At 40.6% G+C, this 576716-nt stretch overlaps 7 protein-coding genes, 2 long non-coding RNA genes and 2 other non-coding genes across 21 annotated transcripts; 4 read left to right on the top strand and 7 right to left on the bottom strand.

The window, feature by feature from the left end:
* Positions 1-246: 246 nt before the first annotated feature.
* MRPL50 (mitochondrial ribosomal protein L50) lies at positions 247-7991 on the bottom strand. The gene is made up of 2 exons (XM_004471288.4): positions 7864-7991; positions 247-1191 (listed from the first exon to the last, which is right to left on the bottom strand). The coding sequence occupies exons 1-2, from the start codon at positions 7965-7967 to the stop codon at positions 807-809; spliced, it is 489 nt and encodes a 162-aa protein (XP_004471345.1). The 5' UTR covers positions 7968-7991; the 3' UTR covers positions 247-806.
* A 170-nt stretch (positions 7992-8161) lies between these two features.
* ZNF189 (zinc finger protein 189) lies at positions 8162-19506 on the top strand. Of its 2 annotated transcripts, none has more exons than XM_004471287.4 (3): positions 8162-8562; positions 9286-9370; positions 16799-19506. In XM_004471287.4, exons 1-3 carry the CDS (start codon positions 8530-8532, stop codon positions 18517-18519), a joined length of 1839 nt encoding a protein of 612 aa, XP_004471344.1. In that variant the 5' UTR covers positions 8162-8529; the 3' UTR covers positions 18520-19506. The 2 variants fall into 2 exon arrangements, with proteins under 2 accessions (XP_004471344.1, XP_004471343.1); XM_004471286.5 differs by having other exon boundaries at positions 8181-8562; positions 9244-9370.
* An 8981-nt stretch (positions 19507-28487) lies between these two features.
* Positions 28488-43004, bottom strand: ALDOB (aldolase, fructose-bisphosphate B). Its single transcript, XM_004471285.5, has 9 exons — positions 42871-43004; positions 38191-38312; positions 37348-37559; positions 35772-35826; positions 34736-34896; positions 33308-33391; positions 32287-32461; positions 31665-31864; positions 28488-29495 (listed from the first exon to the last, which is right to left on the bottom strand). Exons 2-9 carry the CDS (start codon positions 38300-38302, stop codon positions 29400-29402), a joined length of 1095 nt encoding a protein of 364 aa, XP_004471342.1. The 5' UTR covers positions 38303-38312; positions 42871-43004; the 3' UTR covers positions 28488-29399.
* A 64173-nt stretch (positions 43005-107177) lies between these two features.
* Positions 107178-145881, bottom strand: PGAP4 (post-GPI attachment to proteins GalNAc transferase 4). Of its 8 annotated transcripts, XM_004471281.5 has the most exons (4): positions 145797-145869; positions 145325-145658; positions 143918-144073; positions 107178-111100 (listed from the first exon to the last, which is right to left on the bottom strand). In XM_004471281.5, exon 4 carries the CDS (start codon positions 111022-111024, stop codon positions 109813-109815), a length of 1212 nt encoding a protein of 403 aa, XP_004471338.1. In that variant the 5' UTR covers positions 111025-111100; positions 143918-144073; positions 145325-145658; positions 145797-145869; the 3' UTR covers positions 107178-109812. The 8 variants fall into 8 exon arrangements, 7 of the variants coding, with proteins under 7 accessions (XP_004471338.1, XP_004471336.1, XP_023448291.1 ...); XM_004471279.5 differs by having other exon boundaries at positions 145325-145881; XM_023592523.3 differs by lacking the exon at positions 145325-145658 and having other exon boundaries at positions 145797-145860.
* Positions 118081-118183, top strand: LOC111767306 (U6 spliceosomal RNA). The gene has a single exon (XR_002799158.1). It is a non-coding gene; the product is annotated as a U6 spliceosomal RNA (small nuclear RNA).
* LOC131279527 (uncharacterized) lies at positions 121505-123246 on the top strand. The gene is made up of 2 exons (XR_009186949.1): positions 121505-121925; positions 123093-123246. It is a non-coding gene; the product is annotated as an uncharacterized lncRNA (long non-coding RNA).
* Positions 130043-130149, bottom strand: LOC111767304 (U6 spliceosomal RNA). Its single transcript, XR_002799156.1, has one exon. It is a non-coding gene; the product is annotated as a U6 spliceosomal RNA (small nuclear RNA).
* Positions 145882-145935: 54 nt separating the features above from the next.
* Positions 145936-188366, top strand: RNF20 (ring finger protein 20). Of its 3 annotated transcripts, none has more exons than XM_071217089.1 (21): positions 145964-146081; positions 147154-147308; positions 149975-150130; positions 153198-153365; positions 153926-154073; positions 154226-154408; positions 158043-158161; positions 161429-161575; positions 161704-161781; positions 161947-162066; positions 167294-167473; positions 168401-168536; positions 168853-168974; positions 169094-169470; positions 170514-170631; positions 171228-171377; positions 184659-184871; positions 185760-185885; positions 186065-186205; positions 186937-187038; positions 187300-188366. In XM_071217089.1, exons 4-21 carry the CDS (start codon positions 153249-153251, stop codon positions 187474-187476), a joined length of 2754 nt encoding a protein of 917 aa, XP_071073190.1. In that variant the 5' UTR covers positions 145964-146081; positions 147154-147308; positions 149975-150130; positions 153198-153248; the 3' UTR covers positions 187477-188366. The 3 variants fall into 3 exon arrangements, with proteins under 3 accessions (XP_004471334.1, XP_071073190.1, XP_071073191.1); XM_071217090.1 differs by having other exon boundaries at positions 145978-146081; positions 149975-152716; XM_004471277.5 differs by lacking the exon at positions 149975-150130 and having other exon boundaries at positions 145936-146081.
* A 5219-nt stretch (positions 188367-193585) lies between these two features.
* GRIN3A (glutamate ionotropic receptor NMDA type subunit 3A) lies at positions 193586-380762 on the bottom strand. The gene is made up of 9 exons (XM_004471276.4): positions 380064-380762; positions 327990-328594; positions 307622-308669; positions 261093-261238; positions 256345-256460; positions 248127-248278; positions 209278-209442; positions 207669-207745; positions 193586-197642 (listed from the first exon to the last, which is right to left on the bottom strand). The coding sequence occupies exons 1-9, from the start codon at positions 380760-380762 to the stop codon at positions 197303-197305; spliced, it is 3348 nt and encodes a 1115-aa protein (XP_004471333.1). The 3' UTR covers positions 193586-197302.
* Positions 222106-223066, bottom strand: PPP3R2 (protein phosphatase 3 regulatory subunit B, beta). Its single transcript, XM_004471275.3, has one exon. It carries the CDS (start codon positions 223032-223034, stop codon positions 222522-222524), a length of 513 nt encoding a protein of 170 aa, XP_004471332.1. The 5' UTR covers positions 223035-223066; the 3' UTR covers positions 222106-222521.
* Positions 380763-471221: 90459 nt separating the features above from the next.
* LOC131279636 (uncharacterized) lies at positions 471222-487140 on the bottom strand. Its single transcript, XR_009187033.1, has 2 exons — positions 487064-487140; positions 471222-471500 (listed from the first exon to the last, which is right to left on the bottom strand). It is a non-coding gene; the product is annotated as an uncharacterized lncRNA (long non-coding RNA).
* Between the last annotated feature and the right edge of the window lie 89576 nt (positions 487141-576716).

The following is a 576716-nucleotide window of genomic DNA, read 5'->3' as shown; positions in this document are numbered from 1 at the left end:
GTATAAATTAACATAAAAATGACAGAAAAGATAAAGGGTTTGAAATAGGCATCATCTCCTTTGAAGGGAGGACTATACATTTAGTTATAGAATCTGGTTTATCTATTAAAAAGAAGTATGTCACATCACTTAATAAATGGCATATATTCTATTTTGAAAAACTCTAATACTTATTTTAAGGAAATGGTAAAAGCAGAAAATAAAAGCAAAGTTCACCTGTAAAAAAATTTAAGACACACAACACACTTCAAGAAATCTACTTTAATTCCACGAGTTTAATCCAGAATGCACAGTATCTCTTTCTACAATTTCTGCTTATGCACTGAAATTGAAAGAAACAACTTCCTTTAATATACAACATAGCCTTTTGTTTCTTTTATAGAGATCTAATCTAATGCAAGTTTCCTTATTTGTATATTTGCTATATATACCATCTTAGATTTGAAGAGTCCAAACAATCCTAAAACATTTTCTTACAACTATCTTATGCCTATGAAGGGTAAAGGCTACACCTGAAATTATAATGGTTTCCTGTCTTGAATACAAATTATTTAGTGTCCTCCAGAGATGAAAATTTCACAAATTATTAATGAACTAATTAATTCTCTTTCAGCAAATATGAAAAAAAAAGTATTTTTTTTTTTTTTTGGTCAATTCATGAAAAGAAAACGATGTATTCTTCCACAGACTGTGAGTTAAGAGAACAGTTCTGGTAGCATTTCGCACAATAAAGTACCAAAGTCCTGATAAGCAGCCCCCTTGCTCAGTGGGGGAAAAGATTTCAACATGCTCCTCCTCTGAAATGTTCAATAATCCCAAGTGATTTTCAAATTGGGAGGCAAATTACTGGCAACGAGCTCATCAAATTTAGATCTATCCTGAACAGGGACACCGTAGAATTCAAGGACATCTCTGACCTTGCACAGCTTTTGAAGTTTGGAGTTAGGCACAGCATGACCCAAGTCATCAGCTAAATGTGCCAAGAGACTAAACTTCCGATGACCATCTTCCAGCGAGATTTCCTGCCAATTGCTAGGAGCAGACGGACCAAAAACTTCTTTGACCCGAGCTTCCAGGCGACTCTGGAGATCTTCAGGTGGTATGTATGTTCGGCTTCGTAAGGGCGGACAAACCAGGACAGGTTCTTTCTTCACCTCCATTACCTCAGCCACCACAGGCTCATTCTCTTTTCTGTTAAGATAAAAAAAAAATCTGTGAGTCCTACCCTGTTCAAAATGGCAAGAGCAAAATGCTTCAAGGCTACAAACTGCACAGAAGCGCTGAATTATCAGCAAGAACTTGTGGAAACATCTTTCTCAAAGCTCTAGACAAGTTAAAGGACTGCAGCAATAGGCTTCTTAAAAGCCAGAGGATCTCATGAGCCACCCTGGTGCCGAAGGATTACTACCATAAACAGCTGGTGATGCAACTATAAAAAGACCTTGAATAAAAGGGGATAATGGTAAAGACAAATGAGTTTATATGGCTAAGGGACTTCAAAATGAGTCGGGAGGTCGTCAGATGGGTCGCGCTTAACGCACATCTCAACAGGATCCCAGAGACAGCCAGGTCCTATAGTTACAACAGATGGCTCTGGAGTTCAGTGCTTTGCCAGTGGGCCCTACTTTGGAATTTGTGCTCCTGATTGTGATAAGAGTTGGATGCAGATGTGACCTCTCTACACATGGCTCTTCTGTCTCTTTTACTGAGCCTGTGAATGGCGCTAAGGTTTGTGTATGCTCAGGAGACTTGAATCTCTAGACTGTACATGTGCCAGCAAGGCCCTAAGCCTCAGCAGAGTTGCAACACTTATTCTCCGGTTCGTTGGACATACCCAGGTCAGCTGACAGGGAGGTGAGAATGGTGAATGACTACACCAGGGAATCGAAAGTGTCTATAACTGCAAGTAGGAGAATCACATCCATCAGCCATGTGGGTCCTAAGCCCCCTCTCAATTTAGAGGTGAAGTGGACATCGCCATCCCAGGGTCCACAGGATAGAGGAATATAAATGGATTGGAGTGGACTTGTTGGTATTCTACTATAGAATTGGTGTGACTCTAGCAATGGAAGAAATTATATCATTGATACTGCAATGGTGGCCATGGGAGTTGCTGAGGGTAGGGAGAGGGAGGAAGAGGTTGGATATGGGGCATTTTTGGGAATTGTTGCTGTCCTGAATGATATTGCAGGGACAGATGCAGGACACTGTTTATCCTGCCATAACCCACTGGATGGACTGGGGGAAAGTGTGAACTACAAAGTAAACTATGGTCCATGCGGCGTGGCAGTGCTCCAGGGTGTATTCACCAAATGCAATGAATGTGCCTCACTGATGAAATGGGATGTTGATGTGGGAGGAGTGGGGGGGGGAGTGGGGTATATGGGAACCTCTTATGTTTTTTAATGTAACATTTTGTGTGGTGTGTTTATCTTTTTAAAAAAAGAATAAAAAAAAAAAGGAAATTTAACATTGAAAAAAAAAAGCCATAGGATCTTGTGGTGCCCTGGCTGGCCCCTATCCCTACCCTCACCAGCTTAGCCAAAACTGGCAGACACTTCCAGTGTGGAACCCTGGTTCCAGTTCTGCAGGGAGCAGAGTAACCCTCATACACATACTGGGAGCATGAATGTCTGACCCAATCTGTTTCATGGTGGTCTGAACTGCCATCCCAGAACTTACCCCGTGAGTAGAAGGTAGTTGACAGAACGCTCCTATAGAAAGCTGTGGAAAAGTAATCGAGTTGTGCTACTTGGGGCAAGGAACTGCTAGCTGTAGAACATAAAGTGCAGTGCTTGGGACTGTAAGCAAAGTGCTTCCTAGGAAAGTGAACATTTGGAACTGTGTAAATGGTGGAATTCCTAGGGCCATGGCTGCATGCCCAGGGCAAGGTGCATACACAGAAAGGATCAAGGAGGCCCTACACTCTGGACTGGAGCTATTCTCCAAACTCATTATATATGGATAAGCCCTAAGGAGAGCACTTGCTTGGGTCAAGCTACAAAGTCTGGGAAAAATGTTTTCTTTTTCTGTTTTTTTTTTTTAATCAATTTAATTGATACATATTAATAAATTATACAATACATCCAAAGCACCTGGCAATCAAGGAAATCTTTGTCATAATACTAGCTGGATCTGGATATCAGCTTAAGGAATAGATGTCCCAGAGTCTAAATTCCAGTAATAACACAGGAAAATATCAAAACGACCAGGTTTCAACAAAAGGTTACAAAACATACCAAAAAAGAAGAAAAGATGGTCCAGGCAGAGGAGAAGAATAAAGCATTAGAAACCATCAATGAGGAGGACCAGACCTGGGAAATTCCAGCCACAGACTTCTTTTTTTTCTATATAGTAAATAAACTATATCTTTTCTTCCAAGATGACAATGCTAACCATCACAGGAATGCATACAATATGGTTCTGTATTGACTATTTATAATTTACAGTAGTAATTTTTCTCTGAAAAATGTAAGTACATAAGCTAAGTAAACTATGCAGACAAAGACTTGTGAAAAATGGCCCCAAATATGCTCAAAGAGCTAAAAGAAAACACAAAAAACTAAAGGAAATCAGGAAAATGACAATGTGAACACAAAGAATCAATAAAGAGATGGAAATTATGAAAAGGAAAAAACAAAGTTGAAGACTACCGTAACAAATTAAAAATTCCTTACAGGACATAAATATGTAAGCAACAAACATAAAACTCCTAGAAGAAAATGTTGGAAAACATCTTCAAGGTCTTGCAGTAGGTAGTTTCTTAAACCTTACATCCAAAGCATGAGCAACAAAAGGAAAAAATAGATAACTGGGACCTCCTCAAAATTAAACACTTTTGCACTTCAAAGGACTCTGTCAAAGGGTGAAAAGGCAGCTGACTCAATGGGAGAAAATATCAAGCAATCACATACCCAATAAGGGTGCAATATCCATGATACACAAAAAGATCATACAATTCAACAATTAAGACAGACTAACCAATCAAAAAATGGGCAAAAGACTTGAAAAGAAAATCATCTAAAAAAGAAATAAAACTGGCAAAGAAACACATTTAAAAAATGTTCATCACTAGGAATTGGGGAGATGCATATCAAAACTACAATGAGATATCATTTCATACCTACTAGACTGGCTACTATTAAAAAGTTGGAAAACTGTAAATGTTGGAGAGGATGTGGAGAGACAAGAACACTTATTCACTGTTGGTGGGAATGTAGAATGGTATTGCCACTACGGAGGACTGTTTGGCAGTTCCTAAGGAAGTTGAATATAGACTTGCCATGTGACCAGTCAATACTATTACTAGGTAAGTACCCAGAAGAACTGAGAGCAGAGACATGAACAGACATCTGCACACCGAGGCTCATAGTATTATTCACAATTGCCAAAAGTTGGAAACAACCCAGGTGTCCATCAACATCAACTGATGAATGGATAAACAAATTGTGGTGTAGACACACAGTGGAATATTATGCAGTGATAAGAAATGACATCATGAAGCATATGACAACATGGATGAACCTGGAGGACAATATGTTGAATGAAACAATCCAGACACAAAAGGACAAATACCGTATACTTGCACTATTATGAACTATAATGTATAAACTCATGGAGTTAATAATTAGAATATTGATCACCAGGAAACAGAAGGAGGGTAGAGAATGGAAAGCTGAGATTTAATCTTTGCAAAATTGCTAAAATGGCTGTTTGCAAATCTTTGGAAATGAACAGAAAGGGTAAAAGTATAACATGGTATCTGTAACTAGCAGTGCTACTGTATGGCCATGACAGTGGTTAAAAGGGAAAGTCTAAAGTCATGTATATTACTAGAAGGAAAGTAAAAAACTGTGACTTGATACTGTACATAATAGTAAAACCCTGTGTAAAACACAAATAAGGGCAATATTACATATATGAGACTTTTTACAAAATATAAATACAAATATACTAGAGAAAAGGAAAAAGAATAGCAGCTATGTATAGTAGGGGGAGCACAGAGATTGAGAGATGATACGTTTTGTTTGTTTATTATTATTGGAATAATGAAAGTACTCTAAGAATGACTCAAGTGATGAATGCACAAATATGTGATTATACTGAATACCACTGATTGTACACTTTAGATGGATTTATGCCTTATTAATATGTATTGATGAAATCGATTCATTAAAGAAAACAATAACCAATGTACAAAACAATTTGAGTCAACAACAAAAAATTCTTTAGAGGGGTTCAACAGCACATAGGGATGGCAGAAGAAAGAATCAGAGAACTTGAGGACAAGACAAATGATATCGTTAAGTATGAAAAGCAGAAAGAATGAAGAAAAGTGAACCAAGCTTTAAGAATCTCTGGGACACCATCAAGTATACCAATACATGCACTGTGGGAGTCCCAGAAGATAAGAGAAAGCAGCAGAGAGAATATTCAAAAAAATAATGGTTGAAAACTTAGCAAACTTAATGAGAGATATGAACATACACATCCAAGATGCTCAAAGAACTCCAAACAGGATAAGCTCTAATAGATTCACATTGCAACACATTATAATCAAACTGGCAGATGCCAAAAATAAAGAATTCTGAAAGCTACAAGGGAGAAGTGACATATAAGGGAGCCTTGATAATATTAAAAGCTGGTTTCTCATTTTAAACCATAAAGGCAAGAAGGTAGTGGGATGATATATTTGAAGTGCTGAAAGCAAAAAAACCCCAACCTAACAACTAAGAATTCATATCCAGCAAAGCATTCTTTCAAAAATGAGGGAGAAATTAAGATATGCCCAGATAAACAAAAGCTGCGGGACTTCATCACTAGACCTGCCCTTCGAGAGATGCTAAAGAGTGTTCTGTAAGTTGAAAGGAAAGGACAACAGCCAATAGATCAAAGCCACATGAAAAAATAAAGACTGCCAGTGAGGGTGATGATGGGTAAATATAAATGCCAGTACTACTGTATTTTTGGTTTATAACTTCACTTTTTATTTCCTATACCAGATTATAAGTTTCTGAATGCTGAGACCTGGTATAGTTTGGGGGTCCACTGGAAATAGATTAAATAATTCCTTGAGTAAATATTATTGAGGATATAGGCCAATAAAAGGGGATGTGCCTGGCACATTTTAAGTGCTCAATAAAAGGTCTATTCACAAGCCACATAGGGATTCATGTCTCCCATGGAACTGGCATCTGAGTGAGTTTAGCAATCCCTTTAGGAATTAGAAGTACTAGAAATGAAATAGTCCCTTACCAAAAACATAGCTTTAATGTTATTTTTCCTTGACTACTCAGGACTTTCTTCCAGCAATTAATCCCTCTTTTTACATCAATTCTTTATATTTCTCCCTATCTAATCTCCCATCTTCAAAGAAAAATCTTCTCCCTTGACTCCATTTTCCCCTTCTTTACAACAAAGCTTCTCAAGAGTTGTATATGCTTATGGTCTCTACTCCCTCACCTCCCATTTTCTCCTTAAAGCACTTGTCACATCTCATTCTCCTCAGAATACAATGTAATTCATTCCTTTCATTTTAGGAATCTGTTCTACTGCTCTATTTTTCAATCTACCACATCCTGAAATTATAATCTATATTTATTTATTTGTTCATTTTTGCCTCCACTAGAAATATGCTCTATGGAGAGACTTTGGATTTTGTCTTATTCACTGTTGTACTCCTAACACCTAAAATATAACATGGCATAGAGTAGACGCCATACAAATATTTGCTGAATTAAGTTGAATGAAACAAACCTGAAGGATATCTGAGAGATAACCACAAATACTAACTGGAGAAGAAGGGAAGCTAACACATGAACTGATGAAAAGAGTCCAAGGGGGAAAAAATCATTCTGGACTGAAGGAATTTTTGTTTAAAACCTAATGATATACACTGTTCTTTAAGGTTCCTGACGTGTTTATTTTGTTTGTTTGTTTTTTAAGGTACCAGGGCCAGGATTGAACGTGGGGCCTTGTATGAGAGAAGCCAGGCTCAACCACTGAGCCACATCAGCTCCCCTGAGTTGGTTTTTTCCTTTGTTTGCTTGTTGTTTGTTTTTAGGAGTCATGGGAACCAAACCCAGGAACTCCCATGTGGGAAGCAGGAGCCCAACCCCTTGAGCCACATCCACTCTCGCCAACATGATTTGATGCTCTAAACATGTGCACGATGCTATTTGTTGCAGTGGGCAAAACAGTTGATGAGCCATTAGAAAACCCGGGTCCCTAGACCCAACTCTGTCACTAACTTGCTTCGTGATTTTGAGCAAAACGCTTCCATTCTAAAGATCTCAGTTTCCTCATGTCAGAATACTTAAGCTTGGAGAAGGTACATTTTTCTGCTGCTGTACCCTCCGCACATAGTGAAATGCTGGCCCATAGAAGGCACTTAATATTTTTGCGTGAACAAATGAACAACATGAGAACACTACGCTTCATTTCTGAATCTTGCCTGTGAAAAAGCACACCCTGCAAGTGAGTTTAGTTTACTAAGAATTTCCACGTTCTTGATCGTTTCAACCGAGTCGTTTATTTTCTGACACCTCACTCGGTGTCCGGTGTCAGTAGTTTCCTTACTAAATTAGAGAAGCTGAAGGGAAAGGCGGAGGTATTTCCCGTACAAAATGGGAAATTTGAGCCCGAGGGGAAAAAGACTGGGCCCCACTGCTAGAGAAGGGCCGTGCTTAATAAGCTTCTGGACTCAGGACCCTAGTAAGTATTCTCGCCCTTCCCCTGGTCCAATGCAGGGCCAGAGTCCCGTCTTAACTGCATGACGCGGCCTCTTGAACTTCTCCCTGCATGCTTCTCCTTTCTCTCCTTACTTCCCCCTAATGTCACCCATCACCTAACCTTGAGCTTTACCTGATTCGAGACCAAAATTCACGGCATGGAGCACCCGAGACTACCCACGTGAAGCCTTTTCCGGTAACGCCGCGGGTAATGCAGGACATAGGACGCGCCGCCATTTTTGAGAACGCCTACAGCCCCGCGCCCCGCCCCTGTCGGGAGGGACGTGTCAGGACCAGCCAGTCGGGTGTAAGCTTATTGGCACGTGCCCTGTCTATCCTGTTAGACGCACTGTCTCCCTTTGCACGTCGGGAAATGTAGTCCGGTAACTATTGCCAGCTGAGGCTGGATGGCGTCAGCTCGCTCGTAGCATGACGGGAGTTGTAGTTGGCAGGCGGGTGGCGTCCCGGGAAGGTTCGGGGTGACGCCTTCTGGTCCGGGGGCGGGAGGCCCGAGAGCTCCTTGGTTGAAAGGAGGAGGGACTGGTTGTGGGGAGAAGGCTTTGGCGAGGCCTGAAAGGCTGCGCTACCAGGCTGAGGAAGGGGTTCGGGGTTGGTGGGCGGTGAGGGAGCGCGACTTACATGCTGCTAGGGTCGTGACCGTCCGGTACCGAGGCAGACCTGGCCGGACCCAGCAAGAAGGCCTGCTCTTCGTCGGGCTTAATCTCCAGCGGCCAGGTAGGCCTCACTAGAGGCCACTTACCGCGCAGCCTCGCGGGTTCCTGGCACGTTTCTCTGGGAGATGGCCACTCCCAGCCCCCCGCCCGAGCCAAAGGTAAGTCGCCCCTCCGGGTATCCCCGTTCTCTCGCCGTTACCCGAGTTAGGCCGCGCAAGCGGGCCGCCCCCTCCGCTGTCTTTAGGGCCAGCGCTGTGCCAGTATTCCGGGATGCGGTTCGCGAGCAAACTGCCTCCTGGCTTTTTTCAAGAGCGACATGATAAATGGGCTGGAGAGAATTAGTACTGCTCCAAACTGGCCCTCTCCTGTGCGAGTTGCTCTGTGTGAGGCACCATTTCTGACCCTCACGTGTGTCTTCTGCACCTGGCACGATGCCTGGACCTAAGATAGACACTTGGAAAACCTCGTAGAATTGAACTGACCAGGGTACCAAGCCAGGGCAAGTAGAGAATTGGAATGGGGCAATACGGTGAAGGAAACTGGGAGAGGCCTTGGGGCAGCATACTAAAATTAAAATATTAGGACATAATTATTAAACCAGAAAAGCCTGCTCTTTAGGCCTGTCACTGCCGAGGATTGGGATCCAGCCCAGTTGCCCTCGGGTGTGAGATGCCTGTATGTCACAGTCGGTTCTCTGAATGGGGCCCCACTTGGAACTCATAGTTACCATGTTTCTCCTGGCCTACCTGGCCGTGATAAGAGATTGCTTCTGCTACTTACAGTGGTAGAATTGTCCTTGAGACAGCAGGAACTGACGACAGAAATCATACCTATTTCAGGGGTTGCTGACATTTGAGGATGTGGCTGTGTTTTTTACCCAGGAGGAGTGGGGTTATCTGGACCCAGCTCAGAGAAGCCTGTATAAAGATGTCATGATGGAGAATTATGGAAACCTGGTCTCATTGGGTAAGAATCTATTATTTGTCTGATTAAAATATCTAAGAGGCTATTAGAAATCAGAGCCTGAGAACACTTGGACCAAGATCAAAATTGATTTATTTCAAAGTTCTGATCCTAACCTCACAGCCAGTAATTGTTTCCATGACTCTCATCCATGTTGTCCTTGCAGTGACCAAATTCAAGCCTTTCTGGCTTCCTATCTTCATAATCTCATTCCCATGTTGCTCTGTACTTTCCCTCCCACTGCTTTCCTCCCACCCCTTTTTACTGTGCCTTCTGGAGTCCCTGTTCCTCTTCACATAATGTTCCTTACCCCTTCTGGCCTTAAGTGAAACCTGGCACTTTCCCAAGGACATCTCTTTTCTGGCAATCCTTCAAGTGGGTCTGCTTATTCTCCCACATCCCTCCTCCTTCCCTGCCTTTTATCTCAAGGCTGGAGGGGAAAGTTGTTCTCCCAGCTTTTAAGCTGTTCCCAAAGCATTTGTTTTGCACCTTCAAACAAAATATTTTCTCCTTTGCAGTCTCAGGAATCTTGCTCTACCCACTCAATTCCTTTTCACTATTATCTATTTCCACTTGGTCCCTCACACATAGACTTTGTCACATATTTCAGTCTTCTTTTCTGTGCTAACCCATGCCCTCAGTGTTGATTTCAATACATAGAAGACTCAGTCAGTGCTTGGACCTCTATATCTTGACCATATTGACTCTAGGGACCCTGCTTTCCATTTCTATTCAGACACATCCTTTATTAACTTCTCAATTTTGTCATTATAGATTAATCTTAAACCCCAGTATCCTATACTTTGATTAGTTATTCAGGCAGCAGATGTTTATTTGACTAACTAAATAAGGGTGACCAAAACAGACATATATATATATTTTTAACTTAAAACAGTTTTCCTTGGTTCCATCACTCCATAATGGACCTTACCTTTCATTTCACAGAAAATGAACTCAGTGTCCCTGCCCCCCATCTTCATACTTAAAGCTGCTCCACTTCTCCAGAAGTCACCTTGTTTTTTTCTTATAGCTTGTCTCTCTTCTCCCCTAGTACCTTTGTTCTGATGATAGGTGTGTTCATTGCTCTTCCAATTGAGAAAAAGGGGAAGGCAGAGACCCTCCCTTGAACCACTGTCTCCTTCTTGCTACTCTTCATAACTTGTTACTCATTCTTTTCCTAGCCAGGTTTTTGTAATAGTTCATGTGTGTTCATTCTGTACTTCTTTACCTCTCATTATTTCTAAGCTCCTTTGCCTTGCCTCTGCCCTCTCCTTAAATTATTGTCACATTGATATATAGTACCTAATTGTCAAATGCAATAGACTCCCTTAAAGGACCTTATTTTATTCCACCTCTCAATGGATATTTAGAACTTTTTATTAAGCAATAATAAATTAAACCTCCATTCATTGGCTTGCATTCTCATACTTCCTCTCAGTCTATTCACTTTCCTTTGGGGACCTTATCTACACTGAGATCATCAGCTACCATTATGTGATGATATCTCCCAAATCTTTATCTCTGAGAAAGGCAACTGTGATGGAGCCTAACTGCTTAGGTTCAATCCTCGTTAAACCACTTACTAGCCTTGTGACCAGGGTGAATTATATAACCTCCCTGCACCTTAGTTCCTTTCTTTTAGAACTGAGATACTAATAATAGCACCTGCTTTTTATAGGGTCATTGTGAGCATTAACTGAGTTAATATCAATTCTAAGTACTTAGAAAAATGAGCACAGTGTAGGAAGTATAAGTGCTGACTGCTGTTACCATTGTTATCTTCTCTGTTGAGCTCCAAATTCCTTGTTACCTGCTTTTGAAGACCATATAAGTGACTTAGCAAGTCTCAATCCATTAGGATCTTAAGGGCTTCCTCTTCAAAGCACTCCCTTCTCTGTAGTACCTTGTATCCTCTTCTATTCTTGAATTTATCATACTGAACTATAATCATTGTTTTAGAGATTGAACACAGGACCTCATACTTGGGAAGCAGGCTCTCAACCACTGAGCTACATCTGCTCCCAGTGAGAGTTGTTTTTTTCGTTTATTTGTTTTAGGAGGTACCAGGGATCAAACCCAGAACCTCGCACATGGGAAGCAGGTGCTCAGCCACTTGAGCTACATCTGCTCCTATAATCATTCTTTATGTTATTTCTCTAACCAGACTGATCTCCATGAGGACACTTTATCTTTTTCATTTGATATCTCCAGCACTTAGCACAGAGCCAGGCATAGACTTTAGACTTCTTAAATATGTGTGTGACTGAATGAGCCTACTTAATTGAAGACTCAATACCTCTTATTATTGCAAATAATAATGCAAAAGGATTATTGCATTACCTCCTAAACCAGCTCCTTTCCACCATTTTCTCTTTCTTTTAAAATCTTCTGTTTACTGCCACAAAAGTGATTTTGGGTTAGCTAACTGCTTAAAATTTTTGATAGTTCCTGATAGCTTACAGTGTAGAAATCTTAATTTCTTATCCTTCCATGTCAGGACCTCCCAAATACAGACCTCACCTAGCCTTCTACCCTCATCTATTCTTTCTTATATATGACTTCAGTTTCCAGCCTTATCAGCTGCTGGTTTTTTAAAAAATATATGATGTTTCTAAGTCAATGCCAGCTTTATCCATACATATGGTATCTGGTTGATATACTAAGGTGAGTGTCCAGCCCTACCGGCTGGCTAGAGCTACAACTTCCGAATAGTATATGGACAAAGGCGTAGCAGTGAACCCATCCTTAATCTTACACTTTCATGCTCTTGTTTATTTTAACTGAGGTATTGCTTTCCATCATTTATTTTTTTCTCCCCCCACAATCCTTTTGTCCTCTTCCGTAGACCCGATCTCTATCCCTTTGATGAGAGATTGCCATTATTCTCCTGTTCCAATGTAGTAGTCTCTTCCATTTCATCTTATTCCTTTTCCTAACACATCTTTTTTCTAGCTTTAAAATTTGGGTCGTCTGTCACACTTTTCTATTCCATGCTGTTTTTCCTTTAATAACATTAATAGCTACATTGATGTTATAGCTGGTAGCTCCGCCTCTTGGTTCTTTGACATCTTCAGTTTCAGTGACTTCTCTCAGTCTATTTGAGTCACTTTGGACCTTGAAAGCACTGAGAATTGCTATACTTCTAAGATCTGGAACTTGTTATTTCTCTTCCTTGATTATAGCCTCTTTTCATTCCATTCCATTATTTATTCATTCAATACATAGTTATCAAACACTGTGCTAGGCCTTAGAAATACCATTTCTTTTCCATTCTCCCATTCTTTTCCCAAGAAAACTAAGTTTTATACTCTGTCAGATAGTGGGGTTGGAAACTATGGCCCCCAGATCAAATCCAGGTCCCCACCTTTGTTTGTAAATAAAGTTTTATTTGATCATGGCCGTGGCCATTCCTTTATGTATTATCTGTGATTACTTTCACACTACAGTGGCAGGGTTAGATAAATATTAAATAGATGGATAGCGACCATATATGGCTCACAACCCAAAAAATATTTACTAGCTGGCCCTTTATAGAAAGTTTGCCAACATCTGCTCTATCCTACAGTTTACTCACTTTCCCTTATCATTTTCTTGTCTTCTCTCTCTCCCCTTTGCTACCATATTATTAAATCTCTTTGGTTAAATATTATAAGAATCAGCTTAACCTAATTTAATCAAAAGGGACTTTATTTTAGGGACATAGGAGTATTTTATGGAATATATGAGTATAATTGCAACTGGATATCAAGAAAGAACATCAGAAACTGACTTACAGGAAATTACTGTCTTTGTGCTCTGTTTCTTTTTCCTTGGCAGAACAGTCCTTCCTCATATCCATGTGCCTCTGTCCCTTTAGCTTTTGAGTTGGTAGATTACAATACTAGCTACATTTAGACTAAATAGATATTTCAGTTTCAATTCCTGGGGAGAACCACTTTGAGTCAACTCTCTATTGCAGACAAATTAGCTATGACCATGGTGGCAGGAGGAGGGACAGCATGCATATTATAGACGCAAGGCAGATAGCCCAGAGGGTGATTATAGCTGCCAAGCCTAGCTCTCATGCATAGTCATTTCAGTGGTGGTATGTTCAGAAGGCTAGTCTTAATGTTTTCTTTACTTGCCTATCCCCTATTTATTTTTATGGCAATGCCATTCTGTTTTATGTAGCAGTATATTGCATTTTTTTCCTCTCTTTTTTTAAATGTTACATTCAAAAAATATGAGGTCCTCATGTACCCCTCACCCCCCTCACCCCACTCCTCCCACATCAACAACCTCTTTCATCATCATGGGACAATCATTTTATTTGTGAATACATTTTGGAGCACTGCTGCACCACATGGATAAAAAATTACATTTTTATGTTTGGTAGGCTAAGTTCTTTTATATTCTTTTTCATGATATACTTAATTAGTTTACTACATTTTTCCAGTTGAAATTTAGATTCATGGGTGGGGGGATTGGTTCATAGGATTTTGGTTTTTTTTAACTTTTTTTTTTTCTCTTCCCTTTCCCCCCTCCCTGTTGGCTGCTCTCTGTGTCCATTCGCTGTGTTCTCTTCTGTGTCTGCTTGCATTCTTGTTCGTGGCACTGGGAATCTGTGTCTCTTTTTTTTATTGTTGCGTCATCTTGCTGTGTCAGCTCTCAGTGTGTGCGGCACTATTCCTAGGCAGGTTGTGCTTTTTTCACACAGGGCGGCTCTCCTTACGGGGTATACTCCTTGTGTGTGGGGTTACCCTACCTGGGGGACACCCCTGTGTGGCACAGCACTCCTCACGCACATCAGCACTGTGCGTGGGCCAGCTCACCACACAGGTCAGGAGGCCCTGGGTTTGAACCCTGGACCTTCCATGTGGTAGGTGGACACACTATCAGTTGAGCCAAGTCTGCATCCCAATAGGATTTTGATTGGAATGCAGTTAGGGTCATAAATTAGTTTGGGAAGATTTGAGATCCTTATAATAGTGAATCTCCTTAGCCATGTGGTTAAAACTCTGTTTAATACCCTTTCATATTTTTTGGATTATTTTTATATATCTTCTACATTTCTTGTTTGGTTTATTCCTAGGTTTTATGTTTTCTGTTGCCATTATGAAAAGCATGTTTTATTTTTATAAAATATGTAACTGTTTATTCTTGATAGTAAGACTCAGTTATTTTATATATTAATCTTGTTTTTAATCACCTTATTGTACTGTCTTTTCATTTATCATATTTTCCTTTGGTGCTTTTAGGATTCTTAGGTAGACAATCTTATCATCTGCAAATAACGGTAATTTTGTCTTATTTCTGTACGTGAAATTATTCTCCCAGTATGCACTGGGAGAACTTCAGAAAGAGATTTTCCTTTCTCGCAAGGAATTTTTACAGTCCAGTGGAAGAGACAAACACATAAAAATAAACAGTTAAAAGTACAGTGTAATAATAGTTACAATGGAGTTATGGACAAGGGCCAATGGAAAAAATAGAACACTGCTAAGTGGAGTTAGAGAAGGCTTCGTAAAGGAACTGTTGCTTTGAACTGAATCTTGGGAGCCTAGAGTTTGCCAGATGGATAATACTGGAGGGCATTTAGTAAGCAGGATATGCAAAAAATAGCATGAAAAACTGTAACACAAGCAGTTTAGCAATTTAAAGTATAATGGGGCAGGATGGTGCGTTGAGGCTTAGAGACTGTCATGAAGAGCTTTACTTATAATAAAGTATTAAGTAGACACAGTTTATAGTAGCTGCTTAGGAGAATAAGTGAAAATTTTCTGGAATAAAATAACTTAATGACTAATTTGAAATAAATGAAAAGAAAATTTAAAGACACTTCACAGCTATAAAGGCTAGAAATTTGAGAGAAAAGAGGACATCTGCAAAAGGAACTTGTTTAGGGACAAATATAAATTTGGTAGTGATTGAATCCTCTGCTGGAGTTTACCCAGAAGACAATAAGAATGAAAAAGCAGGAAAGAAGTCAGGGCCTAAGTGTCTGTTAGGCCTTCTGTTATGTCATAGAGCATGATGTTATCTTTCCTTCAGTACACGCAGGGTCCTTATTTCTCAGATACCATGACGGTTCTCAGTTGTAGCAGGGTGGTGAACCTTGGGTCTTATGTGTTTAGAAGGGTGAGACTCAGTTACACTTGGAAGAAAAAGCTGTAATTCATGGTAGATTAAGTCATAAGCTACTACAGACTTCTCTTTTTCTTTAATTCTTCCTAAACTCTGACCATGTTTCTTTGTACTTATTCTGTCTTTCTTTTATAGACTTCCTGTCAGTTCAACTCTTTATTATCAAAATAGCATTTTGTTTCATTACATAGGGGATACTTTTTCCTAATATTTTGTCATTTTCTTTATTTGTGCTCATCATCCATTCTGTTTGATAGAGAGCTTCATCTCTGAATCCTGGCTCATTACACAATGTCTCAGGTGCTTTTGTGGCATGTTAAATAAATTACTGATTAAGAATGCATTGTTGGGAAGCAGACTTGGCCCAGTGCTTGGGGCGTCCGTCTACCACATGGGAGGTCCACAGTTCAAACCCAGGCCTCGTTGACCCATGTGCAGCTGGCCCATGTGCAGTGCTGATGCGTGCAAGGAGTGCCCTGCCACGCAGGGGTGTCCCTGTGTAGGGGAGCCCCATGCGCAAGGAGTGCGCCCCGTAAGGAGAGCTGCCCAGCATGAAGAAAATTCAGCTTGCCCAGGAATGGCGCCACACACATGGAGAGCTGACACAACAAGATGACGCAACAAAAAGAAACACAGATTCCCGTGCCGCTGACAACAACAGAAGCAGACAAAGAACACGCAGCAAATGGACACAGAGAACAGACAACTGGAGCAGGGGGGAGAAGGGGAGAGAAATAAATAAATCTTTAAAAAAAAAAAAAAAGAATGCATTGTTGCTTTCTCTAGGTCTTTATCTTTCTCAGCCTCCTTTTTATGTCTTCCTTTTTGTTATTTGACCTATTTACACTCCAGGAATGCTTTCTCATCCTAAATTTTCCTGAGCCTACTGTTTCTTCCCAGGGTATCCTTTCTTCCATGATAGACTGATTTACCCCACCACTGCTTGCTTTATTCTTTTGTCTGCCCATGTTACCTTGCAAAATTCACTTGGTATGCAAGCCCTTCCCACTGCTTGTTCCTACAATCTCAGTATTTGCCTCCTAAACTCTCTTTTTATGCTCAGTCTTCAAGGACACCATTTCATTGCCTCTCATAGCTAATAATAATGATACAGCTTGTATTCTTTACCAAGTACTATTCTAAATGCTTTTTGTATTTGAACTAAATGAATCTTCACAACAATATTGTGAGGTAGTAAATTACATTTTATAGATCTAGTAGATTAATTTATCTTGATTACCTTATTTTTCCAACAGTTTCTGCTAGCTAGTAAAGAGTTTGGCTGATGTGTGTGTTTTCTATTTACAGATGTTTTAAACAGAGATAAAGATGAGGAACCAATTGTGAAACAGGAAATTGAGGAAATTGAGGAAGAAGTGGAACCACAGGGTGTAATAGTTACAAGAATCAAAAGTGAAATTGACCAGGACCCCATGGGTCGGGAAACTTTTGAACTTGTTGGTAGGTTAGATAAACAGAGAGGCATCTTCTTATGGGAAATACCAAGGGAATCTCTGACACAGGAACAAAGAATGTTCAGAGAAAACACGAACATTATCCGTAAGAGAACAAACTCAGAAGAGAAATGCCATAAATGTGAAGAGTGTGGAAAGGGTTTTGTCCGCAAAGCCCATTTCATTCAGCATCAAAGAGTCCATACTGGTGAGAAACCTTTCCAGTGCAACGAATGTGGGAAAAGTTTTAGTCGCAGCTCGTTTGTTATTGAACATCAAAGAATTCACACGGGGGAAAGGCCTTATGAGTGTAACTACTGTGGAAAAACATTTAGTGTGAGTTCAACCCTTATTAGACATCAGAGAATCCACACTGGAGAGAGACCTTATCAGTGTAATCAATGTAAACAGAGTTTCAGCCAGAGGAGGAGCCTTGTTAAACATCAACGGATACACACGGGTGAGAAGCCCCATAAATGTAGTGACTGTGGGAAAGCCTTCAGTTGGAAGTCACACCTTATTGAACATCAGAGAACTCACACTGGTGAAAAACCCTATCACTGTACCAAATGTAAGAAAAGCTTTAGTCGAAATTCATTGCTTGTTGAACATCAGAGAATTCACACTGGTGAAAGACCTCATAAATGTGGTGAATGTGGGAAAGCCTTTAGATTAAGTACATACCTTATACAACACCAAAAAATCCACACTGGTGAGAAGCCTTTTCTTTGTATTGAATGTGGAAAAAGCTTTAGTCGAAGCTCATTCCTTATTGAACATCAGAGGATCCATACAGGTGAAAGACCTTATCAGTGCAAAGAGTGCGGGAAAAGCTTCAGCCAACTTTGCAACCTTACCCGTCATCAGAGAATTCACACAGGAGACAAACCCCATAAATGTGAAGAGTGTGGGAAAGCCTTTAGTAGAAGCTCAGGCCTTATTCAGCACCAGAGAATCCACACCAGAGAGAAAATCTTTCCATATAATGAAGCTAAGGAAAGTTTTGATCCAAATTGCAGCCTTGTTATACAACAGGAGGTGTACCCTAAGGAGAAATCTTACAAATGTGAGGAATGTGGTAAAACTTTTAGTGTTAGTGCTCATCTTGTGCAACATCAAAGAATCCATACCGGTGAAAAGCCCTACCTGTGTACTGTGTGTGGGAAAAGCTTCAGTCGGAGCTCTTTTCTCATTGAACATCAGAGAATCCACACTGGTGAGAGACCCTATCTGTGCAGACAGTGTGGCAAAAGCTTCAGTCAACTTTGTAATCTCATTCGACATCAGGGTGTACACACAGGGAATAAACCCCATAAATGTGATGAATGTGGGAAGGCCTTCAGCCGGAACTCAGGCCTCATTCAGCATCAGAGAATACACACAGGAGAGAAACCTTATAAGTGTGAGAAGTGTGACAAAAGTTTCAGTCAACAGCGCAGCCTTGTCAACCATCAAAAGATCCATGCAGAGGTGAAAACCCAAGAAGCCCATGAATGTGATGCTTGTGGTGAAGCCTTCAATTGCCACATTTCTCTCATTCAGCATCAAAAATTACACACTGCATGGATGCAGTAAGTGTGAAGAACTACTAAAGCTCAATTTGAGACTAGCTACCCAAGTGCAGTTTCGGTATGGCTCAACATGAGACAGATTTAGTGATAAATAAAAAAAGCAAATTCTCTTTCACCTCAGGCATCAGTTTCTGAAAATTCTGTGAATGGTGAATAACTGCCTGCAGGCAGTTGCAGACTTCTATTACTCTTTGTTTTGAATATCATAGAGAAAGATTCAGTAATTAACCTAAGAATCTCTTTTAATGCATCTTGGAGCAGAGAGGTTAAACCCAGGTCCAAAGCACTCAGAATTAAAAGGAAAGGAACAAAGTCACATTGGTAAAAGATTGCTGGAAGCTGAGAATAATGATTTCAAAGAGTCCTCTGCCACCACCTTAAGTGATGGTTATTTCAGTTCCATGATGTGTTTGGCTGTGCATGCCAAAGACCAGTGATTAAGCATATGATTATGTTTTCAAGGAAACAGCTTAGGTGTTTTGTTTGAAACTGGTATCTAAACTTTTTGTCATTTAAGAAAGCCATGTAAGTTATTGAAGGCAATTCTGATGCCTTATGGTTCTCAAATCTATGAAATGAGTGGACCATTAACTTTATGTGTAAAATTATGTAACAGATCTAGCCAAGTGTTACCAAGTAACCTTTGGGAGTGCCTTTTTTTCCCCCAAGATAGGCCTGAAAAGGTGGAGGAAGACACTGTGTTCTTTTGTGCCCTCCCATATGTGACAGATATTTGTAGTCCTATACAAATAATCTTACTCCTCCACTACCAAGAACATGTGAAAGTGTACATATTTTGGTTACCAAGGATTTGAAAGAAAAAGGCCTGGAGTCTGCTAGGAAATATTTGTTTTTGGTTGTTACGGTAACTAGATTTTGCATGCAATTTTGAAATCCTTATTTCTGGTTCTAGGGCTTCCCTTAGTTAATGGTTATTGTAAATTGACCAATTCATCTCTGTTTTAATCATTAAAACCTGTTTTGTTTTTTTGCTTTGTGTAAGAGTCTTTGTTGCTATAGTATAAAATCTTTCCTACTGTCAAATATATTGCTGTTTTAAAAACAGATTCAAGAATTTAAAAGAAATTGCCCTCACTTGTTCTATCTGTGGCTGATTAGAATTCTGGAGTAGTCAATTGCTGTTAAGTCCATGTTTTTTAGTTTCTGAGTATAGAATTCTAAATTTTCAAGATTTGTAATTTTAACTTCTAATAGTTTTAGCAAATGATCTCCCCTTCTCCTGTAGGCCCACATATTCTATAAATCGCCTCCAGATTTTTATCTTCCCATCCGAACCTATATCAGTGTGTATGTGCATATATAAAATAACAGTGGATTTCATGGTACATGTGTAGAAATATACCTGTATTTGTATGCCTCCTTATATTCAAATTATGGTAGTCATAGTTACTATACAGAACATTTTATAATAGAATGTGAAGCTCAATGAAAAGTAAAAAAAAAAAAAAAAAAACATTTACACCTGATTCCTCAATAAAATGATCCTTCTGCCCTGAATCTCCCCACTTTTACTTAATGTTCCACACCAGTCTTTCCCAGGCCAGAGTCTCAACTAATAATGAGGTTCTTAGACCAGCTTTCAATATTTTGGAAAACCTAGTGCAAAATATGTGTTTTCACTGCATGCACACTAAAACACCCATTTCTTTGCTTTTGGCTGGAATTTTACTAGATTCACGTTAGGGTTATCTTTCTTAGTGGAAGCCCTGCCTATTGTGGATCCCATTGTAGGTTGGGGCCATGGTTTATACAATACACCCCTCTTGGAACTACATAATTTTTAACATCCATGTATGTGAATCCAGAGTAGCAATTCACATCTCCAATAGTAGTGACTAGTTCTTAATATGTACACTTCATTGCTAATAAAAAGCATAGCCAGAAAAGGATTTATATTACGTTTTTAACACATGTTCACTTCTGTCTCCCAAGAAAATGACAGAAGTATGCAGAAGGCTTTAGAAAGGGAAATCATGCATAGGAGAGAGCAGGGACGGGAAAGAAAGAAAGCAAGAGGAAGTGATGCTTAAGATGAGACTAAAAGGTGAGTACCAGAGAGTTGGAAAGACTCAGTGGCTACAGGGTGAACCGGTTGCTTGGTGACTCAAGGGGATGTGGCAGGAGGTAAGGTTGCCCTTCAGAGCAGATCAAGAGAGCTGTCATGCTAAGGAGATAGGACTTTATTCTTCTGCCTATAATTGTGTTAACATTTTCCTATGTGTGTGAATAAAAGGGGTGCGCATTTTAAGTACACCTCAATGAATTTTCTCAACTATACATCTATGTTAACCAACACCCAAGTTAATGATACTGGTTCCTCAGATACTCCCCTTATGCTCCCTCCCAGACATTATACACACAATATACATCCCACAGAGGCAATATGGAGAGGGATGGAAAAGATAAAATTGGGAACCATAGTTCATGAACTTTAGATCCAGGGATCTTACCAGAAAAGTGCACATAAAAATTCCGTTTCCATGGTTTGAGGTTTCCAATCAAGAGGTTCTTAAGAGTAGTATGGCTGAAAGATTATGGTGCTTTCAATTAAAGCAGTGCAAAGAAATGGGGATGGATTTGAGAAATAACCAGTAAGATTTGTTTGCTAATTGGATGAGAAACAGTAAAGATTCAAGATGGGTTTCAGTGATTGGTGCTTTTAGTCACTGAGAAAAATACAGTGCATCCAGAGTGGAATGCAGGGATTACTGAGTTGTTTTCAACATATGAGATAGTAAAGTAGAGAAGTAGAGATGTCCAGAGGCAATTGGAGTTATGGGTATGGTGGTCAGGAGAGAGAACTGGGCTAGAAATTGATATAGTAATTCATCAGCATTTAGACATGGAAATGGATTAAAATACTGAAAGAATAAGATGATAAATCCAGAAATGGAATCCTGGGGACCACTATTATTTAATGGGTCGGCAAGATGAAAAGGAGACCACAAAGAAGACTGAGGGAGGAAAAGCCAGAAGTATGGAGAACCCTGGTATACAGCAGGAACTGCTGTAGGAAAGTAACCTGGAAGAGGGCAGCAGAAAGATCAAGAAATGTCAAAGAGCATCCTTTGGACTTGATAACTAGTTGTTAATGAGTTCTGCTTCTATAGTTGGGAAGAGCCAAATTTCAGGGGCTTAAGTAGTGCCTGGAGACTAGATCAGTGGTTCCCAAATACTGCCAATTCATGATAAATTTTATTCTATATTCAAATGGTAAAAATAAGGACAATATACTGGTTTTATAAAACCAGAGGTAAAGTGATTAAAGACCTTACTTTGTTCTGAAGTGTGGCCCTACCCTTTTTTTAGATAATAAAAAAGTCCTTTTGTGAAATAATAGTAATTTTAGTGGATGGTCTATTAAATGTTTTTACTTAGTTTAAAAAAAAAAGTTGCAATCTTGTATCAGTCATTCTTTTTCCCCATTTAATTTTCCTAGTCTGCATAACCCAAAAGTCATGGGATAAAAGTAGATTACTTAAAAAAATAATAAAAAAAAATAAAAAATAAAAAAAAATAAAAAAAGTAGATTACTTGTCTGTGAAGTTAAAAGAGGACTGTAGCTAGAAATTAAAGGAAAAAAAAATGAGTATTTTTCTGTTTTAAGAAGGTAGTCACTTGAGGGGGAGGTGGAAAATTGAATAAGTTATTGGGGAAGATAAAATGAATCCTAGCACTAATGGAAGGATTTTTCTTTAAAGCTCCCTTACTCCTATTTGGGAGTAAAGGAAAGAGCTTTAGGGGCTGGTGGGAGAAGGAGAAGAGAGAATTCACTTGCTTTAACCCATTTTCAAGAATAGGCAAATTCATTTGGTAGTCAGGGAAGGAAGAGATGTGGAAAGGTTAGTGGTAGAGTGTGGGGCCTTTGCAATAATAAAGTTTTGGAGGAACGATTGTGGAGAATGCAAGAAGTGACCAAACAGAAACAAGGGAAGACTTCTGGGGTCTTGTTTAGGGCCTACCTGCAGTGAGAGGCTATGAATTTGTAATGGAAAATTCCTGGTGGGAATTAACATTTGAGGCAACTTTGAAAGGAAATTAGCATGAAAGTAGATTAAGCAAATCATTAATCAGCAGGTAACTTTTTTTATTTTAGGACATACCAGGGATAGAACCCTGCATGGGAAGTAGGCACTCAACCACTTGAGCTACATCTGCTCCCAGTAGTTCGAGTTCTTAACAACAGGTCTGTGAGCTTGAATTTAAATTTAAAAAAAAACATTATTCTTGTGGGGATGTGTTGGTGTGGGTGTGATCTATTTATTAAATAATATACAGTATAGTGTGGACTTAATAGGGGTCTGTGGTTTTCACCTGACTGGCAAAGGGGTCTGTGGGAAAAAAAAGGTTTAGAACCCCTGCAGTAGATAACAGTTTCAAACAAGCAAGTCAAAAGATTTTTTGATGGCAAAAAAAGATTGGAATCACTACAATACTGCATTTCTCTGTTGTTAGTGAGGCATTTTGCTTTTGTCTGTCTTCCTAAAGGAGAATGCCATCATTTAATCTGATGAGTTATGAACATACACATCATATCCAGTTGAACAAGGTATTTGCTTGCAGAATATATTTTAACTTTTTAAAAAAATCTAGTCCAGTTGTTCCAGTCTCTCTTTTCATAAGTTACTATTCCTCATCAGTATTTGATATCTTTGACATTCCTTCTCCACCTCCTTCAAAAGGGTTTTGTGGTCTTGGGTGGGTGGTGGGGGTGGGCTGATTGGTTTCTTTTTAAGTAAGGCCATCTCTATAACCACGATGCCTGGACAAACAGAAGAAAGGTTTATTTGCTTTATTGCCCAAGTGGCACAAGTTCAATTAACATGCATTTTTAAGATACCTATCGGGTGCTATGTTCATTCTATAGGGATTAGTTGCATCAAGCAGACTTTTATCTTCAAGGAAACTTTGGGGAGTGAATAGTATCCATGACATAGAGTAAAGACTGGGGGAGAAACCACCTAACTTTCCCAAACACAATTTCACCTGAATATGCATTTTACACAAATAAAATTTGGTGTGCACTTCTGCCTGTGCTGTTTCTGTACAGGAACCATGTACTCAAGAACAGGTTACTTGGGATGGGTGTAGCTCAGTAGTTGGGCACCTGCTTCACAAGTATAATGTCCTGGGTTCAATCCCTGGTACCACCTTAAAAAAAAAAAAAACACACAAAAAAACAACCACCCAGATGTCTCATGTCAATCCAATGGCTAAGGTAAACCTCCACCTCATCACATGACAGTCACTGCATCCTTGGAACCAACACAGGCAATCTGACTTCCTAGGACTGTAAATTCCCTCAGGGTAAAACCAGGACAGGGTAAGGAAAAGTTGGAAGTGGCTACAGACAGATGCCTTGACCTTGGATTTCTTCAGAGAGTAAAGTTGATTTCTTTGACACTTGAGAACCTCAGGCTACAGCCTAGCCCTGTGGGTTCTGAACTGCCAGAATAATTAGTGCTGGGGTTAGGAGATGCCTTCTTTTTCACTGTGCCACAGTAGTCCAAGGGCTGTGTCTGTGCATTTATGTCAGCCTCTTTCTGAGAACTAGACATAGAAGAACTCTGAAATTTCATTTGTCCCTTTACTTGCCTCTTGGGTTGCAAGGAAACAGAGAAAGACTTTATTTGCATGGCAAATGGCTATGCTACATGAGGAGAGTTTGTTGTTCACTACCCACCCCCACAACAAAAAGCCAGGCTGTATGCTGGATTGCTACTACAGATGCTTAGCTGGCTCTCCATTTCCTCCTTACTTTCTACATTCCATAAAGTAATTTTCAACCACTCTTTTATCATGCCATTCCCTGCTCAAAAATTATCCACAGTTCCCTATTTGTCATCATTTCAAGGCAAGATTTTCCATTATATCCCTTCCACCACCACCCCTTCACCACCACATGCCATTCTACCTTGCCTCACCATTCTAGTCTAACTTCCCACAAATCCCTCAACACACGCAATCTATACTCTAACCAGGCCACAGGTAATTCATGTTTATTCCCATTCCTGTGCCTTCACCATTCTTCTAGAGCCAGCTGGCAGGGAAAAAATATAATTAATGTGACTTATTCATGACATATATGTGGTATTGCACATAAAATATTGCTAACCCTCACAGCTATCCTGTGTCACAATGAGGTAACTGAGGCTCAAAGAGACTTATGTATCTTTCCCAAGATCATGTAACTAGTAATAAACTGCCTGCAGCTCATCCCACTTCTTCTGTAAAGCCTTCCTTTCCTTTGATCTCAGCACACAGTCTATGCCACTGTAATTTAGCACATTTTTTGCATGCCATTTTGTTTTCCAATTGTGTCCTTGTCACCCTCATCTCAATGGTAAGCATACAAGGATCAGGTGGTAGCTTTACAGTACTGAGCACACAGTAAGTGCTGAAGGAATACTCACTGACTGAATTTTATATATGTTCATGTGTACTAGTGCACGGTCCTGAGTGTTAGATTACTCCCAGGGTAGACTGTTGCTGCTGGAAAACCATGTTTATTTGAGTGATGGAGAAAGAGCTGTGCTTGGCTGTCTTGAGCGCTGCATGATTACTGTCGCTTAAGTCCTCCTCTCTAGAAAATGGGCTTAGGGAGATGTATTCACTCATTTATCTCGCAATTATTTGTAATACTATAATTTTCCTTGCTTTGGAGATGAAGAAACTGAACCAAAGAAAGGACACATGACTAGTAAGTGGCAGAGCTGACTCCAGCACCAATGCTTTCAACCACCATGAAGACTCCTCCAAGGAGGGCTTGGGAAGTGTGACTTCCCTAAGTCTCACCTGCTGGTTGTGTGGCCCTGGACAACTTAATTAGCATGCTAAACCTCAGTTTCCTCATCTGTTGCTGTGAGTAGTAGTATCTGAATTTGAAGTCCTATTCTCATTTTGCCTAAAGCTCACTCCAATTGCTGCAAGTTTCTAGAGGCCTATACAGTTAAATTACACTACGAATTGTTATGCATTGTCTCAGCTTTTAGAGTGTGCTTTTTTTTTTTTGGTAAAGCATATTGTAGACTTGTGAAATTAGCTCTTCCTTGCAAGAAGACAAATATCTTTAGAGAGCTTGATATTTCTCCTCCTTCTTAAAAGTCCTTTAGCTGCCTCCCCACAAATCTATATTGCCCTGGCTTCTCCCTGGCTCCTCTCATTTTGTTTTGTTTTTTGGCGGCTCAAGCAAATAACATGAAATGGGTAAGAGTAAACAATGAAATTTATTTGCTTACAGTTTGAGGCTGGGAAAAAGTTGAAATCAAGGCTTCATCAAGGTAATGCTTTCTTCTGAAGACTATGGTGTTCTGGGGCTGGCTGCTGGCAATCCCTGCTCCTTAGCTCCTCTGTCACAGGGCAATGCATCTGGTGGCCTCTTGACCTCTCAGTTCTCTTCTGGGTTCTGTTGAATTTCAGCTTCTGGCTGCTATCTGTGGCTTCCTCTCACTGTCTGAATTTCATTCTCCTTAAAAAGGACTTCAATAATAGGATTAAGACCCATCCTGATCAGGCTGGGCCACAGCTTAACTGAATTAATATTAATAGGTACTGGCATACATACAGTTTCAAACCACCTCTCCTTTCTCTTTTCTTCCTCTCCTCCCTCATTGTCTGCCCCTTCCTGCCCTTCTCTCCTCCTCTCTTCAGAGCAAAATAAAATTTCTCTTTTTATTCCTCTCAGTGTTTAGTAGTTTTGTATGTGTGCGTGAGCTTGGTGCTTTTTTAAAAAATTGAAATATAAATTAACCAACTTAGTATAGACTAGAGATGTTTCCAAATGTAAGCTTCTAATGATCTTAGTTTCTAATGGCTCAGCTCAATTCTTTCAGCCTCCTGACAGCAGACTTACTGTGACTGCTAGGTGGTGGTATAGCTCCAGGCTCCACCAGCTACTGTCTCCACGCAGGAACCACAGTGCCAGATCCTCAGAGCTTGTCTCTTCAGTTTGGTTTTGCCACAGAAGTAGCAAGTGTGGCATTCTGGCTGGTTTCAATTTTCTTCACCGTTTACCAACAGGCCCAACCTTCTTGGTGTATGCTTAGCTATGTTGCCTGCAAATTAGCCTGGCCTTGGCTCTTGGTGCTTATGCCCTTAAGTTGACTTATGAAAGTATTTTCTCACACAAAGGCAGTTCCCTTCCCTATGATGTCCAACCCAAATGCCATCTCCTCCCTTTCTGGACCCTGCCATAATAATTAGACTTTCCTCCCTACCTCTCAACCCCCAACCAATGGCATTTGCATTTCTTATTTTGCCACTTAAATTTAATGTTTAGTATTCTGCTAAAGCTGAAACTTCTTTTAATTACTTTCAGTGCCCAGTAACAGGTTTAATTTTTAGTGGATGTTCAATAACTACCAGAATAAATCTGACAAAGTAATTAAAACCAAGAAGCCACTAATATATTCACTCAGAAATCATGATGTTAATAGAACCTGAAAGCTAGCCTCACAGCTCATATTACCCTGAGTGGAGGAAATTGTGGGAGTTAAGATCTCAAAGGCAACTGTTGTCCTGTAGTCGAAAAAATGCCATCAGATGATAGCCAGGGAAAATGCATTATATAAATCCTCACCCCCACTGAAATGTAATATGGCCTTGACTAAAAGCTATAAATAACTCGTCCATGATTATAAACTCTGCTCAGCCAACAAATGGGGAGCTAAGAGCTTTCTTTAGAGCATAAGTTCAGTGATTCTGAGTAAGGTGTCAGGAAACATTTTCCCGCAAAAAAGCTATGTTGCACAAAGTGTTAGCAGGGATTCAAGTACTTGCTATTGAATGAGTGAATGCAATAATATAGAAGGCCTACAATACTGGTGGCAGAAATATTGAAACTGCCAGGAACCCTGCCCTTCCCTCCCCATCCTCCCCAACTATATGTCCATTACATGAGAGAGAGATCTGGATTCAAATCTCTTGGCTCTACCATAAAGATGTAACCCTTAGCAAGTATTTTAAGAAATTTAGGCTTGGTTTTATTTTCTGTAATATGAAAGCCCTGGGCTAAGTGGTCTCTAAAATAGGTTTAAATTGCTTCTAAGAATATAGTTCTTAGACAAGTAGCAGAGGTACATGGAAATAAACATTCAAATGTTGTAGAAGGCACATAAGAAGGAAATACCTCTTTCCCTGCATCCTATGTCCAGGCCTTTCTCAAAAGAAGCACATTTAGACTAATTCTTTCTTTAAATGATATGCTTATTCCTGTTTCTTAATTTATCTTTAAGCTTGTCATTTATCTCTGAACTACTCATGGTAAGATATTTTGTTTACTATCTTCTTGTACATTTTAATTATAGATATGCATATTTTAATAATTTATATTCATTTCCTTTATGGCTTTAAGTCTTAAAGCACAATTTTTTTAGATTTATTTATCTCCCCCCCAACCTCATTGTTTGCCCTTGCTGTCTTCTCTCTATATCCATTCACTGTGTGCTCTTGTCTTCCCTTTACAAGGAACTGGGAACCAAACCTGGGGCCTCCTATGTGAGAGAGAGGTACTCAATCGCTTGAGACACCTCCACTCCCTGTTTTGTTGTATCTTTCATAGTGTTTCCTCTTTATGTCTCCTGGTTGCATCATCTTATTGCGTCAGCTCGCTGAGCCAGCCCATCATGCCAGTTCACTGTCTTGCTCATTTTCTCCCAGAGGTACCGAAACCTCCCATGTGGTAGGCAGGTACTCAGTCGCTTGAGCCACATCCATTTCCCTGCACTATTTCTTAATTCATCAATTTTTAGTATTCCCACTTCCCCACTAAGTGATTTACTGCTCCCCTTTTCTTTCCTCCACTTCTCCTTTCCCTTGTTATTTTCCTAGCTTCTGTCAGTTAAACCATGCCTTTTATAATGTCCAATGGTTTTAACATTTAGATTCTCTTGTAACTATTGTCTTCAATGCTTTTTCTATAAGTTGATTCTGAAAACTTGAAAGTCAATAAAGTAGGATTATGCGAATATTATTTATTGCAAAATTAAATTACATGATGTAGAGGAAGATGTAGTCAAGTCCTATGTCACCAAGCCAGGACCACTCAAAAGGGAATATGCCAAGCATCAAAGCCAGATTCTCTTTTCTTACACTCCAGATGTTGCTCGAAATCATGCTGCATTTTAGTTTGCTTCATAGTATGAATGGCTTTGATTTTTAAATATCCTCAAGCTCAGAACCTAGACTGGCAGATTTCAAACTTGGTTGTACATTGGAATGACCTAGGGGTGATCCTGATACTTACAGGATCTCTCACCTGGAGTTTCTGATTTAACTGGGCTGGGCTGTGGTCTGGACTTTTAAAAGTTTGCCAGGTAATTCCAATGAGTAGCAAGCATTGCGGACCCTGCCCACCAATGCCAGCTAAGTCCAGTGGAGTCAAAAGTAATGACATATACAGAGCCCTTTGAAAATATAAGCAGAAAACTAGAAGTCAGATACCAACTGCAGGTTTACAGAATACTTTATTTTCCAGTAGCAGCTGTCTCCTTCATAACCTACTGCTGCTAAGACTGTTTAATAAGATGCACTTCTCTATACTTTGCTTTCAAAGTGTTTCGTTCAGTGGTTGTGATTAGATTTTGTTTTAAAATCTATTCTTTTCCTCAGGTGACTGACTACTCGGGAGTGGAGAGTTGAAAGTATTGCTAGAAAACCATTTTGTGGAAATGTCAAATCTTTGATATTTATATGTGTATATTGATTTATTTTTTTCCCTTGTGGCTAAGAATTTAACAGATAATGTGTGTCCAGTTGTTCCCATCTAATTTTGTCTAATTTCCAGGGTTGGTCAAAAGGTCGCTCCTTTTCAGCTCCTGCTAAGATACCCAGAAGAGCTAGAGCAAGGCTAGCTGGCGTGAGGTTCTAGTAGGTATAGCTGGCAGTGAAGAGCGACTGGGTGGAGGCTGCACCAGAAGAGCCCGTGTGAACATACTGCCCTTCAGCTGCCTGGTGGTTAGCCTACAAAACAAGGGGGAGGAGTTAGAGTAAACGCAAGCCCCATGTCTGACTCTCCCTGCATCTCTCATCTGTAGCCAGCTTTCAAAAAAATTTTTTTTCCTTACAATCATTTTTGCCGAATATTGCTGCTGCTACCATCCCCTTCCTTCTAAAACATGTCTTTTATTATCTGAAGACTTCTTTGGCAAAGTCTGTGTCAGTTACTGGGAGTGTTTCTTTTTAGTATCAATATGACAACAGTACTAGAAATTAATGTTGAGAAACTTCTCACTAGCATTAGCACCCTACAGCCAAAAAATAAGTATTATTTTAAAATTTCCATCTTCTACCTCTATTTGACCACAAGAACATGTAATCTTTATATAATTGTGATGATAATATCATTTGATTCCCTGCGTAAATTCCAATCAGAGGTATGTTCAGATTATGAAACTCGTGATAATAATGAACATTGCTCAATAGCACCACTCTTTCCGATCACTGGTGCCATTGTCTGCTGTCTCCAAGACCTATTTCTCCATCTTAGATCAGAGGGTACCAAAGTGTGTTTCATGGACCATATGCATCACTTGGAAAATCCAAACTTGGAATCCTTTGGCCTCAACACAGACCTACTGAAACAGAAATTTGGGGGGTAGGGTCCAGCAATCTGTGTTTTAACAAGCCTTCTAGGTGCTTCTGCTGTGTGCTTAAGCTTGAGAAGCAAGGTCCAAGAGGATAAACCCAGCTTCCCTGTTCTGTGGATGAAGGCCCCTCCATCATCTTAACTCTATTTCCCCACCTCATCAGCCCTATGCCAGCACATCCCTACTCTGGGCTCAACCATACTCATACTCTCTCACAGGAGAAAGAACCATCTCTAAAATCTCATACCTCTCTTGGGCCCCAGATTGATTTTTGAGGTTCTGAGGGGCCTTCCTTTTCTTAATGGCTCTTTGTGGGGCCTTCCTTAATGCCCCAAGCTTCTGGCTACACTTGATTCCCTGCCCATACTCCCAGGTGGTCAGCAAGAAAAAAGGAACTATCACTAAACTTAAGCAGCCTTCCATCTCCTATTAAATTTTTATTTTTTTACCCTGCTATTTCTGAATCTACCTACATGCTTACGAGAGCTGTTAGGGAAATTTAGGAATGAAGCTAATGCTCCACAAACTCACTTTCTCTTGTGCTTGGCCTTAATGTCTGGTCAATCTCTGAGCAGACTCCTGCAGCAGCTATTCTAACCTTCCCCACGGTTGGGACTGGCATCTCCATTCTCTGATCACTCGCCACAGATGTTTCTCACCTTCAGTCAACTGCTGCATTTCTTCACCTCTCCAGAACTGATTTCAAACTCATTCTCTTCCTTCTTTTCTGCCTCTTTTCTTAAGACCAGCTCTGCCACCTATGTCTAATATTTAATCTCATGCAATCCGGTTTCCTAGTCCTTGTTCCCTCAATTATTCCCACTCTCCCAATCTTTAATCTCTCTTCTGCTTCCTTCTGCTTTACATTTAAACATTCCCAGTCTCTCCTATTTGGAAAGACTCTAAGGTCCCTAAGGGCTTTGTCTGATTTGGTCACTCCCATGCTTGGCTCATAGCAGGCACTCAAAAAGTAATGGTTTTCTAATTGAATAAAACCTCCTTTGCCTCATTTTTTTCTGGTGACCTTTATGGGTCTTTCCCTGACAAACTTCTTAAAGGTGCACCTTTCCTCTTGTCTCTCTATTGAAAATGTTTTGCTGAGGCCACTGATAGGCTCCCAAATCCCAATCTTGGTGCCTTTATGCAGCCTTGGTTTTGAATCTCTCTGGAGCATGTCACTGACTCTTTGAAACTTTCTATTTCTTCCCAGAATCTTTGGTTTTGCCTATCCATATTATTTATTGCTGCTTTTCTTGATGGCTTCATTTCTTCCTCTTCCCAAAATGAAAGGGGTCCCAGGTACAATGGATATTTCCTCTGACGTGTCTCAGTTGGGATCTGCCTTCCATCCTCATCAACTATACCCCCAATGTGGATAATTCAATACTCTCCCTAGCCCTAACCTTCCAATTGAACAATAATGCTACATCTTCAAATACCTAGTAGACCCTATCTGAAGATACCTTTGTAGCGTGAAGAAAACAATGCACCTCTCTTTGGGAGAGTCAAAGGCCCCAAGTATTAACTGGATCAAGCATCTTACCACAGCCCGCTTCATAAAAGCCTCCTGGGTTGCCTTCTTGTTTGCAGCCTTGCCATTCCAGGCGGCAAGTGCGCTGGCCTGCAGGGCGCGTCCATAAGAGAAACTTAGTTTCCAGGGTCTTGGTAGAGGGCAAAGGTTGATAGCATTGAGGTTGAGAGTGGCATCCTCTTCACTCATGCCACCAGACAAAAAGCAGATGCCTGGAAGCAGAGAAGCCAATATACTCTTTTAGACCCATCTTATGGACCCTGCTTGAGAAAGCAAGCAATGAACCTAAAAGAAATGTCATATTTCAACCTTTTCACTGCTTGGTATGTATGGGATTCTGACTCAGAGAACTCAGTTTGCCTTTGCTGGGGCGAGTTGAGATAAGGAGAGGAGGACTTTCCTAAGTAAAAGAGGCAGTGAAAATTCTGAGGAAATAAATGGATTGTCCAGGGGCACTTGGACAGGCCTAAGATAGTTGGTATCATGGAGTGCGAGGGGAAGTGCTGGCTGCCTGGGAGATAGCAGAAGTTCTCTATTTCATGGATAGAAGCAGAATCTTGGACAAACACAAAAGCCTGCGGCATTCCTTTAAAGGCTGAGGGCTCAGACCTTGAGTCAGAGAAGACGACCTTACCAGGAACAGCAGCAGGGACAGTACGATGGAGAGCTGTGACGGTGGCCATAGCCACTTGCTCTGGAGTATACTTCTTGGTGCAGGCATGTCCAGCAGTCACCATGTTGGGCTTTAGCAGGGTGCCCTCCAGGTAAACATGATGGTCATTCAGGGCCTTGTACATAGCAGCCAGGACCTGTGGAACAAGAGGTCCAAACAGGTGGAACCCAGAGTCAGCCAGAGTCACTTGTCCAGTACAGGGATGCAGGATAAAGTGATTCCCATACTGCTCCCCACAAGATACCCAGCCAAGCCTCACAATGGCATTGCAAATCATAGCCACTGAGAACAGCCAAGCTGGCCTTTCCCACCACCCCTCCTCAAGCTGCTGTACTACAGAGACTGCTGACAGGGCCCTGCTTCCTAGAGGCCCTTCACTCCTTCCTTCCTTCTTACTGTCTTTAGTCATTGTCACCCCATTTTGAGATTGCCTCGGTTGAGTTATTTGGGGTATATCTAAACTGGCCTCCATGGCCCATCCCCTGAGAAGCTGAGTGGGCATAAAAGAGCATACATTTTAGAGACAGAAGTGCTTTCAGTGGGCTACTTTCAGCCCATCTATATTTTGCAAGTGGGAAAATGGAGGTCAAGCCACATGATAACTCTCCTACTCTCTCACAGCATATGAGAACCACCCTCTTTCAGGTATACTGTGGCAAACTTAGAAAATCAAAGGTGAACAAAGTACTTTCTAATGACATTTTCTTTTGCGAGACCAGAAAGGTACTATGACTTGCCCAAGGTCCTGCAAGAGGAAAAATGGAGTCTTAAACCCGAGTCTTGGCAATGTAAATCCTGTGCTTTTTCCATAAGGAGCATACCACTTGACAAAAGTGGAAGGATTGATAAGTACCCCCTTAGCTTCTCAGTGTTACAGAATGACACTAACCTGGAGAAGCTTTCAAATATAAAAGAGTCATAACAGCTGGTACTTCAAAACAAGACTTTCAAATGGAATTGGGGCCTTAACTTCAAAACTTACCTTCTCAGTAACATATTGGCAGTGTTCCATGTCATGGTCTCCATCGGGAATGACTTCTGGTTCAACAATGGGTACCAATCCATTCTAAGGAAAAAGGGGAGAAAAAAGTGAAGCTGTGCTTACTGTGATCCTTTCCTTAGGAGGAGATTCTAAAGTTGAAACTTAGAAAACATGAAGTCCTCATGGAGAAATACTCTACAGGTGACTTAAAGGCAGTCTAGGTGTCTAGGGAGCATTTGTGGCTTAGCCAGAAAGAAAAAACCAGTGAGGTAAAAATATTATTCTCTGAAAGGGAATGGGGTAAAAAAATTAAATATAAACACCCAATTTCTATCTCATTCTAGAGACTATTCCAGCTACCCCAGGATCTAGCTCTATCCTTTGTGGCAGTCAAGTTTTAATCCTAAAGAAAAACGCCTCTTGTGTGGGTCAATTAAGGATTTCAAGCAGTGCTCACAGTTCTAACTGGGAATTTCCAGGTGCCCACAGCTGTAGTAACCCCCACATAGTACTCACAGAAGCAAATCAGACCAAACGTATGTTATGGATTAAATCATGTTCCTCCCTAAACGCATGCCATGTTCAAGCCCTAACCTCCGGTCCTATGGATGTGAACCCATTTGTAAAGAGGATCTTCGAAGATGTTATTCATTAAGGTGAGGACAAACAGAATAAGGGCTGACCTTAATCCATTAAGACTGGAGTCCTTATAAATAGAGTAAGTTTGAACACAGGAGTAATAGGAGACAGAAGAGAGATGACCATGTGATGCAGGCAGAGAGATTGAGTTATGAAGTATTGGCAAGCCACCACCAGAACACTACAGACTTCAACAAAAGCATGGCCCCTCTAACCTTGATTTTGGACTTCTGACCTGCAAAACTATGAGACAACAAATTCCTGCTTTTAAGTGTGTAGTATGTGTTACAGCAGCCGTGGAAAACTAAGACAACTTGTATTCCAGAGATTCTTCCACACATGTGGGAAGCCTTTGGTATCAAGTCACCATCCTCCCAGAAACTGGACTGGGAATAGGTCAAAGCTGTTACATACACACACACACACATACACACACAGAGCTAAGAGGTAAGAAGATCATCAGTGGTCTTGGCCTTCATGAAGCACAGAGAAGCAAATGTCTGGTGTCAAGAGCCCAATCCCTGTTAAGACTCAGCTTATCGCTCTTTGGCAATGGGCAGCAAATGAGGGCATTAGCTTTTTGAGCTCATAGCTAAGTGAGACTCCTGCTGGCTTGTAGGACCAACTCTTTCCCTAACACACTTGGCTATACCAAAAACCGGGAGCAATTCCACCAGGGTATAGTGGCAGGGGATGAGGAGGGCCGATGTATGGTTAAATAAAATTGGGAAGACTGGACCTAGAGGAAATTCTAGCTTCATATTTTAGTGCAAGGAGAAGGCAAAGCACCTGCTGGCAGATACTGGCATAGCGGGCCAGGGTGTAGGCATTCTCCTGGATAGCAAGGTTGGATGGACACTGGTCGGCAATCCTCAGCACAGCACGCCACTTCCCAAAGTCAGCACCATCCTTCTTGTACTGAGCACAGCGTTCGGACAGGCCGTCAAGCCCTGCAAGTCACAAAAGAGAGAGGAAGGCTTCTGTGGGCCTGTTCCTGTCCCTGGTCATGGGGCCTCTGATAAAGTGAAGGAGCTCTCTCTTGCTTTAGCCTTCTGTCAGTGGAGTTTCAGGAATGAAAAAGCCCAAGTAAATGTGCATTCATCCCAATCATGGGTCAGGAGACCCGAGTGTCATGATGACAGTTCTCATGTACATAGTGGATACTCAGGGAGTGGAATGGATGGACCTAATATTTGTTTAGTACTTACTATGTCCCTGGCATATTTCTAGGCATTTTATATACCTAATCTCTTTTAATTATCATAACAACCATAATAAGTAATATTATACCCACCTTATAGATGTAGAAACTGAGGTCATACAGCTAAAAAATGACAGAACTGGGATTTGGATTCTGCTTAGCTAACCCAAAGATGGGGTTAGATTTGTCTACAGGGAAAGTAAAGTATCTTGCAAAATTATCTAAGTACTAAGTGATGGAGCCAGGATTGATACCCAGATGTGTCTGAGCCCTAAGCCTGGAACTGTTTCCTCTCTACTGCTGCTGGATTGTTCTCTAAAGAGAATAGCTCCACAAACAGAGTATACTAATTAGACCCTAAATTAGGTGTACATTATCTAATTTAATCCCCACAACTATTCCAAAAGTAGATTTTGTTATCTTGTTTTGGGAGAACAGAACTGACATTCAGAGCATTATCCAAAGTCACAGAGTTATTAAATGGAGGGACTGAGCTTCCCAACTAAGTGTATGTGGCTGTAAAACCAGTGAAGTTCACACTGTGTTTTCCCTTGCTCACTTCTTTGCTTGCCTTCATTTCTAGCTTGTGTTGGTATGACTCGGATCTGTGGCCAATAGTCTTACCTTGAATGGTGGTTTCTTTGTTTGTGCCTGCAAGAGGAGCAGCTCCTTGGTCTAACTGTGAACACAAAAAATTAACAAGTAATTAATAGGTGCCTGATGTCACAGTAAAACATAGAGCCCCTGAGGCTACTAGTTCTCATCTTTCACAAACCAAGGAGTTGAATTAGGAAGGGAAGTCACCTGGAAGGAATAATGTGAGGGTGTGAATCCTCAGGGATTCCATGGAATACAAGGAAAGTACAGGCTAGAGCTAAGAAGTGAGAAGTAATCCTATAGTGTCTGGGATGCAGAGGTGCAATATAAGGGCAGCTTCCTTCACATCATTTATTCATTGATTCATTGATTCAAGAGACCATTATTACTATATAACACAGGGAAGCCAGTGGTAGAAGATGGACTGTGGTTAACAGAATATGAGAATGTTCTCTCATGAATGATAACAAATATATAATAATACTAATACAGGGTGTTAACAATTAGGTGAGTTGCAAGAAAAATACACCAAATGTAAGATAACGGCTATCATTAGTAGAAATTTTTTGTTTGTTTGGAAAACTAAATAAAATACATGCTTTATTCAGTGCTATGTACTTATACTGACTTACCATCAGTGTTAAAACACAGGACTCACTTGGTGAATTGTGAGAACACTGTCTTGATTAATTTTTTTTAACGAATCAATTTTATGAATAGATATTAATAAACATACAATTCATCCAAAGTGTACAATCAATGGTATTAGTAGCAATATTTTGATGATGCTCTTTCACAACAATGCAAGGTTTTGGTGGTGGGGTGCTGTATGGGAGGCCTGTATGATGATAATGCATGTTTGCTTTGTAAACTCACAACTTTTACTATACACTTATTATGTATGTTCATATATGAATGATATACGTCAGTAAAATTTTATTAAAAAAATATACACATACAACATGAAGAAAAGAGAGACAATGATTGAGTACCAGGCACTGTGTTAGTTCAGGAGGCAGAGAGAATAAGGAAGAGCCTCTACCTCAGGTCAGCAGAGGCTAAGATCCTACCTTCTACTGCTAGCCCGAGTTTGGTTCGACCCTTCACTGCCTGTGGGCAACTTGTATTATACCTTATAGTTTAGTTTTCTCATCTCTTCGTGTCCAAAGGATTAAGAGTGCTTGCCATTGGCAACACTCAACAAATACAAGTTTTCACCTTTGAGATACCTGGGCGGTACTAGAAGAGCTGATTACACGACAGAACAGGTAGTGCTTTAATAATAACAGCTAACATTAATTGAACTATTCTAATGTTCAATTGAAAACTCGATTAATCTTAACAAGAATCACATGAGGTAGGTACTATTATTTCCATTTAAAAATGGAGGGATTGAGACGCTGAGAGACTAAATACCATGTGGAAACCTGGTTGAAAGAGAGCAGTGGAAGAAGAGTCTAGAAGAGGATGTGGTTCTCTGTGGGAAGACCACCAGGAAAAGGCGCGAGGACAGGACTCGGGAGGAGAACGCTGCGAGGGTCGACACCGCCCCGCCCGCCTGCGGGGGCCCCCACAGCGGGCAGCCGCGCGCGCAAGTCCTCACCTTGATTCCCACCACGATGCCCTTCTCCTTGAGGATGTTTCTGAACAGCTTTCCCTGGCTGTCCTTCTGGTAGAGGGTCTCGTGGAAAAGGATCACGCCGCCGATGCTGCGGTTGACGGAGTCGTCGGTGGTGAAGAGAAGCTCCCGGAACTGCCGGCGGTTCTCCTCGGTGTTCTCCACCCGGATGCGCTGCAGGCGGTTTCCCATGGTGCCTAGGGAGCGCCGTGGGCGCCATTGGGCGTCGTCAGCCCCGCCCGCCGCGGGGCTCCGTCCTTCTCAACCACAGCTTCTAAACTCCTGCCCTGGGTTGTTCCCCAGAGGACGGACCTTGGTTTCTGCCAGGGCTCTGGTGGGGAAGTGTCCCCTGGGGGGCCTGGGCATGTTGGGGTCAGGAAACTACCCCTGGGTCCAGCGAGGTTCTAACGCCCTCAGGCCGCTCCAGTGCCCCCCCCCCCTCCCGTCCATCCTCCACCGTGGCGGGTGTCAGTGCGGTGGGGGGAGTAAGGGGGCACTCGTGACCGCTCTGGCTGTTTGCCTTTACCTGGAGGGTGACACCAGCCCTCCACACTGCCCCTCGGGCCGACCTGGGGTTCTCCCAGCCACCGGCCCTGCCCTGTTCCGGATACAGCGACTCCCCGCCCTTCCCGATGACCATGGGGTTCAGGAATCTGCTTGCTGACACTGCAGGACTCAAATGTCCTTGCGTCCTGAGTCTCCTGGTGCCACCATCCTGTACATGGAGTTTACTTCCTCTGAGAGGAAGGGGAATGTAATTATCAGTTGCTTTTGCTGAGCGTGGAAACACGAGGGTGCTTGTGTGAGGACACTGCCTCTTGCACTCACCTACAGACTCATCTGCAGCCAGGATCCCCTTCCCATTTGCAACAATGCGCTGGGCGATTTCGGAGAGCTCCTTCTTCTGTTCTGGGGTGAGGGCTGAAAATCGGTGGGCCATGGTGGCAGGTCTGAAAATGAGGGCAGAAGGGTCACGAGGAGAGCTATGGGCAGCCCACAGAATCCCACACTCAGGTGGATCCACTGCGGTGACAAGCAGGGTAAACTGACAACGATCCTCCGATACTTAAGGCCCGTTTCCACAGCTGGGCACATAAATGAGACCCGTTTTGGTTCGTTTTAGTTCACCCTAGACTAACCATAATGGATGAAGGTGGAATGCCAAATGTTTGTGATCATCGTAAACAGAATGCTTTCCAAGAGACCTTTAGGATCATTGACCAGAAGATCCAACCAGCTGAGAGGCCCAATGGAATCAAACAGAGCAAGCTTCAGTAAGCATCTATGTCTCAATTCTTTGGATTCCTGGTGCCATCTGGTGCCCTGGTGCCATCTGGTGCCCTGGCAGGCCAGGGAGGCTGTTGCGTCTGTGGTTATCCAGCCCGTTTGCTCTTTTAGGCTGTAGTCCCACCATATCGCTTTCCAGGCACCAAGCTTGAGAGGAGAAACCCATGCTCAGCCTGGAAGCCCCTGCCCTTCAATTTTGGGACAGAGAGGGTGGGGAGCCAGGCTCGTCTTTCCTATGTCAACCAGCTATGAGACCACTTGGAGTATACCAGGGAGTTTTCCTCACTGCCTCTGGGCTGGGGCTTCCCATGGCCCTGGAGATGCTGAAGTCAAATGGCGATCCCTGCCCCAGTAACTCTGAGCTTTGCAGCTTCAGCAAGGACGGACTCTGACTCAAAGACCCTCTGGCCAAGCAGCTTCCTCAGCAGCGGGTCCACTGAATGGGATTATGCCCCTGTTCATCTGTCACTCTAGCTTCCTCTTAAAAATGCAGGCTTCCAGAGCTTTCATCTTGGGTGTTGTAAAGAGAGGGTTTTGCATAGGTTGGGCTCTCAAAAATTTGTTAGTGAAGATCATCTTGAGTGGCCTTCTGTCACCACAGGCCTCTCCCCCTATACTTTCAAAGAATGGATGCCCCATGCCAACATATTATTTTCTGTAAGCCTAGGAAGGCCTCAGTTCTCACTTGATCCACTTGGCAACAGGGTAACCAGGACAGATATTATCTTCATCAATGAGCAAGCTCAGGCTTAGTGAAATTAACCAGTTTGCCCAAGTACCCTCCCCGTGCCTCCCCTCGTGGCAAGTCCAACTTTTCACATTTTCTGCATCCCTTTAAGACAGGCTCTCAGAACCCTGCCTCTTGAGGTTGGAGTTGACAGCTACTGAACTAATTCACAAGAAGGCAGAGTGACTTAATTGTTGCCATCCTCTAATCCCAGTTCTGTCTTAACCCAAAAGAATGGGACCAAAATGATGTCACTGGGGCACTTAGTTGGGGGGAAGGCAGCAATTTCTAGAGAAGATATTTCAAGGTTTCTTCATAGCCCAGCTACCTGCAACGGTATTTCCCCTGCTTTAAGTATTAGTCCATAAAAAAAAAAAAAGTAAATTAATAATAATAATAGTATTAGTCCCTAAAACTGTAATCAGGAAGTTTTACTGTTGGACCTGGCCTCTAGAGCTTCAGGCCAACGTGGGGATGGTGACCTTCAGGCCAAGTGCAAATTTCGCCCCCCCCCCCCTTTAGGTATTTTCACAAGAGTCGATGATTAAAGAAGTTTCCTTAAGGCAACAAAAGGTAAAAAGAGTTTAGTAATAATAACATTACCATTTATTGCCAAGCACTTTGCTAATTGCTGTACATGCACTGTATAAATTGTTCCTTCACAATAATCCTACAAGGTTGCTGGCCTTTTTGTCCTCTTCTCCAATTTAGAAGATCATTATGAGAGTTTCAATTATTAGTCCAAAAATATAGATAATAAGGTTCAAGGTCAGGGTAAGGGACATTACTACTCTCTATGCAAGGACAGAGTGAGCTTGGTGAGAGGACTAGGTCTTTGAATGACACCTAATGTCCTTGGTGATATCCTTGGTGGGTCACTGCCTCCACACCACTGGCATTTCTACTTCATGCACATTGTATACATAGAAGGCTGCTTCTAGATCAGACTGACCTGGTGTCAGGCACCAGCGCTGTCCCCACCCTCGCTGGGACCTTGACCAAGACAGGTAACTTCTCTGAGTCTTAGTTCACTATGAACTGATTGGTGACATTATCTGCTGTGGTTGTCTCATTACCAAGTGGATCGAATGAGAAGGTCAAGGACATGCCTTATAGTTGCTCAAAATACATTTGTCGAGGGAAGCGGATGTGGTCAAGCAACTCAGCTCCTGCCTACCACATGGGAGGTCTCTGCTTTGGTTTCCAATGCCTCCTAAAGAAGACAGCAAGCTGGTGTGATGGGCAGGCACAACAAACTGACACAACAAGATGATGCAACAAAAGACACAAGAAGAAAAAACGTAATGAGAGACACAAAAAAGCAGGGAGCAGAGGTTCCCAGTGCCCCCTAAAGAAGACAGTGAGCTGACGCAACGGGCAGGTGTGATGAGCTGATGCAACAAGAAACACAGGGAGGAAAGCATAATAAAGACTCAACAAAGCAGGGAGTGGAGGTACTCAAGCATTTAGGCGCCTCCCTCCCACACCATAGGTTCTGGGTTTGGCTCCTGGTGTCTCCTAAAGAAACAAGGAAGACAAACACAGCAAGTGTAAAACATTGAGTGGGGTGGGGAGAAATAAAATAAATCTTAAAAAAAGAAAAAAATATTTGCCAAGCTGCTTGACAGACACACAGATGTTTCTATAACATTATGAAAATGTCAGGTGTCACATTTCTCTCTTTTTCCGTTTTTGTCTTTTGGGTTTTTTTTAAAGAAATAATTACCCAAGGGATCTCCATGTTTTTAATTACTATCAAGCTATTTCCTTCAGGCTAGTCATGCTGTCTCAAGCAGAATAACAGAGCAAAGATCAAGTTGATTAATACTATTTACAGGAAGTTAAACTTCTACAGAGGGAGTAAAGGTCTGTACCACATCAGCACAAATATTGCCCTCCATTAATCATAAAACAGGGCCACAGGCCAGTGTACCCCATTGGGAACAGGAGGCCAGCCAGGAGTGGGTAAAGATAGAGAACCATTTCTGTATCCCCATAGCCTCTGCTCCCTGAGGGCTCAGGCCATGTTGTTAAGTGTGGTGCAAAGTCGTTCCCATTATATTATTAAGTGAAAAAAGCAAGTTTCAGAAATGTACAATGTCATCCTATATTTTAAATTAAAGAAAGGTCTATACACATTTTGTTGGTGTGTCTATATAAGAAGAGGAAAAAGATCTTGGGGTTACCTCTGGGGAATGGGAGATGAAATAAAGTGACTCTTACATTTCCATATATGCTTTTTAAAAAAATGTTTGACTCATGTACACACACATACACACACTCTACATGTAACAGGTAACATATATGCAAACCCAGGGGAAAGTTTGAGTTTGAATGCATATGAATAGAAGGTAACCACAGCAAAACAGAACTCAAAAATATCCATACTAATCCTCCCACTTTAGAGCTGAGGAAACTGAGGCCCAGGGAGATAGATATCTGATGTCCCTTGCAAATTGTGATGTTCTAGGATTCTAAGTCATGTCCTACTGGCTTATGACTTGGAATCCTTATTCAACAAAAGTGGCAGATGGAGGTTCTGCAAAAAGATATTAGTGAAATATAGATATTTAATTCCTGGAGAAATGTAAAGCAGCAGAGTTCATTTGCTTCTCACATTCAAGGCAGATGGATTTCAAGCAGAGACATGCAGGGTTTCGTTCATGGAAAGCCTACCTTGCCAGGCATTGCTTGCAATGCTTTCCTAGGTGGATGCAGGAAGGTACCCACAGCTTCAGTGCCCGCCCCACCATGCTGGTGACAAGTGCGGTCACGTGTTCTAGGGCATACTTAGGGCAACCCGATACTTTAGACACACAAGGAGCAGCCAGAAAGAGGCCCAAGTGTTGCTCTTCTCACTGAACAGGCACTTAAACCAAAGGAACTCCTGGGCTTCTGGCAACTGCCCCTCATTCCCTGCCCCAGCTCCTCTGTCTCTAGCCTGGGCCTAGGTGTTCCCCAGATATGTTTTGGCTGAAGTGATGAATACCAGGATGATAGAGCACAAGCTTCTCCTGCATCCAAATGGGCCAGTGGAGTCCTAGTAATTATGGAGAGAGAAATTTATTAAAAAGGCAACAGATCCCCACAATATGCCAATTTTTCAGATAGCAGAGCAGATGTACCAAAATAAACCAGCACCTTTCGATTCCTACTGTCTTAATCTGTAGGGACTTTTGGTGCCAGCAGAAACTTTAGAGAGCATCTTGAACAAGCGGAGGGTTTGGAAATTCATGTTCAAACGATGATTTTGCTCTGTGAAGCTGCAAGCCTGTTTTATTTTCTTGTTTGAGCAGTGGGACAAAACCCACCAAGACTTCATTTCTGTGACAAGGAGACTAGCATGTGCCCTTAGTGAGGAAAGCAACCATTTCAGCAGATCTGAACCGCTCAACCAGTTTTTCCTGAACTCAAAGACAAACACACCTTCCCCTGCCTGTACGGTTTCTCGCTCTTTTTAACTCCTTACTCATTGGTACAGTTCTTTTACTTACAGTTTGGGAGAGGAGACTCCTCTTAGATCTCAGAAGCTGTGGGTGAGGCAGCAGCTGCCAAATAGGACGCCTCTTTGTGAATGCACCGCTTTTATTTTGACTTAAACATTTGCCCAACCCTTCCCACTTCGGCCTGGTAAGAATGTATTTCTTTCAATACCTCTGATTGGCTCAAAAACAGCCAATCCTTTTAATCATGCTGGAACACTCCTTAGACTCACTGAAGGCAAAAGCTGCAAGAAGGGTCTGGAAAACCTGTTGTTGCTGATCCAGCCCCTTAAATTTACAGGTGAGAAAAACACGGGAGTCATCAAAGTCAGGTAGCTGGTGAACAGCTCAGCTCTGGGGTCCAAAGGGGATCCTGGGAGGAACATTAGCTTAGCTCTAGCACTTACTAACCTTGACCTAGACATTTTTCCTTCCCCGAACTTTAATTTCCTCCTCTGTGAAGTGGGATCTTAACTTTGCAGAAACAATAAATGAGTTTGTAAAATGCCTGCATACAGTAGACCTTCAAGAAAGGTTGGTTCCCCCAGCTTTCCCAGTCTCCAAAAGCCAACCCGAGCGCCCTGATAATTTTCAAGCCAGATCACAGTCTTTTATTCTCTTTCCCCCTCAACCTTTACACAATTTGTCTTCAAAGTTGGTAAAAATTAGAAAAAAAGCTCAGAGTTACTGATCTAAGCTAACCTCCCTCCATATGGCATTGTGTGGGTGTGGGCTCATTCTCCAGGTTTTCTTTATTCCTGAGAGAAAGTACATAAAAATACTGCATACTTCCTGAAGCAAATAATGAAACTTATGGCAAAATCTTAAAAAATGGAATAACCATGAGTACAGGATAGTAGAAATTCTCAGGAACATTTTCCTTTGGAATAACTCACAAAATGAAAAACTAAACTGTACGGTGGTGCATAGTGTCACTTTTGATTCTAATGGTGATGAAATGAAGGAAAAAGAAGCAGAAAACGAGGGTGTCTAGATGGCATTTAGGGTCAGACATTTTCTGGAAGGGAGAGGGTATTGGGCAAGAAACATGATTATTGAAGGTAAGTGGATTGCTTAAAACCCTAAATTGAGGCTCGTTCAGCTAGAGGAGTTCAGGCCAAGGCCAGGCCTGAGGACAGCAGAGGGCCAGGCCAGGTGGTGGTCCCCCAGCTCCCCAGGCCACGGGATAGCCCCCATCTCCACCTGGTGCTCACCCAAGCACCTGGTCCTCGATTCACCAGATTAATCCGGGGACGTAGGAGGTTTCGTCAGATTTGATTCCGAGGAAAATGGAGGAAGAGGTGGACGGTACTGAAAGAACGGAGAGTGGGGGTAGCGACAGTGGTTGGGGATCAGGGCTGGGGTGGTCCGAATGGTGGCTAACATGCTGCACCTGATGGAGAGATGCGTGGCAGAAGTACTCATGCTGCTAGGACTCATTACTCTTCTTATAACAAGGACAACATAACAATAGCCACAGTGATCATGTTTTTAGAGCCGATAATATACCTGGTTCTGTTCAAACAGGATCTCCAGTCCCAGCACCTCCCAGGGGAAAGAGTTATTAGCCCCATTTTCTGCATAAGGAAACTCTGGTTCAGCGAGGACAAGTAACTTGCCCAGGGTCACAGGACAGGTACACGTGGAGTGCTCCATGTCAGTGCTCTAAAGCGGAGTGCGTATATCTTGGCAACCATGACTTGCACAGATTAGCCCTTCCCCTCTCCTGCTCCCAGCTAGAACCTTGGACGGTAAACATGCATTTCTCACAGGAGAATGGTTTGTTTTGGCAGACTCAGGAGTGCTGGTCTTACCAGGCATTGCTTCACGTGAACAGAAGCTGGCGGGGCACGTCAGAGGAGCATGCCTACAGCCACTCCCTCCCGGCAAGGCCCCCTGCTGCTGCTTCTGTGGCACCCACATTTGCCCACTTCCCACCTTTCCTGAACCCAAAGTTCAGAAAGCAAGGCCAAGACTTACTGGGCCTTAAAGAAACAGCAACTCTGACCAACATAGGGTGCTTGTACGTTTTTGGTTTTGTTTTTTAATCTCCTAGCTTGGTAAAATGTTCAAAATGGAGATATCATGATATTGTGGGAAGATTGTGGGACTTGGAAACTGCAAAACATTGGAGAATTCCCCAAAAATCTTTGGACCTCAGCTTCATCATCTGTAAAATGGACTAGTAATACCTCCGTCAAAAGTCGATTGTGAAGAGTGAATGACATAACCTACGACAGGGCCTAGAGTGTGAAGGTTTCATTAAATAATCGGGTCCGAATATATAATTCTGATGTAGCAAACTCCAAAAGCAGACTTTTTTTCAAATAGGTAATGTGATGACATCATTCATGATCATTACTGTAAAAGCCTCCACTGCCTCGCTCACTCTCCACCCTGCCTACATTCTTCTGTGTGAATATAGAATACGATAAGTTCACCCATAGGCCGTGGAGTTATTTATACTCATGGAGAGGGCCAGGTCTGAATTCACAAATGAACTTGTACATGAATGTAAATCTCACGTATCATAGCGTTCCGCTTCCCATAGGATTAGTGGCATCTTAGAGAAAGAACTTTCATAGAAGGGGCCCACATCCAAATGATGCAATTGGAAGAACCATACTTGGGTGCTATGGCATTGAACCAATCTTTTCCAATCTCTTGTAGAGATATTGCCTTACTATATATTGCAACCTGCTTTGGTGGTTAAGATGTTTCAGGACCCTGAAATCAGCAGTCACTGCTTGGGTCACAGAGCTAGAGCTAGTGCTGTCTCAGGACAGTTCACAACATACTTATCGAGCTTCAATGCACGAAGCATTTTGTTAGCTGTGGAGACAACAGTCTTGCAAAGAATACAAAATAAATGAGACTGGCTTGTTCTTGAGAAATTTACTGTCTCTGAGGTGGGAAGAGAGTTGAGGTCAGGACCAAATCAAATAAGAGAGTGTATGTAAACATATCAAAAGTTTATTGTGTGTTTTTTGTAGTGTTTATGGATGATTCTATGAAGTAACATGAAAGAAAGGCACTTAGAGAAGTTGAAAGCTTCTGGACTTTCACATGGCCAAATCATGCTCCATTCCAATCGATTTAGTCCATTAGGTTGTAAGACCCCGAAGGCAGGGACAGGGCAGCATCCTCACTGATCCCCAACATCTCCCCAGCACCCACCACCGTGCCTAAAACATAGTAAGCAACCAATCAATTTTTGTGAAATAAATGAATCAATAAATATGTGAATTCATTGGAATTCTCAAAAAAGTCTGGAGTAATTATTGTATCATTCTTTTTTCTTACTGCTTTTTTACAAGACTAGTCATTTTTTAAAAACTTTTATTTTGAAATCATTTCAAACTGACAGGACAGTTGCAAAAAATAAAAAACTCCATACAGAAAAGACCAATACCCCCAACTCCACCCCCAAATACCCAGATTCATCGATTTTAACATTTTGCCACCTTTGTCATATCTATCATCTCCTGTCTAGCAATCCAGCTAGCTAGCTGCCATATTCTGAACCCTGGAGAACAAGTTGTACACACCATAGCCTTGAACACATAATACTTCCATATACATTTCCTCCAAACAAGGATATTCATTTACGTAATCACCTTAAATGCAGTTATCAAGTTCAAGAAATTTAACATTGGTATAAAGATTACAGTCTATATTCCAATTTTTTCTTATGTCCCAACATGTCTTTTTGAACCTTTTCCCCTCCATTCTGAGGCAGGTGAGTATAGTGAAAGAGGGAAGGTGGCTGGGAGCAGGCCGAGGACATGGCTGCGAGACCCTGCCCACATGGCCAAGGAACTCCGCCGAGAAAGACCCTCACCAGAAGGCTAGAAGGACCCCACAAGAATCTCCCATCTGGAATGAGATTTAGTCTGGGATCAAGGAAAAGCCCTGGATATTCTCAAGGGGATTTATCACACCCCACCCCCAGAACTGACAGGTAGGGTGATCAATCAAAACAGCAAACAGCTGGGACCCTCCATCGACATTTGCAAGAGGAGGAAAAATTAATGGTTTAAAAAGCACCTGCTTTCTTTTCTCTCTCTCTGCCTGGACCAGACTACAAGTATACCTGGGGACCCTGTTATTTTTTTTCCATTTCAATTCTCTTCTCTCATTTCCTTAATAAACTACTGGCCTGACTGAACTGGCAAGTTCTTAAATTCTTTTATGTAACATAGCCAAGAACCTAGTTACACATACGTTATAGTCCAAAACCATTGTTTTATCATTACGTTTTATGCATTTGCCTTTTAGACCCTGTAGGAAGTAAAAAGTGGAGTTACAAATAAAAAAATACAATCGTTAACAGCATTTATATTTATCCATGTCATTATCTTTGCTGGACATCTTTATTTCTTCATGTGGCTTCAGTCAATTCTCCAGTGGCCTTTCCGTTCTACCTGTAGAACTCCCTCTAGCAGCTTTTCTTGTAGGCCCCGTCTAGTGGGACAAAGTCCCTTAACTTTTGTTTATCTGGGAAATTCTGAGGGAAACCCCACAGGGGTCCCTCTGGATTTTGGTCTGGAGCAGATGAATTGGAGTCCACACCCAGGTGGTCATGAAAGAAAGTGACTTTATTAACGCCTCATGCAGGGGAGGGTAGAATGGTTACCATCATAATGGTGAGTAAACACAAGGGAACACCTAGTTTTGAAACAACCATAAACAAAGGGTAAGGTCAGTCTAGAAGTAGCATCACAGTAGTAAATATTCACAAGTGTTATAGGAGTCAGTGGCCAGGTTGGCTTCCTCACTAGAAAGAAGTGAAGGATGAGCCACAAATTAATTAAGCAAGTAGAGAATTTATTGGGGAGTAAAGCAAGAGAACAGAAGGACACCCCATCAGACATGGGGGCAGACATTCTCAAGGGAGAGAAATGTGAAGTTCTGTCCTGGGGTCCATTGTTTTATTGGGGTACAAGACTCTAGGGTCTGTGCTGGTTGGCATATTTGAGACTAAGCAGGAAAATCTGTTGGATGGTTTGATCTGCTTAGGGGTATGGGTGTTGCTATCTGGGGGTGATTGGCATACGGTTGCTGTCCACGAGCTCTGCGGGGCACATTGGCCAGCAGTGATTGGCCTCTGGTCACTGCCCATGAAGCAGTGAGGTAACCTGGAAGTGGGTGGGGGGTGGTGTCCTCCTGCCCCTTGCCCCTTCCCTGCCATGTAATGATGTTGCTGGCTGCCTTCTGATAATGCAGCCCTTGGGTGTGTGTGCTGTGAGCTGCCCCTTCCTCACTTGCCTGTGTGAGTCAGCAGGCTGATGGAAGTTAGCAGGCCATTGCCTCAGTTTCTGTTTGTGTTGCTTGTTAGGTTTTCTATCCCCTTCCTCCTTAGGTCCCTATTCTATTCTGCCTCACAGGGTGAGCCTAGTTTTAAAAATAACCATAAACCAGTGTAAGGTCAGTCTAGCCGATTTCAGTAATTTCAGGTATTAATTTTGGACATTCTTAATATACCTGAAAAGTAAGAAAAATCATCAAGTTGGTTTTTCAGTAACCATAATCACTTGCTAATTCTTTTCTCTTAGTTGTAGTTTCAGGCTTCATTTTTACTTCAAAACTAACTGGGTGCTTTTGTTTATTGACTATGCAAATAAAACTGTTTTAATGTTAGGTTACGGAGGACAGGCCTGACCCAACCAGGACCCTCATGCTCCCAGAAGCCAAGCTGGGCTGGATTTAAATTGCTGTGGTTCACATCTTAACCACGCCCTTATTTTGAAAGACAGTTTTGCTGGATATGGGATTCTTGGTGGGCATTTTTTTTTTCTTTTACACTTAAATATGGGCTTCCCACTTCTTTCTTGCCTCCATGATTTAATGAGAAATTGGTACTTAATCTTATTGAGGATCCCTTGTATGTGACACATTGCTTCTCTCTTAAAGCTTTCAGAACTCATTCTTCATCTGTGCCATTCCACATTTGATTAGCACATGGTGTGGTGTGGGTCTAATTGGTTTTATCCTATTTAGAGTGAGTTGAGCATCTTGGATATGTGTATTTGTGTCTTTCGTCAAATTTGGGGCATTTTTAGCCATTATTTCTTTGAATATTCTCTCTGCCCCTTTCTTTCTTTTTTCTCTTACTGGGATTGCCACAATGTGGATAGTGGTATACTACATGGTGTCCCACAGGTTCCTCAAGTTCCATTCACTTTTCTTCACTCTTTCTTCCCTCTGCCATACCTAGTAATTTTTTGTTGCACAGTTACCTTGCTGTGTGTTGTATATTTTTGTATTTCTATAAATATTCTTTTTTTTTAAGGTACTAGGGGGCAGGGATTGAACTTGGGACCTCGTATGTGGGAAGCTGGTGCTCAACCACTGAGCCACATCAGCTTCCCTGAATTAGTTTTATTGTTTTGCTTGTTGTTTCTGTTTCTTCAGGAGGCACTGGGAACCAAACCTGTGACCTCCCATGTGGGAGGCAGGCACCCAACTCCTTGAGCCACCTCCACTCTCCCTGCAAATATTCTTGAGCTTTGTTTTAGGATGTAAGTTACTCAGAAATATTTTGATCTTTTTGGGTGTTCTTTTCAAACTTTGTTAGGTAGAACTAGAGGAGCTTTTATTGTAGGACAATTTTGCCTGCAACTGAGGTAAAACCCTTATTTGTTCTCTACCTACTATTCCACAAATTTTGCACTCAGGATGGTGGGAACAGGCAGTATTCTCCACCCTATCTGAATTCTAGGCATTGCTTCCTTTTTTCTTGATAGGTGGTCCCTTCCCCAAGCTTGGATAGTTTCTTCCCAAGCTTGTGTAGATCAGTACTTAGGTGCAGAGGACAGGAAGGGCTTCTAAAGATTTCTGGAATCCTCTCTGTGCAGCCCTCTCCTCTCCAGTACTACATCTGTGTACTCTAGCCAGTTTGGTCCCCCTGGACTCTCAGCTCCATCTTCTTAACCCAGGGTGACCATCAGGCTCCTTTTCCTCACACTATGGGCTGGTCTAGGTAGTAAACGGGAGAAATCAGAAGGCTCATCTTGTTAGCTTTTTGTCTCTAAAGAATCTCTGTCTGTTACCTGATGTCCAATGTCTTGCCTTGTTTCTTATGTTTTGTCCAATTTTAAAAATTGTTTTCAATGATCCAGAAGCAGAAGTTAATCATAGTTATTTTAAGTTCCTTGTCTGATAGTTTCAACATCGGTGTCACATCTGAATCTGGTTCTGTTGATGGATTTGTCATTTGATGATGGGTTGCTTTTTCTTATGCTTCATAATTTTTTGTTGAAAGCTGGACACTTCTGTAGGATAGTAGAAATCTTTATTATATAATTTCTTCTGCAAGATCTTTGGTACAGGGATTAGAGACTATCTAGTTAGGAGTTGAGCTGTTTTGGAAGTTTTATTGTTGCTATGGTTACTCTAAGTACATCATCTACTTCAAATTCCTCAAGTGTTACCATGTTTTTAGAATATGGACTTGCTTGTTAAAAGTTTTCCTGAGTATCGATTCCACCTCCCTCTTTAAGTCTTTCGTTTGTGCCATTCCTCAAAGTCTCTCCATACCCTTCTAAGTCTCCCAGAGGTATTTCATTGTTATCTGTTGAGCAATGCTTGTTAAGTGGAAGCTGAGGGGGTGGGATGTTCTCTATTGTTCTCAACTATTGTATAGTTCTTATCCCTGAGGTCTTTGAGATAATCCTTAGGTAGAATGTGACCATTATGTTCTTTCAAAAACATTTGGTTTCTCCTCTATCATTGTTCCTTCAGAATTTCACAGAGATATACACTGCAGCTACCCTGAAATGGTGCAAGGGAACCATGGCCCTTTTCCCTTAATAATGTCTTTATTGAGACATAATTCATACACTGTACAACCCATCTATTCAAACTGTGCAAGTCAATGCTTTTTGGTATATTCATAGAATTAGAGTATGAAATGCCAGTTTGAATGACTATGCTTGTGAGCTGATAAACCCAAAATAATAACAAGGCCTAGAGCAACTTTGTGCCTGGGAATTTCCTTCTGTCAGCCTTCATGTTACTCAAATGTGGCCAGTCTCGAAGCCAAACTCAGCATGTAAATGCAATGCCTTCCCCCCAGCGTGGGACATGACACCCGGGGATGAGCCTCCCTGGCAACGAGGGACCACTATCAACTACCAACTGATGATGCAACTGGAAAATGACCTTATACGGAAGGTTCAATGCGGATCAGCAGAATATCCATGTCTACATAAAATACCATGACTTTAAAATGCTGTTTGACCTAAAGTAAGGGGGAAATGGAAAGGAGAAATGAGTTTATATGGCTACGAGTTTCTAAAAAAGAGTCTGGAGGCTGGCAGAAGGTTTGCCCTCATGCACAACTGAGCAGAGTCAGAGAGACAGATAAAGCAGATACAACCCCCAGATATTGGTTCCTTTGAGGGCTAAAGAGACCCATGGGAGTTATGGTCATGGCCGATGGGGTTAACTACCAGGGCAGATGGCCCCTCTTTGGAAATGGTGTTTATGTGTGATGAATCTGGACTCAGATGGGATCTCCCTTCATAAGACTTTCATGCTAATGTGCTGGAGGTGCAGTTAATGTTGGGGTTTAAGATATATTTAGGGGATTTGAATCTCTGGACTGACAATGTGATAGCCAGATCCTGAGCCTCAACAGACTCCAGCACCTACAATCTGATTTATTGGACTTACCACACTCAGCTAAGATGGAGGTGAAGAAAGACAACCACCACACCATGGAGCCTAGAGTGATTACAATTGAAAATGGGAGGATTGCATCCAGCATCCAGGTGGAATCCGAGCCTCCTCTTGACATAAAGGTGCAATGGACACAACCAATCCAGTGTCCACATAGAAGAGGTGGCATTGGATTGGGAAAAGTGGACATAATGGACAAAGGGTATGGGGAAAGGCAGGAAGAGATGAGAGGTGGAGGCGTCTTCGGGACATGGAGCTGCCCTGGAAGGTGCTTCAGAGGTAAACACCGGACATTGTAAATCCTCACAGGGCCTACATGATGGAATAGAGGAGAGTATGGGCCATGATGTGAACCAATGTATATGAGGTGCAGAGGTGCCCAAAGATGTACTTACCAAATCCAATGGATGTGTCATGATGATGGGAACGAGTGTTGTTGGGGGGGGGGAGAGGGGGGGTGGGGGGGTGGGGTTGAATGGGACCTCACATATATATTTTTAATGTAATATTATTACAAAGTCAATAAAAAATAAAAAAATTAAAAAAAAAAAAAAGGGTTATGTCAAACACAAGAATATGTCCTAAAATCAAAAAAAAAAAAAAAAAAAAAAAGAAATGCCAGTTTGTGAGAGAGACACAGTTGGTTTTTAAAAGCCCATACGCTGAGGCTGTAAATTGTCCTAAAATACCGGAATGAAGTCCAGGGACAACAGTCATTTGGGAGCAACAGATGTCAGAATGGAAGTGTCAGGATTTACCTATCAGCTCATCGTGATTTTTAAACACTTGCCATTGCTAATAAAGCTGAACTCATGTGTATTCTAGGAAAACTAGAATGCCTATATATATTCAAGGAAATTTATAAGTATCTAAATTCTAGGGCTTAGAAATAGCAGCACCCCTTTGAGCTTAGAGGGCAAACCTGAAGCTTGAAATGACGAGGGTGAGTTTTCCCCGTCTGAGAAATGTATGTGTGCAGTATGGCAGGGGGTGGGGGTGGAATGCGAATAATTGAGAAGAGTGGGCTGCAGAATTGCAGAATTTCTAAGTGTCTAGAATGCATTGGACAAGAAAGAGTTCCATCGGTTACGTCGTGGTCTGCAGTGGACACCAACCCCCTTTTCCCCAGAATCCCTTACACAGGGCTATTCACTGCCTTCTCAGTGTTTTCTCTCTTTGCCTTTTGCACAACCATCTCAAAGTCCAGTTCTCCCCTCACTATCTAATCAAGGCTGTCATTTACTTACGTCATTTGGGCACCCACCATGATATTTCTTTCAGTACTTCTCCTCTCATTGGTGAAAATGTTTGGCTTTTGGATGGAAAGGCATTGTGTGCTAGTGGAAAGAGCCCTAGATAAGGAGATGGGAGGTCTGGGTGGACCTGCCTTTGAGACCTAGGTGACTTAGGACAAGGGAGGGCACTACCAATTGCTGAGCACCTGCATATTACCTTGGACTCTTCTGGGCATTTAATCCCTACTATCTCAGGATAAGCATTGTTTCGGAGAGAAGAGCGATCAGGCGTATTGCCCAAGGTAATGCCATTAGTAAGAAGGGAGCAGGGATGAAACACAGATCTGTGACTCTAGATGCCCCGAGGACCTTGAACTCCTCATCTATACAGTGAAGGAGAGGTTCTCCTTCACGGATATTCTATGATCCTGTGATATTCTTTGTTCTTTCCCCCCCAGATTGCATGTTTTTGACATACATCACTGTCCTCGAACAAAGGAAATGGTTTTAAACAATAACATAAGAACCTTAGACCACAATATCTCCTTTTAGGGAAGTCTGGTGGAAGGGGTTATCCATGGGCTCTTACCTAGACATCTTCACAATGCTAGCATGATGCTATCAAAGATAACTGTGGGGAAGCGGACTTGGCCCAGTAGTTAGGGCGTCCGCCTACCACATGGGAGGTCCACGGTTCAAACCCCGGGCCTCCTTGACCCGTGTAGAGCTGGCCCACGCGCAGTGCTGATGCGCGCAAGGAGTGCCCTGCCACGCAGGGGTGTCCCCACGTAGGGGAGCCCCATGCGCAAGAAGTGTACCCCGAAAGGAGAGCTGCCCAGCGTGAAAGAAAGTGCAGCCTGTCCAAGAATGGTGCCGCCCACACGGAGAGCTGACACAACAAGATGATGCAACAAAAAGAAACACAGATTCCCGGGGCCGCCGATAAGGATAGAAGCAGTCACAGAACACACGAGCAAATGGACACAGAGAGCAGACAACTGCAGGGGAGGGGTGGAGAAATAAATAAATAAATCTTAAAAAAAAATAAAAAAGATAATTATGCCAGATTATGATAATCAGACAAGGATGACTTCATTCAAGGCCATTTCAATTGAGGAGAGAGACCAGAGCTAAGTCTGAAATCAACTCTACTAAAGCGAAGGGCAGCAGGGCTTTTAAGGGCTGGGTGTGAGGCAGGTTAGTAGAGGGAAAAGGGAAGTCACAGCTGGGACCCAGCACACCACAGGGTCATGAGACCCTGCCAAGAAACCCTCCTCTACTAAGAACAAAGCTGGAAAGCCCCCGCCTAGACCCTGGACACAGGTCTCATTTGGAACTCTTTCCGGGGTCAAGGGAAAGCCCCGGATACCTCACCATAATAGTCTTTCCCATTGGCTCCTGAGAGCTAACAGGTGGGGCAACCAATCAGAACAGCAAACAGCTGCCACCCCCCTCCCAACATTAGGAAAGGGGAGGAGGGTAGGTTTTAAAAGGCCTAACCCCGGGCCCCACACGTGCGTCTCACACCGGTAGCACAGCCCGCAATCCATATTTCGGATTGTGTACTTATCTCTTTTCTTGTTTCTTACTAAACTCTTTACTCCCTTTGCCTGCCCTAGGGCATGCCCTTAAATTCTTTTACATGACACAGCCAAGAACCTAGAAGCCCAGAACCCAGAGCAGTCCACAAACAGGTGGGCTAGTGGAAAAGTACTGGAGGATGTCAGGGGGTTGGTCAATGGGATGGGGGAGTGATTGAGCTTGCAGTTTATGGACCTTCGGCTGGGGAAGCTTTCCTTTGCTGTGATTTGGCTGCGTGGACCCTGTAAGGCCAAGGGAGAGGGAAAGAGAGACGAGGCGCTCTATGGTTAGATGTCGGATAACGTAAGGGCCAAAAGGGAGGGGAAGGCCAGAGAGCAGGAAGGAAGAGGCCTGTCTAAAGTTCGGTCAAGAACTGAACTTGGCCGGTATAGAAGAAATTGGGTGGTTCTAACTCCCCACCTCTTATTTCCCTACTCTTTGGGTTAACTTCATCTTACCTCAGCGCTCTGTAGAATTCAAGGAAGCCAAGCTAATGAGATCCAGGCTTAAACGCTGCTGTAAGTCTGCCCAGAGGGCGCAGGCTGGGTCCCAGGGTCCCAGGGACCCAACCTGGGTCCCAGGGCCGCCTACCATCCAACACACCGAGGAGTGAGGTCACTCAGCCTCCAGGGTCATGAACCCAGCCACCTACATTCTCAGCATTCTGTGCTTCTGCAAATCAGGCCACACATTTTCTTGGCATCGATATACTTTAGTCATTAAGAATTTAGGTGCTGAAATCAGACCGGATCTGTTTCAACTCCTTGCTCAATTGTTTCCTCGGCAGCAAAAGGATAATCACAAAACATCTCGGCATGTGGGTGGAGGATAAGCATAAGGAGGTTAAGTAAAAGGCCTGGGGGAAAAAAAAAGTCCTGTATAAATCATTATTCCTTTCTCCTCTCCACATTCTCCCAACTCCCTTTCCCCTGTCTGTCACCAAAGGGAAGTTTTCCTTTCAAAGACCCCCACACCCCGACCTCAACTGCAACACAACTTCATCCAGAATCTTCCCATCCCATCCGGCCCTCACCCACAAATGTTTTTCTCTCTCTCTGTATATATATATGCAAAAGAAATTAAGCTCAATCCCTGAGCCCATCTCAAAAGTTGCATACTCACACCCAAGAAGTGGCACCCCTCCCCTTTAGAAGGGAACGGGGAGGTCTAAATAGGGACAGACTTTTTTAAAAAAAGCTATTGTCATATTAACTGAAGAAGAGTACGACTTATCCACAGAAAGAGACGGAGAGATGCAGAAATGGGTTTGATGGGAATGAAACCAACGGTGGTATTATGGGGGTGGGAAGTGTCAGAGGGGAGGAAGGATGGGAGGAATAAAGAGAGGAGGCCAGGCGCCTCCACCCTCTCTTCTTCTGGCGTCTGAGCAGACTGAGTGGCAGGCAGGACCAGCCCGCCCCCCACCGCACCCTGACCCCCCAGGCAGCAGACACGCTGGCTCCATGATACCAGCTGGCCAGAGGCTTGCTAGGGTCCCCGCTGGGCTGCCAGATGGAGGTGTAAAGAAGACGCTGGAACAAGTTCTCCCCGTGGCAGGGAGCCAGGGGAGTTCCATCCCATCATTGGCATCCCCGCAGATGGCTGCAGGCAGAATGGTCATGACCAGGAGGCAGATGACCTGGCTCCCCTGGAGGGAGGGGTTAGAGGGGGGGAGTCTTTTAATCTGCTTCCAGCCTCAGTCCTGGGGGGCAGGCCTGCCCTCTTCTGCTGCTCCTTTCAGTGGCTTTTCTTTGGCCCATTGCCAAGACAGAACGGAGTCCATCTGATCCCAGGGAGGAATGAAAAACCTGTCATTTGAAAAAGTGGGAAGAGTGAAAAGGCAATCACATATCAAAAGAAATAATCGTCTTCTGGAATGTGAGGACCAGCGAAAACCAACAGCTCTCCCTGCTGGAGCTCACGCTGCATGATGGGGAAGTGGCTGGCCTCCCAGAGTCCTCTCCCTGCCCTCCATGCCCAGAGGGGCGGTCTCTGGGATCTTCTCCCTGTTGCCTGAGGAAAATCCATCCCAGACTGAGGTGGGAAACCACCCCACGGTGGTTCTGCAGAAGCAAAGGTCCCTTTCCACTTGAGCGAGTAAGGAGGAGAAAGCAAGGTTACAAACAGGGCCAAGGAGCAGCTCTCACCTCCACTTGAAGATTTGATAAAATTGGCTCCATCCTCCATCCCATAACCTGCTGCAAGTCTGATTTCTTCCACCAACTTGGCAGAAATTCCCGGGGCGGGGGTATGCTATTCAGGTCACCCTAGCTCAGAGCTTCCCATTTCCCTGCATCATTTCAGTCAAGGACATGGATGTCACCCTGCCACCTGGTCATGTGGTCACCTAGGTGAAAAACTTGACCCTTATGTTTGATTTCCACGAAAAAGCAGAAACAAGCAAAAAATGTCACTCGTGCAAAGCCTTTCTATAGACATAGCTAAAGGTTTGCAGAGAGAACGGGGAATGACATGGGAGCAGGAGAGCAATTTAAAATTGAGCATTAGTCAGTAATATTCCTAAAAGAACTTCGGAATATCCCACTGGACGGGGTGTCCCGGGCGTGACTGCAGGCCCCCGTCCCTCCCTCGCCCTCAGAGTGTCCTTAGAGGTTGCAATTGTTTGTACTCTCCTAGGCAGCACTCCCCCCCACCTCTCAGCCTTTGAATTTGGGACAGGTCACCAGGCGGGGCTATCCCAGGGCCATCTGCTCTGCTGGTAAGGAGACGCCTTAGGCTCCTGGGGCTGCCGTAGCAGAGCGCCTACGAGCCAGGTGGCTTGAACACCAGAACTGGATCGGCCGGCAGCTTGGAGGGCGGCAAGTCTGAGCTCGAGGTGTCGGCGGGGCCGCGCTCCCCCTGGAAAGCTGCAGGGGGCGCTCCCCCGTGGCCGCCTCCAGCTCCTGGGGTTCGCTGGCCAGCCTCGGCGCTCCTCGGCCAGCAGCAGCATCTCTGCCTTCGTCGTCACGCTCCGTCTTCTCCCCGTGCTTCCCTCTGTGTCCAGATTTCCCCTTCTTGGAAAGAAGTCAATGGGATCAGGGCCCACCCTAATCCGGTGTGGCCTCGTCTCAACTAATCCCATCTTCAAAGACCCTGTTTCTAAATAAGCTCACCGTTAGGGGACCAGGGGTGGGAGGTGACCACATCTTTTGGGGAAACGCCATTCAGTTCATCGCACCAGCCCCTCGCAGACCGCCCGAGCCTTCCTCTAACATGTTCCACCCTCTGAAAAGCCCTTTTAGTATGGCATCCCAAGTTTTGTTTCTTTTCAAGTGTATGACCTGGTTGGGTGGTGAGAGCCACAAGAGAGGCAAGGAGGGGGCACTGCAAGCGAGTTCAGAGGAAAGGCGTCTCCTCCTTGGGAGAATCAAGAAGTGGGGAAGGTGCAAGCAGAGATGAGCGTGAACCAGCGTGTCCTGCTCTGAGATGGAGCAGCCGGCGTGTGCGAGGACGGAGGGTGGCGGTGGAGGCGGCGCTGCCCGAGGAGCTGTCACTTCCGGAGTCTGCTTTCTCTCTGGCCCTTGGCTCCCTAAGAGTGAGGGTGGAACAGGACCAGGAAACATCAGAGAGGAATTCACAAAGACAAGCATTCCTTTTATCCAGATGATGTGACTTTATCTGCTGGAGCTGGATGTGAGCAGAGCACCCGCTGACCCTATTGAGCTAAGCATTGCCAGAAAGAGAGGAGAGAGTCCATATGGACAGTTCTGAACCTTGAGTTCTTTTTATTTTTAGGCATTCACCTCCTTTAAATTGGGTTTTATGTCAAGCCCACCCAAGAGGTGACTTCGGTTAGTTACTGAATTATACACTTGCTTGGTAAAAGCAGGAACAACATTGCTTTCTCTTAGGCATGTATCAAGGAGACTTCAACTTGGAATTTAAGAGACTGAAGCAGGGAATCTACTTTCCAAGGCTAGACCTAGTTGGCTCTGTGATAGAGATGACAGGTTTTCAGTGTTTCCAGTCCCCTCTGCCCGTGTGCTAAAGGGAAGTAAATCCATTTTTGAAATAGAGTAAAACCATTTTAGTGTTGGCTCCTACCTGCACCCCTCCTCTGAGTAAGACTGAGTGGTCTTCTATTCAGGCCAATCCCAGGAAATTCCTTAACTTCCACCAGGACCAACCCCACAGGGCCAGGAGGGTCTGAGCCTCACACTCAAGGTGGGCCTCAAGTTCCATCTGGATGTTATCGCCCAATGAGGTATACATACGGTCGTTGCTGCATGAGTGTATTCAGCACATGGATTAGCTGGTGATGCACATTCAAAATCTACCAACAATGTTGGTAACTCAGGTTTTGTCATATCCTCATTTTCAATATACTTCCTAGGAGCCTAAGAGGATGGAAGCAGCCTGGGTCTTTCCTGACTTTGAGAGGTCCTGGCCCATCCCAATTATGATGGTTTGTTTATACACAGAGAATTTATTCTGCCACCAAGGAGGATAAACTTGGACTTGTATTAAAATACCACCTGTAAGAACGATTGTGAGGGGTGGAAAGCTTGAAGAACAATGCGGTCGCTGTAGCTTGGATGTAGTCAGAGGGTGAGAGGGGCCACATTATGTGCCCATGCTGACACCTTTTCTGCTGGAATCATTCTGGGGGAAGAGAGCTCAGGTGCTTTGGGTGTGATACATCTGGCTTGGTGGGGGGCCGACATCAGAATTAGTTCTATGCACCTCCCTCCTGGCCATTGCCCAGCTCATCCCATCACACACTGTGCTCAGTACCAGGTGTTTGGGACGACCTTTCTGATCTGAGACCTAAGAAGAGTTGCATTTCTTCTAAGTAAGGTTGTGAAATTGTTTAACAGGCCAGGCTTTCCATTTCTTGTTGCCTGCTAGTTCCTTCAGAGACCTGTTTTTTATCTACCCATACTAAATAGTGGGATATGGTGATTGGTTAGTTAGCTGTAATTAGTTTGGCTAGTTCTTTTTTTTTTTTTAAGATTTATTTATTTATTTAATCCCCCCCCCCTCCCCGGGTTGTCTGTTCTCTGTGTCTATTTGCTGCGTCTTGTTTCTTTGTCCGCTTCCGTTGTCGTCAGCAGCACCGGAAGTGTGGGCGGCACCATTCCTGGGTAGGCTGCACTTTCATTCGAGCTGGGCGCTCTCCTTTCGGGTGCACTCCTCGCGGGTGGGGCTCCCCCAAGCGGGAGACACCCCTGCACTCCTTGCGCGCATCAGCACTGAGCATGAGCCAGCTCCACACGGGTCATGGAGGCCCGGGGTTTGAACCGTGGACCTCCCATGTGGTAGACGGACGCCCTAACCACTGGGCCAAGTCCGTTTTCCCTTGGCTAGTTCTTTTAAGGGTTTGCTAGCTAAGGTTTATCTTTGGGTGTTTGTCTGTTTCTTTTTTTTTTCCTTTTTCTTTGATCCTTAACATTTTACTCAAAATCTGAATGCATTTTATTTTTGTGCGTGGTTTGAGGTAGGAATTTAGATGTTGAGGTCCCCCCTCCAATAGTAAATTGCCTGAGTTAGGGTTCTTAATTGCAAACAACAGCTTCTACGCCAGCTAGCTTAAGAAGAAAGGGAGTTATTAAAGGATATTCAGAAACTCACAGACTCTCTGGGAGGATCAGAGAACGAGGTACATAAGTTACACAGCCAGGAGCAAGGCAGGTGTGCTCAACGTATTCAGAAGTAAAAGTGGACCACACCACAGGCTGATTCTAGAAAAAAAGATTAAATTAAAAAAATGGCCTCAGTGTAACACCACAACTCTGATCTGGCTGCTCCAAAAGAACAAAGGCTTTTGGAACCACCCATGCCAGAAGATCATCTCCCTGAATTGCCTCCCATGTGGCTCTTTTCCACAGCACATGTGACAGAGAGAGAGGGCAGAGAGTCTCAGTCATATGTCCGTGTAGCTGTTTGGCATTATTTATGAATTTGGTACAGAGAGTAGGGTCGTGCTTTTGGAATTACCAAAATGCTGGATTGGTTTTATAAATGGGTAAGGGATATTTTTTTGGAGGAATTGTGAGATGCTCGGTAGGAAAGACCTACAGTGTTTTGAAGAGACTGTTGATAGTAATATGGACTCTAAAGAGACATTTTATGAGGTCTTAGAAGTAAATGATGAAACTACTATACTATTGGAAACTGGAGGAATGGTGATCCATATTTTAAAGTTGCAGAGAACTTAACAAGATTAACTCCTGATGTTTTATGGAAGGCAGTATTTGAAAATGGCAAACCTGGACATTTAGCTGAAGAACTTTCCAAAGTAAACTTGAAGAATGCTGCTTGGCTTCTCCTTGAAGCTTATAGCAAAGTGCTAGATGAGCGAGATAAGCTGAGGACTGAATTGTTGGGCATAAAGAAACCAGAAACTGATTCCAGAAATTCTAAGCCTCTGGAAATAAAGTCCCCAGATGATAGTGTCCCATTTGAGGACTTAACTAAACTTGGAACTTGTAAATCAGGTTTGAAGATGCAGTTATCTTGGAAAGACTTGTGGAGAGTCTTGCTGTCTGATGGCTTAGACCCCTGCTTCTTGCATGCTAAACCAAGCTTTTTGAGAGAGCTACATGAACAAAACCACTGTCAGCTTGGATTAAAAGGGACATGGAAGGGAGAAATTGAAGCAGAAACAGCTTTAAGAGGAAAACTATGGAAGCTGAGATCTGGAATTAAGACATAACCTTGGGCCAAGAGAGGAACCCCACCCATGTGAACACAGAGGGTGAGTTTGCCCCAGCAATTGAAGAGGGTGGATGTTCCCACCCAATGTTCAGGGAGACTATTGCCACCCCAGGGTACAGAGAAGGTAGAGCACATTCCCCAGGAATTAGGGAGGTTGCAGTCAGCACCCCATAGGTCTGAGAGGGGCAGTTATGTCCCCCATGGACTAGGGAAGGCCAGGTTACCAATCATTGCTCTGAGAGCGTTGGACTTGTATGCCAAAAGTTAGGATTTTGTCTTCACTTCACTGTACTAGGGTGGTTAAGACTCTAACCCAAAGATCGGGTAATGTGTGGCAATCAACCCAATGCACTTGGAGAGAAAGATCTGGAGCTTGGTCTCCACCCAGATGCTTGATAAGGGTGGAACCAAGAAAATGGCTGTTGGGCAAGCCTATGGAAAGAGTGAATCTCCACGAGGCCCCATGGAGAATAAAACATCATCTTAAGAATGACTCTCAGACTTTGACATCTAATGAAGTATGACCTGCAGGTTAACTGAACTGTAGGGGCCCCATGACTCATGTTTCCCTCCCAATTTCCCCTTATGGTGATGGAAATGTTTATCCTTTGTCCATCTGTTTATTGGAAGAAGATAAATGGTTTTGCAAGTTTTTAGAGTTACAGCCAGATGGGACTTTGCCCCAAGACAAACTGTATTCCTTTAAATTGATTGTGATATGATTTTGTACTTGCACTGTTACTGATTATGGGTTTTTTGAATATTGTAATGTCTTTTGGAATTGAGGGTGGAGTGTGGCAGTTTGGCATTATTTATGAATTCCAAAAATAGATATTGGATTATGTTTGTAAACTGGTTTGTTCCTCTGGGCATGGTAGATTGTACTGGAATCAAAGGTTTCACTTTTACTTGATTAAATTATGATTAAGACTTTGATTCGGCCACATCAGAGAGAAAACCACATGGCAGGGCAGACAGTGGAGTTTTTGATGCTGGAGTTTTGATCCTGGAGCCCAGGAAGTAAATACCCAGAGAAGCAGATACATGAGGAAAGAGAGAAGGCTCCATTAGACATAGCAGAGGCCCTGGGAAGAGAGATGAGCTATTTGCCTGAGAGTTTACAGCTGACCTTGTAGAGAGACCAGAGCAGCTGATCCTGGAAAGAAACAAGCCCCAGGAGAGAGACAAGACTTATCCCAGCCCACAGCTGATTGGAAGAAGCTGGGACCATGCAGCCTGAAGAGGAAGAGAAAGGCTGAATGTCAGCAGCCATCTTGCTCCAACATGTGGCAACAGACTTTGGTGAGGGAAGTAACTTTCACTTTATGGCCTGGTAACTGTAAACTTCTATCCAAAATAAATACCCTTTGTAAAATCCAACAAATTTCTAGTACTTTGCATCAGCACCCCTTTGGCAGACTAATACAGCCTATTTTATGGATTCTCTTGGAAAGGCAGGACTTACAATGTGGGAAACTACCAAAATGTCAAGAGGATTTTCAAAAGATGTTGACAGAGTTCTGCTACATTAGTTGATTATTTCAGTACTGTTTTTAATATGTCAGCATTCTTTTGCAATTCCATCTATCATATACTCCATTAATATATAATCATCATTCATAATACATATATGCATAACATATACATTTGCGTATGTCTATGAATACTTAATACATGACTATAATTCATATATACATATCACATAAGCACATGTGTTACATAATTCATATATAAATAATCACAATTCATAGTGCATGCACCACACACATACAAATGTATTGTTTTCTATTTTTCCATAAATGCATGTTTTATTTTTCTTATACAACCCTCAAATTGTTTTAATTATTGTATCTTTATGATATATTATACATTTGAAGGACTGTATTACCCCCAGCCTTTCTCAAACATTTCTTGGATCTTCTTGCCTTTTAATTTTCCAAATGACCTTCAGAATGGTTTCATTCATTTCCCAATTTGGCATTTTGATTGGAATTATACTAACTTTTAAACTAATTAGGAGATCATTGATATCTTGGTGTTATTGAAATTTACCAAGAAAAAATTACATGCCACTCTATTCTTTCTCTGTGTCTCTCTCTAAACTTGTAATTTGGGAAGTTTTATTTATTTAAAAGACGGTTCTCCTTTCAAAGGAACTTTTCTACATGACAAACAAATTATGTACTTCTCTTTTGTGAATTACAGTTCATATTGGCACAATAAACATATGGTACCTAACCTACTCTGTTCTAGGGCAATTACAGACAATGAATTTTATTCTCACAAATCCAGTTGAGGCTTCATTTTATTTCTAAACACTTAAGGTCTAGACTATCAGTTATAAAAATGAAAACCAGTTAGGATTCTAAATATAAACAGATTATTTACATTAGTTTATAAAAATAGATATCAGCTTAGGGAAAGTTAACAGCGTTTAAACAACTAGTAAGTTTCACTTCAGTTCATTAGGCATAATGAATTCCTTGATTTTCAAGGCTGACTCTGTTTTGGTTAGCAATATCAATTTAGGCCTTTATAGGAAAAAAATTTTTAAGGAGTCAATTAATTGATGTTTCCAACTAGGTAACTTATTAACTAAAAGAAATTGATATTTATATACATAACTGATAGCTATTAAAAATATTGTTCTTAACCTTCCAAATTATACTACTATAATAATATAAGTATAAATTTTCTTTCTTTCCAACAAAATTTCTTTGAAAACTTTTATATTGAAGCTAATTGGTCAGGAAAAACCAATTTGGAGTTGTATCAGGACATTACTTGACTAGCAGATAATGTCACATGATCTAATACATCTGTAGTTCATTGATAAATGAAAAACTTCGAAATCTGAAACAAAGGAACTAAATGAAATTTATTAGTAAAATAACTGAACACCTTTTTTTTTTTTTTTTTTCAAATAAGAGGGCTATTTTGTTCTTTTCATATTTGGGCAAAACAACTTTGTAGAGCAGTGTTTCCTTAAGTGAATCCCATAAGACAATGGTTCCCAAATACACTGGGGTGAAATGAGAAAAAAAGGACAATGTAATGTGTGTTTTTGTTTTGTATTGTTTTATTCTCTTCTTAATTTTTGTAATTCCCTAAATATTTGTTGTTCTTTGGATAATAGGCCTTACGAGTTTCTTGTTAAATTTATTCTAGGAGCTTTGACATTTTTGTTGCTATGGTAAGTGGGGCTTTTTTTGCCATTATATTTTCAACTAAATGCTATGAGGACAGCTATTTATTATAGAAAAGCTATTTCTTTAGTACTTCGCCTCCATTTTGAAATCTATAATAGTTCTATTTTCAGTTGATTTTCTTCCATTTTAAAATTTTTAACCTTAGAAAAATATCTTTTACAAATAATGAAAAAATGTTTTCCCTTTCCAACCTTGTGCATTTCATTTGCACGTACAGAAAAGAGACTAAAATGTTATGTTGATAGGGCGTCCTAGCTTGTTTCTAATGTTCATGGTAACGTTGCTGGTGTTTTTTTACTAAGGATGATGTTGGGTTTTTGTTTGGAATATCCGCTCATTTTAGAAAAGTGTTCTTCTATCTCAACTCACAATTTTAAAAATCAAGAACAGACACTGAGGTATATGCTTTGGCAGCTAAGATGCAGCGCTGGGGGTGCAGGTCCAGGGAAGGAAGGTGGCCCTGCCCCACCCCTTGTGAGGGGAGGGGCATCCACTGAGCGAAGGAGGAGCCAAACGACCCTTAGGGAGCGCGCTGGTCCTCTGCGCGTTTGGCTGTCCAGGCCATGCGCCTGTCCACCACCAGGCGGCGTACGGGCTGCGGAACGCGCTGAGCTGGATTCCGGAGACAGCCAGTGCGGTCACTTGCAGCAGCAACTGGGGGCCTAGAAATCAAAACCACGTGACCTTTTAAGGGCAAGCATTTCCTTTCCTGAGCAAATCTCACACAGATGTGCAAGAAAAGAGGAAGCGCAACCATCCGAATAAGCTGTGTGTTTCCAGGCAGCTTACTGTACTGAACAGTACAGATCATGCATAACAGTAATTCTAGATGAGAGCGCAGTCAGATGACCTTAGAAGCACAGTAAATTGTGTGACGGGACCAATATGTTATCAGGTAAAAAAAAAACAAAAAAACAATAGATTCCTGGATATTTTAAAGTAGAATTTACATCCACCCACACTTCTAAAACAAAGATATGCAAGCACTTTGCAGTAATAGGAGAAGAATGAGGGGGCGTGGATGCAATCAAGTATTTAATAAGACAGTATTAAAGAAAATGGAAACGCTGTTTGTGCTAGTAATTTATGGCTTTAAAGTGTCCCTCAGGAATCTCGTAGAAGCAAAGTAAAAATCCTTTCCAGGACAACAGAACATTATTCTAGGCCCCAAAGGATTTCTACAAATAAATTTCCAAATACAGTGTATAGCACATCTTAAAGATAAGCAGACAAGTGAGGAAACAAGAGAATACAGGAGCCTACCACCAGAAATAGATTTGCAAAGATTCTAGATATTGAAATGATCAGACCAAGACCGTGAAACTATTATGCTTTCAATATTCAAGGGGAAAAAGCTAAGCTTGAAATCTTTGCTGGTTTACTAGAACTATGAACTTGGCAGAGCAGATCTCGAAAAGAACCAGAAAGAAATGATACAATTGGAATTAAGGACTTGGATGGTTTTAATAGAATATTAGGCACAACGGCAGAGAGAATGAATGAGCTGATAGATCAGTAGGAAATATCTAGCCCAGAGTATGTAAAAGAGAGGATTGCAAAGACAGAGGGGAACCAGGGAGAAGTTTTAACCTACATATAATCAGTCTACCAGAAAGAGAAGAGAGAAAATGAAGCAGAAGAAATATTTGAAAAGAGGATAGCCAAAAATTTCCTACATTAATGAAGCATTGATTCACAGATTAAAAGAACTCAGCTAATCCAGGCAGGATATATAAAAAGAAACCTACATTTCAACACTCCACAGTGAAACTGTAGAACACTAACAAAGAGGAAAAAAATTACAAAGCAACCCGAGGGTCTCTGGAGAAGCTGCAGTCAGGTCTGGTGGTGGCAATAGGCGAAAGCGTCTTGGCAGAGGGGGCGCCAAACACCGCCGCCAGCAGTGGCGCCGCATCCAGCGCACCCCCCAGCCCGCCGACCCACGTCCGGCCCACGTGGCGTGAAGCACCTCTTGGGTCTCATCTATGGGGGGGGGGGGGGGGGTGCGCAGGGCGCTGAAGATGATCTGTGCCGCTGCAGTCACCTGCACCGAGCAGGCGCAAGGCCTGATTGCGCTCTCTTGTCTTTGTTCCTGCCCTCTGCATCCGGGTCTCGCTGTTTTTCCTCTACCATGTAGCCATGCCAGGAAAACCTGGGCATTTATTACCTATAATGGGGAATTGTAGCCTGTAAATCAGCCCTCTTTATCACTTTTCAGCCCCTTCCTCTCTACCTGGGACCCATGTTCTGTTATTTTCTCCCCTTTCTCTTCCCACCCTACCTGAATAAATTACTGGCCTAACTCACCCAACCTGCTCTTGAAATTCATTTCTGCAGCAGAGTTAAGAACCTAGACAAAATCTGGTAACACAGAATCTGAACCCCGACCTCCCATGTGAGAAGCAGGCGCTCAACTGCCTGAGTCACATAAGCTCCCCTGCATGCATTTTTTAAAAATTATTCTTTTTTTATTGTTTTTTTTTTGGGGGGGGAGGGTTATTTGCTGTATGCACTTTTAAAGCTGTAATTTCTGGGTGTACATACACCATGTGTCCGTTTACTGTCGCTCTTTTGGATGTGGAATGTCCAGTTTTCCCAGCCCCATCTGTTGAAGAACTGTTCTGGCCCAGCTGGTTGAGCTTGGCAGCCTTGAAAAAAAATCAGTTGACCATAAAATTTGTGAGGGTCTTACTTCTGAGCTCTCAGTTTGATACCTTTGTGCTGGTATTATGCCGGTTTTGGCACAGGAGGTAATAATGCTTTCAAGTCAGGAAGTGAGAGTCCTCCAACTTCGTTAGAAATTTTTGCCTCCATAAAGCGTTGAACTGCCTTTTTTCTGTTATTTTAATAAGATTTTGAAATAAAGTTATTCTAGGGGAAAAAAAGCAAACAGAGAAAACAGATAAACTTCAGAAAAGTCGATCAGAAGGAGAGCTGACATCTCAACAGCAACAGAAGCAAGGAAAAAAAGTAGGCTGGTATCACTAACGTGCTAAAAGAAAAGAACTGCCAACAGAGAATTCTATACCCAATGAAAATATACTTCAAGAATGAGGAGAAAATGGAATGAGGAAGAAATAGTCTATCCAAAAGCAGTAAGAAAGGAGACAGATATACAAAAGCCAAAACAGATAAGCACAAAATAAGGCGGTAGAATTAAAAACATGAATCGTAATTGTGGTGAATGTACTTGAATAGGGTATCCAATTAATACATCCTCAGGCGGGATTTTTAAAAAATCTAGTATATGCTGATTATAAGAGACACAGCTAAAATGTGAGGAGTCACAAACATTCCAAGTAAAAGGTGGAAAAAGCTGCCCTGCATCCTTTCTGCCATGACCTCTTCTTTGCTCCTTGTTAGAAACCAACTTCATTGTTTTTTCCGGTTTTTCCTTCTTGTGTCTCTAAGATAAGCAGCTACGGGTATGTTTTCTTCTTTCTCGATCTTTTTTACACAGAAGGTAGCATACTACCTGGAGACTGCTTTTTTATTACTGTGCTGTAGAGATGCTCTTAGGAAATGACCAGGCTAAGCACTTTACAAACACAATCTTTTGTAATACCTTCAACGTCCGATGTATTCTTTTTTTTTAAGATTTATTTATTTATTTCTCTCCTTCCCATCCCCCCACCTCTCCCCCCACCCCAGTTGTCTGTTCTTTGTGTCTATTTGCTGCATCTTCTTCTTTGTCCGTTTCTGTTGTTATCAGCGGCATGGGAATCTGTGTTTCTTGTTGTTGTGTCATCTTGTTGCATCAGCTCTCCGTGTGTGCAGCACCATTCCTGGGCAGGCTGTGCTTTCTTTCGCGCTGGGCAGCTCTCCTTACGAGGTGCACTCCTTGCGCGTGGGGCTCCCCTACACAGGGACACCCCTGCATGGCACGGCACTCCTTGCACGCATCAGCACTGCATGTGGGCCAGCTCCACACGGGTCAAGGAGGCCCGGGGTTTGAACCGCGGACCTCCCATGCGGTAGACGGATGCCCTATCCACTGGGCCAAGTCTGCTTCCCCTCTTCCACATTTTCACTGGCTGGAAGATGGCAAAAGCTGAAGCAGCCGTACCAACCCCACCACTGGAAACCACATGAAGATAGGATCAGCTACAAAACGTGTGCAGAAAAAGTGCCACTAAATGTAGTAAAATATAAAGTTTTGCCTTTCTCCCACGGTCTCTCTTTCATTTTGACATGGCATTTTTCATTTGCTATTTCATGTTGTTCTAAGTAAAGAAAAATTTAAATTTAGATCATAAGCATGAATTTGCCATTCATCTTTATATTGTGAAATGACAGTTTTAAATGCAAACATAAGAACATTTCACTTGTGTGTGGAATCACCAAATAAATTCAATTTTCATTTTTTACCTCATATATGTATACTTTTTCCTTCTCTCTGGAAGAGTAGAAATGCTGCTCAAAGCTAACTCAGCTGTTTTTATTTCAGTTGATATGGGCACATTCTCTTAACACTCTCTATTTTCAGCTTACTAATGAGTAGGGGAAGGCTGAAAGAAAAAGGAACTTCAGGTTGCCCTATCTCTCCTTTATGTCATCATTTTCAGTGTAAGTGGTTGGCTGAAAGAGAAGTAGCACAAGTAAGAAAGGAAGTGGGACTTCACCTGGTCTCACTTGCACTGACACACTTGGAAGTCGGCATAGAAAGGGCATCATTCCAATACTTGGCATCTGTAAAGGCAAGGAACTATGTATGAGAACCGGGTTTTATGTTTCTGAGATTTACCCTTCCTTCCGCTTTCCCTCCCTCTTTCCCTCCCTCTTTTCCTCCCTCCATCCCTTCCTTGATTTCTTTCTCTTTTAATTTAAATGAGGAGAGCATACTGTAATGAGGCACAAATAAGACTACAGAAATAAAATAGTGGTGATATAATAAGGCTGGTGGTATAGAAGTTTGTACTAGGGTGTTTACTCCAGGGCTGATTTTAACAGAAAACAAATGTTTCGATTGAAAACATCAATTGGAAGGGGATTTTTGTAAGTGATTTTGTCATGTTCATACAATGGAGTACTATACAGGTGCAGGGACATGAAATGTCCACTTCCCCCTCCCACTAGTTATTTGTACAGATTGCTGGAAAGGGTGGGGTGGAACTGGCCAGCGATTCTCCCTGGAAGGCTCTGCTACAGCGCACACAGGACCCTAGGTGTAGCAGTTGTTAACCTGCGTCTGTGCTGCCCCTCGCTGTTCTGGGGACCCACACAATTCCCCCATATGAACGCTCACTGTTAGTCATTTACTAGCTACGTGCTCCCTCAAGCTGTGCTATGCATTAGCTAGACCCCTTCTTTGTGCTGTCTAGCTCTATGTAATCTTTGTTTCCCCACCATATGGGTGCAGTCTCTGCCTGACAGCCGTCATCAGGATATATGAGTAGATAAATGGCTTGGAAGCTGCTGGCCGTCCATGTGGTTTCTTTGGAATATCAAAGGTATTTGGTCGGCCTTCTTGAGCTTGACCTTCCTGCGTTACAATTGGCATAGTCGGCAGGATGTCCCAGAGAATCCCTTCAGGCTAAGGCGGCTGAAAGCAAGTCAGCCATTCTGGATAGTGTAGGGGGACCCTACAGTGCATGGGGGAGTCTACAGGAAAATCCCGGGGTGGCTGTGCACATTTGTGCGGTACGAGCTTGCCCAACTGAGAGACAAGTGGGGATCTGTGAGGGAGTTGGGGCACGCCCCATACACGCACACTGGATTAGTGCAGTCAGAGAAGAGAATAGAGGGAACTTTTATTCAGAAGAAAGGGCACATGCAGGGGTTGTAGCCATTGATGGCCCTTCCCCCTTGCCTTGTTAGAGTACTAACAAGCAGTTAGCAGCCAAAGCACGGGCAAGGCGACTGGAGGAGGAGTTAAAAGTTGGAACGGGATCTCTGTCTAGTATAAGTAGATCAGAAGGAGAATTTAACTAAGAAATTGAAGCAAGCACAAGAACAGGTGCAGACAGTGGCCTGTCGATATGTTAGGTTTAAAGGAAAGAGAAATAACAACTAGAAAGGAATTTGCAGTCTTCCACCTCTCCCTTTGTGACAGGTCTCTCTGAGCAACTAGATAAGAAGGAAATAGTGATTTAGATGTAAAAACTATAGAAGAATCTTTAAATTAAGCTAAATTGCTTATGCAAAGGAAGGCTAAATCACAGATACAACATCTCACCCAAGCGGAAGTGCAAAATTAGGCACTTGTCAGTGAAACCATGCTTGTAAGAAGACATTCTCTAAAGAGTTAACTAAGACCAGGAAAACATTCTGGCAGCAACTCTACTAACCCGCTGGTACCTGAGTGGTGTGGCTGTGGGTTAGTGGGGGCTGATCGAACTAAACTGCTGGAAGAGTAGAAAACTTAGCAACATTAATGTTCTCTGTTTTGTTTCCATGTTCATTCTAATTAGGCCTGAATAGCCACATTGATAAAATTAGTGCTGTTAAGGTTTAGTAATTTTTGAACTGGACAACCCTAAAAGAAGGGAAGAAAAGAAGGAAGAAAGGAAGAAAGGAAATGAAGAAAGAAGAAAGGAAGGAAGGAGCGAGCAGCTTTTGTAAGTCTTTGATTAAAGATATAGCACAAAACTGAAAGCCTATAATACTTGTGTAAACTGTGCAAAAGTTTAAATGGGATGTTACTTTGACAGTGTTTTAAATTTTAGTCACATTTTATTTTGATCAGAATTTTTATCAAGGTATTAAAAGGAAGTTTCAGTTTCAGAGCAATAGCTTACTCCTGAACTTCAAGCCTAAGTGTACTCCTTAAGAGTAGTAATCTAAAATATATGTGTTCAATGTCTGTTTGTCTAAACTGCTAAATTAGTGCTTAGCTACAGTTATATTGCAGTTGCTGATTACTAATAAAAATGTTTCCAAGAACAAGCTTGCACATTATAGGCAACATGGACTCCAGAAGAGATCCTAAAAGCAGCAAAATCAGAGAAGTGAAATGATGGAGACCTTGGAAACAGCCATACCAAAGAAGTAAGAATTATGAGTCAAATTAGTGAGATTTATGTGTCTGTTGGTGTGTCTTAAATCTTTTGTGTTTATCTGTTTGTTCAGTGTATATTTTGATACCTCCGGATGGTAATATTAAATTGACAAGTGAAAATTCTTAAAAGAGCTCTATTCAAATGGCCAAAAAATTAAATAAGCATTTACATTGATCAATTAGTATGGATACTAATAAGATAAGTTAGCATTGTGTGTGTTAAATATTTAAAATGATGAAAATTATGTTTTGACTAATGAAATTACCACAAACCTCTTTTTTTTAAAAAAAATGTTGTTTTGCCTAAATTGAAATGAATAGTTTTTTTTTCCTTCACAGAACTGAATGAGGGATATGAGACTTAAATGAATATAGAAAGAAGTTAAAGTTTTATGGAAGTGCTAACTAAAATTTGGTAAGTTTGTTTAAAGGAGTATGTTTTGTCCTAAGATAAGATGGCTGGCTTTCATAAAATCAGAATGGAAGATGTAGGCTAACACTTGAATGCATATGGCAAGTTGTAGAAAGTATTGTAGAAGGTAGCATTAAGTAATGGAATCTGTTCTGTGAAGGTGAAATTTGTCTTCAGGTGAAAGAACTGTATATAGTTATGGATAGTTATAAGAAGTTTGTAATAGCATTGTTTAAACTGAAATATTTAAATGGCGAATTCCAGGAAACTGGTATTAAATAGAAACTGAATTGATGTTGTTAATAAAATATAACTTTGTAACAGGAAAGCCTATCAGAGGCCACTTCAATCTATATATTAAAGTGATGGTAGGTAGAAGATAATCTTGATCCCATTGGGAATCTTAGGTTTTCATAAAATAACGGAGAAACTACTTTTTCCTATACTGCTAAAATAAAATCCCTGTTAATTAATGTAATCATGGTAAAGGTGTAAAAGTGGAAAGTAAAATAATTAGATGGTTGAGTTCATTTAACATGTTAGAAGTTGAATAAAAAATGTTTAGAAATTGTTATAAAATTAAAAGGGATTCTTTAGCCCTCTGTTAATCAAAATTATTTGAGTAAAATGCTCATATTAATACTTAAAGAGTATAAAATTCCTGGAAATTTAACAATATTTTGGCATAATATTAGATAAAAATATAAGTTGTTAATCATGGTTTTAATTATTTAAAAAAATGGTATATGTCACAGAAACAACCTCTTCACCTGGAAATCAAGAGGTGGTTGCTTTGGCTCATATTCATCTGATTTGCCCCACCTCCATTAAAGAAGCAGCTCTATGGCTGCAGAAAGAGAGTGGCCATGGGGTCTGCCAGGAGTGGCAGATAATGGTAAATTATGGTAAATTAACACCACTGCTGGATGCAGCAGTCCCAAATATTGCTAGCTTGTTGCAAGAAATTAGTACCCAGCTATGTCACTATCACTTTGCTTTAGATCTTGCTAAGGCTTTCTTTAGTTTGTCCTTAGGCAGGTCGAGCCAGGCTGCATTCACCTTGATGTAAAGAGGCCAACAGTGGATCTTGCTGTGCTTCCCCAAGGCCAAGTGCAGAGCCCAACCTTCTGTCCTGGCCTGGTGACAAAGGATCTGGGTGCATGGAAGAAACCTGTAGCTGTAATCTTATTTGTTATGCTGATATTATGCTAACCAGTAATTCTTTTTTCAGAATCAAAAGAAGCAACACTGTCAATGGCATCTTATCTTAAGAGCCTGGGATGGGCAAACCATCATGACAAGGTGCAAGGTCCCTCCTGCTCTGTCAAACTCTTAAGTGTTGTTAAAGTAAAATGTTTTACCACACAACAAACCCAAAACAATTAATGGCCTTTTGGGGCTATTGAAGACCCTTCATTCCTAATTTAGCTCAGATATTAAAACCATTGTATGTGTTAATCGGGAAAGGTTGTGCATAGAAATGAGAAGATCCCACCCCACCCCACCAGCTGCTCTTAAAAAAGTAAAGAGGGCAACACAGGCTCAAGCAATAAGGGAGGAGAACCCTAAGTTACCTGTGAATTGGATGTGACCTGCACCAACATTGGCTTTAGGTGGGGTTTGTGGCAGAGTCAACATTCTAAACAAATACCTCTTGGGTTTTAGTCACAGTTGTGGGAAGGGGCCAGAGTATGACATAGCCCCTCAGAAAATCAACTCTGTGCAGCATACCATGCCCTGTTGCAAGTAAAGGGCTTAACCCAAGAATGTCTGGTCAATCTGAAAAGTGCCATCCCTATCCAGGAGTGGATTGCAGATACTAGAAACAAAACAGGAAAAATGGACTGTCATGGGCTGCCCTCTGTGAAGGAGAGATCTGTAGAAGGATATCTGGGACACCTGTCAGCAATGACAGGTAACTGTCTATCATGTCCCTGCCCACTCCTCTGACACCTCTCTCAGGAATGGCGAGGCAGATGCCCTCGGGAAGATCCAGAGCCTTACCATTGAGACCCGAGAAGCAAAAGAGTGGCTCCACAGGAAAAGTGGACATTGTGGCCCTTCCAGCTGCCTGTTACTTGCCAACAGCTTGTGAACATCACCCACAAGCTTCCATCATGCTCAATCAGATGGCTGCAACAATTACCTCACCAGATGGGACGTATTTTGGCTGAGCACAGACAGATTGTATCAGTCCCCTCCCACTCTCGGAAGGGGCAAGGTATGCTTTCACTGACACAGACTATGCCACAGGACTCTTGTAACCAGCCAGCTACTATATGCAGCCTAGGAAATGTAAGTGCCCTATATGGGATGTCAGCCCAAATTGACAGTAACCAAAACCTCCATTTACCAGTCACCTCATGCAGTCTTAGACTATGGACCAGGATATTGTTTGGACTTTTTTTTAAAACTTTTTTTTATTGAAGTATATCATTCATACATGAACATGCATAAACAGTAAGTGTATAGTAAAGACTGTGGATTTACAAAATAGACATATATAACATCACACAGGGGTCTCATACATCACCCCTCCACCAACACTTTGCATTGTTATGAAACATTTGTTATAACTATGCAAGAGCATCATCAAAATATTACTACCAACTATAGTCCTTATATTATGTCTCATGTATTTCTCCCCCAACCCACCCTATTTTTAAAATATATATATTTTTGTTACAGATGTTGTGAACCTAAAAAACAATCATACAGATGTGTAGATTTCCCATACAACATCACTCCATGGTGGGACATTTGTTACAGATTATGAGGTAATATCATCAGACATTATCACCAATCATGGTCCATAGCATACATTTGGCAAACTTTTTCCATACATCTCCATTATCAACACAGTACAGCTTTGGTATTGATGCAAGAATATTATAGTATTGCTGTTAACCACAGTCTACAGGTCACACAAATTGTAGTTTTCCCATGCTTCTCCATATTCCCATCTTTCTGCAATAGTGATGTACATCTGTTCTAGCTCACAGAAGTGTTCTCTTGCATTTTTACCCTTATCCACTTTCCTCATCCACCTCTGGGTTCACTGTGTTATTCAGTCCCTAGATTATCTTTAGCTTTCTTTCTATTGATATTTACTTCCCTAGACTACTGTTTTCAGCCACAATCCCATTTATAAACCAGTTGCTACTAACTATAATGTGCTACCATCAACTCTACCCATTTCCACATCTTTACAGTCAAGTTAATAAAAACTTCCACATACATTAAGCATCAGTAGTTCCTCTCAACCCTCCTCCTACCTCCTAATAACCTATACTCTAGGTTTTAATTCCATGTGTTTATTATTCATATTTACTGCATATTAATGAGACCATGCAATATTTGTCCTTTTCTGTCTGGCTTACTTCACTTAGTATAATGTCTTCAAGACTCATACATATGTCCCAATTTCATTTCTTCTTACTGCAACATAGTATTCCATCGTATGTATATACCACATTTTGTTTATCTGTTCACTGGTGGATGAACACTTTGACTGTTTCCATCTTTTGGCAATTGTGAATAACGCTGTTATGAACATCGGTGTGCAGATGTCTGTTCGTGTCATAGGTTTTAGTTCTTCTGCATATATTCCTAGTAGAGGAATTGCTTGATCATATGGCAGTTCTATATTTAGCTTTCTGAGGCACCGCCGCCAAACTGCCTTCCACAGAGTCTGCACCATTTTACACTCCCACCAATAATGAAGGAGAGTTCCTATTTCTCCACATCCTCTCCAGCACTTGCTGCCTGTTCTTTTAAATAATGGCCATTCTATGTGGAGTTAGATGATATTTCATTGTTGTTTTAATTTGCATTTCCCTAATAGCTAGTAATATGGAACATTTTTTCATGTGCTTTTTGGCCATTTCTATTTCCTCTTTGGAGAAATATCTATTTAAAACTTTGCCCATTTTTTAATTGGATTGCTTGCTCTTTTATTGTTGAGCTGTATGATCTCTTTATATAGAATGGAAATCAAACCCTTATCGGATAAGTGGTTTCCAAGTATTTTCTCCCATTGAGTGGGCTGCCTTTTCACAGAAGTGTTTAAGTTTGAGGGGGTCCCATTTATCCAGGTTTTCTTTGTTGCTCATGCTTTTGGTGTATTGTTTAAGAATCCACCAACCACCACCAGGTCTTGAAGATGTTTCCCTATGTTTCCTTCTAGGAACTTTATTGTACTAGTTTTTATATTTAGGTCTTTGATCCATTTTGAGTTAATTTTTGTATAAAGTGTGAGATAGGGGTCTTCTCTCTTTCTTTTGGCTATGGATAACCAGTTCTCCCAGCACCATTTGTTGAATAAACTGTTCTGTCCCAGCTGGGTGGGTTTGACAGGTTTGTCAAAAATCACTTGGCCATAGACATGAGGGTCTGTTTTTGAACCATCAGTTCAGTTCCATTGGTCTATGTGTCTATCTTTATGCCAGTACGATGCTGTTTTTACCACTGTAGCTAGGTAATATGATTTAAAGTCTGGAATTGAGAGTGCTCCAACTTCACTTTTCCTTTTTAAGATGTTTCTGGCTATTCGGGGCCTTTTACCCTTCCAGATAAATTTGGTTATTATGTTTTCCATTTGTTTAAAACATGCTGGTGGAATTTTTTATTGAAATTGCATTGAATCTGTATATCAATTTGGGTAGACTTGACATCTTAATGATATTTAGTCTTCTAATCCGTAAGCATGGAATGTTCTTCATTATTATTTAGGTCTTTTTCAAAAATTTCTTTTAGCAATGCATTTTAGTTTTCTGAGTACAAGTGCTTTACATCCTTGGTTAAGTTTACTCCTAAATATTTTATTCTTTTAAGTGCTATTGTAAATGGAATTTTTTTCCTAACTTCCTTCTCAGATTGCTCATTACTAGTGTATAGAAACACCACTGGCTTTTGCATATTGATCTTGTATCCTGACACTCTACTGAAATCATTTATTAACTCTACTAGCTTTGTTATAGATTTTTTGGGACTTTCTAGATATACAATCATGTCATCTGCGAATAGTGAAAGTTTTAATTCTTTCTGATTTGGATGCCTTTTATTTATTTTTCTTGCTTGATTGCTCTACCTAGAACCTCTAGCACTATACTGAACAACAATGGTAACAGTGAGCATCCTTGTCTTGTTCTGATCTCAACAGGAAAGCTTTCAGTCTTTCACCATTGAGTACAATGTTAGCTGTGGTTTTCATATATGGCCTTTATCATGTTGAGAAAGTTTTCTTTAATTTCTATTTTTTTGTAGCATTTTTATCAAGAAAGGATGCTGTATTTTGTCAAATGCCTTTTATGCATCAATTAATAAGATCGTTTTATTTTTCTTCTTTGATTTATTAATATGGTGTATTATGCTGATTCACTTTCTTGTGTTGAACCAGCCTTGCATGCCTGGTATAAAATGCACTTGATTATGATGGACAATTCTTTTAATGTGTTGTTGTATTTGATTAGCAAGTATTTTATTGAGGATTTTGCATCCGTATTCATTAGAGAAATGTGTCTGTAATTATCTTTTTATGTAATATCTTTATCTGGCTTTGGTATTAGGGTGATATTGGCTTCATAAAATGAGTTTGGTAGCATTCCTTCTTGTTCAAGTTTTTGGAAGAGCTTGAGTAAGACTGATATTAAATTTTCTTTGAATGCTTGGTAGAACTCACCTGTGTAACCATGTGTTCCTGGGGTTTTCATTTTGGGGAGCTGTTTGATGACTGTTTCAATCTCTTTATTTGTGATTGGTTTGTTGAGGTCTTCTATTTCTTCTAGCATCAGTGTAGGTTGTTTGTACATTCCTAGGAATTTATCAATTTCAACTACATTGTTCAGTTTTTTGGCATAAAGTTGTTCATAGTATCTTCTTATAAACTTTCTTATTTCTGTGGGGTCAGTAGTAATGTTCCCCTCTTCATTTTTTACTTCATTCATTGGCATCTTCTCTTTTTTTTTCTTATTCAGTCTAGCTAAGTGTTGTCAATTTTGTTAATCTTCTTGAAGAACCAACTTTTGGTTTTGTTGTGTTAATTCTATTTTTTTCTCTCAATTTCATTTATTTCTTATCTGGCCTTTATTATTTTCATTCCTTCTATTTGCTTTGGGATTAGTTTGCTGTTCTTTTCCTAGTTCCTCCAGCTGTATAGTTATGTCATTGATTTTAGCTTTTTCTTCTTTTTTAATGTAAGCATTGAGGGCTATAAATTTTCCTCTCAACATTGCCTTTGCGGTATCCCATAAGTTCTGATATGTTGCATTCTCATTATCATTTGTCTCAAGATATTTATTGATTTCTCTTGAAATTTTTTTTTGACTCACTGATTTAATATTTGAGAGTGTTATTTAATCTCCATATATATGGGAATTTTCCCTTTTTTTGCTGTTTTTGATTTCCAACTTTATTCCATTATGATCAGAGAAAATGCTTTGTATAATTTCGATTTTGTTGAATTTATTGAGGTCTGCTTTGTGACCCAACATCTGGTCTATCCTGAGAAAGATCCATGAGCACTTGAAAGAATGTATATCTTGCTATTTTGGGGTGCAATGTTCTGTATATGTCTATTAGGTTTCATGCATTTATCATATTATTCAAGCTCTTTGTTTCTTTATTGATCTTCTGCCCAGATGTTCTGTTTAATGCTGAGAGTGGTATATTGAAGTCTCCAACTGTTATTGTAGAGATGTCTGTTTCTCCCTTCAGTTTTGCCAGTGTTTGCCTCATGTATCTCGGGGCATCCTGATTAGGTGCATATATATTTATGATTGTTATTTCTTGCTGGGGAATCATTCCTTTTATTAATATGTAATGTCCTTCCTTGTCTCAAATAACAGTTCTGCTTTTAAAGTCTATGTCATTTGATATAAGTATAGCTACCCCAGCTTTTTTATTTTTTTGGTTACTGCATGCGTGGAATATTTTTTTCCAACCTTTCACTTCCAATTTATTGGTATCCTTGGGTCTAAGGTGAGTCTCTTGCAGACAACATATAGCTGGCTTATATTTTATTACCCATTCTGCCAGTCTGTGTCTTTTGATTGCTGAGTTTGATCCATTAATGTTCAATATGATCCCTGTAAAAGCAGTTCTTATTTCATCCATTTTGATCTTTGTGTTTTATCTGTCATTTTATTTTTGACACTTTTAGTTACTGTTACTGATTCAGTTGTCATTTCTAGCCTCTTCCAGGCCTCTCTCCTGTCTTTTCTTTTCAGGCTGTAATACTCCCTTTAGTATTTCCTGCAAAGATGGTCTTTTTGTTATAAACTCTCTTGGTTTCTGTTGATCTGTGAATATTTTAATCTCACCCTCATTTTTAAAAGATAATCTTGTTGGGTTTAAAATTCTTGGCTGGCAGTTTTTCTCTTGCAGTATTTAAAATATATCATACCACTGCCTTCTTGCCTCCATGTTTTCTGATGAGAAATCGGCACTTAATCTTATTGGATATCCCTTATATTTTATGCATTGCTTTTCTCTTGCTGCTCTCAGAATTATCTCTTGGGAAGTGGTTGTGGCTCAACTGATAGAGCATCCACTTACCATATGGAGGGTCCAGGGTTCGATATCCAGGGCTTCCTGACCCATGTGGTGAGCTGGCCCACACATAGTGCTTCTGTGTGCAAGGAGTGATATGCCATGCAGAGGTGTCCCCCCCATAAGCGGGTCCCCTGTGTAGGGGGGTCCCCTGCATAGGGGTGCCCCACATACAAGACTGTGCCCCACAAGGAGAGCCACCCCATGCGAAGTGCAGCCCACCTAGGAGTGGTGCTGCACACATGGAGAGCTGATGCAACAAGATGATGCAACAAAAAAAAGTGACACAGTTTCCCAGTGCCACATGAAAAGAATGCAAGCAGACACAGAAGAACACAAGTGAATGTACACAGAGAGCAGACAACGGGAGGCGGGGGGGGGGCGGGCGGTAGAGGAGAGAAATAAATCTTAAAAAAAAAAGAATTCTCTCTTTGTCTTTGACATTTGACATTCTGATTACTATGCATCTTGGAGTTGGTCTATTTGGGATTTATTCGGACAGGAGTACTTGTGCTTCTAAGACATGGCTATCTATGTCCTTCATTAGGGCTGGGAAATTTTCCACCATTATTTCTTCAAATATTCCTTCTGCCCCTTTTCCATTCTCTTCTCCTTCTGGGATACCAATGACACATATGTTTGCATGTCTCTTGTTGTCATTTAGTTCCCTGAGACACTGTTCCATTTTTTCCATTCTTTTCTTCATCTGTTCTTTTGTATGTACACTTTCAGAGGCCATGATTGTTTGGACTTTTTATTTTAAAACATGAATCGGGGCAGCAGACTTGGCCCAGTGGTTAGGGCATCCGTCTACCACATGGGAGGTCTGCAGTTCAAACCCTGGGCCTCCTTGACCCGTGTGGAGCTGGCCCATGTACAGTGCTGATGTGTGCAAGGAGTGCTGTGCCATGCAGGGGTGTCCCCTGCGTAGGGGAGCCCTACGTGCAAGGAGTGCGCCCCATAAGGAGAGCCGCCCAGCGCGAAAGAAAGTGCTGCCTGCCCAAGAATGGTGCCGCCCACACGGAGAGCTGACACAACAAGATGATGCAACAAAAAGAAACAAAGATTCCTGTGCCGCTGACAACAACAGAAGCGGACAAAGAAGACACAGCAAATAGACACAGAGAACAGACAACAAGGGTGGGGGGGGGAGGGAGAGAAATAAATAAATAAATCTTTAAAAAAAAACAAACATGAATGGCCTTATAAAGAAACAGATAAAAGGCAATAAGTGTATATTTTTTTAATGTAACATTTAAAAAAAAATAAAGAGAGGGGGAGAAAAGGCAATAAGGGATCCTTACAACAATGGACTAAGTTTAAATTCAGCACTGTGAGCTGTGGCCCCCAGTCTAATTAGGATGCTATCAGCTGGACCAATGCAGGCATTGAGCTTAAGAATTAATGTGCTCTCCTACAGCCCAAAGGGGAAGTAATAATTTGTTGTTGCCTATGTCTCAAACTATACAAACTGGGAAAAATGTGGCCATTTGGCCATGGTACTGGCCTATGCAGCTTTGCTGGTTGGCAATCTCAAGCCCATGGGAAATAAGAGTCACCCAAAACTTTGTTATGAAACCACAGTTAATAATCCGAGGTTTCCTATTCCCACTGAAACTCTATGCGTGTCTGTGTGAACTCTTCTTAGGCTTAAACTGGTTTTTAATGTTATTAAAAGAAACTCAAGGGAAACGGACTTGGCCCAGTGGATAGGGCGTCCATCTACCACATGGGAGGTTCGCGGTTCAAACCCCGGGCCTCCTTAACCCGTGTGGAGCTGGCCCATGTGCGGTGCTGATGCGCGCAAGGGGTGTCATGCCACGCAGGGGTGTCCCCCACGTAGGGGAGCCCCACGCGCAAGGAGTGCACCCATAAGGAGAGCCGCCCAGCGCGAAAGAAAGTGCAGCCTGCTCAGGAATGGCGACACCCACACTTCCCATGCCACTGACAACAACAGAAGCGGACAAAGAAACAAGACGCAGCAAATAGACACAGAGAACAGACAACCGGGGGAGGGGAGGGAATTAAATAAATAAAAATAAATCTTAAAAAAAAAAAAAAAAGAAACTCAAAACGTTTGGAAAGAGAAAATTGTATTTTATTATAAACCTCTTCATAAAGCCCTCCTACCTAGTACTTTGTTGTCTTCTAATCAAAGTGTTGCTTGTATACTGTTAAGCCAGCATAATCTGCCCATCTGTACAAAACAACAAAAGAAAATCTGTAATATGGAATGTTTACCTCCTGAATTGTGTAATTTCACTGTCAAGCATTAATGTTCAATGTTGTCTATATGTTACCTCTATTATTCTGTTGGCTTTTACATTGTTATTGTAAGATCTGGATGCAATGTTCCAATGACCTAACTGTTCATGTGGTATCTCGGAAGATTTACCCGTAGCCTGGAAGGTGGAGTGTAGGGACATGAAAGGCCTGCTTCCCCTTCTCACTAGGTATTTGGGTACATTGCTGGAAAGGGTGGGTGGAATTGTTCAGCAATCCATCCTTGAAGGTTCCGCCACAGCGCACACAGGACCCTAGGTGTAGCAATCATTAACCTGCATATGTGCTGCCCCTTGCTGTTCTGGGAACCCACACGATTCCCCCCCATGCACTTATTCACTGTTAATCATTTACTAGCTACATGCACCCTCAGGCTGCGCTATGCATTAGCTAGACCCCGTCTTTGTGCTGTCTAGCCCTATGTAATCTTTGTTTCCCCACTGTATGAGTGCGGTAGCTGCCCGATGGCCGTCACCAGGACATGGGAGTAAATAAATGGCATGGCAGCTGCTGGCCTTCCGTGTGGTTTCTTTGGAATATCAAAAGTATTTGGCCGGCCTTCCTGGGCTTGACCTTACTCCGTTACAACAGGCACGTGTGTGTACACACACACATATATACATTGATAAAGCAACAGGAGGGTGGCAGTGGGTATCATACAAGCTGACAGAGAAAGTCTTGAGCTCCCTCTTTTGTAACATTGAGCATGTGAAAGACCATCCAAAGAGGAAAAATTCACCAGAATATATACAGTCGTGGTTATCTCTGAAAGGTTGTATTACAGTTTTTGCATGTTTCTGAATTGCAGGGTTCTCAGCCTAAGCATGGCATGCTCACGGTTTTGGTTTCCCTCTACAGATGCTCTCATTCCTACACCAAACCGTAGAATACCAGGCAACACTGAAACTGATGGGAGGGAGAGAAATAACACAACATGATAAGTGCTACAAGAATGGTGTGCCCAAGGCAATGAGGGAGTTTCCATTCCCTCCTCTTGAGAAGAGTAACGAGACTCTAAGCTTATGGCAGGTTAACAAGAAAGGTGGAGCACAGAGCAAGGAAGAGCTTGCTGCATGCTCTGCTTCTAGAGGGAGCTCTCCAGAGGGAGGGGTGAAGATGCCACCAGTAGAACTGGGTTTGTGTAAATGCTCCCTTTTGGTCTTGTGAATCGCTCTCTTAGATGTTTCCTTTCATAGAAACATCCCCAAGCAGCTGGTACTGTATGATAGCTCTGGGTCTCCCTCCACTCAAAAAAGTTGTCTCCTCCACTTAGAAGACTAAGCAAGAACAAGAGTGAAGCCCAGTGGGTAGAAAGAGACCTAAACTAGGCACAGCTCACAAGGACAGATTACACCAGGATTTGGGGTGTTTTGTCATAACTTGTTCTCTGTGCCTACTCCTAGGGGTGGCTTTGCCAAGGTATTGAAAGGAGGTAGCAGAACAGGACTCGGAAATTTGGGACCTTGAACACACTGATCAAACTCACCACAAACAAGAGATTTGTCTAGGTCTTTTTAATTCATGACTTCATCCCCTAGATTTCTAGGTCCAAGGTCTTCTTGAGACTTGCAAAAACCTGAGTTAGAAATTTTCTAAAATTTTCTCTTGTTTCTTGAAGCAACCATATTTTCTGAAAGATATTTCTGATTTCTTAGATTGATTCCTTTCTTTTCATCATATATATAGACATACACATATAATTTTTAAAAGGAGGAATGGGGATTGAATCTCATACATGGGAAGCAGTTGCTCAACCACTTTAGCTACACCCACTCCGCTCACCTCATGTGTTTTCATAGTCAGGGAATGTTTCCATTTGCACAGACTTACAAAGGTAGGTTAAAGATATTCTCTGTAGTCTCTCATGGAAAATTGTGACAAAGCCCTTTAGGGTTTGTGTGAGGGCCACAGGAAGGGACAGAAGGACAATTTTGATTGTAATGGAGTTTCCTTGGCCAGGGCAGGCAGCCAACTGTCTGGTGATAGTTTGGAAGAAGCCAGGACCAGAAGTAATTGTAGCTAGAAGGTTCAACTCTAAATCAAAGAGCTGGAATTTCTTGTAATTAGGGAGTAGCTGGGCCTAGGCCCTTAATCTTGGGTGGCATGGTTAACCGTGTAAGAAGCCAGTAAAGGCTCTTCGCCAAACATATTTCATCTAAATTAAAGGTATGCTGACAGTAAGTGACACTGGAGGACCCCGGCTTGCTATGACCTTGGAAAAGTGTCTCAGAGTGGGGGGATCCACATATACCCCAGACCATCTCTTGCTCTACCCTCACCCCCAGCCCTAGTCTCTGTAAAAAGGGGTAGCTTCTGTTGGCATCCAGGTCATTCTACTTCTTGGCTTAGTTATTGCTTCTTGTGGCTGAGTTTCTGGTCTTTTTTTTTCCCCCGATGTAGTCCCATCTACATTGTATTTTGTTTGAAAATTCTCTCAACTCTGTAGCATGTGCCTGGCTCCTTTCCTTGATTTTAGCATAAATACAGTTCTGTGGTCCTGGGAATCTGGAGGTTTGCAGTAGAGGAGATTAGATAAGGATGTTGATGTCAACTCTGCACCTAGAAGATAATGTACTGGAGGGCTCAGACTTTCCAATAACTTCCCACCACATACATATATTTTAAACTGCCAGCTCCCTATCTGACCTAAAAGAGCCTCCTTCTCCCACTGGGATTGAACCTGGGATTGTACATGGGAAGCAGGCACTCAACCATGGAGCTACATATGCTCCCTGGTCTCCTCCTTTCTTATACTTCAGTCCACTGGCCTTTGGGCTGTCCCTGGAACAGGCCAAGCTTATTCCCACCCCACAGTCATATGTCACTTACTATTCCTGAGATCCCATACTCCAGTATTTCACATAGCTTGTTTGTGTCTTGCACCTCTTCAGAGAAGCCTTCATAAGACCTTATCCGAAACAGCCCACACCCCATCTACATCCACAGCCAGCTTTACTTTTCCTTACAGCACTTATCACCACAAGAAACCATGCTGTTACTTTTATTTGTATACTCTTTTATTGGCTTTCCCTTGCTAGAATGTAAGCTCTTCGAGGGCAGAGACTCTCATTTATTGTGTTCCTAGCGGTATCTCCAGAGCCTAGAAATCGAGTGATCGATAAGATTTTTTTGTTTAATGAATAAAAATCAATTTAAGTTTTTTAAAGCTGAAATGGATTCTGATTATAGTTCTAGTACGGGGGCTTCAGAGGGGAGGAGAGTTCATTTCAACAAATTTTCACTGAGTTTCAGCAAACAAAGACAAATTCTATCCTTGCTCTGAGCCTACAATCTGAAAAGCAGGTAAGAAATTTTATAGTCACCTCAGAGCCTAAGACATGTACCCTTTAATACTCAACTCGGAACCTCCTAGGTTTTCCATCTTTCTTCTTTTTCATTTTGTCAGTTTCTCTTCTCCTGTGCTTGCCTTTCTATCTAATACCCACTGCTCTGCCATCCTTCTCCATCCTTATATCTAGTTTCCCATCCCTCTTTGCTTAACTGGTCACAGCATATCGTTTTAGTATTCACAGTTTTCATTGGATGAAGATATGTTTCCTGTAATATAATTTTTTAATATATGGGAAGCAGGTACTTAACCACTTGAGCTACATCCACTCCCCAGTGAGAGTCATTTTTTTGTTTGTTTTGTTTTTAGGAGGTACCAGGGATCAAACCCAGGACTTCACATGGGAAACAAGCTCTCAGCCACTTGAGCTACATCTGTTTCCACGCTGTATATAATTTTGTGTAGGTTATATAATTATCATACAGCTGTGTACCTTGGGCCTAGCTAACTTGAATGGCTCAATTTTCTTCAGTCAGCTTTCTTTTCATCAGTCAGTGACTAATAACCTTGTAATAAATTGCACCAAGCCGGTTTCTACCACTTTGACAACTCCTGGCATGCCCAGACGTCCCTGTTACTGAGGAGAAGATTATTGCATAGTAGTTTGGATGCAGCATGTCATGATTTCTATGGTAGATTATGAAAAGTGGAGCGCTCTGTCCTCTCTGTCTGATGAATCTCCTCAGGTTTACTCCCCCTCCTTGAAAGGGCAGAGGGCCCAGCAGGAAACTCCTGAAGCCACCTCCATGACCACTGTGCAGCAGCGGCCTGGCCAGCTGTCCTTAGAGCCAGCTGGCCACTTTGGCCAATGCAGTGTTTTGCTGTGGTTGGTTAAAAAATTACAATAAAAATAATTTTTAAAAGTGAGGAATGGCAAAAGAATTGAAAGCAGGGATTCAAATAGGTATGTGCACACCAGTGTTTATAGTGGTATTATTCACAGTTGCCAAAAGATGGAAGCAACCCAAATGTCCATCAGTGACAGAAGAATGGATAAACAAAATGTGATATATATGTAGGATGGAATTTCATTCATCTGTAAAAAGGAACCAAATTCTGATACATGTGACAACATGGATGAAGCTTGAAGACATCATGGTGAATGTCATTCATGTCAACATGAATGCCTTTTGAAACCAAAACCAGTTACAAAGGGACAAATATTATATAATCTCCCTTATATAAAATAATTAAAATATGAAAATTCCTAGTCAGAAATTAGAATACAGATTACCGGGGGCCAGAGAGAGGTGAAGAGTGGGAAGTCAAAGCTGAATTGGTACAGAGGTCCTGTTTGGGGTGATGGAAAAGTTTTGGTAATGGATCATGGTGATGGTAGCAGAACACCGTGAATGTAATTAAGAACAATGAATTGTTCACTTGAGAGTAATTAAAATGGGAAAACTTGGTAGCTTATATGTCACCAGAATAAAACCTAAAAAAACAACAACAAGAGAAGTGGACTTGCCCAGTGGATAGGGCGTCTACCACATGAGAGGTCCACGGTTCAAACCCCAGGCCTCCTTGACCCGTGTGGAGCTGGCCCACGTGCAGTGCTGATGCATGCAAGGACTGCCATGCCATGCAGGGGTGCCCCCTGCGTAGGGGAGCCCCACATGCAAGGAGTGCACCCTAAAAGGAGAGCCGCCCAGCACGAAACAAAGTGCAGCCTGCCCAGGAATGGCACCACACACACAGAGAGTTGACGCAGCAAGATGATGCAACAAAAAGAGATACAGATTCCCGTGCCACTGACAACAACAGAAGCAGACAAAGAAGAACATGCAGCAAATGGACACAGACAACTGGGATGGGGCAGGGAAAGGGGAGAAAAATTAAAAATAAATAAATAAAAGCTGTTTAAGATAAAAAACAAAAACAAAAACAACAGCAAGCAAACCAGAGAACTGTTAAAAAAATAACCAAAGACAAAAGAAAAGGAACTGGTCATTTCTAGCCAGGGGACCCAACTGGAAATATCAGTGGGAACAGGTAGCAGAAATATGAGGCCTTGAGTTAAACACTTTTCTCTCACACCCTATAGTCATCCTGTGAGAAGGTCGGATGGCTCCCAGAGACTGGAGCCACAGATGCTGCTCGCTGGCAGTCAGCCGTGGAGAATGGGAAGGACAAACTCTACACATGAGTCAGAATCCCAGAGGCCACAAGACTTGGGAGGGGCAGTGAAGCAGTAGAAAAGCTTTAGGGAGTAATTCTCACCTCGAAGGACCAGGGCGAGTTGTGGGCCTCACGGCCCTACCTCCATTTTAAGGCTCAGGAAGCTTCTGTCAGCAGGATGGGCTAAATGATAAAGCAGTTTGGGTGTAGTTTTCTGTGTTTGTTTTTGAGAAAGGTGTGGCAAGCTGCTGCCACAAGGCAAAGCATCCTTGGACTAGTACAGTCCTTTGAGGATCAGGTGTTTTCTGGAAATTTGATTGTGCCAAACATTTCCTTTGTAAGTAGCAGACATCGTAGGTGGACCAGGGACCGTGTTGTCCTCAGCAAAAAAGAGGTTGCAGAGGAGCTGAGGAAGTTGAGACAGTAGAGTCCCAGGCTCCGGAGGCATTTACAGATGGCAAGTTCCTGATTCTGCCATCCAAGTACTTACCCCCCTGCTCTGACTCCTCCACTGGACACAAAGATTCTGAAAGGCACTCACTTTGTGTCCCCAGCATTATATACCTGTCTATTACCCCACACTCATCACCTGATAGGCAGGCACTCAAGAAATGTAAACTGATATGTGGGACGTGATGCCTGGTGCCTTTTTTTAGGATGAAAAATTAATTTGTCCGAAAGGGCTACTGAGATGCAATTTTGAATTTTTTTGTGTCTACCTTAATATAAGGATTAGTGTGTAAGTGTGACAAAAAGAGGTTAACTTGGTTTATCCATGGTTTGTTTCTTTTTCCCTTCCTCAAGAAATGGGAAAGGACAGATAATGGGAAAAGGAAAGATGATGTGATTCTAATCTATTCAATGCCTTTCCTTTTTCAAATATGAGACGTGTTTCTGCACGACTGTGGCATTTTAACTAACAGTTCAGCTAGATTTAAAACCAAAACAAAATACTGAGTCATCTGCTTGCATATTGCTAATATGATTTAGGCATGCATTATAATAGGGATGAACTGCTCTATTTCTTTTTTTTTAAGATTTTATTTATTTCTCTCCCCTTCCCCGCCCCCCCCAGTTGTCTGTTCTCTGTGTCTATTTGCTGTGTGTTCATCTTTGTCCGCTTCTGTCGTCAGTGGCACGGGAATCTGTGTTTCTTTTTGTTGCATCATCTTCCTGCGTCAGCTCTCCGTGTGTGCGGTGCCATTCCTGGGCAGGCTGCACTTTCTTTCGCGCTGGGCGGCTCTCCTTATGGGGCGCAATCCTTGCACGTAGGGCTCCCCTCCGCGGGGGACACCCCAGCGTGGCATGGCACTCCTTGCACGCATCAGCACTGCACGTGGGCCAGCTCCACATGGGTCAAGGAGGCCCAGGGTTTGAACCGCGGACCTCCCATGTGGTAGACGGATGCCCTATACATTGGTCTAAGTCTGCTTCCCTGTATTTTCTTATGATTAATTTGTTTGCTGTATTTCCTTCCAGAATAATACATGAACCATGATTTTGAATATGACACATACATGTGCTACTGCTTTTTAATAATTTTAAATATACATATGCTTTTTCCTTTTCTTAGAGACAAAGCTAGGGCAAGTACCCAATGTGTACCTTCCAAGAAGGCAGACCCCCTTTTCCTTTATCATAAACCTCAGAGGAGTTTGGTCTAGATGGAGGCTATGATTTTGCTGAAGCCCAGCTGGCTGTGGATTTTGGATGTGTTGGGAACTAGAGAGGGGTATGGTTGAGAAGGATAAGAGAAATCACCCAAAAATGTTGACAGAAAGAAATTACACAGACTTGATGACTTGAAAGCTGGCCATCTCAATATGTCCCCATGCTTGGGTAAAACAGAAAAAGGGAATCCCATCTATGGGGAGAATCCCAAATAGGGAAGCTTTAACAACTCTCTTTCTGTGTATTCCTTCTCCAGAGGAATGAATATAGCTGCTGAAGTTAGCAAAGAAAAAACAGTGAGGAAGAGTATTCCCGTTAAATGAACACTTCAATTAAATACAGCTGTTTGCTTAAAAATGGAGACCGGACCCTGATCAAAATAGCAGTGAAGGGCTTTCAGGCTCCATTCCCCCACAGAAGCTTTTAACAACCAGCAAGAACTGACAGAAACAGCTTTCTCAAAGCTTCAGAAAACACTTAAAGGACTGCAGAAACAGGGTGGGCACCAAGTGGGGAAAAAAAAGGCAACTTGAAAGTCGTAAAACAGGGAAGCGGACTTGGTCCAGTGGATAGGGCGTCTGTCTACCACATGGGAGGTCCGCGGTTCAAACCCCAGACCTCCTTGACCCGTGTGGAGCTGGCCCATGCGCAGTGCTGATGCGCACAAGGAGTGCCCTGCCACACAGGGGTGTCCCCCGCGTAGGGGAGCCCCACGCGCAAGGAGTGCACCCTGTAAGGAGAGCCGCCCAGCGCGAAAGAAAGTGCAGCCTGCCCAGGAATGGCGCCGCACACACGGAGAGCTGACACAACAAGATGACGCAACACAAAGAAACACAGATTTCCTGGTGCCGCTGATAAGGAGAGGAGTGGTCACAGAAGAACACGCAGCAAATGGACACAGAGAGCAGACAACTGGGGGGAGGAGATAAAAAAAAAGGTCGTAAGACACCTGGGCTCCATGGTTAGCCCCTCCCCTACCCCTCAGCAGCTCAGCATGGAGTCAGCCCATGTTCCCAGAATGGAGTTGGTTCAGTTCCAGAGAGAGAGCAGGGTAACCCTTGTACACGATGGGGACATAGACTTCTGGCCCAATCTGTCTGGTGGTGCACCCCAGAACCTGCCTGGCATGTAGGAGGTGGCTCACCAAACTCTCCTATAGAATGTGGTAGAATGGCAATCAAATGGATGCCTGTTACAAGTGATGTGTAGGACAAACAGTGCAGTGCCCAGGGAAAAAGGGACATTTGGACCAGGTAAATGGGGGAATTCCTAGGGCCACTCTTGTGTGCCCAAGTCAAGACACATGCACAGAAAGGACAAGTGAGGTCCAGGCCTATCCTTTGGCCTGGAACTAGTCTCTAAATTCATTGTATGGATAAGCTCTGATGGAAAGCACTTGCACAGGTGGATCTGCAAAGACTTGGAAAGGTTTTATTTTACCTCATTCATCTTATCTTATTCCTGGAATTCAAGGAAAGCTCTGTCATAAACCAGCTGGGTTCAAGCTTAATGGACAGAGGACTCAAGCTAAATTTGAGACAACACATTAAAATATCAAAATGTCCATGTTTCAGCAAAAGATTACAAAACATACAAAGAAACAGGAAGTGACAGGCTAGGCACATGAGGAGATTAAGCGTTAGAAACCATCCATTGATGAGGAGGATCAGGTTTGGGATATTCCAGACAAAGACTTTAAAAATGGCTCTAGATATGCTCAAAACTCTAAAGGAAAATATGGACAAAGAACTAAGTGAAATTAGGAAAATGATGGATGAATTACAAAGAGAAATATGAAAAGGAACCAAATATAGCTGAATGCCATAGTAACAGAAATTAAAAATATCCTAGAAGGGAGGAAGCCAAGATGGCGGCAGAGTAAGGCACTCCTGGAGTCAGCTTGTAATACAGGGCAGTTGACGGTCACTCAGAGCTATGCAAAGCACCTGTTTGGGGGCCCCAGGAGACCGGAGGAGTATCCTGCACCATCCTTGAGAGTGTGGACGAAGGAGACTGTCCATCTGCAGAGAGAATTTGTGAGTAGAGCCCCTCCATGCCGCAGAGTTTGGTGCATGTGTTGCAAGCCACCTCAGGAGCTATTCCATGGCTGGAGTTGGAAGCTCCATTTCCCAAAAATCAGGGGAGGAAGACATGGTGAGGTACAGACTTCAGATACTGATTAGTGGATTTGGTGAGCTGAGGTATAATACTAGGAACAACTAAACTTTGAGCCTGTCCAGGTCAGAGGGAGGTTGGTGGCCGCCATTTTGACTCCACCCCTGGCATGAGGGGAAGTGGGGCTGACTGAAAATCACAGAGCTTGTTGGGACCAGCTTCTTCCCACCCAAGTCAGATTGCAGGTCTATCCTAAACCCCAGCCTCACCTCCAGCAGGAAGGAATGTGTGGGGCCTGTACCACCTCTCTGGGAAGCTGCAAGCCACACCACAGAGGTCAGTGCCCATCCTAATCTAGCAGCACAAGCCACCTCAGGAGCTATTCTATGGCTGGAGTTAGAAGCTCCATTTCTCATAAACGGTGGAGGAAGAGACAGTTGTCCACCAACATCAGTTATTGATTAGTAGACTCGACTGGCTAAAGTATAATCCTAGAAGCAGCTAGGGTCATCGGCTGGCTAAAGTATAATCCTAGAAACAGGTAGGGTCAGAGCCTGTCCAAGTGGGAAAGATGACTTTTTGACTCCTCCCACAGCATAAGAGAAAGCCAGGCTGACTGAAAATCCAGTGAAGTTAGGGATGGGTTTCTTTCCAAGATCTCACTGCAGCCCTAGCTTAGGCACCAGCCCTACCTCCAGCAGAAAGGAAGCTGGTGGGACCTGCACCACATTCTCCAGGCAATTGCAAGTGCTCTTGGTTGGCACAGATTGAATAGTCAGTCACCTGGGGCTGCATGCCTGCACTGCAATAGGAAGAGATGCTGGGTATCCTTGGTTTATCTGGACAGTGGCAGGGGTTTCAGCCCACATGAACTGGTTTGTTGAGTACTCTTAAGCCCATCTCCACCTCTGTCCCCATAGGATAGGAGGGGACTGGTGTTCCCTCAGCCTCTCAGGGTAACTTCCGGCACTTTTGGCCAGCCCAAGCCCAACTGTTGGGCACCTGTGGCTCCACCCCCATCCCCAATAGGAAAAGAGAAGGATTGTGTTTGTCCAGCCTCTCTGGGTAACTGCAGATGCTTTTGGCCCACACAGCCTGGACTGGTGGGTACTTGAGGACCCATATTCACCCCCCAATAGGAAAGTAGGGGGCTGGTGTTTCCACAGCCTTTCCAGGCAATGGCCAACCTTCGGCCTCATGGATTGGATGTTGGATGCCTCTGGATCCACGCCCACCTCCAACAGGATAGAAGGGGTCTGGTGTCTCCAAATCCTCTCCAGAAAATGGCAGGTACTTTCAAGCTACAGGGACTGAACTGTTGGGTGCCTGTAGATGCAACCCCATGCCTTCATAGGTTAGGAGAGGGCTGGTGTTTCCTCAGGCTATCCAGACAATGGCAGGTATTCTCAGCCTAAAGGGACACAACTGTTGGGCACCTGTAAAACCACCCCCACCACCCAATAGGATAAGAGGGGGCTGGTGCTTCCTCAGGCTCTCCAGGCAATGGCAAGAATTTTCAGCCTACAGGGACTGAACTGTTGGGTGTTGGTGGTTCCATTTCCACCCTTAAAGGACAGAAGGGATAGTACTCCCTCAGCCACTTAGGGTAAATGCAGGCATATTAGGCCCACAAAGATTAGATTGTTGGACACTCCAAAGGGCCCATTCCTACCCTCAGGAGAGAGAAGGTCTGGTGCTACATCAGTTTTCCTGAGCAAATGTGGTCATTTTGGACCCACATGACATAGATTGCTGCCCACAACTATAGCTCCATCCCTGCCCAAGGTAGGGGAGGAAGGGATGTAAAGATCCACCAGTCTCTCTGGGCAACTACAGATGTCTTGTCCTGTCCAACTTGGATTATTATACATGGCTATAGCTCTGTTCCTACCCTTGACAGAGGAGAAAAGTGGGAGAAGTTTCATCAATTCCTGAGGCAACGTGGGCAACTTCAATCTCCATAGCTCACAGCACCAAATACATCTTTGGCACCTACTACACAACCAGCAAGGGAGAAAATACAAGAAAACCCTAAACTAAAGGGAGAAACTGCACCCAGAATAAATACATCCAGCAAGCCAGATGTGAAAACACCAAAAAAAAAAAAAAAAATTACAATCCATACCAAAAACCAGGATATATGGTCCAGTTAAAGGACTAAGATAAGCCTGCAGATAACATAAATGAGTTGAGACAACTAATCTTAGATGTTCAAACAAATCTCCTTAATAAATTCAATGTGATGGCTAAAGAGAGTAAGGATATTAAGAAGACTCTGGATAAGCACAAAGAAGAATTTGAAAGCATACATAGAAAAATAGACTTTATGGGAATGAAAAATGCAATAAGTGAAATAAAAATACACTTTAGGCATATAACAGCAGATTTGAGAAAGAAGAAAGGATGGGTGAGCTCAAAAACATGACCTCTGAAAGTGAACATACAAAAGAACAGATGAAGAAAAAAATGGAAAAAAATTGAATAGGGTCTCAGGGAACTAAATGACAGCAAGACACATGGAAACATATGTGTCATGGGTGTCCCAGAAGGAGAAGAGAAGGGAAAAGGGGCAGAAGATTATTGGAAGAAATAATGGTGGAAATTTTCCCAACACAATTGAAGGACATAGGTATCCATGTCCAAGAAGCACAATATACTCCCTTCTGAATAAATCCAAATAGAATAACTCCAAGACACTACTAATCAGAATGTCAAATGCCAAAGACAGAGAGAGTATTCTGAGAGCTGCAAGAGAAAAGCAATGCATAATATATAGGGGATACCTAATAAGATTAAGTGCCAATTTCTCATCAGAGACCATGGAGGCAAGAAGACAGCGGTATGATATATTAAAGATACTGCAAAAAAAAAATTGCCAGCCAAGAATTTTATACCCAGCAAGATTATCTTTCAAAAATGAGGGTGAGATTAGAATACTCACAGATAAACAGAAACTGAGAGTGCTAAAACAAAAAGAACAGCTTTGCAGGAAATACCGAAGGGAGTGTTACAGCCTGAAAAGAAAAGATAAGAGAGAGAGGCTTGGAAGAGAGTCTACAAATGATGACTGTAACAGTAACAGTTACTGAAAGTGTCAAAAATAAAATGACAGATAAACACAAAGATCAAAATGGATGAAATAAGGACTGCCTTTACAGTAATCACATTGAATGTTAATGGATTAAACTCACTGTATTAGTCAGGGTCCTCTAGAGAAACAGAATCAACAAGAGATATCTGTCAATAGTATGACATTCTATAAAAGTCTTTCATGCAACTGTGGGGATGTACAAGTCCAGGTTGCACAGACAGTATGCAACCAGGGGCTGCAATGAAATTCCAGTGAATGTTCTTGATGTGTTCTGTAGATGTCAACTGTCTAAAGATGAGCTGGGAAATGCTCTCTCAATGCTGGAATCACTTCCCCTTTTAAGGCATTCAACTGATTGGGTTAAGTGTCACTCATTGCTGATGGCAATCTCCCTGACTGATGTAATTATAACCAGCTATCTATGATTTACCACTGCAGTAAAGTCAATGGTGATGAAAGTCCATAAATGACCTTGTATTACCGTTAGCCCAGTGCTTCTTGACCAAACAACAGGGCACAATTACCTGGTTGACACAATAGCCTAACCATCACACTCTCCAATCAAAAGAAAGAGACTGACAGAATGGATAAGAAAATATAAGCCATCTATATGCTGTCTGCAAGAGACTTACCTTAGATCCAAGGATACCAAGAGACTGAAAGTGAAAGGTTAGAAAAAGCATGCAGGAACCAAAAAAAAAAAAAAAAAAAAAAGCTGGGATAGCTATACTTATATCAAATGGCATAGACTTTAAAAGCAAAACTGTTATAGAGATAAGGAAGGACATTACATATTAATAAAAGGGGTGATTCACCAGGAAGAAATAAAAATCATAAATATATTTGCACCTAACCAGGATGCCCCAAGATATATGAGGCAAACACTGGCAAAACTAAAGGAAGAAATAGACATCTTCACAATCAGAGTTGGAGAATTCAATACATCATACTCAGCATTGCATACAACATCAGGGCAGAGGATCAGTAAAGGAACAGAGAGCTTGAATAATAGGAGAAATAGATTAAACCTAATAGGCATATACAGAATATTGCACCCTAGAACAGCAGTTCTTTTCAAGTGCTCATGGATCTTTCTCAGGATAGACCATATGTTCGGTCACAAAGCAGATCTCAATAAACTCAACAAAATCAAAATGATACAAAATGCTTCCTCTGATCATAAGGAAATAAAGTTGGAAATCAACAAGCAGCAGAAAAAGGGAAAATTCACATATATATGGAGATTAAACCACACACTCTTAAATAATCAGTGGGTCAAAGAAGAAATTTCAAAAGAAATCAGTAAATATCTCAAGATGAATGACAATGAGAATACAACATATTGGAACCTATGGGATGCTGCAAAGGCAGTATTGAGAGGAAAACTTGTAGCCTCAATGCTTACATTAAAAAAGAAGAAAAAGCTAAAATCAATGACCTAACTATACAGCTGGAGGAACTAGAAAAAGAACAGCAAACTAATCCCAAAGCAAGTAGAAGGAATGAAATAACAGATTAGAGAAAAAATAAATGAAATTGAGAAAAAAAGAGAATTAACAAAACCATAAGTTGGTTCTTTGAGATTAACAAAATCGACAAACCCTTAACTAGACTAAGAAAAGAAGAGAGAAGATGCAAAAAAAAAAAAAAAAAAAATTAAAAGAGGAACATTACTACTGACCCCACAGAAATAAGAGAGATCATAAGAGGATACTATGAACAACTTTATGCCAAAAAGCTAGAGAATTTAGAACATGGAAAAATTCCTAGGAATGTACAAACAACCGACACTGATGCTAGAAGAAATAGAAGAACTCAACACCAATCACAAGTAAGGAGATTGAAACAGTCATCAAACAGCTCCCCAAAGTGAAAATGCCAGGACCAGATGATTTCACAGGTGAGTCCTACCAAGCATTTTAAGAAGATTTAATACCAATCTTACTCAAGCTCTATGATGGTTAGGCAAATGTGTCAACTCAGCCAGGTAATTGTGCCCAGTTGTTTGGTCAGTCAAGCACTGGGCTAACTCTAATACAAGGACATTTATGGACTTTAGTCACCATTGACTTTAATGCAGTGGTAAATCATAGATGGCTGATTACAATTACATCAATCAGGGAGGTGCCATCAGTAATGAGTGATGCTTTATCCAATCAGTTGAATGCCTTAAAAGGGGAAGTGATTTCAGAACTGAGTGAGAGTTTCCCAGCTTATCTTTGAACAGTGAGCATCTCCCATAACTTGTCAAGAACCTTCATTGGACTTTCATCAGAGCCCCTGGTTGCAGCCTGCCTGCAGAACCTTGACTTTTGCATCCCCACAGTCAAGTGGGAGACTCTTATAAAATCGCATACTATTGACAGATATCTCTTGTTGATTCTGTTTCCCTAGAGAACCCTGACTAATACAAGCTCTTCCAAAAAGTTGAACAAGAAGGAACACTACCAGTCGTATTCTGTGAAGCCAATATCAACTTAATACCAAAGCAAGATAAAGATATTATGGGAAAAAAAGAAAGATAATTACAGACCCATTTCTCTAATGAATAGAGATGCAAAAATCCTCAATAAAATACTTGCTAATCAGATGCAACAACAACACATTAAAAGAATTATTCATCATGATCAAGTGGGTTTTATCCAAGGCATGCAAGGCTGGTTCAACACATGAAAATCAACTAGCATAATATATCACATTAATAAATCAAAGAAGAAAAATCGCATGATCTTATCAATTGATGCAGAAAAGGCATTTGACAAAATACAGCATCCTTTCTTGATAAAAATACTACAAAAAATAGAAATTGAGAGAAACTTTCTCAGCATGATAAGGGTCATATATAAAAACCCACAGCTAATATTGTACTAAATGTTGAAAGACTGAAAACTTTCCTGTTGAGATCAGGGACAAGACAAGGATGCCCATTGTCACCACTGCTGTTCAATATAGTGCTAGAGGTTCTAGTTACAGTAATCAGGCAAGAAAAAGAAATAAAAGGCATCCAAATCAGAAAGTAAGAATTAAAACTTTCACTATTCACAGATGATATGATTGTATATCTAGAAAGTCCCAAAAAATTTACAGCAAAGCTACTAAAGCTAATAAATGATTTCAGTAGAGTGTCAGGATACAAGATCAATATGCAAAAACCAGTGGTGTTTCTATACATTAGTAATGAGCAATCTAAGGAGGAAGTCAGGAGAAAAATTTCATTTACAATAGCAACTAAAAGAATAAAATATTTAGGAATAAACTTAACCAAGGTTGTAAAACACTTGTACTTAGAAAACTAAAATGCATTGTTAAAAGAAATTTTAAAAAGACCTAAATAATAATGAAGAACATTCCATGCTCATGGATTAGAAGACTAAATATCATTAAGATGTCAAGTCTGCAAAATTGATATTCAGATTCAATGCAATCCCAATAAAAATTCCACCAGCATGTTTTAAACAAATGGAAAACACAATTACCAAATTTATCTGGAAGGGTAAAAGGCCCCGAATAGCCAGAAACATCTTAAAAAGGAAAAGTGAAGTTGGAGGACTCTCAATTCCAGATTTTAAATCATATTACCTAGCTACAGTGGTAAAAATAGCATAGCATTGGCATAAAGATAAGACACATAGACCAGTGGAACTGAACTGATGGTTCAGAAACAGACCCTCATGTCTATGGCCAAGTGATTTTTGACAAACCTGTCAAACCCACCCAGCTGGGACAGAGCAGTTTATTCAACAAAATGGTGCTGGGAGAACTGGTTATCCATAGCCAAAAGAAAGAGAGAAGACCCCTATCTCACACTTTATACAAAAATTAACTCAAAATGGATCAAAGACCTAAATATAAAAACTAATACAATAAAACTTCTAGAAGGAAACATAGGGAAACATCTTCAAGACCTGGTAGTAGGTGGTGGATTCTTAAACTGTACAGCAAAAGCATGAGCAACAAAGAAAACCTGGATAAATGGGACCCCTTCAAACTTAAACACTTCTGTGATTCAGAGGATTTCATCAAGATGGTGAAAAGGCAGCCCACTCAATGGGAGAAAATATTTGAAAACCACTTATCCGATAAGGGTTTGATTTCCATTCTATATAAAGAGATCATACAGCTCAACAATAAAAGAGCAAGCAATCCAATTAAAAAATGGGCAAAAGTTTTAAATAGACATTTCTCCAAAGAGGAAATAGAAATGGCCAAAAAGCACATGAAAAAATGTTCCATATTACTAGCTATTAGGGAAATGAAAATTAAAACAACAATGAAATATCATCTAACTCCACATAGAATGGCCATTATTTAAAAGAACAGGCAGCAAGTGCTGGAGAGGATGTGGAGAAATAGGAACTCTCCTTCACTATTGGTGGGAGTGTAAAATAGTGCAGCCTCTGTGGAAGACAGTTTGGTGAGTCCTCAGGAAGCTAAATATAGAACTGCCATATGATCAAGCAATTCCTCTACTAAGAATACACCCGGAAGAACTAAAAATTATGACACAAACAGACATCTGCTATTATTCACAACTGCCAAAAGATGGAAGCAATATCCAAACAATGAATGGATAAACAAAATGTGGTATATACATTCGATGGAATATACATATGATGGAATACTATGTTGCAGTAAGAAGAAGTGAAATTGGGACATGTAGCTGTTTGATATAATTGATGAATTCCAAAAAGAAATATTGGATTATGTTCGTAATCTGATGTGTACTTGGGCATGATTGAGTTATTATTAGGGCGTCCCCACCAAAGGGTGGGGACTCACAGATAAAAGGCACGGTGAAGAACAGAGTTGAGGGCCTTTAATGTTGGAGTTTGATGCTGAAGCCTTAAGCAGAAGACCCGGGCAGTCGGCATCCAGAGGAAAGAGAAGCCAGGCCCAGGAAAAAGCAAGCTCTGACAAAAAAGGAACCTTGAAGCTAGAGTAAAGCAAGCCCCAGGAACGTAGGAACCCAGGAAACCTGAACCCTCACAGGCATTGGCAGCCATCTTGCTCCAAATAGGCTTTGGTGAGGGAAGTAACTTATATTTTATGGCCTTGTATCTGTAAGGTCTTGCCCCAAATAAATACCCTTTATAAAAACCAACCAGTTTCTGGTATTTTGCATCAGCTCCCCTTTGGCTGACTAATACAGGACACATGTGATAACATGGATGAAACTTTTAAAAAATGTATTATTATTTTTTAAAGATTTATTTTGTATTTATTTCTCTCCCCTTCCCCACCCTCCTGCCCCCCGTTTTCTGCTCTGTGTTCATTCACAGTGTTCTTCTGTGTCCGCTTATGTTATGTCAGAGGCACCAGGAATCTGTGTCTCTTTTTGTTATGTCATCTTGCTGCATCAGCTCTCTGTGTGTGCAGTGCCACTCCTGGGCAGGCTGCACTTTTTTCCTGCTAGGCGGATCTCCTTATGGGGCGCATTCCTCGCGTGTGGGGCTTCCGTACACAGAGGACACCCCTGCATGGCATGGCACTCCTTGTGCACATCAGCATTGCACATGGGCCAGCTCATCACACAGGTCAGGAGGCCCTGGGTTTGAACCCTGGACCTCAACATAGATGAATCTTGAAGACATTATTACACTGAACAAAGTAAGCAGACACAAAAGAACAGATATTGCATGGTTTCATTAATATGAATGAAATATGAAGAATAAACACATGGAGTTAAAATCTCGAGTACAGTTTATTAGGAGATAAGAGAAGGGTTAAGAAAAACTACTGGTGCTTAATGTATGTACAAGTTTTAATTAACTTGACTGTAAAAGTGTGGAAATGGATAGAGTTGATGGTAACACATTATAGTGAGTAGCAACTGGCTTATAAATGGGATTGTGGCTGAAAATGGTAGTCTGGAGATGTAAATGTCAATAGAAAGAAAGCTAAAGAGTAATCTAGGGACTGAATAATACAGTGAACCCAGAGGTGGATGAGGATTGTGGTTGAGAGTACAAATTCAAGAGTGTCCTTCTGCAAGCTAGAGCAGATGTACATCACTCTTGCAGAGTGGTAGGAATGTGCAGAAGCATGAGAAAACTACAATTGTTGTGATCTGTAGACTGTGGTTAACAGAAATACTGTAATATTCTTGCATTAATGCCAAAGATGTACTGTGTTGATAATGGAGATGTATGGAAAAAGAGTGCCAAATGTATGCTATGGACAATGGTTGGTGGTAATAATCTCATGATATTATCTCATAATCTGTAATAAATGTTCCACCATGGTGTGGTGTGTTGGTGAAGGGTCTTTTTTTAAAAAAGATTTATTTATTTATTTATTTCTCTCCCCTTCCTGCCCACCCCCCCACCCCGGTTGTCTGTTCTCTGTGTCTATTTGCTGTGTCTTCTTTGCCCACTTTCTGTTGTTGTCAGAGGCACGGGAATCTGTGTTTCTTTTTGTTGCATCATCTTGTTGTGTTAGCTCTAGGTGTGTGTGGCACCATTCCTGGGCAGGCTGCACTTTCTTTCATCCTGGGTGGCTCTCCTTACGGGGTGCACTCCTTGCGTGTGGGGCTCCCCTACTCAGGGGACACCCGTGCGAGGCATGGCACGGCACTCCTTGTGCGCATCAGCACAGTGCATGCGCCAGCTGCACACAGGTCAAGGAGGCCCGGGGTTTGAACCACGGACCTCCCATGTGGTAGATGGACACCCTAACCACTGGGCCAAGTCCGCCGCCCAGTGAAGGGGTTTTGTATGGGAAATCTACACATGTGGGATTGTTTTGTAAGTTCACAACCTCTGTAATAAAAACATATTTTTAAAAATATCCTAGAAAGGCTCAATAGTAGATTGGAGCTGCTAGAAGAAAGAATCAGTGAATCTGAAGATAAAGTTATTAAAATCATCCAATCTGAGCAGAAAGAGGAAAGAATGAAGTGAGCAGAGGCTGAGGTACTTAAGGGACACTATCACACATACCAAAATACACATTATGGGAGTCCCAGAAGGAGAAAGAAAGTATGAGAGAGAATATTCAAAGAAATAATGATTGAAAACTTCCCCAACTTAACAAAAAGACATGAATATATATATATCCAAGATGCTTAATGAACTAAAACCCAATGAACACAAATTGATCCACACCATATCAGTTATAATCTAACTGTCAAATGCCAAAGATAAATAGAATTCTGAAAGCCACAAGAGATAAGCAATGGGTCACATACAAAGGGCCTTCAATAAATTGAAGTGCCAATTTCTCATCAGAAATCATGGCAGCAACAAGGTAGTAGGAAGACATATTTAAAGCACTGAAAGCAAAGAAAACTTGTCAACCAAGAATTCTATATCCAGCAAAACTGTCTTCAAAACACAAGGGATTAAGCCACTCCCAAAGAGAGGGAGAGGGGAGAATAGTTGTAACATGGGGGCATTTTGGGGACAATGGAATTGTCCTGCACGAAATTGTAATGATGGATACAGGGCATTACACATTTTATCATAGCCTATAAAATTGTGCAGGGAAGAATGTAAACTATGAACTATAGTCCCCAGGTTAGTAGCAATGCTTCAATATGTGTTTATCATTTGTAACAAATGTACACATTAATGAAAGATGTTGTTAATGTGGGCAAGTGTGGGAGGGAAAGGAGGTGGGGCATATGGGAATCCCCTATATTTTTCACAAAACATTTATGTAATCTAAAGCTTCTTTAGAGGATTATGGGAAGATGGTGAGGGACTAACAGGCAGAACTGAATGCTTTTACAAAAACTGTAGAGAAAGAGCCAAAAGCTGTCCGAGGGACCTGCTTTGGGGGTCAGCAGACCAGGACAGTGCTACACAACTCCCAGGAGGGTGAGGGGCAGAGAGACGAAAAAACTGAAAAGATAAGAGTTATCAAGCCCCCATAGGAGCCAGGAAGGGCTCCCCTACCCCATCCCCAATATATTAAGCTGGCGTAAAACCCGTATTTCACTGTAGCTGACTGAGAGGGGAACTGACACCTTCCTCCCTGTCAGCTGTTTCAAGAGAAAAGGGAGGGGAGCTTGGGGTGTTTTTCTTAAGTGAATTTGGCCAGCAGTGCCTGCTTTGAATCTCTGATCTGGAGATTCAACACAGGAACACAGGAAAGCTGAGACTGAAACACCTCTGTGGAAAGATGTACTGTCTAGTGCCATCTGCTGGCTAGTCTGGAAACTGCATGGACAAAAACTTGGTGCTCTCTGTATCCAACTTCTGGGAGAAAATCTGTGCCCCACTAGTGAGTCCCTGGCCCAATTCTGAAAACTTAAGCTGGGTGATTTTAAGGAGAAAGAATAAGTTGAACTAAATAACAAGGAAGAGCTGTGGGAAAAAAAACAATAGTCAAGAGAGAGAAATTAGTCATCAGAGTGAATATACCAACATATTCAGATTCCTAGACATCAGCAAAAACTTATAAGCCATACTAGGAAACAGGCCTAGTCAAAAGAACAAACCAAATATCCTGAAGAGATACAGGTTCCATGTTTGGTTCCCGGTGTCTCTTAAAGAGAAGACAAGCAGACACAGAGAGCACATAGCAAATGGACACAGAGAGCAGACAGCAAGCTCAAACATTGAGAGGGAGGGAGTAAATAAAATTAATCTTTTAAAAAAAATATATATATATAAATACTGATAATTTTTTTTTGCTGTGTAACTCCATTTTTTACCTTTTACAGGACTACATAAAAGTAGGGGCATGGTGGTATATAGGAACAAGTTTGTGTATGCTATAGAAGTTTAACTGGTATATTAGTCAGGATTCTCTGGGAATCAGAACTGACAGGAGATATCAGTAAATATTATGAGATATATAGAGATGCACAAGTCCAAATTCCACAGGACAGGCTGCAAGCCAGGAACTCCAATGGAGACCCTTGGCGAATTTCTTAGGAGAAGCTGGCTGGCTGAAGTAGAGATGGAAATTCTCTCTTCTGACTGCTGAAATAATCACTTCTCCTTTTAAGGCCTTCAACTGATTGGCTGAGATGTCTTTCATTGCTGAAGGCAATCTCCTCAGTTGAACGCAGATGTAATCAGTCATAGATGCAAGCAACTTCCTGATGATTTTAAGTCCACAAAATTTTCTCATGGTAACAATTAGATTAGTACTTGCTTGACTGAAAAACTGGGCACCATTATCCGGCCAAGCTGACACATGAACCTAATCATCACAGATGGTATCAAAGCAAATGGCATTGTTATAGATATAGAATGTTAAAGTTAAGCCCCACGGTAACCATAAAGAAAATATCAGAGATTATGCAAACTTAGAGACAGAGGATGGGGAGTTAATGCGAAATGAGTGTAAGATTTATCTTTGGAGTGAAGGGAAAGTTCCAGTAATGGATGGTGGTGAGTGTATTACAACACTGTGGATGTGATCAATCCCACTGAATGGTATGCTTGGGAGGGGTTTGGATGGGGAGATTTATGTTGTTGCTATGTTTCCAAAATTAAAATAAAGAAAGCTAAACTAAAGAGACAATAACAAATATAATATATAATACTGGGTGGGGTCTAAGAATGGAGTGGAAAAGGCTCGAAAGGACACTATTGGGCCATTATAAAAAATTGGAATATAAAATGTAAGCTCTATATTGATGTTAAATTTTTTTTTTTTAAAGATTTATTTTTATTTATTTAATTCCCCTCCCCTCCCCCGGTTGTCTGTTTTCTGTGTCTTTTTGCTGCGTCTTGTTTCTTTGTCCGCTCCTGTTGTCTTCAGCGGCATGGGAAGTGTGGGCGGCGCCATTCCTCGGCAGGCTGCTCCCTCCTTCGCGCTGGGCGGCTCTCCTTATGGGTGCCCTCCTTGCACATGGGGCTCCCCTACGCGGGGGACACCCCTGTGTGGCACGGCACTCCTTGCGCGCATCAGCACTGCGCATGGGCCAGCTCCACACGGGTCAAGGAGGCCCGGGGTTTGAACCGCGGGCCTCCCATGTGGTAGACGGATGCCCTAACCACTGGGCCAAAGTCCGTTTCCCGATGTTAAATTTCTTGAACTTGGTAATTGAGCTTAAGTTGGTTACATAAGTGAGTATCATTGTTTATTAGAAATGTACATGGAAGTATTATGAGCTCAAGGATTATGATGTATGCAACCTGCTCTCAGATATTCAGATAATACATAATATAGAGAGATAGATAAGACAGTAAGAGAGGAAGAAAGAATGATATGGCAAAGGTGCAAATGTTAAAATTGGTGAATCTGGGTATCTGGGGGTGGTGGTGGCAGGGTATGCTCGACTTCTCTGTATGGCGTTTATATTATTTTTGCAATTGTCTCATAATTTTGAAGTTATTTTAAAAGAAAACATTTTTAAAAATTGAAAACTGATTTTGTTGTGTTCCCCAAATGGCAACACCTGAATTCTGAATTCTTTTTTAAATTTTTTCTTTATTATTTATATCTATTTTTGCATTCATTTTTATTGACAATCAGTTTTTTTAGGAGGGACTGGGGATTGAACCAGGACCTCATACACGTGAAGCAGGCACTCAACCACTGAGCTATACCAGCTTTGCTGACATAATTTTTAAAAGAAAAAATTGTGAGACTAAAGAATTAAATTTGATAAGATTGATTTAATTTACCTTGAATATATTTCTCATTTGGGAGAATCCATTTAATCCATAACTTAATTTGGGTGGACAGTTGATTACTGTGGGGCTTTTATTTCCATGTGCAGCATTGTGAGTTACACCACCACAGATTATAAAATTGGGTAATTTTCAGCTGCATGAATCCTTTAGATATTTTTATCTTGGCTACAATGGAATATGTTAAGGAATGCTCATTTTAAAAATTGGATTTTATTTGGAAAACCTTTGGAACTATGTCAAAGGTGGTTGGAAATTTAATAATCCTGGAGGTAAAATAGTATTTAATGTGTTCAGACCACAGAGGGGAGATGCCGTGGCTTGCAGGCTACCCCAGGCCACAGACTGCAACAGGGCTTTGAACCACGACACTGCAATGACTGGAAATATTTAGTGTAAAATTTAATATTTAGTGTAGAATTTAGTGTAGTCTTTGTTCTAGCAACCTACACAGAAGTATGGAATAGAGCATCTACTTGAACAATTTGGGGGGTAAAACAGATGAGAAATCCAAAACCAAACAATGAATTTATCAAAAAGAATTGAGAAAGATGGCACATGTAGGAATAGGATAGTTTTAGGATGTCAGGAAGACGGGGAAAGAGGCCAAAGGAACTTCATGAAGCAGAGAATGTAAGCAGAGGATGTCTTCCTCTGTCACCTGCACTTGCGTGTCCCTCATGCCCTTATGTAATAAACCTTTCCCTGTGCCTATGGAGAGGGCTAAGAAATCAATCAAGGGATAGGCAAAGCTCTGGAAAAGTAATTCAGTTCCCCGCTAGTAAATGGCTTCCCACTGCATTTAGAATAAAAGTCAAACCCCTATATTACCCCAGGCGCCATGTGACCTCACCCCTGCCTACTGCCTGACCTGTCTTACTGCTCCCAGCCTAGTTCTCTGAGCTCTAGCATCGCGGGCTTCCTTTCAGTTCCTTGGACTTGCTGTTTGTGCTTCTTTCAAGGCCTCTGCACTTGCCCTTGCCTCTGGGATGCTTTCTCCTTGGCTGAATCCTTATCATTCAGGGCTCACTTCAATTTTAATCCCCTCAAAGAGACTTTCCATCCCTTCTAAGCGCTTTCCCTGCCTCTCCAGCCATCTATCACATTAGTCAGTTTGATTCCCTTCAAATCATCTTATTGAAGATCCCTTCAAAGATCTTATTGTTACTCAAAATTCCCTTATCTTTTGTTTTTTTTCCTCCATTTCCCTCTGCCACAGAATATATATGCCCCAGTGCCAGGGATCTTTTGTCTCATTCACTGCTGTATCCCCAGCACCTGGACGAGTGCCTGACACATAGCAGGCAACAGATGAATGAATGAATGAATGAATGAATGAATGAATGAATGAATGAATGAAAAAGTGTAAAAGGATCCACAGTGGACCAGCCCATGAAAAAGAGGATTGGTGGAAGAGAAATGGGACCAAGGAAGAAAGATAGGAAGAAGAGGAACTAAGAGTGAGGTTCAGGTAGTGAGGGTTGGTTATAGTCTGCAATTCTGGCCCACGTAAAAAGTTTTTTAATATTCATCCAGCAGAAGGAATGGAAGTGCCAAGAGAACCCTTTTACACCACACAGCTACCTTTTTCTGTTATTTTGTTTTCAGTGTGTGGTGGGGTTTGGGAGGAGAGTGGTGTGGAAGGTTCCAGCCTTGGATCCCTGTGAGAAACTCAGAAGACGACGGGTATTCTCTCTTTCAGGCTGCAGGTGTTGCTGCGTCTACCTGCTGTTGCCAATAAGAATCATCCACACATGATTCTAGGTGGCTCTGCAATCTATAGTGGGACTTTTAAGCCAAGAGGCAGGAAGAAGAGTGAAGGAATGGGTAGCGGGCGAGATGTTGTTTTAGTTTCCTGGGCTGCTCAAGCAAATACCATGAATGCGTTGGCGTAAATAATGGATATTTATTAGCTTAAGGTTTCAAGGTTGAAATGAAAAGAAAGCCAAAATTAAGGTGTCAAGGTGATGCCTTCTTCCCAGAGACTGGCATTCTGGGACTGGCTGTGGGAGATCCTTGGCCTTGGGCTCCTTTGTCACATGGCAATGAACACAGTGGTCTCTCCTGGGCTCTCCCTTCTCTTCCTGGGTCCATTGACCTTCGGCTTCTTGATTCCTGTGGCTTTCTCTCCCACCTGAATTTCATTCTGCTTATAAAGGGCTCCAGTAATAGGATTAAGACCCAGCCTGATTGAGGTGAGTCACACCTTCCCTGGAGTAACCTCATTAGGAAGTCCTACTTATAATGGGGTCACACCCACAGGAATGGATTAAGTTTAATAACACGTCCATACAGCTCCAAACCACTGTGAATGGTCTGCACTTGACCACGCAGTTCTGGGCCGTAAGAGTGACCTTTGCCAAAACGCCATACGATTTGGCAAGAACCAAGAACATCCTCAAAGATTGGACTGCAGGGACCAGAAACTTTGAGGATCATTTTTCTGATGATGTTCTGTGTTTTGACATGCTTTATGGTTTTTGTGCAGCTTTGATGAAATGTAAATGTTTGGTCCCCCACAAAAACCCCTGCCCTGACCATGTCAGAACAAGAATGTACCCTCCCACTTGAGCGCAACTTATTGCAGTGAGATGCTACCCAGAAGATGTAAACCTTGGCATGCGTGTGACGCAGGCGCCCATAACCATGGTTACCGATACAGTCCTCAGCCCTAACTCTTGCATGGCCCAGAGCTTGGGAGGCCACAGCTATGTGTGGAGTTGATGCTACTGGCCACATCAGAAAAATCCATCCACAGAAACAAAAGAGAATGACCAATGTCTTCTTGGGATGCCGCAGTGGAACAGGTGCTTTTATTTGAATGATATGTCTATGGATATACAGCCAGTCACAGTAAGGGGAGTCTCGGGCCTGGCTATAATTTAAATTCAGAAAGGTGAGCAGGACTTAGAGACTTGGCCCTCCCGGGAGTCTCTGGCCCTCCGTGTGGGAAGGGGTCCTTAGTTTTCCTCCAACCCGTGTGTGTAGGATTTAATGAGACTTCAGCTTTGGTGTAAAGCTGTCAGCTGTCCAGGACAGCATACAAAAATTTGAGTCCAGGAATGAGGGATGCAGGGAGAAGCAGGGAGACTAGAAAGGGCAGCAGTGAGCCTGCATCTGGAGACAATGTCAGAGGACACCAGACCCAACTTTTAAAAAGTGGGGCAGACATCTCAGGGCCTAGGCAGGGCAACGGGACAAGGGAAAAATGACTTTAGCCACCCGAGGGGGAAGTGCGGGGAGGGGACGGCCGCATGCAGTCACAGACAACGCGATCAGAAAGGACAGGAAGCAAACCCAGCGGGGATGCCCTCTCCTGGACCTGGCTAGCTTAGGAGGGCAGCAGCCAGAAATGCCAGGAGCTCAGTTCTAAACTCTGGGGGGGCTCAGGGACGAAGGAGTGGAAGCATGGTCTGAACTTCCAGTAGCTGTGATCACTTCAGACCCTGCTGGGGAGACAAAACAGCTCCCTGGAGCAACACAACACATTTACACCCATCTGTCCCCCAGGACTGACAGTGGGCCTCTACCATCTAAGCTCACAGAGACAATATTTAATCCAGGTTACAGTCAGATTTTACAAAGGAGACTTTGGCCACATAGTTATTTATAAAAGTAACATGGCTAAGAAAAAAGAGCAAGAGCTGGGAGTCAGAAGAGCTTTGCTCCAGGCCCGGCCCTGCCACTGTTCAGCTGTGTGAACCTCTCTGGGTCTCAGTTTCTTCATCTGGAAAACATGGGTGATTAAGTCCCCCAGTTAAAACTCCCTCAGTGTTCTTGGATGGATCCCAAAATGGAAGCTCACCATGAGTGGGTATCGTGCTGAAAATAAAATAAACAGACTTAAAAACAAAACCAGTAAATGGAAGATGTGGCGTTGAAACAAGCTGGACGACCGCTTGACCTCTCCAATAGAATCATCCAACCCCCTGAAGGGACATGCTGGTCACTGGTTTGATAAGAATCATTACAGGACGTTCACTTGTGACGTTAGAGAAAAGTAATTTTCAGGTGCTGCTAGTTTTGGAAAAAGCTCACGAGGCATCTCAGATCATTTATCATTTGAATGAACAACTCTTATTTTAGGCCTGGTGTGAAGGTGGGCTAGGTGAAAGCTGGGCTGCATATCCTTCAGAAGTCACAATGAAAAGCTAGTCTTTATTCCAGCAGTGCTTGGCCTGCAGAAGTCTCAGCTTCTGCCCTAGCTCCACTTTAAACATCGCTTCTTTATGTAAAATACACATGGAATTTGCCAAGTGTCCTCTACCAGTGAAGCCTTTGTGAGGTGTTTTAAGGACATTCTCTTAGTTAGCAACTGCATTACTGTCCCTATTTTACAGGTGACGAAACTGAGACCCAGAACAGCTACAGAGCTTGCCTGCTTGGACACGGCAGGCCTGAAATTAAAATTCAGGTCTCCTGACTTCCCAGTCCATGCTCTTTTTTCTGTAACATCATGCTACCTAGAATAAAAAGAATTGGGGGTGAACCGTTAGCCAGCAAATTTAGGGAAAGGGATATGTGATTAGCAAAAAGCTCACCCAATCTATCATGCTGAAATGTCCCATTTCCAAGGAACCAGAATATGAGAGAAATATTCAGTATTAAATCACCACTGAATTTAGGGAGTCTGACCTTGATGGTTCAGAAAGCATTTCCACTTCTTGTGGTGCCTCAGTGTTCTCATATGAGATAATCAATATGTGGGAAAAGAAAATGCCAGGAACAGAGGCCAGATCACCTGTCTTTAAGATGTTGGGCATTGCACAGCTTTGATTATAGCTTTTTATTACATCCAGGTCAAGGAAATCAGTGGAATTTATCAACATGGAACTGTCTCTTTGGACACATATTCTAAACATATATCCATTATTCTCATACCTTGGGAAAGAAATCAATTCAAAAGGCTCTCGCCTTTTTCCAAATTCTACTCTTAACATCCTAAAACAATCATACCACTTAGTGCACAAGGTCGTTTGTCTTTGTTTTGTTTTGTTTTTCTCTTTTTAGGAGATACCAGGGATTGAACCCGGGACCTTGTACATGGGAAACAGGTGCTCAACTACTGAGCTATCCCACTCGCCGGTGAACAAAGTTTTGTCAGTCATAACCTCTACCGTACTGCAGAGCTAAAAACTTGAGGGCATAACTGGTGTTGATTGCACCCTTGTTAGGTGGATCAGATTGCATGAGGCAGTGTGGCTGTGTGTGAGGAGAGAGGTCTGGACCCACTGCTCATGCCAGGGTTGGGGTAGGGTACTAAAGCCCAAGTCCTTGACTTGGATGTACTTCAGCTGTCCCAGTGCCTATACCCCAAGCAACAATGACAAAGAAATATCTGACAGCCAGCTTGCCCAAAAAAAAAATATTGGAGTCCAGAGGAAGTAGCCACTTTCGGAAAGGCATTTCGTGGCATGTTAGAGCAGACGGGGATGGAAGTTGTAGCGGAGACTGGAGAACAGCCCAATGTGCTTCACAAGGTTTGGCTCTATCACATAGGCCCGCTCCCCCTTGGCCCTCAACAGCGCGTACAGCGCTATGTCCTTGCCGAAGCCGTTGTGGCAGTACACCTGTGACAGGTAGGTGAGGGTCCGGCGAGCCGCTGGGGCAGGGAAGAGCATGGCTGGCGTGCAACACTCAGAGGCAGGGACCACGCTGTACAGGGAAGGACTCAGCCGCCGCAGTTCCAGGAAATAGGGGCGCCCCACCAACTCAACAAGACCCATGCTGTACAGGGAGAAGAAGAGCATGATGGGCCAGCTGAACCCTGGGTGGCCAGCTAGCCGCATGTATATCCAGGTCAGCAGGGGCCCCAGCAACATGCCCACGCCGAACCACTCCAGGATCCGCATGGGTTCTGGGTTGAAGTAGTGCTGGAGCTTCTCAGGATGATAGAGCTTCAGATAAAGGGCATCTTGGAAGTGCGGCTTGGAGAGGCGAGCACGGAGAAGGTGCTCCAAGACGGGGAAGATCTGCTCTTCTGGAATGGCGTCATCTTCCACCATCAGGATGTAGTCTGGGTTGTAGGTCTGCAGGGACGACTCCAGGCAATAGACATAGTCCTGCTTCTCTTTCTCAAAGGTGTTGGTGGAAGGGTCATCGCCATAATCATCCTCAGTGCCCTCATAGCGGTTGGCCACGGGGACATACTTGGACAGCAGCTTGGCATCGAAATGGTTCACACTTCGCTCCACATTGCACAGAAAGAGTTGGTGGCCCTCACACTGAGGGCCGCACTGTTGAAGCAGCCGATGGAACTGGGACACCACCTGCAAGACATAGTGGAAGCCAGGCTGCCTGTCCACAGTGATGATGGTGATGACCATCCAGGGGCGGGGAGTGGCCTGCCAGACGATGGGCACTGAGCCATTGGCAGAAGGCAGCTCCTCAAAGTAGTGGAGGGCAGCCTCACCCTCCTTCAAGCTCTGCTGCAGGAACTCTTGGCTCATTTGGTTCAGATGCCAATGGCGCAGGTAGAAGTAGGAGTGCAGGAGGCGGTGACAGGCCAGAGGGCCCAGCAGGCCAAACGTCACTACTGTTAGGAGGAGGAGCTGTACAGCAGAGCTGCCCCAGGAGAGTCGTCTCAGCCTCCGGAGAAGCATGGCAGCTGGGGACGTGGAGGTGCTCATGAGGTCCACTTCTGATCACTCTGGTCCCAAGAACAAACAGTCATGGAACTCAAGCCAAAGTCATTGCGCATGAGCCCTAAGAAGAGAAGTAGAGGATGGTGAAGAAGAGGGTTTCTGAAAAATCTAGGGCTGAACTCAGCACTCATCAAACCAGAAATTCTAGTTCTAGGTTATATATAAACCGGAGATTTCAAAGTATCTTCAGCTGTTAACAATCACTGGCACGCTTTCATGAAATCTTGAATAAAGAAATCGTGGTGCATCCACAAGTCTCCAAGCCTAAAGATACCGATTTAGGTTTACAGTGTGCCAGAAAACCAACAGCTGGGCTAGTCAGACCATTATTTGTATTCAACAGTTACATAAACATGGTATCTTAAAAGAGATGCAAACAGCATGGCTTGAGACATGGGACATAAATGTTTAGAATTAGTTCCAATGTAAATACACAGTAGGGACTTGTTGATTATGCATAGTGATTTCTGGAAACTTGGTCTTCTCTGCACGTCTCAAACAAGAAAAGGAATATTAAGGATTCCCAAAATGTCTTTGTCCAGATCTTCCAGTCATATTCCTCCAATCTCATGCTACTACTCTTAAAATTGCATACAGATTTCATCCTGACTGTCCTGATTTATTTTCACAGAACTACTGTGGGAATCAGTGAGAGAAAGGGTCTTCCACATGCAAGTGAACTCTGGCGCCCCACCCTTTGGAGGGGAGGAAACATGTGAAAGAAGATCGACCAGCAGCTTTTCAATGACCAGAAGAAGGGGTGGGCAGGGATGGAGATGGAAGAGCAAATTGTTCCTCTTGGCCCAGAAAGGAATGGTGTGATGCGCCTGCTCCAGCACTGCCTGAGGTACGCCTTGGTGAGGACCCCAGTCCTGCCACTTATTTGTGCCTCCCCACCCCCCAAAAAAAGGTGTGTGGAAGTCCTAGTCCCTAGTATGTCAGAATGGACATGGGGTAGGTGCAGATGGAATTCATTAAGATGCGGTCATGTTGAGTGGGGTGGGCCCCTAGTCCAGTATGACTGGTGTCTTCACAAGGAGAGGAGAAGTAATGGGAAGATGGAGGCAGAGATTGGAGTACTGCTGCCACAAGCCAAGAATGGCCAGGACTGAAAGAAGGCAGGAGAGAGGCCTGGAAGATTCTTTCCTATCACTTCAGAAGGTGTGTGACCCTACTGGCACCTTCATTTCAGACTTCTGGCCTACAGAACCATAAGACAATACATATCTATTGCTTAAGCCACTCAGTTTGTGGGACTTTGTTCCAGCAGCCACAGGAAACAAATATATCAGGGAGGTCACTTCACTTCTCCACATCTTGGATTCCTCACCTCTAATAGCCACTACTCTATGGGGTTACCGTGAAGATTAAATGGGCTAGGGAGTAAGTAAGGAGGAGTAAAAAGGCCATTAAAATATATTCCTATGTTCAAACATCATTACTGTTCTCAGAGTACGTAGGTCTAATGATCTAGGGAAAACAGATGGGCACTGAAACACAGCACTAAAAGTACAAAGCCAGGGGGATAAAACCAGTAAGGGCAATGGAAACCTGAATGGGGCATAGTGTGTAAAAAGCAAAGCTCAAACCAGGCACCATCTGAGGCTGCTGTGCCAGAATATGCTGGGCCTCTGAGACTCATGTGATTCCTTTCTTGGGCACACAGCAAGACCACATTTCCCAGCCCACCTCCTTCCAGTCAGGGTCATGTGCCTAGGGCTGGCCAGTAAAATGAGCAAAGTGGCAGGTGTCACTCCTGGGCCAAGGAGAGCAGATGTGCCCTTCTCCATCTGCCAGCTGAGTGGAGCACCTCCACTATTTCACATCTATTTGACTTTGCTAAAGCTGCTGGGAGCAAAATACCAGAAATGGGTTGGCTTTTACAATGGGAATTTATTTGGGCAAAATTATAGTTCTGAGGCTGTGCAAATGTCCAAATCAAGGCATCATCAGATGCTTTGTCACCAAAGGTTGGCTGCCAGCAGATCCTGGACTCCTGCCATATGGCAAGGCAAGATGACAGGTCAGCCAGTCTCTGTTTTCTCCTTCAGGCTCACCTCTTCCAGTCTCAAGCTACTTCATGGGCCTAGCCTCTTGGGGGCCTCATTGCTTCAGCATTTCTGCTGATTCCAGCCTCTGGCCTCTCTCTCAGACTCTTGGGAGTTTCCCTTTCTGCAGCTATAGGCGATCGTGGAGTCCTCTCTCACATGGCACAGTAAAATGACTGCTGTCTTTCTCTCTGCATGTTTCTGCTTTCAGTTCTCTACTTATGAAAGATTCCAGCAAGAGGGCCGAGACCCAACCTAAGTCACACCTCACTGACAGTCCAACAGAAGGCCCTAAAACAATTTAATAAAAAGTGATTGTAGAGCAGGTATAGCTCAGTGATTGAGCACCTGCCTTGCACATGAGGTCCCAGATTCAAACCCCCATATCTTTTTTTAAAAAAGTGATCTAATCAAAAGATCCCTTTACTAAATCTAATGGAATCAAAGCTCCCACATCCATAGGATTGGATTCGTTTGAAAAAATATGATCTTTTCTGGGATTCACAAAAGCTCAAATTGTCACAACATCTAAGACTCTTTCCTAAATCTATATTCTCACATGTGAGAAATGACATGCAGAATCAATTTTAATAGGAAAATGTTGCAAAGGCCCATCAGTTGAAGGCTGGTCAAATAAATTATATCTCCAAACAACAGAGCACCAAATGGCCATTAAAAATAAGCAAACTCTTTATGTCAGATATGGAAAGCTTTTAAAGATATTCTTTTCAGTTACAGAAGATGTAGAAGAAGTACATGTAGTATGCTAACACTGGCGTAAAAGCAGAGGGGAGAATATACATACAGATATGTGCTTGCTTATCTATGGGGGGCAATAAAATCAGCCACGTTTCAAAAACACATACTTCAAACATATGGCTGTGGCACTGAAGATCAGGGATTTATTCTAGAGCACAAATTTCCTAAGTGCCTATTGGACCTGTGCTTGGTGCTAGGAACACAAAGATGAAGACCCACAGGCCCAGACAGTTTACAATAACAGCATGCATTTCTTGCAAGCAGGTCTGTGGGTAGCGCAGGCTCATATGGGTTCAGCTCCAGGGTCCAGGTTGGATCCAAGTCATTCCAACCTATCTCCCTTTCCAGGATAAGCTGCAGAAACAATAGCCACCTGGGGCATTCACCTCTCATGGTGCCAAGAAGCCAAGTCATACCATGCAGGTCCTAGCTTAAGTGTGCTGTAAATCAAGTCTGCTCCCCATCCACTGGCCACAGCAGTGGGGCAGGAAAGTCTACATCGCCCACAGAGCAGAAGGAGGCAAAAGTGAAGACTGTAGGAAATAAAAGAAGCAGGCCGGTTTCCAAGCCTTGAGAGAAAAAAAGGATCAATCAGCTCTGAGATGCTGAGAAGCTTCTAGAAGGCACGCAGGGCAGAAGGCCCAGGCCCCCAAATCATTCCATGTTGTATAGATCAGGATAGGCTGCAATAATGACCCCAAAATCTCAGTGGTATATAAGAACTCAAGTTCATGATCGTCTCAGAGATCTGTCAGGGGTCCATTTTGACTCTGCTCTGTGTTGTCTGCACACCAGGACCCAGGTGGGTGGAAATGCTTCTTTCTAGAACGTCGCTGGTTTGTAGCAGAGAGAAAAGAGTGAGAGGGAGCCACAAGATGACTCTAAATTCTGCTCGAAAGAAACACATGCCATTCCCATTCCCATTCCACTGACCAATGCAAGCCATGTAACCACTCTTGAGTTCAACAGGGCACTTACATACTTTTTCTACAAGGGGTACTAAACATACATGGCCAAGGCTCAAGTCAATGATGGGAGAAGTATACATTCCTCCAGTGAGAGGCTGAAAATACTTTGAACAATAATACAATCTAACACCCGCCTTGGGCCATGGGAGCTGGGATCGCATCCTTCACTCAAGGATCACATGACATCCAAGCACATTGAGTTACGTAGTCATTCAAGGGCAGGGTCTTATTTGCCTTTTAAAGCATTTTCTTAAAAGCAATTAACCAGTTGCTGCACAGTGAGGTGAAATATGCAACATCATCTATAATTCGTTTCATTTTACTGATCCATTTTACTGATCCAGTTTTACGACAAACTGGGCTTAGGGAACAGGTCTAAAAATCACAGGATTTTGCTTTGGTAGTCTGGGGGAGCGAGTTCCCTATTCTCAGCCACATCATGAGAGTGGAAGAGAAGGAGGTCCATGTCCCTAGCCTCGAATACTACAACGCTGATGGCCTTTTCCCAGAATGCCATAGCCACCCTCGGCATCAGGGCCCATGGCCTCACTGGCTCCAGTTCTGGCCATACCGTGGAATGACTAGCAGAATGACTGGCATCTGTGAGATGGCCTGGTAACAAGCATGCCATTACAACCAGATGCTACGGAGCAGCGTGGACTGAGTCCTTATCTGTGCCTGGCAGGTACACTTTGAAATACAACCATTTCCTAAGCTGGCTTCTACTTATTACCACATCCAGGATGGAGGGCTCAAGGACAAAGATGCCAATTAATGAACAGGATGTAGGGCTTAGATGAATAAATAGCATGGCAGTGACATTATAAATAATATCTTTATAAATAAGACTGTATTTTAGTGCAACGCTGAGATTTTAAACCAAAGGAGTCTTAGGGCTTTGGGAGGCTGAGCGCCAGGAGATAAGTGTTCAAGCCCTGGCTCTGCAAATATCGGTCCATGTTTCCCCAAGTCCACCATCCTACGTGGATGGCACTCTGCCCTGGGCACCTGGGCCCCGAAGATAAGTAAGCTCTGACGTCTCCAGTCACTTCCCAAGTCCTGTTGATTCCGCCTCTGTGGTCTCTCGTATGCCTCTGTTCCCCTGTGACCCCCACCCCTACTAGTTACCCCCTAACTAGTTACCCCCACTTCATCTCCAGGCCAGCTGATGGCAACAGGCTCCTAACTGGGCTTCTGATCTCTGGAATGAGTCGATTTGAAACCAAAAGATGTGGCCGCACCACTCACTCACAGGTCAACTGGCGTCATGGAAAGAAATCATTTAACCTCTCTGGGCCTATTTTGCCTCTCTACAAAATAGGAAAATAAAGAATAGCTCATTTATGGAGGTATTATGGAGATAAAGTGAGATGATGGCTAGGATTTAATTTTAAAAAACACTGCAAAGTATGGTAATGTTTTTAATTTTTAAACTTTGATTTCTTTTTATTTTTTGTAATTTTTAAAATGTTAATTATCAGCCTCAATCTGACCCTTTGAAGCCCGGGTCAGAACATGGCCCTCTTTTCTATAAAACCATTCAATGGCTCCCTAACATCTATAGAAAAATATCCACATTTCTTGCCAAGATTATTCCCAATCCAGCTGCACTTCTCCCCACTCAGGCTAAATCCAACTTCGAGACTCTGCTCAAAAGGCACCTCTTCTAAAAACCAACCTTGATCTCCCTTCAACCAGATATAATCTTTTTTTTTTCTTTCTGTCAAGCCCTTTGGTCCTTTATATGACCTTTTCTCCATGGACAATCATTTGTCCCTTCCACTTTAGACAGTATCTATTTATAGCTATTATGTATTGAGCACCTACCCAAATGCTGTGCTAGACCCTTGCACTATTTCTTCTTACCAAAATAGCAACTCTCAAATAGCAATGGAACTTGCTCCATTTAGAGAGGAAAAAAAAAGAAAACAAAACTCAGATGCTACTAAGTCAAAAGCAGTAAACTCAAATCCAGGACAAGCCAATATGCACTACTGCCTCAGTAGAGACTGGGAGAGAGCCCAAGAAAATCAGCTGTAAGCAAATTAGAAACAGTAACAGACTTTGTGTATATGGTTGGTAGCAGAATTAGCATATAAAAAATAATATATGTGTATATGTATGCACAGAATATATACAACAAATGTGCTTATCTAATCAATCAGCAACCAATGGAATAAAAAATTCCAGTCAAAATGGCCAAAAAACCCACCAAAACCCCACAAAAAAACTAGAAAACCCTATGAATTCACACCTATAATACCTTCATTATTCTTAGGAACAACCTTAAGAAACATGCAAAATATATACCCACACAACAAAATTCTACTGAAGGACATTAAAAAAGCATTTCATTAATGAAGAAAAATAATGGTTTATTACTAGGAAGGCTAAGTAATAGGATGAGCAGAAGGAGGTCCCTTTCCCAAAAGTTTATCTCTATTTTTAATATAATCTCAGTTCCATTTACTTTAAAAAATGGGCACTTTCATATAAATTGGTACAACCGTTTTGGAAGGAAAGTTGGGGCAGCATCTATAAAAAATGTTACGTGTGCATCCCCTTTGGCAGAACAATTCTACTTCCCGGAAATTCTACTTCTACAGAAATGTCAATACATGCTACCAAAGATGGGCAAGGAATGTTCACTGTGGCTTTGTCTGTGAAAGAAAGAGAGCCAAAGAGAGAGGGGGTGGGAGACAGAGAAAGGAAGGAAGGAAATAAAAGAAACAAGAAAAAAACGTAGGTAAAAGAAATGCCTGGTAACAGGCAACAGACTTTTAACTAATTATACAAGGAAATGCTATAGAGACATTAAAAAGGAAGAGAAAGGTTTAGCTATTCTGACTTAGCTAGGTCTTTAAGGGAAAATAAAAAGCAAACAATCCTGATACAAGGTGTAGAAAAATGTATACAGTATGACTCCATTTTATTTTGAAAGAGGAATGTAATTTAGTGGCAGAGAGATGAAGGCAATGGGGGTTGGAGGGGTCCTACTGTGCTTTCTACACTTCTGCAAAGAGCATATTACATTTATAATCACTCTACAAACACTCGATTCAACAAATCTTGAGTCCATCGCAGGTACTGGGATAATGAAAAAGATAATCAGGGCCCCTGGTCTCAGAACCTATCTTACCAAATACCCAATACAAATCCAATAGCAATTTTGTTTGTTTCTTATGGTGGAGAAAAGGAAGATTGGTAAACACGACAACAGTATTCTAAGATCATCTGGAATTAGGACCAGTAAAAACTGCCCCGAAATGCTCCCTTTGGTAGCACATATACTAAAATTGGACCGACACTGAGAAAATTAGCCTGGCCCCCACAAAATGGTGACAAGTTTATGAAGTATGCCATAATTTTTTATTATGATGGCAGTTATCTGGTTGAATAAATTTGTTAAAACTTTTCAAAATATAAATTTAAATGGTGCATCTTATTGTATGTAAATGATACGTCACTAGTCGGGTTTTAAAAAGCTGAGAAAACTATGATAATGGGTGATGAGGGAGAATTTACCTTACCAGACATTAAAATCTATTGTAAAGCTTTGGTAGTTAAAATAACAAGGCACAGACAACAAAACACACAGATACATATATAGATGCAAAAATCTATAATAATTTAATCTATCATAACTGTAGGAATTTTAATTAAGAGGAAAACAATGGGCATCATAGCTTTACAGCAACTGGCTAACCATTCAGGGAAAATATATTAGCTCTCCACTTTACAATTTAAACTAGAAGAAATTCCAAGTTTAAATTTTTAAAATGAAAGCATGCAAGTGCCTGAATAAAATGTAGGAGAATATTTATATAAACTTGGGTTAGCAAAGGCCTTTCTTTGCAAAATCCTCAAGCAGAAACCATAAGGAAAAAGACAGATGTGAGTAACTAAAAATGTTAAGCCTGTATATGGTCAGAGGTGAAAAACTGACTAGGACAATATTAAGTACATTAGGGGGAAGTTGTGCAACATATATGACTAATGGAGAATTACTACTTTAATCTATAATGTTTAGAGTGCTTAAAATTTAGGACGAGAAAGACACTCCAATTGAAAAATGGGCAAAAGAATGAACAGGTGATCCATTCAACATATTCAAAAGGCACACAAAGGAAAAGGTGTTGATTTCCATGCATAATCACATAATGCAAATTAAAACAAGATGCCATTTTGTATTGGTGTAAACATTTGAACGTGTGTATGTAAAGTTTAAAACAGAGATGGAGAAAAAGCTTAATCCAGAAGATGGGGTTTTAAATTAAATCTTCTCCTTTACATTATTCTCTTTCCTGGATGTTGTGTAATAAGTTTATCCTCAAAAAAGCAAACAACAAATAGATGTTAGACACACTCTCTCACATCCCAGAGCTTGAGGTGCAGTGCACCCTAGAAATGCAAAGGCGATTCCCCTTACGAGGCTTAGTTCTCCGAGGAAAACAGCGCGCGCACAGCACGCACACACACCTGCAGGTTTGGCTCAGGGTCCGCAGAGTGAGATCATCCTTGGGGCCGCCCTGCGGTTTCCGCGGGGAGAGCGTGGGCGCACCAAGCGGGTGGGGAGGCCGAGCCACGCCGGCCCTGCAGGTGCTCTTGCCCGGGACCCTCCGGCACACGGCAGGTGCACTGCGGCCACGCCCGCGCCCAGAGCCCGGAAGGAGGGCCCGGCACGCCCAGTGGGTCCTACCCGTTCTTGGGAACAGGGAATGGGGCCGAAAGACCAGGGCCCCGGATCTAGCGTCTGCCGCTGACCTTGGGCAGTCCCGTCGCGCTCCGCCCTCATTTCCCCACCCCGGGGCCGAGGCGAGCCGCCTCCCCCGCCTCCCCCGCTCCCTCTGCGGGGCGCGCCTCCCGCGGAAACCCAGCCCGGCGGCGGAGCGCCTTCGGCGTGCCCGGGCGGCTCGGGGGCGTGCGCGCGGCCCAGACCCGGCGGAGCGGGGCGCTTACCTGGGCCCCCACGCGCCCGCCGCGCGCCTCTGTCCCCCGCCAGGCCGCGCACAGCCCTCGGGCCGGGGTTCGGGAAGCGCCCCTGACGCCACAATCTTCGCCGCACGCGGGGGAACGCCCCTGCGGAGCTCCCGGGGCCGGCAGCCGCGCACCCGGGCCGCGGGGGGCTCCCCGCAGGGCTTCGGGCAGGCAGCGGCCTGCACCACGGCCCGAGGCGCGGGCCCTTGGCGGGCCGTCGGCCCCGCAGCTGCTCCCCGCGCGCCGGCCTGTTCCCCCTCGCGCGTCCTGACCCCCTCGCTCTGCGGGCTCCCGGGGGCGGGCGGGCCGCGCGTGGCGGAAACCCCCCTACCCGGCGGGGCGGTCGGCTCCGGTCCCGGCGCTCGCGGAGGGCCGCCTCTGCTGTCGCCCGGCCTGGCTGGCCTCATGTCCGCGGAGGCTCCATGGCCGGCTCCCCACGGCCTCGCCTCGTCTCCGCGCGCGGCTGCGGCGCGGGACTCCCCGCGCTCCGGCGGGCCATGTGACCCGCGAGCTGCCCGAGCGCCCGCAGCCCCCCGAGCAGGCTCGGGAGAAAAAAAGGAAAAAAAAGTCAAGATCGGCTGGCAGAAGGCGCCAACTGAGGGGCAGAGAGGGAAAAACAGGCACCGGGCAGGGCAAGGGGGAGTGGAAATGCCTCAAGGACCAGGGCGCGGTGCTGCTCAGGGCCCCACCTGGCGTGGAGCGGCTTCTCTACTGGAGGGGCCAGCCCTGGCTGCTGGTAAAGTAATAACCTTCTCCACCCCACCCCGGCCCCACCCGACCGAGTGTTAGGCCAGGCGCCCTATGACTGCCTACCCCTAGCTCTCACCTCCCTCCTGGACAGGAGCGATTACCGTTCCCAATTTGCAAATGAGGGAAGATTTGAGAGGATCATTTGCCAAGGGCAACCCATATTCCAGAAACCCAAAATGTAAACACCTCTTAAGCAGAAACATTTCTTTCACGGGATCACTTAGCCAGGCCCAGGATTTCAGGCTGTGGCTCTTCCGCTGGGCCGCTCCCAGGAGAACTAAGGGCTTTGGCGGCTCGCTTAAGTCGTCAGCAGTGCCCTGCCCTAACTCCTCATGTCGGCATCTAGATAATACCATATTTGCCTCATGAAAAACAGGGTTAGCCAAATACCGGAGTCTTGCCCAAGTGACAGAGTGGGATTCGAATTCGGCGTATTTTACCAGCCTACAATGATCGGGTGTGTCTTTGCTAGGCGCTGTACAAAATACCTGGTTTATGTTATCTTAGTGCCCACAACCCACCTTACACGGCAGCTACTGTCATTTCAAGTTAAGGAAAGTGAGTCTCAGAGGGTTTATGAATTTGCCTAAGATCCCAAAGCTAGTTAGCGGCAGAGTCCAGATCCAACTCTAGGCCTTCTGTGTCTGCAGAGGTGTCATCTGTATCCAAAGCCTTTATTCTTTCCCTTATACCACTGGCAGCCTCTCACTCCTTCCTATGGCTTCTAGATTTTGCCAGAGATGAACCATCTGTAACATCTAACCTATAACTTGAGCTCTGTGTCCTAACGGAATCTAGTTCAGCATTGTGCTTGTTAATTGTGACATCTTCTGGATGATGTAAGCTGTTCCTAATAGACATAATTATCTACCAGCCAGCAGCTGACCATCTTTGTATAGGGCCCAGACCCATCATTTATGAATCCTGATGCTTCTCCCCAAAACTGCCAGACTCCAATTTCTAGGGGCAGATGAGAGCTGGGTGTATTTCACTCATTGTAAAAGCCAGAGTCCTTACAATCGCTGACAAGGCCCTCAGGATCTGGCCATTTCTCTGACCCCCCCCTCCCTCCCTGCCCCTCACCCTAGACACTGGCCTCCTGCTGTCCCTTAAATATACCAAACCCACTCCCACACTAAGGCCATCTCACTAGCTGTTCCCTCTCAAGGCACAGTTGCCCTGGGTTTCCTTGCTCCATCCCTTCCCCTGATCAGCTCGCCACCCTCTCCCAGGGCTCCACAATGAATGGAAGAATGAGTGAGGGTGGAAGGATGGAACTCCTGGTTCTGCTCTGCAACCCCGACTTCCCACAGAACATCTAGAGAGAAACGAGCCAAGGGAGCTATCTGAAGAGAGGCCGTGAGTCCTACTGCAGAGCTTTCATGTATGAGAAATAGCACTTCTGAGCTCACCCTTCAGAAATCATCCCGTTAATAGGTTGCAGAGTTTTCATAAAAGACCCTCTACATAATTTAGTGATAGCGGAATAAGATAAATGTTTATTGTGAAAGTGCTAAGTATCTACTGTGTGACAAATGCTAATTTAATTTAAGTGGCACCTGGAGATGTAATCTGTCATCAATTGTAACTTTTTTTTCATTCACATATCATGAATGATATTGCCCCAAATCTACTTTTTTTTTTTTTAAAGAGCAGAGACATCTCAAACCAACTCAATTTTGAAATGAGAAGTGCAGATTTTTTCCCCCTAAGAAGGTCTTTCTCCACTCAGGCAAGCATTTGCATGTAATTTGTATGTAATTGTTCCTGTCATCAGGGTCACTTCCAAGTCCTGCAAACAGAAATCATGTCTCTTTTGTGAGGGGAATAGAAGCTGCACTGTATTTCTTCAGTTGAGCACATAGAGATTTACTCACATTGGTGAAACAATCTCTCAATGGGTGAACATCCTTCATTTGAAAACTCTTACTTTGGGTCCTGAATGTTTTTCAGTCTTCAGAAACCTTCCATTAAAGCACAAACGGCCCTAAGAGCATTAACATTGGAAATGTGGGAAAATGTGTTCATTGGTCAAGAAGAAGCTCTGAAGAAGAATACAGGAAAGAGATGTGGAATGGCCCAGGGGAAAAGTTCTTAGCCCTTGAAAGAAAAGTGAAAGCCAACTACCTTCTATCTTTGCCTTTCTCTTTCTCCCAAACCAGGAGTCTCACCTCAACAGTTTTATTGCCTTTCTCAGTGCTCCTTGTTCTAGGTCATCAAAAAACAGCTCTCGGCCTAAGCTAAGAATGAGGGGAGTTTAATAAAGACTCTATTTGCAAAGGTGTGGGTAGTGTTAAGGAGCATTAAGAAGGGATGATGCAGTACCCTAGGACTTGTTACAGCAGGAAGCCATTACTTTTCCTGAGCCTGAAGGGGCAAAGTAAGAAAACAGGTATTAGAACCACAGAATGATAATTGCAAAGAGGGGTCCATCTTAGGGGACTGTGCTGTGGTAGAAGAAGGCAGTGAACCCATTGCAGCCCATCAGGAAAAGAGCTGGGAAATAAACAGCTTAAGTTCATTGTCTTCCTACCATCTCATTTCCTTCTAGTGTTTCCCATTGGCTGAACCCTACCGGAAACCAGAGGACAAAGTAATCTTTGATGCAGTCCATGCATATCAAATTCCCAGGATACAGAGCAGGTTGGGGAATCAGGAGATGCAAATGGAAAATACGTGGTAAAGATTTCTCCTTCTGCCTCTGAGCAACCTTTCTTGTCCTTTGTTCAGATGAAAACTGAACATAGCACTAGGGACACACAAAAATTCTATTAGCTGTCATATCATCATAGGACTATTCAGTTTTGGATATACTCCCACCTGAAATGCTATACACACACACATACATATATACGTATATATATATATATATACGTATATATATATATATATATAGAGAGAGAGAGAGAGAGAGAGAGAGATTGAGAGATTTTAAGGAATTGTGAGGGCTGGCAAGTCTTGAATTTGTAGGTAGCCTAGCAGGATAGAAACTCATAAAGGCGTTTTATGCTGCAGTCTTGAGGCAGAACTTCTTTTTCTCAGGGAAACCTCAGATTTTGCTCTGAAGGCCTCTGATTGGATGAGGCTCACCCACATTATCAAGGATAATCTTAAAGTCAACTGATTGTAGATGGTAATTATTTCTACAAAATACCTTCAAACCAACATCTAGACTGTTTGACCAAACAACTGGGCACCATAGCTTACACATAACATTAACCATCACTGATGTTCAGTATAATCAACCTGCCATCAATTGGCTGACTGGTCCCGCTAGGGAATAATACCATAGTAGGAATTCGGAGTTGATCTTTGCTATTGAGAGTTGGACACTTAACCATGGCAGTAGCCAGATCAGCCTTAGTAACATACCCTCTATTATTGAACCCATTCAGAATATTTGTCTCTACTTGCATTGCCACTTTATACATGGGTCCATTGAACAGTATGGGCAGGAGCTATAGAAAGAAACTAACATCTACAAGACAGGTCATCTTGTCTACCTGAGTATGGAAAGCTTCCTCCCCATTAGAAGTTTTCTAGTGGACATCAGAATGAAACACAGGTATCTTCACATTCTGTCCCATTCCTAAAAGTCTATCCATATACTTCTCCCACAGTCCCTTTTGTCAACTACATTTCAGTCCCATTGAACTCCGAATCTTTTGTGAGTTTATTTGTATTTTCCAAATCTACTGGGACACATTTCATATATATCATTTCTACAAAATAGGTATATGCAAATGTGCTTGTCTAAGTTATGATTTATGGATAAGCTCATGATGGGTAGTTCACATCCCGCAGTCAATTGATGCTCTGTGGTCAGACATCAGTCTCTACCGAGATCCATTAGTTGCTTTTCAAGTGGAGTACAATTGTCTGCAGAAGAGGGGTGGTCTTATTTCAAAATCCTGTGATCCTGATTCCCCTACTGGGACATGTTGGAGACTCCATAAAATATCTCTATGTTCCAGAGATTGAATACCATTGAATGTGCTGGTGCTGGACCATAAGGCCCAAGTGGCAGGAAAGTTTGCTCTGAAGCCTGGACCTGCTACAGACTTTTCCTGGTCTGTAACCACTCAAAATTAATAGCTTTTGGGTTAGCTAAAGTGGATCAAAACATCATACCTAATTGGTAGTATAGCCTCCAAAATCGAAAGAGATCCACCAAGTAGAATTTCTCTTTCTTCACGTAGATGGTATAAAGTGTAGCAATTTGTCTCTCATTTAGGAAGGGACATTTCAACATGGGTCAGACTTCTGAGCTTCACAGATGTGGCAGAATCACTGATGTAGCAGGCTCAGGATTTTCTGGGCTTATATTTCATCATCTGGTACACATTCTTTCTGAAGCATCTATGATGCTTACTATTTTCTGTACATATTAGCACGTAATAGACCAACATGATGTTCAGTAGGATATCAAAGCAATCAGACCTACTAAACTATCTGTAAGAGACCAGGCAAGTTAACATAGATCTGAGGTAAGACAATGAAGTTATGCTAATGTCCTTGACAAGTAAAGACAAATTATTTCGTAAATCTGAAGCTATTTATGTTTTCTCTTTCTTCTTTTGTCAATTTTGATAAATTGTTTTTAAGGAATATATCCATTTCATTTAAAGTGTCAAATTTCTTGGCACTAAACTGTTCATAATATTACTTTATTATCCTTTTAAGGTTGTTCTGATCTCTAGTGATGTCCTCTTTTTCATTCCTGATACTAGTAATTTGTATCTTCTCTCATTTTTGTTTGAATATAATTTCTCTTTTTTTCAGTTTAAAAAAATGATTGAAGTATGTCATTTATACATGAACATACATGAACAATAAGTGTATAGTAAAAGTTGTGAATTTACAAAACAAACACACATATTATCATACAGGGCTCCCATAAATCACCTCACTGCCAACATCTTGCATTTCTGTAAAAACACTTGTTACAAACTATGAAAGAACATCATTAAAATATCACTACTAACTATAGCCCATATCCTACATTTGGTGCAGTTTTACCCCAACCCATCCAATTATTAACATCCTGTATTATTATTATATATTTATTAAAGTTCATGAGAGAATGTTCTCATATTTGTTCTGTTAACCACAGTCCATCTTCCACCACAGGATTCACTGTTTTGTCCAATCCCATGTTCTCCTTTTTTTCTAGACCTGTCCAGTTAGAAGTTTTATCAATTTTATCACTATTTTAAAGAAACAACTTTTTATTTCACTGATATTTTCCATATTGTTCAGCCATTTTCTATTTCATTGGTTTCCATTCTTTCTACTTACTTTGGGCTTACTCTGCTCTTCTCTCCTAGCTTCTTAATATGGAAGCTTAGATAATTGATTACAGACCTTTGTTCTTTTCCGATATAAAAAACTGAAGCTATAAATTTCCCTCTAAACATTGTTTGAGCTACATCCCACAAATTTTAATTTTATATTTTAATTTTTATTCAGATTGAAATATTTTCTAATTTTACTTGTGATTTCTTCTTCTACTCATATTTTATTTATATATGTTTTAAAATTTCCAAATATTTGGGACATTTCTAGATATCTTATTGTTATTGTTTTTTAATTTAATTATGTGTAGATCAGAAAACATACCCTGTAAGATTCCATTCTTTTAAAATCTATTGATATTTTGTTTTATGGCCCAGAATATAGTCTCTATTGGGGACTGTTCTATGCATGCAAAAAGATTTTGCATTCTGCAGTTGTGTGTAGTGTTCTTTAATCATGAACTAGGTTCATATAAGCATTAGTGTCATTTACATTTTTTATGTCCTTATTGATATTTTGTTTAGTTGTTCCATCAATTACTGAAAAATTCTGTTAAAATCTTTCATTACAATTGTGAATTTATGTATTTCTCTCTTTAGTTCTTTATGTTTTTGCTTTATGCATTTTGTTGCTCTGTTATTAGGCACACACACATTTATAACTGTTTTATCTTCCTGATGTATTAACCCCTTTTTCGTTATGAAACCTCTCTCTTTGCCCCTAATAACACTTTTGTCTCTAAATCTCCTTGTCTAATATTAAAATAGCCACTCAATCTTTCTTATGCCCCTTTTTCTTTGCATGTCTAATAAATTTTGGTTGAAACCTGGATGTTGTGGATAGTATGTTGTAGCAACGGTGGAATCTATTATATTCTTCTAAGGACTGTTGGATTCAGACAGTTCACTTGCCCGGACTCAAACTTAAAACTGTATATGCCTTGCTGTTTTCAGCTTCTTACATCTCTCCTGATTCCTCTTTGTTTTTTGTTTTGTTTTGTTTTTTCAAGCCTGGCGTCCTGAGTGTCTCTCCTGTACTGGTATAATGTCATGATTAACTTAGTGTTTGGTATTTTACACTTAAATTTTAGGGCTCTTCATAAATCTCCATGGTTTGCTTTTGAGGTCTTTCTTCCTAAAATTTAAGCTACTCTGCCAGTGCCAGACTTTGTCCTCTGATACTTCAAGCAAGTAAGACTTTTGCTTTCTGCTGCCTGAGCTGTGCAAGCTCAAAGAAATAGTAAACTCATGAATATCACCCAGTTCTGTTTTGTTTTTCAGGTGTAGACTCTAGATTTTGCTCTGCTTTTTTTGTTGGCCTTTCTGGGATGTTCACCATGCATGAGTAGTTTAGAAATCAGCCAGGGATTTGTGCAGAGTTTATACTCAGATTGTGGGTCTCAGCCATTCTGCTACTCTCTTGCTTCTATCATTCTCTCCTCATAATTTCCCAGGGACTTTTCCAGAACTGAACTATATCCTCTGCCACTGCATTCTTGTAAAGCTGTGAGCATTATTTTCAGTGGCAATGGAGGTTGGAGAGCATACTCAGGCAAAAAAAAAAAAAAAAAAAAAAACCAAAAAATTAAGAAAGGTAAACTCTCCTCTAGTTTCTATCTCCTTTTGATTGCACTTAGTGCCTTTTAATATTTTTTCCATATTCTATAATGGTCTGCAGGAGAGTTGGACCAACCAGTTCACTCTAACACTAGAGAAGCTAGAAACTCAATTTTTTGGTTAGGTATTTTATAACCATTTTGGTTTCATTCTGTATATCTCACAGGCAAAAGCATATACAGATAATGATCTTAAATAGTATATTTAGTAGCTCATCAATTATCCAAAGCTAACAGTGTTCATGAATTGATGTATCTATTTATTTACTCCTTTTTTCTCCTACAAATGCAAAGATTTTCTAAAAATAGTTACTTTTGATTATCTGAATTCATATAATTAGGGGTTTTAAAAAATATCACATTTTAATATAGTGAAAGTAGAGATATCAAACTTTTACAGCATTACTCTGAAAATGTTAGCATTTATCAATGACTAATGACAAGCAATGTGGACATACTGACACAGGTATAGCTGTCAGTATCAAGGAAGTAAACATTATCACAAATAATGTGATGCTATAGAAATAGGGCAGGCATTCTGTTAATAAAATTTTGTGTAGACCATGTGCAAGTAGGCAAATAAATAAGTTAACCTGTTGTTCTTCATTTTTATTATAATCTCCTGTGGCTCCTAATCTTATATTTCTAGTATTTCTTTTATGGAATAAGACACTAGTCACTTGATGATAATTCAATGAGATTTTAAAAAGCATGGTTACATTTTTTTTTAGCAATCTGTCCTAATGGTCCATAAAATACAGTGAGGAGAGAAGCCTCTGGGGTACCAGATTTGCAAATTTGAGGTTCTAAAATGAAGCACCAAGGATTCTATTTGTTAAAAATGGAAGAGATTTAAGACAGTGATAAAAATGTTTAACTGTTCTGAGACTGTTTATAATCTGTCCAAGAGGGGATTTTGTTCTTAACTGTCTCCGTCTCCTGGGTTCACTTTACTCACATTGACAGGTGGTAAGTAATTTCCCACTAGAAGCTGGCAAGGCTGGCTCAGCTGGTGGGTGGGGATCAGAGGGGACTGTGAGGGAGACGAGTATGGGATAGAATTTTAGGAGTGGAATGCAAGTATCGGGCAGCGTACCCCTTCTGTGGCCTTTACTAGTTCTTGGCTAAGGCTGCAAAAGCCACCAAGTGCCTTGCTGCATTAGTTCTTCGGGTGAAATCATCGGGTTCCATTGAATGTTGATTTAGAACAGCTTAGAACATGAGGACAATATCTGACACACTTTTTTTTTTCTGATTTAATTTTTTTAATCATCTTTTTTTTTGAAAAATACATAGATCACAAATAGTGCTACATTAAAAAATATAAGAGAGGAAGCGGACTTGACCCAATGGATTGGGCCTCTGCCTACCACACGAGAGGTCTGCGGTTCAAATCCCGGGCCTCCTTGACCCATGTGGAGCTGGCCCACACGCAGTGCTGATGCGTGAAACGAGTGCTGTGCCACACAGGGGTGTCCCCGTGCAGGGGAGCCCCACGCGCAAGGAGTGCTCCCTATAAGGAGAGCCGCCCAGCATGAAAGAAAGTGCAGCCTGCCCAAGAATGGCACCACACACACAGAGAGCTGACACAACAAGATGATGCAACAAAAAGAAACACAGATTCCCAGTGCCGCTGATTTTAAGTATAGAAGCGGTCACAGAAGAACACACAGTGAATGGACACAGAGAGCAGACAACTGGGGTGGGGGGTGGAAGGGGAGAGAAATAAATAAAAAATAAATCTAAAAAAAATATATATATATATGAGGTTCCCATATATCCCCACTCCCCCATCACTCTTCCTACGTTAACAACCTCTTTCATCAGTGTGGTGCATTGATTGTATTTGATGAATACATTTGGAGCACTGCTACACAGCATGGATTATAGCTTACATTGTAGTTTACATTCTCCCCCAGTCCTTTCAGTGAGTTATGGCAGGATATATAATGTCCTGCATCTGTCCCTGCAATATCATTCAGGACAACTCCAAGTCCCGAAAATGCCCCATATCATGCCTCTTCTTCCCTCTCTCTGACCTCAGCAACTCCCATGGCCACTGTATTAGTCAGCCAAAGGGGTGCTGATGCAAAATACTAGAAATTGGTTGGTTTTTATAAAGGGTATTTATTTGGGGTAGGAACTTACAGATACCAGGCCATAAAGCATAAGTTACTTCCCTCACCAAAGTCTTTTCATGTGTTGGAGCAAGATGGGCACCGACATCTGCAAGGGTTCAGGCTTCCTGTGTTCCCCCCTTCCAGGGTCTTGCTTCTCTTTCCTCTGTGAGCTCCCTTCCCGGGGCTTCAGCTTAAGGTTTCAGCATCAAACTCCAACATCAAAATTCCAACATTAAGAACCCTCAACTCTGTCCTTTGCCATGCCTTTTATCTACTGGCACAGGAAGTTTACATAATTACTTAATCAAGTAAACCTATGAATCCAATATAATCTAATATGCCCAGAGGAAAAGATCAGTTTACAAAAATAATCCAGTATTTCTTTTTGGAATTCATCAATAATATCAAACTGCTACAGTCACTGTCTCCACATCAATGATACATTTTCTTCCATTGCTAGAGTCACAGTAAAAAAATATGGAAGGCTTCGTGAATTTGCATGTCATCCTTGCACAGGGGCCACGCTAATCTTCTCTGTATCATTCCAATATTAGTATATGTGCTGCCGAAGCAAGCACACATTTTTTATTTTGAATGTTTCAAGCTTTCAGTAAAATGATAGTATAAAGATTTCCCAAATAACACGACTCTGTTTTCTTCATCTTTCTCTTTCTTTTTCCATACTATTTTGGGGGCGACCCCTTATGAGTAAGGAAGGCATAACATACCTATATCCGTAAATATTTTCATGTATATTTTCGAACCATGAAGATTTTACACAGTCACAGTGCAGGAATCAAAATTAGAAAATTACCTTTGATATAATACAGCCCTTATATAAATCTCACCAATTGTCCCACTCATGTCCTTTTAGCAAAATTTTAAAAATAATTCTGGTTTAGGATCAAATCAAGAGTCATATGTTGCATTTATCTAGTCTTTAGTCTCCTTTAATTGCAATAGTTAACTCAGCCTTTTTTTGTTTTTGTATTAGTTTCCTATGGCTGCTCTAACAAATTATCACAAATCGAGGGGCTTAAAACAGCACAGAGTTATTCTCCTTCGGTTTCGGAAGTCTGAAGACCAGACTCAGGCTCAGGTGTCTGCAGTGCTGGCTCCTTCTGGAGGCTCTGAGGGGAGAATCCATTCCCTTGCCTTTTTCACCTTGCAACAAATATAATTATTATTAGAAAAGTTGTGAGCTTACAAAACAATCATGCATAACATACAGGGCTCCCATACATCACCTCACTGCCAACACCTTGCATTGTTGTGGGATGTTACAAATGATGAAAGAACATCAAAATATTACTGCTAACAATAGTCTGTAGCTTATATTTGGGGCAATTTTTCCTATTGTTTAACGCCATGTATTAGTACTGTACATTTGTTATCGTTCAAGAGATACAGTATGCTTTTGAAAATCACTGTAAACCCTTTTGAGAAGAAGGTGGAAGGAAAAGAAGGAAGAAAGGCAGGGTAAAATTGAGGGTAAAATTGATAGAAGTTTAGTAGGCAAAGAAGAGAAGGGAAACCATTAGTCTGGATTTCTGGTTTGGCAGATTACTCAAGCTGTAGACGCCCTTCTTGATAGGTGTGAGGAAAAAGGAAATCTGCTGTTAGCTGGACCTATTTTTTTCAGTGTTTATTTAGAGAGAAAGGTTGATGCCGCCAGTGGGAGAGTCATGAAGAAAAATGCATTCTGCATTAAGTTCTGCCCCAGGTATTGATTGTGAATTCTTCTCAAAGAATAACAAAGCTGAATTACGGTGGATCTTTTTTTTCTGCAAGTGGATAGACCCCACCACTTCCTTCATACCTCATTGTACAAAAAGAAATTGGGCATTATAAAATGTTGCAGTCACTGTGGAAATCAGTTTGGCCGAAAGTTGAAAGTAGAATTACCATATGATCCGCCAATCTCACATCTAGGCATATACCCAAGAGAACTGAAAGCAGGGACTCCAAGCAGGGATTTGTACACCAGTGTTTATAGCAGCATTATTCACAATTGCCAAAAAGTGTATGTAACCCAAGAGTCCATCCTCAAATGAATGGAGAAGCAAAATGTGGTAAAGATACGAATGGGGTATTATTCAGCTATATTCTGATACATGCTATAACATGGACAATTCTTGAAGACATGTTTAGTGCAATAAGCCAGGCACAAGAAGACAAATATTGTACAATCTCTTATGTGAAATACCTCAAATAAGCAAATTTCATAGGCACAAATAGTAGACTAGAAGTTATCAGGGGCTTGGGGGAGAGAAGGGAAGAGGAATTTATTGCTTTATGGGTGCAGAGTTTCTGTTTGAGGTGGTGAAAAAGTTGAAGTAATGGACGTTGGTGACAGTAGCACAATATTGTGAATATAATAATACCACTGAATGACACACTGGAAATGGTTAGAATGGGAAATTTTGAGTTGCATATATGTAACTGCAATAAAAAGTTTCAAAAAATAAGGACATAAAAATAGTAATTGGCTTTCTTGGTGTGACATAGAAATTGGAATTCAAAAAGAAAAGCAAGTGAGGGGGGTGAAGGCGCCAGGCTGCTGGGCACTGGTGGGATGGGACTGCCGGGGTGGGGGTCATACCAAGAGATGGTCTTTGCCACCGGTCTGGATGTCGTTTGCCGGCTTCCAGAAGGCGGACCTGGACGAGGACGCTGAGAACAAGTTCAAGGACAAGGAAAACGGAGGTGACGGCCAGGCCGGCCGACTAAGGTGGACTTGCCTGCGGCCAGGAGCCGCGACCCCAGCTCAGCAGCTCTCACCACCCCCGCTGGCGGTGAAGGCGCCAGCAGGCAGCGCTGTCTCCAAGGTGCGTCTCTTTTAAAACTAAAGAGACTGAAAAGGCAGTTCAACGTCTGGATCTCCAGGAAGGGCACAGGTCTCCCATTGAAATCTATTTACAAAGACTTCAAGAGCCCCTCTGCCAACAGCAGGGCTAGGTTATTGCAGTGGCAGGAAAAGGCACTTGCCGGGAGGGGTGGGGTCCATGGTTCAGCCTTGACTGCAAGGAATAGGGCGTAGCCAGCAGGAACTGCACTTCTGCCGTGGGTGTGGAAGTAGCTGGGGCAAAGACCAAAACAATACATGCCACCACTGCCCTTTGAGTAGCATCTGTTTCGCCCAGTTATGCCTTCTTGCTTCCTTTTTCCTATTTATAAAGAAGAAAATTACCTATCAGTTTTCCTTCCTTGAAAATTGAGACGATAGAGAGGAAATTTTGTTTCAACAGGAGTGTTTCATGCTGTCTAAAAACTATTTCAGTGATGTGTATACCAGTATGAATATCGTATACTTCACATTCAAGGTTAACTGTGCAATTTTTAACCCCTATGGGCTGGTTTTTGTTTTGTTTGGGACTCATATTAAGAAGTGTGGTCAGAATTTGAGGCCAGTTTCCTAACTTATTGCTAGCCAAGCAGTGATCGTTATGAAAAAAAAAAAAAAAAAAAAAAAAAATATATATATATATATATGCTTGAGAGACTGGCAGCTATTAACATTGCAAAACTGGACCGTACTTTCCCTATTTAAGAAAATGGGTTTCTGGAACACTTGGTGGCAAACAGCCCTACCAAGTTCTGGCTTTGTTTCTGCTGGCCTCCAGGTGATCTGTGTTGTGTGTTTTTAAGTACCCTTTCTTCTGCTTAGCGTCCAATAATCATGGTTTCTCAATTTCTTTGTGGTTATCCAAGGTCCAGAGCAAAGAGTCTTGCTCTATACAAATGTATCTGTGAAATATCAGAGCCTGTTTGGCATGAGCATAAAACTTTTGTCCTGATATAACCGCCCTATTTGGGGAAAGGACTCCAAATCAGAAAAGATATAGAAACTCTGATGTAGTTCAAACTCTGGGCAGCCTCTGAAAGAAATGCTGCTTTCTTTAGAAATATAGAAGCTGCGTTAGACATTATGAGGGTACAATTAGTATTTAATATGCCCTAGAAATGTCTTCAGGGTAATAGGGATCTCAAAAGGTTTGGTTCAGATGCAAACAAATACACAATTCCATATTTTATCTCAGTGTTTTCCAAAAAAGAAAATGCCATGCAGCAGAAAGTGCCGACTTTCTTGGACAAACCAAATCAGTTTTCAAGAAAATGACCGATGTTTATAAAAAGCGAAACAGCAGCTCCAAAACAAATCACTCAAATGCAAATGACCAGGAGGGAAGGCAGTCTGTGCTTAGTATTTACATTGGACACCAGTTCATAATCATTGACTTATGTGAAAACTGGTGCAGAAATTCTATCAACTCTTTGATATTTCTGATAACTTGTTTTGTAAAAATGATAAACTTCAGGAATGTCCACGTTGAGATAAAAATGAAAAAGAAAAGCACCTTTTTCTCTCTCCAGGTCCCACATGAAGCAACAGGCCTGTTCCTTCCTTTCATCTCCACAGCACACATCGGATGTTCTCCTTGGTCCACACCCTGCAGATGATTCTTCATGGGGTTTTCCAACCTGCCTTAACGTTACCATAGTGATGCTGCAGCAGCAACAGAAACATTTTCCCTTAGAATTAGCAAAGGTTTAGAAGCTGAGCCGAGCTGAGCCTGACAGCCAAAAAATGGGGGCACCATGGAGAGGGAAATCCACCTATGAGCAGGGGTAGAGCCACCTGAAAGCAGGAAGGCCGTCCCTCAGGTTTCCAGTGTCCAGTGTTTTAGCCTCGACGTGGAAAACACTTTATAATCGTGGTCACACCGCAAGGCACCCACACAGATAAAACAAGAGGCCCCATTGATTCTCTTTTCTCCATCCTCCTGCATGCTCTTGTCTAGTTCAGAATTATTCTTTTAAAAATACCAAACACATCTCAGGCAAAGCCATTTCCTGTGGGCCCTAGTGTGGGTGAAATTATTGGTTCTTCAGATAAATTTCAAACAGGTTGGTTTTGAAGTCATCCTCCCTCTCTCAACCCTGCTCCTGCTCTTAATCTAGAATGTTCATTGGAATGGGGAGCTAAAATTTCATCCTGGTATCAAATTTTGAACTATTTCTTGTTTAAAGAAATACCTGTGCCCTCAGTGAAGTACTCTTGTTTATTTGGTTGCTCTATCCTAGCAGAGCCAAATGAGGAAACCAACAGATGGTTTAGTTTGTGTCAATTGTGTCTAAATATTTACATAGTGACAACTGAAGTCATGCCTCATGGTCCCTGATCCCATCAGCCAAACACCTCCAAAAACATGCAAATTAGGGAATGAGGTTGCCCATGGAGAGTCAAACTCTAAAACAAATGTCATTCCATCATTAAGGGAGCGGGAACAAAACCGCAAATAATCCATTTGTACAGCAGATGATGAGGAAGCCTTGAGGAGACCAAAAGAAAATAAATCATGTGTCTTTATAGCTCCTACTGTGGCATCCTTCTGTCCCCAGGGAATTAGCCTTGCACATCCCTTTCTCCGTCTTTCTGCCATCCTTCAAGGACCCTGGCCCCACCTGCCAGCATCCTTACAGATGGGAGACTGGAATACCATCAGGCATGGCTTGTCCTAGTCTTCAGAAAAGAAAATCAATAAGAAGGACATCTTTTTCTTGCCACTATTGCAAATAATTTATATCATTAATCACGCCAACTTCCTATAAACATCAGGCTCCTTATATGAGTGAGTCCTGAGGCTGCATTTGTCACTAGGCATAGACAGAAACATTTCTTTTTATAAGTATAGGAATTGTTTAACCCTTCCTTTTTATCAAAACATGTTCAGACTGTGTGCTGATATGATGGTTCCTGCTTGTCCAGATACCCTGGGCTTCCTTCTATCTCCACAGTGAGGGCACCTGCAATTGCTGTGCTCCCTAGAGGAGAGAGGGCATTGGAAATGGTGTTATGGTCCTCTCTGCCCTTTCACCATCACCTAATCTTTTGATTATTCCCATTTCACAAAAGAGAAAAAACCAAAAGCAAAGACCATTCTGGATAAATCCAAAAGTAGACATTCTAATCTGTTTTATTACAATTAACTGGTTGATAAGCCAGAACATTCCGATCCTACAAATAGACCCCTCCACTCCCTCTTTTTCTCTTTTGACAGAGAATATAGACAGACAAGGGCATCCTCTCTCACCTGGTTATCATCTTCTACCCAATCTCACTGGCTTTAGCCGTTGGCCTATTTTAGTTTCCTAGGCTGCTTAAAGCAAATACCATGAAATAGGTTGGGTTTAAACAGTGGAAATTTATTTACCTAAGTTTTGAGGCTGTGAAAATGTCCAAATCAAGGCATCATCAAGGCAATGCTTTTTTATAAAAATGTTAAGTACTGGAACGTTTCACTTGGATGGTGGTGGGGGACTGTAAAAAAATCATTATACTGAAACCACACAAAGCAAACTCAATATTAATGTGGAACATGACTGTTCCATGACATTTAAAATTTTTTGTCAAAATAAAAACTCCCTTACTGCTGGTTACAAATGTATAGGGAAATGAAAAAAAAAAGGTAAAACTAATATTTATTCACTACACTGTAATTTAAAACATTAGAAAGACTGATAAGAGTGTTTTACTTTGTAAAAAAACTTATCAAGAGTAGTTTGAAAAGAGCTTGCCTTCTTCTTTCTTTGTATAATTTACAATGTGTAATTCACCTCCTAATAAAAGAGTTAATCTATCTTTAACTCTTTACTGGGCATTTTATGATCCTACTTACTTTATTGCATAAGGTCTCATAGGGCTGCCTTCCCCAAAAAAAGGCCTGCCTCACCAGCATTAATCATTAGTTATTTAATCATAACCACCTGCTTTACCTAATCCTCATAATCTTGTGCAGATTTCACAATTTCCTAGCAGCATCTTTTTCTGTGCTAGCATCTTCACCAGGTAGTTTAACGTTCATCAATCAGGCCACCTTCTGAAATGATGAAACCAGCCCTTACTTGCAATAAAGTACTCTTCTTCAGTCTTCCTGTAATTATCATTTTCTTTTAATGTGGCAACCAATTTCAACACTTAGCCTGAATGCTACCCAGATTGGGATTCTGTTGTTTTTGCAGCCTTCAATTCAAAGGAGAAAGAAATGCTCTATTTTGACCGTAAGTGGCTTTCTGTTCCTAGTGCAACTGAAAAAGATGCAAATGTGATTTATTAGTCAGCCAAAGGGGTGCTGATGCAAAATACCAGAAATTGGTTGGTTTTTATAAAGGTTATTTATTTGGGGTAGGGACTTACAGATTCCAGGTCATAAAGCAAAGTCTATTTGGAGCAAGATGGCTGCCGATGTCTGTGAGGATTCAGGCTTCCTGGGTTCCTACTTTCCTGGGGCTTGCTTTTCTCTGGGTTCAAGGTTCCTTTTCTCCTGGGGCTGGCTCCTCTCTCCTGTGTGAGCTTACTTCCTGGGGCTCCAGCTGAAGTCTTCAGCATCAAACTCCAACATTAAAACTCCAACATCAGAAGCCCCCCAACTCTGTTCTTTGCCATGCCTTTTATCTGAGTTCTTACTCACCAAGGGGTGGGGACTCAATGCCTGAATCATAACTCAATCATGCCCAGGTTACAGATCATATTACAAACATAACCCAATATCTATTTTTGGAATTTATAACTATATCAAACTACTACATGTGACTTCACCTTTTTTGTATTCATAGGATTTTCAGTGTGGTTCATACTGTAGCTGCATGCAGCCCTACTTCTTGCCTTCTCTTCACTCTGCTGCTGCCATTTTCAAATCTTAATCACACCAATTTTACTTCCAGCATTATGACTTCTCATTCTTTGTTGTTGTTGCAATTTCATTTCTGTTGGTCAAGTCGCTCTCTTGATTATCCACTTTTATAGAGTGTCTCGTGGTTTATCACTGGGAGATGTAGAGGTGTGCTCTGAATAACAGATCCATAGTGACCAATCATGGAAAGGTTTTGAAAGAGGTGATGTGGTCACAGCTCAAGATGCACCTCTCTTATTCTTGTGGTGACTTGGGGACTAATGAGCTGGAAGCCGAGTTGGTACTTGACACAAATACAGCCAACCTACAGAGGTAACTGAATCTGAACCGTTGTTGGGGGGAGCTGGTGTTACTTAAAGTGCAGCAACTGACATGTGTGCACATCAGGGCTGCACAATGCTAGGACTGTCTGTTGTCAGCGGCATGGGAATCTGTGTTTCTTTTTGTTGCGTCATCTTGCTGCATCAACTCTCCATGTGTGTGGTGCCATTCTTGGGCAGGCTGCACTTTCTTTCGCGCTGGGTGGCTATCCTTACGGAGCACACTCCTTGCGTGTGGGGCCCCCCTGCACGGGGACACCCCTGCATGGCAGGGGGCCCCTTGCGCGCATCAACACTGCATGTGGGCCAGTTTCACATGGGTTATGGAGGTCTGGGGTTTGAACCGCGGACCTCCCATGTGGTAGATGGATGCTGTAACCACTGGGCCAAGTCCAATTCCCAGGACTGTCTGTATATAAGACCTCGAAAGCTTTGCCACCCAAAACTCCCACAGGGGAACTTTGAATGAATGACTTAACTAAGAAGAGGGACGACAGAGGAGTTATGCTGTAAGAAGTCTGTGAAATAAAAGTGATCGAATACTGTTTGTTGTTGCTTGAAAAAAAAAAGTTGAGAGCAAAGAAAAAGAGAAAATAATCTATGTAAACCAGAATTAAATGTCTAGATTATACCAACCCAAAGAGAGAGAGAGTGGAAGGAGGAAAAGGAAGTCCTAGCAAAGGATGGGCAACCATGCTAAACTTCCTGTCTTGTTAACAGGAAAATTAGTAACGTTAAAACAACGTTAAAAACAAGTAAAATATATGCTTTCTTGGGCTACAATTAGATACAACAAAAGCACCCAGAAAGGAAAGCAAAGGAATGATGAACTTGTGATTTGGGATGATGGTTCTTGGCTGGTGGGAGGCAATGGGTGGGATGGTGAGACTACATAACCAGTGTAAATTATCCGAGGTCCCAGTTTTTGTTTCTGGAAGGTCAATATCTGGCTCAGTAACTTCCACGAGCAAGAGGCTCTCCAGGAATCACGCCTGGACTCACCACTGACTTCCTCAGAAGTTGAAGCCAGAAGAGACTCGATTCAGTTTCTCTTCCATGAGTGCAGGGATGTCTTTCAACAGTGGTCAGGCCTTCTCCTTAAAGAGCTAGTTTTGTGCTTGCTACTCATTTTCCACTTTAAACTTCACCATATTTATTTCTATGTTAATAGTTGATAAAGGAAAGATTTGATTTAGAAAAATAGAGTAAATGGGAGACAGAAGTAGAGATTACAACTGGAGACAATTTATGTGAGTCCTAACTGGACAGCAGGTTGGATATAAACTTTTTATATATAAAAATGGTTGCTAGGCATATATTCCTGTAACCTGCTTATCCTATTTAGCAGTACATAGTAAGCATCTTTCAATGTTAAAAAATACAGCTTTATATCACAATTTTAATGACTACGTAGCATTCTGTGTTATGGGCATATTATAATTCATTTAGATTGATTCTGAAATTTTAAAATTATAATAATGCTATTATAAATATTTTCATACAGTTATGTTTAAACAGTTATTTGATTTTATTTTCCTTAGAATTCATTACTAGACCTGGAATTGCTTGATCATTGGGTATGACTTATATTTTAAGCTTTTAGTACAAATTGATTAGCACTTATTTTAAAAGGACAGTTTTCACCAAAGAAAAAAAAACACCACAAGACAAGATGCTCAGTACTTCAGATAGTGTAGCATTTAGCAGCTTGAAGCCACACATCTCTTTAACCGTTATTTTAAATGTTAAGGTCACGTTCCAAACAAGCTGATCTAATTAAGCTTCATTGCTACTCAGTTGTAAGTGACCACACACCTAATTACTAGATTAATAAAAGCAAGTACAAGTAAGAAAGAGAACCCGTGTGGTTTAATTGAAATTGAAATTTGAAATGTCAATGCAGTGTCAAAATGTGCTCCAGGTCTTGGACATACTCAAGTAAAAAATCCTTATCTTATACTTTTGAAATCCCCATTGTCCTGGCATTCAAATACTTTTAAAGCCTTATTCAATTACAAACTGCAAATGAACCCAGCTTCCAGGCTGACGCATAAATTGTAATGTGAAGTTTTAATTCCGTAAGTAAGGCCTAATGACTTATTCCAATATGAACGGTAAATGTTACCAACCAGAGCTATGCTTGGGAGAAAGAATAGGGATGTCAAGAAACCCCAGAACTTCCTCCCACCTGCTCCAAAATAAGACCACCTGTTTCTTGAGAGAGAAGGTGAGTGACTTGTCTCTCAAAGCAGTATACTTACAATTAAGTAATAAATAAGCAATTTTCCAACTGAGTAATGTACAGAAACCAAAATTCTCATGGACCACTTAGTGCTTAATTTATTTTTATTATAATGTTACTTTCAAAGGCATAAGCATAAACTTGATATCCTTGGTTTCATAGCTACACAAACCAAAACATCTTTACAAATGACATATAAACAAAGGGACAAGTCGAGTAAAATTCAAGTTAACAATATTTATTTAGCATGGCACTTAATGTTTTTTGCTGAAATTAAGACTTGCTTGCAATGTGAATATGGCATGATCTAGATTGATCAGAAGTTCAATGATCCATTTCCTCACTCTCAGCTGTTCTTGGGGAAGGATTGCTGATCACCACCTATGTGGGTTCTCTTGGGACTCTTGTAAACTCCAAGGGTGAGGGAAAGTGGACCTGGAAACATAACTTGGTGCTGTTGCCCCAAATCTGTACTAGGAGTTGAACTGAATGAGCACAGGTACCCTAGGGTGGGATAACAGTTACTGTGTCTTGTAATTTTTTAAAAATGAAAATATGATCATACTACTCATATTGTCATGGTGTTTCATGTTGGCATTTATACATTTAAATAACATTTTGTTGTGAAGCTGTACCATTATTTATCCAGTCCTTCTTGATAGGTGCTATTAATATTAAAATGATACATCAAATCCTTCTTATTTGATTCCAGGTCCACCAAGTAAACTTCTGATTATCTGTAATTGCGGCTTCATACAGAGACCAACTAAGGGTGACTAATTAATGGCCACAGGATGCAAATATCTGGTTCTGTGAAAAAATTAACAAGCGGGCACTTTGGTTAAAACACTGCTTATGATTGGATAATGGGTGTTTTCTTTAGAAATCAGTCACTTTTGGGAATCCTAAAGTTACAGTCAGGTTTGTGTGTTTGTAACAGAGTATGAAATAAGATTTTACCTACATAATACTACCCGGGGATGTATCTTAGAATTAGCCAGCCAGCCTTCCCCAGGGAAAGCCCCCTTCTTGCTTTCCAAGTTTCAACACTACCTTTATTGTCAAAGTTCATGAGTTGGTGCAATAAGAGCTGGAGACAGTTTCTAAGGGATCTTAATCAAAGGGAGTAGGACTTGAAATGGACTTTGAAGGAAAGCTATGATTTAGAACATGGCCCAGATGGGGCATGGTGATTAATAAACAAGATGGTCATGTCATACAAGCAAATACAGTAAGTCAGGTGGTTGGCAGGGACTGAAAATACATGTGGCAGGAAAAGTGGGGTCAGGAGTTGACAATGTCATCATTCTCTTCAACCCGAAAATGAGATCAGAAAAAGGATTAAAAGGGTATATATATTGTAAAAGAAGCAAGAGAACCATTGTTATTTGCAGATGATAGGATTGTTCCCTTACCAAAAATAAATAAATAAAGAGAATCAATGAAAAAACTATCAGAAATAACAAGAGAGTTTTGCAAGGTGATGAGAATGTCAAATGTGAATATGTAATATATAAATATAATATATATTAATAAATATATATTAATTATCAATATATTAACAATTATATTAATATATAAATAATGGTACAGCTTCACAACAAAGTGTTATTTAAATGTATAAATGCCAACATGAAACACCATGACAATATGAGTAGTATGATCATATTTTCATTTTTAAAAAATTACAAGACACAGTAACTGTTATCCCACCCTAGGGCACCCTTGGAGTTTACAAGAGTCCCAAGAGAACCCACATAGGTGGTGATCAGCAATCCTTCCCCAAGAACAGCTGAGAGTGAGGAAATGGATCATTGAACTTCTGATCAATCTAGATCATGCCATATTCACATTGCAAGCAAGTCTTAATTTCAGCAAAAAGCATTAAGTGCCATGCTAAATAAATATTGTTAACTTGAATTTTACTCGACTTGTCCCTTTGTTTATATTTCATTTGTAAAGATGTTTTGGTTTGTGTAGCTATGGAAACAAGGATATCAAGTTTATGCTTATGCCTTTGAAAGTAACATTATAATAAAAATAAATTATATATATATATATATATAGCTTTCCTGTGGAGCTTTTATACCAATTGGAAAATGGTAATTTTTGAAAGCCTCATTCTCAAAAGCAACAAAATCTAAGGATAAGTATATATAACCTAAATAAATAACACAAAAGACTTGGTAGAAGAAAACCATGAAGTTTTATTGAAATAAAAGAAGATTGAGGAGATGGAGAGCTCTGACCTGTTCCTGGTTGAGAAGACTAAATATTATAATGTTTCCACTTCTTCCTATATAATTTTATATAGTTAATTCACTCGATCAGAATTTCAATGGAATTTTGTATGTAGTTACAAATTGTTTTGATTCCCTGCTTTTGCCACAGCAGCCAATCTAAGCAAGGCTGATAATTAAGTTGTCCTAGGCACAAGTGGAGCAGAACTTCTACTAGTTCCAATAGAACTAACTTTTTAATTTTCTTTTAGGGTTGGAGGAGATAAAGTTTAATAATTAATGATAAATACTCGTTAAGAGAGACTCTGCTATAGTAGTGTGGGTTCTGGATCCAATTAAACAAAGTATAAAGAAATGGGCCTGATTCTTTTCTCTTTTTCAGTCTGCTTCAAAACAGGAATGTATGAGAGATCACTAAGGCAAAGGTGAAATTTCAAGTCAGTAGAAGAAATAACTGGTTACTCAATTAAAGATGTTAGCCAATTGCTTATACACTGGAAACAAGCAGACTATCATCTACACCATGCCCCAAAATAATTACAGATGGATCAAAGGCACAGAAATACTGAAGCACCACAAAAAAAGGAGAATATTTGTATTGTCTTGGAAAGAAAGCCTTTCCTTACATGGTATGAAACCCATAAATCCTAAAGGAAAACACTGACTCCTTTGGTATGATAAAAATTAAAACTTCCCTATAGGAAAGAAACAACAATAAAATCAACAAACAAAATCCTCACCAATAGAAAATAAAGATGCTGGACAACGCTGGGAGAAAATATTGGACAATTCTTAAGATACTAAATGTTAATATATACTATATATAAAGAGCTCCTATAAATAAATTAGTGTTCCTCAAACATGCCCAGTTAAGGAGGATAATCACGAAAGTAAGAACTTCCATTGCTAGATCAATCACCTGCATATTCATATTCACTAGTTCTGGAACAGGGGCTGGGAGATCGGCATGTGTCTGTTTAATATGTGATGCCGTGCCAGATGAAAGACATCTTGTCAAAAACTAAGGATAAATAACGGACTACCACAGAATTACTGTTAGCACACAACTCAACCCAGAGTTAGTGGAATATTTCAGTACATGGAGATTTAAACCACTCTTAAGTGCTCTGCAGGGAGCATTGAAAAACCAGTAAAAAAAAAAATCTTAATTTTGTCCTTGAGGGGCACATTAAGCCCACCCGAAGAGTGCTGTTCAGATTTCGAAGAGTTAAGTTGAAGATAGGACTGATGGGTAAATACTCCAGCAGTATTCTGCAATCAAAGCTTTCCAAGGGTTACTGTGGGTGAAGGCGTGAGGCCTGCTGCCACCTTTTGGCCGAATTGTGTATTTAACGAAGGACTGGATTTCAGAAAACTGGGTCTTGTGGTTAAGACAAGCACTCACTGGGTAATTTGGAAAAAAAAATCACTTGAAATCTCTGAATGTGGTTTACCCTTTAAAAAAAGAATTATTAAAATATTACTTAAATTGTAACATTGCTGAGGCGATGAGTTAGAACTTTTAAAGAAAAGTGATAAAACCATTAAGAATTCTTTTAGCACCTCTAATGCTGTTTTCCCAATTTTTGAGTGAGGGCAAAACTCATTTCTCTTGGGTTACTCCTTTTTCCTCTTCATTTAGATGGTGAAGAGGTGGTGGCTTGTCAGAAATGAGGAATGTGGTCAATAAGAGAATCGTGTCTTCCCGCTCCACCCCAGTCTAGTCCATTTCCTAATTTTCTAGAGTGGTTACCCTTTTGGACCAGTCCAGTCTACTGTGAAGGTGTCAGGTGACTGACTGGGGCTTTCAGAAAAGACAGATCTCACCAGTAGCTGAAGAATATGGTTACCTGGTAAGGACTGAAAGGTTCTAGAAAGGTCTGTTCTTCTCTCACTATCTCTAAGATCCTGAAGTGTGGTTGAAGATAGAAGTGACCTGAGTTGATCTGGCTCCATTTGCTTGTGATTTTCTGCATTCTGCCCAAAGGGTTGGTTCCATTCTCAAGCTGGTAACAAAAGGGATGCAGCAATTTCAGGCATATGAAAATTTAGAGGACAAAAGACTGCTTTAGACCTAATATTTTGAGAAACTCACTGATTAGTCTGCCCATTGCTGAGGCTATGGCTATGGCTTGGGGAGTGGGATTTAAGACAATCCTTGGAGATGCATGTGAAGTCAGCTTCTCCCCAAACTTACGGAATCAAGGGTGTTAAACATATATGAATAAAACCCTGCTTCTATTAAAAGGTGAGGGGGTTGGAATGGATGCAGGGCTGGCAATCAACTATGTCCACTGGACACTTACTTCATATCAGATTGATTTCTCACAACACACAAATGATGATATGCAGATGAAAATCCACCTGAGTGTCAGGGAATTGATAAGGAGTAATGGAGATTATGGCAAACGAGAAACATGTCCCATTAATACAAGAGGAAGCCTTTATTCACCTCTAGGCAATTTTGAGAGGCAAGCATTGCTAGATCTTCAAAATTTTCAAAAGAAGTTGATCATCTGGATTTTAATGTAAAATATCCTTATTTTAAATGTTGGCAACTAAGTCAGTACTGTCTTTTTTTTTTTTTTTTTAACACACAGAGTGGCCAGCACTGTTCACACAAAGCATACCTGTTTGCCAAATACAGCTGGGGATCTCTAGTTTACAAACTCTGGGCTAAAAGAACTCTTGTGATCAAATTCTGCCATTTGGTGATTTTGTGGCTGCAAGGCTCACCCAGAGTAGAGGAACCAAGGCAGCGGAGAGAATGCCATTGTCTCTTGATGCTGTTTAAGCAGGGAGGCTCTCATCAGGGGTTCTGAGGCCTCTGCTTCAGGGACTGAAATGTGGTTATCTATTTGGAGCCAGCTACTTCTTTCCAGGTCAGGCCTGGTGTTCTAGTACCAAACACCACACAACACTTGTTTTCCCACTGTCCACCTTCTTTCTTCATACACAAACCCACACCCAGCAGGTACAGGGACTAGTCGTCACAACACTAGAAATCCAGTGGGGCTTTGGTTTGATCTTTTTTCAGTTATGCCTAAATTCCACTGGGCCCCCTCTGATGTAACTAGGCAGTCTATCACAGTTCTGCGAGGCATTACAGCTCTTCCTGACAGGGCTAGATTGATTATCTTTCTTATCATTAAAACACCAAGCATTTAGTTTAACTGAATGGAAAATAGCCGTTTACCATTAACTATAATCAATGCTAATTAGCTTTCAAAAGTAGACTAGTGTTGAGATCGAAGTACCTGTTGATCTGAGTTTTTTTTATCGTTTCCCTGGTCAATTTCTTGTTTCAAAGAAGCACAAGCAGAAGAGGAGTATTAATCCTGTTTGCGCATTAGACTCACAAGTCAGGGGAGAATTTTTAAAAAGCGTGAAAGTCCAGGCCCTTCTCCAGAGGGACGAAAGCTCCCCAGGTGATTAGAATCTGGTGAGTGCTGCTCCTGGTTGGAAAAATCTAACGCCCTGAGACCCATTGAGCACGAAGGGGCTCGAGTAACGTTTCCTGGAGGCGTCGGAGGCTTGGCCTTGCCCCGAGATTGCTGCAACCACCAGCCAATCGGTAGTCTGAGCGAGTCTCTAGAACCAAGAATAGGCAAAAGAATCAGGCATTCATCTCGGCCAGAAAACCCAAGAAGGCGTGACCAATGGCCAACTGGCCAGCAAAAGTCAGGGGCGCTCAGGGATTCCGGGAGCCGGATCCGGCAAAATTCTTACCACGGAGAGTGCCCCACCACAAGCGTGGCTAGAGAGGCCACGTTCACAGGCCGCCCGGCGCCCTCAAGACACGTCACTTCCGCCCGGCCTGTCTCGCGATCCATCCGGCGACGTTGAAGCGACTACCTCTTTCCGTTCCCTTCTTCCACCCCCTGGCCCCGCCTCCCGGAAGCTTCCTGCTGTCTTCGCCCGCGGGTCGGGGCTGAGAGGTGGGAGGGCGGCGCGGGCTTTGGTGAATAACTGCCGCGAGTTCGGCTCCGGGACGACGCGAGTTTGAAGAACCAGGTTAGATCACGGCCGAGGGCGCGACGAGACTGTGCGGACCTTCGGGAATTGCCATCCTTTTTCGCTCGGGGCCCCCTCCCCCTGCCTGCGATTGGCCGCGCCGGGGGCGGGGGTCCCTGGCCCCACGCAAGTCGGATTACCGCACTTGTTTCTTGCTCCCCAGTGACCTTTCTCTCGAGGCGAGGGCCGCCCCAGGCTACTGCTACAGATAACCCCTTTCCTAGAACTTGGATTGGAAGCAGAGTAGTCTGTAGTCAGGGTGATAGCAGGGCTGCTTCTTAAAGTAAGATGCTTTAGCATCCATTCCGCACGCTTTGAGTTCCCAAACCCTGGGAGGTAGGTCGGGCAAACGAAATGACACTCGCCTCCATTGTACAGATAAGGAAATGGAAGCTCTTGGAGAACTCAGTCTTTCAACCCAAGTAAACGGTAGAACTGGGATTCGCACTCAGATCTGGCTTCCCTAGGGTTACATGGAATCGTGAGGGAGAGCATTTGGAGATAGAGGAGAAAACAGCAAACATAAAAGAGGAGACCTGCTGTTCCTGAGTTTATCTTTGTCAGGCATTATGCTAAGTTCTTTTTATAATTATTCATTCTTTGTAATAAAAATATGAAGCGTATGCTGTTGTTTTCCCTCGTTTAGGAAACTGAGGCTCAGAGGTGATTGACTTAGCAGGCATCTCTCAGATCTCTTTTGACTCTGAAATTTCTCTGTCATTATAGAATTAACTTCTCTCGGAATCAAACTGTACCTGTCTGATTTTGGCGTCTCAGGAAATAAAAAATGTTATCAATTCCTGAAATTTATTCTTGATCTTTACCCATTGTCTTATTTCTTATCAGCATTCTATTAGAAATTTACAGTCATGTAAATTCAACCCTGACTCTTACTCCATAATTCCCTACTTTTCCAAGTAGAATTTGGGGGTCATGTTGCTTGGTATGGAATTAATGGATCTAAGTTAAAGGGTTGGCTGGAAATATTGTCAGTTTTTACATCAGGGATGGCTTCTTTTCAGGCATTTTTATTGCCTTTCTTAGCTCGGTTTCTGTCCTTTTTTCCCTCTAGGAAAGCAACTTTCATCTAGTACCACCATGTCAGGAATTGGAAATAAAAGAGCGGCTGGAGAGCCTGGCACTTCCATGCCTCCCGAGAAGAAGACAGCTGTTGAAGATTCAGGGACCACAGTGGAAACAATTAAGCTAGGGGGTGTCTCTTCAACGGTATGTGGAAACTATGCTGTGAGAGTCTGCTTTTCTTCTGTCACTTGCATCCTGAAACTGAAAATTTGTGGAAGCCATTGAAGAGAAAAGGGAAATAACACAGGGCAAAAGTAGGTGAAATGATGTGATTGGTTCTGGAGATGAGGTGCATTGACATTTAAGCTTTGTTTCCAAAGGTGTGCTTATGTTCTTTTGAGAGCCAGTTGCCTGATACAGTATTGATTATAGGAATTTAGCAATGGAAAGCTGTAAAGTCTTTTCTCATTCACTGAAAAACTCAGTACTGAGTGTTAAGAGGCAGTATAGTTAAATAGTTCAGAGTGTGATGGAAAGTGAGGTTGAGTCTCATCTCTCTCACTTCTAGCTGTATGACCTGTGTTAGCCTCTCTGTGCCTCTCTTTCCTTGTCTGTAAGCTGTAGTTACAATGCCTACCTCTTTAGGTTGATGTGAGGATAAAATGAGAACATCTGTGTAAATGTTTAAAACTTCACCTTAGCATAGTAAGGACCCAATAAATGTGAGCTATTAATAGTTACTATTGGGCTAGATAAAATGAATTATAATAGTGAATAAAATACGTATTATCCTTGCTCTTGTGGAACTGACCTTTCCATTAGAGTATTATACACTGAAAGCTCACTATAATGCTACATATCTATTAGACATCAGAAGCTTGGTATAATAGGTTTTAATATAGATCAGGGTTTTGTACTTTGGAACTCAGCCACGGGTAGATGGTGTTAAAAAGCTTTACATTTGTATAACTTACAGAACTACAGCCATTCCTTATGAGATTTTGAGTGTGAGGCTCAGGTTGATTTTTTTCAGAGTCAAATGAAATAATAGATACATTCAGAGTAAATTGATCATGAAATGCCATTTCTGAGGCCATCTGTGGTTCAGCTGTACCATACTGCTACTAGGAGATGATTTTGTCTTAGCATTGCCTCATGTCATGTACCCCAAGGACATTTAGCCACTGAGGAAATAGCAGTATTTATTGAGAATCTGCTATTGACCACATACTGCGTTTTACAGTGAGGATGGTCTCTGGACTTCCTTTTGTAGTGTGGCACTGACAAGGGAACAGACCATTATAGTAGAATGGGTATATGCTGATCATAGGATGCTGGTAAGAAAATAAGCACAGGTTCTAGGGAAAGCAAATAACTTGTTTTCCAGTTTTGACCTTGTCCACGGAGGAGTGAGGAGCCACTGGAAGAACTTAAGTGGAGAGTAAGATTCTCTGACTTATGGTTGGAGAATAAATTATAGAGGGTCAAGGGGTATATGAGCAGGAGTCCAGTTAGAATTGTCCCATCTGGCCCCTTACCCCACCATCTCAAGGGTAGGTACCTGGGGCCTGTAACCACTGATCCCTGCCCCCATTGCTTGGTGATTGTCCTTGAAAACAATGACTCTTCTACATGTCCAGGTTGCTGTAGTGAGCCAACTGAAAGTGTATGGCAGAAAAACCTAGACTTCAAGGTGTGCTTGAACTGGGAAGGCTTGGTGTGTGTGTGGAGCTGTCCACCGCATTTGTGCTGAAATTTGGCAAGGTACCCAAGTTTCTGCTACAGGAGGCTGTTGCTGTGATCTTAATAAGGAATCATGGGACTTGGACCACCATAGAGGTAGTGTTGACAGGATTTGCTGATGGGTTGTGCAAAATGTGTGAGGGCAAGGAGGCCAGATCACCTGAGGGTTTTGGAAGTCTGGAGTGTCCGTATGTGGGTGCAGCTTTTTGGGAGACATGAAGGGTAAGTCATGAGTTTGGTTTTGGACATGTAAGTTTGAGATATCTGTTAAGCCTCTGAGTGGATAGGCAATTGGATATAATAATCTGAAGTTTCGGCTGAGGTCTGGCCTAGAAATCATCATTTTGTAGATGGTGTTTAAATCCATGAGACCAGAGGCTCTCTCCTAGGGAGACAGCATAAAGATGAGGTCTGAGGATAGAGTCCTGGGGCACTGTAGCATTTTTATATTAAAAAGATGAGAAGGGAGACTAGCCAACGAGAAAAAACAAGAGTCCAATGAGGTAGGAGGAAAACGAGACAGTGGGGGTCCAAGAAGCCAAAAAAGAAGTTTCAAGAAGGGGTTGCTCCGGTGCTGCCAATGGCTTGAGTAAGGTGAGGACTGAGATGTGGCCCTTAGATTCAGCAATAGAGAGTTCACTGGAGACTTGACCAGAACTGTATTGGTGTAATAGTGGGCCTCATGGCAGCAAGTCTAAGAAAATAGGAGAGGAGGAATTAGGGAGGGTGGAGACAAGGCTCTGAAGGTGTACTGCTCTAAAGTAAAGAGAACAGGGCTGTGGCTGGAGGGCGTTCTGGAGTGGAGGGGAGGTTGCTGTTCGTTTTGTAAGGCAGATATTGCAGCATGTTTGTCGATTGATTGGAACGATTTGGTAGAGGATAAAATTGATGATGGGGCAGAAAGAGGAGACAGTCACTGGTGTGATGTCCTTAAATGGGTGAGAGGGAGTGGAGTGAAATGCACAGTGGAAGGATTGTCTTTAACTAGGAGCAGAGACAGGTTGTGCACAGCAGCAGGAAGGAAGACAGGGCATGAAGGTTCAGCTGTAGGTAGGCTGAAAGCTGTGGCTGTGGGAGGTAGGTGTGTACGTTCTCTTCTGATTGCTTCTATTTTTTTTTTTTTTCAGTGGAATCAAAAGCAAGACTCGTCTGAGAGTGAGGATGTGGGAGGAAGTTTTGGAGGTTGGAAGAGACAGGAGAAGATATGAAGTAGTCATCTTAAAGAGAGGATGGACTAGAAAGTTGTAGTAGGATTGCTGGGCAGCACTGGGCGCCCTCTTGAGGTTTGTGACATGAGTCTACAATGAGACCAATCAGTCTGGGGCTCCGTTTTCTCTAGTCACACTCACCTGCATGGGTGTTGACTTGGAGTGGGTAGAGTTGGATGTTTCCAGGGCTGGGGATTTTCTCAGGTAGGTGTGGTAAGGGAGCAAGGAAGGAGAAGAAGCTATATAATAGGGGGTGATTACAGTGACTGTTCATGGAATTTAAGTTTGATAAAGAGGGAAGTGAGGAAGTGAGGAGTGAGGGACAAGAAGTAGTAGGACCAATGGATTATAGATTCTAAAGGAGTTGTAGAATTATTAGACCCCGGAAACTAGAGAGCATGAGCTGGAAAATAGGTGTAATTGCAGAGAAGAGGTTGTTTGGAATTGAGCTTATAGAGGGCATGCAAGTACTGCTCAGAATAAAAACCATGGGGGTGGGTGACTAAAGGAGGTAGAGGAAAAGGTTGTTGGAGGAAAGGAGGTCAGTGAATTGATGATCCAAGATGTTGGATATAGGAATTGAAACAAATAAGAATATGGCAGGATTAGTATTGGAGAGAGAGATTATAAGGTGGGTGCTAAATAATCAACAAATGTGAGGAAGTAACCTGGCCACTTTTAGATGACTGCAACAAGGCAGTTGCAGGTGGTCTAGACCAGTGGCATCAGCAGAGAAGATAGGAGGCTTTAGAGAAGAGGGTGGGATAATGGCCTAGAAGTAGCCATGGGAAACAGGGAGGACACCCACCTACCTCCAGACCCAGGGCTTCAAGAGGTAGATGGAATCAGCCTTCATGTTAGAGGGTTTCAGAGGAAACAGTAATCCCATGCAGGTTTCAAATAGAGCATCAAGGGGAAGGCAATGTTCAGAGAAGAGGTTGAGGATGTAGTTTATTACTTGTCTTAATAACTAGTGTTATTGGGAGACTGTGGGCTATTTTGGCAAATCAAGAATGTTTTAACAAGACATCGGGGTCCTAATAAATAATTCTTATTTTTTCATACTCAATTTCTAGGTAGGATAGACATATAAGCCTTCCCACTTGTAATTTCCTTTGCCTTGAGTACTCCCCACGCCCCTGACTTTTCCTAGGTCATTCCATCTTCTTTAGAGCTCAACTTGAAATGGATCCTGCAGAAACCTTCCTAGCTTTTCCCCACCCTCTACCTGTCATGGCATTTATCATATTATATTGTATCTCCCTTTATAAATGCATGCTTTTCCCCCAGACTAGACTGTGGTCTTAGTGCACATGCTGCTGTTATCTTGTTGACTCTTATGTTCCCTTTGTTTAGCACAGTGCCATACAATTAGAGTCCCCAAACAGTTGTTGATTAATGAAAAAAGACCGGGAAAGAGAAGCTAGACAAATAGGCAGGAAACCAGTATGGTGGTGTTCCCGTGAACTAAGAGAGGAGAGCATTTTGAGAGGAAAGAAAGTGGTCAGTAATGTTAGGTCTTGCACAGAAGTTGAATAAGATGAGGTCTGAAAATTACCTGGGGATGTAAACTTAATATGCAGTAGTGACTTTGGGAATCATTCCAATCAATTGGTATTGGCCAAGCCACATTGTGGGCTTAAAGAATGTAGCTCAGTGGGTGAGTGCAAAAAGAATGACTGGGGATGGGTAAAAGTTACTGCAAATAACTAAATTTTAAGAATTTGGGGTTTTGGGAGTTGAAATAGAGCAGTGGTCAGAGGGTAACATGGAAAGAAGATTTTTCTAATAAGTTTTTTTGGGTTTTGTTTCTTTTTAGTTTTTAAAGCCAGAGGTTTAAAAATGCTTATGGGAGGAAGCTAGAGGGAGAGGCTAAAGAGAGGGGTGTGGAATTACTGATGGAGTGAGGATTTTGAAGAAACAGTAGAGAAGAGAATCATAAGCATACACTGAGGTTTAAGAATGTATGCATAGGTTGGTAAGTTGTGCAAAGTGGTGACAGAGATGTGAAGTTGAGGAACTTTCCACTTGATGACTTCTATCTTGTCTTTAAAACAGGAAGCAAAGGCATCAGCTTGATGTGATGTGAGCTGGGGCAGATAGGGTGGGTAGAGTTTGATACTACCTCTCTGAAGATTGGGAGATAGCTGACTTGTTAAAAGAAATATTTCTGGACAAATTATAAGATCTGTTCAGGTCAAGAATTCATTTTGTAAATGCACCGGTTTTCCTGGTTTAATGACCTTATGTAGAAGATATCAGTGTCCAGGGTATAGGATATAGGAATGGAATAGTGGATGTCTGGATTAATTCAGATTGGAGTTTGTTCACAAGATAGAATAAAAAAACCAAGGTAGAGAATTGAGGATACTAATAGACCTGTGTTTGAAAGAATGTACTATGGCCTATAGTCAAGATATTAAAAGAAGTAGAGACAGAGAGAACTGAAAGAGAAAAAGGAGAGAATTCAAAATTCTGAAGATCAGGTCATATATTGCAAATAAGGGCATGACATATCTGTAAAGATAGAGTTTTGTTCAAGGGATGGGAAATTGAAATTTAAGATTTCAGAGATGGAGCAGTTCCAGGTAAAGAAGAAAGTCCAGGATGTGACCTTTGACATGCATGACAGAAGTGCAGTGGAGGAGATGATCTTTGGAGGTAAGGAATTCAGGACACTGATAGCTAGGTGCTGGAGGATTTGATGGTCCACATGCATACTGGAATAACTGAGATGGTGGCAGGGATAGGGAAGAAAAGGACCTTGATGTCAAAATCTTGACTGAAGGAAGTTCAGTACTTAAGAGATAGATGACAGTGCTCACCTCAGTAGAGGGTGATCTAGCTGGATGGTGGAGCCTTAAAGGAGCTGTGCTTTGTGGATGTACATGTGGCTAGAATAGCAAGATGGTAAGGTTGAAGTTCTAGTCTATTTGTGTCTGTCATTCTTTGCTCAGGTTAATACAGACCTTTTCCTTTATCTCTTCTGCATCTGCTTCTTATCTAATTATTTTGTTGTAAGATTTCTCTTAAATGAATAGCTTTATTAATAGGGAAAAGCTCATGAAGTAAGTGATTTTGTTTATCAGCCATTTTGTCTAATTTCTTTGTGGAGACTAATAAGATTGGTTTTCTGGGGCAGGAGGAATTAGACATTCGAACACTGCAAACCAAAAATCGCAAGCTGGCAGAAATGCTGGATCAACGGCAGGCCATTGAAGATGAACTCCGTGAGCACATTGAAAAGCTGGAACGACGACAGGCCACTGATGATGCCTCTCTATTGATTGTCAACCGGTATTGGAGTCAGGTAGCTGATGTGTTCATTTGTTCATGTTTTTACTGGAGCATTTTTGTTCTCCTGAGTACTCTCTTCAACCCCAAAGCTGTGTCCTTTTGTTCCTGCTTAATTGTACCTACCCGTATTAGTCAGAGTTCTTTAGGGAAACAATCAAGAGGAGATACCTGTATAAGTGTATGAAATTTTCTCAAGAGTTTCTCATGTGACTGTGGAGATGCACATGGCTAGATCCTGCAGGCAGGCTGCAACCAGGGGCTCTGATGAAAGTACAGTGAAGGTCCTTGATGAGTTTCGGGGAGACGCTGGCTTCCAAAGATGAACTGGGAAATTCTCTCTGAATGCTGAAATCACTTCCCCTTTTAAGACATTCAGCTGATTGGATAAAGCACCACTCATTGCTGATGGCAATCTCCCTGGTTGATGTAGATGTAATCAGCCATCTATGCAGTAAATTCACTGATGGCTAAAGCCCATAAATGTCCTTGTACTACAGTTAGCCCAGAGCTTGCTTGACCAAACAACTGGCCAAGTTGACACATTAGCCTAACCATCTCACTACCCTTCTCCAGTTTGATGAAAACATCAGGATCATCCTGAAGCGTTACGACCTGGAGCAGAGTTTGGGAGACCTACTTACGGAAAGAAAAGCCCTTGTTGTACCTGAACCAGAACCAGACTCTGATAGCAACCAGGAACGTAAAGATGACCGAGAAAGAGGTAGGTGTTGGTGAGGAATTCTGCCCCTGCATGTGATCTGGGTTTTTGAAGTGGAGCTTGGCTTTGAGGCTCTCCTTTTAAGGGAAATAAATGGATTTTGCTATTTCCAGTTTTATAATCTTGGGGGCTTCTTTTTTCCCCTGTGTCCTCAGGGGAAGGGCAAGAGCCAGCTTTCTCTTTCCTTGCTACTTTGGCCAGCAGTTCCAGTGAAGAGATGGAATCTCAGTTGCAGGAGCGTGTGGAGTCCTCCCGCCGAGCTGTGTCCCAGATTGTGACTGTCTATGATAAACTGCAAGAAAAAGTGGAGCTCTTATCCCGGAAGCTGAACAGTGGAGGTGAGGCAAGAACCAGGAGACATGACGGAGGCGGGGGTGAGGTGCGGGTGGGGGTGGAACAAGAACTTACCTTTGTTCTCTGCTTGAGAATTTGTAGTGGGCAAAGCCTATGTCTCTGATTTTCAATTAAATTCCCTGGAAACCTAGTCTTTAGCAGCACCAGTAGTGTCATTCCATGTTGGTAGTATATGAGAACTTCTCGTGGTTATTCATGTTGAGCCACATGCTAATCCCTTGAAAAACTGAGGGAAGAGTTTGTCAGCCCCATTCTGAGGCTATTTCTTAATTAGACACTTAAAAATAGCAGAAATGATTTCATTATTTAAGAAATAGCTGCTCTCTGGATATTTGTGTTGCATTCACCAATTATTTATTAGGGATAATAAGTATTTTACATATCGCCATTGTGGTTTTTTTTTTTAAATTTCTTTTTGCTGAATTTTGACTTCAGAGAGTCCAATTTTAATCTGTTCTTGTTTTTTTTTACAATTAATTATTTTTTTCTTTTTATTTATTTCTCTCCCTTCCCCCTCCGCCCCCCCAGTTGTCCGCCCTCTGTGTTCATTCTCTGTGTATTCTTCTGTGACCGCTTCTATTCTTATCAGTGGCACTGGGAATCTGTGTGTCTTTTTGTTGCATCATCTTAATTGTGTCAGCTCTCCATGTGTGCGGCGCTATTCTTGGGCAGGCTGCATTTTCTTTTGCTCTGGGAGGTTCTCCTTACATGGCGCACTCCTTGTCTGGGGCTCCCCTATGTGGGGGACAGCCCTGCGTGGCACGGCACTCCTTGCGTGCATCAGCACTGCGCATGGGCCAGCTCCACACGGGTCAAGGAGGCCCAGGGTTTGAACTGCGTACCTCCCATGTGGTAGGCAGATGCCCTATCCATTGGGCCAAGTCCTCTTCCCTGTTCTTGTTATTGTTTTTCCACAATCTCTAATATTTTCATGAAAATTGGTTCCGGTTTTAGAGTTATTGGTGGTGATACCTGTTTAAGAAATTAAATAGAAAATACTATATGGGTGGAAAAATATGTATTTTAAATAAAAGCATTATTTGATCTAATTTATATTTGTCCAGTAGAGTAAAGTACTTGTGACAAGAGGATGGAGTCTAGGTTACAGCTTCTTTTTTTTTTTTTTTTTAAGAATGACCAGTTAATTCTCTTTTTTTTTTTTTCAAGATTTATTTTATTTATTCTTCTCCCATTGTTTGTTGTGTCCATTCACTGTGTGTTCTTGTGTGTCAGCTCTCTGTGTGTGCGGTTCCACTCCTGGGTGGGCTGTGCTTTTTTCATGCGGGGCGGCTTTCCTTGAGGGGCACACTCCTTGCATGTGGGGGACTGCTACGTGGGTATGCCCCTGCGTGGCATGGCACTCCTTGTGCGTGGCAGCACTGCACATGGGCCAGTTCACCACACAGGTCAGGAGGTACTGGGGATCAAACTCTGGACCCTCCATATGGTAGACGGACGCTCTTATCAGTTGAGCCATGTCCGCTTCCCAGTTACAGCTTCTTTAGTCCTTTGTGACATAAACTCAAATGTAAATAAATGCTCTGATTTCATGTTGTCACCAATAATCATTGTCTCTTTGCCATATCTTAATTTCTCAGATTATTTTTAAGATGTTTAATCTTTCACTTCTGAGAGAAATCAGCTGGATGTAATGGGAGTTAAACCCATTTTAAATAAATAGGCAAATAAGAATTGTATTAGTCTATAATTTTGCTTTTAAGGAACCTTGTGCTAAGTTATCAACAGAATTTAAAAAAAGAAGCATATAAAGGACATTGGTGGGTAAGGGTTTCTTTTGCTTTTGTATTAGTGTGTTTTGCATTTTGTTATTAGAATAGGAAATGCTTGTTTTCAAATGTACAAATTGGAAGTATGTAGACGTAGTCCCTAAGTATCCTCCCACCTCACTTTGAAAAGATAACCGTCGTAAACAGGTTGGTTCATATATTACATCTCCTTGTGTGTGAGTTCCCAGCTAAACTCACACTTGGTGTAGTGCTTTGGTGCTCTCATCTGTGTTTCTGCAGTTTCTAGCACGCTTATCTGGTGCTTAGTTAATACTGCATAAATGATTATGGATCATGCTGGTCACCTAATGCAAACCTCTCTCTCTGCTCTCCTTGAATGCTTTGTGAGAAGATATTATTAAATCCTAGTAATGCAGAGACTATGCCATGTGCATAGATAACTTACGTTGAGGTGAAATTTGAATTTTGTAATGATATCAAGCATTGAAAGGAACTAAAATGAGTAATATATTAAATAGTACTTTAAAATTATTTTTGGTGGCATGCATTTTAAGATAGGATTTAAGTTCAAACTTAAAAACGTTTTATTACAAATAGCTAGGCTATTATTTATAACATGAAAGGCAATTGCCTTTGATAAAGTGAGTATTCTAAGATGCACAATTATATAAAGTATTCATTGTATCATCAACTATAAATTTTTTAAAAATTCATTTTTGTTCCTTGTTTATTTGGTCCTTGATTCAAAAGGATTGCTTTATTCAGCTTAGTTTATTAATTCACTGGACATTTATTGAGCTTTTATTGCATTCCAGTCCCTGTTCTCAGGGCTTAGGGTATTGAGAAGGCTAAAAATCAGTCCGTAATTCTACACTCAAGTTATGCATTAGAGTCATCTTGGGAGTTTTTTGAGCATGTTCTTTTTCGGGCCTTGCCCATGGAGACTGATTCAGTAGTTGTGGGATATGTCCTAGTGCCAAAGTGTCCAAAGTTGCACTGGTGATTCTGGCAGGATCCTAGTTGCAAACTGCAGTTGGAGACCTTGACCAACCTGTTCTAGATTCTCTTTCTAGGAACCTGCCAAGGGGCGGTATGAGAGAGGGCACAATTTTTCTTCCTGATAACTGTCTCCAAAGGGCAGATGTATTCTCCCAGTTTCTGGTTTCATTTAGTAACATTTGGATTTGAGCTATAAAAACATTAAACATATTAAAACTTTGGAATAAGTTCTGTAGATTTGCCTACCTGCTTTGTAAATAGTAGTGTACCCCTTGTTTTCTGAGCTTCAGAAGCGCCCCAGCACTGTATTCCAGAATATGATAAGGTGATTTTGTGCTTATATATTTTTTTTTTCATGATTTTGTAGGTGCTTATTTGAGGAAAGAAATTTATACACCCTGTCCCCTCTTCTCTCTCCCAACAGAGAGATGCTACATGTTGGTGTTAGTTAATAGTAGGAATTTTTGATTGCCTTAAAAATATAATTATATAGCTGTTTAGTTTGTCACTGGTTTAGAGATATTTCTGTCTTGTCTTAAGTCTAGAATGCAGTTGGAGGGGGATTGTGTCTTAAAGGAACAAAGTTATAGAATCCCCATTTCTTTTCCTGAGGCATTTGGGCTTTATAAAAAGAGCTGGAAGATAGGCACTGCATCTGGTTTACAGAAACACAATGTGGGCTTGTTTCCTTAAGCGAGTCCTCTAACTCTCAGTGCTGCTTCTGTCACATGATGATAATGATGTCCAGCCTACTTCATGAAGTTCTGAAGCAAATGACATGAGATAATACAGGTTGTTGCTTCGGTGGGATACACAGTTTTAAAAGTTGACACTGTAGATGCCACACTAAATTGCGGTTCTTCTTTCTCAGATAATCTGATAGTGGAGGAGGCAGTGCAGGAGCTGAATTCCTTCCTCACACAGGAGAACATGAGGCTGCAGGAACTGACAGACCTCCTTCAGGAGAAGCATCACACTATGTCTCAGGAGGTACTTGGCCAGAAAGGGAAGAAAACTGTGTCTAGGGCCCAGAGGCAGACTTTGACTCAGAATTCTGAATGCTTCAAGGTCACTTTACTCTAGAAAACATACAGGGCAAAGTCAAAGTCTAAGAAATGTTAAGGGACAAAAACAATTGAATGTTTCCCTTTACTATGCCCCTGTCAAAATAGATATTTTTGGATCTTAGTCTTTAGGAAAAAAATACCATCATATGGGTTTGGCAAAACTAAACAAAACTCCAAACCCTGAGATAATGAATTACCCCAAACGTAAAAGATCATGTACAATGTTACCAAGGGCTGGGTTGGTAGAAATTCAACAGAGTACCAAGCATAGGACCTACTGTGTAGATGCTGGCCTAGGAACTGGTAGAGGATAGGTCTCAGTCCTGACTGGGGCACAAACAGTGCCAGGACCAAATCTTGCCAAGATTTGGGCATTTATTTATTTATGGGCACAAAATGGTTGACATAAAATGATGATAGGCCTTTTAAGAGTCTTCTGACACCCCTGATAGTTATTTTGGTGTCATTTAAAGGATATGCTGCTGAAATTTAACCTACCTTTGGTCATTCAACTGTCATGCTAGACTAGTAAATTAATAATTAACCATTTACTTCATACCTAGCGGTTAGGCACTTTGTGTATATTATCTCTAATGGTCAGACAGCTCCCATTACTGCGAAGGAGACACATGCGAAGAGGTTGCGTGATGGAGCTAAGTACGCTCAGGCAGAAGGTGATTGAGCTGTGATTTGAATGCAATACTGTTGAATTTCAAAGCCCATGTTCTTTACTATATCCATGCTTTCTAAAGTCTGGTGACCTTTGCCAGGCTGGTTGCATGAGAATCATTTAGGGACTTTATTAGTATTAGGTTGGTGCAAAAGTAATTGCAGTTTTGTGTTGTTGAAATTTGCCTTTTGATACTGGAATAAATTCTTAAATGTGATTATGTTATACATCATTTTAATGTGCATTTCTTGCTTTATGCTTTTTTGCTAATGAGATTACTTGCTGTTTATTTTATATTTATTTTAGACTATGGAAATGTTGTTAGACAAAAAGCAAATTCGAGTGAATTACTTATTTGTAAAGCAGTGGAGACAACTTACAGCATAAACAACACATTTGGCTGGGAACTGCTAACAAATGTATAGTGCAGTGGTGGTTCAAGAAATTTTGCAAAGGACGTGAGAGGAGTATAGTGGCTGGCCGTTGGAAGTTGACAACAACCAATTGAGAGCAGTCATTGAAGCTGATCCTCTTACAACTACACGAGAAGTTGTCAAAGAACTCAATGTGGACCATCCTACAGTCATTCGGCATTTGAAGCAAATTGGAAAGATGAAAAAGCTTGATATGCGGCTGCCTCAGGGGCTGACCGAAAATAAAAAAAAATTGTTGTTTTGAAGTGTTGTCTTCTCTTATTCTATGCAACAACAATGAACCATTTCTTGATGGGATTGTGATGTGTGATGAAAAGTGGATTTTATATGACAGCTGGTGACAACCACCTCAGTGGTTAGACTGAGAAGAAGCTCCAAAGCACTTCCCAAAGCCAAATTTGCACCAAAAAAAGGTTATGGTCACTGGTGGTCTGCTGCTGGTCTGATCCACTACAGCTTTCCTAAGCAAATTGATGAGATGCACTGAAAAGTGCAATGGCTGCAGCTGGCATTGGTCAACAGAAAGGGCCCACTTCTTCTCTATGACAATGCTCAACTGCACTCACACAACCAATGCTTCAAAAGTTGAATGAACTAGGCTACAAAGTTTTGCCTTATCCACCATATTTACCTGACCTTGTCAATTGACTACAACTTCTTCAAGCATCTTGACAACTTTTTGTAGGGAAAATGCTTCCATAACCAGCAGTATGCAGAAAATGCTTTCCAAAAGTTCATCAAATCCCGAAGCATGAATATTTACGCTACAGGAGTAAACAAACTTCTTTCTCATTGGCAAAAATGTGTTGATTTTAATGGTTCCTATTTTGATTACTAAACATGTGTTTGATCCTTGTTATAATGATTTAAAATTCACAGTCTGAATTCCTTTCCTTTTGCACCAACCTAATAAACGTGGACTCTCATTGACCTTCAAAGCGGTGAGAGAATAGTAGTACTCATAAATAAATGGGGTGTAGTAAGACAGTAGAATAACCTTTCATCATGTTTTAAGATATAAATCAGTTGCTACCAGAATGGAAACTTCTTCCTTTTCCAGCCCTTTCTTAAATTCCAGTTAGCATTACTAAGCCAGAGAGACACTTTGCTTTACTGAACTGGGCTGATGTCCAGGATGGCTCATGTGGCTGGCTGCTAAGGCTGCCTGTCAACTGAGATCTCATCTTAGTCATCCACTGGACATCTACACATGGCCTCTCCAGCATGGCATCTTCAGGGTAGTTGGACTTCTTCTACACGGCAGCTGGCTTCTCCAGAGAATGGGCATCCTTCTACACCGGCAGACCTGCGTGGCCTTTCTGACATAGCCTCAGAAGTTATGTAGAATCAGTTCATATTCAGATTCAAGGGGAGGGGTCAAAGACTCCACCTCTTGATAGGAAGAATTTGTTGGCCATGTTTTAAAATCAATACAAAGGGTATGTTGAGATTAATGTGACCACATAATGGTGGTGTAATTAAAGTACTAAATAACTAGCTGGATTATAGCTCTCAAATAAAAAGACAAGAACAGAGGTTAAGTGTCTTTGTAGTATCTGATTCTAGATTGCTCTGAGGTAGGCTTGAAAAAGAGAATGGAAGTTCATCTGCTATGTAGGTTTTTAGTTGTAGGAACATAGGGAATAAAAGTTGTAGATAAAGACAGGTGTCTTTTTTGAATGTATTTGAATTTTCATCTCCTAAAATAATAGGTAAAATGAAGGAGATTGCTTTTTGTGTCTTAAAAAGACACATTTTCTTGTGGTCTGTTTAAGGAAATGGTGCTTTTCAGAGGTAGAAAATTTACTGCGTCTTAAGTAGCTTTTCCCTGTGTGAGAGTTCTGCTAGACTTCTACCATTGTCATGATTGCAGCAGCCCCAGAACTTTTCAAAGAACCCGTGATTTCATTTTTATACTCATACATTAAGAAGAGGGTGTAGCTCTATTTAAATCTTCTCTCTGATGATCATAAGCAAGAGTTAATTTTGTGAGATTTGGGACTTGAGCTAGTGATGTAAGATGTGACTTTTCTAACATGATTCTTTTTTCACTATATTTTTCTAAATGCTTGTGTTTGGAACATAGTTCGCCAAGTTGCAGAGTAAAGTGGAGACGGCCGAATCACGAGTATGTGTCCTGGAGTCCATGATTGATGACCTGCAATGGGATATTGACAAAATTCGAAAGAGGGAACAGCGACTCAACCGTCACTTGGCAGAAGTCCTAGAACGGGCAAGTGCTGTTTCATTCAAAGCTTGGAGACTAGAGTTCTTTTAAGGAGAGTCCCAACTCCTTTGACAGTGCTTTGGTTGTAAGACTGAAATCTTAGGGTCTCACTAAAGAATGTTTGTCTTCTCTAGGTGAATTCGAAAGGTTATAAGGTGTATGGAGCTGGGAGCAGTCTCTACGGCGGCACAATCACTATCAATGCCCGGAAGGTAGGGCCAGTGACTCGTGGGGAGCCGTCTATTGTATAGGTGCTTCAGGGTTGTGTTCACAAGTTGGAACAGTGGATCGAGGAAGAAGGAAAGCTCAGAAAGTTGGGGGCTAAGAAGAATTCTTTTTCCTTATTCTCCTTTCTCTATTTTCCTGCTTCTCTCCAGTTTGAGGAGATGAATGCAGAACTTGAGGAGAATAAGGAGCTGGCTCAGAACCGTCACTGTGAGCTGGAGAAGCTTCGGCAAGACTTTGAGGAGGTCACTACTCAAAATGAAAAGCTCAAGGTAGGAGCATCTCACAGGGGTAGTAAAATCAAATTTTTGCTAATCAACTCACATACCTACTTGTGAAGCCCCATATTTAATGAGGAAAGAGAAGAAAGTTTTTGTTTTTGTTTTTGTTTATCTTTTTATTTACTTGTATATTTACTTACGATTTGAACCTTACTTTATTTTGAAAAATATTTAAAGCATCCTACGAAGATATGTAGACTAGAACAAGGTGCTTTAGCTTTAGAGTTGTTGAGGATGAAGAGTAGGGTCAACTAGTCAAGTAGGATGAGAATCCAAAGCAGACAGAAAAAATGGGATTTGTCTACAAGTTGTGTGCAAGAGTGTGCACACACCTTGGGAGGGAAGCCACTCACATGTCAGAAGTCACCACAGGCAGGTTTCTAGCTGCCAAAGCAGAGAGAAACACGACTGTGATCCTGTTGATTTTCAAACCTGCCTGATAGAATTTTCCCTCCCCAGATCCTTGGGGGAATGTCTTCATCTCTGTTTCTAGCCTAGCCACCTGTCTTATCTTTTGGTTTGTTTCTAGGCAAATCATAAAGATGCTTGAACTGAAAAAATGAAAGACAAAACAGCTGTACCTGAGTTAAATCTGTTAAAATGTTTAAACAATGAAAGCAATCTTTTGCTTAGGAGAAGCGTGCTCCTTTTTGATACAGCATCAAAACTCTTTTTCTCTGGCTGTTAATAAAGAGAACATGTTAATGACTGAGGTCCTCAACTAACTTCTTTCAAAATAAGCATCCTGGCAAATTCTGTAGGGCTCTTCTGGTGCCTTTGGAGCTAGAGTGACAGCATAACACAAAAACACATGTCGATTGAAATATCTCTGGAGGGAAGAACACAGTGTGTCCAGGTCCCACCTCTTGGGTGTTCTGATTTGATCCAGTGTACATTTTATCTAACTAGAGGAATTGGTGGATATTCTTCAGATGGTCCTTCACGAAGATTGTTTCAGTAGTGTAGGACATAAGTGAATTCAAAATTTTATTTCCTGGCTAGCATCTGGGGCACAGTTATTCATCAGTTAGTACTGAGCCATGTGCTGTCAGCTAAGTGGGAATAGGCTTGACATCCTCTTGTGAAAATTTAGGAGCCTAACGAAGAACTTTATCTTAAAGGTGGTCCATATCACCTTTTCTTAGATGTGAACTGAGCGGCCTTGTGGAGAACCAAGATGGTCCTGATTTTAGATCTTTTCCATCTGTATAAGAGCAGGCAGTTGAGGCATCAGAGTATTCTATAGTTGTGCGACTCAGACTGTGGCCCACGGGCTGGCAGTATCAGCTTCACCTGAGAGTTGTTGGAAATGCAGGATCTTGGGCCCTCTGGACTAATAACATGCATTTAAGCAAGATCCTCTGGGGCTCTGTGCACGATTAAAATTAGAAAATCATTGCTCTATTACATCATACAGTAGCTACATCCATTTTAGCCTGGAAAATGTTTAAATTAGGCATAATCAAGCATTCTCCTGGGTTATAAAATCATTGTGTTAGTTTCCTGGCACTGTCATAGCAAATGACCACAAACTGGGTGGCTTAAAGTAACAGAAATATATCTCCTCATAGTTGAAGAAGCTAGAAATCAAGATGATGTCAGGGCCACGCTTCCCGTGGAGGCAGTGGGGGAGATTCCTTTCTGGCCTCTTCTCACTTCTGGTGGCTGCTGGTAGCCCTTGGTGTTCTTGGTTTGTAGCTGCCTCCTCCAGTCCCTGCCTGCTCTTCCTGTGTGTGTGTGTGTGTGTGTGTCTTCCACGTTTCCCTCTCATCAGGACACCCGCTATTGGATTAGGACCCACCCTACTCTGGTGTGGGCTCATCTTCAAAGACCTTATTTCCAAATGCAGTTACATTGACTCACAGGGTTAGGACTTCAGCCTATCTTTCTGGGAGACAGTTCAGGCAACAAAATTTCTCACCTATACAATCTGTCAAACATCAGTGTGCCCTCCATGAAAAAGCTATCAACAGCTTAACAGTCTATGATAACTGAATAAGGAAAACTTGCTGTGGGATTTTTAGCTATAGAATTAAAGCTGCTTTGGTTTTGGAAGAAGTAAATATGAAAGCGCTTTGTTTTGGCCATAATCGGGAAGCAGGGCCAGTTGTTAAGACCATTCCTAGACTTTGGGGAATCTTATTTCAGTAGTAAAAGGCAATCCACTAGCAGCTGTATTTCTAGAAGACTAGAAGGAGACAATCGGGAATAATAGATTTTTGCTCAATCATTAAATTGGTTATGACATTTAGAATTTTTTTTATGTTTATAGAAGGAAGTTGATCTATGCAGTGATGCTAAAAAATTGAAAATAATAACTGAAGGGATATTCTCTAAAGTATTTAGACAATTCTGTGTACCATGTGGGGGTTTTAAAAATTGCAATTAACATATTTTGGAAAAAATAACCCATATTTTAAAATATACCTTTCTAAATATGTAATCCCAAAATGAGTAATGGCATTGTATCCTGGAGATTAACATTTTGTCAGGTCATGATGGATACAGAGTTCTGTTAATTTGGGTTGTCCATGGAAGGATGCCTAGCTTTGTTGGATTTTAAGTGAAAAAAAGCAACCCGTCAGTGATACTCTGGATAATCTAATTGTGTGGTGGGGGGTGGGGGTGGGGTTAGGAGGTTGGAAAAGGAGGTGGGGGTAGGATGGTAAGTGTATTAGGGTTCTCCAGGGAAGTAGAACCAATAGGATGTATATATATGTTTGTTTATGTATGTATATTATATATAAATGTATATATATGTAAATACTAAGATTTATTATGGGAATTGGCTCACATGACCATGAGGATTGGCAAGTGTGAATTCTTTGGAGCCAGCTACAAGTTGGAAACTCTGATGAGGTGATGTTGAATTTCCTAGGAGAAGCTAGGTGGCCAATGTAGAGGCGGGAATTTTCCTTTCTGACTTCTGAAATCCTCAGTGGGGGCTTTAAGACTTCCCAACAGATTGGTTAAGAAGACTTCTCTCATTGTAGAGGTAGTCTCTTTTGCTAATTGTAGATGCAATCAGTTGTAGACACAATCAACTGACTATAGATGCCAATCCATCTGTGAAATAACCTCACAGTAACATCAGGCCAGTGCTTCCTTGAGCAAACAAATGGACAACATAATCTAGCCAAGTTGATGCACGAAATTAGGCATCACAGTAAAGTGGTGGTAGAGAAAGAAATGAACATTTATTTGGGAACTGTGTTAGGCATTTTTGATACTTTCATATGTAACATCTATTTCTCCCAAGTATATTAATGAAAGAGGAAACTGACCCTTAGAGATGTTAAATACCCTACCCAGGATCACATAGGAAATGTTGGAGCTAAGAATCAAAGCCAGTGTTCTCTAACTCCAAACCCTTGTTTGTTCTACTCTATCGTCATCAACAAACCCATATCTCTTAGAGGCTTCTGATATCTTGAAGTACATACCCAAGTCATGTCACAAATTGGAGGACCTGCGTTTGCCAGTCAGTTGCCTGCCCATTGCACTATATATTTATATGTTCCTGTCTAATGTTCAAGCATATATTTCTTTATAAAAACAACAACATAAAACCACTGGAAGAATTTTTAGTAAGGAAATTAAGCCCTTTTGTGGGAGAAAACAGGGCTGAAAGAGTAAAGTCATAAATGAATCTATGAAAACCCTTATAACTATTCTTTGTGTTCTCTAAAATTAGACTATAGCAAAGTCATATAAACTCATACAGAACATCACTTACATTTTATACTTCTTAACTTAGTAAGCACGATAGATTTGAGATGTGGTTAATTTCCATTTGCAGTCTTATTTACTCAAAGTTTTTCCAGGATTGCTTCCCCTACATTTTCAATTAGATAATTTATTCCTTTCTTGTAAATAGTGCTTTAAAATATTTCTAGTTCTCCAGCTAAATGTTCTCTTTCTGGAGTAATGATTTGCTTAACTCTTGTATTCTAGTTCCCATCCCAGTTATGAGATGAAGCCTCATGGACTGACAACTTCTACACACATTTAGTTCTTTATTTTCCAGTAAACACTGGAGTATAGTTAGGAGTCCAGAGTTTATGTCCCTTCACCTGCCCATAATCTTTTGTTTTGTCGTCTTCTGTGCCTTATTTTCCCTATTAATTTTTTTTTAAATTATCGCCAACTAATGAGTGATTCCTACAGACATTTTTTCACCTCCTAAAAAGAAAGTATCCAGCCTTAATCCAGGTGAACTAGAAGTACCGTATTGCAAAGTAGTTAAGCGCTCTGAGCAAGGCACTGAGTACCAGTTCCATTTCCATCACTTAACTCTATGATCTTGGGCAAGTTCCATAACTTCTGTGCACATTCGTTTCCTTATCTATGAAAGTGTTCACTCCTCATCAAATGAGCCAGTGCCCGACCCCTGGGAAGTGCTTGTTGTGTTCAGTAGGTAGTAGTGACTCTGTGTTGTCTTGCTTACAGGAAGAGCTGCTGGATTTGGATACAGTTTTTAAGTGGTCCCTGTAAACTTTGTAGTATGCAGTCTAATGGAAGTTGATTTTTTTGGGGGGTGGAGGGGGCGATAATAAACTAACAAAAGAGTTCTTTCATTTGGCGCACACCATCATAAAGATTCATTTGGGAAATGAGAAACATCATAGAAATTCATCTATCAGAAAATGTTTAACAGCACTAATACTTTTGGGTCCATTTTTAAGCAGTTGATTTACCCTGTGTTCTGTCAATTAATTTTGTGTTTTTTAAATGAGATGATTCTTTCTTTGACCCTGTTCTTTCAACTTCAGATTACGTTTATAATATTTTTGCTCTAATGTCACACTTATAAGGTGTCTGTAATTACTTTCTGATTTAGGCTTTTATGACGCTATTGCAGAAAGTAAGTGTATCCAATAGAAGGAAGCATGTCTTTAAAACAGTATTTTTTATAAAAACTTTCTTTATGAAGACTTGAATTTAAAGTAATTACAAAAACCACTTAAGAAAACCATCCCTTTGTTCTAGGGGAACTTATGTGTGTCTAGGTTGTGAATCTGTGAATAAATAAAAAATCATGAAAAGAAGAAAATTGTATTTATATTCATGATTTCATGAGACGTTTCTTTAATGCTTCATGTTTTTGGTATGCCTTTTATTTAGTTGATTTTAGGTCTTTTTCTGTGGGAGTCTTCATGTTGGGAATGCTGTTTGGCTTGTCTTGGTTCTGCTGTGACTTTTCTTTGGGCCCCCTCAGGTGGAATTGCGGAGTGTGGTGGAGGAGGTGGTTAAGGAGACTCCGGAGTACCGCTGCATGCAGTCACAGTTCTCTGTCCTGTACAATGAGAGCCTGCAGTTGAAAGCGCACTTGGATGAGGCTCGGACCCTGCTTCATGGCACCAGGGGCACCCACCAGCGCCAGGTGGAGCTCATCGAGGTAACAGTTTTGCTTCTGCCATGTGCGTTTTACTCTCAGGCTCACTTACCTCTCATTCATTCAGCAAGCGTTTATAGAGTGCCTGTAGGTCTTAGCTCTGCTCAGTGCTGGGGGTATGAAGATAGTGATACGGAGTTCTTGCCCTCAACCATCTTATGGTCTGTGGGGAGAAAAGTATCCATTAGAATGCAGTGTGGAATAAGGGAGGCAAATCCAAAAGGTGCAGTGATAAAAGAGGCAGAGCATCGATTTAACTGGAACCTTCCTGATTCCACTTGAAGAAGTGAAGTGTGGATTTTAAGGATCAAGAGAAGTTAACTGCTGGACAGAAATGGTGAAGGACAGGATGTATAGTAGTGAGAACAGCATATATAAAAATATGAGTGAGATGACAAATAGTTCAGCACGGCTGTAGCCTTATGGGTTTGGGGGAGAATGGCGGGTAAAAACTGCTCTTCTACTTAAAGCTTATATTATGGTTTGTAATAGCAAATGCAGATAATGTTTTTTATAGGGAGAAACTGTTTTATTCTTCTGTACACTCTTGTATCTCCCACAGTCCTTAATGTGTTATTGTAGTTGGTCTTTTAATAGATATCTGTCAAATGGATTAAATTTACTGTATCTTACCTTACATATATTTATGTACTGTTTGTATGGGTCGTTCCCCAACTAAATTGTAACATTCTCTGAGTTAGGGGCCATTTCCTTTATTTCTTCAGTGTCCTGCCAGTTCCCAACTCAGCTTTTATAGCTGGCTGGTGCTCAGTAAGTATAGATTGAACTGGAACTTTTCAGGGCGCTTTTCATGGCCTTTCAATTTTTCCTCTTGGATCCTTATATATCCAATTGAGGAGACAGAACAATAGAGTAAGATATTTCCACATTTTGATAAGAGTTTCTGCTTGGTTCCTTGTCTGTGCATAGCGAGATGAGGTGAGTCTTCATAAGAAGCTGAGGACGGAAGTAATCCAGCTGGAAGATACACTGGCCCAGGTCCGCAAGGAGTATGAAATGCTGAGGATAGAATTTGAGCAAACACTGGCTGCCAATGAACAGGCAGGTATGACACAGGGCCACCCTGCGGCCCGTGTGCTGTGAAGGTCTTCCTTGAAAGGCATGACGCAGTCACCAGGGTTCATGAGTGTTAACTTGAACTCGCCAGTCCTGAAGCATCATACATCAAATCCTGTGATTTGTTTTGGTTCGCAGCCTGGGTATTTACTTTTTAACTCAGTTTTGTTTTCACCTTCTGAGAGGGCCTCTTTCTGGGCAGCTCTCCTTAATCCCAGAGGTTCCCGATGTGTTCTATGCTTTCTCTCCTCGTGCCTTTACCGTTATGGCAGTCCCCCCCAACTGTTGCTGTTGCTGTGTTTAAGGCCCCATCAATCGGGAGATGCGCCACCTCATCAGTAGCCTCCAGAACCACAACCACCAGCTGAAGGGGGAGGTCGTCAGGTACAAGCGGAAACTGCGAGAAGCCCAGTCTGACCTGAACAAGGTAACCAGGTGGGGTAGAATAAGCGTTATGTGCTGTGAAATGTGTAAAGCTGCCTTTGAGTGAGGAAAGCACTGTGGTTGTTGTCAGTGACGTGCCTTTGTTTTTTCTTGTCCTCCCAGACACGTCTGCGCAGCGGCAGTGCCCTCCTGCAGTCTCAGTCCAGTACTGAGGACCCTAAGGACGAGCCTGCCGAGCTAAAACAAGACCCCGAGGACTTAGCTAGCCAGGCCTCAGCATCAAAGGCCTCTCAGGAGGAAGCCAATGAGATGAAGTCCAAACGGGATGAAGAAGAACGAGAACGAGAAAGGAGGGAGAAGGAGCGAGAGCGAGAAAAAGAAAGAGAGCGGGAGAAGGAAAAGGAGAGAGAACGAGAGAAGCAGAAGCTAAAAGAGTCAGAAAAAGAGAGAGATTCTGTTAAGGACAAAGAGAAAGGGAAACATGATGATGGAAGGAAAAAGGAAGCAGAGATTATCAAACAATTGAAGATTGAACTCAAGTAAGAGCAATATTTAGAATAACAGTTTCTGACCCAAAAACTAAGGTTGGGACATCATGCTTGAAATGCTTGTTCGGTGGTGTGACTTATCTGATAATTGCAATATGTTGGGTATAGCTAAATGTAAATGTCTCAACTCTTGATCAGGTATGCAGTAAAAATGATCAGGTGTGCAGTAAAAATGGTCCACATGGCTAGTTTGTAGTCTGGTTCTGTGGTTGGATATTATATCAGTAAACTCTGTGGTAGCAGATGAATCAGAGTTAAGGGAAAGGGTGTCATATTTGGAAATAACACTCATAAGAGTGACCCAAAATTAACTACTGCTATGTACTAGATTTGGGCAGACTGCTGGCATTTATCAGAGGTTCAGTTATGTGAGGTGGAGTATGTATCACTGTAACTTGAATGCTACCTGATCTATTTGCCTAGGAGTTAACTAGTTTGTGTCTATGCCAGGTCATTTCCAGAGATACCATAGGAGGTTTACCTCCCCAGGCACTGGACCAGAATAGACCTTTAACCCAATGAAACATTATCCTCACCATAACCTCACATGTTGCCCCTTCTCCTGCTATTCAACCAATGGCTTCTCTGGTAGAGCTGGTTAGGCTAAGAATACTTCTTGCTCCCCATTTTAATTATCAGAGTTTTCCCTTTTTCCCTCCCTTCTTGATCTCTGTTTTTTCAAGTGTGGTGTCGGAATCATCCGGGTGGCTTAAAATAGATTCCTGGACCCCTTTGCAGACTGACTGAATCTCAGTTTCTAAGAGGGGGCCCCCAGAAATTTGCCTGTTTAATAAGTACCACAAGTGTTTATTTTATAACTTTATATTGGAGAACTCTGTCTTAAGGGAGAAGTGGTTCATTTATACAGTTTTCTCCTCTATATTTCCTGAATATACCCAGAAGACTCTTAATAAAGTCTGTTTGATCTCTTAGATGTGTAATGTAAAATAAAAGTGTTTTAAAATATTTTGTTCAGTTTGAAATCCCTTTGTTTTCTCATTATGCTGTTCCCCTGTCTCCCACTCCCGTCATAGAAAGGCACAGGAGAGCCAAAAGGAGATGAAACTATTGCTAGATATGTACCGGTCTGCCCCAAAGGAACAGAGAGACAAAGTTCAGCTAATGGCAGCTGAGAAGAAGTCCAAGGCAGAGGTAATCTAGCCTGCCTTTACCTGTCATTCTTGTTAAAATCTTTATTTGGGAGATTTTCTCTTACACTTCTGACAGATACAGGGTATTTCTCTATCTTTAAAGTTAGTATTTAACTCAGCAATGTTTTCTGCTCTTTCAAAGCCCATCTGAAATAGAGATTTGGAGATTCTCTGCAACGTTAGTAAAGTGTATCAGAATTATTGGGGATAGGAGTAGTTTTTTCCAAACTTTTACTTTCCCCCTGTTTCCATAAAAACCGTTGGTATATTGGTTCTTTTTTGGATTGTTTTTGGAAGGAATATCTGATACTCTTAAAAATTGGGGGCCTAGGGAAATAGGGTCAGAAACACTATTCTAAAGTAAGGTCCATGTGTACTCCTTGAACTTGTTGTCCACAGGAGCATGTAATGTTGGAATGGACTGATATTAAAGCAGTTTTGTAATGTGGTATACTAGTATATCATTTAGGTCTTTGTTCCATAATTCTGCTAAGGTGTTTGGTGTTACAAGCCCTCCCATCTGTGCACAGTATTGATTGATTTTAACAATTGTATTATCAACTTACTCATTTTTATATGATTCCCTTGCTCCTATAGTTGGAAGATCTAAGGCAAAGACTCAAGGATCTAGAGGAAAAAGAGAAAAAGGAGAATAAAAAAATGGCTGACGAGGATGCCTTGAGGAAGATCCGGGCAGTTGAGGAGCAGATCGAATACCTGCAGAAGAAGCTGGCCATGGCTAAGCAGGTGGGTACACTTTCTTTATTTAACTGGCTTTTAAAATAAATGTTACTTTCAAAAGTAAGTTGCTGCTAGCAAAATTTACCCTTTTCTTCAGACTTTTTAAATTCATTTTATTCCCTGTGTATTTTGTTTCTTTACATCAAAGTAGTTCAACCATCTATTACTTTGTTTTATGTATTTCTGAGGCAAGAAATTGACTGATTTTCAAATGGGTAGCCAGTTGTTTAAACACTGTCTTTTGAGGAATGTCCATTGTCTATCCTTTCTCTTCTGATATGAAATCAGAAAAGATAGTGAATATGAAAGAAAAGAAATGATAAAAACTTTACCCACATTATAATTACAAATACATGAAATCAGGAAAACCATGCAGATAAAAGAAGAGACTTATTTTCCTTCTCATAATGAACATGTATTCCTTTATTTTATTTTTTGACATTATATAAAACTTTATTATTACAAAAACATTTCATAAGTCATATTTGCCACAGATTCAAATCCAAGTACTTCCTGATGCTATTTGGTAATGTTTATAGATAATATATAACCTTAAAAAATACTTAATTCAAGTATGCCAAATATATCAAGGGTGTAAAAATAAAAGTTTCGAAGTAAATACTCATTTAGAGATACCAGAAAATAGATCTGACTTTTTCAATTGACTTTCCCAAAGAGTTTCCAGTCATTCAAGACTCCTTCAACTTCTGAAACAAAACCTTTCCCATTCCAAGGCAGTGGTGAAGTCTGATCTCAGTTCAAGTGGGGTACTAGGGCTTGTATTCTGTATTTTTAAGTCCCAGTGAATTTTATTAACATTTGATGATAAAATCCCCAAAAATAGTTAGAGAAACCATATATATGGTCACTGTTAGGAACACCTTTACCGTTCCTAAGAAATAGCAAAATGCTGAGATGAAGTAGTTTTTCTGTGACTTGATTAGGTACCTTGAAAAGAGGAACTTCACTAGATCCTATATGCTCTTTTTTTTTTTTTTTTAATGTGAAAAAGGGAATTGGGCTTTCCTTAAATCTCTTGATTACTACCTTTCTCTTTCTGAAAAAGAATAGAATTATTTACCAGGAAATTTTACTACTATAGGTTCTAGAATAAGTCGAAAGAAAGACATGCTATGTTCTTGTATAGTATGGCTCACTATCTTAAAAATGTTAATTCTTCCTAAGTTGATATATACATTGACTGTGAGTCCAATAAAAATGCTACTTTTCCCCCCACTTTGCTGCTGTTAATTTTGGTACTATCAAAGTTATTTTAAAGTATGTATGGAAAAGTAAACCAGGATGACCAGGAAAACTGAAAAGAGTAATGAGTGGTGGATAATAGGAGTATAGCTCCTTATCTCAACCACAGAAAGTTTCAGTAAATAAAATAGCATGGGACTAGTATATGAATAACAGACTATTAGAGCTGAGTAGAAAGTCTAGTAATAGACAAAAGTTTACCTGGGTATTTAAATAGATGATAAAAATATAATTTTATTTATTTTTTATAATAATTTATTTTTTATTTATTTTAAAAATATACATAGATCACGCAAAATGCTGCATTAAAAATATAGGAGGTTCCCATATATCCCACTACCCATACCTCCCGTTTTTCCCACATCAACAACTTCTTACATTAGTGTGGTACATTCATTGCATTTGATGAATACATTTTGGAGCACTGCTATGCAGCATAGATTATTGCTTACAAAGTAGTTTACACTCTCTCTCAGTCCATTCAGTGGGTTATGGCAGGATATATAATGTCCTGCATCTGTCCCTGCATATCATTCAGGATAACTCCAAGTCTCAAAAATGCCCCCATATCACACCTCCTTTTTCCTCTCCCTATGTTCAGTAGCTCCCATTGCCATTGTCGCCACATCAATGATATAATTTCTTCCATTGCTGTGGTCACAGTAATTCTGTAGTAGAATAACAGTAAGTTCATTCTAGTCCATATTTTATTTCTCTATCCTGAGAGCTCTGAGATGGTGATGCCCACTCCCCTCTCAATTGAGAGGGGTCTTTGATCCCACATGGGTGGTGGATGGGACTCTCGTGCCTGCAGCTATAGACTCTCTTGGTTCCTTGGTGTGGTGGTTGTCCATCGTCGCCTCCCTGTCAGCTGACCTGGGTAAGTCTAATGAACTGCTGCAACACCCCTGCGGCTCAGGGCCCAGCTGGCTTATGGAAAACCCAGAGATTCAAGTTTCCTGGGCATCCAGCAACCCCAGTGCCAACCACAGGTTCAGTAAAAGGGACAGAAGAGGCATGTGTAGAGAAGTCACATCTGAGTTCAGTTCCCTCACACTCAGGAGCTCAAATTCCCAAACTAGGGCCCATTGGCAAGGCATGAACTTTGGAGCCATCTTCCATAACTGTACGATCTGGGTGTCTCTGTAGCCCTGAGGAGTGCCATTACCTGGGGCTGTATCTACTTTGGCTGTCTCTGAGATCCTGCTGAGATGTGAGTAAGTGCAACCTCTCTGATGACTTTCTGACTCATTTGGAAGTCTTTTAGCCATATAAACTCATTTGTCTTTACCATTTCCCCCTTTTATTCAAGGTCTTTTCCTAATTGCGTCACCAGCCAGTGCTTGGTAGTAATCCCTTGGCACCAGGGAGGCTCATCCCCCAGGAGTCATGTCCCATGCTGGGAGGGAAGGTAATGCATTTATATGCTAAGTTTGGCTTAGAGAGTGGCCACATTTGAGCAACATGGAGGCTCTCAAGAGGTAACTCTTAGGTACCCTGCAATACCAGGTCAAGTTGAAATCCCAGTCAACAGACTCATAAGCATAGTCATCAGTATCAAGGGCCCATCATTGGACCTCCTTCCTCACTGGTCATAGCTCTTGCACTTGGGGGATTGTTGCTGTTCCATTGGGGTTGCGACAGAGCTCCCCAGGATGGGAACCCAGCACTCCCATAGTTGTTATGCAGATATCTACCAGTGTCAATACCCAATGAATATCCAAACAGATCTATATACCCTATATGCATGTCCAGGCAAACTCCCTCCCATGCATCCCCCATCAATGACACCCCACATCAGTGCTCCTCCTCTGCCATAGTTGAGCCCTTCTGTGATCTAAAACTTCTGCAAAAATGAAGCCTAATATATTGCCAAATTCAGTTAGTAATGAATGAAATAGTAATGATAGGTTTAAACATTATAAATGAAATACATAATAATTTAGAAAAACTAAAGTAAATTTTGGGCTATTAAAAAAATGAAAAACATTATAAAAAATTTTTTTTGATGTTTTGCCTTCAACACTGTAATAGGAATCACCCTGTATGTATGTACAGTGGCAAGGCAGTCTCATCCATTTCTTCCTCAGTGCCTTACCTCTTTCTTTTTTTTATTATATCTTCAGAGAAGATTTAGGTCACAGTAAAGTCACATACAGAATATTGGGGATGCCCATATACCCAACATCCTCCTTTTCCCCCTTCCCCAACAGTGATATTTTCACATGTGGATGTTACATTTACTATGTCTGGTATACAAATATTGAAACTCAGTTACTGACCATGGTCAGTAGTTTACATCATGATTTACATTTTAGACCATACACTTTTATAAAGTTTTGGTGAAATTTAACAGTGGCCTGCATCCATCATTGCATCATGCAGAACACTTCCACTGCTACCAATTGCCCCCTCTTCCATCTATTCTATCTCCCCCCTCCCCTCAGGGCCCACACTGACCACCAAGCTTCACTGCTTGAAGGACAAGATTCATACTTGCAATAGTGCTGAGGGCTTGACACACTAGTCTGTCTGTCCCCATTAGGAGCCACCCATGTTCTTGGGAGACACCCTCCCCTCTGTTTAAGAATATCGAGACTCCCCATTTAAGAATATTGAGACTCCCCAGGATGGGGGTGCAACACCTTCCCGCTCATTGTATGGGTCTCCGCCTACTAATAGAACACACCATGATAAGATGAGCACTCACACACTCCCTAGAAACCTGCCCCAGATAGCTGTGCCAAGTGTTCCCCATTCAACACCCCAAACCAGCAACCCTTCTTTATTATATTGTCTAAAGAGTTTTCTAAACGTGATAGTTTCATCCATGTACCCGCCAATCTCCCGTGTTCACCTGCTCTCCTCCAATATCACGCCCCCCAATTCCATGGACCTTCTGACCCCTCCTCCCAGCCCTAGCCCCTGTCAAGCCTGTACACCCCAACCCAGTAGTATCCCTCTACCCCCATTATATCCCTTCAATGCACAACTACTTACCTCCACTTTATCATAGATTTCACCCATCTGGGAGTTGGTTTACAACCTTCCTCTCTCCCTGTATTTCCTGTAAGCCTGTTTTCCAGACTAGATCTCTGAGATGGCTTGATTAGCTTAATTCATGTCAGAGAGGTCATGTGATATTTGTCTTTCAATGTCTGGCTTGCTTCACTCAACATAAAGACCTCAAGATTCATCCATGTTATCTGGTGTGTTAGTACTGTATTCTTTTTTTAAGCTGAGTGGTATTCCATTGTATGTATATATATCCCATTTTGTTTATCCATTCATCTGTTGATGGGCTTTTGGGTTGATTCCAACTTTTGACAATGGTGAATAATGCCACAGTGAACATTGGTGTACAAAAATCGGTTTGTGTCTTGTTTTCAGTTCTTCTGGGTTTATACATAGCAGTGGAATTACTGGGTCATATGGCAAATCTATAGCTATTTTTTTGTGGAACTGCCAAACTGTCCTCCACAATGGGTGGATCCTTCTACATTCCCACCAGCAGTGGATGAAGGTTCCCATTTCTCCACATCCTCTCCAACACTTGTGGTCCTCTATTTTTGTAATAGCCACCAGTCTAATGGGTGTTAAGATGGTATCTCATTGTAGTTTTGATTTGCATATCCCTAATAGCTAGTGATGTTGAGCATTTTTTCATGTGCTTTGTAACCATTTGTATTTCTTCTTTGGAGAAGTGTCTATGCAGATCTCTTGCCCATTTATTAAAAGGGTTTTTGTCTTTTTATTTTCAAAATATAGAATTTTAAAATATATGCTAGATATTAGTCTCATATCAGATATGTGGTTACCACTGGATAGGCTGTCTTTTCACTTTCTTGACAAACTCCTGAGTTGCAAAGGTTTTAATTTTGAGGAGATCCCATTTATCAATTTTTCCTTTCACTGCTTGTGCTTTGGGTGTGAAGTTCATGCATCCATTTCCTATTACAGGATCCTGTAGCTGCTTCCTTACATTGTTTTCCAAGGTCTTTATGATCTTGGGTTTTAATTCCAGTTCCCAACTGGAATTTAATTCAGTTCCATCTTAAATTGATTTTTGTGTAAGGTGTGAGATGGTGTTCCTCTCTCATGTTTTTGTGGATGGATATCCAATTCACCAAGCACCGTTTGTTAAAGAGGCCATTCTTTTCCAGTTGAGTGGGGTTGGTGGCCTTATTGAACATCAGATGACTGTATATGAGAGGATCTATAGCAGAGTTCTCAATTCGGTTTCATTGTCAGTATGTATATCCTTGTACCATAACCATGCAGTTTTGACCACTATAGCTTTGTAGTATGTTTTAAAATCAGGTAATGTGGTTCCTCCAGTTTGATTTTTCTTTTTTCAATATGTCTTTGACTATTTGGGGCCTCTTCCTGTTCCAAATAAATTTCATAGTTTTTCCAGTTCAGTAAAAAATGCTGTGTTTATTTTTGTTGGAATTGCACTAAATTTGTAGATTAATTTGGGTAGGATAGACATCTTTATGTTATTTAGTCTTCCTATCCATGAACACAGGGAATATTCTTCCATTTATTTAAGTCTTCTTTGATTTCCTTTAACAGTGTTGTTTAGTTTTCTGTATATAAGTCATTTACATCTTTAGTTAAACTTATTCCTGGGTATTGGATTTTTTAATTTACTATTGTACATGGTATTTTTTTTCTTGATTTCTTCCTTGGATTGCTTATTGTTGGTGTACAGAAATGCTACTGGTTTTTGTGCATTGATATTATAATCTGCAACTTTACTGAACTTATTTATAAATTCTAAAAGCTTTGTTGTAGATTTCTCAGGGCTTTCTAAGGACAGGATCATGTCGTCTGCAAATAGTGAAATTTTGACTTCTTCCTTTCAAATTTGGATACCTTTTATATCCTTTTCTTGCCTCAGTGCTCGAGCAAGTACTTCTAACACTATGTTAAATAGGAGGGAAAGATTTTATGATTTCACCATTGTGTATGATGTTAGCTGTGGGTTTTTCTTATATACCCTTTATCGTGTTCAGAAAGTTTCCTTCTGTTCCTGTCTTTTGCAGTGTTTTTATCATGAAAGGGTGTTATATTTTGTCAAATGCTTTTTCTGCATCTATAGATATGATCATGTGATTTTTTTCTTTTGATCTGTTCATGTGGTGTATTACATTTATTGATTTTCTTATATTGAATCAGCCTTGCATACCTGGGATGAAACCCACTTGGTCATGGTGTATAATTCATTTGATACGTTGTTGAATACAATTAGCAAGTATTTTGTTGAGAATTTTAGCATCTGGGTTCATTAGAGAGATTGGTCTGTAATTTTACTTTCTTGTGGCATCGTTGTTTGGCCTTGGTATTAGGGTAATGTTGGCATCATAGAATGAGTTAGGTAACGTTCCCTCTACTTCAATTTTTTGGAAGAGTTTAAGTAAGATTGGTGTTATTTCTTTCCAGAATATTTGGTAGAATTCATCTGTGAAGCCATCTGGTCCTGGACTCTTCTTGGTTGGGAGGTTTTTAATGACTGATTCTATCTTTTTATTTGAGATTGGTCTGTTGAGATCATCAATTTCTTCTTTTGTCAATGTAAGCTGCTTTTGTGTTTCTAGGAGTTTGTTCATTTCTTCTTAATTGTCCTTCTTGTTGGTGTATAGTTTTTTCAAAGTATCCTCTTATAACATTCTATTTATGTTGGGTCAGTAGTGATATCTCCCCCCCCCCCTTTTTTTGTCTTTATTCATTTTTTTAATATTACATTCAAAAAAATATGAGGTTCCCATATACCCCCCACTCCCCTCACCCCAATACTCCCCCATAGCAACATTCTCCTCCATCATCATGAGACATTCATTGCATTTGGTGAATACATCTCTGAGCATCGCTGCACCTCATGGTCAATGGTCCACATCATAGCCCACACTCTCCCACGTTCCATCCAGTGGGCCATGGGAGGACCTACAATGTCCGGTAATTGTCCCTGCAGCACCACCCAGGACAACTCCAAGTCCCGAAAATGCCTCCACATCTCATCTTTTCCTTCCATTCCCCACACTCAGCAGCCACCACAGCCACTTTCTCCACACCAATGCCACATTTTCTTCGATTACTAATCACAGTAGTTCGTGAATAGAATATCAGTAAGTCCACTCTAATCTATATTCTATTCCTCCGTCCTGTGGACCTTGGATTGGTTGTGTCCATTCCACATCTATGTCAAGAGGGGGCTTAGATTCCACATGGATGCTGGATGCAATCATCCTGCTTTCAGTTGTAGGCACTCTTGGTTCCATGGTGTGGTAGTTGACCTTCTTCAACTCCATGTTAGCTGAGTGGGGTAAGTCCAATAAACCAGCGTGTAGGAGCTGAAGTCTGTTGAGGCTCAGGGCCTGGCTATCATATGGTCAGTCCAGATACTCAGATCCCCTGGGTATATATTAAACCCCAGCACCAACTACAATTCTGGTAAAGTAAAGGAAAGGCTTGTGGAAAGAGATCGCATCTGAGTCCAACTCCGTCACACAGAAACACAAACTCCAAAGAAGTGCCAACTGACATGGCAGTAAACTCCATCTGCCATGACCATAAAACCTGTGGGTCTCTAGCCCTCAGAAGAACCAATACCTGAGGTTGTATCTACTCTATCTGTCTCAGGGACTCTGCTCAGATGTGCATAAAGGCAACCCCTCTGATAACCACCTGGCTCCTTTTTAGAGACTCATAGCCATATAAACTCATTTGTCCTTTCCATTTCCCCCTTGATTTAGGTCAAAAAGCATTTTTAACTCCTGTTATTATATGTAGACAGATATTCTGCTGGTCCAAGTTGAACCTTTTATTCAAGGTCATTTTCTAGTTACATCATCAGCTGGTATTTGGTAGTGACCCCCTGGTGCCAGGGAAGCTCATCTCCAGGAGTCATGTCCCATGCTGGGGGGAAGGCAATGAATTCCTCATTTCTTATTTTGTATATTTGCATCTTCTCTCTTTTGTTCTTTGTTGGTCTAGCTAAGGGTTTGTCAGTTTTATTGATCTTCTCAAAGAACCAGCTACTGGTTTGTTAATTTTTTCTAGTGCTTTATTATTTTCTGTTTCATTTAGTTCTGCTCTGACCTTTGTTATTTCTTTCTTTCTACTTCCTTTGAGGTTAGTTTGTTGTTTTTTTACTAATTCCTCCACGTGTGCGGTTAGGTCTTTGATTTTAGCTTTTTCTTCTTTTACGATACATGATTTATGTCTATGAATTTCCCTCTTAGTACAGCTTTTGGCTGCATCCCATAGATATTGGTATGTTGTGTTGTCATTTTCATTGGTTACAAGGTAGTTACTGATTTCTTTTGAGATTTCCTCCTTGAGCCACTGTTTGTCTAAGAGTGTATTGTTTAAATTCCATATCTTTGTGCCTAATCTGGTTCTCTGACCCTTACAGATTTCCAGCTTCATTCCATTGTGGTCAGAGAAATTACTTTGTATGATTTCAATCTTTCTGAATTCATTGAGACTTTCTCTGTGGCCTAACATTTGTTCTGCCTTGGAGAATGATCCATGTGCACTTGAGAAGAATGTATATCCTGCTGTATTTGGGTGTAGTGTTCTATATATGTCTATTAGGTCCAGATCCTCTAATATATTATTCAAAGTCGTTTCTTCATTGATTCTCTTTTGAGATGTTCTGTCTAATGGTAATAATGGTGTATTAAAGTCTCCCACTATAATTGTATTTCTCCACTTAGTTTTTCCAGGGTTTGCCACATGTATTTTTAGGCGCCTTGGTTAGGTGCTTAATGTTTATGATTGTTCTTTCTTCTTGAAAGATTACCCCTTTTACTATTTTATAGTGTCCATCTTTGTCTCTCACAATAGTTTTACATTAAAAGTCTATTTTGTCTGATAGTAGTATAGGTACTCCTGCCCTTTTTTGGTTATTGTTTGCTTGTAAGATTGTTTTCCAGTCATTCACTTTCAACCTTCTTGAATCCCTGTGTCTAGGTGGGTTTCTTGTAGAGAACATATAGCTGGGTCATATTTCCTTATCCATTCTGCCAATCTGTGTCTCTTGAGTTTAATCCATTAACATTCAGTGTTATTACTCTCAAGGAATTATTTGCATTAACCATATTTTCTTTGGGTTTATGTGTGTCATATGTTATTTTTATTTCTCTTTTTGTTTTTTTAGTTGTTCTTATACTCTCCTTCATTTCTCTCTCTCCTGATTTTTCCTTTCAACCTGCAGAGCACCCTTTAGTATTTCTTGAAGTACAGATTTCTTACTGACAAACTCTCTTAGTTTCTGTTTATCTGTGACTATTTTGAACTCTCCGTCATTTTTGAATGCCAGCTTTCCTGGATAGAATATTCTTGGCTGGAAATTTTTTTCTTTTAGTACCTTGACTATATCATACCACTGCCTTCTTGCCTCCATGGTTTCAGATGACAAATCAGCATTTAATCTTATTGAGCTTCCCTTGTATATGTGATGTTTCTCTTTTCTCTTGCTGCCTTCAGTATTTTCTCTTTGTCTTGAGCATTGGATAGTTAGACAAGTACATGTCTTAGAGTAGGCCTGTTGGGATTTATACTGCTTGGGTACACTGTGCTTCCTGGACATGTACATCAATCTCCCTCAATAGGTCTGGGAAGTTTTCTGTCATTATTTCCTCCAACACCTCTCCTGTCCCCTTTCTCTTCTCTTCTCTCTCTGGGATGCCTATAATGCGTATGTTTGTGCATTTTGTGTTGTCATTCAAATCCCTAAGTCCCTGCTGGATTTTTAAAATCTTTTTATCAGTTCTGCTATCAGTTATTTTATCTTTTAATCTGTCTTTTTGATTTCAGATGTACTGTCTTCCACATCACTAGTTCTTTCCTCTCCCTGTTCAAATCTGCTATTATTTGCTGAGAGTGTGTTTTTGATTTCTTGGATTGTGCCATTTATCACCACCATATCTGTTATCTTTTTATGTATGTTTACAATTTCTTCAGTATGTTCTCTTAGTGTTTTCTTAATATCCTTAATCTCTCCCTTCTCTTCATTAAGTTGGTCCATGATATTGTTTCAACAGCTTTAATGTTCTGCTTCTCTTCCTGGTTTTCAGTTTGTTCATTGGACTGGGCCATGTCTTCCTGTTTCTTAGTATGGTTTGTAACTTTTTGTTGCTGTCTGGTCATCTTTTATCTTGATGGCTTTGCTTAGTTGATTGACTGCTCCCTCTACTCTAGGACTTTATTTAGTTGCTCTTTTTGTGTATGTGTTAAGTTTGCTCTTTGACACTTTGTTCTTCTTATTCTATTTCCTTGTTGTTGTCTAAGTTTCCTTGAAGGAAAAAGATCAAGGCCAGGGAAAGCAAAGAGGTCAGAAAAGAAAAAGGATAATAGAAATATTGATAATAAAAGTTAGCAGAAGAACCATATAAGACCTAGGAAAATGAATATTTAACTCATGTAAGCAGTGTAGTGTTATAGAAATAAAAAAAACGGGGTACCTACAATGAAATGTGAAATCAAATATGGAGAAGTATATAGTATGAATTAAAAGACCAGAGTGATGAGGGGAGAGTGAAAGGGAAAAGAAAGAACAAAATAGAAGAGTTAATAAAAGATTGAAAACAGAATAGAAGAGTTAGAAATAAAAAGCCAGAAAAACTGGGGGCTAAACAAAGAGGTGGAATGTAAGAGCAACAACAGAAAGTGGAAGATAGAAAGATGTAGGGAGGAAAAAGAGATAGCATTAGTAGCCAAAATCGGTACACACAGAAAAGTGGAAATTGAGGAAGAGGGAACACATCAAACAACAAACAAGCTGGCAGCACCTAATTATAAAAAAATATTAATAAAAGGAGGGGGATAATAAAGAGGAAAGAATCAAGAAAACAACAACAAAAAACCCAGACAAATCCACAAGTAAGGAGTTATCAAACACTAAGGAAAAACAGCCTTCCCTCTTAAGCCCCTGTGGAGAATATCAGGCTGCCAGTGTTTATCAGTCAACTACCCTGCAGCTTTCTCGCTGCAAATTTTGCAGTGGGCTTTAGCAAGTGAACTAAGTTAAATTATAAAACAAAATTTGCCTTTTTTTTTTTTTTAAGGAAAAATAAGAGACCCAAGGGAAGCTAATACAAGAATAATATAATGTCAGTGTTTTCCCTGTCCTAAAGTATCAGCTAGATGTTTAATATCCCGGTAGGTTTTTACTCTAATAGGAGCTGGAAAATGAACTAGAGACCTTGTGTATTCAAGGCAGAAACTCCTTCACTGAACTAAACTTTCTTGTTGAGTTGATTAGCTCTTCAGAAAGCTACCTGAGTCCCTTTCCCTCTGGCAGGGTTGACTCTTTGCAGTTGGATAAACTGCTGATTAGGATCTGTCCTTCCCCCTTTTTATTCTAACTGCTTGTTCTCCAAGGGCAGCAGGACCTGGAACAGGCTGTGTGAGAGTTCCCTTTTGAAATTCCAGTGGGACCCTGGTGACTTAACTCACCACAGGAAAAAAATGGCTGTCACTTCAAGAGCACCCACTCCTTGCAGGGAATCCTAAATATGCTCTTGGGAGCTTATTAAGCACTTCCTACTGTCCCCCTCCCTAGGACTAGTTAGTTGCCTGAGTCAACCTTCTCCCAGGCCAATTTTCCTTATCCCAAGGCAGTTAGGTAAATCGTGCTGCCTCAGCAGATTCACCTCTCTCCTCTTCCTGGTTTCTCCTCGAGCCAGCTGGTATGCTTCTCAAAGCTAAAAAAAAAAAGGGGGTCCAGACAGTTGAACCCATATACGGGAAATCCCTCTTCCCCCTTCTCCCACTCTCAGGGTATGCCTCCACGAGCTGGGTGACCGGCAAGAGTCAGGGATCACCGCAGCTTCTTGCCCTGAGGGTGGGACTCAGCCTTCCCACATCTCCACCTTCACACCCCAGAAACTCATGGTTTTACCTTGAGCAATCAATCTTTTTGTCATGCTCTCTCCAGATCGATGTCCTGAAGTCTCTAAGTTTTATGGGTTCCCAAAACAGCTCTGGCAGGATTTTGCCCCCACTCAGCAGCAATCTGCAAGAGAGATGATGTGGGTGCACTTAATCTGACACCATCTTGTCCCCTTCCTCAAAAATATAATTTTAAATCACTAGGGAAAGGAAGGCTCTTAAATGTGGTGGAGCAAACTTAAGAAAAGAATTATTGGAAAAAATTGTTTGTTTACTTGAACACTCTATACTAGGATAATTCCAAATGAATCATAGTGGTAATATTTAAAAAATGAATCCATCAAAGAACTAGAAGAAAACATAAGTAAATCCCTTTATAAATTTAGAGTGGAATAGATCTTTTTAACTATTAATAAATGTCTAGATAGCAAAGTCAAAAGGTAATGATAAACAGAAAAAAACTTTAACTCCTGTCACAAAAGGGCTTATCTTTCTAATCTATATTTTAAGAAAAAACCTCCAGAAATTAATAGGGAAGAAAACCCTATAAATTTCCCATTCTATTAGGAAAAAAATAGGCAAAATATATGATTAGTTCACAGAAAAGAACATAGGTGGCTATTAAACACATGAAAAGATGCTCAGGCTCATTGGTAATAAGACAAATGTAAGTTGAAACTATCATTAGCTACCACTGTTGACCTGTCATATTGTTATGAAACTTCAGATCTTTGCAGTACTATTGGAAATGCTGTCAATTAAATTCAGTGTTACAATTGTGAAAAAGTATGAGAAAACGTGAGGTTTTGTGATAGAAGTTCTCTGAACCAAATGCCATTTGGTCAGTTTCCTTGATTAAGGATGGTGTAATTGTTGCCTGCTTTAAATGATTCTAAGTACAGGTCAACAATTGGTGCCAAAGGCTTCGGATACCAGGGCTGCTTCTGTCTGGGGAGAGCCAGCTCTAACCTAATAACAAAACCAAGCTTCTTAAAATTAAGTCTCTTTTCCTGTTACTAGGTTAATTTCTTTCTAAATGAACCCTGGGGAAGCTTAGTTACCTGTGCTCCTTTCACTGGAGTTAGAAGATGCTGTTAAAGGAAAGAGTTTTTCTCCTTACTTTAGGAGGAAGAAGCCCTCCTCTCTGAGATGGATGTCACAGGCCAGGCCTTTGAAGACATGCAGGAGCAAAATATCCGTTTGATGCAGCAGTTACGGGAGAAGGATGATGCAAATTTCAAGCTCATGTCAGAACGGATCAAGTCCAATCAGATCCATAAGCTGCTAAAAGAGGAGAAGGAGGAACTGGCAGACCAGGTTTTGACTCTGAAGACTCAGGTAATTAGGATGACTAGAGATTTCCATTTTGTGGAACCAGAGGCCTTTCTGCATGATGATATGTGCAAAAGAATGATTATCAAGGCATCATTTGTAAAGGAAAAAACCCCAGAAACTAAATGGTCATCATTGGGGTATGGGGTAAATAAACTATACATTTCTACAAAGGAGTATAATAATGTAGCTGTTAAAACAAAATGTCTGTTAATATAGAAAAATATGGGAAAATGTCTAAAATATATCTAGTGATTTGTTTTATGATGCCTTTTTTTATTTCTATTTTTTTTAAAAGATGGCCATGTGCATGCGTGCCTGTGTGCAGTTTATTTAGTAAATTTCTGGAAGGCCCCATGAGAAACTTAACATTGGTTACCTGGTTGCATCAGGAGGCTGGGATGGGAGTTCTTTGGATGTGAGGTTAAGGAAATGGGTGTGTGATTTTACTTCTCTTTAATGCTGTTTGAGTCTACTTAGTGCCTGAATTTCAAGAAAAAGACTGCTTTTGAACCTTTAGCCATTTTGAGATACAATTGGACTTTTGTTTGAGCTACAGTCTGTATATCATTGGTTTTAGTATGAAATGCTGGCCTTTGAGGATTACTATGGTAGGAGAAGATAAATGTCCGCAATCATTTTCTCTATTCTTGCCAGGTTGGAGAAGAATCTTTTTAGTGGTTTCCCAGACTGCTATTTGAACCTTCAGTAGTATTTTATATCGGCAGTGTAGCTCTTGATAATTGTTGTCTTAATGTATTTCAAAGGGTTTGTAGGTAGAATCAGTAAAAGTTGGAGATTCCTGACGCTGTGTGGGTCTCTTGATTAATGGGATGTAGCCAATTTTATTTTTCACTTCTGGTTTGTCTTAAAATTTGGTTTTCTTCTTCGAAGGTTGATGCCCAATTACAGGTAGTAAGGAAACTGGAAGAGAAGGAGCACCTGCTACAGAGCAACATTGGCACAGGGGAGAAGGAGCTGGGCCTGAGGACTCAAGCCTTGGAGATGAATAAACGCAAGGTAGGGCTGTATGCTCTGTAGTCTAACGTGACGGTGGGTAGTCTCAGAAACATGATATAACATCGAGGAGGTTATAGGTTGACGTTATATGTTCTCTTTATTCCTTGGACTTGGGGTAACGTTTTGCCTCACTGGAAATGAGGGGTGAGGAGGTGACCCTCCACATGTGTCCCACCTAGGCAATGGAGGCGGCCCAGCTGGCAGATGACCTCAAGGCACAACTGGAATTGGCTCAGAAGAAGCTACATGATTTTCAGGATGAGATCGTTGAGAACAGTGTCACCAAAGAAAAGGACATGTTCAATTTCAAACGAGCCCAGGTACAAGCCATTGTTTTTTCTTTATATTTCATCTTATAGGTATATTTTGGGGGCTTGGAAATGACCCTTATAACGAAAGGCTCATTAGCGAAATATATGTCATCTCCTACTAGACCGTAAGTTCCTTTAGGGAAGAGACTGGTTCTGCTTTTTTCACTGCCGTATCCCCAAGTCTGCCATAGTGCCCAGCACCTAGTGAGTGTGAAAGAAATATTTATTGAATGAACGAATTAGTGAATTATGAAAGCAGTAGCTGCAGGACAATATTAAAGGATTTTAGAGTTCTCCTACAGTTTCTCTACATTTAGTGGGTTAACTCTTGCCCATGTTACTTTTCAGTCCTTACCCATAAACCTGTAGATTATTTTAATGCAGTCTACCTTCAGTTTAAAATTAGTTATCTCAAAATAAAATGGCCTATTAGAGTTTTCATTTTATTTCATTTTATTTTTAAATTTAACCCCTCTAGACTCATAGATTGTGTTTTCATAGGGCTGAGCTGGCAATAGTTAGATGAAACTCTGGTTTGGGGATGTAATTATGGTTATCTGATCCAAAACAAAAGAAAATAAATTGCCATTTGCAATTCTCACATTCCTAAAAGGTAATTGTCCATCATGAGAAGATAGAAAATCCTTTCCATGACAGAAAGTTCACATTTTAGCAATTATTTTCCTCACAGACAGCTGGTCTAGGGAAGTGTGTCTGATGGGTGTGCTCTCCTACCACAGGAGGACATCTCAAGACTTCGGAGGAAGCTGGAGACCACCAAGAAACCAGACAATGTACCCAAGTGTGATGAGATTCTAATGGAGGAGATTAAGGATTACAAGGTTAGAAAAACCACCTCAGTGATTTCCTTGTGTTGTTTGTTAAGGCCTGAAGTGGCCTAGTAAAACTGGGCATGTAAATCCTGGCTTTCTTTCCATTTAGGTAACCAGAAAATGGTTTGTTTTTGGGGGAGGGGGGTTGGATTTGGTATCTTGTCAGTGCTTGGTGGGTTTTATCGTTATTGTTTGCTTTGTTTATATGTCAGAGCCATTTGGATCAAAAACATTTATGATTGCTCGGACTCTGTTTTTTTCCTCTTTTAGGCACGCCTGACCTGCCCATGTTGCAATATGCGTAAAAAGGATGCCGTGCTGACCAAGTGTTTTCATGTTTTCTGCTTTGAGTGTGTAAAGACTCGCTATGACACCCGCCAGCGCAAATGTCCCAAGTGCAATGCTGCTTTTGGGGCCAATGATTTCCATCGAATCTACATTGGCTGATCCAGGTCAGGAGAAGAAGAGAGGCTGATGAGACAGGCACTTACTTGTTAACCCTCAAACCTCTACCTCTTTTCTCCTTGACTGCCACCTGCCAGGCAGTTTGTCAACCCTCTTTCCCAGACAGATTTTATGTCTACATTCTCCTCTCTGATAGCAAGATGACTTTGGGGACAGCCTTGGGTTTTAGGATGAATTAGTAACAAGCAATTTTGTCTTCCCTACCAGCTTTGTTAGTTCCTACTTTTAGACTTGTCATCATTTTCTTCTTCAGGCCCACTGTAGAGATAGAATCTTGGATTGTCCATTCCTCCTGAAGAAGACAAATTTTTTTTTTTTGACCTGGAGAAGGGAACAAAGAAGAGTGGAAACATGGCTTTTTTATGTTTAGAAATAAGCTATCTGTGGGCACAAACATTTCTTGATTTGGGTAGTAAACATTTTATAAACTTGGATTATAAAATGGTATAATTGTGCTCCTCTTTCCTGGATAGTTTGAGGCCTTAATGAAATTATGTCCAGGATAATTTCCCATTCACTAGAAAAGTAACTTGTTAAGGTCAGCTGGCTTTTTTGTTAAACTTATTTAAGTTTTGAATGTTCAACTAATTAAAAGTTTTTAAATTTCTCGAGGCCAGAATAGTTTCAAATTATATAGCCCTTTTATCTTCTAATGAAATCAAGATTGGAGAGGGTGGGGCACAGGACTGAGATGATGAAGAAATCTTCTGGGTTCTCTGGAACTCGATACAGAGAGGCCTTGGCAAGCTATGAATTACTCTCACCCTCCTCCCCAAAGGGGTTGCTGTGAGTCCCTGTTTCCCAGAAGATTCTCTGTAATGTTTCTGTAGGACTATATTCCGCAAGCTTCAATTAAAGGAGGGTTCCGTTTACCTTTTGTGTTTGTAGTTTTTCTTTGAAACTTGGCTTTGCTTTATCAGTTGCTTTTACACCTGCTATTCTAGACATGAATTCTCTTGAATGAAAATAATAAGCTCAGTTTATGAGACCAGCTATGTTTATTTAGTTCTTTGATTGATTGAAGCACTTTTCCCTCAGTTGTTTTTATTGAGTCTGTTCTGAGGTGAAGCACTTTTCCCTCAGTTGTTTTTATTGAGTCTGTTCTGAGGAAAGAGTATGCCTAAGAGATGACAGTTTATTCACTTTTCTTCCATAGCTCATTATGGGTATAAGAGATGGTGATTTAAGAGTGGATGAAGTTCAGATGGTTGAGCACCTGCTTCCCACATATGAATTTGATCCCCAGTGCCTCCTAAAAACCAACTTGGGGGAGCCGATGTAGCTCAGTGGTTGCACGCTGGCTTCCCACATGTGAAGTCCTGGGTTCAACCCCCAGCCGCAGTACCTCAAAGAGAAAAAGAGAGATGGTGATTTGTTTTCCAGGGAATAGAGGCTGTCTGCACTTTAGGCTGAGAATTCTTGAATTATATATTTTGATAGTAACCTGTAAACCAGAGGTTTTATATATCCTTGGTTAAGTGGATTCTTCTTGATCACCATCTGCCCTAGCAATGGGTAGAGGCAAATTCCATATCCTTTTTTGGTCACCACCTGTTATCAGCAGGCCTTGTGATGAAGTCCACAAAGTCATGTGATGTGGGTTAAGAAATGGGTCTAATTGGAGAATATTAGAAGGCAGAGGTCATCAAGGAGGTCTCTTGATACACACACACGCCTGCTTGGATCAGGCCCTGCTGCTGGGCACACTGTAGGTTTGCATTCCAGTGGTGGGATGATAGGAACTTACCCCTTGCTGCTGCCTCTTCTTACAGGGCACATGTAAACACTAACTTGGTTACTTGGGGAGAGGGAGACAAACAGCCTCCTTGGGCAGCAGATTCTTGGAGTTGGGTTACTGAGACTGGGTTACCGAGGCTGTTACTGAGCATTGGTTGGGAAAGCCAGCACCAGGGCACCATGGGGCCTGAGGTTTGCTGGGGAGAAAGCCGCTAGTCCCTTGGGGAACTTGATTTAGGGGAAACTCCAGATGGGAAGAGTAGGAAACTCCTAGTTCCAACTAGTGCTCCCTAGGTCATTTTCCGATAATGACCGAAAATGGTTGTGATTTGGAGGCAGTCCGGCTTCTTTCACTACAGAAGAGGTGAATGAATGGGCTTCAGGAATACCCCTAAATTGCAAACTGAATTGGTTCATGTTGTAAAGTCATGCCTCTTAATGCTGATTTTTAAGATTATTATAGAAGTAATAGAGGCTTCTCATTTTTTATTTAACATTTTATTCAGGTCTTGTTGGGACAACCTCTTCATTTTTAAAAAAAATTTCTTTTGTTGTTACCTTGGAAATATCTCAGAGATTTTGAGCAAAATCAAGGCTGTTCTAAAGCATGCACCATAACTATACAACTTGCTGTTGGCTGGCTTGTAATCATAAGCCAATCCCTGTGGGCATGAACCCATTGTAAATAGGACCTCTTGAAGATGTTTTAATTTTTAGTAAAGGTGTGCCCCTACAGAATGACCGCAGGTATTAATCCAAATTATTGGAGGCCTTATAAAGAGAAGACACCAAAAGTCAGAAAAGTCCACACAGGAAGAAGCCAGACCAGAAGAGCATACAAGGAGAGAGAGGTGGCCATGTGACAGGAAGCTAGCCAAGAACCCCATGGATGGTGGCAAGCCAGCGCCAGAATGCAGCAGGTTTCAGGGAGAAAGCAAGCCCTGACTATACCTTGATTTGGGCTTCTAGCCTTCCAACCCATGATCCAATTAATTCCTGTTGTTAAGCCAGTCCATTGTGGCTGGTATTTGTCATAGCAGCCTAGCAAACTAAGACACCTATTATAGGCATCTCTTTGAGAGGTGTTGCGCTCTTGTTTCTGCTAGCTGTTGAGTTCTTATGTGTATTTCCACTGGGGCTCCTTGTGTTTTCTTATTCTCTCTTCTAGAGCCACAGTTGTCCTTGTACACAGCACTATGTGATTTGATATTGTAGGGATTCATGGGAAGATTCTGGACAATAAAACAATGTCCCACATGTCTTTTAGAACTACGGGAATGCTGGTGCATAGTTCTCGCAGGACGCTGCTTGCTGCACTCATTTAATTCCTTTGTCACATGCTGGTGGAGAATGCTTTTTGATTTTTCTTCCTCAGGGTTTCCCCTGAGGACTGTTAACTGATTGATAAACCCAGGTACCATTGGGCCTGCAGAAAAGTTTGACTAGTCCTTGTCACCAAAGTCTGCCTGTCTTATGATGACAAGTATACTGAAACTGATTCCCAATATCCAGCCTGGGGCCTGGCACACTCACTCAGAGGTTCGTGTGGTTAAATTATGCAGCTCCATGCTTTTGCTGTCAGATCTTCAGAGGTCTTCTTTTTTGAACCATTGTATGAATTCAAACCTTGTATTTTTTTTTTCCTTTGCCCTATGTAAAGACAACCTTTCTTCCTCACACATTGGAGTAACTACAAATTTGAATTATTCTAAAATATATGACTGTATTTTTAGATTTCTTTTGTGTTGATAAAAGGAATTGTTACGAATTCTGAAACTAACACCTCTGTTAGAGGCAGCTCTTGACAGTGCAGGCTTCTCTCATTATAGACTTTTTTTTTTTAGGGAAGTTGTGGGCAAAATTGGAACCATAGTATATATATATATATTAACAAAATAATGGTATTATCTGAATATTTTATGTTGTATTTGTGAAGTAGAATGATGTGCTTGCCAGGTGAGATGTGAGAACTGAAAGGGAGCTCAAACCATGTCCTCATTTAGGCCCCAAAGTTACTCAGTTTAGCTGTAGAATCGAGATGTGCTGATCAGGCCTGCACTGTTCTTTCTTCTAACCTGAGCGGAGACCTGTACTTGACAGCATGGTTGTCACTAGGGAGATCAGAAATGAAAATATTTCCCAAGTTATGCTGAAGTCTTTTTGAAGACCTACATAACCCTACATAGCCTCAACAGTTCTGGTTTAGTGGGAGCCCTTTGCCAGGCCCTGGTGGGGACTGCGTCTTGTTGAAAGTTCCTCCAGTGCCTCGTTCTAGGCCAGAACTGAATCCAAGAGAACTTGGCCTTCTCCTTGTGCCCTCCCTTCTATTTGGTGAGAACATGTTTCTCATGAAGTCCGACTCACCTGGCTTGGGCTCAGCCACTTCCTAGCCAGTTGCTTCCCCTCTCTGTGCTCTGTGTTTCTTCCTGTATAAAACAACAGTCGCTATCTCCTAGGGTTGTGTTGAGGATTGAATGACTCAACATGTGCAAAACATTTAGTACATTGTCTGGCAAATAGCAAATGCTCAAAATATTACCTTTGAGAGCTCAAGTAACTTGCCTATCATCTACAAAGGAAATGCATTTTCTTCATCTACTTTTCTCCCTATTTCTAGGGAAAAATATGACTGATACCCACCATAGAATCTAAATGTGTTTGTCCTTGTTTTCTAGTCTGCCTGTACTGGTTTAATGATGTCATGACCAAATTCTTCCAGAACATCAAGGATTTAACCTTTTTTGCCCCCCACCCTACAAACAAACAAAATTCATATGAATGACAGCTAGTCCCACGTCTGTGATGAGGCTCCTAATCTTTTACCATGGCCCTCCTCTGCTTAAAATCCTTTAATGTGTTCTATTGTCTTCAAGATTCAGCGTACAAATCTAATCTAGGACAGAGATTACCACTGTTTTTCCAATCCTTATAGTTGGTCACCTATACATGTGCTTTGTGTTTTTGTCGTATTTACTATTCAAAGTCCCCACATTCCTTGACTGTCCTGATTTCCAGTTCTGGAACTTTGCCTGTGTTGTTTCTTTTACCTGGAAGACCTGTTACCTCTCCATCCTCACCTACACACACACACACACACACACACACACACACACACACACAGGGTTAGGTGCTGCCTTTGCTCCTGTAGCACCCAATGTGCGTTTCCTTATCAGTGTATACCATGCTGTGTTGCCAGTTGCCGCCCCCCCCCATGCCCCTTGCCCCACTACCCTGAGCTCCATGTAATCAGAATCTCCTCTTTTGTCTGTCTTTCTCTGGTGGCTGACTCAAACCAGGCATCCAATAACTGAAGTAATAAATGATGCAAAATATCCTTGTGTAAGTTTGCAATCGAATGAGGTCATATTGGATTTAAGTTTCAGTGAGATTTGGTCATATTTCAAAAAAAAATAATGAGTGTGAAGAATGCATCAGCCTAGCAGATTCAGGAAGGGAAGTTTGCCAGCAGCTAAAACTGTGTGGACTGGCAGAAACTGTGGTGCTTGAGGCTGGCTGCAGGGCTGCTGAATGGTTCCCAACTGTGTTTGGACCATTTCTTGTTGGGCAAGAAGGCAGAAAGAAAGAGATGCTGAAAAACTCTTTCTGTTAGACTCCAGAGCTACAGCACTGAGCTAAATGGACCACACCAACTTCCCTCTCTGTTCTGAGGGGCTGGAGGCCAGGCTGAAGCACAAGTAGGAGGCACTAAGGCTGAAAGGTCACACAGGGAATAGAGGAACCAAAGGAAGTTGTAAGACAAAGACCAGAATCCTGACAGTAGAGTGTAGTTGTTCTGGCAATTGCATAGCCTGAGTACAAACCTCTGCTGCTACTCTTATAACCTCAGGCAGGTGGTGTAATTTCCCCGACCCTGTTTTTTCACCTGTAAGCTAGCAGTAACGACCATACCTATCTTATGGAGGTTGTTATGAAGATTGAATGAGATCATGGTTTATGGTAAATGCTCAAATAAATGTTTGCTATGGTAGTATTACCAGTTTTCAGGTAAGATGAGAGACTGTGCCCATATCTCTCACTTCTCTGCCCCGGCACTTGGCACATAAATAGAAGGTGTTTAGGAATTGTTTGTTGAATTACTAAATATTGGTGGTCAGGGCAGAGGTTTCTTTATATCATGCCTTTTCCTAGACCGTCTCCCTTGGATTAAACCACTTCAGCTCTACTTTTTCATGCCTGGACTCTGAGTTTTCTCAGCATTCCTTGTGTCACTTCTTTGGACAATAACAAGGGACCTAGCATAAATCAGAGCATCAGGGGATCTCCCATGAGGAAGGGGCTGGGACCATGTCAGCATTTGAGTCCCCATAGACAACGTCAGCAGGACACCCAAACGTGAAGTTTCTATCTGAACATTTATTCCACAGTCATAGAAACTGGAGATGGAAAAGATCTGAGGACACCTTGTCCTTCCACAAGGGTGTACAAGAAATGTGGCTGGAGCAAAACAGCCCGTTCACTTCATGCTCACAAGACAGGATTTCAGTTCTTCCTGGAGCGGAGCAATTGCAAACACATTAAAATGAAGACACGAGGCAAAGACTCTCCACAAACCTTAATACTTAGAAGTTATTTTCATAAGATGTTTAGTAACTAAAAAGAAAATAGTGAGGGAATCCCAAATTAGATGGATGGTTTAGGTGGGTGGAGAAAGGAAAACCTAAACGGTGCAGATAGTGTAGTGGTTTTGATGATAAAAAAGCAACTTCTGAAATCGGGTTGGATTTTCTGGTTTGCCTATCAAAAAGCATGGGTTGGGAAAAAGGGAGGCTCTAAAACAGTTTTCCAAGAAGTTTTCCAAGAAAGTGCTTACTTTCTCCAAGGCTGTCTGCTGAGAAGTCTGTTAGCAAGCTGACAGAGCTCAGTTTTGCTTGGCGGTTGCTCTATTTCCCACCATTCTGGATAGAACGGAAGCAACAGCTCCTACATGGGGTTTGCACAACAGGAAGAGCCGCGGACAATGGAGAGGCACCCCTGGGCACATTGCAGACCTCAGCTGATGGTTCTACTCGTTCTTCCACCTCGTCCTCCGTTGTCTGAGGAATCCCCTCTCCTTCCTTGAGGTCCACCCTCCCCGGCGCCCTCACCATGGATGTTTACATGAACCAAGTAGCCAGATCTGCTCCAGCTCACCCAGAACGGGAGGGTGGGGGTGTGTGACACACTCAGGCTGTCACAGCCCAGGGTCCCAGCTCCTGAGCTCATGCAATAGGCACCCTCGAGAAGGCCAGGCGGCACCCCTTCCCTCTTTACCCAAAGACCACTCTCCGCCTGAAGCCTGCTGATCTTTGTGTGTTTTGAGCCCGAGGGGAGGCGAGAGGGACTGGGGGAGCAGAACAGAAAGGAGGTTTTCGACGGACCACCATTTCATGAAATCTTTTACAGACACAACATACTGTTTCACAAATTGCAAAACACTGTTCAGTCACGACTGATAAAAAGAACCATTGCTACTTAACATAAAGATTCATTTCACCACAAGTGATAACGGTGTGTGTTTCCTCTTGCCTGGAACGCGGAGGCGTTTCCAGCAGTGTGGCCGGCAGGAAGTCTGCTTCCAGCCCCGGCCGGGCGCGTCCCGGCCACGATTCTGCCCGAGCATTTCCTCAGAAGATGGTGGGCGACCGTGCTCTGCCCAGGTGCTTCATGGACAAGGCAGGGGCCCAGGGATCATCACTGCCCAGAATGCCTCGGAGAGAAGCTGAGGGAAAACCCGATGTACAAAAATCCAAACTTACAAAACAGATACGCGAAGGGAATAATTAAGTGCATTACAAAAGGACTCTTTACAAAAGAATTCACCTCTGGGTTCCCTTGAATAGCCAGCTTCTCATGTACAGTCAGAATATGGTTTGAGTTACAAAAATGCCCAAGTCCAACTTTGCAGGAGCACTGCTGCTATGAGAATTGAGGTACACCTGGACATCAGCCTGCGGGCTCGGGAGTGTGCAGGGTGTGATGGCGCAGTCTCTACAGCATCCTTAGCTGTGGCAGATGGCTGGGGAGGGCTAAGAGGCATCATCGTCCCAAGGCAGTTGCAAACCTACTTCTGGGCCTGGAGTGAGAACGTGGGAAGCTAGGGTGTTTCAAAGCAGAAGTGTCCCCTTCTGTTTCCACGGCTCACCTTCCTCACTGTTGAACTGTTTGATCTGAGAGGCTGATGAAGTCTGACTTTAGAACCCTCCCACCTCCCTGGCTCCTCCCTCACGCCGGGGTTTTCTCAGGCATATTCATGAATTACTAAAATGTTCTCTCCTGCAGCTTAACTTCTCTTTCTCTGCAGGACTGGGTAGCTCTTGGGTGCAGGCCTTGTATCCCAAGGCAGGGGGAGACATTTTGTGATGGAGGCATCTTTCCAATTATCTGCAGCTTTCACAGGGCGCCGTGCTGGGCAGAGCACTGGAGCCCATTGTAGGTGCTGGGATAGTTGGGTGTAGAGTGAAGAGTACTAAAAAGAGAAAGCAAGTAATTGATAAACAAGGATGTCAAGGCTTAAATGGTGCCCAGGGGCTGGGCTGGGGCACGGTAGAAGGTGCAGTGGCCGGTGTGTGCTGGAGTTAAAACTCTCAAAATGGTCAAACTTCCAGAACATGTTGTCGGTCACCTGGGTTATGAGTCACCTGGGTGTGTTAGTTAATAGGATTTCTGAGTGCACCCCAGATCCCACCTTGGTAATCTCTGGGAAAGGGGCATGTTGATGTGCTTCCCAGGTGAGGATCGTCTGTATTAACATTTGGAAACTGACCGTCTAGAGTCCCCGGATTCCTTTCCCTTTCTATTTGGCCCAGCTGCTGTGCTGTGGGAAAGGGGCACCCAGGTAGAGGGGAAACGGGGTTATTTACATCAGTCTTTGGGGGCCTTAGAAATTGGGGCCTGGAGAAGAACCAGAGGGACGAAACCTGCTCACCATTTCCCCAGTGACGAATGGCTACAAGGGTGGGCTTCTGATTTGGTAATTACCTATAGGGACACGAGGCACGCAGGGCAGATTCCTGAATGTTCAAGCGTGTGCCATTCACAGGCTCGAGATTCACGTTTGGCTGCCTACGGCTAAGAGATAGGCGCCTGCTGATTTGAAATGACCTCATGCGTGGTTTGCCGAACATTGCCACGGAAGCCAGGGGCACCGGCTCACGCGGGCCGCGGTGGGCAGTGAGCACTGCTATTCCGGTTTCATCCTCAGGCCAAATCCCTGCTTTGCTTTTTCTCCCTTTCTTTTCCATTATAAAAGGCACATGCTACAGTGGAGATGCTTCGTTAGATCAGAAGTGCAGGCTTATTCATTTCTTAGCCAAATTGCCTTTCTGGCCCTGAGCTTTTGCTCTAAAAGCACGGTGTGCACGTGTGTACCTCTTCTGCCCATCCTCTCTTCATGCTCACCATGTCCCAGCGTCCCCGTCCCCTTCCGTAGGGGCATGTAAACCTAGTCATACTAAGGGGTCATCTGAATAGGCACAGACACAGCAGCACCTTCTCTTGCCCTGGGCCTGCCGGGACACTAAGGAGCTCGCGTAGTTTCATAAGTACAGTGGGATCCCCCTCCTCCATTTCTCAGCTCCCCCCGCCCCACTCCCCGGTTCAGAATGTAGCATGGGGTCTCGCCTGGGGGGTGGCAGCAACAGCTGCAACCCTGCAAAATCCTGTTCCATACCGAGAGGAAAACCAGCAGCCCCGCCAGAGACACGTGTGGATGGCGACTTTTCTCTCTCGTTGATAGTGCAGAGAAAGGGCTAAAAACTCGAAATATTTCTGTGGCACCTGGTGGAAAGGTTAAGGGGAGCGGGGCTGTCTGGTTCTTCGCAGATCGCTGAAGCGGAGGGGACGCCTGCCTGGGGCCAGCTTCCTGCCCTGGCAGGGCCCCTCACCTTGGGGACTTCGAGAGGGGGCCTGGGAAGAGCAGCTGCTCTTTTCCAGGCTTGGGAGGGCCCACCCGGCCTCCAAGGTGACCCAGAGCCCGCCTCCCCAGACCTCTGCCGGAAGTTACAAACGAGCATTGCCACGTGTTTCCTGCGCTCAGCGGATGCCGGGGACCGCGACCCGAGCCGCGGGAGCCCTAGGACTCGCGAGTCCGGTTTGTCCTCTGATACTCTTCCAGCTCCGTTTTCCTGCTCACAGCCAGCTGCAGCTCCTGCCGGATCACCTGGATCTGCTTCTCGAGCTCGGAGAGCTCCTGCATCACGGAGGTCCGAGCCACGTTCGGGGGGTCTGCTTTCCCGTTGGTGGCCGGGGAGGCGGGCAGCTCCCTTCTTCTCGGGGGCAGAGGGAAGTCCTGGAGCGCCCCGAGGCCCAGCTGGCTTTGTCCTCCCTCCTCCCTCGAGGTGTCCTTGCCTCGGTCGCCGGGCCTCGGGTCGGAGGTGTTCCACACGCTGAGCTGGCGGGGCCCCACGTGGGACCTAGGAAACAGAGAGAGAGTTTAGCGCCCCCTTGCATTCCGCAGCTCTCAACGCGCCCCTCTCCATCTGTGAGCATCTCTGGGTGAATAATACCGAGCCCGGTAGGCATTTCAGACATGAAGTCACCAGGTCATGGAGACACTGTCTGCTAGTGTCTTGGGGACAATAGGATCCAATACAATCCATTTCGATGTAAATTCAAGGTCTTCTCAAGTCTTAGGCTACTTTGAAATTGGAATGGGGGTATCATCTGAAAGCCTGGGGGATCAGAGAAGGGCTCATTCTTTTGTGAAGACCCTTACATGCCTTTTTATTCCCTTCCTTTCAGTGAGGTTCCGAAGGTGGCATGACCTTGAGACATTCTATGGCCCGAAAGATGGTGCTTTTGTAAAAGTGGAACTCTGTTTACTTAGCTGTTGGACTCTAAGCATGGCCTGGTGATAGACATTATAATATGGCTAATTCTTAATTCATGGGACCATGCTTGCTAGTTGATTTAGGGCAGAATAGAAGAAAACAAACAGTGGAGCAGGTGTGGCTCAGTGGTTGAGCACATAGCTTAGTGGTTGAGCGCACGCATCTCATGTATGAGGTCCAGAGTTCAATCCCCGGTACCTCCTTAAAAAAAAAAAGGCACACAAGCAGCAGATTTCACCAAAAGGGTTCACATTGTGAGATGATCAGTCACGTGGATTGAGAATGAGAGGTCAGGTATGTGGCTTAAAAATATCCCAAGAAAGCCCTGGAGAGCTTGCTGGGATAATGAAAGTCAAATAGAGACTGATTTGCAATCCTCTTTCAGCCTTGCCGCCCAGCACCTACTACCTATTACCACCTATTACCACCGCGCAGGGAGGGCTGTAGACAGCAAGAAAGTTATCGCTAGATAGGCATGGGAGGAGGGGGAGTCTTTCTGAAATATACCTTGACAGTTAGATGCAATGAGTAGAACGTCTTGCTACAAGAACAGATTGGAGCCTGAAGCAGCATCACTGCTGATTTCTTCTAGTTTCATTAAAGGAGAAGGAGGAGGAAGAGGGTTTTGACCACTTTTGCAATTGATCACAGGGCAAATCAAAATGAATCACGCTATTAAGTCCTTGTATTTTGATTCTCATCCATGTGACTGCATGAAGTCACGCTCACTCTGACTTGCCAGGAGGAGGAGGGGTAGGAAAGCAGGAGGAGGGATAGAGTCTTGATGCAGTCACAAGGATGGGAACCAAAACACTAGGTCGACTGTCGCAGGGGTCATAATCGTCCACTCCTCTTTTACACAGACTCCCCTGTTGTGTGACTTCGCAGTGCATCCCCCATCAGGATGTGAAGGCTGTTTTGCTTCCCCTTGAATTTGGCTGGTCTGATGAGTTGTTCAGGCCAATAGAATGTGGTGGAAGTGGCAGGATGATAGTTTCAAGTCCAGGCTTTTAGAAGCTGGCACACTTGCACTCTCTCAGAAACCTGCCACTGCAATGTGAACCTGTCCAGACTAGCCTTCCGGATGAAGATAGGTCCTGTGAAGAGAGCTCCCAGTCTTCCCAGGTACCCAGTTGAGGGTTCATAGACCAACCAGCCCAATCCATAGCCGGTTCCTCCACTAGCTGGCTGCAGACAGACAGGCGAACCCAGCTGAGGCCAGTCAAGCCTGGCTCAGGTCAGCAAACTGCCCAGCCGACCCACAGATTCGAGAGCTGCTTGCTATTATTTAAAATATTACATATTGTGCTGATACCTCAGACAGCAAATATTAACTGATGCATGCTCCAAGCCATTAAAACATAGAAACACCTTCCAAAGCACCTCGTTGATCTTTCACGTTTCTCAAAATGTAAGTTTCATATAAGCCAGCAGGATGCACCAGAGCTCAGTTTTCATGTGTCCTGGGCTGGGTAAAAGTTCTACCATGAACCTGCTCATAGCTCCACTGGCTTTAGACCTGGTCAGAGGGAAGATGCAGTCATAATTTTCATCCCTGTCTTACATTCCCTTTACTTTTTCCTTCAGGTCTTTTTCTACTGAGTTTCCATAGTTTTAAAGTCTTGTCTGTGGTGTGTGTTACATGGTTTGCAATTTCTGTGTGTCTTGGGGGTGAGAGGAGAGTGAAAAGGGGGGGTCTGTATCAGAAATTCAGTGGGGTGAAGGACAGAAACCAAAATTCACATGAAACCAGGACCAAGAACTATATAAATAGATGCTTCTTGCAATGTTCACTCCTTTTCCCTACATTAAATAAAAACAGAGCAATATCTGCTCTCACACCATGGCCCCAAATTTCTCCAAGCCTTTTCTCAAACTCATAGTCTAGTAATTATTTATTCTTTTATTCATTCAATACCTATGGAGTGTAGGGGAGGGATATAGCAGACATGGGCACTTGCATAGATATTCTTCCAAAAGGAGAGAAAGAGAGAGACAGAGAGACAGACAGAGTTTTCAAGTCAACAGACATAATCTATACAATGATTCGTAGTGTGGGAAACCTGGGGGTAGAGCAACTGTGCATTTTCCTGGGCCGTCTAGATAACCACAATGAGATGTACACAAAGCTGATTTAGCTTTCTCCAGAGCTTTGTGTGTCTTATCTGAGAATATAGATGGGTCTGCAAAAATTGGACTCCATGACAAACTCCAGTCACAGTGCAAGATGACAGTTATTGAATGTCAGATTTAGTGTCCAATTTGAAGGACTGAGTGTGTTATTTATTGGCCTCAATAATGTTTAGGTTGTAATTGGTATCAAAGACTTTCTCGGCCTTGGCGTGATCCCCCGCTGTGTGAACAGTGAGTGAGCTTATTGAACACTAAAACCAAGTAAAACGAGCTCCTGTGGAGCAATTACGTGACATCGAAGGCCAGTGCACCACTGGACCATTCAGAGGAGAGATAACAGCAGTGGGAGCCCAAGCACACATTGTGTTTGCAAAGGTTACAGATGCTGGGTTGTGTGGAGGCAGGCACAGGAATTGTGAGTCCAAGGTGAGCCACAAGAGCATGTTCTCCCTTAGCACCTTCTCAAAATAAGGAATTCAGAAAGGGCACCCAACAAGGGAAGTGGGAAAGTTGAGTGAAAAGATACATTTGATCCTCGATTTCAGTGAGAGAGAGTGAACATGAATCACATCACAGTTGGAGACGGGGCCACTGGGCTTCCTGGAAAATAAATATTTTGTCATGAAATGATGTTTTTGCTGCCATAATATCTTCTTGTGTTTCTCTTGTTTAAATTCTATGTTAAAAATAATTATAGACACAATATATGTAACATGACATGAAACAGCTGTGACCTGATTAATCTACAGCTTGTCATTAATAGAGTGGCAATGTGCTGAGAGGGAGGGGGGTGGGTGCTTGTAAAGAGACACTAAGAGATAATGGTAATGGATCGGACAAGCTAAGTGCAAACTGGAGAGAAGAGGACTGCAGCAGCCCCAGAAGAGATAAGAACACTGAAAGAGAATCATGGCCTCCTCTGCCCCAGCTCCTTTTACTTATGAATGGGCGGTGTGAGTATCAGATTTTGAAATTACTCAGAAAGCTAAACTTTGAGCTGAGGACAGGCTGCAGATGTCAGAGTTGCTTGGAGGTGATGCCCTATACTGAGGCTTTGGGGAGAATCCAATATAGCCCAGCCAGGATGGGGCCCAAATGCTTCTGAGGGTATTAGCTACTGTGAATGAGGCCACAGTCATCCCTTGACCCAGAGTGAAGGTATGGAGTTTCTAATTTTCACATGTCATCTATGGATTGAATGCTTGTTACTTCCTATGTAGTGAAGAATTCAACCTTGCCTAAAAAGAGGTCTTTGGAGGGTAATAGCTAAATCCTTGGAAAGTCATGCTTGACATTCTTTGTTTGCCTGGGGGCCTTGGGCTATACTCTATAGCAGGGGTTCTTAACCAAGGGTCCATGAACCCCAAGGGTTCCATGGAAAGTGTTCAGGGGGTCTGTGAGCTTGAATGGAAAAAATTAAAAAAAAAAACAGTATTCTTGTGGGAGTGTGTTCATGTGGGTGTGATATGTTTATTAAATAATACATAGTATAGTGTGGACTTAGTAAGGGGACCATGGTTTTCACTTGACTGGCAAAGGGATCTGTGGAACAAAAAAGGTTAAGAACCGCTGTTCTATAGTAGCAATGTGGTCTAGAGTGGCGACTTCGGGTCAAGCAGCATCAGCTCACCCACTGGAGGGGCTGGAGACTGATGTCATTCACATGGGGAGACGTTGGTGCCTACGTGATAGAGTCCTAATAACTCTGGACACCGAGTCTCAGATGAGCTTCCCTGGATGACAGTGCTCTGTGTGTACTGTCACACATTGATACTGGAAAAGTAATTCTAGCCACATCTCCTTGGAGAGAGGACAACTGGAGGGTCCACCTTTGGAACTTATCTGGTCTCCTCCTCATGCATCTCCTCCCTTGGCTGATTTTGATCTGTATTCTTGTCCAGTAGAAACTGTAACTGTGAGTGTAACAGTTTCCATCGAGTTCTATGAGTACTTCTAATGAGGACTGTTGAAACTGAAGGTGGACTTGGGGAATCCTCAGACTTGCAGGTGGTTAGAAGTGAGGGTGACTGTGGGGATGGTATGTCTTCTAACTTTGCACTTCCTATTGATGAACTGATCTTTTCTAGAAACTCTATAGTAAGAGTGATAGGAAGTGGATTAGGAAGAACAAGTTTGTTATGTATTTCAAATATTTCTAGGAGTTCTGGAAAGAGGTGGAGAGTGGAAACATGGCAACAAAGGCAATTTCCCAAAAATTATTGCCTGCAGAACTCATGAATTAAATCTTGCATATATTTTGTACATAATAATATTAGCAAACATTTATCAGGCATTTGCTTTGTTTTCATTTAATCCTCACAACAATTCTATAAAATTGGTATTATTCTTATCTCAATTTTATAAATGAGGAAACTGATGCACAAAAAAGTTAATTAAATAACTTGCCCAAGGTCACATATATTTTAAGTGTTAGAGATAGGATTTGAATCCAGAATGTTTGACTCTAGAGTCTATACCCATACTTTTTTCAGAAATGAATTAATTTTCTACCCCTTTATTATAGAAGTTATAGGTTTACAGAAAAATCATGAATAAAATACGGGATTCTGATATACCACTCCACCACCAAGATCTTGCTTTGGTGTAGAACATTTATTACAATTGATGATAACACATTTTAAAAATAGTACTATTAATTGAAGTCTATGGTTTAACTTAGGGTTCACTGTTCGTGTAATGTAGTTCCATGGGTTTAAAAAATATTCTTTTACAATATATACAATTTAACATTTCCCCTTTAATCATATTCAGATATATATTTCAGTGCTGCTAATTATATTTACAATATTGTGCTTTTACCACTACCATCCATTAAGAAAACATTTCCATCACTCAAAATAGGAACCCTGTACATTTAAAGCCTTAACTTCCCATTCCCTATGCCCACCCTGTCCCCTGGTAACCTATATTCTAGATTCTGACTCTATGGGTTTGCTTATTCTAATTGTTTCAAATCAATGAAATAATATAAAATTTGTCCTTTTGTGTCTGGTTTATTTCACTCAACATTTTGTCTTCAAGGTTCATCCATGTGGTTGCATGTATCAGGACTTCATTCCTTTTTATGGCTGAATAATATTCTCTTGTATGTATATACCACATTTTGTTTATCCAGTCATCAGTTGATGGACACTCGAATTGCTTCCTCTTTTGGCCATTGTGAATAATGTCTGCGAGGGTTCAGGCTTCCTCTTCCTCTTAAGGCTCCATGGTTCAGCTTCTTTCAATATCAGCTGTAGGCTGGGATAAGTCTAGTCTCTCTCTCAGGGCTCATTTCTTTCCAGGCTGAGCTTCTCTGCTCTCTCCACAAGGCCAGCTGTAGACTCTCAGGCTAATAGCTCATCTCTCTTCCCAGGGCCTCTGCTGTGTCTAATGGAGCCTTTTCTCCTTCCCCACATATTTGCTTCTCTGTGTGTTTACTTCCCAGGGCTCTAATATCAAAACTCTCAAACTCCCTCTGCTGCTGTGTAGTTTTCTCTGTAAGTCCCCACCCCCAAAGGGGTTCAACGTCCTTCTGATGTGACCCAATCAAAAAGCCTTAATCATTATTTAGTCAAGTAAAAGTGAAACCTCTGATGTTAATACCATCTAATAAGCCCAGAAGAACAGACCAGTTTACAAACATAATCCAATATCTCTGTTTTGGAATTCATAAATATTAATCTGCTATAAGTAGTATTGACATCTTAAGGATATTTAGTCTTCCAGTCCATGGAGATGGAACATCCCTGTATTTATTTAGGTCTGGTTTAATTTCTTTTAGCATTGTTTTATAGTTTTCTGTGCACAAGTCCTTTACATCCTTGGTTAGATTTATTCCTAGATATTTGATTCTTTTAGTTGATATTGGGAACAGAATTTTTTTTCTTGATTTCTTATGATTGTTAATTGCTTAACTATAAAATCCTATTGATTTTTGGGTGTTGATTTTGTACCCCACCATCTAGCTGAATTCATTTATTAGCTCTTGGGGCTTTGTTGTGGACTTTTCAGGATTTTCTGTGTATAAGATTTTATCATCTGCAAATAGGGAAAGTTGTACTTCTTCCTTTGCAATTTGAATGCCTTTTATGTCTTTTTCTTGCCTGATTGCTCTGGCAAGAACTTTCAGTACAATGTTGAATAACAGTGGTGACGGTGGGCCTCCCTGATCTTAAGGGGAAAGCTTTCAGCCTTTCACCATTAACCATGCTGTTAGCCATGGGCTTTTCATATATGTCCTTTATCATGTTGAAAAAGTTTCTGTATTCTCCTAGTGTTCTATGTGTTTTTATCAAGAAAGGATGCTGTATTTTGTCAAATGCCATTCTGTGTCAATTAAGATGATCATGTGCCTCTTTTCCTTCATTCTGCTAATGTGGTATATTACATTAATTGATTTTCTTATATTGAACCAACATTGCATATCTGGGATAAATCCACGTGTTCATTGTGCATAATTTAAAAAATATGCTGTTGAATTTGGTTTGCTAAATTTTAGAATAACAGAAAATATTTTACTAAAACATAAGATTTGCAGAAGCTTTCAGACAGGCCATACAAAATATGGCTTTTGGAAGGGAGGATTCTACACATGACAGCAAAGTCACAATGTTATTAGTGAGGTATATGATGTTTATTTAATTTTTCCATTTTGGTTCAAACAATCAAGTTTGTCCATCTACAGCATCTTCTTTAGTAGAGTTTTCTGTATTTTTATCCTATTCCTTTGAATGGGCCATCATTTCCTGTTTCTTTGTCTGTACTGTACTTCTTTGTTATACACTATGTATTTTAGTATTTTAAAATGTAACTCTGCTGGGAGAAAATATTTGGAAAGCACATATTTGATAGAGGTTTGATTTCCTTTCTATATAAAGAGATCATACAACTCAATAATAAAAGAGCAAGCAATTCAGTTAAAAAATGGGCAAAAGACTTAAACTTTTCTCCAAAGAAGTACAAATGGCCAAAAAGGACATGAAAAAATGTTCTATATCACTAGCTATTAGGGAAATGCAAATCAAAATGATAATTTGATATTATCTTACAGTACATAGAATGGCCATTAAAAAAACAGAAAACAGTAAATGTTGGAGAGGATGTGGAGAAATAGGAACACTCCTTCACTGTTGGTGGGACTGTAAAATGGTGTAGCCTCTGTGGAAGACAGTTTGGTAGGTCCTCAGGAAGCTAAATATAGAACTGCCATATGATCTAGCAATTCCTCTACTAGGAATATATCCAGAACTTAAAACTGTGACATGAAGAGACATCTATACACCAATATTCATAGCAGTGTTATTTACAATTGCCAAAAGAGGGAAACAACCCAAGTATCCATCAACCAATGAATGGATAAACAAAATGTGGTATATACATACGACAGATTACTATGCTGCAGTAAGAAGAAATGAAATTGGGATACGCATAATAACATGGATGAATCTTGAAGACATTATACTAAGTGAAACAAGCTAGATGCAAAAGAATAAATATTGCATGGCCTCAGTAATATTGACTAAATATAAAGAATAAAATCATGGAGTTAAAACTCAGAGTATATAGGTTATTAGGAAATAAGAGGAGGGCTGTGAAATGGTACTGATGCTTAATGTATGTAGAAGTTTTAATTAACTTGACTGTAAATGTGTGGAAATGGATAGAGTTGATGATAACACATATAGTGAGTAGCAGCTGGTTTATAAATGGGATTGTGGCTGAAAAGGGTAGTCTAGGGATGTAAATGCCAATTGAAAGAAAGCTAGAGAATAATCTAGGGACTGAATAACACAGTAAACCCAGAGGGGAATGAGAATTGTGGTTAATAGTACAAATGCAAGAATGTCCTTCTGTGAACTAGAATGGATATATGCCTCTAATGCAGGGTGGTGGGGATGTGGAGAAGCATGGGAAAAATACAATTAAGGTAATCTATGGATGATAGTTAACAGCAATACTGTAATATTCTTACATCAATGCCAAAGGCATGTTGTGTTAATAATAGGAGGGTATGGAAAAATTATGCCAAATATAAGCTATAAACCATAGTTAGGGGTAATAATCTGATGATATTATCTCACAGTCTGTAACAAATGTTCCACAGTGGTGAGGTGTGTTGGTGAAGGGTTATTGTATGGGATTCTACACATGTGCAGGATTGTTTTGTAAGTTCACAACTTCTGTAATGAAAATATATTTTTTAAAAAGTTAACTCTGGAATTTACTCCCTTTGCTGTTTCCTGGTTTTGTTACCAGCTGGTGAAAATAGAGAGGTTTTCTTGAGCCTCAGCCCTCCTATCAAGGAAGGTCTGTCCAAGGCAAATGCAGTGTGCAAGGTTTTTCCAGTCTTTTGAGGTTTCTCTCTTGTCTTGAATTTTTGCTTGTTAGTTGTTCTGGAGTTCCCTTGTCTTCAGGAGTTTGATTCTCCCTTCTGCTTCCCAAGGACAAATCTCCTTCTCCTAGGTATCCAAAGATAGTAGGTCTTTGTCCCAGACTGTCTGCCTCTATAGTTTTTAACACTCCTTTCATTGTCTTACGCTGCTTTTTCCTGGAGGCAAACTATGGGAGGAGAGTCACTCCAGGAAGGACTTTCCCAATTCAGTCTTTCCCAGCCAAAACAGGGCCAGATACTCACAAAGGAGATGCAAACTGGCTCCAAAGTCCCCTGTGCAGGGGGGTCAGGAAGGGTGCTAAAAACTCTTCCAATGGCCTGCCTAAGCTGAGCTTTTCTGACTTGCCCAGAAAGTGCAGCCCTTCAACTAATTTCCCCCCACAGCCTAGAGGAAGCCCTGTGTTTTCAAATCTCCACTGCCTCCACCCCTGTCCAAGGAGGGTTGAAACAATGGCTGCTGCTGCCTTTGTCCAGGGTGGGTTGAAATAGTCTCAAATCTGGGACCCAGAGATCTAAATTTGCTCATCAATAACCATGGTCAGTGATCAGCTGTGCACACCCCTATTCTTGGGGAAGGGGCTTTTTATGTTCCTTTCTGTCAGTAGCAGCTGGCCAGGGACTGGAACCTGCGGTGGCCTGCCAGGAAAATGGGGGATGGGCACCAGTAGCCACAGCACGGAGAGAGCACTTTACAGTTCATTACCGTAATTTATCAGTCTCTTCTCCCAGCGCTTCCCTGGAATTGCTGTTTCAGACTGTTCCTGCCTGTTTAATAGCTGTTTTGGTGGAAGAACTGAGTCCTAGAACTCCCTGCTCTACCATCTTCCCCAGAAGTCAGTCTACACCCATACTTCTAAAGACATTATATTGCCTATACTGCATTTCACTGTCCATTTATGTGTGTGTGTATTTATTCTACTTCTCTATAACTGAAACTACATGTATTTATATCAATTTTATTTACCATCAACCTAGTTCTTATAGTCTGATAATGTATATATAATTTCCCTTTTGTGTATGGAGGCTCAGCTACATCTCTGAACTTTTATTTTAAAAAATATAAAGACACCTGGAGTTCTTACCTTTTCTCCACACGCTTGGTCTTAAAACACTGTTGCTTTTCCTCTACAAATGATGTGTTTAGTGCTCTATGTAATCTCTGGTGGAAAGAACAGACTCACAGGTAGAAATCATTAGAGACACATTTGAGACAGGGACAAACTATGCCCCGAGATCTAAGAGTACATCTAGTTTCCACAAATTTTGGCCTTTTCACACAAATTTCTAGGATGCCCCCAAGTTGATCAACATTCAGTCTGAAATCTCAAAATAGCAAGAGATCACATTATAGATTATTACCCTCTCGGGAGAAAAAGAGTTTAGAAATGCTCTTGACTGTAAAAGAAATTATGCAATATAAAGAAGAGCTATCATAACTGATGTGCAGCAAAAAAGTTTGCACAATAGCCAAAGGTAAGTAAAAAACTTAAGTCTGAACTTCTGAGTAGCCAACATAGTGACAGTTCAACTAATCAAACTGATATGCAAAGCAAGAGACCAGGTGTCTGCAGAGCTCTTCTTAGGTCTTCTTCCTACTTTGTAGGCTGAAAGTAGGAAGAACAAGGTTCAAAGAAACCAGATCAATGATAGTAACCCATCTGGTAAAAAGGTGATGTGTTACCAGAGGCAGGAGGTCAACACGAGAACAGATGAATGGTGCCAAATCAGTGAGCTGGCAGCCTTGCTCTTGACGTCGAGTGACTGAGTCCTGGGAGTGCAGGGGGACCCATTACTGGGGAGTTCTTTTCCGACAATCCCCTGCTCCCCCTGCTAGAGCCCATTCATTAGCAAGAAGCCTTCTGACTCTATTTGGGCTCTTCATGTCAATTCCCTTCAGGGAGAGATGTGCAAATGAGCATGCTTGCTGGTACAAATGAGTGTTCGGTTGATGTACTTGGCAGTTTCTGCTCTTTCTGTAAACCAGTATGTTGGTGTCTGGATGCCATGAAAGAACTGTGGTCCTATGAGGCGTGGCCCTCATGCCAGCAGACCCCAAACCCCTGACACAGGGAAAAAGCAGAGAGAACGGGCAGGGGGGCTCAGCCTAAAGGGAACAGGGACTTCGGGGCCTTCAAGTTCATTTAATGGGTTTCTATTGTGGGAAGAAAATTATCTGTAGGGAGCAAATCTTTAATACCATCTATTCAAATGGCCACTCTTAAGTGAAATCAACTGAAAAAATTTCTAGTGCCTCCTTTCTGAGTAATCCATTCTGAGCAACAGGGGACAGTTAGATGAAAGGAAAGGGGCGTTGTGGGAGAGCTTAACTTAAGGGGGAAATGATTAAATGAGAGAGAGGGAGCTCCATCCTCTCTTGGTAACTGGCCATCTGTCTGTCCCACACAGGGCCCTGGATCCTCCCATGCTGGGGCATTTAAAAGTGTAAACTACAACATAAACCATAGTCCATGCTGTGCAGCCGTGATCCAAAATGTACTCATCACATGCAATGAAAGTACCACACTAATGAAAGAAGTTGTTGATGTGAGAGGAGTGGGGGGTGTGGGGAGTGGGGTATATGGGAACCTCTTATATTTTTTAATGTAACATTTTGTGTAATCTATGCATCTTAAAAAAAAAAGATTGGAAAAAAGCATAAGACTATTGGAGCGAGGCCCCATTGGCACTCACCTGGCTAGTGTGAAGCCAGTACTTCAGCTTGGATTTCTTTTTGATCCGTGGCAGCAGCAGCCTGTACACGATGTGCTCGCCAATGGTGGTCAAGATGGACAAACCAAACCCGATGCACAGCAGCACGAAGAGTCCAGAGAAGTGCTTGATGCCCATTTGCAAAGTCTGCGGCAGAACAGGAAAGGGGAGGTGATGGACACTGAGCTGCGGCTGCCTCCAGGCTTGCCCTCGGAGACTCAGATTCTTTATTCTGAGCTCCAGGCAAGCTGGAGAGGATGGGCTGCTTTCCAGTGTGCCCTGCAGGTTTCACTACCGGATGGGGCCAGGGCTGGGCTGAGTGCCGCAGTCCTGCTAGATGAATGGTCCCTGGAGTTGCATGGAGGGGTGCATGCCTGGGTCTGGACCACGGGACTGTCAAGAGAGGGCAGAGGAGAGAGGGAGGGAAGGAGGGCGGAGAGGGAGGAGAGAAGATAGAGGGAGGCAGGGAGGTTGGGCCATGGGCTCTCTTTTCCTTCATGCCGACACTCCCAGCAGTGTCTGTGGATCCAGCACCAGTGCTGGGCTTCTGGAGAAGGTAAGACAAGAGCAGAGAGGGGGCTCCGCAGACGGAGGCACAAGGCAAGACAACTGGACAGATGGAATGGAGCCAGAAGCTCAGACCCAGGGAACAAGGCACGCCAATCTAGGAAAGTGTTTGGTGGGGAGGGGCGCTCTTTCGGGGACATCTCTGTACCACTGCCTAACCCTGCCCTCCAGAGAATACACACAAATGTGTTTGAAAATAGCCCTTGGCCTGGACCAGTTGTCATGTGGCTATTGGAGAAGATTCAGTCTATTGCTGCTGTGGATGAAGAACTAACTGGGGGAATCCATCCTGAAGTTTAACGCCAGCATCACCAAGCATTCAGCAAAATGGTAAACGAACGGGCCCTGCTTTCTTATAAGGCACTGCACCAAGATGAGAAAGAAAAATGTAATTTTTGTATTTACATTTACAAAGAAACGTAACTTCATTTTCTACCTACATTACGTTTACAGAGGCAAATGAGTTATTTTGCCTTTAGATGCATGGTTTCCCTTGTTCTCTTGTGCATAAAAATTACTAGTCTCATTTTCTTCTTATTACCCTGATAACAAACAGGCTGTGTTTGGTTTAGATTATGCATTTCTTTTCTTAAACTTCTTTTGTTTACAACACACACTAATAGACTAATGAAAGTAATTCTTGTTCTTTTACTGTGCATCTAATATGTGTGCACCATATAGGATGGGTTTATCATAATCCTGTAAGCTACTCCCATAAATTGAGGCTCCTAAAGATTAATTTCCTTACCCATGATCATAAACTAAGAAGTGAGAGAGCCAAACTTTGAAGCCCTGACTGCCTGATGCCAAATCCTGCGTGGCTTTCAAGCAAACACCACTTACTCCCTTGCTATCAGAATTCTTGCTGTGTATTCATTATAGCAGTGTGCAAAAATTTTTGTTCAAAATTCACCATCTGAATTCAAATCCACTATAAATCTGCCTGTGCGCACCAGTGAAAATGTTTATGTTGTGTCTGAGTCTGGGTGATAAGATGTACAGCTGCAGCTGTAATTCAGCCGCTCTTCGCCTAGGATTATGTTATTTAAACATGCTGTGCTTTAAGATCTGCGCATCCACCCCACATTATCCAAAGAAAAAAAAATTTCATCAAGAGGAACTTGCTCATCTCAAATCTCACCATTTGTCAGAGGAAGAGGAAGAAGAGGAAAAATGGATACTTAATGTCAAATTTTAAAAATACATTTAGATTGTGCAGACAAGATGATTGCGGTTACAAGTGACATGAGTTAGAAATATCACATTTAGAAATGCAATTTCAAGGCCCATCTTATGTTGTCAAGAGCTATATAAATGCAAGCAAAGTGAATGGAAACAGACATTGTTTTGAATTTTTAAAAATTTTCAACCCCTTGTTTTGTCTGCAGCTTCATTTGATAGCTCAAGCCACACACACCCCAAGGCTCAAGTGTTGAGGAGAGAAGACTGGCTCTAGCCATGGACAAACCAACCTTTATGATTTCATGTTAGCTTTCACAAGCTCGCCATAACCTACCCAGTCACATTTTGTCAATGCTTTAGTAAGTAAATAACCATTTAAAGAATTGTGTTGCTTGTTTTGTTTTGTTTTTGCTAAATGTTATTTATGCTCATTCTGCTTCTTCAACATTTTATTACAGTGTTCATTTTCATTAGTACATATTCATTGCCATGTGGAGAGAAAGCACAGTTTGTATCTGATACTGTATTCTGCATGCTGTACCCAGATAGACCCACTAATTTAGTGTTAAAGAATTGGTGCTTTAAATGCTTTATATTATGCAGAAATCCATGGTGGGTTATGGTATATAACAGTCCATGTGTGTGTATTAGATATTAAATACTTACAGGTGTTTAAGAGTGTTTTAGTTATAGGGAAACTGGCTGGGATTTTTGGATGAAGTAGGAATGTCTAATTATTTTTCCCATTACAAATAATGGAAATGGCTTTTCCTTCTTGGCTGCCTGAGGATTGCCCACTACCATGAATGACACGGTAACTATCTGGACCAGGAAGTTCAGGACTGACCACTTCAGCAGAAACAAAAGGTCATTGACATCCTTCACCCTGGGAAGGCAACAGAACCTAAGACAGAAATTTGGGGAAAACTAGCCATAATGTACAAGAGAAGACCGGGTGTCATCTTTGCATTGGTATTCAGAACCCACTGTGGTGGTGGCAAAACAATGGGCTTTGGATTATGATTTACGATTCCTTGGATTATGCAGACATAACACTTGCAAAACATGGCCTGTATGAGAAGAAAAAAAACCTCAAGAAAACAGCAAAAGGAACATAAGAGCAGAATGAAGAAAGTCAAGGGGACTGCAAAGGCCAGTAAAAAGTGACCTTGTGATTAGACAGCGGATTTTTCACCAGGGCATTAATAAAACTATAAACACTTAAAACAATAATGAAAACAGCTCCCACCATCTGTCAATTCACCAGCCAATACATTTCCAGGAGCAGATGGGCTTTAGCTAAAGACAGATGCCTGTATTACCAAATGTAATATCCACCTGCCACCCAGATTATCAGTGCTTCCGTGATATGTGGAGGCCAAGAGCACCAATTTTGTTGCTGTCCAACCCCTGCTTTGGATCTTGCCCAGATGTGGACACCTGACACATCAGCCAGCTGGCTTGAGAGCTGACCCGTGCTCAAGCTTCCAGCAAGAAATGCCATTCAGGCCTTTCACTCATCCTTTTCTTTAGAAGTTACTGATCAAGTCCTATGCAGCTAATCCTCTTGGCTCCCTACCCTCACCCCGAAACACACAGCAACCTCCAATTTCTCTGATCCTCTAAAGAGTGATCTATACTCACCACTTCCAATTCCTATCCTCCTATTTTCTCTTGGGTCCACTCTGAACAGGGTTTTGTCCCCACTCATCACCAAAACAACACTTAACAAAGTCATCAGTGACCCCCATGATGCCAAATTCAGAGGTCAGTTTTCACCTCATTCAACATATTAGCTGCTTGGAAACCATTGATTACTCCCTCCTTTCTGAGATACATCTTCTACATTTTTTTTTCTATCTCTCTCTCTTTCTCTTTGTTCTACCCCAGTCTCCTTTGCTGGTTACTTCCCACATTCCTGACCTTAAACATAAACATGTCTTCAATTCTTTATCCCCACTTTCTCAACTAGACTCATGATTTTAAATAGCTCCTCTATGCCAATGACTCCCAAATGTCTATCTTTCTTCCCTACTGCCCACCCAGCTTCTCTACTGGATATCTAACAGACGCATCTTAAACTTAACACATCAAAAGCAAAATCCTAATTCCCCTCTTCAAACCTGCTCCTTGAGATCTTTCTCATCTCAGTAGAACCTCCATCCTTGCAACTGCTCAGGTTGAAAGCCTTTAGAGTCCCTTTCAGCTTTCTCTAGCATCCCCCGTCTAGTCTGAGTATAAATATCCTGGACTCCATATTTAAGGTAGATCTAGAATCTGACCACCTCCCACCACCACCACAATCACTCTGACCCAAGCCATCCTCCTCTACTCAGATTATTGAAATAGCCTCCTAATTGGTTTCCCTTTAGTTGCAAGAATGACCCTTTCAAAATGTCACATCTTTTTTGTGCTCAGAGCCCAACCACGGTTTTCCGCTTCATGCAGAGCAAATGTCAGGGTCCTTGCAAGGTCCTTCAAGGCTTTATGATCTAGTCCCTGCTTCCTTTCTAACTTCTTACCTTTCTTCTCTCTTATTTGCTCACTCTTTCAGCCCCTTTGGCTTGTTCTCTGTTCTTTAAATCTACCCAGCAAATTCCTGCCTCAGGGTTGTTCCGTTTTCTGTTTGTTCTGCCTGAAGACTCTTCCACCAGGAGTGGATGTGGCTGCTTGCCTTGTGTTCTTGAGATCTCTGCTCAGATGTCACTAGATCAAGGAAGCCTGCCCTAATCACGCTAGAGAAGGGAAAATCCTTCCCAACCTTCTTTCCTTTGCTAGGAGGAACACATCCTCTTACTTGCTTTAGTTTCCTCCTGATATTATGGCTTGAACTGTGTCCTCCAAAAGGGTCTGTTGAAGTCCTAACTCCCAGTACTCAGAATGTGCCCTTATTTGGAAATAGGATCATTTCAGGTGTAATTAGTTAGGATGATGTCAGCCTGGAGTAGGCTGGGCCCTTCATCCAAGATGACTGGTGTCCTTACAAGAAGGGGAGAGGAGAACAGCGAGAGCCATGCACACAAGGGGAAGGCGGCCAGGCAAAGATGGCGGTGGAGATTGGAGCTGTGCTGCCACGAGCCAGGGAATGCCTGGGGCCACCTGAAGTGGGGGAGGCAGGGAAGGATTCTCCCTAGAGCCCTCACAGAGAGCAAGACGCTCCTGACACCTTGACTTCAGACTTCGAAACAGTGTCTAGCAGATATTAGGCACCTGATAAATAACTTTTGAATGAATGAATGAAAGCACATGAAAGCTGGAATCCATTCTGTAGGATAAAAATTTGTATTAATTTCACCTCCCCCCCCCAAAAAAAAAACACTTTCAAGTATCTCAGGAATTTCTTAAAATACTTCTGCGAGGGAGCATAATATTGGTATTCACACTTCCAAGTATGGCTATTCGCACTTGACAGGTGAGAAAACTGAAGCCTGGAGAGCTGGGGCCATTTGCCACTCTGATAATGTCAGTATTCATCAATCTGGAAAAGGGAGGAAAATATATTTAAAATAATAAAGTAAAACATTGCAGAGTGAAGATAATCTTTTCAGCCAGCTTCTAGTGGAAGTACATTGGCTGTGTTTGCTGAGGATCCTTTCCTTTGGGGGTGCCCTCCCCACTCTTCATGTGATTTAGGGGCACCCACCGATCACAGGACCCCACTGCCTGGTGCCAGGGCCAGGGATGGGGCCCCAGTTAGGCCAATTTGCATCTGCAGCAGAGATATTCGGCATTGAAAGTGGTTGGAGCAGAGTCATTTCCAACGTTGGTGCCCCCAAATGTTAGTTCCCTAGTTCACGCCACGGCATCCCTGGACCCCAGCTGAGCCCTGCCACTCCTCAGGCCTCATCTGTTGCTCTTCTTACTTTAGAACATTGAGTCTCACCATTATCCTATTGACCATCCTCTTTCCAAGCCTAGATCAAGCTGTGGCTTGCCACCAAAGACTCTAATAGACTGGAGGATGTATCACTCAGAGGATTTTAGCTCTGAGTTGGGAAGATCACACAATAGCAGAGAAGCCTTTTGTGACAGACCATTTCTCATGCAGAATGCTGACTACAATGAATGGTGAGCCTGCCCTAGGAAGGCATCTCTGACAGACTAAGGGTCTGCCTTTCTTTGCCATGTCTCCAGAACCTGGTATATAGTAGGTGCTCAATATATGTTCATTGAATGAAATACCTATTTGAGAAGGACCTTAGTTACGATTACCCTCAAGAGTTCAAGTACCTATTAAGTGCAATTCCCCAGAGCAAAATGACTATAAGAACCAGGGAAATCCCTTTGTTTTCCCATGATCCAGTGCATTAAATTTTGCATGATCTCCTCTCTGAGTTTCTTAAGCCAAATCCTAGTGCTCAAAAAAGTTCTTTGTTTTTTAAATAATGATTTTAGTAATGATTTTGGTGAGAGGTGAAGAAAAGAAAGGCTTGGATGCTTCTGGAATATTGATGACTTGTGGATAGTCAGGAGCAGGAAGAGGAGGCAAAGGCTGTTTTAATTTTGAAAACCTGATATATGTGTGTATATATATATATATATATATTTTTTTTTTTCTTCCCTTACTATTTTTACCCAGAGGTGGAGTAGCTCAATAAAATTTAGCAGAATTCATTGTTGTGTCTAGACATACAGCCCTTTGTTGGGGAGAGGTAGAAGAAGATGGATTCCTTCATAGCCTACGGACTCCAGAGGTATCAAACGCAGGGTTTCCCACAGGAGAGAGTTTGCTCGGCTGGAGAGGGTGGGGTAAGACTGAGTGGTGTAATCATTCAGGATTTCTAAAAAGGCATTTAACAGCAATCATGAAGAAGAAGATGAGATTCAGTCAGAGAATCTAGAATTTTCTCATGAAGAAAAGCCTGAAATCTCACATTTAATAAAAGAAAAAAATCCAGGGAGACACTGCATGAGCTGAAGTTAACAGTGCTTACCCATGTGGGTAAGCAGAAGGTTCTAGACCGACAGCAGTCAGGGTCTGCCAGAGCTTCCCATCACTTCCTGGGTCCTGGTGCCTCGGACACCTGTGCCATCTCTAACCTGAGTTGACTTGTGTTGCCCAAAAGACAAGTTTGAATCCTAACCCCAAATCCAGAGACTGTGAAGTTGGGTCTTTGAAGATGTAATTAGTTAAGATGAGGTCATACTGGATTAGGGTGGGCTTTAATCCAACATGGTTGGTGTCCTTGTAAGACTGACTGGAGATGGGCATGATGCACCTCAAAAGCCAAGGGATGCTGGCAAACACCAGGAGCTTCAAGAAGCAAGGAAAGACTCCCCTAGAGGTGCCCAAGGGAGCACAGCCCAAGGATGGCTTGATTTCTGACTTCTGACCTCCAGAACTGTGAGACAGTATGTCTCTGTGGTTTGAAGCCACCCAGTTGGTGGTTCTTTGCTCTGGCAGCTCTAGAGAACTAAGATCTAGAAACAGCTTAGCGGCTCATCAACACCGTCCCTGCCTACGTTGCTGAGGATGGGCTGCGTCTCTCTGCTCCTTGAACCCCCCGAGTCTCTAGCATCTACCTTGTAGGCTTGGAACTGGAACTTAATTTGCTACATTAACTCTATTCCAGAGTCTGTTGAAAATTTTAATTTACTATGAAAACAGCTTAAAAACTCAGAAAAATTATTTTTTAAAATTAAAATTGAGGTGATTACGCACAATCTTTTTACTGTAAAAACAAAGACTTTCAATTCTCCATTTCTTCTTTTGAACTATGATCACATGCAAATATATTTTCCAGAGTTGTAATCACAGGATATAATGATGATGCATTATGCTTTTAAGGAAAACTAAATATTACTGTTCAAATTTCTGGGTTTACATAGTCATTTCATTTGTTTATTTTAATGACTGGATACTATCACCTATTTTAGGAGGTACCAAGGTTTGAACCAGGACCTTGTACATGGGAAACAGGCACTCAACCACTGAGCTACATCTGCTCCTCAATGAGAGTTGTGTTTTTTGTTTGTTGGTTGGTTTATAGGTGGTACCAGGGATTGAATCTTGGATCTCATAAATGGGAAGCACTTGAGCTACATCCACTCCCCAGTATCACCTATTTTTTAAATAATAATTGACTTCACTACTCCCAAACTGTCAGGTATTTGTTTGAATATGATTTATTTTTTAATATATTATAAATATTGCTGCAATAAAAGTCTTTTGTGTACAGTGTTTAAAAATAATTTTTGGTTCTTTGTTGGTACATATATGTATTGCAATGGGTGGCATTACTGGGTCAGAGGATATAACTGTTTTCAAGACTCTTGGTATATTTTCATGGCCTTCAAAAAGGCAGAAACCATTCCCAATGCCACTCTACAAACCCACCACACAGGATGTTCACATCCTGGCCAATCCTCATTTTTAAAATAAATTATTTTTCCCAGTTTACATATTCTGATTCGAATTTATCAAACTAGTGACACTGAATATTTTTTCATTTTTTTCTATCTCTTTTTGTGAAAATCATGTATTTATATCTTTTGGTCAATTGTGCATTTCAGACAGGGTGGGGCATTCTAGTTTGCTAAAGGCTGCCAAGGCAATATACCAGAAATGGGCTGTTCTTTAAAGTGCGGATTAGTTAACTTATAAGTTTATAGTTCTAAGGCTGTGAAAGTGTCCAAATCAAGGTAGCATCAGGAGACGCTTTTCCCCAGAGCTGGAGCTATGGGCGATCAGGCATACAGCGGCACCTGCTGGTCTCTGACTCTCCTCTAGGCTCTGTTGCCTTCAGTTTTTGGCTGTTCTTTTTGTGACTTTCTCTCTCCCATGTTCCATTGATTTCAGCTTCTGACCTATGGGGCTCTCTCTCTCTCTCAGTTTCTGGAGGTTTCTCTCTGTGTCTGTGGCCTTTTTTCTCTGTATATCCATCTTGTGTATAAAGGACTCCAATAAAAGGATTAAGACCCACTCTGGGCTATGCCTTAATGGAATAATCTAATCAAACTGCTCTTACCTGCATCACTATGAATCAATTCATCCCTTTACAAAATGACACCTGACTTACAATTCATGGTTGTTTCTCACACAGTCACTGACCCCTGGGCTAGTTAGAGTAGCCAGCTCAACAGGTCAAGAGCCCAGTTCTGATTCTCAGGCTTATGACCTTGCTATCTATAATGATGCCACCCTGTCTTAAAAAAACTCCCAGTCTGTCCCTTTCCAAAGAATGCAAAATAGATAACTATGGCAGCCAGACTAAACTACCTACTCTGCATCCCAGCAGAGAGACTCAGAAGCACAAGGGAAGAATGGAATTTGTACATTTTTAATTTCTAAAATGCTTTTCCTTGAAAATGCTTTTAAGCCAACTGCACTAAGATCATATATATATATAATTTTTTTCCCCAAAAATTGCCTCCTGGTCTGGGGATTGCAACATATGGTAGAGAGTATGGTCACAATCCATTGATGTAGGAGTCAAAATAGCATGTTGTTATTGGTGTGACCTCAAGGCATATTGGTGGCTGTTATCAGTTTAATCTAAATACTGCCACCTATTTCTCAAGATGAGATGAAAGTGGAAGACAGCTGAAAGCAGTCTTGCCTAATCTACCGGTTTCTTTGCAATGCATAGGATCAAATTGTGGGGGGCTTTACTTTGATCTTGTTTTCCCTCAACAAGCAACTTCACCTCTTTGGGCCCCAGTTTCCTCCCTTGTGAAAACTGGGGCTTGATTTGATTCTACTTATAAGACTATCAGAAATAATTTGAGGCAGGTAAACATAGGAAACATAAAAGGAGGAGGCAGTGCAGTGGTGGAAAAAAGGCTCAGGGTTTGGGGGAAGAAAGCTGGGTTTAAGTCCTTACTTTGCCACTATAATCAGTGGGGAGCTTGGAGAAGACTAGAAACCCAGATGATGGCACCCACCTCACAATGTATTTTCAACGATTAAATGATATAACAAATGTAAAAGTACCTGCCAGATAGTAATGATGGCAAGTAACTGCCAGCTCAGTAAGTGTTAACTCTTATTGCCCCAAGGACTTGTATAGAACTAGATTGCTGACAGCCAGCAATTAACTGAGAGAAAAAAACAAGGCATTCTAACCTGAAAGTGAACGTGACCTTCTTCCCCAAATATCCATACTACCCCAACTTTCCAAAGCTGAAGTCAGAGACAGACTGTCAGTTCAAGGTATTGCCACATTGCCACAAAACTGGACTGGGTAGATTCTGACTGAGCAATTATCTTGTTCATTCCAGGCACTCCAGAAGTTGCAATACTTTTCCTTTCTTGCTGAATTGATATGTGTAATCCAACTTGTCTCAAACCTCTAGTCGTAATTTAAAATTTTCCAAATTTTAGTGTGCACACTGCAGGGTATGCAAATAATGCCTCTCCGTAAGAGGTCCCCTCCGGCTAGTCTCATGGACACTCACTTTCCTTGTGGAGTACCGTAAAGTTTCCTCCACAAAGTCAAATAGGTTGGGAGTGAATGATTCTCTCTGAAATTTTCTCTGGTTCTCAAGAAGTCTATCATCCCCTGCAAATGAGGGGGTAGGGAGGACATTGATAATGTTTCCATTGTTTTCTTTCTGGGTGGGGACTTCACAAATGTCCCAGGTCTCTGCTGTGGTAGGAGTTTCAGTGTGGGCGTGGCTAAGTGCTAAGTGAGGACCCCCAAGGACCCAGGGGGTCTCCTTTACATGGTGATCTTGTAGGAAGGGATGAAGGGGGAAGGGAACCAGTGGAATGACTGCATTTATGTATTTTATCTTTTTGACTCCACTAAACAATCCTGTGATGTAGGAATGATCTTCATTTTTAAGAGGAAAGACACAGAGAGGCTAAGTAAGTTGCTGATGATCACACAGCAAATACGAGGTGGAGCTTTGATAAAAAACCTACCTGTTAGAGAAAGTGGCCATGATGGCTGCTGGGGGTGGGGAGTGGGAAGAAGAGATGTGATGTAGGGACATTTTCAGGACTTGGAGTTGTCCTGGGTGGTACTGCGGGGACAGTTACTGGACATTGTGTGTCCTCCAATGGCCCACTGGGTGGACTGGGGGAGAGTGTAAACTGTAATGTGGACCTTTGACCACATGGTGCAGCAGATGTGTTCACCTAGTGCAGTGAGTGTCCCATGATGTTGGAGGAGGTGGTTGTTGTGGGAGGAGTGGGGTGAGGGGGGTGGAGGATATATGGGGACTTCATATTTTTCGAATGTAACATTAAAAAATAAAGACAAAAAAAAAAAAAGGAAAAAAAAAACCAAACCTACCTGTGACTGAATCCAAACCCAGGTATTTCTGAGTCTTTCAATGATACTATCCTGCAATGGAGTTTTTCCTTTTATCACTACAGGATTGGGGGTCTTTCCTAAATAGTAATAGTTTTTAGAAATGCGCAGGAATTAAAAGGACTGTGATTCCTAATCTTTATGGTTCCTAAGTAATTATTATATAAAAGGTAGCAGGGTGCCTTACTACAAGGGTGCCCAGCCAATGATGAAATTTGTGACCTTGTTTTTCCTTTTTCTTTTTTTAAAATCAAGATGAACTGCCAGCTAATTCTTGTCCTGAGAAAAATGCCTGAGTGGGGTCCCTTTGCTTAAGTACGTGTAGGGCAAGAATGTGGCACACAGGAGCTTGAGCCAATGTGAGACGAGGTTGGCGGGAAGGGGCAGACGTTGGGGCCAATCCCCACTCAGCTCTTCTGAAGCCAGCTTGTGCCCTGACAGGGAGCTGGGAGCCCTCAGGGTGTACTGACTGGAAAACGGCTTCTTCCCAAACCCTACCCATCCCTGCATTGTAGCTGCTGCTGTGTCCTGTGGTGTAATGCTACTCCCACCATGGCTGGTTTCGAGCCATGAGCAGGATGTCACTGAACACAGAATTGGGGACAGATGCTCCCAGTTCGGCTCTCACCCAGGACACACAGTCTCCAGCACACGGCTGGGTGGGTTCAGGTCCTGGGCTGAAAAAGCTTCCTAGGTGAGCGAGCTCTCGGCTTCCCTGCTAAGCCTCAGACGCGCTTGTAAGATCAGCTGAGCCAGCGCAGCCAGCACAGCCTTCACCTCTGCGTGGGGACGTGCTGCCGTCTGCCTCGCGACCACCGGGAGCAACAGTGCTTTGGCATCCTGACCTCAAACCTGGCTGCCTGTGGTGAGTGGGAAGACTCTGGATATGCCCCATGCCCTCCGTCCTGGGCTGAGGGTCAGTGCTGGAGGTAAGAGAGCTTTCCTGGAAGGTTCCTTTCCTGCTTGGCCGGATAGAAACCCTCTTATCTGAATATGGAGGTTAAGGCGGCCAAGCCTGACAACCCACCAATGCTGGGGCCGATACTCGGCTTGGATACTTAGTCCAGCTTTAGCATCCCCTACAAGCTCCCGGAAGCCAGTTTCTGCTCAGGAGCTGGTGCCACGAGAAAGGAGGAACCTACTGGGCCCCTAGCCCTCAAGACAATGCAAATGGGTAGGGTTTTCTGGATGCATCATGGAGACTGGGCCAGGAAAGGCAAAGATGGGTTATTGCTGCTCAGAGAAAGGTGATTAAAAGGTGCTAAGCATGGGAGGCTCAGGTAACTGGGCTCCTGCCTACCATGTGGGAGATATCTGGTTTGGATCCCAGTGCCTCCTAAAGAAGACAACGGGCTGGCATGATGGGCAGGTGTGGCATGCTGACACAACAAGAGATACAAGAAGAAAAAACATAATGAGAGACCCAACGAAGCAGTGAGCAGAGTTTCCCGGTGCCTCCTAAAGAAGACACTGAGCTGATTCAACAGGCAGGCATGGCCAGCTGATGCAACAAGACGACACAAGAGACATGGAGAGGAAAAACATAATGAGAGGCACAACAAAGAAGGGAGTAGAGGTGGTTCCAGAGATTAGGTACCTCCCTCCCACTTCAGAGGTCCGGGGTTCAGCTCCCAGTGCCTCCTAAAGACAGACACAGCAAGTGCAAACAATGAGGGGGTGGGGAGAAATAAATAAATCTGTAAGGAAAAAAGACTAAGCAAAAGAGAAATACATTTGTCCCTGAATATTCAGCAAGACGCATAAATAAACTTACAGACTGCTGTGCCATAGGGCAAAACGAAAGGACGTTAACAATACTTTATCCATCTGTCTAGAGACATCTCAACACCACAACGTAGCACCGGATTTAAATCATACAATTTTCTCCCATGGATAAAACTGTGAGGAAATAAAAGCAAATATTTTCATATTTTTGAACCTTTAGGGTTCTTGACTTTCCATAGTTGGGTCTCTGGATCAAAACAAAGACACCTGTGGAAGTCATTTCCTTTTGTTTTCCCACCACGGTCCTTCCCCTCGCCCTCTCCCACACTTGGCAGTTGGGCCGTTGAGAGGAAGGCTTCCTTCACCCCGAGCTGGTCACAAGGAGAAACAGTTCCACGTCAACCGCGGAGACGGTGGTAGCTGGACATCTCGAGCAGATCTTGAAAGGGAGCGGAGGAAAGCAGGCGGTGCTCTTAGGAAGAAAAAAAAAAAAGCTCACACTATCACCACCAGCTTCTTGTGGACCTCCAGGTTCCCCACCACCGCGCAGAACTCCTCGAAGGAGATCTTGCCGTCGCCGTCGGTGTCCAGGATGATGATGGTCTTGTCGACCAGCTGCTGCAGCGGCGCGTCCTGCAGGTTGGAGCCCACCATCATCTTCAGCACCTGGAAGAGCTCGCCGTTGGAGATGTAGCCGTCCTTGTCCATGTCGTAGATGCTGAAGGCGAAGCGCAGCTTCTGCTCCTCGTCGCCCTTGACGCTGAACTGCGAGGCGCCCAGGATGAACTCCCTGAAGTCCACCTCGCCGTTGCCGTCCGTGTCGAACACGTCCACGACGCGCTGCACCAGCGGGTTCTGCTGCAGCCCGGGCAGCGACAGGAACTCCTCCACGCTCAGCGAGCCCGAGTGGTCCAGGTCCAGCTTCCTGAACCTCTTGCCCAGCCTCCTGATTTCCTCCGGGTCGAAGTGCGAGCACATCTCGGCGGGGTAGCTCGCCTCGTTGCCCATGGTGGACGCGGCCCGCAGCCGGCCCGGGCGGGGGCGGTTGCGCAGGGGGGACTCGCGGGACGAGCGAACGGGCGGTGGAGCGAGGCGGGAGCGGCGGGGGTGGGGGCACCAACGGGGAAGGCTGGGGGTGGGGGCGAGCAGGGAGGCGGGGCCGGGTGGAGGGGGATGGGGAGAGGAGAGGAGGGGGATGAGGGAGAGGAGAGGAGGTGGGAGGAGAGGAGAGGGTTGGTGGGGGAGCCGGGAGGGAGGGAGAGAGGACGGAGGGCAGAGAGAGGGGAAAGCTGGGGGGAAGAGTGGAGGGGAAAGAAGAGGGGGCAAGGAGAGAGGGGTGAGGGGAAAGCTGGGGGGGGGGAGTGGGAGCTTGCGGGTGTGAGGGGGGACGGGGCAGGGGGAGGGTGGGGCTCCCCCTCAGCCCTCCTCGCTTTCCCTTACAACCACTATTCCTCTGGCCTTTATTTTGTCTTCTCACTTCCTCCCTCTTTTATTTTCCTTAGAACGTAAACCCTAAGGGGGCAGGGCATCGTCTCTTACTCCCTGCGCCCTCAGCACAGTGCCTGGGATACAGTACTTGCTTAATGACTATTGTGGAATGGCCCAGTGAACCGCAGTCAAGGGCTACTTACGCTGACTTCAGAGGCCTAGTCTGTGGATTTAATCAGATAATACATCAAAGCTTTGATAGTACCTACAAATGTCTGATAACTGTCTGAGAGGGGAGCCAGGATGGAGAGCCTATGGTCCAGGGCTGAGGGTCTTTACAGGAGACCGCCCAGGTAGCTCAGGCCTCCTTACGTGGGGCACCCAGGCACTCAAGTAATCCTGAAGAATATACACACTGCGGGATTCTAGCCTCTTTTGCGAAGACACAGGTCCCGAGAATACAGGCTCTGTCGCCCTGTGACTTCGAACCCATCACTTCGTGCCTGGCCCTTCTTTGCCGTACAGGTGCCCACCAGCAGCTCTGCAAGAAGACTGGGTGCCAGCGGCTCCGTGCCCAGGGCCGCCTCTGCAGTTGTCACTGTGGCCCTAGGCAAGCTCACCGTCCCCCTTTGCTTTAGCTGGATTTGACCTTTGTTGTTGAAGATTAACGTGTAACACTCTTTGAGATTCTTTCTTCGTTCAGGAGCACATCCATTAGCCAAAAGTGTGGGGAGCAAATCTGGTTTAAGAGCAATACAATTCGAAGGGACTTGGGGGGACCCCCGGGTTATGAAATCAAACTGAAGGTGGGAAATGCTTTGACACTTTAAAAATGTTGGCAGATTCTCTGTACTTTGTTTGGGCCAAAGAGGTCTAAAGGTAACCCTGTTGGAACTGGCACAACTAGGCCGCTTCATCTTCACATTACGTATGGCATTCTAGTTTCTTTAAGCATCAAATGCATTGATTTCCGCCCGCCCCCCCCAAGCTGATGGGTATTACATAAATGAAATCCCTTTTCCCAGCCTGACTGTGATATTAAACTGGAGACATGTTTTCCCTTACTCATTTGTGTCCCAGTTACTCACAGGAATGAAGAGGGCACAGTTTAATGAATTTGAATTTTAGGTATCACCTTGAACTGACTTACAAGATGCCTGAAACCGGGCAGGCCTCCCAATGCCACCAGTTCTCTGCTATGTCTTTGCTGGAGTGTAAAGGGGGTCTCACTTTTTCCCCGTGGCTTCACCTGGATTTACTGACTCTGGGGTGCAGTTATGGGGAGTCAGGAGCCTCAGAGGCAGCAAGGTAGCTTGGGCGCTCTGGAATTGCAATATTGGCCTAATCGCCGATCTTTAACCAAGTATATGTGGAGGACTGAACTGTGTGCCCTGGTTTGGACATGGTCTTGGTCTTGGTCTGCAGTCTGGTGGGTGTGGACTCTTAAAAAATGTTACTTTTGTCAAGGTGTTGTAGCAGTTTGATATAATTGATGAATTCCAAAAATAGCTATTGGATTATGCTTGTAATCTGATCTGTACCTGGGCATGATTGAGCTATGATTAGGCGCGCCCTTGGTGGGTGGAGACTCACAGATAAAAGCCATGGCAAAGAACAGAGCTGAAGGTTTTCTGATGTTGGAGTTTTGATGTTGGAGTATGATGCTGAAGTCGTCAGCTGGAGCCCTGGGAAGTAAGCTCACAGAGCAAAGAGAAGCCAGCCCCAGGAAGAGGGGAACCCTGAGCCCAGGAAGAAGCAAGGAATGTAGGAACCCAGGAAGCCTGAACCCTCGCAGGCGTCAGCAGCCATCTTGCTCCAAATAGACTTTGGCGAGAGAAATAACTTATGCTTTATGGCCTAGTATCAGTAAGCTCCTACCCCAAATAAATACCCTTTATAAAACCAACCAGTTTTTGGTATTTTGCATCAGCACCTCTTTGGGGCTGACTAATACAGCTGTGTTCCAGCTGAATCAGTTGGGCTTTAATCCAGATTACTGGAGTTCTTTAAAAGCAGAATGAAATTCAGACATAGAATAAAAACCACAGAGAACAGCCAGAGGCTGGAATTCGATGGACCCTACCCACCCTCAAAAAAAAAAAAAAAAAGAAAAGAAAAGAAAGGAAAAGATAACTGCCATGTGCATTACTGTGTTACAGAAAAGCCAAGGAACCCCAAAGATGGCTGGGAAAGCCGGAAGATATCAAGGTGGGAGCCAACCTTTCTAGCCTTTGAAACCATGAGCCCTTAAATTCTTTTTGTTAAAACAACCCATTGTTTGGTATTTGTTTTAGCAGCTAGGACACTAAGTATAGGACAGCTTGTGGCTGGAAGTAACAGAATTCACCTTGAAGAAGTTTAGCAAAAGAGGTAATTTGTTGGAAGGCTCTCACATTATTTAAAGAGTTGCTGAACGACCCGGCTTTAGGAAAGGTGAAGAGTCAGTGGAGTTCCAGGAACACTCGAAACCAGGGACTCAGACTAGCCACATAATTTGCAGGGCCCAGGGCAAAATGAAAATGCTGGGCACTTATTTGAAAAGTCTCAAGAATTTCAAGATGGCGACCATAGCGCATTAAAGCAAGCGCAGGGTCCTGTGCGAATCCCTGAAACTGGCCTTGCAAAGCCTTGGGCCCCACAGACCTCTCTTTAATTCTCACATCTGCTTCTCTTAGCTTTGCTCTCTCCATGGTCAAGCAGCTTCCTGCACAGGGCAGAGGACATGACCACAGACATCTTGGGGGTCTTATCATCAGAAAAGACTGACTTTCCCCTGTTCTAGTTGGATGCTCACAAATTCCAGGAACAAGTTCAACTGGTATTTCCTGGGTCACGTTTCCACTGAAGGGCCACAGAAATTGCTCTGGCAAAAGGCCTCTGCGAGCCCATGCATTTTGCCAGGTTTGTCTTCTTACTTACCAAACATCCCTTCACCTCTGTGTAGCCAGAATCTGTATCTTACCTGTAGGCACTGTTCTTTCATAAACTCTGCATCATTGCAGCACATTAGTTGGTTGTGAAATAAGTTCAGTGAGTTGCAACCAACACCAGAAAAATAGAATAGAATTGAGTAGAAAATTTCAGCAGTAAGGGGAAGTACTGTATTAGTTCATGAAATTGTTGTTTTAGTTATATTGCAATATAATGATGTAAAACTACTAAATTGTATACATGATAAAAGAATATCAAGTTTTTCAGTATGACATATTTTTTCTTGCTATGGAATGACAAAGCTGGAACTAGAGAACCCAAACTATAGAATTCAGTGTTTGGACATCTTATGTTATATAAGCTCATGCCATGAGAATAATTGAAAAGCAAATATTTTCATCCTATTTGGTTGTCTCTGAGATCAGTACAAGAGGGATAAAGTAAGTGGATCTTGAAACAATATTTATAGCAGAACTGTCCAACAGAAATAGAATATTAGCCATATACATGATTTAAAATTTTCTAGTAATCATATAAAAAAGGCAAAAAATAAACAGGTGAAATTAATTTTAATATTGTATTTAATTTGACCCAATATACCCAAAATGTTATCATGTCAACATGTAGTCAGTATCAAAGTTTATAAGTGAGCTGTTTTATGTTTTTTCTTGTACTAAGTTTGTATTTTATTCTTGCAGCATATCTCAGTTAAGACTCAGCATTTCTCATGCTTAATAGCCACATGTGGCTAGCAGCTGTCATACAGCAGATCTGGATTGTTTAAAGGAAAAGAAATGGCTCGGAAGCTAAAATATCTGATGACTGAGATGTTACCTTGACTACCTGGATTAATTTGATCTGAAAGAAGCATCATAGGGTGGAAAGACTTTAGAATTAAACAACTCAGCATCAGGTCTTAACTGGCTACTTGGTATTTGTTAGGCCTTGGACAAGTTGCTTAACCACAGTTTTTTCACCTGTAAAATGGGGGTAATGATACATATTTTGTTCAGTTGTATGAGGAGTAAGGCTGATGCTAGCCAATATGATCAATGATTATCACTATTGTTGTTATTATTCATTCTGCCAGTGGAGCTGAAGTCTTAAAGACAGAATAGCCAGCAGCCCAGGGCACTTAGGTGTATGTGTGTCCATTTAGGAAACACTGGCATGTCGTTTTCAGTGTGCCACACACTGCTCTAATCACTCCACAGCACTAACTCTGGCTCCTCCAGCTCAGTGCCCTTGGGGACTGATGACAGACTTCCCACCGCAGACAAGAGGAGCGCGGTCACTGACCATGGTGGCTGAATTGCCTCCCCCACAAGCGATAGGTCCAAGTCCTATCCCCCGTCCCTGAGAAGGAGACTTTATTTGGAAATAGGGCTTTTGAAAATGTGATGGAGTTAAGATGAGGTCACCCTGGAGTAGGGAGTCCTTGTAAGAAGGGTGGAGTTGGGCCCACGGAGAGGAGAAGCCCACGTGGAGATGGAGGTCAAGACTGGAGTGACAGCTGTCCCAGCCAAGGTAGGCCAAGGATGGCGGCCACGGGCAGAATCTAGGGGAAAGCCACAAACCAGAGTCTCCTTCTGGACCTCTAAGAAGGAACAAACCCTGTTGACCCCTTGAGGTGGGACTTCTATGCCCCAGACCTGTGAGACAACACACTTCTGTTGTTGAAAGCCTCAGTGTGTGGTGCCCCTGCCCGGGGCTCGCTTTCTCCTGAGTAGCGTCCTGATGGCTGTCGCTTAGACCAAAGGCACCACGTGTGGAAGCTCGTGGGAAGGTGGAGTCCTCCAGGGGGGTGGATTATCAGGAGGTAGCAGGGGGTGGTGGAGAAAGCACGGGGTTAGACAGGCTCTCAGCCAGCCTCTGCCCTTCAGCTGTGAGCCTTCGAGGGCCCTTACTCGTCTGCCTCAGGCTCCTCAGCTGCAGAATGGGTTATCACCATTTTTATACCTGCCTCGCTTGCTGACGTGGTTATGGAGCTAGTGTATGTAGAAATGGTATCTAAGAGGAGCAATAGTTTAATTGAATGGGCGAACAGCCAGTACTGGGCAGATGGTGCCACCTCACTGCGATCACTCAGGTGTGCAGCCAGAACCGCTTTACCCTGCGTCTAGAGGATGGAGCGCTATGCTGGATCTGGAGTTACCCTCGGTGAGCCTGAGTTCCCCGTTGCTCCACATTTCACCAGCTTTGCGGCTCAGCTTTATTATGGGACTCAGGGCCATTGTTTCGGTTCTCTCCGGCCATTATTCTTAGTCATTTCCATGGACAAATGCTATTTGTTACTTTTCTCCATGGCCCTGACTCTGGGTACTCTTCACCATGGAGGGATCTGGGCTGCTGGGCATTCGCTGCGGTGAGTAAATCAGAAGCGGTGACTGTTTTGGAAGAAATCAGAGGCCTGATGGCTCTTCTATTTCAACGAGTCTTTTTTTTTCCCCCTCAAGAATTTCCAGATAAAGAACTCTGAGGCCCTGGGACAAAATAACTAGAAAATAAAACCGACAGAAACAGTAGTGGTGACAACCCAGAGGCTCACAAAAAGCCTTCATCTTCCCAGCAAGTCAGGTTATGGAGGCCTTTGACCTTTCGCTGGGACCTCCCCACTTCGGGCAGTGTCGCCGCTCACCGCCTTGGCCACCCATCTGAACTGAGGTTAGCTACAGTGTAGACTGTCGAACCTCAGAGCTCTGTGCTCATAGCTTTTCTTGGGCCTCACATTTCTCATCTGCAAGGCAGGGATGTTGCGGTGGCGCCATAGTGTCATTGAAGGCCTAGGTGAGATAACGCACAAAAGTATCTAGAACAGTACCTGGAGCACCAGCCCACAGGAGCTGCTCCACGTGTTTTGGTACCCTCTCTCTTTCCTCCTCCTTTATTCTCAGAGAAACTTGACTCTGGGTGTTGGTGTTTTATCTTCTTTAGGTGTGACAAAACTTGTTTCAAGTTTAGGTCTATTTAACAAATCTAGATTGAGCACTGGCTTTGTGTCACTCCTGTGCCAGGTAATGGAGCTTCCTGTGGTGAAGAGGACACAGCGCCTTGAGAAACCTGGTGGAGGAAGCAATACAGCTTTCAGAACATAGCCCTACTTGGTGAGTCTTTTCTGTTTATCATGTAGGTTCCAAAGGACAAGGAGCAATATATTTGGTTTTCTTTTGTATTTCTGGGATGGTGTTTAATAGGCGCTTTGGAGTGGATGGTTTGTTTTTGTTTTTTGTCTTTAAAGATTAATTTTTTATTTATTTCTCTCCCCCCTCAGTTGTCTGCTCTCTGTGTCATTCACTGCGTGCTCCTCTGTGTACACTTGTATTCTTGTCAGTGGCACTGGGAATCTATGTCTCTTTTAGTCGCATCATCTTGCTGTGTCAGCTCTCCGTGTGCGTGGCGCCACTCCTGGGCAGGTTGCACTTTTTTCACACAGGGCAGCTCTCCTTACGGGGTGCACTCCTTGTGCATGGGGGTCCCCTATGCAGGGACACCCCTGCGTGGCACGGCACTCCTGCGTGCATCAGCACTGCAGGTGGGCCAGCTCACCACACGGGTCAGGAGGCCCTGGATTTGAATCCTGGACCTCCCATGTGGTAGGCAGACACTCTATCAGTTGAGCCAAATCTGCTTCCAGGAGTGGATGGTTTTAACTCACAGTTTTGTTACTTAGCAACTTGGGCAGAGTTCCTTATCTGAGTCTATTTCCTCATCTAAAACAAGCATGGTTGCTACCTCATAGCATCATTTTGAGGATTAAATAAAAAAACTGGGCTTAAAGTCTAGCATAGAGTAGGTACAAAAATGGTAGATGTTATCACTCATGCCTGCTTTAGGCTTGGCTGCAAAGTTCTAGGAGATTATTTGAACACACAGACACACTCAACTCTTCATTTCTTTCCCCCACAAATATTTATGGATCATCAACTATGCTAGACGAATATGACAGTGACCTAAAGCAGACACTTTCCCTGCTGTCTGTCTTCATGGAGCTTACAGGCTTGTAGGGAAGAAGTGAATTATCTTGCCCATACATGTAAAGAGCAACTGTGGCCAGTGGTACAGATGAGAGGTAACTGGTGTCAGGAGACACTGCAATAGGAATTTGACCTAGTTAGAGAGGCCAGTAAAACCTTCATCAGGAATGTGATCATTGAGCCGAGATCTCAAGGAGAAGTTAGCTGGGAATTCTGGGCAGGGATGATGTTCCAGGCAGAAAGAACGCCACATGCAAAGGCCCTGGGGTGGGAGGAGCATTTCAAGTAGGAGGAACTTAAGGCAGGTGTGCCTGGAGTAGGGAGATAAAAGGAGAGCATATATTAGATGAAGTGGAGAGATGGTTTGACCATGCTTCAGACTGAAGAACGGACTTCATTTATTCAGTTTTTCCTTACAGGGCATCATTTATTCCATCATGTATTGACATACAAAGCACTGGAACATTCAGAGATGGTCCCCACTCAGAGAGCTGATTGACTGCTGAGCAAGTTGAGAATCAGATGATTAATTACAACACAAGGATAGAAAATGACAGGTGTCATCAGAAGGGCAAAGGCAAAGAGCTATATAAGAAGTCAGGAAACTGAGGAATTACTTCTTGCTGAGAATGAATGGAGGAAGATTTTCTTCGCAGGATGAGGGGTGAAAGTACCAGAAATAGAGAAGTGGGGCAAGGCAGTAGATTTGGAGATCTGCAAGTGTTAATGTGGCCAAAGCACCTGAATAAAATATCAGAAAGTGACCTGAAAGGAGATGGGGAAAGAGACCAAGGAGGCTTTTGAATGTTTGGCTAAGACATGTGTTTTCTCTTTGGTAGGGAAAGCACAGGTTTTAATCAGCAGAGCTACGTAATTAGAGTGATATTGTAGAAAGATTAATCTGGCATGGATTGAACAGGGAAAGAGACTGTCAGCTGGGAGAGCAGCTAGGAACCGAAGACAACTATGTGTGCTTGTCTGGAAATCGAAGGCCTGGGCTGGGGTGAGACGCGCTAGAGGTCAAAGGTTGGCCTGGAATTTCATTGGGTAGAGGGAGGAGGTAAGGATGAGGCTCCAAATGGGATCTCTAGCACTGGCTTCCCCCACTGGCCATTCCCTTGCTCAGATGGTGCAAGAAGCCACCTGGAATGTGTAACGGGAGGTGCACCTCTGGAAGGCTCCAGGTTGCTTTCTCATCCCATGCACCCTGAAATCCCATCAACCCCCCATAGTCAGATGGGGAAGAAATGTCTTCAGATGTCTTGGAGACACCAGAGGAAATATCAAGGCCGGTTCTCCAAGTCTCTGCCTTAGTTAATGCTGTTTCTTAAGAATAACGTTTTTTTTGGAGAGTGTGTGGCACCGCACCCCATGGCCAGTAGATGGCAGTCTTCACACATTTCCAGGCTCTCTCGGCGTTCTTCAAGGAGGGCTCTCGTGCCTGGAGGCAACTCCTCTCAGACAGGAGTCTCGTTCCCTGTGATTCCCTCACAGATTCCGAGGTATGGAGTCGGAAACAAATGGAAGGAAGACTGTCTCTTACAATAGTCTAATCAGTCTGAGCACAGTTCACACCTTTCAGTTGCATGGTAAATAGCATTTTCATAAATATTCATGAACTCATTGAATTTACCCGGGGGAAAATCAAGAACTCTTAACAGTATGTGGTCTTGGGTGGAATTTATTCCCAAGCATCACTGGCATATAAAAGAGGAGACCCTAATTCCATGAACTCTGTTTACCCGGCCGTTTGCAAGGGTGAAGGAGACACTTGGCTGGAATTTGTTTCCCTTGTGTCGGAATTTAAACTTCTGCCATTTATAGTGGCCAGAGAGCAGCAGAGAAGGATCCCTAGCTTTATGGTAAGACTGGAGAATTGTAGGTCTCCAGCCTGCCCACCCAGCAGCCTGCCTTTAAAACACCAGTGACTGCACTGGAGACAAAACACCTACTGCTGTTTCTTTGAAGATGGGTTTTAAGTGCAGCCTGAGGGACAAACCATCTTCATATTTTCCCACTCAAACCTAGAAACTGAGTTGAAGGGAATAGAATGATACTTTAAAAGCACGTTGTAATGTAGAAAATTCCAGAACCATGAATTTCCCAAATCCCCAATAAAATAAGCCCTAAAATAGACGAATGAATGAATTTGTTCGGGTGACAGAGGAGAGGAAGCTGAGTTGGGCTCCCTTTCTTCATGTCCATTCCAACTCCACGTTGTAAAAGGACATGCAAGGCTTCGTGCTTCTTCAGGCTTCCAGAGAGAGCTCCCTGGATGGGCTCCAGCTGACCTGACGCCTGGTTTAAATATTAAACTTAATTACTTAGGCTTTCCGGGGAAGCACTCAGCTGTCAAGGGGGCTCCCGACATACACGGGTTTTCAATTTGAAGCAATTGCAGTCATTAACGCTCCCGCTCCCTGCCTGGCCACAGCTTCCTTCAGGTGGAAGAGCAGACGGTGGCATTTGAAATTGAAAAGGGAAGGGGGAGGGACAGCAGGGTATTGAGAAGTGACATAGATGCCAAGAGCAGAAAAGACCACATTAAAAATCTCCCCTCTCTACCTCCCAAACCATTGCCTTTGGGGTTTTCGTGGGAATTAAAGATAAACCGGATGGAACATGACTGGCATTGAAGCTTCTTGGTGTGACTCGTGATATCCTTGGCTTTCAATATATAGTTGACTAGTCCCAGCCCATCTACTGTGCCTCCCAGGCCCCAATTAACAGATGGGAGAATGGGTCTGCCATGAGACAATTTTTTTGTTTTTTTTATGAACTAATAGGAAGAGGTTTTAGATCAAGGGCACATTTGGGTAGTCCTTGGGAAATGGGTCTGGGGCAGTGGCTGGGGATGGGACATGGTCCTTCTGGTGTCCCAGGATCCATGTCTTCAGCTAGTTTGGTCAAAATTCCTTTGAACAAACCTGTTTGAGAACCACAGCGCCTCTGGCTGGTCCTGCTACCTGGCTCCTTTAAGGCAAGGAAACAAACTCAGGGAAGTTAAGCAATTTGCTGAAGGTCACCTGGTTGGTTCGTGGTAGAGCCTGGACAAATATGATAGTTGTCATCCACTTGGCACCTACTGTGCGTCAGATATTTCATGAACATTATCTGCCAGAAACATAAAATATTGTCATCTCCATTTGCAGGGGAGGAAATTCAGAGACGTTACACCTTTTCTGTTCATGGCAATTTGACTCACCTTTTTTGATATGAATATTTTGATACCATGGTTATTTTTACATTCACATTTATACCATGATCCTAAAAACAAAAGATTTAAACTTCAGTTTAAAGGCGACCTAATAATGAGCTTAGCAGACACTTCACCCCATCCCTGCCTTCTGATCCCATCCTTTGGGGGGAGATGTTCATGACGGTGGAGGCCAGAGAACGAAGGGTCCAGGATGGGTTCAAGTTCAGATTGGAGTTGGCTGCCAGGGCTGGGGTGAGATCAGGGATGGTGTGTCAGGAACGGGACAAGGGATTGTGCATCTTCCTTGATAATCAAAGCACTGAACGTTTAATGATTTCCTTCTAGGCTGTTTCAAAAGATACCTCTGAATTTCTCCTGGCACAGAGCTCCTTCCCCTGCAGGGCTGTGTCTCTTGTTTAGCCTTGTATTTGTTTCCCTCAGGGCTCAGGAACAATTTCAGGAGACCCCTGGGTCCCAAGTCAGAAAACCTCACAAAAGTCCAGCAAGGTATGCCTTAAACGGAGGCTCAGAGAGGTTAAGTCATTTTTCCAAGGGCATACAGCTGCCTCTTCCCAATAATGGTAGAGCCAAGGTTGTCTGACTCCAAAGAGCCATTCGGTAGACCTGCCCAGGGTAAGGCATGGCCTCCCTACCTGTGGAATGGACCTGTCTCTCAGGGTAGAGCTGCTGCACACGCCCACACCTTCAGCCTGTGGGACCTTTCCTCTAGTGTGCACCTGCTATGAGGGCCTGTGCTGGCCATTGCTTTGCCCTTCCAGGTTCACGCTCCGCCATTCCCTGTCCTGCTTAGTGCTCCGAGGTGCTGACCCTCGGGACCACATGGACAGGCTCCGTGACCTCAGGCAGTAGGAGTGGAAGAGAGGCGGGTGGGAGGAGACCCCACGGTTGAGTAGTTATGCCCTGGCTCCCTCCCTGCCAGCTCACCATGGGCCGGCTCTGTCCCTCAGCAAAGGCTATGGAAAGTCCTCTCCTGTGATCCCTTGCGTTCTAGGAATGACTTTTTCCACTTGTCCTTTTAATCCAAGGCTTCTCCCTTTTATGTACCTGGGAGACTATTTTTACTGGTTGCCGTGGACCACACCATGGTAAATAGCTCCCTCAACACTCTCCTCAGACTATACCTTCGGTTCACTGCCCAGGCTGCTGCTTCCTCTTCCTTCTCGGCTATTCCCATTTGGGTAAATGGTGCATTATTCCACTCAGTGTTCAAGGAAGACTTGAAAAACAAGACATCACCCATCCCGAATCTTAACAATTCCTTAAAGCATTTGGGGAGCTGGCTAAACTTTGACGGACCAACCCTTCTTTTCTTGGTTTGGGAATAATGGACTTCACAAACCTTTTGTCCCAGAGCTCTTAAATTCACTCAGGGACTTGAAAAAATTACATTTTTTTTTTTCTGAGTCAAAGGAAAGGGAAGAAAATTTAAACTCTGCCATCTATTTTCCCCAGTGGAATCGATCGACAACTAGTCCACTGTGGTCAGAGAGGCACAGTTGTGCTGGAAGGACTGTGGGGAAATATCTGAGGTCAATTTAAAATTCCTCTCTCAAAATTGCCAGAGTCTGGTCTGCAGAATTGGACCTGAACTTTCCTAGGTTTTGTCTCTAGAGAGCAGACAAAACCCTGGAATTAAAAAAAAAAAAATAGAGTTTATATCCTCAGAGAAGCTGCTACGAGACTGCTATGGGGTTGCTAAGAGATGTGCAGTGAGATCAGGGTTCCCACAGAGGCAAGTGTTAACGTCCAACTGCCAGAAATGGGAGGGAAAAAAGCATATTTTTTGTTTTGTTACTTGGTGACAGTATCATTTATTATTCAAACTAGGATTTTTTTCAGAGTGAAGTGGGTGCTAAAATAATTACCCGGTGGCACCAGGCACAAATGGGGACTGTCTTAGTGGGGAAGGTCAGAGAGGAACAGAGAAATGTCTTGGTGGAGGGCACGGCTGCCCCTGAAACCCCCTGTTTCTGCCCCACTAGCCTCTCCCGCGCCACCCGTGGGGTGAGGGGGGACAGGGACGCGCTCATTTGACTGCCGTTTTATTTACTCCTAGCAAGAGTCGTGGAGGAGGCGAGGAGGCTGAGGCTTGCTGGGTTAAGGGACCTGCCTGGCTGACGGGGCATCTACTACGGCTCATCTGCTTTCAAGGCCAGTCCTCTCTCCACCTTAACTGTTATGGATTGAATTACATCCCCCCATCAGCCGTGTTCAAACCCTAATCCCCTGTCCTTGTGGATGGGAACTTCTTTGTAAATAGGATCTTTGAGGATGTTTAGCTAAGGTGAGGCCAGACTGCATCAGGGTGGGATTTAGTCCAAGACGACTGGGCCCCTGAGAGCAGAGGGAGTTTGGACTCAGTGGAGGGGGCAGGAGGAGGCGGATGGCCATGCGACAGAGGCAGCGTTGGCGTGAGGGAGCGCTGGCAAGCCGCCCCCAGGACGCCACAGACTTCAAAGAGAACCTGCTCCTGCTGACACCTTGATTTTGAACTCCCAGCCTCCAAAACTGTGAGACAGTAAATTCCTGATGTTTGAGCCAACTAATCTTGTGGTATTTGTTCTCTCAGCCCTGGCAAATTAAGACACTAACAGAGCCTAGCAGTGCATGACATTTGAGGCATAAGATGGGGCAAGGAAAGCACAAACAGTCATGCTGCCTTCTCGCATTTTCTGGGAGAAAGCTAAAAAAATAAAAGTGGGTACGGAAACAGTGTCTTGGGCAAAGGGAAATCTAGCAGGAAGGAGGACTCCAACTGAGCAGAGGACTGGTTTCATTTATTTAATTCTACCTTCAGGGTGAGTGAGGATGACATCCTGAAGTGCTGCCTTAGGTTGTTCAAGGCAGATCCACCAGTCCCTGGACAAGGGCATGTACCCTATGTAAATGTACACAGGCGAGCTTCATTATAGAAGCTTGTTACTGCCTCGACCAGGATATACCGCAGTGCAGACCTCCATCCCTGGGAAAGAATAGCTCCCCTCGTGTGCAGAGCCTTCTCTGAGGCTTGGGGCAACCTCCTCTCTGTATCTATGTACACAGGACGCTGCTAGGACCCTCCTTCATTTCTGTCTCTGAAGTTTAGTTGGGAACACTGCTCTCCTTCATTCTTCTCATTCCTCCCTGCTCACCCCCATCCCTTCCAAATCAGCCGACCTGGGAAGGGGCCTCCGGTTGAATGAACAACCACAGCTTGACTTTGATTTCAACCTCTCATCCAACGGCTTCCAGTTGACTAAATTCAGTTTCCCACCTTCCTTCCTCCATAGCGGACACAGAAGAATACACAGCGAATGGACACAGAGAGCAGACAACGGGGATAGGGAGATGGGGAAAAAAATAAGTAAAAATAAATCTTAAAAAAAAACAAAAAAGTACAATGTTGGGAATGTTCTTTTGGCAAATGTGTCAGGGGAGGGTTACTGGTACAGGGTGTTGGGTGTGGGGGGGTACATGGGACAAGGTGCACCTGGGACAGGCTTCTGTGGGATATGCAAGTGTTCATCTTTTCATAGTGTTATATCAGTAGGTGTAGACTCATACAATAATCAAGAAAATATCAAACTATCATCCTGGGAGTCCTGCTATGTTCTCAATTAGAGGGACAAGACTCCCTCGAGAACATAGGCAGTGCCTAATAAAAGAAAACAGACCAATACGTCAAGTCCTCATTATTACTGCAAGTAACTATGAATCTTGTTCTTCAAAAATTGAAACTCAGTGATAACCACAGGTTCCAAGGGGAGGGGGAGGGAACATTTTTAGGGCATTAGAATTGTTCAGTATGATCTTGCAATAATGGATATGGCCACTTAAAATTTTGTCAAAACCTATTAAAAAGTGTACGATCCAAAATGCAAATCATAATGTAAATGACCATGGTTAGTAGCAATGCTTCAATATTTGTACATCAATTGTAATGAATGTACCATCCACATGTACAGTGTTATCAGTAAGGGAGAGGGGAAAAGGGGGAGGGTGCTGGGTATGTGGGAATCACCTGTATTCTTCTGTGACTTTTCTGAATTCTAAAGCTTCTTTGAAGATAAAATGGAAAAAAAAAAAAAAGACACTGGGGAAATATATGGAAGAAAATGTCACTGTACATACAAGGCAACAGATCTTACAGTGATGCAAGAAACGATGTCTAAAATTAAAAAAAAATATTTCAACTTTTAATTTGTTTTGTATTTTACTGGTTATTTTTAAAATTATCCTTTCATTTTCTTATTAATTTTATTCAGTTATTTTGTTGGCTTCGTTTTTGGAGAGGTTTTGGATCACAGGAAGGTCCAGCAGTGGTGGAGAAGGATCCCTGGTATGGGGTGTCAGTGATGTGGGGATGCGTGGGAAGGGGATCACCTGGGGCATGCATCTAAGACATATAAATACATTCAAGTGTTCATGGGACATTGTTTCAGTGGGTGGAGATGCACACAATAACTGAAAGAATATTGAATTCCCAACCTGGGGAGTTCTGATACATTCTCTAATAGGACAGCAAGAATCCCCTGAGTGCAAGGGCAATGCCTAGTAAAGGAAGACAGACCATATGCCAGGCCCTTGATATTGATGATGTACTTATGAACCTTTTTTTGTGAAAATGAAACTTAGCCTAGTATTATATATTGCCCAAGAGTTACCTCCTGAAAGCTTCGTTGTTGCTCAAATGTGGCCTCTCTTGAAAACAAACTCAGCATATAAATGTACTACCTTCCTCCCTGGTGTAGGACATGACTCCTGGGGATGAGCCTTCCTGGCATTGGGGAATTATTACCAAGCACCAACTAGCAATGCATCTGGAAAAAGACTTTAATCAAAAGGGGGAAATGGTAAATACAAATTAGTTTTTATGGCTAAGAGATTTCAAAGTGACTCAGAAGGTCATTCCAGAGGTTACACTTACGTGCATCTCAGCAGGATCTCATTGACTACCAGAGTAAACAGTGCCTCAAATATCAGGGCTCCTGAGGGCTCTAGAGATATCCAAAAACTATAAGCAGGGCAGACAGCTCAGGAATTCAACACCCTGTCAGTGGGCCTTACTTTGGAATTTATGCTCCCCAGTGTAACAGGGTTAGACTCATTTATAGGTTCTCTACACATGGCTCTCCTACCCCTTTTATTTGAACCTATAATTGGCACTATACTTGATAAATATATGTCCCAGAGACTTAAAGTTTTGTCTATCCAAACTGTGCCAGTTAAGTCCTGAATTTTAGCAGAGTTGTAATACCTACTTTCCAGTTCATTGGACTCACCCAGGACAATTTATAAGGAGATGATGATGGACAACGCCCATCCCAAGGAACAGAGAGTATCTGCAACTGCAAGCAAGACAGCTCCATTCATCTGCCCCATAGGATCTAAGTCCCCTCTCAATTAGAAGCAGAGTGGGCATCACCATCCCCAAATCTATAAGATTGGGGAATGGACTGTAGTAGAATTATTATTATTCTAGGAATGGAATGACTCTTACCATTGCTGTAAAGACAGTGGCCATCAGAGGCTCTGAGGGATGGGAGAGGGAAGAATAGGTGTAATATGGGGGCATTTTCAGGAAATTGGATTTGTCCTGCATGAGATTGCAGTGATGGATACAGGCCATTGAATATTTTGTCATAACTTACAAAATTATGTGGGACAGAGTTTAAACTATAATGTAAATTGTAATCCATGGTTAGGAGTAATGCTTCAATATAGGTTCATCAATTGTAACAAATGTACCACACTAATGAAGGATGTTGTTAATATAGGAAAGTATAGGAGGGGGAGGGAGTGGGGCATGTGGAAATCCCTTATGTTTTTTTATGTAACATTTATGTAATCTAAAGCTTCTTTAAAAATAAAAAAAAATTAATTAAAAAAAGAAAGAAAAAACATGGCTAGAAAAACTTGACTTATTTTGTCTACATCATTGAAAAGTTTATTTTTGCTGATTGTTTGTTTTTCAAGATCTGCCTCCTTCCCCCCCCCCCCCCCCCCCCCCCACTCTCAAATTTATTTTTTGTTTGACTTTGCTTAAATCCACATAGCTCTGGAACGTTTATAGTGAAACCTTACAATCCTCAAGAATGTAAGTAACTTGGTAGTTATCATATTTGGATATATGCTTAATATTTTGTCATCTGATTTATTTATTTATTTTTAGTAGCAGGATTTCAGGCACCTTTATCCACGGCAGACAGTTTTGGTGAGGAAATCTTCTCCCGGAATTATGAATAGAAGCCAACTCCTAACTAAGTCCACGTGCTATCATTTCCACCTGCCATTCACCAGATGCCGTTGGCAGCATCCTGCACCCAGGTTTCACCTGGTGTCTGCCAGTGTGAATGATGCCGACCTCGCGGCATCACCCTGGCCTGCTCAAAGTCGTTTTCACAGCTGGGGTATAACAGCCATTAATCCACTTTATTACTGAAAGATTTTACTCCTTTGTTTCCAATAACTTATAAATAGGACACATCATTTCTTAATATTATTATATTCTTGTAGTGCAAACAATCAAGACTGGTGATATAGGAAACAGTAACAAAAATCATACCATGTTCATTAAGGGTTTTTGTTTATCATGTACTGTACTATCCCTCAACTTTTTATAAATTTTCAAATTTTTGTTATAGGAAGTCCCTTTGCTATGATAATCACACGAGTTTCCTCCAGGGCCACTGATACTGGCCTCTAGGCTTGGCATGACCTATTTTTGAATGGTAAGGGTTTTTATCTCGGGCTTCTGTGATCAATAATAAAGTTGTTACTCTGTAGGGATTTAGCTAAGAAATTGTTTAAATAGAACAGTAATTCTTCAGACCTTATCCTTCTACAACAAAGTCATGCATCATTTTTCGACCAAGCAACTGGCACGGACTTAATGTAGCTCTTTCCCTTTTCTGTTTCTTTTTCCAATCAGTAGCTCAAAGAAAAGATGGAGTAACTGAGTTTTAGAATCCTGCCAAATTTTTTATGGTAACCAGTACAAAACACTGCAGGGTTCCACTGATTAGAATCTTATGCAAAACTCTAACATTACATTCCACTGTGCTATTCTGTTATTTTCTGTATTACTTTTCATTGACTTCAGCATCTGATCTCAGGGACTTAAAACAGAAATAGATCTGCGGTTCAATTCTGAATTTTGGTAACAAGGTAGTGTCAAATATTTCTGAATAAGCCATTTTTAAATGTTTTTTGGCAACTTACTAATTGCTGTTAATTTAATAGTCACTTTGTGCTGAGAATTAAGAACTCTAAACTCAGTATATAATGTCTAACTTCACAAAATATAGTTACAACTGAAGGATTTACTATTTGTCTAAATTACACAGCAATTTTTATTAAACAGTACCTACTACAAAAGAAAAGACAGAAAAAAGTGACTTCACAAAAATACAATAAAGTGTTTGACAATTTTATGCAGGAATTGCCAGAGTTTAAGTGTTTAATATTTAATAGCATAGTTGACCAAGGTCCAAGATGTGAAGTTACCATCTTCAAGAAAATGGAAAAAAGTCACTCTGAAGACTAATGATAGAGTATATGATAAGAATGCACACTCTTAAATATAAAACCTGTGTACACACAGCAGTTGCAAGAAACTAATCGGTCTTCTCTTGGCTTGTAAAAATGGAGTTCCAGATTTCAGTGTAAATTAGCAAGTTTCAACTCCTCTGTGTGGCAGGAATCTTGTTTTCACCTCCCAGTTCTTCCACGCCAGCCTATATCACAAGGTCTGCAAAATTTTTCTCCAGATCATCAATGAGCCTACTCATACCATCAATTCCGATCTGGTCAGACGTAGTCTGAAATTTATCTTGCATCTTTGCAGGGGTGTCTGCACCACTGAAGTGAAATCATGCACGGTCTTGGGGTCAGTCTCGGCCATCTCCCCACTTCCCAGCTTGGTGGTGAAGTCTCAGACTGTCCTCTATACCTCTCTTTGTCCACACAGACAGCCCCAGTGGCTTCTTCTTTTGACATGAGAAAGCCACAGGTGGGACTGTGGGGCACTAGGGTCATCTGATTTGTTAATAATGTTATTAAACTATCTGATTTAATTTTCACCATAACTCTATGAAGTCGGTATTACTACCTCAACTTTGCAGAAACAGGCTCAGAATGGTCAAGTAACATGCTCTGCATAACAAGTCTGGTAAGGCTAGAATGTGAACCTTGAACAGTCTCCAAAGCCCATGCTTTTAATCACTATGCTATACTGTACTGAGTATTAAATATCGGTATCTCAGAATGACTCTAAGGGAAGACAGGGTCACTATATCAAAGATGGGAGGGTACATGGGGATGATTAACACCAAACATTATTATATAGACAGCTGGAGTTGGGTGGGATGAGAGAGGAAGCAACTTTCCAAGTCTATATGTTGGTGTAGAAGAGGTGGTTGCTTACCTATTCAACATTGATTCCTCATCTCTTTCCTAAGGGAAGCTTGACTTTGGTTAGGACTTTGCCTTTTTCTATGTGACCATGTGTTTCAAGGGAGGCTACCCCATCATCAGTTCTAGGGGTTGAATCATGGTTGGTCTAACCCATTATGGTGACCCCATTCTCCTCACCACTGATTGGTTTAGATGTGGGCAGATGACACAATTTGGCCAACAAAATATGAAGAAAACCTACGAGAGGGGTTCTGGGAAGATTTCCTTACTTCTAGCAGGAGTCAAAGGAAGACACCTGTAGTTATCTATGGACCCCAAGAAATCCTCCTGATAGAGGGGATGAAGTATAAATACTCCTACTATTTACTACTTGCTATGCCAGGTTTCTAACTAGGTACTTACATAAATGATTGCTTATTCTCACATCAGGTTTTATCATGCCTATTTACAGAGGAGGAAACTGATGTGGGAGGAGGGGCACCCGGCTTGCCTCAGTGGCAAACAGTGCGGCAAGAGGTGACACCGCCTCTGCCCACTGGGCCTAGACAAGGTGACCACGCCTGACTAGGCCTTTGCTGCTAACGGCTGGCCGGCACCGCCCTCCCCCTTCCTATCTCCCACCTAGCCCAGCTCTCACTTCCCCTCCCCCCTCCCTTAAACCTAATCTCTTAGTACGCTGTTTGCCCAGCAACAGCTTACAACCACCTATCAGCTTAGTAACAGTGTCAGTCTATCAAGAGTTAGCACATACTCTACTGGCCAATCACTAGCCCAATGCCAGAACATTGCCTTATATGGAAACAGCATTTGCCCTAGCCAATCAGAACCCGCCACACCACTCCCCAATCCTATAAATCTGCATCCCCTTCCACAATAGACCAGACTTGTGCCATCAGCCTGTCTCCGTGACTCCTTCCGGGATCGTGTGCCCTCCACGCCTTCGGAGCCCCCGAGGAAAGCCTCAGCGGCCATACGAGGCTTTCTTCCCCATGCCAGGGACCCCTCTCATCCCACAACAGGACCCCACTCGTCCCTTAACAGGGACCCCGTTTCATCCCTCACTCACATCAGGTTTTATCATGCCTATTTACAGAGGAGGAAACTCAGATTCAAGAGCAGTTAATCATTTAGCTTTTAATTGGCAGAGCAATTTGTGGTGGTTTGTACCCCAGAAAGTCATATTTTTAAAGCTAATTCATTCCTGTGGGTGTGCACCTATCGTAAATAGTACCTTTTGTTTAGGTTACTTCAATTAAGGCATGGCCCAGGGTGGGTCTTAATCCTCTTACTTGAGTCCTTTATAAGAGAATAAAATCAGACACACAGAGAGAAAAGCCATGGAAGCAGGAAGCTAAAAGCAATGAACTCCAGAAGAAAAGGGGGAGACCAGGAGATACTGCCATGTGCCTTGTTATGTGACAGAGCAGTCCAGGATCATTGGTAGCTTGTCTTTGGGGAGAAAGCATCACTTGATGATGCCTTGATGTGGACATTTTTCTCAGCCTCAAAACCATAAGTTTGTAACCTAATAAAGTCCCACTGTTAAAAGTTAAGCCATTTTATGATATCTGCTTTTGGCAGCTTAGCAAATGAAAACATCAGGATTCAAATCCAGGAATATATGGCTTCAAATTTATCATGCTCTGTCTCAGATATTTTCACATCGGAATAAATTGGTTATAGATTTATGTTAGTGCTTGTGTTAGTCACACTCTGAAAGTATGTTCTCCTTTATGTGCCTGAGCAGTTAGGTTCTAGGCCAGCAGAGCTATGGGCCCTCAGAGGCTTGGCCTAGGAGTTAGATGGTCCCTCCAGCTGGCTTCTCAGCCAAATGGTCCTCTGAAGTGACAACAGACCGGAGGCATGCATGGGATTAGGAAGATGCAAGTCATTCAGGTTTCCAGGCTTTGTGGATAAGAGAGAGAAGTTCCTTTTGTCTTAATTAATGTCATGTTGTCACCTTTGTCCACTTAGAGATTTTGCCTTGAAACATCTGTGACCACAATAAATGGTAGAAAATACCAAGTGATTGTGTCTTTGCACAATCTAAGCAACTGGTTTGTATGTTTCTTGGCTGAATTAACTCAGCTGACTGGTGTAAGACCAATTTTATGTTGCTGTTGTTGTTTTTTTAGATTAAAAGCCAAGCAAACTCTTCCAAATAAAGATCAAAATACTGCCTCACAGCGTTGTGGTGAGAACCAATGAATTCATGTCTCTAGTACAAGTTCCTGTGGAAGGAAACAAAAGATGCTAGGTCCCTAATTCCCCATTTTCCTCTTTGCTTCCTTCAAATATTTGCTCAACAATCACATCCTCAATGAGACCTTCCATGACCACAGACACAGCCTTAGCCTGTTTTCCACCTTCTACCATACTATGGGATTTATCTATGCACTATGTCAATTGTGTGTTGTTTGTCTCCTCCTGCTAGAAACAAAACTCCTTGAATGTAGGTATTTTTGTCTCTGTTTTTCAAAGTTATATCCAAAGTATCTAGAACAGTGTATGGTATGCGGTGGATGCTCAATGAATACTGTTGAATGAACAAGTTCATTCTTCTAAGTAATCTAAGTTTGCTGAAACAGATCGGGCAGGCCATAAAGAAGCAGAGGATGTGAATTACATGGTTTAGTGTCTCCCAAAAGGCTTTCATTGTGTAAAGTCTAACATAATGCCCTTGACTTTTATGAAGGATCAGTACAAGAATTATCCAGAGGGGAAATATTTTTGCATCTTGCAAACATTGCCTACTCTGTTATTCACTGTCATATATTTTTAAAAAGGTATTATTTTAGAATTGAATACTAAAGAGAAACTAACTTCCTCCTCTTTTTCTGATTAAAATCCTCTCTGTCCATCTTATATTCCTTTTTGTCATGGCTGCCAGGAAGATCAGAGGTAAATATAATTCCCAAGGCATTGAACAACTTACCTCAGCTTCTAGCTGGAATCATCTACTCTTCTATAGGTTTTTGACCTTGGGTTTGGGGAAAAACGTATTTCTTCTAGCAAAATTATCTATCTGTCTATCTATCTATCTATCTATCTATCTATCTATCTATCTATCTATCTATAATCTATTTAATTTTACTCATGCTTTATGCTCTCACCTTTTGTTCCCCAACTTCTCAGGGGAGTAGTTGTCTAGTTTCTCTGATTTATTTATTTGACATTTACTTACTGAGTGCTTACTATACACTGGTATTGAGAATACAATAGCAGTTACTATGATTACTATTAGTAAAATTGTAAAAGTCTCTGACTCTAGGCTTTTACAATCTATTAAAGGAGAAATATATTAAACAAATAATGATCTGATTAAATATACATTTACAAATGGTGATATTTACAAATTGTGGTAAGTGCCATGAAATAATATGAAATGTAATTTGACTCTGTCACAGGGAGATATGATTCAGACAGGATCAGGGACTGTGGGCACGCTCTGAAGAAGGGAGTTTTCAGCTGGAAATTTATGAGGAGCCATTAGCTGGGCAAATGTTGGAGGGAAGGGTATTTGAGGAAGAATCTTAGCATGTGCAGACACTCCAAGGCAGAAAAGCCACTAGTGTATTTTCATCTAAAAAGTCAGTGTGGTGGGGCTGACATGAGCAAGGAGGAAGGTGACATGTGGTAAGGTTGAAGCAGACCGAGCTTAGGTCCCAAAGGCCACTGTAGACCACGTTCAGCATTTCAGATTTGCTCTCATTACCATAGGACATCAAGGGAGGATTCTAAACAGAGGATTGATTTGTTATTTAGAAAAGAGATTGGAGAGGCAAGAGTGAAAACAGAGACCAGTTAGGAGGTTCTTGCAGTGGTCCAGGTGAAAGAAGATATCTGAGACTGCAGTGACAACAGTGAAGATGGCAATATATGGCCAAATTTGAGGCATATATATTTTTTTAATTTATTTCTCTCCTCTTCCCCCCGCCCCCCAGTTGCCTGTTCTCTGTGTCCATTTTGCTGAGTGTTCTTGTTTTTGTCTGCTTCTGTTGTTGTCAGCGGCATGGGAATCTGTGTTTCTTTTCATTGCATCATCTTGTGTGTAATCTCTCTGTGTGAGCGGCACCATTCCTGGGCAGGCTGCTCTTTCTTTTGTGCTGGGTGGCTCTCCTTACAGGGCGCACTCTTTGCGCGTGGGGCTCCTCTACGCGGGGGACACCCCTACGTGGCAGGGCACTCCTTGCGTCCATCAGCACTGCACATGGGCCAGTTCCACATGGGTCAAGGAGGCCCGGGGTTTGAACCATGGACCTCCCATGTGGTAAATGGACACCCTAACCACTGGGCCAAGTCCGTTTCCCTGAGGCATGTTTTATGGGAGGAGAAGACATGCTTGTTGATGGGGGCAGAGGGTGAGACAGGGGAGACATTAAAGATCCCTGCCAGTTTCTGGAATGAGTAACAGGATGGACAGAGGTGACTTATACCAAGATAGGAAACATAGGAAGAAAAACAAATTTAGGAGGGAAGACCAGGAGTTTAATTTTGACAAGCTAAATCTGAGATGTGTGTAGGACAGTTAAGTGGAGGTGTCAAATAGGAAGGTGAACATATGGCTCTAGAGTGCAGAAGAAAGGTCTGGGTTGAAATATAAAATTGGAAGCTGTTGGCAAATAGATGCTTTCTAAAATCATTGTTGTTTTCTGGCCTTAGCTTTTTTTTCTTTTTAAACCTCAGGCTGAATTTGTACTGGATTGTTTGACTTCTCTTTTAAATACCTGAGTCTGTAGCTTTGGTTAGACCTTTTCAGTCTTTTCTCTTACTCTTTCAATTTCTGGGTTTTCTTTCTAAATGCATTTTAAAGGCAGAATTCTCCCATAGAAAGAAGTGGATTGTGACATTTATGTGCCTTGGAAAAATCACTTATTATCTCTAGGTATCTGTGGCAGTTTGAAGTTCTATGAATCCCAGGAAAGATCATGTTCTTTGAACTAATCCTTTACTGTGGTTATGAGACCCTTTGATTGCATTAGATTAGTTAAGGGAACTTTTGATTAGATCACTTGATTAGATTGCTTTAGGGCCTTTGACTGGATTATGTCAGTGAGGCGTGACCCAGGTTGGGTCTCCATCCTCTTCTGGAGTCTTATATAAACTGAAATAAGAAACACACAGAGAAGGACAGCCATCATTTTAACCCTGACATGTGAGAGAGGATTGCCTGCAGAAATATGAAGACACCCCGAGAGGCTGAGGCAGGTCCTGAAGCCTGGAGACTGTATATGCTCTAAATCAGCAGAGTAGAGGCATGGAAAGAGGCCCTGGAAAGGCTAGGCCCATAAAACAGCTCAAAGCTGAAGAAATGAGCCCTGCCATGTCCTTGACATCCACAGCTGAGCTCTGAGAGAAAGCAGCCTGGAGAAGAAGGCAGAGACCGAGATGGAGAGCCACTCTTTTGCCTTGCCACATGGCAGCAGCCCAGGATCTGACCAGCAGCCATGCTTTGGTGGTGAGACAGCATCTCTGATGATACCTTGATTTGAACATTTTCACATACTTGAAACTGTAAGCTTTTACCCTAATACATTTCCAATTATGAAAGTCAACCCATTTCTGGTATTTTGCAGCAGCAGCTTTAGCAAACTAACACAGTATTAAGCTTACCATCTGTAAAAGAGGGAATTGGTTGCTTTCAGGATTAAAAATCTTTGAATCTGCAGTCTAAGAATCACTGGCTAAGGAATGGCTATTTTTCTAAACCCACAAAGGATTCATCACTGGACAGGCACCATTGGGAAGTCAGCAAAGCCTTGATTAGATTTTGAATGACATTTTGAAGTCCACATCATGGCCAGTAATTCGTGCTCAAACCAAACAGTCATCTCAAATGCTATTCTAATTCAGAACTGCATTTCTTCTGTTCTTATGGATATAGGGTATTGGAAAAAAGTGAAAATTTAGATATTTACTTATCAAAATAGCATCACATTTGAATCTAAGATAAATATGTCTCATTGTAAATTGCTATAGGAATGGTCACTCTCCAGAGGAAGTTAGGAACAACCCAAATGTCATGGGGAGACCTGGTAGATGCAAGAGCCTAGATTGTTGACCACAAGGCACAGGTAAGAGCATTTCCATTTCCCCATATTATTCAAGGTAAAGACACATAGAGCATCAACATCATCAACAGTCTTTCCTTACCTCAGTGACAGCAAAACTTCTCTTGCCACAGGGAACCACTTTGTACCACTTGTCATGTAGTACATCCATAAACCCATGAGATTTGTATTGACTGATTAGCTCAGATATATTGGAGGTCAGTGGAGAGTTGGGTGGGAGACCAATGCCGTATCCTAGGGGAAAATACAATTTCAGGTGAGCATTTCACATTGTTCTGGAGAGGTTGCCACCACACTGGGTGATACTGCCATCAGACTTGATAAAAAGAAGGGGAATTTTTATCTTCTCCCCCTTCAAAGGACTCGAAGATGTTCTTAGATATGGTAACCCTTAGATCTGCTATATCTCTGAGTAGATGAAATGAGTCTAGAAAGGAGAGAATGAAGGAGCTGTGCACAGTGTACCCCTGGAATGTTTTATTCCAAGGCCTTCTCTCCTTCCCTTTGAGATATTCCTTAGAAGCAAGAACTACCAGGACTGGGACTCCCTGTCTACCTCTCATCCAACTCCTTCTCTAGACCTTAAGTACACAAAATTGTATTAAGCATATCTATGTTTTATTACATATTCTTATCAGTAGTCATGCAAGGCCCTCTTTTACTTATATTTTATTTCTTTTCTAACAATGTAATAAGACCATGTGAACACACTACACAGCATGAGAACTAAAACATCAACAAAAACTTGTAATAACTAACTATGATTCTCAAAAAAAAGTCTGATAATACTAAGTGTTGGGGAAGATGCAGACCAATGAGATTGTTTATACATTGCTTGTGGAAATGTAAATGGATATAACTCTTCGGAAAAACAATTTGATAGTGTCTTGTAAAGTTGAACATGTAAATACTCTAGTTAAACCAGCAATTCTACTACTAAGCACATTCCCAAAGAACAACTCTGCCAGCACATCGAAGTTTGCTGCAGCATAGATGATGATCTAAATGAATGTACAATATTTACATATGGAAATATATATACTCCAATGGCAAATAAGAGTTTTTTGATGAAAAAAAAAAGTGTTCTTAGAGGCACTGTTCATAATAGCAAACAGTAGAAGCAACCCAAATGTCTATTGGGAAGAGAATGGATAAATAAACGATCGAATATTCATTCAATTAGAATATTATATGATATAAAATAAATGAAATAGAACTACCTGCAGTAATGTGAATGAACCTTAGCGATAGCATATTGAGTGAAAAAAGGAAATCTCCAAAGATTACTCGTGGCATGAATCCATTTTGTAAATGAAAAAACATTCAAAACAAAACAATATATTTTTAGGAACCTATGTAAGTGATAAAGTCATATTTAGAAAAAAATAAGGGAATAATAAACCAAAGATTCAGGGTGGTGGTTACTCAGCTCAGGGGAGGCAGTGGAATAGATGGGGGAAGAGCATAAAGATGGATGTAATTTGTTGTCAGAGTTTTACTAATCAACCTGGACTCTGTATTCTCTCTCTGACTCCAGGATGGCTTTGCTCACTCTCCTAATGGTTACTACTCTATTAATCTCTTTGATGAGCCATATGAAAGAGGCTAATTAACTACATTCTGTTTTAGCCATTGGATATCTTGGTAAAATATATATTTCCCTCGAGATGATTGCAGGAGATAAATTAAAAATATGGCTGATTCCCTTTTCACAGATAAAAACTAAAAACTGCCAAGGATCCAAAATACTTACTGGAAACAAACATCTTCTATACTTTTTCTAACTTCCAATTCATTTCCTAGAGCATTCTTTTTTTCTTTTTATGCAGATACACAAATCCTTTTTTAAAAAATATGAGGCTGAGATGTACATATAACCAAGGAAAGAGAAGAAATAAATAATGCAGAAAAATTTTTGATTTTTAAAGAGCTACATTTTTCACCCAAAACTTTGTTGCTTAATAATGGGCAGTCAAGGCAATCATGACAGTGTCAAAAGCGTGATTAGAATTTTCCATTCAAACAGTTGTTTTGAGTGCCTGTTTTGTGCCTACTAGTTTTAGTTTGAAAGGCAAGACAAGACACTAAAAGACTAGAGGGACAGCTTGTTCTCTGCAGATGTTATCATTAAATAACATATTTACAGTGGGTAACTATATGAAAGTAGCCAGTTTTCTTTAGGAAATTTTAGGAAACTTAGTATTATAATGAATAATACTGAACATTCAGTTCCACAGACATTTATTTGGTACTTATTTATGGGTCAGCACAAAACCAGGCACGAGTACAATTGCTCACTTACCTACTTACACATTCATTCACTCAATAAATATTTACTGAGTGAATAGGCACTGTGCCAAGTGGCAAGGATTTTGTAGTGAACGAGGCACTGCTGTCATGGAGCACACACTCTGATGGGGAGACAGCTATTACACATGATTGATTTCACTACAATTGGGGTTCCATGCGGGAGAAGAACTGGGGGGCATAAGAGCACATAGGAGGAGGACTTAGAGCCATCTGGAGGGAGTGGATCAATGGTCAGGATAATTAGGCCAGATTTGATGAATAAACTTGGTTTTATATAAATAAAACATGTTGTTTTCAACAACAGCAATAATTTCTAATATTTATTGGGGTTTACTATATACCATGTCTTGCCTTATAATAAATCTTTTTATATTTTCTCATTTTGTCAACTCTGCCTTAGACTAAGACTGCACTAGGTCATGGCACCTAATTTATTTAAATCACTTTGGGTTTCTAATAGTACCTACTAGATACAGAGACCTACTGTGTGCCCAAAAGTATTCCACACATATCTAATCTCTACATGATCCACGGAGAACCAGCATTCCTTAGGGACTAATAATCAGGGCAAGGTCACACACTGGTGGTTGGGCAGTCAGCCTTTGGAAACAGGTCTGTCTGATTCTAAAGCTACTGCTGCTTCCATCACATTATTATAACATGTGATCAAGTCAAGGGAAAACTTGTCCTATTTTCCCCCACCCCGACTCCCAGCACAGCCTTTCACTATAGCCATATTGACATGATTTTCCCAAACCAGATAACTCAGTAAAAAGCCACCATTATGTAAACTGATGGTTTGTTTTCAGCAAACACTAATATGCATTATTCATTGGCAGAATTTGTTTTTAAGCTTTTCAAAAGGTTGTGTGGGTGTAGTGTAAGTACAAGCCCTAACTGGTATATGATTACGTGAGGAAATGATCTAGCAAGGATCCTCCCTGACTATATTGTTTCTCCTAAAATATTCTCTTAAAGCCAATAATTCCAGCCCAGATTAGTGTAATAATGACAGAATTGTTTTCATTGCTCATTTGACAAGCATTTATTGAATACCCATTCATCTATTCATTAATTCCACAATGCATGCTAAACAATTATTTTGTGCCAGACACTCTGTCAAGTGCCATAGAGGTTTCCAAGTTAAGTTAGAGATACAGTCTACTGTTAAAAGCTTACGGTGTCAGAGGGAAGGATGAGGAATATGTAAATTACACAACATTGGAGAAAGTTACACATCCTTTTCTGGAAAAAAACAAAAGGTGGATGTGCCATAGATAAATTCAATAGAGGTAAAATACAATGATTAGAACTCAAAGAGGAGGATGGATACTATGATGAGGAAGTGGAGAGGAATGGAAGAGCTGGCCATGAATAGATAAGGGAAGGCATCTAGATTGATAATTGATAGAGGTAATTTTGGTGGATGAGACAGAAAAATATGATAAGAAAGTTAATAAATTGAAATTAATACTTATGATAAATCTTGCACACATTCTAAAACTAGAATTTGGTACCACAAAATTCCCCAGATTTTATCCTGGGGAAAAAGCTATGTTGAAGTTACAGTGACATTTATAAAAAATTGTTACATAGAAAATAATAAATATTAAATCACTCTCATTCATCATGTCTCTGTTAAATTCCAATTGACTGCTAGAAATAGCTTACTATCCTTTTTAATTTACTACGTTATAGGATGCCATATATTAAATGTTGAGAATTTAATGACTTTTTAGCATGTATTATTCTTTTCTAATTAAAATGAACCATGCATATGGAACCAAGGGAAATAGGAAAAAAAATCTATGTGGAAACGACAAAGGGTACATGTTAAAGGCATAAAAATCCATTTTATTTAGAAACATAAAAAGTAAAACCTTGAATGTTTCATTCCTGTCCTCCTTATCACTTGCTTTTCAAATTTGATTGTCTTCATTGGTCAAAGAATTCTTACTTTTAAATTGCTGACTCAACTTAGCAGCCTGAGTTGTTTTCATTATCATTAGAAATGTGGCTTTGCAATAAAGGCGAGGATGGCTATTTTGTGGTTGATGGATGAAGCAAAATGGAATCCTTCAACCCTAAAGATGAAGGCATCAGGCTCTCTGGAAATTGGATACAGCTTAATAGCCCAAGAGAACAATTTTCAGAATAGAATCCTGATCTTTTCCCCATGGATAAATCAGCTTTACTCAGCTAAGGAGGGTGGAAACATATTTTGGCTACCAAATGTGTGATTAGAAATTCGCAACTGAAAGAATCTTGAAATGTCACTGAAAGATAGATATTTTGAAAACAAAGTCTCAGTTAGGGGTAAGAAGACTCCAGGAAGAAAGATCCATTCATTTTTGTAGTCTGTCCTCGGAGGACCACATTAAGCTTCTGGCACAATGGCTAGGAACATGCTGTAATAGTCCCAATGCTAAAGGAGATTTAAAAAACAGGTTCCCCTTACTCTGTCTGCCCACATCAAAGTGGGGAGAGAAGTGTATGAGAAAGCTGAGATACATGGAAAAGCAATCCTGGGAGAATTTTATAGCTAACTAGTCTCAATGTACTAATTCAATATACCAATAAAAGTAACTTACTGAACTTCTTCATGCTTTACATGCATTATATTACTTAATCCACACAACAATCCTATTACAGATGCACTATTAATACCCTCATTATGCAGATGAGGAATCTGAAGAACAAGTTAAGTAACTTTCCCGATTTTGCACAGTTAGTGACAGTAACTCTATTCTAACCCAGGTTCCCTGTCTCCAAAGCTGGTATTCCAGGTACCATATTCCATAACTATTGGAGAGCAAGTGAAAGAACAAACTCAAGAACAGGGGAAGGTCTTTGGCAGAAAGGTCACAAAACATTATTGCGTGGTCCCATTGTTCTTTGTCCTCATTTGACCCTTATTGTCAGTTAGGTCCAGTGGACAACTTTGGGACATGTATTCATGGATCTCCATACCTCCTTTTTTCCCCCAAGCACATGATGTCTTTGCTGCCCTTGGCATATGGTACCTAGTGTGACTGAAGACTTTCCATATGCTCTTGAATTCGTGAGAGCTTTGCTCTGCCGTGTACTGATTGTGGCAATGGGTTCCCTTTCAAAGTCAGTGTGGAGCCACTGTTTCTCATGTGGCTTACTTTGACCTTTTAAGCCTAATTACATGCAGAATGATGAAGTTGGGGGTAGGCAGTTGTCACAGTGCTTCGGTGTAATATCAATAACAGACAGAGTGAATGTGTGTTCAATATGAAGGAATCAATGGACTCTGTTTACCTTCCTGACTGGTTCTTAAAGTTATTTAAATACTTGAAAAGTATATATAGACTATCAGAATGCTTTTTGGTTAACTACACTAGTCAGTGAATTAAGATTTCAACTCTAATCTCCTGAGTTACCTAAGGTAATACATTATTTATTACATAACTGTTATACAACTAGCATTGTACTAGACCCTGTGAAGGGACACTGAATGAAACATTGGTAGTTTGAGGCTTTTATGGACCCCAGAAAATCATGTCCTTAGGGCTAATCCATCCCGTGTGTGTGAACCTATTGTAGGTGGAACCTTTTGATTAGATTACTTCTGTAGGGTGTGATGCAGGGTAAGTCTTAATCCTCCTACTGGAGTCTTTTGTATTCTGGATGCATATGGCAAGAGAGAGACAGAAAAAATGAGAGGAGCAGAGAGAAAGCCACAAGAGCAAGGGGCTGAAATCAATGGAACCTGGGAGAGAGGAAGCCAGGAGCTGAAGCAGTGAAACCCGGAAGAGAAGGGAGAGACCAGCAGGTGCCTCCATGTGCCAGTCTTCAGGGAGAAAGCATTGCCTGATGATGCCTTCATTTGGACACTTTCTCAGTCCCAAAACTGTAAGCTTGCCACCTAATAAGTCCCAACTGTAAAGGCCAATCCATTTCTGGTATATTGCTCCTGACAGATTTTTGCAAACTAAAGAAATTACCCTAAGTTAAATAGGTAAATATTGTTCATAGACTGCTTTGGTGTGTGTGTATGTGTGTGTTTTATACCAATACAGTTTAACTGCCTACTAATAAAGTCCACATTTTTCATACATTCAGGAAACCTAAATGTTGTTACAGAAAACACATAATATTTTTAAAAATTTCATGGAGATAAATACTTCCCTAAATGTCTATGAGATGACAATTTTTTAAAAAAGCAGCAATCAAGACTTTTACTAGTTTCTGTATCATAGTGTTGTTTGTAACTTAATTTATCAGGTTCAGTTTTCGGGTTGTGGACTTGTTGAATTAAATTTTCTGATTTGTATCCAATTCACTTTGTGAATAAACCAGTAATGATAGCAAGCTCCCTCTCTTCAAACCTGTTGTCTTTCTTCTCTCTTGCAGGGAGAGAGCTTCCTTCCATGCGCCATTTTGTGTTAATCCTCTGAAAACTATGTGGTTCCTAGAGATGATGGGAACTACAAGGCACTAAGTCTCATGTGCACAGATGGAAATATAAACAGGAAACCAGTGGGGAGTTAATTGCGTGGCATCTGGCACTGGGGTCTAGCAGAGGCAAACACACAATCTCACTACTGCCTTTTGACAAGATAGGGTTGCCCCCTGAAGACAAAGGTAGAGAATGGAGCTTCTCATTCTTATGCCTGCTACAGATGATTCATTATTAGTAGCTGCTAATGGCTAGTGGATCTCAATTATCCAGTGCATCTAGGACAGAAATAAAATACAACACCCATTCCATATCCCCAGATGCCAGAAAAATGGGAATTTTTCCATTTTTTCCCATGAAAACAGATTACATGATGAATGTTCTTTTAGCTTTCCAGCTTTTTCTTTTTCTTTTATTTTCTTTTTTTGTGCCTTTGCTATCTCAGACTGTAGTCTTAAATAAAAATACTACTACCTTTGAATCTCTCTCCCATGCCTGGATCAGGTGAGGGTCACTTTGCCTGGAAAGGAGATGGATTTCTCCTAGAAGAAGGCCCCAAGAAACAGCATCAGCTGTTACACTCTCATTCATCAAAAAAACAAATTTCCAAGTGAAAAAACATCTGACAATGTGTTTAGGGGAGACAGAGACCAACTGTGGTTGGAAAATTAGAACCAGAATTGTCTAGATAATTACAGAAAATTATTGGTTTCAAGAAACAGGACTTGGGCATCCCCATGGAATTGTTTCAAGCCAAAATGTTTTCTGTCAAGTGAGAGTCAGCATGCATTGTCAGGAAAGGGAAGCTGGAAGTTGGGAGATGTGAAATTTATTGGTTCAAACTATCAGCTCCATATATCAACCATCATCAAGAATGAGAGGAGCTACTGACAAAGCAATCCTTCTCTGGTCCTGGAGTCTGATTGATTGGTTGATCAAATTGGAAGCAAGATTTGTTGCCAGTTGCAAGGAAGGCAAACCTGAGGTCCCAAACAAGGTTTTGTGTAGGCCATAAAGGGTACTAGGTTATGTATAGAGATTTTTTTTCCCTAACATTTTCTAAATGGTGGGGAAACACTGAAATTAAGAATCATGAAATTTATATTCTAATTGTATGATTATGAAGAAGCGATGTAGTATTCATGGTTTTCTGTTGTCTAGAATGAGTGGATTGGATTAGATTGACATCGGGTTTCTTCCAGTTGTAAAATGTAATGATCCTAGTTTTCTGCAACAGATTCATAACAGGATTTGGCCATTAGAAAACATAGATTAAATCAGAATCAAAATTCCCATTTATTACATTGTGACCACCACTTTCAGATATTTGAAGCAGTATCATTTGGTAACAACAATAGTTTTTCGTAACAGTTGTATAAATAACTATTTGTTGAGTAGGTGAAAAATAAACTCCCAACTTCAGCAACTTAATAGCTACATGCTTCCTTTGAAAACAAAGGAAGATGAATAGCTCTTTGCCTCTGACGTTGGCAGTTGTGACTTGCTAGGTTGGCAAACTGAGCCTATCCAGAGTAAAAATGAATCAAGACTGACTGATGAATACCTTCTATGGCAAATGGCTTCCCCACGGTGAGAAGGGTGCAGTCAGCATCTATCGACACTTCATAATCCAGAAGGGCTTTGTCCATGATGAAGGCGTCTAGCTTCTCTGGATCGTTCCTATATTTAAGACCAAGAAATGAAAAGCAAACAATGATTCATCAGTGTGCAGAAAGCACTAAGGTGGACAGCTGGTGTTTATTTATGGGACAGGGCCCTGAAAACTAGGGGCAGCACAGGCTTCCTAGCAGCTGAGTGGCTTCTTGGCATCTCACTGACCTATAGAGTACAGAGCAGGAAAACAGATGCTTTTATACATGAGCATGATGTCTTTCCAATAGGGTTATCTACAGTCCTATCCATTACCCCTAAATCCCACAACAAAGCCAGAGCGACTCTGAAGGGAATGGGAAAGGACATGGTGAAGGTGCATTTCTCTTATACTTACTGAGTGATTTCTTTGGCTAGGAATTCTATTCTTTGTTTCAGGTACACTCAATGCTCAAAACAAACATGAGGTGAGTAAAAACAGATAACGAAACTGAGGTTCATCAGGTTCAGGTAATTTGATCTAGGTTTCATACGTACTAAGTTCTGGAGCCAGGTGGACTCATCAATCAGTGTGTGGAAATTCTTATTTATTTCTATCATGACCACTATTACATTTTTCAGAGATTAGGCATTATTTCTTATTTAGGAGTAGATATTAAGGGAATACAAGTAAGGGGTCTAGCACTCATAGCATTCAATATGTGGAAAGGGAGGCTTGTATAATAGATCATAATGACCTGATTTATTAATGTATCTTCAGAAATTAATGTTTCATTTTCATCTCAGTCAGAAGTCAGGAGAGAAACATTTAAGGTAGGTGACCCTAGACTGTATCAGTGATGGGCAGTTGGCTAGGCTTAAGCTGCTAACAGATGCTGTATTAGTTGGTCAAGGGGGTGCTGACGGAAAGTACCAGAAATCAGTTGGCTTTTAAAAAGGGTATTTATTTGGGGTAAAAGCTTACGGTTACAAAGGCCCTAAAGAATCCAACTCAAGGTACCATAAGAGGTACTTTATCACCCAAGTCTGTTGCCATGTATTGAAGCAGGATGGTTGCCATTCTCTATGAGTTTCAGCCTTCTTCTTCCTCTTCAGGCTCTGTGGGCCCAGCTTCTTCCCATTTCAGCTATAGGCTGGAGGGCTTGTTTCTTTCCAGGCCTTTTCAGCTGTTCAGGGCCCTGGTGTCTTCAGCTGCAAACTACCAGGTAAATGGCTCAGCTCTCCTGGGGCTTTAGCTGTTTGAGCCTTCCCCTTTATGACACATGGCAAGACTGATATGACCAAGTTCTCTCCTCTTCTGTGTCTATGGAGCTCTTTCTCTTCCCGTGTCTTCTTCTGGGTGTCTTCTTGAGTGAGTGTCCATTTTATATAGCCCACCAAGGGGGTGGGGATGCAACCCTGAGTCATGCCCTACTGCCATGGTTGAATCAAAGCTCTAATCTTAACATACTTTAATCACAAACATCTCAGCTGAATCTAAAACAATCAAAGGATATCACATCCAGAGGAACAGACCAGTTTACAAACATAATCTCTCTTTTTGGAATTCATAAATAACTTTAAAGTGCCTTGGCCTTCCTTCACGAACTTCACCCCCAAGTTTTGAACACAGGAGCAAGGATGCTCCCCAGGAAGGCTCTGTCTCAGCAGAGGCTGGGATCCTCCTTACAAAGAAGGCAAGGAGGGGGCAATTTAAAAGGAGTTGTCCAGGGTATGCAGTGACTTCTGCTTTTAGCCACTTCAGATCCTTTTTGGAAAGGTGTAGGACATACGTCCACTTAAGAAAGGCTTTCCTGCCCTGTCACAGGGTTGTCCAAACAGCTTTGCAAAGAGGACTTGCCTTCCGTCTGGGCTTAGTCATTGCCTTGTAGGGCCAGGCATGGGCTATTGGAATTCACACTGAGGAATGGCCTCTGAAACCCAGAGGAGAACATGGCTAGGGCCCATCAAAAATTAAAAAGGGAAAGAAAACCCTGGGCCTGTAAGAGTTGTCATTGGGCAGGAAGCATGTCTTCACATGGATGGCTTTGTCTGGGCTATACTGGTCATGTGCAAAGTGGGCCAACTTCCCTTTGTGGTGCCAGTGACCAGTGCTTCCTTTTTCCAGTATTCCAGGAAGTGCAATATCTAATCAAAATGCATCCCCTTCTCTAAGTGTACTGGATTTAAGTTAGAATGAGGCCCATTTAAACTTTAACCAAAATAAAAAAAAAATATCCAAGCTCCACAGCAGAAGGAAGCTTCAGAAAGGTTTGGGGATGTGCCTTGTCTCTCAGGAGCTGGTGATAAAGAACCATAATGGGATCCTGGCAATAAATTAAAAATGGCCCTGAAAGATGTTTTTTCTAGTCAAAATTTTACAGCCACAGTAGCACAACATGCTTGGGAGCCATATAGAAACCAGAAACCATTTGCTGATGCTCCACAAATATTTATGGTAGCAATAGGCCAAAAGAAAAAACTGGGTTTGAATTCAGTTTTGCTAACTGGTAATTCCTGAGGTCCAGTATCCCTGGTGTCCTTGAATGACTACTCCTGATTTTGCTATGACAGGGCTCTATTGCATAGGAAGGTAAGATGCAACCAGCTCGCAGGTTCCTATGGGGCCCAAGTCAATGGTAAGGAAAGCTTTTAGATGGCTTCTAGATGGCTAAATCACACTTAACAGTCAGAAGGGCCTTCATCTGTTTCTTCCATTACAGAATCATGCTCTGTCTCTCCATAAGCCTTCATTTAAAATACATATACCACAAAAATAGTCATATCTCAACATACTAAAAGAAATGAACTTTGCAGCAGCGACTAATTTTATTGGGTGGCTATCACCTCAAAAATCAGGGTTCATGGGAGCAGGACTAAGCCCATGGGAGTTTGGATGGGAAAGGAGAGGGTCAAGTTTAACAGGAAGAGGTATGAAGAGCTCCAGGGTTGAACCCTACAAGTCAGGGCTCTGGATGTCCCCTCATGGGACTAGAGGAAGACCATTGTTCATGGAGCATATGCAGGGATGAGGCCAAAGTGGAGAGAGAAGGCACCGAGAGAAGTGAGAGGGCCTTATCAATATGCTCTGCCCATGTTCCAACTTCACCCCCACCACAGACCTCCTGGGAAGCTAGGTAAAATGCAGGAAGTCTGGAGAGAGGCCTGAGATTCTGCATTTATAACAAGCTCCCAGGGGCCATGGAGCTGCTGGAACATGGACCACTCTTGAACAGCAAGGATCTAGGCTAGCCTGGAGAAGTGTCTGGAGCCCAGAGACCTGGTTCCAGTCCTGACTCTGCCACTTGCTTGCTGTATCACCAGACGTAAGTCACTTCTTTCAGACCACAGCTTCTTCATCTGCAATCATCTTAACTTACTAATGCCTGATTCTCTTCAGATGAGGGCAGGGACAACTACTGGCATAGAGCCCTTCTCAGGTGAAGCCTCCAGAACAAATGTGCCTAAAGTGGAGTGGAACTGGGACCTGCAGTGGTGGCTTGTCTCACCCTTTCCCACTGCCAGCAGAGCCCAGCTTGCCAGGCATTGCCAGTTAGCTGGGAGTCCTTGCTCTCTACCTGACATCATATTCTCTCTCTCAGACATGAATTTGCCCTGGGGAGAGAATACAAAAGGGGAGCTGGGAGGAAAAGTGTCAGAGAGGGACCCTAATGTTTTTACATTCTTGCAAAATTAAAAGTACTTAATTTAATAGCCAATTGATAGTACTTAAACACCATATATAATGTTGCAAATCTGGGAGTACAAGGCTTTCTCTAGAGGTTCTAGATAAAAGTCCATAAAATTGTTTAAGGGGCCTATTATGGGAGTGCTTGAGAAACACAAAGCTCCTATTTCCCATGAAATTATTTCTTTATCTCCCATTTTTCTCAAAAAATAATTTGAGGTGGAAGATCCTGCCATCCTTTGGGTAAACTGCTGTGGCTTACCATGAAGAAATCAGTTTCCTGATGCTGCATAATTCAAGGGATTGAAGGTTTTGATGTCTGTCATTGTCCTACTGCCATTTAGCAGGAGGGTGAGGGCTGCTCACCCCCATACAGTGGTACCTTCTGGGAGCCATTCATTCCCTTTTCCCAGCCAGACCACATGAGCAGACTCCACACTGCAACGTCTCCCTTTGTACTCAGCTGCACTGAATTACAGGCTCTGCTCATCCACCACGGCAATGTGATTGCTCTTGATTGCTTCTCATAAATTCTGTTGAGAAGTGTGCAGGCCTGGGGATCATTGACTTCTATCTTATTTCCTTTCTGCAGGAAATCTCTAAGATAAATTCCATCTCCTTGTAAGAGAAGGCATTCCATGGGCTTAGAGATTCACTGTGGAAGAAAGTGTTGCTCTGGGACACTTTATCCCTGGCCCCATTCCCTGTGCATTTGATCATTTTGGCACCATTGTTTCCTCAAGTGAGTCAACCCAACATTTGGTTTCCTTACCATCTGCTGCACTAATGACCCCACTGGCTCTTTGAGCAGAACCACTGCCACCTCGGTCTATGCAGATAACTAGTAACGTGGGTCACATCATTAAGTGCACGCAATTCCACACTGCCTCCTGACTGTCATGCACAGTGAGGTATTAGTGAACACACACTGTGTATGTTTTTTTACCTATTTCAAAAATCACCAAACACCACGTCAGTAGCTAAATGGCTTCTTTTTTAGCGAGAGCTTTTAGGAATAAGAGGTTGACACTCACTTTAGATACTTCACTCCGTCGGGGGTGGCTGGCACATTGTATCTTCTCATATACTCGTGCATTTCTGGGAAGCTTTGCCTCACATAATCTTCAGCACTGCTTTCGCGGACAGTTCCAAAGCGGAAGCCTTGGGAGGGATGATGGAGCTATGAGGGAGGAAAAGAAATGACTTTTAGCTAAACAATTCCTATGACTATTTTCCAAAATTTTCCTTTTCTATCACGATTCCATCTAGTAATATTTTATAAATTTTCAAACACACAGGCATAAATATGCACATAGGAGTGGACAGACATAGGTACGAGTGCTCTCATGTCCAGCTTCAGATCACTAATTGTTTTATCTTCAGAAGCAAACAGCTGGGAGCAACAAACAAAAAGTGCAAGCAAGCTTAAGCTTTACAATGATAACCTATCAGAATTCTATAGAAATTGTACAAATTGGCATGTGGAATTAGTCTCATTTTTCAGTGTTTATCATACTAAGTATACAAGTAGGAATATAAATTCAAGGTTGTATTCCTCCTTGGTTTATGAAGTCCAGGTTGAAACCCTGCATCTTGAGATTACAATATACATGACCCAAAACAGCCTATGCACCTCTTTATGCTTATCTATCTTTATGCTATATAACATTTAAAATTTGTTGAATTTATTCTTGGTCTTATTATAAAATGCTTTATTTCCTTTAAGTAGGCATATTATAAAATGCTGTGTCATGCTTTACATTTGCTCACATAGAATGGTATGGAAGACAATTAAGGGCAACTAGGGAGGGGGAGCTGGAGAAGACCCAGTAATATCATAGGGTCTTCACAATACAAGACCTTACAGTGAAGAGATATAGTACATTGGAATCTCTGCAGAGACTCTCTGTTACTAGGATAATAAAGATACATCACATGAAACATGATTAGTCAGTGAGAGTTGTAGAGCTGAGTTAATGTGAACTGTAAAATTGGTCTAGTTCAAATATAAGAATGAACTGTGATTGGGCCATATTATCAAGATAGTCAAATATCCTGCAGTCAGCAGTATTTTAGTAGAGATTAAACTTCTCTGCAACTGCTACAGCAAAGTCTTTGCATTTTTTTGTTTTGCTGTGTTAACATTTTAACATCATGGGTTCTCCCCTGAAGCCTGGGGACAGGATGCCACGGGTGGGTTTCATGGTGCTTAGGAATCTCTTGAAATCACAGAGCAAACTTCTATGCAAATATGTGTGTATAATTTTCTTCTATGAAGAAAGTAGAAAAGAGTTTTGTTTTTTAACAATTAGGCTTATAAGTTGTTTATTACCAAAAAAGGCTATGAACTCATTGAATAGGATAACAAATGCCCTATTTGAAGGCAAATGTAGCTTCGGCATAGACTAAAGGTCTAAACAACTATGGCAATAGTTAAATAAATTATGGCACATTCTTACAGAAGATATAATGTATAAATTGTGTTTTCGAAGCATATTAATTAAAATGGAGCAAATGCGCATAAGACAAATGGAAATAATCTTTTATATGGTATGATTCAAATGACCTATGTTTGTATTTATTTTATATGCTGTGATCCCATAAACATCATCTACGTTTACATACACACACACAAACACATACCATGGAAGAAAATATATCAAGATATTAACAATAGTTTTCCCATTGATGATGAAATTACAGTTGTATTTTTTTTTACTGGATGCTCTACAGAAATAACTGCAGAGAAAAAAATTTAGTTTAAAATCAGCAAAATAAACCACCCATCCATTTAGTCAACATTTATTGAAAGATTACTTGGATGGCCTGTAATAGTTATTGGGACTATTAAATAAATACCTATAATGACTGTTATCAAGGAACCCACAATCTCATTGCTCACATTTCTTTGGATATCTTACTGTTGAGCAGGTAGTATGGCATACATTTGTGTTCAATGTAATTGGTCCACACACTAAGTAAGTTCCAAAGTTTCATGCCATTAAACCTTAATGAGGCATCATCAACACTTATTATGTACCAAACATGGTGCTTAATGCTTTATATGCATTATCTTTTTTAATCTTCATGAAGATTCATTTTTTAAGGATGACTAAACCAGAGCCCAGAGAATTGAGGTAACTGGCCTAAATTCACACAGCTGGAAGGAGTAGCGACTGGACTAGAACTCAAGTCTGTCTGATTTCATGGCCCACATTGTTAGGTACCACATCATCCTGCTTCCTGGCTCACATCAGCAACTGGAGTGAAGATGTTTGTGAGAAGGAACTAACCAAGGAACTAACCCGTGTTTCAAATATTATTTTTAAGCTTCCAACCCCTGGCAAGTCTCATGATAGCAGATTATAGACCTTTAGCTGGAGCAAGGCAACTTTATCAGCCTTCTGTCTGTCCCACACCTATTCATTTTTAAAGACCTACAGGATTTTCTAGGTGAAGTCTCTAGCCTTATTCACATCTACCTTCCTACCCAGAACAACAGCAAAAGCCATTAACGTCTTAATTATGCGTGCTGATACAGCACCTTGCACATACATGATACGGAGTCTAGGCATTTATTTAGTAATCTTTCTCAGTCTTCTCAAGCTTTATCTCCTTTGATCCTCCCAAGAAACCTATGAAGTAAGCATTTCTATTATCTGTCTTTCAGAGGTGAAGAAACTGAAAGTTTGTCATTTGCTGGAGAAGTGAACAATGTTGGACCTGGGGTTTAAACACAGAGTCTGATCCAAGATACTGAGCTTTGACCATTGTAGGGCACTGCCCCTGACACGAGGCCTTACTGTCTCCTCCAGTCCAGTCTTTACAGCATTTGCTCTTGAGGTGCCAGGCAGTGAGCTAAGGGCTTTAGACATTTTCATTCCTCAGATAATCCTGAAAATAGATATTATTTTCTAATTTTACAGATAAAGACACTGAGGCTCAGAGTGTCAAAATAACAATGAAATTCTTACAGACAGCAATGATCAAGATTCAGCTCTTGCTATTTTCCCTAATGTGCAGATTGACTTTCGTTCATTTGTGTATAACGGTTACCTCTCATGACACTTGGCACCTAGCAGGTGCTGCATACATGTTTGTCAAGTTAATTAATTTTGCCCCTAATCTACCTTCCCATTATCCCTTTAACTTCTATTTGCCTTTCTCAGGACAGTCTTCATTTTCCCAAGGAAATGTTAAGGGTTGAATTGTGTTCCCCAAAAAGCTATGTTGAAGTCCTAACTCTATATCTCAGAAGGTGACCTTATTTGGACATAGGTTTGCTGCAGCTGGAATTAAGAGGAGGTCACGCTGGAGTAGGGTGGGCCCTTAATCTGATATAGCTGGGGTCCTTATAAGAAGAGAAGAAGAGACAGGACACAAGAGAGAAAGCGACCATAAAAAGGTGGCGGCAGAGGCTGGAATTATGCTGCCACAAGCCACAGAATACCTGGGGCCACCAGAAACCACAAGAGAGGCAGGGAACAGATCCTTCCCTGGAGTCGTCAGAGGCAGTACGGCCCTGCCAACACCTTGATTTTGGAATTCTAGCCTCCAGAACTGGGAGAAAATAAATTTCCATCATGGCACTTTGTTACAGCAATCCTAGGAAACAAATTCAGGAAGTTTTCCCTAACTTGCTGCCTAGGCCAGATCCTCCTTCCTAATCCCTTATAGCATGTGTCTTTCTTTTGTAGAACTCATCACAGTTGTCGCTTTAAGTTTAATTGTGTGATGGTTTGATGAAAGTCTAGACCTTTAGCTTCTTCCCCTGGACTGAAAGTTTCATACAAACTTGAATCACATCTGTTTTAATTCACTATTGTATTCTCGGCACCTTTCATCACATATCTGCTCAATAAAATTTTTGATGATTGTTTCAGAGGTAACTACTCTCTGAACCAAGAAGGAGACAAGAGCTTGGTCATCCCAATTAGCACCAAAGAGCTGACTAACTTAGTTAGGGGGAAAGTGTTAATCATGGAGTTTACAACTCAAGCTTTGCAAATGAATCCTCCCTTGAAAATAAAAGGCTGCTGTAGGATTATTAATTAAAATAAGTTTGTCTTATATCTGAAAAGAATATCTTACAGAAGTTTATCTCCTCATGTTATGCTGCAATAGTACTTATATGGCTTATGAATTGTTTCTAGGCCTTTCTAGGCTCCCTTTTCTCTGTAGAGCATGAAAATGCCTCGCTCTTTTCCAAGGCAATGGAAAGGGGTGAGGAATCAGCAGATCCACATTTGGAATTCCAGTGGAGACTTGGTCCTTCGTGCTTTTTCCTTTCCATGGCTTTCTGCTGCCTGTTGCCCATGGACTCCCATGTCTGCCTCATGGAACTCTAATGCCTGTAAAGGAAACGGTTTGGAAGTATTGAAAATAGGAAGTTCCTTTAAGTATGAACATAAATAACCAGACTCCAGGAGAGGAAGCATTTGTTGGTCTGATGAAATTGCAACTCGAGCTTGTAAATGCATACACACTGCCACCTCTAGGTTCCCACTTTCTTTGCCTCCTCTCAATCCAGAGTAATCTTCTTAGAACCCAAATTTGATCATGTCACTTACTAATGCCCATCAATGGCCTCTCTTACCCTTGGGATAAAGTCCAAACTCACATGGTCTCTAAGGTTCAGCATAGTCTTGTCTCTACCCTTTTCTCTCCAGCTTCATTCTCCTCCAGCCCTCCAAGCTTTAGCCAGTTTAGTTCTTCCCACATACCATACCTATTTTTTTTTCTTTTTAGGAAGGTACTGGGGGTTGAACAGGAAGTAGGCACTCAACCACTGAGCTATACCCGCTCCTCTTATCATACCTTTTTCCTGTTGTTCCGCATGGTCTTTGCTCTGTCGAGGATGCTCCTTCTCACCCCTACTCTCCTCTGGTTAGCTAACTGTGAAGTGTCATTTCCCAGAGAGGCCTTCATTGACCCGTAGACTAGATCAGGCCACTTGGAACACCCTCCCACTGTACCCGGCTATTTCACCTAGCACTGGTAACACCTGTATTATTTGTAAGGTAAGGTCTGCCCTACCCATGTGATTCTAAGTTTCCATGAGGACAGGACCCACATTCCTCACTCGTGTGTGCATAAGTCCTCAACAAATGTTAGCTGCTATTATTATTATTATGATTATCATTATTATACAACAGTGCTTGGCATACAATAGATTCTCCATAAATGTCTGTGGAATGAATGAATCACTATTATCATCATGAAGTTTTTCTAGGTGAGATTTGATCCTAATGTCACACCTTGTGTTGTCTTCCTTTCCCCTTAAATATTAATTCTATGCTTTGATTGGTACCTTACTTCTTTCAAAACAAATATTCTGTTTTATTCCTGTGCATGGCATTCTAATGGAAAAACAACAATAGGCTACTCAGCAGTCATAGAATAATAGAATTAGAAAAGGAATCTCAGAAGTGATTGATGCAGCCTGATGGACCAATGGAGCCCATCCTGTGTGTTCATGTGGTGTGTAATTCAAACAGCGAGGGATGTCAGAGAGCCTAACTCAAGGAGGGAGGATGAAAGTAGACAGAGAACGAAAGCATTTAAGCTGCACTATAACCACCACCAGGAAGTTCCAGAGAGAAAAGCCTTTCTTTAAAATTTCAGCTAAGTATTTTTACCAGTTCTTCTGATTCTGTTTATATTTGTGTTAACCTCTTGAAGCCTTGGGAAATATCTTAGGTCAAACTCTCTATTTGTAGGTGAATTGTCCAGGATTAATGAACCTACCCAGAGAATATACATGGAGAGCAATCAGGTATTTTCTAGAAAGCAGAGAAGTGACTCAAAACAAAATGGATGGGATCTCTTTTCACAAGACTTTCATGCTGCTTTACTGGAATTGTAGTTGGTGTTGGGGTTTAAGATATATTTAGGGGATTTGAATCTCTGGACTGACAATATGATAGCCACGCCCTGAACCTCAACAGACTTCAACTCCTACACTCTGATTTATTGGACTTACCCCACTCAGCTAACATGGAGTTGAAGAATGTCAACCACCACACCACGGAGCCTAGAGTGCCTACAACTGAAAGCAGGAGGAGTGCATCCAGTATCCATGTGGAATCTAAGCCCCCTCTTGACATAGATGTGCAATGGACACAACCAATCCAATGTCCACCAAGAAAATGTGGCATTGGTGTGGGAAGGGTGGCCATGGTGGCTGCTGGGTGTGGGGAATGGGGGAAGGAGATGAGATGTGGAGGCGTTTTCGGGACTTGGAGTTGTCCTGGGTGGTGCTTCACGGACAATTACGGGACATTGTAGATCCCCCCAGGGCCCACTGGATGGAACGTGGGAGAGTGTGGGCTATGATGTGGACCATTAACTATGAGGTGCAGCGATGCTCAGAGTTGTACTTACCAGGTGCAATGGATGTGTCATGATGATGGGAGAGAGTGTTGCTGTGGGGGGAGTGGGGGTGGGGGCGGTGGGGTTGAATGGGACCTCATATTTTTTGAATGTAATATTTTTTAAAAAGTGAATTAAAAAAAAAAAGAAATAATCAAGTTGTTATGTCCCAGGGAGATGTGATGCTTTAGATTAAGAAATAGTTGCAATGCCGGGTATATTCATCTAATGCCTAAATTTGCACCTATCTGCGATATATATTTAAATCATAATTAGAATGAAGCCTCTGGGCCTGTTATAAAGTCTTATAAAGTGCTGATCAAGACGGTGGAGTGAGAGGCTGCAGGGCTCTCTCCCTTCTGCATAGCTTTGAACAATCAACAAAACTGGTAGAAACATCTGTCTCAAAGTTCCAGACAATAGTTAAGGGATTGCAGTAGCAGGGAGAGTGCTGAATCAAGAAAGAGGCTACTTAAAAGTGGGAGGATCTCCTGGCACCCCAGCTGGCTTCCCCCGCTACCTCTCATTGGTCTGGTGTGGGGCCAGCCCGTACTCCCAGTGTGGATGCCTGATCCCAGAGAGAGCAGAGAAACCCTCGTGCACATACTGGGAGCCTGGATGTCTGGCCCAATCTGTCTGGGGTGTGAGGGACTGAACCAGGACACTCACTGCAGAATTTGCCTTATGTGTAGAGGGTGGCTCCCAGAGCGATCCTGCAGAGCACTGTGATAGAGCAGCTGCCTGGGGCAAGGGATTGTTTAAGTTTTAGTGATACATTAAATAATATTTACTTCTCTGTGCTACCACTCCAAAATCATTTGGGTAGTTACAGTTGTATATGGCAGTGTTGTAACCATATAGTTGATAACTGCAAACTAGGACACTTTAAAAAGGGTGAGACAGTCTTACTTTGCCACAGCTTGCTATGACAAATACCACAAAATAGTTTGGTTTAAACAACAGAAATTTATTGTCTTATGGTTTTGAAGGGTAGGGGTCTGATATCAAGCTATTGGCAGGGCTGTGATTTATCCCATAATCTATAGCATTCTGGTGCTGCCTTGCTATAATGCTTGGAGTTCCTTGGCTTTCCTCTCTTCCTCCATCACATGGCAATTCATCTCCCTGATCTAGTGGTTTTTGTTTTTTTTTTTTGTCTTGTTCATTTTTTTGTTTTTAAAATTTTCAAAAGACACTTAAATTATATAAATGTTACATAAAAATATAGGGGATTCCCACATGCTCTACTCCCTATCCCTTCCACACTTTCCAACATCTTTCATTATTCATTAGTGTGGTACATTTGTTACAATTGATGGACATGTATTAGAGCATTGCCACTAAGTGTAGATTATAGTTTACATTATAGTTTAATCTCTCTTCCACACAATTTTGTAAATGGCCTATATCTAGCATTGCAACATCATTCAGGACAATTCCAGTGTCCTGAAAATGCTCCCATATTACACCTATGTTTTCCCCTCTCACTCTCCTCAGAACCTCCGGTGGTCACTGCCTCCACATCAATGATAAAAGTTCTTCTATTGCTAGAATAAGAGTAAGTCTCCAGTAGAATAACAGTAAGTCTACTCTAGCCTATTGTTCATTCCCCAATCCTGAGGATTCTGGGATGGTGATGCCTATTCTGCCTCTAATTGAAAGGGCCCTAGATCCTATGGAGCAAATAGATGGGACTATCTTGCAGTTGTAAACTCTCTCTGTTCCTTGGGATGGTCATTGTCCATCATCTCTTTGTTAGTTGTCCTGGGTGTGTCCAGTGAACTGAAGAGTAGATGTTGCAACTATGTTGAGATTCAGGGCCCAACTGGCACATGGAAAGCCAAAAGATTTAAGTCTCTTGTACATAAACCTATCAACTCTAGTACTAACTATAGTTTCAAATAGAAGGGGCAGAAAAGCCATGTGTAGGGAAACCTAACATATGACAGAGCCCAACTCTGTCACACAGGGGAGAATAAATTCCAAAGTAGGGCCCACAGACAAGGGACCAAAATCCTGAGCTGTCAGCCTTGCCTCTAGTGTCTGGATGTCTCCAGAGCCCTTAGGAGCCCTGCTATTTGAGGCAATATTTACTGTGGCTGTCAGTGAGATCCTGCTGAGATGTGCATAAGCATAACATCTGGAATGACCTCCCAACTCACTTTGAAGTCTCTTAGCCATACACACTCTTTTGTCTTTACCCTTTCCTCCTTTTGGTCAAGGTCTTTTTCCAGTTTCATTGCTAGTGGGTGCTTGGTAGTAATCTCTCAGTGCCAGGGAGGCTCATCCCTGGGAATCATGTCCCATGTGGGGAGGGGGGAGGTAGAACATTTATATGCTGAGTTTGGCTTAGAGAGAAGCCACATTTGAGCAACAAGGAGGTTCTCAGGAGATAGGTTACCTATAATAGTAGGCTAACTTTCAATTTCAAAAGAAAAGGTTCATAAATACAGTCATTATAATATCAAGGGTCTATCAATGGTTCATCCTCCTTCACTAGTCACTGTCCTTGTACTTGGTGGATTCTTGCTGTCCCATTAGAGATCATGGCAGAACTCCCCAGGGTGGGAATTCAATATTCTTTCAGTTAGTGTGTGGAAATCCACCCTCTGTGACCTTGCCCTATGATCACTTGAACTCATTCATATGCCTTATATATATATATGAACTCATTCATATACCTTATATATATAGGTATGCCCCAGGTAAAGCTCCTCCCATTTATCCCCCCCATCACTGACATCCCACACCACTGATGCTCCCCTGCCACAGTTGTAACCCTTCTGTGAGCCAAAACTTCTTCAAAACTGAAGCCAACAAAATAACTGAATAAAATTAATTAGAAAATGAAATAATAATGATAGTTTAAAAAATAACAAATAAAATACAAAAAATTTTAAAAAATTGTAATAATAAAAATAATTAAAAAACTAAAAATTTTTTGGCATTATGTCTTTCATCACTGTAAGATCTGTTGTCTTGTATGTACAGTGACATTTTCTTCCATTTATTCCCCCAGTATCTCATTTTTCTCATTTTATTTTCAAAGGAGCTTTCAATTACAGAAAAGTGACATACCAAATACAGGGGATTCTCATGTACCCAATGTCCTCTCTCTTTTCCCCTTTCCCCTATTAATATTTTACATGTGGATGGTACATTTGTTATAATTGATGTACAAATATTGAAGCATTGCTACTAACCATGGTCAATGATTTACATTATGGTTTACATTTTGGATCATACACTTTTACAAATTTTGACAAAATTTAAAATGGCCTGTATCCATCATTGCAAGGTCATGTAGAACAATTCCAATGCCCCCAAAATGCCCCATGTTCCACATATTCTATTCTTCCCTCCTCCTCCCCTCAGGACCACAGCAACTACCAGCTTCACTCCCTGAAGAACAAGATTCATAGGTATTTGAAACTACATTAAGAGCTTGACATGCTGGCTGGCCCTCCCCTATTAGGCACTGCCTATGCTCTCTAGAGATTCCTGCCCCTCTATTTGAGGACATAGCCGGATTCCCCAGGATGGAGTCCAACACTTTCCTCTTCATTGTGTGGGTCTCTACTCACTGATACAACACACTATGACAGGGTGAACACTCACATACTCCCTAGAAGCCTGCCCCAGGTGTGCCCTGTCCCACATGCCCCCCATATTCATCACCCTCAACCAGTAACTCTCTCATGCTGTATTTGCTGGAAGTACATTCCCAACATTATAGTTTCAACCACAGACCCCCAAATCCCCAGAGTTAATCTGCTTCCTCCCCTGACCCCATCCTCAGTTCCATGGACAGAGCAACACCCCTCCCCAACCCCCCTCATAGACCAGCACTGCCCAACCCAAGAGCATCACTGCACCACTGTCATGGCCATCCACTCACAACTATACCTTTCCACCTTATCATAGATTTTGCTCATATAGCATTGGCTCACAACCCTCTACTTCCTTTCTGTCTCCTGTAAACCAATCTTCCACACTCTAGCTCTGTGAGTCTGCTCAATTAGCTTAATTTGTATCAGTGAGATCATGTAATATTTGTTCTTCAGTTCCTGGCTTGCTTCACTCAACATAATGTCTTCAAGGTTCATCTATATTATCCCACGTGTTAATACTGCATTCCTTCTTCCAGCTGAGTAATAGTCCATTGTATGTATATACCAGAGTTTGCTTATCCATTCATCTGTTGATGGACATTTGTATGGTTTCCAATTCTTGGCAATAGTGAATAATGCCTCTATGAACATTGGCGTGTAAATTTCTGTCCCTGTCCCTGCTTTCAATTCTTCTGAATATATATCCAGTAGTGGGACTGTTGGGTCATATAGCAGTTTTATAGTTAGCTTCCAGAGGAACACCAGACTGTCCTCCATAATGGTTGCACCATTCTGCATTCCCATTAGCAGTGCATAAGAGGTCCCATTCCTCCATATCCTCTCCAACACTTGTAGTCCTCTGTTTTTTTAAAAGATGCCAGTCTAATGGGTGTAAGATGATATCTCATTACAGTTTTGATTTGAATTTCCCTAAAAGCTAGCGATGTTGAGCATCTTTTCATATGCTCTTTAGTTATTTGTATTTCTTCTTTGGAGAAGTGTCTATTCAAATCACTTGCCCATTTTAAAATGGGTTGTTTGTCTTTATTTTTGAGGTATAGGATTTCTTTATATATACTGGATATTAGGCCCCAATTGGATATAAGGTTACCAAATATTTTCTCCCATTGAGTAGGCTGCCTTTTCACTTTCTTGACAAACACCTTTGAGGTGCAAAAGTTTTTAATTCTGAGGAGTTCCCATTTATCTATTTTTTTTTTCCCATTGCTCATGCTTTGGGTGTAAAGTTCATGAAACCATTTCCTAATAGAAGGCCTTGTAGATGCTGCCCCTACATCATCTTCCAATATCTTTGTGGTCTTGGCTATTGTATTTAGGTCTTTGGGGAAGTGGACTTGGCCCAATGGATAGGGCATCCGCCTACCTCATGGGAGGTCCATGGCTCAAACCCTGGGCCTCCTTGACCCGTGTGGAGTTGGCCCACACACAGTGCTGATGTGCACAAGGAGTGCCGTGCCATGCAGGGGTATCCCCTGCGTAGGGGAGCCCCACGCACAAGGAGTGCACCCCGTAAGGATTGCTGCCCAGCACGAAAGAAAGTTCAGCCTGCCCAGTAGTGGTGGCCGCACACACGGAGAGCTGACGCAGCAAGATGAAGCAACAAGAATAGACACAGTTTCCCGGTGCTGCTGAAAACAATACAACAATGAAAGTGGACACGGAAGAACATGCAGCGAATAGACACAGAGAGCAGACAACTGGGGTGGGGGGGAGGGAAGGAAAGAGAAATAAATAAAAAATAAATCTTAAAAAAAAATTTAGATCTTTGATCCACCTTGAGTTAGTTTTTGTGTAAGGTGTGAGATGGTGTTCCTCTCTCAATCATTTGGATATGGATATCCAGTTCTCCAAGCACCATTTGTTGAAGAGGCCATTCTCTCACAGTTGAGTGGGCATGATGGCCTTGTTGAATATCAGTTGACTGTATTTGCAAGTATTTATATCAGAACTCTTAGTTTGGTTCCATTGGTCATTATATCTATCCTTGTGCCAATACCATGCAGTTTTTTTTTAAAAGATTTATTTATTTATTTAATTCCCCCCCCTCCCCTGGTTGTCTGTTCTTGGTGTCTATTTGCTGAGTCTTGTTTCTTTGTCCGCTTCTGTTGTCGTCAGCGGCATGGGAAGTGTGGGCGGCGCCATTCCTGGGCAGGCTGCACTTTCTTTCACGCTGGGCGGCTCTCCTCACGGGCGCACTCCTTGCGCGTGGGGCTCCCCCATGCGGGGGACACCCTTGCGTGGCACGGCACTCCTTGCGCGCATCAGCACTGTGCATGGCCAGCTCCACACGGGTCAAGGAGGCCCGGGGTTTGAACCGCGGGCCTCCCATGTGGTAGATGGACGCCCTAACCACTGGGCCAAAGTCCGTTTCCCACCATGCAGTTTTGACCACTGTAGTTTTGTAGTATGTTTTGAAGTCAGGTAGTGTGATTTTTCTGATTTTCTTTTTCAATATGTCTTTGGCTATTTGGGGCCTCTTGCCTTTTCAAATATATTTCATAATTATCTCTTCCAATTCAGTAAAAAATGCTGTGGTAATTTTTATTGGAATTGTGTTAAATCTGTACATGAGTTTGGGTAGAATAGACATCTTAATGGTGTTTAGTCTTCCTATCCATGAACTGGGAATATTCTCCCATTTATTTAGAGCTTTGATTTTCTTTAACAGTGTTGTATAGTTTTCTGCATACAAGTCTTTTTACACCTTTAGTTAAATTTATTTCTAGGTGTTTGATTCTTTTAGTTGTTATTGTAAATGGAATTTTTTCTTTTTTCTTTTTTTTGTCTTTATTTATTTTTTTAATATTACATTAAAAAAATATGAGGTCCCCATAAAATATTTTTTAATATTACATTAAAATATTTTTTAATATTACATTAAAAAAATATGAGGTCTCATAAAATATGAGACCCCCACCCCCCTCACCCCACTCCTCCCCCCTTAACAACAATCTCTTCCATCATCATGAGATGTTCATTGCATTTGGTGAATACATCTCTGAGCACTGCTGCACCTCATGGTCAATGGTCCACATTGTAGCCCACACTCTCCCACATTCCACCCAGTGGGCCATGGGAGGACATACAATGTCCAGCAACTGTCCCTGCAGCACCACCCAGGACAACTCCAAGTCCCCAAAATGCCCCCACATCTCATCTCTGCCTCCCATTCCCTACCCCCAGCAGCCACCAAGGCCACTTTCTCTACACCAAAGCCACATTTTCTTCGATTACTAATCACAATAGTTCATGACTAGAATATCAGTAAGTTCACTCTAATCCATACTCTATTCCTAATGGAATTTTTTCTTGATTTCCTTCTCAGATTACTCATTATTAGCGTACAGAAATGCTACTGATTTTTTCACATTGATCTTATAACTTGCCACTTTACTGAACTCATTTATAAGCTCTAAAAGCTTTGTTGTAGATTTCTTATGACTTTTGAGGTATAGGATCATGTCATTTGCAAATAGTGAAATTTTACTTCTTCCTTTCCAGTTTGGATGCCTTTTATATCTTTTTCTTGTCCAAGTGCTCGAGCAAGTACTTCGAACACAATGTTAAATAAAAGTGGCAACAATGGATATCCTTGTCTTGTTCCAGATCTTAGAGGGAAAGCTTTTAGGATTTCATTGTTGAATATGATGTTTGCTGTGGGTTTTTCATACATGCCCTTTATCATGTTGAGGAAGTCTCCTTCTATTCCTATCTTTTGAAGTGTTTTTATCAGGAAAGGGTCCTGTATTTTGTCAAATGCTTTCTCTGCATCTATAGAGATTATCATGTGATTTTTTTCTTTCAATCTGTTTATGGGTGTATTACATTGATTTTCTTATGTTGAGGCATCCTTGCACACGAGGGATGAAAACCACTTGCTTATAGTGTATAATTTGTTTGATGTGTTGTTGAATATGATTAGCAAGTATTTTGTTGAGGATTTTAGCATCTAGGTTCATTAGAGGGATTGGTCTATTGATTTTCTTTCTCATGGCATCTTTGTTTGGCCTTGGTATTAGAGTGATGTTGATAGCATAGAATGAGTTAGGTAACATTTCCTCCACTTTTATATTTTGGGAGAGTTTAAGCAGGATTGGTGTTAGTTCTTTCTGGAATGTTTGCAGAATTCACCTATAAAGACATCTGGTCCTGGCCCCTTCTTAGTTGGGAGGTTTTTGATGACTAATTTAATCTTTTACTTGTGAGTGGTCTGTTGAGTTCATCAATTTCTTCTTTCGTCAATGTAGGCTGCTTGTGTGTTTCTAGGAATTTGTCCATTTCCTCTAAACTATCCATCTTGTTGGCATACAAGTTTTCAAAGTATTCTTTTATGATACTCTTTATTTCTCTGGGGTCAGTGGTGATACCCCTTCCTCATTTCTTATTTTATGTATTTGCTCCCTGGTCTCCTTTTGTGAGCTCATACTGCATCCACATTTCCTCTCCTTTATAAGGGTTCCAGTCATATGAATTAAGGCCCACCCTGATTCAATTTTGCCTCATCTAAATAGGATATTTAAAGATCCTATTCCCAACTGAATCTTCACTTTAACCAATAATACCTTCAAAGGTCCTATTTAGGAAAGTGTGCAGACCCCTGGAGTCAGGGATTAGGACTCGAAAATATCTTTTCTGGGAGATGTGATTCAATCTCCACCAGGGAATACTATTGATAATTAGACAGGGACAATAGGCACACACTGAGACTGTACACAGCAAACTGGGATGTATGTTCACCTTAGATATTATTCATGCTCTGAACTTGGAGAATTCAGAAAACAAGACTGGAAATAATGTTTTGGTGTAAATTACTGAGTAACTCTTATGCAATTCTTTTTTCCATGTTATTCCTATTTTCTTGGACAAAAGCCACTTTCTCAATTAAATTTAAACACTTCACTGCTTCTCTGTCCATTTTCATTCTGAAAGCTCCCCACATTAGGTAGCTGATCACAAGGTAACAATGTTTTTCTTTATCATGGTTGATATGACCTTTAGCCAAGTCCTTCTGACAACTTGAGTCATTGCATCAAGCCCCTTGTATAACCTAAGGCTCAGCAGCCTATGGCCCATGGGCCAAATCTAGTCTGTCACTTGTTTTGTAAATAAAGTTTTATTGGAACACAACCGCTCCATTCATTTATGTATTATCTATGGCTGTTTTGCACTATAGCAACAGAGTTGAGTAGTTGCAACAGGGAAAGTTATGACCCTCAATGCCTCAATTATTTACTATCCAGCACTTTACCTAAAATGCTACTGATCCCTGTTATGGAGAGTATTGATCTAACTAGCTCTTCAACTCTTAAATTCCCAATTTTCCTCTCCCTTCTAAAATCTCAGAGGTCTTTTAGGTAGAGCAACCTTTGCAGGTAAATGAACACAGGTAGGTTCGCTAAGCTTCCCAACACAGCTTAGTTTCAGGTTTAGTGTGATAAGCCTCATTTCTAGCCACATGGGTTATCATCAACCCTCCTGAAGGTCCTGACTACTACAACCCTTTGGACTAGTAATTGGAAGACTCCAATCATGAAATTTCACATGGAAACAGTAGTATAAGGCTTTGACTAATTTTAAATCCTGTCCCAGGGAGGGGCCATGGGGCAGCCACTGTAGGCCTGAGGATATGAGAAGAGGCCAGGGCCAGGCTAACATTTTTAACTGAGCTATTTTCTCATCTCATCCTTTTCTTTGCCAGTTCCCTCCACTCTTCACCCATTTGACCCGGGCATTGTATATCTGCCATGTCATTGAAGCTGGGGTTACTTACTATTTGTTATTTTTTCTGTTCTCCTAATAATGGTAATACCTGACTGTTATTGGGTGCCTCCTTCACTCCAGGTACTTTGCCAAAATCTTAAATTCAACACCTCGTTTAATCCTCAGAGCCTCTCAAGGTACCACCAACGTCCATGTTTTTTTGTTTTTTTTTTTAAAGATTTATTTATTTATTTATTTCTCTTCCCTCCCCACCACCCTGGTTGTCTGTTCTCTGTGTCTATTTGCTGCATCTTCTTTGTCTGCTTCTGTTGTTGTCAGAGGCATGGGAATCTGTGTTTCTTTTTGTTGCGTCATCTTGTTGTGCCAGCTCTCCGTGTGTGCGGCGCCATTCCTGGGCAGGCTGCACTTTCTTTCATGCTGGGTGGCTCTCCTTACGGGGTGCACTCCTTGTGCGTGGGGCTCCCCTATGCAGGGACACCCCTGTGTGGCACGGCACTACTTGCGTGCATCAGCACTGCGCATGGGCCAGCTCCACACCAGTCAAGGAGGCCCGGGGTAGGTTGACGCCTTAACCTCTGGGCCAAGTCTGCCGCCAACATCCATGTTTTAAAAATGGAGAATGTGATGTTTAGAGCAGTTAAGCCACAGTCCAAGGCCTGACCACCAGACGGCAGGTCAAGGAACTGAAGTCAGAGACCTGAGAACTTGTACTATTAATCACTAGCTTATGCTGCCTTCAGGATCTGTTCTCCTTCCTGGAGAATCCCCAGATAAGGCAGGCATCCCTCAGCGATCAATTTCATCCAAACAATTAGTGCCAGCTTATGGAAATGCGGCAAACACCCCGCATCCTTTGTGCTTTCAAAAAAGGTGTTTCTCACAGTTGTAGCAAGAGCAGCAACAACGGCAGTGTTTGAACTGTGCTGTTTACAAAGCCCACTCAGGTGCAGCATTCTATTCGCAAGGCCCCAGCAGTCTGATGGCTTCTGTGTTCTTTTCAGAAAAGGGAAATAAATGAGCTCGATGCATCAGCTAAGCTCCCTAAAAAAAGCATGTTCACCAAAAGATTGAGCTGAATGCATAGCATTTGACCTGGGGTTATGGGAGAAGTGAGCCTTGCTCCTTTTCCTCCTTGCCATCAACCCCCCTTATAGGGGACCCAAATATTGAGGTCCAGTAGCCCTCGTCCCCTTGCCAACCCACCACCTCTTCATGCACATCTCTGATGCCCCCATTGCCCATCTTACTGTCCTTTTTCACCTTACTTGGGTTACAAGTGTGAATAGGGAATGAACAGAAGGGGATGGAGTGGGGGAGACTGTCAAACGATGGAGTCCAGGCTAGAGGAAAGATGAGCGGATGGAGGAAGCCCATTCATTTTTTCTTACAGATGATAATGCTGGTAGTTTCCATGTATTAAGCATGTTCCGTGTGCCAAGCATTGTGCTAAAAACCTTAACGTGATCATATCATTTAAAGCTTAAAGCAACCCTGTGAGTTATTTATTATCATCTCCATCTTTCCAACGAGAAGCCGAGGCTCGAATTTGAATAACTCGTGTTCAAGATCACTCAGTCAATAGGCCTAGAACAAGGATTCTGAGCTTGATTAGACTGCAGAGTCTTTGTACTTGATCATCACCCTTGTCCTTGCTCATGATCTACAATAAGGAGATTCAGACACACAGTGAAAACGATGAGGAAGACCTGCTCCAGGTTGCACAAATAATGCAAAGGTAAGCTTGTAAAGCCCTGACTCAGGCTGCCCAAATATAATCCACTGCCTCCCCAAATGGATATGGTTGCCAAAAATAATTAATCCTTAGTGCCTTTTACAAACATTCTCTGTTCACTAACACTTCCCCATCTATTTCTGAAACCAGAAATTTCCACTCTCTAATTCCTTCTCTAAGGGATAATTTCCTGAATTAAATTTTCCCAGCAATATCAATGAAACGGCATTGCAAGACTCTTTGAATGGGCCTCTGGAGATGGTTGGTGTCTTTTTGTCTTGTTTATAGCAATAGAAGAGCACTGCCTATTGTGATGGTCTCTATGTATCTGGCCTTTTAATACTATAGAGACCAAACGAAAGCTTTATAGGTTTCTACAAAGGAATCATTGCTATTCCGCGACAAATGTTCTTTTTCTTTCCTGCTCTTCCCTTTCTTTCACGCAAGCCATTTTGTTTTTTCTCCTCTGACCCTGGTCTCAATGTCTTCTTATTCTATTCCCTGAGAGCAACCTATCTTATTCAGTTCACTGAGTCCATCTCAGTTTTCTTATTTGAAATCCCGTTCAAATTCTATTTTGTTGCGTGATCTTGTGGAACCAAGTCCATTTCCCCCTCACATGTCAGGCTGATTATGTCACTACTGGCATTGCCAATGCTACTGTTATTTCCCAAACAAGGAAACATGGAATAATGATAGTCATGATGGCGATGATGGCGATGATGAAGATGTAGCTCACCTTGGGCCAGACGCTGTTGAAATGCTTTGGATGTTATCTTTTAAAATCCTTACAGCAGTCCTATGGGACTGCTGTTATTTTCATGCCATTTAATGGATGAGAATCCTGAGGCAAGGAGTGGCTAATTAGCATGCCCAAGTTTATGGAGTCAGTAAATGGCAGTACTGGGCAAGCACTGTGATTCCAGTGTTTACACTCTTGACCTCGAGTGTAGACAGTACAAAAGTTCTTTTTTTTTCTGCTTTACCAGCTATTCCCCTAACTGCCATGAGACTCAGTTTCCTTATCCACACCAGCCCCTTGTGAGAGCTTAATGAATCCCTAGCAATTTGTTTATACCAGTGGCTCTCATTTGCTGTGCTCCATACCCTGCCCTCCACATTCATCATCTCACATCAGCCTTGCCACAGCTCCACGAGGTGGATTGTTATTAACTCCAGTTCATGGATGGGGGGACGAGGCTCAGAGATAAGAAGTAACTCTCCCTGGGCTTGTCAGCCCATGCCCTGGTGGCCCGTTGTCCATACACACGTATGAGCTGCCGCTAGAACCCAGCGACCACGTAAGGTAGGGTCTCACAGGGGATTTTCAGAGGCAGTTATGAACATTGTGCAATTATTCTAGAGCCAGAATCCCTCTTTAGGTGTGATTCCACTTTAAGTGGCAGAATTGGGATTTGTACTAGGTCAGAGCTGGGGCCAGAAATGATGCCGTAGGGCCTCTTATGGAAAGAAAGGGTTCCTGTAAGCTGATGGCATCAGAGTTACCCTGGCTTTTGGTTTGTATAATTGACTTGCTATCCAGCCAAACTTCAAGGTGAAAAATGACCCGTGGACTGTGCAACTCAAACTTCTCCCTTGAGTCATTGCCCATCACCAGCAGCGTAATGTGCCCTGCAGACCGAGCTGGCAGTAAGGTCCTTGCCGAACCTAGAGTCAGCAATTCCAGGCTGATTAAATGCTAATGAATGAAAAAGGCTATAAATTTACCTCCTGTCTAGTGATGCAAGCTTTTTGGCACAAATCTCCCCAGATTCTCACGGCAAAAGGACTTGTTTTCATGCCAATTTTTACTTAATTATAAAATTCAGAGTAATTAGATATTAAAGCATGTCCAGCTGGGCGTTCATTCAAGGCAGGTAGGGGACAGAAGTACCAGTGGGAGGTATAGTGAAAAGGTCAGTGATTACTCAGCATGGACCCCAGAAAGCCAGCCTCTTAGAAGGCTTCTAAGACAAAATATCAGCCAAACAGAAAGACAAACTACTGGATAACAGCCAGAGGAGAAATCCTTCTCTCTTACCTTATTTTTCACTTAATTTGGTCTTTGGAGGTGGCATCCAATAGCATTGTTTGCCATAGTTAAGTAGCCTATCTATCTATGTTTCTTTTAAAAATAAATAAAAAATATATTTTAAAAAAATTCTACGTATGTTCTGGAATGTTCAAGTCATCAGTGATTCAGCCACTATGAGGATACCCTCAAAGATTCATGTGTCTATTCTGAAAAGCTATATCCAGGTGAGGGGACATGCCTCCTACTTCCCACATCCCCAGGGATGCCTGCCAGTGGCATTCCTCACAGTCTTTCTACTTGAGACCATCTCCTAGTTTATGCCTAAGCTGATGTTTGCTTATCTTTCTTTCCTGTTCAGCACATCTGCTCCTGTTAAATGAATCACAAGTGCAGCACAACTAAAGTGGAATTTTGCTTTGTGAGCCAAGTATCAGAAGGCAGCAGTCAGCTGAGCTCAAGAGGCATTTTCTTTCTCCTCCCTTTGCAAATTTGAGGAAATTTTCATGCAGCAATCAAAAGGCATGTGATGATTCATAAAGTTTGCAGTTGAGAAAAATGAGGATCAGCAACTTGGCCAAGATTAGGCAGTTAAGGGGAGCTACGTCAGGTACACACATTTAATATTTTGAACTTGTGTGCTGCCTCTGGAATTTAACCTGAATGTAGGTTCTGATTCCATTATCTTTAGTAACCCTCACAGCAAATAAAATAAGGGTATGAAATTAAGAGTTTGTAATCCATTTGCAGAAATTGGCTGGGTGCAAACTGAAGAGCAGACTGGGTCCGTGAACTGTCTCTCTAGTGACTAGCTTACACCAGTAGATGGTTAATAAGTGTTTGATGAATAAATGCATACATAATGTAGAGAAAGAAAAAACAAAAGTTGACTCAGATCCTAAAAGTCCATGATGTTATTCAACTTACAGTGAGTTTTAAAACCATGCATTTCATAGTGGAAACAATTAAAAACAACAGCTGGGGGAGTGCTGGGTTCCTAGCCAGGGGGGCTCTGTCTCAGTCCATAGGGGAGCAGCGGCAGTCCCCCGGGTGCAATGGCAAGGACCAGGAAGGAATGAGAGTCCAACAGTGAGCCCCTGATACTAATGACTATGCTTGTGAGCCTGTGCACCTGAAATAAGAACAAGGCCTAGAGCAGCAGTGTGCCTAAGAGTTCCCTCCTGAGAGCCTCTGTGTTGCTCAAATGTGGCCAGTCTTGAAGCCAAACTCAGCATGTAAATGCACTGCCTTTCCCCCAGCGTGGAACATGACTCCCGGGGATGAGCCTCCCTGGTGCCGAGGGATCACTACCAAGTACCAGCTGATGACGTAACTAGAAAATGACCTTGAATAAAAGGTTTAACTCAGACCAGCAGAATATCCCTGTCTACATATAATAACAGGAGTTAAAAATGCTTTTTGACCTAAATCAAGGGGGAAATGGAAAGAACAAAGGAGTTTATATGGCTATAAGTCTCTAAAAAAGAGCCAGGAGATTATCAGAGGGGTTGCCCTTATGCACACCTGAGCAGAGTCTCAGAGACAGATAAAGTAGATACAACCCCAGGTATTGGTTTTTCTGAGGGCTACAGAGACCCACAGGTTTTATGGTCATGGCAGATGGAGTTCACTGCCATGTCAGTTGGCCCTTCTTTGGAGTTGGTGTTTCTGAATGATAGAGCTGGACTCAGATGTGATCTCTTTTCACAAGCCTTTCCTGTTACTTTACCAGAACTGTAGTTGGTGCTGGGGTTTAAGTTATATCTAGGGGATCTGAATCTCTGGACTCACCATATGATAGCCAGGCCCTTAGCCTCAACAGACTTCAGCTCCTGCACTCTAATTTATTGGACTTACCCCACTCAGCTAACATGGAGTTGAAGAATGTCAACCACCACACCATGGAGCCAAGAGTGCCTACAACTGAAAGCAGGAGGATTACATCCAGCATCCATGTGGAATCTAAGCTCCCTCTTGACATAGATGTGGAATGGACACAACCAATCCAAGGTCCACAGGATGGAGGAATAGAGTAAGTATTAGAGTGGACTTACTGATATTCTATTCATGAACTATTGTGGTTAGTAATCAAAGAAAATGTGGCATTGGTGTGGAAAAAGTGGCCATGGTGGCTGCTGAGTGTGGGGAATGGGAGGAAGAGATGAGATGTGGAGGCGTTTTGGGACTTGGAGTTGTCCTGGGTGGTGCTGCAGGGACAATTACCGGACATTGTAGATCCTCCCATGGTCCACTGGATGGAACGTTGGAAAGTGTGGGCTATGATGTGGACCATTGACCATGAGGTACAGCGATGCTCAAAGATGTATTCACCAAATGCAATGGATGTGTCATGATGATGGGGGAGAGTGTTGCTGTGGGGGGAGTGGTGGGGTGGGGGTGTGGGGGGTGCATGGGGACCTCATATTTTTTTTAATGTAAAATATTTTTTAAAAAATGAATAAAAAAAAGAAAGTGGTTGAAAGGGAAAGTCTAAGGACATGTATACTGCATACATAAGACCTTTTTTTACAAAATTTAAACACAGATAAACTAGAGAGACAGAAAAAAATAAAACCATGCATTTTAAAACAAGTTAAATGTATCCCATTGGTTTTAATTTTGCAAGTGAAGGCTATTAATGTGGTTGTCATCATCTCTTAAATCAGTATATTTAAAAAAAAATGAGAATTTTAAACTATAGTACAGATTTAAAAAATTTGCTTATGTGTTAAGCCCTGAATCAACTCTTCTTTCCTCTTTTTGGTTCATATTCTGACTGATAATTAGCAGACAAACTGGCTCATTTGCAAATGGGCCATTTCTGCCTAGAATAATAAAGTGGTAGACCTAAAGTCATGTTAGAATCAGTCAGTTCAAATCTTAAATTTATGGATGAAGAAACCAGAGTTGACTAAGGGTAAATGATTTACCCAAGGTCAAAGACTTAAATTTATGGCAATGTTGGGACCAGAGTCTTGTTTCCTGGACCCTTGAAATTACATGAGTTATGCAATGTATTTATATTTTCACATAAATAAAAATAGAGTGTGCATTCATAGACAGTTAAGGGATAAAAAAATGAAACAGAAACAACCCTGATTATTTTGAACAATGTTTAAACTGCTGAAAGGCAAGTTATGGAAAAACTTAACTAGTTTCACTTTATGAAAATTTTTCCATAACATTTATTTTACTAACTTTACAAGCAAGACATGAATCTATTCTTACTGTGGAAACTCAAACAGAAGTTTTATATGAGCCATTAAAGTATCTCTTTCCTGATTCTCCTGCCTCCCCAGCAATTTGTCATTGTTGATACTTTTGTGGTTATCATGAGGATTCTTGAGCTCAGGTCCCTCCCTGTGTTCTCTGCTATGGTTAATTTCACGTATCAGCATGGCTGGGTTATGAGGGGACCCCGCTCTTGCTGTGGAGGTATTTTTTGGATAGGCTTAGTCTCTACAATCAGTGACATTAAGTGAAAACGATGACCCTGGGTAATGTGCGGGGCCTACCTAATCAGCTGAAACTTGCGAAGAACTAAATACAAAGAACTGAGGGTTCCAGAAAGAAGGAATTCTCCCTCAAGACTATACCCTCCACTCCTTTCTGAATTTCCAGCCTAAGAAATTCAGACTCAAGCCTTCAACATTACTCCTACCAGAATGACAAGCCTTGAGCCTGCCCTATGCAATTCAGACATGACAGCCCCAGAGCCTGTGAGCCAATTACTCACAATAAATTTCTTACACACACACACACTCAGAGTTAGTTCTGTTTCTCTGCAGAACCCTGACTGATAAACCTTCTGTGTTCTGAAACAAAATTTGTTATTCGGATGTCTTTTTTTGACTACAGCTTGGAAAATGCACTAGTCTTGTTTGAGGCTATCGTTTGTTCTAAGGAATATGAAGTATAGCTTACGTGTAAATGTGCGGCTAGCTGATATGCAAGCCACGAGCAGAGTGATACCAATCTCTTAGATTTTCATAGTAAGTTTTTTTGTCATTTATTTTCAGCTAAAGAACTTCAAAAACACCTTCCATATATTTCTTCCCAACAACTCTTGGATGTCAGATGGGAGAAATGTGTTTTCCATTTACAGTCAAGGAAACCAAACCCAGGAGAGATTAAGTGGATGCAGTTGATTGATCGCATCAGTGACTCCATTTCTTTGATTCATGCCCTTTGCCATGTCACCGTGAGTGAGTGCCCTCCCCCTCTGGCTCTGGGCTTGGCCAGGTGACTTGTGGTGGTGGCTGGAATATTAGGAGATGTGATGCAAAGGAAGTCTTGGAAAAGTGCCTGGACCTTTCTGCTTGCCCTGTAGCCCTCTGACGTGATCATAAGAAGGACATTCCTGGACTGGCTTGCTGATGAGAACATGGGGAAGAGGCACAGTGCCCCGGCAAATGACTGAAGCCACCTTGGACCAGCTATTGGTCAGGTGACCCCCAGATATGGCAGTGAGCCCAGCCCACGTCAGTCGAACCCCACAAAGTTGTGAGTTACGTAAACACTTATATGCTACTGAGATTTTGTGGTTGTTTGTTATGTGATATTATTGTGGCAATGGATAATTGTTAACAGCAGTCCTAACTGTAAGTGAGGAGAGGATCCAGAGACTGAACCAACTTCTTCTTTCTCAAAGTCAAGTGCTCATGTTATTTGGTCAATCTTGCTTTTTGTTTTTGTATTTACACATGCTGCTACCTCTGCCTGGATTTCCCATATCCCTTTGGTCCCTGGGTAAACTCCTGTTCTTCCTTTAAAACCCACTTTAAGTTCTGATTCTTGTCCTAGATCTGCCTTGACAAATGACCATGGACTGGGTGACTTTAGACAACAGAAATGTGTTGTCTCACGATTCTGGAGGCTGGAAGTCTGAACCCAACGTGTCAGCAGGGCCAGGCTCCCTTTGAGGGCTTGAAGAAGGATCCTTCTTTGCCTCTTCCTAGCGTCTGGTGACCTCAGGCGGTCCTGGGCTGGTGGGGCATCACTCCAATCTCTGCCTGTTTCCACGGGGCGATCTTCTCCCTCTGTGTCTCTGTCTTCACATGGTCTCTCTCTTCTTCTTATAAAGACACATGCTAGTCTTTGGATTTAGGTCACGCCCTAATGCAGTACCACCTCATCTTCACTTGATTACATCTGCAAAGGCCCTATTTCAAAATAAGATCACAGGGACCAGGGTTTAGGATGTCAACATATCTTTGGGGTGATACAGTTCAATCCATGACAGGTGCCATCTCCTTTCAGAAGGCTTCTCTGAGTTAATGTCCTCCTGGGAGGCACTTCTCCATTTACACCTTTTTATTCTTTCACCAATCACAGTGTAAGGTAAGTTGTTGTTGGCTAGTATGTATTTCTCAAAGGAACCTGAGTTTCTCTGAACTAGCTCAGGGCCCATCACAGTGCTCCATTAATGTTTGTGAAATTATATTAATTGATAGAGATAAGAACATGCAAGGAGAAGTGAACACAATCACTTGCTGAAGGTTTCAAGCATATTTCTGAGATGGTCTTACCTGCCACCTTACTTAGGATCCATGGGTGGGGTGATAGATTTAAGAACAAAGAAGACATGAATTCAGCATGGATATGTTATGTATTATGTACCGGTAGATAGTTACTATGAATGACATAGAAAAGAGCTCTCCTTCTGTGGAGAAAAACTAACAAAAGGCAAGCCAGATAGTTATAGATCATTATAAAGTAAATGAAAGAAGGAAAGAATTGGCATGATGAGATAGAAAGTTTTTGTTTTCTTTGGAGGTAACAGGGTTTGAACCCAGGACCTCATACATCGGAAGCAAGTTCTCAACCATTGAGATACTCTCACTTCCAGGAGGCCACTTTTGTTAAGATGGTCAGGAAACTGACATCTCAATGGTGAGCCCACTTCCTTTCCTAGTTTTACTGTAGCATTTTAATTTTACCCTGGTTATACATTTTCTGAGGTCAAGGATTGTGTACCAAGTTCCTTGTATCCTCCATGGCCTCTAGGCACAGAAAATAACTTTCCGGTTGACATTTTGATCAGAGCAGGAGGGGTACACTAGGTTCATCTTGTGTGTTTGGGTGTGTGTGTGTGTGTGGCATCTTCCTCCCAGGTTTTAAAATGTGTGCTATTTGCGTGGAGAGTTATTATAAGTCTGTCAACTCTGCAAACACATTTCGTATTCTTTGGTAATACTTCTGGGCTGCTTCTGAGATTTCCCATTTACAAAAGGTCACAGGCTTTATTTTAAGCAGGCATGTCAAAGTATAAATCCTGCATGCCATGAATGCTGACTCTCAGTTCTTCCTGGAGAAGTCAAGGAGGCATTTGGTCCCGGCCCATTGTTAGATGTATGAGAAAAAATAACGGCGGATCCTCCTCTCTTATATTTCATTAATCTGTCCTCCTTCATTCATCTTATCATCTATGACTGAGATTATTGGCAAGTGGAGATTTCAGATTCAGCAAATAAAAATTACAGAGCGGGGATACAGGTCAGCCATGGTGCAAGGATTTTATAGTCGTTGTCTCATTATTGCCTAAGAGCAGTACTAGGAGTAGGTATTTGTGTAGTAAAGAATTTGGCTTCCCAAAAGGTCCCTCCTGATGGTCATATATGATAGGATAATTAATGCTAATGAAATGAATTAGGGTGGGCAGCCACGCTGGAAAGATCAACCATAGGGTTAGAGAGTTGAGGCCTTGACGTCCAGGAAGGGGAGGGGGCTGAGGGTTGAGTTTGGCCCCATGGGTATTGAATCGTGCCTATGTATGAGACCCCTATTAGACACCGAAGCTGGGGTGCACTGCCATGCCTGGTATAAACCTCAGTGTGCCGAAGGTTGGCTCGTCCTGACTCCAGGGACCCTTGAGAACAGCGTGCTAATTGTAAGTGTAGTATTTTCCTGAGAGCTGAGTCTTCTTAGTGAATTAGCTGACCTGCAGGGGTGGTAGCAACTCCCAAATTTGATCAGAAGTGGGGGCGGCTGGTGTCTGAAGTGAGGGCAGCCTTGTGGGGACTGTGTCCTTAACCTGTGGAATCTGGCCTGATTCCAGATAGTTGGTGTCAGAACTCCCATTGCAGTTGGTGTCAGAAATGACTGCAGTATTATTTTTATTTCTCTTTCTCAGATGAAGATTCTGAGACTCCGGGGGTTAAGCAACTTGCCAGGACCACACAGCCCAATTAAGTAGCAGAGATAAGATTCAGACGGAATTTTCTGACTCGAAATCAGGGTTTAGAGATCTTTCATTTGTTTGCCAAATGCTTGCCAAGTGATTAGAATAGCGGGGTTCTGTACTGGGTTCTGGAAATGAAAGGTGATCAAAATGGCAAGGCGCCATTTTCACCAGACGCTTTCCATGACACCCCATGAAGCTCAGAAAAAGAAGAGGAAATGAAAGGAAGAAGAATGGGTATGGAGTACTCTATGAGGCAGCCTGTCCATTTAAAATTTAATTCCCAGAAGGGCCATTGGTCCCCAACGTTCTCCCCCTGCAGGTGTGACCTCTCTAGGATGGAGTTGCCACCGATGGGGACCAGGCAATGCCCTAGTTTATCAGGGACAGAAGTTGCCACACTGTTCCCAAGTTCCTAGGGTCAGGGACACCTCGGACTTGGAGCAGGCTAGTTAGTTTACACATTTTCCTTAGGGGCAAACTAATTCAGTCAACTTGCCTTTTATGAGGCTTGCTTTTCTATCAGCATTTAGCTTTTATGTATTCAAACTTTCCTCTAATATGCATAATTGCTGAAAGAAAAAGGCTGTAAAGCAGCCATAAATTATGGCTTTTAGGGGAATGAACATTGCAGTTAATGTTGCAAGACAGCTTCCATTATAATCCTCTGTGTTCACATCCTTGTGAGTTTTGGGGGAGGGGAATGGGGTAGAGTAAGAATTTTCCTTTGCGCTAAATTTTTTCATGGCTTGACTCAGCCCAAGGTGATTTTCAAAAATGAAACATTTGCACAAATGTCTCTATTCATTTTTGAGTTATTGTGTTTGGAAAATGTTGCTCATTTTTATTCCAAGTATTATTAATGCATGAAAATTCCAAATATGAATAGCTATTAAAACTACAGTCATCACTGGCTGCTTGTCTTAGGAATGATATCTGAGTAAGAATTTAAAATAATTATAATTCCCAAAGGCTATATTCTTTCTCTTTATAACAATATTCAAGCGATTAGTTTAAAAATGGTTAAAATATTTCAGTTTTTAAAAAAGATTTTATTTATTTCTATCTCCCCACTCTCTTGTTTGCTCTTGCTGTGTCTGTTCGCCTTCCTTGTTTCTTTAGGAGGCACCGGGAACTGAATCTGCGACCTCTGATAGGGGAGGGATGTGCCTAATTGCTTGAGCCACCTTCGTTCCCTGCTTTGTTGTATCTCTCATTGTATTTTTCTTCTTGTGTCTCTTGCTCTGTCAGCTTGCCCTGATGACTGTTGGTCAGGCCAGCTCACTGTCTTCTTTAGGAGGCACTGGAAACTGAACCAGGGACCTCGCATGTGGTAGGTGGGAACTCAATCACTTGAGCTGCATCTGCTTCCCATGATTATTTTTCTATTTTACTGTAATAGATGGGTGGCATGCACCTTTTCAGAGAACAAATAATTAATTAGATTGCTTCTACTATTTTTGAGTTTATTATGAACTCTAAAATAACAAAATACGTTTAAAATCATTTCTCCACTTTGTGAACTATATTAAGCAAGCTCTTAATTTTTCATCTTAGGTTGTTTTAAGTGCATCTCTGGCAAAAGACACAAGGTTGAGAGTTTCCAAAAATGTTGCTTTCTTAGTGAAACCAACTTTTTGGGGAGCAGAATTACTAGTAATTACCATAAAACTGAAACCAGTACTTCCTGTAGCTAAAGGTCTTTATTTAGAACTTGGGGCACATATTTAAGTAACTGGTTTGTGCCACTAGTTCGTGCCTTTAATTCGTCTTCTCCTTCCATCTATGATTGACAGGATTTGACATTCAAGAGCATAAACTTTCTTGTATCTATTTTTCATTTTATGTATATGACTGTAGATGATTTATTTATATTTAGCTATGTTAGCCATGCTTAAATGCTATTGTCAGTGTATATAGCCACCAAGCTGAGAACATATGTGTGTATTATGAATTATGGACATTAGTAAAAAATAAATAAACATAGTATGTACATAATACAGAGAATGCAGTCTATAATCTGTAAAGTATGGGTATTTTATATGTGTTTATGTATGTTTTTATATGCACATGTATGCCAGATACAGATATAAGCTGCTGTTATCACCTGAAAAAATATCAGTTAATTATGTGAAACAATATGGAAATATTGTTGAGAGAAAACATGAGTGTTCAGTGACTCTTGCTGGCTTTTCCATTTGGTGGCAATCTTTATATTCTCCTCCATAATGAATCATATCTTCACTAGGTAGATGCTTCACTTTGAATAACCTCTCCAAGTCTTTCAGGTTCTTATATCTATTGCTTTTCCAATCCAGTACCTTATGATCTTATCCGATCCTGTCATCCTATCTCTATAGTCTTTGAATCTTAAATTATGCTTTTGGCAATTGGAGATGTTGCAGTTTATAGAAAATGACTTGATATTTTCTCATGGCAAATTTTGTCCTGGCATACATGTGCACATAAGTACATGTGCAGACATATAAAATACACATATACATTATAGATTCTCTTACCTGTATTATATATGTACTATATATTACACATTTCATGCATTTCTGATTACTGTCTAGGCTACATTACTTTCCACATAATTCTCTGATTCTTTTCTACTGTTTTCTCTAGAGTATCCATTTAGCTCTCTGTATCATTTGGAGGGAGGCTGGATCTCTGCTCTATTTTTAAAAGTCTCTTTTTTTTTTTCTCTCACTCTCTGTAGCAGTTTGATATTATTGATGAATTCCAAAAAGAAATATTGGATTATGTTTGTAAACTGATCTTTTCCTCTGGGCATATGAGATTATATTGGATTCAGAGTATATGCCAGTGACAGTAGGGTGGTGGGGACTCACAGATAAAAGGCATGGCAAAGGACAGCGTTGAGGGATTTTAATGTTGGAGCTTAATGCTGAAGCTGGAGCCCCATGGAGAGAGACAGAGCTGTTCGCCTGAGAGTCTACAGCTGACCTTGTGGAGAAAACAGAGGAGCTGAACCTGGAAGCCTGGACCTTCGCAGATGACGGTGGCCATCTTGCTCCAATACATGAAAATAGACTTTGGTGAGGGAAGTAACTTAAGCTTATGGCCTGGTATCTGTAAGCTTCTACCCCAAATAAATACCCTTTATAAAAACCAACCAATTTCTGGTATTTTGCATCTGCACCCCTTTGACTAATAGAGAATTGGTACCCAGGCATGGGGAAGTGCTTTTGCAATTACCAAAATGCTGGAATGGTTTTATAAATGTGTAAGGGGTACTTTTTTTGAGGAATTGTGAGATGCTTGATGGAAAAGGCCTAGATTGCTTTGAAGGGACTGTTGATAGCAATAGGAATGCTAAAGAGACTTTTTATGATGCATTAGAAAAAATGATGAAACTATTATTGGAATCTGGAAGAAAGGAGATCCATGTTTTAAAGTTGCAGAGAATTTAGCAAGATTAACTCCTGGTGTTTTATGGAAGGCAGAATTTAAAAGTGGTGAGCCTGGGCATTTAGCTGAATAAATTTCCAAAGTAAACTCAGAGAATGTGGCTTGGCTTCTGCTTGCAGTTTATAGCAAAATGCTAGACAAGAAAGATATGCTGAGGACTGAACTGTTAGGCACAAAGAAAATAGAAACTGATTCTGGAAATTCCAAGCTTCTGGAAATCAAGATCCCAGATGAAAGTGCCCCATTGGAGGACTTAACTAAACTTGGAACTTTAAATCAGGATTGAAGATGCAGTTATCTCTGAAAGACTTGTGGAATGTCTTACAGTCTGATGGCTTGGACCCCTGCTACTTGCATACTAAACCAACAAGGTTTTTGAGAGAGCTGTATGAACAAAACCACTGTCAGCTTGGACTAAAAGGGAAATGAAAAGGAGAGATTGAAGGGGAAACAGCTTTAAAAGGAATACCATGGAAGCCGAGATCTGGAAGTAAGACTTCACCTTGGGCCAAGAGAGGAACCCCACCCATGTGTAGAGAGAGGGTGAGTTTGCCTCAGCAGTTGAAGAGGGTGGATGTTCCTTTCTGATGTTTTTGGAGAGTTTTGCTTCCCCAGGGTACAGAGAAGGTGGAGCACATTCCCCAAGGATTAGGGCTGTTAAGCACCCCACAAGTCTGAGAGGGGCGAACCTGTCCCCCACACGTTAGGGAAGACCAAGTGGTCAACTTGTTGCTCTGAGAGGGTTAAGCCTGTATGCCAAAGGTTAGGGGGAATGTTGTCTTCACATCACTATATGAGGGGGGTTAAGACTCTAACCCAAAGATTGGGTAAAGTGTGGCAATCACCCCAACACTCTTGGAGGGAGAGGTCTGGAGCTTGATTCAATACCCACATGCTTGATGAGGGTAGAAACAAGAAAATGGCTATTGGGCAAGCCAGTGGAAAGGCTGGGTTCCGATAGAACCCAAGGAGAAAAAACATCTTCTTAAGAATGACTTTCAGACTTTGAAATCGAACAGAGGATTCTCTGCAGGTATACTAAACTGTAGAGGACCCATGACTCATGTTTCCCTCTCAATTTCTCCTTATTGTAATGAGAATGTTTATCTTTTGTCTGTCCATTTGTGTTTTGGAAGCAGATTAATTGTTTTGTAAGTTTCAGAGGTCTATAGCAAATGGGGCTTTGCCCCAAGACGAACTGTATTTCTTTAAATTGATGGTAATATGATTTAGTACTTGCATTGTTACTGATTTAAGGTTTTTTTTTTTTAATATTGTAATGTCTTTTTTTACTTCAGACAGTGGAGTATAGCAGTTTGATATTATTGATGAATTCCAAAAAGAAATATTGGATTAGGTCTGTAAACCGATCTTTTCCTCTGGGCATATTAGATTATATTGGATTCAGAGATTTGCTTGATTAAGTAATCATGTAAACCTCTTGTGCCAGTAGGGCATTGAGTCCTCACCCTTTGGCGGATGGGGACTCACAGATAAAAGGCATGGCAAAGGATAGAATTGGAGGGCTTTTAATTTGGAGTTTTGATGTTGGGTTTGATGCTGAAGCTGGAGCCCCAGGGAGAGAGACAGAGCTGTTCGCCTGATAGTCTACAGCTGACCTTGTGGAGAAAACAGAGGAGCTGAGCCCAGAGGAATGAAGGAAGCCTGAATCCTCACAGACCTCAGCAGCCAGCTTGCTCCAATATGTGAAAATAGACTTTGGTGAGAGAAGTAACTTATGCTTTATGGCCAGGTATCTGTAAGTTCCTACCCCAAATAAATACCCTTTATAAAAACCAACCAATTTCTGGTATTTTGCATCAGCACCCCTTTGGCTGACTAATAACACTCTCTATCCACCTGCTAAGAATAAGCTTTCCTTTTTTCTTCACCTTCATAATTCCAATTCATCACTCAAAGCTCAGCTCTATGTTTATTTCCTCAAGGAGGCCTTCTCTGACTGCATGCCCCCCATCCCCCATGTTGGCCCAGTCCTGCAAAACACATCAGCATCACACTCTGTTCATCATCATAGCAATTATCACATGGTTCTCATCATTTAGTGTCTGATTCCACCGCTAAAATAAAAGTTCCTGGAGGGTGGGGTTAGGGATCTAACTCACTGGGTGTCAGCCCAGCCCTCTTAGTACCAGGCATATGATGATTTATGATTATTTATAGAACAGAGGGATGAATTGCCTGCCTGGCATTATCATTTAAAAAATAATTTCTATATTTGGAGTCATTAGTCAATATCAGTAGGCATTTAATATAGCTTTTCCTATAATTGCTAAAGAGAACAGGCTAGTTATGATGCTCAATGGCTGAAAGCATTTCAACAACTTTTGCCCCTGGGGAGCTATAATTTCACCTTATGATATCATAAACCACTCAAGGATTTCATGTAGTTACCAGAACCTTGGGCTGAAATTAGAACCCTGAAGCCCTCGCTGCCTATTAGTCACTTGGTACATGACACAAAGCAAAATATATTCCACATTCCTGGACTTCAGTTTGGCTCTCAGTATATTGACTGTATGATTTTATATTTGACCTGCAAAACATTCCATTCTCTGGAAGTTAAACCATCCAAAAACCTATAGTAAATCACAAGTGCTATATGTCCACTGAGTAGTACTTAATTGTGTGTATTAAGAGTTTCTTATTATTCTGCTAATTATGGTTCTCAAACTATATTCTTTAAATGCTGGACAAAGCCTTGGGAGCCACAAGCATTCCTATCTTTGTATGCTTATCAAGGTTTTAAATATAGTTTAATATGAGGCAGCACATTGTCCTGAAAATTGTGATGAGTCTGGAATTTGAAACTTGGGTTCAAGTAGCAGCTTGCATTTTGGAAAAATCACTTAACCCCTCTGAGCCTCAATCTCTTACCTCTATTAACTACTTTTTCTGTCTATCGAAATGGGGGGAGAGGGAGCAGTAAACTGAAGTCCTGGAGTGCAAGTGCTCTGGCGGCAATGATGTGCTTCAAAAATTGTGTCTAACATTATTATCTGTCATATTAGTGAGGCAAAAGGAACGTTTTCTAAATCATATAAAAAAGAAGAGAAAATCACTGGATCAGGAGAAATGCTTGCATTTCCCATCTGTGATCCTTTTTCCTCCCTCAGCACTCAGTTGTAAATGGGGACCAATGCACATGAGTGCTGTTGGTAAAATTGTGTGATTGCTAGAGCAGCACCTTTCATTCTTCCAGAGGAGTTGGAGACAGCGATTTGTCAACTGATTTATGAGATGAAGGGCAGGGTGGGAAATGAGTTAATGATGGTTCAAGGAGGATGCTGATAAGCTGGTTACCTCCATGGAGAGAAAATAAAATAAAAAGACTTTGCTCAGAGGGCAACAGAGACCAGGGAGACTTTTTTGAAAAGGATGGACTGGTTAGTTGCTGGTTTGGCTAGAAGGCATGAACTAGTGTAGACCAGTTTGGCAGTGGGGTGGGCAAAACTCTGGGTGGACAATGGAGAATTATACAGATCCATTGTCTAGGAGGCCTAGCAGCTGGGCTAAAATTGTGGCTGAGAGGCTTGGGCCCTGAGTCAAAGCTGGGAGAGAGCAGGAGCCGAACAGGATGGCAGCGTGGAAGTCACCCGAACATCGAACTGGTTCGCAGGCCATGAAGCCAATTACAGGAGGTCAGGGAAGTTTGGTCTTGGAACGTGTTACTGATTCAAGGGTAAAGGTGAGAGTGGGGGCTAGCAGCAAGAGCCGCCTGGTGCTGGGTCACGTGGGAACTGCCCTCCAGAGGTGCTTCTCCAGTTGTGTTGTGCAAATGCAACATGCAGGGTTTTTGCAGGTCAGTAGGTTTGGGGTGGAGCCTGAGATTCTGCTCTTCTAATAAGCTCTGATGATGCTGCAACTGTGCATCCCGTGTCCACACTTCAGATGAGCGATGTGTAGGCAGAGCCTCTCAGATCCGCCCTGAATGAGAACAGGTTAAGTTCCTGTGCTGGGTTTGGGGAGAGGTAATGGAGAGGGTGTGCCCGAAAGGCTTCAGAAGTAAGGAGGGTAGGGAAGTGCAGTAGGCAGAGGCTGCGTTGTCTCCCTTCTCCTTGGGAACTCTTTTTCTGTAAGTCTGATATTTGGTGTCTTCTCCCTAAAAATTGGCCCATGGTACTGATTCTTCTTGCTCTCTCTGTTAAGCAGAATAAGCAGAATCATCTAGTCTAAATGAAAAATCTGTATAGCATCTCCCAGGAGTCTTGCCCCTTTCAGGGAACATTGATTTTTATTTTGAAATGTCTGTGGTGTAGAGAGGGGCCTTCTGGAGACAGTTTCTTTTACCTATTAATGACTGTTAGGGAAATTTCAGGACCTGTGGTAGGAAGAGAGAGTTGAGGTTCCTCTATTTATTCATTATATTCTTGTGCTGGCCCTTTATCAAGAGGGCCAATTCAGTAAAATGAAAATGTTCAGTAGAATCTTGTAGAAAAAAAAGCCTGTAGAATTTATCATGCTGTTTAATTTTATATATATATTTTGTATAATCAACTTCTTCTTATCTGACAGTACATACCTAGCTCAAGTTTTTTTCTTAAAAACAGCAATTATACCAATGAATGAATGCCCCACACTTTATTTAATCAATATCCTCTTGATTGTAAATCGTCTTTTGAAGGCACTGATTTGATGCTTGAACAAAAGTTATTCACATAACTTAATTCACATTAAGTGTAAGTAGAAATGAAGGAGGAGCAGGTTAATGGCTCGAGGGATTTAACGGTGGGAAGATTGATTAATTGGCACCAGAGTTTACACTCAGACTGGTTACCCAAGCCACAGCCTCATTTGGAGATTTTTAATGGCTGGGGGCGTGGACAAGGGAAGTTGTCATTTCACAGCGGGTGGTGGCACCAGCCCAGATGGTAGGTCACAGATGGGGTGGAAGGAAGATCCTACTCAGATAAATTATTCAACTTCTCCTTACCTTGTGAAATGTCTAGGAAGGCGTATTGCGGTGGCACTTCCCTGGGCTGAGTGGGAGTGATGGTGACAGTGGAGGTGAGGTGGTGTTAATTCTGGGTCCATGTCCCTCTTGCTCCTTCATCCCATACTGACTCAAATGGTGTGTGCACAATTTAACATGCCGCAGTCCCAGCAGCCGTCTCTGTCCTTGAACCATCTTTGTGTTGTGAGCAGCTTTCCCATCCCAATTTCAGTGGTGGGAGAAGGGCTACTTGGAACACATCAGGTTGGGGAGGTCAGAGAGTGTCGGGTAGGATTCCTGCCTTTTCCATTTGCTAGTCGTATAGCTTGGACAAGCAACCTAACTTCCTTAGTCCTTATCTGTTTGGGTGCAGTAAAGTTTAAATGAGTAAAACCTATATAAAGTATTAATAGTTCAAGTAGTCCCTGAGACATAATGGGTAGCCAATTATTATTATTTATTGCCATTGATATTTTCAGTTTCTGTTTCTGAAATTTTATCCATGGTCTGAATATGAAGGTTGGTGGATCACATATGAACCTTAGGTTGCAGGTTGACTGTCATTTGAAACTCAGCACAGGAGAGTCATGTATTTATATACTTGGTTCATTTCATTCTTATTTGCCAACAGAATCATCTCTAGTCCTTCTATTTCTTCAGATCATGCATGGAAAAAACCCTATTCAAATATAATTTAAGGTGACAAGGCATTCTGTTTTGGTTGGCACTGTTAAAATTTTATGTCATTTGGCATTTTTTAGGCAGCAGCTTCCTGATAAAATGTCATGGAAGGCGCACTTGAGTTTGAAAAATATTAATGAATTCTGACTATCTGACTTTCTGAATGTAAGCTAGGAATAACATCCTACATATGATATATATGCTTATGCAATTGGCTTGAGTAGGCTTGTATCCAGTTGCAGTTGGGAAAACAGCCCTAACTGGCCCAAATTCCCAGACTGAGTTCACAGTTAAAATGTGTGACTTGTCACTGAATGAACCAGTGGTTGAATCATACTAGCTCCAATCTAATTAAGGATCAAAATGTCGAGTTGAGGCTGAATCATAAAAGTCCAACATTCAACTTAATTCCCATTGTGTTTGTGGAGCTAAAATGTATATTTTAGACATAAAAGTTGTCCCTATGAGGAACTGCTTGCAACTTCTTCACACACACACACATAGAGCATAAAAATGATATTCTTCATAGGGCATACCATTGTTCACTTAATACTCTTTAATTCTAAATGTGTGTTCATTTCATCTGCATCAATTTTTAATAATATAGTTGTATGTGTGAACACACAGTTGACAAACATGCATACATGCATAATTTATGTATAATTACATAAAATATATGTGAACATGTATACATATCTCATGCATGTTTCATTGTTTATAAGGTATGTATAGAGATAGTGCTTCCTAAGATTAATAATGTAAGCAAGGTTCTAAGCCAATTTTCTCCTAATTTAAGAGAAGAGTTTGTAAAAATTTGGCGCACTCTTTGTTTGTATTCAAATGAAGGCAGTGATCTTAGACATTCATTAAAGCAAACCCAGCAGAGTGCCTAATTGAAAACACTTTGCTGCAGTTAGTATGAAATACTGTATCTATTTGAAGGTAATAAAACTGCAGTTATTTTACAAATTCTGTAAAGATGCCATTCCAAAATTATTTTGGAAGTAGGTGAGGAAGTAAACAGATCACAGGCTTGTTGTTCAGTTTTCCACTAATCAAACTGAATTAGTAAAGTCTTGATGGTATTTCTAAAGGTTTTTGAACTGGAGAACATTCAGGAAGGGAAGGGAAATACTCATTTTTTCAATTCCTTCTAATCATCATGGGATTAACCTCGCGGAGCAGATGTAGCTCAGAGGTTGAGCACCTGCTTCCCATGTAAGAGTTTCTGGTTTCAATTCCTAGTACTCCTAAAAAACCCCCCAAAACCTTACATGTAATTGTCATGTACTGTGTGCCTGATCTACACTTCTCCATTAAATAGATCTGATCTGATCTCACAATCTACTGGCCAGGTTCCAGAACCATTCAGTCCCTAGGGCAGCTATCTATTTCATATACCATCCCCCAAATCCTACATTTGACCCTTGACTCCACTATGGGGCTCATGGTCTTACATTTCTTTCTTTGATGATCTGATTACATTCATGGCTCGAATCTGCAGGGTTGCTCTTGGAGGCACTTCGCAACTCCCCTGGCTACACCTTACAACTGTGAACAAGAGGCTTTCCCACCCTCTGCTTCTGTCCTCCTGGACTCATGCTGGCCACTTCTGCTTGACTTCAGGACCAGGTAACCCAATGCTCAGCTCAGTGAGGGGCTGCCATATGCTTCAGCTCTAGTGATACAGATGAATATGACAGACCTGGCTTCCACTCTCATGGAGTTTATAATTAGTGGGAGATGGTATCAGAGCTTCAGATATTTCACATCTATTAGCTCCTGTAATCCTCTCAGAAGAGACTTGAGGGTCCTTATGAGGCTGAGTAACATGCCGAACGTCACACACTGGGCATTTGATTGAGTTAGACATCCAACTTACATCCCTCCAACCCCAGGACTTTGCTGTTTGTACCACATACATTGCTTCCTACTGGGCTTTCCTTCTATTCATTCCATAACATGTAATGCGAGACTGGTCTTGAACTGTCATATCAAAAGCACTGACCTTCAAAATGACCACTGCAGAACGATATACCCTTATGCCAATGATGCTGCCAGTTTTCACTCATTTATTAATTGAACAAAATTTACTGACGTTCACCTAATCCTGTACTAGATTCCAAGGACATGGTGGTGAGTGAGACAGATAAAATAGGAAAGCAGGCAATTTACAAGTAAACAAAGAGATGAACGTAATCATTACAGATTGTGTTAAGTCCTATGAAGAGAATAAATTAGGGAGGAATGAAAATTTACTACTGAAAGTCTCTGTGGACCGATGCCCACCTGGACTTGAAAGCTGCTGACAGCGGCAGCACAATCGGAGCTAGCAGGGCTATGGTGACTGTTGTCTCACGTCAGAATTATTCCCAGTCTTACTTGGCTTATCATGTATTGCCTTATTACAAAGTTAATGCATGTACATGGCAGAGAATCTAGAAAAGTAGGAAAGTAGAAATAACAAAATAGCAGAAATCAGTGCTGATAGCATGTGTTCTATTTCCTTCCAGTCATTCCTCTTTATAGTAGGTACATAAACTATACATTGTATGCATATCTAGTACAAAAAGGGAAAGATGCAAATTTCCTCACTTTTAATTTAACATTATATTTGGATTTTTTTTGACATCTTAAAAGGCCTCCAAAATCATCTCTACTGACTGCATTTTTATAGCTCATAGGAATATTATCATTTATTAATTGTGATATTGTTGAGTATTTAGACGGTATCTAAGTTTTGTTATTTTAAATAAGCCTGCAGTGGATCTTTGCAATAAATAGTTGTCCACATCTTAAATGATTTTCTTTGGACAGATTCCTAGAAGTGGAAGTCAAGGGTGAAAGGGTATGAACTCTTTTAAGGCTCTCGATGTAAAGAGCCAAATTGATTAATAGCACTGTATGTTCGTGCCAGTTTTAATGCGTGCCCACCAAGATGGAGAACAATCAATAAAAGATTCCTAATTTTATTGGTAAAAAAAATCATCCCATTATGGTCTTCATTAGCATTTCTTTGATGACAAGTGATTTAACTTATTTTTGTAAACATCTATTGGTTGTTTTTTCTTTCTTTTTTGAATTGTTGTTAATACCCTTTATTTATTATTTGATATTAGCATTACTTAATATACATCTTGCTCTCTTCCTGAAAAGATTTCAGGCTTATAAATCATAAAATTCAAGAGAGCATAGATTACAAAAGGGTGAACAGAGAAAAAGAAACATCTAAGCAGGAAATGATACTTCAGACGTCTACCACGATGACCACAAATCTGCTATTGGTTGACAAGAAGTTTGTCTCGGAGTTCTCCAGAAGTTAGCTCAAAAAGGGAATCTTGTCATTTACCCAGTTTACATTGACAATCGGAATAAGAGGGGAAGAGGAACTAATTTTTCAAGATAAATATTATTACTATTGGTATTAAAATCAGACAAGAATTGAAATTATTGCGTGCCTCTAGGCGGTGTTGGACATTGTGCAAGGCACTTTATGTGGATTATTTTATTTCATCTTTGTAACTCCTTCATGGGGTGAGGCATTTATTAACTCTTTTTACAGAAGGGCCTGGCACATGGGGAGTGGTTGATGACTGTGAGCTTTTCTATTATCATGGCTCATATTAAGTATTTCCCTCGATTCTGCTTCTTTTATTCAGAGTGACTTCATTATAATTTTTAAAAAGAGTCCTGATACTGAACAAAATAGCCCTTTGGTATGTTATGGCAATTGCTTTAAGCCTATAAACTTGACATCTTTACATATTCATTCTTCCAAGTCAACAATATGGAGGCTGACTGCACTAAAATCATCTTCCATTTCTCAATCCATTAAAAGTAGTTTTCTTCTACTTCTTAGAGGGGACCTTGCCGTGATCTGTTAGGAATTCTTGTTGCCAGAGTGAATAGGATGTTTCTCTCCTGATATTTTCTATCTGGAAGTACATGGAGCCCTTGGGAAGTACAGCATTTCCCAGACTACAGGGTTCATTGGACTTGTCCTCTTTTGAGAAATTTCTGATGGACAAAATCCTCTACCTAGTCACTGGTCATTTTCTCCTTCCCCTTTTCCTCATGATGGGGTGTCAGGAAGGCTGCCCCTCTCCCCAGTATCTGGGCCTCGGCGTATGCCGTCCCCTCTGCCACACCTCCTTTAGCTCATTTCCCACCTCAGATCTCAGAACTCAGGTCCTCACAGGGGCATCCTCTGACTCTGCCTTCAGATCAGCTCTCCCGCAAGGTGCCCAAGGTTTTATTTTCCTTCACAGTTTAAATCATTAGCTGATTTATATGCTCGTTTAGCTAACGTTTATATTTCCCCCTAAACTCCGAATTGCAAGGATAGTGTCTTGTTTTGCTCACGACTAAGTTCCCAGCCATCTAGCATCTAACATGAACAGCAGGTGCTGCTGTTGGACAAATTAAAGCATGAGTGACCAAATGGTGTGGCATATTTCACCTTTCTTTCCTCTCACCTCAAGATCCATTTTCAGAGTCTTATTTGCCTTGGGCTTCTGCCACCCCACCATTCTTTGTGGCCAGCTTTTATTATATGAATTCATACATTTTATTGGGCAGCCACAAGCTGTTATATGAAGATCAATAGAGGTGGTTTTTATTATTTTGGGAAGTGCTTTCTCATTTCCTACTAGGGCAAGGCCAGTGTCCGTTGCTATAATATTTGTGGTTAGAGTTTGCTCTTACTTTCACAGCAGGTCTATTTTATTTGTAATATTTACTCAAATGTTTAGCAGGACTGTTTTTCTTGAAACAGAACTGTCATTTGCCTGAGCAAAAAATGACACTAGCATTCTGTCCCCTCCAAGGAGCAGATATTTTTTATATACATCAGAGGCATAGGAATAAAGGGAACATTTTATTTGAAAATTTGGGAAGAGAAGAACTACAAAGCACATTAAAATCAGCAATTAGCTCATTCTGAATGCTCAGGTGGCCTTTCAAATAGTTCAACTCAACTCATTGAAGGGAGGTGGGGCTTTATTTTTAAGAATACTTTACAATTTGAGAAGTGAAGCTTGTCTTGTAACCCAGCAGAGCTGATGTCAATGATTGGAAGATTTTATGTATGCCTAGATCTTCTTAGATCAAAGACCCAGATTGAAAATTTAAGTAAAATGATACTTTCTATCCACCTGTCAGTCACCCCAAAATACTAAGAGGAAAATGACTTTGGATGATAAGGCAATGGGTACTTGTTTCCATCTGTCTACTTTACTCTGTTTTCTGCACTGCCTGTAATGAATAGTGCTAGATTTATGGCAAGAAATACCCAAATAAGCTCTATTAAGGATATATCGCTCATAAATTTCTGCTTTCATGGTCTCATGCTTCAAGAACACGCCAGCTTTGAAGCACTGGAGCTTGCTTCCCAGAAGAGTCGGTGGGAGGCTTTGAGAAGCCACATATATTACTTTTAGTGTAAAATAAATTATTCTGGCCAAAATAGCTTAGTTAAGTGAGGATAGAATCATCCTCTTGAATTTCATTTGCACAGCAGGCCAGTCCCTCTCCCTTAGGGTTATCTGCAGGAACAGCCAGCAACAAGATAATTCCTTCCTTCAACCCCCTATCAGAAAAAAAATTCCAGCCTCCCTTGGCTGCTGCAACATGTAGTGAATCATAAATTGGTCTATCCTTGCACAGCACTTTGCTTTTAATTTTATTTTTGATTCAAAGTAGTTGCTTGAAGCCAATGAACCCCAGTCCTGAAACGATGGTGAAGTATTCCCACTCTTACCTCTTCACAGTTCTATTAATTGGTTAAATGTAGAGGCAGCATGCTAAACAATTATGACCAAGAAGAAAAATGGAGCCATTACATTCACTGTAAGTTATCTGATATCATGATTACAGATACTTATGCAGCCAGGACTCAATTTACAGAGAGACTGTGTATAACTAACTACACACCGCGAATCTTACTGTATGAGTGATTAGGTTTTCATCCAAACACATTTTCCCCTGGAAATATTTTTAAACTGGTGTTTAGGTTCCAAGACGGATACCAAAAACCACATAGACAAAATTTAGGGCTGGAACAATAAACTATTTACATAAAAAGTAAGAAGCCATTATGATTATAATTTTACATATTATCTGCAACAGGAAGGTACGTTTAAGGAAAAAATAGATGGAGACTCTTTTTAGTCCCCTTTTCCGGATCTGGGGGGCTACAATGGCCTCTAAGGACTGCAGGCATCAAATCTTCACAGCTCATTTCTTCAGAAAATGCTTCTAGGGAAGTCTGGGAGTTATTCCCAAAGTTTTAGGGCACACGATTATAACAGGACGATGGGGAAGGTTTTCCTGAGATAACTAAAGAAGATTTAGGGAAGGAAGGAATAGGTTGTTCAAGATCATTGATGTGGATCCATAGGAAAAATAACCCTGAGGTGGATTAACTGAGCAGGATGAAAATATCCACATGGGGTAAGGGGGAAACTTTCTGATATTCAGGAGATGAGGTGATGAAAGAATATGAAGACAAATGAGACAGAATGAGTCAGGCTGGATGACTCTCCAGAGTATGAAAAGTATTCCACATCACATGCCAACTCTCATTCGGGCTCGGAGGGTTTTCACCTGACAGCAGAAAAGCAAATGTCCCCAAAGAACCACAGGATATCAGTGAATTCTGGGTAGACAAAAGGTTTCCACTCATTCGAACTGAAAATGAATTTGAAAAGTGAATATGGGGTTTTGAAAAATACTGGGAATAAAAGCACATAACATAAACCCAGTTTCATCAGACATTGAAACACACAAGGGGAGCAGAGGTAGCTCAGTGGCTGAGTGCCTGCTTGCCATGTACGAGGTCTTGGGTTCAATCCCTAATATTTCCTACAAACACACACACACTCACATGTTCACACACACACATTCATACTCACAGGAACATATGCACATACTTGCTAATTCTCATGCTTGAGACTGAGCATGGATTGGCCCCTGTACTCTTTGAGGATCAGTAGCAAATAGCTAGATATGGCAGTGGGAGCCAATCAATCTCCATCTCAAAAAGTCAAAACTCACTCTATGAATGTCATGTAAGGGCCTATATGATTTTGCTACAGGGCCCCTTTACCTCTTTATCCTCCACACCTCCACCAATCCTGTAAGGATCGGTGCCCCCTTATGCCTGGAGCTTGCCTTGGAATATCACTTTTTCTCTCTTGGGGAACTCATACTCCTCGAGGGCTTCAATGCATAGTATCATCCCTCTGCCCAGGATTTCCACTAACTTCAATCTTTTTCCTGGACTCTGGTTCCATGTTTGCAAATGCCCGCTGGATTTCACCTCGATGCTCCCTGATTTTAAAATGCCTTGTACAAAACCAAACTGACCACCCTATTGTCTGGCCCATAAACTGCTTTTTCTGCTTCCCCGAATGGTACCGTCACCATCTCATACACTCAGTCTTGCAACTCTGAAGGTGTGACCTTTTAGTAACTCCCCTGCCCAATTATTCTCCAAGTCCCACTGATTTGATCACCACAATATTTCTTGCAACCTTTCTTTTAGCAATGACCAGAGCTATAACTTCAATTTCTGTTCATTCTCTTTTTCTTCCAATCTTGTCCTGATGCTGCTGCCAAAGCAGTCATCCAAAATGGATACTGACCCATTGTGCTATTCTTTTATCCCAAAGGGTCAAGAGGCCTCTATTGTTAGATGAAGTACTTTTCCAGCCTGATGCTAATATCCTTTATTACCTGAACCTAATTTTCTTTTTTCAGGCTTAGATCTAACCTCCTCCTCTTCATGGAGTATAGGCTGCAGCTAAGTGGAACTCCCCAGCAGCTCCTGACCCTGCCTTGTCTTTCCACCTCTAAGTAGTTCATTCTGTTCCTTTGCTTGGAATGTTCATTTCTCCTCCCCTGTCCTGTAAGTCCAAATTTTGAGCATTCCTCAAGAATATGCACAAATTTTGCCTTATTAAGCTTCCCCTGATATACTGAGATGAAAGTGACCATCCCTTCCTTGAAATTCCACAGTACTACATTTATATCTAGACTTTGGCACATGTATAACTAAGTTATTTCCCCTTGTATTTATATCTTTCCCCCCTAATTGACTGAAGCCAGATTAACTGAATTTCTGAAGGTTGCTTAGTATAAGAAGAGAGTACAGCCCTCAGGGAAGAGAAAAACCCTTATGTCAATTACTACACTGCACTTAAGAATGGATGCTGGGTGGCTGAAGGGGTATGGAAATTATTTTTATCATACCTCTCGGCACAAGGGTAAAGACATTATGTAAACTACATAATACCGCATATCTGGTTGAAATTGAAAAATTCAATCATCAACTTAATCCCAAGAACCAAAATGCCAAATGATCTTGATGTCCTTAGATGACAAAAACCTATAAAGGAGAATTTTAACATTAAAACAACACTAGTAGCAGAGTGGGTGTAACTCAGTGGTTGAGCTCATGCTTTACGTGTACAAGGTTCCAGGTTCAATCCCTGGTACCTCCTAGAAAAACAACAACAAAAAACCCCAAATAATACTAGTAAAGATATATGAATTTATTTGGAATCTTGGTAGAAATTTGTTTTTTATATCAAATTGAAAATGGCTTTGATTTAGGCTTGTTCCACTTCATCAACAGCTTACTAGCTGTGACACAAAGTCAACTTTGTCTGGTTCTGCTGAATTTGTCTCATGGGCTGGTTTAGATTCCTAAAATTTTCAGCACTTTCTTCTGCTGGAGTTGGGGATGGAATGACTGTTTCCTAATGCTTAAAAATTTGGTTTTCTGCTGCTTATGATTTATATTTGATATTTTCCTTTTTAATACCCTAAAATAATAATTGCTTCAGGTTTCCAATGCATAGCATCCCTAACTCAATTTTGGTGATCTTTGCTTCTGATTAATGAAACTTTAATCAGTATTGCTTATAGGGTAATGGTCTGGACTCTAGGACAGAGCATATATTAGATTATTTTTTGAACTAGACAAGACGGAATTGCTTCTGTTTGAATTTGTAATTTAATAGTTACATTGGCAAGATTCTTGCAGAAAATCTGAGCAAGACTGTAGTGAGGCAGCAAACCTTAGGGACTAGAACTGCAAATACTGGTACAAAATGGGGATCCAGAAGTATCACCCAAATCTCTCTTAGGGTGACATTTATTTATGCTCACATATATGCTAAATATTTGTATTTACAGAATTCCAGGTAATAACACAAAGCCCAGAGTGTACATTAAGAAGCAACACAGGGAACGACTGTAGGTCAGACTTGGTGTGATAAGTGGCATTTGAAAAGACCTGATGAGTATTTCATAATTTGAAATACTACTCCTCTTAGCTCCAGTTGCTTTAAACATGGTGTGTCCTAGATTTCAGCTTTCTCCACTTTCCACTAGGTATGTCTTATGCATTGGAACACGCTTCTGCTCTGGCTCCACATGCCATTCCCCATCATGACTGCTGTGTTCCCTTGAGTCACATTCCAATTGCCTTGGGTGTTGATAGCCCTTCCCCTCTACTCCCACCAGATCAGACTAGGTTTTCTACATCCTCAGTCACTGAAAAGAGCCTTCCTTCTACCAAGGAAGAGCACAGACATTGCTGTCTTAACCTGCATATCACCGCTGCTTTACCTACTTACCAGCATCTCTATCCTCCTCTTCCCTTCCACATTTAGGATCAGACATCTAGTATTTCAAATGTAGCCTAGACAGACACAATTATCAAGAGCCTCCTTGGACATTGTAATGTGACCTCTGGCATCCTCCCTCTACCCCAAGGTAGCCAACTATACAGTGTCCTTATAGACTACGGACATCTTGTCCTCAGTGAGCCAAATCTACCACCTCAGTTAGTGCAGTATTCCTTGTTTTGTACCCACTGAGATCCCTAGCAGCTGATCTGGAGTGCTTGTGATAAAATGTTAGTTCTTCCCACTTTACTGTTTTTGACAGTTGTAGTGGGTTGAATGGTGGCTCCCAAAAGGTATGTCCATGTTCTGTCCCCAGGACCTGAGAATGTAACCTTATTTAGAAAGAAAGGGTCTTTGCAGGTTAAGGATCTCAAAATGAGGTCAGCCTGGATTACCTGGGTGGGCCCCAAATCCTAGGACAAATGTCCTTAAAAGAGACAAAAGAGGAGAACACTCAGACAAAAAGAAGGAGAAGGCCATGTAAAGATGGAGGTGGGGATTGGTGTCAAACAGCCATAAGCCAAGGAATGTCTAAAACCACCAGAAGCTGGAAGAGGCAAGGAAGAGGAGCCTTCAGAAAGGTCTTGATTTCAGACTTCTAGACTGGAGAACCATGAGAGAAGAAATTTATGCTGTTTTAAGTCACCGAGTTTGTGGAAATTTGTTATGGCAGCTTTATGAAATTAATATGATGGTGAAAACAAATTCTTTTCTATTTAGAATATGGATGCTACTATTCCATTAATTCCTAAGTAAAGCAATTAATCATTTTATAAAGTCTGCTTTGGGTGAAATGCTTTATGCTAGAGAAATTAGAACTGACTATTCCCTGACATCCATTTTATCAGATGGTCAAATAATACAAGGAAAAAATGCACAACTAGATGTTTCTACCAGAACAACTTTCTAGACAACAAACACCTCCTAAAACCCCTCGCTTTTTTTTTTCTTGTTTCATTTAACAATACAATTAAACATTTAGCTCAACCAAGCAACAGCTTTTGAACAGCCCTCTTTAGTTCACTGAGAGAATGTTCTTGTGTTACAAGGAAGAACATAGACACACTATAGCATATGACATAATATAGGGACTTTTAATGGGCAGTAAAGAAAGCTAGAGTAAAAAGAAGTATTACCTTAGGATCATGTATTCCAGAAAGCTCTTCATAGATCTTTTCACCTACCATGACAGCAGCCAAGTTTGCTGTGTATGTAGACAGGCAAAACATACAGAAAATGGCCCAAAGGTTCATTAGAAACCTTCCAGTCCAGCATTTTGGGGGTTTGATGGCTACTGTTCTACCAAACAAGAGGGCATAACAGACATTCAAGGCTGAAGAGAAGGAGAAGACTTTACTTCTATTCCGTCCCTTGGGAGTCATACCAAAGGGACTCTTCCATTCATACAGAGTGAGGAAGATGGCAGTGATGTGCAGTGCCACAAAAATCCCCAGCCACATTGTCCAGTGAAGTGGCCACATGAAGGCTCCAATGGGAGCTGCTGTGTCTCGGGTCCTCACCAAGATGCCCAAGCTGGTGGAGAAGAAAGGACTGGTGAAATCTATCACCTGGCTTCGTGCCGTATTGATGCTGAAGGATGTAACTGCCATGTGGGCTGTCCCACTCAGGAGATCACCTACCAGCCCAGTCCAGTGCCCATTTTTCCAGGCTCCATACTTTCCATCCCCAACAATATAGAGGTCAAAGTCGAAGTTCATGTCTTCTGCTAGCTTTTCCAGCAGATCAATGCAATATCCATAGCAGCACTTCTTGAATTTTATGGGCACCGTATCATTACTGCTATGGAGGCTGCTAAAAAGGTCATCCAATAAGGAGGAGTCATTCGTCATGGGGTCTAGACAGAGTTGGCCAGCAGGGCACAAGCCTTCATCATCAACCTCCCGTGTGAAGACAAATGGGTGCTCAATTAGGGTAACTACTCGCAAATATAGCTTACTTGGGTATTGGAAGTGGGTTTTGTGCCTCTGGGGCTGTTCTGGCCATATCCCATAGTCCATGATGATCTTCCCTCCCTGCCAGCTGCCCAAGCGGGTCCACATTGGCTTTCCCATGGGGTCATGTTGCAGATTCCAAATGAAAAAGTTGTTTTCTGAGCTGATGATGGTGGAACCTTTCACTTTGATGGAACCACTGAGGCCTCTGAAAGTGGTGTTGGCTAGAAACCTGGCAAAGAAGAGCAAAGTTGAAGAGTCAGGAGGAGAGGTGAAGCATGAAGTAGGAAGCAATGCTGATTTTAGATTGAAAAAAAGAAAAAAAAAAATTAAAGGCATTGCCTATCATTTCTTCAATAATTAATAAGCTGGACTCTCCAGGAGAAGCATCCTTTTTCACTGAGAGAATGACATCTCACCCTCAGATTCTAACACCCCTGCCAGACACTTAGCTCTTGGTCTTATTCCAAATCCCTTCGTTCTCAGTTAAGAGATGTGCTAATTGTTTTCTGTTGTAAACTGTCAATTATGTATTCTCACAACTTTCTAAGTTATGGAGGTTCTCAGCATCTTTATCATGTCTCATTTATATTGTTCACTATAATTCTGGTGCATCTAGATCAGCTTGATAAATATTTTTTTGTTGCAGGGGATGAGTTTTAATAAGTATGTGTATAATTTTATAACTGCTTAGATATTGCATTCATAACACTAGAAAATAGCCAGATCTTCTTACTAATGTTACTCACTGTAGCATAGAAACAATCAACATACCTGTCCCTCTGAGGCCAGTCAAAGCTGCAAGTTGGATATCATCCATGAAGCAAACAAAGAGATGATAAATAGACTTGCAGTTCTCAGGATAGCTTCAGGCTACCTCCCCTCTAATTCATTAGAGAAAAACAGTTGGCTTTGACTCTAGAGAGAGCTTCTGCCAGAGTCAAAGAAAGGAAAATCACCAACCGAATGATACTCTGATTCTTAACCTTGTGAGCCAGGGCACCAGCAGTCTATGTTCTGATATGGACTAGACAGGAAATTGCTTGGTCATGTCATCTGTCTTTCTTGAATCTGGGAGGTAAGACAATAAGAGGCACCATAGAAGCTTATGGCACCTCTGCCCATTTAAATATGGCCCCATGTCAGAAGAAAAATCTGGGCTTTGGCATCAGACACACCTGCATTTAATTATTGACCCGGCCACCTTTTAGCATTGACCTTGGGCAATTTACATTACACTGAGCTTCAGTTTCTTCATCAGTAAAATGGGGAAAATAATACTTCTTCCATTTCAAGGGTTGGAAATAATGTATGTAAAGGACATACCACACCTTCTGACATGGAGCAAATGTTTCAGATATGGTAGCTGTTATTTAATGTCGTTCAAATCTTTCAATCAGAGCCATCCCCAAGTAACTTTCCCAAGTGTTTTTATGGAAATTTTCTAGTTGGAGACACAAAGTACTGCATTAGGATGAAACCATAGAGGGTATTCAAGGCACATTTCAAATGAAAAGGAATTAAATAGAAATGTGGAATGTAACATAGAAGATTTTTGAGGAATCGAGTGATATAAGTTTAGGCTCTCACCAAAACACATTCATCCATTGCCTTTCATAAATATTATCCTGTAATTTATGTGTGCAAATACAAGCATTAAGAAGTCATGCTGCCACAGAAGGGACATAGAAAAATCAGAAAGTGTAAAGAATGTATTAATTTTCATTAGTGATATAAATGTAAATTACATTTGAAGATGCTACTCTCACTCAAGGCGGTGAAAGCGTTCATTTTGGTAGAATGAGCGTAATGGTAATTATTCATCTGAGCCCTCCCCAGTGAGACTCTACCACTTAAAATGAATTCTATTTGGCAACAAGTAATGAAGTCTCAGTTATCTCAGACTTTAAAACAATTTTCTGCTTCTTTAGAGAAGTGGGGAGCCAAATCATTAAAATGTACCCAGATTAATCAATTGATAATTACCGAGGTACCATAAAGGAAGGGTGAGTGCAATGATATTTCTGATGAACAACCTACTTTTTGACCTGCGAAAACACAAATACATACACCTGCTAATATAGCCTTGGGAGGAAAATGGTAAATAGTAAAGAGTTAATTTCATTTGGTCAATTTAGTGATCAAGAAAGTAAAGTGAAAGTTGTAGGAAGAAGAGTCCTTCATTATTTTAAGAGCCTTTAGGGCTTAATGATCATAGAATCTTTAAATTGGATGGAACCTTGAGAGACTAGCTCTGCCTAAATATACACTTAAACCATCTCAGAAAAAAGGCACTAGAAGTATTCAGAAAATTTTCAGAGATTATACAGCGTCCTCATTCCACTAGAACCTATTCCTCATTCTAGGTGGAAAATAACAGAGTAGCCATCCCTGAAGGACGATGCTCAGTTGTCTCGAGGCAGTCATTCGTCATAGGAATGTGCATCAATCAGGATCTAAACTTTCAATTATTCCCAGTGCTCCTCTCCCTATGCAATTAGCACCTAGACTGTGGGTCCCGGAGAATCTCCTTTATGATGGATTATGCGTGTCTATTTTATTCTCAGTCAATAAAATAGACAAAAAAAAAAAAAAAGCTCATTGGTAGCTTTTAGTTATAGTGCCCTTCACGACATAGTCTCTGCAATGACAATGAGTAGCAAAGGTCAAATGCTACTATTAGCTAAAAGATGAAAACGTTGAGATCCTGCTTTTGCTTAAATTGAATTCTACCATGTTCTTAATCCCTTGCCCTGGACTCTTCTCAGAAAAACAAGAAAAAGAAAAATCAGAACGAATTTTGTTGGCAGGATAAACAGATTCAAATACCATGCACTGTTTTTAACACTAGGTTTCAGAGATGAAAGCCATCCTCATTGTTTTCAAGGGGCTCATGGTCTAGTTTTGGGGAGGAAGAAAAGTGAACAGGTAACTCTAAAACAGTGTGACAGTTGTCATGATGGAGCTCACAGGAAGCAAGGGCAGTGGCGCAATCAGGGAAGGTTATTTTTGAGGAGCAGGTGCCAGAGCTGAGTCTTGAAGACTCAGCCAGGAAGAGAGGCTGGGGAATGAGGATGTAAACCTGGGGAGATACATTTGCAAAGGCAGGAGGCAAGAGCGTGCAAGCTGCCTGAAGGTCAGTGATGAGAAGTAGGCTGAGGATGAGGGTGAGAGATGAGCTAGAAAAAGTCTGAGGTCAGACACATGGATAAACAAAATGTGGTGCATACACACAATGGAATATTATTCAACTGTTAAAAAGAATGGCGTTCTGAGATGGACGATAACACGAATGGACCTCGAAGACATTAGGGTGAGGGAAAAAAGCAGTGCATATAAGGGCAAATATTGTATGGATTCACTTATATGAACTACTAGAAATAGCAGATTGGTGGAGCTGGAACATAGATTGGCAGTTATCAGGGGATGGGGTGTGGGGGCAGAGGAGTTGTTGCTTGGTGGGTACAGACTGCTTGGATATTTTAGAAATTTTGAAATAAAACAATTTTAAAAAATTAACAAAACAATTTACTCTCAGACATGTCTGACTAGCAAAAAATTAGAAATAATCTCAATGTTAAATTAAATAAATCTTGGTATACCCATACTCATATTTAACACCTGTGAGATGTAGAGATGGAAAAGTGTCAGATACTTAAGTGAGAAGAAAGAAAAACTACAAAAGAGGACTTAGATCTTTGTCCATTCATATGACTATATATGTAATTACCGACCTTTTCTCTATAAATATAAAAAGAAGTTGCATTTAAAAAAGGTCGGAGGTCATGATGAAGGCAATGGGAAGCCAATGAAGACAATTTATCTGGGGAGGGACCACAGTCATCAGACTTGATTTTAGAATTTTTTCCTCCCAGCTATCTGGGAAACAGGAGGGGCTGACCCTAGTTCCAAATGTGGGCAAGTGCTGCTTCCTTCTCCCTCTCCCTTGCTTTCTCTCTCCCCCTCTCTCTTGTGGCAGAAGGGCTTGAAGGTGGCAAGGGCTAAGGCAGTGGCTGCCCAAGTGGAGAGGAGATGGTACCATCAGATGATAATCTTCAAAAAGAAAAGCGGTCATTGTAGGAGTGCCAAACGCACAGGGTTGCATCTAGTCCACAAACGCCATTCAGAAGGAGGGGAACGCAGGTGGGTGGGACGTCACGTAAATAGAACCTGGAGGCCTGGTTGAGCATAAGCTCGGTGCCGGCCCAAACAGCAGTGCAGCGAGAAGAGAGGTGGCCTGAGGCTTCTGCCATGGAAACTGGGAGCGAGGCCACAGGGAACCGTGGCACCACCACATTCTGGGCTGATCAGACCCGGCTCCGGCTCCGAGAGGAGCGCCGAGGGGGTCCTCCCGGCTCCGGAGTGAAGAGGAAGGGCCGGAGGAGGGAACTACAGCAGGGCGTGGGGATCAAAACAGTCTGACTGGAGATCGGGGCAGAAAAGTATTAGAACATAAAAGAGGAGAAAGGAGGTCAGAACCAGACTAGAGAGGCCTCGCACGTCTGTTTTTTGAAACTGGATTTTATTTCATTAGGAAAGGGGGGCCAGGGAGATCTCTGAGCAGAGTAACGACACAACCAGAGGTCTGCATTTATCATCCTGATCTGGAAGCGGGTAACATGTGCATCTAGGGCGGCAGAAGAGATGGTGACCAGGACAGCCCTTAGGAGACGATTTTCAGCTTTGTCCGTCTGAGCGAGGACCTGGTTTAGTGCTGAACAAGGCAGTTCAAACCTCCCAACCGAGCGCTCTGCTCAGGAGGACCAGGCCCATTAGTTCATTTGCATTAAAGTCATTTCCTACTTCCCAGGTATGCCCCTAAGTAAGTATGCCTGTTGATTTGTATAGGAGCCGGGAGAAAGTATGCACTTCGCAAATTATGTGAAAAATGTTTTTGAGACAGTTTCTAGACTAAACAAGTTCAGTGTTCACTTTTTAAAGATATATTTTAGAAGCCACCTCTGTGTACAAAATCGTGACTTGATAATTAAAGGATTTTTAAAAAACTTATTCGTTAAAACAAACGATGATGTTAAAATGACACATCACCCAATCAGTTAGTCATTCAACAAAACTCACTAGGTGCCTGGCACTGCTCTGAGGAGAGGGCAGTCAACAAAGCCGTTGACTATGCTACTTAGGCAGCTTATATTCTATCAGAGGAGACAGAATAACTATGATATATAGGTGATCAGTATGGGATGCTAGGTAGTGCTAAGTGCAAAACAGAAAAAACAAAGCAGGGTAAGGCAATAAGAAGAATCAGAGTTGGTGGTTATAGGGTAAAATTTTAGAGGCCAGGAAAGGCCTCTCTGAGAAGGTGAAATCTCAGTGTGGAGCTGAAGAAAGGAAATTAGCTAGCCACAAGGATATCTGAGGAAAAAATTTTCCATGTAGAGGGAGCAGCCAGACCAGCATCCTCGAGATGGGACTGGTATGTGTGAGGACATCCAGGAAAGTAGGGGAAGAATAGCTGAACTCGAGGACAGAGGAAACCTATGAGGGATCAGGGATTGGGGAAAATAGGATTTTGTAGATCAAAAAAGTAAGAGTTTTGTTCTCTGAGATGGAAAGCCATTGGTGGGTTTTGAGCTGAGAAGTGACATTATGACTTAAAAGTTTTGTTGTTGTTTGTTTAATGTTTTTTTTTTACTTTAAACAAAAGCTTAATTAATTAATTTTAACTGGAGAAGTTGTAGGTTTACAGAAAGATCATGCTGAAAATAGAGTTCCCATATTCCCGCCCCCATTATTAATACTTTGCAGTAGAGCATTGCCTTTATTACAACTGCTGGGAGACTATTACAATTGTACTATTAACTGTAGTCTATAGTTTTCACCAGGATTCACTGTTTGCATTGCACAGTCCTATGGTAGTTTTTTGTCTTTTTTTTTTTTTCAGATATATGCATTTTAAAATTCTCTTCCCGTTCCCACCTCCCCCAGTTGTCTGCTCTCGTGCCCTTTCACTGTGTATTCTTCTGTGTCTGCTTGTATTCTTGTCAGCGGCACTGGGAATCTGTGTCTCTTTTTGTTGTGTCATCTTGCTGCGTCAGCTCTTTGTGTGTGCAGTGCTACTCCTGGGCAGGCTGTGCTTTTTTTGTGCAGGGTGACTCTCCTTACGGGGCACACTCCTTGCGGTGGGGTGCCCCTACACAGGGGACACCCCTGTGTGGTATGGCACTCCTTGCGCGCATCAGCACTATGCGTCGGTCAGTACACTACAAGAGTCAGGAAACCCTGGGTTTGAACCCTGGACCTCCCATGTGGTAGGCAGACGCTCTATCTGTTGAGACAAATCCACTTCCCTGTTTTCTGTCTTTTATTTATTTATTTTTTTAAAAGATTTATTTTTATTTATTTAATTCCCCTCCCCTCCCCCGGTTGTCTGTTTTCTGTGTCTTTTTGCTGCGTCTTGTTTCTTTGTCCGCTTCTGTTGTCGTCAGCGGCCCGGGAAGTGTGGGTGGCGCCATTCCTCTGCAGGCTGCTCCCTCCTTCGCGCTGGGTGCTCTCCTTATGGGCGCACTCCTTGCGCGTGGGGCTCCCCTACGCGGGGGACACCCCTGTGGGGCAGGGCACTCCTTGCGCGCATCAGCACTGCGCATGGGCCAGCTCCACACGGGTCAAGGAGGCCCGGGGCTTGAACCGCGGGCCTCCCATGTGGTAGACGGACGCCCTAACCACTGGGCCAAAGTCCGTTTCCTGTTTTCTGTCTTTTAATTTTGATTCCAGCAGCATTTATATTATCTAGAATTTTCCCTTTTAACTGCATTCAGATCTTCATTCATTGATGTTAATTCTACGTTTTTGCAATAGTTCTATGCTGAGAGTGGTCATAAGCCATTCCAGGGCAGAAGCACAAAGTCCACTGGGGAGGCTATTTCAAAAGCCAAGGTGAGAGGTGACGGTGGTTTGGAACGAGGTGGTAGCAAGCAGAGGTGGGAAGAAGGAGTACCATATTGGATGTATTTTGAAGCTAGTACTGACATAAGTATGCTCCTATCCCAAAAATTTAGACAGGGAACTATAGGAGAAAGAGAGAGAGAAGAGACCTAGAAAGAAGGATTTAATGAAGTAAAAACTAAAATTAATTGGCATTAAATTAGTATAAATGATATTATATGCAACTCCATGGTAACAAATTCCTAGAAAAACGTCATTTGCCAAAATTGACCCAAAGAAGTAGAAAGCTTAAGCCGAAAAGAAGACATTGGAAATGTGATTAAAGAATTACATTTCTTTTAAAGTGCCATTCTTTTGTAATTTGTTTGTTTTTCTTTTGGAGTTATTCTTAATTTCCAAGCAATTAAGAATTATCTTCTTTTAATTAATGTATGATTGTATTAGATTGTGATCAGAGGAAGTGATCCATAAAATATTTACTTTTTAATTTAAAAAATGTACTATGGCTTCCTTTGTAATCAAGCATATAATTGCTTTTTATTAAATTATTTTTATAAATGTTCAATGGGCAAAAGAAAATATTTTACATTTATATATTAAATAAAGTTTGTTGACTGTTTTTTCAGATCTATCCTCTTGCTTTATTTTCTTTGTTACAAGTGGAAAATTGTATATATAAATCTCTCACTTTATGTGTATTTGTATTCAATTAATTTCTTCAGTGTTTATTTTTTAAAATATCTCAGTTGCCATATTGTTTGATGTACATATTTAGTTTAGATAGTCTCATCAGGTTAAGAAAAAACATTATTTTATTCCTCCTTTTTGATGTGTTTTAATATAAGTAGATATATCTTCAGAAATTCCCTTTTGTTGTTAGTTAGCTTTGATGTTGTAAATTGGTAGCCTGCAGTTTTGCAACAAATCTTTTTTATTTGCAACAAATCTTTTATTTTGACCTATGACATCTTAAAAATCTTCTAAGACAGCATTGTAAAATAGGGGTCCAAGAATGAGAATTTCTTGAAAAAAATGAGAAAACAGAAGACTTGGTGGCAATGGGCCTATATTCCTGAAAGACAACCATCAGCCTCTTTGGAGGCTCTCCATCCTCACATCATGTGTGCACGTGCCCCTCTGCCAGGTACCTCCTCACTTCAGTCATTAATATTGCATGCCTGACATTTCAATTTGCGACCTCTGTTTTAGATGGTCTTTTTATCTGAGTTTATTGTGATGATGTATAAACCTTTCTGGGCATAGTGTTTGGAGCACACATGTAATCAATGGTAGAAAAATTCTTTTTTAAACAGCTAACCTTGAATTATGAAATAAATACTCCTTGGGATAGAAAATGAATCAGCGGTTTTATCATCCTATTCCTTCTATCAGAACAGAGTAAATATGGAAACTATTTATTTCTTAAAGATTTGAAAGACTACACCAGTGCATCATATAGTTCTGGCAGTTTTTACATTGTGCTCAGTTTTGTGTGTGTGGCATATGGTGTAGTGGTGGAAGGTAATTTGTTCACACCTGTCTCAGTTAACTTTTTGGTTTATTTTAATTTCTACTTGCCAATTTTAGCATTTTGTATTTTAGAAGATAACCATCACTTTATTGACATTTCCAAATTTACTACACATGTGTATACTTTTCTTGTAATTAAAAAATCTATGTTCAATTACGCCCACTTTATTTGCAATTTATTTTTATAACATTTTTAGGAGATTTGTCTGTTTTAATTATTTCAGAGAAGCAGACCTTGAATTTATTGGTTCCATCGTTTTGATGCCTTTCTTTCCTAACCACAAAATGTCTTTCTTCTTATTTCCCTCGTCTATCTTTCTTCTTTCACTAAATGCTTTATATTTTTCTTTTCCAAATCTAATCACTGACATTACCTAATTTAACCATGGTTATTGCTTTAGTCACACGTAAATGATTTTGATATGTTGGGCTTTTGTTTTGATTGTTTTCTAAATATTAATAATTGCATTCTTGCTTTAGACCTGACTCAGTTGTGATTAACGAGGCAGTTTTCTTAACACTCTAAATAGTTTAAGCTTTGGTTTATTGTACCTAGACATATAAAAATCTACTGTTTAAGTTTATAGCGCAGAATACCATCATAATGGGTAAATATTCCATGTACTAATTGAAGTGAGTGTACATTCTCTGTGGCCTGTTAACTGTGGTGTTTATCTTGCTTTATATTTTTAATTACACTATTGATATATGTTGGGGATAGGATCATGTCTCCCACAAAAGGCGCTTTCAGGTCCCAACCCCTGGTCCTGTGGGTGTGGACCCATCTGTAAATAGGATCTTTGAAGATGTTATTAGTTAAAGTGAGCCCAAAGAGAATGAGGGGGAGCATAATCCCATTTGACTGAAATCCTCATAAGCAAAGGAACTTGGACACAGAAGAGAAGCCACAGCAAACAGTCAGAAGCTGGAAGTAATGGAACCTGGAAGAGAAAGATGCCACCATGTGCACTGCCAGCTGATGGAAAAGCCAAGGACTGAAGATCCCTGGCAGCCAGCCCCAGAATGCCAATCATCACTGAAAAAGCATCACCGTGCTGACTCCTCGATTTTGGACTTCTCCTGGCCTCATAACTGTGAGCCAATGAATTCTTGTTGTTTAAGCCAACCCACTATATGGTTTTTGTTTTAGCAGCTAAGAAACTAAAACAATGTACTATCTTTACTTCTTCCTAACTAGCTCTAAAGTTTACTAAGTTAAAGAAACCCTCTTTCTACAAATAATGTCTTCCTGAGCTTTCTTCTATCTTGTTCAACATATAAAGTTTTGTTAACATTATGTTTATTATAATTCTGTGTATTTTCTTGCTTTTGAACTAATTCCCAATCCCACTCTTTCTACTCTTCTTTTTGGAGACATATTAATCTAACTTTGTGTTGTTTAAATTCATCACAAGCCTCACGCCTTCCTCCAGTCCTTAGTTGTTTATAGGTTATATGTTCATTCTGACTTTGAATGTTTTCACTCAACAACTTGCCTCTGTGTGTAACTACTTCTCTCATTTGTTGTTTATTTCTTTTAAATTGCCCCATTAACTTTGCTCCCCCATTGTTGCCTTCCATTAATCATAGCTGTACATGAAAATAACTATTTTGCTCTGTGAAGCCTTAACATTTATTTTCTCCCCCTTGGGAACTTTCTTTGTATCATTAACAAAATCTGTATCATCATTCTCATACATCTTGAAAAATGAGTGAAAATTTTTTCCATGACCATCTCCTATCATACTTAATAGTTTACCCTGGGGAATGAGACATTTGTTCATTCTCCATAAACGTCTACCAATTTTTTTCAGGCTGTGAGAACTTAATTTTGATTTTTTGCCTTTATCTGACTAGAAGTCTTCGGCTAGGTTATCACTAATGACATTCTCCCAAACTGTCCCAAAGCCCACCCCCTACCCCAGTTCTTGTCAGGTTTACTAGATTTGCGTGTCTGGTTTAGTTGCTTTAAATATTTTTTCCTTGGCCATTTTTAATTTAGTTTCAGGTCTATCAATTGCTGATAAATAGCAGAAATGCTATCATGATAATGCCCCTTTAGGCAATGCTTAAAGTTTTCCTTTCTCCTCCCCCTTCTCCTCCATCTTCCTCCTCCCCATCTTTCCTCCCCCTTTTTGGCAGAGGAGGAGAGTTGGAAAGAGATTCATAGATATTCAGAAATACCATTTTCTTCAGGTGATTCACATCTACAATATGTACTGTAATCTTCCAATCAAAAATTTTGCATTAGCCACAAATTCACCCTTAATATAGTTTCTTCTTCTCTTTATCACTGAAGAGCCCCACATTCTTCTCTCATCCACATTTTCTCCCTGGAGAGTCTTGTCTCTTTCAGAAATATTGTAAGCACTTCTGCTGTTTCACGACCTCTAGAGACCTCTTCTCTGGTTGTCTGAATTATTACCTATTTATATGATATATTTGTATCTTGATCCATGAATGTGATCTTTCTTAATCCTTCAAAGCTTTCCTCAGTTTCTCTTATTCTCTGAATTATTCTCATTGACATCTTCTTTTCCTCAAGGTTTACATTCTTTCCCCATGCCTGACTGAGGCTTTTTGTGGTTTCTGGCACATGGGTTAATCTGTGATTCTTTCATTATTGCTTTAATTTTCTTATTTTTTTGTCTGGATTTTCTCCTCTTTTCCTTTTGGTGGGCTTTGTACAGAGGCAATGCTAAGATTCCATCCTGTCAGTGAGAAATCTTGTCTTAAATCGGCTATTGACTAGCTCTAGTTAATGTAAACACTTGTTGTGCTGCCACTCCAGTCCCCCTTCCCACCATTATCTGAAATCCACCTTATTTACTACTCTTTATTTTTTTTTAATTGCCCCTTTTACCATCTCCCCTTTTCCTAAAGCCCTGGGTGACACTTCTCTATTGGCATGTGCAGGGGTTACTAGGTGGTCTTCACTTTATAACCTGTTTCCCTGAAGCAACCCCTTGTGGTATCTACCTCCTCTTATGTTAACATGAAGTTGGCTCTCTTAGCCACAGAGTTTACACACAGTCTAATTTTGCCATAGAACATTTCCCTGATCTTCTGTACATATGGGGCAGCTCTCTAAATTAAACATTCAATGGAGATGATTTCTGGGGCTTCATGTCAAATGACTCATTGGCTGTCACCGCTAATCCTCCACAGCATAGAAGTTTAAGTATTTGGCAGTTGCTTTACCCCATCTGTGACTTTTTAGGCCATAGGATCCTTGAGGGCATTTGACATTTATCTCCACATACCAAGAGCAGCGTCTCCTGCAGAGCAGCAGCTAGGAAGGAGCAAATCCTCCCTTCCCCACTGTTCTGCTTTATCACATTGCAGGCTGTGGAGGAAAAGGCTGGCAAAGGCGTCAGCATTCATTGAAGCACCTACCACGAGTCACCTTTGAACCTTAGGCACAACGCGGTGCCTGCCTGAGCAACCTACTCGGTAAATTTGGTGATGGTGGTGGTGGTGGGGTAAATACAAGTAAATGCATTTCTTCTGTTCAAACCAGACAAGTGCCTCCTAAAGAGCTCTTCATCACTCTGCCACAGGAATGAGGCTCAATCAGCCGAGAAGCATTTGCATTTGCAATTCACAGACTACTGGAAGCATTAAAATCCCCATACATTTTTCCCTGAATAATGAATCGTATCAAAAATAGAAATTAATTCAAAAGGAAATCTCTCCGATGATAAGGAATTTAATAAGGATTGGAAATTGCTAAATTCTAATCTTAGAACAGAGGGTCTTAGGCATTTGAATCATTGATTGTATCATCTTTTCAGACAACATACAAGAGTCATCTTTAAAATACATTTCTATCAGTTTATGGGCAATGGAAGTTTAATAATATATTAAATATACATATGCACATACATATGAATCACTTAGATCTGTTTTGCCAGTATTTGCCCAAGTTCAGTTGTAAGTAAAGACTGTAAGGTGGAAGGGGAACTCCTGCCCTTCTTGACCATTTGCCCAAGAGCAGTAAAATACTGTCCTGTGTGATTGGGTCTTATGTTGATACATATTTGGGCTGTGTCGCTCTTGGGGTATGTGATGAATGTCGCTATGTCAGGAAATAAGACACACAGAGCGTTCTCAGTTTTCCTGCTTCCATGTGGCAAAAATGGTAGGTTGGTGCTGTTTTCTTGCACATAGCAGTCATGTCTTGTCCTTATCCCTTGGCTTTAGGTATGGACATTGACTCTTCTCCACAATTATGGTTGTGCCAACCCCTTGGACTACTCCAGGCCACTCTAACACCCCAACTTGTTTCATCCTGGCTCCCTGGATCAAGTTCCAGACGAGGCCAAGTGGCTTCACATACTGCCTTGGCATAGCCCTGACGTAGGAGGTATTATGCAATATTTGTCAGTCAAACATCCCTACTAAGAATTGAGGGTCTGGAGATTGAAGTAGGCCCCAAGAAAGAGATCTGGAATTCAGAGTAGAGATGCAAGTTTGCCTTGTATAGCCTCACACTTCTTTGACACATCTCCAAATTTTACAGTGGATGTATATGAAGTACAAAAGTCAACAAAGAACAGCATTTCTTCTCAGGCAAATGCAAGTTTGGAAACTCCTGATTTGGAAAGATCCCACAGTTTAAAACCTTTTACATTTGGGATCCTGGATTAAGTTAGTTGGAGCTGTATTCATCAAAATAGGGTCCTGAGGGAATACACATTTTCCAGTGTCCAGTGAGTGCTCCTTGACTCAGTGTAAATTCCAGACTCAGCTCTTGGCCTGACTTGAGAGACATGGAGCAGAAAGCTTATGCATGGGTATTCATGCCTCCTAATTTCTTTAGTTTTTAGTTGAGAGACCATAAATTACAAAGTAACAGGATTCCAATTAGGGAAGGCTTATATTGATTCTGAAAGACCTTGAATCTTGGATTTACATTAACTGGTTTGAAGCTTCCCCTACGAGGTACTAGCTGAATGCCTTTAGGCATACTGATTAAGTTTTTGAGGAAGGAATCCTTGTAGGTAAGGAAATAAAAGTTCAGAGAGTTTAAATAACTTTTTTTTTTTTTTTGCCAGAGCTATAAAGCCAGTAAACTAGAGGGCTGGTAAACAGAAATATCCACAATTAGAACTATATCACGTAGCCTCAAATTCTTCTGGAACTCATCTAAATGCCCAGGCATGAACTGAGGAGCATCATAATTTTACACCATGGGTTATTTAAATGGACATCTATTGCAATCTTTTTAGTTTTGTTTTCCGAAGCTGAGTGCCTCACAATGCCTGGCACATAATAGGTTCTCAATAACATGTGCAGAATGAACAAACAGAACATTAATGAAAAGCCAGTGAATCGTGGTACTGCTATACTATGTAAGCATATGGACGAGCATGGCTTGGAGGAGAAAGAGTTTCTAACTCGTTGGACCATTCTTCAGGATCAAGTGGGGTGGGAGCTTAGTAATGCCAGCTATTGCCAGAGGATAACTGCTAATAGAATGAAGGTTGTCCCAGGGTAGCCAGAGCGTCAGGGATTTCTTAAGCCAAGAGAAACAAGCTGTCTCGCAGTGTCCAGACTCTTGAAATTCTTAAAGAAAGGATAACTGTCTTCGACAAAGCTGTGGCTAATGCGGGAACGATGGATTTATTAGCACCTACATCCTTCTACAGAAAGGCCTGGGCAAACCCTAACCCTAGAAACAGCAGATACATCCTCAAACTCTTATTTACTCTCACCAGAGCCTGGGGTTCAGAACGCAGCCAGGGAGTAAATGCGGGCAAGGCTGAGACCAATTTTGAGAAACAAAAATAACTTTTGCAACCTAATTTTAAAAAAATTACTTATAAGGCTTTTATATTGTATTGCCTTTTTGGTTAATTTGTTACAGGAATATGACTTTATAAATACGTCATGGCTTACAACCCCCAGATATTGGTTCCTTTGAGGGCTAAAGAGACCCATGGGAGTTATGGTCATGGCCGATGGGGTTAACTACCAGGGCAGATGGCCCCTCTTTGGAAATGGTGTTTATGTGTGATGAATCTGGACTCAGATGGGATCTCCCTTCATAAGACTTTCATGCTAATGTGCTGGAGGTGCAGTTAATGTTGGGGTTTAAGATATATTTAGGGGATTTGAATCTCTGGACTGACAATGTGATAGCCAGATCCTGAGCCTCAACAGACTCCAGCACCTACAATCTGATTTATTGGACTTACCACACTCAGCTAAGATGGAGGTGAAGAAGGACAACCACCACACCATGGAGCCTAGAGTGATTACAACTGAAAATGGGAGGATTGCATCCAGCATCCAGGTGGAATCTGAGCCTCCTCTTGACATAAAGGTGCAATGGACACAACCAATCCAGTGTCCACATAGAAGAGGTGGCATTGGATTGGGAAAAGTGGACATAATGGACAAAGGGTATGGGGAAAGGCAGGAAGAGATGAGAGGTGGAGGCGTCTTAGGGACATGGAGCTGCCCTGGATGGTGCTTCAGAGGTAATCACCGGACATTGTAAATCCTCACAGGGCCTACATGATGGAATAGAGGAGAGTATGGGCCATGATGTGAACCAATGTATATGAGGTGCAGAGGTGCCCAAAGATGTACTTACCAAATCCAATGGATGTGTCATGATGATGGGAACGAGTGTTGTTGGGGGGGGGGGGGAGAGGGGGGGTGGGGGGTGGGGTTGAATGGGACCTCACATATATATTTTTAATGTAATATTATTACAAATTCAATAAAAAATAAAAAAATTAAAAAAAAAAAATAGAAAAGTATCTTAAAAGACATATGCAAAAACATTAATGGTGATTATCTCAGGGTTGTAAGATATGGATGATCTGAAATTTCTTTAGCTTCTGTGCTTATTTTTTTCTACACTAAACATGTATTGCTTGTGATATAAGAAAAAATAATTGCTGACACCCAAGAAATAAAGGAAAAGTTGTGACAAGAGTTATCTACAAATGTTCATTCTCCAGATCAATCTTTCTATGTAGATAGCAGTAGAACAATGTCAAGATGCTTCTATTTGTTCTCTGACCCAACACTCAGTATGGCTGCATCCATGATGGTGTAACTGAGAATGTGCATCTGTCCATATAACATCAGAAAAATGATTCTGTCCTGAAAGTATTTCTCTAGTTGGAAGAATTTGACCTACCAAAGAATAAAAAAAAAAAAAAAAAAAAAAAATTTAAATCCTTTTGTAACTCTTCTACAACTTATTGTGTGTGTAAGTGTGTGTGTATAATATAGATATGCAACTTTTTCTTCATTAATACTTTGGTTTTGTTAATTATATAAATGAATAAATGTATGCTTTAAGTATTTATCATTACTGCAACTGCCTCAACTGCTTGGAGCTGCCATCTATCATCCATGTTTTTCTGGAACACTTGAATAAATATTTTTTTGCTCTGCAAAAAAAAAAAAAAAAAAAAAAAAAAAAAAAATAAATACGTCATGGCTAATGTCCTGCCATTCCGCTGACATCCACTCTCCATACAAAATACAAATGCCCTCGCTTGGCATAAAAGCCCTGTGTGCTGTGCTATCAAATTACCTACAGATCCAGAGTCATCTCAAATCCTCTTCATATGCAACTTATGTTCCAATAGTGCTAAATTTCTCTCAGCTCTTGTGTATTTGCATATATCATTTCCTGTGTCTGTGAACCTGCTGCAAATCAAAAAACTCATATTCATTAGAATCCAATGCCAGTGTTTCTTCCTTCATCACCAGCTCTCTGACAAGAACTTATAAATTCCCTATTTGTGTACCTGAATATATGCCTATTTTAAAAATCATTTATTTCAGTGTTTGATAAGCATATACTTATTTTTTTGCCCTCAGACACCAGAAGTCTAGTTCAAAAGAACAGGATTCGAGTCTTCATTTTAAATACCTCATCTTACGTTAATAAATGACCATTGGCTGGAGATAAACACCTACACATAGGCGTATATGGAGACAGAATCCAAGTAATATGCCAAATATAATTGCTCCAAATATTTACCATTTAAGAAAACATCTTGCAAGTAAACTGTCAAAGATCACACTATGAACGTGGCCCCCAAATGGCTGTGTCTACACTTAGCTATGATGGACATTTGCTCTGGCATGTGGGGACCCAGGAAGGATAAAATCCTTATACCTATAATTATGTCTCTGTAGTCTGCCATGAGAAATGATTTTTCTAGTCTAAAAGCCTGTGCTGTAAATGCCATGTTTTTGGCCATTTCATTAGCATTTTAAAATGTTAACAATTCTGTCAGCCCAAACCAAAAATGACCATGTGAGAAATAAAAGCTTGCACTACTCTGGCATCCGCTATTCATGGCTCATTATTCTTGGGACTTTCATTATTCAGTGAGGAAGTGGGGTCAGCCTCTCAACATTGAGGAAAATTAAGAAAATTACTGTATGCAGATGTGACTTATGGACTGAGAATAACGAACTTTCTAAAAGACTGTATTCAACATAGTAAATAAAGATGATGAAAAATCCACAGATGTTTTGTGGATGAAGGCAGCTTTTCAGTTATTCATTACAAAGACTCCTTCCAGGGTTTTGCTCATTTCCGGTGACCCTTGGCTGAACACTTTGAAACTTTCTCTTTGTTTGTATTCCTCAGGCAGCTTAGGAAGTCCTAGTTATATTTTCTGAAGTTCTTTGAGTTCAGATCTCAAACACATTCATGAGGACAAAAATATTGTCACTGACCCTTATACATTGAGACATTGTGAATTGATGACAGGCTCCAAACCCCACACTCCTCTTTTACAACTTTCAAAGTCTGTAAAATAAGCAACATGTAGAAACAGCCAAAAGGACAGAGATTATCTGCTAATTTAACATTCCACAAAAAGGAAAACAGGAGAAGAAAACCAGAGAGTAAGTATTTAGGCCTTGACCATTTAGACCTTTTTAGGTCTTTTAAATTTAGATAGTATTTTATTTATAAATCAACCATTTTTCTTCTGCAGCAGCAGATGGGGGATGTCACTATAATGTAAAGTTTCCTTTCCTTTTTTCTATGTCAGTTTCAATAAATATCTATTAAGTGCCTGTGTTATGCTAAGCACTGGGCTAGGCTGAACAATATTGTCTCTGCTTAATGGAGTTTATATTCTAACTCAGAAGTTAGACACACAGACAGATGATGATAGAGTGGGCTAAGCACCATCATATAATTTCATGTTCAAGGTGCCATGGGATCCTTAGAGAAGGAGGCACATGATTTTAATATAAATTAAATCTCAAGGAGCTAAACAGATCATTTGGAGCTTATAAAATGAACCCTTAGGGTACATATAACCTAAGCCAACAAATATTCCTTGCTGTAGTTTCTAAACACTTTTAGGATACAAATAGAACCATTTTTCTTGTGTTCTCGCTTTTGCATGAGACAGAAAGAAACTAAATAACATAATGTAGCTTTCACAAGTGGTTTTTCCTATGGCTGCTGCTTCTGGCTGCACTTCTAAAATAATGACTGCTCAGAATTATAAATCAAGGTTTGGCTATACATTGTGGTGAAGAGGAATATTTCGTATGCCAGATAAAATCCTGCACCTCAATAATGTGCTGCTTCAAAAACAGTTGATTAAATTTGGATGGTTGCTGTAAAATAAAATATGCATAGACTTTAATCCTGTGGAAATTCAAATACAATATGGGGAATAACAGAAAGTTCAGACAAAGATAGAATGTCTAATCTTGTGATTAATAGATCCCTAACAAATGAATTTTGAGTTATTTTATTAACAACATGGCTTAGGGAGTTTATAGATTGTGCTTAGTCTTTAACTCTGCCATATATATGGCATTTAGCAGCAAAGTAATATAAATATATACACAAACAATTTTATAGATAATTATATATATTTATATACATTCAATTAAATGGAAAATGCTGAGGACCCCCTGACTCTTTACCAAATATTCATGTCTTTTCTAAGGCAGGATCTTATGAGGCTGCCTTGTGTTCCTTCATACAGACAGATGTCCTGAGAAGACCACCTAAAATTAGGACCTACCCTAGAGGCAAATCTTCACCTCTGAAACAGGACTAAATCTCTGATTCTTCTTGGCCTCTTGGTGCCTCTTTTCAGAAGAAAATGTAGGTTCCTATAAAGTATCCTTTAAGGATATTTCCCTTTTCCCAGGGACCCATGAAAATCATTTCCATATGATGGACTAATCTTTAAGTTAAATGGATTTTTACATTCTAACTTCTGAATTAGGTTGAGGAACTGGAGAAGAATGGTACATAATTAAAAATCATCATCATCATTGTCATCATCTTTGTTCTTAGTTCCATCTCTCATCTTTCATCTATCTATCCCTCTCTTCTGTCTATGTATCTATGTATCTATGTATCTATGTATCTATCTATCTATCTATCACCTATCCTTATCATCTATTGTTATCTAATCACAATAACTCCATGGGTACTAGAATCTATTGTTATATCCATTTTCATAAGGAAAAAGAAGGCTCAGAGAAGTTAGACCAAGTCATACAAGTTGTAAATGGCAGAGCTAAAATTCAAGTTCAGTCTGGCTCCAGAGTCCAAGCCTTTAACTAGTTCTCTATACTGCTGTAAGCATCAAGGCCTGGGAGGAGAGAGAGAAATCCATTCCCTGCTTGACTTATTTATTTTTTACATATAGATTTAGAGAGACTTATCCAAGTCTTCTGATTTGGGAAAGAGTGTGCAGGGTTATTGTGTATTTAGTAAGGGCCAAGCATGGTGCTGGGTTCTTTTCATAAATAATTTCACGAAGTCTTTATTATAAAACATCAAGCTATTCAACATTATCCTAGTTACAAATTAGAAAACAAGCTCAGAGCTTTTAGGTGCTTTGTGAGGGACACACAGCTTTTAAGTCAGGGTTTAAAAGCAGGCCTAAGGGTTCCCCATGGCACCACGCTCTTACTAGTCTATAGATAAAATTAAAGATGACAAATCATGAGATATTAGCCTTATTAAACTAGGAAGTCCCTCAGACATTCTGTTAGAGGTTAAAGCTACCCAGGGTCAAGAATTCGGTAGTGGGGATCAATAAGGAACTCTTACTTCCTGTAAAAGCCCAATGTATGGGGTGTCAAGGCATCCTACCTTGACAAATACTGTCCTGAAGTGAGATTTGTGGCTTCCACGTCCATGCAGCTCATCGTGCTGGGAAGGAGAGCAAGTTCCGGCTGGATCATGGTGGCTGTGGCTACAGCCCTGGCAACCAGTTCCATAGCATCCTGGACGTAGTATTCGAAGACAGATTGTGTTGTTTTTCCATGAGCAATGAGCCCTAAGGGCAGGCCTTCTGTCCTCAATTCTTCCACATTCTGGGAGTCTCCCAACACCCAACGAAGCTCCGGGGGCATTACTCCAAACTGGGTGACGATTTCAAAAATCCGCCGGATGCTCTCCATGTCACAGCCAAACATCACCATTGTGGAGGTGTTGTTCTTAATGTTCTCCAGCTGCACCTGCAGGAAGCTCAAGAGGTCGCTGGAGGAGGAGAGGTTGGCGGTGATGTTGATGATGGAGCCGAGGTGGAACCTGGAATTACTGTGGATGAGGAGGAGGAAGTCCGTGATGTTCCATTCTTCCTGGCACAGCAACAAGCTAAAATTGTACCAGCCGTTCATGGTCAGGATTGACGCCGTAACATCAGCATCAGAACTTAATGAATTTTCTAAACTCAGTTGGAGGTGAAGGGGATTCTGTATTTAAAGATACGAAAAAGAAGAATTAGAAAGCATTGACCAAAGACTAGAACATAGGGTACTTTTGCTTTCCTAAGAGGCTTAATCCTTTATTTTTTTCCCTGCAATATTCAAATGCCTCTGGGAGAATGTTGCCATTATTGGGAAAACTATGCTTCCTTCCTCAGGGACTACTGATTCCTTATAACTGATTCCCTGGTCATTTTTGCTAAGAGTACCAGTGGGCACATGACTTGGTGTGAATGTCAGGGTTGACTCTACTATATTTTTGGTCTTAGATTTTTAAGAGGCCTGTCAACTTCCTTACAGACAGACCCCAGTATCCATTCCATTTCTTAGTATCACTGTTATTAATTTGTTTGTTAAACTTTCCTTTCTCAGGTAAAATAATTGAAAGAAATTACCTTTGCTTTCTTTTAGAACTAACAGCAAAGAAACCTTATCACAGTGTGGGTACATGTAAAAAGGTGGTGTGGAAAATGGATACACCATAGTTTACCGAACTTCTTCTAGACCCTTGAGGAAGGAAATTCTTCAAATATCCATGGAACAATTAGCAATATATAAATCAAGGTTAAGTGGATAGTTCATATGTGTATCTTCTGAGCCTAGACTCTAGCTGTGCAATGAAAAATGTGTGCCATTTAAACACATTTACGTAGCTTTCACCACAGTTTCCTCTCCTTATGAGACTCATCAGCTCAATGAAGAAAGACTATCTTATTAGAAAAGTCACAAATTATTAATCATAGGTGATTCAGAACAAATGAATATATTTGTTAACTGTTCTTTTCAAGTACAAATATTGGACATATTATTTTTTTGCAGGGGCCCTGAGAATGTTTAGCCCAATGCCTTAGATGTGTTAGGTGTGCAATAAATATTGGTTGAGTTGAACTAAATATGCTTTCATTAGACTATTTTTGAGACTCTAGCAAGCATTTTGGTCAATAATATGTATAGAGAGAAAGGGAGAGCTTTCTCAAGAAGGTTTCATGTACAAATGGAAAGAAGTGTGGACTATTCATACCCACAAGAAATATGTACAATGGGAAATAGGATTTGAGCTTAACTTTGAGCTCTTTGAAGGATTGAAAGGATTTTGATAGATGCAGAGTAAGAAATTAACATGCCTAGGGAGTTTGCAGAAGAAAAACTGTGAGCAAGGGAGAAAATGAGAGCAATCATGGTGGTAGGTAGGATGGGGTCTTAAAATTTATTCTGAAAGTTTGGCTTTTGTCCTTCCAAGTAAAGCTTTGAGCAGGGTTTACAAGGATGAAAGAGAACTTTTGGAGGATCATCTGTGGGCAGCATTCATTAGGGAGAAAGAGAAAATACCTCCGGGGTCTTGATTAGGTGCTACGTGTTTGAACACGAAGCTGGTATTGGTAATGGCAGGGAGGGCAATGAAAAAAGTTTTTACAATTGAAAAGGATTGTATGAGATCATAAGAGTCAAAAAAGAGGGAAGCTTCACTACCCAGTATATAGCTTTCTGACTTGAGAGACCAGGCAAGGTCTTGAGGTGAGAGGAATGGACTTTCACTTCTTCGATCCTAATTTTAATTCAAATAAATTGTTCCAGAGAGGTCTTGCTGTCCTCCCCTTTTAGCTTCCATACTGGATTGAAGGGTTAAATAGTATATCCCCCAAATTCATGTCCACCTGATACCGCAGAATGTGACTGTTTTTGGAAATAGTGTCTTTGCAGATATAATTAGTTAAGATGAGGTCATACTGGATTAGGGTGAGTCCAAAATCCAGTGTGACTTATATCCTTATAAGAAGAGTGAAATTTGGACACAAGACATAGACACACAAGTAGAATGCCATGTGAGGATGGAGGCAGGTTTTGGGGCAATGCATTTACAAGCCAAGCAACACCAAGGATCACTGGCAAGCACCAGAAATAAGGAAGAGGCAAAGAAGGCTCCTCCCCTAAAGTATCAGAGAGTGCAAAGCCCTGCTGATACCTTGATTTTGGATTTTTAGTCTCCAGAATTGTAAGAGAATAACTTTCTGATGTTTTAAGCCACCTAGTTTGTGGCACTTTGTCATGACAGTCCTAAGAAATGAATACAGGGAAGGGGATGTGGTTCAGGTGATAAGGCCTCCACCTACCATATAGGAGGACCCAGGTTTGATCCCCGGGGACTCCTGGTGAAAAAGAAGAAGAGAAAGTGTGCCTGTGCGGTGAGCCAGTGTCCCGTGGTGAGCTGAGTGCCCATGCTATGAGCCAAAGTGCCTGCGCAGGGAGCCAGTGCCTGTGCAAATGAGTCACTCGGCAAGATGATAATGCAACAAAAGAGAGATGAAGGGGAGACATATCAGAGGTCCCCAGGATCAAATTCTGGTGAATCCTAGAGGAGAAAGATGAGAAGAGAAGACAAAAAGAGAAACAGATACAGAAGATGACACAGTGAATGGACACAGACAGCAAAAACAGTAGGGAGGGGGAGGGGCGAGGAAGGAAAAAAAAAAAAAGAAATGAATACAGCTTCCATCTTTCCCTTCTTCCTTTTTAGTTCCCCTTCTGCCTTAACCCTCTTCCCAAAGCAAAGTGCAATACAAAGCAAGCTACACATTTAGCTTGAAGGAACAAAATTTTCCCAACTGTTTTCTTGTCCTCAACTCCCTATTTTGTTGCCAGTTTTTTTTTTTTTTAAGATTTTTTTATTTATTTAATTACCCCCCCCCTTCCCCGGTTGTCTGTTCTCTGTGTCTATTTGCTGCGTCTTGTTTCTTTGTCCGCTTCTGTTGTCGTCAGCGGCACGGGAAGTGTGGGCAGCGCCATTCCTGGGCAGGCTGCACTTTCTTTCGCGCTAGGCGGCTCTCCTAACGGGGAGCACTTCTTGCGTGTGGGGCTCCCCTACGTGGGGGACACCCCTGCGTGGCGCGGCACTCCTTGCGCGCATCAGCACTGCACATGGGCCAGCTCCACATGGGTCAAAGAGGCCCGGGGTTTGAACCGCGGACCTCCCATGTGGTAGACGGACGCCCTAACCACTGGGCCAAGTCCGTTTGCCATGTTTTAACACAAATATGACCATGTCATTCTCCTGCATTATCACCTCTGAATCACCTGTAGGACATGTTTCAAAATCAGTGCTGTTCCTAGTCTTTAGCTTCACCTCCGGCACTCCCACTCATGCCCACCAAAGCAAGTCACACTGGACACCTTGCTTTTCCCATATCAGAGCATGCATTTTCATGCCTACACAATTTCTTTATGATGACCTCGCCACCCGATGTATATGATGTCTGCATTCATATTCATCCTTCAAAATTCAGCTCTTCCATGCAAATTTTCAGAAACCATTTTCTGTGTTGTTTGCTACCTTACTGTTTCTACTACTTCTCCTGCTGATCTTTTAACTTTGTCCTGATATTTTTGCCCTATTGATTTCCTACACTGGTGAACTGGGTTTTGTTCATGTGAATGTTGCATTTAGTTCTTCTGACTGGTGACCAGGGAGAGTTCATTGGCTCTCATCTGTGTCATTGAGTCACTTTGTTCATCCCTCTGATATATAATTCTTCACACCATTGTGTAGCTATTTGGTTGTCTCCTACGCTAGGTTTCAGGCTTCTTTAAGACAAGGACCACATCTCAACCATCATTCTAGCAAGTTCTTAGCTAATCAGGCATAGTATTTATCACATGGAGTTTCTCTTTTGTTCACAAGTTCTGCACCATGAGCATCATCTCCTCACAGAAAAACTGGGAGGAAAACACGCATTTCCAGCAGGGCTTCAAGACTCAGTTTTTGCCCCCATTTGCACAAAGGCTCATCCAAGCCCTTTCTCCTGAGGGATTCACTAAATGAGTGTGAGGAACAAGCTCTAATGAAACAGGAATGAGGATGCTCTCTTGCTAAATAGGGGAATGAAGTTAGGCTGATCAGATTGAGCATTTAGTACCAGGCACAGAAACAAAGACACCTAGCATGAGAGAGGGACATGGGGTGAAACATGGACACTGCTCATGACTAAGTGTTAATCCATATAATCACATTTGATCCTAAAAAACACTCTATTGTGAAATTCCAGATTTTGAAGTCCATTTTTTCACAGACTGCAGGACACAGTTTTTCAGACAAATATTTACCAAAGTAATATTTTAGCGATAGCTAGTGAGACGACATTTGTCTAGCAGCCCCTGAAGCAGCATCACCCAATTTCTCTTCATTATAGTAATAAAGGCAGACAGACACAAAGATATGAAAATACATGAAGGTTGATGGTAAAAGTTTTGCTGTAATCTGGGACAAAATTAAAGACCTATGGGACCAAATTGAGAATAAAAATCTGTCTGATGTATGGTTTGCTGTTTGCAAAAGAGCAGATCCATGACCAGGAAGAATTTCAAAATCATTTCCACATTTTTGATTCCTAAATCGAGACCCAGAAACGAATCAACCCAAAAAGCAGAAAGTGTCTCTCTACAACTGCCTCATAAGTGCATATAATTTACATAAATTAAAAGACATATACTCAGGAGAGGGAGGCAGGGAGAGTGATAATAAGAATTTAAATGGTATTGATAATTCTCATTCCCCTAAATGATTATACTCTTTATTACATATAGCATATTATATGCTGTAATACATACCTATTATTTGTTACGGATTGAATCATGTCCCCACAAAAACATGTTCAAATCCTAAATCCTGGTCCTGTGAATGTGAACCATTTGTAAACGGGATCTTTGAACATGTTGTTAGTTAAGGTGAGGGCAAGCTGAATCAGCCGGAATCTTTATAAGCAGAGGAAATTTGGACACACAAGTAGGAAACACGAGGGAGAGACGGCCATGTGACTGAGGCAGAGATGGAGTTCTGGACTGCTAGCCAGCCACCACCAGAATGCCACAGACTCCAGAGGAAACACAAGCTGCTCACAACTTGAGTTTGGACTTTCAGCTTCCAAAACGGTCAGACAGTAAATTCCTGTTGTTTTTGTTGCAACAGCCCTAGCAGACTAGGACATTGTAACATATTTGTGTCCACAAAAGCATATATGTCAAATTAATGCATAATTTCAGGAATTTTCAAATGTAATTCTGATTACACTTGTTTTTTTCTGCCTAAGATGTCACTCCACTCAACTCTGCTGATTTTGGGTTTTTAAAATTTCAGTCATAATCTGCTTCTACATTACTTTAGAAGCTGCAATTCCTAAAAGCATAGAGGAGGCAGGGGAGGTGGATAATGGCAGTGCCGCAGTGTCTTCATGGAGTGAAATCCCAACAAGTCAAGTGCTGAGCTGGAGGGCGGGCGGGGTCACAAGGTGGCCATGTGATTAGTTCTGAGGGTCAGAGAGTCACCCAGGGGTTGGGGGAAAGATGGTGAAAGCCATTAGGGATCACAGTGCACTTAGAACTCAATAAGTCTTAAAATTCCAAATGCAGAAAAATCAGGCACGACTGGTAAGAAAATTTGGAAAAAGATAGTGATAGAAGGGCCTTGTTTTAGAGGATATGTGAACACAGTCGAAAATGCAATTCCAATAAAACAATAATTATTTTAAAAAGGAAGTACTAACAAAAGAATTAACAGGTAAAAAAATAGAATAGATACTAACGTAACAAAGGACAAAGCGCTACCATATAAAATTAATGTGTTTTAAATGGAAAATCACAAAGATATGTAGAAGATATATAATATTTGAAATTAAGTATTGGCAAAACAGATTATTTGGAAAAATAATATCATTTAGATGCCGAATTCTGTAATATATTAAAAATAAATTCCAGGCCCTTAAAGAGTAAAAAGTACAAATGAAATCATTAAGAGATAAACCAAAAAGGTAAACACATCATAGAAGTCACAACATAACAAGAAATACACTAAACTGTACATTGTAATGTATTATTTTTCACTTTAAACACCCATCATAAACAAAACAATAAAGGAAAATGAGAAACAAGGGAGAGTATATGCAACAAATTTATTTACCAATCAGTAAGGAAACAGGATCCTTGATGGAGCACTCATTTAATCAAGAAAAGTAATTTTAAAGCTCCTAATATGGGCCATATCCTCTGCAAAGCATTTCTTGTTGACTACAGTCCAGTACATAAGCAATAAACAATGTATAAGTACTGGACAAATGATTATTTTATTTAATTAAAAATTGTAGAAATTACTCTAAATGAAACTAATGGGGTACAGCAAGAGTGGGAAAAGGGGACAAGTACTTCAGGAAACATTTAGTAATTATGATTAGTAGTAATAAGTAGATTCCAGACTTTGTATTGTATAAACACACTGTAGTTGAGGCTTTAGAAAAAAATAGGGAGTCTATTTGAAAATGATAACTCATCATATCTGTAAACACACATAATGACTGATAAAAGCAAACACATTTAACTAAAAGTGTGGTTTCATTTTGACCATCCATTCTTCTCTGCCTGGGTATTGTGTTTTGTTCCCACATAGTGGGTACAGTCACCACTTGCTTCCATATTCCTTCGGTTCTATACTGCCTCATCCTTTTCTGTAGCATCTACAGTGTTCTTGCTTAAATCCCAAGCTGTCCTTGTGGCTTGGCCACTGTCTTCTGCAGTAAGTGGAACTTTTCTCTCTTCTTTTGAGCTGCAGTAAAGCATAGCGGTTAAGGGCTTTGGCTTCAGAGTCAGGCCACACTATGTTTAAATTCTGGCGCCATCATCTCTGAGCCATGTAGCCTTCTACAAGTCATTTAGTTTCTCTGAGTCATAAACTCCTCATCTCTAAAACGAGGACACTACTTCCTCCTACCTTATAGATTCATTACGAGAATTAAATGTGAGACTGTGATAATGCGTAGAAATTGCCTGGTGTGGGGTGAGAGCCCAGTAAGCAGTAGCTGTTACAGATTGCTTAGAGTCGAGTCATTGTGTTGGAAGTGCTTGCCAAAGTGAGTACAAAACAATGTTTTTATGCTCACATCTATCTTCACACAACCATTTTTGCAATGGATATCTTTTTTTTCTGTCTAAGATTTTGTTAGACTGCTCCCCCCCCAATATCCCTGTATATTGGAAGATTCAGACAAAAAAGGACAAACATTCAATAAACAAGGTAACTGATTCAATTCTACAAAGTGTATTTTGTATAAGTGTCATTAGGAGCCAACCCAAAAAAGGACAGGGAGTCCCGTCAGGGCCTGGGGGAGAACTTGGGAAGATGCACACATGCCCTGCCCCTGACCTCTCTCCATGAGAGTTCTGAGCCCGGCTTCCCTCCTGCAGAGGCACTGCTGCTTCCAGTGGGACCATGTGTCTGGAAATCCAAAGGAAGGAGCTGGTCAGCACATGGCACATCCTTTGGTACAAGCCTAATTGCCAAGCCCCTCGGTGTGCTAGTCAATTTGGGGGGTGGGTGGAGGAAAGGGGGTACTTAAAAGAAGCCAACGCTGTTGCCTAGCAGCAACACCATCCATGGGGGTCAAATGGACCAGGGATCACCCTCCTCTCTGTTGGTGTTTATTAGCTCAGCTCGTATGGATACTTTTAATCCAGGTCAAACTAAGGCATCAGGTGGAGGTGGGAGGAGCCATAGAAAACTCAGATAAAGAAAGAGCCCCTTCCAGAGCTGACGTGATATTCGTGGCTGTCAAAGAAGAGCTCAAGGATGGACACTAACATCTGCTGAGCCGCAAACCACCGTCTGCTTTGAATATCCCAGTTTGCCTCTCCCAGGATAACCCACCCCCTGGACCTCATGTGGTGGATGAATGAAGGAAAATGTTTAGGCACATACCTAAAAGCTAAAACTGAGCTTACAGGAAAACATTTACATTTTTCCTCCAGGAGGAGTGCCTCTTCTCCAAATTTCCCAGTCAAATAAATGCTACCAGCGGTTGGGCTAGTAATAACCGACTGGAATGCCCCAGATCTTTAACTCTAGACCCCTCAAGGCCAGGGGACTAATAAAGAAGAAGGTGTCTGTAAAAGGCATCTCCCGGTCCCAAAGTGGGCTCCAACAGAGGTCAAGCTGACCAGCCGGAGGGGTCTGAGCTGGTCCACCCTTGCTCCAGGACGGCCACAGGGAAGCAGCCTTCGGGGCGTCACAGATGCAGTCCTGCGGTCACTCCCTATGCAAAGGATTATCCTTTACAAACACTGCTTGCACCAACCACTGAGCGGGAAGACAGTGGCTCTATCTCATGCAGGGAGAGGCTATTTATGTGGGAATAGTATGCCCACACTAGACTTTCCAAACCCCTCTTTCTTTAGTAACTAGTGCCGCCACTACTTTGTAAGTTAAGGAATTGTTGGCGCCAACTGTTGGAGAACGTCCTCCCCATCAAACTTTGTTCTTCCTGAGATGGCAAATTCAGCGATTTTCTGAATTAGTGAAAGCTTCTAAAGAGCAGGATTGGCGGCAGTGAAGAACTTGCCAGAGAGTTTGGAGATATTCCATGATTGAAGAGAGTTGGTTATGAAGCTGGGTTTGCTTTAAGAGTGGAGAAAAGATGAAATTCTCTCGGTTCTTTCTCGGGCAAGCAAATCCATTTAGTTTCACCTTCTAGGCCAAAGCTCAGAAAGCTCAAGTGAGCATAATATTTCCACTACTTTTAACAGAGAGAAACTCTCTTCCTTTCATGAGTCTGCTGATTACTAAAAGCATTCAGGGCTCAGAACAGGCTTTCTGCACTGCTATCTTTTCTCAAAGAGGCTGCAGCTGGTTTCCTCGTTCTCATTTCCTCACACCTCATTTGACCTATATGATATAGGTCTTTTTTTTTTTTCCTTTCTGGAAATGAAAGCTCACTCCTTCAGAAGCCCAAGCTTTTAAATAAACTAACTGTGGTTGGGGTTGCATTAAGGATTCAGCAAACAGAATGCAGAGTCCCTGCCCAGAAATTATAACATCATCATCACAATAATACAAATGACAAACTCACACCTACTGGTGCTGCTGGTGTTTTCTGTGCATTGGGTTACTTTATTCTCACAGTGGCCTCACAAGGTGACTATAATGATTAGCCTGGTTTCACAGATGACAAAATTGGGGTTCAAGAAGAGCGAGTAACTCTCCCAAGGGCACATGGCCATGAAAAAGTAGAGCCTGGGTTTGAAACCCAAATTTGTCAGACTGAGGGAGGGGGCTTTCAACCATTCCTCTCCTTGGTGAGAACATGTGAGAGAGGCCCTGGCATTTGCAGATTTCATCTTTATAGCTCCCACCATTCACAAGGGAGCCAAAAGGCCGAGGGAATGATGTCACCTTTAAGGTGCCTTGTGGCCAGGGTTAAATTGACGGTGCCCTGGGTAACTGGCATGAGAAGCACCGAGAGCTAAGCCTGAGTCCCGTGTATGCCCGGCTGTCAAGCTCTTTTCTTCACGGAGTCTCTTGTGTGGAGCAACTCTTAAAAACCGGCAAAAGTTGTGCTGCTTCGTCAACCATCTCCAAAGGCAAGCCAGTTTGTATAGTGCATTGGTTTTGGATTTCAATGAATCAGAAAGGCTGGAAAAGCCTGCTTGAATTTTCGTTTAGATTTTACTGAATTTCACAGTAGGGACTATCATCTATAATGGTATTCAATCACAATATGAGGAGCTGTCAGCAAAGACCTGGGGACAGAGTCTTTGGGACTTTTGAGTGTCAATGTAAAACAATAAATAGCAGAGGAGTTAAGTCCAAGGGATGCTCAGAAGAGAGGCTTGTGGATGCAGGGTGCAGTGGGCATACTATTTCAATCCCTGCTGGGTGGTCTTTTTCACTCCTGCAGTGTGGGAAGTCTGAGCCATGTGGGGACCTGGAATTGGAACCACCTCCTGGAAAAGACCAGACAATCTTAGACTGGCCCAGTCTCAGGAGGAGGAGGAAACTCAGCATAGCATGCAAAACACTGTCTCTGAAGACAACTGGCTGATATTTTCACCCAACAAAAACCGTGTTGCCAGCTATTATATGTCAGGCTGTGGATACAAAGCTGTCTTATGTTCAGGCAGAAGAAACAGCAGAAGCAGACATGCCCTACCTTTTGAGTGCAACAAACCCTACTGAGTCCAAGGTTGGTTTTTGGAAAAGGAAGTCAGGAACACAGAAAGTGGGTTTATGGTGATCACTTAAGTCTTCTCATGGGACTTGCATTTCCATCCCCATTCTAGTTTCATCTAATTATTGATACTCAACTCATTCAATAATTTTACTTCACTTCTCTCACCTGACCCTTGCTCAGCCTTGGAAGCCTTTGGCTGCCTCTCACTCTCTGGGTCCTGGCCCGCTCATTAAAGATGTACTTTATCCAGGTGCAAACTCTGGGCCTAAATGCAGCCAATGGTATACTTGAGGATGGGAGGACATTGATCAAGGGGGTGTGGCTGCAGAAGAGATGTAGCTGTGTGGTGATCTGGGGAGAGCAGTCAGCTTGGCTAAGATGTCCCAGCACAGGAAAGGGTAATCCAGGGCAGGCAGTCATTGGAAAAGCAGGTGTTGGGCATCAGGGAAGACTGTCAGCATGGAGCCAGGTCTAAACCCTGGCTCTGGGGTTTGGAAGGTCACTGCAGTTCTCAGGAGAGTCCAGAAGAGAGAACACGGTGGCTCAAGTTGAGTCACTCAGCTCTCTGCTGGTTCTGCCATTTAAGAGCCATGTGTGTGGGACCTTGTGAAAGTCTTTTTGCCTCACTGAGCTTCATTTTCCACTTCTGTACAATGAAAATGACATTACCTACCTTGCAAGGTTGGTGAGGATTAAATAACTTAATGTGTGTAAAGCATCAGCCTGTGGTAAGCACTCAGTACGTGGTAGGTTATAATGATGGTGCTGGTGCTAATGAGATTTGGAAAGTTATGCTAAGAGAAAGAGAGTAGAAGTGTGGGGGTACATTCCATTCATTTAACAAACACTCGAGTGCCTCTTTCGTTCCAGGTACTGGAACCTACTGCTGAGGCTACAGGAATAAATAGGACCAATAGGTTCTTTGCCTTCATGGGGTTCAAAATCTTAGTCTTCATGGAGTTTAAGCCTGTTAACACCAGGCCACAAATTGAGGAACAGTTTAAGAATGAGGCAGGAGGCCATTGACATGAAATAGGGCCCAAAGTTTGAGCCAGCCTAAAGGAAATTGTGACTGGTGCTGAGTTTCAGATCATGAGGCAATATCTTCACGACTGTCCTGACTAATTCTGAACCAGCCTTAGGCACTGAAGCAAGATCAAGTCTGTGGGAAGTCAAGGGACCATAGATAAATGGGAAGGTTGGAAAAGGTAGAAGCTTCATCACTGTCCAGTGCCTGAAGTAAGTACTTGGTAAATGTTAGCCTTATTTTGATGGTTGCTGGTAATAATTGGCACCTTGCCTTGAGGCTGACAGTAGGACCATAATGTGCTCAGGGGCTGTGGAACCAGATGGTTTCCATGTCAGCTGAACCAAGTGGAGCTGAGCTTGTGGTGATGTTGGAGCACTTGCACCTCTTTAAAAAATGTATTTTTTGGGAGCAGGTATGGCTTAAGCAGTTGAGCACTGTTCCTGGTGCCTCCTAAAAAAACCCCACAAAAACAAACAAGAAAAATGAAGAAACCAACTCAAGGGAGCTGATGTGGCTCAGTGGTAGAATGCTGGCTTCCCAGATATGAGATTCTGGGTTCAAATTCTGGCCCCGTACCTCAAAAAAAAAAAGTATTTTCTCTCTCTCCTGCCACAATACCAGTTTATCTGCTATTCCATTTTGCTGTGTCATTGTGTCTACCTTTGTCAGCTCCTTGCAACCCCTTATGATATACCCTGAGCTAGGAAAAGAGCACAAGCATGTTACAATTTTGTCTAAAATAGGAATTAAAAACATCAAGTACCATCCTATCAGTAAAATGGATCTGCTTTAGCAGTATTGAGGAGATTGGGGATTGGATTTGAAATCAGGATTGCTCTGGAAAAGCTTACACTTCCATTTCTTCATGGGTAAGAGGAGAAAAATATTCTCAATCACCTACTTCAAAGCGATTTGGGAACCACATCATATTATACTATGAAAGTGCTTTCTAAAGGGGAGAGCACTGTGAAAACAGAAGACATCATGCAAATATCTTTTCTTGGACAGCAGGGGTGGTGGCTTTGATGGCAGAAGTAGGAGTGAAGGAGGCATTTCTGGAGGAGGATTTAAAGTTAGCTATAATTTTCAAATTCAGTGCCCACTCATCTTTTATATTACAAGAGAAATTTTTTTAAAATCAAATTTTAAGAACTTTTGGAATGAAGGTGTTGGTTTAAAGATTGACTTAGTTCCTGTTGCACCTCCTAGATCTTGGTCAAATTAAGTCATATTTGAAGGAACATTCACATTTATATCTATCAGCAGGCAGATGATTTACAAGATAATTAAAATTTATTGAAGTAGTCAAACCATTGTTATAGACACTCTTGGTGACAAACTCTGGCATATTTTCTTATAATGGGAACTATTGAAATGTTCACTGGATAATTAAACTGTCTAGCAGGCAAGTTAAATTTCCTATGGAAATTTGATTACTTTATGTCAATGCAGCTTGAAACTATTACTAAGAGATGGCTTATATCACATGCTAATTGACTTTATCACACACAGAATGAAAACTCAGCTGAATGCTGATTATTTTTATTTTTAAATACCCTCTAGAACTGACACTGCACTTGACATAAACTTTATTTCTCAATTCTATAAGCCATTTTTTACTGATACTAGTATGTTTTGAACATTTAAACTATTGCTCAACTAATTGTGATGTAATATGCCTTTCATATATACTGGGATGTCAGCCCAAATTAATTCCACAAATATTAAATCAATTTAATTGCATATTGGCTTCTTATCTCAATGGGGAATTTTAAAAATTTTATTGACTCACATTCATTGCTTGCTACTGACATTGACCAGTTGAACTCTAAAAATAGTCTTAGCATGCCATTAAATGGAATCTCAGTAAATTTCCATTTGAGTACTTTATTTCAAAATTTGTGATCTACTAATTATGATTAAACTTTGCTGCAGTGACATTTTATTTCACTTGAATTACTAGGAGCACATTAGTATAATTTATTCTTTGTACCTTTCAAATCGTGGTTCAGAATAAGAAGGCATTGGAAATATTGAATTTATCTTCTTAAGTGATCAAACCCAAAGGCTCTTCAAGAGGTTCTGGTGACCTCAGGTCCAGGACAGTGAATCCTGAATGAACAGGTCCACGTTCTTTCAGGAAGGTCTATGTAAGCCCAGTGACAGAATATGAAAAACAACAACAGAAAAACCACCACCAACAATAACAAACACATAGTTAGCTAGTTTTTAAATTCTTAGATTTGGGTGAGATTCTGGTCCTGTTGTCAACTCACTTGTCAAATCATGGCCCGTATTCATTCAAGCTCAGTATAAAGGCAGAAATATTAATATTAGCTTGAATGATCCACCAAAAGCCAATTAGTGCACTCATGATTTTGTCCCTTGGTTTGGAATGGACATGAAAGTTCACCTAGCCCAAGCTTCTGTACAGTTTATGGAAGACCACGAATTGAGGGGCAAGGATGAATTGGAGGCATTTCTCTTTCTATTTCAAAGGTTAATTGAGGTGGTTTGTTGTTATTGTAGTCTTTAGTGAATATGATTCAATTTTAATATGACTAAATTTTAATATTTCCATATGTATTTAATTTTATCTCTGGATTTTTAAAGTGAAGATTCAGGTCTAGCTAAAACTTAAACACTCTAATTCCTCTCTCCAGTATTTAAGCCAATAAATTGCCCTGTATAAGAGAGGTATAAAGAGCACACTGATTTATGAATTTGCTGATTTTTTTCTCCATGGTGACAGACATAAACCATCATCTCATGTCTGAAGAACACAGAAACATTAAATACTAATATTTTAAGTGCTAAGAGGAATCAAATCAAATCAAATGATTTCTCTGGATTTACATCTGATTTACTCTATGGATCCTGGAATTATCTCTGTATTCAATTATTTACTGTCCCTGATATGGGCTGTGTATGTGGGGACTGTGTGTTTCTTCATAAATAACCTGGGCTATGTGTATAAGCTTGCTGAACTTAAGATTCCAGCATAAGCCATGTGTGCATGCAAACAACGAGAGCTGTAGCCCCACCTCTCGTAACCATGCCAGCCACTCCAGTCTGCCTAGTTCCCAGAAAGCCAATTAAGTGATATAGGCTCTATAGGCTTTGGCTATTCAGGGAGGACGCAGACTAAATGTCTTAATTCAAACTTACCTGGAATGTGGGGGATATGTGTTAATTCAAGCTTACCTGGAATGTGGGGGATATGTGTTAATTCAAGCTTACCTGGAATGTGGGGGATATGTGTTAATTCAAGCTTACCTGGAATGTGGGGGATATGTGTTAATTCAAGCTTACCTGGAATGTGGGGGATATGTGTTAATTCAAGACCTATCTGATATTCAGACAAACACCTAAAACTCTAAGAAACTAACAAAGAAAGTCTGTTTGCATAAAAGCACTATTTGACTACCTACTCCTATATCCTCTGTATAAAAGGGACCCAAAGATCCTATTCCGGGCTCAGCTTTTTTAGACAGGAGTCCGACGTGCCCGGCTGGACGTAATAAAATTTTCCTTCTTAAAATATTCCTGAGTCCTGGCCTTCAATATGTGATCTGAATCTTTCTGCTTCCACAACATCCCTATATGTTAATTCTGTAAACATTATTTAGCATCTACTGGCATTATTTTCTTTGAAACAGTCATATATTACACCAAAAGCTTTTAGGCTTTTAAATGAGTTTCCAAAAAGCATTATAATGTTTTCTGAGTGAGTCTAGGAAGCAGAGACCCACAGAGAGAACGACCTTGAGAGGTCCTTAATATTTCTAGATAAAAAAAGAGAAATGTCAACCAGAGTTTAGAACGTAGTCCAGCATCTCAAAATGCTAAAATCACAATATTGATGAATTTTTTTTTCTTTTTTGTGTCCTGAATGACCCTGGACTGTCTGATCAGAGCAGATTCATCTCTATTTATTCTAGCCCTCATGCTCATCTCTTTTGAAGCACAGCTGTTGCCACCTTGTCGTGTTTATTCAATTGCCTAAATGTATCTTCACTTCTGATTACCTTGGAAGTCACTGCAAAAATCCTTGGAATTCCACAAGTGCCCAGAGCCCTTGCCTCCAATCCCAGGGATGCGTTGTTTTCTCCACTAAGAATACTTTTTAATTCTCTTTGCAGGACTAACTCTTCAAGCCTCTTTTAAGGCTGTGTTTAGGCCCCTCATTTGCAGAAACACCTCCCTGACTGGCCTCCCTTGCCCATCCAAATTGGATTACTTGCCTCTTTTTCCTTCCCTGCCCCACCACACTCTGCATATCCCCCGATCACTTATTGCCTGATGCAGTCATTACTAATTAATACTCATCTCTGTCCTTCACTGGACTATTCGGTGGGTGGGAGATGCTGCCTTTAGTAACATCCCAAGTAGCAGAGTCCAGAAGATAGCAGACTCATAGTGAGAGTCTGTTGCTTGAATGAATACATGAATTTCTGGGGAAGTCACAGACACCCCCCTCAGAATCCATCTTGCTGCCCTCTCCCTCCCTTTTCCACTGCCTGCAGACATTTCAATCTTCAGTCTGGGAGATGTTATGTCTAATGAAATGGCCTGACCATGCCTAGAACCCCCAGAACAAGTAGCCCAGGCTGCTTATCAGGGTGGGGACTCTCAGTGGCAGGGCCCCCTCCCCCAGGGGTGTATAAATACCCCACCTTTGGGCAGCACAGATTTGTCTCTCTTCTCTGACACAAAGCTGCCATCTACTGACCTGGCCCGAGGACTTTGGCCACCCAGGGTGACGGCCACCATGGGCTCTCTTCCCCTGCTTTTTTGGGCCATTTGTGCTGTGTAAGTAATAAAGCGGTCATCTGCTAAAACTTTCTGTGGTGCCTAAGTCTGTGTTCCCACAACACACTGTACTGCAACTCCCTGCACACGAATAGATGGTGATTTAGACTGAGAAGGTCGACCTCTAGCTGGGGTGTTGTGTGTATTTTCACTAGTCATTTTCTTTCTGACTTGACTAATATGGTTCCTCTCAAGAGACAAGAGTAATTATTATCTGCTTTCCCATAAAATCTTATCCTTTCAGATGACACAAATCTTCTCTGATGTCAATCAGAAAAGTGGCACCTGAATGCAGAGATGATTGACAGAACTGCTCGAGCGAATCCATGCCTGAGGCATGATTGGAAACACAAGTGCATCATGATATGCACAAACTCAGTGTGTCAGTCCATTTTCTTTACACTCCAGATGGTTTGGGGGAAAATATTTTTGTGCCTCATAAATTATTCATAGTTGAATTTGTATAAATACCCAATACTGAGTACAAAGATATTCAGGCAAACAGTCAGTGATTTATCTGTTATCTAAAGTGAGATACCATTATTATAAAAGGAGAAATGACTCTGAAATCTCAATGATTAACACAGAAAGATATCCTAACAAAGTGAAAATGGAAATGCAATACATAGAGAAGACAATGGTAAAGTAAAGAGGCAGACAGTTAAAGGAAGTTGATAAGTTTTACTAGGATTTTAAAAACTTGAAGTAACTCATCTATTATTATGCAAAATCAGAAAGTTTCTTAGTATTTTGCACAAAAAGAAAGTACTTAGGCTTCAGCCTACTTGAATTTAGAGACACACCTGTACACAGTGTTGGGGACAGAATCGTGCCCCCCACAAAAGACATGTTCAGATCTTAATCCACTTCTGCTTCTCTGAGGGTGTGAACCCATTTGTAGCTAGGACTTCTGAAGATGTTATTACTAGTTAGGGTGTGGCCAAATTGAATCAGGGCAGGTCTTAAGCCCCATGACTGGAGGCTTTATAAAGAGAGGAAATCCTGCTGCAGTCAGTCAGTGGAAGCCAGAAACCAGGAGAAGCCAGATGTCAGAGAAAGCCACAGGAGGAGACCAAGGATATCACCATGTGAAAGAGGCAGAGATACAAGACAAGGGATCTGAAGTATTGTAGCCAGACAGCACCAGAACACACAGAGTCCCGGAGAAAGCATGGACTGTCAGGACCTTGATCTGGGACTTCTAACCTCTGAAATTGTGAGCCAAGACATTTCTGTTGCTTAAGCCAACCAGTGTGTGGTATTTGTCATGGCAGTTCTGACAAACTAAGACATACAGCATGGAGGATGGGGAGAGAACATAGACAGCTATGGCATAAATCCTCTCCTCTCCTTGCCTGCAATTAGTCTAGTTTGTCACTGGGAGCGTACTGCGGAGGTGTGAAGATGCTTTATTTCTCACGGAAATAATGCACAGATTGCTGTGAACTGAAGGGCAGTGAGACCGAAGATTTTTCTTACCCTTTCTCACCTCCCTAATGACCTTTTTTCTGGAATCTTCCTCAGCAGTTTCTCCCACCCCTGGGACCTCCCATTGGCTTATAAATGTCCTTAATATTATTCCCTTCCCATCTCCAGCTACTATCCATTGTTTTGTTCCTTTTTTCCTCAACAAAAGTCAGAAGATTTGTCTGTATATACAATTTCTACTTCCTCAATTTCCATTTTCCCATCATATTAGGCTTTTGTGTTCCCCATCTACTAAAGCAACTTTCATTAACAGCATCAATTACCAAACTTTGTTGAAACCAAAGGTCAATTTTGCGTCTATGTGTGACTCACCTCTAAATATATTTGGCACAGCTGTTGACTCCCTCTTGAAACACTTCATCTTCTAGGCTGCTGGATTCCATCCTGGCCTTGTGCCTTACTGGTTGCTTTTTCTCCCTCTACCATCTCTCACTGTTGAGCTGCTCTAGGGCTCTGTCCTCGCCTTTCTCTTTTTCAGATCTATACTCTCCCCCACTAAGTTTTGATACCATCTACACCCTTTTTTCTCCATCCTGGACTGTGTGTAGTTGACTGCATCCTTGAAATCATTGTTTGGAATCCTGTTAGGCATCTACAATTTATCAAGTCCAAATCCACTTATGGATTTCTGTCTTCTTAACCCCACTCCAGACACTGCTGCCAAATCCACTTCCTTCAAAGCCTTCCCCAAGTCACCAAGATTGCACCATCCACACCAATTGCTCAGGCCAAAAATGGGGATATCAGTGTTTTCCCCTCTTCCCTCCATATCCCTCTTCTAATCCACCAGTGTTTTGGTTTCCTAGTACTGCCATAACAAAGGTGCACAAATTGGGTGGCTTAAACCAACAGAGATTTATTCTCTCACAGCTCTAGAGGCTAGAAGTCTGGGACTAAGTTGTTGGCAGGGCCAGGCTCCCTCTGAAGCCTTTTGGGAAAGATTCTTCCTTGCCTTTCCTGGCTTCTGGTGGCCCAGGTGTTCCTTCGCTCGTGGCATCACTCTGATCTCTGCCTCTTTCTTCATGTGGCTGTCTTCCTTCGGTGTCTGTATCTCTCTGTCTCTCCTCCTTTTGTAAAGACATAAGTCTTATGGATGCAGACACTGGTTTTATGACCTAATCTGACCTGAACCACTTATACCTAAAAAGACCCTTCATCCAAATAAAGTCATATTCTGAGGTTCTGGGGGTTAGGATTTCAACATATATTTTTGAGAGGCATAATTCAAACTCTAAGTCAGTAAGTCTCATTCACTCCAAAATATACCCTGAATTCAATCCCTTTCGCCATCTCACTGCTTCTAGAGCAAACATCCCTCATCTGAGACCTGGGCTAATGTGATAGTCTCCTAACTCATCTCCCTGCCTCCACCACGGCCTGTATGGGCAATCCGTTCTACACATAGCAGCCAGAGTGATCTTTTAAGAATATAAACTCCCATTTTCCCCTAGCTAAAACACTTCAATAGCTTCCCATTGCAACTAGAGCAAAATGCAATCTCGTTAGGCGGTACCCAAAATGACCTGGCCCTGCCTCATTCACTTCACCTGTGTGGTCTCAAAACCATTATGCTTGAGCTAGTTCCTGTCTCAGAGCCTTGCCGTTACTCTTTCTTTTCAACTCGTGCCTCAGCATTCTACGTTCCTGATTCTTCCTCAACATTCAGGTCTCAGCTCAGTGTTGCTCCCCCCCACACCCCCCGCCATAACTTCAGTAGTGTCCCCACAGCACCAACTGCCATCCAAGGCAACCTTCTCTTCATACTACATTATTTTATCTTCTTCGGAGCATGGGTCAATAACTGAAATTATCTGACTTATTTGTTCAAGCATTGGTTGAATTTTTTTTTCCCATTAAAATAAACTTATGTTCTTAGAAGGCCCAGACTCGGGTTCTCCACCATATCCCCAGGGCCTGGAATAACAGTAGCATTTGTTTACTGATTGGCTCAGGGAGTCAGGATGCCTCCATAATGAGAATAAAAATTTATCTTTCTACTGAAAACTTCAAAAGTTTACTTTTTGATTGGTAAGAGATTTCACAGACATTGTCCAGGGAAATTTTGAGGGGGTGGGGGACCTGTAGAAATCTGCCTTTCTTTGCTGCCTCTCTCTCCATCCATCCCTATATCTTGTGCTCCTTCTGACTTCAGTTGTGCTTCTATCTCCATCTCGGATCTCCATCTTGGCCTCTAAATCTCTTTATCTAGACAGTTACCTCCTTTATGGCTCTATCTCTCTTTATCTCTCTTGTGTAAACACAGGACCAAGGACTCACTTTAAACTGAGCATAATGATGGTAAGTGACTGTATTTACTGAGCATTAGAAACCATTATCATCAAGTTCAAACAGCTTGCTGCTTTGGCTAATGTCTTAAAAAGACACTTTAGATATTATTAGAAAAACTGAAAAAACCACTCAAAGCTCTTTACTACAAAACTGGATTTCCTGTGGATCAAATCATGTTTCCTAAAATATTTTTATGTAACAGATTTCCTGATGGAATAGGGCAAACATGTGCCATACTTCACCACAAGGGGGCAACTTAGTCTTTTGGTGTTTGAGGTCATATTTATTTCCAGAGTAACTCATGTTTCTAGGCAAAAAATTTTGGATTTACTGATTTAATCTGAAAATATTTATATTGACTACTATATACCGGGCAGTATGATATATTTTGGGAATGTAATGTTAAATAAACTAGACATGATTTCTCCTCTCATGGAGCTTAGAGTTTCAAGGGGAGAAGATATATTATTATAATAATCACACTAATAGTAATTGTTATAATAATAGTAGTTGACACTTCTTGGATCAATGTGTACTATGTGCCAGGAATTGTTCAAAGTGCTTTACAACTCTTTCTTCATTTAATCCACACAACAGCTCTACAATGGAGGAAGTAACATCCCCATTTTACAGAGGAGGAAGTTAAATTTACACAACTATTAAGATGGAATTCAAAATCAGGCCATACTTTGAATCATTACATTTTATTGCTAGGTGAGACTTAATCAGAACATAGGAGGCAAGAAACTTTTCAAATAAAACCATAATTACAGACCATGGAAAGTTCTATGAACCTAATGTAAGGAGTGTAAAGAAAGTGTATTTCAGAATGACCTAGTGTGGGGAATGAGGGAAGGTTTTCTTAGGGAAGAAGGGAAACCAAGAGGATTTAATTCATATCTTTCCTTCTAGCCCTGTTCTCCCTTACCTACTACTAGTAGAACCTTCCTTTCAAAGGAATACAAAGGTTCCTCACTGACAGTTTGATAGTTAATTCATTCTTCTGACCTTTCAATTCCTTCAATATCATCAATCTCTGCTGGCACTGTATATAATGTGAAGCCAGAACAACTGAATTGGGTCAGATGCACTTAAACAACCCTTTGGCCCTGGGTGGCCCTGGTCCATTTTCAGGATGAATGTGAATTTCTCACACCTTTAATAGTAACCCTGAGAAGTGAACAAGATTAACCCCTGTTCTTCCGTGATCCATTCTAGCCACTGTTAGATAAAGCCATAATTTGGAGAGGGATTGGAGGTATTCTTAAACATAATGACTAGATTATGCAATCAGGGCACTGGAAGGACTGACATTATTACATTTAATTTATGATACATTTTATCATAAGCTACTTCAGGGAAATCCTGCCTCTTCTTTTGGGGCTGATCACTAGGCAAAAGTGTCTGAGTGTCTATGTGGCCAAGCAGTAGACTTGCTGCCAGAGTTGGTCATCAGAGGTTCTTTTTAAGCAATGCTCGGATAGGTCAGGAAGCTTCTGTGTGTTCCTTGAACACAGATTTCATTCTTCACATTCGCACTTATCTAAAAATGTAGAATGTTGTACACAAGGGAGACCAAGAGGAAGTACGTGAGTGAAAGTGTTGCCAAATGAGCAAGTTTTATAGTCTCTCAGGTCCAAGTAGATTGATCTCTCCCCACCCCCTTTTCCCACTTGCAGATGAAACTCATGGATTTCAGACAAGAACTCACAGCCTTGCAATGAAATGGTGAGCCTAAATAAGGAAATGAGATGCAAGAAATATCCCAACAGCAATTATTCAATAGCCACTGAAATTTGCAAAAGATGCCAGTATCTCCCGGGAGAGTATATGATCATGATGTTGAAATGTCAACTGTGGAAAGAGCAGGTTAAAAAGGCAGTGCAAAATTCCCCAGAAGTATATTTTGTCTTATGGAGTGTAGCATTATGCCCGATAGCACATAAGTAGCTCCAGGGTTGCAGCTACATCAGCAATTTCTTTACTTCTCTGTCCATGGTAATCGTTAATGAACTGAACTGGGGACCCGCTGGCTAGCTTCATTTGTTATCACCAATAATTGCTTCTGTCTAGGAAGGCTACATGATAGAATTCAAACCCAAATCCCATATAGACCCACTCGACTGTGCTCTTCTTTATGGATAGTTTATTGTCTGATCCTGCATCTCTTTGGCACAATCCAGAAAGGCCTTCTTCCTTTTGGTGGCCCTGGTGATGCTTTCTTCTAAAATATTCCAGATGCTCAGGTCCTCAGAAATAAGAAATGGATATAAATGGAAGTCATATTATTTAAAAAGTAAATTAATTCTTAATATATTTATCTCTGTCGTTTAAGCAAACACTCCTGTTCGTTCAAATCATTACAACTGCTCCCAGTAACAGCAGAGCCATCTCTAACAAGTTTCAAGGCACATATGCCTACAGTTTTAAGACAATTTCAAGGCAACTGTATTTACCCTTGGTGGTGACAAAGCACCCTAAGGCTTTGGGACTAGTAGATAGGGAACTTTTACTTTCCTCTTGGAATGCTAGGAAGCTCTGGTGAAGGGTCATGTTCTACTCTTCTTCCCCCTTAATTTTCTGCTGGAGAGGAGCATAGAAAGGAAGATGACGATGGAAGGTGCTCAGTTCTCTTGACAGTCCTTTGGCAAGGCTTTCCCCTTAACGTTGACCAATTCGCCCTGCTGATTATCAAGTAAGGAAAAGAGGGAGTTCCTTCATGCAAAAGGGTGGGGGGCTGGGGCCATGGAAGTACTGAATATGTCACAGACTTAGGCAACAGGATAAGAAGAGCAATGTCACAGGTTGGATAAAGATTCTAAAATGAGTTAACTGGGGAGAGTAAAATCTTTTCCATTCTAAAGGACCCTAAGGTCATGTCAGTGATTGACTGCTAATATTAGTCAATGGATCACTGAACAGCTAATGTGATCTTATTTTAAGGTTTCAATAACAAATTGGGTTTTATGATTTTCAAGGATTTAGCATTATTTATGTGGTCAATGTGTTGTCCAATGGTGGGGAGACTGGCATCATATGTGCCCTTCAAATATCTTTTCAAGCAGGATGTGGTTTTTGTGATGACTTTAACAGTAGAGCCAATGAAAGCATATTTTACTCCACTGGAAATACAGAGATTTTGTAATATTGCCAAACTTAAGCTGGAGAGGAAAGCTCTGTAAAGAAGAAGCAGTGAAGTCTTGTGGCTTAGCCCTACAGAGAGCCCAAGGTCATATATATTGAAGTGGTCTGGGAAATACCTATATAATACCTATCATGATGGGTTCTGTTTAGGTTATAGTTAATGATGGGTCATTTGGCTTAGAGATCCAGTATTAAATCTATCATGTCAGTTCAAAGCATAAATCATCAGAAATAATGAAATGGCAATTTGTCTCACGCATTTCTATGGTTATCCTGACATTTTTATATCAGATGATTTTCTAGTTCCAAAATTATAAGGTCTACACTAATGTCTCCCAGATGTTTCTTAAATGTCCTCAAAGTAACTTTGCAGGCTCTCACATAAAATTTAGAGTAAGTCCCCAACATATGAATATGCTATAGGACGTATTCTATGAATCCCACATAATAGTAGAAAGCTCAAGATTAAATTTTTTAGCCATGGTAAATATTTTTAAAAACCTTTGAAAAGGATTCAAAATGATCATAACACAGGCAATTTCAAAATGTTCCCATGACCCCTGGCAATGGACTTTTCTTTTTAACAGCATGCTCAGATTTTCCCAGCTAAAATCTGTATTGCAATTCTTCAAGTATTTCTTTTTCTCGTTTGAAATTGATTTTTCCTAGGAAGATGTGTTGTTCAAGAATTCTAGAGGCTGGATATGAATAAGAAAACTAATGGTAAATATGTTAATAGGTGTTCAAGGTCAAATAAGTATCAAAAAATACAGTTTTTTCCAGAATGAGCCAAGATTGATTATTTATCCACTTTAGTAGCTAGAGATGAAAATAAACAATGCTTTAAGATGCCATTGGGGTAATCTAAAGGCATTGTTAAAAATATATACCTTTTCTTGAAACTGAGAGCAAATTCCTGTTCATGGGCTCTTTGGTAGGATATCCCTGGCTGTGTTGAGGCAGCAGAATTTGGTGATTCAAGGCTCAGGAGAGAAATGAGGACGTTTGGAGTCTGAAGTTGGTGCCACAGCAGCTCATGCACTTGCGACCTAAGCTCTCAGAAGAGGAATCTCAGAATATGCAGTTATCTCAGGGAGAGAGGACTGGACTTATAAGCAGAAAACTGCAGTTTAATACTTATTTGGTAATAAAATGCCTGAGCTCAGTTTCTTTATTTGTCATTTGAAGGAGTAAAACCCTTCTTCTGCTATAGTAGGTCATTATGTGTGTGAGGTTAGGTGAATAAAATCATGTTGTAATAATGAAATCCTCATCATGTGTGAGTGATGGCTTTTATTATAAAGATACAGAGAAGACTTTGTTGCCCTGTACCAAAGGCCCAAAAGGAATGAGGCACTCTACACTGTATTTATTCTTCTATCAATTATGAAAGAGTCTGTGAGAGAATGTGGGATTGGCATTTTTGTAATCTATGAAGTTGATGGTGAAGAGGGCCTTTCTAAAATTGTTGTTGTTTGAAAGCCTCAAACTTAAACTTATTCTACACACATTCTCTCAAATGTTCTACACACCATCTCTTTTATTCTCTGTCTGCTGGATTTTTATCATGGAAATCCTTTATTTTAGAAAACTCTGTATAAATCCCAGTAATCTGTATGTGGGCGGGGGAGGGGGAGGAGTAAGGGGCTTACAAATTATATTTAAAATATTGGTGGTCTCAGTCCAGTCTTTAAAAAACTGGGGAGGTATTTTTAGGTAAATGATAATTGGGGGTTTGAGTAGAATGGCAGTGGGTGAGTGGAAACTTGGAAGCTAAGATAATTAAGGTTCTAGGACTCAACTACCAAAAAATCTTGAACGAGCGATTGGAGCTATTTTGTATTCAATCAAATTCTTTATCTCAGAGAATTCTATGATTATTTCTGAGTCTCAAGCATAAATGCAAATTAAGACAAAAATATAATTTATTATTGTATGGAGAATTCAAAAAGATGTGCAAATAATGGTAATCTTTTGCAGACATATTTTGCTGATATCTTAAGGGTTGGCATATGATTGATGATGCCTCAAGTTCTCACCAACATGAATTTACTCTTGAAGTAGAGATTTCTATTAGTCGAGAACAGAGGTTCTTAACCAGGGGTCCAGAGAACCCCAAGGGGCCTGTGGAAAGATTTCAGGGGTCCATGAACTTGAATTGAAAATTAAAAAAACCATTATTCTTGGGGGGACACGTTGGTGCATGTGTGATCTATTTATCAAATAATCCACAGTATAATGTGTACTTAGTACAGGGGTCTGTGACTGGCAAAGGGGTCCGTGGAACAAAACAGATTAAGAACTCCTGGTCTAGAGATATGCAGTGGGGTGATGCTTTCCAGTTTCTACCCTGTTTTTTAGATCCCTGTGTAACTAAGAGATTTCTATGTATGGAGAAATCGTTTAATCAGTTTATCCAAATTGCTTTCCTAAGGGAGAGGCTATGGAGAAGAATTAGCCTCTTGTGTGAGAAGTCTGAGGGAGGAATTCTGCCACACAATTATAGTGACATTACGTGGCATTAAGTCGAGTGGCAATGAGGCATTGTCCCAGACAATCTGGAAGACAAAGTAGATGGCCAAAGCAAATAATTCACATTAATATATTTCATCTGAAGTTTGAATTGTCTGATTTGGCTATCGGTTTAGTTCAGATGAGTTGGAAAATTGCCCAGACTCTACAGCTCTCAGCAGTTATGTACACACGCCTAACATACTGAGTTCAATGTTGTGAAATAATTTTTATTGAGAATACAACAAAAATCAAACAGCGTTGAGCAAAGAGGCATCAATTACACACAAAGGCATCGCAGAGTTGGAGGAAATCATGGCGTCCACACCATCCGCCTAGGAGGCAGAGCTGTGTAAGGCTTGAGAACAGAACTCCTGGCGTTGCCTATTTTAGCTAAGTGAGCTTAGGCTAGTTACTGAAAGTCTCTAACCCCTAGCCTCTTCATAAATAAGATGGCGGTAGACCTAGCAGCTGCCTGAGAGGAGTTGGTAGGAATCAAATATAATAATGTATGATGCTTAGCGCCTAGTATGGCACAATGAATGCTGAAAGCGATCGCTATTATGACTTTGACACTTTGGATGAGCCACTGTGACCAAGACAGCTACGATCTCTCAGCTCCGGACCCACCTTTCTATTCTATGTTTTGGGAGGCTGGAATTGGGACTCTGCAAACCACGTTTCTGTTTTGCCAGCAGGATCCCAGTAGTCTCTGCCAGTAGAACGTTCTGGCCGAGAGTGTGAACTACAGGATAAACTATTATCCACATGGTGCAGCAGTGCCCCACAATGTGTTCACCGAGTGCGATGAGTGTGCCACAATGATGGAGGAGGTTGTTGGTGTGGGAGGAGTAGGGTGGGGGAGTGGGGTGTATATGGGAACCTCTTATATTTTTTAATGTAACATCTTTTTGCATGATGTATATGTCTTCAGAAAAACACAATTTACAAAAATGATGGGGTAGAGGGTGGGGAATGGGATATATGGGAACCTCATGTTTTCTATGTTTTGTAATATTCTTTGTGATCTAGTAACTTTAATAAAAAAAGTTTTTTAAAAAAAGCCACTAGAGGGAGACTGCAAGACTGGAGTGGGAGAAGCTACTCCTGTCTGCTTCCTGAGTGCTTTCTGCAGCTCGGCTCGAGGTTCCTGAAGCGTTGCCCCAGCCGTGCGTCTTGACTCCGCAGCAGCATTTCCTTCCCAGAGTGGCTGCAGAAACCAACGTGTAACTTTTCCAACACGTGCAGCATGGCTGCTTCATCCTGGCCGGAGTCACTGACACAAACGAGCTAGTCAACTCTGGGCCCTAGTCTTCAGGGCCTCTCCTTTGAGATCAAGATGCCTTTACCAACCAAACGGCCCCCCACTTCCCATACATCTGAGTTTCAGCTTCCAGGAGCTCCTTCTCTAAACTTCTATGTGCTCGAAGAATCAGGTTCAGATTCTTCCTATTGTGTCCTCGGCCACAGGGATGGTAACTGCTCCAGAATTTGCTCCCTTCATGATACTGTAGGGTTCCCTTAACATCCTTTCAGTGACCTAATTAACAACCTCTTACCTAGTTAATTCTTTATATTAAATTTTTTCTCTTCACATACCAGGTGTGGTTTCTATCTCTCAACTGGCCCTGACTCAGACACTCCTATCTGGCAGTTTAGTCAGTCAGGAAAAGCTTAGAAAGATTTTGGTTTTGAGCTAAATTGACCTCCTCATGACTTTTACCCACAGGGACCTTTTGATTATAGAGAATGACTTTCTTCCTGGACCTTACTAGCTTATCCACTCCTGGCATGTTTCAAATCAGGTCATGGAGTTCACCATAATTTCAGAGCTGCTCTGAAGTCACAGAACCAAGCAGAAGGAGAGATGAGGTAGACAAGGCGGCCATTAGGAAATGGCATGAAAACTGGGAGAGAAATGAAATGATTGCTTGTTCAAATCAAAGCTATGGGATGGATTATCATTCAAGAACTTATCCATAAAATTCCAAGAAAATGTAGGGGCAGCTATAGTGCCACGCCCCCTACTTCCCACTAAATGAAACTCAAAAACATGAGTGCTCACAATTCTATGAACATTTTTTCCCCTACAGATCAATTTTATTGATACGTGTTAATAAAGCATAAATCCACCCAAAACGTACAATCAGTGGTATTTGGTATAATCACATAGTTGTGCATTCATCACTTCAAGAATTTTTAGAGCATTTTCATTATTCCAATAAAAATAATAATGATAATAAATAAACAACAGACAAAAAAACTTATCACCTCTTACTCTGTATAAACTTCTATTAACAATCAATTTATTGCTATAAACCAGAAGGATGCTATACAAACTCCGAAACTAGTGGAACAAGACTGAAAAATATGAGTGATATCCTATCTGAAAATAATAGCTAATATTTCTTGAATACTTAATATGTTCTAGGCATTTCTTAACACTTTCTTAAAACCCAGAGAGAGAGTTTTTATCATCCACATCTTGTAGATGGGGAAAAAAAGGCATAGAGAGATTAAGTGACTTTCCTTGTTGTGTTGAGCTAGTAAGTGGCAGAGCTGGGATTCAAACCCAGGGAATCTGGCTCCACTGGCTCCAATAATGCCTACAAGGACCATCATCCATTTCCTTCTATCTCTTAATTCATTTGAAAGAGTCATTACTGCCCCTCTACTGCATAGATTCTGCTTTTTGAGGCACCAGAGTGCCAATTACTTCAGTCCTCTGATGTACATTTTTATTCCTGAATCAGGAATTGCCCTACTAGACATGCAAACTGACAGCTTTTTCATTTCCTGCCCTACCCTACCCCCCCCAAACACACAGACATACACAAACACACAGTATTTCATTGGTTCAGATCAGTGACTCTGAACCAAGGATGCATATCAGAACCACTTGGGAAAATTTTCACATATACAAGTCTGTCTCCTAAGACTCTGGGCCAGGAGGCTGAGTAGGTCATATGCCTGGTTAAGGACCTCTTGTGTGAGTATCAGAAAGCAAAGCAGCAGGGGAGGAGCAGAGTCCATCTCTGTTCAGCAGAGCCAATCATGTGCTTGATGACTGCTGATTACAGAGGTTTGGTTTAGGTGACATGTATGGCAAATTACCATCCTGCTGTACTTAATGGAAAGGGGATTAATCCAGCACATAAGTGAATCCAAAGCAGGACAGTGACCAATCTAAGCATCCTGCTTCTTGGATAACACAGGGTATAGGTAGATCTCTTATTGTTTCAGAATGAGTAAACTGATCCCCTCTCCAATAAACAACAAACACAAAACACCGTGGTACAAAGCAGAGGCATACATATTCTGAAAATGGGTTACTTCAGAAATCACAAGAAAAATTACCATAGCATTTCAACAATAAAACTATCATTTCAACAATAAGCAAGATACGATGACTTTGATGAAATACGAGAAGCACACAAGAGGAGAACACATTGAGATGAAAAATAATAGGATGGAATGAAAAAGAATAGTGTTAAATGGAAAGACCACAGGGAAACTAAAAATCCAATAATAGAATTCAAATAGGAAATAAGGATTTAAGACTTAAACAGAGTTTCTATTTGGAATGATGGAAATGTTTTGGTAATGGATGGTGGTGATGGTAGCACAATATCGTGAACAGAATTAACAACACTGAAATATATACCTGAATATGATTAAAAGGGGGAAACAGTAGACTACATACGTGGTACTAGAAAAAAATTTTTAAAATTCCATGGAACTGCACAACACAATGAACCCTAAATTAATGCACAGATTATAGTTAATAGCATAAATATAAAAATGTGCTTTCATCAATTGTAACAATGTACCATGCCAATGTAAGGTGTGAATGATAGAGTTTGTATGATTATTCTGTAAACCCACACTTCTCTAATAAAAAAATTTAAAAAATATGCTTTGGATGCATAAAAGGCATAATCAACACTACAAAACATGGAATTAGTGATATGGAAAATAAAATTAAGAAAATCTTCCAGGAGACATAATAAACGAATCAAGACTATAAATAATAAGAAAAAGGGTGGGCACGTGGTTGTGTGTCCCAATTTGTACTCAGGCATTTTTTGTTTCATGCCCATGTCCAGTGCAATTATTAACACTTCCCTTTTCACTTTCAAAATTGTCCTGTTTAGAATATAAACTATTTTGGTCACCTAGAGATGTGAGATGGGAGATAAATTAAGAATGGTTGTGTAGCTAAGAAAAAAAATACAAACAACAGGAATAAAAGCATCAATCAAAGAATCAAAGATAGAACTGAAGAAAACTTTTCAGGACTAAAAAACAAAACAAAACAAAACAGAACAAAACAACCCCTCAATTTGAAGGACTTACCTCACTCTTGGCAAAAAATAATAAAAATTAACCTAGACACATTTGGCAAAATGTTTAAATAAAAATATCAGTCAAGTATTCAAGTAACCTTCAAATCAATAAATGTAAATATCATTGGCTTCTCATTTCAGCTTCATTAAATGTCCAGACAATAAATTGATGTTTCAGTGAGTGTGTTGGGGAAAGAATTTTATCTCTATTTTTTAAAAATGAAAAATAAAATAAAACATGCTAGGATATATAAGGACATTGTTATTCTTATACCCTATTTAAAAAGGATCCTTGAAAACACTCCAATTAGAATTTACATCATTTTATGACAGAAATGATGAACAACTTAATTGTCAACATTCTAAGCATATCCAACAGACTGGGATGATATGCAGTTAATAAAATAATGGTGACAACTGATTTCCCATGACGTGAAAGATACTTGTCATAGTAAATGAAACAATCTGGATAGAAATTCTCCATATGTAAAGAAAAAGATTTACATAATAAATCCTGGAAGAAAATATCTCAACAAGCGATTGTTTCTGGGGAGAGGGATTATGGAATTCATTTTAACCTTTTATATTTTCCTGATTTTATTACCAGAAAAAATCAGCAAAAAAGGTAGAGAATTATGATTTGAAGTCTGTGGGAGCTTATGAAAGATTCATGACATAATGGAATGTAGCAAAGCAGAATAAAAAATTGTATATTTTGATTTCAGGAGTTCATTCATTCATTAAGTCCCTAAGCAAATATTTATTGAGTCTTTCTACAAGGCACTGTTTTAGTTTCCTAGGCGGCTCAAAACAAATACCTTGAAATAGGTAGGATTAAACAATGGGAATTTATTTGCTCACAGTTTAGAGGCTGGGAAAATATCCAAATCAAGGCATCATCAAACTGATGCTTTCTTCCAGAAGACTGGCTGCTGGTGATCCTTGGCTCCTCTGCCACATGCAAGGCACCTGGTGGCATCTATTGGTCTCTCCTTTCTCTTTTGAGTTTAGTTGATTCAGCCTCTTTCTTCCATAGCTTTCTTTCAAGTCTGAATTCATTCCATTTATAATGGAGTTCAGTAAAATGATTAAGACCCATCCTGACGGATGAAGGACAACACCCATCCCCAAAACCAGAGAATATCTACAACTGCAAGCAAGACCAATTCCATCCATTTGCCCTATGGGATCTAAGCCTCTCTCAATCGGAAACAGAGTAGGCATCACCATCCCCAAATCCTCAAGGTTAAGGAATGAACAAACATAAGGGGGAATGCAAAACTATGGACTAAAACAGACTTATTATTATTCTAGCAATGGAAGAACTTGTATCATTGATATAAAGGCAGTGGCCACCAGAGGTTCTGAGTGGAGGGAGAGGGGAGAATAGGTGTTAACAAGGGGCATTTTTGGGACACTGGAATTGTCCTGCATGACATTGCAATGATGGATACAGGTCATTATACATTTTTTCAAAACCTATAAAATTGTGCAGTACAAAGTTAGTGGTAATGCTTCAATATGTGTTCATCAATTTTAACAAATGTACCACATTATGAAAGATGTAGTTAATGGGGAAAACTGCATGGGTGGTGGGGTATATGGGAATCCCCTATATTTTCAAGCGACATTTATGTAATCTAAGGCTTCTTTAAAAAAAAACACGACGCATCCTGATTGATGTGAGTCACACCTTAACTGAAGTAGCCTCATCAACAGGTTCTACTTATAATGGGTTTACACCCATAGGAATGGATTAACTTTAAGAACATGTTTTCCTGAGGTATGTACAGCTTCAAACCACCAGAGCTAGTATAAGAGGACGAAAACAAGAAGGAAACTTATGTTAAAGTGGTGAAATTATGTCTTTTAAGTTGTAAGTATATATTTTTAACATTACCATTAAATTGTTTTCTTATCAAAACTATTATGATTTTTTTTAGTGGCTTAAAGCAATTTATTCTCATCATTCTACAACCCAGAATGGGCTCCGTGAGGTGGTTCTTCTGACATCTAAGATGGCTGCTTCACTCGCATGTCTGGCACCTCGGTTGGAACGTCTGGAAGTGTTAGGGTCTGGCCAGGCATTGTGCTCTCTCTACATGGCCTCCTTCTATGCTTAGCTTGAGCCTCCTATCAGCATTGTGGTCTCGGAGCAATCTGACTCTTTATAATGTATTTGGCTTCCAAGACTGAGAAGGCAGAGCTTTCCAATCCTCTTACCACTTGGGCTTGTGCCAGAAAATCACTTCTGTCACATTGTACCAACCAAAGCAAGTCATAGGCAAAGCCAGAATCAAGGGCAGAAGGAAACAGTTTTACCTCTTAAGAGATGGAAGAGCAGCACGTGTACCTGGAGGGAAGACACTAAGGGAAGGCCATCTTTATAGGTTTGAGAGATGCTTCCTGTATTCTCTGGAGGAGACAGGATCAGTGGACATTGGAGGCATTGTTTGTAAATGTCTATTTTTAAGAATGATATTCCCAAGATATGAGAGCCCCTAGATATAATGTTAAATGGTGCAAACCTCATATTTTTAATGTCAATGCATAACAGAGTTCAATAAAGTGAAGGCAGCTTTACTGGACCACTCAGGTCCAGAGTATTATCAGATTTTTCAGAATTTTCCATAAAAATTGTCAAGACCACTTGTTTAGCACTAAAACCATATTTCTAGAGTCCTGTGAAGGACCTGTCGAAAATCAACTTCCTTTGCTGAGGATTTGTAATCACTGAGCTAATCACAGAAGGAAAAAACAGTGATGAGATGCAAGGGCACTTTTGTATTTTGAAAAGATATTTCTCATGAGGGACTGGAATCCTTTTGTCATCTCTACCTTGTTCTCATCATAGAGCTGGTTTCAGTTTTCTTTATGAAAACATGAAAGGCAGGGGAGTTTGTCGGCATTTTGGCATGAGCTTGCTTTTCAAAACACAAATCCCCAGACCTGGTGCATCAGAATCCCTTTTGGAGCATAGAAATCGACCTTTGGAAATGAACAACTTCACAGGTGATTCTCTCCACAGGCAATTCTGAGTACTGTTGTTTTGAAACCATATTACCCTGAGGAAAAAGTCACCTAATAAGACTTTTCAAGTGAGACTGGGAATCTCCTGCTTGTTAAATTTTAGTGTGAGAAACCAGAGGTTTAAGGAAAGGGGAAACAAGAGGAGTAGCTTTCAAAAAAATTTAAATTGAACATATACTATATCTGGACACCACTGCTAATCCACTTGATATAAACAATTTTATTTAATATTTTATACCTGGAAAACTGTCAGGTGGTTCTCAGATCTCATTATCTCTTCATGATTAAGCTTTATGGGCACACAACAGATTACTTCCATTTTCTTTTAGTGCTTCCCCCCTCCTGCTCTCTTGCTTTCAAATGAGGTGGCCATCTCTTCTTTATGTGTACTTATTCCAGATCTTTCCAGCTCCCCCCTCACGGTGCTTGTGATTACAGACTCACGTCACCTCTTATCACTTAGCCAGGCACAGAGGCATTCCTGGTTAATACTTGCCTGTTACAAAAGCCATGACATTTCCTAGACCAGAAGTGTCAAACCAGTGACCCCTGGGCCCTACTGGGCCTGCAGATGGTTTTTGTTTTTGTTTTTAAAGTGAATTAGTTGTCAACACTGTTTTTGTTTTTAAAGTGAGTTAGTTGTCAACACTTGATATTTTTACATTTTAAAAATTCTACTGTCAGGCTCCCTGTGAAAAGTCAGAACAACTGGCAACATTCCTCATGAGTAACAGCTGGTGGCAGCCAGTGGGGGCGCGCCGCTGGCTCTAGAAAGGTCAGGCACTCTTCGGTTACCAACAATTTTTGCTAGTCCCTACTGTATTGTTTGGGACTGTTTTTCCACGTTTCCACTCTCTTCCGGGCACCCTCGAGGTATCTGTGCCCCAGGTCACTGATTCTCAAACTGCTCTGGGCAGCTGTCAATCACCTGGGGGAGTTTCTTTTTTTAAAAAAATACAGCTATCAGGCCATAGCATATAATCCACTGAAACCTGCTGTGCCGGGCATGTACACTTTAAAACTTACTTAATGCAGGTTTTATTTCAGGGAATTCTGAGTCTCATTTTGAAAATCATATTAGGTGAAACTCTTAGGGTAATGAGGTTTCAAAAACCAAGATACACAGAATCGCCTGTGGAGAGAATCACCTGTGAAATCATTTGTTTTCAAAGGTCAATTTCTATGCTTAAACCCCAGGGATTCTGATTCACTAAGTCTGGGGATTTCTATTTTGAAAAGTTATCTGATTGTTTTTATCACATACATGGCCACCAGTCTAGGGGGCTGAGAGCCTAAGGAACTGCACTTCATGGCAGGCAAACAGAGAGTACAATGGGGTTCTAGGAATAGAACTGGCTAATCTTACCCAGATCTGAGCTCTTGTCTTATTTCCTGATATTTTGTTTGACAAAGATGACAGGATGAAATAAAAATCCTAGGCTTTTTCTCTTTTTCTCTGATCATTATTTCTAGTGACGTTATTTTTCATTGACATTGGCTCTCTCTAATTTTAAATGTCAATATAGTGAAATTGGCTGAAGGTGGAATGAAGATTTGGGAAAGCGGTGGCTCAAAGACATAGAGGGAACAATGTGACTTTCTGTCACTTGTGCTCTCAAGGAAATTGAAAAATGATTTGGGGACAGTGAAGGAAGTATGAAAAGTTTAATAGGGTAGTAGAAACAGGTTTTCTATTTCCTTCAATATCAATTTCCCCAAGGCCTTATTCTTCCAGTTTTATTCTGTGTCTTATAACAGTAAATTCTGGGCAGCCGTCTCTAGCCACCACGGTGATCGAGGACTCTCTTTCATAAGGCGCTACGTGCTCTAAATTCACTTCATCCCACCATGGCAGACTGTGATTTTTCCACAGGTGGCATTTAGTCCTGGGACACTGGACCCTTAGTGTTGTTAAGTAGATATTCACTGAGCATCAGTTATGAGCCAGACGCTATGTTAGGAACTGTGGATTCCATCCAGTAGGAGAGGCGCGTGTGTTAAAAAACAATTCCAGTACAATGGATGGATTGAGAAAAGAAGAAAAAGCAAAATCACAGAGAAGTGAAAGCGGTTAATTGTGGTAGGAGGTGAATGGGCAGTGCAGAGGGCATGGAAGAGGTGATGGTTGCACAGAACATTGAACGTCGAATAGGAGTTTCAGACAGACACTGAGAGGAGGGCATTCCAAACTGTGAAGAGCGTGTGCCAAGGTTTGGGCAGTATTGTACATTTAGACACTGCTGGAGCCCAGAGTGTAGAGGGTGAGGGCTGGGATCCAGGAGACCTGAGAAGAGACAAGAAAGGCTCAGATAATGAGGGGTCTTGGATGCCACATTAAGCTGCTTAGACTTCATCCTCTCCGCTCGTGTTTGGCAGAGAGCAGGTGGTTCACGAGAAGATTCTTGGCCGTCCAGGGAAGTGACGTTAAATAACACTAACTCACACAATGAGAAAGCTAATCCCCTTTCAATGAGCTTTTAATCCTTCTGTGTAGGCAAGGAGAAAGCCTCCGTCGGTGTTAGTGTGTTTTTAGCACTTCTCTAACACCTGGAAATTTCCTCTTTCAGGAGAGGGCTCAGGCTCAGTGCCTCTGTCAGGTAGCGTATCTGGCTAGAATTGTTTTGTTCTCATTGTGGATTTATTTTGACAGTTGGCTTCTGTTTATGGTAAGTGATATGAGTTCTCATTTAGGCCAGTATTTAAAGGACTGAAAATATTAAGTAAAACAATAAGATACTTTAAAAACCAATAGCAATAAGTAATTCAGAGATATGGAAGAAATCATGAAGGCAGTACAGGAATGCCTGACATTTGGGAAGCACTCATGTGCTTAAGCAGATCAGTGACCCCGTTCTCTTTCTGATAGCAATTGGGAGAATAGAATGGGGGAGACCAAGAATGGAGGCACAGACGATGTGGCCACAGAAAAGCTCTTGGTTTCTTCCTGAACTCTGCTGGGAGATCCTAATGTTTCCCTGGCCTTGAAGCCAAAGCCTCAAGTGATTCTAGAAGTCAGAGATGCAGAAGTCTAAGTGGCTGCTCAGCTGGGAGTGTTCAAGGCAGACTTGGAAGGAATGAAGGCCGAATGGGATTTGATCGTTTTACAATCCCAACCCATTCCCGAGGATTATTTAGAAAGCGATGCAATCCGAAATCTTAGCTAATCTATCTTTCTGAACATAAACAGGCTATCCTGGCTTTACCATTTAATTTCCAAAGTGTTTCTCTTTCTAACCTGTCCTCCAGCTCTAGCTCTCTTATCTTGCTTTAACTCACCAAACTCCCTACTTCCTCCCTCTTCTCCTCTCCTCACTGCCTTCCTCAGCCCTGACTACGGGAACATTTAGGACCGCCATGTTTTCTGGTTCCTATTGGGCGGGGTGAAGTCTAGTTGTGCCTCCCACCACTTCCGGTGGGTGCTGGCCACCTGGAGTGACAGTGCCATCACTCTGCTCCAATGCAGGAGGAAGGGGCAAGGGCGGGGCTGTTCCCACTGCTCAGTTAGTACTGGGGAAGATGTGTCCTGGCTTTCCAAAAACTTGGACCTGGGAATTGGTTTTCTTGAAGGAAAAAAAAAGAGTTTCAACAAAAATGTTCCATCTGTTCTTTTTTAAAATAGAATGAGAGATTTATTAGTTCTTAATAAATATATAACTAGCACAACCTTTCTTAGATATTTAATGTAGTCACTGCAGTAGTTTATTATCTTTTTTTAGTTTCCAGATTTTTTATATTTTATATCAATGTTACAAGTTACTCCATTAACTACTATTACAATAAATCTGTCTTGGTTCATGGTTACTCTCCCTCCTTAATTTTGTTCATTCCCCAATCTTGACTGCTTTAGTTTAGAAGAGAGGACTTAGATATTATGGGATAGAGGGAAGGACTTGTTTGGCTTGCAGTTGAAGATACTCCTTGTTTTTGGGGATGGGACTTGTCCATCATCATTGTTTTGATAGTTGTTGTGGTGGTTTGAGATTATTTATGTATCTCCAAAAAAGAGATTATGTTTGTGAACTAATCTATTCCTCCGGGTGTGATACCTTTTGAATGCATTAGATTCAGCTGACAGGTCTTAATTAAATTACCTGGTAAGATTAGGTCTTTGATTCTACTACATCCGTAAGGTATGACTCAGGTTGAGTCCCCGCCCCCTTGGTGGGCTGATATAAACAGACAATCACTCAAGAAGACACAGAAGAGAGAGAGCTCCATAGACACCCTAGAGGAGAGAACTTTGATCCTGTGACCCCAGGAAGAGAGATGAGCCATTCACCTGATAGTTTGCAGCTGAGCAGCTGGGAAAGCCTGGACAGAAACAAGCCCTATGCCAGACTGATTTAGGAATCCCTGAGAGACAAGTGCTATGCAGCTGAGATAGGAAGTTAGGAAGATAAGATATGCAGTTGAGATAGGAAGAAGCTGGGCCCATGGGGCCTGTATTAATCAGCCAAAGGGGTGCTGATGCAAAACACCAGAAGTTGGTTGGTTTTTATAAAGGGTATTTATTTGGGGCAGGAGCTTACAGATACCAGGCCATAAAGCATAAGTTTCTTCCCTCACCAAAGTCTATTTGGAGTAAGATGGCTGCTGATGTCTGCAAGGGTTCAGGCTTCCTGGGTTCCTACGTTCCTGGGGTTTGCTTTACTCTGGCTTCAAGTTTCCTTCCTTCCTGGGACTGGCTTCTCTTTCCTCTGCGTGCTGACTTCCCAGGGCTCCAGTTTAAGTCTTCAGCATCACATTCCAAAATCAAAACTCCAACCTTAAAAGCCCTCCACTCTGTTCTTCGCCTTTTATCTGTGAGTCCCTACCTGCCAAGGGGTGGGGACTCAAAGCCCTAATCATAACTCAATCATGCCCAGGTTACAGATCAGATTACAAGCATAATCCAATATTTCTTTTTGGAATTCATCAATTATATCAAACAGGGCCTTAAGAGGAAGAAGGAAGGAGAGACCAGGCAGAGATTGCCTACCATCTTGCTTCAACACATGGCAGTTGACTTTGGTGAGAAAGCAACCTTGACTTGGACTCTTTAGGGCAGGGGTCCTTAACAAGGTGTCTGTGAGCTTGAAATGAAATAAAAAAAAAACAACAACATTATTCTTGTGGAGACATGTTGGTGCAGGTGTGATGTAGTTATTAAATAATACACAGCATAGTGTAGACTTGGTAAGGGGTCCATGGCTTTCACCTGACTGGCAAAGGGGTCCATGAACAAAAAAGTTTAAGAACCCCTGTTTTAGGGCCTTGAAAACTGTAAGCTTTTACCCAAAATAAATACCCTTTATAAAAGCCAATAGATTTCTGGTTCTTTGCATCAGTACCCCTTCAATGCCTTGGGGTTCTCAGCACAAGGCACCAACTCATTTTGGAGGAGGACCTGGTGTCTTTCAGACCAGCAAGGACAAGGGCAGGGTGTCTGGTAATGGGAAAGCAATCGAGTGCAAAGGGGTAGACCCCCATTGTGCTGGGGGATAGAGACTCAACCCAGCTCCTGACCCTCCATCTGTTTTTAAAGTATGAATTTACAAATTGTTTTCATGAACGTTCTTGCTAAGACCTGTATCAGTGCTTTAAAATAGCCAAGTAGGCACTCAATGAAGAGACATTAAATGAGTGACTATTTACAATTTACGATGGAAGAAACTGAGCCCCAGAGAGGTTTTCCAAGGATGCATAGATGATTCTTGAGCTGTAACTTGAAGCCAGGCCTTCTGGTTCTCCTCGCCCATCCACATCCCCTTGGTTTTAAGTGGAAAGAGCCTGTTATGGATGGTGCTTAGTGTCTCCAGGACTACGAATACCAGAGTTCTGCTATATTATGGGTCACACAGGCTTTGGTGGCTTGGCTTTTGGTCTTATCAGCCACAGCCAACATTGTTTCAATGGAAAAATCAATTCAGAATTGGACCACAACTAACTTGAAATTGTCACATTTAGGTGTATATCTGTCTTTCTATATAGTTATATAAGAAAGAAATGCTTTGCAACGTAATGATTTACATTTGCTGATTTTTAAAAAAATCATACACACATTTCAATGCCTAGAAACATCATGCTTTCTGGGTATTTGTAGCCCAACAGAATGTCATGAATTAGAGAAAAAGTTATTTGCACATTTTGCAGAAGGCTTTGAGGGCGAGGTTTGGTAATATTACTGATGCATATTAACCGTGTTTTTCTGGTTTTAGGGGAGGCATGTCAGAGTCTAGGGAGTGGAAGAAGGAATGCTCTTTTTGAACTATACTCTCAAAAACCTGGAGAATCTGGTATGTTCTGTTAATGGTGATGTCCCCTACCCCAATTCTGGGAATTACCATTGTAATGAATCATTGCTATTAGTATATGTGCGTTTCCTTCCCCAGGAGTGTTGGGGCATGGAAAAGAATAAGAATACTGCTGTAATAAAATGGCTTTGACAAAGGGGAGTGGCGTGAAGCTCTGGGCATTATGCTTGATAAGCGTTTGTTGAATGAAAGAACAAATAAAAGAACGAAAATTGCTTTAGGAAGATTTATCCAGCAGCAGTGTGCAGAGTGGTTTGGAAAAAAAGAAACTAGAGATGCAGAAGTTATTGAAGAACATTGGTGGGGGGAAGTAATGTCTTGGGAAAATAAGAAGGAAAGGATAGGGTCATGAGAAATACATCAAAGAAGGCAGACAACTGGGTAAGAAGAAAAGAGAGCAGTCAAGGGTGCTTTGAGAAATCTTGTTAGAGGTGAGGGGTAACACCATCCTAGAAGGAAGGTGATGAACTGAAGTTTAAATATTCTGCATTTAAAGTGAGGGTGAGAGATCTAAGTGGAAATTCTAGTTAGTAATTTTTGGTTTTGCCATATGCCAAGGGACTAGTTCAGGAGTCCAAACCTTGGGATGAGCTCAGAGGCAGGGCAGTATTAGATCTGTCTATTACTTCACTATTTACGTCTTTGAAATTCTACCTACTAACTTATCTGCTGAAAATAGCACTGGCCTTGCCTGCATTCATTAGCCAACAAATATTTATTGCTGTGCTCCCTTTGCTTATAGTGCCTGCCCTCTGATACTTGCACGGTTTGCTCCTTACTAAATTCTCTGCTCAAGTGTCAGCTCCCAGAGACACCTTCCCTGACCAACCATAGCCATTCGAATCCTTTGACCTGCTTTATTTTTCTCCTCTGCACTTGCCTTTACCTGGTGTTATTAGTCAGCCAAAGGGGTGCTGATGCAAAATACCAGAAACTGGTTGGTTTTTATAAAGGGTATTTATTTGGGGTAGGAGCTTACAGATACCAGGCCATAAAGCATAAGTTACTTCTTTCACTAAAGTCTATTTTCATGTGTTGCAGCAAGATGGTTGATGATATCTGCCAGGGTTCAGGCTTCCTGGATTCTTCCCTTCCAGGGTCTTGCTTCTCTCTGGGTTCAAGGTTCCTTCCTTCCCAGGGCTTGCTTCTTCCTGGGCTCAGGGTTCCTCTCTTCCTGGGGCTGGTTTCTCTTTCCTCTGTGAGCTTACTTCCTGGGGCTTCAGCTTAAAGCTTCAGCATCAAACTCCAACATCAAAACTCCCAACATCAGAAACCCTCAACTCTGTCTTTTTCCATGCCTTTTATCTGTGAGTCCCCACCCACCAAGGGATGGGGACTCAATGCCCTAATGACATGGCCCAATCAAAGCCCTAATCATAACTTAATCATGCCCAGGTACAGACCAGATTACAAACATAATCCAATATCTATTTTTGGAATTCATAACCATATCAAACAGCTAGACCTGGTAATACTATATTAGACATTAATGTGTTTACATATCTTATTGTCTGCTTCCCTGCTAGAATATAAGTTCTTTGAGCACAGGGGCTTTATTACTCTATTTACAGCTGTATTCCAGGGCTTATCCTAAGCACCAATCTCAGGAATCTGGCCATTGCTGTTTGGTTCAAGGGAGGACATATAACTGGACTGGGAGATTATGGGAAGCCAGTCTCTGTTGGGAAGAGTCGTTCAGATGTCTGGAGAATTTGAATTGAGAGACAGGAAATACAATCAGGTGGTGTTGATTAAATAGAGTTGGCAAGTTATATAGCATTGAGGTCAAGTCCTGCCATGGCAAATCAGAGCCTCATGTGTGTGGAACTTATGGCAGGGAGAAGGAAGCTGGTTTCGGGAGAGGAAGATGGAACAGATGGGAAGTGGGGAGCAAATAAAAGAACCACTGGGTCCAGGGAAAGGGATAAAGAGGGTTGCTGCCCAAACACTACCCAGTGAGGCAGCCAGTTGTATCTCATGCCTTTCTTTTCCTTGTCCTTTTCCTGTAGGATTTCACCACAACTCCAAATAGGAGCTTCACTGAGTGAGTTTCTGTTTCTTGTAGCTGCCTGCTGTCCAATGTAACTTGCTCTTCTGAAGATGGTAATGTTCCATCTCGGGGCTGTCCAAGATAGTAGTCACTACCTGCCTGTGGCCACTGGGCCCTCGAAGTGTGGTGAGTGTGCCTGAGGGACCGAATTTTTATTTTATATCTTTTTTTTTCTTTCTTTTTTTTTTAGGTTACAGGGCTGGGATCTCATTCATGGGGAGAAGGCGCTCAACCACTTGAGCTACATCTCCTCCCATATATCATTTTAATTAGCTTAAATTTAAATAGCCATATGGGTCTGGTGGCTGTGTATTAGCCAGCACAGTACTATGGTTATGGCTTCAAAGGGCCAAAGATAAGTAGCACAGGCAGAAAGAGACAATGACAGACTAAAAGATAAAAAGGAGGAAAACCATGATGGTATCTTGAAACTCAGGAAAATGGTAGTCCACAGCCTCAAGAACGCTAAGGAGAAGGCGTTGGATTAAGGTCCCATTAGTTGCAGGGCTATTTGTTTATTTTTAGTAGGAAAAAGCTAAAATTAAACAATGGGGGGATAATTAAACAAATTGTTATACAATCCATTCAAAGGATGAAAAGAAATGCATTAAACTATGAAACAATTCATTCAAAGGATTAACAGTAATGCAGAAAGCTATTAAATGACATGGGAAGGTGTGTACAATGTGTTGATAAGTTAAAATGAAAATTTGCAAAATAGCATGGTTCCAATTCTATAACACCCACATATGTCTAGGACTCTGCTTGGTGGGTTTATGGGTGATTTTTATTTAATTCTTTGCCATTTTATTAACTTTCAGAATGATCACAAGGGACATAAATTTTTCATAATGAGAAATAAAAGAATAAATGATATGCTTAACACAATAAAAATGACTGCATCTTTTCACGTTGCATTATGAACCAAAGAGAGTAAAACACAGCTACTAAAAAAAATACTATCCACTCTTCATTTCTAAAGCTGGTAGGAGTCACTCATATTTTTCTCCCCACCTCTCTGGACACAATCTATGAGATAGTAGAAGTTGTTGAATCTTAGTAGAAGGAGAAGAAGTTCTTCTCTTTGGGGGAGAGCCTAGATTTCCCACAGTCAAAAGACCAGGAAATGGATTAAAACCTGCTTGTGGAGCCCTTTCCTGTCTAGCGAAGTTGAAATCATAGGATGCTTCAATTTCCAGCTATATTTCAGAGACCACTAGATGGCACTCTCGGCCTGGGCCAGGTGAAGGCACGCTGGATTAGGTCAGGTTTGGAATTACTCATTTTCTTGCACACAGTGAAGCATTTCTGTGTTTAATACAATGTGTGATGTAACTTAAATTGACTACTCCGATGGCACTAACACAATAACAGCAGTGTGTGTTTTGATGTATCTATGCATACACCTGCACCTATTAAATTCGCAATATTGAAGCAAATTCTTTGTTTAAAGAGATCTCTGTTTAAGAACTTCTAGTGGGGGCTGAACAAATAGAATTCTACAACTGAGCGAGATTGCAACTCTGTTAGATAAAGTCGTGCTGAGCATCTATCTAATTTTGTTTATGGAAATGAGAATGTTTTTGTTTTTTAGTCTGGAGAGTATTAACCCAACTTTTTTTGGCTCCCAGTTGAAGACTTCAATACAAAAAAAATGCTAATGGATTGCACGCAGAGTTGTGTAGCCATATCCAAGTGCTTGGTACTGAGACTTTGGCTAATGAGCACCCCAGCTGAGGTGAGAATAACAGCAACCGGTTTCTAAGCCATTTCTAAGAATGGTACTGAAAGGTCCAACTCTACAGATACAGCCTCTTGCAAAGATGAAAATACAATGCTCAGCTGCAAATACGAAGGAAAAGCTCACCTTTTAACATGGAAATGCCATCACCTCAGAATGCCCAACCTTCAGAAAAATCACACTAACTCTGATTTTTCAGGAAATTTAAAAAAAATTGATGTTATTTTGCACCCTCCCCTCCTGTTCTTTGAGGCCAATGAGCATTTCCAGAGGCAAAAAGGCTTTCCTTGATTGTACCTCACTGTTTCTAGAATTTTACCTCATTATCCTTGAGATAATAAAATACTCCAAAATGTTATCCAAGTTTGTCTGTGGACACATTTTTGGACAGTAGTACATATGAATTAATTTTATAATCATCAAAGAAGCAATATGCATTTTAAAAATCCTTCAGAGTTTTGTGCATCAAGCAGTTTTAATATAGTTAGGGTCCAATGAAAGGGAAAAAAAAAGATTGCTTTACAGATGGTTCTTTTTTATAAGCCATGATATAGAGCAGTGCTACTCTCCCTTAAACTGTGGGTAAAGTAAACCACCAGTCAGTCATGCCAGTTCACATAAAGCCTGTAAGCAAATGGAAAAATTTCTGAACCTCAGCTCTACATCAAGTTAGATTCTGCCCTTTCTAGCACCCCCAAGAAGCCTGAAATATAGTTACTACTAAGTGGGTTCACTGAATCTTAAAAGACAGATGTCTTCCAATCTCTATTTCTCTTGCTATTTCTTTTTCTGCTCCAGCTACAAAATGTGCACACTGAACCAGAACCTGGCTCCCCAGAGTAAGCTAGGCCAGGTCATGCTCTAAATCTCTTCTGCTTCTTCCATGCATAACATTGTATGGGCAATGGTACTCATTTCCTAGTGCTGGTGGAACAAATTACCCCAAACCCAGTGGATCCAAACAACACAAATTTATTCTCTTGCAGTTCTGGAGGTCAGCAGTTCAAAATCAGTTTCAGTGGACTAAATTCAAGGAGGCGCCTTCCTCCAACTTCAAAGCGCATCATTTCTGAGGTCATCACATCCACTTCGATTCAATTCTGTCGCACTTGTATCCTTTTAAGGGCTGTTGTGATTACCTCTGGCCCACTGCATAATTAAGGACACTTTCCCCTTCTCCAGGTCCTTAACTTAACCACATCTGCAAAGTCCTGATGCCCTATAAAGTAACATTCTCACAGGTTCTAGGGATTAGCATATGGAGCTCTTTTTTGGGGGGGCAGGGGCATTATACAACCTAGCTTTTCCATAGACATGCACCTCTTGTCCCCATCTCTTCTGCCACATCCTTCTTTTATTTGCCCAGATGGAAGGCATCAGGACTTGGAACTAGGAAATGCCATACAAACCTGAAGCCAAAACCATATGCTCTAACCCAATCGTTTGTTAGAGAGCCACACACCTTGGCACTGGAAATTTATGCACTTATTATAAAGTGAGACTTTGATTTAAAGTCTATTGTTCCTTGATTTTATTTCCCTGGAGGCTTATATGAGAACTTAGGGTAGGAGTAAAACAAGACTTGTGAATTCTTCCCTAATGCAGCTAAATACAACCACAATATCTTTCTTAACCTCTGCTGTAGGCTGCTTTGGGCACGCTGTATCCATACAAAGGATCTAGAAGGCAAAGCTCACTCAGTCTCCGACCATCTTAATGCCATGCAAAGAGAGGGTGCTCGTCAGTAAGTGGGACTCGAAGGAAGGTTCCAAAACGCAGATTTCTTCATTTTTCTCAGGATTATTTCACTGCTGCTCCTCCTCCTAGGCTTGAATATTATTAACATATTGGAAATACATATAGAAGCACCCTGGAGAGCAAGCCAGAATATTTAAGTTCTTAGACTTTGTTGTTGTTGTTTTAGGAGGTATTGGGGATGGGAACCCAGGACCTTGTACATGGGAGGCAGGCGCTCAACCACTGAGCTACATCCACTCCCCTATATTGGTTGGTTTTTATTAATCCTATCATGTCAATGCTTGGTGTTAGAACAATGATCGCTATCATCAGGAGAAGATGCATCCTTTGTATACAGGAGGCTGTCCGTGCCATAAATTATGAGCTATTCACTTTATTCCTTTTTTTTTTTTTGAGGTACTGGAGTCTGGAGATTGAACCCAGACTTCATATGTAGAAAGCTGGCACTCGACCACTGCACCACTTTGGCTTCCCTGAGTTGATATTTTCATTTGTTTCCCCCCCCCTCATTTTTCTTAAAGGAGGTACTGGATATCAAACCCAGGACCTCCCATGTGGGAAGCAGGGGCTCAACTGCTTGAGCCACATCTGCTGCCTGAGACAGTCACATATTAAGACTGAAGAAATTGAGGCATGAAGCCATAGGATTGTTTCCCAAGTTTAGATGTCTAGAATGTTGGGGAACTAAGACTCAAACAAGGTCTGTGCTTCTCAAGATCATATTCTCTTCACTCCTCACTTATTTTCATCAAATGCTATCATCTCAATGCTTCTCATTAGTAATAATGGAGAAAATAATATTTTCACAAAGTAATTGTAAGGACAAAATGAAAGTAGACTGTGGAAGGACTTCAATAGAGTTAAACATACTCTAAAACAAAGGCAATTTATTTTTCTGAAATCTACGTTTTCATATGTAAGTATTGAAAGCATATGTGAGGAAAGGTGGAGGTGATTTATCTTTTTTTGTGTGATTTTTAATTACATACATAAAACATACTGATTTTTGAAGAAAAGAAGTATGGAGAGGGGGAAAAAATCTGGATTCCTACCATCTAGTTACATTGTTACCACTTTATAAATTCCCAGACTTTATGTTTTACAGAAATAAGGTCACACTTTACACAAATGTTTGTAATTTTTTCCCTTCGTCTTCATGTCAATAAGAATAGTTTATATTTTGAGTGGGAGCACAGTGTTCCACTGTAATGATATGTCATAGTTCATTTAATGAAGTCCCCATTGTTAGACATTTAGTGCATAACATTATTTAAAAAAATCAAATCTGGAAGTAGCTATTTCTTTCAGTATTTTCTCTGGGAGTCTAAAAAAACAGTGATGGGCCAGGTCGGTTTTGGGGTTGTAGGCTGACACCTATCAAATCAGAAGGCACTATTAGCCTTTGCTCTTCTTTATGACTTCTCACTTTCTCCAACACATGGTTCTTTCTACTTCTCTACACATTGTCTATACATGGTCACCTACCTTACAGAGCTGTTGGATTTATAAGCACCTATGTGAGAGGCCTTAAAAAGTATAAATTCAACAAAATATATATGATTAAAGTTTTTACTAAATCTATGTCTCAAATGAATGATGATGAGGCATAATTCAGTCTAACTAAAGAGGGAGTAGCCCTGCTTTATTCTGTATCATGTCAACCCTTGAACACTCATCTCCATCACCAGACCTGCTCAGATCAGATCCCAGACTTTCAGTGCCAGGGTCTACTCCAGCTGACACAATACCAGCCCCGGGTCTGTGTGACTGACCTGCTTCCTCAAACACAGTGGATAGTCTTCTTAAAAGTGGCCAGATCCAGAAAGAGATCTGAGAATTTGGCTGAGGGATGAGGTTGGGGGAAAGGAGGGAAGAGGGAGCAAACTGGCTTGGTTCTTGTTCACTCTTTTTCCTCCAGTGCTCTTTTGGCCCATCATCCCAGAAAGGAAGGATCAGAGAAAGTCAACTGAGAGGCTTAAAGATTTCCATTATTTTGTTATTCATGTATTCATTCATAAACCAATGTGACAGATGCTAAGAGATGTTCTTTTTTCTCTCTTGCCTAGTTTTGTAGATTCAGCATTACATTTCTGGTGCTGTATAATCCCTCTACTCTTTTGTGTATGTGAGTTGGAGTAGCTAGAGGAAGCAGGAGAAAACACAATAAGATTTCTCATCTTAATATTCAGTAATGTCACTAAAACATACTAATGCCTTGCTATGAGAGTCAAACTCAGTTTTCTGGTACACAAAGAAGCTCATTTGCAACTATTATCCTCAGCTAGCTAAGGAGCTTGTGGTGGTCAGAACCAGCAACATTGCTTCCTTCACCAAGAAACATTTGTCGCAAAAAAAAAAAAAAAAAAAGGCAGATGGGCCAAGCAGTGTGCTTAGTGACATAGTTGGCAAGTGTGGGGAGGCAGACTCCGTGTAGTCAGTCTCATGAACGACCAAATGAAAGCCTATAGGGGAAACTTAGGACCAATGCAGGGGACTAATATTTCCCAAGACCTTCAGCATCTTACTAACTTTTCTAAGGCAGTTCCTAAGGCTCTAGAAACTGCTAGATCTACCATAGGCAAAGATTTGCCATTGGTACAAGCCACTGGGGACACATGTACACTGTGAATTACATCCCATTTTGATTAGTTAACTAATGGAGAATTCGTGGAGAAATTAGGACTTGGATGATTCTTACCAGATCATGCCCAACACCTGGCCACTAGTTGATTGTTTGGTTAACATTACAATTTTTCTAATGTTCTTTCACTTTCTCACTTGATTCTCAAAACAGCTCTGCCGGATTAGTAAATTACTTTCTCTTGACTGATAAGCATAGAAGCTCAGAGAGAAACTCACTTGCCCAAGATTACAGAGCCAGTAAGAGGCAGAGTTGGACTGGGAATCTTTCGACTCAGGTGGCTGGGATTTGGCAGGGAGGGATACACGAAGTAAAGTCCGATGGCACAAAATTAAGGAATTAGTCATCAAAATTGGTCTTCAGAGGAGTCAGATACTTTACTCGGCTGATTCAATCATAAGTTAACTCCAAGACATAACAGTCAAGGAAGACTGAGAGCAAATATATTCTCTATGGATTAAATGACTGTCCTGTGTCAGGCACAAAGAAAAGTGGGTGAGACAGACTGCCCAATGAATGGTGTCTGCTAACCTTCTCTGCTATTTGTATCTAGGAAAAATAAATAAATACTGTTAATAAATTCCCAAATGAAAAATAAAACTTTCAAATTAATCCTAGAACTCAGCTCCTCAAGAGGAATCTGTGAAAGATCACAGTTAAGAAAAGTTTTGCATCACTTGATATTTAATTTAAAATCATTTATCTTCAAGTCAGCAAGGATTAGGTGCTACTACCAGCCATTCATCACGAGTTGCAGAAGAATGCATTTCCCCCAGAGAGGGAGAGAGCTGTGATTTACATAGAGCAAGTCAAGGAAAACCAACACAGTGGAGTGCAGATGTTTTAAAAATAAATGCCCTTTACTTGTCCCCTTGTGAGGCACCTAAGGTATGTATGTAGTGGCATCATCATTCTGTTTTCTGTAGCATACAAAAGAGGTGCTGTGCTAGTCAAATTCTAATAAATAGGCTTCAGTCCTTAGCCCTATATTGTTAGAGAGTAGACCACCTAAAATGCTTATATTTGCATGGGAATAAACATATTATTTAGTTAGCATTTAAGCCTCATGAGATAGGCAAAGTTATGGTTGGTCCATCAAGGAGAGTTGAAAATGTAACTTTTTCAACTTTTGAATTGCTTGGGTTTGGGTCTAAGATAAATGCATTACTTCATTTACAACCGCTAATGGAACCTTTATGGAATTTGCATGAGATACGAATTTCAGAAAAAAATTCACATCTGTCACTACTTCAATAGGTCAAGTTTAAGGAGTTAACGTTGGAGAAACTATGCAAACCCCTTGAAGAAAAAGTAGTATGGAGAGAAGAGAAAGAAAGGAATTTAATGTAGTTTGAATGTGAATGGAACTGGTTTTATAAGCAGCAGCAGTATTTGAAGTTCAGGGAAATAGAGTTTAGGACTAAGAATATAAGCATTTTAATAAAATGGGTCAGCCTCAAGTGGGGTTTAGGTGTGGTGGTGAAGTAAGAAATTTTTGCATGGAGATTTCTTTGACCTCAATCTATGGGTAATGTTGTTAAATCTAGTTTTTGTCATATAGTGATAATTTGCATAAGTTTTCCACAAGTGAGTAAACTAACTTACTTTTCATTGATATCCCTATCTGAAGGAATTTGGTTCTTTCCAAGCTGGTCCCATGTACTTCCATGATCCTACATTTTGAATAAATAGCTTATTGCATTGAACTATTCTGCTTTTCTCAGTGGTTTGATCACCTTGGTGGCGTCTTCTTCCATTCAAGCACGGCAGTAGGATGTCATCAAAAGTAATACTTACTACTGAAAGGCTTCACACGTGAAAAATCAGCAGCCCGAAAGAAAGCGAGAGCAAACAACTGTTGCTGCTCCTGCTCTAAAAGCAATTTTGATTTTTCTGAATAAGAGAAACAATTCTACTTTACTTGGTTGTCTGAACAAGCCACTTTCTTCTAGAATCCTTCATTAGGCACTGCCACAATCGACAAATTAGGTCATTAGTCAATAGACTCCAATGGTGACAATGGCTAAAGGCAGTCAGTTAGGTCAAGTTTATTTCATATGTGAAATGACTGACTTCCTTTTATATTTAGAAAGTTAAAAAAATCACATCGGGGTATGAGATAAAGGTCCACTTCTCAGCAGAAGCAAGGGAAGGAAGAGTTATTATTTTTGCTGCAAGAAGATTATGGCCATATCCCCATAACTACATATTACAGTGACTTGGCACTGAGCAGGGTCATTCTTAATACAAAATATTACAGAGTGACATCTAAATGATATACTAAAAGCAAGACAAGTTAGATACATCTGAGTTTAAAATACAAAGGGAGATGAAAGCAAATGCCCTCAGTTGGGCAAACTAGACCTGAGTTAATACAATAATCTTTCCGTATCAAGATTCGTACCGTGAAAGTTACAGTGATAACAGTGGTTTAAAATACATTTCTAAATTGAAGTACAGAAGTAAATATGCTTGGCAGAGTATTTATTTTACCACCAGCTTGTAAGGGTTGTCTCTGGAGGACCTTGCTCCCCCAGTGACCCTAAAAATTTGAAGTCTACTGATTCTAGATGCTGCTTCGTGGTTTCTCAGGCCCCTTGCTGTGATGTGCTGTACACTGCACCCATCCTCCATGGAACATAGACAGTTTCCCTTCGAGGCAAGTGACAATACTTGTGGGGGAAATTCTTGCCTTTTAAGACTCTTGCCAAACAATCAACAAATGGAAAGGAGGCTGGACACCGTGCACATCACTGGCAACTTATGAAGGATTAGGTAATGAAGAAGCAGTGATGAGGAGCAAGGGGTGCTGACTCCTGCATTTTGTTAGATCCAGTTCTGCATATATATTAATAATGATGCACCCTTTGGATGTAATGTCACGTTGATAACACTTTGGCCATCGGCAGCCTTGCACACCTGTGTTTTCCATGCCTTCCCATCTGCTGCCGGCAGTCATTCAGATTCAGGTGACAGAAATATTTTAGATAAAAGTTAATTAGCCTGCAGTCTGCAGATCAAATCTCTTTAGTTCAGCATTAAATAGGAATCTTCTGGGCAACTGCTGAAAGTAGCTTGTACCCACCCTTGCCCAGATTAAAAATGTAAGATTCATTTTTCTAGAAAAAGCACTCCCTTGATATTTTATGCATAGATCCTATCAAACTTTTCACTTATATATTGCCCTTAGTCATTTCAGATTTTATCTCTGTCTATATATCAAAAGAAGAAGAGAGAATAGAAATATTTATCCAGCTGAAGGGATAGAGTGAAAATCCTCCAGTCTAGACCCTTGTGAGTACACTGACGGATGTTCATCAAGCCCCAGAATTTGCCTTAGTTTCTCAGTCTTTAAAATGGGCCAATGCCAATTACTTATTTGCTTATAAATGCTCTGTGCAAGGCAAAATAAAGCTTGATACTATGATAACTACAATGTATAAAATGCAGGAAACTCCTATTGCTGGGAGGATTCTGTCCTTCCCTCCAATATTTATCTCATCATTATTGTCACTAACACTCACAGATAGCTTCTTTCATTGAAAATATATCTAGGTTTTAAAAAATAAACGAAATCACTGGATTCCTCTTCGTTTATTCCAAGGTAGTAACTGGGAGCAGAACTGGGCTCAAATACTAACTGCAAACCATCTTCTGAGCCCACATCACACAGAAAGCAGGTGTGGACAAAGAAACCATCCCCCCAAGAGTTCCCCCATCATTTTTACTTTATGAGGGATTAAGTATTTCAAATGCTTGCGTACTAGCTACAGATTTTCTGTTCACTCAAAAACGGGAAGTCAGAGAAATGTGCTTTCTTCCTGACACCATCGCCCTGGGCTCAGGCACACCTTCTAAAGAAGTCCGAGAGAGCAGAGGCTGTCCTCTCCACACGCTCTCAGCGTTCCTCCGGCGAGAAGACTTGACACCGGGTCAGGGACCCTCCCCTCCGGCTCCGCCCTCCCCCGCTCCCCGCGGAACCTTCCACGCTCTCTGGCTCTCTGCGATCCCGACATCCCGCCTTGGGCTGCTTCTGTCGGACTTCCCCTAGACTTGTCGCAGCCGGTCAAATCGTGCAGGTTTTTCGCTGATTCTCGCCACTTCCTTCTTCCCTTCCACGACCCCCACCTCACATTTTGCTTCCAGCCACGCGTAAATATTATTATTATTTTTACTTCTCCGCAGATCCTCCCCCTCCCCCTGCCACACACTATCAGAGCTGTAATCCCCAAGTTGCCCCGGACTTCCCCCGGCCCGCTCTGCGTCCCTCGGGCGGCGGCCCCCAGCGCCGCGCGTCCCCACTGCGCGCGCCCCCACGCCGCGCGCCAGCCCCCCTCTCACCTGGCTCTCCCGCGGAAACTCGCGGCGCACGATGCTGATCACCGGGACATGCAGCACGGAGCTGACCAGGTCGAGCTCCAGCATCTCGCCCTGGCTCTGGGGGAAGGCGAGCAGCGCCGAGACTCCCTGCACCACCACGGTGTGGCACACGCTCTGCAGAAAGGAGAAGGGGTCACTGCTCCACGGCGAGCTCGGGGAGGAGAAGGGCAAGAGCGGCAGGTCGCCCAGGCCCGCCTCGATGGCCATCACGACTTCCAAAGACAGGTTGTAGGGCAGCAGTCCCTCCACGCGGTTCAGGTTGTCCACGGCGAAGAGCAGGGCTTCGCGAGGCCAGAGGGTCCCGGCCCCGGCGCCCTCCCCAGGCTTCGGGGCGCCCGGGGGCCCGCGGCCAGCCAGGGCGCTCCCCCGCCAGCGCGCGCCGGGCGAGGGCGCCGGGGGCCGCCGCGTCCCTGGCCTCGGCTCATCCCGCTGGGCGCTTGCCCCGCTGCGGTCCCGAGCGCGGCCGGCAGCGCGGGGGCCCGAGGTCCAGGGCTGCAGGTGCACCGCGCCCACCCTCACCGCGTGCCCGATGCGCTTGAGGATCTGGCAGGGCTGCGGGTGCGAGGAGGAGCCGGGCACCCCGGCCAGCACCAGGGCGCAGGGCGGCGGCAGCAGCAGACAGACCCTGCTCAGCAGCCACCACAAACTCAGTCTCCTCATTACTGAGTCCCGCAGGGAGAAAGCGCGCCCCCTCCTGCGCCCCCTCCTGCGCCCGCCTCGCCCCTCGGCCGCCGCCGCCCGAGGTCTCCGCCCCCAGGTCCCGCGCGCCGCTCACTGGCCGCGGAGAAGTGGTCCCCAGGCCCGCAGCGCTCGCCCGGCCATCCGAGTTGGGGCCAGCCTAGCGTGCCCTCGGCAGTCTCAGGTCGCGCGTCGAGGTCCCGCCCGTCGCCTCACATCCTCTGCCCGCCGGGTCCCTGCGCGGAGCGGGGCAGGCGGGCGGGCCGGCGCCTGTCACCCGCGGCGGGGGCGCCCGCTCCCTGCCCGCCCCATCTGCAGGGCGCCTCGGGCACTGCGTCCCGGCCGGCGGGGCGGCTGGACGGCGCAGCACTCGGAGTTCCGAGGGGGCAGTGGTGACAGAGGAGACGGCGCGCCCGCTTGGATCCTCTTCTCTGCCTTTTGCGCTCCGACGAAGCCCACTTACTTCCTGGGCGGCGCGTGGGAGAGGCCGTTCACGCCCGGGGTGCGGGAGAGCCGCAGCCGCCCCGCTCCACCGTCTGCCACCCTGTCGCGGGCTCCGCCGGCGCTGGCTTCATTTTCCCTCTCCCCCGCTACTTCCTCTCTTCCTTTCCTTCCTTCTCGTGCCGCCCAGGCGCCGCCGCCGCTCGCCTCCGCGGAGGAGCGCCGCGACTGGCCAGCAAAGGGTGGTCCCGCTCGCGGCGCCCAAGTTCTCCCCGCCTCAGCCGGCGCCTCCCCGTGGCCGAGCCCTGGCGCCGGCCCGTCGCTTGGCTGCGCTAAACGCCCGCGGATGGCGACGTTCCCGGGTGGCGCAGCTCGCGCCCCCGAAAGTCCGCTCGCGGCTGAGGCTGGGAGCCGGAGCTCGCGAATGCCCGGCGACCTAAGGGGGCGAGGACTCCGAGCCGCAGAGAATTCTGAATTCCTGGTCGCGCCGGAGGAATCTGAAAGCCAGCGGTTCACCGGGGTAGGTTCAGAGAAGCTGTGACTTTTAAGGAACTTCTCCTCTATGGGTCGCTGTAAAGGTATTAAGGCAAGAGTCATTTACACGTTTCATTTCTTCAGCTTCCTTCTCTCCGGCTTGGCTTGTGGGCCTTTGCTTTTTTTTTTTTTTTTTTTAAAGAATCCCCATATTTTCAGGCTCTGTGAATAATAATAATAAAAAGACAATTCGAAGCAATTATTTGGAAAAGAAATTAAAGAAATTCAAAGTATTTTAAAGTTTCAAACAGTCAAACTTTCAACCCAAAGGCCCCCAGATGACGGCTTCGAGTAAGCTCTTTAATTTATATGTTTACACAGTGAGGTTGGTGGGTTGGCTCCCTTTTCCTTCCTGATTTGCCTGATGAGGAATTAGAAGGAAAGGAGAGGGTTAAGAGCAGGTCTGTGGTTTCCTCACATTCAGTGGGCTTACTTTATTTTATACCACAGTATCATTTAGAAAGAGGTGGGAGAGACATCCACGGGCAGGGCAAACTGTGGGGGTCAGCAATTCTGAATTCCAATCCCACTTCCAGACAACCATGACCTCAGCCATTTATTTCACCTGACCTTGCCCTGCTGCTTGACGCTGCTAAATTGTTATGCAAATACAGGTGGCTCTACCTAGGGAGTCTTACTTTGATTCATGAGCCAACGTTTCCATCATGCTTTAGATCCTTGGGATGAAGAGGCTCTAGCTAAATAAAGATTCCAAAAAGGTTGCAAAGGGAATGCTGTTTTTGTCATGACAGACCTCTGAAACTGGTTCAGAGCAAAACTTAGCACATTCAAATCGCAAGGCTGGGGCGGCCAGAGAAAGAAAAGGATCCCAGGAGAGAAAAATGACCCCTCTGCCAGGGTGAGAGTGTCTCCCTAAGGTCCTAGGGAGCCTACCAGGCATGGGAAAGAAGCCTCCTCAGCCTGCTAAAAACTCCTAGCTCCAGGGGATTCTACTGGTTGGGATCTGCCATGGTCCTTGCATTGCAGGAAGATTGGGGATCTATGAACTATGTATTAAAGCAGTGTATGCATCTGCATATGACTGTGTGTGCATAAGGAAGCAAACCATTCCAGAGTATGACCATGACTCTGACTGAATAATTCGCATCACACATATGTTCAAATCAGTTTCCCAGGAAAATAGATGGTGATGGGGAGCAGTTTGGTCCAATTGCTAGTGGCATCCTAGAATCACTCTAAGTTCTTTAGGCCTCTCACAAGTTCATGATCACTTTGAGGGAATGGTTGAATTGGTCTTTTGTAGAAGAGAGGATGTGGAGGTTTGAAGCTGTACCCCAGAAAAGTATGTTCTTAAAGTTAATCCATTCCTGTGGGTGTGAATCCAGGGTAAGTAGGATCTTTTGGTGAGTAGGATCTTAAGATATGATCCACCTCATTCAGGGTAGGTCTTAATCCTCTTCCTGGAGACCTTTATAAGAGAATGAAATTCAAACACACGGACAGAGAAGGCCACACCAGGGAAGCAAGAAGCTGAAAGCAATGAAACCTGGAAGAGAAGGGAGAGACCAGCAGACACCGCCATGTGCCTTGCCATGTGACAGAGGAGTCCAGGTTCGCTAGCAGCTGGTCTTTGGGGAGAAAGCATTGCCTTATGATACCGTGATTTGGACATTTTTCTCAGGCTTGAAACTGTAAGGTTGCAAGCTAATAAATGCCCACTCTTAAAAACCAACCCATTTTACGGTATCTGCTTTCGGCAGCCTGGCAAACTAAAACATTTTATTTAGAGGATGATTCCTAAATTTCTGAGGATAGCACTGCCCCAGCTCATGATAAAATTATAATTAAATCTCCTGAACACAGTGATTAGTGAGGAACAGCCCTTCCTTCTTGTGCTTCCTTTTATTTCTTTCCTGGGGTTTTCAACTGTGCTGATTGCTTTCAGTCTTCCTCTTGCCACCAGATTATTTTTTTTCCATATCACTGTGATCTGGGATCTCTGACATGAGACTTCTCTCTCCTTTCTTCACATCTTCCCCCGCCTTTACCCCTTCTTTTGTTCTTCTCCTCCTTTTTGATGCTTCAAAAGCTGTAATTTTCAAAGCTCTTTTAGATTCAGTTCTCTATGCAACAACCATTTATTAAGCCACCTACTGTGTGCCAGGCATTGCTGTGGGACTGTATTGGAGAGAGATGAAGAAACCCAGTTCAAAGAAGTTGAGTTTTTCTTTTTCTTCCGTTTTCTTTTTGTACAAGTCACATAGTTCTTGAGAGATCAAAATATTAACATGGAACTTATAGTCTAGTGGGAGAGACAGATAGTAAAAAAGGCAAGCAGGGAACGTAGGGTGTGTTAGTTGGTGCTAAGGAGAAAAATAAAGCAGAAAAGAGCAAGTGTTGGGCAGGGGGTGGGTTAGAATCTTGGACAGGTCAGCCAGGCAAAACCTCTCTGAGAAGATGACTTTTGAATAAAGACCTAAAAGGAGCTGAGCGAGTGGCCCATATGGATATTGAAGGTAAAATTTCTAAGCAGAGGAAACAGCAAGTGCAAAGACCCTGAGGTAGGAGTATTTCTGGTAGATTTGAGGAATAGAGAGGAGCCCAGAGTGGCAGTAACGAAATGGTCCAGACTAAGAGTGGCTACAGGTAAACTCAGAGAGGCTATGAGGAGTGTCAGATCAAAGAAGCCAAGGAAGGGCTTTGCTTTCTACTCTGAATGGGCTGAGAAGGCAGGTGGCGGAGGAAGGAGAGCTGAGCAGAGGGTGACAAGATTTGTCTTTTAACTGGACCAGAGGAGCTGCTGTGTTGGTAACAGATGAAAGGCAGGCAGGGGGAGAAGACGGGAGACCAGAGTTGAGTCTATTGCAGTAATCCTCATGAGACATAGCATTGCCATCAAATCATAAAAACCACTCTAACAGGTTTGTGTTATTATTCCCATTCTAGAGAATGGGACATTGTCTTTGGGAGAAGCTGAGTTATTTGCACAAGGTCACGTAGTTTAGCAGGCGGCGGTACGGATTCACAATTTTACGTTTATTCCGGCTGCATCATTGGTAGCAAGAAGCAGCCAGAATTCAAAATCGGCTCACTCAGAGAAGATGAAGCTCTTCTTATTACCTGATTCAAAATGAGAACGACTGAGAGAAGAACCCACGTTGGGGAGTCAAACAAAAACAAATCCAAATGCTCACAATTTAGACTGTGTTTTTGTGCACATCCGTGTTCTCTGGTCTAGCCGTGGGTAGGTTAAAGGCGGAGTTGCTCTGGAGGGAGCCCAGGAAGGCCTGCAGGGAAGGGGATTGAGGGACTTAGAAACGTGGATGCTGTTCTCAGTGGAGTTTCCCTCCGGGTGTGACATTTCGCCTCCCAAAGTGCGAGCTTCTTCCTTTGTAGAGCAGTTGTGTTGACAGTTCTTGGCAGTTGTCCATAGGGATGTGGCAGTGTGCAGGCTCAGGCAAGCTCTTTCAAGTTCCAGGGGACTGGGAGGCTTCTTGTGGGATTATCAGCTCAGTGCCTTATCTATAAAGGTTTGGAGAACTATCTTTTTTCCCCCTATAGCCTGACATATTTCAATTTCTGTCCATGTCTAGCTTTGTTTCTGTAGATGGCAGTGATATTAAAAGGCATGCCTCTGACTCTGGGCCAGCCATTTATGCAGTACTCAGGTATTAAGGAACTCTTTCCAGGGGAATAACAAATAAAAAATGTGTGGAGCTTGCGGAGAATCCATGGTAGCAAAATTTGAGGAAGGAATGAATCAATGAAAAATCAGACCAGCTTAGGGGAGCAGACCCTGAAAATGATTTAAAACCTAATCCTTCTCTTTTTAAAAAAAGAAAAAGAAAGCTATACTGACTTGATGCCTTGTGACACTGCCTTCCATTTTACTAATTAGGCATTAATTTTGACAATAATCATATACTTTTAAATATGCAACTATCCATCCATTACACATGAGCATAAGTTATTTTACCCTGATTATTGCAAATTAAAGTATTTTTGGGGGAATTTTCTTATTGGAGGGGAAATGAAGGGAAGGAATTCATTTTGCTTCATGGAGGAATTTGGGGTGGTAGGAAAAGACCAGGTGGGATCTCAGTAAGGAGTTTGGGGCAACCGGCCCGGCCCAGTTTGGTATTGGAAAACAGGAAAAAAGCAACATTAGGAGCTGAGAAAATGGGGTGAAGAAAGGGAAATGAGAAGTCAGTCTATCTTTTTCATTTCAGAAGATTGCCTAGGTTTTACCCTTTTGCTAGAAAATATAAAGGAAAGTTTCTTCTCCTCTATACCCAAGAAACCAAATTCAGGCCAGGCTATTACCTATCTATAAATTAGACACTGCCAATAGCTGTTTGCCTGTCAGATGTGAAAAAGAACATCATGGTGTCCTCATTCTACTTGTTGTCAGGGGAGTAAGCGATCAGTTTTGACAAGTGCTTGGCCTTTTCAACATCCACCGGGATTATTAGCTGAGTGTGTGAATTTCCCGCTTCCTCTCCTAAGCTGTGCACTATGGGAGCTCAAATAGGGCCCAGGAGGCCAAGATGGCAGTCTCTCCCAATCTCTTTTTTTTTTTTTTTGAGGTAATCATTCCAATTTAGTGTTTATCCAAATGAGTGGTGGAATAACACTTGGCCCATCACAGAGAGTGGTATTTTTAAAGGACTTTTTGGTGCCCTGTTTGTAGCACTAGTTTTGTGACTGTAGCCAAAAGATTTTGGAAACTTGCCTTCATGGAACTCATGACCTTTGTTTTCATTTGCTGAAAGCTGCTGGGAGCAATATACCAGAAACGGGGTGGCTTTGACAATGGAAATTTATTAGGTTAAAAGCTTACAGCTCTTAGGCTGTGAAAATGTCCAAATCAAGGCATCATCAGGAGACCCTTCTCCCCAAGCTGCAGCTCTGGGCCATCAGGCACATGACAGGGCACAGTGGCAATGTCAGCGCATCTCTGCCCTCTCCCCCAGCCTTGTTCTGGCTCAAGTGGCTTCCTCTTTCAGCTCCTGGGTTCCTCTGACTCTGCAGCCTTCTTTCTGTGTCTTTAGCTTACTTTTCCTCCATTTAGAAAGGAGTCCATAAGAGGATTAAGACTCACCCTGGGTCATGTCCTACGGAAATGATGTAATCAGAAGGAAGATACCTTCTATGATAGGCTTACATGCACAGGAATGGATTAGCTTTTCTGGGGTCCACAAAAGCTTCAAATTGCCAGAACCTGCGTTTGTAAAAGCCTTTTGTTTAAGGAAATAGTTCTGGGTTCTTTAAAAAGAGGCTTTAAGGAAGACTTTTAGAAAATACACAAGAACAGTGAAATCTTCATTAATTTAGAGATTTTATCTTGAATGACTTCTACATGCCAGACATTTTACATGTATGAGCTCAGAATTTCATGAATAGACTTTTTCATCCTTATTTTATAGGTGATATAACTGAGGCTGGATGAGAAAGGACCATTTGCCAAGAGTTAGGATACAAACCTGATTTGATCCATTGACTCCAAAGACCAGGCTTTTTTTTGCCTCCAATTCCAGCATGAAATGGAAGCATTATGATCAAGCCTGGCTGACTCTAGAACCATGATCTATCTAAAGTACTGGGATGAACATAATCACTAAGTTATTTGATTATCTTTCACTTAGGGTAGGTAAACAAAAACTCTCATAGTTTTAGTATTTGAAGAGATCTTAGGAAGTGGTTTCATTACTGTTCAATACTACACATAAACAACAAAAATCATTATGATTTTTGTTTTGAATTAGTTAAGCTGGATTTTAAATTTGGGTCCTGGTGGAGATCAGATGGGAGACAATGGGAAACGGAGGCCATAATGCATGGGAAGAGATTGTTACTCACAGGTCCCAGAGAGAGAGGCGGGTCGTAAGGGGTTGAGGGGAGGTGCACCCGCCATGGGGGGCTCAGCCAGCAGACTGGGAGCACATAGGCAGAGCCTTTACTGTAGTCCAGGGGTGGCGGTCCAGAGGTTTCCCACGGGATTCAAGGATTGGCTCGTTTAAAACAATCACACACGAAAAGGGAAAGTGACTGGATGTCCAATGGCAGTTGGGATGGAAAGCTTGTCATTTGGGACCAGCTGTGGGTTTTGGATGAGGTGTGGAGATGGTGTAGATAGTGGAGGAGGATGCAGATTTGGGCTCAGGGGGAGTTTATTCCCCAGGACTGGAAAGCTTCTTAGTACTTAGGCCAAAAGTCAGTGTGGAGGCAAGTGGCTTAGCCAAAGTAAGATGGATGCCTAGGCAGCAAACAAAAATTTTTGATAATTATAACAATTTTGTACTTTCTTATTGGGCCACAAAACATCTATCCAGATATCTTTTGTCTATTTCATATGTAAAGAGAATCCTTGGCTGCAGTTTTAAATATCACCAGAAATAGTGTTATACTTAAAATAATAAATAATAATAACTATTGTCTAATAACTTATAATACTATTGTCCTAATTTAACATGTGGAAATTGAGATGATTTGGAATGGTGCTTCAGGAATGTTCTCCCTGGGAAAGTCCAATTCAAGGAGACACATTACTCTGTAAGGCAAACTGGACTTTCTTCTTCATGTACTCTAGTTGACAAGACTTCTGTCTTGATCACAGAACTAAAGAGTTTGTATGGTCTAAGCTATCTCACTCAAAAAAATGAGTTTGGATATACTTGCTATTGTGATATATGAGCTTTTGCCAAACAGAGTTGTCCTCCATGCCATTTCCAAGTGCTACAATTGATGCAGACGGAAAAAAAAAAATCTCACAAGCAGACTGAAGCAGCATCTTCTGGAAACTGAACCACTCTTTGAAATGTGGGCCAGTCATTTAGAGTTAGTGGAAGAGGAATGACCTCTTCCTGAGTTTGAAATCCCCTCAAATTACACTCAACCTTTTCCTTTTGGGGTGAAAAGGAGAATGCTCCATCCCTCCCTGCAGTACCATCGTTGCAGTATTTACAGCAAGGATAGCAGCCTGAGTTCTTAGCAGCAGTGAGAAAATATTTCCTCCTTTGAAAGTGCTGGTATAATGAGTCTTGATTTGGATGTGTCAGAATGCAAAAAAGAGTAACTACTGGATCCTGGATTGGGATGGATACCTCGCTTCTGAAGAGTTTCATGTAATTTTGCAGATTTTTTCTCATTTCCTCTAAGGCAAGAAGAGGATAAACATATTATTATATTCATATAGTTTTAAACCCATTACGAATAGCTGATGCTTGAGACGGAGAGTCAATAAATGAATAGCTTAAGGCTCCCCAACTTAAGGCAGATGAGGGCCTAAAATCTCATTTCTTTTACGGAAGTCAAAAGTGGGAGGCAGCCATTCCTGCTCTGCTCCCAGGAGGGGGTGCTGGGGTTGTATAAGCTGGTGTCTCTCCTCTGATCTGCTCCCAGGTGAGAGCTCTGTTTGGTTCTGATATTTTCTGCCATTAAGTTGAGCCTAAGCTTTTCTGGTAACAAAAACACTCATTGCCCATTTGTTTATGATGGCCATATCAGCCTTGGTTTTTTTTTTTTTTTTGAGTAAAATTTTATTGAAGTCTATCATTTGTACATGAACATACATAAACAATAAGTGAATAGCAAAAGTTGTGAACTTACAAAAAAAACAGGCATATCATCACACAGGGCCCCCATACATCTCCCCACCACCAACAGCTTGCATTGTTGTGAAACATTGGATTACAAACTATGAAATAACATTATCAAAATATTACTACTAACTATAGCCCTTACCTTACATTTGGTGTATTTTCCCCCAACCCTCCTGATTATTAACACTACAAAATTGTTATGGTTCATGAGAGAACATTCTCATAGTCGTCCTCTAACCACAGTCCATCTTCCACCCATGGATTCCCCTTGTTATACAGCCCTGTGTTTTGCACAGTCCACTCAGTGTGTACCCTCATTGTCCTCAGCCTTAATCTTCCTTCGTATTTTCTAACTGGGCATTTTCTAACTAAGTCCTTTGTCTGGTTGGCATCACAGTCATGTTTCTGTGGAATTTTGAAAATGGTCTGCAGGAGAAGCAATCTTCCTGTCCTATTGTACCAGCTAGTCAGTCTTCCTCTTTAAGTCTCCCTACTAGCTCCCTGCTGCTTGCTAAATCAACCTGTGATTTTCCTAGTTTATCAGTCTCTCCATCATGGGGTTTAAATTTGCTATTACCAATTTTTTTTTCCACTGGTCTCCTCCCAAGTTCCAAAATGAGTTGCCTTCATTCCAGAAGTGGGTGGCCAGGCACAGGATTGAGAGAGCACCCACAGTACGGGTGTATGGGCTCTTTGGCTCCTGCACGCATATTTTCCAAGTGCCTGGCAATGTCAGTGGGCTGTCCATCCACATTCCATTCTGATTCTGCTAATGACAGGAAGTCCTATGTGTTTACTTCAGGGGACATGGTTTAAAGAAATGAAACTAGTCAATAAAATCTTTGGCTGTATATTTCATATGCTATGATATTAATGAGAAGATTATACTGATACCTGTGAGTGTATTAGGAAAGGTTTTAGCAATATATTCAAATAAAATTTAATGTCAAATGCTACACATATATAATAAAATATAATTTAGCACTATGTGCATGCTGTGGTTGATTGAATGATTCATATCAATTCTTCACTCCCCTATAATAGTAACTTGATCTCAGACTGAGTGGACTGTATATCTTCTGTCCTTGACTTTGGATTTGGCTAACCCATTGCCTTGGCCAGTGAGACTTTAGTGGACATGATGTAAGCAAAAGCTTGAAATGTGCTTGCACAGTTGGATTGCTTTCTTGATCCTTTTACTCAAAGATGGCATTCTTTTGATAGATGCTGGTCAAGGAGCATGAAAGGCCTAAAAAACATACCCTAAAAAACATACCCAGACCCAATCACAATTTGGAACCAAGTCCATTAGTTAGGAGAACCCAAACAATCTGCAGTTGTGTGAGTTAGAAATAAATACTATTTTTTATGCTGCTGATATTTTGTGGTTGTCTCTTATGCAGCAAAGTGACTGATACACATGTATAAATCTATGGGTTAAACTTTAATAAGATGAACTCTGTCTACTTTTAGGAGAAATATTCAAAAGATAAATCAGAGCTTTATGGATTAAGAAAAAATGTTCAAACCTCCATGTAGTATATCCTGGGAATACCCCATATTCAATCGAAGCACCACATTTACATCTACTACCTCAGTATAAGTGAAGATTCACACTCTTTGTGTGCAATGCAATGAAGATTTTGAAACATCAAAAACTCGAACATGTTCAGCATGTTGTCCTTATTAAGATTAATCCCAAACATACACAGAGTGCCAAGAAAAAGCTGCACCAAGCTTAAATTGAACATGTCCATCACAAAATGATTTGAAAATGAATACTTTATTTGCATTTTTCAAATATCATGGAGATACATGTATCACAGCAGGATTTAAAAATTTCCTTCAACTCTCCTATCCATTTCCTTTATTTATTGAAAGAACTTCCACATTTCTTTCATCCTTCAGTTTTCAAACCTTTTCATGGCCCACCTCCCCAGTCATAGCCTACAGATTCCCAGTCCTTCTCTGCCTTGAGCTGTCTTTCTGATTTTGAGGACTTGAAGCCACAATTCTTGTTAGTGGCCAGGGTTAGGATAAAGGCTGGAAACATGAATAATTTAATAATTGTTGCCATATCTGTTGTGGAAAAGAAATTGGTTCTGTGTTAAGGACATTATAGATATTTGGAGTAGAGTGAAGACATATAAAAAGGTCCCTGCTTTGAAATCTCATTAGTGTTAGAGAATTTTGTCATCCCAACAAAGCATTAAAAAGATATGAGGAATTAACTTGGAAATGGAAAAAACTTCTTTATTGAAAATGGGTTCTTTTTATAGGTATGAAACACAAAGGAATCAACAGAAAAATGTTAAAGCTAATTGAAAAGAATATTATATGCCAAATATCAGAAAATAGGGCTAAAGAGATAAAGTAGAACTCAAATAGACTATTCATGTATGAACACATGCACATATATTTGTCATAGTAACTATAGTGTGTTCCAAATTTTATGGCTTCCAAATGAGTGGCAAAGATGTCACTTTGTCTATGATGAAAATATAATTTAGCTTTAACATTTCTATTTCTATCCATGTTTAAAAACCTAAATGTGCTGATTTAAAGAATGATGTGGACCATTGACCATGAGGTGTAGTGGTGCTCAGAGATGTATTCACCAAATGCAATGAATGTCTCATGATGATGGAGGAGGTTGTTGTTATGGGGGGAGGAGTGGGGGGTGGGGGGTGGGGGGTATATGGGGACCTCATATTTTTTGAATGTAATATTAAAAAAATAAATGAAAAAAAAAGAAACTCAGTTTCTTAGGATTTAGCACCATCTTTTAGGGTCCTTTCCTTGCCATTATACTTATTCCTTTTTCTAGAGTTAGAAATGTGTTTTGAACCATCCTGGTGTTAGAAGAGGGGAGTCAGCCTTTTGGCTCTTTTCCTAAAGCTTTATTTATTTATTTTTATTTTTTGATTTATTTATTTATTCATTTATTTCTCCCCTTCCTCCCCCCCGGTTGTCTGTTCTCTGTGTCTATTTCCTGCGTCTTCTTTGTCTGCTTCTGTTACTGTCAGTAGCACGGGAATCTGTGTTTCTTTTTGTTGCGTCATCTTGCTGTGTCAGCTCTCTGTGTGTGTGGCGCCATTCCTGGGCAGGCTGCACTTTCTTTGGCACTGGGCGGCTCTCCTTACGGGGCGCACTCCTTGCGCGTGGGGCTCCCTATGTGGGGGACACCCCTGCGTGGCAGGGCACTCCTTGCGCGAATCAGCACTGTGCATGGGCCAGCTCCACGTGAGTCAAGGAGGCCCGGGGTTTGAACCGTGGACCTCCCATGTGGTAGACGAATGCCCTAACCACTGGACCAAGTCTGCCGCCCCTAAAGCTTTTAAAGCCATGCCCTTTATGTCCCCCTTGTTCTGCTCTGGGCATCCTTGGTCCATTGACTCTGTGTGGTGGTTTAAAGTCATGCACCCCAGCAAAACATGTTTTTACACTCAATCCATTCCTGTGGGTGTGAACCTATGCTAAGTAGGACCTTTTGATGAGGCTTCTTCCATTAAACTATGGCCCAACTCAATCCAGATGGGTCTCATTCTTATTACTAGAGTCCTTTACAAGAAGAATGAAATTCAGACAAAGAGAGAGAAAGTCACAGAGGGAGCAGCTAGAAGCTGAAATTCAATGGATCCAGAAGAGAAGGGAAAGGCTGAGAGAGGCCACCTTGGGCATTTCCATGGGACAGAGGAGCCCAGGACCAAGGATCACCAGCAGCCAGCCCCAGAATGCCAGTCTACAGGAAGAAAGCTGAACCTTGATGAAAACTTGATTTGGACTCCTCCTATGCTCAAAACAGTGGGCCAATAAATTCTCATTGTTTAATTTAACCTAGTGCATGGTATTTGCTTGAGCAGCCAAGGAAACTAAAAAGTATGCACTCTTTTAGGCAGCTGTGAGAATTTTCTGAAGCTTGTCTGTACAATGCTGAAGAGGTTAAAATTTAATGAGCTGACCCCAGGCCCCTCTCAGCTACTCTTCTAATACATAAGAGCCACGTTGACCTTGAGGCTTCTTTGCAAGCCTTCCAGTCCCACAGGTTATGTTTCAAGATGCCAGGGAATAGTTTTTGTCTGCTGTGGGATCCTCTTAACCTATTTGGGGTCCATAAAATCTATCCACTCCCTCTTCGGGATTGCAACCTTGTATTTGTTTTCTATGGGTGTGTAACAAATTAGCACAAATTGGCAGCTTAAGTCAACATTTATTATTGCTGAGTTTCCAAGATTAGCTGGTTTCTCTGCTCAGGGTCTCACAGCCTACAATCAAAGTGTCAGGTGGGCTGCATTTTAATCTGGAGGCTTGATGGGAAGAATCCCTTTCCAAGCTGATTCAGTTGTTGGAAGAATTCATTTCCTTGTGGTTGTAGGACTGAGGGCCCTGGTGTTTTGCTGGCTGTTGGTTGTCCTCAGGTCCTAGAGAATGTCTACAGTTTCTGGCAGGTGCCTGCAGTTCCTTTTCATGTGGGCTTCTTCACCATGGCCATCCACATCTCAGCCCTGAAAGGAGAGTCTAGCTTCTGTCTTCTATGATGGAGGCTTAGATAGCATACTGTAATCACAGGAGTGACATCCCTTCATCTTTCCAAAGTAACATGACCTCATCATGGGAGTGACATTCTGTTAACTTGCCATATGATCTTGGTTAGGAGCAAATCATAGGTCTTACCTTCACTGAAAGGTAGGGAATTATTCAACGATGTGGACACCAGGAGAGGGGGGAATTGGGGGTCACTTTAAAATTGGTTCACCACAAACCTCTAAATTAGATACAGAGCCTGGTACTTTCATGGACTCACTACAGAAAAGTGATAGTCACATCTACTCTAATTCTCCCTTTTCCGTCAGTTGGTAACATTTTTTTTCCCTCAGCTAACTCTTACATCATCACGTATTCTTTATTTCCATCTGTTTTTGGATGTAATTTATGCTCCTACAAGGGTTGAACTCTAGGTCTTCCAAGATGTGTAGAATTAAAAAACAGCAACAACAACTTGAAACAACAACAAAACCCCCACCTCTTTCTCTCTCCAGCCTGCTTGTTATGATTATGGTCTTGAAGAACGCTCACCTCTGCTATAGTTTTACAAAAATCTGCTCAGAAGTGGAAGGGCCAATATTATGAGTCTAACCTGTCTCTTTTCCCTTAAATGAAGCAATAAAGCTTATCCTTTCTATCATGCTTTAATGGTGGAATAGATGTAGAATTAAAAACAAGTTAATTATCAAGAAAGTAGTATATATCAGATGATACTTCAAAAGGTTATTCTTGTACACAGACATAAAAACCATGGGGAGTGCTAACATTATTTAATGACTCTTCTTGAAAGCTTGGATATCAACATTGAAAAAACTCACTTTTTACCTAGAATAATTTAGTTATAATGAAGAACTAAATAAAATCACATAGGAAAATTAAAGTGTATTTAATCAGGGTATCTATGCCTACACTGTTGATGCTTTGAAGAAATAAGAACACTACTACAATGATAATAAAATCAAGCTATTGACATATATAGGGAACCACACAACTGTTGATCCTTTTTGATAAGATGATTCAAATCATGGAAGTTTATGCCAAAAATCGAAAGAGAAGAAAGAAGGAAGGAATGAAAAATGAAAGAAAACTGAAAGCTGTTAAGTAAAAACATATTTGCAGCATCACAATTTAAGCACTGTAGAAATTTGGAAACAGCATACATATTTAATAATTGAAGAATAATTTATTTATGACATTAATTCTAGATAATTTCGTTCCATCACAAATGATGAGCATGAAAATTTTAGTTTCCTACAAGTCACCTACAAATATGCAAAAAATCAAGCAGCGATTGCATATACTTTAATTACAACTCTATGTAAAAATCTTCATTTCCACATCAATAGAAATTGGAGATCAGAGAAATAGTAATATAAAAATAATGGTTATCATTTCTTTTAAATTGGTAGTACCACATTTACATATTTTAATGTGAAAAAAATGATATGCCAATTAAAGTTACAACTAATCTATCTACCTAGTCACCTCTCATATTTGAAACATATTTAAGAGCCAGAAAATAAGCAAATACATATCCAAGGAGCCAAATAGACATTTGAGTGGTGATGCTCTGAAGTTCTCACATATTATTTATAGAAAAACTCTTCCAACTTTTACTCAGAAAATTCTAACAAGCCTGATTTCCATACCATAGCAATTAGAATAATCAGGGGAGGGAACAAACTGCAGAAGGTTAATAATAATAATTCCATATTATGTATTGTGCTATACAAAGTGCATTTACATGCATTTTTTCATTTGATTTATACAAAGACTTGGCAAGATGATTTTTTAAAAAGTTGTGCCCATCTAAAAAACATTGAGAATTAAGTGATTAAGCTTCTTACCTAAGATCACACAACTTAAACTTAGGTCTTCAAAATTCAGATTCCTTGATCACTTTACCTTCACTGTGGACTCTGCCTTAAAATTGTGCAAAATGACTTCTGATTATTTGCCAACTTTGAACATCAGTGTAGCCGTCTGCAGGCTACAGCTCAGGCAGACTTGGCTTTGCCTCCTGGTTTACCTGCTGACTGATAGTTCCAAGTCTCAGTTTCTTCATTTATAAAATGGGGTTAAAACTCTGAGGGCTGTTGTGAAGATTAAATGATAAACTACTGGTGAAGTGCTTGGCATAGGGTCTGGCTAGTATTATGGGGCAACTGGTTTTAAATGCTTATAGTAAACATGCATGTAAAAATAAAACAGAATGGAATAAATGGAACAGAAGCTTACTGTCTATTTGCTGCTAGGATGCGTCGTTATTTAAAGGCGGAGTGGATTTAATGGTCATACATTTGTGTAGACTTTTGTTTCATTTATTTTATACCATGCTTGCCACTCTGAATCCTCAGTGATCCCCTAGGCTCCATGGTTTGCATTTCAACCATGAGATGAGAAAGGAAGGAAAACTGGGCTTTTTCATATAAAGATGCCAATTTCCATGACAGAACATCTTCATGAATGGAATTCTACATGGTACTGCTTTCTGTCATAGAAACTTGAAAGAAGACAAGGCCCTGAAAAAAATGGAAATCAAAACCCACTTTCAGGGAAGCAGACTTGGCTCAACAGATAGAGCATTCACCTACCACATGGAAGGTCCAGGGTTCAAACCAGGGCCTCCTGACCCATGTGGTGAGCTAGCCAATGCCGTAGTGCTGATGCGCACAAGGAGTACTATGCCATGCAGGGGTGTCCCCTACATAGGGGAGCCCCATGCGCAAGGAGTGCACCCCATAAGGGGAGCTGCCCCACATGAAGTCCAGCCTGCCCAGGAGTGGCACCGCACACAGAGAGCCGATGCAGCAAGATGACGCAACAAAAAGAGACACAGATTCCCGATGCTGCTTACAAGAATTCAAGTGGGCACAGAAGAACATACAGCTAATGGACACAGAGAGCAGACAACAGGGAGGGAAAAATTATATTACTCATTTGCTATGAGTTCAGGGTACCATGTGGTTCTTTCTAATGTTGACCTTTGACACTCTGTGGTTAATACTGATTCCTAACATGCTTTAGGCCAGCTTATTTGGTATTTTCTAGGTTATTGTGGTACCATAAAAGGACCTCTTAGAGAAAGAGTTTGGGGACTAGGAATGTTTTCACACACACATATAAGTGCGTTCAAGAACACAAATACACACACCCCACATTGAATGCATTATTTTGCATTTCTGACATGTCCTTTGCTCTAATAAGTCAGTGTTTGAACCCAGAAAAACAAATCTGTTTTGTGATTATAAAGAAACAATGGGACTAACTTTTCCTTAGGTGATATTTATTAAGCTGAACTCCTTGGTACTTCCCACATCTCTCCAGGTGTGTAATAGCTAGTCACAAATTCAGACTTATCTGCTTCTATAGACTAGGTATAACTGACTTAGCTATATTTTATTTGTTTGCCATCAGTGAGAAGAATAAATGTGTCATATCCTTGGACTGATGTTTGAAGAAGTAGCTGGGGCTGCTAGAGTTTCAGTTCAGCCCTCTTCCCCTTGCCCCTACTCCTAGTCTGCAAGAATTTAAAAACGATTCATAACAAAAACAGAACAAAGCAAACAATAAGATAGGCAACAACACAAAACAGAAAACAACACACAAACAAATAAACAAGAAGACAAAGCACCTAGTAGGAGCTGCGGGGGCAGGGGCCTACTGATAAATGCCAGCCCTTGCCCTCCCTTTCTTGATACATGGATGAGATTATGACTCTTGCTGCAAGACCACCAAGCTAGAGTTGGCACCTACTCTTCAGCTGAAATCTTCAATATTATTCTTATTTTAAGCCGTATTTTCATTGCATTATGACGTGTTGCTGTTACTTTTGACAAATTCATAAGAGAAAGTTACTGCTTTTAGGGGAATAGGCCAAATACCAACTTTAGGCCAGTTCCCTCTCATCTGAGTAGGAGAGAAGGCTCAACTTTCAGAGAAATCTTTCTAAGTTCTGAATTGTCATGTTGACACACTGGAGTGTTCAGTAACTATTAGTTGTTATTATTACAAACCAAAAAAGAAACTCTTTATATCATAAAAATCACCAAACAGAACAATGAAAACTCTAAGGCTTTAATGTAGAGGTAACCTGTATTACAAAACTCATAAGGCTTCTAAGCATCTCTGTCTTTCAACAGGCCACAATGTAAGCCAATGATCAGCTTATTCTCCATTTAGTGCATTTTACTGAGTCTCCAGATGCCTGCACACTGGCATTGCATTAGCCTATTCCCTCGAAGAACTGCACAGAGTAAGTTATATTTAAGATTACACACTTGGGTTTTATTTTAGTTGTTACGACAAAATTTGCTAAAGCAAACAGAGACAAGGTTGAAGATTTTTCCTCCTATCTAACTTAGCCGTGCTTATATCAAATTCTCTGTGAGCCATCTTTTTAGACATAATTTATAGAAAAAGCCTGATTTCCTTGAAGAACAGTGTACCTCCTTCTTTCTGGAAATGAGAAATATAATTGGTTCTAATTGCCCCTTTTGCTTTCTTTGCCTGGAAGCCAAGCACCAACTTAGACATTCAGTAAAGCAACTATGTTGACACCATTTTCTTCCCTTTTCCCTTTTGCTTTTGTTGTATTGGTGTCTTGGTTTTGGTGGTGTACATCAGTTCATATTCTGTGAGTGCATTTCATGTTGCTTTGACTGCCAGCTGTCCAAGCTTTTGTGGGAAAAAATAGATCAGAAGTCAATCAAACAATTCCAAGGGGTTCTGTGTATTCTGTTTAAATGAAAAGTTTGCAAAGGACATATTATGCATTTGAAAATAACACATTATGCATTTATCTAAATTTATTAAATTTGATTAGAGAAATACTCCACTGAAACATGAACCAGAAGAACTTCTAGATGTTAGAATCTTAAGATGGAAAGGACTTTGGAGATCACTTAGCCACACCTCCAATCTGATTCTTAGCTTTTGCATTTTTGTTGACATCACATTCTTGGAAGATTTTATAGAGCTTGTATTGAGTGTATAATTCTTTCCATCTTTATATCTTGTGATAAATAAGCATATCCAAAACAGGCTTGTTCTCATTTCAATTAAGGTAGGAATGCTCAGTAATGTAGTGCAACTTGTAAAATAATTTTAATAAAAAATTAAAGCAATTTGATCCCTTTTATTTTTCTCAGAATTTAAACATTCCTAAATACCCCAAGTTTTCTTCAAACCACTGAGCATCCAATTGATGCCTTTGTAAATTTTTAAAAGATCCTCAGCTCTGAAAAAAAAAAAAAGGAAAGCAGCTTTTGCATCATGACCTCAGTGTGGAAAAAATCGAATGTAGTAAGTTTCAAAAACTCAGAAACCTGGTAAAGAATAAAGAACTGCAGCACAAGGGTCTGTTTACCCTTAACTGCAAAAATCTCCTGTTTTAGAGATTATCTTCTCACTTTTGAAATAAAGTATTTTTTGCCTTAAAAAAAAAAAACACCCAAAGATCCTTACAGTCTGTTATCTACAGCTCCATCCTCCAGTCAAGTTGCCAGCAATATGGAGACATCACTTAGCAGCCCCGAAAAACCTAACTGAAGAACTGGGGACAGCTGAGTCATAATAGTAGCTGCAACTGAAAATACGGCTGCTAGCTCTGCGTAGGGATGGGCTGGGGTGTCCTGGACAATGTTGAAAGAAGCGGCGCTTCCCGTGGCTGTGGCAGAATCCTACCTTTTGGAGCATCTACTTTTCTAATTCAATGAGCCTCTTCATAGGCAATGTCTGTGGGACCAAGAAACAAAGACATTGTGGGACCTTGAGTCTTATGTGAAATGATTATGACATTCCCTTTCCCTGACGAGGAAAGACAGAACGGTTTCACACTTAAACTATTCCTTTAAGGAGCTTCTGCGGGGCTCAGAGGAGGCGTCTTTAGATGTGAAAATCCTTTGCAAGAGGTTCCTTGGGACCCCTAATTTAAATTTACACCAGTACCAAACTTTGGCTGAGGAATGCCCCCCAACAGAAGAGATGGACATTTCTTCACGGGCAAATGTCTGCTGCATTTTTCTCCAAGGATTGCGTTTTGGGATGACAGCTTGTGTTTGCTCTTTTCTTTCTTTTATGTTTGTGCTTTGTTATGTTTGTGCTTCAGCATATACATATTCAGTTAGCCAATTAGTGTAAAATTACTGTCATACGTGGAAGTGTTTATATAGATAAAAATATACAGACTTTTTATTTTCAGAAAAATGTCAAGGCAGGGTGGTCACTCAAAAACCAATATTCCAATCTGACCTGCTCAATTGTCAGGTGAGACAGTGTCACTTGCCAGAACATGGATTGAGCCACATAATTCTTCAGCCAAAATGAAGTCTGGATCACTGCATGTTTTTTTGTTTTTTGTTTTTAAAGAGAAGGCCTACTTTTTTTTTTTAATATTTATTTTTAAAAAAATTTATTTCTCTCCCCCCACCCTGTTGTCTGCTCTCTGTGTCCATTCACTGTGTGTTCTTCTGTGTCCACTTGGATTCTCATCAGCAGCACCAGGAATCTGTCTCTTTTTGTTGCGTTGTCTTGCTGCATCGGCTCTCCATGTGTGCAGCACCACACCTGGGCAGCATGCGCTTTCTTCATACAGGGCGGCTCTCCTTATGGGGCGCACTCCTTGCATGTGGGGCTCCCTTATGCAGGGGACATCCCTGCATGGCAGAGCACTCCTTGCGCGCATCAGCACTGCGAGTGGGCCAGCTCACCACACAGGTCAATAGGCCCTGGATTTTAACCCTGGACCTCCCATGTGGTAGGTGGATGCTCTGTCCATTGAGCCAAATCTGCTTCCCCACTGTGTTTTATTATATGCATACACCGAAGAATCATGAACAATTCTCTTTTCTTTCTTTTTTTTTTCTGGTTAATTCTATTTACCTGTCCATGGTTTTGCATAACCCATAAAGTCTAGAGACTGCTGGACCCAGGTCATAGAAGCTCAGCTCAGCCAACCCAGAGCGTGTAAATGTGCAGCCTTGCTTGGGCTTCTTATGAGAGAGTCAGCACAGAATCAGGAGGGTAAAGAAAGATGTTTATCAAGAAAAGTGGTTGGGCAGGAATGCAATGGACAGGGAAGGATGAAACCAGGAAAAGAGTGGGGCCCATCAAGAGAGAATGCTGTTCTCTATGGTGTGTAAGAAATCAGGGGTGTAATTCTCCATGAGAAGCCAAGTGTTGCTTCAGGATCCTGTTGGCTTCAGGGAGCTGTGAGGTACTATGGGGTCCTTTGTTACCATCTTAGGTTGGACTTTCCAAAAACACACTCTGAGATGAAGATTTACATGCAGGAAGCTTACAGGGCAATGTGCCATGCTGGGAATGGTGCCTGTAAGGGGTGGGAGAAGCAGAAGTGGGCAGAGGGAGAAGGTGCTGCAGATCCATCAAAGGCTTCAGCAGGTCCCATAGGGAGCTCTAGAGCAGATTTGCCCCCAAATCGAGGCAAGGAGATGGGGCCTTAGTCCTCTATCCCACTTCAACCTTTTACTCATCAACCCAGCACTGGATGAAAACTGTCCCAGAGAGAGTGTGAACCTGGGGCAAGGCTTCTCCCTTCATCAGAGGGCAATTCCTGGAGCAGGACTTTGTTGTGGGTCCTCAGCCCCAACACTCCTGGCAGCTGGGGGAATGAGGTATCTTTCTGAAAGGGGTTTGCGGGTGGCCTGACCATGACACCCACTGTGATTTCCATGCCCTGTCAAATTCAGAACACTCAATGTTATGAATATTATTATTAATAATGATGAAAGATAACATGTATTGGCAACTTTTTATGCATTGGACACTGTGCTTAATGCTTTATGGAGCTGGTCACTTTAAGCATGACCATCCTGTGAGGCAATAGAGTGTACAGGCTTTGGAGATAAAGTGCTTGTGTAAAATTCCAGCTTCCTGGTTGTGAAACCCTGAACAAGATCCTTAAACTTATAGGAGCTGCCTCACAGGGTGTCTGGAGATGTTAAATGAGATTAATCATACAAAGCGTTTAGAACAGTGCCTGCCACATAACTTCTTCCTAAGAAATGTTATAATTGTATTACCCAACTTACCAATGAGTAAGCTAAGCCTTGGAGAGGTTAGGTTAAGTGCTCAGGCACATGGACACAGGCACTTTGACTCCTGAGTCCATTCTCTCACCTTTACTGAATATTTTCTATAATAAATTGCCAAGCATAATTGGAAGACAGAGGTCCAGGAAATCTAACAGACTGCATTCTCCAAGCCTTATGAGTGGAGGGCCAAACCAACTGAAGAATAACTCCTCAAAGTGATATAGGTTCTTCTGACATTGTCGTGATTCTAAAGTTAAAGAGAACATAATCCTTTATTCATTTATATGCTCATTCAGTATACAACAATTAGGTTTTGAGATGGGCCACTGTGTTCCAGTTACTTTTATGAAAAAGAAGCATAAGCCATGGGACATAAGAGGGAGAGCGAGTTTCAAATTTAGTTAACACTAAAGTACCTACTTTGGTTGTTGCAAAAATGGTCACTCCCTTGTTCCATATTCATAATCCAAGATTCATTGAGGAAGACCCTCTTTCCCTCTAACCCTCGATGTGGCTCTATAGTATATAGCAGACACGTTATATGAACTCAAAAATTTAAAAAGTAAATGCAAGTCATATAGGTGAGCTGTTTCATTCAATGACTCTATGCCCTGGAGAGAGCATGAAATGGGAAACATTACTTTGCTGTTCAGTCAGTTGGCTTCAGTTTCCATTTACTTCTTATAATATGAGCATTTTATTGAGCTGGGCATAATTCTTGTGTTAAGGATATTTACTCTTCAAAAACATGGCCTCTAAACATAAACTATTTCATCTGTGCTGAATTGAAGAAACAGCAATCTGTTCCAATCCTGGAGGAAAAATTTCTGGTGTTGAACTTATGGGTCTCTGATGTAGTATAGTAATATGCATGGTACTTGATCTATGATTAAAGGGGTTTTCAGTAGTGGTTTTGATTAGATGCAATTTTTGCTTTACGTGCTGATTTTAGAACTTAACTTCTGCCGGGGATTGAATCAAGTCCCCTACAAAAGACATGCTTAAATCCTAACCTCCAGTCCTGTGAATGTGAGCCCATTTGTAAATACGACCTTTGAAGATGTTATTGGTGGTTAAAGTGTGGACTCATTTATGAATAAGATCTTTATACACACACACATACACACACACTTTTTAATTTTTTTAAAAAAGATACATAGATTACAAAAATGTTACATAAAAAAGATAGAGGGTTCCCATATACTCCACTCCCTACCCCTCCCATATTTTCCCAAATTCACAACATCATTCCTTAGTGTGATACATTTGTTACAATTGATGAACACATTTTGGAGCATTGCCACTAAGCGTGGATTATAGTTTACATTGTAGTTTACACTTCCTCCCGCACAATTTTGGAAGTTATGAGAAGATATATAATAGCCTGTATCTGTCATTGCATTGTCATCGAGGACAATTCCCAAGTCTCAAAAATGTCCACATATTATACCTACTTTTCCCTCTCCCTTCGCTCAGAACCTCAGGTGGTCACTGCCTCCATATCAATGATAAAAGGTCTTCCATTCCTAGAATCACTGTAAGTCTATAGTAGAATACCAGTTAAGTCCACTCTAGTCCATATTTTATTCCCCAATCCTGAGGATTCTGGGATGGTGATGCCCACTCTACCTCTAATTGAGAGGGGCTTCAATCCCATATGGATGAAGGATAGGACTCTCTTGCTTGCAGTTGTAGACTCTCTTGGGTCCTTGGGGTGGTGGTTGTCTATCCTCACTTCCTTGTTAGTTGTCCTGGGCAAGTCCAATGAACTGAAGAGTAGTTGTTGCAATTCTGCTAAGGCTCAGGGCCCAGCTGGCATATAGACAGCTCAAAGGTCCAAGCCTCTTGGAAATATACCTAACAGCTCCAGTGGCAACTATAGGTTCAAATAAAAGGGACAGAAGAGGAATGTGTAGAGAAGTCACATCTGCATCCAACTCTGTCACACTTGGGAGCACAAACTCCAAAGTAGGGCCTACTGGCAAGGCACCAAACTCTGGAGCTATCTGCCATGACCATAGGACCTGGGTGCTTCTGGAGTCCTCAGGAGCCCCACTATTTTGGGTAGCATCTACTTTGGCTGTCTATGGGATCCTGGTGAGACGTGCATAAGAATTACTTCTCTGATGACCTCCCAACTCACTTTGAAGTCTCTTAGCCACATAAACTCATTTGTCTTTACCTTTTCCCCCCTTTGGTCAAGGCCTTTTTCCAATTGCATTGCTAATTGGCACTTGGTAGTAATCCCTCATGGCCAGGGAAGCTCATCACCAGAAGTCATGTCCCACACTGGGGGTATGTTATGAATTTATATGCTGAGTTTGGCTTAGAGAGAGACCACATTTGAACAAGAAGGGGGCTCTCAGGAAGTAATGAATAGGATCTTTGAAGTTCCTATTTAGATGAGGCCAAACTGAATCAGCATGGGCCTTAATCCACATGACTGGTGTCCGGTAAGGAGAAACAGTCAGTCAAGCAGAAGCCAGAAGTCAGCAGAAACCAAAGGAGCAGACACAAGAGGGGAGGGGAGGGAGAGAGAGAAAGAGAGGGAAATAGAGAGAGAGAGAGAGAGAGAAAGAGAGAGAGAGCACCATGTAACAGAAGATTGCTGGAATGCTACAGGCTCTGGGAAAAGGCTCCAGGGTTTGCCAATCACTTGATATTCGACTTCTGGCCTTTAAACCTTAGGTTGCCAATAAATTCCCAACAACTGTCAATAAATTACTGTTGTTAAAGCCAACCAGTGTGTGGCATTTGTCATAGCAGCTCTGGCAAACTAAGACAACTCCAAGTTAGATGCAACTCCATATGGTATTGTGGAGGTACAAGGAGCCTGAAGGTAGGTAGACTTGAGTTCAAATCAGAGCTCTCTCCTAACTAGCTGTATGATATTGGACAGTTCAATTAACCTCTCTATGTTTCATTTTCCTCCTCTATAGAATGAGGATAATCCTGTAACCCAGATTGTTATGCAACTTAAATGGGAATATATATAAATAATTTAACAGTGCTTTACTGAGCAGTAGGTGGTCTCTTAAAATCCTTGTCCAATAATGAACTCTAGAGTCAGGGTTGGTTCCAAAGCTGAACTTACCTTATGTGAGGTGTGTATAAAACAGTTATTAATTTAATTTTGGAGTTAGCACTAGACTTGAACCCCACTTACTTCATTTATTAGCTTTGCAATTTTGGGCAAGTTATTTAACTCCTCTAAGCCATTTATCTATAAAATGGCACAAATAATACTTGTTGTCTTACAGGGTTGTTGTGAGGATTAAATGAAATGATCCATATAATACATTTAGCTGAATTCTTGGCACATAGTGTGTACTCAAAAAGCATTACCTATTATTACAAAGAGATTTCACATGTTTGATTTTTAATTCCCACAGTTACTCATTTTACAAATACAGTAAAAGATGCTGAGTGGCTCTTCCAACTGATAAATGGTGATGCTTGTTTTGATCATGAATATTTCAAATCTAAGTTCAGGGCCTTTTACAGAACTGGTTTCCTGCCCTACCCCCATTAACCTGAATTCAATCTGGAGAAGAAGCAGTTACAATTTCTGCAGTTGATATAATTTTTAATAGCATAGACCTGGGACTCAACATTAATCCTATAACTAAAATTAAACTCTTGGAATACTACCCCTACCTCTGCAAGGTTGCAATAACACAAATATGTCAAACCCTTAAAGGTCACAATACAGAATGCATCTCCAGAAATAATTGAGGGTATGTCACGCTTACATATTCTGACAGACTTTTAAAAAGAGGATGAAAAGTTACTTTTCTGCAAATACAAAGCATAGGCTAGAAGTGATGGGAGAAGGGCATGGAGGCAAAAGCTTTCATTTCAGTTGTCTCGGTTTGGGGAGAATTCATCCCCATTATTTCACTTCATGGTCTGGGAAAACAAATACAATCTCTTATTCTCTCCTTATTGTCATTTTTACAAGTTATAGAACCCTCTTCTTATTTACAGCTTTAAAATTCATTTGAATGTTCACGTGTATCAGCTGCATGTAGACTGTTTCCCTGAGCAGAAGGAATAGGTTAATGCAGGTCCATTGACTAGATACCTAATAAAATTTTGTCTTTTAATCTCAAGCTTTATGATGAGCAGATCTTTAACATCATATTCAGTATTCTTAGAACCCTGAACTCAGAATTCTTAATGAACATAGTGTTGCATGTGGAAGCACGCACCATTTCAAGGCAGTGGGGTTTTAATGGAGTCAATTTAGGTCATGGTCATTTTCAGCTGGTTTCCGAGTTGAACTTTTCTATCCCTTGCTTTCAAACCTGCCTAACATCCACTGACCCGTAAGAGGGAGGCATATGTACCAATAAAGTTGATGCTATCATCCTACTTCCTCTTCTTCTATCTTCATCTGTTCTCATTCTGACTCAACTCCTGTCCAATTCCTGGCTCTGGGTGAGTCTCTCCTATTCATAACTTTCAGGCCACCCTCAAGGCTTTGTCTTGACTTATTTACTGACTCTCCCTGTTTTGAACATGGTCTGGTAGGACACCCTTTTCTAGTCTGCCTCCTCGTTCCCCTCCTTCCCCCCCACACACTTACCTACCTGCCTCATGAAGCTAAAATACAGCCAAATCAGTTAGTTGGCAGCCAGCTCCAACTTCTCAGATGCTTGCCCCTCTCTCGGGAGATTTCATATTAATTGCTTACCATCCCATGCCCCACTCGTGCAATGAGAATTTCTCACCCATGATTTCTTTAATTCTTGCATTGCATTTTAAGTCACCATTTCTTACATAATCTCAGCTCAGCTGTACATGTGCTGTGAGTTATTTGCACAACTTACCTCCTGTGAATTATAATAATAAATAATGCCTATATAGCATTTACTATATGCAAGACACTATTCTGAGCATTTTATACACATCAAAGTCACTTAATCCCCACAGCAAGCCTACCAGGCAGGCAATATTATTATTATCCATTTTATAGATAGAATAACTGAGCCACAAAGAAGTAATTTGTCAGAGGTTACCAGAAACACCATTAAGTGAAATTACCTGGTATTCTAATTATTTTATGTTAGTACATTAAACCTGCTTAATCACTGATAATATTGACTCTGCTTCACCCTAATTGGCTCTGGGTGCTATATTCAGTAACAGTGTAAGATATGTTTGTGTACAGTATCTCTCTTTCCTTTCCCTGAACTCATTTCCCCACTGAAGGGTTGTCCTTCCTCAAAGCCCGGTTCTTTCAAAGTTGTTCTCAGAAAAGCAATTCTAATGGAGGATTGATAGGAAAAAGTTACATGACTCAGAAGAAGCAATGCAATTGCTTCATAAACATAAAAAATGCTCAACCTCACTAGTAATCAGGAAAATGCAGCTAAAAGCAATAGGATATTCTTCATCCAACACGTTGACAACATTTTTAAAAGATTGATAATTGTGAAGTTGTGGAAGACTGGGAAGCCCTGTTTTTGCTCTTTTGCAGCTTGTATAAATTGGTATAGCCTTTTTGGATGGCAATTTGGCAGTATCTAATAAAATTTTAAATATGTGTAATCTTCAAGGCAGCAATTCCACTTCTGGGTGTCTATCTTAGAGAGATATTCATATGTGGGCATAGTGAGTAGAAGGATGTTTACCACAGAATTATTAGTAAGAGCAAAATCCGTCAATTGATAATTAGCTGAGTAAATTATGGTGCCTGCATTCACAGAACACCATGTATACTGCAGTTCCAAAGAATGAGGTAAATATATATGCAGTGACAGTCAAAGAGCTCCAAGATGTATTATTATGTGAAAAAAGCAAGTTTTAGAAAAATAAATAAAGATGCCAGTTAGCCTAAAAGAGAAACACAAAATTACCCACTTCCATATGAACACATGTGCCCTAAGCATAGAACCAGATGGAGCAGTAGCTGTCTTGGGGAAGAAATCTGGAAAGTGCAGGCACTGTTTGAAGTTTCTACACACACTATACAAACAGAGTCATGGCTTTTTTTTTTACATGTACATATTAAAAAAATCAAATAAATATATCATGTGTCTTTTTACAAAGAGTTTGTCTTCCATGCTATCCCTCCTTGCTTTATTTGTTTTTGAAAGGCCTACTCTGAAACTGAGACATGTGGGAGAAGCAATCAGTGTACATCGGGTTTAGTCCCTTCTCTAAGAGGCAAGGCTGAAGATAATGTGAGATGTGCTTCCAAGGTTCCAGGCCAGAGCTTTCCTGGGAAAACAATGCTTGGACACAGTGAGGGTGATGGCAGAGACATGATAGGGGAAACACAAGAAAGATGTATGGTCATTGCAAAAAGGAACATGGGACATGGTTGCTAAAATGACCTGACTAATCCAGCTAAATGACCCATGCCAGGTGTGGAAATGGCACATTATTTTATAGACATTGTCTGGAATCTTCTTTTGGTGCCCCATTAAGTCCTAGCCTCTCCTCTTTCCCCTCTTCTTTCAATATAACAGCCTGAGAATTTTTTACATTGCAGGCCCACATGCCTGCTCCTCAGTTCTCTAGGCTCTGGAATGTGCCAGTTACTCCTGGAGATCTTGTGTATTAGTCAGCCAAAGGCATGCTGATGAAAAATACCAGAAGTCTGTTGAGTTTTATAAAGGATATTTATTTGGGGTAGAAGCTTATACATAGAGAGTAAGTTACTTCCCTCACCAAAGGCCATTGCCATGTGTTGGAGCAAGATGGCTGCTGGTTTCTGTGCGGGTTCAGCCTTCCTCTTCCTAAGGTTTTATGGCCTTAGGAAGATTCTTCTTTTCTCAGCTGTCGGCTAGCACATTGCTTGTGTCTCTCTCAGCGCTCGTTTCTCTCTGTGCTCAGCTGCTCTGCTTTCTCCACAAGGCCAGCTGTAACTTATCAGGCTAATGGCTTATCTCTCTTCCCAGGGCCTCTGCTGTGTCTAATAGAGCCTTCACTCTTTTCCTCAGTGCGTTTCTGTGTGTTTACTTCCCACTCCAGCATCAAAAACTCCACTCTGCTCTGCCGTGTGGTTTTCATCAGAAAGTACTGACATGGCCGAATCAAAGCCTTAATCATAATTTAATCAACTAAAAGTGAAACCTCTGAATCCAATACAATCTAATATGCTCAGAGGAACAGAACATTTGCAAACATAATCCAATATCTGTTTTTGGAATTCATAAATAATGCCAAACTGCTACATCTAGTATTATGGAAGCAGAAGGAAGAGATGACAGCAACATTCTGCTGAGCTTGGCAGAAAAAGAGCAGGAAGAGCACTAGCTATACCATGAGCTGGACTGCAGCCTTTGGAGACTTTATGCTTTTCTCTGTAAACTCAGGAATTAAGTATTATTTTGAAATCCCGAGATTGCTTAACTATCCTAAAGAGACTGAGGGAAGGATTGTCATCCATTCTTGAGTCAGAACCTTAAGAAGAGGGTGGTACAATCTCAAGGTCTGGTATAATGGTGGCTGCAGGAATCCAAGGGTGAGATCCAAGAGGGAAAGTTACAACTTAAAAATGAAAATAAAACAAGGAGGGATAGCATGGAAGACAAATGCTTTGTGAAAAGACAGGAGAACATAGTTAGAAACACTTGGCCCTTTTGGAAATTCTTTTTCCCGAGGTAAACATTCGAGGCTCTGGACTTGTTTAGGAGATGGTTTTCAGTATAGTTGTCTTAAGCAGTAGGAATTTGCTTGCCATTGGGGGTGTTCAAGGAGAGGTTGCTTGACTCCTTAGGATTGTCATAGAGAAGATTCAAGAATCAGATAATATGGGAACCCTGGATGATACCACCAGAAACCTCACAACCTCAGGATTCAGAATCATCAAATACTCAAGGTTAGTAAAAAATCATATGGGGTCATGAATTTTTGAATTTTTGGAAAAAAACAATGCATTAGATATTCCGCCATTAACTTGGGTAGTGGACACTAGGCTAATCATTTTATTTTCTGGACCAGTACCCTGAGAGCTTCCAAGTAATTCAATTCAAGAGCAGCAAGAGTTTATTCATGTGGCATTTTCTTAACTGTGAAGATCTTATTCTTTTGACAGACGTTTTTCAAATCAGCTCACACACAGCAATCCAATAAAGACATTGCTTATACCTTTCAGAATCAGTAATTTAGGAATTAATATGTAGAACATCTCTTCACATCATTTGTATGTATGATCTTTAGAACAACTGCATTTGTATTATTTGTTTTTCTAGCTATAGTCACTGAATTTTTTCTCTCTCATTTAGACTTATAAGATTTGGCCCAATACCTGAGTCTCTGGGTGCACATGTTAACATGATTTGGAGGCAACAGAGTGCTTAGAAACCATAGCGAGTTTTGTTGCTAAAACAGATTTTTAAAGTAATAATTCCTGAACTTAGGTATCACTCTGACAAAAGCTTGATTAAAAAGAAAGCATTTGCGGTTTGAAAATCAACTTATTTGTTATCTAAGGATAATGAAAAGAAGCACTCAGCATAACCAGCCAACAATCTTCCAAAATTAATGGAATGCAGTGAGAGTGAAACAACAGTTAACCGATATATCATGCTCCTGGAAATTTAAAAAGAGTGAGCATCCATTGTGCTCACAAGTAACTCATTTGGTCATTCCCTCTTTATCCTTGTAGTTGCTAGCATACGTTTATAGGATAATTTTCAAAGGCAATCAGGGAAATAGAAATGATTTTGTAGTCCCCACTGGAGGCATCTTGCCCTTTGTACGTAGTTTTTGTTGCAGTTTTCTTAATATAACATGAAAAGCCTCTAAACGTCTGGCTTGGTTCTTCCTTGTAATGGCATATTTGCAGTCCAGAGACGGTAGAATAGCAATAGTAGTTGTAGTTGCTTTCCTCGTCATTGTAGAAGTAAGAGTAGCTAACATTTTATTGAGTGCTTACTCTATAGATCTCAAATGATGTGTCAGAAGAATGCTACTGAAGATTAAGCCCTACTTAATTCCTTACTCCATGTCCTTTTTGTTGATGGTTTGTCCTTTGCTTCAACACTTTAATGCCCTCTCTGTTCAATCTTTCCAAAATGGCTGCTCACTGAATCACTTCCTTGATTTCTGCCCGAAACACCTTTGTGTCCTCATGGTTAATGTCTACTTAGTGTTCAGGTCTTGGGCTAAATTCCCCTTCCTCAGAAAAGCCTTCTTTGAATAATAATTCTAAATGGCCCCCTCCCCCATTTATTTGTTCTCCGAGGGCTCTGTAGTTTTTCCTCAGAGCACTTAACAAAATGTGTAATTATATTTTTGCTTCCATGTTTATTAGTTAAATGGATATTTTCCCCACTAGACATTAAGGTTCATAAGGGTATGTTTGTATCAGTAATTACTTTATGCCCAATACCTAGCCCCACTGGTGCAGAATTAAAACATCTGATGAATGAGTGCTGAGACCAGCTCAGCAACAGATTTGCACAAAGGGAAGGCAATGCAGAACTTAAGAAATAAAAGGACAGGAATAAAGACACAAGAGAGAAAATAAAAATGGGACCAGGGGACTCATAGCTTCTAGGACCAAGAGCCTTGACCCTAGTTTCCACATTGTATTTGTTAGAAATTACAAAGCAGTAGTTATCTATGTTTACTTTCAAGGCTGCTTGCTATTAAAGCTGCAACACCTGCAACACTAGGGAACAGTCCATACAAAGTTTAAATGCCTCTTCACGCAAACAATTTCCGTGCTGACCAGACAACATTTCATCTAGTCACGGCCGATGTTTCTAAGCCCACCCTTTTTATTTGCGTTATGGAAACATTTCAGCTTCAAGCCAGGTTCCCACGTTCAAATTCAAGCTATTTTCCCAAAAATGAGCAAATATTAATATATGGGAATTGAAGGGATGCAAGAGCAGGGAGCAGCCAGTTTACTGTTCAACTGGGTGTTTGCTTTCCTTTAATCCAAGATCATTTATGGTTGCCTAATGAAAACATTTTCTTCTTACTGCAAAACTGGATTTCACTTTTAATGATTTTAGTTTCTCTGAAAGATGTTTTGAAAGCTTATAATCTAGAAAGTTTCTTTTCTTGGGTGAATTTTCTTGGTGAAATGTAACTAACATATGCTGAGTAGTACTATATTGTACTATCAATGACAGTCTTAAATAGCTGCCTTTTAAATAGTTTTCAAAAACTTTCCAAAAGAAAGCCACAGAACACACAATGTTGTTTGTAAATGATGTCACCCTTTCTTTGAAAAATTCTACATCTCTTGATTTCAATTGGAAGTCTGAGGATCATGATCAAGAATGACTCAGAAGTTTTTATTCTTTTAGAATGAGAATCTAATCCTGATAGCCTAGTTTATGCTGGCCCTTTAGAATTCAGCATCCATGAACAATTTTATCTGTTTTTCATGTCAGATTCTATACCAAATTCACAGTTGGATCTAGCAGAAGGGAAGGCTGAGCTGTCGAAGAAACAGATGTTGGCATTGTAAAAGCAGATGCTCTATGCTTAATTTCACATGCCCCCAAAAATCCATTATTAAAATTCAGCATCTGTCTTTTCAGAGGAATCACCCACTTTCAACCAGGTTGAAAAGTAAATCATAGTACTCTACTACAGGATTTTTTCTTCAGAATGTTGTGCTTTTGAAAATCAAGTCAGTGAATCGGATGCAAACCTTTTCCTTAGAAGACCTTCCCTGTGATGTATGCAAGTAGATTCAGACATAAAATGGCATCAAATTTCTGCCTCCCAAACACTCCTCTCTCCCTTTCAGAGTCTGACAGAACAGGAATGCTGGTGTATGGCTACATTAGAAGGAAGCCCTAAAAGGCAGCTTTGGTTTCCGAGGAACTCAAGTCTGAGCCCAGGAGTGTTCCTGGGAGACTTTTGATCAGTAATGATGGGAGACCTATCTAAGCCTGTACTTTGAAATCCTGTATCCTTGATTCGGCCAAAGATACAGAGCTAGCTGCCCTAGGAACCTAATTAAAGCCTTGCCTCTCTGAGAGAAATTAAACATTGGCAGGAAAGAAAGTACCAGCAGCTGTCAGGAAGTCATTTCTTCAAGGACAGCTACACCTTGACAACACTGTAAAAGTGTTTTCCTCCTCTGCTCTGTGAACTCCTAAAAGCCAGTCCTTTCATCTCTGATTTGAAAGCCGTAGCTGAACTATATGGCGAGTCTATGTGCTTTCCTCACTCAGGGAACTGTGTTCATGGACAAGCCTTCTCATTTGCGGCAACTCAAAGTCGCAGTGACTGGACAACGAGGCCATGGATGGCCCATTCCTTAGGAGGTAGATCAAGGGGAAGCACTGTTTTATTCAAGGAACCAGAGTCTCCTGTGTAATGCATTTCTAAATTAGAAAGTGTAGCTTTTCACTTGGTTTTTAAGGGAGATGTTTGGAAAATCTCTTCAACTTGATGAAGACTGGATGGCACAAAGGAACTTCAGCATTCAAGATGTGTTGATTTGTTTTTGGATATTCTGCAACTTGGAGGAAAGGGTATAATATCTGCTAGCTTTCCTTATACTTTTCAATGTGGTGAGTCCACTGTTGCTCCCATCAGGAAGCTTTAGGGGGAAATTGCTTTTTATATGTGGGCTTGGAATCTAGATTTTGATGACTGTAAAGAGGATCATGGTTTGAGAATGGCTAGGGGCTGAGGAAATTCACCAGGGAATATTCTGAGGACAAAAGATAGAAATCAAAGACTTGTTAGGAAAGTCAGGAGAAAATATATTTCTGCTACACAAAACCACCAAATCAATACTTCACTTCTTACTGAAGACTAACTTTGCAAAGCACACACTTTATACATTTGTCAAGACTCTGATGTGCTTGGAAGAAATCACTTGGTAAAGACTGTGGTGGGTAGACTTCTCTCTTAGGACTGTTGGGAGACTTTAATAAGAAAATATCTGTATATTTCCAGGAGTATGTTACGTCATGCTGAAATCAACATTAAAAGCAAGAAACAGACAAATAAGCAAAAAACAAAGAAACATAAGAACAGCTATTACATAGGTATTTCTCTGAGCACTTGATATTGTAAAGCTATCCTTTTAACTTGTGTTTACTGAATTTGGGAATAAGTTTGCTCAAATATGTTGGTTTATATAGAAATAACTATAACCCTTTGGTGGTGTTTGTGGCTTGTGACAGCATAACTCCACACTTTCTAGTACAACAACAACAAAAAAACTGTCTTAGTTTGCAAGGCTGCTATGAAAAATGCCACACAATGGGCTGGCTTAAGCAACAGGAACCTATTGGCTCGTGGTTTTGAGGCTGGCAGTCCAAAATCAAGGCACCAGCAAAGCACTGCTCTCTCCTCAAAGTGTCTAGTGTTCCATTGCTGCTGCCATGGGGTTCCTCAGCTTCTCTCTTCCTACCTTTACATGGTCCTCTCCTTTCTTACTTTTGTGACTTCTAGGATGTCTTTTTAAGGGTCTGCAGTAATCCTGATTAAGGTCTACCCTGCTTCAGTTCATTACACATTTTGAAATAGAGTCCCTTCAAAAGGTCATATTAACAATGGGTTCATACCCACAATGATGCTGTTGAAGGGTAAGAATATGTTATGACTGGGATACATGTTTCGTCTACTGCAGAGAAGAAGCTGGGAGGAAGGAGATGAGTTAGACACCTGTTCCAATACCCTTTGATGCAGGGTTGATGGAAGGAGGAAGTGTTGCCTGGCAATCGCAGGGGATGTGGAGTCCTATGGCATGGCCTTGACTTACGGCTTCTTCTTTTTAATCTGCAAAATCTTGGCCAATTACTTAAGCTCTCTGAGGCAGTTATGAAAATGCATCTCTCCGATCTTTGTCTGCAAGTAGTGTCACAGCCCCGCTGCTGGGCTCTGAACTCCAGCCTTGCGTTTCCTCTGAGTCATGCTGCCCTGGCTTGCTCCCTGCCAGTGACTGAGCATGGGGGAATACTGAGGGGAATTTAGGTCGAGGACTCTCCATCTGCCTTTTGAAACTCACTTCAGATTATGCTGCAGTCTAAGAATTTCCTACTCTACTTGCCTTCCTTCCTTCCCTCCTCCACAGAGCTTAGACCTGTGTCTTGGTTTGACTCCTCTCTCAGCCTTCTCTGGCCGCCATCCTGTTTTGTCCTCACAAGTCTTTTTCCAAACAAGTATCTTGTACACGTAATCCTGTCTTAGTTTCTGCTCCTGGGGGGAACATCTCTAAATCTTAATTTCCTCATTTGGAAAATGGGAATAATGTAATACCCATATCATAAATTGCCGTGAGGATTCATTGAGATAAAAACAGCACAATGTTAAGCACATTTTATTGTTGTGGTGCCCAGTAAATATTGCTGTTGTTTTATTATTTGAATGGTAGAGAGAGTTATTTCACAGTTTTTGATCTCTCACTCTTAAGTAACTGAGTCCATGGTGTTCCTTCCACAGGGACAAGAATATAGGAGAAAAAAAAATGTATATGGGGGAAAAGGGAAAGGAAACAGGTATTGTTTTGAACATGCTGCTCCTGTGGCTCCTGTAGGCCAGCTTGATTGAAATGCCAGCTCCACAGATTTGGAGCTTGGAGATGGATTTGGCTAGAGCTCCTGATATGTTGTCAGGGTCTGACTGACAGGACAAGCCTTGAGAGGAGATGTGCCTGCACAGAAAAAATAAGAGGGCTGAGGAGAGCGCTTCAGGGCATTGGTGGAAGAGTATGGGAAGGGGGCATCAGCAAAGGAGAGAAAAGAGATGTGTGCTCAGGTATCAGACAATTACTGCTGATTGGAAAGCCACAACTAAGTTCAGAAATGAACTGTCGTTCCATGCAACTGCACAGAAATCTCAGGAAATGACTATGATTTATGTAAGAAAAGTTTTAATGTGACAATATATTAGAATAGGGAAAATTGTGGGAACAAATAATTTTTAAAAAAAGATTTATTTATTTATTTATTTCTCTCCCCTCCCCCCCCACCCCGGTTGTCTGTTCTCTGTGTCTATTTACTGCGTCGTCTTGTCTGCTTCTGTTGTTGTTAGCGGCAAGGGAATCTTTGTTTCTTTTTGTTGTGTCATCTTGTTGTGTCAGCTCTCCATGTGGGCAGCACCATTCCTGGGCAGGCTTCACTTTCTTTCGCACTGGGTGGCTGTCCTTATGGGGCGCACTCCTTGCGTGTGGGGCTCCCCTATGCGGGGACACCCCTGCATGGCAGGGCACTCCTTGCGCACATCAGCACTGCGCATGGGCCAGCTCCACATGGGTCAAGGAGGCCCGGGGTTTGACTGCGGACCTCCCATGTGGTAGACGGATGCCCTAACCACTGGGCCAAGTCTGCCACCAGAACAAATAATTTAAATTCATACCTTACATCATATACCAAAGTATGTGTATAAGGAAATAGGTTAAATAAGCACTAAGTCCAAACATAGAAAACCTAGCTTATCAGTTTTGATTAGAAGTGAATAGAGCTATTAAATATTTGGGAAGTTGATATTTTTCTAGCTATTACATGGAAAAATATCAGATTCAACTGTATAAACATTTTAAATATTTGTGAAATTAAAATTCACTTAATCAAGGGAAAATGGAAATCAAAATCCTCTGAAATATTTGTGTAAAATGAGAGCCAAAGGATTCATAGCAACATTATTCTATAAAATATTAAAAGTTCATTGAATGAACTGGCAAAATATATAGTGAATTAATTCAATAAAAAGAGAGATACAACTATCAACAAACATGGAAAATTTCTACTTCATCTGCTATCAAATATATGAAAGAGTGTTCATTCTCTTTAGTTATCCAGGTATAAAATGTAAAACCAAGATGTTTTGATAAAATTTTACACCTATGAAAATAAAAAAAATGAAAACTTGACAATCATAGATTTCTTTGGTTCTTTCATTTCTCACATTTCTCTTATTTCACCAGTCATTAAATTTATTTACTCCTTTAGTGAATATTCATTAAATGTTTACTGTGTGCCAGTTCATTTCTAGGTACTAAGGATACAATGATGAGTAAGATAAATATGATCTTCCTTGAGCTCATTCACAAAACTGTCCCCTCCTTTTCCTCTCATCAGTATTGCTTTATGAGCACACTCATTTATTATGTCTTGCTTATAACAACAATCTGAGTCTATTTGCTTTACCTTTCTCCAATCAGTTCTTTATCTTGCTAACAAGTGATTTTGAAAAAGTAAATTTTTATTGGGAACTTCATCATACATAAGAAAAGAGTATATAACATATGCAGCTTAGAATAGTGATTTTAATTTGCATTTTATTATTACTATAAGTAAGGCATCTTTTCGTATGATTATGAGTCTTTTGTGCTTTCTGTTTTACAAAATGCCTGTTTAAATCTTTTCCCCACTCTGGGTCTCCCAAGCCCATTTAGTTGTCTTTTTTGTACTGATTTGAATATCTTAATGACATGCTTCTTAATCCTTTAACTCATATTTATGTTGTAAATGTTTTTACACTGATTGGGGCTTGTCTTTTTTTTCTTTATATATGCTTCTGTTGAGTAGAAGTTCTTAATTACAACATGGTCAAATATGTCAGTCCTTTCCTTAATGGTCTGTGCTTTCTGATTCTTTCAGTAATTATTTTCCTATCCTGTAGTCATGAAGATATTCTCCTAATTTGTTTTCTTAATGTTTTATGATTCTGATTTTCACACTAATCCTCTAAGAATTGCTTTTTTAATATAGTGTGCACTAGAGGTTCAATTTCATTTTTCCCATATGGATAGACATTGTGTGAGCACCATTTATTAAATAGTTCATCCTTTCCCTACTGCTCTTCAATGCCACTCTATGATAAATCAGTTTCTATATAAGTTTGGGTCTGTTTGGGGATTTTTGATTCTATTCCATTGAACTATTTCTCGGGCCCTGGTGAAGTACCACACTGTCTGAATATCTATAGCTTTATAATAAGTATTGATAATAGAGTAAACCTTGTTTTTTTTCCCACAAGAATGCCTTGTATAATTTTGGTTCTTTATTCTTCCATATGAATTTCAGAATCAGCTCACTATGTTTCATGAGAAAAAAATCTGTTGGGATTTTGATTGTAATAGAACTGAATCTATAGAGCAAGTTGAGAAAATTGACATCTCTATGATTTTGAGTCTTCCTAGCAAAAACACTTCACCTATTTGGGTTGGTTTTAGTAGCTTTTAATAAAGTTTTATAGTTTTATCTTTAAAGGTTCTGCGTATTTTTGTTAGATTTATTCCTAGGTACATTATATTTTTGCTTCCATAATCTGGTCATATTTTTGAAGCTTCGTTTCCAAATTGTTTCTGGTGTTCAGATATGCAATTGATTTTATGTCTAGCAACATTGTAAACACCTCTTAGTATTTCCAACAATTTGCCTGTAGATTCTTTTAAGGATTTTTAGATAGATAATTATAGCATTTGCAAATATCGGCAGTTTGGTTTCTTCATTTCCTATCCTTGTAACTTTCATTTGTTTGTTTTAAAACTCTGCATTGCAGGATTTCTAACACAATGCCGTGTAGAATTGATGATAGTAGGTCTTATTTCTGATCTTACAGTGTAAGAAATGCTTTCATCATTTCACCATTATGCATGATATTTGTGGTAGTTTTTTGGTAGCCAACCTTGACCAGATTAAGGAAGATTACTTCTAGTCTTGTCATCTTTTTTTTAAATATCATAAACATCATTTATGAAAATGATTTTCTCTTCTATTGAGATGATCTACTCCTTTGATCTATTCATGGTGAATTGTATTATTTGATTTCTAAGCTTAAACTAACTTGCAGTCTTGAAAGAAACCAATTTGGTTATAACTAGTTTCCTTCCTAAGTATTTCTGGAATTATCTTACTAATGTTCAAAAATTTTTGTGTGTCTATTTTCATGCAAGATTATACTAGCCCCATAAAGTGAGCTGGGGAATTTTCCCTTTCTTCCTGTTCTGTGGAATGGCTTGTACAAGATTGGAATGACCTACATTTGGATGTTTGGTAGAATCACCTGAATGATAATTTGGATCTCATGTTTTCTTGATAAAAAGATGTTTAGCTGATTCAATTTCTTTAATGGATATAAGAAACTTAGGATGTTCTATTTCTTCTAGAAACAGTTTGTTAAATTGTGCATTTTTGGAAGTTGTCCATTTCATCTATATTTTAAAATATAACTGCTTATTATGTCTTACCTGTTTAATCCTCTGCTATATCTATCTTCTTTTTATTCATATTTTTTATTATGTCCTCTTTCATTTTCACTTGATTAATCTTATGTCTCTGTTTTATTAATTTTTTCATGTTTAGTTACTATTTCATTATTTTCTATTCTAACATTTATTCCTTTCTGATGACTTTCTTTGGCTTTATTCTGAAGTTCCTTTTCTAATGTTTTATTTTATGTTCAGGTGATTAATCTTGAAACGTTTTTCCTTTCAAGCAATTGGGGCTATATATTTATTTCTCTTTAAGTACTACTTTAGCTGTATTCTGTGAATTTAATATGTCACATTTTCATTATTGTTCAATTCTAAATATTTTCAGATATTTCATGTTGGTTTCTTCCTGGAATCCACATGTTATTTAGAGGAATATTTTTAAATTTCCTTGACTATGGAGGATAGTCTTCGTCATATTTTTGTAATTAATGTTCAAACTCATTGCGCTGTGTTCAGCTACAGTAGTCTGATACCAAGTATCAAAGCTAGATTTGTGGTCTAGCAGTTTGACGGTTTTTGTAAATATTTCATTTATGCTTGGAAAGTTAAGAAGTTGCAATTGTTGGTTGCAATGTTCTACACATGTCCATTAGATCAAGCTCCTTAATATCACTCTTCACATGTTTTATAACCTTACTGATTTTTGTCTTCTTGCTCTCTCAGTTAGTAAGAAGAGATGTTAAAATCCCCCACTACACTTTTACATATGGCTAATTGTAGTGCTGGGTCTAACATGAGTCTGGAGCATCTTGTAGTGCCAGCGAGTATGGAAGTGCTCAGAAATCAAAATGATGGGAGCATGTCAAAGAGACACAGGAGCCAACCTGAAATTGCTCCCAAGGGACAAACCTGGAACATCTTGGACAATAAAATAATGTGGTATTGGATTATAACCCAAGTATATACATAAATATACTGGTATAAATAATGGTGGAAAAAATTAATGAATGGGGGCTCAGAGACAAATTTTCCTTACAGAAGAATTCCGAATAATTTATGTAGATCCTCCTTCTATGCAGAAACAAAATATAGTAGTTTTACAGTGGAGAAACCTGGCACACACTACATTGGCTGGTGCTCAAGGTTAACCTGATCAGTGATAAGTCATGCCAACTGCCTCAGTCCCTGACATCATGTGAAGAGTAGAGTCCTTCACCTTTTTGGTATTCTTTTCCAAAATCCATAACCCCATTCTAATGCAAAAAACATTGAGCAAACCCATTTGAAGAACATTTAGTTGGATACTTACTTGAGTAGTAGTCCTCCAATTGAAAAAATTGTGACAGAGCAGAGGAAAGTAAGGAGAAGTAATTACTAAAAGTACTGTGGTATCCTGGATCCCTGGGAGCCTCAAAAAGGAAAATGATATTAGTGGGATAACTAGTAAAATGCAATTAAAGTCAGGAGTTTGGTTGATATTAATGTACCAGTGTTGCTTTCCTTGTTGTGACAAGTGACCATGGTAGTACAAAGTGGTAACAGTAAGGTGAGGGGTATAGGAGAGCTTTCTGTGCTATTCTTCCAACTTTTTTGGTAAATCTAAAAGTATTCCAAAATAACAAGCTTATTTAAAACAAAAAAAAATCTTTTACTATAGTCGTGTTTTTTTTCATTTTTTCTTGTAGTTTGTCAATTTTTTGCTTTATGTATTTTGAAACTATGTTGTTACAATCATTTACTTTTAGAATTACCAGGTCATCCTGGTGAATGGAATGTTTATTAGCATAGACAGATTCTATTTTATATCTTATAAACCTCTGTCTTAAAAACTATTCTATGTAGCACTATATTAAAAGTCCTGCAGTGCAGAGTTTCAGAACAAACAAATGAATAATGTGGAAAAAAATTTCTGTTATTATCTCCTGGATACACAGATAATATGAATAATATCCATTATCCTGACATCCTGGAATTTTGGTTGGATGATTATAGAATTTTTCCCTCTGTTCTCCATGTCACATAACTATACTTTGATATTTTTCTTCTCTTTTTCTCTCTGAACTACATTCTGGGAACTTTCTTAAAATCTGCACTGCTGTTCACTAATATTTTCTTTGTCCATGCCTAATCTTCTATTTTACCTTCATCGCATCTTAAATTTCAATTTATTAAAATTGCCAGTTTCTAAAATTCTATTTTTTTGTATCTTGCTGGTCATTTTTGAGAATTTTTCAATATTTCTCTTATTTTCCATTTCTTCTTTTATTTTTTAAACACAGTACATTTGCTTATTTTTTATTATCTGGTAATTTCATATAAGGAGTCTTTCTGTATTTCTTCTATTATTTGTTATTTTTGTTATCTTTTCGTCTTTGTGACTTGTTTGTGCATTTTGTGATTTTTTTTAATTCTGAGAAATTATTGTGAGGGGTTATTCTTTTAATTATTTATTTAATTCCTATGTGGAGGAATTCTATGAACTTGGTATATGAGTTCCTCTACCACGGAAAATTTGTGTTTGTTTCTGCCAGGTTCCAGGGGGGAGTTTAAAACTGTAAATTGCAATTATTAGCTTGCAATTTTCAGAACTATCAGATCATCTACATTCAGTCCTCAAACCCACCTTTCCAAGGGAAATTTTTGTTCATTCTATGTTTGCACTCGGATACAGAACTCAGAAGTCACTGGTCTTTGCTGACTGCTTTTCTTTTTCACACACTGTGTCTGATTTTTGTTCTAGTCACCCTTTCCCAGAAGATCTAACCCTTCCTATCAGCTTTGTGTGAGTTGGTTCAAGAGTTCAACAGCATGTAGGCTGAAGCACAGTCTCCCTCATATTTCAAAGTTCTGGACCCTATAAATATGTATTTTTCTCCAGAATATCCCACTGGTTCTGGTGCTTGCCTCTTCCCTGATTTGGGTTTCCATGCTTCTATCTTCACCAGATTTACTTAATTTCTTGTAGGTTCATCCAATTATTTAAAAGATTTATTCCCCCTATCCCATTTTAAAAATTTTAGCCAGCATTTTTAGGTGATAGTAGCAGGATGTTGTCAGTATCTCTATTCCACTACTGCCAGAAATGGAACTCGCTTCAGTGCTTTCCAACAATTAATTTTTAACAAAAATTCCAGAAATTCAATAATAGGAAATAAATACTAGTACTACAAGGCAGGTTTCTGCACACTATGTCCCATGGGCCAGTTTGGGCTCACTGCCTCTTTTTGTATAACCTGCAAACTAAGAACGGTATTAGCATCCCTAAAGAGTCGAAAAAAAACTAGTTGTATGATTCCGTTTATATAAAATGAAAATATAAATCCATTTATAAAAATGAAATTAGATTAGTGGTTATGTAGGACTGGGGAATGAGAGAGGGATTAAGAGGTGACTGCTAAGGGGTGTGGAGTTTTTCTTTTTGTAGTAATGAAATTATTCTACAATTTTTTTGTGGTGATCAATACACAACACTGTGATTATACTAAAAGCCATTGATTGTGCACTTTGGATAGATTGTATGGTATGTGAATATGTATCGATAAAACTGCTTTTAAAAAAGAAAAAAAAATCAAAGGGAGAATAATTGTCCATGACATGTGGAAATTATATGAAACTCAAGTTTCAGTGTCCATAAATAAGGTGTTATAGGAACACTTGCAAGCCCATTTGTTTATGTATCACCTGTGGCTGCTTGTGTACTATAGCGGCAGAGGTGAATCACTGCGTGGAGACAGTATGGCCCGCAAAGCCTAAAATATTTAGTCTGGCCCTTTGCAGAAAAGGTTTACAGACCTTCGGGTAAAGGCAACACCCTTCATGCTTACCCAATACAGGGAGTTGAGAGAAAAAACTGCCAAGAGAGGGCTAGTCCTTTTGTAATTCATGAATGTAGGTGCATATTTGCTCCCTGCTATTTCTTGTTCAAACACCCCTTACATTCTTTCTGGCACTGATAATCAATACTTTCATGATACCAACCACATTGTTTTTAATACTCTGAGCTCCTCAATAGGTGTTACTGAGATTACCTTAGCTCAGGGGTTCTTAACCTTTTTTGGTCCACGGACTCCTTTTCCAGTCGGGTGAAAACCACAGGCCCCTTCCTAAGTCCACACTATACCGGGTGTTATTTAATAGCTATATCACACCCGCATCAACACGACCCACAAGAATAATGCTTTTTTGAATTTCAGTTCAAGTTCACGGACCCCTTGTTAAGAACCCCTGCATGGCAACCAGCAGAACTCTGAAATTTCTAACGCTATTTCTTCTACTATTTATATTTGCTTTTTTTTTTTTGTAAACAGAAAATGTCCAATTCCATACAGTGTAGGAGTTTTTCATTTACACAAGCCAGGAAATAAAGTCTACAGCTGATATGCATTAAAGCAGCTTCCTTTTTCTTTTTCTGGGAGTTAGAATCATTTTGTCAAATAGCTTAAAATAACCTTCCTCCTTTGGCAGCAATTGGACTTCCAGAGCTGATGGTAAGCTGTTATCTGGAGGAGGGAAGGATCTGTACGTTTATTGCAGAACATTTGCAATCACCAGCTCTGATCTAAATGTGCCTGAGATCATCTTCCATCCTGTATTTTAAACCTTTCACTCAGTCTGGCGAGATTTCTTAGTCAATCTGTAGGAGAAACATAAGTTAGAAAAATTAAATAATCTCTTTTTTTCCCCACACATTTTGGCTTTCCTTTAGCCACACGAGTACTTTAATAAGCTACCTCTGGTACAGACACATGGCACTGTAGGGATTCTGACCCACTGATATTTAATGGGGGGGGGGGGTGCACATTCTTCCACATCTAGATTTAGGATGGCATGAGAATGTTTAGCTGTCAGTGATTCATTAGTGCCAGGAGCAGGGACAATTAAACTGAGGACTGAAGAGCCTTGAGAGGAAGGGCTATGGACAGGATAAATCTGCAAGAAGGAGAACACCATGGTAGATCCAAGTTAAGAGAGGTAAGCAAAGATGTTTATGGGCTTAAAATGAGCAAAACGGATGAAGGAAAAAAAAAAAAGCAATGTGACTGTGCGCAGGAAGGACTGTGGGTCAAAACCATATATATGGTGCAGCCAGTAGTGAGGTGTTTTGTGTGGGGGCAAGATCCAACTCCCTGCTTTTGCATTTTGAGTCTGGCTAATTTAGATGAGAATTCCCCCTGTGAGTCAGCATCCTATTTTGGAAAATACTGTGACAAGCAATGAATTCTAATGGACTCTGGTAAAAATTAGGAATCTCTTGGCACAACTGGAAAGGGAGGAGGGAAGGCAGGAATTCAGCTGGCAAAACCCCAGCAAGGATCTCTTCTCATTGTAATCATCTCTAAAGCAGTTGGCATCATCTAGACCAGTGGTTCACAATCCTGATTGCACAGTACATTAGAATCACCTGGGGAACTGGGGAATATCTATCATCTATGTATACATTCATCTCTCTGTCATCTATCTATCTATCTATCTATCTATCTATCTATCTATCTATCTATCTATCTATCTATCTATCTATCTATCTATCTATCTATCTATCTATCTATCTATCTTTCCCATCCATCCATCCATCCATCCATCTATCCATCCATCCATCCATCCATCCATCCATCCATCCATCCATCCATCCATCCATCCATACCAGGGCCCACTCCTTTCCTCTTGGGTAAGAATCTCTGGGTAGGTGGAGACCCAGGGACCCAGGCACTAGCTATTTTTAAGCTCCTCTGACAATTCCAATGTGCCATCAGTCTGGGCCAGGGATTTTCAGCCTTAGCACTACTGACGTTTTGGGCAAGTCATCCTTTGCTTGTGGGCTGTCTTGTGCATTGCAGGCCATTTAGCATCCTTGGCTTTTACCCACTAGAAGCTAGTAGTGCAATTTCCCCCATCATCCTTACCCCACCTCATCCCCATCCCTGGCAGTTGGGGCGACCAAAAATTTCTCTGAGTGTGCCAAATGCCCCTGAGCCATGTGAGGCCACAAAATTGCCCTCAGTTAAGAACCACTGATTTAGACCAAATGAAACAAGGAAATTTCAGATAGGGGCTCTGAGATGCATCCAATTTGTTTAAGGAGGCAATGACACCTTAAACATTGTTAAACTCAGATGTATTAAATCGTATGGATAAAGTGGGTGTCTTCTCTGCTTTTTGTCTCCTAAAATGGGTATGTTAATTTGTATACACAAAACTAACTCCTTCCCTTGAAAATATCCTTTTAGGCTTGGCTTATTTAAAGTAATAGTGTAGCTTGAGGTATGCAAGTATTGGGGAAAGAATGAATAAAATATTCAAATCAACGTCATGCATTTTATTTCATTTATATCATATATATGTGTGTATGACTAAAGAACCAGACTTGCAGCTCTCTGCCCCGTGGGTCAGGTGATCAGCAGAGACTGACAACATGGGGGCAGAAGACAGAATCCCACAGGGCTCTAGAGAGCAACAACGGGACGTGGTGTTGAGGCCGACATGCTTTAAGCTAATACTGAGTACTTCTTAGATGTCAAGTACTGACATGGATCTTTTGTGTTTTCATATGTTTTTAAATAATCTTAGATAACCCTGTGAAGATTAGAACAACCTCCTGGAAAGAACTAAACCTATATATGCTACTGTTCAGGAGACACTGTGGGAGAAGACCTTTTGGGTTAGCAAGTCTTGGGTTTGAATCCTAACTGTACCAAGTAAGTAGTAGATGTGTGCTCTTGGACCAGTTAGCCATTTTGAGCTTCTGTTTCATCATTTCCAAAAGAACATATCCTACCTACTGTGTGTGAGAACTGGAAATAATATCTGGCAACAGCTGACACACAATGACCATTGGATTTCTTTCCTCTTTTCTTTTACTAAGTGCCAACTATTCTAGGTTCATTTAATCCTCACAACAGTTGTGAGGAGGCCAAGCCTGGGAAGGATTAAATAGCTTCTCTAAAATCATATGCTAAAATGAAGAGTTAAGATTTGAACCCAGGCAAGCACCTAGGTTAGAAAACTGAGATAGCAAGATGTCTTCCTATCTGTGTGGTGCCCTTTAGACCCCTCTACACAGGTACAGGAATATATTTTCTTTAGATGCTCTGCTGCTGATCTCTACAGGGTGCTTATGCTGAGAAAATGGAAATAAGTATGGGAGTTAAAGACATTTCAAAATTATTTGTCTTATATTGGGGGATGATATATAAATTAGATTTGATTCTGGATTTAGATTTTATTTTCAATAACCTCTTATTAATATTAATTTGTGAATTCTTTTGTGTTTTCTATAAATAAAAATCTGATTTTCGAAGGAAAAAACTGTACATCTTAGTCAGTTTTAGACTCAAATAATACCAGGACTGAGTTTTTCATAGCCACTTTCTTGACTTAGTTTTTTTTCATTTTTTCATTTTTTTTTTGAGGTTCCGGGGTCAGGGGTTGAAATGGGGGCCTTGCATGCACTCAATCACTAAGGCACATCGGCTTCTCTGAGTTGGTTGTTTCATTTGTTTTGCTTGTTGTTTTTGTTTTTTTCAGCAGGCACTGGGAACCAAACCCGCGACCTCTCATGTGGGAGACCGGCATTTAACTGCTTAAGCCATCCACTCCAGACTTAGTTTTTAGATTAGTTAATGGAAAAACTCTACACCCAAATTCTTTTAATTTTATTCTTAAGAAGAATGAAAAGAACTCTTCAATTTATTCCCATTTTCCCTTTACCTCCAAAAAAGTATCTTGTTGCTTCTCAAAGGAAAGAATGATAAATAAGAAATCATGGATAATTCGGAACAGGAATCATGAATGATCAAAGGCCCCCTTCTTGCCCTTTTTTTTTTTTTTAAATGAAATTAGTCCAGATGAGTCAATAAGTTTCAGATCAGTCATCAAAGTAACCTAAGTTTGGAGAATAAATCAAGATGCCTAAAAAGAGAGTGATTCCTACCTAAATAATCATATCTCATTATATTATTTAAGGTCAGAGTTCATTAATTGGATATAAAACCAAAAGAAAAACAGTCAATGTTTTCCACAAAAATCCCAAACACACCCTAGATGAACCAACTTGCCAGAAACCACGAACCTGGGAATCAAGCAGATAAAAAGAAGGGGGAAAATATAAAAATACCGTATTTTCATAGACTATGTCATTATGGCTTTATCAACTATAATCAGGAAAACCGAAAGATGTTTTATTTTCAGTTTTATTTTCAGTGATTTGGATAATTCATTCAATTGTCATAGAAGTTCCTCCTTCACCAGATCAAACTGCAGTGATTGCCACTGAGCCATGTGCATCATCAATTTTCTCACCTCACGTAGGCAAAGTCAAAATTTCAACATAAACACAAATATTTATATTTGGCTTCCTAAGCTTATTAATTCTTCCTGCCCATGTTGGAAATACTATTGTGGAAAATAATGAAAATAGTTTGAATGAGTGGTAGAAACTAGAATGTATGTTGTGGCCAAAATACTTTAGAAATGTTTTAAAAATATGAGAGTATTATCAACAGATTTTTCTTAAAAAGGGCACATTTATATGTGGATATATATATGCCTCTATTTTTTCTGAAATTAAGCAAAACAAAATTAAGTAATAATTTCCTTTGAGAAGAGGAACTGAAGGGCTCAGGTCTTTCCAGAAGGGAACAGAGAAAGAGTGTTTAAATTTTATTGTGAACCTTTCTGTATTGTTGGAAAATTTTAACCATATGCACGGATTAGATTTTTTTCTTTAAGAACAACACAGTAGAATTGTAGAGAAACTTCTGTTTTATATTTTTCTGTATTAAAATACTGAATAAATATGATATTGGTACTCTTTCAATATTATGTATAGGCTTCAGAAATCTTACATTTGAGTATAACAAAATCTGTCTGAACTTTATTTAGATAGATTCATAGAAAGTCAAGTATAATTCTTCATACAGTTTATCTATGGAAACAAAGGCGTGTTTTACAATAAGTACCATATGAACTAGAGAAATATCAGTTGAGCTATTATGCCCAAAGATTAATACATATCCTTGCCCCTCAGTCCCAACTATGTTCTGTTGTAGTTACCTGATAGCTCCATGGAATCATTCTTAGTACCTTTCTCTCTAGCAAAGCTGGAACTCACGTCATCCACTGTCATGCTAACAGTGTCCTCAATAAATCTGCTGTGCTCCAAGAAGAGTAAACATCATCATGAAACTTGTTATTTCCCCATGTGGCTGAACTCCAGCTCAAGAATGTCGTACTGAAACCTATACTTTCATAACATATTTGTGAAAATGACTTCCTGATATTAATAGGAAAATCTATGGAAATGCTAAGACATAGTTTTATTCAGTTCTTTTTAAAAGTCCTTTGTGCCCATGAAGCAAGGATTTTCCTTTTTTTCACATTGCTTTGGGATCATGTAGCTGTAATGTAAAGAGGTAAGAGATTGGGCTTTGGAGCTAGATGGACCTTGGCTTTGTTCTCTATCTACACGTTAGAAGCTGTGTAACCTTGAACAATTTATTTAACCTCTCTGAACCTCAGACTCATTATATATAAAATGCAGATGATATTATCTTACTTTATAGTGTTGAACTGAAATTAAATGGACAATTAATTTAAAGGACTTAGTGCCCAATTATTATTGGCTATTAATATTTTCATTGCTCTACACTCTCCTCATACTTATGAAAACAGTTCATACAATGAGGAGATTTGCTTAAAAGAACAATCTAAATTGTTCAAAATTTTGATGATAATAACAGCCAACATTCATCGGACTCTCTCTAAGCACTTACCTTTCATTATCTTTTTAGATTTTTTACAGCATTGAACTTCTTCTGGTCAAGAGGGACTAGTCAGGACTGGATTTATCTCTCTGCCCGACATAACTATAAAAACTGGCCAAAATATATGAACAATTTTCAAGATATTGTACCTGAGGTGATGAAAGAAAGAGATCCCTGAGAGAAAACAACTGAGATGAGCTCTACAACTGTCCTTACTTTCTGCTTTGGGAGAGTTTCCATGCCATGGTTCAGAGAGGGTCAAACTCAAGAAAACTTCTTGAGTTGAGAAGGTGAAGATTAGAGTCTGGTGAGGCTAAGGTAGCTGAATTTCACAGGGCAAATGCCAGAAAGTAGGGAGCTGCACAGGAAGAAAATGCTGGAGAATGGTACAGATCCCCAATCAAGTATTCAATAGATTACTGATCAACACATGCATATGTGTAAACTCCTGCCGCAGGGAAAAGAACTACCTCAAAGAATTAGAGGGAATAATATAAGGTATTCACACAGGGTTGACAATTGTACCTATTCCCACCAGTTAGACTAGAAAACCTCATAAGCCATGAGGCATTGGATAGAGTACACAAGAAGGTCAAGACCTTCAGTAGATAGGAATCATTAACCCTTGACTATGTGCTGCTCTGGTTTCGCCTAACAAATCTTAAAAGCAGGACCCCAAGGGATCAATTGTTTCCAAGTACGTCCCAGAACAAAACTCAAGAATATTTATGGAAATAAAAAACATCTAGCACCCAACAAAATAAAATTCATAATGACCGACATCCAATAAAAAATTACTGGGCATTCAAAAAGCAGGAAAATAGAAACCTTAATGAGAAGAAAGTCAATATATTGAAACTGACACAGATGTGAGAATGAGCAGAAAAGGTCATTAAGATAGTTATTGTAATCATATTCTATATTTCCAAAAACCTGGAGGAAATAAACATGTTAAATAGAGTTATGGATGATAATTAAAAAAATGAATTGAACTTCTACAGATGAAAATTGTTATGTCTGAGATGAAAAGTACACTGGATAGGAATAGTGACAGATTTGACATTGCAGGTAAAAAAAATTAGTAAACTTGAAGATGCAGAAGTAGAAAATATCCAAAATGAACCACAGAAGGTAAAAAGGGATAATAATAATAACAATAGTAGTAATAAATGAGAAGAGCATCAGTGAGCTAGTGGGTCTCTTTCAAGTGACCTGATATATGTGTAATTGGAGTTCCTGAAAGACAAGGGCAAAAATATTTGAAGAAATAGTGCCTGAAAAGCTTTCAAATTGGATAAACTCACAGATCCAAGAAGCTCAATGAACCCCAAGCAAAGGAAATTTGAAGAATATTTCACCAAAATACATCATAAATTAATTGATCAAAACCAGTGATAAAGAGAAAAATTGTAAAATGGAGATTCTTAAACATTTTTGTTCCATGGACCCCTTTGCCAGTCAGGTGAAAACCATGGACCCTTTACTAAGTCCACACTATACTGTGTTTTATTTAATAAATATATCACACCTGCACCACACATCCCCACAAGAAAAATGTTTTTCTGAATTTCAATTCAAGCTCATGGACCCTTTGTTAAGAATCCCTATCTTAAAAGTGGCCAGAGAAAAAGATCCCCTAGGTACAGAGGAACAAGGATAAGAATGACAGCGATCTCTTATCAGAGGCAAAGCAAGTGAGAAAGCAGTATAGTAACAGCTTTGATGCATGGAAAAGAGATTTCAAAAACAAGCAGTTTGGGAACGGGTGTAGCTCAGTCATTTGAGTGCCTGCTTGCCATGTACGAGGTCTCGGGTTCAATCCCTGGTACCTCCTAAAAAAAGTTTCAATAGAGACTATTGTACTCCAAAAATATGAAAGGAGCTTCTTCAGGTGGAAGAAAAACGATTCCATATATAAATATGGAGCTACAAAAAGAATGTTTTTAAACTGAAGGCAGAGATTATTAGTTTGGGTGAAAAAGCAAGACTTGGGTGAAAAAGCAAGACTCAAGTGTGTATTGCTTATAAGAAATGCACTTTAAATCTAAAGACACAAATGGGTTAAAAGTAAATGAATGAGGGAAGCGGACTTGGCCCAGTGGTTAGGGCGTCCGTCTACCACATGGGAGGTCCGCGGTTCAAACCTCGGGCCTCCTTGACCCGTGTGGAGCTGGCCCATGTGCAGTGCTGATGCACGCAAGGGATGCCCTGCCACGCAGGGGTGTCCCTGTGTAGGGGAGCCCCATGTGCAAGGAGTGAGCCCCTTAGGAAGAGCCGCCCAGCGCAAAAGACAGTGCAGCCTTCCCAAGAATGGCGCCGCACACACGGAGAGCTGACACAACAAGATGATGCAACAAAAAGAAACACAGATTCTTGTGCCATTGACATCAACAGAAGCGGACAAAGAAGAAGATGCAGCAAATAGACACAGAGAACAGACAACTAGGGTTGGGGGGGGAAGGGGAGAAAAATAAACAATAAATAAATCTTAAAAAAAAGGTAAATGAATGAGAAAACAATAACCACACTAACAATCACAAGAAAACTAAAGCAACTGTAGTAGTGTCAAAGTAGATTTCAGAGCAAAGGTTTTCCTAATATTTCTATAAGGATAGGTAATATTTTTAGCTTTATTTTACAGATGAAATAAACTGTGGCTTATAAGCGTTAAATAGCTTGATCATGGACACATGGCCAGTAAGAAGTAGAGCTGAGATTCAAAAGCAGGAATGCCGCCTACAGAATATATGCTCTTAATCAAGATGCTCAACTAATAAATTTAAATTTTACAACATGGAATTACCTCTTTCTTTAATATAAATTCCATTTGGCCAAAATAATATTTTAGATTATATACCTTCATTGAATCTCTGTCTATTATACATTTGAGGGCTCTATGATATTCCTTAGATAAAATTTCTCAATTGACATCAAATTCTTCTACTGTAAGGTTTATTACAGTATTACTTTGTGCCCATGGATGAACTCATGCTGATAATATGATTTTACATTTGTTGTGTCTACTATGAACAAACCTTTCTTACATATATTATTTAATTTTACAACATAGTCTCAGAGTCCTTTATTTCCAGTGTAACAATATAACATTGTATACAAAATGTTATGTATAAATTGCCACATTATTTATAAAAGTATTCCTTTTGAAATATTGTGCTAAAATATTTTTGTATATTTTTGTTCTATTTTTTCATTTATTCAAATGAGAAAATAAATGAAATCTTTTCAAACATACTTCATAAGAATTTGAACGGCAAGAATGAAATTTTGTTTTCCTCTCAACAACAGCTGCTCAGGTTTTCATTTCTGCTGTGGAACTCATGGAGCTGAAACAGCAAAACGCGTCTTTCTATATTTATGGTATTGGACCCCAAATAGTTAAAACAGCAAAATTCCTGAGCTATTTCATGCAAAGAAAGTGTCTAATAGTGAATAACACAGGAAGAATGGTGGTGACCTTATTCCTTCTCAATGTGTTATCCGTTTTCAGCTCTGAGCCAAACTTGAAGTTCCTCTTCCTGCCAAAAAGAAGTGGGATAACCCCCGGTCCATCACACAGCAGAGAAGAATACTGATTCTGCAGAACACAAGCAGCCAGCCAGAGAAGAGAGAAACAGAGCAGTACTTGCTCAGCCTTGCTAGGGGAGAGCAGAATGAATCCCTGAAAAAGTAATTGGAAGCAGTTATTTTTTAGATAGTCTTAGAAGGTTCATATGAACCCTTGTACTTAGATTTCAGTTTATCAGGTAAAGAGTAAGACTGCAGGTATCTCCATGCAAGGAAACAGTCATCCCAATAGAAAGTATGGGTCAGGAATGGGGTAGAACTCAAAGACCACCAGAACCAACCGACAGTGAAGGGAGGAAAGAAATCCCAAGAAGACTAGACTAGTCTAGTCTTTGCCTTAGTCAAGACAGGCTAAGAGTTTTTCTAGTTCACTAGCAACAATGTGGAAGTTAATCCCACTCCATTAATCATTCAACAAATGTTTTTTGAGCATCTCCTCTCTGCCAGTCCCTGGAGAGATGCAGGAGAGAAAATGGAGTAAAGCAAACAGGATCCTTGCCCTTTTGGAGATTACAGTCTAAAGAAAGAAGGAGACCATGAAAATAATCATAATACAGGTGGGAAATCACAACTGGGAAAAGACCTCCTAGCCTAGCGCTTTGCTCTACTGTCCCCTATGCCTAGAACAATCTTTTCTCAGCTGTCTGTTTAATTTCTCTCACCTTTATCATATCTTTGCTCAAATCTTGCCTTTCAAATGAAGCTTAACCTGATTGCTCTTTTAATATTACAACCTTCATTCATGCCCCCTCTCTGGCACTCCCTTTATTTATTTTTCATAGAATTTATCATCTTTTAACATACTATGTGATTGGCCAATTTACTAGTTCATCAGTACTATCTGTCTACCCACTGCTAAAATATAAGCTTCTTGAGGCCAGGGATCTCTGCTTTGTTCATTAGATTCATATGCCAAGTACCCAGAACACTGCCTGACAGATAGGAGGTGTTCAGTATTTGTTAAATGAATAAATAAATGAGACTATGAAGGTCTATCAAAACACCTTCCAGTGTCATGGTGGCAGTTACAAATTACTCTACTTGGCTTAATTCCATGGTGAAATGTATACTGTTTCTTTCATATTGTTGATTCACGTTTTCACTGTTCTCAGCTTCATGAAGTCCCAAGCATTATGAAAACAAAGAGAGGAAGAAGATCAAGGCCTCCTCCCTTTGACTCTTCATTTCAATTCTGAAACTCAGATGTGTCAACCAGGAGAGTGGCTTTCTTACAGAACGCTACCCTAACCTGTTTTATTTTTATCTGAGGGTACTACACATTGTCCACATTTAACATTATGTGTCTAGGCATGTATAATATGGGGTAGTATGTGATGTTTTCATATGTTGCAATGCTTCCTGGGCCTCTGATGTCTTAAATCTTTTCAGTTCTTACCCTTTTAACATGTATAATTTTATTGCAATGCTTGCTATTTGATCCTCTCCATTGCTATTTTCACACACATTGTAAATTTATGGAACAGTTCTCCGGTTTACAGAGGAGAATATTTGCAATCACAGTTGTGCTGGAAAAGTTAGGTTACATGGACATCAACCTTGTAGGGGATCATCAGCATAGAGTTAAGCATTGATTATATGCCAGGACCTGGGGATTTAAAGATGAGAGGACATAGAGGATCATCGAGTTGTTGCTTGGCTCTATTAGCCTTGGAATTGAGCCATTAGAGATGGTTCACTGCAGCCTAAATTCTGGGCCAATCATGTGTAAACATTGTCATAATTTAAGGAGTCTGCTGGAGCTAAACTTTTCTTGTTAAAGGTGCATTTTTTTCCTTTTTCTCTCTAGTGAACCCTCAGTATTCACGAGAATTCTGTGCAAAAATCAAACCTGGGTGGAACTGGTTATCTTTGTTCACTCATTTGGGTTCATTGACGTGGGTGCCATTAGAAACCTCCATTCTTCATGCACAGACACTTAATAAGGAAGTCCTCTAGATAGAACTGTAACTGCTTCAAGGAATTTGTCAGAGTTATCTCATTCCCCTGAAGTATGCAACCCAGTGGTTCAGCAAGGTTGGGGCATCCAGCAGATGAGAGAAGTGAGAGATGAGGAAAGAGAGCTACTGAGGAGCTACATCAGAAAAGTATGCTGTTTTGGGTTGAATTGCTTCCTCCCCCTCAAAAAAAGAGTCATGGTCAAGAAAAGTGTTATAAGTACAAACTTCAATATCAAGAGCCTGGCATAACGTTCTGTCTTCCTTTGCTAGGCACTGCCCATGTACTCAGGGGATTCTTGCTGCTTGGTTAGAGAATATAGCAGGACTTCCCAGGATGGGAATTCAATATTCTCTGGTTATTGTGTGTGTCTCCACACAAAGACAACAGCCTATGACCACTTGAACATATTCATATGCCATTGAGGCATGCCGCAGGTGCACCCCCCCATGTATTCCCCATCACTGACACCCTGCACCAGTGATTTTCCCTTGACACAGTTGTGACCCTTCTGTGTCCAAAACCTCCCCCCAAAAAAGCTAAAAATAGAAACAAATAAAAATTATAATAAAATAAAATAATAATATAATAATAAATAAGATATACAAGTAAAAATAAAAAGAATAAAAACAGGTAAAAATAAATAAAGTACAATGTTTTTTCAGCGTTTCTTTCATCACCATAAGATCTGTTATCTTTTATGTACAGTGACAATTTCTTATGTATGTTCCCCTAGTGTCTTATTTTTTTTGTTTTATTTTCAAAGAAGCTTTAGGTTACAGAAAAGTTACATAAAAAATATAGGGGATTCCCATATATTCAACACCCTCTTCCCCTTTTCCCTATTAATAACATTTTACATGTGTATGGTACACTTGTCACAATTGATGTACAAATACGAAGCACTGCTACTAACATGGTCAGTGGTTTACATTCTGGTTTACATTTTGCACTGTACACTTTTATAGGTTTTGACAAAATTTAAAATGGCCTGTATCTGTCATTGCAGGATCAAGTAGAACAATTCCAATGTCCTATGTTCCATTTATTTTATTCTTCCCTCCCCCTCCCCTTGGAACTACCTAGTATTATATATTGCCTAAGAGTTACCTCCTGAAAGTCTCCTTGTTGCTCAAATGTGGCCTCTCTCTAAGTCAAACTCAGCATATAAATGCACTACCTTCTCACCACTCCCCTCCCCGCCTGGGTGGGACATGACACCCAGGGATAAGCCTCCCTGGCACAGAGGAATTATGACCAAGTACCACCTACAGATGCATTTGGAAAAAGACCTTTACCAAAAGGGGGAAATATTAAATACAAATGAATTTTTATGACTAAGAGGTTTCAAAGTATGTTGGGAAGTCATTCCAGAGGTTACGCTTAAGTATGTCTCAGCAGGATCTTACTGACTGCCACAGTAAACAGTGCCTCAAACAGTGGGCTCCTGAGGTCTCTAGAGACATCTAGACACTATAGTCAGGGCAGATAATTGCAGGAATTTGGTACCCTGCCAGTGGGCCTTACTTTGGAATATATGCTCCCCAAGGTAACAGAATTAGACTAATTTACAATTTCCTTACACATGACTCTTTTGCCCCTTTTATTTGGATGTATAATTAGCACTATACTCATTATATATATGTCCCAGACATTTAAATCCCCAGTCTTGTCATATGCTGGTTGAGCCCTGAATCTTAGCAGGATTTGGAACACTTACTCTTTATTTCATTGGACTAGCTCAGTTCTATGCCCATCCCCCATAACAGAGAGTATCTACAACTACAAGCAAGACAGTTTCATCCATCTGTTCCATGGAATCTAAGTTTCCTCTCAATTAGAAACAGAGTGGGCATCACCATCCCCAAATCCTGAAGATTGAGGAATGCATAAACATAAAGGAGGAATACAACTATAGACTTAAGTAGATTTATGATTATTCCAGCAATGGGAGAACTTGTATCATTAATATAAAGGCAGTGACCACCACAGGTTCTGAGGGGAGGGAGAGGGAAGAACAGGTGTAACATGAGACATTTTGGGAACATTGGAATTGTCCTGCTTGGTATTTCAATGATGGATACAGGCCATTATACATTTTGTCAAAACCTACAAAATTGTCAGGGCAAAGTATAAATCATAAAGTAAACTATAGACCATGGTTAGTAGCAGTGCTTCAATATGTGTTAATCAATTGTAACAAATGAAAAGGTATTGTTAATGCTGGAAACTGTGGGAGGGGGAGGAGGTGAGATATAGGGAATCCACTATATTATTGATGTAACATTTATGTAATCTAAAGCTTCTTTAAAACTAAAAAATTAACTAAAAATAAGTCATGGTCAAATCCAAACTCCCAATCCTGTGAATCTGACCATATTTGGAAATAGGGTCTTTGAAGATGTGATTAGTTAACATGAGGTCAAACTGGATTAGAGTAGACCCAATCCAATAAGACTGGTATCCTTATAAAATGGGGACAATTCTCAGGATAACTAGCTCTTTTGGGGAAAGATGATGAATTCCTTTATGCACATATTGAGTTTGGATGTCTGTGGGTCAACAAAAGAACATCTATTTAAACAGTCAGGCTTGTGACTCTGAGATACAGATTTGATTATTTTAAGCATATAGATTTTAATTGAATCTAGAGTTGTAGATAAGATTTATCAGGGAGAGATGTGGAGAGAGAAAAGAGGGCGAACATTGTGGTTTACTAATACAGGGATATACAGAGGAAAAGATCCCATAATTGAGCATGGGATGGAGATGACAAAGAGTAAGAAGAAAACTGGGGGGTTCATCTTTGATAAGTAATTAACCCATTATTGATTCCATCATTCCATATGGACTTTGCATTCCCCCAGGATGAGAGAAGAACATAGAGGAAAGATGATGCATTGCCAAAGACTTTAATGAAGGAGGAGAATGACCAGGTGATCTATGATGAGTATGGATGGCACATACTTCAAGCATAAGAGCCAAGAGTGGTAATAGGGAAAGTGGCCAATGCTTTTGCTGTCATCTGGCCAGCCCCAACGGTTTGAGATGTAGGAGTATAAGAAACCTCCCTTTGAGAGGGCTGCAGGGAAAACAATATTTTGATAGGAGAAATAAGTTTAGCTTAATGCTTGAGAAGGATGAAGGAAACATTCAGTAAAAGACTATGGATTGAAAAAAAAAAACTTTGGATACAGAAAAATCTTATATCCCAGGACTAGGGATTCTAGAGGGCACAGTGGAAAGCTTTGGGATATAGGAGACTAATAGGTGAATGCATCAAAGGAAAAGAAGTACAGAATGTTATGGGGTGGGTAATATGGGAAGTGATAGCAAACCAGAAGGCTTTCCTTGGGTACTATTTTAAGAGAATAGAGATTTGAGGTGAGTGGTTTTAACTGTTGGCAAAGTTACTACAGAGAAGTCTTTGCTCTACCCTGCTTGTGGCTGCTGTTCTCAGGTTTCTTAGGCGTCATTGCTGGCCAAAGGAGTCCTGGCCTTTAATAGATGAATAGACGAATAGACGTAGAAGTGGATTAAGCCACCCAAGTTCTATATTGATAACCTGAGCTGTGTGAACGATCCAGTTTACTGTGGAGTGACTAAGCAATATTAGGTTCTGTGTCAAGCTTTGCATTGCATGAAATACTCCCATGCCCATGTGAAGATCACGACTGAAGATCTGAAATCTTCATTGTCCCTTTGTCTTCATTATGTGCCTCTTTTATGCACTGTCCTAGCATCTTTTAATTCCCTATCATAATCCTGGTCAGTTTATCAGTTACGTCTCCCACTAGGCCATATTCTCTAAAAGACAAGTTTTCTTATCCATTGATGTATTTCTAGAACCAGACATGGTGACTGAAATACTTCCCTATACACTCACATACATGCACACACACACATGCATACTCACGTAAGTACAAACATGTATACACATATATAGTTCTGAATAGCTGAAGTATGTGATCAGGAATGGAGGGAATGGTGCCAGCCTGTCCTGTTGGTGTTACCCCTTCTGCCTTAGGAACTGGCATGTGCCCATGCTCACGGGAGGGGTTTCACATTAAAGTAGAGTTTCTCTGCTCAAGTGTCTATGGAGATGTTTGGAGCAGGGAGGTTGAGTTTCCTGTCATCAGCTCACATTGATTAAGGCCAAAAGAGGGCAGCAGAGGGTTACACACAGGAAGTGATTCAGAGTGGTGTGGTGGAGAGTGGGTAGAGGAGAATATAAAACCAGAGGGAGAGTTTTGGGAGCCAAGACAAGGGTGGTGCTTTTTTTACGGAAACTAGTCTTGTGGAGAAAGGTTTAACAAAAAGAGGATTGGAAAGTCCTCAGGTCTAAAGAGGATTCTTAAAGGAGGTAATTTGTAATGATTATGTTTTTGCTGAAGCAAGCCAGGCATTAAAGGACAAATACTACATGACCTCTCTGATATGAATTAAGCAAATCAAGCTGTCTCAGAGAGCTAGAGATTGAACGATGGGCTTATAGGAAAAAGGGGGAGAGAGGAAGGTTATGAGCTGATGCCTACACAGGTGAAATCTATGATAAAGTGGAGCTAAGTAGTTGTGCAGTGAAGGGATAAGACAGGGGCATATGGATAATATTGAGTGGGGCTTTGAAGGCTTGACGGGGGCTAGGTTTGGGAGGATGGGTCACATGGTTTGTCGAACTGGGAGGAGGGTTTGGGGTGAGTGAACATGGGAGAGTGTCAGGTACGTGGTTGAAACTACAACGCTGAGAAAACTTTAGAAAATATAATAAGAAAGGTTACTATTTTGGGGTATTTTACGGGGGGGTATCTGGCACAGGGTGCACCTGGGGTATGCTTCTAGTGAGTATGTGAATGCTCTTCTTGTCATATTGTGTTATATCAGTGGGTGGGGACACATACAATGAGCAGGGAAGTGTTGTACCCCCATCCTGGGGCTCACTGATGTTCTCAAACAGAGGAGAGGGTGTCTCTTGAGAGCATGGGTGGCTCCCAATGGGGGAGGGCAGACTAGAGTGTTAAGCCCTCAGCAGAGCTGTAAGTATCTATGAATCTTGTCCTTCAAGCAGTGAAGCTTGGTTGTCACTGTGGGCCCTGAGGGGAGGGGGAGAGAGGAATAGAATGGATGGATGCGGGGGTAACTGGGGGTAATGGAAGTATTCCACAAGTTTGTGCAATGATAGATATAAGCCATGTTAAATTTCACCAAAATTTATAAAAGTGTATAGTCTAAAATGCAAAACATAATGTAGCCAAAAATTTAGAAAAGTATATGGTCTAAAATGTAAACCATAATGTAAGCCATAATGGAATCATAGTTGGTAGCTATGTTTCTATATCTGTGCATCAGCTGTAGCAAATATAACATCCACATGTAAAAAGATCATTGCTGGGGAAGTGGGAAAAGGGTTTGATGTTGGGTATATGGGGGTTCCCTATATTGTATATATGACTTTAGAGTGATCTAAAACTTTCTAAAGATGAAATTAAAAAAGAAAAAAGGATGTACACTGAAGAAGGAATGGAGGAGATTGCCTGGCCACTGTATATGCAGGGTAACACCTATTACTATGATGAAAGGCAAAATGTCAAGAACAAAGTTTTATGACATTTTTCATTTTTTAATACCCCAATTTATTTTTTGCTTTAGTTTAGTTTTTTAAAAATTATTATATATTCTATTTCTAATCTTTAAATATGTTAATACTATTTCATTTTCTTACTAATTGAATTTGGCAAAATATTAGGCCTCATTTTTAAAGAAGTTTTGGATCACAGAGGGGTTCAACTATGGCAGGGGGGAAGCACTGGTTTGGGGTGTCATTGATGGGGGATGCATGGGTGGGAGGGAGTTCTCCAGGGCATGCACATGGGGCATTTAGATATGTTTGGATGTTTGTTGGTTATTGTCATAGAAGGTAGAGTTACACACGACAACTGAGGGAGTGCTGAGTTCCCATTCTGGGGAGCTCTGTCACATTCCCAATGGAACAGCAACAATCCTCCAAGTGCAAGGACAAAGACCAGTGAAGAAGGATGGTCCAATGATTGGCCCTTGATACTGATGACTATGCTTATGAACCTATGTGCTTGAAATTTCAGCTAAACCTAGAGCTGCAGGGTGCCTAAGAGTTACCTCCTCAGAGCCTCCATGTTGCTTAAATGTGGTCATCTCTAAGCCAAACTCAGCATGTAAATGCATTACCTTCCCCCCAGCATGGGATATGACTCCTGGGGATGAGCCCTCTGGTGCCAAGGGATTACTACAATCACCAGCTGGTGATGCAAATAGAAAAAGACCTTCAATAAAAGTGGGAAATGGTAAAGACAAATGAGCTTATATGGCTAAGAGACTTCAAAATGAGTTGGGAGGTCATCAAAGGGGCCACACTTATGCACATCTCAGCAGGATCCCAGAGACAGCCAAAGTGGACACTACCCAGGTACTGGTGCTCCTGAGGGCTATAGAGACACAGAGATTCTATGGTCATGACAGATGGCTCTGGAGTTTATTGCCTTGCTATTGGGCCCTACCTTGGAATTTGTGCTCATGATTGTGATGGAGTTGGACTTAGATGTGACCTCTATGCACATGCCTCTTCTGGCACTTTTAATGAATCTGTTACTAGTGCTGGGGTTTGTATGCTCAGGAGACTTGAATTTCTGGACTGTCCAATTTCCAACTGGGTCCTGAGCCTCAGCAGAGTTGTAACACTTACTCTCCAGTTCGTTGGACCTACCCAGGTCAGCTGATGGGGAGGTGAGAATGATCAACCACCACACCAGGGAACCGAGAGTGTCTACAACTGCAAGCAGGAGAATTGTATCTGTCAGCCATGTGGGATCTAAGCCCCCTCTCAGTTTAGAGGTGGGGTGGACATTGCTATCCCAGAGTCTACAAGATGGAGGAATATAATGTGGATTGGAGTGGACTTGCTGGTATTCTACTATACAAATGTTGTGACTGCAGCAATGGAAGAAATTGTATCATTGATGTGGAGACAGTGGCCACGGGAGTTGCTGAGGGCAGGAAGAGGGAGGAAGAGGTGTGATATTGAGGGATTTTCAGGACTTGGAGTTGTCCTGAACAATATTGCAGGGAACAGATGCAGGACATAGTTTATCCTGCTATAACCTCTTGGATGGACTGGGCGAGAGAGTGAACTACAATGTAAACCATGGTACATGGGCGGTGGCAGTGCTCCAAAGTGTATTCACCAAATACGATGAATGTGCCTCCCTAATGAAAGGGGATGTTGATGTGGGAGGAGCGGGGGTGGAGTGGGGAGTGGGGTATATGGGCACCTCTTATGTTTTTAATGTAATGTTTTGTGTGATCTATTTATCTTTTTTAAAAAAAAAGACAATAAAAAATTTAAAAGAAAAGAAAAAAGGAACCAAGGCCAAACCTCCACTCTGCTTCTGATATCAATGTTTGGCCTTGAAAGTGTGGCTTCCCAGTCATAGGTAAAAGGGGTGAAGAGATGAAGATGTTTAGCCAAGTGAAGGGAAGCCACAGGGTATTCAAGTGAGAGGCTACAGGTAAATTCTGGAAGGTTTGGCTCTTGGAAGTAGACCAGGTTCTGTCTGATTTGAATGACCTGAAAGAAGAAAGTAGAACAAGTGAGTGAGAATAACAGGGAGAGAGCTTTCAGTTTAAACCAAGAACTTTCTACTTCTCTAGACTCATCTCATGCGACTGTCCTCTTTGCCTATCCTGCTTAAGCCACAGTGGCTTCCTTTCAATTCCTCAGCATGCCAAACAATTTTTTCCTACTTCACTCTCAGCACGGTTGGATTTTTATCATTCCTCAGGTCTTGACTTAAATGTTATTTTCAGAGAGATCCCTTTCCTGATGATCCTCTGTGATTCTCTATCACAGCATCAGGTCCATTTCTTTTTCAATATCCACTGGCATTTATAATTATTCCTTTATTTGTTTCTTTCATGTCTATTGCTTGCCTCTTGCATAGGACCAAGGACAACGTGTATTTTAGCCCTCATTATATACACAGTAACTAGTTTATTGCCTGGCCTGGGGAAAGGTGGTCAGTGAGAATTTGCTAGACAAATAAACTGAACAGGTTGCCCAGAGAGGGAGGGAGCTGCCTATTACTGAAGATATTTAAAATGAACTGGACACACATTTGACCAAGACATTGAATAAAGGATTCGGGGATCAGATGGTTTGTAACATGAAATCATGCTTGAAGTTCCTTTCTATCCTTCCATTCTGTTATTCCAAGAAATCGAGAGGATACAACTGATGACTCTATTCATTTTTCATCAGTATGAAAATGAAAGAAAATAAATGTTGCTGATTAGAAGATAATAAAGGTCTTGCCAAACCATTAATAAAAGTAGAAAATATGATTTGTAGGAAATATGGACCTTAAATAAGTCAATAGACTAAGATAAGTTCCTAGATAAACATTTAGAGATGAATACAAAACAGATTTGCAAATAACTATTTTCATTGTATCTTTAACAACTAGTTCTATAACTGGAACATTGTAATTGATCAGTAAACATTTGCTGAATAAATAAATGAACTTGGGGAAGTATATTACTATAGTATTTAGAGAAGCTGTCTGGTGGTAGTGTATGCATTGACTTATCATTTGCTATTTACAGTCTATTACCATCTACAGATAATATATTTATAAATGCCATTAAAGTGGATATAAAACGATATAGCCCTACAGATAGCCAGTTCCTCACGCTTGTGACAGTTGCAGGATCAACTCATTGCTAAAAACATTCTCAGTTTTCTGAAATTGCCTGTGAGTTGCTGTTATGCTTTGTCGTAATTAACATTTAAATATATACAATAATAATTAGTGCTCATTAAGGTGGTAGACATGATTTGGATAAACAGCAATACTATATGAGATTTTAATATCTGAAATACATCCTTCGAGTTGATATTTCAAACTCTTGCTGCATCCCTATTTCATGGAACCTCATTACAAAGTTCAGTTTGGTCCCTAGACTCATTCATGTCTAATAGCTTTGTCTCTCCCTAATCCTGCTGGCTGACAGTGGTCGCAGACTGCAGTGGAAGCACAGGTGTAGCATTTGCCATGAACCAGACTGTGTGATAGGCATTTTTGTTGCAATTTGTTAATCTTTTCAGCAGCCCTATAAAACAGCGGTTCTTAAACTGTGCACCTATATGCCTCAGAGTGCCCCGAAAACTCACAGAGGCACTGTGGAATATTTTTCAGGGAAAATATAAGCAGTGCTTGGTATCTGTCAGATACTATGCAAACAAGTAACTCAAGATAGTTCAGTTACAAAAGCGGATTGTGCTACATTCCTTTTGATGGTCTTAAATTTATGTGAAGCAAGGACTTGGAAGATGGCAGTGATGGAATATAAGTATTGCATGGACATCAAGAGGAAAAGACAATGGCAGTGTTGAATCTGTTTCCAAAGTTTGAGGAGTCATGCAGTACCCAACAAGCACATCAGTTAATAATTGTGGTGATTTAAGAGCAAAATATATATATGATTTTTTTCTTTCAATTTATGTGTATATATTTTTCCAAATAACTGCTAAATATTAAGGACACAAAAAATCATTATCTTATTTATACTTAATTAATAGAACTGTTAGATATGTCTTTTGGCTTAAGGGTACCATGAAAAAAATTGCTGAGACACTAAGATTATCATGAACAGGAATGTTTAGAAAATTCTGCCATAAAGTATAAAAACCGAGACACAGGGCACTTCAATAACAACATTCCATAATGACCCTTTAGGGTTTATATCTCCACTACTGAACTCCATAACAAAGAAATCAACCTTCTGGTAATTTGAGGATCCTAAGGTTTGATGTTGACAAAGTTGCTTTCTGGGGGATACTATTAAAAATTCCATCACTTAATTATATATTCTGTGAGGCTGATTTCAGATTTCAGACCCACGATATGAAACATATTTAGTCTTGAAACCTGCAGAAGATCCTTCTTAACTCATCCACCCAAACTGTGTCATTGGGAAGAAAGTGAAGGAAAAGAATCAGGACAAAATAGGCTTGCTAATATAACAATTGCCTTAAGAATACCTACTGTTCCTACTATAAATGCCAAATCAAAATAAAATAAATAAATAGAAACTAATTTATGTTTTAGGTCTCCTGTTTGACTACCATTAAGATCATGTTCTGGTTTTTCAGAACCTCAGGACTTGAGCCAGTATTTATATTCATGCTATTATAATCCAAAATTTTAATTATAACTGAATTTAAAAGATTAAAAATTTTATACAAGCAACCTGTGAATACATCCATGTTATGAAAAATAAAACCAAACCAAAAATTCTGGGTAAAATGTGAAAGCCATGCTTTATTTCTACCAATACCACCCCACTCTCCACTTTTAACAGTTTACTATGTATCTTTCCAGACCTTTATCTATGCATTGCATACATTCATATGCACATTCATGGGTTTATTTTTTTAGAGGAAATAAACTACATCCGTAATTCTAGACTTGCCTTTTTCCTAACAGTAAGCTTTGCGGCTCTTCCATGTCTGCTTACAGAACGATCTAATTTCTTGTTAATAGCTACAAGAATTGCAATGAATACTCCATAATTCATTTGGCTACTGCCATATTGATGGGTTTTCTGGATGCTTAGAGGAAGACTCTATCTCAGTGCAGCAGAATGAACTAGATAAATACTTTCTAGAAACTGGAAATTGCACTAAAAATTGTTGGTTCGTCTTCCAGTTTCAGGTTCAGAGAATGGGAGTCAACTGTGAGCAGTGATTAAAGCCAAACACAAAATTCAAACATTCTCTAATAACAAGAATTGATTGACTAATCTCATCTTGTTTGAAGATGACTTCTGGAAAAACCAAAGTCAATGAATGAATAAAGCAGTTTCCTCTGGGCATATTAGATTATATTGCATTCATAGATTTACTTGATTAAATAATTATGTAAACCTCTTGTGCCAGTAGGGCATTAAGTCCCCACTCTTTGGTATGTGGGGACTCACAGATAAAAGGCATGGCAAAGGACAGAGTTGAGGGTTCTTAATGTTGGAGTTTTGATGTTGGAGTTTAATGCTGGTCTTAAGCTGGAGCCCCGGGGAGAGAGACAGAGCCTTTTGCCTGAGAGTCTACAGCTGGCCTTGTGGAGAGAGGCAAAGCTTAGAGAGCCTCATAGTCTACAGCTGACCTTGTGGAGAAACCAGAGGAGCTGAGCCCAGAGGGACCCAGGTAGACTGAACCATTGCTGATGTTGGCAGCCATCTTGCTCCAACATGTGAAAATAGACTTTGGTGAGGGAAGTAACTTATACTTTATGGCCTGGTATCTGTAAGCTCCTACCCAAATAAATACCCTTTATAAAAACCAATCAGTTTCTGGTGTTTTGCATCAGGACCCCTTTGGCTGACTAATATAGGGACCTATATGCATTATTGATAAGAAAAAGAAAAATGTGAAAATATCACATCAACAATAAGGAGGATAAGACTAAGAAACTCTCCTTGAATATAGAGGGGTGAAAAGGAGTTAACAATGATAAGACCCAACTGATGAAGAGTAAAGAAAACAAAGTTCACACTGGAATACAAAAGTATTTCAGATAAACCTCACTATATCAAAGATTTTACCTTTGAAAATAGAGGACATGTAGCTTTTTGCTTTTTTTTTTTAACCCAGAGCCTTGCAGAGTTTATCAATCATTTGTAGAAGAAAAAAGAATGATGGAAACAAACTAATAATTAGAAAAGTATTTAAAGAAAAAATTTCCTGGAGTAATTTAATAGATATTCAGTAAACTCTGTGTGCCATAGAGATTACACTTTCTTTCCAATAGTTCATAGAACATTTACAAAACATTTCTCTCAGGCTACAAAAAGCATCAAATAATTCCCCAAACCAGGAATTGCACTGTCTGTACTCTTTGATCACAAAATTTGAAATTAATGAAATTTTACATAACCCTCCATAGAAACCCAAAGCTATTCATGTGGGAAATAGAAAAAAGGCATTCTCAATAAGTTTTGAGCCAGAATAAAAACTAAGTTATGATCAAATACTACTTATAACAAGAAGAATTACAGAGAAATTCATTGTGATTTAAAAAGCTATAGTAATTTTTAGAAGTATGGAATTGGGTCAATGATAAACAGGTCAGTGGATCCAAATAAAACCAAGGCACAGACCCTACAATGTGAAAGAATGTTCCATATGGCAGAAAGGGAAACACGATAGGCATCCAATAGGCATTTGTTGAATTGATGAATGACTACTCTTTCAAATCAGTGGAATTATTAAACAAAACTATTTGAACAATTGATAAAATTTTGGAATTAAGATGAAGGTAGTTATTCCTCTCAGATTCTATTTCAGAATAAATTTAATATGAGTAGAGTTAAATGTAAAAATAAAATTATAGCAAAATAGAAGAAAATAATGTCGAATATGTTTCAGGTCTTATGACTTTCCAAACATAAAGTCAAAGTGAGAAAAAACGATAAAGAATGAGATATTACTAAAATCCTCTGAAAAATAAATATACACTTACTAAAGGGGATATGTGGCAGTGTGAGATTATTTTATGAATCCCCAAAGAGAAAGATTATATCTGTAAAGGAATCTATTCTTCTGGGTATGATACCCTTTGATTGCATTAAATTCAGCTGAGATGTCTTTGATTAGATTACCTGTTAAGATTAGGTTTTTTGATTTGACTGTGATAGAGGACATGACCCAGGTTGAGTCTCTGCCCCCTTGCTGGGTCTGATATAAGTGGACACTCACTAAAGACGACACAGAGGAGAGAACTTTGTCATTTTTGATCCTGCCATGTGACAGGAAGGAGAAGGCTCAAACAGCTAAAACCCTGGGGAGAGATGAACCATTTACCTGATTGATAGCTTACAGCTGACCTTGGGAGGAGAGCTGAGACTGATACAGGAAGCCCTGAGTGACAAGCTCTATGCCAGCCTGAGCTGAGCTTGGAAAGAAGCTGAGCCCAAAGAGCCTCAAGAGGAAGAGGAAGCTCAGAGGGGAAGGCAGAAACTAGGTTGAGATCGTCATGGTCTTGCTTCAACACCTGGTGGCTGACTTTGATGAGAAAGTACCTCTTATTGTACCTTGAGTTAGACAGTCCATGGCCTTGGGACTGTCAGCTTTTACCCCAAATAAATACTCTTATAAATGCCAACAGATTTCTGGTACTTTGCATTGACACCCCTTTTCCAGACTAATACAGGATATGACAAACTGGTATAAGTAACTGGAAGATTTCATGGAAGGCAGAGTTTACTATCCTTGATTTAAAAACAGGGCAAGCAATCAATTTAAGGAAGACAAATATCTCAGTAAACAGGTAAAAAAAATGAACAAGTAATTCATGAGAATGAAACTAGTCAATAAAATATGGAAAAATGTTTAACTCTAGTAGAAATTAAAGTAAAATTAATAGAAACATGTTACAGTTTTAAAATATTTCAAATGTTCATGCTTCAAAAAAATGGTAATACCGAATTTTGGTTAGGATTTAATTATGAGTATTCTGGAGGGAAATTTTGCAATATGTTTTAGGAGCCTTAAAAAACTTTCAGTTTTTTGACTGGGTAACTTCTGTAGGAATACATTGTTAGAACATTTAAAGAAAGTCACAAAGGATTTATGTATAGGAATCTTCACTGAAGGCATTGTTATAATACTGACATATTCAAAACAACTAAATGTTCAAGCATAAAGAATTGGATAAAGTATATAAAGTCACGGTTAATAATAATATTTAATCACATATTTAAGTACATACCATATATTCCTTAATGGAAAAAAATAATTTGTGGAGTATTTATAGAATGTACAACTTTAAATAGAAATTTATCTACTATTTTTATAGAAAAAGGACTGAAAGAAGAAGTGAATGTCTTTGTGGGAGTCACCTTAGGGATTACAAATTATTTCTATTTTCACTTTTTGGTATTTTTCTGTATTTTCCAAATTTGGTAAAATAAGATCATATATTAATTATACAAGTTGAAAAAAGGGCATAATATTTATTAAAGAAAAAAGCGGTGTGTCTTTCAGATAGAGTTAAAAATAAGGTAATGAGAGATAATGAGGTATTCAGATATAGTAAAAATACTTAGTTTAATATTTCACTATTAACTGCACTCTAAAAATTCTAAGTGCAGAAGCAGGAACATTTTATCATAGACATGAATTTGATGATGAAATAAGAATTAAGAATGTTACTGCCCACAATTGCATAATGCTTTTCTACTAAGATTTCTTGGAAGGTCCTATGATTTTTTCTTCAAGTAATGTCCTCAAAACATCTGGTGTGAATTGGGCCTGTGGAAAAGCTTAGACAGTCAGAGCTGGATGGAACCTCTGACCATGTGGTCTGGAAACAGTGGGGCACGGGGACATCACATGGTCTCCTTAATGAACCAAAGAGGCAATAGTAGCATTTTGTTCTTGCCTCTTCTCTAGTGTGCTTTGTATAAATACCTGAAGATGATTGTGAAAACCTGTCTAAAGGCTCTTACGGTTGAACTTCTTTTTAGCTGGGGCTGTGGGTTGAACTGCATCTTCCGAAGAGATATGTTCCTGTCCTAACTCCCAGTACTGTTGAATGTGACCCTACTTGCATGTAGCATCTTTGCCGAGGTCATGAAGTGAAGATGAGGTCATACTGGAGTAGAGTGGGCCCTAAACCCAGTATCCCTGGTGTCCTAATAAGAAGAGGGAAATTTGGACACACAGAGGTGGACAAGGAGAAGACAGCCACATGAAGATGGAGGCGGCAAAGGGAGTGATGCTGCCACAAACCAAGGAACACCCAGGGCCACTAGAAGCTGGAAGAGGCAAGGAAGGAAATTTCCCAAGAGCCTTTGGAAGGCACCTGGCCTCTTGACACTTTGATTTCTGATTTCTAGACTCCAGATTTAGAAGAGAATACATTTCTGTTGTTTTAAGATAACCAGTTTGTAGTAATTTGCTATGGCATCCTCGGGAACTAATACAGTGAGGAAGGTACATTCCCTGCAGTTAGAAAGGAATACTAGATACATTTTGTATCTAATGGTGGTAACAGAGTGAAACTGCAAGCACATAACACATGCACATCTTCTTATGCAGGACCTCTATGTAGGATGTGCTTATGTACCCTGGCATAGGTGTTTTGGAGGGGTTATTAAAACTCTGATAGTGTTAATTGCAGATAATTCCCAGTCTTTAGTTGTAATTCCCAACTATCAGACTTCAGGGGCAGTTATCATTAATTTTTTATTTAATCTCATAGAACATTTAATCTGAAATTGAGGGGGTTAATTTTCCCTTGATATGAGCTTTGAAAAATTCTTGCTGCAGCTACCTTTGATAAAGAACAATTTCTGTCTCATCTTCAGTGGTGTAACAGGACTTCATAGACTGTGCTAGGTTTTGATTAAATGAGAAAAAACTTCTTCCAGGTGGAGTAATGGAAAATGTTTCTTACACATTGAAAAAGGCATTGCTTCCTTGTTCTTTCCTATGTTATGTTATTAAATATTACCCTCAAACAAGTAGAAATGCTTAGAATTTCACTTAAATTATGTGTGTTCACTGTATACAAACTATACATTCCCCTTAGTTGTTAATGCAGTGAACATCTTTTAGTGAATCTACCCAATAAAAATAATAAGAAAATCAATGAATAAAGTGTTCTCTGGTATGAAATTCAGAGAACAAGGTGTGTTCATTTCCCAGGTGTATGATGCTGCAGTGCTGTCTAGTGATCCTGGCAGCAATTTAGGAGATTGATTCATTTGGGAGTAGAGCAGAGTAGTCAAATCATCACAGCCCAGGCCTGGCCTTCAGCTTTATAAGGCCAGATATTTGGTCTTGTCACAAACCTGAGATAATTAGACACCAACAAATTGCCTCATTTTAATAAAAAGAGAAAGATGTATAAACTAGAGTATCAATTTATTCACTTGTAATGAGAAATATAACTGTAGCTAAGACTGAATCACTCTTATCTGTAGTTGAGCATATTTTTTCCCTGTAGGCAACAGACAAAGGCTACAACATTTAATCAGAAGCCTCATTTGATGAAAACAGGTTTGTTTAATTTTAGGGAGCACCTCTCCTAGATTAAGGATAGGCTAAATTAGGACTATAAAGATGGTATTTCTTATTGAACCTGTTGGCCTACCATCTCCATCCCATGGATATGCACTGACTGTTTTTGACTAGTCCCTCTCATTCTGTAGGCTACCGTGTCTCCCCTAGCTCCATGCCAACTATTTTTATCTTTATGGATGATCATATTCTAGCACTATATTGACTTGTACAGTCTGATTTCTTCTCTGCTCACAGTTTACAAGTTGTTGCTTAAGTGATTGTTTACATACTACATTTTCAGTTTTACCTACACTTAGTTTTGTGAGTCTTCCATTCTTACCTTAGTCCCCTTGCAGCTATTTCTGGAAATCCCTGGAGGATGTTGCCCTCCCAAGGCTGTTGATGCTCGTGAAGGAAGTGCTGCACGTCTGGGGAGACTGGTGCCTGCCCCGAGGATGCCATTTTCTGCCTGCTGCGTGTTGCCCTTTACTGTAGTTAGGGCCATGCCCCGCTGCTCTAAGAGGTGTGGCTGAGAAGCCATGTTGCTGCAGGAGCCAGAAGCTGGCTAGGTGGATGCAAAACCAACGGGGTTAAAATATAACACGAAACAGACAACAGTAAAATAAGAAAGCTCCGTGTCCAGTCAGACCCTCAGGAAATAGGTCAACCAGGAGCCAAGAAAATAGGTGATGATCCAAGGTGTTTGCTTTAGTAAAGGAGAGGAGTTTGAAACTGGATACAGCGAAAAGAGGACAGGAGAAAGAGAGAGGAGGGTTTGGTAACACTGAAGGAGGCTGGAGCAGGTCTGATGTTAGCTCATAGGATGCCAGAAGGTGAATTAGCAAAAGGGTCCCCTTCTTCCTGACAGAGCAGCCCCTCTCCAGTGCACATGACTTGAAGAGCTGGGTGATGGTTGGATTAGTCGAATGCTTTGATGCAGGGCACACATTGCACAAATGTTTAAAGAATTGATGACATTTTATAAGAATACTAAAAAAAAATCTAATCAACAGACAGTGGATTGTTTTTATGAAGATAGATTTTTTTGGTATTTACCTTTAAGTAAGATAATTATCTATTAGCAAGAAAATCTGTTTAGTTGCCAGTAAAAGTAGGAAGGGAAATGGATTTTAAATATCACATGTAGGATAGATTAGTATTGGTTATCGAGTTTCTGTCATCTTAATCTAATGATTCCCACTCCCAAATATCAATGCTTGGAAGTTTATTGATTTGTTTCACTAAGGCAACACCATCTTACGTGTTGCTCTTTAGTGTGCTTTCACAATGTTATTTCCCCTTTTTTTCCACCTTGGAATATGCTTGCCAACTATATCCAAGGAGTTCTTAGTACACAAGGTCAGCAGTGCCTGGTTTCTTGGCAGCAATATATCCTAGTCCATATTGCCTTTCCAACTTTCGTGACTGGTGTTGTGTTTAGGCCATGATTGAAATATTTTTCCCCCTTAAAACCATCTGAAATGGAGCTACTGAATTATTTCTTTCTGGTTTTTGTACTCTATGGTATATAGTTGTTAAAATTTATTTCTATCTAGAGGTATGATAACAAGTATTATAGGAAAACCCTGTACGTCCTTTGATTTTTTTCCTTAAAAATTTCTAAAACGTACATTCCAGATTTGCTATATATATCTCAGAAATTAGAAAATATAAAGTGTTTTGTGATCTCCTCCCTATTGGTCTTTAGTGCATTAGGGAGAATTAGTACCACTGCTTTGCAACTTCAAACTGTGAACATTTCTTTTGAGGTGAAATTCCGGGTTGGCTGTCAGCAGGGTGTCCTGGAAGTGTGACACAATGGGGAGTCCTTGGAGGCAACACAACAGTGGAAAGATTTTAATACAGATTCATGTAAATGATAGGTTGTAAACCTTGGCAGAGAAACAACTACCTCACTTTCCTAGCAAACTAATTTCCTGGATTCCTCTCAAATCAATTTCTTAAATTGCTATGGCCATTTTTAGGTTGCCCACACTCCCCTGCCAACCACCGTCTCCTTTTCTTTTTCTCCATTTTATTCCCTATTTTTCAGATTTGGACCTTGTAGCAATTTGAGATTATTTTATGAATCCCCAAAAGAGAAAGATTATGTTTGTAAACTAATCTATTCCTCTGGGTGTGATTGTATTAAATTCAGTTGAGGTAGTTTAATTAGATTACCTGTTAAGATTAGGACTTTTTGATTTGACTAGTCAGTAAAGTGTGACTCAGGTTAAGTCTCCCGGCCCTTGCTGGGTCTCATATAAATGGACACTCACACAGTCAGACAGACAGACAAGAAGAGGGAGCTCTGTCATTTTGGATTCTGCCATGTGACATGAAGGAGAAGGCTCAAACCGCTGAGGCTGGGAGGGAGAGATGAGCCATTTTGCCTGATAGTTTACAGCTGAAATCCCGGAGGAGCACAGAACAGCTGAGACAGATATAGAAGTCCTGGAAAGAAACAAGTCCTCTGCCAGGAGAGAGGACTACAGGGTCACTTAAGCATGAAGCGTCAAGGGGCTGGGTCCACTGAGCTCAAGAGGAAGAGGAAGCCTGGAGGGAAAGGGAAGACCAGGCCTAGATCACCTGCCATCTTGCCATCTTGCTCCAACATGTAGCGGCTGACTTTGGTGAGAAAGCACCTCTTATGGTGCCTTGAATTAGAATCTTTAGGGACTTGTAACTGCAAGCTTTTACTCCAAATAAATCCCCTTTAAAAAGCTAACAGATTTATGGTACTTTGCATTGGCAGCCTTTTGACAGACTAATAAAGACCCCATCTCCTATTCTTTCCTGCTTTGGCCCATCACACATTCAGTCCCTTGAGTAGCTGCTTTCCCAGGGCTATGAGCTCTTTCCACTTAACTTTCTTGTTATACAGCATGATAACAACCGGAACTCTTTGATTTAGTGGTTTAGCTGCCAATCATAATAGAAAAAAGGAAAAGAAGAGTAACACAAGTAAAGAAAACATTGATAAAATCTTACAAAGCTCCTGCAGGCATAGTCCTTCATCCAGCCCCGGGCCCAGGTGAGCCCTGATGTCTTATTCCTTAGTGTTGGGCTCACTAACAGCACCCTTACTTCCCTGTCACAAATTACAGTACTCTTTGGCTACCTCTCCCCTTACCAACAAAAACAACAACTCAATAATGATGGAAGCCATTATTTTTATTTTTCAGTGTTAACAAATGAATTTTATTCTTGATCAATTTACTGCATTCTTACTTCTTTAGACTTAGGCAAGAATATATTTTCTTTTCAGCATATTGACTTATTATCCCTACCTCATTTACTCTCCCTTTTTAAAAAAAATTCTGGAGCAGACTGTCAGATATGGGGACTTTTGTTTTTCATAGAACAGTTGAAACAGCCTGTGTTCCTGAATCTGAAACTCTGGGAAATATCTTACAATAATCATATAATAAAATACCAAATTTCCATTATCTCATTGGTCCAATTTTGTATCTCCTCAGCACACTTTAAAAAAGATGATACAATAATTTTTATTTGAGCTCTAAATTGTATATATTCGTAGGACAAAACTGCTTGAATTCTATAGCCTATGTGGAAGTAAAATATTGATTATTTTCTTGACTCTTGATAAGACTGCCAAATTTCATTTCATTAGGCTTGCAATAATCTATACCATTCAGTAATAATTTACAACAGTACAACTTTTACTACATAATATTCAGCAATAAAATATTTTTGAAAATCTGTTAATAATTATTAATAAGGGTAATTTGTCTTTATAAGAATGATTGTATGATAATATAATAATATTTGAAGTATAAAATGTCCATTTTTATTGCTCTCTTCTAATCAATTAAAATGAGTGCTTGAGACTTAAAACCACATCATTATGAATCAAAGAGGAGACCATATTCCCTGATATTAAATAATTTATGAATATCATCACAGAGAATAAATTAAGGTATGATAAAAATTAAACAAGGTAATAATGAGGTTGACTTTATGGTTTTCTCAAAGGGAAGTGGATGTGGCTCAAGCAGTTGGTCTCCTGTCTACCATATGGAAGGTCCAGGGTTTGATACCCAGGGCCTCCTGGTGAAGCTGAGCTGGACTGTGTGGTGAGCTGGTTCATGTGGAGTGCTGGTCCACATGGAGTGCTGCCCCATGCTGAGAGTTGATGCAGCAAGATGATGCAGCAAAAAGAGACACAGAGGAGAGACAATAGGAGGCGCAGCAGCCCAGAAGCTGAGGGGGTGGAAGAGAATGATTACCTCTCTCCCGCTTCAGAAGGTCCCATGATTGGTTCTGGAGCTGCCTAATGAGAATATAAGCAGACACAGAAGAACACACAGTGAATGGACATAGAGAGCTGACAATGGAGGGAGGGGAGAGAAATAAAATAAAAATAACCATATCCCAATAGTAGAAGGGACTTAGTGTTCATGTTATCCTTCCAACCAGTGTCAGTGATAAAGCCACAGGGAAGTTCACATGACTTTCCCAAGGCTCACTGGTGGAAATAAGGAAACAATCCATTTCTTCCAAGGCCCTGTCTTTTTTTTTTTTTTTTACTTTTAGGAGAATTTCTACTTTATTGATTTACATGTTCTTTTTATATCATGTGACACCACGTATACGAGATAACATTGATTCATCCCATAGACAATGCTTGATGTGCATATGGATCCAAATATCCCCCCTGCATTAACTGGGTGTTTTCTTTTCTTTTTTTTTTTTTTTAATATTTATTTATTATTATTTTTTTAAATTACATTAAAAAAAATATATGAGGTCCCATTCAACCCCACCACCCCCGCCCCCCACTCCCCCCACAGCAACACTCTCTCCCATCATCGTGATACATCCATTGCACCTGGTAAGTTCATCTCTGAGCATCACTGCACCCCATAGTCAATGGTCCACATCATAGCCCAGTCTCTCTCACGTTCCATCCAGTGGGCCCTGGGGGGATCTACAGTGTCCCGTAATTGTCCGTGAAGCACTATCCAGGACAACTCCACGTCCCGAAAACGCCTCCACATCTCATCTCTTCCTCCCGTTCCCCACACCCAGCAGCCCCCATGGCTACCGTTCCCACACCCATTCCACATTTTCTCTGTGGACATTGGATTGGTTGTGTCCATTGCACACCTATGTCAAGTGAGGGCTTAGATTGCACATGGGTACTGGATGCACTCTTCCCGCTTCTAGTTGTAGACACTCTAGGCTCCATGTTGTGGTGGTTGACCTTCTTCAACTCCATGTTAGCTGAGTGGAGTAAGTCCAATAAGTCAAAGTGTAGGAGCTGAAGTCTGTTGAGGCTCTGGGCCTGGGTGTCATATTATCAGTCCAGAGATTCAAATCCCCTACATATATCTTAAACCCAGCACCAACTACAATTCCAATAAAGTAGCATGCAAGTCTTGTGAAAAGAGATCCCCTCTGAGTCCATTTCCATCACGCAGAAACACCAGCTCCAAAGAAGGGCCATCTGTCATGGCAGTGAACCCCTTCTGCCATGACCATAGAACCTGTGGGTCTCTTTATCCCTCAAAAGAACCAATACCTGGGGTTATATCTACCTTATCTGTCTCTTAGACTCTGTTCAGTTGTACATAGGGGTATTCCTTCTGACAACCTCCAGACTCTTTTTTAGAGACTCACAGCCTTATAATCTCATTTCTCCTTTCCATTTCCCCCTTACATTAGGTCAAACAGCTTCCCGAAGTCATGTTATTATATGTAGACAGGTATATTCTGCTGTTCTGCATTGAATCTTTAATTCAAGGTCATTTTCTAGTTGCTTCTTCAGCTGGTATGTGGTAGTGATCCCTCGGTGCCAGGGAGGCTCATCCCCGGGTGTCGTGTCCCACGCTGGGGGGAATGCATCACATCTACACGCTGAGTTTGGCTGTGAGAGTGGCCACATTTGAGTAACATGAAGGCTGTCAGGAGGAAACCCCCAGGCACAATGCTACTCTAGGCCTTGTTCTTATTGCAGGTGCATAGGCTCAAAAGTGTAGCCATTAGTATCAAGAGCCCACTGTTGGGCCCTCCTTCCTTCCTGGTTCTTGCCGTTGCACCTGGAGGATTGCCGCTGCTCTCCCAGGGCCCACAACAGTGACCCCCCGGCCAGGAGCCCAGTACCCCCCCAGCTGTTGTTTTTAATTGTTTCCACTATGAGTATATATAGACATTACCATATACCCTGGGCATATGCCCTGTATAACTCCCTGTCAACCATATATATCCTGTCAATAACATCCCATATCAGTATTCCTCCGCTGCCATTGTTGAACCACTCTGTGATCCAAAACTTCCCGTAAAGTGAATCCCAACATAATGTCAGCTTCAGAAGAGTCTTAGATCACCAAAATTCATATATACAATATACAGTATTTCCCCAGATCCACCATAAAACCTTTTCCCTTCCACAGCAATAATCTTTTAACTTATTCATATCATATTTCCTGAAACTGATGTACAGATTCCGAAACTATAGTTTTCAAACAAGGTAACATTTGTGCTTACTATGTGGTCCATACTTTAGGTTGTACAGTTTTCTAAATTTTTTAGTTATCCTATGTTTTGTCTTATGGTTTTCATTATTAGTCTGTCGTCCCCTATATGTTTTTGGTGTAATATTAGCTGTTTTATATTCATCCTTGTGTACTCTCACATAACTCCTCTTTTGCCCCCTTATTTACCTTTGTTCCATCCATTGCACGTCCATTTCCCCCTCCCCTTAGGGCCCACAATGTCAAGGCCCTGTCTTAAAACAGTCTATTCACTATACCGATATGGTGATTATCCGACCAATTTTTTGACATCTTTTTTAATCTCATCATTGACATCATGAAATATATCTGGTGGCAATGAATTGAAATCACATAAACATATTATTATACATCTAGAAAGTTCTTACTGTAGATCTTATTTCATTTAGGCTTTTGTTTTCATATGTTCACATGCATATGTCATTTGCTTGTGACATATGTCTTGTGAAGGGTCTTGAAGGAAAAGATCTTAGTGCAATGTTGTTGCACCTGTCATTTCACAGTGAGGCTGTTTCTGCTGGTGCAGTTCATGTGCATGGTGGTGTTGGGGAAAGAGCTGGAATAATTTATTTTCAGTCTGCACATAGATTTTTCTTAGTAGATATGGTCTTTGTTTTCAGAAATTGATATTGATTGAGTCTAACCCTGAACTCAAAATTCTGGCATCTACCTTGTCCTATTATTGAAAAATAATCTACCATTGAATCTACCTCTAGATCAGATTTTGTATAGCTGTTTGGTTTGCCTGTCACTCTCAATCAATGTTTCCATATATGTAACAATTAAGCCAATGTCATTGCAAGTCAGAAGGAAATGACATTAGCCATAGGCATTATTGGAGTGTTTTAAAAAGCCTACATATTTATAGCTTCTGTGAAGTATTTGTCATATTTATAGCCTCATAATTGTTGCTTCAACAGTAAAGTTAGACTTGACTGTGAACTAGATCCTTTTTTCAGTAGGTACCAGGGGTTGAACCTGAGAGCTTGTATGTGGGAAGAAGGTCTCAGCAATTGAGCTACAACTACTCCCCTGAACTAGATCCTTTTGAGAGGTTTCTTTAGGAGGAAGACAAATTTCCCTTTTCCAGGAGTTGGAAATGTCAGTATAATTTGAGTTGATTTTGAGTTGTCCCCAGCTGAAGATCTAAAATCCAAGATTAAAGAAAATCTTTCAGTTTCCATGTGGAAATTGATGACAGTATCTTTTAGCACTGTAGAGTTTTTCCACTTCTCTGTAGAACTAAATGACATGCATCCTCTGGTGTTTTTCTCTAAACTTACATTGCTAAAACTCACACTGCTAAAAAGGAATGGCATGTTCAGGGTTTTCACGGAAAATTATCACTTTATATTCTTCCATTGTTCCATTTCCTGACACTGACTCAGACATGATAAAAGGGGCTTTCCCATGAACAAAAATATTTGAAAAAACCTCACATGGCTTTAAAAATTTGCCTTTTCCTGGTCTGAAAAAGTTATTGAATAAAGAAGCTATAGATTGCACAAAAATTAATCTGGTTTCAATTTTTGTAATGGAAAACTGAGTACCTCCTTGAACCCAAAATTTGTGATGCTCATTACACAGAACCAGAGTTAGTTCACCCATCAGTGCTTGGTAGTTCCCAGAGTTGATTTCCAACTCTGTGGTAGAGCAGGTAAATATAAGGTAAATCCTCATATCTCTTAGCTGACATTAAGGCTTTTTTGAAAGTAAAAAATAAATGTACTTTCTTTTCTTATATAAGCACAGTTGGAACTTACCTCTTACCTTTTACTCAACCTAAGACCAACTTTGATTTTTCCTTTTAATTTGCATTTCTCTAATAGAAAACTTTGTCAGGTTGACATCATGTTCTTTCTGTTTTCTCCATCAAATGGTATTTCTACCACTGGAATAGCACCATGGTAGGCACCAGGAAGAAGACAAAGGCATAGAACACTGGGTTCCTGTCTTGAAGGAGGCGGTATTTAGCTGGAGGGATATGCAGCACACACCCAGAAGTTCAATGCCAATTTAATTATTAAAACTAGCAGAGATTTTTGTGAACTAATAGGATTTGCACTTATCCAGTTTGAAAAAGGACAAGTAATCTGGTTGGCATTCCAACTTTTATGGTTGGAATTCCTGAGGTATCCTAGCAATATCAAATGGTTCTGGTTCTTAAAACATCTAAGAATATAAATAAATAGGCTAGATATGGTGTAGCAGTTTGATATTATTTATGAATTCCAAAAAGAGATATAGATTATGTTTGTAAACTTCTGTTCCTCTGGGCATGATACCCTTAGATTGTATTAAATTCAAACGTTTTACATTTACTTGATTAAATCAAGATTAGGGCTTTGATTTTCAGACTACGTCATTAGGGTGAATCAGGATTGAGTCCCCACCCCCTTGGTGGCCTATCTAAATGGACACTCACACAGAAGCAGATAAGTGAGAAAAGAGAGAGCTCCATAGACACTGAAGAGGACTTTGATATTGTAGCCCCAGGGAGAGATGAATCATTTGCCTGATAGTTTTCAGCCTAAGAGGACGGTGTAGCTGAGCAGCTAAGGAAGGAGAGACCAGGCCTGCCATCTTGCTTTAACATGTGGTATGGCAGTTTGATATTATTTACAAATTCCAAGAAAGATATTTGATTATGTTTGTAAACTGGTCTGTTCTTTCAGACATGATAACCCTTTGATTGTATTAGAGTCAGCTGAGACATCTGATTAAATTATGTTGATTCAACCACATCATTAAAGTGTGACTCAGTGTTGAGTTCCCACCCCTTTGGTGGGCTGATAAACAGACACACAGAGAAGCAGATATGTAAGAAAAGAGAGAAGGCTCCATTAGACACTGGCAGAGGACCAGGGAAGAATGATGAGCTTGACAGTTCATAGCTGACCTTGTGAAGAGAGCAGAGCAGCTGAGCCCAGAAAGAAACAGACCCTGGGGAGAGAGATGAGCCTTATGCCAGTTTACAGCTGAGATCAGAAGAAGCTGGGACCTTGGAGCCTTAAGAGGAAGAAGGGAGGCTGAACCTTCACAGACACCCCCTGCCATCTTGCTTCAACAAATGACTTTGGGTGAGCAAGTATCTCTAGGTATCTTGGGTTGGACTCTTTAGGGCCTTGTGACTGTAAACTTCTACTGAAATACCCTTTATAAAAGCCAGCAGAGTTCTGGTACTTTGCCTCAGCACCCCTTTGGCTGACTAATACACATAGCAACAGACTTTGGTGAAGAAGTACCTCTTACGGTACCCTGAGTTGGGCTCTTTAAAGCCTAGTAACTGTAAGCTTTTACCCCAAATATAAAAGCCAACAGAGTTCTGGTACTTTGTATCAGGGCACCACTTTGACTGATTAATACAAAATTTGGTACAGAGAAATAGGGTGGTGCTTTTGCAATTTCCATACTAATAGAATGGTTTTATAAATGGGTAAGGGATAGTTTTTGGAGATATTGTGAGGTGTTTGATAGAAAAGGACTAGATTGCTTTGAAGAGATTGTTGGTAGGAATATGGACACAAAAGAGACTTTTGATGAGAACTTAGAAGTAAATGATGAAACTATTATTGGAAACTGGAGGAAAAGCAATCTGTGTTTTAAAGTAGCAGAGAATTTAGCAAGATTGACCCCTGATGTTGTATGGAAGGCAGAATTTGAAAGCTATGAGCTTGGACATTTAGCTCTGGAGATTTCCAAACTAAATGTGAAAAATGCAGCCTGGCTTCTCCTTGCAGCTTATGTTAGAGGAAATGTTAGAGGAAAATGTTAGAGGAAAGAGATAAGCTGATGACTGACTTGTCGGGCAAAAAGAAAACAGAAACAGAAACTGATTCTGGAAATTCCAAGCCTCTGGAATTCAAGCCCCTAGATGATAGTGCCCATTGAGGAATTAACTAAACTTGAAACTTGTAAGTCAGGATTGAAAATGCAGTTATCCAGGAAAGATTTGTGGAAAGTTTTACTGTCTGATGGCTTGGAACCCTGTTTCCGGTATGCTAAACAAACAAGGTTTTTGAGAGATCCTTATGAACAAAATCACTGTCAGCTTGGACTAAAAGGGAAATCGAAGGGAGAGATGGAAGGGGAAATGACTTCAAGAGGAAAACCATGGAAGCTGAAGTCTGGAATCAAGACATCTCTTTAGGCCAAGAGAGGAACCTCTCTCATGTATACAGAGATGGTAAGTTTGCCCTGGCATTTGATGAGGGTGGACGTTTCCACCCACTGTTCAGGGAGAATGCTGCCTCCTCCTCACTGTACTAAGGGGTTGAGACTCTACCCCAGAGACTGGGTACAGTGTGGCCATCACCCCAACATTTTTAGAGGGTGAGGTCTGGAGCTGGGTTGCCACCCAGATGTTTGATGAGGGTGGAACCAAGAAAATGGCCTTTTGGCAATCCTGTGGAAAGGGTGGGCCCCCATGAGGCCCCAGGGATAAGAAGAAACCATCATCTTAAGAATAACTGTCAGGAGGTGGGGCAAGATGGCATCTGAGAAAGTATACAGGGACCGGCTGTGCGGGTGATGAAGTCCTACCAGAGCAGGCTGTTTCAGGAACCTGCAGGGCGGGAGGTATCTGGACATGGATCTGGAGAGACTGCGTCAGAATTGGTGTTTGCTCAAGGTAGAACTGCAGGTTTCTAACACTGAGCAAGGAAGATGTGGAAAGGTGACTCCCTTCCCACCTAGGGCTAAGAGTTATGGCATTCACTGAGAACTGTTGGTCGTGGGGCAGAGGTTCCAAACCCTGTGTCCCCCAAATGTGTGAACCCCAAGCCTGTGTCCCCTGAACCCCCGTGGCCCACGCTAAATACCCTGAGTCTACAGTCTCCCGGGCCTCTGTTTCCTGAGCTCAACACTCCTGGAAATCCAGCATTGCCCTACCCCTCTGGATGCATACTAACTCCGGAAGTGGGAGAGTTTAGGTGGGAGGTCCAGAGGGGCCAAGGAGTGCAATTCAATTTTCTGGTCCCCCCCTTTTTGTTGATTTCAGAGGAGATATTAGCTGACTTGGGGAGAGCCTAGGAATAGAGAAGAGGCAAATCTGGTGAGAGAGCCCAATTTGCCTAAATGCCCTGGGATAGGAAATGTGGTCTGGGAGAAGGTGGAGTCAGAAAATTAACCAACCCCTTGTAGCACACCTAAGGGAGAGGGACAGTAGGATATGCTTTACAGGTTTCCAATAGCATATTTACGGTTACTGGCAAGGGGTGGGTGCTCTCTGGAGAAATTAAGAGTCCTTATTTTCTCAGGTGAGTTGGTTCACCAGGGACCCATTTGAATTTCCTACAGGAGCCCTCACACAGCCTTCCTGCTGCCTTGGGAAAGAGGAAAGTGAGAAAGGGAGAAAGAGGGAAGGTCAGACTCCTAAGCAGTTTATTCAATTGCAAAGAGGATACTTTGCCTCAGGCCTTGTCTGGTCATTTTTGTTGGTCTGTTTTCTTTTTTTTTTCTTCCTCTTTATCCCACCCACCACCTTTTAATTTCTTTTTCTTTTTTCCTCCCCTCTTGCTGTTTTTTTTTCCTTCTCTCTTTCTTTCTTCTTTTTCCCCCTTTTTTCTTTTTTTATATTAGTGCTACAGGCAACATTTCTTATTTGCTGTGCTTCCTCATCCTCAATTTTCTCTTTTCTGTGTGTACTGATTTTGGCTACCAATGCTATCCCCTTTCCTGTATATCATTCTCTCCTCCATCATTTATTGTTTCTCTTACATTCCACCTCTCTCTGTTTAGCCCCCAATATTTCTGACTTTTTTATCTCTAATACCTCTAATCTGTTTTCTATCATTTATTCACTCTTCATGTTATTGTCCTCTCTTTCCTTTTTCCCTCTCTCCTGATCACACTGAGCTTTTAATTCATAGTATATTCCTCCTCATATTCAGTTTAATATCTCATTATAGGTACTACACTTTTTTATGGTTATAACTATACACAGCTTCCATGAGTTCTATATTCATTCTCCTAGATCACATACGGTTCTTCTCTAACACTCACTGTCAATACTACTATTACATTTTTCTTTTCTTACCCTTTTTGCTTTCTCTGGACCTAATATTTTCCTTCAAGGGAACTTAGCCATCAACAAGGAAATAGAATAAGAAGAAAAAAGTGACAAAGAGAAGACTTAACATGTACACAAAAACAACAACTAATTAAACCCCAAGGCTAGAATAAGAAGGTAATCAACAGAATAAACCCAACAGGATAAAATGATGACCAGACAGCAACAAAAAAACTACAGACCATACCAATAATCAGGAAAACATGGCCCAATACAATGAACAAACAAAAAACCAGGAAGAGAAGTGGAACACCAAACAAGTAATTAAGCTCTCAAAACATGTATCATAGACCAATTCAATGAAGTAAAGGAAGAGATTAGGCATATTAAGAAAACACTTGGAAAAAAAAAAAGGAAAAGAAAACACTTGGAGACCATACAGAAGAAATTGTGATCATGCACAAAAAGATCACAGAGATGATGGGGATCAGTAGCACAATCCAAGAAGTAAAAAATACACTCTCAGCAAATAACAGATTTGAAGAGGCAGCGGAAAGAATTAGTGATGTGGAAGACAGTACATCTGAAATCAAACAGATAATTTAAAAAAAATTTTTTTAATTGATTTTGTAAAAATATTACATTAAAAAAAAATGAGGACCCCTTCAACCCCACCACCCCCACCCCACCACTCCCCCCCCAGGAACCCTCATTCCCATCATCATGACACATCCATTGTATTTGGTAAGTACGTCTCTGGGCACCTCTGCTCCTCATGGTCAATGGTCCACATCATGGCCCATACTCTCCCCCATTCCATCCAGTGGGCCCTGTGAGAATTTATAATGTCCGGTGATTTCCCCTGAAGCACCATCCAGGGCAGCTTCAAGACCCTAAGACGCCTCCACATCTCGTCTCTTCCTGCCATTCCCCATACCCATTAGCCACCATGTCCACTTTTCCCACTCCAATGCCACCTTTTCTCTGTGGACATTGGATTGGTTGTGTCCATTGCACCTCTATGTCAAGAGGAGGCTCAGATTCCTCATGGATACTGGATGCAATCCTCTTGCTTTCAGTTGTAGGCACTCTAGGCTCCGTGGTGTGGTGGTTGTCCTTCTTCAACTCCATCTTAGCTGAGTGAGGTGAGTCCAATAAATCGTATTTCAAACAGATAATTGATAAAAAGATAGAAAAAATCCAGCAGGGACTTAGGGACCTGAAGGACAATGCAAAATGCATGAACATACACATTATAGGCATCCCAGAAGGAGAAGAGAAGGGAAAGGGGACAGAAGGGGTGTTGGAGGAAATAATGGCTGAAAACTTCCCAAACCTATTGAGTGAGATGGATGTATATGTCCAGGAAGCACAGTGCACCCTGAACAGCATAAATCCCAACAAGGCCTACCCCAAGACATATACTTGTCAAATTATCCAATGCACAAGACAGAGAAAATACTAAATGCAGCAAGAGAAAAGAGAGCCATCACATAGAAGGGAGGCTCCATAAGATTAAGTGCTGATCTCTCATCTGAAACCATGGAGGCAAGAAGGCAGTAGTATGACATAGTCAGGGTACTAAAAGAAAAGAATTTCCAACCAAGAATACTCTATCCAGCAAAGCTAGCACTCAAAAATAATGGAGAGTTCACACTATTCATGGATAAACAGAAACTAAGAGAGTATGCCAATAAGAAACCTGCTCTTCAAGAAATACTAAAGGGAGTTCTGCGGAAGGAAAGAAAAAAAAAACAGGAGAGACAGAGTTGAAGGAGTGTGTAAAAACAACTAAAACTACAAAAAGAGAAGAAAAAACAACATAAACACAAATCCAAAGAAAATATGGCTAATATAAGTAATTCCTTGAAAGTAATAACACTAAATGTCAATGGATTAAACTCACCTGTTAAGAAACACAGTTTGGAAGATTGGATAAGGAAATATGACCCATCTATAGGTTGTTGTCTACAAGAAACTCATCTTAGACCCAGGGATTCAAGGAGGTTGGAAGTGAATGGCTGGAAAACAATCTTACAAGCAAACAATAACCAAAAAAGGGCAGGAGTAGCTATGTTGATATAAGACAAAATAGACTTTAAATGCAAAACAATTGTGAGAGACAAAGATGGACACTACATATTAGTGAAAGGGATAATCTTTCAAGAAGAACGATCAATCATAAATATTTATCCTACTGACAAGGGCGCTTCCAAATACGCGAGGGAAACACTGGAAAAACTAAGTGAAAGAATAGATGCCTCTACAATTATAGTGGGGGACTTTTAATACTCCACTATCAACTTTGGACAGAACATCTCAAAAGAGAATCAATAAAGAAACAAAAACTTTGAACAGTATATTAGAAGAGCTGGACCTAATAGACATATACAGAACATTACACACAAATATAGCAAGATATACATTTTTCACAAGTGCACATGGATCATTCTCCAAAATAGACCATATGCTAGGCCACAAAGAAAGTCTCAATGAATTCAGTACGATCAAAATCATACAAAATAATTTCTCTGACCACAGTGGAATGAAGCTGGAAATCTGCAAGGGCCAGAGGCCCAGATTTCACAACAAGATATGGAAGTTAAACAGCACACTCTTAGAAAAACAGTGGGTCAAGGAGGAAATCTCAAAAGAAATCAATAACTACCTTGAAACTAATGAAAATGATAACACAATTTACCAAAACTTATGGGATGCAGCAAAGCAGTACTGAGAGGGAAATTTATAGCCATAAATTCATACAACAAAAAAGAAGAAAAAGCTAAAATTGAAGAACTGCGCACTTGGAGGAATTAGTAAAAAAACAAAGCAACCCCAAAGGAAGAAGAAAGAAAGAAATAACAAAGATCAGAGCAGAACTAAATGAAATAGAAAATACGAAAGCACTTGAAAAGATAAACAAAACCAAGAGCTAGTTCTTTGAGAAGATCAATAAGACTGACAAACCCTTAGCTAAACTAATGAAGAAAAAAAGAGAGAAGACGCAAATACACAAAATAAGAAATGAGAAGGAGATATCACCACTGACCCCACAGAAATAAAGACTACCATAAGAGGATACTTTGAAAAACTATATTCCAACAAGAAGGACAATTTAGAGGAAATGGACAAATTCCTAGAAACACATAAGCAGCCTCTTTTGATGAAAGAAGAAATTGATGGTCTCAACAAAGCAATCACAAGTAAAGAGATAGAATCAGTCATTAAAAACCTCCCAACTAAGAAGAGCCCTGGGCCGGATGGCCTCACAGGTGAATTCTAAAAAAACATTTCAGAAAGAACTAATGCCAATCTTGCTGAAACTCTTCAAAAAAATGGAAACAGAAGGAACATTGCCTAACTCATTCTATGATGCCAACATTACCCTAGTACTAAAGCCAAACAAAGACAACGCAAGAAAGGAAAATTACAGACCAATTTCTCTAATGAACCTGGATGCCAAAATCCTCAGCAAAATACTTGCTAATCATATTCAACAACACAATAAATGAATTATACACCATGACCAAGTGGAATTTATTCCGGGTATACAAGGATGGTTTAACATAAGAAAATTAATAATGTAATACACCATATAAACAGATTGAAGGAAAAAAAATCACATGATCATAGCTATAGATGCAGAAAAGGCATTTGACAAAATACAGCACCCTTTCTTGATAAAAACACTGCAAAAGATCGGAATACAAGGAAATTTTCTGAACATGATAAAGGGTATACATGAAAAGCCCACAGCCAACATCTTTTACAATGGTGAAATCCTAAATCTTTCCCTCTAAGGCCAGGAACAAGACAATGATGCCCACTACCACCCCTTCAATTTTAACACTGTCTTAGAATTACTTGCTGGAGCACTGAGGCAAGAACCAGATATAGAAGGTATCCAAATTGGAAAGGAAGAAGTAAAAATTTCATTATTTGCAGATGACATGATCCTATACATAGAAAACCCTGAGAAGTCTACAAGAAAGCTTCTAGAACTCATAAATGAATTCAGTACAGTCGCAGGTTATAAGATCAATGCACAAAAATCAGTAGCATTTCTGTACACCAATAATGAGCAAGCTCAGGAGGAAATCAAGAAACAAATACCATTTACAATAGTAAATAAATAAATCAAATACCTAGGAATAAATTTAACTAAAGATGTTAAAAACTTATATGCAGAAAACTATACATTACTCTTCAAGTAATTACAAATCAAAGAAGACTTAAATAAATGGAAGAATATTCCCTGTTCTTGGATAGGAAGACTAAATATTAAGATGTCTATCCTACTGAAACTGATCTACACATTCAATGCTATCCCAATAAAAATCAACACAGCACAGCTGAAACTTTAAAAAGTATTTCTGCTCTTTCCCATGCTTCTTTGACTTTATCATGAGCACGTGTCCAGCCTGGATTATGAGGCATGTGGAGCAGGCCAAGATAGCCCTGTTAGTCCAGTTAAGATCCAAGACACATGAGAGAGCCTAGATAAGGTACTTAAAGCTGCCTAGGACACCTGCAACTGATGGAGAAGCATGAGTGGGCCTCACTGAGATCAAATGAACATGTGGCTAACACCACTGATTGATGAGCAAAAATAAATAATTATTGTTTCATGCCAGTAAGGTTTCTGTGGTGATTTGTTATGCAGCAGTAGCTACCTGATAACGTACTTCATTGTTATTGTGAGAATTAAGTAAGAAATGTGTGTGAATGGGGTTTGTAAAATTTGAAATAATATAAAAATATGAATTAAAAGATCCTTAACATCAGTGGGTTATTAGGGAGGAGGACAAAGAATAGTCATAAAATGTAGGTTTTAGTCATTTCTAGCATCAAGCATCAATTTTTGTTGCTGTTGTTCGAAATCATACATATTTATTGTGGTGACCTATCTACTTGTCCAAATGGCTTACTAGCTCTCATTATTTACAAATTATTGTAAAAAGAATTACTAAAGAAAAAATCCAATTCTTAAAAACTAGGTATAGAAGTAGATCACCAGACCGTGTTCACTTAAATGATTTAAGTACAGAAAAATTTCATTACCAAGCAGTCAAGATTTTTACCTTGGTAAGTTATTCATAAGTTGGCTTGATCAAAGCCAAGATTAAGAAATATCTGAGAGGAAAATAATGCATTTGATATTATTTAACATTTATTAATGAAACACTTTTACCCTGTTGAATTAAAAAAAAAATCAGGTGTTGCAAAAATAACTTAAAATCATCCTCTATTCCTGAGAAGATTATGCTCCAAAGTTAATTTTTAAAAAGAGGACCTTTGTGGTAGTGGACTTGGCCCAGTGGTTAGGGCGTCCGTCTACCACATGGGAGGTCTGTGGTTCAAACCCTGGGCCTCCTTGACCGGTGTGGAGCTGGCCCATGTGCAGAGCTAATGCATGCAAGGAGTGCTGTGCCTCGCAGGGGTGTCCCTGCGCAGGGGAGTCCCACATTCAAGGAGTGCACCCCGTAGGGAGAGTTGCCCAGTGCAAAAGAAAGTGCAGCCTGCCCAGGAATGGCGCTGCACACACAGAGAGCTGACACAACGAGATGATGCAGCAAAAAGAAACACAGATTCCCATGCCACTGACAATAACAGAAGCGGACAAAGGAAGAAGCAGCAAATAGACACAGAGAACAGACAGCCCGTGGAGGGGAGAGAAATAAATAAATCTTGAAAAAAAAAAAAAAGAGGACCTTTGGAATTTGGAGCCCATTTTTTCAATATAAATAATGATGTGTTCTGAAGGTAACCTACAAAAGACCACAAGAGTGTTCAACAGCAATGATTTAACAAATATTTATTGGGAAACTTACATGGGCTTGACTCTGTTTTAGGGAACAAAAATGTAGCAGTGAGCAAAACAGACAAATATCTCTGTCTTCATGGAGCTTCCTTTCTATTAGGGAAGACAAAAATAAGCAAGATACTTAAGTAAATATACAGTGTATTCTCTGGCAATAAGTGCTATGGAGAGAAACAAATCAGGGAAGAGGGTATATGGCATTTGTCAATGGGATTGCAATTTTAACTAGGTAGTTTCTCTATGATGGCTGAAGAAATGGGCCAGGAGCTATGAACACAGATAAAGAGCAGTGCTATGTGACTGCTGAAGACTTTTTTTTTAGTGGGTTAACATCCCTTGTCTTTCTCTATTCTTTCTCCATAAGTCCATTTGGAGTGTTTGACATGAAAGATAGAGAAGAGGTGGGAATCAATGAGGAGGGAGAATGGAATGTATAAGATTGTTGAGGGTGAAGTGGAAGAAGATGAGATGAAGATGAAGGCAGCGGCTACCACTCCCCCTTACTGCTGTGGCTATTCACATCGAGTACCTGAAAGGGAATGATGCTTAGAGTTTTCTATCTTATAATGTACTTTTCCTTTATTTAAACTTTTTATTGTGAAATAATTTCAAAGTTACACGACTTGCAGAAGTAATACAAAACTCATACAGAGAATTCCAACATAACCTCCCAAAGTATACAGATCCAGCAATTTTAACATTTTACCTTACTTGTTCTATCTCCATTCATCTGTTGATGGAGACTTGGGTTGCTTCAACCTTTTGGCCATATTGAATAATGATGCTATGAACATTAGTGTAGAAATATCTGTTTGACCGCTGCTTTCCATTCTTTGCAGTATATACCTAGAAATGTGATTGCCAGATTATATGATAGTTCTCTATTTAACTTTTTGAGGAAACCACCAAACTGTGGTTCAGAGGCTGTACAATTTTACATTCCCACCAATATACTAAAGTTCCTATTTCTCTGCATCCTCACAAGCACTTATCTTCATTATTATTATTTTTTAATAATAGCCATTCGAGTGAGTGTAGGGTGGTATTTCATTGTGCTTTTTTTTTTTAAAGATTTATTTATTTTATTTGTTTCTCTCCCCTTCCCCCCACCCCAGTTGTCTGTTCTCTGTGTCCATTTGCTGTGTGTTCTTTTTGTCCATTTCTGTTGTTGTCAGTGGCAGGGGAATCTGTGTCTCTTTTAGTTGCATCATCTTGTTGTGTTAGCTCTCTGTGTGGGTGGCACCATTCTTAGGCAGGCTGCACTTTCTTTCACACTGGGTGGCTCTCCTTATGGGGTGCACTCCTTGTGTGTGGGGCTCCCCTACGCTGGGGCACCCCTGCGTGGCACGGCACTCCTTGCGCGCATCAGCCCTGTGCATGGGCCAGCTCCACATGGGTCAAGGAGGCCCGGGGTTTGAACCGTGGACCTCCCATGTGGTAGGTGGACGCCCTATCCACTGGGCCAAGTCCGCTTCCTTCATTGTGGTTTTGATTTGCATTTCCCCAATGCCTAATGATGTTGAGCATCTTTTCATGTGGTTATTGGTCATTTGCATATCTTCTTTGGAGAAATGTCTATTCAAGTCCTTTGCCCATTTTTAAATTGGGTTTGTGGCAGTTTGAAATTATTTTATGAATCCCCAAAAGAGAAAGATTATATTTGTAAACTAATCTCTTCCTCTGGGAATGATACCCTTTGATTGCTTCAAATTCAGCTGAGGGGACTTTGATTAGATTACCCCTTGAGATCACTTTAGGGCTTTGTTTGGACTGTGTCAACAAGGTGTGACTCACCTTGCTGGCTGGGTCTGATATAAATGGAAACACAGAGAGATACTCAGACAGGCAGATGAAAAGGGAGCCAGCATATTTGTGAGAGAGAGGACTGTAGGAAAACAGAAGACTCCAAGAAGCTCAAACAGGCTGGGCCCACAGAGCAGCTCAAGAGGAGACAGTGAGTCCAGAGAGGAAGTCTGAGACCTTGACAGAGATCAGCAACCTTCTTGCTTTGCCACATGCCTGGACAACAGAATCAACAATAGCTGACTTTGGTGAGAAAGCACCTCTTAAGGTGCTCTGATTTGGACTTTTCATGGCCTTGGAGCTGTAAGCTTTTACCCCCCAAAAATCTCCATTATGGAAATCAACAGATATCCAGTATTTTGTATTGGCAGCCTTTTGGCAAATTAACAGAGGCTGTTTGTCTTTCTGTTGTTGAATTACAGGAGATCTTTATGTATTTAGTGTACTTTTATATCTCATTGTCTTTTCCCCCTTCTGAAGCATATATTAGTCAAAGGAGGGAAATACATGTTTACTGGGGAGAAAATAAAGAGGATTATTAGAACTTTAAATGTCTCAGGGATATTTCACCTATGAAGCAACAGATAACTTCATGGTGCGTGCCTGTTGTCTATTTTCTTTTTCTGTGTAACAAATGACACCAAAAGAAAGTATCTTAAAACAACTATTTATTTTGCTCATTATTTTGTAGGTCAAGAATTAAGCTCAACTGGGACCAGAAGATCCACTCCAAGGTGGCTCACTCACATGACGAGCAGTCAGTGTTGACCATGGGCTGGGGGCTCACCAAGGACTGTCAGTCTGGTGCTTCAGTTCTTCTCTGTGTGGGCATCTCCATGGAATTGCTGGGGCTTCCACACAACATGGTGGCTGGGTTTCATTAGGGAGTTTTCCAAAGACAGGAAGTGGACACTGTCCGTTTTATGAGTCCTGGATCCAGAAACAGGCACAGTGTCTTTACTGCAGTATTTATTAGTTAAATCAATCACAAAGCATACACAAAATTAAAGGGAGGGGATGTCAACTCCACCTGTCCATGGTTGAAATAAAATGTTGAATGAAAAAATAGATGTCCATCACTTTGATTAGATTATCAAGACTTTTGAATTTTAAGACTCTGTTTTGCTTACTATATCTAACACATTGCCTAAGGTTGTCCTTGTTAGAGTTAATTTATTGAAATTGGACAATGATTGTATATTGACCAATTTGGGGGTGAAGTGTGAAAGATGTTTCTCAAACGTTAAGAGAGAATAAATTATATAGAACCTTTCCTATGTTGATTGTTTTACGCTAGGCAGTCCATGCTCCTTCCTCAAAGCTATTTTCTTTTCATTGCAGACATGCTTGACTGACCAACTGGACATGAGCTGTAAAGTCAGAGGGGGAGAAATTGCTTTAGTAGATTCAAAGAATGTTTCCCCATTGTGAGCTGCAGGATCTGAAAGCAGTTGCTTGTTGGAGGTCCCTGAACAAATCTGATAGTCCATAAAGACAAGACAGGCTTAAGGTCAAGCTACAGGGTAGAACTCTCAGAAGAGTTTAAAAAAGTGAGTCATGCAGTACCGATTTTAACTCAATGTTGTGCTTAGGTATGGAAAAAACCATTCATCATTATTTCACTGGTAAAACTTTACTCACTGCTCTGCTGGAGTACAACCTTATGCAGTCTACGGAAAACCTACTTTTGAATTTTGTTTGTGTTGGTTAATGCTGTTCGGAGAAGGATACTCAGTTTCTCAGAATTTTTTTTCTTTCTTTTTTTTAGAACAAGTGTTGGTAAAAGTGTCTAAAAGCAAAATGTGACTGATAGCTCATAGTTTCCTAGAGATGGAGCTCAGTATTCCCTGTATAGTATAGAAATTCTTCCGTTAATCCAGAGGGTAAGGAAGAATTTTGTGTGGAATGGTTCTTACATCTTTGATCAGGAAATGAAGTGTCTCTAGGAACTAAAGGCATGTTTTGTATTTGCTTAAAAGTTTTTCTAATTAGATCAGAAATTGAGTGGATGAAAAAGGAAGCTGGAAATGAATCATTTTTTATGAACTTGTTTTTCACCATCCAGGTGAATTTAAGAATGGACATGACCAAGTTGATTTATGTCAGAAGTCTGGCAAGAATAGTGTAATTGTGTGGCTTGTGACAGTATTTTTGGGATGGCTACAGTTAGAAGTCTTGGAAACTTAATCTTAGAGTAAAATTTACAAAGGAATAGGGAGGAGAAGGGTGAACACCTAACTTTAACCTTGCCTGCCTGCTGGTTATGGAGTATTTAAGCTCCCAACTCCTGCTTTGTGACACTGTAGTTGGGCTTCTGCAAATTATGCTTCCCCTTTGCTCCTAGTGCTCCTGTGTGTCACCATTAATGTAGAAACTAGAAAGAAATTGGGAGGAGGAAAAAGGCTCTGATGCTGTCAGTATCACCCTAGTAATAATGGTGCTTCCCCCTGATAGCAGCAACTGGTTCCAGGTTCCATTTCCTTTTTACGTTTTCTGCATCAGCTTCATTCTATCCCCTCAGAGCACCAGCACTAGCCAGCTGGTCTGAGCCACAGATCTGCAGGGATCCTCCTCTGAGCTCCTAAGATGCCAGTATCAGCAAACAGCACTCCCTTCTCAGATGTCTATGCCCATTTTTCAGCCCCTTTCTGGTAAGCTTCTAAGATCTGAGGACCCTTGGGGTGGTAGCTGCTTTTTGTCATTACCATTTCTGTGACACTTCACTGTTCACTTTTTGCCTTTTTAGGCTTTATATCCTATTAACCAACTATTTATATTAAATTTGTTAAAATTGCTGGCGAGTTTGGTCATGACTGATACAACTATTTTACAGGGGTGTGTATGGTAGGCCTCAGTGCTGCTCTGATTTTGCCCAAGAGGTGAGAGACTGAACATATTCTAACTATTCCACATTGAGATACAATAATGACATTAATACAAAAGTCTTGTCATAGTGCAGTTGAAAATCAGCTAAGCATGCTAAAGGAGGAACATGTTAAAGTTTGTGGAGGGGTCATTATTTAACTTGATATGAACTTCTAAGCCCCACCAAGTTGACAAGCGCCAGCATTTTTTTCCCATCAAATTCTCTTTATAATTAATTTACTCCATTTCATCCCCAATTTCAGTTGGTTCTCTTTTTCTTATTCAAGGTGTGAGTGAAGTTTAGTGGAGGAGAGGAGCAGAGACCAACATGAATTTAAGAAGACATGAGATGGGATATCTAGGACATGGATTAGGGACACCTAACCCATGGAGTGTGTATCAGGGAATCTTTCCTATAGGAGGTATATTTGAGCTGAATCTTGAAGGATGAACTGGAGTTAACAAGATGAACAGGGAGGAAGAGACAGTTTGCTATAGAAGTTGTACCCAGCTATCTGGGTAAAAAGAGAAAACCTGTAACATTTTGGCAAGCTACTATTTAGCAGATGAGAAGGATAAAATAAAAGACTTTCCCACCATATCTGTTTTCCAGGCCTGCAAATATTGCTTGGGACTGGATATTGCCCTGTACACAGAGTATTCTTAAGTAGGCACAAGGATGTATAGGATGTTAGTTGACTTTCATCAAAGTACATCATTTATATTATTTTGTTCATTGCTTACTTTGGGTAGATATATTTTATTTTCCCAAATAAACTTAAGTATGGCTAGCATTAAATACAATTTTGTATATATCCTGCCACCTTAAACAGTGACACACAAACGACTTAATAGATGCACATAGAATGAATACATGAAAAAAAAGGGAATATTTAAAATACTATTTTATATCATGAAAAGGTCCAGAGAGGCTAGTATTCTATCTTGGAGAAGAGCACGGATTTTTTTTTTCCCTGTATGGTATTGGTATCAAAAGGTAAGAACTGTATTACCTCATCCCACAATCTCAAGATTTCCTTATAATATTTTTATTTATTTTAAAATTTTATTGAACTATATCATTCATATATGAACATGCATAAACAATAAGTGTATAGTAAAGATTGTGAACTTACAAAATAAACATAATATCATACAGAGGTCTCATATATCACCCCTCCACCAATTTTGCATTGTTATGAAACATTTGTTACAAACTATGCAAGAACATCATCAAAATATTACCACCAACTATAGTCTTTATCTTATATTTGGTATATTTTTCCCCAAATCCACACCATTTTTAAAAAAATATATTTTTGTTATAGATGTTGTGACCTTGCAAAACAATCATACAGATGTGTAGATTTCCCATACAGCATCACACCATGGTGGAATATTTGTTACAGGTTATGAGATAATATCATCAGACATTATCACCAATCATGGTTCATAGCATACATTTGGCAAACTTTTTCCATACGCTTCCATTATCAGCATGGTATATCTTTGGCATTGATGCAAGAATATTATTGTACTGCTGTTAACCACGGTCTATAGGTCACACCAATTATAGTTTTCCCATGCTTCTCCATATTTCCATCACCCTGCAATAGTGATGTATTGTGTGAGCTCTAGCTCACAGAAGGACTCTCTTGCATTTTTATCCTCAACCCCAATCCTCATCCACCTGTGTTCACCATGTTATTCAGTTCCTAGATTATTTTTTAGCTTTCTTTCTATGATATTTACTTCCCCAGACTATCGTTTTCAGCCACAATCCCATTTATAAATCAGTTGTTTCTTACTATAATGGGTTACCACCAACTCTATAAATTTCCACACTTTTACAGTCAAGTTAATTAAAATATCTACATACATTAAGCATCAGTAGTTCTTCCCAACCCTCCTTTTACCTCCTAATAACCTATACTCTAGGTTTTAATTCCATGTGTTTATTATTCATATTAATGAGACCATGCAATATTTGTCCTTTTGTGTCTGGCTTACTTTGCTTAGTGTAAAGTCTTCAAGATTCATCCATGTTATCACATGTGCCCAATTTCATTCCTTCTTACTGCAGCATAATATTTCATCATATGTATATACCACATTTTGTTATCCATTCATTGGTGGATGGACACTTATGTTGTTTCTATCTTTTGGCAATTGTGAATTAAGCAGCTATGAACATTGATGTGCAGATGTCTGTTCGTGTCATAGTTTTTAGTTCTTCTGGATATATTCCTAGTAGAGGAATTGCTGGATCATATGGCAGTTATATATTTAGCTTCTTGAGGTACAGCCAAACTGTCTTTCATAGAAGCTGCACCATTTTACACTCCCGCCAACAGTGAAGGAGTGTTCCTATTTCTTCACATCCTCTCTAGCACTTTTTGTTGTCTGTTTTTTAAATAATGGCCATTCTATGTGGTGTTAGATGATATCTCATTGTTGTTTTAATTTGCATTTCTCAAATAGCTAGTGATATGGAACATTTTTTCATGTGCCTTTTTGGCCATTTGTATTTCCTCTTAGGAGAAATGTCTATTTAAATCTTTTGCCCATTTTAAAATTGGATTGATTGCTCTTTTATTGTTGAGGTGTATGATATCTTTATATAGAATGGAAATCAAACCCTTATTGGATATGTGGTTTCCAAATATTTTCTCACATTGACTGGGCAGTCTTTTCACCTTTTTGAATCACAAAAGTGTTTAAGTTTGAGGAGGTCCCATTTATTCATGTTTTCTTTTGTTGCTTGTGCTTTTAGTGTAAGATTTGAGAATCCACCACCTATCACCAGGTCTTGAAGATGTTTCCCTACATTTTCTTCTAGGAACTTTATTGTACTTCCTTTTATATTTAGGTCTTTGATCCATTTTGAGTTAATTTTTGTATAAGGTGTGAGATAGAGGTCTTCTTTCTTTCCTTTGGCTATGGGTATCCAGTCCTCTGAACATCATTTGTTGAATAAACCGTTCTGCCCAAACTGGTGGGCTTGATAGGCTTGTCATAAATCACTTGGCCATGGATGTGAGGGACTGTTTCTGAACCATCAGTTCAGTTCCATTGGTCTATTTGTCAAACTTTATGCCAATACCATGCTGTTTTGACAACTGCATCTAGGTAATATGATTTAAAGTCTGGAAGTGAGAGTCCTCCAACTTCGCTTTTCCTTTTTAAGATGTTTCTGACAATTCAGGACCTCTTACCCTTCCAGATAAGTTTGATAATTGTGTTTTCCGTTTGCTTAAAAGTGCTGGTGGAATTTTTATTGGGATTGCATTGAATCTGTATATCAGTTTGGGTAGAATTGACATCTTAATGATATTTAGTCTTCCAATCCATGAACATGGAATATTCTTCCAATTATTTAGGTCTTTTTTGATTCCTTTTAGCAATGCATTATAATTTCAGAATACAAGTGCTTTGTATCTTGGTTAAGTTTATTCCTAAATAGTTTATTCTTTTAGTTGCAATTATAAATGGACTTTTTTCCTTTACTTCCTCCTCAGATTGTGTATTATTAGTGTATAGAAACTGATTTTTGTGTATTGATCTTGTATCCTCACACTCTACTGAAATCATTTATTAGCTCTAGCAGCTTTGTTGTAGATTTTTCAGGACTTTCTAGATATACGATCATATCATCTGCAAATAGTGAAAGTTTTAATTCTTCCTTTCCAATTTGGATGCCTTTTATTTCTTTCTCTTGCCTGATTGCTCTAGCTAGAACCTCTAGCACTATATTGAGCAACTGTGGTAACAGTGGGCATCCTTATCTTGTCCCTGATCTCAATGGGAAAGTTTTCAGTCTTTCACCATTGAGTACAATGTTAGCTGTGGGTTTTTCATATATGGCCTTTATCATGTTGAGAAAGTTTCTTTCAAGTCCTATTTTTCATAGTATTTTTATCAAGAAAGGATGCTGCATTTTGTCAAATGCCTTTTCTGCATTAATTGATAAGGTCATGTGATTTTTCTTCTTTGATTTATTAATTTGGTGTATTATGCTGATTGATTTTCATGTGTTGAATCAGCCTTGCATGCCTGGTATAAAACCCATTTAATCATGATGGATAATTCTTTTAATGTGTTGTTGGATTCTATTAGCAAGCATTTTATTGAGGATTTTTGCATCTACATTCATTTGGGAAATGGGCCTGTAATTTTCTTTTTTTGTAATATCTTTATCTGCTTTGGTATTAGGGTGATATTGGCTTCATAGAATGAGTTTGGTAGTGTTCCTTCTTGTTCAATTTTTTGGAAAAGCTTGAGTGCTGTGATCAACTCACATTAGGTTGACTCAAAGGGAAGGCAACACAGAACTTACAAAATAAAGGGACAGAGAGAAAGAAACAAGAGAGGAGATAAAGCTGGGACCAAGGGACTCACAGCCCTGGAGCTGAGAGCCTTGACTCTGGTTTCACCCTCATATTTATTGGAAACTATCAATTAGCTGTTTGCTATTAGAACTGCAACATCATCTACAATAATAGGGAACAACTGCAACATCTACAATAAGGCAACATCTACAATAGAACAGGTGAAACTCTTTCCCACACTTGAGTAAGATTGGTATTAAATCTTCTTTGAAGGCTTGGTGGAAATCACCTGTGAAAAGATCTGGTATTGGGCTTTTCATTTTGGGGATCTGTTTGATGACTGTTTCAATCTCTTTACTTATGATTGGTTTGTCGAGGTCTTCTTTTTCTTCTAGCATCAATGTAGGTTGTTTGCACATTCCTAGGAATTTTTCCATTTCATCTACATTGTCTAGTGCTGGAGCATAAAGTTGTTCATAGTATCCTCTTATGATCTCTCTTATTTCTGTGGGGTCAGTAGTAATGTTCCCCTTTTCATTTTTTATTTCATTTATTTGCATCTTCTCTCTTTTTTTTTCTTAGTCTAGCTAAGGGTTTGTCAATTTTGTTAATCTTTTCAATGAACCAACTTTTGGTTTCATTAATTCTCCCTATTGTTGTTTTGTTCTCAATTTCATTTATTTCTCTTTGCTCTGATCTTTGTTATTTCATTCCTTCTACTTGTTTTGGGATTAGTTTGCTGTTCTTTTTCTAGTTCCTCCAGCTGTGTAGTTAGGTCATTGGTTTTAGCTCTTTATTCTTTTTTAATATAAGCATTGAGGGCTATCAATTTTCCTCTCAACGCTGCCTTCACAGCATTCCATAGGTTCTGATATGTTGTATTCTTTTTGTCATTCATCTCAAGATACTTACTGATTTCTCTTGAAATTTCTTCTTTGACCCACTGATTATTTAAGAGCATGTTGTTTAATCTCCATATGTGAATTTTCCCTCTTTTTGCCACTTGTTGATTTCCAACTTTATTCCATTATGATCAGAGAAAGTGCTTTGTATAATTTTGATTTTGTTGAATTTATAGAGATCTGCTTTGTGACCTAACATATGGTCTATCCTGGAGAAAGATCCATGAGCACCTGACAAAAATGTATATCCTGTTATTTTGGGGTGCAATGTTTTATATATGTCTATTAGTTTTAGTCCATTTATCATATTATTCAAGCTCTCTGTTTCTTTATTTGATCTTCTGCCCAGATGTTCTGTCCAATGCTGAGAGTGGTGTATTGAAGTCTCCAACTATTATTGTAGAGATGTCATTTGTCCCTTCAATTTTGCCAGTGTTTGCCTCATGTATCTTGGGGCATCCTGGTTAGGTGCATATATATTTATGATTGTTATTTCTTCCTTGTGAATCATCCCCTTTATTAATAAGTAATGTCCTTCTTTGGTTTGCTTTTAAAGTCTATATCATCTGATAAAATTATAGCTACCCCCAGTTTTTTTTGGTTACTATGTGCATGGGATATCTTTGCCCAACCTTTCCCTTTCAATTTATTGATATCCTTCAGGCTAAGGTGAGTCTCTTGCAGACAACATATAGATGGCTTATATTTTCTTATCCATTCTGCCAGTCTGTGTCTTTTGATTGGGGAGTTTAATCCATTAACATTCTATGTGATTACTGTAAAGGCAGTTCTTATTTCATCCATTTTGATCTTTGTGTTTTATCTGTCTTTTTATTTTTGACACTTTTTATTACTGTTACTGATATAGTTGTCATTTCTAAACTCTCTTCCAGGGCTTTCTTGCCTGTCTTTTCTGTTCAGGCTGGTACACAGCCTTTAGTATTTCCTGCAAAGCTGGTCTTTTGTTATAAAATCTCTCCGTTTCTGTTTATCTGTGAATATTCTAATCTCACCCTTATGTTTAAAAGATGATCTTGCTGGGTATAAAATTCTTGACTGGCACTTTTTCTCCTGCAGCATCTTAAATATGTCATACCACTGCCTTCTTACCTCTATGGTTTCTGGTGAGAAATCAGCACTTAATCTTATTGGGTATCCCTTGTATGTTATGCACTGCTTTTTTCTTGCTGCTCTCAGAATTCTCTCTGTCTTTGGCATTTGGCACTCTGATTAGTATGTGTCTCAGAGTTGGTGTATTTGGATTTATTTGGATGGGAGTACAATGTGCTTCTTGGACATGGATTTCTATGTCCTTCAGTAGGGCTGGGAAATTTTCCACCATCATTTCTTCAACTATTCTTTCTTTCCCCTTTCCCCTTTCTTCTCTTTCTGGGACACCCATGAGATATATATTTGTATGTCTCTTGCTGTCACGTAATTCCTTGACACCCTGTCCAACATTTTTCCATCATTTTCTTCATTTGTATGTTTGCTTTCAGAGGCCATGTCTTTGCGCTCACTGATCCTTTCTTTGGCTTCCTCAAATCTGCTGTTATATGCCTCCAGTATATTTTTTATTTCATTTCTTGCACCTTTCATTTCCATAAGGCCTACTTTTTTTATATGTATGTTTTCAAGTTCTTCTTTGTGTTCATCCAGTGTCTTATTAATATCCTTAATCTCTTTAGTCATCTCTTTGAATTTATTAAGAGATTTGTTTGAACATCTAAGATTAGTTGTCTCAACTCTTATCTTGTTCCTTTAACTGTAGGCTTATCTTGTTCCTTTAACTGGGGCCATCCTTCCTGTTTCTTGGTGTGGATTGTAATTTTTTTTGTTGGTGTTTCCATACCTGGCTTGTATTTATTCTAGGTGCAGTTTCTCCCTTTAGTTTAGGGATTTTTTGTCTTTTCTCCCTTGCTGGTTGTGTAGTAGGAGCCAAGGATGTAGTCGGTGCTGTAAGCTGTGGAGGCTGAAGCTGCCCACATTGCTCCAGGAACTGATGATACTCCTCACACCTTTCTCCTCTGTCAGAGGTAGGGACAGAGGTGCAGCCATGTATTTTAGTACAAGTTGGGCACAACAAGACTGTCTGTAGTCTCCTGGAGACATTGATGAAGTTTCACACCTCTTCTTTCCCTACCTCAGGCAGGGATGGAGCTATATATCTGGCCAGCAATCTATGCTTTGTGGGTCCAGGGTGACCAAAGTTGCTCAAGTAAACTGATGTAGCACCAGATCCTCTCCCTGCTGGGGGTGGGAATGGACTCTCTGAAGTGCCCAACAACTTAATCTCTGTGGGCCAAATATGCCTGCAGTTGCCCTGAGAGACTGAATACTGTCCCTTCTGTCCTTTAGGTGGTGGGAACAGAAGCACCAATGCTCAGCAGTTCAGTTCTGTAGGCCAAAAGTATTTGCCATTGCCTAGAGAGGGTGAGGAAGTACCAGCCTGTTCCTATCCTATTGGGTGGTGGGAGTGGTTCTATGGGCACTTAACAGTTAAGTCCCTTTAGGCTGAGAATACCTGCCATTGCCTGGAGAGCCTGAGGAAACACCAACCCCCTTCTATTCTCTTAAGGTGTGGGGTTGGATCTACAGGCACCCAACAGTTCAGTCCATGTTGGCTAAAAGTACCCACTGTTGTCCAGAGAGGCTGTGGAGACACCAGACCACTCCTATCCAATTGGGGATGGGGGTGGATTCATAGTCATCCAATAGTCCAGTCCATGAAGGCTGAAGGTTTTCCATTGCCCAAAAAGGCTGTGGAAACACTAGCTCCCTTCTTTCCTATTGGGGGGTGAGTGTGGGTCCACAAGTACCCACCAGTCCAGGTGTGTGGACTAAAAGCACCTGCTTTTACCCAGACCGTGGGAAAACACAATCCATCTCTTGTCCTATTGGGGATGGAGGTGGACCCACAGGTGCCCAACCATTAGGCTTGTGCAGGCCAAAACTGCCTGAAGTTGCCCTGAGAGTTGAGGGAACACCAGCCCCCTCCTAGCCTCTGGGGGGACAGAGGTGGAGATGGGCTCAAAGGCACTAAAACTCCTGCCATTGCCTGGAGAGGCTGAGGATACCCAGCTCTTCTCCTATTCTCTTGGGGTACAGTGATGGAGCCCCTGGTGTCCAACTATTCAGCCTCTGCCAGCAGAGAGCACTTGCAGTTGCCTAAAGAGCCTGGTGCACATCCTGCCAGCTACCTCTGCTGGAGGTGGGGCTGGAGCCTAGGCTAGGGATGCATCAGATCTTGGTGGAAAGAAACCAGTCCCTCACTTCACTGGATTTCAGTCAGCCAGGTTTCCTCTCATGCTGGGGTGTGGAGTCAAAATGGCAGCTACTGGACTCTTTCCTTCTTGGACAGGCTCAGACCCTAGCTGTCTCTAGGATTATATTTTAGTCAGCCAAGTCCACTAATCAGTAGCTGAGGTTGGTGGACAACTTATCTCTTCCTCCACCACTTACGGGAAATGGAACTTTCAACTCCAGCCACGGAATAGCTCCTGAGGGGGGTTGTGCCACTAGAGTAGGATGGGCACCAGTCTCTGCAGCATGGCTTGCAGCTTCTCAGAGAGGTGGTGCTTGTCCCACCAGCTTCCTCCTTGCCAGAGGTGGGACTGGGTTCTAGGCTAGACCTACAGTCCAGCGAGGGTGGAAAGAAGCCGGTCCTTACAAGCACTGTGATTTTCAGTCAGCCCCACTTCCCCTCGTGCTTGGGGTGGAGTCAAAATGGTGGCCACTGGTCAGGCTCAAAGTTTAGTTGTTCCTAGGATTCTACTTCAGCCTGCCGAATCCTCCAATCAATAGCTGAAATCAGTGCCACATAGTGTCTTCCTCCCCTGTTTTTTTTGAGGGAAATGGAGCTTCCAACTCCAACCATGGAATAGTTCCCAAGGCAGCTTGCATATCATGGGCACTGACCTCTGCAGTGTGAAGGGCTCTACCCATGAGTCCTCTGTACAGATGGGCAGTTTCCTCCTTCCACACCCTCAAGGATATTGCAGGATACTCCTCTGGTCTCCTGGGTCCTCCAAATAGGTGCTTTAGGTAGCTTTGGGTGAATAAAAACTGCCCTGAATCATGTGCTGTCTCCAGGAGCTCCTTACTCTGCCACCATCTTGGCTTCCCCTTCCCTATAATATTTTAAGGCAATGTTAGTATAGATTCGATTAATGTTGGATCAGGAATGATTTTCCATATACCACTAGAAAGTGTTTTTTGTGTTTTTTTCCCTTTGTTATAGGGAAGCTTGATTTGCAGTGAGATGATTTAGTTAACATTTGTCATTTTGGGAGTGTTCTGCTTCCAAGCCTACATCTTAGTTGTACCATCATCTTAATTGGGTGACTCCCCGCCACCACTACTTGAAGATAGTGGCAACTTCCAATGGTGAAAGCTAAAGGAGACAAGCTCTGTTTTCATCCTTCCATTCCTGTAGAACCAGGTGCTAAATGTATGGCACATCTTGGCCAACCAAGTGTTCTCTAGCAGGACTCTGAATCTTGAGCAAGTGACAACACAATACGGTGACTTTGAGCATGGGGTGACCGTTCTGGTTATATTCTGCAGAGCTCTTCAGAGCTCACTTGGTATATGGCAAGTTTTCCAGACTTGGCCTTCCTGTTGTCCATTATCATTCCAATAAAATCTCTCTTTGCTTCAGATTACCTGTGTCATTTCCTATTGTTTTCAACCAAATACCCTGATGATTTAGATGGTATTGTTAAAGCTGTAGGAAACAATAACCCTTTTACTCTCATTCAAACCTGGCTGTAAACATTTCTTTAAAGGAAAAACCTATGCTTTATATGGACTTTTGACTTGTGAAAAGATAATTTCTGCCTTAATTTCAACTGTCTGTGACAAGTTTCCTACTAGATATAAAGTTTTTTATGTTTTAATTTTTTTAATTAGAAACAATTGTAGGTTTATAGAAAATCATGCATAAAATACAGAGTTCCCATATAACACCCCAAAGGTTTCTGAGAGGTATTGTAGTGTCTTCAAGTGGCACACACATTTTTGGATGGGAAATTCAGGGCTTCCCTAGTGAATGGGATGAGCTGTCCAGATGGTACCCTGATAGCCACTAAGCAGAGTTCTTTAACGATAATGATTAACAGCTAATTACATTTAATGCCTTGAAAGGAGTCCAGTTGCATTCGCCTGATCAGAAATCCATCCCTGGGTAGATCCAGAGGAGAGAAAAACCTCCAGCATTGCCATCTGTGTGCTCTTTTTTTTTCTTCTGTTCTTGCCACTGTAGACGGTTTAGCAAAGTCTATGGCTTCTTTTGGAAAGCATATTCTGCTCCTGAAAGCTGCTTAAATAGTGGGCCTTGCTGAATTAAAAAGAGAATAATTGGCTTTTATCCCATCAAAGGCAAGAATCAAGTTGGATGAAAATCCTCTGCTTGGATGGAGAGGACAAGAGAGCAACAAGCTTAAAAATCCTGAACCTGGGCATTTGTGGTGGTTTTAGGAGTCAGGACATACAAACTATGCCAAAATGAAGCTGGAGCAAAATACTTCAGCTGGTGAATTCAAAGAAACATGTTTCTTTATAAATACAATTATAAATACAACTTCTCTTCACATGGCATGTGCATCGATGTAATAAATTAGCGTTATAATTAATATAAAAGGTACTCAACTTATAGATCATTTGCTTAGAATTCATAGTTCTCATGAAAACAGCATGGAATTTATTTTTAAATGTATGTTATTTACTTTTCTATTCAAGTGATATCCTCACCTTTATGCCATGTATAACTAATGCCAAGTACTACCCTATTGAGAGACAATTGGACATCACGTTCCATCCCCTATCTATTTCTTGGTGCCACTGTTTACAGAGACCAAAATCTACATAGTTGAGTTAGGCATCAGGTGGCCAATGGGTGTAATAAATTGACCCACAGCCATTCTCCTCTGGAAATGGCCTCAAAACACAGTGGAAGGTCCCACAAAGTGCAAGAGACCATGTCTGTGTTGTGCAATCCCACAGTTTTGGCCAGAAAAATGACCAAAGTTAGGCCAATTTGATTTTCTTCCCTGGAAATGTGAAACATGGAAGAAGACAGTGAGACTGCAAGTTTTGAGACAGAGTCACATTAATGACAACATTCTAGAAGAAATGTTCTTATATATTTTTATGATCATTTGAAGCTATGATGTTTTCTCTAGCTTTATAAAAAGTATGCTTCTGTAGATTCTGATATCTGATACATGATGCATTTCTTATACTTTTGTGGATATTCTACAATTCCAATTTGGATTGAGTGATATATTTTTTTAATCCAGGTGTTTATAGGTTAGCACTCACTTTGTGTTTATGCTACATGTTCATTAGGGTTTTTTGGGAGACCAAGCTCATTGTTTGGATCATCAAGCCTCATTTATAATGCACCAGTCAGGGTCCAATAAGGAGTCAGAAATCATACTAGTTATTTTAACAGAATGACATTTGTCATTCCGGGTGACTGGATGACATTTTTAGCCCAGGTAGATTTTTGAGCCCTTTCAGGTGTCATTTCTAGATATAATTTTTCTTTTCCCACATTGGAGCCATGTTTTTGCCTGTGAAAGGACTATGTATGTAGATTTGGCCAGGATACTTGGGGCACTGACATAAATTCTCTTGCTCCATTTTTAATTTTCACTTGTTCATGTGCCACTTATTGAACTTTACTTGTGCTGGAGAGGTAAGAAGGTAAAATCACAGAGATTTGAGCTTGATCATCATGAACAAATAAGAAAGGCCTTTCAGTCTTCTTTGGATCTAAATCTCTCAGAATCATTTAGAGAAGACAGGTTCTTCACAAAGTCCATACTCGTTCACTAGAGTGTGAGACAGAGGTATAGCTGGTAATAATTTGTTCCTGTCCAGGCTTACTTCCTCGATGTCTAGATTCTCCTGGGCAATTTGCTGGCTAAAAGGAAAATTAGCCACCTATCTAGTAACAAATATGGATTGGCATCTGTTTTAGTTTCCCCCGTGCTAAAACAAATATCATAGAATGGATTGGCTTAAACAATGGGAATGTATTGGTTCACAGTTTTGAAGCTAGAAGAATTCCCAAAATGGAGGTTTCAGCAAATTGATGCTTTTCCCCCAAAGACTAGTGTTCTGGTGCTACTGGTCTTGCTTGGGTCTTTGGCTTTTCTGTCACGTGGCAATGCATATGGCAACATCCTCTCTTTGCTCTTCCGGATTCTGTTGCCTTCCAGGTTCTGCTCCATCACGTGGCTTTCTCCTCATAAAACCTCAAGTAATAGGATTAAGGCCCAGTCACTTTTGGTTGAGCTATACTTTAACTAAAAATAACATCTTCAAAAGGTTCTTCTATTTACCATGGGTTCACACCCACAGAATGGATTAAGATTAAGAACACATGTTTTTTTTTTTTTCTGAGGTACATAATTCAATCTTCCACAGATCTCATGTAAATACTTCTTATAATTTTATTCTATTTTTGTACATTAAAAAAAGAAGTTACATATGACAATAGGAAACAGTGTTAAAATTATTATTTTATTTTCTGTTGCCCTGGTGTGGGTTTATCTTATTGCACTCTTGTGAAAAAGTATATAATCATAATTTTTGTCCATTTTTATGTACGCTTTTTGCCCTCTTTGCATTACCAAATGCAATTGCATACTTATACACATTTGACTAAGATAAAATACTCGTCAAATAAATGTAACATTAATAATGATATAAATAATGCTCTTCTTCTCAAGTGCTTTGCTAGATGCTAATTCACTTGGGTCTCATAACAGTCCCATGAAACAACCTGGGCAAATACTATCTTCAATTTCACACCTGAGGACCTTGAGAGTTAGAGGTATTAAATGAGTTGCTTGAGGTCAAATTTCCTTTTATTTTATTTTTTTAATTCTTCATTTTTTTGTGAGGTCTGAGATCTCCATAATTCCCACTTAACAACTTCTCTTTTCTTGTTTGGGTGGACACTAAGAAACTATCTGGATAGACAATTATATTTCTGCAACAGCAGAGCAGAGTTAGACCTACTGAATTAGCCTTTAGGAAAGCTAATGAGGAATTAAACTGCCTGAGAGACTTGACTTGAGATGAGAGACTTCTCCAGGTCTTTTATATATTATAAACACTATAAACAGCAGGCAGGGAACAGAACTTGCCTTTGTACATTGTGAGGTACAGTGGAAGGATTAATAAGCAGGAAAGAATGAATTGCCTACCGGGTACATTTAACATTTAAGAGCTTCCAGTAATTGCCACACCTCTGTCCATGCTTATCCAACAGGAGACAGAAAGAAAACAGAGAAAATCACTCACTGCCTTTGGCTCAGAGCTTCACTATTTTCACTCTTGAATGCCATTGTTTCAAAGTCTCTAAGCTGTTGGATTCTGTACATACCTTGATCTTCAAGATTCTGTTGATCTCCCCAGCCTTGCCTAAAACCATGTACTTAAACTTTTCTGGCTCTTTGCTGACCTCAGGTTCTTATTTCAACATTCCAATTTGTAGAACTTGGAGTCTTGACCCATTGTCTCCTCTGTCCTCAGGTTCATGTCTGATGGTTTAAACCTGGTTGGAATTCAAAACTTCCATTTGCTTCTGTCAGATAAGTGCTTGGGCATGATGCTTTATGCTTTAATTTGGTTACTCTACAGTTTTCCTAATGATTCTTTATTGTTCTCTCCTAGAGGTCTCTACATTAGTTACCTGAAAATGGGCATGAAATAAATGTTATAGATTTCCAAGTGATTGTAGCCATGGGGGAATTTTATTGCATTTCTGAGGAAGAAACACATACGATGTCTGCCATTTAGAGGAGCATATTTGGTGTGAACTAAATTTGGAAAATGCACCTATTGTCGAGATTCTGAGTGAATTTTCAAATCATTTTCATCCTCCATCCAATAGCTGTAGGAAGGAGCAGATCCCAGAGAACTGGGGTGGGAAAGGCAAAAAGACAAAGCAGTGCTTCAGTCTGACTGGATAGCAACAACAGCAGTACATTTCCCACATCTGTTTGTGCTTTTGATTTGGAACAAGAGATCTTGATAAACTAGAGTCTAGATCCCCATCTGTATTAGTTAGCCAAAGGGGTGCTGATGCAAAATACCAGAAATTGGTTGGTTTTTATAAAGGGTACTTATTTGAGGTAGGAGCTTACAGATACCAGGCCATAAAACATAAATTACTTCCCTCACCCAAATCTATCTTTACATGTTGGAGCAAGATGGCTGCTGATGTCTGCCAGGGTTCAGGTTTCCTGGGTTCCTCCCTTCCTCAGGCTTCTCTCTGGGTTCTGGGTTCCTCTCTTCCCAGGGCTTGCCTCTTCCTGGGCTCAGGGTTCCTCTCTTCCTGGGGTTTGAACTCCAACATCAAAACTCCAACATCAAAAACCCTCAACTCAGTCCTTTGCCATGCCTTTTATCAACGCCCTAATGATGTGGCCCAATCAAAGCCCTAATCATAACTTAATCACGCCCAGGTACAGACCAGTTTACAAACATAATCCAATATCTATTTTTGGAATTCATAACCATATCAAACTGCTACACCGTCTAAAGTATTTAATGGGAGCACAGACTGGAAGTCTCAATTTTTAACATATTATCCAAATTATTCTGAGGCAGCTGGCCAAAAATCATTGCTCCAAGCATCTAGGAGTAACAATTATACAGGTCATAATTGAGAGGAAAAACAACCTTAAAAATGCAGTTGATAAAGCCTCTATATTTAACAAAGTCTGACAAAAGAACTGTTGATAAGATTGCTCTTATCAATTGGATGCTAATTATAATAATGGCAATATTTTAAGTGCGTGATTTGAAGGTTTTAGGGAAGGAGATAGCTTTTTGGCATTCCAGATACTGCTGAGGATATTAGGTGTGCTTGAGAGAATCTGAGGACCAAAATGAGAGTAGCCTGGAGGCCAGTGGTTGTTTCAACCTCAAGACTCAAGAAGAAATTACATTTTCCCAGGTTCTCTAGTCTGAGAGGCAGAAAAAACAAGAACAAAGTCATATACATGAATTGAGAGCCACTTTACTGCTTCTAACTTCACTGGGCTGGTATTTTCCTTTGGCTCCACATTGCAGATAACTTTAAATAGGGAGACATGTGTCTTTGAGATTTTATCCCTGATCATTTTAGTACATTGAATATTGGCTGCTTGACTAAATTTCCTTTTAAGATGCATTAATATTTACCTAAAAAATACAACACCAGTAGGATTCTAGACTTGACAATGAATCAGGTAGAGAAAATAAAATATTATACCTTTTTTTCTCTGTGGAGGAAATGTCAGGAACAGGACAGTTTCTTCCATGAGGCTTGCTAGAACCTTAGCATGGTGGGTTACTGGCTAAGGAAAGGAGGCTGACCTGGGCTAGGGAACTTGACCTGGTTCTAGAACTGGCCCAGCATAGGGAGAGTTAGATAACTTAAGTGCAATATCCAAAATGATATGGTGAACTCACACCTGATTTAGGGTGGACATGTATTTATATTTTTGGGACTAATTATCAGTGATATACAGGGTATACTGAAACTTCTGTATGATACTGAAATGGCAGATGATGACATTATGCATTTGTCAAAATACATAGAACTATACAACACAAAGAGTGGATTATTGTAAGATATGGACTTGGGTTTATTACAATGTGTCAATATTAGTTCAATTGTAGTGAATGTGCCAGACTAATGCAAGATGTTAATAGTATGGAAACCACATGCAGAAGGCAGGGTGTCAAGAGTGTGGAGATATATGAGAACTCTTTGTTTTTTGCAATTTTCTCATAAACCTAAAACTTCTCTAAAAATTGTCTATTATGAAAAAATTGAATTGAAATTTTTCCTCCATCTTTAGAATTTCCTTTTATTATATAAGCGATGCAAAACATAATTAAGCAAGTTTTCCATCCTTAGAATTTCACTTTTTAAAAGTATCAGTCAATTGATGGGGACTCTCAATTTTATAGGGAAAATTGCCCAGCCTTGTTTGGAACATGGAGATTGTACTAAAATGAGTTAGGCTAATGTTGCAGTTTCATGACTGAATTTACTCATCATTCAGCAGCCATTATTTGGGCACCTGCTTTATTTTTGGCAATGAACTATATGTTAAAAATCTAATAAAGAACTATATATCACTGCCCCCTTTCTGTTGTGCTCAAAAGTGACAGAAAATAATGTAGGATGTCCAGAGTTCCATGAAAATTGCAGTGAAGTGTTTTAGAAGTGAAGGTCCAAAATTATCACTTTGGTCTGATAAAAGAAAAAAAAATCATAAAAGAGCCCAAGTGAAGGTGAGACTTGAAAGGTAGTTAGAGCATTTTTAAAAATAAAGTTCTTTTTATATAAAATAAATATGTGCTCAAAATAAATTACCTCTAAAGTGTAAAAAGGAAAAAATAATTTCTCACCACTTTCCAATTACTAATGATAGCATTTAAATTCATTTACTGTCATCTTTTTCCTATATTTTATACACTTTATATGCACTTCACCAGTTTGCATTTTCCACAAGTCTTAAAAACTTCTAGGATGTAAAGATTCCATAAAATATGTTCCATAATTGAAATCATTCCCCATCCAGGCAATTTGATCCCTTTAAAATAATATGGATAGACTAATCAAAAGTGGAATTATATTTTTAATGCTTTGAGTACATAGTGCCAAAGGGCTCTTACATAGCTTTATCTTTATAAAATAATTGCTAGGGAATGTGCTTCACCATATACTTGGCATTATTTTTTTATAATTTTAAAAACTTACTGATTTATAGCTTAAAATAGCACATCGTTATTTTAAGTTGAATTTCTTTGGTTGAATATATACCCATGTAATTTCCAATTAGTTGAGTTTTTTAGAAGAAATATGTTTTTAGATGTTTCACAAATGTACCTATTGTCATCTGTGTTATTAATGAATTTATATTATTCTTTCTATATTGGATATTAACCTTGTAAAGTATTTTTGTGCTGTGTCTGTCTTAAATATTTTTCAAAATTTATTTGCCTTTTGGTTTTTTGAACATTGAGACAGTTGGATATTTGATATTCTTAAATCTGTCCATTTATTTTTCATGATCACTTTGAGTTTAGAAATCCTCTTAGACAGAAGAATTTTACAGTATTGGATATATTACTTTTCAAGAGACAAATGGGAGTAAAGACTGTGAACTGAGACAGAGCCCAGTTTTGTAGAATAAATATTTGTGAAAATCAGTATCGATGACTGTGTTTGAGAAGGTAGTTGGGGCTTGAGTGTTACGAGTAATGACTTCCAGCTGAAAGGTGGATTTTTTCATATGAGAATTAGGGAGCCAATTGAAGATTTTGAACAGAGGAGTGATGTGATGAATATGACTTTTTAGATAGATTAGTTTTTTGCTTGGTACTGAATCAATTGGAGACCGGAATGAATAAAGAAGATGCTTTAGTTTCTTATTCTTGCTGTCACAAATTACAACAAACTAAGTAGCTTAAAACAGCATAAACTTATTATCTTACTTTTCTGGAGTGAAATTAAGGTGCCAGCAGGACCATGGTCCCTCTGGTGACTCCAGAGGAGTATCCATTTCTTTGCTTTTCCCAACTTTTAGAGGTCAGCAGCATTCCTTGGCTTGTGGCTCCATTCCTCTACAAAGCAAGCAGTGTAGCATCCTCAAATCTGCATCTGACTCTGACCCTCCTAGATCCCTCTTATAAGCATCCTTGCTATTACATTGGACTCAGCTGGATAATACAGCGAACTCTCCCCATCTCAAGATCCTTAATCACAGCTGAAAAGTTCCTTTTGTCATGCAAGATAACATATTCACAGGTTCCAGCTATTAGGACATGGGCATCTTGGGTGGCTATTATTCTGCTGACTGCACAAAGATAAGACAAAAATTCGGACACAAATTAACGAACACTTGAACTATAGTGGTGGCTATGGGACTGACACCACTCTGTACCTCCCTCTGTAGCTAATCAGTCACACACATCTTTTGTCTATTACTTTGCACTACCCCTTGCAGCTATCTATTTCTTACTTTTCATTCCCACTGAATCATTCTTAAATTTGCCATTTTTGTCCTTTTGCTAAAACTGTTCATTTCATCTGAAATTTATTTCCTGTACACCATTGTTATCCAAATTTTGCTATTCATTGTTAAATAATATTCTATCTTGTGATCAAACTGAGAGGAACCATATTTAGGCTTTCTTTCCTGTTCTGAAACTTTTTAAAAAATTGTTTCGTCATTTTTTAGAATGTTGGGCTTTACCATAACCATAGCAGGTGATCAGAATGACTTTATTCATTGCAAAACACACAGGCTATTCATCCAAGTGGCCAATTTTATCTTTAAAAAAGTTAAAAGCTCAACTAAATATATTTCCAAATCATGTAGTTATTCAGAATTTAAGTTGAATCATGTTTGATTGCGCTCTCTCCCTTCATTCCTTTCTCACCAATGAACTTTTTCCATTAAAAGGAAAGCACAACCAGAGCAAAACTATTGTGCCTTCTATTTATCTTGGATTTCCATCTTGGTAACTATTTAAAGAAAAATAATAAAAAAATCTAGATTTGTTTTATCAGGTTCAGAGTATATGGGGAGTTTAGAGTCTTTCTTTTACCTTGTATGTCTTCTGTTAACATTTGTTATGCCTTATTCTGAAATTGAGTCTCAAACTAGAATGCCTTTGAGGTCAGATGCTTCTATAGATGTTCCTTTGACTCAAATAATTCAACATTTGTAATACATTTTATTTCAATATGCATTTAGATTCCTAATAATAGCCCATAAGAAGAAATGTGATTTTTATATTGGATTTTGTTGATGTGCTCAAGTGACTGCTAGTTGTTTATTTTTTTCCTTTAAATCATAGCCATATGGTAAATTTTCTATTTTATTATGGTTCTCTTTTATTGATGGCCATGCAGTGGGTGTTTCTTGGAATGGCCGAATTTTATTAAAATATTTCTGGAAGAAAATTAAAAAAAAAAAAAGAAAAAGAAAAGCATAGAATCTGAAATCTCATTTTTAAAGAAAGGAAAACTGGAAATTTAGAGGGAAGGCATGAAGAGACCACCGAATTATTAGATGGCAGTATAAATACTTGAAACTGAGACTCTGAACCATTTTTATAACAAAGAGCTTGATATGACACCACATTGCCTGAAGTCTAAGTCACCAAAATATAAATTCTCATATATCTATCAAGGAACTGCTTCTTTCAAATTTTTGTGAAGAGAAGGGAGTTTATAATTTCTATTTCTTACTTTTCAATCACTTGTATGGGTATTTTGTAAATGTAAGGTGTAGACTATAATAATATGGAGAGGAATCAAGATTAAACCTGTCAATTATTTTCTAGTGAGTCGAAGTTTCTCCTGGGTAAGAATGTGCCCCAGGATGGGGCTGTTGAAAGCAGTAATTTGACACCGTTTTCCCTGCCACCCATCACTTATGATTGCCCCACATAAAGTGACAAACTCAATATTTGCCACTGAAATAGGAAGACATTTATTAGATTTTTCGGAACAGACATTTCAGTCTGACCAGATCCTATCTACCTCCAATGGGTCATGGGTACATGGGGTAGTTTGGTATGTCCCTTTGAGTGCAGCCATATGAAGGATCAGAAGATGAGTGCTTGCTTGTTGGAGGACAAGCTGCCTTTAAAAATTCCTAGTCTGAGGTTGGGATAGGGTCAGACCTGGAGCCAAAAAATGTGTAAGGAGGGATTGATAAAGTCAGCTATTGGGTGTAAACTAGTGGATGGGAAAGTCTAGGGGTGGTTGCCTACTCTTTTTTATTTATTTATTTATTTTTATTTATTTCTCTCACTTTCCCACCCCCCTGTTGTCTGCTCTCTGTGTCCATTCGCTGTGTGTTCTTCTGTGTCTGCTTGCACTGCACTGTTGGTGGCACTGGGAACCTGTGTCTCTTTTTGATGGGTCATCTTGCTGCATCAGCTCTCCATATGTGTGGCACCATTCCTGGATGGGCTGAGCTTTTTTCATGTGGGGTGGCTCTCCTTGCAGGGTGCACTCCTTGCGGGGGTGCCTCTGTGTGGCACAGCACTCCTTGCATGCGGTAGCTCTGTGCGTGGGCCAGCTCACCACATGGGTCAGGAGGCCCTAGGTCTCGAACCCTGGACCTTCCTATATGGTAGGCGGCCGCCCTACCAGTGAGCCATGTCTGCTTCCCTTGTGTACTCTGAAGAAGCAAAAAAGACAACATATAACTTAAAATGATGTGCATAATAGAACATCTATAATTCTTTCTTGGCTAAAATCTTCCAGGACATCCATCCGGCATAGAAGGATAATCAACGGATGAGTAAGTTACTTAGAAATAGGTTACAGTGAACATCTCTCTACCTTTATCTCTTTTTACAAAGCTCTTAGTCTGGAATATGGACAGTTCCCCAATGATTGGGTTTAGAGAAGAGAGCAGAATATAGATGCTGTAACAGACATTGACAGTTTCTTTTTTGTGGGTGTTAAAGCCTGAATCATGGCTCTTAAATTACTATAGCACGTACACTCTTCACAGAAAAGACAGATCTCACACTGTGTCACTTACTGTGAATGTTCCAACAACATAGAGCTCAAAAGTACAGAGAGAATCAACCGGAAACAATGAGGGTCTTAGAGGTATTTTTGGGAAAGCTTTTAAGATGGGAGCTGTCTAAAACTTTGCTTATAAGGAATTTTCACATAGGCTTCTTTCATATCCCTTAAAACACCAGTTTATCAAAGTGGGAGAACACTCATTCTGAAGGAGAGCGCTTTCATTCCAGCACTTAGTGTGAGGGAAGGGATAAACAGGTAGTGGACCAGCAAATTTTCCATAGGATAGTGCTTTATTGCTACAAATACCTACCACTGGCTAACTTCACCCTAAATCACTATAGGAAAAGACTGAAGAAAGTCAAAAGGAACAAAAACTTATGAAACATCCTGACACTTTTATATAACATCATGTTTTAGCCAATAAGAGGCTGAAAGGTGATAAAGAGTAATGAAGTGTATTGTGAATAGCTCCAAGAACTATGCTATCCACAAATTTTAAAAATTTGACTCAGGTAAATGCAGAGCCACCCTGTGAAATGAAATGTCAATTCAACTGTGGCAAATACAACAAGACTACAATAAAGTGAGGACCTAAAGCAAGCAGAGAAGGGGCATGGTTATCACCCATATAAAGTAGTTGTTATCTAGTATGACCCTTGGGTGAAGATGAAGCTGGTCAGATTAACAGCCAGGTACAGCTGTGCCCCCCCAGAATGCAAGCCTATCATTTTCCCCATGTAACTAAGAAGGTGGTTCCCATGTGTAGCAGTTTGGTATTGTTTATGAATTGCAAAAATGAGATATTGGATTGTGTTTGTAAAGTGGTCTGTTCCTCTGGGCATATTAGATCATATTAGACTCAGAGGCTTCACTTTCACTTTATTAAATCAAGTTGAGGGTTTTTATTTTACCACATCATTAGGGCGACTCAGTTTGGGTCCCTGCCTATAGCTAACCTACAGCTGTGGGCTATATGAATGGATGCTCAATCAAAGAGAGGGAAGTAAATACACAGAGAAGGAGAACACAGAAGCAGATATATAGGGAGAGTGCTCCATAGACATGGCCCCAGGAAGAGAGATGAGCCTGATAGTCTACAGCTGATTTTTTGGAGAGACCAGAGCAGCTGAGGCCGGAAAGAAACCAGCCCTGGGAAAGTGACAAGCCTTATGCCAGCCTACAGCTAAGAATGGAAGGAGCTGGGACCATGGAGCCTTAAGAGGAAGGCTAAACCCTCGCAGATATCACCCGCCATCTTATGTCAACACGTGGTGACAGGCTTTGGGTGAGAAAGTACCTCTTATGGTACCTAGAGTTGGACTCTTCAGGGTCTAGTAACTGTAAGCTTCTACCCCAAATAGGGTATAAAAGACAACAGAGTTCTGGTACTTTGCATCAGCACTCCTTTGGCTGACTAATACATCAATGCTTGCAGAAACAAGAACTGATAATCCACCTGAAATCAAGCTGAGAAAAAATTTGTGGTCCTTTTAAAGATTCAGTGCACATGGAAGAGTTCCTGAAACATTGCAAGGTTAAAGAAGCAAATATTTGTAAGCAGTGCCTTGCCTGCCCATTAAGAAAAAGGAATTAAATGAACAGAAGTGCATTAGGGGCCATTTCTGACTTATTCTTGGCTATATACTAAGGATCTAGAAAAGACCCATACAAAAAGTATTTTTTGAATAAATGTGGGTACAGGAATTTGGTGTTTGCAAACTGAAATTAATGAAGAATTCTTGGTATTTTTATGTATTAGATACACTGTATCTAGGCATTGTTTGCAATTTTCTGCTAATAACTTTAAAACATAATGATGGTATCAAAACTGATTTGATCGATAAGAGTTCTAAGTGGTAAGGTCTGTGCTAATTAAAAAAAATTACCCGATGAATGTCATAAAATGATTATATATAGATGTATTAGTTGTATATCTATGACAAAATTGTGATTATGCTAACAGAGGTTTGAGGTGGAAATTGGAGAATTTAGTACCTTTTGGTTAATAAATAGAATTTTCTTTGACATCTCTAGCAAAGAGCAAGCTGATGAATACTAGGTATTCTTTGTCAACTTCCAGAGTGTGTTCCTTATGTCAATTATTCTTGATCATTTTTCATCTGAGATACTCTTTTGTGATATTTAAAATATGAGCTACATTAGTACAAATACAAGCTGGGTTAGGAAACTGACAATTGACCATTAGTTTCCTCTCTGGGTTCAATAGAGGTCAGAGTACAATTAGCTGAAATCAGACTAAAGACCAAGAAACAACTCTAGCCTGCCTTAAATCGTTGCCTGTCCTCTTTATACATTCTAAAAAGACAAAAACTAGAGGAAATAACACTTTATCATCACATGGGTTTATATTCCTCAATCCACTAATATGGAAAACCGGGCTGGAGCTGGGGTCTACCCACTTCCCACTAAGCACTCTCCCAAATCTAAATCTTGGAACACACTCTTCTCTGGCTAGAGAAGAAAGAGAAGGTGATACGGTCTGTTCTGAGAAGGCAGGGGCTAGGGAACCTTATTTACTCAGCAGTGGAAGTAAGGATGAAACATTTTAATACACAGCAATATCATCCACTGGCAAAAATGGCCCAATCATTCTCTTGAAATCTGACCCCTCAGATCAATTGTTCTTTCCAATATGTGCAGGTTTGAGCAGGAAGGAGAAAGAATGTAAGGGGAAGGAGTATTGGAAGTGTCTAGTCTTTCATGACCTACAGTTCTTGATGAAATACACACACAGTCACACATCTCAATAGCCGGAGAACTTTATGCATACATAGCAACGTGTGGAATTAGGAATATTTGACCAATGATCTGACAGATCCAGGGAGAAATTTCCAGTTTTGCACTAATTGGGATCTGCGGCACAATGGTAGATCAGTCAGGAAAGGTGAGGGAAGAAATTCCATCTCTCCGTCTGTCACAAAGTCATGAGCCCTAAGTGTGTGAGAGGCAATGGCACAGGCAGCTGGGGCCAAACTACCCAACTTTTCCAATTAGCCTTTCTCATTTAAAATCTATTCTGGGTCTAAAATTCTGAGTAATTTAACATTGGCTTGTAACCAAAAAGTGTGAAAATGGTGCTTTCCATTCTGGGACCTGAAAGCATTAATGAGAAGGGGGGCAGGTGGCCATGGGAAAGTTGCCCTTTGTCAGCTCCAGTATTTTTTACTTCTTTTAAATTCATAGATCATGCAGGAATATGTGCTAATCTGTATTAATACATCCAGCTGAGCAGGTAGGAGGATTGTGGTCCTTCTTCAGACCAGGAGAGACACTAGATACGTGATTACTAACTGCAGAAAATTGCCAAGAAGATGTGCTGATCAATTGGGGTTTCCAGATTAATAGTTGAGTCTCTCAGAGCCCACAGGGGAATGAATAGAAGGGAAATCATAAAGAATCCCTGTTCCTGGCCTATGCATCCCAGTTATGGGCAAACTTTACACCTGGTTTCAAGGAAGAGCAAATAGGAAAGAAATCTATACTAACATGAAATCCATGAGCAGAGTTTGTGGCATAAAAGGGGGAGAGTATTATATTTAAAATGTGGGTGCCTCCATGACAAAAATGTATTGTAGTGCCTGGGAGTAAATTTCAATTTACAATTTTAACAATACAGAACACAAACACGGTGAAACAGGTGAACAAAGAACAGGTAAGGCAAAAGACGGAGATGATAAAGTAAGTAAATATTAGGAGGATACTAAAAACTGCCATATGAAAATTCAAATATGGTTTAGAAATAATAAAGATAAAACCTGGCAGCACAGGAAAGGGAATTGGTGATGTGAGACAGGCATTTGAGAAACTTTCAGGATACAGAGTGAAAGGATTAAGATATGAAGATGATGACAGCAAAGATGAAACATGGGAGATTAAGGAGAGCCAACATAACAGATAAAGGAACAAGACATCAGTTCAAACAGTAAAAAAATCAGTAATCGAAGCTATGTCTATAGAAACTTTCTTACACTGAAGGAATCATGGAGTCTGCAGAATGAAGGTTCTCACAGAGACACAGGCAGCGTTAATGAAATGAATCTAATATTTAGACACTTCTTGTTGAGATCTTAATTTCAAAGGATAAGGAAAAATATCCTACAAATATCCAAGTAGAAAAATCTGATTACTTAAGTAGATTCAGGATGTCTCCGTTGCTAAAGGGCAATGAAGCTGTACTTGAGGTGAGGACAATGTTATATTACAGAACGACATGTAGGCATATTGTTTTTCTTGGTGAGTGGCAATAAAAAGTCATTCTATAATACACATAAGGTCATAAATTGTACCACCCAAGTTCCATCTCTGATAAATAAACTGACAGAGAGAGGAAACATAAAGAGCAAGCAAATTAGAAAAACCTCGTTGAGAATGATGTAATTGTACTACAGAAGCACTGGCAGTGAATAGCAAAATTGGTTAAATGAATACTATACATAATTAAAATGATTAAAAATATAATCGAAGTATAAACTTCAGGTTAATTTTTAAGGAGTAAATTAATAATATGGATCATTAAAATATCATAACAAAAGCCTGGGCACCAAATTCTAGATTGGGCAGCGAGAGAGGAAAGTTGGTAGAACTAGAAGCGTATAACATTAGAATAGCGTGAATTTCTGTGTGTGTTTTTTGGATATCTAACCACCTTGCTGATTACCTTATAAAGTTAATTTTCTTGGGGTTTTAAGTACACAATTATTTCATCTATAATTATTTATATTACCTATTCCTTTATAGTAGTTTTGTCTCTTGTTTCTGCTTTTGGTGTCACAGAAACAAAATAAAAGAAAACAAAGCAAAACCCCAGTTGCTGCTATTAGAAAGAACCAGCAAGCTCTGAGTTCCAGAACTCCCAGTTACCAATATCTGCTTACTCGTTCCAACTAGTCTCTCACAATTATCCCTGGTCCAGAGCAGATTCCAAAGGCTTGATTTCCTAGAATCCTAAAGGGATTCAGATGTAGGCAGTTTATAGACTTCTCTGTGTGATGAGACTACTCACTTTGATTGCTGATTTGATTTTTGACCTGCTTTAACAATGTCCACCTAGCAAGTAGCAATGTCATCTTGGTTATGCAATGCTATTCTTGCACATATACATTCGATGATCATTTCAGATTTTTTTAAAAAGATTTATTTATTTACTCCCCCTCCCCCCCAGTTGTCTGCTCTCTGTGTCCATTTGCTGTGTGTTCTTCTGTGACCGCTTCTATCCTTATCAGAGGCATCGGGAAACTGTGTTTCTTTTTGTTGAGTCATCTTGTGTCAGCTCTCCATGTGTGCGGCACCATTCCTGGGCAGGCTGAATTTTCTTTTGCGCTGGGCGGCTCTCCTTACGGGGCACACTCCTTGCATGTGTGACTCCCCTATGCGGGGGACGCCCCTGCGTGGCATGGCACTCCTTATGCACATCAGCACTGTGCATGGGCCAGCTCCACATGGGTCAAGGAGACCCTGGGTTTGAACCCTGGACCTCCCATATGGTAGGCGGATGCCCTATCCATTGGGCCAAGTCTGCTTCCTAATTTTAGATTTTAATGCTCACTGTTATCCTGGTCTTGTGAGTGATACATGGTTCTAATTAGGGACCAGATAGTGCATTAAAGCAGCAGGAAGAAAACTCAGGCTCATCCAAAAGGCATGTTTGCAGTGGGCGGAAGTGGCCTTCCTGGTTCAGGCCTCACAGGCCCTGCCAAGTGGCTGACACTGTTCCTCCTCTCTATCCACACCACTCTGGGGTAAGACTCTCCTGCCCAACTGCCACCATTTTGGTTTCCTCTGAACCTAGACATAGAGTTGCCAAGATTTCTTCCTCCATCAGTTGTGTGATTACCTGACCTTGTGCCACCATTCAGATCCCTTGATTGATCATTTATCTTCCAGTCTGCACTGTTGAGCCTGCCCATAGTTCTAGAATTAACTCTTAATGGAGACAGGAAGTCCTGAAGCAGTTCCAGCCCCAACATTGTCCCACTTGCTGTTAGCTGGACCCTTACATATGCCCAAGTTCTCTTAACTGGATTTCTCCTCTCACAATGGGAATTCTACCCTGATAATCTGTTGTCTTAGTTTCCTAGGGCTGCCACAAGAAATTACCACAAAATGGATGGCCTAAAACAACAGAAATGTGTTATCTCAGTTCTGGAGGCTCCGAGTCTGAATCAAGTGTCAGCATGGCCATTTTCTCTCTTACTCTTTAGGAGAGAATCTGTTCCCTCCTCTCTCTTGGTGCCTCTTGGTGGCTGGCAGCAATCCTTGGCATTCCTTGGTTTGTGTCATAATTTACTCTCTGCCTCTCCTGTCACATGACCATCTTCTCTTTCTGTTCTTATGTGTCTTCTTGCCCCTTCTTATAAGGACATCAGTCATGTTGGAGTAAAACCTCCCTTTTCTCTAGTATGGCTTCATTTTAACTTGTCTCATTCCATCTATATCATCCTTATTTCTAAAAAAAGGTCACATTCTTGGGTACTTTGGATTAAGGCTTCAATATATCTTTTGGGGGGACACAACCCATAACCCCTTTCATGTTCCTTAGGTTCTGGAAGGTTCCATGCTCTTCCAGCCTTCTATGAGAATTGGAGCCGTATGCTTAACCTCGTTCTGGTGGGTGAGCCCTGTGCCTTTGGACAGACTCTCCTGGTACTAAATGATGACAGGCCTCCCAGGAATCCCTGCCTCTGCTCTGCTAATTTGCTGAGTTGCTTTGCTGCTTTATTTTGAATCTTTTCTGTTTAATACTCATGTGGATTACAGCCTGATATAATCATATCAAACTGCTCTACCTAAGTGTTTTGCCCTTCATATGACTCTTACTCTTTAACTGTAGCTTACTTTTGGGTCTCAACTGAATTATCATGATATAAAGGTCTCTTCACTTTCTTAGGGCCGGAAATCCTAAATTTCCCAGCACTGGATAACCTCTGCATCTCAGTAACTTGCAGTCCCAGACCTGCTCCTTTTTGTTAGGTCTGGAAGAACTTTGCCGGGCACATGTGCAGCCCAGCCCTCTTCAATGACCCACGGGGAAGTCCTGTACATAAATCTTTGTGTAGCTCCCTCCTTTCTGGAATCCTCCTCAGTCACTTCCAGCTGCCTCAGTGCCCTGCCTTCCAAACTCTGCCTCCTCAGCTAAGCAAGACCATTGCTTTCTGCTTGGGCCTCAATTCCCTGCCTCACATAGAACTCAGGATGAATGTAGAATTCACCTAATGAGCTTTCCTTCTTTCATGAGTCACAGCACCATCCTGCCTGTAGTCTAAAAATAGAAAACCATTGTTTCATATATTTTGCCCATTTTTATGGTTGTTTTTGATGAGAGTTAAGTCTGAAAGCAATTGCTCCACAATCAAAAGCAGAAGCACATTATTATTTTTTTCTTTTTATTGATAATGTTAGACAAGTTTCTGTCAGTTTCACACTCATTGGTTACATCATGTCCATTTTTACTATGTAGTTGTACTGGCTTGAGTCTTAAAGTGAATCCATTTCTGTGCTGGTTTGAGTTCTTAAAGCGAATCCATGTAAACCTATTGTGGATAGGAATTCTCGATTGGGTTGCTTCTGTTGGGGATCTTTGACTGAACTACTTCAGTGAGGTGTGACCCAGGGTGGCTCTTGGTCATTTTACTGGAGTCCTTTCTCTTTGTGTCTCTAATAGCAGAGACACAGAAAGAAAAAGTGGCAGAGACCCTGAAAAAAGGCTTCCTGGAATTAGTGGAACACAGAGGCACGGAAAGAGGCCCCCAAGAGGCTAAGCCTACTGAGCAACTCAAGGCTGAAGAGACGAGGACCGGAGGAGAGGGGGAGAGACTAGTGGACTGGCATTGTGCCCTGCCATGTGCTTGACTGCCCACTGCTGAGTTCTGAGAGAAGGCTTCTTTAGATGATGCTACCATGTGCCTGATTGCCCATAGCTTCAACTGGTGAGACAGTATCTCTTGATGATGCCTTGATTTGGACACTTTCAAGGCCTTAGAATGGTAAGCTTTTAACTTAATAAATTCCCATTTTAAAGGCCAACACATTTCTGATATATTGCTTGCACAGCATTTAGAAAACTAAGATAATACTCAAATATAGGAAACTCAATATCAAGGTTTTTTTCCATAAGAAGGTGTAAAATACGAGGACATTTTAATTTTTCTTGTGCAGTCATGAATCTTAGTTACTCTTTGAAGGGATGACACTCATTCTGCTTGTTGTTCAATGTCATCCTTATGATATCTTGAGTGTAATACTACCTTTCTGGTAGGAGAGATGGTCCATTTTGCTAGGTTTAGTTGAGAACCCAAATTTTTTGCTTGCAATTTTACATGGCTGTGACTGGAAGGATTTTCCACAGTCTAGCTCCTTGCTCTAAATATTTCAAAACAATATTTCTTTCCAACTATACACATGCATAGGACATATTCATTTTACAGTATGGCTCTGGCCCTTCTCTTTTGGGTCATGATGCTAGGTGAATCAGCTCATGGGAAATATTCTTGGAAGTTTTTCCTATACCAGAATGCTTAGCAATAACTTAACTTACAGAGACATGACTATGAACTATATACACATATCACAGTAAACCAAATTAAATGCAATTCCAACTAAATCCCCAAAGTGGCCATAGCCACACTAATATCACAAGACAGAAGGCAAAGTATGATGGATGAAAAGTAAGAGTGAATGGATAGAAGCCTAAAGTGACTTCTGTAAAATGTCTTATTTGGACAATTAAAAAAAAAATAGTTGAGTGTATTCATCAGCCAAAGGGATGCTGATGCAAAGAACCAGAAATCGGTTAGCTTTTATAAAGAGTATTTATTTGTGGTAAAAACTTACAGTTATAAGGCCCTAAAGAGTCCAACTCAAGGTACCTCAAGAGGTACTTTCTCACCAAAACTCATGTGCCATGTATTGAGCAAGCAATGTCTGCAAGGGTTCAGCCTTCCTCTTCCTCTTAAGTCTCCATGGTCCCAGCTTCTTCTGATCTCAGCTGTAGGCTGGGATAAGTCTTGTCTCTCTCCCAGTACTTATTTCTCTCTGGACTCAGCTGCATCTGTAGGCTATTATTCTCATTCTCTTCTCAGGGCCTCTGCTGTCTCTATTCCTCGGTGTTCTTCTGTGTATTTACTTCCCAGGGCTCCAATATCAAGCCTCTAAAAATCTCTCCTCTGTGGTTTTCTCAGGGGGCAGAGACTCAATGTCCTACTGACGTGGCTGAATCAAATCCCTAATTTTAATTGAATCAAGTAAAAGTGAAACCTCTGAACTTAATGCAGTCAAAGGGAACAGACTTGTGAAGAGGAACAGACTTGTTTACAAACATAATCCAATATCTATTTTTGGAATTCATAAACAATGCCAAACTGCTACAGTGACCATGTGTATTATTTTTATATTGCTGCTGTAACAAATTACTACAAATTTAGTGGCTTCAAAATTAATCATTATATATTATAGTTCTGAAGGTCAGAGCTCCAAAATAGGCTTAATGGCCTAAAGTCAAGGTGTTGGCTGGGCTGTTTTCCTTCTGGAGTCTTCTGGGGCATCTGTTTCTCTGTCTTTTATAACCTCTAGAGACTGTCCACATTTCTAGGCTTCTGTCTGCATCACCCCAACCTCTGCTTCCATTGTCCTATCTCCTTCTGTCACTCTGAACCTCCTGTCTCCCTCCCATAAGAAATCTTGAGATTTCATTGGGAAACCTGGATAATCCTGCATTATCTTCCCATCTCAAAGTCCTTTACTCAATCACATCTGCAAATTCCCTTTTGCCATGTAAGGTAACATATTCACATGTTTTGGGGACTAGGCATGGGCACCTTTGAGAGATCATTATTATACTTACCACACCATGTAAATAAAATGCTGGGATCCACCCAAGCCCTGGAAGAGGCTTGTATAAAAGGAGGGCCCTTAAGTTTTATTAGTTCATAGTAAATCAGCTTCTTGTACCATTTTCTGACCAAGGGTTTCTCCTTTTGCTACATGCTGTACAGGCAGATTCCATCCTGTGTGCAAACCCCTCTTTGAATCCTGAAGTTTCCTAATTCACAACATGAATTGTTTTCTCTGAATTTCTGACATAACTGTTTTTAGCCATCCCCATCCCCAAAATATCTTATGAAGGAAGCCTCTGATATCTCTTTATAACTATAATTCAAGTTGCTATAAAATTGCCACCCACAAGTTCCCTAGTCCTGCCTGATGAATTTGTCCTTTGATTTGACTTCTCCAAGCAGACCTCTTAGAGTTCAGACACTTCAGACTTGAAAGCCTTGCACAATTCTCCACAGACTTTAAAGAAGAAGAAAATTGTATTAGAACCAGCAGAGTATATAATCAAAATAGAATATTAGAATGAACTATACAAGTAGAGATCCTGAAAACACTCCATTACAAATATAATTATTAAAATTATTTGGGCATAATTTTTTGAAACCTATTTGTGAAACTAGAGTTACTTAAAATTATTCGATTTGAGAAATTGAACACAGTCTCTGTGATTAAAACCCAAAGATTGTAAAGTTGTTGAAAATAAAGAGTAGCTCTGTTCATTCATTAGCAATCCTTATTTAGCTCAAAAACTCTCATAAAGATTTTTTTTCAAGTTGAGAAGACTTTATATGCACACATATGCATTTCTTTGTAGATTGTAAACTCACTATGGCATAATAGACTGACAGGGGTTTTCATATCTTGGATTAGTTAATTCAGCTCTTCCTAGTTTTGGTAGATGAGAATCTAATCTATGCTGTAATCTTCTTGAAATAACATGGAATTAGGGATTCTACGTTTAATAGTGGGAAGACCCTGAAAGATGATTTAAGTAAAAAAAAGATAGTAATTGGTAGATAATCCTTTGCTTGTATAAGAAATGAAGATCAAGGAGATTTAGAGATAGTTTTATTCCTCTGTTGTAAATTTAGATTCATGGTCATTGTTTCTAAATATATAGGTGAGCCTTTCATGTACTAGATTTGTTTGTATATCAGAAAAAGTCTTTGGGGAGGCACATGAAAAGCTAATTAGAATAGCAGGAAATAACTCTTTACGTCAACAAAGAAACCTAAAATAAAATTTCAAGAAGGAAAATTAAAATTTGGCATTCCTGGAGGAATTCACCTAAATAAGGAAGCCTAGAGGAGCAGCTAACAAACCTTGTGAAATGATATTTTATTCTCTACCCTATATTTATACAACAAATGTAAGTTTTTTGAAAGATCAAAAAGTGACTTGGACCCTGTTTGACTGCAATTGACTGCTCTTGTGGTATATAGCAGTTAAATATTATTGATGAAGTAAAAAAAAAAATATTGGATTATGCTTGTAATCTGATCTGTACCTGGGCGTGATTGAGTTTTGATTAGGGCATGGCAGATAAAAGGCATGGCAAAGAACAGAGTTGAGGGTTCTAATGTTGAAGTTTTGTTGTTGGAGTTTGATGCTGAAGAATTAAGCTGGAGCCCTGGGAATTAAGCTCACAGAGGAAAGAGAAGCCAGCCCAGGAAGAAAGGAACCTTGAACCCAGAGAAAAGCAAGTCCCAGGAATGTAGGAACCCAGGAAGCCTGAAACCTCACAGACATTGGCAGCCATCTTGCTCCAAATAGACTTTGGTGAGGGAAATAATTTAAGCTTTAAGGCCTGGTATCTGTAAGATCCTACCCCAAATAAAGATCCTTTATAAGGACCAACCAATTTCTGGTATTTTGCATCAGCACCCCTTTGGCTGACTAATACATGATATAACATCCATTTTCCCTCTTTCTGGGAAATTCTTTTGGCAAATACTCTCTCTCTCATTCTGTCGTGTGATTCAGGTAGGATTACCCATTCCATGGGCTCCAGGGTGGGTCCTCAGAAACTTAAATCAATCAATATATTCTCTTCTTTTCTCCAAGTCATGATTATGCCTCAATCCAGGTTAATGCACTCAAGGCAATTTCTGTGCCACCTTCTGAGAAAGAGAAGTCTTATTTCTTTCTCCCTGGATGATGATGTGGTGTGGAGTTGTGAGGTCTGGAGCTGCTGCAGCCATATTTCTTCTATGAAGGAACATAGAAGCTGCCTGGAGAAGGGAACATGGATCACTGTGTGGAGACCAGAAATGGAGCCAATACCTTACAAACCAGAAATGGAAGATGGAGAGAATCTGAATTTTTGTGGATCTGTGTGTTGCTTCCTCAAGTTTTTCTTGATATCTCTCTGGAGACTCTGAAGTACTTAAACCATTACATTTCCTTTATTATTACAGCAACTTGAAGTTGGTTTTCTGTCACTTGCCAACAAAAATTTCTATACAAATACAGAATTTGTTGTGCAGAATAGGAGTTGTGAGTGATAGACTTGCAAACATGCAAGTGACAAAGTATAGTGAAAGGCAGAAGAGAAATTGGCAGTCTTGATTATATGGTAACCTAACAACTGGTTAAATTGTCATTTAATTTTATCTTGGAATTCGTACAATGTGCCTACTAGGTTACAGCTTTAGGGAACCTGATATATAAAAGTTTGGAAATATTAGTGTTTGCCACTTATTGAAATAATGGTCCCTGTAAAAAAAGCCAAGCTTTGGATGGTGTTGATTTGTCAGCATAGAAAAGGAAGAGACCACAACTTGGCTAAGAGGGATCCTTTCTACAGGCAACCTGTAATTAGTGATGATGGGTGAGCAATCAGTGCCAGAGGCAGAGAGGAGGGGAGCATAGCAGGAGGCATAATGGGGCTTGAAAAACCTTAATCCCAAAGGCCTCTGCCAGGCACTCCTGATACCTGCTCTCTGTGGAACAAAGAGGTCAGGGCTTGTGCTCTGGAGCCAGGCTTCCTCAGTCTGAATCCCAGCTTGGCTACTTACTAGCTGAGTGGCCTTAGCAAAGTTGAATAAACTCTGTATGTTTCAGTTTTATGGTCTGTAAAGTGAGGATTTTAATAATAGCTCCTACATCTCAGGCTGTGAAAAGTGAGTTCATTTATGTGATGTGCTTAGAACAGTAAATGCTTCATCAAGACCCCTATAGCTGAGATGCAAGGGGTCTTGCATTCCAATCCTTGTTTCTTGGGATTATCCTGAGCTAGGGGCCAAGATGGATCCCACTTAACTGAGGAACAGGGAAAGGACAAGAATTGAGACCTGTAGTCTTTGACCTGTATACAGGACCTTGACAGAGACTCAAGAGGTCTCTGAATATGGTTAATTAGTTTATGGAATTGTCTAGACACAATAGATGGGAAGCTGTGGTAGGTAAACTGAATTATGTACTCCAGTAAACACATGTTCTTAATCTTAACATGCCTTCCTGTGGGTGTGAATCCATGTAAATATGACTCCTTGAAGATGTTATTTTGATTTAAGGTGTGAGCCAACCAAATGAGGGCGGGGTATAAGATTACTGGAGGCCTTATCAAGAGGACCTGGAAGTTACAGGATCTGGGAGAAAGGGGATCAGCACGGAAACCCACAGAAAGCCAAGGAAACCCAAGGATTGCTGGCAGCCAGCAAAAAGAACACTACATTCTTTGGGGAGAAAACAAGCCATATTGCTGTCTAGATTTTGGACACCTAGTATCAAAACTGTGAATCAATAAATTCCCATTGTTTAAAGCAAAACCAGTTTGTGGTAATTGTGATAGACGCTCGGGCAAACTAAAGCAGAAACCAAGACAAATTTTAAGGGCATTGTATCACCAGGTGTTTTGGTTTGCTAAAGGCTGCCAAGGCAATATACTGTAAATTGTTGGCTTTTACAATGGGGATATATTAATTTATAAGCTTAGAGTTCCAAGTCTGTGAGACTATCCCAATCAGGGCATCATTAGAGGATGCTATCTCCCTCAAGTATAGCTGTGGGTGATCAGGCACATGGCACCATCTGCTCATCTCTCCCCTCTCCTCTGGTCCTACTGTTTTTAGCTTCTGGCTCCAGTGGCCCCCTCTCAGCTTCTGTGTTCCGTTGATTTCTGCTTCTGGGTGTTTCTCTCTTTTTGTGCGGCCTTCCCTTTCCCATTTATAAAGGACTCCAGCAAGAGGACCAAGGTCCATCCTGCTCTATGCCCCACTGAAGCAATCCAGTCAAATGATCCTCAACAGAATCCAGTCCAAACAGTCCAAATTTAAAAACACAATTTTCTGGGGCCCACAAAAGACTCAAACTACCACACCAGAGAAATTCCAAGCCTGGCCAGTAATGGTCAGTTATTGCTCAGCCCTTCAGGTAATTCATAGGAGCTCATTCTTACACAAGCAGGGAATAGGCTGCTTAAAGGACTGCAGTTCCAGAAGGGAGTTTTCTTGCAGAAGCCTCGCTGTAGTGGCCATGGAGTGCAATGAACAAGAGAAGTTCTCTCAGAACTAGAGCAAGGAACAGATAATTAGTTGGCCCAGGAACTCTTCTCACTGTTAGGTCTGAGATTTCTTGTTATTCCAGTCTAGAAGAATATGGTATGTGTCATAAACAACTGAACACTGTTTTCCAAACCCAGTTCTCCTTCTTTCCAAAGTGGCTTAATAAAATGTAGTCATCCTGATCTTTCTCTGCTATTGACTGTTGGAATATCAATGTTGTTACTCTCTGTATTTGGGCTTAGGTTTCCAGATAATGAGGCGCTATATTCAGATATAACTCGGAGAACTGTACATTTTCCCTCTCTTGGTGCTGAGTGTTAAAAATGTCTGTAACTTTCAATTGTTCTCTCTTAGAAGAGACATGAATTTATTTGAAAATAGCAAGAGGGACTGTGAGGATATTAGATGGTTATTTATGTCCAAGTTGCATTTCTCTTCCTTCCAGGAACAGTGCTCCTGTTTTGTTGTGGGAAGCTACCCATTCCCTATTCTCAGTCAAGGTTGGGCTCCAATGGTCTCAAGCTGAGATGTGTATCACCTTTCCAACCACAGAAATTGACTTTCAGGTAAGCACACAATCAAGTAACAGTCGATGCAATGTAAGGAGAGGTTTCCTGGGACTTGTGGGAAAGAGGAATTTTATCTTATTCCCATAAAAGGATTTGTGAGAATGAGAGGTCTGTAACACCTGCAGTGATTTTACCCACAAGAAAGAGAATCTGGAGGTGGGGAACTGGCTGGAAGGAACAGAGCATGACTTCTGAGATTGACATAAATGCAGAACAGGACTGGGACATTTTTAACCATGACATAAAGACTCCCTTGAGATCAGCTTTAACTCCAACATTTTTCAAATAGATGAACATTAAGTCCCACATGGCAGAGCAAGACTCTGGATACAGCCTACCTGGATTCAAATTCCAGCTCCACATTTACTAATTATCATCTTAGAAAAGTTAGTTAACATCTTTATTCCTTAATTTTCTCATCTGTAGAATAAGGATAATAATATATCTGCCTCAAAGTATTGTAGAATTAGATAATATGCTTACATATATTTTATTTTTATACATATATACAAATGTGTGTATAATTTGTGCATATATGTATATACAAATTAGAACATTACCTAGCACATAGTAAATGCTACACAAGAGTTAGATTTTATTATTATGTAGGCCATTTTGAGTTATGATGAGTCACTTGTCTCAACAGTTAAAAGATTTGATTTTGTTCCTTTTGTAATAGACAGTATTCCCCTTGGAACTTGCATTTGGAGAAAAAGAATATATCAGAAAACACTGTATCAACAAGCTTCTAAAAGATACAGATTGATGCAAAATCATATCTTTTAATGGGAGGGTAAAATTTTATTGTAATATCCACACTGCATTGTTTGCCTGATGAAGCTTCTGCACTACTCGTATTCTATGATGATGTCTTGTTAAAATATAAATCCAAGTATTTGAAACATATAAGGAGTCTGCCCTCATGCTTCAAATTCTAATAGCTCTTATAGTTTCTACCATTCAAGACGATCCTGCTTTGTAATTTAAAATTGCTTATGTAATGTCTCAATTCTAAGCATCTCAAGGACCTATATTTCAAGTTAGCGTCTTCTGTGCTTCTTAACCACCCCAAACACTTCTGATTGAGTTAGATGTTTGCTCCTTCTTATTGAGATAAGAAAGGTACATATCTGTTCATGATAGGATTTTATTTTCATATGCCAGTAATTGTCCCTGCCTTTTAATTACTGACAGAAAAATGATTAACATCAACAGCTTTAAAATCAAAATCATTTTTAAAAACATTCTTCTACCATAACTTGCCCAATAGTCAATAGTTCTATCTATCAGATCAAATCATTCCATTACCTGTGGGTACATTTTGCAACTCACATATCTTGAAGGGATTATCAGGAAATTTCATTGCTAAAATTAGGTATTCTTTGTGTAAAACATTGAATGAAGAACACGGATTAAAGAATCAATGAATGAAGGGCCTCTTCTCTGCCAAAGCATTTTCTAAGTGCTCTATGTCAGCTGCTCTTCTTTTGTCAGTTGTACTCCAATCTGGATTCTCCCTTCAACATTTCCCAAAAAACATTGCTGTAAGATCTCTGATGATGTCCATGTTGCCAAATCCAGTACAGGCTTTTCTGTGCTCCTTTACTTGACCTTCAGCCTACTTGATGTTGAGGATCTCCCCGAACCACTCTTCTCCCTTGTTTTGGTAATATGATTCTTCCCTAGTTTTCTTCCTATCTCTTTGGTCCATTTTTCCTTTCTCTTTAGTTGGCTTCCTCTCCTTAAACAGATCACTAAATGCTTGAGTTCTTCAGTGTTCTGTAAGAGGCTTTTCCCTTTTTCTTTCTAAAGACTACATAGCAGAATTCGTATGTTCCCACAGATTCAAATTTCATCTAGGTATTGCTGACTTACCATTTATACCTCTGGGTCCAACTTTTTCTTAGACCTCCAATCTTACACATTTGCCTGCTCTTTAATATCTTTATTTGGATGGCGTTTTTGGACGTTCCAAATTTAGTATTAGCCCCATGAATCCTCCTTTATCCATATTCTTCCTCAGGTCAATAAATGGTACAATCTTTCTTTCCAGCTTCTTAATCCAGAAAGCTGGGGGAAAATCTTTTCCTCTCTCTTCCAAGCCCCCCACTTGCAATATATTAGTAATTTCTCCTAGATTTACTCTTAAATTACACTCCCTATCCCACCACTTCCACCCCTGTTATCAGCACTCCCATCCAAGGCACATTACATGGAAGTGCTTGAAACAAAATTATATCCTGGTTTCATGTTCCCTTTACTGCTCTCCCCCCACTACAATCTATTCTCCCTGTAGCATCCAGAGTGACCTTTTAAAATCAGATTTTGTTACTTGCCTGCTTTAAATTGCTTCAGTGAATTTCCACTGCTCTTTGAATTAAACCCAACCTTCACATATTGGCCCAAAAGGCCTGTAATGGAATGATCCCTACTTATTTATAGAACCTCAACTCACTTATTTCATAATACTCTGGTCTTTTGTGTTGCCTCCCAAGATGTCCCCTACTTTAGAAATTTTTACATTCTATTCTTCATGGAATGATCTTTCTGCAGCATTTAAGTTGGCTCCTTCTCAATTTAATCATCACCTCCTAGGTGTGATAGTGTGATTTGAGGATCAATTACTCTTTCTAAATAGATTCTTGACCCACCCTTATTCTCTATCCTAGTTGTACATTTGATTCTCTCATTGTATTTTGTTACTAACTTTTATTAGTGGACTTTGCTTGCCTAGAATTTAATCACCCACTATATTATAAACTCCAGGAAGGTTTTACCTACTGCAATCACATAGTAAATATCTTAAGTATATTAAAATATGTATTTTTAAAATGGGTAAAAGTGTAAAGTTTTGATCGTTCAATATCTGGCCCATCTGTATGTGTATAAGCATCTCATGTATTAAGTAACTTTCAAGTGATCTTCACCAACGTGTAGATCTGATTATTGGAATAGGTATTTAACAAGAATCATCTTATGTATAAACAATGTGAGGGTCTCTCCTTGTATACTTGGCCTAGATAAATAAAATGGAGAGAGAGGCCAGCCAAGTACATTAGCTAGTAATTAGGAGGTAGAATATTATGAGAAATAAATCCAGTGAAGTATCAAGTATAAAAACTGAATTCTTGACCTGAATTTTCTACTATATGATAAATGATATTGATGTTTATAATTCCTGGATTAATTTACCATCTAGGCCTCTGGTGGAAATAAATGAAATACATGATAGTTCTTTGAGGAAAGGCACAGTGTACCGTTAAGTATGTCTTGGGCCAATAGCAAGTAGGTGAAAAACCACTCTCTGCTTGCTCAACTTTCATCTGAAGGTATGCTTTGTGCAAATTTAAATTACACCTACCCTTACAGCTTTTAAAATTTAATTAGCACCTGCTATGGAGAAGGCCCCAATGAGCATGATATGGGTTGTAATTCAAGCTGTTTGCTGTCTAACACAGGGAATGATACATGGAAAAGTAACTATACTTTAAAAAGTGTGTGATGAATATTACTTAAAACACTAGAAAGTGCTATAGGAACTCAGAAGAGGCCAGGAGTTGAAGTAAAAAACTTTGCAACTCTATAACTTTTCCCTTGTCTAATGGAGAGAAGAAAGCCATTCATCAAATTATACTGGACCAGAATAGGTTGCCACATTGTAGAGCCTTAATAAGTACTTGTTGAAGGAATAATGCAACCAAAGAGTAAATTGGACTTTCTAGCAGACAGAGAAAAACCTTGATTCCTTGGGAAGCTTTACACTTTATTACATTCCACATCCCCCTGAGTCTTGTTTCATGATTCAGCTTCTCTTCTTTTTTTTTTAGTTTACAATCCCATTCGAACAAGATCTATGAAAAATCTAGGTTGTGATGAGACAAAATCAATGTTGAAAAAGACAACATTTCCCTCTTTAAATATCTGAAACAGAGCCTAAAGTGAAAGTATAATCTTGTAAATCACCCCCATCCTCAGACTTTAGCCCTCATAGGCTGTGACTATGCCAGCTTTTTTTTTTTTTTTTTTACATTAGTGATAAACAGAATTTGTTTTGTACATGTGTTACTGACATATACATGGTCATGGGGGGCTTCTAAAATGGGTATTGGGACCAGAATGCTGGCCTTTGGTGTGGTACCTGAAGAGTGTGCACAGACACATAGAAGGACATGGACTCACGGTGGCTGTGCCTGGCTAACTCCTCCATGGTTAAGCTGGCTGCTGGCTGAAGACCCAGTTAGGGCCCCCTTCCCCCTCAACGGGGTCCCTTGTTTCGTGTGTAGGCAGTGGGCAGGGCATCGGCAGATCTGTGGTAGAGCTTGAGGGCCCAGGAGGGGCAATAGGCACAGACAGCTCCCTGCCTCCTAGCCCACCTGGGGCCCCAGGGACAACAAGAAGTGGGGTAGGGTGATGGGAGGCTTCTGGGAGGACACCGCTCTTCTGGAGCAGGTGCATGGAATCAGTCTTCAGCAACCTCTGAAATAGTCTTCTCCACCTGTCTTTTAGTCCATCCAAGTTCTTTTGCTTCCCTACTACTTGATTTCTTTGGATCTCTAGTTTGCTAATACTCTTCCACTTTATTTCTGTTCCTTAGTTTATTAGATCACTTGAACAGCCACATATATTCCTTTGGGTTCTATTAATCCTTTTTTACTTTCTAGATGGAGTTTCATTACCAGTTAAATCTCTACTACAATTGATTTGTCTAGAATGCCAAAAAGAAGTTAAAAAGAGAAAAATGACTGACCTGATCTGCTCTATAATAAATTACAGCAATAGTTTTCAGACTTGTTTTAGCAACAGAACCTACTTCCTTACTTCTGTGCCCCTCACCATGCACCAGAAAAAAGAACTTTCACATGGAAAAGCCAATCTATAAAACAGACAAAAGAGGCACATGTTGGAGCAGGGTAGGGGTCACTAATGCCTTCGCCTCCCTCTACTGATGCAGCAGTTGGTGACAGACTTGAACAAAACCCTACACTTTCTCTTAGCACTGTTTGTCGATCACTCATGGTCATTGGCCTGCACTTCTGAGGTTCATGGGCTTATCTGTGGGAACCTACCCTACTGCATAGCTGGAGAGAAGCAGAAAACTTCCAGGGAGTTGTTTTTTAGAGATAAGTCTCAGAAATGATATAATTATTTCTAAAATTGACCTCTCTCGTTTGTACTTCCTATAATTTTCTTTCTGCAAATTTCAAATGGAAATTTGTATTCATTTTGAGATCATAATTGTATTCATTAATTTTGTTCTGTGGAATAAGAAAATTATAGAACCCAGAAAATTAGCTAACAGCATATTTTTAGTAGCTTGTAGTTCATTGTTGTTTTTGACTGCAAATATTGATGTATTAATATTTTTATATTTAGAGGTTGCCTCAGTATATTTCTATATCTTACCTCATAGCTGGTTGTAATTAATTTTCAGCAGCTAAACAGAAACACATTTAAAGTTCATAATTAAATATTGAAAATGTTCAAAGTGCAATGACGTACAAAGCTGTAAGTTTTCTCAGGAGTGTAGCTCATATTTTGCATTTAATAATAATGCAAAATTCTTGGTTGTAGCTGGAATAAGATAATATTTACTTTATTCCTGGCAGATTTTTTTTTTAACTCAATAACTTATTTTGAAAGACAACATTGTGATACTCTTATCTTCTTTCTAAGTTACAGTGCTTCCAGAAAAAATAATCTTGAGAAGAACTGATAATTAAATACCTTTGCAAAATTACCTATTTTCTCAAATTCATTTACGTTGTGAGAATAGATTAATTAAAAATCTTTTTTTATCAGCTCTATGCTGAATATGTTACCCATTATTTTTTCAAGGTGACTTTTAATTCTAAAAATCAATATTTCACTCAGTGAAAATTTCATGGAATGAGACATGATAATTAGCATAAGTAGATTACTTCTGTAATGCAATCCAAAGTACACAAACTCTCCATGATCATCAATCTTTCATTTTAGTGAAAGTGGTTGTTTGACTTAACTGGCTACAAAGCATAAAACACATTCCCTCTTGCCCTAAATTCCAACACCATATGAAGATATCAATTAATATTTGAGCATCGGCTGGGTGTAGGGCCAACATTGAGATCCAAAGAAAGTGTCATTTTTGCTCCCAAGGAATTAATATACCAGAAAATAGATGAGGTGAGCATTGTAAAAATTGTTTTGCCTTGGTGACAATACTAAGAAAGAGAGATGTCCCATTAATTATTGAGCCTCTGTGCTCTTTCTCCCACTGGCAAGACCAGCTTGGGGTAGGTGCTCAGGGTCTTGGGCAGTTCAAAATCTTTGTTCCTTTTCCAGAGGGGTGGTGCCAACCCAAAGCTCAAACCTGACAATCATTTTTTGAGATTCAGGCTTGGGTCCCTACATGCAGCATCCATAAGAAAAGTGCCACCAGATGGTAGAAGGCAAAAGGCCGTGCTTTGACTAAAGGGCATTCCACCAGCAAGTGGGTAGCTCCACTTGATTTGCTGAATGCCTCGGAAGCAGCCACAGCGCAGTATACTGGGTTGGATATTGTCCCTCCAAATTCATGTCCACCTGAAACCTCAGAACTTTACCTCACTTGGAAATAGGGTCTTTGCAGGTATAATTAGTTAAGATGAGGTCATACTTGATTAAAGTGGGCCCTAAATCCAATGACTCGTGTCTTCATAAGAGATAGGAGAGGGAGATACATGCACAGAGACATAGAAGAAGCAGACCTTGTGAAGAGGGAGGCACCAAAGAACTCCAGGAATTGCTGGCAACCACCTGAAGCCAGGAGAGAGGCATGGAAGACACTCTCTCTCAGTCCCCAATAAGGAACGAACTCTACCAACATCTTGATTACAGACTTCTGGTCTCCAGAACTGTAGGAAAATAAATTTCTGCTGTTTCAAGCTCCCCGCTTGTGATAATTTGTTATGGCAGCCCCAGGAAAGAAGCGAGAATATCCAAGCCTCTCCAGGCAGCTGGAGGTAGGGGCTGCTCTCAGCAAGATGATCTCTTTTTACTATATGAGGTTGAAGCATTGTTGGTAAATCAAACAAAATGAGAGGTGCTGTACATAACCATTCCTGAAGAAAGACTTCAAAAGAAAAATGATATTGCACAGATGTCTTTATTGTGACATTATTTATAATATCGGAAAACTGTAAAAGAAAACTAAACATTCAACAAGAGAGTTCAAGTACATTAAGATTTATCACCTCAGTGTACTATTGGGCTGCCAATAAAATGATAATTATGAAAACTAGTAACAAGGGAAAGTGTTTGGGAATTACATTAAATGAATAAAGTAGGGAGTAAACAGATGATTTTTAAAAACTATATTGAAAAATTTGAATGTCGAGAGAGGCAGATAAAAAGGAACAAAAATGAATAAACACTAAACCTGGAATCAGAAGACCTGGGTTTATGTTCTCGATTTATCACTTATGATCTGCAGTTGGGCAAATTAATCAGTCTTTTTGAACCTCAACATTGTACAATGGGGATAATGGATAATGACATTAAACTTTTTCAGAGGCTTGAGTATCATCTAGGATAATATGTCCATTGTTTATATGGTGTAGTTAAGAGGGTGGGCTCAGGGCCCAGGCAACCTGCTCCAACTCTGATCTGTTACGCACCATTGATGGAACGGTGGACAAGTTAATTAACTCACAATGTAAGTGAGCTGTATGGTTCAGAGGTTAAAAGACTGGACACAAGAACTAAATCCTGAGGTTTAAATCAACCATTTGTCACCTTTGATACCTTGTGCAATGGTAACTCCTCTGGGCCTCAATTTCCTCATCTGTAAAATGAGGATAAAAATAGAACCTACTGTTGTGAAGACGACATGATTAAATTTGTGTAAGAATTTCTGGATCAGTGCCTGGCACACAGTAAGCAATCAATATGTGTTAGCTATTGATTATTCAGAATAAATGGAAAACATTTGACTTGAAGCATATCATGAATCTGAATAGGAGCTGAGAGGGAACCCAGACAAATAAAACCATAAGTTACTGCAGTATGATCATGAAAAGACTTTAGTCTTTGTCTTAGTTTTTTCTATTGCTGTTCCAGTTTTGCTCGTATTATAAATCATAATCTAAAACAGGGAAAAATGAACAAATCTGTCCTATTTACCAGTCCATAAGACAATGTGTGCTCAGTGACTGACTGATAAACTAATTTGTCTGATAATATTAATGGCTGGTGATGGAGTAATATGTTACCCCTTCAAGGTATTGTATTAGCCTTTTAAACAGGCCCCATAAAGGCCTTATGCTTGAGGACTGCCTGTTGTGGATTATCAGAGCCTTGGTGGAGATTTTGATTTGAAGGAACCTTTGGGCATTGCTTCAGACTCTGTGATTTGGGATTTTAAAATCACACAAACAGAGAGCTGTATTTTGGGGCCCTGAGGATGCCCTCAGCTATTCTTTGTCTGATCACTGAGGTTGAGCAGAGTGGTCGGAAAACAGCAGCATCCTCCCCCCTGTGAAAACAGAACCACTGCGCAGACTGCGGGCGATTGATCATGCAGTCCAACAAAAGGCATGTTCTCAATCTGAATCTTAACCTCTGTTCCTGGGGTCATGAACCCATTTATAAATAGGACCCTTTAATTTTGGAGTAGGATCTTCTAAGAGTCTATTTAAATGTGTCCCCACTGAATGAGAGTGGGATTTAATCTACATACCTGGAAGTCTTATGAAAAGAGGAAATTCAGATGAAGCCAGCATAAGGAAAGACAGATCGTCATGTGACTGGAGGCAGAGATGCAAGCCAAGGAACCCCCAGGATTGTGACAAACCAGCACCAGATGCTACAGACTTTGGAGAGAAGGCATGGCCTCACTGACAACTTGATTTTGGACTTCTAGCCTTCCAAATCATGGCTCAATAAACTCCTGTTGTTAATCTCATGCATTGTGTGTTATTTCTTGAAGCAGTTGGGCACCTCTGGCTTTGCCACTGCAGAAATCACTCTTTACCCTAATTCCCTCCCTATCCTTGCCAAAAAGAGAGGCCACTTTCAAAAGTTAGATTGATTGGACCACAAAACAAATATAATCCACCAATCTTTGTCTTAAATGTTAGGTTACAATAATTTAATGGTAAAATCATGATAACTAAAGACCCTATTAAATTATCCTGGTTTTATTATCTTACAAGTATTTATTGAACACCCACTAAGGGCCAGATGGTAGGGACTGAGTAGAGAACAAAACTCAAGCTCTTGCTCACACAGAGTTTACTTTCTAATAGGAATTACTTCTGAGAGTCTCTAAGAAGGCACTTACCTTTGACTGCAGCAAGTGGATGCAATCATCTGCCCAGGGAGCACAATGTTTTCTCCTGCTCATTATCTTGTTGTCCCTTAGCTGTTACCCAAAAAAATCACTTGGCTCCAAGAACACTGACAATCCATTGTCTCCCTTGAGGATTCCAATGCACTTCCTAAGGATACCAAATCTAACTGCTCTTAAGATTTCAAATCTTCCAGATACAAAACTTGTTCTGAGTTCCATTAAGCTTGATGAAGGAAGAGAGGTTTTCTCCTTGACTAAGAACCCCATTTTCTTCTCTGTGCCCTCAAAACAATTCTCGTCTCAAAGATGAATGGATGAATCAAGTTCTGGCCATACCTCTTGGCCAAACTTCATGAAGAAACGTGTGTGATTTTCCGGTCTTTGGCCTTCTAAAAAATAGATGTCACACACAAGCCTAGGAGCCAGATGGGACAGTTGCTGCTACTTCTGTCATTCTCTGAGCTCTTATTTCAGGAAAAACTATTCATTCTCTAGTTACAAAACAAAATTTCCTGTGCCTCTTAGTAGGGAATGATATAGACAGGCACAAATGGTGTGGTAATTGTTTATTGGTCCTAACTCGGTCACCACCAAATTCTCTGCTATATGTCCAAGAAGAAAAATAATGGAGGATAGAGATGAGAAATCTTTGGCCACTATGACAAGGAAAGACACCAGTACTGGGCACTAAGGCCAAGTCTAAGTCTAAATGTAAATTAATAATCTTTTCTTTCTTCTTTTGAGCACATCTTCATTGTCCATACTAGGTGCTATTAGTCAGTTCCCTGGTGAGCTATGCCTTATAAAACAGAAAAAGGGACCTGTGTCTTCTGATATCATGAGATGTCAGATATCTCAGAGGAGAATTACCTCTTTTACATGCACTATTGTATCTTACATTCTTTCCATAGAGAAAGAACTGGGTGCTGGATTATTTTTTCTGATTGTTCCTATTGTTTAATGAGACGCAGTTCAACAGAAGTCAAGGAGATAATGAACTACTGAGGTGTGACTAGCTCACATAGCCAGTAAACCCAACTGTCTGAGGCTTAATAGAATGCTATAGAAGGACACTTAACCTTATGGGTTAAAGTGTGTTCCCCCAAAGGATATGCTGAATTCTGAACCCCTGGAACCTGCAAATGTGCTTTTGTTAGAAAATAGAGTTTTTGTAATGTAATCAAGTTAAGATGAAGTCAAAGAGAATTCAAGTGGGCCCTTAACCTAATATGACTGATGTACTTATAAGGAGAGGGGAATTTGGAAAGAGAGATAGACACATGAGGGAGAAGTCCATGGAAAGATGGAAGCAGAGATTGGAGTACTGCATCTACAAGCCAAAGAAGACCAATGTTCACCAGCAAACACCAGAAACAACAAGAGGCAAGAAAAGAATCTCCGAGGTTCAGAGGGAACATAGTCCTGTGAATAGCTTGTGTTTGGACTTCCAGCCTGCAGATCTATAAGGCAATAAATTTCTGTTTTTCATGCCATTCCAGTTTATGGTACTTTGAATGGCAACTCTTGGAAACTTACCAGGCACTTAGCAGGCAATTTTTATTTCTAAGCCATACCAGCTTCGGAGTAAAACTATATATGACAGAGAGGAAATAAAAACAAATAGCATATACCTGGATCTTTCTACAACAACTGCAACAACTTCAGTCTCAATTCAAGCCTACCTCCCCTTTAAATTCTTCTTGGTAGAGCCCATGTCACTGAACATGCAGTCATGGGATATGTTGTCATTTTCTTGCCTCTTGTTCTTTCTCCATATTCATAAAGTGGTGACTACTACTGAGGATGTTAAGTCCCAATGCCATGGGGAGGTGTCAATGCAAAGAGGCTTCTGTAAGTTCCTCTTAAGAAGATGAAATCTCAAGCATAATTCTGTGGACATCATCTGTATGCTGACAAATATGTTATCTGTGTTCCTGTGGGTGATACCCCATTCACAAACAGGACACTTGCAGAAATTATTTTTAGTTAAGGTGTGGCCAAATTGAATTAGAGTGGGTCTTTATATATATGGAGGCCTTATAAAGACAGGAAATTTGGACACTGTCAATAGAAACCAGAAACCACAAAAAAGCCAGAAATCAGAGAAAGCGACAGGGGGAGACCAAGGACATCGCCATGTGACAGAGGCAGAGAGGCAAGTCAAGGAATCCCAAGAAGTGTAGCAAATCAGCACTGGATTGCTACAGACTCCAGGAGAAAGTATAGCCTTGCCAACACCTTGATTTGCAACTTCTGGCCTCTTAAACTGTGAGATAAATTCCTGTTGTTTAAGCCAATCCATTGTGTACGAATTGTCATAGCAGCTCTGGCAAACCATAGCAGCTCTGGAATATTATCAGTATTCCAGAAAGTATAGTGGTACTGGCTATTCTATTTTGGCCCTTTCCTTGAATACATGTTTTGAGCTATGAGGCTGGGCCAGGAAACCTTGTCAGATTCTAATAGGAATCCTCTCCCCCGTATCCAACCTCAGTCACTGGTCCATTGTCCCTGGACCTTACATGTGCTATTGCAACTCTCTCTATTTTGAGTTTGAGTATACTCAGGAGGCTTCATGTAAATAGATCTCTTGTCATCTGCCACACCAATCCTTAAGAGACTCTGAGCCTATGCTATCCCTCTGTCCATTGCAGTAATGGTATAGAAATGACCACACCAGTCTTCAGTAATGGGAATGCACTGACTCCACACTTTCTCCTCTCGTTCTCCTCACCTCCATACCCCAAACCAATTCTGCCAAAAGGAATGGCTCATAGATGTATATACCCTGAAGGAAATCACATCTAATGATATCCTAACACCAAGAACTAGTAGTATTTGTTAAATCTTTTGGTTTGACTAGTGCATTGAGGGTAAAAGGTGGAGTTCTTTACTCTAAAACATAGAAATGCTATTACTTTTTTTTGGGATATTTATTTTTTTAGCAGGATGGGAGAGATCTAAGACTTCAAACTATACCTTTTTACTTGCTACTCTGACAGGTGGAATCCCTTAATGAATTAACATGATGGTACTTTTGGATGAATTTTTTTCCCTTTTCCTCTGAATATTTTCTTTCAACAACAGGGAATAAATAGATAATCTTGGCAGTTGTAATCAGCCACATAAACATTTGAATCTCTAGGTTTAGAAGTAAGCTTGATTCATTCCCAAGAAAATAATTCCAACCACTAAAATTTCCTAAGGATTTTACCTTAAGAATATACTGACCCTTTACTGCTTTATCATCCCCTTAACATCTTTTTATGCTGTACTGAGACTTTTTCTCTTTTCTGGTATCATACTCCTGGATTTATATTATTTATTTCTATTTCTAAATATATGTAGAATGTGCACATTTTGAAGAATCCTCATTTATATAAAAGTAGGAACAAAGACCATCTGCCATAGCAAAGTATTCAGTGCTATTCTTTTCCAGTTATTCTACAGTTTAAACAATGCATTCTTTAGGTAGACTGCCTTGTTACTATGGCATCTGTGAATGCCAGAATTTTCCTGTGTGATTTACCTTCTCCACTACTCTGTAATTGGTGGAGAATGTTAAAAGAAATTATTTTAGATAGGAAAAAAAAAATAAAAGAAATCAACAATAGCCAATTACTCTGCTATTTGAAACCCAGAGGCAGGCTGAAGTTTTGAACAACAAAATCATATTTTTTAAAAGACCATTGAAAATGTTTCTGCTTTCATCTGCAAAAGGTATTCATCTACAAGTATTTTTCATTTCATCTGACCCTGTTCATTTCTGCATTGCATTTAAGCCTTTGTTCGTAGCTGTGGGAAATCAAGTCAAAATCAAAGCCTCTAGGGAGGGAAAAGGAAGGCTGTATGTATATGATGTGCAGGGTGGCCATAGCAAGCCACTTGTCAGTTCTCCTAATGAGCCTCACTTTTTACATCTCTGTGTCTTTTCGTAGTGCTGCTTCCTCTCATGACATGTTCTTGCCATCCCTTCTCAGATCTGGTTTCTTTTCCAGGACCCAGCTCAGGTGGCCTCCCCTGGTCTTCCTAGACTAGTTAGGGCTCTGGCCCCCTGCCCCCAGCACTCTGTGTATCCCACTGTCACAACAGATTTTGTCATGCTGAGATGGCATCTATTCCTTTCTTCTCTGTTAGAGAGGGAGCACATGATGGCCTGATGGCCGAGCTGACTCGTACATGATTTGAGTGAATTAAATGAATGTGGGGGAATGACCCCTTGTCTCTGAAGAGTGCGACCTGCAGGTCTGAGTTCTGAAACTTTTTTTTGTTAATGTTATGTTAAAATGGTTTTCTTTTCATGATGTTTAGTATCTGTACACTGGGAGCAAGACCTCTCCAGATTTCCTTTTTTTTTTTTTTTTTTTGTTAAGGCTCAGGCACTAGGGAGGTACTTTAGATAATTGGGAGCCATTGGGAAAGGAGTGCAGTGAGGTCAGGTGGGTGGCCTTGGGGTGTGAGGGGGCGGGGCTACAACCGAGGTTCTTGTGTGGCACTGATGCTGATTGGAAGGATGGTAGGCCTGACAGAGGGCTTGTGCATCAGGATTCTGATACATGCAATGAAGGTAGAGCATGGATGGCCGGGCTGGTGGGGTGGATAGAGTGAAGTGAGGCTGGGTGATTCAGTGATCCGTACTAGACTCCAACCAAGTCAAGAGAATCCAGATCAACAGTGACACCTATAGTTGCAGGTGCCAGCCAGTGCAAGTTCAATGACAAGCATGAGTCCCCTTTGTCACCTTCTCCCACCCCTGGCGGCCTTGCCATATCATGCATCCTCCCTATATAGCCATCATCTTGGGAAGAGAAACTGGGAGGGGGAAGTTAATTGAGAGATTAAACACATTTTATCCAGAATATATGGACAATTACCTAAAGACTGTATTAGTCAACCACAGGGGTGCTGATGCAAAGTACCAGAACTCTGTTAGCTTTCATAAAGGGTATTTGTTTGGGATAGAAGCTCACAGTCACAAGACCCTAGAGAGTCCAACTCAAGGTACCGTAAAAGGTTCTTTCTCACGCAGATTCCGTTGCCACACATTGACGTAAGATGAAGGGTGATACCTACAAGGGTTCAGTCTTCATCCTCCTCCCAAGGCTCCATGGTCCCAGCTTCTTTCAATCTCAGCTGCAGTCTGGGACAAGTCTTGTCTCTCTCCCGAGGCTTGTTTCTCTCTTCCTGGGCTCAAATGCTCTGCTCTTTCCACAAGGTCAGCTGTAAACTACCTGACGAATGGCTCCTCTCTCTTCGTGGAGTCTCTGCTGTGTGTAATGGCACCTTCTCTCTTTTCTCAGGTATCTGCTTCCCTGTGTGCTTACTTCCTGGGCTCCAGGATCAAAACTCTAACTTTCTCCTCGGCCATGTCATTTTCTCTGTGAGTCCCCACCCACCAATGTCTTACTAATGTGGCCCAATCAAAAAGCCTTAATCTTTGTTTAATCAAGTAAAAGTGAAACCTCTGAATCCAAGCCAATCTAATATGCTCAGAGGAACAGATCAATTTACAAACATACTCCAATATCTATTTTTGGGATTCATAAATAATATCAAACTGCAACAAGGGACTATTTATAATATTAGCTCAGACTAAAATTTAAACTGGATAGGACTAAGAGGTATTACTGTTATGAATATTGCCATTACTATTATTCCTGTCACTATTTTCACAAATCAGGTTGAGCCTTTAAACACCAAATTAGTTAAAAAGTCAACCTATTTCTTCACAGCCAAGTTGAAGTATGAATTAAATTTGCAAATCTATTACAAATTTACCCCCAATTTAATAGTAAGCTGGAAGATGGAGGACTTCTCTTGACATTCAAGAGCCATCCTGATGCCTTGCAGGTAATCTCTGCTCTACGAACATTTATTTTATTTTTATTTTTGACATAAGGGAGCATAGACTGTAAATGTTAAAAAACAAACAAACAAACAAACCAATCTATGGGTACAATTACTGTAAGATTTTGTTAATTTGCTTGCAAATGAAATGACCAAATTCAGGTAAGCTTTGTAGAGGAACAGTTGCTGACAGCTCCCTTTTATACATGCAAAAACGAAGGTTAAAGAAGTGTCACAACATCTTTAAGGACCACAAAACTTCTGTTCACACCAACAAAGTAAAATGGATAATGTATCAATTATCCCAACTATTTAGGAACACTCTGATTTTGGTCAATTGATACATAATTTCCTCTTTAAAAACCATGTTGCCTAAATGGGCAACAACTGTCTTCTTTCCACCTGGGCCCCTTTGAAAATTTCATGGACTTATTATGCCAGTGTCATTTCCCCAGAAAATGCAAACTCCTAACTTTCACTGAAATTTTCCAAAAGTAAAATGAAGAATGAATGAGGTAGGGAGGATATATGTGTTTTCAGGAAACCCTACTTAAATTATGCTGCTCATCATTTCCTGCCTTGTTTGAAAAGCAAAATGAAATAGAAAATTGAAATACCCCCCTGAACAATCCAGTCTTGCACCCTCATATCCCTCCAAAAGGTGTAATAAAAGGTCTTTGTTTAGAATTCTTTGAATCGCTCAGATTTCTCCAAGCATCTGTGAGAAACACAGGCTTTGGTTCTCTAGGAGCAAGGCAACTAATTGAGAACTAAAGTGTTTCATTTCAAATCCTGGGTGAGAGGCCAATCTTAATTCCATCCTCCCTCGCTATTCTGGAGCAGTGCTCAGGATAACCTGCTCAGAGATCCTATCATAGTCAAAGGGTTGTCACATTCCAAGATTGTCCAGAGCTGTCCAAGTGCTGGAATTCTTCAACTCAGGGAAATGTGGGGCCATCAGTAAGGACTTGGGTCCTTAACAGTGCTCCTAAATAATTTTGTATGTCTGTACAGTGCTTTGGAGTTGATAAAATGCTTGTCTTGCCGTTCATACCATCCAGCCCCATTTGTGAGTCAAGCCCCCACCCTTGAACTGCCTAGAAGACGTGTATTCTACACTTTTAGGAATGTTTTAAATTAGGACACAACTTTTCCTTTTGTATCTTCATGTTTTTACATATCATAACCTGTTTCCCCATCATTCTGTATTCTGAACATTTACTGGTCTTTTAAGAGTCCTTTCAGGAAGCATGTTTTCCATGAGGATTTTCCTGACATTGCCTTCCCTTCCTGCTCATCCCAGAGAATTGTTACACCTTTCTTCCTCTCCACTCCCCTAGGATTCAGTAATCTGTTTTCGCTTGCTAGACTGCCAAAATACAAAATATGAGAAATGGGTTGGCTTTACAATGGGGATATATTAGGTTGTATGCTTACAGTACGCTTACAGTTTTAAGACTGAGAAAATGTCAAATTAAGGCATCATCAGGTGATACTTTCACCCAAGGACCAGCTGCTGGTGATACTGGACTCCTCTCTCATATAGTAAGGCACCTGGTGGCATCTGCTGGTCTCTTCCTTCTCTTCTGAGTTTCTTTGCTTAAGCTGCTGGCTTCCTCTGGCTTTCCCTCAGCTCCTGTGCCTTTCTCTCTGTGTCTCTCTCTGTACTCATCCCACTTATAAAGGACTCCAGGAAGAGGACGAAGACCCAGCCTGGGTCAAGCCCTACGGAAGTAACCCAATCAAAAATCCCTGACCTGAAGTAACCCAGTCAAAAGGTCCCACCTATAGTAGGTTCCCACCCCAGAATGGATTAGCTCTAAGAACATGATCTTCTGGGGCCCATAAAAGCCCCAAACTACCAGCAAACCCCTACAGCACAAACCTGTCCCAAAGTATGTAAGTGTGATTTTTTCCCTGTAGGCTCTGAATTCCATCAGGGAAATGATTTCACCCCTTTCATCTTCACATCCCAAGATTTAGCAGTAAAGCCTGACACAAACTTAGTACTCATGAAGGATTTTTTGGACATGAATGGGGCAGACAGGATAATTTTTAATATCCTTATTTTTGCACCAAGAATAGGAGACTTGGAAATTTAAAAGATGACACAGGCAGGGGTGGGATCTTGGGTTCCAGTAAGCTGCCTTCAAGGAGAATGGCTTTTCCACCTGGCATACCTGGCCTACTGGAGAAAGTCATAGCTACACTGGTTCCACCTTATTGAAATTAAAAGAGCCACGTGTTTTCACTGACCTAATTAGAGATTACAAATAGGAGAGGTTAAGAACACTGACTCTGGAGCTAAACTGCCTATGCTCAAAAAGCAGCTCTTTAACTGCTACCAGTTGTCTTCTCTGTGCCTCCTATGTAAAATGAAAATTGCACTCATTTTGTCTGGCTGTCATAAGGGTTAAACACGTTAATAGAAATATAGCAATAGAACAGTGCCCAGCCTATTAAACTCACTTTCTATGTGTTTGCTATTATTTTATGTATTTTTATTACTGAAAAATGGGGAAATGATGAATTCCTTAGTAAGCTTGGTGAAGCTTGGTGGAGTAAATCTTTCAGATGAAGGAGGAGAATAATCAAAATGGTGAAAAAGTCAAGGATCATTGGATATGCTGTTTGTCCTTCTGGATGTGCTTTAAAGATCATCAAGTAAAATCAAATACCTCATGCAATACACAAACAGAAAATATCTCCTTTCCAGGGAGGATACTGATGGAGAGGTACAAGCAGATTTTCTAGTTGCTGGGAGCAATTTTGGCAAAGAAATTATATAAGCAGATATCATTTCTAGTGAATACTCCCTGTACAATAGCCACTGAAAAGCTATTAAACATGCCTCCAGATCAAAATTTACAGCAGAACCTGTAGATAAGATTCACAGCTCTTTGGTTCGGAAGGGACCTCCTATGGTTACACAGGGAATATTTAGAGAACCCTCACATTGCAGCGTGGCATCTTATTTAAGTGATACTACGCATGATAAGGATTGCTTTGAAATGCAATAGAAATAAAGCATAAGGGTGACACAATAAAATCCAAATAAACTGAAACAACATGCCTGTTTGGGGAATCACCAGAGCACCTTGGAGTCACACTGGTGAAATTACATGTCCGAATTAGGCAATTAAGTCAGGGTCCTCATTAGAGAATGTGGGAATACATAAAAGGAGAGCTAGCATTGAACGACACTAAATGGGGTGTTGCTAAGTCCTGCTGTGCATTTGTGGGATCCCTGAGTAGAAAAAGAATAATAAAGCAAATATCCCAGGATCAAGAAAGAAATTGAGACTGCCTATTGCTGACAGTTAAAAGGCAGGATGGCAGAGGGGAAACATCTGATTAAAGTCGGGGAAGCTAGTTCTTGTTTCAGTTCTGCTTGTTCTAAGCAACCCAACTTTAAGAAGTTAGGTGATCTCTGAATTCCAGTCTGTAAAGAGGGGTTATAACACCTGCCTACTTGGCAGACTTGGGATGAAAATCAAATGAAGCAATGGAGGTGACAGCTCTTTTGAAACTTTAAAGAAGGGGTTCTTAACCAGGGGAATTGAAAAAAAATCAACTTATTATCTTTATTTTCTCTGGCCTCTCACTGAAATCTAGCATTTCCTTCATTTATGAATGTATGCAATAAATTACAGTAGTATTCATTCATATCACATTATAGCTGTTGCATATCTCGAAAAGGCACTTATGTTCATCCATACTTCAAAATTAAGGTAGTTGTTAGACCTGATGCTAGTTAAGGGTCATGAAACTAGCTGCTGCTACATTCTAAGAAGGGGTCCGTGCTTTTCACCTGACTGGCAAAGGGGTCTGTGGAACAAAAATGGTTAAGAATCCCTGCTTTAATGTGTTAAAAAAAAATCATGCTGTTCCCCATATAATTTTTACAGCAAACTCCAACACCACGTATTTCCCATATACAGAACCTACTTTTTCCTATTTCAGAAAAGATTGAAAATGGGTTCCTTATTAGCATAAAAGGGATAAAACAAGAAAAAGTAATGGAGCTAGGAGCAAAATGGTTAGTGTTTAACAAGTGAGCAAAACAATTGTGCTTTGTTTTTTTGCTAAAATGTATCCTGGGAGGCTATATAATGGAAAATTTCTGACTCTCAAATGAGCAAAGACCATAATTTTTGAAGAGGCCTTGCTTAGCATGAGTTCTTAGGATTTCACTCTTCAGACCTTAAGGGAAAATTGAGCGGGGGTGGGGGTGTAGATTTCATTAGGAAGCAATTTTCCTCTGGCTGAGTAACTCGGGATAATGCCAGCTGTGATGGCAGCAGCCTTGCCAACCCCCCAGTGGTACTGTGAGAGGATAATCCGAATGGCAGGGCTTGTTTTTCAGACACAGTGCCCTGACTAAATTGGGAACGGGGCCCACAAACCACGATCTATGTTAGTGTTGTTATTTTTCATCCTGAAGCAGAAGCTTAACTCCCAAACGAGTTCTGTTTGAGAGCCTATGCCTTGAGGAGTCGGAGTCTGGGTAGGAGATGGATTACAGATCCTAAAAGTAACCTGGAGTTAACTGGAGTTCAGTGGTGCCTTTCCACCTGAAGCTTCCAACATTTCTTAAATTCAGGAAAATTGCATTTTCTGTCTCTGAGATGTTTAAATGTGCCTTTCTTCCACTTCTTGGACTTCTGAAATTGTCGTCTTCTCTTGTGGTGCCCCATCTCTTGGCGAGATACTTCTTACACTTTATATTCGAAGACACTAGGTTTTCAACAGCGGAAATTGCGTGCAATTAATCTATTATATATGTTATCAGTCAGGGTTCTCTAGGCAAACAACTGAAAGGACATACCTGTAAATATGATGAGATTTTCTAAAAATTGTCTCATGCAACTGTGGGGATGTACAAGTCCACATTTCTTAGGGCAGGCTGCAAACTGGGAACTCTGATGAGGTTTTCAATGAATTCCCCAGGAGAAGCTGGCTGGCTGAAGTAGAGATGGAAATTCTCTCTTCCTTTTTTTTTAAAGATTTATTTTTTATTTATTTCTCTCCCCTTCCCCACCCTCCCCACCCCAGCTGTCTGCTCTCTGTGTCCATTCACTGTGTGTTCTGTGTTCGCTTCTCTCACTTTGTTGCATCGTCTTGCTGTGTCAGCTCTCCATGTGCGCAGCGTCATTCCTGGGCAGGTTGCACTTTATTCGTGCTGGGCGGCTCTCCTTAAGGGGCACACTCCTTGCGCGTGGGGTTCCCCTATGTGGGGGACACCCCTGCGTGGCATGGCATTCCTTGCACACATCAGCACCTGCATGGGCCAGCTCATCACACAGGTCAGAAGGCCCTGGGTTTGAACCTTGGACCTCCCATATGGTAGGCAGATGCCCTATTTATCACTTCTCCTTTTAAAGTCTTCAACTGATTGGATGAGGACTTCTCTCATTGATGAAGACAGTCTCCTCAGTTGATCGTACACATAATCAGTCATAGATGCAATCAACTTAACTGATGATTTAAGCCCATGACATATCCTCACAGTAACAATCAGGCCGCCGTTAGCTTGACCAAACAACTGGGCACCATTACATGGCCAAGCTGATACACAAACCTAACTACACAACATCTTAAATACTAAAAATATTTCTCGTTGATCAACATACTTTTATTTTGTGCTGTAATTGAATCTCCTTAAGCACTCTTAATGCTTTTGCTAGAAGCTACCTGCTCTTTGGGTTCTGCTTGTTTTGCTTCCCTCTGGAGGCTGGAAACCCTTAGGTATATTGTTTTTCTTTATTTGCTCACGTCTTATCTTTTGGGTTTGGAGCCACTGATCCACTTTCTGTGGGTTAATCCTAAGGATGTGGAACTTGCAGGAGTCTCATTCCCTAAGGGCCAATGGTGTAGCAGATGATGATTTGTTAATCTCCCATTGGGTCCCAAGGAGAAACTTTTCTGCTGCTCTTGTCCTCTTAACTGCAATATCGATGGGGAAGGAGGGGTCTGCAACCTGGCAGCACACGGGTATGGGTATTTACCTGAGCAGCATACAAAAAGTACTAATGCCTGGTCTCCATCTCTGATCTAATTGATCTGGATTCCTAGTCCTTGGGCTACACATAGAGCTTTTCATACTTTCATGGACATGTAAATCCCTGGGCATCTTGATAAAATGTGGATTCTGATTCAGAATGTCTGCAGTAGGGTCTGATTTTCCATTTCTAACAAACATCCAGGTGATTCCACTAGAGCTACTGCCAAAAGTAGCTCAAGCACTGGCTCTCAAACTTGGTTGTTCACTGCAGTGACCTGCCTCAAAAATACTAATGCTTATATCCCACCCCCAAAGATTCTGATTTAATTGCTGTGGATTTTGGCTTGGGTAATGGTACTTGTAAAAGCTCTCCAAGTGTTTCTAATTTGGAGAACCACTGGACTAGAACTTTCCAAGCTTCAGAGCTAGGCTCAAACAGCTCCTTCTTTTTAGTTTCCCTGAAGCCCCGCAAAGGTTTCCCTTCCTCTCTGGGATCCTTGGCTTTCAGGGGACCCACTTCTCCTCTGATTGCAAGGTGTTCTATTTCATATTCCTGAGCTCTTTGCTGACAACCCCTGGCTTCCTTCCATTCCGTTGGGGAAAAAGGTTGTGGGGCTGCTCTCTACCCACATGCCATCAAAACCCAAGATGTTACTTACAATCTCAGGCCCCATCTGGAAGCTTCTACACTGAAAAAAACTCCTAGTTGGATTGAAATTGGGATATGTTTCAGTTACTCGCATCCTCAAATCCAAATGTTTGGTTATGAAAGTTCTTTCTTACTCTCCAATTGCTTTTTTCTTCCATAATGTGCTTTTGTTTTATAGAAGTAATATCTTCTTAAATGTTTCTGAGGACTCTAACCTTATCTTTCTTATTTTGTCATTTTTTAATTGCTCTTCTTCTTTTTATTTCCCCAAAGTTTATTGTGGTCTTTTAAAAACCTTGGTATTCCTCTGGCATGCTACAGCCTTCCGCAAATGTCTCACTTGCTCCTTTTGAATGGGGTGGTAGGAAGAATGCCTGCCTGACTTGTGGAGGTGGTTATGGTTTGGTGACTGTCAGGCTTTCCCTGGGGTAAGAAACTGTCTAGGAAACACCTAAATAAGAGAACGGGGAGTGGTTTACCCTATGCTGCCAACACCCAGCCTTAGCTGCCTTAGTTCTTTCCAGACGATTATTTTTTTGCTACTAATATCAGGCTTCAGGCCCTTAGAGGCAGGCAAGGGTGGGGGCAAGTTGTTTCAAGTATTTCTGTCCATAGACCTTCATCTATTGTCCATTTTTGGCCCTTGTTATTTCTTCCTTTTGTCATACTTGTCTTTTACCTCTTGTAATTGCCAGGTAGATCAACTACTCCTTTTTAATGCTCATAGCACATGAATTCCAGGCTGTGGCTTCTTCGTTCTCCCTTATTCAGGAAGAGTCTTCCATTTACCTCCTGTTTTTTTTTGCTAACTACTCTCTCCCCTTTTATTCCTGTGACATTACACCTTCTAAATATTCCTTTATTATCATGAAGGAGTTTTGAGATGAAGATGAAACACTATAGCACCATTTGATGGCCGTATAATATTCTGTTTTGCTGATGCACCCTATTTCCTTTGTTCAATGAATCCTCTATTGGTGGGATTCAATGTTTCCCAATGTTTTTCTCCTATAAACAATTGTACAATTAGTGATCTTACAATAAAATCTTGGTGCAAATCCTTTAGGTAATAGTCTACAAATATAATTGTTAGATTAATCTGCATGCATTTAAAAATGTGTTAATATGTTTTGCCGAAATCCTCTCAATATAAATTGCATCAATGTACAGTGCCAGTTGTCCAGTGCTCTCTCCAGCACAGGGCAAGATACTATTAGTTCCTTGGTCTTTATTAACCCACAAGTATAAAGAGCATCCCCCCATGCAAACCAGTCACTTGCTGTTATTTTACCTAATCATTTCCTCTTCCTAGTGCTTACCCAACCTAGGCTTATTAATCCTGCCCCCCCCCCCCCCATTTTTCAAGTTCCATGTCATCAGGGACCTTGTCTTCACTGCTGTACTTCCTGCTCTTAGAAACTTGTCTGTAGGTTAACAGTATTTTCTGAATAAAAGAATATGGGGGAAAAGCACGTTGTTGAAAGCATTTCTTAACAGACACCTTGGTCTGTATTAATTGTCTCAGTTTGTAAGTAGTTACTTCTTTTACATGAATTCTCATAATCAAAACTATTCTACCACTTGGGCCTTATATTCATATGTAGTTATAAATATAACTGAAGCACCAGAGGGCTTATAAAGTGAGGGAACCCTTCCACAAAGAGATTTATTTTATCTCTATGAAAGGGTAGAGGACTTTCTGTTAATTATTGCATGTGTCCCAGAATTTAACCTTACGGAACTGATTTCATTGCAAGAATATGCATACTTATCTTTTGTCTTTACTTTAAGTTCCTTAACCCTACATTGGTCCAAGACTTCTTTTCCTGTGAATTTAATGGTAGGAAATGGAATCACCAAATCTGTACAGATGTCGGAATACCAGCCTTGCAGACAGCTGGAAGAAACAGGTGTAGAGAAATCTAGGGACTATTAACATATCTAATTGAATAAGTGTTGGCAGTTTCAAAAGTAATTAAGAATAAAAGAAAGCCTTGTGAAGCCCCTAACAAAAACATTGCTGATAATCACTGCCAACTTCAAACTCATTTTGTGAAGCTTTCTCAAAAATGGGGGCATTTGATATTGAATATTACCTTTTGTCTTGTAATTTACACAGGTAGCTCTAATGAACAGCTCCTTTAGAGTTCCACTGAGTCTTTCCTGTGGATGTTGCAGGCATCTTGGAAATAGCAGTATCAGCAATTTAGAGTCCACAGGCTTCCTCCTGAATATTTATAGAGATTTCAAAAGTATACTTACCAATTTTCTTTAAGTCGCCTTTTTAAAATGACCTTGTTTTCTTCCATACTAGAACACCCTTAGAATAAGAAAATGGGGCTTTTTCTGCTATGGCTTCTTTGTTGGGATTTTTCAGATTTAACCTCATGAGTTGTTCCATGTAACATATTATGACTATTTTTTGGTAATTGTAATAGAAGCACATGCTTATTGTAAAAAAAGTAAATCACTTAGAAATTAAAACACTAATGAAATAGCTCTGTGGAAAAGGTATGTAGTATATACCATGGAATATCTTATTGGATTTTTAAAAAATTGTCTTCTCTCTGGGTTTAATATCATTACTGAGGCATAATTCACATAAAATAAGCAGCATATATGTAATGTGTACAATTTTATGTCTTTACAAATGTATGTGTCATGAAATGATCATTACTATTAAGATAATAGAGATATCCATCACCCTCAAAAATTTCTTGTACCTCTATATAATCATTTTCTCCCTCTCTGGCTTGCCTGCTTTCACCTACAGATAACCACTATCTATTATATATTGACTTGCATTTCCTAGAATTTTATGAAATAGAATCATACAATATGTACTTGATATCTGTCTGGCTTCTTTCATTCAGCATAATTATTTTGAATCTCATCCATGTTGTATTGGGTATCAATATTTCATTCCTTTTTTATTAATGGAAATATTCTGATTTACTATAGTTTGTTTATTCATTTACCTATTGTGGCAGTTTGACATTATTTATGAATTCCAAAAAAGAGAGATTATGTTTGTAAACTGGACTGTTCCTCTGGTGATGATAACCCTTTGATTGTATTAGATCCAGCTGATATGTTTGATTAAATTATGTTAAGATTAGGGTTTTGATTCAACCATGCTATTACGGCATGCAGGGGGTAAGACCTCACCTCCTTGGTGAGTTGAAAAAACAAACTCTTATATGGAAGTAGACACAAAGAGGGGAAGAACACAGAAAAAGACATGGCAGAGGAGAGAACTTAGTTTTGACACTGGAGCCGAGGGAGAGTTGAGCCGTTTGCCTGATAGTTTATAGCTGACCTTGTGAAGAGACCAGAGCTGCTGAGTCTGGAAAGAAAGAAGCCCCAGGAAGAGAGATGAGCCTTATGCTAGCCTACAATTGAAATTGGAAGTTGGACCCGTGGAGCCTTAAGAAAGAAGAGGAAGTCCGAACCTGCGCAGATGTCAAGGCCATCTTGTGTCAACACGTGGCAACAGACTTTTGGGTGAAAAAATACCTCTTATGGTACAACACCTTGTGTTGGACTCTTTAGGGCCTTGTGATTGTAAGTTTCTACCCCATGAAAATACTTTTTATAAAAACCAACAGATTTCTGGTACTTTGTATCAGCACCCCTTTGGCTAATACACCTGTGGATAGATATTTGATCTGTTTCCAATTTTTAGCTATTACAAATAAAGTGATGAATATTTGTGTTCAAGTCTTAGTATAGCTATGTGCTTTAATTTCCCTAGGAGTGGAATGCTACATCATATGGTATATGTATGCAACTTTTCACAAAACCGCCAAATTGTTTTCCAAGTGGTTATACCATTTTATATTCCTATCAATAGTGTATGAGAGTTCTAATTTGTCAGTGTGTAGTGGTAACTTGTGATTTTCATTTGCCTTTTCCTAATGACTGATGATGTTTTCATGTGTTCATTTGCCATCCATATGTCATCTTCTCTTAGCTGTGTTTGTTTTCTTCTTATTTAGTTTTGAGATTTCTTTATATATTCTGGACACAAGACCTTTATCACATATATGATTTCTAAATATTTTCTCCTGGTCTCTGACTAGGGTCTTTTTATTCTCGTAGGTGTATTTCTCAATAAGTGGAAGGCTTTGATTTTGATGAAGTCTAATTGATCAAATTGTTTTTTCATGGATCATGTTTTTGATGTAGTATCTAAGAAATCTTTATCGAATCCAAGGTCATAGAGGTTTTCAACTATGAGTTCATTTAGAAATTTTGTGGTTTGAGGTTTTATATTTAGGTCTATGATCTATTTTGAGTTCATTTTTGTCTATGGTATTGGGTATGGATGCAAGTTTAGTTTTAGTTTTCCATATGGACAGCCAATGTTTCAGCAACATTTGTTTAAAAGTGAATCTTTCCCTGAATTACCTTTGCAACTTAATCAAATTTCATTTATCCATACATAGTTTGGTATGTTTCTTGAGTTTCTTCTATGTTCCATTGATCAATTTTTTACTTTGATGCCAATATTACATTGTCTTGATTTCTGTAGTTGTATAAATTTTGAAATCAAGAAATTCTTTTCTTCCAACTTTTTTTCTATTTTTTATTGTTGTTTTGGCTATTCTAAATCCTTTGAATTTCCATATGAATTTTAGAATCAACCTGTTAATTAAAAAAAGTAGCCTGCTGGGATTTTAATGGGGATTATATTGAATCTACAGAACAATTTGGAGAGAATTAATGTTTAATGAATTAATATCTTCCAAGTCATAAACTTCTCTCCATTTATTTAGGTCTTCTTTAATTTCCTTCAGCAATGTTTTGTATATTTTAGTATAAAAATATTTCACATCTTTTGTGTGATTTATCCCTAGTATTTAATTTATTTTGATGCATATCATTGATAATATTTTTAAATGTTAATTTCTTATTGCTGATAATATGTAGAAATACAATTATTTTATATAATGACCTTAATTCTCCAAACTTGATGAACTCACATTATTTCTATTAGCATTTTTCAATGCCGATTTCATTAGATTTTCAACATAGATAATTATGCCATCTGCAAATAAACACAATTTTATTTCTTCCTTTCTAATATAGTTTTATTTATTTATTTATTTATTTATTTTCCCTTATTGCACTTGCTCTAGGATCTTTAGTACAAGATTGAATGAAAGTGGTAAAAGCAAATGTATTTGTCTTATTTATGATTTAAGGTGGAAAAATTCAGTTTTAACTATGTAGATGCCCTTCTTTAGGTTGTGGAAATTCTCTTCTATTCTTAGTTTGCTGAAAGTTTTTTTTTAGATTTTTAAAAAATTTATCCCCCCACCCCCCAGTTGTCTGCTCTCTGTGTCTGCTTCTATCCTTTCAGCAGCACTGGAAATCTGTGTTTCCTTTTGTTGTGTCATCTTGCTGTGTCAGCTCTCTATGTGTGCGGTACCATTCTTGGGCAGGCTGCACTTTCTTACACGCTGGGCAGATCTCCTTACGTGGCACACTTCTTGCACGTGGGGCTCCCCTGTGAGGGGGACACCCCTGCCGTGGCACAGCACTCCTTTTGTGTGCATCAGCACTGCACATAGGCCAGCTCAACCACGGACCTCCCATGTGGTAGGCGGTTGCCCTATCCATTGGCCCACGTCCGCCTCCCGTTTTTTGTTTTTTCTGTTTTTTTTTTTTTAAGCATTTTCTCAAATGCTTTTTCTGTGCCTTTTGGAATGGTCATCTTTTTTTTTTTTAATTTTCAGTTGGTAATACCATGAATTTAAGTGATAGATTTTTGAATATTAGACCAACATTGTGTTCTTGGAATAAATTTCACTTGATCATAATTTAGTTTTCATTTTTATATATTGTTGAATTTGAAGTGCTAAAACTTTGTTTAAAATATTTGGAACTATGTTCAGGAGGGGAATTGATCTCCAGGTTTTTAATTAATGTAATGTCTCTTTCTGGTTTAGATATTAGGTTAATACTGGCCTCACAGAATGAACTGAGAAGTGTTACCTCCTTTTTAAGTTTTCTGGAAGAGTTTGTGCAGAATGATATTATTTCTTCTTAAATGCCTGGTAGAATTCACCAGTGAAACTATCTAGGCCTGGAATTTTCTTTGTGAGAAGATTCTTTTTTTAATATTTATTATTATTTTTTTAAATTACATTAAAAAAAATATATGAGGTCCTATTCAACCCCAACCCCCCCCCCCACTCCCCCCACAGCAACACTCTCTCCCATCATCGTGATACATCCATTGCACCTGGTAAGTTCATCTCTGAGCATCACTGCACCCCATAGTCAATGGTCCACATCATAGCCCAGACTGTGAGAAGATTCTTAACTACAAATATGATTTCTTAAAAAAATATAGGGCTGTTCAGGTGATCTATTACTTCTTGTGTGAGCTTTGGCATATTGTGTTTCAAGCGATTTAATCATTTTATCTAAGTTTTTGAATGTATTGACATAAAGCTGTTAAAAAATATTTCCTTATTATTCTTTTAATAGCTGTAGAATAGGAAGTGTCATCACCTCTGCTATTATTAATACTGGTAATTTGTGTTTTCCTGGTTAATTTGGCTAGAGGTTTATTATATTTGTTCAGTCCAAAGAAAAAGCTTTTGGTTTCATTTTTTGTTTTTTGTTTTTCTATTTATTGGAAACATTTTGATAACAAATTTCATTTGATTTCACTCTGATGGTATTTCCTTTCTGCTATATTGGGTTTACTTTGTTCTTCTATTTCTAGATTCTTCAGGTGAAACCTGACGTCATTGATATAGTGCCTTTCTTTTATTCTAATGCTGATATATAGTCCTGGAAATTTCTTCCTAACATTGATTTTAATCAGCATCCCATAAATTTTGGTGTACTGATGAGTTCTTTCAACTTTTATGTCTGAAAAATTATTTACTTTGCCTTTTTAAAAAAAGACATTTTCACTGAGAATAGAATTCTAGGTGACTTTGCTTTTAAAAGTGTTTAAAAATGTTGCTTCATTGTCTTCTCTCTTGTATTGTTTCCATCAAAAAAATCTCCTGTCATCTTATCTTTGTTGTTATATACTTAACATGTCTTTTTCCTTCTGGATGTTTTTAAGAATTTCTCTTTATCATGAGTTTTGAGCAATTTGATCACAGTATGCCAAACTGTAGGTTTCTTCATGTTTCTTGTGTTTGAGCTTCTTGGATCTGTGAGTTTGTTTCCTCTAAATTTGGAAACTTTTTGACATTTGTTTTAGTTTCCTAGGCTGCTCAAAGCAAAATGAAATGGTTCAGTATGAACAATGGGAATTTATTTGCTTACAGTTTGAATCTGGAAAAACATCCAAATCAAGGCATCATCAAGGTAATGCTTTCCTCCTAAAGACTGCCTGCCAGCAATCCTTGGCTCCTCTGCCACATGGCAAGGCACAAGATGGCATCTGCTGGTTTCTCCCTTCTCTTCTAGGTTTCATTTATTTTAGCTTCTCACTTCCTTGGCTTCTCTCTCTTTCTCCATTCCATATAAAAAGGACTCCAGTAATAAGGTTAAGACCCATTCTGAATGAGGTGGGTCACACTTAAACTGAAGTAGCTTCATCAAAATCAAAGGGTCTACTTACAATGGGGCCACAGATATGGATTAAATTGAATAATATATTTTTCTGGGGGCACATACAGCTTCAAATCACCACACCCATTATTTCTTTAAATGATTCCCTCACCCAGTCTCTTCTGTTTTGTAGGCACTCCAATTACACATATGTTAGGTCATAAGGTTTTGGTCCCACAGATCAATGATGATCTCTTCAACTTTTAAAAAATTCTGTTTTTTCTTTGTTTTGTTTTGGATAGTATATTAGTCAGCCAAAGGGGTACTGATGCAGAATATCAGAAATAGGTTGGTTTTTATAAAGGGTATTCATTTGGGGTAGGAGCTTACAGATATCAGGCCATAAGCCTAAGTTATTTCCCTCACCAAAGTCTATTTTCATGTGTTGGAGCAAGATGGCTCCCAACATCTGCGAGGGTTCAGGCTTCCTGGGTTCCTCTCTTCAGGGCTTGCCTAGGCTCAGGGTTCCTCTCTTCCAGGGGCTGGCTTCTCTTTCCTCTGTGAGTTTACTTTCTGGGGCTCCAGCTTAAGGCTTCAGCATCAAATTTCAACACCAAAAACCCTTAACTCTGTCCTTTGCTATCCCTTTTATCTGTGAATCCCCACCCACCAAAGGGTGGGGACTCAATACCCTAATGACACGGCCCAATCAAAGCCCTAATCATAACTTAATCATGCTCAGGTACAGACCAGATTACAAACATAATCTGATATCCATTTTTGGAATCCATAACCATATTAAACTGCTACAGATAATTTCTATTACTATGTGTTCAAGTTTACTAATCTTGTCTTCTGCAATGTCTAGTCTGCCATTAATCTCTTTCATTGTATTTTTCATCACACACATTGTACTTCTCTTCTTTAGAATTTTGATTTGGGTCTTTTTAATGTCTTTCTTATTTCTAACATTTTCTTAAACATATGGATTGTAGACATAATAACTGTTTTAATGTATTTTTTCCCCCAATAATTCTAACAATTGTATCAGTTCTTCAACATTGAAATTCAAAATTGTTGTAACTACTAACCTCAAGGCCAGGGTGTATAAATTCACATATTTATGGGATGGGTTTGAAATAATCTCTTAATCAATAAGCCTGTTTCTTATTGATCCTTTAATTTCCAGGTCCCAGCACAGTATTTGGAATATAGAAAATAATTATAAAATATTGTTGTATAAATATTTATGGTGGAGGACTCACAAATTTTTATTTGTAGCCTGGATATTACCCTTGAAATCCAAAATTTGTATTTAATGGGCTTCTTCAAATTTCGATTTGCATACTAATGGATACTTAAAATTTAACATGTTCAAAATGGAATTCCTAATGTTCCCTTCAAATACTGCTTCTCTCATTTCTTTCTTCATTTAGTAAATGACAACTTCAGTTTTCCTTTTTCTCAGGACAAAATCTTGTACTTGACACTTTTAATTTTCTCACCTCCCACAGCCAATCCTTCAGCAAATTGTGTCATCTCTATAATCCAGACACTTCTTCCCAGTTTCACTGCAATTACAGTACTTCAAGGAACCCTCATCTCTTTCCTGAATTAATGCAATAGCTTTCAACTGCCTTCTGCTCTTTGCCCCTTCTAATCTCAATTGAGCTGTCAAAATGATTCTGTAAAAATGTCATTCTTGTCATATTACTGTTATGCTCAAAACCCTCTAAGGGATTTCCTTGTCATTCAATAAAAACACTACGATTACCAATATGGCTGTATGTAATCTACTCCCTGGTTGTTACTCTAACATCCTTTCTGATTGATTACTCTCCTTTATGATCATTCTAATTTTGCTGAAATTTTTCAGTTCTTAAAGAATGCCAATTGTGCTCCTGCCTCAGGACCTTTGTACTTGCTGTTCTTTCTCCCTGGAAAGCTCTTTCCCTGATTTATCCTCATATCTCCCTCCCTTGCTGTCTTCAAGCATTTGCTCAAATCACCTCCACTGTGAAATCTTTCCTTGCCGTTTCCAACAAAATTTCAGCCCCATCTCCTGACACATACTCCTTGTCCCCTGCCCTGATCAATTTTTGTCCTTAGTATTTTATTACTATATAACATGCTATATAAAATAATTATTAAACACATTTAGTGAATTTCCCTTTTATTAAAATGTGAGCTTCATGAAGGCAGAGATTTTTGTCTCTTTTGTTTACTATTATATTTGCAGCATCTAGATAAGTACCTGGCACATATCAAGTGCCATAATTATTAATTCAATGAACAAATAAAAGTACAAATTAATGAGACGATTAGAAGGTTTAGAAGATTAGGCATCCTAATATAAGTAGTTGAATGCCAGTTATAGTTTTGGTGTTCTCTGTGAAGCATATTTTATCTGTGAGTGAATGAACCAGGTATAGTTTAGAAAATATCTCTGGTGACAGCTTGAGGGATGGATTTTTGGCAGGGGGAGGGTAGAGGCAGGTGAGTAATTATTAAAAGTCCTTATCTAATTGGTCCTATATGTTGATTTTGCACAGGGTCATCTATGTTAAAATATCCAGGAAGCAACTGAAAATGTGAACCAAGAAGTAGATTGCTTTTTTTTTTTTTGTCTTTTGTATAAAGGGAATAATCTCCTAATTCTATGTGTAAAGTTGCCACATATAAATGCATTGACACAGAGGAAAGAAAATGGATATAAGAAACCAACACTGTGTTTCCAAATATTAGCTCTGTCACTACTTTTAAGATTTCAAGCAAGTAACAAAATGCCTTAGTGCCTATTTCCTCCTGATTTGAGGATCTTTTTTATTGCTTGTGTTTTCACATTTTACAATGATGTACCTAGATGTGGATCTTCATTTTCTGTGTTAGGGCCTTTCACCCGGAACACTGGTGGTTTCCTGCATTTGGTATTGGGGAATTCCTGTTCATTATTTCCTCGGTAATTTTTCTTCTCTGCGTTCTCTGTAATCTGTTTTTAGAAATTCTATTACTTAGATAGCAATAGGGATAGTCTTGCATTGGTGTGTCTTTATATTTGCTCTCATATTTTTTCATTTCTTTCCTCTCTTTGTGAGGTTTTCTTAATCTTATTTCCCAATTTGACTATGAGAATTTTTATTGTGTTAATCTTACTTTTTAATTTCCCAAGAGCTCTTTCCGGTTTATTTTACTGCTTTTATTTTTCCTTCACAAAAGCCTCTTCATGATTTATGGATATCATGTTGCCTGGACCATTTCCTAGAATACTAACTAGAATATATTAAACTTCTCTTTCTTGATTGGTCTCTGTTTACTTTGGGTCATTTCTTCTGTCTGTGTGTCCTGGTTTTCTTTTTCATGTTGTAAGTTTTCTTTTTCTCAAATGTCTGATAATTTTCAGCTGTCTATTTCCTTTTTTTTTTGTCTTTATTTATTTTTTTAATGTTACATTTAAGAAAATGAGGTCCCCATATACCCCCCACCCCCCTCACCCCACTCCTCCCCCCATAACAACAACCTCCTCCATCATCATGAGACATTCATTGCACTTGGTGAATACATCTCTGAGCACCGCTGCACCTCATGGTCAATGGTCCACACCATAGCCCACCTCTCCCACAGTCCACCCAGTGGGCCATGGGAGGACATACAATGTCCGGTAACTGTCCCTGCAGCACCACCCAGGACAACTCCAACCCCCGAAAATGCCCCCACATCACATCTCTTCCTCCCACTCCCTACCTCCAGCAGCCACCATGGCCGCTTCCTCCACACCAATGCCACATTTTCTTCGATTACTAATCACAATAGTTCATGAATAAAATATCAGTAAGTCCGCTCTAATCCATCCTCTATTCCTCCATTCTGTGGCCCTTAGAATGGTTGTGTCCACTCCACATCTATATCAAGAGGGGGCTTAGATTCCACCTGGGTGCTATTTCCTTTTAATAACAAAGTTCTCCCTAAACAATTCACTTAATTTCTTTCAAATGGTCTCCTCCATAATCCTTTTTCCTCAACTGGGTGTAAATGGCTGCCTACCGGCTGTTATCTGTGAAGGTGGTGGACAGGAATTATAGACTGGGAGTGACAGTTCTGTATATGGGGTATCAGTTAATCTTCTTTTCAGCTCCACTTCTAACTCCTGTTCTGTATTTTGCTTGAAAATCCTAGGATATTGTTTCTTTGCTAAATTCTCTTCCTATTTGTTGATGTTGTAACACTCTTCCCTGTTTCATTAGTCAACATTTCAATATGTATCTTCTGGAAATTTGCTAATGACCCTGTATCAGTCATACTTCTCCAGAGAAACCAACAGGGTGTGTGTGTGTGTGTGTGTGTGTGTGAGTGTGTGCATTTTAAAATGGTTCATGCAGTTGTGGGCTGGCAAATTAGAAATCTGTAGAGTGGGCAGAGGACTGGAAATTCTGCCAAAAGCTGATGTTGCAGTCTTGAGTCTGAAATCCATAGGGGAAGCTGGTAGGCTGGAAATGCAGACAAGAAGAGATGTGGTCGACCGAGGCAGAATTTCTTCTTTCTCTGGAAACCTCCATTCACCTGACTTTCACCTGAGTGGATGAGGCCCACACACATCATCGGAGGTCAACTCCTTTACTTAAAGTCAACTGATTGTACATGCTAATCACATCTACAAAATACCTTCACAGCAACAGGTAAACTGACATTTGACCAAACAATTGGAAAATGTACCTTAGCCAACTTGACACATAAAATGATCTAGCACAGACCCATTCTTGTTCTCTTTTGTTGTTTTTCCACATTAAATTCTTTTCATCCTCTTTTATCATTTCAAGGTTTTAGAAAGAATGAGAAATAAATGTTTGATCTCAGTCCACCATCTTGAATTGAAGTCTGTAAAGAATAACAATACTGTCCAATCTAAATAAACTCTGAAGATTAAATGATGCAATGTATGCAAAGTTCCTTATTTATATATTAAATACTAGTTCTACTTTCCTTTTATGGAAGAAGTCCTGCTAACAGATGTTTTGTCAGATAACTCCCAGAAAATGAACCAATATTTTAACCGATAAAATAGTTAATTATTGACTACCTTCTCCCAGTCATTAGACATACTTCTTAACTACTCTGAAGCATATTCAACAAATTATGAATATTTAGTAGAAATAACCAAGATGAATTTGCAAAAGAAAATGGAGCAGACTGATTCAAGAGTTCATTTTGGAAGTTAGTGAGAGGTTAAATTGTGAATTAGATTCCAAATAGCATGTGAAGGACTTTATAAGCCACGGCAAAGAATTTGGATTTTCTCTCACTGACTTCAGTGAGGCATTAAAGATCATTGAAAGGAAAAGCTATTTGAGGTAAGCTGTAATTTTACAATCCATTTTGAATGTATTAAATTAATAAGGGATGGTAAAGTAGGCAAAATTCCTAAAATGTCCCCCACAGATGCCCCGCCCTAATCTCTGGAACTGGTGGTGAATATGATAAGATTTTTTCTTGTGGCACAGCTGGCCTTAAAATAGAAATGATTATCCGAGTGGGAATGATCTAATCACATGGGCTCTTAAAAGCAAAAGCCTTCTTTGGTTATAGCATAAGAGAAGTCAGAGAGATTTGAACTGTGAGAAGGACTAAAGGCACCATAGCTGACTTTGGAGATAGAAGGAGCCAAGTGAGAAGGGATGTGGATAACCTTAATGAGCGGAGAGGAGTTCCAGTCTCAGAGTCAGCCAGGAAATAGTGCCCTCAGAACAAAGGAACTGGATTCTGTCTACACTCTTAAGGAGTTTGGAGGCAGATTCTTCCCTGAGCTTTCTAATAAGTGTCCAGTTGCTCAGTATCTTGACTGTGGCCTGTGAGAGCCTAAGCAGAGGATCCAGTTGAAACTTTCCAGACTTCTCACCTACCTAACTGTGAGATAATAAGTGGGCATTGTTTTGAGCTGCTTAGGTTTTGGCAATTTGTTATGCACCAATAGAAAATGAATATAGATAGACTGTTGGAGAGAGAGGCAGAAGTCAGGGGGACCAGGATATCTATCTGCTCAACCCCTCCATACTTGTTTACCTACTAGCAAAGATGATGAGCCTTGAAAGTCCTTGGTAATTACAAATGGATAGCTGCATATTTTATCATATCCCCAACACCCATCATACCCCATGTCAGGAGTGATGATTAAGTGGAAATGCACTAGATCTATGTATCATGGTATAGCAGATTTTATTCTTGTTCAATGTATTTACTGTTTCTCCTTATGGGAAAATTACTCTTCCCTGCTTGATTGATAAAAGACTAGGCCTTATAACTGTTTTGGCCAATGAACTATGAACAGAAGTAGCATATGCCTCTGAAGAAGCCAGAAGAGGCATTGCATGGTTCCACCAGCTTTTCTTTTCTTTTTGCCATGGGAGCTGAATGTGTGGATTGGGCTGCCCATTCAGCCTGGGTCCTGGAATGAAGATGCACAAAGCAGAACTTAAGTTATCCTTGATACTTAAGCAAGGAATCTGTGTTTATTATTGTAAATCAATGAGGTTTTGGATTAATCTTTAATCAGAGCATGACTTGGCCTAAGGCAACTGAATCAATTCTTAGTATATTACATGGAGACCTGCTAAAAAAAAAAACCTGAAAATATGTGGCATTGACTCTAAGGCAAGCAATGAATAATTGCCTTAGAATCTGTTATTGGAAACTAGAAATATGGTAGCCCAAGTTACGCAGTGGTGAAATACTTGATGTGAAGTTTGCCTACAATAACTTGGAAGGTAAATAATATACCAAATAAGCTAATGGGTTTAGGCAGAGATGTGGGAAACAGAATATAAGTAGAGCTTCCTGGTTGCTATTGGATAAGTTTAACAGATCATTTCGCAGTGGTTTTCAACCTTGCTGTAAAGTAGAATTGCCTGTGAATTAAAGAGGCTGATTAAAACAGCCTTCTGGAGAGGAACCAAGCAAGGATATTTCCTTCCTGTCTTTTATTAAAACCTTTGAGTAGATTATGGTTGTAAATCCCTTTAATTGGAAAAAAAAGCTCAGGGAAAATTATGGGTGTGGTTTTCTTGCAGGAACCTGATAAATTCAAGGAAAGGGAAAATAAGTCTGCTATTGGTATATATTGCTGAGTGGAATCAAATAAAGTGAGTCCCAGCATTTGAAAGACTTCACTTGCTAAAAGATTCAGTGGTCTAGACTAAAAGAAAATCTTGATGGCTTATTCAACCACTGGGCCTCTGCCTGCTTTTATGCAGGGAGAAGGCAGAGAAAGCTGCTCATCTCTTATGTGCATGTCACTTGTGATCAAGCAGGATCATAAAAAAGAAAGGACCTCCTAGAGAGTGCATCCAGGGATTGAGGCCTAATCTAGCAGAACTGAGATATAATCAACTGACGTTCCTTACCCCAGAACCCTCTAAAATCTCCTGGGTAGAACTTCAGAATTGCTGTGAATAATGACTGCAGTAAGTCTTCTCCATTTCAAATCAAGAGTGTTGATAACGTATCTTGGGCTTGTTTCCATCACTGTATATTGTCTGTGTAGGATACAAGTAACTTGTCTTTTCAGTTGACAAGACTTTGGATCCAGAGAAGCAAAAATTGGTTCTAATGATGAGACCATCATGATATCTTGTACTTTAAGAGCATGATGTCATTATTGGGTGGGCTTTGGGGGTTTTATCCCTTGAGGAGGGTTAGCCTTGTGACTTATGATTCACTGAATGTGAGTGGGAATGATGTAGGTAACTACCAAACAGAAGTTTTAAGAGCCATTTCATGCTCTCACTTGCCTTCTCTTTTCTATTTACATGGAGACCTGGAAATGCTCCAGGTTGGGCAGGGGCCCTTTTAATCTATGATCCAGAATAAAGAAGTTAGGAAGCAGAGCTATCCTATAGTAGACATGTAACATGAGATTTTGAAGTCATTATTGCTATTATTATTATTCTGTTGCATTCTATGCTGACGGATGTGAATGATCACTTTAAATACATAAAAATTAAATTCTACCCACACATAAACTAAAAATGTATAAAGTCTGTCTTTTCATTTAAAAAGGTCAGTTGTTTTATTTTTGTTGTTTTTTTTTAAATGAAAGAGCTAATGACATTGACCTCAGGCATAAATCCTTGCAAAGAATATTTTATGGATGAAACAATCCCCTGGGTATTTAGAACGAAAGTTGGAAGAGATAAAATACTATTTCAATAAAACGGGAATATGAGATAATTGAGAGAAGTAGGTGGCAGCTAAGAAGTAGAGTGTCCAAGTTTTATTACAGTATAGTAGTTTTCATATATTTCTGTTGGAGAGGGATTATTGAACAATTGCAGTTAACACTAGGATAGGAAATTACGGGAAGTTACAGTTCTATTCCTACTGTTCAAAGAAGATAATCTCAAAAGACTGAGGGACCTGTTATTTAACAGAAAGGAACTTTCATTTTTGCAAAGGAAGAAAAAAATAGAAATATTTATTAGTTTTTCTCCCATATAAGAAGGTTGCCCCTCATGTCAATGCAGTGAACTTGAATTTTGAATTTAATATAGGATGGGACAAGCAGACACCTCCACTTGAACAAATTAACGTTTTAGACAGGCACATGGTTGATGGCCAGACCTCAAAGCAGGTTTGTATTATCTTATAATAATAAAAATATATTGTTATACTGCAGGGAGGCAGAAAATAACTTGGGAGGGGGAGGGGCTCTCTAAGTGCTTAAAAGAAGGCGAGGAAAAGGGGGGCACAGGAATAAATTTACTTTAGCTCAATTCCATGACTTGAAACCAGTAAACAGGGCCTGTGTCCTCTGGCTAGCAGAAGAAGGGAATTTAGGATTCTTTGCCTCATAGTGTTAATTACATACACCACTTCCCAAACCTGACCTGAACTAGGTGCCTGACCTCTAGCTGCATATTTTTTGTTTATGTTCCATATGGGCTCTTTTGGGATATGAAATCTATCATCCAATATATCTGTTATCCTCCCAAGTTCTTTGTCCTACTCATATTTGATGAGAGTGATTTCTACTTCATTTATAGTTTTTATTTAATATAAAACTTTGCAGAGAACAGAGCTAAGCACATACTTGTGGTATTGCATTAAAATTTATTTATATATTGATATTTTGTTTCGACTGAGTTTATAATTAATTGTGCAAATTTACTTGTTTTAAATGGTCATAAATATTTTAATGGGGTACCTTTTTTAAGTAAAAACAATTTAAAAACTGTGATCATGTAAGACTTAGAAAAAAATTATTTATATACCAATTTTGGGGATGCTTGTTCAATAAGTTCTTATTCCACCTTTGAAATATTAGTGGAATAAGAGAGAGAGAAGAAAAAAATGTTTGCATTCCTGGGGAATGTTTCAGATCTGTCCCAGTCTATTACCCAAGATTCACAGTCATGGGAATATTACCCTGAAATTTTCATAGTTTTGTCCTTTGTGGAAAAACTCTGAAACAACACCCTTTTATTCCCTTCAGTGGCAACCCAAGGCAAAAATATGTTTTCTGGATGTTATATCTTTGCCCTGGTCTCTTTTATTGTTTGTATTAGTGGAATCATAAAAATAGCTTTAAATCAATTTATTAAACCCACTCAGCTCTCTAAAAATTGCCTTAATTTGTACTCTTTAAAAACCCTCTAGCTATTCATCAAAGATCATTGAAGTTGAAAGATAATTGATGTGCTTGATTTTGCCTACTTTGCTATCATAGTAATAAAAAGACTAACTGAAGTAAATGCCCAACATAATCCAAACAAATCCTTTTAAAATTTTTCAGTTCATTGCATATTCATTGGCTATGTTTGTCTTTGCCTGGAATCACCTCTGTTTATCACAAGAGCAAATTAATAAATCTATTAAGCAGGGTAGAATTTACCTTATGGTATTTTGTCTAAAGGAGGGACAACATAGCAATGTGAATTAAAACAGTTTGATTGTATTATTATATATCCATTACACTACAAAAATTAATGCCTATGGTGAAATCCAATGTTGATATAATTTTAGGCTATATAACCTTTGCTTGTGGTACTATATGCTGTAATTAGTCAGCAATAGGTTGACTTGAAGGGAAGGCATCGTAGAACTTAAAGAAATTAAGGACAGAAAGAAAGACACAAGAGAGGAGATAAAGATGGGACCAGAGGACTACCCAGCTTCTGGAACTGAGAGCCTCGACCCTAGTTTCCACATCGTATTTATTGGAAACTACTGAGCAGCTGTTTGCCATCAGAACTGCAACATCATCTACAATAATAGTGAACAACTGCAACAGCTACAATAAGCCAACATCTACAATAGAACAGGAGCAACATTCACAATAAGGCTAAACTCTTTTTCCCACAACTGTAAAAAGATTTACTCTTTCTACAAATACATTAGGTTTTATTCAAAAGGAGCTAAAAAATTTTCATGTTCTTTACCAAGAATTTACCCAAAGAGAAACTGAAATTCAATTTCAAGTTGTTCCCTGTATCACAGGTGTTTATATTGAAAAATTGAATATAGCTCTAATTTCACTCACAGAGAATATTTATGACACATAAACATCATGGGATTCTGTATACTGGGAAGGAGCTTTAGGGTAGCTTGTGGTGCTTCTCAAGTCTGGCTCCATAACATAAGAACCTAGAGAGCATTTTACTTCCTTGTCTGAGACATCTTCTCCTTAGCTGGTGTGTTGATCTGGACTTCATGGATAGAAGTGGCAAATTAGATGGGGAATGTAAATGAGGGCATAAGCAATGTTTGCCCTCATGGTTCTATGGGAAACTGGACCCAAATGATAATTGTTTCATTTATAAGGCTGGTCACCACAATTGAGTCCATAATTATTCTCACCTGAAAGCATGTCCCAGGCATCCTCCATCAGAATGAAGAGAATCCTTTCACTAATCTTGACAGCATGTCAATGAGATGCAGGGGGTTCCTCCAGAGAGCCAAGACATTGAGCATCCTGGTTGCCTACCCTATACAACCTAGTTCCCTAACCCTCAAACTAGTTGAGTTAATAGCATTTACTCAGAAGGTATGAGGATATTGTCTCTTTGTCTATCTTCAAATGGGGTAAAATAACAACAGATGTGGCATTAAGAAGTTCATATGTGAGTGCTTTCTAGAACTGAGCTCACCGATCTAGAACATTTTATTCCAAACCCTCTGTATGGATCCATAACCATATGGTAGATGGAGATACAGACCCCATACATTCTCAAAGTCTGTGGCTTAGAGTGGTGGTATAGTGGGTGATATGGTTTACAGTTTGGGAACCAGGTTGCTCTTTGATCAATGGATGGCCCGGTCAGAAGAGAAAGTCTGAATTGTTTTTTCCTGTTTTACCTTGATTTTATGTGCTTGTACATCTGGAGGTGATAGTCCCTAGGCATTGAATAATTATTGAATTTAGCTGGCCCTTCATGGTACGATTCTCCAAGCTTCTTTAATTGCAATTGATTCACTTGCCATTGGAAAGCACTAATAGGCTGTTGGAAAAGGAGCTCTGAAACAAACATGTCCGATGATGCTGGATGCTGGGGTGGTGAATTCTGGACTAGGCTTGAGTCTCCAGAGCTTTCTCTGATCTTGGGAGCAGGTGGGGAGGTCCATGGCAAGGGCGACTTCTATGAGAGCCAGGAAGGGCAGGCCTGTTAGGGTGCAAATACAGTTTCAGGGTGTTTTAGTTTACTCATTGCTAATGCAAATAGCATGCAATGGGTTGAAAATATATAGGCTCACAGTTTTGAGGTTAGGAGAAGTTCAAATCAAGGCATCATCAAGGTAATGTTTTCTTCCCAAAGCCTGGGCCCTGGGCCTGGCTGCTGGTGACCCTTGGTCCTTGGCTTGTCTGTCACATGGTAACACCTATGGTGGTCTCTGTGTTCTTTGACTTTCAGCTTCAGGTTGCTCACTCTGACTTTCTTTCCATTGGTCTGAATTTCATTTTGCTTATAAAGGACTCCAGTAATTGGATTAATACCCTTCCTCATTGAGTTGGGCCATATCTTAACTGAACCATCCTCATCAATGTGACCTACTGACCATGCGTTCACACTCACAGGCATGGATTAAGTTTAAGGACATGTTTTTATCGTTGTGTTGTTGTTTGTTTGTTTGTTTTGGTGGGGAGGGAGGCATACATACAGCTCCAAACAGCAGGTGAATCCAAAGAATTTATGAAGTTTGACAGCAATAGTCAGGTAAAAGTGCATGGCAGGAGACTGAAGACAATCCTTGAGGTAAGAGTCTGAGAAAGGGACTTATTTATTGCGGTGGCTGCTAATGAAAACAAGCTTGCATTCTAGGGGTGAAGGGATCAAGTGAACATTTTTTTCCCCCTAAGCTAGAAAGGAAGAAAACTAAATTTGTATTTTCAAACTTTATGCATTTTTCCATTTGCAGGGTAGAGACTTCAATTTCTCTTTATGAAGACTCATCCTTTGTTTGAAACAAACAAAATCATTTTTTTAAATGTAAAAGCAAATGAAGATATACTGCAGACTTGAAGATGTCTGAGGCCCTGCTTTTTGATGATATTAAAGATGGTCTATGTGCTAGGCAGGGCTGCATGTGGCATCACCTTTGAGAGAATTATTTCTGTTCTAAATATCCATCTAGATTCAACTATACCTGAAACTTGTTGCTTTATAAAGACAGATCCTGCAGGAAGGATGTGCAAGTAAGCCTGATTTTTACCTTGAATTACCAAAAAGAATGAGACTTAGTTTGGGTAAAAACAACTAGACTGGCAGGTTAATATCTTAAACACTGTTTGAATTCAATTTGTGTTGATGCAAGATTGTGGGGTTCTAATGTAGCTCACCCATGAGGATAAGAAGACCTTGGAGCCTATGTTTTTCTTTGAAGGGAATTCTTGTGTACCCACAATCCTCCTTGAAAGAGACTGATCCTGGGATAGGAAATGAGAAGAGGTGGTAAGAGTGACAATAGAATGAAGCTTATCTGGCCTTTATAGATCATGGAGACTGTCCAGGACAGTCTGGGCCAGACATCCTTGAGAGTGGGATTGTCTAAACCCAAGGATGCATTTGGTACTATGGGTTCTAAGAGAAGGCATATCCAGTATGCACATACCTAGGTTATAAGGTATGCTCTGTGTTATAGTTCTCTTTCATTTTCCTCAGACTTTCAGAAAATCCCATTAAAACTGCACCCTGTTTTTAGCAGTGGTTTTTAGGCTTGGGGCAAAGAGGTACAGGGGAAAGAACGTAGACAATGAAGAGAGATGCTAGTCCAAGGCCTCCAGGCAATGTCCTGCAGCAGGACAGTGGTTGAGGCAGCAGGTGACAAGAGGATAAATTGGTGGGACATTTGTCATCAGGATTCTCAATCATACCTGGGGAGGGGAACCTGTTAGGGAGGACTTCATGCATTTAGGAGGAAGGGGGGCTTTAAGTCAATTCTATAGGTGGACCTCCGGACCAAAGGATTTAAGCATATTCTCTCTTCTCCTTCCCTGTTTCTCTGCCACCTAGCACTTGCTCATTTAATTCAAACCCTTCATAATTATAAATATATATTGTAGGTTAATTGTCTATATCCCCACCAGACTATAAAATCCATGAAGACTTATGTGATGACTCTAACTAAGCACTGCATAACGAGGTCCTAACCGCAGTTCTTTGAACAAAGTAGGCCATTGATGCAAAACTATAAATTAATGAATAATGTGTTTATTAAAGAAAATGTGACCACATTTCACTTGTCTGACTGGCAAGGCCAGGGGCAATTGGTTACATTAGTTTATTTCCAGAAGCACTTATAAGCTTCACATTCACATACATTACTTCTGTCTGTAACGATGCCACATGCCGACTGATGTATAAAGGTAAGTGCCATCTTTTTTTTTTAGCACTTTTAAAGCAATTGCATGAGATTATTCTTCTGTTCTGCTATAGCTCCACTTTTGTTTCTTCCGGCCTTTAGTCTTGGGCTTCATCTCCCAACTTTGAATCCACCTGTGACACCGGACTTGGTGTTTGTTTCCGGTTTTCTGAACTTCAGATTTTAGTTCTGAACTTCAAATTTTAGTACTAAGGACTTTGTTTTGCACTCAAGATTCTGGCTGTTTCTATTTCAGGCTCTTTCTGGTTTATTACCCTGGCTTAGCTTCGGGTCAGGACTTGAACTCCAGTACATCTCGTCTGATCCCTGTTTGATCCCTCACTGCATCGATTTCATTGGTGAGGAAGGCCGTAAGTATTTCTTATGAGTCGTAGTGTCTTCAGCAAGTGGCTGAATATAATAATTATGTGCTAAGGGGCTCTATGAGGGTAGTAACGTTGTGCTCCTTCTCAGACTGCCTCTTGTTTTCTCTCTGGATTCGTGCTCCTTCCATGCACTTTTGGACTTGGTAATGCCCCACACAACAGTGTGTTGGTTCTTGCTTCCTGAGATGTCTCAGAGGGATTGTGGAACGGCACCTGAAAGTGCAGGGCAGTTTGCCTGTGTAAGATCAGCGGGAATAGTACTGCTGCGGAAGCAGAGAGCTTCAACGATTGTGTATGGAAGGTCAGAACTCGGTAATATTCTTGGGAAGGAAAATGTATTAATGACCAGCCGGGCTGGGGGACTCCTGTTAAAAAACCCAAGCCCCGCACCCTTCTTGTAGGTTGCTTTTATACAGAGAGCATGGGGGCGGTGGAGTTAGGAAGCGTTTGGTGTGAACAGTTAGGCTTCGGTTTCAGTTTTCGGGGCTTGGTTCTTTGGTAACTAGGCAGACTGGAGTGGTGGGCATGGTTATGAGAGGCGGGGCTGCTGTTCTTATTGTTTGCATGCGCACATGGCTTATACTGGAATCTCAGATGTAGCAAGTTTACACACAGAGCCCAGGTTATTCATGAAGAAACACACAGCCCCCTCACACATAGCCCATATCATTATGATGGAAGGAGGTGGGCAAAATTCTCCCATTTCTCTTTCCTGTAGGCTCCTCCAAGGCTCAAGCCCTCTTTGCAGCCCTTCTGGAGAAGTCCTGGGTGTGGCGTGAACATGCCTGCTGGATGACCTGCTCTGTCACTTTGCAGGTTAATATGAAGGGGAAGCGTGTGTGGTGACAGTGCCTGAGGCATCATTCCCATTTTCCTTGCTTTACTTCTCTTTTTCTCTTTCCCAATCCATCTGGGGCTTCCACCTCCCAAGTAAGATTTTAGCAACTCAATCCTTTCTTCATCCAAGTTTAACCTGTTGTTGTGTCCACAATGCGTCCTCAGGGCAGAAATTCCAGGGATGAGTAACTAGAACCAATATATGAAGCCAGATGGGGGACTGGCAGATCCTGAAGTCTGACTTCAAGGGAAATGAATGGTCCAGGTGAATTTTAAAGTGAAGGCTTTCACATACTTGCAATATATATTCCAGTGGGTATTGCAACAAAAGTATGTGATTCAGATATCAACTTTATAGATAAAATGGAAGATGTGAAACAAAATATGAACATAACAGTCTGAAAAATAGAATTTTCCAAAAATTTGGATTAACAAACAACCTGAATTTTTAAAAATGAAAATAAACCTCTCTTTTTTTAATCCCTAAGATTTCTCTTAAATAAAGCTGTCATAAATGAGTAGGCTATCAATTAATTATGTTTAGAGGCGATATAATTTAGGGAGTCTCTAATTCTTAGGATGTGTGTGTCATAAATAATGTAACTTCAACTTAACTGATTAAGATATCCAAGTCGTTGAGCCTTTCCATATTAGGCAGGGAAAGGATGAAAAAAACTCCTTTTGCAAAGGCCAAGTTGTATCATCCAAATAGGTCTCCCCTGAATATTAGAAGATATAAGTCTATTTCTGGTGCAAGCACAGATTGACCCCCATTATTTTACTCATTGTGCCTAAAACACCTTGTCTTTAGAAACATAATCAAATTAATTTCCTATGTCCTGAGAATTCTGTGAAAATTAGATAGTGTCAGCAAAAGTGCTTTTAGCTGCTATAGTGGTATTATGACCTTTATTCTCCACTTAGAATTAGTCTGAAAATAGTTCCATGATAACCTCTCATTAAAGTTCTTGAGTCTGTTTCAAGCCAATGATATAGAAGGGCAGTAGCTGGAGACCATATTGAATAACTCATAGGTAGAATTTGGGGACAGGAAAGGAAAAGGACAATGGTGGGAGAAAGTTGTTAAACTTTAGATAGAGAAGTTGGCTAGGGTATGGTAAAATGTATCTCTCAAATAAATCAGAGTCATTTATACTATTAGTCATTCATTCTTTCCTTTGATAAATCTTTGTGATGTGACAAAATTATTAATATATGATTGTTACTGGCCTTTCCCCCTCATTTGTCCTTGGAAGAAGATTCTGGGTTGACCCATGAGTCTCATACTTTCCTCTGCCCAATGAACAGTTTCCTGCTTTGCAAGACCAGTTCTTGGGGGGTTTAGAATTCAGAATGAGAGGAAAGGGGAAAGGAATAAATGAAAGTTGCCGTGAACAAGGGGCTGAGGGGTAGCATGTTGTTTCAGGATGGTTAGGGGTATTAAAAAAAAGAAAGTAGCTAAGATGAGTGAAGAAAGTGCTAAGGAGAAGAAAATCCTTGTTAAAGAAATCATTGACATATACCTGTTTTAATAGGTGAAAAAATCAAGTAAAGAATTTGAGTTTCATAAAATTGGTTTTGGTTGAGGAGCTGTGTTTTTTGACGGAATGTGCAGTTTTTAAGAACTTAATGTTCTTAAAATGAGTTAAATGCCAGAGAAACAGACTAAAAATAGGAATAAGAAAGAAGACCAGGCAAGTGAATAATGAGGATAAACTGTTACAATTGCTATGATAGAAATACATAAAGGGTACTTTGGGGGCAGGCAGGAAGAAGCCATCCTTCTATGGGAAAGGAGGCAATTAGAAGTTCAGTTTTAAAAAGTCAAGCATGCAAAAAAAAAAAACACACACTTTTTTTTCCCTCATTGTCCCAGAAAAAAAATCATAAGAAATACTTCAATAATTTTAATTATTGGGGTTAAATTATTTTATTCTGCTGGCTTCTTCAGCAGTTCAGTGAACAATCAAAAATAATTTTCTTTGAGGAAATTTAGGTTTTTCCCCCAGGGCTTCACAGCATCTGCATAGTGTGAAATTGATTATAAAATGGATCACCTGATTTTGGTTGATGTCATCTCCTGTTGGAATTCAAGGGAGATGATATCCCTCAGTTCATGGGTACACTCTCCACAGTTTCTTGTGAGGCATGTTAATTAGCAGACCACCCTGAGGCTGATCTAGAAGAGGCTGAAGAAAAGCCATTTGTCAGGTATATTTTGGAGATACATGAATATCAGAGAATGAGTTGGATTTGAGAAGCACCCAGGTACATTTTCCAGTCATATATTCATATTCTATGAGTGTTTTTAAAACCAAGTTATTTATTTAAATTATATCTTTTTAGAAATAACTTTTTTTCTTATTACAAAACACATTCGTCATATAATTTTTGAACAATCATGGAAACAGGAAGAAATTGTCCATAATCTCCACATTCAAAGGTAGTTCCCTCCCTCCGTCCTGTCCTTCGCAACTGAGTAAGAGGTGCAAATAGTAATATGCCCTTGGGCAAGTTGCTTTAACTTTTCTGTGCCTCAATTTTCTCATCTACAGAGAATAATCATAACCACCTCATAGGTGTGCTATAAGGCTTGAATAAGTAAAGCATTTATAATAATATTTAGTCCAGCGTCCACGCTAAGTCAGCGTTACCTTTTATTAGTGCTCTTGAGCCAAACTGCCTGAATGTGCATCCCAGCTCTGCCATGTACTTGCGATGTGACCTTGAGGGAATTGTTTAATTTGTCTGCGCCATGACCTCATCATCTTTAAAATGGGGCTTGGAACAGGACCCACCGCCAGGATTGTTGTGAAAATTAAATGCGTTAATACATTTAAGGCACTTAAAGCAAGTGAGTACCTAATAGATACCAACTATACTATCTATTTAAATAGATTTTGAATACGTACAATATTGTAGCAACTCTGCAACATACAATTAAATAAGACAGATAAAATCTCTCTTCTTATACTCACAGACCATTGAGAGTCAAAAGTAGATTATTTAAATGTAATGAATAATGTGAATGAGAAGGATGGAGAGCGATGAGAGTGTATATCAGAGGGTCCTCGTATGGTTGCTAGGGAATATTTCTTTGAGTTGTGATGATTGACTTGAACTGCAAGTGTGAGTGGTGACTCACAAGGTAAGGGACAGTGTATGTGTCTGTGGCTGTATGGCAAGGTGATGGTGGGGGGCATGTGGCTGACAAGAGGAGGCTGGATTGAGAGACCATTCCAGAAAGTGGGAGCAACCTTAGTGGCAAGGGCCATGCCACATTTTGGACACTGAAACAATATCCCAACGTCTGGAAGGTAGTGGGAAAGAGTGACATGAGATGAGGCTGCTGGTGTAAGGAGGGGTCTTATCAGGAGGACATTCAGGGCCATATTGATCATGTTGACCTTTCCTTAAGTGTCATGGGAAGCTATTGAAGTGTTTTAAGCAGAGGTTTGACATGACCGATGATGACATTTTAGTGTTAACTCCAGGTTTAACTTTAAAACTATAATTATAGTATAAAGAATTCCTGGTCATCTGTTTTTGTTTTCACTTAAAATACAGCATTGGGGTTTCCGCATTCTGTTAAATATCCTTCTAAAATTATTTTTAATGACTGCATTGAAATCATAATTTATTTAAACAATATTCTTCTCATGGACATTAGGCTGATCTCATTTTTTATATATGAAGAATGCTGTAATGGATGTACTTCTACCCAAATCCACATGCTCCTCTACACAGGTCTAGGGTTTGACCATAAAGGCAATGTACAGATTCTCCTCACTGAGCTACTGTTTACTATTAGAATTTTACCTTCAAGTTCTTTGTAACTTTGGGAGCTAGATGGTTTAAGTACATTGTATATTATCAGTTAAGCATATATTACCAATTCAGAGAAAAGGAGAAGGATTTGGGCAGCCTTACTAGGGCAATCTTGATTTTTCTGCGGTTGCTTCAAGCTGCAGCACCAGGACCTGCTTCCCCTTTCTGCTGGTCAGGCTCCAGGACAGTCTCAGTCTGGTGTCCAAACTCATAATTTGTGCTGCTATCACTTCAGGGACAAGAATGATACATAAACCCTGTGGCCTTCCATCAGCCTTGTATCAAATGCTATTGACCCATGGGAGCAAAATAGAATCCAAGAGAGTCTGATCTCCCTTGGACAATTAGGTTGGCTTTATATGCATGATATCAGGCAGAATTTCTTCAAAGTTTGTGACATTGACATTGTTCCCTTCCCTAATTTCCAGTGGTTTCCAGTGGTTTATGAGGGTTTTTCCATATTTCTATTTCTTAGTCACCTCAATGGAATGTCTCCAATTCCTCCACATAGTATTTAAATGTTGCTTACAAGAGCTTTATTTTTTTTAGCAAATTTTTACTCTTTTTTTTTTAAAAGATACATAGATCACACAAAATGTTACATTAAAAAAATATAAGAGGTTCTCATATACCCCACTCCTCCTACATCAACAACCTCTTTTATCAGTGTGTCACATTCATTGCATTTGGTGAATACATTCTGGAGCATGGCTATAGCACATGGATTATAGTTTACATTGTAGTTTGCACTCTTCCTCAGTCCATTCAGTGGGTTATGGCAGGATACATAATGTCCTGCATCTGTTCCTGCAATATGATTCCGGACAACTCCAAGTCTTGAAAATGCCCCCACATCACACATCTTCCCTCTTCCTGCTGTCAGCAACTCCCATGGTCACTGTTTCCACATCAATGATACAATTTCTTCCATAATAGTTCTATAGTAGAATACCAGTAAGTTCACTTGAATTCATATTTTATTTGTCCATCCTGTGGACCCTGGGATGGCGATGTCCACTTCACCTCTAAAGTGAGAGGGGACTTAGATCCCACATGCCTGATGGATGCGATTTTCCTGCTTGCAGGTGTAGACATTCTCGGTTCCCTGGTGTGGTGGTTGACTATCCCCATCTCTCTGTCAGCTGTCCTGGGTAAGTCAAATGAACCGGAGAGTAAGGGTGCAACTCTGCTGAGGCTTAGGGCCCAGCTGGCACATGGACAGTCCAGAGATTCAAGAACTTTAGTGACAGTAATAAAAAATAGTCTTCGGTTTTGACTTGGGGTCCTTAATTACTATATGGCACTTTGTCAACAAGATATAGGGTCATTGCTAAATGCAAAATTACCTTGGCTTTTACTTAGGTTTCTAATTTGTAAGTTGAAGGGTTGACAACAAGATCCCTGAGGTTGTAAGGTAGTAATCTATATACCACTGAATAGATATTTGCACTTGATAAATTCACCACCTATTCCAGATTTCTTCTTGTTAGAAAAGGCCTGATTTTTTCTTTTACTTTGAAAAGCTTGTGGTTGTATAGCCTTGATCCTCAAACCATTCATTTCTTTCGCAAGCATGTAGTTGAACAGTGTGGAAGCTCTTGGTTCCAGAGAATAATTCACTGCCCTTGAGGAGCTCTCAGACTCAAGAGGAGACCCAGGTAAAGAGATCCATTATAATTCAGCATGGAAAATGCCATAACAGGTGAAGAACAGATTGTTAAAGGAGATTGTGTTTTCTTGTCACACAAACATATACAGATGAGGTAATTGCACCTTGAGAGTCTCAGCTAAAAGGGTATTTCTAAACATAGACTTTAGAGGCAGGCAGACAGGCATTTGACTTGCTGTACCGTCATTGACTGACCTTGGCAAAATCAGTTTCAGTTGCTCTGAGACTTACTTTACTTTTTTGGAAAAATCAAGGTAGTTAAAATCTATTTTTTTGTGTGTAAGGATGACAAAAAATAAGGGAAAAGGGTCTAGCACAGCACAGTAGTATTCCAAATGGAGGTTTTGGGTCTTGTTTACTCACTTTTCAATAAATTTCTGAGTAGTGTGGCAGGTTGAATTGTATACCCCAATGAAGACATGCCCTTAATCTTCATCTGTATTCTGTAGGTGCGTAAGACCTTCTAAAATCCCTTTTAATTGCGACCCAACTGAATCAGGTGGGCTTTAATCTATATTCTTGGAGGCCTCATAAAGTGAGGTCTGAGAAAGTCAAAGAGAGGACCCAGAAGCTGGGAGTCAGAGGGAGCCTGAAGAGCAGATCCAGGGAGAGAGAGGTCGCTGGGGAGAGGAGGCAGAGATGCAAGCCAAGGAACCCCAAGGATGGTTCAAGCCATCTCCAGAATGCAGCAACTTTCGGGAAGAAAGCAAGCCCTGACAGTGTCTTGACTTTGGACGTCTAGACTTCCAATCCATGATCCAGTCAATACCTGTTGTTAAGCCAACCCACTGTGGCTGATATTTGCTCACTTGGTATTAATGGATAGGGGACAAAACAGAGAAGGTCCTTCTCCTCACAGAGCTTACATTTCTAGTGGGAGAATCAGATAATATGCAAACAACCAGCTAAAAATTCAAATAATTCCAGGCTTTGATAGGAGTCATGAAGTAAACAAAAAAGGCTATATGATAGAAAATAAGGAGGTAGAGAGGGTATGGCAGATGACTTTAGGAAGGTTGACTAAGAAAGGCTTAGTCAACATGGGAAGTGGGATTTAAGCTAATTCCTGAAGGTAAAAGGAACAATCCACAGCAGGGAGCCAAAGTAATTTCATTCCAGGAAGAAAATGGCAAGTGCCTTTTCTACTTTTTGTTCCTCTCCTCTTTTTTCTTGTTTTTCTTTTTCTCTCGTCTTCTCCGTAAAGAGGAAAGACCACCGTTAATATCTGATCTGAGCAACAAATGTATATGCCTTCTCATTCTTGGGTTGATCACTGTGTATAACAGATTCAGAGACCAAGTGTTTTCAGTTGGTAAAATTAAAAATAATGGAGTACATGGGGAATTCCTTAGAAGTCTATCTCTGAGATAAATGAAAAAAAAACAAAACAGTTTTTTAGTTTGATTCTGGGATTCTGATTTAAGTGCCCCTTGTTTAATATAGGGCTTCTTGATCTTTTTTATTAATCCTGAAGGCAGTATTCTATTTGTTCTCTGTGTTATTGAGTATAAGTGTGTAATTTTATAAGGCTTATTGTCATATAGAAAATAGCCCAAGGACATTATCACTATATTTGGGGATGTTTATAGTCTCCAAGAGACCCCAAACTGAGATTTACTAGTTCTGGAGAACCAGAGGTCTAGAGTTAGTTATCCAGAATTAAAATGCTCTTGTTTTGACTTTTAATCCATCCTCAGGTTGATCACTGTATATCACAAGTCTTTTAAGCTATTATGGATATCAAATATTCACACATGACATTCAATTTTGGGATAAGAGGAGTTGTTTGGCAATTTGACATTTGCTCTTAGGCATGTCCTATGACTCAAATTTTGGCCTACTGATTTAAGTTTGTTTTATCTTCTACAAGATTGTATTCTAAAGGCATAGACCATATCTAATTTTTTTTTATCACTGTGTCCCATATCTAATTTTTTTATCACCATGTTCCCAATACCATGATTGGAAGTTTAAATTTGATTAATGAGTCAAAAAGCATGCCATTTATCAACTTCTGGTCTAAAAGTCTAAGGTAAACCTAAGAGTCTAAGCATACTTGAAGTCTTCTGCCTGGGGCTCTTTGTTTCTCTCTTTCTCTCTCTTCCTTTCTTTTTCTTTCTTTCTTTCTCCCTTTCTCTCTTATTCTCTTTCTAATATAATTTTATTAAAGTTGTGAACTTGCAAAACAATCATGCACATGTGTGGAATTCCCATACAGCACCCCTCCACCAACACACTACATTGTTGTGGAATGTCATCAGACTATTATCACTAACTATATTCTATAGCTACATTTTGTATATTTTTTCCATACGCCCCGATTATCAACATAATACATCTTTGGCATTGATGCAAGAATACTACAATATTGCTGTTGACTATTGTCTATTGGTCACATTAATTCTTATTTCTTAATTCTGGTAACTGAGGAATTCTTTAAAGGACCCTGCAGTGATTTGGAAAAACATGTTCTTAAACTTAATCTGTTCTTATGGGTGTGAACCAATTGTATGTAGGTTACTTCAGTTAAGGTATGGCCCAACTCAGTCAGGATGGATCTTAATCCTTTATAAGCAGAATGAAATTCACACAGATATATATAGCAAATCACAGAAGGAGCAGCCAGAGCTGCAATCAATGGAACCTGGAAGAGAAGTGAAAGGCTGCCATGTACATTGCCATGTGACAAAAAGCTAAGGACCAAGGATCGCCAGCAGTTGGCCCCAGAATGCCACAGTCTCTAGGGAGAAAGCAATGCCTTGATGATGTTTTGATTTGGGCTTTTCCTAGCCTCAAACTTGAGAGCCAAAAAATTACTATTCTTTAAACCAACCCAAAGCATGGTATTTGTTTGCACTTCAAGAAAACTGAAATATAGCCTAATGCAATACAGCTCAGATTGCCTAGTATATTCTCTGACTCCATTCATCTTCAAGTTTTTCATTGCTTTTTGTCCAGAAGTCTAACTTTTCTTGACCTTCAGTGAAACATTTATTATGTGAGCATTTTAATATTTAATATTTTATCTTTTAGCTTTGTTTCACTTGCTTTACATTTTATTAGAGTTCTGTGGAAGAACTGAAAAGGTCACAAGAAAGGAGCAGCCTGGTTTATAGCAGGTGCCCTAATTAAGAGACTACTTTTTCCTTATTGGCTCTTTAAAAGTCCTCTTGGCTTCTTAAAGTAGATATTCCTCTCAAGTCTCAGGGACCTACTTGATGAAATGTACTTTACAGTGAGAAAGAGAGAAAGCCCCCTGCCTCTAGGTCTTGGAACTGCCCTCTATTTAACTGAATTGCTGTATTAACCCATCCCATTCGTTCCATCTGTAAAGCACACTGATGAATGCCCCAGGTATTCAGTAGGCTAGTATGCCTACAAGTCCTGCTTTTACCAGTTGACTTGTTGGCTAATCAATATTCAGTTTTGTTTTGATTTGTTTGTTTACAAACCTATTTATACCAGTTGTATTTATTTGTTACAGTACTTATATAATTATATAATATATAAACTGAAGATAAATGAATGTAAAAAGAGAATTGTAGGTTCTACTCAAATCACATTGAAAGGTTTGGAAAGATTTGGTAATGTCAGCTCTCAAAAAATAGGTTTGCATAACATAGCTATAAATATTGGGAAAAATCAGACAAATCTAGAAAATCTTTGATTAGATTGCTTTAAATGTTTCATTAAGTTTTTCCCTTATCTTAAAAGTATCATTAAGTTCTTTACTCTTTCTTTCAATGATAATGTTCAAAACACATTTATTTACTATATCACTTTGAGGTTGATTTACATCAAAGATGATTTCAACAAATAAAATGTGTAATGAAAAATTGTGGTAATACAATATACTTGACTCTAGAAAAAGTTTTATTTATAAGTTGAGGAATAAAGATATTTCTTTTAATTAGATGTAGGTCTTAGAACAATATTCATTATTTAGCACGATCATAATAAAAATGGATTTCTTATGAATAGCTCGAGTACCCAGTAAAACATTAAAAGGTGAGTCAGTTTTTTGTTCAATCACATTCAGAAAATTTAATGTGTTTTCTTGCTTGTTGAGTGTTTGCCCATCTAATCTTTTCAGCTTTGGGAATTAACTTCTCAGTGCCTCTTTTCTTTTCCTTAGGCTGATTACGTTTGGCCTACCTATCTACCAAAATCTTCTGCCAATACTTCTGTTCACGATCACCAGAGAGGTCTTCAAGTTTCCAGCAGCGTTTCTTTTTGATTTCTGTATGTGTATTTATTACTGCTTTAGTATCCTCAAGAGTTTTAAATCTAGGATGGCATTCTGTTTCTCTTTCAGGAGTATCGACATAAACAATTTCTGAGATCACTGCCAAAGTATCCCAGACTTGCTTCCTGCCAGGTGACACTTCTCTACCAACAATTTTCACAATCACTCTGCTCAAAATTGGAAATTGGTGATGATGCATTATTGGTGCAATTGAGGGAAAAATGACAATGAAATGTCATCATTGGGCCAAACTTAAAATAACAACACCAAAGGAAATTTTATTCCTATATAAAAAAAAAACACAAAAAATAACTGAGGAATAAACACATCGATAGTTTGTGTTAAGTTAAAATATGTACATAGTCTTTTAAAAATTGATTTTAAATGCTTACTCAATTAACTAATCCTGTCCAGAAAGGGTTAAAGGATTCTGATGTAGCAGTTTCTAGGAAGCCAGAAAAGAGCCTGGATTAAGATAGAATAGTAATCTCAAATGGAGCTGGAGCTACCCAAAACACTGACAAATACAGAGAAAAATGTCACAAGGAAATACATGTATGGTGAAAATACCAGAAGATTTGTAATTAGAAAATTTGGATTGAAATCACAGTTTTCTGACATGTACAAATACTGTATTCTAGGTCAAGTTACTTAACTGCACAAGACCTCAGTTTTTTTCAAATACAAAAAGGTACGTGATGATCATACGTACCTCATAGAATTATTGAGACAATTCAATTATGATGATATGTATGTAAGAGTTTTCTGAAAAATATGAGCCACCATAAAAATTTGTTATAACTATAGTTGGCATTTTGAAGTAATGCTGTTTAATGTGTAATTCTTAAAATCATTCAGCTATTCTACTCTTACATCTTCTATTCTCTGATATAAGAAGTGAGAAGGAAGCTAGAGAGGATCATATGATGCAATCTTTTTATAAGTTCAACTAAGAGAAAGGATAACAAAGGCAAATGTGGCGGTCTTAAATATCTTCAGGTAAGTTTCCAGAGTTCTTTGTTGCCCCATATTGCCTCTAGAAAAGGCCTGAATTTGCTGGATTTTGATTTTTAGAGGGATACCTTTTTGTTCGGCAATCCTGAGTTCCCTACATTTTTCATGGACGCTATATGGAAGTAGGCTCATCCAGGCTATTTCTGAATACCATGCTCAAGGGTGGGATCATACCCTTGCTAGGTAACTAACCACATTAGTCAACTAGGCCAGCCTGGGGTAGAATCTTAGAGCTCAAGGACATCTATACCACACTTTGACCAGGCAATAGATTAATATTGTCACCCCTTAACTACTACCAAGAAACAAATGAAGATAATCTTCTGAGTCCCTTTTCTTTTCTAAAAATCAGTTGAAAGCAATTTGAAATTTGAAGACATTTTCTCTGAGAGGCAAATCAATTGGTGTATCCAAGTGATTTATATATATTTAATCTTGGAATGACATATTTAAAGCAAAAACTGTGAGAGTTTGTTTTCATTGTAGTTTTAGGTGTATGAGCTGCAGTAGTGATGATGACTTGGTGCTATATTAATAGAAAAAGTGCATCTATAGGACATTTCTAAACTGAGAACTCTTCAATGCAGTAGTAGTTTTCTTCATCAGGTATTTGAATCAAGTATAAAAGCCTTTGGTCTTGGATAATGAAAGCACAATATTTTTGTAATTAAGTCAGTAATCCTTTCAAGATGAATGAAGATCTTCTTGCTGGACAAATGTGAATAATAAAAACTCATTGCCATTTATTGGAATTAAAAAAATATTGGAGCAATGTACGCTTATAGAAAATTCATGCTGAAATACAGTTCTCATATACTGCTACTGTATGTCTCTGGTTTCTGGGCTTCTAGGTTCTTGGCTAATGTCACATAAAAGAATTTAAGGTCATGCCATAGGGTAGGCAAAGGGAGTAAAGAGTTTATTAAGAAACAAAAAAACGAGAAAAGTACATGGTCTGATGCATGGACCATGGGCGTACTGCAGGCTAAATCGTGTGTGTGGGGCCCCAGGTCAGGACTTTTTAAAGTCTTTCCCCCTCTCTCTTCATAATGTTGGGGCAGGGCCCCAGCTGTTTGCTGTTCTGATTGGTTGCCCTACCTGACATTTCTCATGGGGCCAGTGGTGAGGCCTTTTGAGGGTATCTGGGACTTTCCCTTGACTTCCAATGGGATTCTCATTCCAAATGAGATTCTCATGGCCAGGATCTCACAGGGTCTTTCAGACAACCATTTTCTTGGGAGGTTTCCAGGTGGGGTCTCATGGCCATGTGGTCTGTCAGCCATGTTGTATATTGACCATGTTTTCTACAGGGCCAGCTGCTTTCCCCCTTTCACTATACTAACCTGCCTCAACACTATCCCCCACACAATTTTTCCTATTATTAACCCTTTCATTAGTGTGGTACCTTTGTTAAAATTGATTAATATTATTATAATTAACCTGTTAACTATAGTCCAGAGTTATATTTGGGTTCACTGTTTGTGCTGAACAGTCCTATATCTTTTTTAAAAATATGCAACCTAATATTTCCCCTTTTAACCACATTCTAATATATAATTCAATCTATTAATTACATTCATGATGTTGTGTTGCCATCACTACCATCTATTACCAAAAATTTTCCATCATCCCAACAGAAACTCTGTACCAATTAAGCATTAACTCCTCCTTCTCTACCTCTTTTCTGGTAACCTGTAGTCTAGTTACTGACTTCAAGAATTTACTTATTGTTGGAGAAAAACGGTGTTCACTGGGATGTGGAGACTGATAGACCACAGGCAGAAAATATATTCATTGAGAAGCTCTCCCAATGGAAGGGGTCTGAAGAGAGACTTCAGCCCACTCTGGAAAGGGGGGATTTGAATTTATACAGTATATTTTTAGGTGGGGGAATGATAGTTGGTGGGAGGGGGTTGAGGGTCCAAGTGAGGTGCAGGGACCAATAGGAAACCCTCTATGTGAAAAATTTTCCTGATAATGATTAGAGAATAGTGGGTTAGGGAGTTATGGTTTATCTGTATGGATTAAAGGGTTTCTTTATTTCCCTTCAATATGTGAATAGGGAAAGTTTCCGTCTCTCTCTGATATGCAGGTAGAGGTAGTAAAGATCTCCATTACCCTTTGATATGTACATAGTGAAGACCTCTATCTCCTTTTACTCTTGACTCACTGGGGTTTCTTTGTTTACCTGTTGGAAAGTGCCCTCAGACATGGGGGAGGGGGTTCGCCTTTTTCCCAGTTCATATCAGGGGACACTGAGCTACAGCTTGTTAATTATTGCAAATCTCTAACACTTATTTTAATTATGTCTTATCAGTGAGATCATACACTGTCCTGTTGTGTCTTTTTTATTTCGCTCAACATGATGTCTTCAAGGTTCATCCATGTGCTCACATGTATAAGGACTTCATCCCTCTTACTGAATACTGTTTTATGTATATGCTATATTCTGTTCATCCATTGGTTGAGGAACACTTAGGATGCTTTCAACTTTTGGCAACTGTGAATAATGCAACAGTGTGGTATGAAAATGTCTTCTCAAGTCCCTGCTTTCAATTCTTTTGCATATATACCTAGAAATGGGATTGCTGGATCATATGATAATTCTATACTTAACTCTCTGAGGAACTAGCAAACTGTTTTCCACATCGACTGCATTATATTACACAAAAGTCAATTCTAGATGAATGAACAATTAAAAACAAAGCAACCAACTAAGGAAACAACAACAACAACAACAACAACAAAACTTCTTTCTAGACTTTGCAAATTAACTCTGTTGTGCTTCAGAGTTTAAGCCCTCCAATCAAGAAGATCAGCCTGAGGCAAAAGTGAAATGCAGGATTCTTTTGGTCTTTTCTGAGCTTATGTATTGTCATGGGCTTGTGCTAACTAATGGCCTTGGGAATTTCCCCTTTTACAGTAATTCTAATGCCCCCTGTACTCCAAATGAAATAACACCCCCTATTCCTGGGTTCTGTTTTGTATTTCTTAAAGAAGGTAATCCTTTACCCCAGGCTGCTTCCACTTCATTGTTTCTAACACTGCTTTAGCCAGCTGCAAGCTATACCTGCCTGCAGGGCAGGTTCTGGGACGGTGAGCTGGAGAGTTTCCATGTTCAGTTTTTCAGGTTGCCATCTCATCGATTGGCACCTACATGTAGACACCACAGTATGTGCGTAAGGGTTACTCAGCTCGCCCCAGAACAGGGCCAGGGACCCACAGTGGGAATGCAGGCTGGCTCCACATCACTCTGGGAAAGGTGGCAACCAAGTGTGCTATGAGCTTCTCCTACCATTTTAAAAATTGACTTTTCTTGATTTGATACTTGCCCAGTTACTGCAACTGTTTTTGAGAGTTTTGAGAAAGATGGCTCTGCCAGTTTTCACTAGTTGTTCAAAGATTCTATAGGGGGACAACACCCTGAAGCACCTTACATACCATATTTGTCCCCTGGACTCCATTATTTGGAATTCTGAATGCATTGCCAAAGACCTATAATTGATACTACAAGGTTGCAAGTTTCACAAAGTCCTGTCATTTCTCAATCTATTCATATTTGTGACTTGCCAAAACATAAGATATATGGAATTATGTAATTTTATCTCATCTTATACCGAGAGACAAGATACCGATAAATATAACAGGTTCCAGCCCTGACCACTGGATGCCACTGACATTCAAATCAGGAAATGAGAAACACTGTAGCTTTTCAGTCCCAAGTCAGTCTAGGGGAGTATATGGTCTAGTCAATGCATCCCCTTAAAATTTGAGGTCAAGGTGAAAAGAAGTCCACTCTCTAAATGATCATAGGAAGGATGGATTTATGGAGCTAGAGACACAGGCTGTTCTAAGAAGCAGCCTCTAGGTTCCTTATGTTTATTAGTATGGATGACTATATCTACTTTCAAGCCTACAGGCCAAGGCACATTGTATTAGTCTGCCCAAAGGGGTGGTGATGAAAGTGTCAGATATCTGTTGGCTTTTTAAAAGGATATTTATTTGGAGTAAAAGCTTAGAGTTACAAGGCCCTAAAGAGTCCAGCTCAAGGTTGCCTTCTTACCAAAGTCACTGACATGTGTTGAAGCAAGATGGTCGCTAATCTCTGCAAGGTTCAACCTTCCCCTCTGGGCTTGCTTTCTCTCAGCTGAATTTAGTACAATCAAAGGGTATTACACACAAAGGAATAGATTAGTTTACAAACAATCTTGATCTTTTTGGGATTCATAACATAATCTCAAACTGTCACACACATCCCTGCCTAGTTTCTGACCAGCCTTTCAGTAGTACAGACCTTTCTTCTCTCCTAAAACCCAGGTATGGCCTCAGGTGGGGTCTTTACTTGAGTTCCCATCTCACCACCAGCCTAAGTCCTTATTTTCTGTTCTTACATTCTTCCTTTCCTAGGATGATCTCAGGAATAGCCATTATCTTTAAGAAAAATTTCTTCTCCTGCTCATGGAGAGTGGTGTTTTCCAGTGGCCTCAAAACAAAGCTATCCCAGCAGAAAACAATGATACCACTATTAGAACATTTCCCACATTTTTAGTATATTTAGACCACAATAGATCACATCTTTTTATGGAAAGGTAAGGACAAAACCTGCCCGTTTTCCCTGCAGTAATCCAGTTCTCTATCCTAAAATGTCTATGGGCAATCAACATCTCTAAAAACATTCAACGGTTTGCAAGTACAACACAACATTAAGACAGAAATATTTCTCCAGAAATAGGCCAAAACAGCCCATTCTCTCAAATACTTAACAGATTCCAGGTGTTAAAGACAGAAATTCTGATTTGGTAGGTATATTAGTCAGGATTCTCTAGGGAAATAGAATCAACAAGAGATATCAGTAAATATTATGAGATTTCATAAAATTGTTTCACAACCATGGGAGTGCATAAGTCCAAATTTTGTAGGGCAGTCTGCAAGCCTGGAACTCTCATAAAGGCCCTGGATGAGTTTCCCAGGGGGAGCTGTTTGTCTGAAAATAGGGAAGGTAGGGATTGTCTCCCTGAATACTGAAATCACGTCTTTTAAGGCCTTCGACTGATTGGATGAACCATCTCTCATTGCTGAAAGCAATCCCCTCACTTGATTGTAGACTATCAGCCATTCAGGCAATTAACTAAAATGTCTTTGTAATACAATTAGCCCAGTCTTCGCTTGACTAAACAACTGGGCTCCATCACATGGCCAAGTTGATATGTTAGCCTACCATCAGAGTCCATCCTTTGTCAACTTGGCAGGCACATACATCACCTTAAACCATATTCAGTTTCTAAATAAAACAATAACAGACTTTTTTTTTTTTGGCTTTTACAGTGGGTATTTATTAGGTTAAAATCTTAAAGTTCTGAAGTCATGAAAATGTCCAGTATCAGCAGAGATACTGTCTCACCAAAGATCAGCTGCTGGCAGTTGTAGATTCCTTCCACATGACAAGGCAAAATGGCAGCTTGTCTCTGTCTTCTCCTCCAGAATCGCTTTCTCCTGAGCTCTGCTGTGGGTGATCAGGTATATGGCCCATCTCTCCCCTCTCTTTTGGGCCTTGTTGCTTCAGTTTCATCTGCTCCCCTGATTTCAGCTACTGGCCTTTCAGCCTCTCAGGATTTCTATTTCCGTGGCTGCAGGTGATCCTGGAGTCCTTTCTCTCATAACAGGGTAAAACTGGCAGCTCTTCCTCTCTCCATTGTTTATATAGGATTCCAGTAAAGGACTGAGACCCACTCAGCCCGTAATCTAATCAAAGGCCCATAACTGAAGTGATCTAGTAAAAAGTTATCTAATCGCACAAACTCTAGAAGATGGTGGCTGAGTAAGGAGTTCCAAGAGTCAGCTCATCTTACAGGGCAGTTTGTAATCACCCAGAGCTATCTAAAACTCTGTTTGGGGGACCCAGGAGGCCAGAAGAGCATCCTGCAACATCTTGGAGAGATGGAAGGAGAAGACTGCTCATCTACAGTGAAGATTCATGAGTAGAGCACTCCACACCAAGGAGGACAGTGCCTATTCTCCACCGGTGGCACTTTTGGCCTATATGGACTGAAATGTTGGGAGCCTGTGGCTCCATTCCCATCACTTAAAGGGCTGAACAGACAGTATTCACTCAGCCTCTCAGGGCAAATGCAGGTGCATTCATACCACATGGATTAGAATGCATGGGCAGTCCAGAGGGTTGATCTACTCCCCTGGCAAGGAAGGAGGTGGGCTGATGCTACATCAGTCAACCTGGGCAACTGTGGTCATTTAGGACCTGCACTGCTTAGATGGTTGCCCACACCTGCAGCACCATACCCTTCCAGGCAGGGAAGGAAGAGGCATAAAGCTTCATCAGTTTCTCTGGGCATCTACAGATGGTCTTGGCCTGCATGACTTGGATCATTACACATGGCTGTGGCTCTTTCCTTACCCCTGGCAGAGGAGAAAGCTGGGAAAAGCCTTATTCAGTTCCTGGGGCAACACAGGCAGCTTCAGCCTCCACAGCTTATAGTACCAACTACATCCTTGGCTCTTACTATAGAATCAGCAGGGAGAAAGGGCAAGAAAGCCCTAAACTGAAGAGAGAAACTGCATCCAGAATAAATACATCTAGTAAACCAGATGCTAAGACACCAACCAAAAATTGCAATCCATATCAAGAAACAGGAAACTATGGCCCAGTCAATGGAACAAGATAAGCCTCCAGAAGACATAAAGGAATTAAGACAGCAATCATAGTTATTCAAACAAATCTCCTTAATAAATTCAATGAGATGGCTAACGAGATTAAGGATATTAAGAAGACACTGGGTGAGCACAAAGAAGAATTTGGAAGCATTCATAGGTAAATAGGTATTATGGGAATGAAAGGCGAAATAAATGAAATAAAAAATACATTGGAGGCACATAACAGGAGATTTGAGGAGGTGGAAGAAAGGATTGGTGAGTTTAAAGACATGGCCTCTGAAAGTGAACATACAAAAGAACAGATGAAGAAGAGAATGGAAAAAATTGAACAGGTTCTCAGAGAACTAAATGATGGCAAGAGACATGCAAATGTATGTGTCATGAGTGTCCCAGAAGGAGAAGAGAAATAGGAATACTCTTTCACTTTTGGTAGGAGTGTAAAATGGTGCAGCCTCTGTGGAAGACAGTTTTATGGTTCTTCAAGAAGCTAAGTATAGAACTGCCATAGAATTCAGCAATTCCTCCACAAGGACTATATCCAGAAGAACTGAAAACTGTGATAACAGCAGACATCTGGACACTGATGGTCATGGAAGCATTATTCACAATTGCCAAAAGATGGAAACAATCCAAGAGTCCACAGCCAATGAATGGATAAAGAAAATGTGGTATATACACATGATGAAATATCATGCTTCATTAAGAAGAAATGAAAATGGGACATGTGATAATACGGATAAATCCTGAAGACATCATGCTAAGTGAAATAAGCCAGGCACAAAAGGACAAATATTGCATGGTCTCACTAAAATGAACTAAATATGAAGAATAAATGCATGGAGTTAAAACCTAGAATATAGGTTATTGTTTGTGAAAGAGTACTGCTGCTTAATGCATGTAGAACTTTAATTAACTGACCGTAATGTGTAGAAATGGATAGAGCTAATGGTAACCCATTACAGTGAGTAGCAGCTGGTTTATAAAAGGGATTGTGGCTGAAAAGGGTAGTCTGGGGAAATAAATGTCAATTGAAAGAAAGCTAGAGAACAATCTAGGGACTGAATAACACAGTGAACCCAGAGGTCATAAGAATTGTGGTTAATAGTACAAATGCAAGAATGTCCTTCTGTGAACTAGAATGGATGTATGTCACTAATGCCAGGTAGTAGGAATGTGAAGAAACAAGGAAATAATATAATTAATGTCACCTGTGGGTTATAGTTAACAAAAATACTGTAATATCTTGTATCAATGCCAAAGGTGTACTGTGTTAATAATACAAGGGTATGGGAAAAAACATACCAAGTGTATACCATGGACCATAGTTAGTGGTAATAGTCTGATGATATTATCTCATAATCTGTAACAAATATTCTACAATGGTGAAATGTGTTGGTGAAGGGTTGTTGTATGGGAATTCTATACATGTGCATGATTGTTTCATAAGTTTACAACTTCTTAATAAAAATATATTTTAAAAAAAGTAATCTAGTCGAAAGGCCCCACATACAATAGGTTTACAGGCACAGGCATGTGTTTGCTTTAAGAAGAGGATTTTCTGGGTTCCAGAAAAGACTCAAACCGGGACAGTAGGTGCAACAGTTTGGAGCTGTTTGTAGATCTCAAAAACGATCATGTTCTTGGGGCTAATCCATTCCCATGGGTGTGTGACCCTTTGATTGGATTGGATTCAGTGAGGTATGCCCAGGATGGGCCTTGGTACTCTTGCTGGAGTCCTTTATAAACAGAGGACTGAAAGCACAGACACACCAAGAAAAAGAGGCAGAGATGGAGAAACACTGAGAGACTAAGAGAGAGGTCCTAGAGACCAGAGGCTGGAATCAGCAGAGCACAGAGGCATGGAAAGAGGAGGAGGCAGATGCCCAGACAAGCAGAACTGCCACTGTGTCTTGCCACATTGCAAGAGTCCATGATCACCAGTAGCCAACCTTTGGTGGGACAGCTACTCTGATAATGCCTTGATTTGGACATTTTTATAGCCTCAGAACAGTATGGTCTTAACCTAATAACTTCCTGCTATAAAAGCCTACCCATTTCTGGTATATTGGTCCCAGTAGCTTTTAACAAACTAAAACAATAGGTTTACCATGAGGCCTAGAAATCTGTATTTTTTAAAGTGCCATAGGCAGTTCTGAAGTCAACCGGACTTGGGAATCACTAAGCTGATAAAACAGCCAATTTCACAAATATCACCGTTTCAGAGCACCCTCCTTGAGGATTTTCTTATTACAAGTGACTAGGTGGCAAAAAAAAAAATTGAAATCAAATCCCCTTCCTCTGCAAAATAGAGACTGCTTAGTTTGAAATTTGAACTGATTTGGAGTAGAAGTGTTTTTTATACTCCTTACCAAGTTTTAAAAATTTCCAACACTCTGGCACAGAGTGCTCTGTGTTTCTTCTCTCCCCACTACTATCCAAATCTTTCAAGAAAAGAGTTTCCCAAGTACATTTACTAAGAAAGTTAGTTACCTGAGTCCTCAGATGTATGTAGTTCCTTCCATGTCTTGAATCGTATGCTATTAATGTATGCTGTGATCTAAAAATACTTGGTTTGAATATCATCATGATGTAAACTTTAATTATTTTCCGATTCGTGACTTTAAAAAAAGCTATCAAGCTTCCAGTTTTCATCCTGGTTTTAGCTGATTAAAATCAATACATATTGAAAGGGAGAAATATACATTTAGCAATAAATGAACTCAGAGGAAAACTATTCTATGTGTTTATTGTAAATAGGCTGTGGGATAGACTATTTTGTTTTTAAGGCTCCTTTTAACTTTAAACAATGATGTTTTAAGACACACTTACGGTAGCTATTTAAATATACAAGTATTTACCTTCTTTGGATTATTTTAATAAATAAATGTGGTCCATATATTTTCACGAATGGACTCAATTCTGGAATGAGAAAATCTGTATTCTAACCTCTGTTCCATCACAGACTTGATGTGTGACCTTGGACAAGTCATGATTCCTTGAAATTCATTTATTCATTCAACAAACATTTTAGTCACTGCCATCCATGCCAGGCCCTGCACAAGGCACAAGAGATACTTTTCCTTATTTAATGTGTAAAATGTGGGGATTGAATTAGATTGTATTTAAGGTCCTTTTCAGCTTCTACAATGAATTTAGGATGAATTTATATAATTCATACTTTCTCTTCATAAGGATTAAAGAGGCAGCAAGAATTTACTTTGGGGAGCAGGATTACAATCAGATATTTGAGAAAAGATATAAAAGAAAACAATAAGTTCCTTAGAATTGTTAAAGGTCCTCTGATGATCATAATGAAAAATGAGTCAAATGAAATTTGGAGCTCCAGGGAGAGGTTGAGTGAGGTAGGTGTCCCCCAGGGCTCATTGTCATATAGAACAACTGCAGATTGCTAAGAGTTTTCTTAGCAACAAGGGTAATGACAGTGGCAGCTGAGCCCTGGGAGAGCAGGTGACCAGTCCCAGTCCTGAACATCCCAGAGTGGAGCCAAACACACACCCAAAGGGGAGTTCTCTGCAGTGGGTGAGCCAGCCCATTCTCTTTGGGGGATGCCCAAGGTCTCCAGAAGTACCTCCCAAGTGTGGGAGTTGGGGCTGCCAGCAGCATCCACCTCCCCAGGTTACACTCCCCGGCACTCCAGTGACTGTCCCTTCAGGGTGGTTTGCCATTCAGGATCATGCCTCGTGGTCAGAGAAGCCCCTGCCCTTCATCAGAGGGTGGGTCCAGGGCTGTCTTGCCTAAGAGAGAATAAAGCCCTCTCCTCATGTCTGGGGCCTGTGATATTCCAGAAGGCATGGACACCACATTTTATGAGCACCCTCTTGGGTAGCACTCAGTCCAAGGCTAGTCCCTTGCTCTAATTTGTCCCTGAGCAACAGGCTTCTGCTGCTGGTTCACCCTTTGCACACACGGGGAGGAATCCTTCAATAATGAAAATATTTGGTGCCTGAGTTCTAGTTAGGAAAATATCTGTTTGGGCTTATTTTCAGCATGGTGGGTGCTATAGACATGCAGTTTATTAAGTGTATCTATTTAACTCTAGGGTGAGGCATCTACCTTGAACTCAAATGAGCAATAAGATGATTACAGTAAGGGGAACTTGTATATAAGGTGTTTCAAAAATAAATCTCTAAAAAGTCACCAAGAAAATTATGGAAAGGAAAGAGATTTGTCTTGCCTTATGATATATTCGTTCTTATTATAAATTCTTTAAAAAAATATTTAGTGTGGCAATCACTGACCAGGTTCTGGGAGTAAAAAGATGAAGAGAACCAACGAGTGGCTTGCTTTCAAAGAGCATGCATTTTTGCAAAGAGTTAGAATATTTGTTGATTAAATGGACAAAATAAGAGAGTGATAAATGCTATAAAGACAAGAGACATGTTAATTTAAGAGAATGATCTCAGAGGAAGGGTGGTGGATCACTTGCATAGATATGGTGATAAAAGCACATTTCTGAGTCATTATCATTGACCTGAAAGATAAAGAAGAGCTAGCCTTCATAACTTTGAAGAAAGATTATTCCAGGAAGTGTGAATGGCAAGTGCAAAGACTGAGGCAAAAACAAACTTGGAGATCAAAGAACAGAATAATGACCAGAATGGTTATAGTTAGTGAGCATGGAAGAGTATGGTCGAAGATAGCTGTATGGGGGCTTGGACGTGTGTTAGCAGTGGAGACAGAGTAATGCAAAGAGAGAACTGATCACTTATAGAAAATGAGGGAAAGAGAGGAGTAGAGGCTAATGCCTAGGTCATTGGCTTGACCAGCTGGTAGATGGTGGGACCATTTAATGAGACAAGGGAAAATGGAAAGAGAAAAAAATGAAGGGTTTGGAACCAATAATCCTGTTTCAGACTGTAACTGAGGGTTAAGAATGAACAAATAATTTTAACTACGGAATTTTATATAAACGCCTTTTCAATTACAGAATATTATATAATATCTAAACGTTAATATCTGAAATTACTGAAACTGGCTAGACTGATCTCCCCTTTGTATATGGTCATTTCCAACTAAAATCCTGGAATTTTGACGAGTATTCCAGAGAGTTCTTACCTTTATATACAGTCATTTTTAATTAAGATGTGTTATTATAATGATTATTCCAGATTGATTTTATCCTTGTATTTGAACATTTCTATTAAAATGGTAGCCACTCCACTCTCCCCTGTTTGAAATTCATAAGAATAACCTTGTAACTGATGCCTGTTCCGTATCCCCATCCCCTGATACTTTGATCTCTGATAATGATTGTCTTATGATTGTAATAATCTGTGACTCACCTCCATTTTGTACCCACCCCCCATTCTTTTCAGCCTCTTAATGAAGGAAATCATTGAATTATTAATGGAGGAAACTGAGCCAGCCCCACCCCAATTACTCATTAGCAAAAACTGCTTAGCCTGGATATTATAAAGCTTTCAGGATTCCTGCAGTTCCTAGAGGCAGAGGGATCCTTAGGACACCGACCTCCTTTGCTGTGTGTCAGCAAATAAACTCTGAAACCCGGGTGTCTCAGGAATTGGTTAATAAAGTACATAGGCAGAAGAACTCATGTATTGCCTGGTATCAGGACTATTAACACAAAAATAATCAAATGAATCAGTGGAAGAGAATAAAATCTTGGGATTGTTACAAGTATGAATAAGAAATTAAGAAATAAGTACATTTCAGTACAGTAGGAAGAGGATGATTTATATAATATTGGCATGATC

The sequence above is a fragment of the Dasypus novemcinctus genome, chromosome 8 (assembly GCF_030445035.2).
Source record: "Dasypus novemcinctus isolate mDasNov1 chromosome 8, mDasNov1.1.hap2, whole genome shotgun sequence".
Taxonomy (NCBI): Eukaryota; Metazoa; Chordata; class Mammalia; order Cingulata; family Dasypodidae; genus Dasypus; species Dasypus novemcinctus.
Note: the sequence above shows the minus strand (reverse complement) of the source record. Positions and strands in the feature narration are given on the sequence as shown.

Coding starts and splice junctions, on each gene's coding strand:
- MRPL50 (XM_004471288.4), bottom strand. CDS start 7,967: ATGGCGGCGCGTCCTATGTCCTGCATTACCCGCGGCGTTACCGGAAAA. Junction 1,192..7,863: donor GAATTTTGGTCTCGAATCAG/GTAAAGCTCAAG, acceptor TTATCTTAACAG/AAAAGAGAATGAGCCTGTGG.
- ZNF189 (XM_004471286.5), top strand. CDS start 8,530: ATGGCCACTCCCAGCCCCCCGCCCGAGCCAAAG. Junction 8,563..9,243: donor GCCCCCCGCCCGAGCCAAAG/GTAAGTCGCCCC, acceptor TACCTATTTCAG/GGGTTGCTGACATTTGAGGA. Junction 9,371..16,798: donor TGGAAACCTGGTCTCATTGG/GTAAGAATCTAT, acceptor TTCTATTTACAG/ATGTTTTAAACAGAGATAAA.
- ALDOB (XM_004471285.5), bottom strand. CDS start 38,302: ATGGCCCACCGATTTTCAGCCCTCACCCCAGAACAGAAGAAGGAGCTC. Junction 32,462..33,307: donor GCCAATATGTTACTGAGAAG/GTAAGTTTTGAA, acceptor CTTGTTCCACAG/GTCCTGGCTGCTATGTACAA. Junction 29,496..31,664: donor CTTTTATGAAGCGGGCTGTG/GTAAGATGCTTG, acceptor CTTGTTTTGTAG/GCTAACCACCAGGCAGCTGA.
- PGAP4 (XM_004471279.5), bottom strand. CDS start 111,024: ATGAGCACCTCCACGTCCCCAGCTGCCATGCTTCTCCGGAGGCTGAGA.
- RNF20 (XM_004471277.5), top strand. CDS start 147,180: ATGTCAGGAATTGGAAATAAAAGAGCGGCTGGAGAGCCTGGCACTTCC. Junction 158,162..161,428: donor ATCACACTATGTCTCAGGAG/GTACTTGGCCAG, acceptor TTTGGAACATAG/TTCGCCAAGTTGCAGAGTAA. Junction 162,067..167,293: donor CTCAAAATGAAAAGCTCAAG/GTAGGAGCATCT, acceptor GGGCCCCCTCAG/GTGGAATTGCGGAGTGTGGT.
- PPP3R2 (XM_004471275.3), bottom strand. CDS start 223,034: ATGGGCAACGAGGCGAGCTACCCCGCCGAGATGTGCTCGCACTTCGAC.
- GRIN3A (XM_004471276.4), bottom strand. CDS start 380,762: ATGAGGAGACTGAGTTTGTGGTGGCTGCTGAGCAGGGTCTGTCTGCTG. Junction 328,595..380,063: donor AGTTTCCGCGGGAGAGCCAG/GTGAGAGGGGGG, acceptor CTTTAAATACAG/AATCCCCTTCACCTCCAACT. Junction 209,443..248,126: donor GAAGTTTTGCTGTCACTGAG/GTAAGGAAAGAC, acceptor GTTCTGCCGCAG/ACTTTGCAAATGGGCATCAA.